The sequence below is a fragment of the Diceros bicornis genome, chromosome 10, assembly GCF_020826845.1.
Source record: "Diceros bicornis minor isolate mBicDic1 chromosome 10, mDicBic1.mat.cur, whole genome shotgun sequence".
NCBI classification, from domain to species: Eukaryota; Metazoa; Chordata; class Mammalia; order Perissodactyla; family Rhinocerotidae; genus Diceros; species Diceros bicornis.
Window position 1 is genome coordinate 51878289 of NC_080749.1, and position 496184 is coordinate 52374472.

Sequence of the window (496184 nt, forward strand, 5' to 3'; positions counted from 1 at the left end):
TGTGGCCATGATCCTGGCAAAAGAGTTTTGAACCACATTGACTTTCCTTGATTCCTTTTCTTTTCTGTGCTGGGAGAAATCTTAGAGGCAGAGAGACAGGAAAGAGTAAGAAGAGGTGTCATGCCACCTGACTCTTCACTTTTTCAGCTCACATAAAGCTGGAACCCTAGAAATGGAAAACCACAAAGAGCTTAAGTCTGTGTTCATGGTCCTGTCTCCTCACTGGTCCTTGTTCTACGTCCCTTTTTCTAAGTTTTTATTCTTGTCTGCCATTTATCCCAAGCAAAGTTTTGGCCAATAAAGGTTTACAATAGGATGCTTTCTAGAACATTCCCATTTCAATAAGGAACTTTTGGGATAGAAAGCAATGGGTCTTAATGAGGAAATTTCATGAACCATGATGAAACAAATTTTTTAACTGGGCGACGAAGATTTCCGTTATCTCTTCATTACTTCTCAAATATATCCAGCTAATGCTCCTACTGTCAAAGGAGACTGGACTCATTCAGCTGATGATGGCTGGAAGTTGCCCATTGCAAGCCTGAAATTGAAATTTCTTAAAATCTGGTGTTTCATCTTTAAAAAAAAGGCAGGCATTATAACACTCCTGGCCCCTCTCTGTTCTCTTATTTACTTCTTTCCTGCGCCAGTTATCAATTTATTGCCTTTCACCTCCAAATCTACCCTTCTTTGCCTTGCTTTGTGATATTGGAGTAGACTCCATTCATAAATATTTCTTTCTCCTTTGCCATGTGGCAGGTGTTAAGCTTTGTCAGTAGAGGGCACTGGAAGGCCACTGCAGGAGGAAAGAGCCCTCTTTCTGGTTTCAGTGTGCTTTTTCCTTTTTGCTCCTGTGGCCTTTGGCTACCAGTGGCATTTGGGACACCCAGTGAGGCTCACCCTCCAGCGAGTTTTACCAGCACCCAATTGGGAGACTTCCCAGTGAGTCTCAAAGGCACCCTGGCAGGTGGTTTCCTGTTTGCCAGCCCTGGCCTCTGTCATTTCAGAGAACTTCTCCACTACCTATGAGCCATAGTCACATCCTCCAATGAGGTCTGCCTCTCAGCCTTGGGTTTGGGGGCAGAGACTCTTTCAAGTTTGTTTCTTCCTTTTCTGTCTCAGCTAGAGGTAGTGGTCGCTTTCAAGATCTGCTCTTCCTGTATTTGTTAGAATTCTCTTTACTCTTCAGTATCTAATCCTCTATTACAAGTTAATAATCCTTTATATTTCCCTGTTCAAATTACTGGTATGGCTTCTATCTTCTGACTGGACCCAAACTGATAGATCCTAGAGGATCAGATCTATGGGAATGGTGAGTTCAGGGAGGCACTGGATGTGCATATCCCAGCTCCTTCCCCTCTCCTTTCTCTTGAGAGTCAGCCTGCCCTGAGTGATTGTTTTCAGCCTGCAATCAGCTCAGTGGTCAAGATTCTGCCCCTGAGCGAAGGGCCTGTGGTGGTCCAGCCCTGGACCTAAGACCAGCCAGATAAGTCTGTCTAACTCTGTTTCAGTTTTAGAAAGCCTGCTCCCGACAGATGAAAGCCACATTCAGCATTATCAGTAATACAGGTGTTATTTTGGACCCAATCTGCTGACTACTTTATCTTTTTCCTCAATTAGTTCAGAACCCAGGCAGGGTGAAGTCCTACTTTTTATTGTTTCCCCCTCCCCCACTCCCAAATGATTTCATATAAAATACTTTTAAATAACTTACACCAGAAAAAGCGATGCTCTAGGAAAGCACAGCAAGTCCAGCCATGGTTTTGCCTATCCCCTGGCCCACTACCACATCACCGTGACTTTCATCCTACCGCATATAAAGCTGTTTTTTCCTTAAAATGCTAACCTAATTGAGGAGTGATTCTGTGTCTCCAAAATGCTTAGACACACCATCATGATCACTTTCAAAGAGTGCAGTCCCCCAGAACTCACATAAACAGTCCAGTCTTTGATGATGGGAAAACATTTCAAAAACAGTATGATCTATGTGAAACACATCTCTTTAAAATCATGAATTAAGAAATTTAAAACTGTGTGTGAAAAAGAACAGACTTGGGGCTTCCACTCTGTGCACTGGGGAAGAGGGTAATTAGCCAGCCCTTGAACAAGGTCTACTTTCCTGACACATCGGACATTAACAGTTCAATTCAATGGTGTTGCTGAGTTCTTGTTGGAGGAAATTGAAGAACAAATGTCAGCCAATGGCCACACTGGCTCAGACAGTGAGCTACACACCACTCATCCCCTCCATCATCTCTATTGACATAGCACCTTCTATTATCCTTGACTTTCTCCTGTACTTTGCATGCATGGCTGAGTTGCTTATGTGTCCTGTGTGTTTGCGTAAGGAAAGTACAGTGGAGGGAAAGGTACCCCAATGTGCTTTGGAGAGAATAAGAAAATGCGACTCATGACTTTTGTGAACATTTGAAATGGTGGGGTAGTGGCCAAGGATTAATAAAGCTCCACGACACACCCCAACTCAAGCATAGGCCTGGAATAATAACATCTGACATGGGGAACGTAAAGTAATCTTGAGGTTCTGAGATGACCTTTGAAACAGATTCTTGCTGGGCTAAAAAGCCAGAGGAAGTGAATATCTTGTCACTTACTGATGGTAAATGGTTAAGAATGAGTTTATTATGAGCCATGTGATTTGATGCGGTAACTTTACATTTAAATAATTATAGCTTAACATTGCAAATTGTGTTATTTAAGGGACAGGATCAAATTAAGTTATTAAGAATACAACAACAGAATCAAAGGAATCGACAAGCTTGAAGTTTAAGTACAAATCATTGCTTTTCTCCTCACTGCTTTTAATAATTTCTTCAGTTATTGTGGAATAAATTATCATAGGTATTAATCATAAAACCTCTACTTTCTTAGACAGTGGTGATCTAAGGTTGAGATGTGACTTAGGTTCATTTTGTTTTTGTGATGCGGTTCAGGACACACTACCCCCAAATATGAGTCCCAAATATGGGACTTTGGCATATTGAATATTTCAAGCTGAAGGAATTTGAGAAATGGCGTGTGCAGGAAGGAGTTTCTGAAGCAGGTCATAAAACTCTCTTGTGAGAGATGCCCTCCCTGTACCCAGAGAAAAGAAGCATCCTTATCTCTGAAGACAAAGGAACACAGAGAGGAATCTGAATGAACAGGCCTTGCTAATTTCCCCCCCGTTTACTACACTTAGCTCATACCCCTTGTCCTATTACATCTTTCCATGACTTTCCACTCTTTATCAAACCTAGCATAAAAACACTCAGGTTTAATCATTTCTTTGGGTCTTCATTTCTTTGTGAAGCTCCCGTCTCACATAAAACTTATATTAAATAAATTTGTATGCTTTTCTCTTGTTAATCTGTCCATTGTTACAGAAGTCCCAGTTGAGAACTAAAAGGGTAAAAGAAAAAGCTATTTTTCCTCCTCTGCATTTGCTTCCTTCCAGACACTTCCCCATCTTGTGTTCTCTTACAAACCTCTTTCTCTCCTCCTTTATCTCTACTTCAGAGGATTGATCCTGATTGGGAGATGTCTCTATGGTGGACTTAGTATTTAGCATGGGTGTCTTTTCCAATCTGGACCTATCTTTCACATTTACTGAGGGTGTAGTATATAGCATTGTGATTCTGATTTCTGTGTCAGTTTCATATCATCTATTTTCTGATTTTAAAGAAATATTTTCAACTATTTAATTTTTTCAAATGATTCTTTTTAGCAGAATTATAGCATATGTATATTTTGAATAAATCTTTGTGCCTCATATGTCAAAGTAATTACCCAGAAATACCGACAGTTGGAAGCAGGTAGCAGATTCTTGCAGGTGGCAGAAAGGAACCCAGCAGCAGGGTTCAAAGCCTAACACTGGTGGAGTTGAACAACTCACCATTACCATTCCCAGTGTGTTCTATGGAGTAGTGACCCAGTGGGCACTCTTCACAGCTCTGCAAGGCTGTTTGGTGATAGCTTCCTCCTCTGCTCTGGAATTGCTCACTGGGCCACCCCGAGAAGATGAGGCAGTCAATGCCTGCTCTCTCTGAATTTAAGTTACGTGGTAGGGTCCTAAGTGTTCACTGACAAGAGGTATTTGCTGTCTAAGAAACCTTTTAAAAGTTAGAAATCACATAGACATGTAGTATGTGTAAGCCATTTCAGCCTTCTTTCTAACAGTGAAAAAAATAGAAACAATCTGAATATTCACCAATGGGTGAATGGCTAAACAAACTACAGTATGCCCACATTGTGAAATACTATTTAGGTATGACGTTGACATGGGGTGATCTTTAAGCAATGTTATTGAATGGAAAAAATAAGTACCAGGACACTTATGTGTAGTGTATAATCCCGTTTCTACTGTTTCCAACTATAAATATATTCTTAAACTATTATAAAATTTATATGGTATTTATTATATATGTATAGCACAACAAAACAGTGTATATATATTATATATTTATAGCAAATATTTAAAAATGCATATGAAAAGATCTGAGAGAGTACAAGCAATACTGATATGGAGAAGAGACTGAGATTAGGGATGGCAGTGAAGAGGAATTTTGCTTTTTACTTTCTATGTTCCTGTATTAGGGAATTTTTTACATTAAGATGGAGTCATGTATTACAAATAAATATTTATAATTTTTAAATAATTTTGAACAGGTAAGATGTAACTAGGGAGAAAAGCAACTTTGGCTGGGGCTAGGTGGTGATACTGAGGGACTAGACACAGGCACACAGCTGATCATTCAACCTTATTCATGAATCTACCAATTGTGATCAGGATGGTAGCTCTGTTGCTGTGGTTAGTACTCTCAGAACAGTTAATTGTGCTCAAATATCTTGCTTTATTGCTTTTATGAGTAAATAAATAGAATACCTTTTGAACATACCCCCAAGTGTTTATTTAACTGTATGTTAATGATTATTTATTAGTTATTATACCTCAGTCTTTATATCTTCCTCTGTATATTCCCCCTCTCTTTCCCTAACACCCTCCTCCTCGCACCAACTGATTTCTGTCCCCTCTGTTTAGCACCTGCCTTGAAATTCACAATTTCCGGGAAGCCTTTCTTAATTAACTCAGCCTTATTGAGAAATATTTTACAAAGCCTCTCTTTGGTGAGTGTACTTTAAAGTTTGAGGACTTCATTTTGTACCTTCTGGAGGTGTTGCTTGCTAATTGGTTTTCTGTCATTTTTTGCATATATGTTCTTTTCATCTTCCAAAGTAATGGACTCTTTATGAGATAAGTACAGAAAACAGTGAGGCATATGGATGTTAGAGACAGAGATATCTGAGTTTAAAACCTAACTCTTCCACTTTTTGTTGGATGTTTTTAAGAAAATTTCTTCTTTTAAGCTCATTTCCCCACCTGTGAAACAGGAATAATAATTCCTGTTTCACAGGATTGTTGTGATGTTCCATTGACCTATATGTGAAGTGCTTGGCATGGGGCTTGGTGGTAGTAAGCACTCAACATGTGATAGTTATTGGTATTGATCGTCTTTTATCTCCAGCCCACCATGTATGAGTATATAATGGTTCTGACATCAGATAATGCCCACAGTGTGGTTTAAAATCATGATTTATTTGCTCATTTTGGTCAGATATTTTCAGGGACCTGGGGACATTTGGGCTTCAAAAGTAGAGGAATGAGGCTTATATTGTCAAATCTGATTCAAGTCACCACCTAAGGGGACTCCTTTGTACCTCAAACCCTGCTTGCTGTCAATAATTTAGTCAGAATTTGCTCATATCCAAAGGAGCTGTCCCATATTTGTCTAATTTTATGCTACTTTAGGGATAAAGTCATATTTTGTCCTGGCATCATTTCTTGGCTTACCTACAGTGTGTGTACGTTTGCGTGCATTCATTCATGTAGTCACTCAGCAAAAATTTACTGAGTGCTGCTGTGCTGGCACTAAAGATACACATAAAGCATGGATAGGAGCCTGGCAGGTGGGCAAATTGGGGAGAACACTCTAAACTGAAGGTACAACATGTGCAAAGGCCCTGAGGCATGAAAGAACAGGACCTGCTTTAGGAGCTGTCAGTACTATGCAGTACAGTACTGCAGCATCAGATGAACATGGGGAAGTGATTTGAGATGAGATTGGGTAGACAGGCAGGCAAGGCCATTTGTATATCATGCCAAGGGGTTGAGATTTTATCTCACTCGCAGTGTGGATCTACTGAAGAATTTTGAGCAAGGAAATAACAAGGTCAGATTTGTATGTTAGAAAGAAATTCTAGCTGCCAAGTGCAAGAAGGGTTAGAGAGAGACAGATGAGGATAGAGGGAGGGAGAAAAATAAGGAGGCTACTGGAGTAGTTTGGATATGAGATGATAGGTGACTGAACTGGGACAGGAAAGAGGGAGGGAATGGGGTGATGAGAAAGGAATTTAGGAATTAATAGGACTTGGTGTTTGATTGATGTATTAGTTTCCTGTGACTGTCATAACAAATTACCACAAATTTAGCATTTTAAAGCAGCACAGACTTATCTTTGAGTTCTGTAGGTTAGAAATCTGACGTGGATCTTACTGAGCTAAAATCAAAGGGTCAGCAGTGCTGCATTCCTTTCTGGAGGCTCTAAGGCAGAATTGGTTTCCTTGCTCATTCAGATTATTAGCAGAATTCACTTTCTTGCATTTGTAGAATTGGGGTCCTCATTTCCTTGCTGGGTATCAGCTGAGGCCCGTTCCCATCTTCCAGAGGCCACCTGCATTCCTTGGCTTGGGGCTCCCTCCCTCTGTCTTCAAAGCCGGCAGTGACAGGTAGGATCCCTTTCACACTTTGAATCTCTCCTGCCTCTTCTTTCTTTCTGACTTCCTCTTCTGCTTTCAAGAACTCGAGATTAAATTGAACCCATCCAGATCATCCAAGGTAATCTTCCATCTCCATTAAGGTCCTTAACCTTAATCACATCAGCAAAGTCCCTTTAGCATGTTCATAGGTTCTGGGAACTAGAATGTGGACTTCTTTAGGAGAGCCTTTCTTCTCCCTTCTCTGATTGGATGAGGGGTTAAGGGAGAGGATAGAACCCAAGTTTCTGACTTCAGCAGTCAGGTGGATGCAGCTTTAGGGGAGGTAGATGAGTTTGGTTTTGAACATGCTGACTTTAAGGTCCTTCTGGGAAATCAAAATGGGAAAATCTAGTAAGTAGTTAGATGCACCAGCCAAAAGGCAGAGGAGAAATCGAGGCAGGAGATACAGATTAGGAAACTGTCAACACATAATGAGCATCAGTGAATGTGTAGAATGGGAAGAGAATAAGGCTAAGGACAGAATGCTGGGGCTAATAATATTCTAGGTGCACCAGAGGGAGAAGCACTCACAAAAGGAAGAGTGGAATAACTTACGTGGTCTCCCATCACAGGGTTTGGGTTCCTTGTGGCACGTTTCTTCCTTTTCCTCTACCTGGCCTATTTTCTCCTCATTCCCTGGTTTTCTGCCTACTCATAGTTTCTGCTTCCTAAAACTTCAGCTTGCGCGTTGTGCTCTGTGGCCTCTCCCATCTGCCTTGTCATCATGGATCTCTCAGCTTCAACTCGCATTACTAAACTGCCTCATTCTCTTGATTTTTTTCAGTTCAAAGTGAAAAAAAACCTTCTAAAGAGAATCAGATTGACCCAGTTTATCATTTTGAGTCCTACCATGGTCACCAGATTAAATTAGGATTGGCTGTCGTGAGGCCAGGTGCCCACCTTGGTCCAGTCAGCTGCTTCTGTATTTCAGGAACTAAAATGAATTCAATTTGACTGTTCAGCAAATCATTTCATTCCACAGACACTTTGAGGGAAGAAGGTTAACTTTATCTCCATCGTATTTGCTAGACTCAGGATTATGATGTCAAAAATGGGCATATAATAGGTTCAGTCCTCTCTTTGCTATCACCCCTTGCTCCTAGCCTCATGCAGCCATAATGCTGTCTGTGTGCAGGGGATATTTATAGAAATTGAATTTTGTGTCCAAAGCAGAGGAATAAAGTCCAGGCAGGCAAAACTCAAATCTAATATAGTCATTTTCCTTCACTGACTAATCTATTTTCTACACTGCCTTGGTATGTTCATAAGCATTATCCAAATGAGAGCTTGTTATTCAGACTCATGGGCCTTCCAGCCACTTACAATTCATACATCCTGCAGGCTCTCAGCATCCATACATGTAAGGGAGTGATGCCTGCCTGTCTCTGAGTCACAGCTATGCACTGACTCTCCCATCGTACTGAATGTGAAGTATCTCATCTCCTTTTAGAGAGAGACCCTCTGGGCAGGATTGCAGCTAGCATCTGTAGTGTTGAGAGGAGCCAAAGAATTACCATTGTTAAAATTTGGTGCTCTTCCTGAATGGTGAGAGAACTAGAATTTATATTGTCAGTGCAAACAAAATACTGTAAAGCCTTCAAATTCCTTTTAGTTTTCATTATACACAGATAATAATCTTTCACATCTCAATTTACTGAACCTAAGTATGATGGATGGACTTCAAGAAAGGTGGGGCATCTACAAGATCAAATGAACTTCTCTAAAACCAGATTCCTATAATGCCAAGCTTCAAAGAAATGTTTCCTTGTGTGGGGTTCATGTGAGGCCACCATGAATTGGAGGTGACCTGGGTGAGTGGTGATCTGCTGCTGCTCTCCTCTGTGCCCTGCTGCAGAAGTTCAGGGCAACACAGAAACAGTAGCCCCTGCCCTTAGTTCCTGCTGAGACACAGGCTGAAAACAGGAAAGTACAGTGTTCTCTACATGAGAGTGGACACTTGCCATCCATTTCTCCAGTGGAATCTTGCCAAGTCATCCTCCATTTGTGGCAGAGGGCTGTCCCTCCATGCTTGGCTGGCCAATGTCAAACCTCCTGGGGTTGTTTTAATCAAGTCTGGTCTTGGTCCAGTCAGCTGCTTGGACCACTCTGTCTACAGGTGACTTCTTGGTCATGGTTAACTACTTTGGGGATGAGTTAAGCCTATCAGATAGTAGATTGTTTAAGCAGCTCTTCTCTATGGAACTGACCTCAGTGAGAACAGAATGAACAGAAAACTTAAGAGCAAGGAAAGTTCGAGTCCTGGAAAGGGCTGTAGAGATGATCTAGGATAACCTGCTCACTGAGAGATACCTCAGATTACTGAGGCCCTTGGAGGTGAGCTGGGAGGACATGTGGATGTACAATCTCAAACAGCAGGGGCCCGTAAGAACAGGTCAGCCAAACTAGTATTGAAGCAGAAGTTATGTGATGGTACTTTTATTATTTAAAAATTGCAAGGGAAAGATGAAGGCAAATATTGTTGAATGGAATGAATGAGATAAAGAAGCAACTACCAAAATAACCAAAGGGCAACCTTTAACTGCTACGCTTCCTAGCTGGGTACACAGATAATTTTCCTTTGGGTTTTTGAATCAGAAGATCTGAAGGATAATTAAATTCTCATGCAGAACGGGGAGATCATATACTTCCTTTCTTATCATTCTTCCTTTCTACCTTGTCCTCCCTCCTGCTCTCTCTCCAGACCCAAAAGAGTCATATAGTCTAGACTCAAAAAATTACTCATGTTCTTGGAATCTACCAGACTTTTTTACACTTGTGTGACTTGGTACATATTGTTTCCTAAGCCTGAAATGGCTTCCCTCTCCTTCTCTATCTTGAAAAATCCAACCTAATCTTCAGGGGCCATTATGCTCCCACATATCTTTGTGCTTGTGCTTCTATTATATTACTTATCAAATTGTCTTCTAATCATGTGATAGGATAATACTCTGAAATATTACTGGCTCAGTTAGGATTAATTACGTATAACATGCTTAAAGAAGATGGAAGTTTTTCTCTCTCCTGTTAAGGAAGACTAGAGGGAAGCAGTCTAGAACTGGTATGGCAGCTTTGCAGTGTCATCATGAATCCAGTTTCCTAGCTATCTTCTTTGCCATACTCAGCTAATAGCTTTCATTTTCAAGTTCACCTCATGTCCAAAATGGCTGCTCAAGCTCCAGCCATCACATCCATACTCAAGAAAGCAGAAAAGAAGAAAGGTGACATGTCTCCTTTCTTTCAAGAAGACTTTCTGGAAACACCATAGAACAATTTTATTTATATATCGTGGGCCAGAACTCAGTCACATGGCCACATCTAAGTGCAAGGAACTCAGGAAAATATAGCCTTATATGGATGGCAGCATTGTGTTAGAATAAAAATTGTACCATAAGAAATGAGAAGAGAATGGGTATTGAGAGGCAACTTGTAATCACATTATCTGATACATTTTTATTTCTGGTCCTTCTTGCTGCTTCCCATTCTTCTACCTATTGAATCTGAACAATCTATAGCTTTAGGAAGCATTTAGAACCCAGGTGAAAACAAAGATCACATATAATGGGTTTAAGATTTACAGTCATAATTCAGGTGTGCAGAAGTGTAACTTTCTTCATTTGCTGAACTTGACTTGCCTACAAGCCCCTATTTCCGTTTATGGCTAGAAAAAAGTCTTATCAATTAAAGGTAATGTCAATTCTGTTTTAAGATTGAATCTCTTTGGGTAAATATTCAGTCAAATTCAGTGCCCTTCCCTTCTCCTTTTTCCTGCCTTCTCACCAGGAAGTGGTCTGGTTACTACAGTCTTTCTGCAGTTCTCTAGTTCTCTTGGACCTCCAGTAATTAGTTGTGTTAGATGTCTGTGCCCCTCTCTACCCATGAACCTCTTGGGGTCTGGAACATTGTCTTAGCTGTTTTGCTTTCTCCAGTGCCTATTGTAGAAGTTGACATATTGGAAATAGTTAAAAATGTGACTGGTGAATTTATGAGTATACTTTAAATGCATCACATAATTAATTCAAATGATAGCATAATGATCTGAAAATCCTGTAAAATTAAAAGTCTATTTCTCCAAAGCCCCTAGCACTAGGTTTATAGCTTTCATATGGCACTAATAATACTCAGCTCTCAGTTATAGTGGTTTGTGTGCTTGTCTCGCCCCTCATTAGAGTGTCCGCTCCCTGAGGAATGTTCCTGATCTGTGTAACCCTCACAGGTCCTGCAGAAAGCCGTGGACATAGTAGACTTTCAATCAATGAAAATGAAGGACTAAATGAATAGAGGCTGGCACTTTATAATTTGCCACTAATGAATGACTTCCACCGGGGGGAAGAAACAATAAATTTTATTAGAGCTATTTAGAATGATATCAGTAAAGACAAGTTGATATTTTGCTTTAACTGACCACTTTTTTGTAAGAAAAAAATTGCTTTTGTTTTTCAGAAATCCTCCACCTACTTTGCTTCACCCAGAAAAATGGTGTGAAGAATTCAACCACTTTATATCACAGTGAGTATTTCTTCCACTGAAAATTGCTTATCCAGCAAGGCCTTGAACACTGATTGGAGAAATCCAAGCTGTGGAATTTACTTGGCACTAGAAGTTGTTATGCTTGCTAGCATGTTATGACACAGACTTTGTTCCAGTAAATGATAGAAGATGCCATGGCAGGATTTGAAAAGTAAGGAGTTCCATTTGACTCTTGGTTATAATCAGTCCTCTTGATCATATGGGTCATGTTTAGCTGAGAATCTACTCTGACCTGGGGCAAACATTTCCAATGTGTCTTGTTTAATAAGGGAGGAGACTCAACATCTAAAAATCCAATGCCAACACTGGGACCAGAGAGGAGACAGAAGGTGGCAGACTTCAACAGAGGTTTTGCAGCTTGGAATTTGGGCTTTGCTCTAGGATCTGTGGTTTGGGAGCTGGGCTCCAATTCCCAGCATGATTAAGGGGGCAAAGTAGGATCTCAGGCCTGAGGTGCCAAGGTGAGGAGCCCCAGCCAGGGCTCAAGGTATGGAGAACAAGATGAAACCCAACTGGGGGGTGAAGTACCTGATGGGAGCTATGTTACCAGGAACTAGGCAAGATTGAATGGGACTAAGACAGGAGCAGAACCAACAGCAACAATGACAGGGTGACTCAGTGCTGGGAACATGAGCTTTTGGCCTGGCCCCTGGCAGAGGACTACTGGTCCCAAATCTGGGAATATGTTTAATATGCTAGAGGGGACTATGTGAGCCCAAGCTAGGGGCCTGGCAAACTGTGGGGGCAGGCATCTAGACCAGGCATTACAAGCCATAGCCAAACACAGGAGCTGGAAGAGGTGCCCTCAGTGTCTAGTATATCAAACAAGGTGTTTAGTGGTCATGGGAGGAGAAAAGAAGTGACCAAGATAGCTGATAAACAGGAAGTAGGGAAGGGTCAACACAAATTTCTCTAACTTATGCCTGTGGGTAGACTTAGCTTCCATAGAGGCAGGGGAGTGAAGCAAACTGGGTCTCTTGATCATCTACCTTGATTAGTCACAATACAGATCAACAATCCCTTATCCATGGTTCCAAAATCCAAAGAACTCTGAAAAATGAAAGCTTTTTTGTACTTGAGTCATTTAGCTGCAAGCCCTGACCTTATATGAACTGATTTGGTGGCAACACATGACTTAAACTGAAGTAAGGCTATTTATAGTCGTTATTTATCTCACTCAGTGTGAATATTCATATGAATTGCTGCAGGTATATTAATGTGTTTGATTACAGTGTGCTGCCCCAGATCCTGCTGGGATGTTACATAACATACAGTAAATGCACTGGTTTACTTTTCTAAAATTTGATAAAATTCTGAATTCCAAAACATATTTGGCCCCAAGGGTTTTATATAAAGAGCTGTGAACTTGTGTTTCCTTTTCATTTCAAATGCATCATAGTTCAAGTTCCCTAAAATTGTTTGCTTGTCCAATCCTTCCTGGATTTGTGCCATCTTCCTCAGGAGAGAGGAGCGGTAAAGAACTCCGAGAACTGTACCAGGTGAGGCTTTGTTGGAATGTGACCATAAAGTTCAAGGCCAGGGGTGGAGGACATTTCCTTGCCCCTCCAGCCCCACCCTGATGTTTCTGCGATGACTGCAGAATGCAGAAGCAGCCGCAAGTCGAGGGTGGTGATGGGAGGTGTTGAGAAGAACAACAGATACAGCAGGAGGGTTGATGCTTGCATAAGAGCAGAGGAAGAGCTACTTCCTGAGATTTGGGAGCCAAGAGAGGAGGTGGGAGGGAACTAGAGAGCTGAAGATACCCTGGTGGCTGGGAACACATTTCAGATCACCCCAGGCAGAGAAATCCAGGAGCTAAGGTTCCAGTGATTTTGCTGGCAAAGGCTGCATCCATAGAGTTTTCATTTTCATTCCACTGCTGCACACAGATGCCCTTGATTGACCTTCTCTAAGCTGTTGGCCTAGAAAAAAACCATTACATATTCACAAATACGCCTTCCTATACCAAGCTCTCATAATGCCTCTAAAATGTAACTTGACTCACCAAAGTTTGGCTTATGAATATGTTTTCAGGATTATGTTTGTGTTCTTAAACCAAGCACAGTATTGCTTGAATAGACTTGGGAATAAAGATACATAATTGATAACGGGGTTGGGAATTTAGGGTTACGCACAGTATGGAAATCCCTCCTATCACTGATTTTTCCTTATGGCAAATCCTATTATATGCCCATTTAAATCTGCTTATGTTTTCCCCAACTCTGAGAATTCTAGACGTACTCATTCTGAGTTACTTTAGGCTTAGAAAGGTCTTGATACTAGAATGGAGGATTAAACACAGAAAGAAATGCCTTTGGTATGCATACTATTGGGAGCAAAGCAAAAGCATTTTTTTTTTTAATTTTTGTTTATTGCGGTAACTGGATTATAACATTGTATAAATTTCAGGTATACATCGTTATACTTCTATTTCTGCATAGGTTACATCATGTTCACCACTCAAATACCAATTACAACCCATCACCACACATATGTGCCGAATTATCCCTTTCGCCCTCCTACCTCCCCCCTTCCCCTCTGGTAACCACCAATCCAATCTCTGTCTCTATGTATTTGTTTATTATTGTTATTATCTACTACTTAATGAAGGAAATCATATGGTATTTGACCTTCTCCCTCTTGACTTATTTCACTTTGCATAATACCCTCAACGTCCATCCATATTGTCACAAATGGCTGGATTTCATCGTTTCTTATGGCTGAGTGGTATTCCATTGTGTGTATATACCACAGCTTCTTTGTCCATTCGTCCCTTGATGGGCACTTAGGTTGCTTCCAAGTCTTGGCTATTGTGAATAACGCTGCAATGAACACAGAGGTGCATGTATCTTTACGCATTGGTGTTTTCAATTTCTTTGGGTAAATACCCAGCAGTGGGATAGCTGGATCATATGGTAGTTCTATCCTTGATTTTTTGAGGAATCTCCATACTGTTTTCCATAGTGGCTGCACCAGTTTGCACTCCCACCAGCAGTGTAAGAGAGTTCCATTCTCTCCACATCCTCTCCAACACATGTTGTTTCCTGTCTTGTTAATTATAGCCATTCTGACAGGCGTGAGGTGATATCTCATTGTAGTTTTGATTTGCATTTCCCTGATAGTTAATGATTTTGAACATCTTTTCATGTGTCTGTTGGCCATCTGTATATCTTCTTTGGAGAAATGTCTGTTCAGGTCTTTAAGCAAAAGCATCTTGTTGAAATTTCAGGGGAGGGAGACTCTGAAAAGGTTCTAATGAACCAAGGAAGGTAAATAAGTATTAAGTGATTGTGTGTTTATTACTAATTTAAGATATGGAAAATATCATCAATTTTCTTTTTATTTAATGAGTTGTCCCTATTGGTTTTATTAGTGAAAATATTATATATTATAGGTGTTCGTAGATTCTTTCCTGGCCTCAGCCCCCCAATCCTATTTTCCCCATAATATCTTAGATTCCTCAACCACGAATTCTCCTTCTTCAAGCTTTTTAGGAATATAACTCTTGAGATTAGGAACTAATTATTGTATTTTTATATCTTTCGGTGGAAACCTGCTCACTCTTTCCAAATAATATCATTTGGTTTTGTAGATGAGCCTGCCTACCCTAGGCTCAGCCTACCAAATGCAATTTGACTTTACTATTTCATTTTATTTATTCAAAACTCTAATTAAATATAAACAATGACACTCACTGGGTTAGAAATGCTATTTAAAGAGAGAGCTTTGGTTTGCTTTTGTACTTACCTTGCTTATATTGGGAGAGAAAGGGAAGAAGGATGGAGGATTTAGACCTTCAGATTATAAGCTTTTCATTATTGGTGGGAGTGGGGTGGGGAAGATGATTATCTGGTAATTTCAGGAAAAGATTTTTTAGCCTGAATTATCCAGATAATTGCTTCAGTTCCCATTGTAGACTGAGCCACGGTGCATTATATTAAAGTAAACTAAAATGGTTCTCTCTAAAGAATAAACAGAACTTGAAATTTTTTAACAGCTTTAAAACCTTTAATACCCCGTCCGCATTTGACTGCCGAACCATAGCAGAGTCAATTCAGTGATTTCAGTCTTTCTTGGTCCATGATGGTCACCACTCAATAAAGGACTTATATGGCTTCTCATTGATTGCTGCAGTGGTCTGAACAGATTGGCCTGGCTGCAGCCTAGTGATTATAGCTGGGATGACAGGGGATAGGACCACTGCATGTGGGTGTGTGTGTGTGTGTTTTTGGGGGGGTGAGAGAACATGAGTGCCAGGATGTGGTTTAGTGTTTTTCAGATTTGTTTCCAGCCTTCTTAATTTGGAGACAGTAGGAGAGATTTTAAGAAGGTCTGAAATCCTATTAGTAAGATTGTTTTGGGGTTTAAAAAAAAGAAAAGAAACATGAGCCTGTTTGGTTGTGAACCTTTGGTCGTTATTGATAATTGACTCATTTATATGTGTTATGCATTTGTCAAAGCATGGGTCCTGACAGCTTAGTTATGATAAATTAAACATGAGGCTCACATAAATTCTGCACTGCTTTTTATCCATATGCTAGGACCTGCCCGATGTTTTTTATCACCTCTGTAATGTATGGTTGGCTTTGTAGCTATTTCATTATCAGCCCTTTCCCCTATGGCTAAAGTATTTGCATAACAAGTTTATCTGGTTCAAGTTTCAGCCAGACTTCTGTTTTGTCGGGAGGCTCCATTCAGAAGTAGCCTTTTGATGAGAAACAATAATTTTCCTTTGCCAATTTCACCTTCATCCTAATCGATGTCCCTGCTTTTTTTAAGTTCAAACTAATTTCAGGTCTTTGGATTGCACTGCAAAAATACTTTCCCAGCCATTGGCCAAAAGCTATCTATGAACTGTGCTTTTTCATTTTGCTTAAAACTTTTGGAGTTTTATTAGGAATTAGGACTTCATATTCAATGGCTCTTGAGCTGGTTAGTGAGAAAATAAAGATAGATTTCTTTTAGTCAAGGGCAAATCTACCAAGAGCATCATGGCTGCTCAGTTTTGGACTTAGTGATGACTTAACTATGTGGTTGCCTGAACACACACTACTTTCCCGGGTTGGCTGGCTTGAAGGCTAAGCATGCAGGTGTGTCTGTTTCTGAGTGAGCATCGTGGCCGAGCCCTGCCATTTAGTCATAAAACGTGGAGGTGGCCTTTGCTGTCCTTCCAAATGACATTCAAAGGGCTACAAGCAGTTGTACCTGAATGTTAACAAGGTGAGATTACTCTGAGCTACAAAACTACTAAAACTAATGGGGATTTGCATCAATTTCTTCCTTAAAAATTGAAACTCAGACCTGGGACATTTGCTTTTATCTAGGCCTGAATGTTTATAAAGGTAATTATTTTGGGGTGGTTGTTTCCTTGACGTTGATTGTATTCTCTTCAAGGCAACCATTCTCAACTCTTCACCATTCTCCATTTTGTGTTTCAAAGCGGCTTAATTCCACGTGGTTTTATAATGTCAATGAACAACACACTTGGAATGATATCTTAAATCAGTGATTAAGTTACACAGATATTCTTGGCTTTTTAAGTCCTGTTGGACTCTCAGGTGGCCATGCAAAGGGTTAATACTTCCTGGAGTAGAAGGATACAATAACCTTTATTTACATTACTTCACAAATTGGTAATTTTAATTAAAATGAGCTGCTGGTATCTCCAGTGACAGACTCTCTCCATTTTAGATTTATCTAGCCAATGAATGGCTATTATGGCTTCCTGAATTAATTAGCATCTCTTAGGCTACAGGGAATTAGTGAATTAATAAAAACTCATAGAGAAGCTCAAAATTAAAAAAAAAATTCTAATTTAAAAACCCTCAAATTCTCCTTTCCCTTCTTAACATATATTGATCCATATACTTATAAATGCAACCCAACTTCTTTCTCATTTTGAAAAATTGGGATTCTTTTTTTTTTCTACATGAGAAGAACAAATAAAGCTGTGTGTTTCAAGGTTATATCTGCCTGAAGAGCATCTAATTTAGATTACCTAATGGATCATCTGAGGACACTGAGGGCCTGGTGTGATCTCACTTATACCCCACTTATAAACTCAGCTGATAAAATCTGATTTTCTCGTGGTGTAAACCAAGAAGTGGCTCAGTGTGACTTGAAGTTTGAAACATGGTGTAGGGTCCACATGTACCTGGAATATACTGTTGTTCTAGGAACTGTGGCAGTGAGGGGTTTAGCCTCATCCAAAATAAGCCAAAGACATAGTAAAGTGGGTAATCCACACTCTAGTCAGCATATTGTGTTTATTTCCCAGCGAATGCTGGTTTTAGATCTTGTGAGAAACCAGATCTGTAGCATATGTCATAGATTTCATATTAGTGCTTGTGGCACATTATGTTACGTGAGTTTTAAATAGGATTAGTCTAAATGATATTCTGTACCTTTTACCTCATAATGGCTTTTTTTTTAAAAATCATACTTGAATTTCATAATGTAAATCAAAAAGAATCTGTGGTAGAAGTAAAGAGAAGTGGTATAAACCTCCCCTGCACTGTCTGAGCTCTGCTCTGTTTGTGTCCCTGCACATGGTGTGTAGGGGGTAGGGATTGGGGAGGTGGGGACGTGACTCACACATCCACCCACAGCCTGTCCCCCTCCACCCCTCCCCAGAGAGCTGCCTGCCTGGCTTATCTCAAGAAGAGGCAGCCATGGAAGCACAGTGTGTGCATCCAGCTGTGTCACTTACCAGCTGTGCAACCCTGGGGAAGATATTTAACGTCTCTGACCCTCGGTTCTCATTTGTCAAATTGAGGCTGAGACTATCTGCCTCATAGGGTTACTGTAAAGATTGAATTATATAACATGTATGTAGAACCTGGCAAATAATAATAACTAACATATATAACTAATTCATGCCAGGCTCTGTTCTCTACACATCATATAATTCACTTAATCCTCATAATCCTTGAGGTAGTTCTGATATTATCTCTATTTTACAGAAATTAAGGTACAAAGAGGCCAGAAGTTCCAAGACCACAGCTAATAAGTGGTAGAGCTGGGATTTGAACCCCAGAAGACTTGCTAGAGTTCATGCTCAGCCAGCAGTAATTATTTTTGTTACCTTTTGCATTTGTTCTGTACCACTATTCTGAAACTGCTTTTTGAAAGTGTCATTGGCTCAGGGCCAGCCCAGTGGCATAGCGGTTAAGTTCTTGCACTCTGCTTCGAAGGCTTGGAGTTCGCAGGTTTGGATCTTGGGCGCAGACCTATGCACCACTTATCAAGGCATGCTGTGGCAGCATCCCATATAAAGTAGAGGAAGATGGGCATGGATGTTAGCCCAGGGCCAATCTTCCTCATCAAAAAGAGGAGGATTGGCAACAGAGCTCAGGGCTAATCTTCCTCACCAATAAAATAAAAGAAAGAAAGAAAGTGTCATTGGCTCTCTCTCCCTTTCTCTGCCATTGTGGTATGTGCAGTTGACTCTGTTCCTTGCCATGTCTTCTCACAAGACTTTCAGGATCAAGTGATTCCTGGCCAAGAAACAAAAGCAGAATCATCCCACTCCCCAGTGGATTTGGATGAAAATTGGTAATAAAATCAGATCCAACTCCAAGAGGATACATTAGAAAAGAACCAAGTTGGGTCTATAAGGAATTTCACGTGAGATGGCACACATATTTATGCTGTATCAAGGATGTCACTAGCATCTTACCATATCAAGCTGAAAACACCACCACTATCTGGACAGACATGTTTTATTGGGAAAATTATTTTTCTCTTTATTTCTATGCTTCTGCACTAGTAGGTTCAGTAATAAATATGTGAGACCTTTCATTTGGGGAAAAAAAAGAGAAAGTGTCAATGACCTTCTCATCCTTGATACCTCTGGAATATTTCAATCTGCTGTCCATGTTCTCTTTATTTAGACCTCAGCTCACTGACTTCCACAGCTCAGGCCACACACATTCTCTCTCTTTCTCTCTCTCTCCTCCACTCCCTTCTCAACAGCAACAGCACCACCCCCAAACTTGACCTGAGACAATCAGCTTCAGTAGGAGTCAAAACAGAAGCAGTGCCTGAAGTGCAGACTTACCATCACTTCTTTACTCCCCAGACAGCCCTACCTCTCCCACCTATCCCAGGGCACACCTTGTCCAGGCTGAGTGCCTGTCTCTGCGGTCAGCCAGCTGCAGGTTTCTCCATGGGGAAGGAGTAGTGGGACAGGAAATGGATGCCAGGACCCTGGGAGGCAGACTCACACTACTTGGCAACTTAACTATGGGAGAAGACAGGTGCTACAGGAAGGGAAAGGTTTACAGCATGGGAAGGATCTGTTTAGAAAATACCATTGTGCGTCACTTAACAACAGGGATATGTTCTGAGAAATGCATCGATAGGCAGTTTTGCCCTTGTGTGAACATTACAGAGTGTTATGTAATGTATAGCCTACTATGCACTTAGGCTATATGTTACTAATCTTAAGGGACCACGGTATATGTAGTTCATCGCTGACTGAAACATTGTTATGCAGTGCATGACTGTATATGTCGGAGAGATTAAAAGTACAGGATCTGAAGTGCTTCATTCTAGCACTGCCACTTAGATCTTTGATGTTGAACAAATTACTTAACCTTTCTGAGCCTCAGTTTCCTCGTCTGTAAAATGCAAGTACTAATACTTACATAATAACCACTTGGGATTGAGATCAAGTCTACCGTGATAAAAAATCTCAAATAACAGTGGCTTAAACAAAGTAGACTTTTATTTTCCTCTCACATAAAATAAGCTGGGAGTTAGGCCATGCGTATACTGCTGGTCTGGCAGGGCACATGGCAGCCACCCAGGCTCCTGCCCTCGTGCTGCCCCATTAAGTGTGATTTCCATTCCCAAGGGCACCTCATGGGCCAAGATGCCCATGAGGTACCCAACATTTATGTGTTTATTACAGGCAAATGGAAGGAGAGAAAAATGAAAGTTTTCTTACTTTAAGACTTTCTGGCAGTTTTTTTTTTTTTTTTTTTTTTTGTGATGGAGATCAGCCCTGAGCTAACATCCATGCTAATCCTCCTCTTTTTGCTGAGGAAGACCGGCTCTGAGCTAACATCTATTGCCAATCCTCCTCCTTTTTTTCCCCCCGAAAACCCCAATAGATAGCTGTATGTCATAGCTGCACATCCCTCTAGTTGCTGTGTGTGGGACGCGGCCTCAGCATGGCCAGAGAAGCGGTGCGTCGGTGCGCGCTCGGGATCCGAACCCGGGCCGCCAGTAGCAGAGCTTGAGCACTTAACCGCTAAGCCACGGGGCCGGCCCCTGGCAGTTTTATACAACATATGGTTAGCTACAGCTTAATCACATGGCCACACCTCACCACAAAGGAAGCTAAGAAATGTAGTCTTCTAACAGGGCAGCCATGGGCCAGGTCAGTACCAGGGCTCTATCCCTAAGTAAAGTGGAGAGTGTATAGACAGGTAGCAGTCTGCAGTCATGCTACTTTATAGAGTGTTGCAAGAATTAAGTGAGATACAAACTGAGAGCTCAACAAATCTGAGTGATAAAGACGAATGTTATAACTCACAATAGTGGTGCCATCAAAAGAGATATGAGAGTCAGGAAGGAGAGCCAGTGGGGCCCATGGAGTGATGAATCACCACAGAAGTGGATCTTGAGGAGGGGTGGTTGTGAGCCCCACCAGGGCTGATCTGTGGCCTGGGAGAGATGCGGGAAATAAGGACAAGGTGGGAGCGTGGAGTGGCCATGTTGACACCCCTCCTGCGTCTTCTCCCAAGAGCTGTGATGTTCTGATTCAGTGCTAAACCTCCAGCTTCCTGCCTGCTCCTTCATTCGCTGGCCACTAAGTTTCCACTGTGGAGTTTCCATAGGCTCTGGTGCAGAAGGAAATCTGGCTCTGGGTCAGTAAGAATTTTAATTAAAAATGGAAATGAAGGCTTGTGTCACCAGTACTACATTATTCCAGCCCACTGATGATTTCTGGCAGGGATAAAAATAACAGACATAGCCCTTTGGCACTAATGAGGAAAGGGCTATTGTTATTAATGGATTCAAAATTTATAACTGTGATTTTAAATATAATGAGTCATCATAGATTCTCATGGTCTTCCTTCTCCTTTTGGGTATGTGTGTGGCTTCTGTTGACCTCTCAGTATTTTAATTCAGAACTCCTAAGGTCATCAAATGCATGATATAGCTATCATACCAGGTTAATGAGTAGGGGACAAAATCCTGTAATTGATTTTTGATGTGAATGACTATTGAATGTTTTTCTTGAAAGAAGAATTTTATTTAAAAGGCTATATTTTAGTGAATAATGGGAATTCTTGCCTTTAAGGGAGGCCCAAAGCTTAAACTCTTAGGCTCAAGCAATGCTCCTCACATATGTACAGAAAGCGTGGCTTTGATCATCCCATGTTATGGGTTGAACTGTGTCCCCTAAAACTTCATATATGAAAGTCCTAACATCAACATTTCAGAATGTGACCTTATTTGGAAATAGGGCCATTGCAGATGTAATTAGTTAAGATCAGGTCATACTGGAGTAGAGTGGGCCCCTAATCCAATATAACTGGTGTCTTAATAAAAAGGGGAAATTTGGACACAGACACACAGATTAAAGCTATGTTGCCACAAGCCAAGGAACTACCAGAAGCTAAGAGAGAGGCCTGGAACAGATCCTTCCCTAGCACCTTCAGAGGGAGCATGGCCCTACCAATCTTGAGTCCTGATCTCAGACTTCTAGCCTCCAGAACTGTGAGACAATAAATAGCTGTTTTTTAAGCCGCTCGGTTTGTGGTACTTCATTATGGCAGCTCTAGGAAAACTAATACAGCCCATGACTCGGTGGTTATGTGACCTTAAGTCATTTGATCTCTCCAATCCTCCGCTTCCTAAGCTGTGGGTGAGGACAGCAATGTCCACCTGCCTCCTGGTCGGGATCAAATGCCATATCCTTTGTATACGGTACAGCATTATTACAACGTCGTGTTAGTATTACACTGTAAAGCCACAGTGTATTATCTTTCCTTCCTTCCTTCCTTCCTTCCTTCCTCCCTCCCTTCCCTTTTCCCTTTTTTTTTTTGTTTAAATATGTCTCAAATGTTAAGGGTTTACATTAAATTCCTCCTCCCAAGCCTACTGCCCAATAGTAAAAGAGGACATTTTTGTAATTATAATGATTTTCTGGTCTTTATTGAGGATTTCAAGAACCAAATACACGTTCTGCACTAAGATTTCTTGGTCACGTATGCTTCTCTGAGAGGAACAAATTACAATAGAAAGAGATGGCAAATTGGTGTCATCTTGCATCCCAACACCTGATCCCTGTCCTAGAATGCTGTGTTAGAAGGATCTGAGGCTGCATCCAGGATAGAGCATCATGACTGCTTAGTGATATTTGCTATGACCCTGAACTGCGGTAACTGTAGCTTATACCTTTGTGGACCTAGAATTCATATTTTTTCTTAATTATGACCAAGTTCTCTGCTATGTGAAAATCTTTGTTCATGGCAAAATTCATTTCGCCAAGGAAAGCAAAGAAAGCTTACACTAAACTAAATCAAGTGTAGCCTAAAATATACCTAAGAGGGGCCAGCCTGGTGGCATAGTAGTTAACTTCAGTGTGCTCTGCTTCGGCAGCCCAGCGTTTGTGTGTTTGGATCCCAGGTGTGGACCTACACACTGCTCATCAAGCCGTGCTGTGGTGGTGTCCCACATACAAAATAGAGGAAGATTGGCCACAGATGTCAGCTCAGGGATAATCTTCCTCAAGCAAAAAGAGGAAGATTGGCCCTGAGCTGACATCTGTGGCCAATCTTCCCCACCGAAAAAAAAAAAAAAGATACCTGAGAGTTAAAATAAAAGTAGTTGAATAACTTTGGGGTTGTCTCTGTGAGGAGTAGTTAATAATATTAACAGTAGAATTTCAAGCTTGTTTTGTGTCAGACACAGTGAAATGCACTTTACATGCATTATTTCAGTGACTCCTCACTGCTGCCATATGAAGCAGGTTACTACTCAGATGGGAAGCTGAGCTTCTTAGAAGTTAAGTGACCAGCCTGAAGTCTTGCAGCTAGGCCTGCTAGAATCTGGCAGAGCTAGAATTCAAACCCAGGTCTGCATCATAGTCCAATATCTGTTCTGAGGTTCATGATGCTGCAGTGTGTGTATGAGTGTGTGTGTTTAATTGAGGTGAAATTCACAAGAGATAATATTAACCATTTTAAAGTGAACAGTTCAGTGGCATTCAGTACATTCACAATGATGTGCAACCACCCACTTCTATTAGTTCAAAAACATTTTAATCATCCCAAAGGAAGCCCTATACCCATGAAGCAGTTATTTCCTATTCCCTCCTCTCCTCCAGCCCCTGGCGAACACTAATCTGCTTTTTGCCACTTCTCCTTCTATGGATTTACCTGTTCTGGATATTTTGTATAAATGAAATCATAATAGGTGACCTTTTGCATTTGTCTCCTTTCACTTAGTGTAATATGTTTGAAGTTAATTGATATTGTAGTGTGTATCAGTACTTTATGGCTTTTATGGCTGAATAATACTGTGTATATGTTTTTGAGGCAGAATGTCAACAGCCACCATGACCCTCCTCCACCTGGAGATGTGAAGAGGACCAAGTCTAGCTGCTCAGATACCTCCTCCAGTTTCCCCTATCAGTCCCCGCATGGTACCATGAGTGATCAGACTGTTGAAATACCAGGTGCTCTTTCTTCTTCTGCCCCTATACCCATATAAGTAAGGAATGTTTGGACATAGTTTTCTGCCTCCCTTGATGTCTGGGGTCAAAGCACCCAGAGGCTCTAGAAGTGGGAGCACTGGCTATAGCCTAGGATATGTGGTTTCCCCCATCTGCTCCCAACTTAGGATGGTAGTTTTGTTATCTAGCTTCTTTTGGATGCCTAGAATATTCCATCGTACAGGTCCCTGGTGTTCCTGGGTGATGATTCTTCTCTGTGCTGCAACTAGAGCAACAGCTTCCAATTACTCTCCCTGGTTCTACAACTACAGTCATTGCAAGCCATCCTCCACAAAACAGTCAGCATAATCTTTCTGAAACCCCAAAACTGACAGCGTCATGCCCTACTCACAGTCATGTGGTGGCTCCCCATTGCTTATAGGATACACCAAAACTTTTTAACACACAAGGTCATTCAGGATCTGGACTCTGTCTGTCTAGGCAATAACATTCTCTCCTCCATACTCCCTGCACATTCTAGCAAAATTGAATAAATGAGGCTTCCCCTGACTCCCCCAGGAAGACTCAGAGGCCCTTTCTCTCATGCTTTCATGTCAGCGTGGTGTCTTTTACAGAACTTTATAATAAGGAGGGGAGGGGGTATAAGATCAAGCCATCCTGAAATTATTTGTTTGTGCATCTGTCTCCCCACTCAAACTGTCAGCATATTTTCTGATACTCACAGAGAATGTATCTTTTCTGCTTTCTATCCCCAATACCTGGCACAGTTCCTGTCACATGGCAGGAGCTCAGTAAACATCAGTTCCTTTTGAAGAACCAAGGATTCTTGAAAGGAGGTGATATCCTCAGAATTATACACAGCATATGATGGACCTGGTTATAAGTTGGATGGTAGTGCTCATGATCTTTGGACAATGTCTCATAACCACAAACATAATATTAAGGAAGAGAATGAAGGGTGGGAAAAGTAGTCAAATGCACTCCCCCAACACACGTAAACTTTCCCAAAGCAAAAAATAAAATTTTAACTGTCACAAACATGATTGGACTGTTAAAAGTGAATGATGACAGCTATATGGTTAGCTGTGGATTCTTTTTTGGTTGCTTTGAATATGTAAAAATGATGTCAAAACAATAACCACTGGCAGTCTCAGTGATTATTCCCCTCCAACAACCTCTGCTCATTCCTCTCCATTTCCCATAGCCCACCCCACTTCCCTTATTTCTGACCACCACCTCCTCCATCACCTGGTTTGGAAGTCCAGGGAAAGGTTGAAGAGGAGCCATTTCCGAACCCAGGATTAAGAGAAACAGCCATGTTCTCATAGTGCATGATGTTTCAGGACCACGGTCAGTGACATGACATTCTACAGAGCTGGGAATCTCCTTCTAATGTAAACATTCCCATGTCAAGCCTGCTGAGGGGAATATGCAGGTGTGACGGGTGAAAATCAAGGAGTGGGGGGAGTTTGAGGCGTATGACGTAAACTTTGCTTCCTTCCTATAAGATAAGAGCAGTGTCACTTCTCACAGGTGTTAATCTTGGCCAAATACATTAATAGCTTAATACATTCTTCACATCAATAGGTGTTACTAAAAAAAAATAATTTAGGATAGTGGTAAACAGAAGAATTTATTGGATAAATATGAATTTGAAGGATTTTTGCCTTTAGATGTAAGAGATTTTTTGTCAAAGGGGCTCTTTAAGTTTATACTTTTCCAAACATAACAATGACAGTTTACGTATAAAAAGAAAAGGCCAAAAACATATTACTAGAGAAAGAATCTAAATTTTGTGACAGGTCAAAATGGAACAAAAACACAAAGTGCTCAACTGGGCTGAAGTCACAGGTCTGCTGGGATCAGAGGCAAGCAGTAGGGGCTGGGAGTTTGGCTCCTGTGGATAAGAGGACTAAGAGGGCTCCAAGCAAGACAGGGCCCAAAGTTGGGCTCCTGCTTGAAGCCAGTATCTGGAGTAGTTCTCCTAGGCTGGGAAAAAGAATGGCCCAGGGGAGGGGTCATATGATCCTGTGTTCTAACTATAGCAGATTCCTCTGTGTTGTACTCCATCACCTGGGGTCATGCTGACCATCTCCACGACTACGGCTTTTAGCCAGCTTCTGGCTGAGGATGGTGGGAGGATACATAAGCAGCTAGACCTTCTGCTGCCACAGTGATGGTTTCTTCCATATACCTGATAAATCCGTGGGTCATTAAGCCATTCTAAAACCTGGCTTTGGGCTAGAGTCCCAGGGAGCCAAGAAGACACAACCCTAAAAGTTATTCGACTAGGAGGGTGAGCATAGAGGAAGTGAGAGGGAGTGGGGAAAAAAATCCTACTCCTCTTCCTCAAAGTGAACCTGCCAACTGAAATTTCAAAACCCATGAAGAAATTTAAGGCTAAGAAAGACAACCCACCAAAACAACAAATGAAACATAAATTCATTTGAAATGAAGTTAATTTCATAGAACAGTCTGAGGGGGTAAAATAAGTAACTATTAACTATAAGAAGGAAAACTGTTTGGGATAAAATACGTAAAAAATAACTAAACCATCATAAAATTGGGGGAGGGGCAGTGTTCAATGTGTCGTTAAGGCATGCATAAGTTCTCGTGCTCCAAAAGAGGATAGAACTACTGGAAAATTTATAGTTAAGCACATATTTAATCTTGTAGAATAATCACTAAAACTAGAAAAACAATGTCTAGTTTCTAAACCAACAGAAGGGCAAAAGGGCTATCGAAAATTTTGACAGTCCAACAGAAGGCAGGAAAAGAGAAAAAATAATTAGAGGAAAAGGGTGATAAACAGAGATTTCTATCCATATGGCAGTGCTTTTGAATTATCAGGCAGTCGGTTTTCTTCAAGATACCTAGTTCACAAGCAGTGATGTTTAAAAACTGATTGCCTGGGGTTAGGGGTCTGATTTGTATTGTTCACAGATTTCCGTGGTATAAATACTTTCACCATGGCCAGTTTCAGGCTACTAATATGACATCAATCAGTTCACAAAATTCCTGAAAACGTAACAATAATATCTAGAGAACTTGCGTGTGCTGGCTCCAGCACATCACTGTTGGTTTGGGATAGACAGGCTTTTCTCCATGGTCTTCATAATACATATAATTTTTGACAATAAAACAAAAATTAGAAAAACCAAACAGATTCTCTACACTTTACTTCTCTAACTGAAACCATAGGGAATTTACTGGGAAAAAAGGAGTTGGTGGCATTCTGTTATCAGAGTATTTATCATATGGTTATGGAAGTCTAGTAATGGATGGTCCTTGCTAGCAAAGCCAGATCAATACAGAGATAAATGTCCTCAGCACACTAGAATTTATATCATCCACATGATAATTGACCACTGTGTCATACGTTCCATCCTTCATCTCATTATCTGATATAACAAGCAGGAAGTCTAATATATATGTGATTTATTAATGCACACTAGTGTGAAACCCACTGCCCATCTAACCTGTTACCTGTCCATGGCAACATAGTATACAGTTGTCTACCTCCAGTAATAGGATCCCACAGAGAGGATCAACCACATTTTTATATACTAGACCTCTCCTGTTAGAACAGATCGGAGAAGTGCCTGAGCTAGCATTACTCACTATCTTCCTTTCACTTCTCCCTTCCTCCCAGTTGTGTGTTCCTACTCCTTTTTTTCTTTTTTTTCAGAGACAAGCGGCTTGTTCTAGAGTGGGGCGGGTGGGTAAATGGTCCTGAAAAAGCCTTTCATGTCACTGATGTGCTGCTATGAGTATATTTGGTGATGCATTCATTCCACATCACCTATCCGTGCATTTCAGAGTTACAGTGGCTTAAAGCACAGGACACATCCCAGTACCAGAGCAGGGAAGCGGAGTGTTCCCTGGAGAGAGAGAGAGTAGGGAAAAGGAAAAAGGAAAGCAGAAAGCTAACCATTTAGAAACCTGTGCATAGACCTGGTTCACTAGCAGGGAGTAGGAGCTATCCCAACCCCCAGCTCCTTTCTCTCTCAACCCCCTGGGAACATTTGTTGTCTGCAATGTCTGTGCTTTGCTTTGTAAGGGTTAATCAGAGGGCCTATTATTCAGCAAATTAAAGGCTTGGCTGCCTGAGAGTTCCTTTTAGAAAGGATTAGGGTCTCTGATGAGGCTTTGATGTAATAGATGGAGCTGCTCTGCTTCTTCATGTTAATGGAGGAGCGTTAAGGACTCCCCAGGCTCTCTTTGGCAGTTGGTGTCTTTACTCATTCTCTTGCCTAAAAAGAAATATTTTATCTTATGAAAATTTAGTGCTTGAACAAGGCACTGGATTGACATCCCTAGGGGAGGGACGAAGTGTTCATTTCTTCGTCTAAAGGCACAGAGGCATAGCACTAACTGGCTTCCTTGGGTGGCTACTTCCTTGGAAAGAACCATCTCTGCAAAAAGCAGCAGAAGCAATCATTTGGGCCTTGTGGTCACTGCCCTTGGAAGCTTTTTTTCGCTCAGAGTTGGGCAGAGGGATGGCAGGTAACAGGCGTGGTGGTGGTTTGTGTCCTCAGGAACATGAACCAAGGCAGCTAATAGCTGTGCAAAATCCTGCTTTGCAGAAGACATTTACAACTACTTATTATCTGATGATATTTTCTCCAAGCTTTTCAGTAGTGGTTAGGTTGTTAATGAAAACTTGGCTTAGCTTATTTTCCCTAATTTGATTTCATACCATCAATAATATTCATATAATTGGCAATCAGCCAGAGATGTGTTTAGTCAATTTAAGTCTTTACCAAAAGAACACACATTAACGGATGGGTGCTAAACACGGGCAAACACAATGCCAGCAAGACTATTGAAGCTCTAGACTGTTATCTTTCCTCTCAATCTAATCCTCCTCCCACCTCCATCTCCACTGTGTGCTATGGCCTGAAGTCTTAGTTGGAATCATTACTGTCATCATTTAAGAGGCAAATTTGACTGTCCTATTGTTTCCATGCCCACTTGTGTGATGCTCCAGTCCTCTTCCCACCCTCCCCCAACCCCCACCTGTGGGATTGAGTTGCTCCTTCCTTTGAGTTGCTTTTGATTCATAAGAGAAACTTTTTCAGCAATCTTCTTTCCACTCTTTGCAATGAACAGCACACAGTAGCTTGGCACCCCATCTTCCCTTGATGGATGCCAGCATCTGGGCACTACATTCAGCATATTAGGAATCAAGGGACCTGACTTTATAAAATTTCACTAAGTTGCTGGTAAGTTTAGCCCTGGATTAAGATCAGAGCTCTGTTCCTCCTTGAATCGCCCACTCAGGGAGATTTTTTTTTGCTAGCTGGTTCTTTGATAGAAGATGTCAGTTGGGCTTGAAGAGTGTTATAAGAAACAGCCCTGTGAAACTCATGGCCGTGTTTACTGGAGGGAAATAGTATTCATTACATTATATGGAGTCATTTCTATGAAAACCCAGGAAATCTATATATCTCTAGTCTCCTTACCAATCAACATAACCATCATCATCATCATAGTATCATAATTCTCTAAGCAGGTCTGTTTTTATATTATGGATTTTAAGAAATATAAAACACACTGTATTTGCCCCTTCACATTGGCTGCTAAGGAGCCCAGAGCCAAATTTGTGGCCACCTCTAACAAAGTAATTTATTTGATATTCTAATTTCTAGTTTTTTCCCTAATTTCTCCTTTGTTTCATTTTTCTCTTCCGCTTTTAAATTATTTTTTATCTTACCTTATTGCACATACATTTATTTATTTAAGCAAGTGTTGTTGTAAGATGCCTTAAATTATTTCTAGAACAAAATGAAGTACTAAAAATCAATTGCATACACAGATGGTAGGAATGTAAGATGATGCAGCCACTTTGGAAAACAGTCTTGTAATTCCTCAAAAGGTTAAACATAAAGTTACCATATGATCCAGCAATTCTACTGCTAGGTATATACACCCAGGAGAAATGAAAACATATGGCCACATAAACACTTGTACACAAATGTTCATAGCAGCATTATTCAAAATAACTTAAAAGTGGAAACAACCCAAATGCCCATCAACTGATGAATGGATAAACAAAATGTGGTACATGAGTATGATGGAGCATTATTTAGCATAAAAAAGGAATGAAGTATTGATACATGCTACAACATGGATGAACTTTGGAAACATTATGCTAAGTGACAAATCCAGTCACAAAAGACCACACATCTTATATGAAATGTCCAGATTAGGCAAATCCATAGAAGCAGAAAGTAGATTTGTAGTTGCCTGGGACTGAGGAGGTTGAGGGGAAATGGGGAGTGACTGCTAATGGATACAGACTTTCCTTTGGGGGTGATGAAAATGTTCTAAAAATTGATTATGGTAATGGTTGTATAGCTGTATGAATATACTAAAACTCTTTTAATTGTATACTTTAAGCAAGTGAACTGTATGGTATGTGAATTATTTCTCATTAAAGCTGTTATAAAAGTCATTTGCAGTAATTAATCAACTGTAAATTTTATGGAGCAGTTTTTGCTGGTTTTCTTACACTTTTAATTTTCATTTTGTGCCAGACATGCACACTGTAGTTAAACCCGCTTATTTTCAGCAGAATCTACAGACTTGTTTGGGATTGTGAGTCTCCAAGAGTAGGGATGGCCTTCTCCTAGGATGCAAATTCCCTCTACATTATCTAGTTCAGTACCTTCGGTCTAAGCAAACCCTGTGGCTGTACAGCAGCAAGTTCCAAGCCTGTGGGCGTAAACGCTGTCATTCTATTTCCGCTCCTCCTTGTCTTTGCATACCCTATCTCCTCTCCCTTGTCGTCTTATTCTACCTGGTAGTGAAAATAAATGAGCAAAAGTGGTCAGAGAAGTAAGAGAATAGCTAAGAGACATAGCATCACTCCAGGCTAGGAAAGAGAATATTTCAAGAAGGTGAGGCAGGTCATTGGTGGCCATCAGTGAACAGAGAGGTTGAGTAGAATGAGAACTAAAAAGAGATCACTGAATTGGTAACTTAAAGGCCTTTAATTTCCACTGAGAGAGATTATAGTTGGGTAGTGAAGGTAAAAGGCAAATTGTTAAGTTCACAGAGATTTAGCTACAGGTCCATCCATTAAATTTAAGTTGGCCTAAGATTCCACAGGTGGTCCCCTCTTTTTTCTTTCTACACTTTTGACTTGTCTTCAAGTTTCACAGCTCCAACCATCACCTTTCCCTTCCCATTTTCTTAAGTCAGACTGTATGCTTCCTAAATGGATCCTCTCCCTCTGTCCCTCGAATTTGCCCTCTCACGTGGTGCCAGTTCGTTTTCTAAAGCAAAGATCTAATTGTGTTATCTCCCCGCTCAAAAAAGCCTGTTCAATGTGGCTAAGAAAGAAAACCCAAGCTCACTGACATGGCCCTTGGTTCTGACTAAGATGTTCCTGGCCAGATTCTCACCCCCATTTCTACTACAGTTGCATCATTTTGTTCCCCATTTGAGCCATACATTATACCAAAGGACTTCCATTCCTGCTGTACTCTCCACTTGGAATGCTCCTCCTCTGCACTTCCTGTCAATATCCCTCATCCTTTAAGACCCAAGTGTCATCTCTCATGTGAGACACTTGTTCCCCTAGCTATAATTGTTTACTTCATCTGAGCTACTCTAGTGCTTACACTTTTCAGCCTTGAATTATTATGTCCGTTTCTATTCTGCTACTTGTTTCTAAATTCCGTGAAAGCTAACGTCTTACTCTTACTCCAGGCATCTTTCTCCCGCGCGCTTGGTGGAGTGCCATTCACAGTAAATACCTAGTAAGTGTTTGAACGAATCAATGAATACAATGCCACCTTGTTCTCTAAATATTTCACATATGTAAGTTTGGTATTACCCCAGAAAATAAGTCTGTAACAGATGCATATAATATCTTTTGCTTATTTTGCCCTCTTCTAGCCCCCAGCCCAGTCCTGGGGTAGTGCTGAGCATGTAATGGTCATGCACTATGGAACTGGTTGTTCATTTCTCACAGGGGATGGCTGGGTACTGTCCATTGCTTCCCCTTGTAGGGAAAAAAATGCATGCAAATGAGAATTATGGATTTAATTCCGGTCAGCATGGCAAGTAGGATCAAGGGAAGGATTAGAATTCACATACCCCCTGGCACTTAAGCCTGGACCAAGAAGCAGACTATAACTGTTTGTCAAAATGGAAATTGACTTTTGAATCAAAGAAATTAGCCAGACATTCAAAAACAGGAGTACCCGAAGGCTTGAACTTGAAAATGTGGAAGTTTTTTGCTTTTGCTGAATTGTCAGACTCTAAAAGCACCCCTTCTCCCAGAACTTTGAAAGTTCTGATCAGGACATCTATCGAACAGTAATTTTTTCCTTAGTGGTGGTAATCACATTATTATTGAAGTCTAACTCAAGGAGCCATTGCACATTATCATTTCTTTTTATAGCACACATCCTGCTTGGAATAGGGTATACCATGGCTGCCTTCCTCCAGTGGACTGACTAACTGTGTCCCCACTATCTAGTACAGTGGCTAACCCATATAGCTGGCATTTATTGAGTGCTCACTATGTACCAGGCACTGTACATGGATTATCTCATTTACTCCCCACAGTGATATTATTACCAATTTACAGATGAAGAAACTAAGGCTCATAGAATTGAATTAACTTGCATATCTTCACATATCTATAAGAAGTAGAGTTAGGTTTGACCCCAGTCCCTGGCTTTTAACCCCAGTACTAGGCACCAAACATTTTTTTTAAATGAATGAGTACATGCGTCATGCTTGGGAGAATAATGGATTTGGCGATTCAGTATGTTGTTATTTAAATAAATCAACAGACTATTTTAAATATTTAAGATTAATAATATATAGTTATATATTATATATGTTATATGAATCTATATTAATTAATAATTAACGTAAAGATTAATATTTTAAAAAAATGGACTTGCCAACATCTAGATTATTTTGCCCTGACTCACCCACCTTTTCCATAACCACTTCCTTCTGGGTTCAGCCATCATTTCTCTCTTTGCTTGCTCCTCATCTTCCTGGGCTGCTTCAAACAAATATTTCCTTAATTTCTACCTGAAACAAAGACCTCTAAAGGAAGCCAAGGCCCACGCCTGGTTTGCTGGCTGAGTCTAGGGCTGATCTGTGGCCAACCTCAGCCCCTTACAGAGGCCCAAGAGGCAGTGGCTTGGCTGCTGCAGGCGAGACCCGGCAGCACCTGCAGCAGCAGCCAGTACCCAGATCCTTGGGCAGCGGCAGCAGTGTAGCCTGAGAGATGAAGCCATCCCAGGATTCCCAGCGCCCAGGGATCACGCCTTCCCCAACCCTTTGAACCAGAGGGTGGGATTTGACAGTTAACAGTCCAATAACCATCCAATAAACTAGTTGCTGGGGCTGTGTGATGAAGTAATGGTTCATTTTTCTGTAGTGCCCTGACTGAACCACATGGTTGGAGTTGCCTGAAGAAATATCTGTTTAATTGCAAGTGCTTTTCCCAACTAAGGAAGAAAGAAACAAAAAAAACAAAGAGGATCGAGAGGGTGGTGACTTGGGGACACTGGTTACAGTCCTTAAAACTGCTTTAATCCTACGACACAAAAATTAGAATTTTTCTTGGCTATGGCGTGTCCAGTGGAGGGCATGCTCATCCGCAGTCTTCTGCCACTGCTGTATGACACTTTGAAAGCACAGATTAAACAAAAGAAGTATCAATAATGTTAATAATAAAACCACCGCCTCCAACTGTGCGTTCCGTTGGCTTCTCCTTGGACAGCTTCTGTGTCACCTGAGCGCCATCTAGACTCGCTCCTCAGGTCTGGCCTTGTTCCACTTGGCCTTTCTTCTCATTTCACCTCCTTACTCAGCACTTTTATACCTTCCTCCTCCTCCCAGACTAATTCTGCCCACTGTCCATGCTACACTCTTCTTCCCTTGGCCCCTCCCAGCTGTGGCCCCCAGCCTGTCCCCCAGACAAACAGTGCTCGAGGATCTAGAATTTTTGTTACCACATCACCTTTCCTAAGAAGACAATGAGTTAGTCTGGGCTTTTCTAATTATTTACTATTGATCATGGGATCAGAGACGTAAGGGTAAAGTGGAGAGATACTTGTGTTCACAGATGTCACACAAGCTGCAACCCTGGGTCATTACGGGGTTACACATTGCAGCCCTCTGTCTTAGGGGGCCCTGCAGTCCTGAGTACTGTTTTTGCACAGGACTCTCTCCTACTACAGTGGTGCACGTTCCTTAGCTCCAGAGGGAGATTCTGTCCTATCTGCTCTTAGATTTTATCTTTTGGTTTCAAACCACCCTATACTTTTTCTCTGGTCACCTTCTTTGAGTCTTCTCTGGGTGAGAAAAGTTGGTTCTTCTCTGTCCCCAGCCTGAGGCTCCAGGAAACGCAATGTTCTTCCCTTTCGGTTTCCTTCCTAGGTTCTCCTGAGCTCGCTCTAGACCTTCAGTCCTGTCGGCTTTGTCTAACGGTTGGGCTGACTTGCTGATCTTTCTAATCCTGCATGTGGATTCTCCTCAGCTTGGTATCTCAGGCAAGATGGCAGCTGCCCTGTTGTCCTGTAGCGCTGCAGTCTCTCTCCGACTTTGCCACACAGAATCTGTGCCTGTTACCCACTTCAAAAGGAGACAGAGCTTCTGGTTCTAAAACCCTCTGCCCTACCTTCTCAGGGCTTTTTTTCTTTTAGCGAACACTGACTGTTTCTCTCTGATTGATAACCACAGACCTGCCTCGATGAGTGAAGTGCTGCTGGTTCTCACTTATCTGTCTCAGGTTAGGACCCCACTTTCCCACCCTAGGTGTGAACTTAGCATGCAATTCAGTTCTCACCAGTGACACTTTAAAACACCACCACATGCAAAATTTGTCAACTTCATGAAAACTGAAATTCAGTTAAATATGCCACCAAATGGGGAGGTGATGCTTCACTACAATTACATACGCAATATCAAGTTTCTCAGCCTGCCTACTTCGGAGGCATTAGTCATCTTGGGAAAATGTCTGTGTTTGTCATAATCCTGTCTTCCAGAATGGAAATTTCCTTCCAAGACAGAGCACCATGGGCTCCAATATTTAACCTATGGTTAGTGTACCCTCTGGAGGATTTTCTCCTCTTGATGCAGCGGACTCTTTGTCCCTCAGGCTTCTGTCTGACGATGATAGGAACCACAGGGCAGCATGATGCATCACGGGACGGGGAAATGTTTGCTCAGATCAAAAACGTTTAGATATTCTGTACCTATGCAAACACTTCACAATCTAAGGAGCAAACCCACAAGAAAACAGCATAAAGCATAAAAGACAGAGTATTAAGAAAGAAATGAGAAGAGACATAAATCCCAACTTTTGGTCTAGTTTTGCCCCATTGTGTGGAACAACATTGCTCACCCTCCTGCTTTTCTCACCAAGTTCACAAGTATTTTTAGTTCTTGACTTTTCAGCTGCTCTTTATCAAGTGTGTTTTATTCATTGGTAAACATCCGTCTGTGACTCTTGATAAATAGCTCTCCCTTGCAGGCATCTGATTTTTTTGGTTATGAAATGGCAGTTTACAGTGACAAGGCAGCTGTGTCTTGACAGCATTATCCTTTGGGAGCGGAAAGAGCACCGGCACCGCCAGCTCCAGAGCCCAACACGGAAGCCCGACCTTGTTTCTTTTTAAGAAATGCCTCCTTTTTGCCTGTTTCTGGCAGAAGCCAGGCTGCGAGATGGCAGTAAATGGCTGCAACAACCTGTGTTTAATGTGGTGACACTAATGAATTCTGAGAATTAATCTTCAGCCAAGAAAGCATGATGGAAGGTACTAGAATTTCAAATTAGGTAATGGATTGATTTCCTTCAAGGCAAGCATTTGCCTCCTTTTTCTTCTGGTGGACTTTCTATCATATTCAAACCACCCACCATGGCCTTGTAAATTCAGATAATACATCTCACTGTAGTTTTAAATGTTTTATTCTTTTGTTTTGCTTTGTCTCTTAGCACAGAGATAACCACACCTAAATCCAGATTTTAAAAAATGATTTTAAAAAACCTGGGAATGAAAGAAAGAATTACTTATGACCTTGGAAAAAAGTAGTATCCTTAAAATTAGTCCTTGTTCCATTTCTTTTTTCCAGAGTAAAAGACTCTGGGAAGAACTAAGCTTTGGGCATGTGTTGCCCCAGTTTGAGACTCTGTCCTCTGTAGAAACAACAGCCTACTCCAACGTGTTGGTGACAGGGGATCTGTGTGTCTCCCTCAGTCAGCTGAGATGAGGACTCTGCCGCCCATTCCAAAAGCCTAGTACTGATTTCTCACAACAGTGCTTCTAAGGAGGTCATTTGCAGGGCCCTGGTTCCATCGACACAAAAAACGGTTTGTGGCCAAGTAAGTTTGGAAACATAGACCTAAACAAAATTAAGCTGTTTTCTTTACCCCCATACTTCTAAGAACATTTACTATGCTCACGTGCATTATGAAACTCCAGATGAGGTTTAGAGAATCACCAATCTTTCCCAAACCTTTTTGACCAGGACACTAATTTCTCTTTTCAATAGAATGTCTTATGTGTCTAGCATTTCACTTAACTCACCTCACACTGGCTGGCCCTCATTTCCCATACAGAGGTCAACATTTTATGCAGTCACTTGTTAAAAACTGCTCAGGGGCTGATCTGGTGGTGTAGTGGTTAAGTTTGCACGCTCCGCTTTGGCAGCCTGGGGTTTACAGGTTTGGATCCTGGGTGCAGACCTACGCACATGGTGTGGCAGGTGTCCCACATGTAAAGTAGAGGAAGATGGGCAGGATGTTAGCCCAGGGCTAATCTTCCTCAGCAAAAAGAGGAGAATTGGCAACAAATGTTAGCTCAGGGCTAATCTTCCTCACCAAAAAAAACCCAAAAAAGAAAAAACTGCTCAATCCCCAGCTGGGGGAAAATATTTGACATCTGGAATTTGCAATTCCTGGTTTAATAAACAATCCTGAAATGAATACCCATATTATAACTTCCTTAGTTTTCCATGCGTGTTCTCCAAATCAGTTTGAAAGAGTCTATCTTGCTTTTAAAAGGGACACAGAGGCTGTCAGGAGTTCTTATGGATTCCGGCAGTCAATTCTATCTTAATCCACTAAATCCCTGCCTGGAAGGAGAATAAGATGGAAACGATGAGCTGACAAATTTAAACAGTATGAGTTTTGGGCACCAAATTGCAAAATCTTAAGCAATAAAGAATATACCCTAGTTAAAGTTGGTAAAAGGACTAAAGCAAAGAATTGTTCTTAGGCATTCAAAGGAGGCAGCTTAGGAGGTGAAGGTTAGTGAATGTTCTTGTGGCCTCCTGAGTTCCTGGCTACACAGCTTGCCTAGTCCAGCTTCTTGCAGTGCTGATCCAGTTTCCCAACCTTGAAATGCCTTCTACCTCTTCTTCACCAATCGAGTTCAATTTAGTTCCAAAACTTCTCCCTAGCCCAGCTCAGTTCTTGCCAGCTCCACTAAGTCTTCCCTGACTAGATTGCCCCCTCCTACACAGCCTAGTATTGTTCTGTACATTGCATCTATGCCATTTTTAACAACACATTGCAGAGAAGAAGTGGTTCTCCTGTGGGACTTGGGGAATTGGCCTCATCACTGTCAGGACTTGACCTCGATTTCCTCACCTCATGAAAGAGGGGTTAGAATAGAAAATCTTGATCCCTTAGCTCCAAAACCTTATGCTTTTGTGTGATTATTTTTTATCCTAGATATATAAGCAAACACTGGCTTTTGCTATTTCCTATGTTTCTCTTACCCTTCTGTCTTACCAATTAGACTGCAGATCCTTGTGGAAAAGGGTCAGAATTTTATATGAATTAATTTATTTTGGCTAATTCTGGTGCTGTGTAATAAATGTTTGCTGAACAAATGAAATGGTATAATTCCAATGACCTGGTATCTAGTAATGCATGACTTGCAGCCATATCTGCTCCTAAGGTAGAACTTTCCTCTATTTATCAATAAAATAATAATTCCATTTCAGTCTGGCTCTTTGATCCCCATGAGAAAAAACTATGCAAGAGTGTTTTAGAATGAGGTTATACCCTCAAGGTCTTCATGCCCTTCTCCTAAAAATCCTCTAATGCAGTTGGATATGTCACAACTCTGCTTAGCATTCTTCCCATGTGCACTCAGTTTCAGTTTTGCTGATCCAGTCATATGACATTCAACCCACTCAGGTCTTACCGAGATAACTAACAAATCCTCTCGATCATTGCTTCCAGAGATTAGAATGCCTACCGTCTTCATTTTTTGGATCCTAAAGAGACAACAGATTCACTTGTTAGTTTCTTCCTTGTCTGCTTGTCTCAGTTTATTATTTAGTCACTATTTCCCTTACTCCCTCTGTGATCTAGAGAGAGAGATACTCTCCAAAATACCAAATGATCTTGCAATCTTGTTGGTAGCCTTGCTCCTCCACTGGATGCCAAAATTATGAAACAAGATACAGCACCTTCAATTGCATCCCTAGACTCCAGCAGAGACCTATTTTCATAAGTCTGGAGTATAGGTTTCCTGGTCCCTCTCAAATCCTATCCAGGGAACTTTAATTACTAAAGTACCAGAAGGACCTTGTTTTCAGGCCTTACCGGGAACACTGTCCCAAAGCATCTCTCCCGAGGAGGAAGGTAGAGGCAGCCCACTTTCCCATTTACATGCTATGTATTTTCCATTAATTGTCACTGCTGGCACCTTCAGTCTCAGCCCCCTGAGTTTCCTCATTTGAAGTATTGGCCCTAGTCAACAGGCAGTTGAGGGTTACCCCTGGTGTCTTTGCTCTTTCTTCCTTTTTTCAATGAGTACCTACAGTAGTCAGATGAAACTTCGACAGCTAATGCAGAAAGAAAGTAGGAAAAAAGAAAAAAAAAAAAAGAAGGGAAAAATATAAGGTGGGGAAACCTATTAAGAAATCGCTCTCCCCTTATTTGGGGATATATTTGGCATGTATATACTTGGTATGCCTATTTGGTGATGAGAGACAGACATAATATGATCTGCCCAAGACCACTGGACAGTCTTAGCTATGGGACCTAGCAGTTCCTGGACTCTGGTCCTACCCATGCCCTCTGAGGCTCCGGGCAGTGTGTGAAGTCACCATGTCCATCATCAGTAGGAACTTTCAGTAGACATGGACTATTTTTATTTTAGCAGTTTTTGTACACCTTCCCTCAAGCCAAGAGGACTGGCCCATACACCTGTATTATTGACCATATAACTACAAAGAGGTTCCTTTTTTTGCGGATGCTTAGGGAAACATTAGCGTTTATTCTCCTTGGATAGTAATGTACACATATACAGATGAATATACATGGAATCCAGGGAAGATTGCTGAGGTAAATACATGAACATAGTATTTTTTAAGCACGTGCACTGATTTTTTATTTTTGGTAGGAAAAATAATAGATTATACAAAAGACCGTGGAACCCATAAAATTCAAATGATTGATTTCTTTCCATGGCAAGGCAGAGGTGGTATTTATAGATGTGCAGGCAACAGAATGGAGATAATCTAGGTTCTTTTGGCTTTTCTAGCTGAAAGCTGCAGTTCCAATAGATAGGAAATGCCTTGAATCAATTCTAAAACGGACTGACTGGGAAATTTACCAAACATCTTTTCAGGACTAGAAGGTGAGGGATGTGAAGGTGGTCTGAAATGAAAACTGCAAAGGTTAAAGCCTTTTTGTAAATCCAACAGTTGAGGATTGTTTTAGGAACTCGGCTTCAATATTTTGAAAAGATGCTCAAGGTGAGGCTGAACTTTTTACCATTTGTCAGTGCATTTTATTATTTAAAATATGTTGTGTTTTAGATGTTGCTGGCATGTCTCTATTGGGAAAACTGGAAACATTTATTTCATGGAGTGGGCAGAATGGCATCCAGTATTTATCGTAAGCCTCCAGTGTGAGCTTAAGACTGATAGCTTAAAAGGGCAGATGTTGAAATTTCTTCCTCAGTCAAGGGCAGCTACTCAGAATGGAAATGCGATGGTAATTGGAGGGATATTCATCAGATTCAATTTCACTAGAAATTTCCTTGTGTCAGAATCATCTTGAGTAACGCAGAGCATACAGCAAAATGTACTAAATCATTGTTTTCTTTGAAAAGGGCATGGAATCTGAAACAGAAAGTGGTTATACCAGTGCGGTTTTAACCAATTAACCGCAGAGGAGTTTAAATGCAGCCCATTTTTACCATTTTGAATGGACTTTTTGTTCCCTGTTTGCATAATTCCATTCCAATTCATCTGAATTATATTGTAGTCACTTCCTGTTCTGAGGTTTTTCTGCGTCTTCAGAAGACATTAGAAATCAGGGTGTTGAAGTTTCTCTGTTAAGGTTTCTTTGTGATTAGTTTCTTTCCTTGCAAACTCCTAAATGCATTTGCTCCACCACCAAATAGTGGATATTTCATATATTAGGATTTCATCTAAGTGATAGTGTGTAATTTTATATACTTCTAAAATAAAGTATATAGACTCACCAACTGGACTCCGTAGTAAACATTTTTCTGTAATGAAAATTCAGACAGAAAATTGTCTGAGCAGTCTATTTTTTCAGTGTTTTGAGTACTTCAAATTAAATTAATGGCAAAAAATGATTGTGTTTTCAATATGTACTTATAACAAACTAAAATAGATATCTGATGTTTCAATTAATTCAACTAGTAGAGAATTTTTTTCCTATGTTCTGGTATATAGGAATAAAGAACGAGCTATGTAAGGTTGGTGATTAGGTTTTATAAATGAGCTTTTTCACCTCCCCTCTCTCATATTCACAGGGCAACCAGTGTCTAAGATTGTACTTTGGATTGTTTGTTGATTTTTGCGAACAGGTGTCTTATTAAGGATTTTGAAAAGCGGCCTTCCGTCACACACCTCCTCGACCACCCATTTATTAAAAGAGTCCACGGGAAGGTTTTGTTTCTGCAAAAACAGCTGGCCAAGGTCCTCCAAGACCAGAAGCACCTAAACCCTGTTGTTAAAACCAGGTATGGTACTTGACGTCTTCCTGCTTCCTCTCTCTGGTTATTTATAAAAAATGGCATGTCATGTGTTCTGATTTGCCCAGCATTATTACTGGCAATTATCACATCTCTGCATTTTTGAGAGTTTCATTTACATGACATTAAGTACACCAAGCCCAGCGGATGAGAACAGGAGAGCTTCAGAAACAAGCTGCCCGTTTGTGTCCTTGTGGCTAATTTCTCTCAGCTGTGGCTGAAATCTCACTCTGTGTTCAGTTAGCTCTAGTTAACAAACAACAAATATATATATATTTATATTTCCTATAAACGTGGATTTTTTATTTTCATTTTTACCAATAAAGGTAACTGTATGAAAGCAGTCACAGCTGAGATTGTGTGAAAAATCTTTACTTGGCCGTTGCAGACTGGAGAGCAGAAATGTAGGCTGTAAAGTGATTTTGGAAAGATTACCAGTTAAATGTTGGAGGCTTTTTCTCTACTGTGCTCTGAGACCGTTTTCTTTAGTTAAAAATTCCTTAGAGGCAATTTAGTATTTTTAAACGACTTTTTTCTAGATATTGTCTAGGCTAGCGAAAGCAACTGTGTTTCTCTCTCCTCCACCTTTTTTTTTAAAAAAACGGGTACATTTAAAAAAATAAATGTTTCTTTTTAGGGGCAATTGCTTAAAACAGTATTCCGTGGTGGTCTCTAAGAAATAGGTCTGTGGTTTATGTCCGGAGGGTGGCAGAATTTCTCTTTAAAAAAATTTTTTTAGTGCAAATAAACCTGCTTCCCCAGCTCAGCAATTATTTGGTTTTATAAAACTGGTCAGGATGCCGATAAGCTCTAATCCATTGTTATTAAAAGAACATTGGAAGGACTGGAGGTGAAGAAAATAAAACATCACAAGTCACAAGTTCTGGAAATATTCATGTATTCTGCAGAGAACTGTTTACAAGTCAAAAAGCATCAGAACTCTTGAGCTGGAGGCGTAGTTTCAAGGTTGACTGTATCTTGATTTTCCCTGCCACCACCAGGTTCCGTTTCGGATACTCAAAACAATTTTTTTCCTACTCTTTCCACTTTTCTATTTCTGTTTCTATGGCTTGCCTACGGGGATAGACAAACGCAGAAAATTTTTGTGACTTGGTGCCTTTTTGAAGCAGTAGAAACTTGTGTTTAAGCCCCAGGGAACTGAAATCCCTCTTCTTCCCCCACTTTTGTTCCTATACACCAGCCAGCGCCTCTCTACCACCCACCTCCACACGCTCAGACACACAGCACCACCACCAAAACTGAAGATGAAATAAAATAAAATATAAACCAAGCAAAAAAACAAACCCAGCATTTAAATGCTCTAAGTCGAATCAGGTGTCTCTTCCTTGTCTCTTTTGAAATCTGCTGCAGAACAGTTTCTGAGACTTAGTTTGCAAAGTTACTCAGCTTTTCACACTTGCCCGACTTTGCCTGTCCAGATGTATGTTCTCTTTTTAAAGACTTTTCTCCTTTTACCATAGAAAATAAGACTCTAGTCTCTCTTACCCACTCTAATTTGTCTTTATCTTTGTTAACTCCTTTGATGTCAAAAGCCTCATGTGGCAAAGGCTTCCTACAGGGTCTTTGTAATCTTCAGTTTCACTCAGGAGTTGGTGTTTCTTTTAACAGTCATTTAAAAAAATACAACCTCACAAATAGGTATCAAAACTTTAAACAGCCACTTCCTTAGGAGGCAGGAAAATTAATTCTAAGGGAAACACAATGCATGTAATTGACACTTAACCTGCCACCTGTCCCACACTATTACTTCCTCTTAGCAACTGGCAAGGAATTGGCTACCTAGGTATTTTTTAAGCCCATCTAGAAAAATTCTCAAATATTATTTGATGCTGGTAATTCAATATATTTAAAGTTATGAGTTTCCAAGTTAAGGTGGAAAAAACAAAGAAAAATTGAGGTGAATGCATAGATGAGTGAGGCAAATACCTAACTTATTTTTTGTACAATTATGGTCACACAGAAGATGATACAATGTAGTGGTTAAAACCACTGGCTCTGCCAGGTTTGAATCCCAGCTCAGTCACTTATGGACAAGTTATTAAATTTTTCTGTTCTGAAGTCTCTTCATCTATAAAATTGGGGTTATTTGGGGGATTGAGTCAATACATAAAAAGTACTTAGAATAGCGTTGATAACAGAGTTAACCTTCAATCAGTGTTAGCAATAGTAGTCAAAGTAGTGTACGTGTTCTATTTAATTCAGTCTCCCATTTCTTTTGGCCTTGATCTTTGCAAATTCTATCTCTTGGCCTTAATCTGTGCAAATTCATCTGTATTTACTTACCAAACAACATCATGAAAATAAACAGTACTAAAGTACTTAATGTTAAAAATATCCATTTCTATCTCTTATTTAAAATCTAATTTATTCATTTATTCATTCAAGAGACATTTATATGTGTGTATGTGTCAGGCCATCTGCTGAACAGAAGAACTACAAAGGCACATCAGATACAGTTCCTGATAAAGAGCTAATAGTCCAGTGTGTGAAACAGATAAGAATTACATGAGAACAGCTCAGCATTAGAAGTACCTGGATAGAGGGATGCCTGGGGTACCTTGCGGAGCACCTGGGAAGGGACGACCCCTGGAACTGGTGGGAAGATGGCCCTTGAACTGTCCTGAAGAACAAATAGAAGATAGTCGGGAAGGGAGTTATTCCAGGTAGAGGGGAAAGAATGAGCAATGAGCAAAGGGCAGAGGTGCAGAGGCTGGAGAGAGCTTAGAGGGTTTGGTGAACCATTAGTTGGCATTGCTGGAACCTGGCTTGGGTGGGTCGGGGGGCAGTGAACAGGCAGGCAAGGGCCAGGTCATGATGGGCTAAGGAGCTTGGAGTTGTTCCTTAGGCACTCGGGAGCCATAAGAGTTTCAAGCAGGGATGTGCTCCAGGAAGGTCATTCTGATTGCAGTGTGGAGAATGGAATGGAGCTGGGCAAGGCTGGAGCCAGGGAGATGAGTGAGCAGTGTGGCAATTGCAAATAGCAAAAGATATTAGGATAGTTATATTGTCAGGACGTAGTGGTGGATTGGTTGAGAGAGATTAGGGAAAGAGAAGTGTTGCAGGGTCTACCCAAATTGGGCTTGCCTCCCTGCCCTGGTTCAGACTACAATTAAACAGAAATTGTAAGACAGTAAAAGATAGAGACCAGTCAAAAGACTTTGTTTCCTCTTCATATCCTATCAAATGCAATGTCAAGTACTTCCAGATCTTACTCAAAGCTTCCAGCTTTCTGCCCAGAGTAGGGTTCTTCAATGGTCCAAATAGTCCTGGGCCCCCCAGCTGGAGAGACTTTTTTAGTTTTGAGGCTAATGCAGAGAAATGAGACCTACAACCTACAAGGAATACTGTCTTACTGGTCCTGCAGAGGTAGGGAATGTTCTCTTCACCACTTTAGTGCTTTCCCCAGGGGAGAGAGAAGTTGGTAGTTTGAGAGGGCTGCAGGGAAGAAGACAGGTTCTTAAAGGATGAGTAAACTTAGACAGGTAAGGGGAAGGATCTTATATAGAGGGAGACATTGAAAATAAAGAGAGAGAAGATAAGAGAGGAAGCAAGAGGGAGTGGGATCAAGGGCCTAAGAGGAAAGTTAACCATAGAAAAACCTCTAGTTTGGGAAAGACACAGAGAAGTTAGATGAAGACATCCAGAAAATTTGAGGAGGGTGTGGGGCAGAGGAGGCTATGAGGAAACTCATGTTGAATGGCCTTTATCTTTTCAAAAAACCGAGCAAGGTGGTATCCGAGTTGGGAGTGGGCTGTGGACTCCAGGGAAATGTTAAATCTTTGAAATAGCCACTACGAAGCATATGATAAAGAGTCGATTAAAGGTGGATATAATGATTGCTCAGTAGCACAGAAAATGCAGGTAGAACTTAACTGAATAGCATTCCGTTGTAGTGAAGTTAATCAGTGTTTAGGGTAATGCATGTAAAGCATTCAGGAGAGCATTTGGCACTAGAACTTCCCACAAAATGTACCATCACCACCACTGCCTTTCCCATCTATCATCTCAAGTAATTCTTAGCAACAAGGAGTAGGAGTAGAGAAAGCAGATACTGTAGTCTTCTTCAGGCTGGAGACTGGCTTGGATGGACATAATTGGGGGAGAAGGGGACAAGGGAATCAAGGTGAGTAACAGAGTATCCTTGGGGTCTTTTTGGAGTATGGAAGAGAGTGAAGCCAGAAGTGGCTTATTGACTTTGAGTCTGGGTCTGGGTTAGGGGACTGGCAGTTACAATGAAGACAAAGAGCAGATTCAGTGAGAGGGTGGTGAGAAAAGGGATTGTAGAACTGAGATCTTGGGAACTTTTGAGAGATAATTGGGAACTAGTCATGGCTGAACTTGGGGACAGCTTTAGTGGAGCAGAAATATATTTTTAAAAGAGTTGACAAGTTGAGGAACCCTGAGATCAGAATCTGAGAAGAATTAATGAAGTGATTGGTGGGGGCCAGGAAAACCAAAGGCTGATATCAGGGTAAGGGATAGAGAGAAAGGAAATTGGGATTCAAGTGCTGGAGATGATATACAAGGGGGATGTGAAATTTTTAAAAGGGAGAGATCGGTTAGGGAGAACTATGGTTGGGAAAAGACAGAGAGGAGCAGGGAGGATGCCCCCTTCCCCTACCCTCTCACAGTGACAGGATGGAAAGTGGAGCTGAGGCAATGCATTGTGGGGAAGTGGTCCATTTCAGTCATGTTGAGGAGATAAACAAGTATTCAATAACAAGGCTAGGAATCATGGGAGCTTGTTCACTATAGAGCAGAAGCCACACCACGCATGAAGAAGGGCTTGAGTGGTGAGGCCCATCTCACCTCTTCTGGGCCTAAGCATTCTAGCTCTTCTGAGCGGTACAGTTTTTTGGAAAGCCAGACTGTGATCCTTCCCCCTTTCACATTATATATATGAGGTACTTGTGGAGAAGTAACATTGTGTTATTTGATATTTGATAGCATTTCCTGATGCTGATTATAGTGTATGAGTGAAACCATTGGAATTTACATTTTTCCAGTAATTTATAATTTTGCTATAGCATATATGCGATTGAGGTATAATAGGGTGGTTATGAATCCAAGGCTTACTCTCTCAAAGGAGGTTAAAAAGCCCCCAAATTCTGTGAATAATAGTTTGGGGCTATGTTTGTATTTAACCTCTCAGGGATGCCTTTAAACAATTTGGCCATTTCCTGTATGTCAGCTTCCATTTCCTTGACCTTCGAAAGGACTTTTTCCCCAAACCAGTTTTGCAAATCCCTGAGTTCATTGATATCATCTGGTATGTTGTGTCACCATTAAAGTTCAGAGAAGTAGACATCAAAACATGGTTTTTTTTATCACTTTACAAGAGTTATGAGAGAAGAGCAAAACCACTGTCTGGAATGTGAATGGAGGCAGGGAAGGCTCTGGGTTGGCTGTGCTGTGACCCACTCCCACCTTCCAACCTCCCATCATGGACTCAACTGCAAGCCTCAGTAAAATTACAAGATCCAGCATTTCCTTCCCCTGCTGGCGGCTTAGGACTAGCTGAAACTACAAATGTTAAACCCGCAAATGCCAAGGGTCTCCTCTAATTATTACTTGGTAGAAGAATTAAGTTGCTGGTTGTTTTCTGCTCTGTTTAATGGATTTTGCTTCTACCCTTGCAATTTGCCTGAGGTTGATTAAAACAATGACCTCAGCTTTTCTGATTTCTTTTCAACCTGCAGCAGTGACCTTTAAAAACAGGTTTCTCACTGCTTAACTGTCTAGCTTTCCCCAGAAAGCCTTGCTCACTCATTTCCTCTTTTACCTGCAAACATGCTCGTGTGCGTACACACACACACACACTGTATTACGTACACTGATGGGTTCCTGGGCTCCTGTTGTAAATGAATGACTTCTGAAAGGTTACTTCATCAAGTGCTGAAGATGCTTGACACATAGGAGGCTAAAGATCCTCGTGTCTTTCTAATAGATAAGAAATAAATCCCTACCCTAATATAGTTTCTGCTTTCTATATATCTGTCTGTCTGTCTATAACTGAGTGAATGAATTAATATTTAAAATTCTGCTAGTGTCACTGATTCTTGCTGCCTAGAGAAGGTAAGTGTATCAAGTACTTATGATTGATAAGATGGTGACTTATTGGAATTCTGGCCAAAACTGTGCTTAAATGAAAAAATAGGGAGATACTATAGTGATTTCCACTCAAACAATTCTTCTATTTTTTAATTTATGTATTGTAATGTTTGCCTGATAGATATAAGCTTAAGTTCCAGGTCAAGATAGAGCTCATGTAGTTAAAATTATCTAGGTAGTATCTCTATCCATATTTGACTTTCAGTAGCATGGTGTCATACCTAGGTGGTCTGCCATTGTTGTTCTCATGCTAGGTCCATGATTATGTAGTTATAGTCAAATAAAAGTTTCTCTTTCATCAACTCTGTTATCAAAGGGTATACTGAAATGGAAATAAAGATTTGGAACGAATATTCAACATCACTGACTTTGTTGCAGTAGTAGTACTCTATCCCCAATTTTGAGTAACATTTTCTTACTATATGGAATCCATTGAATGTGGTGATAAGGGAGTGGTTCGTCTAATCTATCCAACTTGTCAACTTGTCCCTGAGCTCTGTCCATGGCCCACAGAAGCCTTTGTTTTAGAGTCTTGAGGACTACCACCTTTGAGCCTGGACCCTCTCCCTGCTCGTTCTCTTCTCGACCCCTTTCTTCTCTACACCCAACAGATTTTACTTCCTTTTGTTTCTGGAATCTGGTGGGAGTGTTAGTCATTCTCCACTCCTTCCATCCACTCTTGGATGGAGGGGAGGACTCTGACCTTGACTGTAGAGGAGTGGAGGTAGAAGTGGCCTTCACAATGGTCCTGCCCCACGATGACCATCTAAAAAACCATCAGACATTTCTCAGTGCAGAATTTAACCTCCCACTAGCACATCATAGTTCAGGGTGAAGGGAAGAATGCATCCTGCCACACCTACATGAAGCTCCTGTGGCCCTATATCGATCTACCTCCGTGGAAGTCACTGCTTCCGCAGGCATAGTTGACAGACAGGAAGAGGCTAAGGGATTAAAGAGTCACTTTTAGACAAAATATATATTTGTCAATATCATTCATAGGGCCAGAAGTTCAAACAAAGAGTCTGCAGGCCCAGTGATGAGATATTAAAAGAGCACTCACACTGAAATGGTTTTAACCATAATGCAGGTGTAGAGATTAAACTATAGTGCAAGAAAGCAGCAGTTCAAGAATTTGTTCCATGGGAACAATTCCCCTAATGTCTGAACCAGTTTGATGCCATCTACAGCTCCTTTCCCACTCATGGGCTGGGCCTGAGACATTCCAAAATATCCCCCCATCCTCTACCTCTTCTGTGCCCACTGTTGTCTTACCGGAACTTCCAGCCTCTGCCTCTGGCTCTGTCTCACCCACTCTTCAGATCCAGTTCTTACTCTCCACTCACTTCCTTGGACTTGATGTTTCAGACTTTTCCTCGTTCCCACCTTACTTGAGCCAGACACTCAGATACCAGTTCACCCTTTTCCTGATCCCTGAAACCTAAGGCCAACCCTACTCACCACCCCCCACCACCACACTAACCCAAACTCCAGTAACCAACCCAAGCTAGAGCTTTGAGTTTCCTCCTCTCTAATTTTAACCCCCCAAACTCCCTTTGTCTGGGAAGCCAGGGTTGGCAGCCAACATGCTTAAAGCCTGATAAAAACAAATAGGAAATCTAGCAAAAAGCAATGTGGACTTGGCTGGAATTTGAAAATGTCTTCTGAGCCATTAAAACTATAATACCTTATTATATACTCTATTTAATAGAATGCCTTTGCTATTTATCCATCCATTTCTCTCTCTCTCCATTTCTCTGAGCTTTGGAATATTCAATCCAAGTACCTTTTAGTTGGAAATCTGTTCTTTTCACATTAAACAAGGAATTTTTCAGCAAAAATTGATAATAGATGCTATTCTCAAGTAAGGCACTAGGTGGAGCATGTGAATTTAAAGGAAATTGAAGTTGGTAGTTACTAGTGACAACAAATCATTTAAAGCGAGAAAACTGTAAAAAATTAAACCAAATTTATTTTGATTAATGTCCACTAAAAATATACAAATATAAAACAGCATAACACTTTTTATAAATATATTTTAAAAAGAGATAAAAATTGGAATAAACAATCTTTTTATCTTCAATAGACCCCTCAAACCCCATAGCCAAAGCAGAAACATGAAGCAGGCAGCAGTTTCAGAAGAACACTAGCTGGGGAAGGCAGAGAAAGGGCTAGCAGATATTTTTTTTCACTGGTTGAGAAAATGAAATGGTCTTTACCAGAGTGAAAATTCCTCACATCTGTATCAACTTCTAGATTGCCAGCTTCCATTTGGGGAGCAAATAAGTCTAAGGAATTTGATTGCCTGGAAGCGTGGGAAGAGGTCACACGTTGCTAATAACAGGGGGTAAAATCTTTTAAAAGTTGTTTGTTGTTTATAAAATCTTATAGGGAGAAGATTTTTATGAGAATCAGACTCTGATTTGCAGACAGTGTCAGCATGATTCCTGGAGGTTGAATCTCTAAGACAGACAGATAGATTGACACACAGACAATCTGCTGCAGGACTCAGAAGATAACAGCTTCCATCCTGGCAGTATCACATTGTGTATGTGCACAGTGAGAGTCACAACTTTCTACAAGAGTTTATTTATTTGTGGTATTACAAGTGAAGTTTTGTCAGTGCTTTTATTTTTAGTTGGGTGTAAAAATTCATCCAACAGAAAGCTTGACCTTCCTAGATGCAGTTCAGGCTGCCTTTAAGTCCAGGTCAGGAGTTACTGGAGGAAAAAAAATCCCTGGAGAACCCACCATTGATTCAGTGCTATTTTGAATTCTGATTTCTCCAATCTGCCTATTACCATTTACTTCTTGGAGTCCCATGCATTCTGTCCGGGGTATTTAGTTGCATTCAGTGGAGTGACAGAATGGAGAGTGCTTACTCCATTTTGACTGGAACCAGATATGTGTATGATTTTCTTAATTCCTGATTTTCTTGTCAAAAGATGTGTAGAATAAATTCTAACTTAGCCTATTTCATACAATTGCAAGATAGGAATTTAGGAAGGAGATAAACTAGTTGAATTTAATATGATGAGAATTTAATTATTTTATAAACAATATATTGTGATATTTTGTTTTGTGATGAACTTCAAGGGAGAAAAATGCTTAGGTTTTATGTGAGGAGGACTTGGCCAGGAATATATACCCTCCTGCTGTCTTATTTAGCAAAGTGGCTAGCTAGAAGCAGGCAGCAGCTCTGAATTTTAAAGTTTATAATTTTAAAATTTAAAAATTTTTAAAAATTTTAAACATTTATATTTCAAACCAATCTGATTTCTCTTTGAGATCACCAATATGTTAGGACAGATGAATAAATTGTTCTTTTTAATTAAAAAAAAGCTTAGTTGATAAATTTGATTTTATTAAGTAAAATTAAGCTTCATATATTTTGGACGTTTATATGCATTAGCAGCAAAACTGGTTCTAGCACTGGAGATGACTAATGCCATGCTTCAAATACCTTTCTTCAAATCTATCAGTGATGGAGATTGGGAAGTAACATTTAATTTAATAGGCAGGAAGTGAAAAAAAGTCTATGATTTCTTTGCCCATTTTCATTGTATTATATACTCAAGACTCAATATGCAGAGCTGTTGAGTTTGCTTCTTCCTTTTTACCTGCTTTTGTGAAATAAGTTTAGCAAGAGATAGAGTGTACATCAGGATGCCATGACTACTACATGGTACTTATAGCAAAACCTTCACTAAAGCCAGATTCTGGGACCTGGCAAGATAGAACCGTATCCTCTAAAGCTGTGATGATGGTGGGCATACAAGGTAACAGGGAAGAACCATGCTTCTCTGCTGGTGAATTTACAGTACCTTGGAGGACATGTTACACGTGATTTTGTTTAGTTAATGGTATTCTGAGTAAAGTATGGAGTTATGTCGATTGCTGATTCCAAATTATGACGATGACATTAAGAATAGTACTTGGTACATTTTTTCAACCCTTTTGAATTTTTATATCCATGACTATGTTTGCTTTCACAGTCACCTATGAGATAAATAGACCAGTCATGAATGATTCTATTTATAGATGAAGAAAACTGAGATGCTGGCTGTTAAGGGATTTGCTGAGTGGCCCCCACCACGTTACTCACAACCCTGAAACTAGGACCCAGAGCTCTTAACTTCTAGGCCAATGCTTTCCCCTTACATCACACTGAGTAGTGATAAGTTTATGAAAGGAATTATGGGAAGGCCTCCTTTGACCAAGAATTAATTTTGCACCTCAAATAATGATATTTTAGTACACGAAAGGGGATTGGTATTGATGCCAACCAAGTTTTTTAAATGCCTGGTGAGCAACGCTCCCTAAGACAAAAATCTTATATATATACACAGGAGCACATAAAGATATTGAGTGCTGCTTTGTTTCTAATGGCAAAAAATTTGGATCAGCCTAAATGTGGATCGACATAAGACTAGGTAAATAAATTGGTATATATTTATAATATATAATATGACCCAGTGATTAAGGTGAGTGAAATAAATAAATAAATAAACACACACACACAGAGATATTTTTAAAAAATCATAGTGTTATGGGCAGGCCTGGTGGTGTAGTGCTTAAGTGCGCATGCTCCACTTTGGTGGCTTGGGGTTCGCAGGTTCAGATCCCGGATGCGCACCGACGCACCGCTTGTTAAGCCATACTGTGGTGGCGTCCCATATAAAGTAGAGGAAGATGGGCACGGATGTTAGCCCAGGGCCAACCTTCTTCAGCAAAAAGAGGAGGATTGGCATCGGATGTTAGCTCAGGGCTAATCTTTCTTATACACACATAAAAAATTTCTCAAAAAGTTGGAGGTGGTGCTGGTGGTTAGCACAGGGGGACCTCAAGGGAGTTCCCAGTGAGAACTACAAGACTGACATGGAAAGGAAAAAATGTGAGGAAGTGCTATGCGTTGGCATTTAAGAAAAGCAGATATAAGTGTTAGCTGGGCCCATTTGGTAATGCTCCCCACTGTGGTAGAAGGGAGGCTTGAGCTCTGGAACTCACCTTACCCCTGCTAGTCCTACAGCACGACAGAGAGAGAGCTTGGAGATATGGAATGGACTCGCTCTTCCTGTCCCTTTCTCTGAAGTCTCTGAATACGTCATGTGATAAGACAGAGAATGAATCATTCTCGTTGCCTACTTTCTGCTACATTACTTAATATCTTAGCGCTAATATTTTCTGGATAAACTTCTAGGCATGAAAGGATGCATACCGGAAGACCCTATCATGTGGAAGATGCTGAAAAATACTGCCTTGAGGATGATTTGGTCAATCTAGAGGTTCTGGATGAGGTACTAAATATTTAGTATACAATTCTCACTGATGATATTTGTTTCACATGAATGGTCTGACCTTTCTGTTGTGACAATATTCTCCTAAGGTCACTTGAAAATTTAATTGTTGGTATAGCCTTGGAGTTGAAACTCAGGGAGCATTTGGTTGCTTTGACTATGATCCTGTGTTGTATTCATTTATAGTCCCCACAGTGTCCTAAATGATGAAGAGAAAAGGATTTGGATTTTTCTAATAAGGTTATTTATATTGTAGGCTTAAATGATGTATTATATTAGCTGAAATTATTTTCTGTTTTAAAAAAAAGTGCAATTTAACCCTTAAATTAAGATAGTTGTTTGTTCTTCATAAAAAGGAGCTTCATTTGGGGAAACAGTAAAGTTAATATAGCTTGAATTCTAAATCTGAAAACTGTCATAATCCCCATTTAAAATATGCATGTTTAATAGAGCTGTTAATTGCACTGGACCTGCTTCTGCAGATTCTAACTCTGGGGACCCTTAACTGCAATGCATGAATCACCAAAGTGTAATACAAAACTGTTCAATTCTATATTCCCACCACATAAATTTTAAGTGCAAAGCTTTCAGAAATGAAGTTACTATTTTGTCTGTACTGCATCAATAGGAATGGCCTATTAAATCAAATTCTAAATAGGACATTTTGATTGAGTGACACAAGTTTTTCATAATAACAAATAAAGCCTTTGTTGGCTATCTCAATGTCTTTTAGCAAGTCCTAAGTGGGCCTAATTCTTTCAGCATATTCCTATTTTTTTCTTTTCAAGGCAAATATCTGCCTTCAGGATGATTAGGTTCATTGTATGATTTAAATTGACTTCTTTCATCTTTTAGAGAAAAATATTCTTGTAAGAACAAATTTGTTATTTTTAGAATCTCTCCCTTGTTGGAAATAATGTTTACTCTCAATATCATTTATCTTCTTCTTAGGATACAATTACTCATCAGTTGCAGAAGCGTTATGTGGACTTGCTGATTTACACCTATGTTGGAGACATCTTAATTGCCTTAAACCCCTTCCAGAATCTAAGCATATACTCTCCACAGGTAAGGAATGCTTTAAGAGCATCTTGCTCCTTAATAGGAAATTAAAAATCACGAGGGACAATGAAAAGAAGGAAAAAGTGAGAATAAAATTATGCCACCCTAGAGGTGTATATCCCAAACTGCAGATAATAATGCAACACAAATGGAATTCTTACATTTTGGGGGTAACTTTTTAAAGCAAGATGTAGCAATAATACCTAACATTAATTTTATTCTTACTGCATGCCAGGCACTATGTTACCTCGCTTACTCTCCCAACCCTGTGAGACAAGTACTATTATTAAGCCTATGTGGCGGATGAGGAGACTTAGTATAGTGAGGTTAATTCCCTTGCAAAAGCTCATGAAGCCAGTAGGTGAAGAACAGGTATTTAACCTCAGGCCTGTAGACCCTACAGCCTCTTGATACTACAATTCCTTCAATAAGTGACAAAGCCTTGGTTTTGTGGGCATCGGGTACCAGAGAATTAGAAGGTCCAGTGGAGCATTAAAAGGTCCAGTGGAGCATTAGAAGGATCTTTAATTATTTTTTCTTCAGTTTTCCAGACTTTATCATGGAGTGAAACGCGTCTCAAATCCCCCCCACATATTTGCATCAGCAGATGCTGCTTACCAATGCATGGTTACTTTCAGCAAAGACCAGGTCAGAACTCACCTTCCTTTCCTACCAAGTCACACAGTAGGATGTGTTCTGTCTGCCTCTGCAGCTCTCAAGTCTTCCTGAAAACTTTCCCTTCTGGTTGCTGGTGCTGACTCAAGGAGATAGGAAATGAAATAACTCAGTGGAACAGAAACAGTGATAAAACCAGAGTAGCAGGAGAACGTGAACACTCTTTTCAAGAAATGTGAAACATTCACATCCAGAGCACTCATTTTCTCTGATAAAATGTAATCAGGATATTTCTAATATGAACATGAGAACCTAGAGCTAACACAAACCTGATCACATGGCAATGATTGCAATAAAAATAGGATGTAGAATGACATAAATGAAATTCCTTCCTATTAAGGTCTCAGAATTTTCATGGTCCAGTCCTTTTTGTATGAAATACTTCACACACTTTAGCTGCTGAGAAATTGTGATGGATTGGGTAAAAACTGAAGAAATCTTAAATTCAATGCTGGTTAAACACAAAGATCACCCATATGTTTTAACTTTCTGGACCTCGGATTCACAGTGGTGGCATATCCAACCTTTGATCCTTTATCTACTTTCAATATGTATGTTTTCCTTTGTGTCTTTATTCTGTTTGAAATCGAAATGATCTAATTTGGTGAGAAAATTGTATGAGATAATCACTATGTGTATATTTTGAGACCTGTGAAGTCTCAGCTTTGGGTTTGTTGAGGAGTAAATGAAATTATAACAGGACAAGTTACAAAATGGAGTACATGGATTCACTATATGTTAGAAACTTGCCTTGTCCAAATTCTTACCTTTCCCAGAGACTTGTGAAATGTCCATAGATTTCATAAAAAGGAAGTAAATGGAGAGAGATATTTGTGTTTCTCAAGTTAAGAGGTTTCCCCACTGTGTTCCTTTTTTTCTGACACCACTTCTGACACAAAATGTTGCGTCTTTTTTAACCAATTCTCCAATTCTCCAATACCAACTGCATGTCTAACAATTCAATTCCATTCAATTCTGACACTAACTACCCAGAGTTAGTGCAGATCTCACCAGTTCAGGGATCAGTCTCACAAGACTGCCTCTACTTCAGATGCCAGCTGCGAATGGGGTGCCCAGTTTACCCAGACCCCTACCTGGCCGACTACAAATTTAGGTATTCCCACCACCCCCCTCAGGTTTGGTAATTCACTAGAATGACTCATAGAACTCAGGTAAACACTTCACTTATGTTTACTGGTTTATTATAAAGGAGACAACTCAGGAACAGCCAAATGGAAGAGATCATAGGGCAAGATATAGGGAAGAGGGGTGGGGCAAAGCATCCATGCCTTCTCTGGACACGCCCCTATCCCAGCACTTCAATGTGTTCACATCAGAAGCTCTCTGAATCTCATTGTTCAAGAGTTTTTATGACTCAATCAATTTCTAATCCCTCTCTCCTCCCCAGAAGTTGGGATGGTGGTGCTGAAGGTTCCCACCCTCTAATCGTGGGTTTGATCTTTCCGGTGACCAGCCCCCAACCTGAAGCTATCTTGGGCCCCACCTTGAAGCACTTGGTTAGCAGTTAGGTTTGGTTAAAGGGGACTTTTTTGTGAATAACAAAAGATGCTCCTATCACTCCTATCATTTGGAAAATTCCAAGAGTTTTAGGAGCTCTATGCCAGAAACCAGAGACAAAGACCAAATATATGTTTTTTATTACACTGCACCCAGTAAACCTAAAGAACTCCTAGAAATGAATGATAAAAAGACCAATGATACAAAAATAAATAGGCAAAGGATATGGAATGGTCACACACACAGTATATATGAATGACCTTAAATGTGTGAAAGGATGCCCAACCTCACTCATAATAAAAGAAATGCAACTTAAAACTATACTAAGATACCATTTTTTGCCTGTCAGATTGGCAAAAATCCAACATATCCTGTTTGGTGAGGCTGTAGGTGAACAGGCACTTTCATATATTGGTAGAGTCCTTAGGAAAGCAATTTGATACTATCTATCAAATTTACAAATGTGTTTACCTTTTGATCCAACAACCCTGTTTCTAGGAATTTATTCCACAATGAACCTACATGTAAATATAATGACCTATGTATAAAGTTATACATTGCAATATTGTTTGTAATAACAAAAAGGAAAAGAACTCAAGGATCCATCAATATGGGACTGGTTCATAGATTACGGTACATCTATACAATGGAAGAACAAGCAGCTGTGAAAAGGTTGAAGAAGCTCTCAATGTATTGAAATGGAAAGATTCCTAAGATGTATTGCTCAGTGAAAAATTAAGGTGTACATTGGTGGATGTTATATGAAAACTATAGCTAAACACACAGGATGTTTACTGTGCTATGAATTCTTCATTCACCTTCCATTTTCTGTGTCAGTGCATTGTCATCAGCGGAGAAAGTGGCTCTGGGAAGACAGAAAGTGCCCACCTGATTGTTCAGCATTTGACTTTCTTGGGAAAGGTATTGACTCCCTGCTTTATGTATTGTCACTAGAAGTCCCTGCAGAATAACGGCATATTTTATAAATGATGGAAATATTAGTTCTTTTTAAGGGTTACATGAAAACATTCCATCTTTATTACATTTGCCTCCTGATAGCTAGGCCTCTTAAGATGTCAGCATGCCATCCTTCTTTCACATAGTGAGGAAAATAATGCCAGCATGAATTTACTAGATTATCGGCAATTAATTTTTCATGTTTTCAATGTAATAGAAACATTTAGCCATTAAGTAGTAAAAGTGGTTAAACATTAGGAACAGGATCAGAGAGAGCCACTAAAGTGATTAAAAGACTGGAAAATAGAAATCTTGGAGCAAAAGTTGAGGGAAATGGAAATTTTCACTTTGGTGAAATGGACATTGGAGGAATGACTTAAAAAATGGTCTAGCAGTTACTTATACTCAGAATCAGTGTATTATGTGACTAAGATAGAATTTAAGGAATATTTTTTACAGATAAGGTTTATTGAATATTATAATGGATGACTGAGAAAAGTTATGAGATTTCTCTATTTAAAATTCCTTCTAAACTGTTTAGGCATTTTATCTATCAAGGATTTTAAGTGAAGTGTGGCTGGAGGTAAAAACTAAAAACCTAGTCTAGCCTCATCTGATGCCTGTGCACCTGGGGAGTTGCTCGTCTCAGAAAACAAGGCTGGCTAGTGGTTGATGCTAATTTCCCCAAATGGAGATCTTCCCAAAAGGATATGTGATTTTTGTGGGTAGGGAGGGGTATGTGGCAACTCTGCTAGAGTAATGTTCCTGGAGACTCCTCTTGACTGTTCTCTGTTTGGCACAGGCCAATAATCAGACCTTGAGAGAGAAAATTCTGCAAGTCAACTCCCTGGTGGAAGCCTTTGGAAATGCATGCACTGCTATCAATGACAATTCCAGCCGATTTGGAAAATATCTGGAAATGATGTTTACACCAACTGGAGCTGTGATGGGGGCAAGAATCTCTGAATATCTCCTTGAAAAATCCAGAGTTATCAAACAGGCAGCGTAGGTGCACTATTTTATCACTCTGGTTTTGCTGCAATATAGACCTGGAGGCTTTGGGAATTTTGATGTCTCCATTTTCACTCCTGTTCTTAGCATCTCTGCCCCTGCCCCCAACCTCCCCAAGAGCAAGAAATTATTTAAGCAAAGGATAAGTGGTGATTTGTAACCTAAAAGATGTTTACTGGCAGAGTTCAGAGGGCTAGGGTGGGGGTACTTTAGGATAGGTATGCCTGTTTCTTCTGAGTTGGTTATACCAGGTATAATTTAACAACATTGCAGATGCTTTTAAAAATCAATAAGTCTCTTAAAGTTGAAATTGTCTATATTAAAAAAAAGCACTGAGAACATTCCATATGTTAACTTTTTCCCTAGATTGAGAGAGGGAAAAATATATTTTAAGAAGAGCAGTTTAGCAACAGTGATCAATAGCATGGACTGCTCTGACATTTACTGGGTGACCTTGGGTATGTCATTTAACCTCTCTGGGTGACCTTGGGTATGTCACTTAACCTCTCTGGGCCTCATCTGTGAAATAGAGATGCTACTAGTGCCTACCTCCTGGGTTTGCTGTGAAGATTAATGAGTTCGTTTATATGAAATTATTTTAAAAAGTGCTTGGAATGGAACATGTTATCAGAGGGTTAGCCACTCTTCCTATTATTATTATTATTATTATTATTATTATTATTATTATTATTATTATTGCAAGACACCAGACTTCCTCAGGAGCATGGATCCATTCATGAATTATTCAGTAATTATCTATTGAATGCTGTATGCTTGTGCTGTGCCCCCTGCTGGGGTTGCAAGAGTAAACAAAATAGATAAGTCTCAGTACTCATGGAGCTTGGAGAGAGTGGTGGATTGGAGTATGGGGTGGATCACAGGCATTAAACAAGTAAATAAACTCAAATGCAGAACCATTGTGATAAGTACCAGGAAGCAATGTAAGGTGCTCTGAAGGTGTAAAACAGGAGAAAGAAGGGCACATAACCTAGTCCAGAAGACTGGGGCTTCCTCTGTACAAGACATTTAATCTGAGATCCGAGGATCACTAGGAGTTAGCCAGTGAGGTGGGGACAGGAGTGGGGAGGGAGAGATGGGCAAAGATGAGACTAAGACTAGATCATGCAGGGCTTTGGAACCAAGCTGAGGATTTTGAACCTCATTCTAAAGGCAATAGGAAGCCATTTAACATTTTCAAGAAGGGAAGTCATAAAACCCAACTTGTATTTTGAAATAATTACTCTGGCGTTAATGGGGTGAATGGATTGGAAGAGACACAAGAAGTATCGTGTTGAAGCCATTAGGAAGCTATTGCCAGATCCATGTGGGAGAGAATGTTGGCCTGGACTAAGGTGGTAGTAGTGGAGATGGAGATGGAGAGGAGTTGATGAATCTGAGAGATGCTATGCAAACGGAATCCACAGGACGTGCTCTAGGTTAGGAACTCAAGCATCATCTTCTATCATACACCTGGAGTTTCCTCACAAAATAGGACCTGACTTGAAAATTAAACAAGTGAACAAAGGATAGAATGAGAGTCATTTTGGCTTCCCTGTGGCTTCTTGATTAATTTTTATGAGGTCCCTCTCTACTTTCTCCCCAAAATAGGGTGATTTTAAAGTTTAGGGAGCTACCTCTGACAGAATGGAAACTATAGTAAAGTGATCTTTTACAAAGATAATGTGAGAAGGGTTCCAATCACAGCTATGTCACTAATTGTGTGTTGCTTATTAATTAATATAAATATCCTTTCATCTTACTTTCCTCATATGCAAAAAAGGCATAATAAAGCCAATCTCATAGGGCTGTTATGAGAATTAAATGAGATGGTATGTGGTTTATACCAAATATAGAATCTGACACAGAGCATCTAATAAACCATAACTTATTATTATTAATTTTATTCAGTATGATAGTAGGGATGCAGTAAAATAGTCAGAGGACATTGGATGAGGAGAAAATGGAGCCTGTGAAAGTCCATCTAACCTGTCTGGTTCTGCCCTCTTCCGGGCACGTAGTAGGATTCCTCTTCTTGGTACACAGTGGCTGGATGTGGTCATATGACCAGTTCTGGCAAATGAGTATTTAGAGGAGGACCCACCATAGCTCTGGCAAAGTGCAAGATGGTGGCTACTCCATCATCTGGGCCCATGAGTGATATGATGAGCACAGCCCGCCCTGCTGGCCCTCAGTAAACAAGTACTCTGAGCAAGAAGTAAGCCATTGTTGAGTTAAGTCACTAAGATCTTGGGATGTTTGTTACTGCAACAAAACCTAGCCAATCTTGATAAATACAGGAATGAAAATCAAACTGAATTTATGCTAGGAATGGATGTTGGTAGGCAAAACTTGGAAGAATTGAGAACTAGAGGTATCTGCAAAAAAGCTATAGGAAGGTAAGACCAAGATGAGTCAGCCGAAGCCTACACGTTTACCAGAGGTTAAAGAACAAGTAACATTCATACTGGGCATACCAGTTCATAAAGCCCAGTAAGGGCTTTCCCATCTCAAAGAATGGTGCCACCATCAGCAGATGCTCATTAGAAACCTGGGAGGCAGACTCCAAGTCCCTTTTCCTCACCACCCTCATTCATTCTATCAGGCATTCTTTTGGTTGTTTCTCCAAAATATATCTTTGAGTTTACACTTGTTCTCCGTCATCACTGCCATTACCTTGTCCAAGCCGCTCGCTCTCTCACCTAGACCTTCTAATTGGTCTCCCTGCATCCACCTTAGCTTCTTAAAATCTAGTCACACACTTACAGTGAACCCTGGCTCCAGTTTAAAACACTTCAAAGAATTCTAATTGAATAATCAACAAAATCCTCCTTATGGCCTAACAAGGCCTTGTGTGGGCTGGCCCTGCCTACCTGCCCACCTGCTTCTCAGTAGCATTCATTTGGTCCTATGTGGGTATCGTGCTCAGAGCCTTTGTGTATATGCCGCTTCCTCTCTTTTTCCCCATCTCTCTGTTGCTCCTTCCGGCCCCCTGTCATACTTCAGAGTTTGACTCAAGTGTTATTTCCTTAGAGAGTCCTTCCCCTGACTTGACACAAGTGGCACTCATCCCCCAACATTATTCTTCATCTCAGCCCCTTGTTTGTTTCTTTCAAAGTCCTCATCACAAGTTTCCTTGTTGATTCATCTAACCCTGTCATGAGTAGGGAAGCTCCAGAGAGCATGAATCCTCTGAGTCCTATATCCCTGGCACCTGGTACACTTTCTGCCATGATTGGCACTCAATAAATTTATTAGTTGAGTAAACAAATGAGTGAGAAATGGCAAGTAGAGGCATTTAGAATACAAGGCAGAGATAACAATGCACCAGAAGAGCTTTGGCAGGATAAACAACCCGAAGACTAGGATATCCAGGAGAAGCTGAAGAAAAGAGAGGCACCCATGTCACACCGAGAAACAAGGAGTAGAAAGAAGACAAAATTTCTTTCCACAGAGGTGAGGATTTGCCAAGATCCTGGGACATCAGCAGAAGAGATGGTCTTCCTCCAGAGAAAGAAAGGAATCTAGAGCAGGGCTTTTCAAACTATCTTTGCTGAAAGACTAATTTTTTAAAAACAGTTTGTAAAATATAATTGAAATGAATTAGAAAAATTATCATACTCTCAGATGTCGTGGCAATGTCACTTGCTATAAAATGTCTAGACACGTACTTTCCATTCCTTATGTCATCATAAGCAGACAGCTGTCCACAGACCACACTTAGAGTAGCAGGTATCTGAAAGGATCCTGGCTGGGGTGGCCTAAAAGAGAGTGGACAGCAGGAGACCAGGGGGGCTGATCCATGCCATTTTGAATTGTATTTCAAAGAGTACAAGTTTGAGAGAGTGGAGACCTCAGTTCTGGGACCAATTCCACTCCTTAACGTGCTGTGTGACCGGCAAGCCACTTCCTGTCTGGGGCTCCAGTAAAGTAGGGAGTTTGGCTGATCTCTCTACGTGGGATATCACCATCTCTAAAGCAACATGGGCTACAAACAGAAGGCATGTGGCACAGATGCATAGTCGTTTGGGCTGGAATAGAAAGATCTCTCAACATGTGAAACCTGAGCTGTTGCCTATAAGTGTTCTAGTCTCTAAAACCTCCTTCTGTGCATAGTAAACATAAGTGTGTTTAGTAATGTGACATTGTGACAATTACTATACTAATCCTATCACTATTACTATTCTGTAATTGGGATGTAGCATATTTAATTGCCTGAAGATGCAAATTTACTACAGAATAATATTTTGCATGGAAAGGAAATGGTATAAATTACTCGGAGTAGGGAAGCCCAGAATATGTTATTAATAATGTCTTCTCCCCCTTTTTTTCCAGGGGAGAGAAAAATTTTCACATATTTTACTATATTTATGCTGGACTTTATCACCAAAAGAAGCTTTCTGAGTTCAGACTTCCTGAGGAAAAGGCTCCTAGGTAAGTGTCAGTAGTTTTAGTTGTTAATTCTTAATGAATATACAACGAGCAACTGACAAAACTTGGAAATAAATGTCCCTAAATGGACAGTCACAATCTCTTTAGCTGAAATACCCAGGATGAGATGGCAGGAACTACATCTCACCGTTTGCATTTTCTAGAAAGTTCAAAACCTCAACTGCAGCCATTTTGCTCAGCCACATGCACCATTATTTCACTGCAGTATTAGACTGTAAGGGAAATGCCCTTGCAAAGAAGGAACCCAATGATGCCCTGGTATTTGAGGTACATTTTGCCAAGTCAATGTTCATTCTGTTTGTTCATACTCCATTTAGGTACATAGCTGATGAAACTGGAAGGGTGATGCACGACATAACTTCCAAGGAGTCTTATAGAAGACAGTTTGAAGCAATTCAGCATTGCTTCAGGATTATAGGGTTCACTGACAAGGTAAGTGATTGTCAGGAGAGGAAGAAACTCAAGTGTTAATATTCTTGGATCAGTGTGAGTGAAGACATGAATGTTCTAACGGGGCAGGATGCTTGCTTTTCAAATGCCATACTGGTCAGGTTATAAGGTCTTGCTACTCAAAGTGTGACCCAAGGACCAGAAACATTGTCATCACCTGAGAGCTTGTTAGAAATGCAGACTTTCAGGTCCAACCAAGAACAGCTGAATTGGAGTCTGCATTTTAACAGGCTACACAGGTGAACATTAAAGTAGAAGCACTGTTGTAAGTGCTATGTCTCTGTGAATTGTTACCATTGTCATCAGTTCACTACAGTCGTGATCACTAACACCAAAACTATACTGCCCTTTTCTGAGTTTGGCTTGTCCCAACCATTAAACTGAATTGTGTAATAGGAGTATAGGAATATGTAGGTTACACCCAAGCCACAGAAATATATTTATGCAGGTAGTTCCTTGTACACCAAGACAAATTAATTTAAACCTTTTCAACGTTCTTGCAATCACTTCCTTCTCCATGGTGCACAGTTGCACATTATTAACTATAGCTCTAAGTACTGTACAGCTCTTATCTTACTAGATACAGGCTGTCTCTATTAAATATATGCCAGGGGTGACAGAAAATATTTATCACCCTAGGTTCAAATATTATTCTGTGATACATTTATGTTATAGTTTCTGGGCTTCATGCCATCAATTTTGCAAAATATACAGATTCTTTTGCTTTTCCAACAAAGGATGTGAATGATTAGGAGTAGGTGCGGGTGTTAAATCTTAAGGGATTAGATTACAAGACATTTGAGTTACCCTGGGACAGCCATCTGGATAAAGGATTGCTTCTGTAATCCAATGAGTTTGGTCAGCCCTTGCCTCTCCAGCATGGTTGATTTTAGTCATAATAATACCTTTCTTCTTTCTAGCTAGCTGTTCATTTTCTCTGTCGGCCTCCCATAGACTTTAAACCGACAGACAGTGGAAAATCCCAAAGGTCGGATAAAAATAGAAGTATATTTCCTATGACTTCTTAGAGCAGAACAATTAAACAGGTTCCAGCATTGTTAAAGAACCTTTATGGTTATTAATTTATGGAGCTGGTTGTTATCAAAAATGCGTCACCAGAAGAGTCAAAGCATGGTGGAGATGGCAGTAGAGCCATTTAATGGCTCTGGGTCATCCCAAAGTATTTAGGGGCATACTTCTGTAAAAGAGTACAGGAACAATAAAGAAGTCAGCCATAGAGTTAATAATATTTTGCTTTCGATGAGTACCAAGATGATTATAGAATACATGAAGAAATTGGTCCTGGCTCTAAAAGAAAGTATATAATGGCTCTGTTCTAATAATAGAAATGTACTGCAAATAATAATAAAACAGATACTGTTTTAAGATAACAAAATTAAAAGCAAAACAAATTAAATATGCTAAGTATATGTCCTTGAAGTAAGCCATCCCTAACCCTTGTGGAAAAAAAGTACAGTAGAAATGAATGAATGACTGCATGAGTAAATGTGAAAAGAAAGCACTGTAAAAGGTGTTTTTTTGTTTTTTTTTTTAGCTTTCCAAATACCAACATTTATTTAAAGGCAATAACAAAAGAGGTGTTGAATTCTACTAACGTCATAGAGCTTAGTTCCCAGAAAGGTGTGCATTCATACTCCATTTCCTTCATGGAGAAAGGGTCAGCTTACCTCTCCGACTAAAGGATTTCAATAAAATAGAATTGCCTGGTTTTTTTTTTTCCAGTTTCTTCTTTTTTTTTTTATTTTTTGTTTATTGCAGTAACATTGGTTTATAACATTGTATAAATTTCAGATGTACATCATTATACTTCTATTTCTGCATAGATTACATCATGTTCACCACCGAAATACTAATTACAACCCATCACCACACACATGTGCCGAATTATCCCTTTCACCCTCCACCCTCCCCTCTTCCCCTCTGGTAACCACCAATCCAATCTCTGTCTCTATGTGTTTGTTTGTTGTTGTTATTATCTACTACTTAATGAGGGAGATCATACGGTATTTGAAGGTGGTCAACATTATTAATTTGTATGTGGTCTGAACCGTTAAATGAATGACCAGAATGTAATTATGTGTATATGTGTGTATGTTCACCGTGTCTGTGTCCCATATTAATTCGTACTGGAGATAAACCAACTTATGTCAGTTAGCAACCTTGGAAATGGAAGGAAGAGGCTGGATCTTATCTCTCTGATGCTAAATTCTTTGGTTATATCTTTGTCTATATCTCTATAGACAATCTGTTTTGCTGAATTAACTCAGTTCACTTTATATTTATAAACTCAAAGTAGTTTGACTAAATTCAGAAAGATTCAGTTGAATGTAGTCAGGCAGCAGATGCCAAATAGCTGCTCTAAAGAACTTCTTAAGTTTTTCTGAGGGACATTTCTAGACAGAGCTTTAATGAATTGGTCAGTTTAATTAAAACTATGGTTCCTGTCGTTTCTTGTAATGTCACTAGTTCCCTGCAGGAATCTCCTCAGTTTTTCCCAAACCCTTATAGAAAAATTATGAGTAGCACATCTTAGTGTGGACTCAGGAGCATAAATTTTAATTCTGGGACATCAGCCAAAAGTGTCTGAAAGAACACTTGACCCTGAGTTTAATGTAAAGAAACTTCCCTGGTAGAAGGAGTCATCCACTAGCAATGACGGTTCCTTGTAGGGGCCTGGAGGGATTATACCTAAAACCCTATTATGGAGATCAGTGCTTTTCAACTCCTATTTTTGGGGTCAAACCATACTATTTTTGTTTAATATTATGCTTTTTTTGCTAGTATATGAATCATCATAGCATATTAAATAAATTGATTTTTATGTGTGTTTATATTTAATAATACATAAAAACTTTTTTGGCAAATATCCATGTGATGGTCAAGATTGGGCATTTACTGCAGATCCCTTGATAAAGAGGTTAGGGAGAGGGCTTTGAGATTAGGGCAAATTTTTTTCCCTTTTTTCAAAATAGGTTACAAATTTGGAAGAGTACTGCTAAAGAGACTCAAGGTTATATGTTAAGATGTAAATTGGGGGTCTAGAGGATTTCCATTGTCTCAGTGACAGACAATAGGACTTACCATTGAGTTTTTTAAACCACTTTATTGATGTATGATTCATAGAAAAAAAATTTTTAAACCAACCATTGGCTTTTAAGATACAAATGTTGTGAGCCTCTGAAAAGAAAACTGAGTAAAGGTGTTGGAATAGAGCCTGTAAGGAAGAAGGCCCTTCAGCTGGGCCTAATGCAGTGCTTAGGGCAGAACTGGTGCAAAACCAGAGACTTATAAAAAAGAAGCAAGGTAAAGAGAAACTGAGGGCCGCCCCGTGGCTTAGCGGTTAAGTGCTCGCGCTCTGCTACTGGCTGCCGGGGTTCGGATCCCGGGCGTGCACCGACGCACCGCTTCTCCGGCCATGCTGAGGCCGCGTCCCACATACAGCAACTAGAAGGATGTGCAACTATGACATACAACTATCTGCTGGGGCTTTGGGGAAAAAAAGGAGGAGGATTGGCAATAGATGTTAGCTCAGAGCCAGTCTTCCTCAGCAAAAAGAGGAGGATTAGCATGGATGTTAGCTCAGGGCTGATCTTCCTCATAAAAAAATAAGAAAAAAAAAAAGATAGAGACTGAGACGGCAAGTAAGTTCCTAGGGAGGTACCTGAGAAACAACTACCATGAGATGCCTGTGAATCAGACCAAGGGCGATTTCCTTAAATCAGCTCCACGACAGAGAAAACCAACGTTCTTCTCAATTTTCTGCTTAGCCTCAACTTTATTGAGAGAATATCTACATCAGTAAAAGGAGTGCTGTCTGAGAAAAAGAGAGAAGAAGCAAATACCATATATCCTGCATGGGGCTTTGATGGAGAAGGGCTCTTTCTTCTCTGCTTTTGCTGATTGGTGGTGAAACTAAATTCATATTCATCAAAAATGAATTAGGAAACCCAGCTGGAGGAGTTAGTCTTCTTCATAATATATCCTGTCCTGAGTGAAGTTATTACATTTTATCATATAGAAAGTTGGAAACCGATAAGAAATAAAAAGATAGAGCATCATAGCAAGATTCTGTAGCAAAGGCAGGGATGCCAGGAAAGGCTCCATAGCTGGAGATGAAGCAAGAGAAAATAAGCAAGGTGAGGAAGGTAAAAAATTCTTCCCAGGCTGAATGTGGGGAGAAAAGAAGAGACATTTGATTAAGAAGTATTGGGGAGGGAGGAGTAATCCCACAGATGGATATACTGCTGATTGAACTCTACTGTGACTGTATATGGGTGATGTTTTGACCTGAACAAAGAGTGGATGTAGGTTCCTAGGCCAGAAAGGAAGAACTAATTAACCCAAGGATGGGACTAAAGGAGTCAAATGGAATAGCCTAGAAATGTAGCATAGGGAGCACCCTAAGGCTAATACCTCCATAATGAGGTGAGCATTTGACACCCCTTCCTGAGTTCCCCTCACTGAACCAAGGAAGGAGACCCAGCCTTCCTTAACCATTAACTTCAGTCATCCACATAGTGTTTGAACCCTAAAAAGTTTTTGCTGAAGGTTATAGGTAGTTTTCCTTTTTGAAAGAGGAAATGTCTGAGCATTGTGCTGAAGAGGATGTTGGCGGAGAAGCAATGGGGCAAGAACCACCATTTCCTGTGGGGATGATCACCCCAGTGGTGAAATGCCTGGAAGCCTTATTTTAGGAGGTTTCGTGGCTTGTACTATCATACATGGTGTGTGTGTTTTAATTAGAGGAAATACATTTTTTCCCCTAAGTGTATTAAGAGTTTTAGATAAGCTCTTGAGATAACTGGATATAGAAATAACAGATATAGAACTCACTGCTGTTGAGTCCCTGTTTTAGCTTGGGAAATCTTCCTCCGTGGGAAGTTGCTGGATGCATTCTGCAACCTCACACTGTATTGATCAAGGTAATGAGGTGTTGTCATGTTAACTTCAGCCTAGTCCCAGAAAACCCATTTAGTAGGTGTTCTCCTTAGCCACTCTTAAGTTGTGTGATTAAAACAATGATTCTTGACGTCAGAAACATGATACCTTGCCTTTGATTTAGAAGTTTGAAGAACAATATTTATCTACAGTAGAAACCCAGTTTAAAATCCTCATTTGTCTTTGTAGCATTATCAGGTATCCAGCAGACATCACTATTACAGTCTGTGTTCAGTTTTTTGGCTTTACTGAGTAAGGTTTACAGAAAGGCTCAATATGGGGAGAATGCTTTATCAGTGGTCCAATGACAGTTCCTATTAGTTTGCTGCTATGTAGAGTGCTAAATCAAGTGCCCCACCTGAGTATTTTTTATGGAAGTACTTTTCTCTATCTATAAGCATAAGATACAGAAATTTCCTAGCTATATATTTCATTGTCTCACCTACAGGAAATGCAAATGTTTAAGTAAATAAATGTACATTATTTTTTACCATTAATGCTATGGTTTTTTTTTTTTACCGCTAATGCTATGTATTCAACTTTTAATATAAAAATAGGAATTACATCATCTGAACTGTTTTTACTCACATCACTTCTGAAACTAAATGTGTGGAGTTTTTTTTCCCACAACCACCAATTCTGCTATAATTCAATTCAATTCTGACACTGTCTACCTGGAATTAGCATCAGATCACATGAGTTAGGGGGTCAGTCCCACAAGTCTGCCTCCACTTCAGACACCAATCACAAGTCCCAAAGTTCTCCTACTTTTAACCAACCAGCTGTAAATTGGGGGTTTCCAAGACCCCCTCCTAGGTTTCAGTAATTTGCTAGATGAACTCACAGAACTCAGGAAAACAGTTTACTTACTCCTACTGGTTTATTATAAAGGGTACAACTCAGGAATAGCCAAATAGAAGAGACAGACGCATAGGGCAAGGTATTGGGAGAAGGGGGCGCCACCTCCTCTCACCACCTTCATGTGTTCACCAACCCAGAAGTGCTCCAAACCTCATCAGTTAGAGGTTTTAATGGAGGTTCCATTACATAGGCATGACTAATTAAATCATTGGCCATTGGTGTTGAACTCGATCTCTAGCCCCTCTCTCCTTCCCTGAGCAGGGGAAGGGGTGTGTGGCTAAAAGTTGCAACCCTTTAATCACATAGTTGGTTCCTCTGGCAAACAGCCCCAACCCTCCAAGAGTCACCTCATTAGCACAAACTCAGGTAGGGTTGAAACAGGCTTATTATGAATAATAAAGGACATCTCTCTCATCCCTTTCACTCAGAAAATTCTAAGGGTTTTGGGTGCTCTTGTGCCAGAAATTGGTATCAAGACCAAATATGTATATTTCTTATTATATCACGGTATTACAGATAACTTCCAGTGAGTCTTTCAAAATATTGCCCGACCTCATTTATAACTATATAATCCCTCATTTAACTTCAAAGTGTTCTAATGACCATCAGTGAATGCCCTGCCAACTATTTCATAAAAGCTATATTCAAAAGAGGTTAAGGAGGGCCGGCCCTGTGGCTTAGAGGTTAAGTGCGCGCTCTCTGATGCTGGCAGCCCGGGTTCAGATCCCAGGCGCGCACCAACACACTGCTTCTCCAGCCATGCTGAGGCCGCGTCCCACATACAGCAACTAGAAGGATGTGCAGCTATAACATACAACTATCCACTGGAGCTTTGGGGGGAAAATAAATAAATAAATAAAATCTTAAAAAAAAAAAAAAAAAAAAAAGAGGTTAAGGAAACATCTCCTCTCTTGTTTTGAAGAAAGAACCACACCTGAATTTGGGAGCTGGTTTTAGTTAGGGTAAAATGCTAAAAGTGGCTTAAAGAACAAAGATCAGTTCTCTCTTATATGAGCATTCCAAGGTAAGAGGTTCAGGTTGCAGAGTAACTCTGTTCCATGCAATCATTGGTCTCTGGCATCCTAATCAATGGCATGGTTGAAGCTGGGTTGCTGGAAAGAAAGCAAGGAGGAGGCATGCTGTCTTCCGTAGGCCAGGCCCAGAAGTGGTCCACATCATTCCACTTGCTCCTTGGTAAGGCCACCCCTGTGAGGGAGGTTAAGAAATTTGTGTGCCCTTGAAAAGGGGGATGATGGACTTGGGTGGACAACCAGTAGTTTCCACCACAGTACTAGTGGTTCATTAGCCTGATTAGCAATCACCTTCAAACATGGTTCTTGATGTCCTTTTCAGGAGGTGCACTCAGTGTACAGAATTTTGGCTGGAATTTTGAATATTGGAAACATTGAGTTTGCAGCTATTTCCTCTCAACATCAAACTGATAAAAGTGAGGTGCCCAATGCTGAAGCTTTGGAAAACGGTAATTATTTGATGCCTGTGCACTGTGTTGTCAGAGTACATGTTTCTTTCACTTTGATAGTTTTTCAAGACTCTGTAAAATATATTGAGGCTGTTGCTGGCTCTTCTGCCAGCACTCGGTGTTTTCACTAACCAGTATTTCCCAAAGACATCTTGCAGAACACCAGTGTTCTTTCCATAAGCTGCAAATAGGTGTTCTGCAGAAAAGAATTCCGCGGCGGGTAACTTTGGGCAGTGGTTCTCAATAGTGGCTGCTTTTGAAAATCATCTACAAATTTTTGAAAAAAATAGAAGAGGTTGGACCCCACTCTGAATCCACTGAATCAGCATCTGCAGGGTAGAAAGCAGGCGCCTATCTATTTTTAAGATTCACAGGTACTAATGAGGGCATAAGGAATAAGAATCCTGAGTTAGAAAACAACTAATTTAAATAAAGTAAACACTTTTTGTGTTAAACTGCAGCACTTTTTATGGCCTTTATTATATTAATGTGCTTTGTGACTCTCTAAGAGGAGACTATAGTCTCCAGCAATTGGTCCAACATTTGACCAAAGACCACCTCCTCCCACTTTTTTTCATCTAACCAGTAAAGAGCTTTCAGAACAGTTTGGGAGAAACTGTGTCAATCTGAATGCTTCTTGGGGTTAGGGACCTGGCTTGTTTATCTTTGACTCTGAAGTGCCAAGGATAGAGCCTGGCACATAGTAGATGTTGAATAAATGATGGGTGGCTGCTGGCTGAATGGGTAGATAGATGATTACATTCTCCAGTATCCTTGCTCTTTGTTCCAGCTGCCTCTGTTCTCTGCATCAGTCCCGAAGAGCTCCAGGAGGCACTCACCTCATACTGTGTGGTCACCCGGGGCGAGACTATCATCCGCACCAACACCGTTGACAGGGCTGCGGACGTCCGAGATGCCATGTCCAAAGCCCTGTATGGGAGGCTCTTCAGCTGGATTGTAAATCGCATCAATACACTCCTGGAGCCAGAAAAAAACATTTGGCAAGTTCCCCCGGGGAGCAGAGGCCTCAGGAGAGCTGTCATCGACCCCGGTGTCTCTTAGAGTTTGCAAGAGGAAGCTTTTGGTCCTCTCTTGGGTTTTCTTTAGCGAGGCTCTCATGCCTTCTTCTTTCAAAGACACAGTAGGATCCAGAAGAGCTGAAGTGTTTATACCTGAAAGGCACATGATTGACAGAGCCATTATGGTGTAGTGCTTAAGAAAACAGGCTTGGCTGGGGGCTGGACCAACTGGGTTCACATTCAAGCTCTACAGCTTAATGAGCTGCATGTTCTAAGTCATGGTTTTCTCATTGGTAAAATGAGGATAATAATATTCTCCCCATAGTGTTGCTTTTAGAATCAACTGAGACACTTCATAGAAAGTTTTAAAGCACAGTATCTTACATTATTACTACTACTACTTTTTCTTTCCTAAGCGTTAGTGGTTTCTGTATTGTGGAAGAATTGACAACATCACATTCACAATAGTATTCTTCCAATTAAGCTTTGTGGGTGGGAAGGTGGGAGAATAAATGAGCAGCAGCTCCAGCCCCTTCAAACAGAGTGGTTCTTCTTTAATCTCTCTCTATATGGAGCTTCTGAGTAAGATTTTAAAGGATTCTACTGCTTTAAAAAAGAAATTGGAAATACTGTTGAAGACTAAAGGAACAAAAGGTTTAAGACATAAACTGTTTCTTCCCTTAGAGGCGGCAGGATGCTGCTTTCCACGAGTGGGTATATGCATTAATAAGGCCTCGGGCACATGTGTTCTCATTGTCCTGAGTTGGATGTTTCCTCCCCTAAAGGGTTTTCTTCTTCTCTCTCATGCAGCAGTACAGTCAATGGTATGAATGTGGGGATCTTGGATATTTTTGGATTTGAGAACTTTCAGAGAAATTCATTTGAGCAGCTCTGCATAAATATCGCCAATGAGCAAATCCAGTACTATTTCAATCAGCATGTTTTTGCTCTTGAGCAGGTAATAATGAACTCTGAAGTCACTAAACCTGATGGAAGGGGGGGTGTCTTTAGGCTGCCCCAATTTGAAGCAGAAACCCTGTTAGTTAGACAAACAGGTAAAAGGCTCTAAAGAAAAAAACCACTGGTGTGTCAGTTTTGTCAAAATAAAGTCTAAATTAAGTCTGAAAAAAAGAGGTCTTGATTTCTGCGGAAAGGTACATTTCCTCTCTTGAGTGCAGCTGGTGACAAGCCAATTATTTTAATATTGCTTCCAAACTGTTTCATGTGTATTGCCCAAAATGCTGCATTCTCTTCTACTTTATTTAACTAAAAATATCTATTATTGTGTCTAAAATGACACAAGATGATCTTGAATTCAGGACATGGGTTCTTGTTGTTTTCGACAGTGGTTCTCAACACTGGCTATGTAACTCCCAAACTGGCCATCCCCATCCCCTGTCTTCTGCACACCAGAACCCCCAGGAGCTAGAGGGGTGTCTCCAGGGAAGAGTAAGATATGTTCTTGGTTTTCTCAAAATGGAAGTCTTTCCCCTATGAGTTTAATGGTTAATAAAACAGGGTGTGAAGCTAGTAGATCTAAAGGCCCTTCTCCTCCACCCCACCCCCTAACCCAACCCCAAGACTCTTCTGTATGAAGTAGTTGCAATAATGAAACATTCTGACCAAGCTTTTTGTTTTAACACAAGAGTGAGGACACAAACTATTCTGTGATTAGATAAACACAGAGACATGGAGTTAAAATACCAGCAATAGTTTTATCACTGGAGCTGGACAAATGTGTATTGCATTCCTCTCTCTGCCCGCCCTGCACAAAACTCGACTTTTTTTCAGTCCACCTTTCTTCCATTTATTTCCCTGGGAAATATGGAGTTTTTCTAGTTTTTCAGTCCAAGATGATTCCCTTGCAGAATCCTTTGCAGAAGATAGAAGTTTCCTGGTGTAAACCGTACTTGTCACCAAGATAAATTTTTTTTCAATTTCTCTTCCTCTCTACATCCGTTTATAAATTATGAGTTACCAAGTTGGTGTTTGGGAGATGGAGAGCTATCCCTTCTTTTGCTGGCTTCAGCTGCCTGCCACAGGCCACCCGTAGGTCAGACTTAAACCCAAAGCTTCAACAGTGTTATATGCACAAGAATACTTTCCTACTCATAAAACACACCCTGTTTTCCACACGCGTTCAGTGCTGCCAGACACAGAAAGTGCGTGCTAAAGCAATCTGGTTGTGCCTAGGTCAGTTTTGGGCTGGAGAAACTCACAATCCCTTTCCTTCCAGATGGAATATCAGAATGAGGGCATTGAGGCTACACCTGTGGAGTATGAGGACAATCGCCCACTCTTGGATATGTTCCTCCAGAAACCCCTGGGACTGCTTGCACTTTTGGATGAGGAAAGTCAGTTTCCCCAAGCAACTGATCAGACCCTAGTTGGTGGGTAACTTTTGGAAAAGACATGGATGCTCAGAAGAGAACTTGCCTCATGTCATCAAATGAGTGTGGTTTAAATAAATCTATCCTGAGTGTTTTGGCCACCCAGTGGGTTATGAATGTATAGACCCTGCTTTTAATGAGTTGAAATGTTCAGCAACTGTCCTGGTAGAATTTGTGTCTTAAAGCAAACCCACCACCATCTCTCAAAGCCTGTTCACTTTCCTATTTATGCAAATGGAAATACTATTACCCTATATCAGTATCACTTTTACACCTTCTTCTTTATTTCCCCTAACCAATACTTGCTTTTTCTCCTTTTCATAGCCTTCTGTCCTATCTCTGCCTGGACCCCCATCAACCTCTAGTCCAAGTTTGTATAAAAGCCTCATCTGGTATCCTGGCTACGAGGCTCATAGTCTTCCCCTCTACCATGGACATCCCAGCTAATTTAGGTTTTCTAAAGCCACCTTTTCGTTCTACTGGTATCTGTGGGATAATGAGTAGATGCCTCCACCTGGCGTTAAAGGCCCTCTGTACTTTACCCCTGTTCCTCGTGACCTCCTTTTGCTCAAATCCAGTGTTGCACATGACACTGTCCTTCACTTAGATTGTGAGATGCTTGGGGCAGCAAAGCCCCAATCCTCGCATGCCTTTAGTACTTAGCATGGTTCCTCACACAGAGTAGGCTCTCAATCACAAGTACAATGGCAAAATTGTTTGTTGAGGGAGCAACAGAAAGTTTCAAGCCTTTTCCCCAGATGGAAAATTGATTTGTGGGAGAGATTCACTTCTAGAAGTTGAGATTGTCACCTTCAGTGGTTCCTCTTATCTATAAAGTTGTTACAAGTCGCCAAGGTGTTTAAACTGGTGCTTTTTGGCTTCCATGTCTTTATGGTTCTAAAGCTAGTTGGCTGAACTACTGGTGTCGTCAGTGTTCATGCTAGGAGTTCTTAGAGAGAGCAGAGCATGAGATCTTAGGGTACAGCCTGACACTAAAAACAACATGAAACAACTGAATGAGGACTCAATTGTAAATGCCCACCTTACAGGGGATCTTTCTCCACCATTGTACATACAATGATAATATCAGGCTACTCAAAGCCCTTATTTTGGGTCACTCATGGCTGGAAGAGCACATTTTTGTTTGAAAGGGCAAACAATTCATGTTGTAACTTTTAAATGTGAAAATCCACACAGATAAATTTGAAGATAATCTACGATGCAAATACTTCTGGAGGCCCAAAGGAGTGGAGCTGTGCTTTGGAATTCAGCACTATGCTGGAAAGGTGAGGCAAGTGTGAGTTATTAAACCTGAATTTGACAAGGGGTAAGTGTCTATATTACCCTGTCTGAGCCGCTCACAAAATTGCTTGCAGATTTCTTTCTCCTTTTAATTCTTCCTGAACACCTAATCATAATTCCCAAACTTCCTCAGTGGTGCCACTCACAGAAAGTTGCCCCTGGCAAAGAAGCAATTTCTTGCTGGGGTGGCCCACAGAACCACCATCTGCTTCTCACCTGAGGTGTGGCCCAGAAATGACAGCTCTCCAGACAGAAAACATATTATAGCTTTTGCAGTGTTTAGCGGTGAATGTTCACATTCTAAAGTCATTTGGAGATGTGTAGGTAATGGAGAAGGGTTAATATCACAGTGGGGCTCAATTTTTAGCACTTTAAGTATATGTCTATAGGGCACGAAAAATGTCTAGATGAAAAGGAAAAAAAATTTCACTTCTTCATCCAGATGTTAAGCTTTTACAACATTAACTGAAATTTCCACTTTTCATATATTATTCCTCAGTCTCAATTTCAGGTTCCTGAAGCAGATTAGTGACTGATTCAGGAAATTCTCTAGTCCTGTAGCCAACAACTCATTGCTTGAGTAACTCTCAGAGGAGCCATTTGAATTGTGGCTAATTGGTTCCGGTGGGGTCTGCTAAGACCTTGGTTCCAGAAAATGGATAGGAGTTCAATAGAAGGCATTTGGATTATTTCGTTGATTTAAGATTTATCAAAATTATTTTTCACATTCATATCATGACATTGAAATTAATTTTGCCCAACTGGAAGTTGGTTGAAAGGCAGTTCTAACACAAGTAAAGGGGATTGTTTTTCTCTCCATGTAGTGTATGGTATCTATTTCGGATCTTCATTAGAAATTGCAATCCCGTTTTTACCCCTAAATGCTTCATTTGCCTTAGCGTTGATGTCTGACTGCATATTAATCTCCTCCACGTCTGAGATACTCGCATCTACCCTGATCCCCGCCCCCATTCTCCTCGTCTGCCTCCCTTTCCTGTCCCGTTCCTCACACTTCTCTTTCCATCTCTCTGTCCTTTTATACCTGTTTCCTACCCACCCCTTTTCCTCCTTTTTCCCTCTTCTCCTTTCTTAATTTTAAGGGAAAAAAGGATCCTTTTCTCCCTGGGTTCTGTGTCTTTTCCTGAATTCATTTGCCACTTAATGCTTATTTCTCTGGAGTAGTCCTTAAAATTTCTCTGACCTGGATCCCCTCTGTTCTGAGAACTTCTCAGCTCAGCATCCCTGAACACTCCCTTGGGTCCTGTGAGTACCTTGGGTAGCAGTGAGAGTACAGTGGGTATAAGCATGGAGCCAAACTCCCTGGGTTTTGATGTCTGCCCACCACTTGTGAAATGTGTGACCATAGGCCTCTCTCTAAGCCTCTGTTTACCCTCCAGTAAAATGGAGATAATAATAGTGTTTACCTCGTAGGATGGATGCTTTACATACAGTGAGTGCCCAATATATTTCCATAATTATTCTGATGTGATATAGCTTTGCTATGACTCTTTTCTTCAACTGAACAAGAAGTTAAAATAAACTGGCCTGTCAAAAATTACAATTTTTTCCCCTTATCTGGTGGTCTGGATTTAAATCATGGCTGTGTCAGGATGAATTCTATACGGAGGTCAATTAACGACTGACCTCAGACAACTTGCCACTGTCACCAACAATGGACAGTATTGGCTAACTTGCGATTTGCTATTCGTGTTGCAGGTATTATATGATGCTTCTGGGGTTCTTGAGAAAAACAGAGACACTCTCCCTGCCGATGTGGTTGTAGTCCTGAGAACGTCGGGAAACAAGCTTCTTCAGCAACTCTTCTCAATCCCTTTGACCAAAACAGGTACTTGGAACCCCCCGGACAGCCCTGGGCCAGATGCTTCTATAAGCCCTGCTGGGATTTTCCAGTTAGGGTCTAAATACTGCCAGGGCTACACTACTAACATTTTGAACTTTAAGCAGGAGCAAAGGTCTATCCAACTAAGTTCAAAAAAAGGGAAGTGATTATTTCTTTTGCAATTTAATTGCACAGCATTAGTATATATATACATGTGTACACACACACACACACATACATATTTTCCATAACATCAACTCTTAGACTTCTCATTTTCCCTGCCTGCCTCTTTTCATTCTTTCATTTCCAAAACCATGTGTTATCAATTCGTGCTGAACACTCTAGGGTGGTCTCAGTTTACCTAGAATTATTGGGTAGATTATTTCTATTCATGTGTGATGCCAAGTAAAAGGAGGGTGGTGAGTCAAAGGTCATCCAATCATGGGGTCCTCAGAGGTCGCCTGGTCCAACTTTCCCACCCAATTGTCAACCCACCCCACCACTCTCCTAACCAACTAGGAACAGGTCCATCACTGGCCTATGTACACAGCCTTCACCTACTTACAGTCAACTTCTGTTTAGTGGCTTAGTCAGTCTTCATGCCAGAAAGCCGGAAACCAGGGCCGAAGAATGGAACTTCCTGGTCTTTGCTGTTTTGCCAAATTGGTTCTAATTGTGTCAAGCTCCTTTGATTTACCTGGGATTCTGCTGCCTTTGTCTGGGCAGCCAATTTGATCTTCTTACAGCTTTCCTTTCAAGGAAAGGAAACAGCTGTGGTGTCTGGAAACAGCTGTGGGTATGCTTTTAAGAAAGGAGGGGGAAACCTCTTTATCGTTGTTCATAATTCCCTTTTCTTTCTTCCCACATCTCTCTTGAAATTATTGGCACCGAAGTCTAGCGTGGGGCCTTTGCATGCTAAAAAAGAGTGCCTGCCAGGTCTGATTTTTAGCAACATGTGAAGGAATGAAAATCTTGGCCAGGAAAAAAGCCACAGTCTATAAACTTTGCTTCAACTTAACTTGGACGGAAAGTTGAAACCAGATTCTTAACTTTCTTTAACGTGCTCCTTTAAACAAAAATAGTAGGGTGCCCATCAGAATGCTGCCCTACAGCTTACTCTCCAGACTTCCTTTGGGCACAGCCAGGATTTGATTTATTATCGACTCCTGGGAGAGCGTGGGCAGGTCTGGGCAGGGAAATGCTGCCTCAACAGACACTCATCAGGCGACTTCTGTACAGAAGCAAAGACAAGGCCATTATTGATAGGAGACATATTCTTTGAAATGAAATATATACAAATGATTTGTCAGCTGGCATTTACACTCTCCCATAAGTATGAGTAACGACTTGTCAAATCTGTTCACAACTTCGCAATTGACAGTTACTCAACTTTTGGCAAAATAAAAACAATTTCAGAGCCTTGGCCACTAGGTGGCGCTATGCAAGCAGTCAGGCTCCACAGCCAGCCTTCTGTTGGCCCTTGATCGCCTAACCAAGGGAGGAACAGGAACAAAGAGATAGCCTCCCCTTCTTCTTCCCTTTTTTTTTTTTGGCTTTCCTCTTGTCTTGTAACTCTGAATCGTGCCCTGAAACTGCGCTCCACACTACCTGGAGGAAACAAAAGTGAAAAATAAGACGAGAAACAAACATGTTTTCCTGACAAGCTTCCTTGTATTCCTGAGTCTTTTGTTATGCATAATAATTTCTTTTGAAATCCTAAGCTTAATTTTCTCCATACTTTGAGTATAATTAAGATGCCACTAGTACACATCAAAACTAATAAGCATAAATCTGTTTTCTTTTTCTGAAATAATTTATGTAAAAATGCCTTCAATCAACAAACATTTATAGAAGATCTTCTAATAATAAGGCACTGTTCAGGCAGCAAAGGGGATATATAGATAAAAATAATATGGCCCTGCCCTAAAGCAACTGGAACTTTCTTTCACTTTCACTTTCTCTCTAAAATTGGGCACTAATTTATCTCCTTATGATGATGTTTGCCCTCAAACCTCAATTCTAAAGAGATTGTACATCCTGTGTTGAAGTTCAGAATGTTAATTAAGCTTATAAATTTTAAAACATTCATATTCTATATTTTTAGGTTTTATTATATTATAGCCTTTGAAGGTGGGAAAACCTTACCGGATAGAAATAGGTGGTGCTGTTTTTGCTGAAATTGCAAATACTTGTTTTAGGCATATGCCCCTTATGAAGGTAGATGTGCTGTACATCTCAGCATTCTGGCTGGAAGCAAGGTCCCACACATCCTAGCATTTTGGAAAAGAATATGCTGATATTTTTCGGTGCACAAGAAACCTTTTTTGTTTTGGTCATTTTTATTTTTATTTATCCTGCATCAAACCCTTAAATAATTGTTTTATTAAAATTAAATGGAGTGCTAGTTCAGTGAGCATGGATATTATAAGCAATTACTTTACAAACCTCTTTTGGAGAATGAACTACAGGGAAGAAGGAAAAACGTCAAAGTTGGGAAGTCTAGGAGGCTATTAGCCCCAAATTTAAAAAAGATGTCCAGTGTTGGACTCCTCACTTTTGAGAAGAGAGACCCCTACAGGATGTTGGCAATGCTCTGGTTTCTGGTCTTGGTGGTGGTTACATGGATGTTTGCTTTATAATATTCATTATGCTCTACGTTCACGTTTTGTACACATTTCTGTACATGCATTCTATTTCACAATAGTACTTTTATTTTCCAAGAAAATAGAGAAGACATCTTAAAATGCAAAGAAAACTTTAATTTCTTTGTCTAGGATTTCCTGTCCAGTTAAGTTGAGGTTTCCTTGTAGTTAGACTGCTACCGTCATTTGCTTCCAAACGCAGGTGTCAGAGAGCCTCCGGCTGACACTCCTGGCTTTTTAAGTCAGCTGCCTCTCTGGGCTGCTGGGCAGGTGACAATCCCTTCACTAGTGGATAACAAACAGAACTGTTGGTCCTTGGTTTAATCTCTTATCAAGGTTGAGAGGATTAACCTCTGTGTGTGTTTGTGTAAACCCATAATATAAAATTAGACAGAATAATCCAATTGACATTTTCCTATTTCTTGTACTTACCTTCCTGTTCACGTTGAAATCCCAAAATAATGAAAAGGTTAAAAAACATAGGGAGTGGAATCATGAAGCCCAGGGTCATCAGGAAATAGGGCTCCTTCCAGGTTTCTGCAGCCCCCTTGCCTTCTGCTGGCACACAGCTGCATCTGGTAGTGGAGATGCCTATGCCTGAGGGGCACATGCTCATTCCAAGATACTCAGTGACCATCAGGTAAACAGAGGCAGCCACAGTCAATATAGATTCTCTCTGTTCCTCTCTCATACTTGGGGGACCACTCTTTTGCCTGTAGATGGGCCACTTCAGATATGATGACATTTTCCTTATAATCTTGCCTATTGATAAGAAGTTCTCTGAAGATTTTATGTGTGAAAATTTGATGTGGCAGCAACACTGCTTTCTAAGCCTTCAGCTGGGATTTTTGAAAACTTAATGATCTAGGTAGAAAAATATTAAAAGGAAAGATGTTATAACAAGGTTTCATGGCATATTTTCCTGTTTGGGGAATGTTCTGCTTGCTACTAGTAAACCAGAGAAAAGTTCAAAAGGCTCAGGGGAGGAAAGAGAAGAGGAGGTTTCAAAAGAAACTTGAAAAATCCATTTCTGTCTTTAAATCATGAATTCTGACTTCCAAATAGTAGTTTGGGGTTTTAAAGGAGTTAGGAACTTGAGAGAAACTAGAAAAAACAAGAGTAGCACCAGAGAGAACATTCTCTGAGCCCCAAAGTCTGGGTTTGCTTCAGAATCTAGAACTGAGTTTTGCTCCATTGCCTTCCTCTGTCCAGACTCTCAGGTCTCTCCCTTGGAATTTGATTTGCAGTAAAAACCAACAGTTTCTCTATCTTGACTTCCACTGGTCTCCTCCTTTTATTTGGATGGGGAGGGGGCCAAGATGAGCCCCCACGTTATATCTGTAAAGCACTATAACGCCTTCACTGCTAAAATATTTGCCATTAATTGTCTGTTCCTGATTCTATAACTCTCAAAATTCAGCATCAAGCTCTTAAGAGGATACTTTAGGTAACCATCTCGCAGAGCTTTCATTTTCCACTTAAGGCTGCTTCTCCATCCTGGCAGTTCAGCAAATGGGTCTGGCAGTGTGAACTGACTCTAAGTGACAAAGTTCCAGGGTCCCAGCCAGACATGGACAGTGCTCAGCTCCTCCTGAAACGGAGGCTCTAATGAGCCAACCCTGCCAGGGAGCCCTGGGGAGTGAGTACTTCCTCACACAGAGGCCTGTCTCTTTCTATGTAATTTGAGAGTGCATTTCAGTCAATAGATAATTCTATATTCAGCGTCTATCTAGATATGGTGCTATGCATAAGTGCTTTCTAGAAGGAATAAAAGAAAATCCAGCCAGAACAGTCAGGGACAGATATTCCCAAATCATAAAAGGTATAAAGGATGCACAAAAAATGTAAATTCTGAACAGGCATGTAAATCAAATGGCAGCAATATAAGCACTATGTCTAGACAAGTAAAAATAGAAGGAAAAGTCATGGACACATCAGGGTCAACATGGGGAAAGACTTCTTTTAACTAAGAAAGCCTTCTTAGTAGAGATTTTTTTTTTTTTTTTTTGAGTATGAGACTGGAGAAAATTGAGCAGTCTAGGAGCAATGAGGCATTCTAAGCCAGGGTCTACAGCACTGGAAAGGAGAGGGAGGTAGAAGTGGGATGATTAAGTGAATAGGACTTGAGGAAAGGACTCAAGGCAGAGCGGGGGTAGCAAGGTGAGTAAACAATGGCCGGCTGCTGAGCTGAGGATGGGCTCCTGATGCTAATCTGAAACACTGTGGGTGGTAGTGTGGGCTCTTGGAGAACAGCTTCAGAGTGAGAAAGGAAAACTCGAGCAGGAGTGTTAAAGACTGACTAGGGAGAACCAGGGTGTACCCAAGGAGTCTGTGTGGAGCTGTGTGAATAGATGCTCCATAAATACTTGTACATTCCACATTCAGATCTAGCATCCATTTTAAGTTAACTTTTGTGAAAGGTGTGAGGTTGAGGTTCATTTTTTTTTCATGAGTATGTCCAGTTGTTCCTAAACCGTTTATTGAAATGACTATCCTTTCTCCTTTGAATTGCTTTAGCATTTATCAAAAATCAATTGGTGGTGGCCAGCCCGGTGGCGCAAGCTGTTAAGCGCACCTGTTCCGCTGCGGTGGCCCGGGGTTTGCCGGTTCGGATCCCGGGCGCGCACCGATGCACCGCTTGTCAAGCCATGCTGTGTCCCAGGGCCAGTCTTTCTCAGCAAAAAAAGAGGAGGATTGGCAGATGTTAGCTCAGGGCCGATCTTCCTCACACACACACAAAAATAAATAAATAAAATAATAATAATAAAAAGAATACTAAATACCTTAAAAAAAATCAATTGCTTATATTCGTGTGGGTCTGTTTCATTGATCTATGTATTTACTCTTCACCAGTATCACACTGTCCTCACTATTGTAGCTTTATAATAAGTCTTAAAATCAGGTAGTGTGATTCCTCCAACTTCATTCTTATTTTTCAAAATTGTGGCTATTCCAGTTCCTTTGCCTTTCCATATAAATTTTTAAAGCAGCTTGTCTATATCTACAAAAAATCCTGCTGGGATTTTAATTGGAACTGCATGAAATCTGTAGATCAATTTGGGAAGAATTGACATCTTTACTACGTTGAATCTTTCAGTCCACGAACATGGTATGTCTATTTATTTGGATCTTCTATTTCTTTAATCAGTATTTTGATTTTAGCATATAGATCCTGTACATGTTTTGTTGGATTTATACCTAAGTATTTCAATTTTTGGTACCAATCTAAATTTTTTTTATTTTGGTTTTCAATTGTTCAATGCTAGGATATAGCAATACCATTGATTTTTGTGAATTGACCTTGTCTTCCACAACCTTGTTAAACTCATTCATTAGTTCTAGGAGTCTTGGTTTGTTTTTTGTTTTTGTAGATTCCTAGGGATTTTCTACATAGACAGTCATATTGTCTGTAAATAACCCTTTTATTTTTCTTTCCAATCTTATGCCATTTATTTCTTTCTCTTGCCTTATTGCACTGGCTAGGCCTTCCCATATAATGCTGAATAGAACTGGTGAGAGGAGACATTCTTGCTTTGTTCCTGCTCTTGGGGGGAAAGCATTTAGTCTTTTACCATTAAGTATGATGTTAGCTGTAGGTTTTATGTAGGTGCCCTTGCACTTGCTATTCGCTCTATCTGGAACATTTTCCCCCAAGACATACCTATGGCTAGCTTCTTCACTTTCTTCAGGTCTTTTCTCCAAATCTACTTTTCCTGGCTACTCTAGTAAATTTCAACCTACTCACTATTTGGTATTCCCATTTGCTGTTTTATTTTTCTCCTTAGCACTTATCATGACCTTATATTCTGTATACACTTCACTTATTTTTTTGTTTATTGTCTATCTCCCTCCACTGTAACGTAAGTTCCAAGATGGCAGGGATTTTTGTCTGGTTTGTCTGTTCCTGTATCCTCAAAGCCTTTATAATACCTGGAATATAGTAGCCAGTCAATACATATTTGCTGAATAATAAATAGATGGATGAACCAAACCTACCCATCCACCTGCATCTGTTCCCATTTTCTGTCTTCCTTCTAATCTAAACGACTGAACTATCCCTGCTCTTATGACAGGCCAGCTCTCCACCTGTCTTCTGCATTCCTTCCCCTCTCACGTTCATGAGGACTTTGATCCTGCAATTATTTCTCCTCTCTTCTGCATCATCTATTTATTCCTCTTAATGTGAGCACTCTCGTCAACATAGCATCTTCCATCTTTTTGACTCCTTGTGTGTTGAATTGTCTCCCCTCCAGAAAAGATATGTTGAAGTCCTAACCTCCAGTACACAAGAACGTGATTTTATTTGGAAATAGGTCTTTATAGAGGTAATCAAGATAAAATTAAGTCATCAAGTAATCCAATATGACTGGTGTCCTTATAAAAAAGGAAAATTTGGACACAGAGACACACACAGGGAGAATGCCACGTGAAGATGAAGGCACAGGGCAGGGTGATGTGTCTACAGTGTCTCTCGCCTGATCTCCTAACTAGACTGTTTCTACTCTTGCCTCACATAGCCTAACAGCTAAACTGAGTCTTTTAAAAAATGTAAATCTGATCATGTCACACTCCTACTTAAAGCCTCCAGTGGCCCTTCATCAGCCCTAGAATAAAATCCAAACTCCTTTCCTTTTCTACAAACTCTTACATGATCTATCCCTCACTGCCTGTCTGTCCCCATCTCCTTAAACTTTACCCTTTACTCTCTGTCTTTATTCTGTTCCTCAGATATTCCAAGCCTTTTTCTGACTCTGCACCAGCTGCTCACTCTGCCTGGAACATTCTTTCCCCAGATCTTTACAGGTCTATCTCCAACTTGTGATCCAGAATCCAGCTTGTATGTCACCTCCAAAGAGAGGCCTTCTTTGTCCACCCAGTGGAAAGTAGCCCTGTGCTTCCCCACTCACTTTATTACATCACCCTGTTTAACTGTTTCCATCAGGAGCTGACGTTATCCTGTCTATCTCCATTCTACCTCTCCTCCCCCCCACTCCCCATGCTAGCCTCTAAGCTTCTTCAGAGCAGAGCTGTAATTGACTCTGTTTATCACAGTATGCCTGGGACCCAGAGCAATGCCCAGTGCATAGTAAGTCCTTAATAAATATTTGTTAAATAACTCGGTAACTCCTGCAAGGTAGAAACTAAAGCTAAATTCCAAGGCTTGATTCCCAGTCTAAAGCTCTGTATCAGTTTATTAGGGCTGCCATAACAAGTGGCTTAAACAAGAGAAATTTATTATCTCACAATTCTGGAGGCTAGAAGTCCAAGATCAAGATGTTGGCAGGCGTGATTTCTTCTGAGACCTCTCTCCTTGGCTTGCAGATGGCTGCCTTTGCAGTGTCCTCACATGGTCGCCCTTTGGTCTGTGTGTATATTATCTGTGTCCTAATTGCCTCTTCTTATAAGAACACCAGTCATATTGGATTAGTGCCCACCCATATGACCTCATTTGACCATAATCACCTTTTAATGGCTTTATCTCCAAATGCAGTCATATTCTAAGATATTGGGGATTAGGACTTAAACATATAAATTTTTAGGGAGTTCAACTGAGCCCTTAATAGATCACTAAGAGCTGAGGGAGCTGTTCCGTATGAGCCCCCTTACCTATGGGGCATATGGGGGCTACCACCTTTCCCCATAAAGCCAAGAGACCATTGTGACTAGCCAAAGAGAGTTTGCAGCCTTACCCAGTCAGGGAAAGAGAGCTCTGCCCTCTCCCCTTTCCTTCTTCCCTCCTGCTACACCCGAGGAGCTAGCCCAGAGAGGAAGTATGTGAGAGAAGACTCCCTCAAGCCATGGAAGTCATTAATGCAGCCTGGAGGGAAAGGGAAAGTGGGAAAAAGAGCCTTGAATTGACATGATATTAAAGGTTAAAAATAAATAAGAATGAATCTTTAAAACCAAAGCCATCTTTAATAACAAAAAATATCTGAAAATCTATGAAATGGGGCTGAAATATGATTAAGGGAGCTGCCATCCTCACTGAAAGATGGGTCAGCATGGGTGGGGGAAGTTACAGGAAAAAATGGAACTGTTTCTTGCTTGTCCCCAATGAACTGAGATACCTCAATGTGCTGATTTCATGCACAAAGAACTGCAAAGCTTTCTGCCGTTGTGATCCTGGGAGGCTGGCAGGTTCCATCACTAGCTGGTGATTCCTCCCAGCACTGCCTGGAGTGGGTGAGAGACAGGTTCTTGTCTTGGGAATAGGGCAAATGACTTTACTAGTGAATTATGGACATAGGAAATGTTAATTACACGAGCTCCTCATCTCCGAGAATCTACAATCAAAGTTGTGCAATTCAGTGCTTTGGTCTACCCAGCTGTGCAGTTCCGTCTCATGCAATGATCTTGTCTACCTGACAAGATTGTAAGTTCCGTGAGAACAGGGACCATGTCATCTTTTTCATTTATATACAGAACATCCAGTTGGGACTGTTCATAATACTTCACAGCTCCGTGCCATTACCCATGCTAATTCTGCTTCCTGGAGTTACTTCTGTCCCCTACCCTCATCACCACACCTTCCATCCCTGCCTCTCCTCTCCTCTGCCTTTTAGTCCTTTTTTTTCCTCCAAAACTCAGCTCTAGCATCACCTCCTCCGGGAAGTTTTCCATCTGGTTGGGTGGAATTCCTGGCACCACTAGAACTTAAGTTCTGTGAGCACAGGATTTTGTCCATTTAGTTGGCTTCTCTTTCCAGATCCTAGAGAGGCGCTGGCACATAGGAGGTGCTCAGTAGAGTCTGTCTGTCCAGGCAGAGAGTGCAATTTGTGTATGGAATTTCCTGGTAGTCCTGAAAGCACTTGAAGCACATCAGAAATGTGGATCATCCTATGATTTATGCTAGCTGGAAACCCATGCTAGCTGGAAGCCCATCAGCGTCTGAGATTATTTTAACAAGTTGTGAAATTCAGAGAGAAGAAGCCCCATTTGGAATTCCATATTCTAAATCTACGGGGACTCAGGTACCAGAGAAGCCCAGATGTAATTGCAGTTACATCTGTCATCTGAAATTCATTGCCAGCCCCCTTCCTGGGGTGTAGTGGGCAGGGTGGGGGCTTTTCCAGAAGCAAACAGCACACATGTGATTAAAGGACAGACTGTGCCAGGAAGTACGAAATCCACGTACTTGCTCAGAAATGTGGCCACCCTGGGGGCTCTGGGTGCATGTGTGGCCATGCTGTCTTGCATTACTGCCACAGCCAGTCAGGAGGACCAGTTGAGAGGCCTCTGCTGCCTCTGTGAGGTTCCCTGAGGGATGGCATCCTCTTCTGCCCTTTGACAGCCTGGAGGAGGAGGCAGAGGGTCCTGACAACAGCTGCTCAGCCCCAGGAGAAACTTCACACCTTCCTGCCTCTCCCTTTGTGAGTGGTTTTCAGCCCTTGTCCAGAAGAATCTTTGATTTTCTTTGCTAGCCTTGTTGAGGACAAAATGTGTGTGTGTGGTGTGGTTGTGGGGGTAAGGGAGCATCTCTTGAAATTCTTGTTTTTTTGTGTGTTTTTTTCCTCGTATCCCTGAATGCCTTTAGGTTTTGAATTTGTATTTTCCAAGTGCTGTTTTCTTTTTGTTCAAATGTAAGCAGCTTAAATTTTTCTTTCCTTTTTAAAATTCTACCTGCAGTTTCTTCTACTCCATCGGCTGTGTTGGAATAAGAGCCCTAGACTGTAAGTCAGGAGACAGGCTGAGATCGACCTGGATTGGTACTTTGCATTCGGCAGGTTTAATTCAATCTTCTGAAACAGCTTCCCATCTTTAAAGTGAGGGATTTGTATGAAGGAGACTCCCTGGATTAAAAGGAACCTTACCGTCAAACAAACAAACCCCTAATAATCTCTGGCCCAAACCTTCAGTCTGGAGTGCTGTGGTTTAAAAGCCCTCACTGGGCTCTCTTTTGTCCTTGGTCTATAGAACCATGCTGTCCTCTACGATGTAAAATGTTCTATTAGCCACATTTAAAAAAATAAGAAGAAACACATTGTCTTAGTCCATTCAGACTGCTATAACAAAACAGTTATAGTGGCTGTTGAGTTGAGTGGCTTATCAACAACAGAAATTTATTTCTCACAGTTCTGGAGGCTAGAAAGTCCAAGCTCAAGGCACTGGCAGATTTGGGGTATAGTGAGAGCCCACTTCTTAGTTCACAGATGATGGTCATCTTTACACTGTCCTCACATGGTGAAGGGGACAAGGGAGCTCTCTGGGGTCCCTTTTATAAGGGCACTGACCCCATTAGTGAGGGCTCCTAATCATCTCCCCAAGGCCCTACCTCCAAGTACCATCACATTGGGGGTTAAGATTTAACATATGAATTTGTGGGTGGGGGTAACATTTTGTCTATAGCATAGGTGAAATTGATTTTAATAATATATCTTTACTCAATATATCAAAAATATTATCATTCAACATATGATCACTGTAAAAATTATTAATGAGAAAATTTTTATCTCATTTTACTTTTTTTAACTTTTTTTTCACGTTAAGTCTTCGAAAGCTGGTGTGTATTTTATACTTATGGTACATCTCAATTCAGACAATCACATTTCATGTGCTCAGGGGCCACCACATTGAGTAGCGTGGCTATAGAGAATTGCTGCCCTGGCCACGGAAGTGCCTTAATTCTGCTTCCAAAGAGAAGTGCAGAAATGCCAAAGATCACTTCTTGCTGGTCCTCCCAAAGAAAATAAATTCTTATTTCTTCATAAAATAATATTTTATTGCATGTAGACTTGACTTCAGACTATTATCCAGTGTGTGAGAGAAGTTACTCTTCTAGATTTGCGGAGTTCCAGCACAAGCTTTTTAAAAGTTCCCTTGACTCTCTTTGCAGAGATAGAAAAGTCCCATAATATCAGTATCAAGAGCAGTGTTTCCCAAAGTGTGTTTCATTAAACACTAGGTTTGTGGGATGTGAAGTGGTATGAGGTGAAAAATTATGGGGAAAACTAATCATGAAAATCTAGTAAGTGTCATTACTGCAGAAATACCAAGAGATGGCTCTTGTGTATAGGGCTTCTGAAGAAGTAAGATGCTTTTTGTGAAAAGCATCTTGAGAGTCAAGAGTCAAGTGGGACTCACTGAGGCAATGCTGATCAGAGAATTTTTTCCCTGTCTTTCTTTTCCAGGGGAACTTTTCAGTGTGGGTCTTAAATTCACTTCCAAAAGTTCTTCATGCTTTCCTAGCTCTAGGGACCATATTGTTGCTGTATCCTTGAAAAAGAAAAACTAAAATAAGCTTCAATGATGAGTTGTGATAATGACTCTAATATTGGGATAGTTAGTATCTGTTATGAATCAGATCATCTTTCCCCAACACATTTTAATAGTTCTTTCATAGCTCCTAAATGTGACAGTGAATGTACATTTTATTTTTAAGTGACAACTCAATTTAGAGCCATTTTGTTTTATTTCTTTAATGATCCTGTCAAGTATAGCAAATATGGCAATTTTGATTTTTCAAATGGTCAGAAATGCAAGAAAAATAAATTCTGCTTCTCTTGGCCAGCATCCTTCTCATTCATAGAAAAGAGATATGTTCCCATTTAAGATGAAAGGTTCTTTGCTTCGATTTCATATCTCATATTGGAGAAAAAGTCTCAAGGCCATTTACAGTTTATTAATTCATCCCACTATAAAATCTCTTTGTAATGGGGCTTTCAGGTGATTTCCCCCACCCCGCTTACTAAAAGATAACTCCATGCACTTCAAATCAAATGAATTAGAAACAAAGCCATTATAATTATAATTACAATTATAATCTCTCTAGCTTGAGATGGATCACAACTTAACATTTTTTTAGGAATTTGGGTCATGTTAATAGAAACTGTATTTTTCTCTTTAGAACACAAGACCAGCTTCTGACAGTCTGGTCTGTATGTTAGAAGCATATAAAAGTTAATCGTTTTGCTCTGGTGCCAGCGTGTTGTGTGCGAAGAGAAGCTGTAAACCACAGCTGTGGAGAGTAACAATTGTGAATTTTACTGGCTTGCACATGTGAGATGTCAGGAAACTAAATAAAATGTCACTTAACTGAACTTGAGAGTTGGAAGTGGCAGAGAGGACCACTAAGATTTTAAGGTTCACATTTAACAGAGTGCTTCCATTCTTTGTGTTTCACAAGGGCAGTTCAAATTACCAAAACCAAATCAACTGTTTTCCAGGTGATTAGCTTTGGCTTAGCCACGACAATAGTGATTTTTGAGTAATCAATGGAATCATGGTGCAGTTGACCTGGTTTGGTGTGTAAATGACCAAGAAATCCACTCATCATCTAAAATCAATTGGGTACAATCAGTTTGGCCAAGCAGCAGTCCCTTCAATTACTCAGTGGTCTACCTTGAATATGATCAAAAACCCTGAAATGACCACAAAATCTTTAATTAGGCCATCCCAGTTGATGGGCTCTCTCAGCATTACTGCTCAATGCTCTGCACTGCTGATATCTGACCTTGGACAAGAGACTTGAATACTCTTTGCCTCAGTTTCCTTTCTTTGTGGATTGGGGACACAGCTCACAGGGTTGTCATATTAAATAACTCATTTCACACGCTTAGTACAGTATCTACTACATTGTAAACATTCAATAAATGTTAGTATTTAAGTATTATTAACTTTTTTCTGATCTAGAGCAGAGTGACAAATAAAGGACAAAATAAGTGAATTTTTCTACATTTATTTCCTTATCACTGATGGATTTTTTTTTAAAGACAGTAAATAATATTATATAGTACAATGGATTCTGTTTTTCTCTTTCTTTCTGTTGAGAGTTTGTGATTTCTGTGTTTTAAAAATAGTACCTTAAAAAGATAAACAAGAAAGAATAAAATAAACTCCCAAACATTAAATTCTCAGTTTATTTACTTTATTTTCTAGTCTTCCAACCCAACATTTAATGAGGCTCTAGGCAATAGAAAATTAGATATTATGTTAAATTCTGATTAACTGGATCCCCTAATTAATAATATTTTTGTAAATCTCAATATATATGCTCAAGAGATTGTTACTAAGCTGAGTCAAAACTCTAAATTAAAACTCTTTGGCCAACTAGGACCTCTAAGCTTTCCACGTGGCTCCAATCAAATCCTCTATACCAGCAACATCTGCATCTCCATTCACCACTGAAACTTTGTTAACTATGAATTTAACAGGAACACTTTATTCCCAAAGCTCAAAAAACATTCATCCAGCCCTCCGGATGATGAAACCCAGATACTAAGTAGGCAAGTAACTCATTCAAGCCCTCCTAACAAGCAACCGGCAGAGCTAAGACAAACCCTAGGCAGTTTGACCCCAGAACTCACAGTCTTAACCACTTCACCTTTGCAATCCAGGCCTCAAATAGTTTGAGCAAAGAGTCTGAAATATTAAGAGAGAATAGCATGGCCAGAGACCAGCAAAAAGTTCTGCGTAAGTGGAAGGAAGTAAGGTGATCTGGGGCCTGCTCTTGGAGGTGTTACATGTCATGTTAAATAAACTTTAATGCCACACTATTTATTCATTGACTCATTCATTCATATATATGTATTGAGTGCTTAGTATGTGCTAGGCATGTCGTGCTAAGCACTAGGTGTAGAGTGGTAAATAGAATAGACTTAGTGCCTGTCCTCATGGAGTTTAGACTCCAATGAGGAGTCAGAGGACACAGTGTTAATTAGATTCATGGGTAGCTTTCAGTGTTGCATCAAGGAACATCTTTGGCTTTGATGAGACATTCTTTAGAAACATATAAACCATAAGTCTATTTCATTCAGATTTGTTATCCATGGTGCTACACTGATTCTTCAAAATGGTTCATGGTCAGTTGCTTATCTCCTTGGGATAATGAGCCATAGAGTTCTTGTATGACTGAGAGAAGAATCTGTGATACTTAAGTTTGCCAAGAGATATGAGATGTGATCCATCTCTAGAAGGCAAGGATAGAAATTATCTAAAATGTTGTTCTGGTACATAGGAACATCTTCAATAAACTTTTTTTTAGTGTCTACTATGTGTAGGGCACTTTGCAAGTCTTATAGCAGGTGCTGAAGATAGATATATATATATTTTGGTGAGGAAGATTAGCCCTAAGCTAACATCTGTTGCCAATCCTCCTCTTTTTGCTGTGAAGATTGGCCCTGGGCTAACATCCGTGCCCATCTTCATCTACTTTATATGTGGGATGCCTGCCACAGCTTGGCTTGATAAGTGGTGCATATGTCCATGCCCGGGATGCAAACCTGCAAACCCAGGGCCACTGAAGTGGAGCGGGCAAACTTAACCACTACGGCACCGGGCCGGCCCCCTGAAGAAATATTTTTTGAATTAATAATTGAGAATAGAAGTACTTGGTGCCTACTTCAGAGAGCTTGTAACCTCTGTGAGGAATCAAGTTATTTCTAAAGATAAATACCAATATAAGAGAGAATATTTGCATTGACTTGAAAGGACTCAAACACAAGTGCACTGAAAAGCGGCAGCCTCTAGAGTTAAGATAGAATTGAGGTGCTTGTAGAGTTCCTTCTTCAGAGAAATAATCTTATTTGTTGCCCTTTATTCTTAGTAGGTTCTATTCTTTAAAAAAAAAAAAATCAACAATTAATTGCCTCCCAAGTCTGTAGGATAAGACTTTAATTTAGAAAGTTTTTGACATCAAGTGGTTATTCTGGATGCTATATCACAGTTCCATAAAGCCAAGTTCTCAAAAAAAACAATGCCTGTACTTAAGAAATAAAACTTACATTAACTTCATTCTTCAACACCATGACACACATAAGGTTCAGTAGAAGAAGCTTTCTGGGCAATGCTATTTTATGAATTGGTAAAAACAAACAAAAATCACATATGTGTGTGTGTGTGAGAAAGAGAGAGAGAGAAATGTGAGTGTGTGGGTGTCCAGAAGGCCTATGGCAGTGTAGCTTAGGTATGGATAATGCGGGTCAATTAGGCATGTTGCAAGTTTTGTTTGCTGTAGAGTGTTCCTTTCTCAGTACGCCTCTCCTTATTTTCTGGATTCTCAAGCTGCTGTAGTTTTTCTCAAAGATATACACCTGGATGTACAGATTTGGTCCTTTTATAAAAGAGCTAGGTGATATAGCTCCTTTAATAGTAATTCCTTGAAATAAAGTAAAACAATTGGTAAATGTGAAAGTTAGACTTGGGTACCTAAAGATCAAAAGTTAACCTTGAGTGCTTTCAGAGACTCAATAGAAAAAAGATCGATATAAGTGATGATTGCATTCACATGAGCACCTAGTTTTTCAAAACGGCTAATATTTGCTCATATGCAAACTGAAAGAAGCATAATTTTTTAGTGGGAGAATATATATTATGAAGACGTTGAAGATTAGCACCTCGAATTCCTTAATCTTAAAAACATTGCAGGGAGGGAGCAAAAAACGATACCTCTTTCCCCTCTCTCATGTGCGAAGGAATAAGAGTGATATAAAAATGAGAGATTAAATAAACTCACTTTAGCCACGATAGTAAAGTGAAGGAGGAGGAGTAACTGAAAAGAGACCACAGAAACAGAGCCATTGCTAGTTGCTCACGGTGGTCAGCGGTGAAGAGAGCATTGGCAAATTAAATATCCAGGCCTGGGTAAAACCATTATTTAAACTTCCTGCATTTATCTAAGCCACACTATCTTCACTGCCCCCTCCCACTTCTGTTGCCTACCAAACTGCTAAGAAAAAATACATCGTGCAGATTTTAGTTTTGAGATCGTTATGATGTTCTTTCGTATTTCCCACTACCTAAGGGATCTTTTAAGATGTATCTTACAACCATAGATAGAATTTCAGAGCCAGGTGGAAGCCCAACACTACTCAACCTTTTTGACTCCAATTTGCGTCCGATGTTACTCTTACTCGCTTGTTGTTCAGCATGATGTCGCTTAAAACAAACAAAAAAAGACCTTATTTTTTTAGAGTAGTTCTAGGTTCACAGCAAAATTGACAGGAAAGTACAGAGATTTCCCATATACCCCTTGCCCCCACACATGCACGGTCTCCCCCATTATCAATATCCACCCCCAGAGTGGTCAATTTGTCACAACTGATGAACCTCCATTGACACATCATTATCACCCAAAGTCCCCAGTTTACCTTAGGATTCTTGGTGTTGTACATTCTGCGGGTTTAGACAAATGTATAATGACGTGTTTCCATCATTATGGTATCACACAGAGTGTTTTCACTGCCCTAAAAATCCTCTGTTCTCTGCCTATTCGTCTCTCCCCTCTACTTTTGATCGTTTTATTGTCTCCATAGTTTTACCTTTTCAGAATGTTATATAATTAGAATCATACAGTAGGTAGCCTTTTCAGATTGGCTTCTTTCACTTAGTAATATACATTTAAGGTTATTCTATGTCTTTTCATGACTTGATAGCTCATTTCTTTTTAGCATTGAATAATATTCCATTGTCTGATGCACCTCAGTTTATTTATCCCTTCACCTGCTGAGAGACATTTTGGTTGCTTCCAATTTTTGGCAGTAGGTTTTTGTGTGGGCCTAGGTTTTTAACTCCTTCGAGTAAATACCGAGGAGCAAGATTGCTGGATTGTATGATAAGAGTATATTTAGTTTTATAAGAAACCGCCAAACTGTCTTCCAAAGTGGCTGCACCATTTTGCATTCCCACTGTCAATGAATGAGAGTTCCTGTTGCTCCACATCCTTGTCAACATTTGATATTGTCAGTGTTCTGGATTTGGCCATTCTAACAGATGTGTAGTGGTATCTCATTGTTGCTTTAATTTGCATTTCCCTGATGACATATGATGTGGAGCATCTTTTCATATGCTTCTTTGCCATCTGTATATCTTCTTTGATGAGGTGCCTGTTAAAGTCTTTGGCCCATTTTTTAATTGGGTTGTTTGTTTTCTTTTCGTTGGGTTTTTGTATTTTGGATCAATCCTTTACCAGATGTATCTTTTGCAAATATTTTCTCTGATGTTGCTTTGTGAACAATATTGTTTAATGCCCTGACCAGCTCTCTAATTTACAGCCTAGGTAAAGTTCTCACATGTCCTGGCCATAGATATCACACAACCTTTTTTGGCACCAGATCAACATCACACTGTTCTTTGTAATTCCCTCTCACAAAGGATTCTACCCCTCTTCCACCACATTGCCTGGTATTAATATAGATGAAGCTGCATAATCACAAAGGGATTGTTCCATGGGTTCCATGGCAGAATGCTATAACACAAGTGAATTATAGAGAGCAGAAGTGATTTAAAGTCAATGGCAGGCCTGGGATAAGAATCCAGGTTTCTCAGTTTCAAGTCTAGTGTCTTTTTCATTGCTTCCCTGCTAAAGAGGGAGAACCACCGAAGCATTTATAGTTCCAAGCACTCAATCATCATCCTGCACAATGGGAAGTTAACAGTATCTTATTTTCTGAAGCCCTGTGTGGGTTTCTCCGTCTTAATTGAAAACACAAGGAAACGTAATATTGTGCTTCTCACAGGGAAATCATTTAACTGGCCCACCATCAATAGATAAGATGTGTTGAGCAGAGCTTCTGGGAAGGGATTTTTTATCCGTAGTAACCAATTTCTTCTCTCCTGCCTGGGCATTTTATTTAGGATTCTAGTCTTAGACCATGAAATGTCACTTTTCTGTGTGCAACTACCTGACCCATAGGAAATTTGACTCAAGACTTTGGCCTCATTAACACTCGTACCAACGGGTGTGAGTGCCCTAGTGGTTTGTATCCAAACCATCCACTTTTGGCCACACAGATGATGTATACTCCATCTGAAGTATCTGGAAGAGCAAAATAGCAAAGCTTTTGTCCATGGTCCCACCAGTGACTTATGATACCTTAAAAAAGCTTGCCTCCTCCATGTTTTCTCCACCAAAAATTGCCTCCATAGTTAGTATTTTCATTGGCAGGCGGTGGCAGGTAACCTGTTTTTATGCTTGTAAGGAAAAAATAATAAATATTCTTATGCTATTATTAATATCTAATTTAAAAATGAGAAGCCTCTTGGGGCCAGCCCAGTGGCAGAGTGGTTAAGTTCGCACCCTCCGCTTCAGCGGCCTGGGGTTCCCAGGTTCGGATTCCGGTTGTGGACCTACCCACCTCGATTAAGCCATGCTGTGGCAGGCGTCCCACATATAAAAGTAGAGGAAGATGGGCACGGATGTTAGCCCAGGGCCAATCTTCCTCAGCAAAAAGAGGATTGGCAACAGATGTTAGCTTAGGGCTAATCTTCCTCACCAGAAAAATAAATAAATAAAATAAAAATAAAAATGAGAAGCCTCTTGAGAGTTTGCCTTACAAGCTCTCTAGAATTTTTTAAGATTGCTCTTCTAGCTTAACAGTCTACATCTTCCAGACAGAATCCTTTCCCTTTCCTGTCAAACTCCTATTCATCCTTCAAGACCTAGCTCATTTGTTGCCTATTCTTCCATTTTTTTCACATTCTCCCAAGAAAACTTAGTCTTCTGGCCTCTCATGTCACTTTATTTAGGTTTATTGTAACACTTTCACTATAAATGTAATGAATTGTTTATATATTAGTCTTTCGCCTTTCCCCAAGAATTTTATTTATCTGTGTAAGAACAATAGAGGGCCCTTAATGTTTTATTTCAAAGTATGAGTAACTTGGACACCTATTTCAAAACTCTCCCTCATACCCAGACACTGGATGGTCTACAGGCACTCAACATTTCCATCCATAGAATTATTCCATAAAAGTTTTGTTCCTAGAAAGCTTTCCATACCATGTAGACATCTTACCTGAGTGAAGTAATATATTTATCCATCCATTAACAAATTAGACCTGTACTAGTTGTCAGAGAAGAATAGTAACCTGAAGGTTTGGAACATAGACAGGAGAGATTTGATGGGTATATGGAGGAGGTCTGTACTGCCTGGAGAAGTTCAAGGGTGGGGCAAGGAAGTAGGGGGAGCTGGTTGTCTGGGTAGGGAGGAGACACAACCTTAAAGCCATGTTGCACCTTCATAAGTGGAAATAGAATGTGAAAAGTGGTGTGGAGGAACTTGAATATATCCTTTGCCTAAGTTACAGTTTTGTCCAGGACTAGGCTTGGTTGGGCTAAAAACCACTCTGCTGCATATGGATGTTGCTCTGAGATTGGCATAAGTGATTCTCACATGTCAGTGACACATGAGTGCTGGCAGATATGTGTGTGTGGATTTCATTTTTTTTCAGAATTAGTAGTCTTCTTGGATAAATATCAACCATCTAGGCCCCAGTACTTTTGTGAACATACATCGTGTCATTCGATAGCCACGTTATTTCCAAGCAAAATCCACCAAAAAATGTGGGATACCCAGAGCTTTTTTAACCTGGCTCTATCCAAGGGCAGATTCTTGACATTAAGCTAGACTGAACTGGCAACTTCCACTAATGTGGCAATAAAATGCAGAGAACAGAGGGCCTCAGCCCCACTATTGACCGAGTTAGGAAAGGAAAGCCTTTGTTACCTCCTTGAAACAGTCTGATGATTTGATACAGTTGTTTGCTGGGCTGACAACCTGTTTATGAGTTGTAAGCTTAAGGAGGAAAGAAAGAGTTATTTTTCCTCAGCTCTACAGTTTTGAAATCTCTGGATCACAAATTTTTAAAGCTGTAGTTCACATTCTAAATGAAAAAGAAAAAAATCAGAGGAAACATTGGTTTGGCTTCCTTCAAGCAGATAGTCTGGGAGTGTTAATTATGCAGAAATTTCTTAAGATGCCAGACAACTGTCAATTAAAAGTCGATGCAAAAATGGGGAAAGTGTTTCCTTTGGGCTTGGAATTTCCCCCATGCATGATAAAAGCAAGGTTGTGTGTTCAGAAAAGAGAGTGAATTTGTTATCTGGGCATCTTTCTTCAGTAAAAGAGCTGGGAGGACAGGCTGGTCTCTTATTTCACTCTTGATTCCTTCCCTCCACAAAACTATAGCCCTTACCATATATAAATAAATTATCTGTGTTCTTTGCTAGAGAGATTAAGTGGGCTGGGAACTCTGCCACCTTCCACCCTGCCCATTTTTTGATATCAACTCTCAAAGCTGTAAATAAAATCTGGGGGAGAAAGTAAAAACTGCGCAACAAAATCTGACATCACACTTTGTCTCTTGGCCTCCTACAACTGTGTCATTTCTTTTGTCGCTATTTTAAGTTACCTCAATGTATCAAATCTAAAACAAATACTTGTTATAGATTTAGGATAGTTATATAAAGACAAACTAAGTTGTTTCTTTTAATATACAAAATACTATAGTATGTTTATACAACTACTGAATTTTAACTCCTTGTATTTTTATTAGCTACAGTGTCATTAACTGAAATCAGAACATTTCAGTCATTGCATGTATCACACAAGCAAGTTTGTCCCAAGCTGACTCCCTAAACGTTACCCACCCAACCCGCTGATAAGACAAAGCAGAGTTGATTGCTTACTGAGATAAGGGAAACGGCCACTTCTCAAAGCTTTGGCAGTGTGTTGGAGAAGGAAAGGCAGGGTCATAATTTATTGACAGATCAAGTTTGATTTCAGGTGGGTCTTTCAAAGTGAGGGAGCTTGATTAGGATTGGGTAAGGATCACAATACAATAGTCCCGGATTGGAGTTGAGGATTTTGAAATGAGGCATTCATAGAATTATAGGGCGTAAACTGTTGATATTTTCCATTGAAGTGTTGATGAGTCTTTGGTCTTACGAGAAGTTCCTGTAATGAATAATCAAACCATTTGCCTGGACAGGAGACTCCTGGAAAAAGAAATTCATGCTAATGGAGACAGAAATAGCACAAGGTGGTTTTCGTGTAGACAGTAAGGCGTGATTTCCGTTCTCAGTATCCAAGCTGACTATAGGGTACACGTTTCAGTTCTCATGTCTACTCAGATAATCTGATAACAGATGAACTGAAGCATTTGAGTTTTTATTTGCAGCTCCTTTTTTTGTAGCATTTTGACACAAGCATTTTACATTTCAGCATTGCTTTGCAATCTTTTATTAGCTTCTTAGCCTATTTCTCATGTTAGGGAAAATTAAAACAGGAAAATTTTCCAGACAAATACCCACCAGCAGTTACCGTGAGAACCCTGCAACAAATCCCATACACCTAGAGGGGGCAGCAGAGGGAAGCCAAATTCTATGCTTACTGGAAACAGCAACCCATCATTTTGGGCAGTTCTTAAAAGGCAACTGATGAAATCATGGGTGCTGGGTACTTTCCAAGAGATGAAAATCCTCTGAAGCAGACAGGAAATTGCCATCTTTTAAAAGTTCCAGCTCTGTCTTCAGATCGCTTGTCTCTTTCCCTTTAAGTTGGAAGCAGGGAAATTGTGGGATCATTGCAAGCTCTATTTCAGATTCTTTCTTAACCCAGTTCCCACATAGGATATAAATTCCATTAGATGCCTCTGACTTCTGTTTTCTCTCTGACACACGTGGGTCGTCACGGTTTTGGGAAGCACAGGAGGGTGGTCTGGGGTGATGAGGCATTCTTAGCTGAAGAGGCCATCTAGGGGTGAAGCACTGAGGATGGTTAACATTTGAAAGAAGTGTGAACACTGTATTTACATTTAAATTAAAATGGAAACTTCTTATAGGTTATGTTTCCGAAAGGTGTGTGTGGTGCATCTGCTGAGGTCTATTGTTTATTCATGCTGTAAATCCTTTGAAATGTGTTAAAATGCTTCCCACTCATTATAAAGCTCCTGCCACCCCTGGATTACGACTTTGATGTCACCAATCCTGCTTCAAAGGGTTCTTTCTGGGCTATTAATCACAGTTTAGCCTCTGAAGATATCGCCAGAGAAAACATTTGGACGTCTTTGTGCTAGGCTTGCTAAAAACTTTGAAATCTTGAGTGTCTTGCATATGCACAAATTGCGGCATTTCCTTTCATTGACAACTTTTTATTTTGCTACAGAATCAAATGACATTGCAGGTAAAAATGCAAACAGATCTTTTAATGCACTCAGTTTGGGAGGAGAGAGATCAGAGAGGAGGTGAAGGGTGGGTGGGTGGTGAGGAGAGAAGAGTTTGAGCAGGCCATTCAGACCCTTCAAAGATAAAAAGCAGAGGAATCAGAGTGGCCAAGAGATCAAAAACTCAGGAAAACTCAAAGAGGAGTTGCCTTATCATTTTTTCTTATCTTTCATTTGGTTTTTGATTAACCAGTGCTCACAGTAGCAAATTGGTGCAATTCCCTGGTCTTCTCTTGCCTTACACTCTCTGCTTTGAGACCTATGTGAACTGTTCTCAGCAAATAATAATAATAATAATAATAATAATAATAATAATAATAACCACCACTGCCACCGCCATCATCATCAATGCTAGTTAACATGAAGTGGGCACTTATCTTGTACCAGCCCGTGCTGACAGTGCTTTTCGTGAATTATCTTGGTGAATGCCCATAACGAATCTGAGAATTAGGTAGTACTATCTTCATGTTATAGACAAGGAAACTGAGGTTCTGAGATGTTAATTAACTTGTTCAAGGTCACGCCCCTGGCGAATGAAAAGACCTGTCAGCTCCCAGGACTCAGAGGCTGCTGCCCAAGCTCTCTTTATCCTCTGGTCACTACCCATACGGCTAGATCTGCTTATCTATGTCTATGTCTTAAACCTTTACAACTTCTTGCCCAACCTCTCTTTCAGGAAAACTCCCAACATTGTTTTTCTTCCATATCCATCTTTTTCAATGGCTACCAGTGCCCTAATTGGAGACTTATTTTTAAAATTGTGGTAAAAACACATAACAGGAAATCTACCCTCCTAACAAATTTTTAAGTGTACAGGACAGTATTGTTCACTATATGCACATTATTGTACAGTAGATCTATGGAACTTTTTCATCTTGCATAACTGAAACTCTATACCCATTGAAAACAATTCCCCACTTCCCTGTCCCCCCAGCCTCCGGCAACCAACATTCTACTCTCTGCTTTTATGAGTTTGGCTACTTTCGATACCTCATATAAGTGAAATCATCCCGTATTTGTCCTTCTGTGACTGGCTTATTTCACTTAGCATAATGTCCTCCAGGCTCATCCATGTTGTCCCAAACGGCAGGATTTCCTTCTTTTTTAAGGCTGAATAAATATTCCATTGTGTGTGTATACCACATTTTCTTTATCCATTCATCCTTTGATGAACATTTAGTTTGTTTCCACTGCTTGGCTGTTGTGAATAATGCTGCAATGAACATGGGATATCTCTTCGAGATTCTGTTTTCAATTTTTTTGGATAAAACCCGGAAGTGGGATTGCTAGATCATATGTAGTTCTATTTTTAATTTTTTAAAGAACTTCCATACTGTTTTCCACCAGCAGTACCCAAGGGTTCCCTTTTCTCCAAACCCTCACAAACTCTTGTTATTTTCTGTTGTTGTTGTTACTGTTGTTGTTTTTTATAATGACCACCCTAACAGGTGTGAGGTGATATCTCATTGTAGTTTTGATTTGCATTTCCCTGATTGTTAGTGATGTTGAACATCTTTTTATATACCTGTTGGCAATTTGTATGTAATCTTTGAAGAAATGTCTATTCAACTTATTGGCCCATTTTTTAATCAGGGTATTTTATTTTATATTTTACTATTGAGTTGTAGGAGTTCCTTATATTTTTTAACATCTTATCAGATATGTGGTTTACAAGTATTTTCTCACATTCTGTAGGTTGCCTTTTCCCTCTGTCAATGGTTTCCTTTGCTACACAGAGGCTGTTAGTTTGATGTAGTCCCACTTGTCTATTTTTGGTTTTGTTATTTGTGCTTATGGTGTCCTATCCAAGAAATCATTGCCAAGACAGATGTTATGAAGCTTTCCCCCTATATTTTCTTCTAAGACGTTTATAGTTTCCGGTCTTACATTTTTAAGTCTTTAATCCATTTTGAGTTGATTTTTGTATATTGTGTGAGATCAAGGTCCATTTTCATTCTTTTGCATGTGGATATCCAGTTTCCCAACACCATTTGTCCTTTCCCTGTTGTATAGTCTTGGCACCCATGTCACAGATCATTTGACCATATATATATGGGTTCATTTTTGAGCTCTCTATTCTGTTCCATTGGTCTATATGTCTGTCTTTCTGCTGGTACCACACTGTTTTGATTACTGTAGCTTTATAGTATATTTTGAAATAGGAATTGTGAGACCTTCAGCTTTTTTCTTCCTTCTCGAGATTGTTTTGGCACTTTGGGGTCCTAAGGTTTCATATGAATTTTAGGATTGTTTTTTCTATTTCTACAAAAAATGCCATTGGGATTTTGATGGAGATTGCATTGAAACTGTAGATCTCTTTGGATAGTATGGACATTTTAACAATATTAGGTCTTCTGATCCATGAATGCGGTGAAGGGTAGCAGAATATGCTACCCCCAAACATGCCACTTTGGCATGAGGACTATTTTGAGCTGAAGGCAGTTGAGAAGCAGATACAAGAAAAGCTTGTTGCCCCCCTCCTATTTGCCTAAAAGCATGATATAAATTTGTAAAGATGCCCCCCCTCCCTTCTCTACCAAGAAAGACAGACGTTAATTACCAGAGACAACTCTAGACCCTCATTACCCAGAGACAGCACCAGAGGAATTTATATAACAAACTTTACTAACTAACCCTTATCTTCCATTAGCTTCCCCATGTAATTACCTTCCTGCAATTTACTGCCCCTAGATACTCAAAGTTCTTTTCTTTCATCTTGTCACTTCTTTACAATTTTATTGTTCTTTTGTTAAGATGCTATATAAACCCAAGTTCTAACCACCTCTTTGAGTTACTCATCACTGAGTACTCCTGTGTATGTGTGATGCATAGGTTAATAAACTTCCATTTGTTACTCTCTTGTTAATCTGTCTTTTGTCAGTCTAATTTGCAGGGCTCCAGCCAGTGAACCTAAGATGGATAAAGGAAAAAGATTTATTTCCTCCCCCACAACAGGATGTCTTTCCGTTTATTTGTGTCTTCATTAATTTCTTTTAGGAATGTTTTGTAGTTTTCAGTGTATAAGACTTTTGCCTCCTTGGTTAACTTTATTCCAAAGTATTTTATTCTTTTTGATGTTATTGTAAATGGGATTGTTTTCTTAATTTCCTTTTTGGATTTTCATTGTTAGTGTAGAGAAATATAACTGATTTTTGTCTGTTGATTTTATATCCTAATACTTTGCTAAAATCATTTATTAGTTCTAACAATTTTTTTGTAAGATTTTTAGAAATTTTCTCCATGTAAGATCATGTCACCAGTGAACAGATAATTTTACTTTTTTCTTTCAGATTTGGATGCCTTTTATCTCTTTTTCTTGCCTAATTGCTCTAGCTAGGACTACCAGTACTATGTTGAATAGAAGTGGTGAGAGTGGGAATCCTTGCCTTGTTCCTGACCTTAGAGGAAAAGCTATCAGTTTTTCACTGTTGAGTATGTTAGCTGTGAGCTTTTCATATATGGCCTTTTCATGTTGTGGTAATTTCCTTCTATTCTTAGTTTATTGAGTGAATTGGAGACTTTGTATTTGTTTTTGGTTTTTTGCTTATGAAACTAATATAGATTCATTTATATGAGAAATTATTTACAAATAATTTATTAATAATTATTATAATTTTTTAATACTTTATATCATTGAAGTTTCAAAATTTTCCCAATTTTTCAAATTCAGATCAGATCATTTGGAAAGTTCAGAAAAATACAAGGGCACAAAGGGAAAAATTACTCATGATCTTATTCTTTAACTTTTCCTTCAATTTAACTTCTTTGTCTTTTTCACTCAGGTAACTTGGCCCAAACAAGAGCCAGGATAACAGCCACCTCAAGATCTTTGCCTCCGCATTTCAGTGTTGGGAGAGCCAAGGTGAGTAGCAGGTTTGTGCCCAAAATAATGTGGTACACAGGGTGCTCCTTCCCTGGGGATAATCCTGGGCACTACCTGGGCAATCTGGAAAAAAGATTGAAGGCATTTAGGAAATCAGGGATTAGGAAATTTGAAAGAACATCATGGAATCCTTATAAATCCTGTGTTGGGAAGGAAAAACTTTTCCTCTGCCCTCTTAAGTTCAGTAGTTGGAGGCCTATGAATTAAACTCAAACTGACAGATTAACAAGAGAAAAAACAGATATGAATCATGTACATACAGGAGTTCACCAAAAAATGTGCCTCAAAAGGGCCGTTAGAATTTGGGGCTCATCTACCATCTTAGTAGAGGATAAAGAGGAGGAGAAGGGCACTTCTGGGAGAACAAACGACTTTTGGGAAAAATAAATGGTCCCGTAGGATAATAGATGGGAAGTATTATAGTTTTATGACAATGTCTGTTTAGGCAATTTCTTATCCCATTGCTGACTTCTTGTCTCTGGTGATAGGAATCAATCTTTCCTGACTGTGAAACTGCTAGGGAGGGCATTTATGACAGTTGAATTCTTTTGGGAAGCTCTCTTGTTAGGCGGATAAGAGGAGTTCAGAAAAAGCTACTTCCTGCAGCTGTTGATTCTCAAATGTCTTCAGCTCAATGTAATTCCTGTGCCACTGTGGGATATTTTGGACCCCTTCACCTGATTCTCAGAGGAACCGCTTAAGATACAGAACAATGGCACTTGAAAATAAAGTCCGTCTAGGAAGAGATAAAGCACTTTTCCTTGAGGCTGTCACCCTCCTACAGAGGACAATAGCAGGGACCAAATGGAGTCAGCAGGGTGGAAAGAAACCAAACCGTTTCCTATCGTTCCGCTTTGTCCTCTGAAAAATGAGCAGTGCACTTGTCTCTGCAAAGGGGATGTTAGAAGAGTTAATAAATATCACCCTGTAAAATATCTTTAACTGTTCTATCCTTCCAGCTAATGTTGTTTAACAAGGATCTCAAGGACTGGCTGGTTAATGTTCATCATATATACTAACACCAAAAACAATTATCTTGAAGGTAATGGAGTAATAAAATAAATAGATCACATCTCTGAATTTTCTTATCTCTTTGTTTACATTGGATATTACGTTATTTAGTAAAGAATAAGCAATTCAGCCACACATGATACTGTCGAATATTATCCCAAAATTGATACAGACATATGTATCTGTACTTACTTCCTCTGAGAATAAAAGACTTACCTGCACATAGTAGGTACTCAGATCGTTTTCGTTAACAATAATTTTTATACCCAAATTGCTATTATAATCTGGTGTAATACTGTACTTTTCAACCTTACAAGTTTGTAGCAAGATATTAGAACTATTTAACATGGTTATGTGGACCCCTAGAAGAGATTTGCATAGGAGTTTCAGTGGTTCTGAGAGCCTTTTGATATTACATGTAAAATTTTGTTTGTGTTAAATACAGTTGATTTTCGTGATTCATGAAAGTTATGTTCTATAAAGTCACTCTGAGCACTGAATCAGCAGATATTGAAGCATTGCTCCTAGGGAAAATGCATGGTTAGCTTCCTGCAATCCTCTGGTCACAACATTTTTGTCAACAGATTAATACATAACCTTGTTTTATGTATGCTTCTATTTAAAGACACCTTATTTAATATATATTTTTAACAAATAATTAATTATGTGCGGTATTTCTTTATATAAAACATTTCAATTACAGTATTTGTGTTATCGAACTGGTCAACAGCACTATAACTCTTGCCTGAACAAAGCTTATCTAACACATGTATGTTCTCCAAGAGGCACATCACAGCCTTCTTGCACTTAGGAACACTAGACAGACTTCAGCACTATGCTTGTGGGCTGTTTTAAATAGTGAAATCACCAGCCAAAAGCATAAAAGTGCAAAAAACGTGGCGCTTAAATAGACCTCAAAAAAGACACTTGTTTATAGCATGAGAGGTGAAACGAGAAGGCGGAGTGTCACCTTGTTCAACCTTGGCTGGAAACGTGTGCATCAGGTGACTCAAATGTTTCACCACTCTGCATGTCTGTGAGTGATGGTGAAAGCATTGTGAGTATTAGTTTAGGGGTTACAAATAAATTTTAGCAAGTAGGCAAATTCACAAATATAGAATCCACAAATAATGAGGATCAATTGTGTATGTCTTTTTTGGAGTCATTGGTTTCCACCAGATTCTAAAAGGGATCATGATACAAAAAGATGAAATATTCTGTGTAATATTCTCTGTCACCCCATATTCCCCTGCTTTCTTCAATTTGATTTTTTGACTGCTGGACTGTGCCAAGACCTGTTCCCCTGCCTTCCACACCCAGAACACCAGCACAGTGTTACCTCCCTCCCTGTATTGCCTACTATTGTTCAGGCCCTGCCTGTGTGAAAAGTGTGCCCTCCAGTGTGTGGAGTGTATTTCCCTCAGTGTACAGTCATACGTTGCTTGACAGAGATTAATTCTGAGAAATGCATTGTTAGGCAATTTCATAGTTGTATGAAGATCATAGAGTGTAGTTACATAAACCTAGTTGGTATAACCTACTATGCACCTAGGCTATATGCCATTGTACACGTGGTCTGTTGTTGACCGAAACATCATTATGTGGTGCATGACTGTAATAATAATGTATATAGGTGAGATGAAAATGACTAGAGATTTGTTTTCACTTGGAAGGGAGATGAGTTGAAAGTTCTCATTAAGACATTGGAAAATATGAACAGTAACAACAGCAATAAAAAAAACTCCATCAGGGGCCAGCCCGTGGCTTAGCGGTTAGGTGCGTGCTCCGCTACTGGCCCCCGGGGTTCGGATCCCGGGCGCGCACCGATGCACCGCTTGTCCGGCCATGCTGAGGTGGCGTCCCACATACAGCAACTAGAAGGATGTGCAACTATGACATACAACTATCTACTGGGGCTTTGGGGAGAAAAAGGGGAAAAAAAAGAGGAGGATTGGCAATAGATGTTAGCTCAGGGCCAGTCTTCCTTAGCAAAAAGAGGAGGATTGGCATGGATGTTAGCTCAGGGCTGATCTTCCTCACAAAAAAAGAAAAAAAAAAAAACCTCCATCAGTTCCTCTCTGCCTTATCTAAGACAAAATAACAGAGGTGGCCTTGTAGGAAGCTGGCCTCCCGCACATTCAGCGCTGCTCACCTGGCCCGTGTCAATGCCAGTGTTTCTTTCCCATTCAGTGCTATAGAGGCTTTTGAGAGCAGTGATGCTGTAGGGATTTTTTCCTTAAGGTATGGATGCATCACTTGATAGCAGTAAAAATTTTTGACAAAAGGCCTTGTCAAGAAGATAAATAAAATTTCTTCAGAGGTTTCAGAATGCAAATAGTGGGTACTTACTGAGACCAGGAAAAAATCCTTCATTTTTATCATTTATTGCTGAACTCTGCATGGTTTATGAGACTTTTTGGAGTCTATGTCTTTATCCTAGGGTAAATTTAGTTGACAGGTGAGGCAAATCTTCTTAATAATACCATGCTTTCAGACAGATTTTATAAGTTATATCAAACCACATAGAAAAGCAGTATATAATTTTTAACAAGGAAGGTTTTGGAATCAGACAGAGCTGGGTTCAGATCTGGTCATGGCCAATTATTAGCTGCAAGACTCTGGGAAATTTGCCTAAAACCTCTGAGCCATAATTTCCTCATATCTAGAAGAGGAATAGTAATAGTACTTACCTCATAGGGTTGTTTTGAGAATTCAGTGACATAATGTAGGCAAAGTGTTTAGTACAGTGATTTCACATGGGAAACAATAAATATTTTGTTACTAACATTTTGATAACCATCTAAAATGCCATGTGTGGGGTCCATGCATATACAGAAGCTTGCTCATTTCCTGTGAGCTTGGGATCTGTACCACAATTTGTAAAGCTTACTCATGACTACTTTGAAGGCTAACCAGTCCCTCTCACAGGGAATCAGGCAGGACATTTGTCATGTAGGCAGAAAGCAAGCTTGCTCAGCTCCAATTGACTTATATTGTCGTATAAATTGGTGTTGTAGGAGAAAGATATACTGGGTTAGACAGACAATGGTTTTATCAGGAATATCTGTTCTACTGATCATTTTGAAATTGGTTTCATTGGAAGTATTATCTCTGCCAATAAGTAAATAAAGATCTCCTTGATGTGTTCTGTGGGTGCTAGTACTCACCTTCTGCCATTGAAGAAAGCTCTGCATCCTTGATATCAATCATTAAACTAAAACTAAATCCAGCATGGTAATGATGTAAAGGGAACTGATGTTACTTCTTGTGTGTGTGCAAGGCAGTAGTTTTTATCAATTTTACTAATGAGGAAAGCAGAGGCTTTGAGAAGTTAAATACCAAGTCCAAGACTGTAGCTAGTAAGTGGAGGCTCCAGAATTTGAACCAGGTGTGTCTGATTCCAAAACTCGGTACTCTTCTTTTCTAGTCTCTTTTCCTCCTATCTTATGTAAAACTTATAAGATACTTTGGAGAGGACTGTTTTTTTCTTGTGAAATCCATACGCTTGGGAAGAGGTATTTGCTAGATGATGCCCATAATAGAATCTACTTTCTGGATTGTTTCTGAGACTTTTTTTTTTTAATTAAATGAGGCTACTATTAACTAAATTAGCCCTGGAAGACAAACTCTTAGGTTAGACAACAACCTTCTCATCTCTTTTGGTTTTGATTTTTTAGAATTCATTGGAGTTCTTTGGAGTTCATGGTAGGCCTGGTACAGACAGAGGTCTTCTAGTTTGAAGGGCCAAGAGAGTCAACTTCTGGATCTCTTTTAGATCCACTCTGTATTCAGAAGAACCTTGTGACTATGCAAATATACAAGAGACCCTTGACCAACCCGAGACCCTTCCAAATTCTTAAATTAGAAAATACCCTGATAGCATATTATTTATTTTTTAAAATACAGTACCAAATATGTGGGTGACGACTGCAGACAAGCATTAGCATTTCCAGGTTGTATATAACACAGAGTAGGTTTTTACTTACTTCCTATAGTTACTCTGTATGTGAGTACAAGGGCAGAACTTCAAGTCATGCTGGGTGGTTAGACAGGGGAGCCCACCAGCCTTATAACTTTTGGAGTGTAAATTCTATATTTTTCCAGTTTGCTGCAGGAGACAGATACTGATCTTGAAAACAATATATACTATATCTTTTAAATTAAAATCAAAATTAAAAGCAGAATTAAAATCAAGGATTTTCTGATCACTAAACTTTTACAGTCTCAAATGCCGAAGGTCCACTGTACGTTCTGAGGGAGGGTAACAGGTAAATTCTACTAATAAGAGAAACACGGATGAGCTTTTCAGCTGCCCTTTTACAGCGTGAACCTGAGGGACTGGCACTCGCTAGGTAATTTGAATAAACAGGGAGGCAAATGAAGGAGGGAAAGCAAGGTTCAAAGCAAGATTTGGCTCTTCAGGGAGGATCTCTGAAGAAAAGGAAGTGGTGGGGAAATTCCCAACAGGTGTGTGTGTGGGGTGTGTGTGTGTGTGTGTGTATGGGCGTGTGTGTGTGAAAGAGAGAGAGAGAGAGAGAGTCCAGGGGGTGGGGGGTGGGAATAAGGGGAAAAAAAGTTTAAGCAAACTCTCAGATTTTGCAGTTCATCTGAAGGCACACCCTTCCAAGATCTTCTTTCCTTCAGTCCTGACTAGCTTGCCCCAAACCTCACCAGCTCTGAGTTCTGTCCTCCAAGTGGGGATGAGATGGAGCAAGAAACCTTCAGCGTGGTCCCGGCAGATTGACCCTGGAGAGAGAGAGTGCAGTACGATCTCTGCAGGGGATGCGGGGATGTTGTGTTTGTTTTTCCCTTTCCTATATTAGAGCAGCCTTCCTTTTAAACTTTCATTTCCTCCTTTCTCATTAAAAAAATAAAAAAGTCAAACCTACAGGCGGTTGTACCACTGCTTCAGCTGCATACAAATGAATTGACAGCTTGGGAATGCATCCAATCTGCAGCCTAGAAGAAGAAAGCTGCACTGCCCCGACATCCCTTCATTCAGAGATATACTCATATTCCTGCTCACTATTTAGGTTGCTTTTCCAGCTTTTGAAAACTTAGCTCCCCATTTATTCCCCTTCTTAAATAAATCTGTTTTTTTTTTTTTGTCCAAGCCAATTGAAGCATTTTCTTCCATTTTGCACACAATCTCCTAAATACCCCTTGAGGTAAGCCTCGTTATTCGTCCCCCTCCCCGAGCTCTCATCCCTTCTAGCACCCACTCTTCACTTTTGTTGAACAAGACTGCAGACATCCTCACCCCATGGGGAGGTGGCTGCCTGGATAGCAGTCCGCCAAGCGGAACACACGTGCTGACAGCAGCATCTTCCTGTTCAAACGTTCCTGCTCCATACCCATGCCACCTGTTCAGAGCAGATGGGAGGCTGCCACAGCGGAGGCCAGTGCTGAAATGCCACTCGTGCACTCTGCAAACCAAATAGCTTTGTGTATACAGGAGCAGGATTTTTGTTGTTGAGGTACAATAACAAAACACAGGCTGCTTGTAATTGATTCCTACAATTGTTTTCATTCATAAATTCCTTCCATTAAGCCCAGGTATTTGGGACAGATGATTGGGAACAGGTGTATACCAAGTTCCAGTCTGCAGTGAGCACGTGGGAACTGTGGGGGCAGGAGGGGTGTTGCAGCATCAAGGTCTGATGGCAGGAAAGTGACCAGAGCTCACCTAATTCCCTGTGGTTCAACCTGGGCTTTGGGCCCACGTCTTTATGATTACCTAGCCCCATGGGTCATTTCCGAGTTTTCTTTTAAGAAATAGTTTGGTCTCATGTGGCATTATTGGAGAACTTAACAAGGGCTTATTAGAACATGGAGAAGTATAGAAATAACACTGGTGAGGGTTTATACTGAGACCATATGGTACTTTGCAGAGTGTGGTCATGGTCAAGTGAGTAGAATGGTGTGAATTTTCTTTTTTTTATGTCTTTAAAACTTCTCCCCATAGTTTATATATCTTTAAGACTTCACCCCATCGTATGCATTATTGTGTCCTAAACATCAAGGTCCCTCAGATATTTGACCAAATAGCCTTTCAGATTCTGGAAAAGCCAAAAAATGATTTGTTTATATCTTCAAACCACTTCCCTCTGACTATGTTCCAGGTGGACACTCTAGAGGTGATACGGCATCCAGAAGAAACCACCAATATGAAGAGGCAGACCATGGCTTCTTACTTCCGGGTATGGAGTCTTCTTGATCTCTATTCTGCCTAGTTCTAGAAAGGACTTGCCAACCCTGCCTACAAGAGGCCCAAATACAATAGAGTCATTGAAACGAGAGCAAAGCACAAGAGTCAGTTAAGAAAGGTAGAGGTGTTGCGAGAGAAAAATTATAGCAGGGTACAATGTTGTCTGATCTCAGAAAGATCAAATGAAATCCCAGGTGTCTACAGAGGACCCTCTGCCACTGGCACACAGCCCTGTCCATTGAATGTGCTGATTCTGTTAGTGTTTGAGCTACTTCTTGGCCTTAAAGCTACTGGAGTCAGCCACTTTTCCAGCATATTTACTGAAAAATAAAGTAGTTAGTAAAATTCCGGAAGGTAGCTTATCAAGTTCAGATCCTGAGAGAATCTGTCTTAGCATCGACTTTATTTTGCTAGATCAAATTGACCCATTGCAAGACACATTTTCCTGAGCCCAATTATTTCGCATCTCTGCTGCCCCAATTTCTGATATTTCATTTGGTAAAATGACTCCTCTGAGTAAAAATGTTATGTCTGGAATGGCTCCATTAAATGCACATTATTAGGAAAGATAAGACACAAATGCTTTGTACCAATTTACACAGATTTGTTTATCTTCAAATTATAAAGCATTGGGGTTGGAAGCCCCTTAGAGATCATGTACCACTGGAGCTAAGGTCCAGGCAGGCTCATGGTGGAGATGTTGTTAGGCCAAAGAGGGAACTACTGATCACAGGGACAAAAAAATAAAGTTGTAAGGCGGGGTTGCCACAGAAAGGGGCTTGGCAGTGATGGGAGGTCAGGTGGGACGTGAGCTGGAATTGCCAGGCAGGCTAAAGGGCAGGACCTGAGAGCCAGCACCATGGACAGAAGGCTCCATGGAATGCCAAGAAGTCTGACCTAGCCAACTGTGCTTCAGGGGCAGACTGGAATTGGGCTCAGGGGATACGAATTGCAGAGGCCCAGAGGCCTTCAAGTCCAACACTCCATCCATGCAGTGATTCCTGCTACAGCTTCTCTGGCAAGTGGGTATTCAGCTCTGCTTCATCACTCTCATGGTTGACATTTCTAATTGCCACTTACTTCTTACCTTGAGAACCACCCCAGTCCTGTCCCCTTTAGTTGCTGTATCTTTGTAGTGTCATGGTGTCTCTCTCTCTCTCTCTCTCTCTCTCTCTCTGTGTGTGTGTGTGTGTGTATGTGTGTGTGTGTGTGTGTGTGTGTCCATCCCACGGGATTTGTAGGCTCTCGTGGACTCTGTGAGGTCATCCTTAAGATCCTAGAGTCCCTCTTTCAGCAAAAGAAACTTCTGGCTTATAGTTTTCCAGAAATATGACAACCAGTTTTGTATCTTCAAAATACTCGTCCCCAAATGCAAAATCTGAGAAATAAGGTATATGGGCAAGCTAAGTAACACCATTTTGGATCAGAAGGAGATGTGATTATGAAATAATGGGACTGACTTCCTGGGTGGCTTGTAACTGCTCCTGAAGGCATGTCCGGAAGAGGAGCTCCCACAGTGGATGCCCCTCAGGAACACCTGAGGCTGCCCCTGCACAAGCACCCCTCTGCTTTTTCCACGCCCCCTCTCTCTCTGTGAGAGCCCTGCACCAGCCACTCGCTGTATGTTAGTTGATCTTCATTATAATCGCCTACTTTTCCTCCAGTTTTCTTATTTTCTTTGCCCTCTTTCAATATTTTTGTTTGTTTGTTTTTCCTCTGTCTTATTACCAATGGTATCAGTAGGATTTGCTTAGACCTTCTGGTGGTTCTTAGGTTGAAGCTGGACGTTTTAAATTACAGATACAGTTTGTGGAGCATCATGTTGGAATACCAGAGACAAGCTAGTTCTGGGATAAGTTATGGGGTGACCTAAGGATGTTCTTAGACAGCTAACTCTCTGCCACATGGGGCTATTGCTTGGCACTAGGAGATGTTTAAAGAATGCGTTTAAATCTGCAGGCAGCTATAAGTACTTGTCAGAACTTATGTTATTATCCCCTGTTGCTGGTTTCTTGTTTGTCCTCAAAAATGTCCATGAGTTATTTGAGTAGTTTGTGAACAAACTGCTCTGGAGGCCCCTGCAGGCCTGTGTTGTAATTATCCATTGCATTTGTGGTAACCTCATTTCATGAGTGTTTTTTCCCCTGCTAGTATTCTCTGATGGATCTACTCTCCAAAATGGTGGTTGGACAGCCCCACTTTGTGCGCTGCATCAAACCCAATGATGATCGAGAGGCGCTGAAGTTCTCCAGAGAGAGAGTGCTGGCCCAGCTCCGCTCCACGGGGATCCTGGAGACGGTCAGCATCCGCCGGCAGGGGTATTCCCACCGCATCCTCTTTGAAGAGTTTGTGAAAAGGTCAGGCCTGCATCTTGGGAAATACGTTATATTAAATATAGCTCTGCCAAGGCCATCCCCGTCCCCTGGGCTTGCTCCTCCTGTCCATTTGCCTCCAAAGGTGTCACTGGCTAGTTATCAGCTACTATTTACTTGCTTAAGTGTTGCATTTTTATTGTGCTCCAACTAAATTGCAGTGATCTAGAGGACAGATTAAGCTCCCTTCTGATCACATTTAAAAAATAAAAATGTCCGTAGATATTTATATGTTGTATCCTTAGGTTTCAAAATCTCCAGATATTTAATTGGCATGATGAAAGTATCCCTCCATAAGTGAGTCAAGATTCTGACACATGTAAATGCACCCAGGTACCCACTCCTCTCCCAGGATCTGGCATGATATAGTATAATAGCTGACATTTACATAGCTCCTAAAATGTCCCAAATGTATAATCTCATTTGATCCGTAGAACAACCCTGTAAGCTAGGCTCTGTTATTATTCCCATTTTACAGATGGAGAAATTGAAGCACAGAAAGAAATTGACTTTACCAAGGTCTCTTGCTAGTAAGTGGTAGAGCCAAAATTTGAAGCCAGGCAGTCTGGCTTCAGCATCCACACTTTTAATCTCCTCAGTCCACTGCATTCAATCAGCGTTTATTGAAATAAATTGCTGTGGAGCTTTCCAAACCCAGAAACTGCCTTCACCTGAGAAAGAAATGCTGCTGTTTTTTGAACTGCCATAGGCATGCCTTGCATACGCATGTGATTACAGGTAGAATTTTCACAAAACTTTCTGTGAAGAAATAAGGAACAACAATAACAAAAAACCACCTCTGAGAAGCACTGCTGTCTGAGGATATCCAGAGAGGAAAATTAAAATCCATTATAAAATCTGTTGCACCCCGCCAGCCATCTTTAATTTCTTTTTACCACCATTCTGAAACTTACGCCCAAGGTCATTTTTCCAACTTTTTCTCAGAAAATAATGTATCCTAATATGGTAGCTTGCTTCATCAAGTCTTCCAAATGCCACCAAATTCCATGGAGAAAAAAGGGTAAAAAAAATTTCCTTGCAATGAGAGCTTTTAAATTAAAAATAAGAATGAAATGGCTTTTTAAAAAAAAGTATCTTTGAACTTCTTTTTTTCCTCTTAAATTTGGAGGTGGAACAAGAAAAAAAAAAAGATTATTTTAGCTCATGAATGTGACTAGTTAAGTATTTTTAGCCACTAAGTGTTGAATACATAAAAATATTTAAGAAAACAGGTCAAATGCTCAACAGATTGGCACTTCTTTGTTCGTAATCAGAAAGCCATTAGGCAAGTATGTACAAGAGTTTCAAAATGTCAGTAAATCTGAGGGTATCAAAGATTTCTGAGCCAGCAAGTTAATTGGTATTTTGATCCTTTTGAGCAACTTAACAACAAAATGGATGAGTTAGCAGTTTTTCCCCTTGATGTTATTCAACAAATAGATGCGCCTCTTATCTTCCTGTTCAGGAGTGCTGTTTTGTAAACTCTTAGCAGGAAATATGCAGACAAAACAATCAAAGGCAGGCAACAGAGCCATTCATAGTTTATCAGGTGGAGGTAAGTAAAAGATAAAGACCTGTTTAATGTTACTCTTTACCTTTTTGTGATTTCTGGCATTCAGGACTGAAATCCTGACGTGCACACCTGAAAGGCAGTGTTTTGGGGATTATGTTGTCAGGTTCCCCAATGGGGATGGACTTCCTCAAGTCACCCAAGTCACCCAAGTCTGCAGACTTGGCCAAACCTAAAATGCTTCCTTGTCCCATCGTCCTTGAATTTTCTGGCAAAATGACTCAGAGGCGCCCTTCCTATTTTCCATTCATGGAGCCTTCGAGGAAAGTATTGTTTGCAACACCTTCTCATCAGTGGGGCGAGGTGGGTTAGAAGTATTTATCTGTTTTTAGCTAGGCATGAAAGAGGCCACCTGGCAGTGCAGGGCAGGTAGCTAAAACTTCCTGGAAGTCATACTGTTGAGTGACATCACAGAAAATGACTATACCACTCATTGTCTTCATGGTCAATGGGCTCTGAAGCAGAGTCCAGCAGAAGATCTTCATTGGGGCAAGCACATATGACTACATGTGTTGGGATGTGTTCTGGCAAATGTCTAAAGGAGGAACAGCACATTCAGTTCAACGTCTAATAGTTTGTTTATTAAACTGTTATAGTAAATAGTGCGATTTAGTAAGGGGATCTGAGTTCTAGTCTCCTTTCGGATATAATATTTGGCAAGTGACCTAGCATTTCTGTAAAAGATGTTTCCTTATCTGCATGACAAGAAGACAGGAATACACAGAGCCAACATCTTGAAGATTTTCAGGGGTTGCATGCAGATTCCTAGGCCCTACTTAGCCTCTAAGCCTTCCAACAAGGCCCAGCTCTCCCAGTCAAGCTCACAGGAGGGAGAATTGTGTCTCCCAGGACCCGATTCATATCAGTTGTTAAATCAATGCCTGTTGAACAAAATAAAACTCTTCCCTTTTCTTTTTCATCAGTAACTTCCATTTCTTCTCATGGTAGCATGAGAGCCATGGTGCTCTGATATCTCTTTCATCTCATTTTCCCTTCTATTCCTCCACTGCTTCTCCTCCAGAAATTTGGGTGTCACCTTTGACTTCTCACTTTCTTCAAACAGTCCATCACCAGGTCCTGCTGAGTTTAACTGCTAAAGTTTGTCAACAAGTTCTCCTTGGGAATTTCCCATCCCTTCTCCCAAGGCTTTATTAATCTTCCATCCCTTCTCCCAAGCCCTAAGAGCAACAGCTTGAGATATAATTCATATATGATAAAAATCACCCTTTTAAAGTGTACAATTTAATGGCTTTAGTATATTCACAAAGTTTTGCAGCCATCACCACTATCTAATCTGAGCATCTTTCATGTGCTTTTTGGTCATATGTATGTCTCCTTTGGAGAAATGTTTTTCCAAGTCCTTTGCCGACTTAATTGTTGATTTTTATATATTCTGGATACCATGGGGGAGGAAGAAATTTTCCTCTATCCTTCTAGGTTCTTCTGGATGGTCTAAGAATTCAATTGACATGAGACAGATTAACATGAGAAAATTGAACAAAGTTTAATAACAGTATACATGGGAGAAACCCAGGAAGACTGAGTAACTCGCCAAAATGGCCAAAGCCCTCACCTTGAATACCATCCTCAGCTAAAACCAAAAGAAGATGTAGTGGGTAGTGGTTTGGGACTTCAAAGTGGAGGAAGGCAATTCACATGGAGATGGAAAAGCAAATGTTTGGTAAACAAGTGTTTGCCATGCCTTGCAGAGACATGGGACATGGAGGGACTTTGATCAAATGGGCCTTTCTAGGTTCCTCCCTGCCTACCACACCTAGTTCATATTATACTATAGTTATCTATGGTGATATTTCCTTCCTGGAACAGGACTTCTAAAATTCTTGTAGGCAGTTAGGGGAAAGGTCAAATTTCTTCTTGAGTCTTTTGTTCTTAAAAATAATCAGCCAAAATAATCCTCAAGCTGAAGGGACACAGTTTTGGGGTAGCAAATTCTGTTTATCTATAACACTAATCCCTTATCAGATATGTGATTTGCAAATGTTTTCTCCCATTCTGTGAGTTGTCTTTTCAATTTCTTGATGGTGTCCTTCGAAGCACAAAAGTTTTTAATTTTGATGAAGTCCAGTTTTTCTGTTTTTGGTTTTTGGTCATGCTTTCGGTGTCATATCTAAGAAACCATTGCTTAATCCAAGGTCATGAGAATTTATTCCTATGTTTTCTTCTAAGAGTTTTATAGTTTTAGCTCTTATATTTAGATCTCTGTTCTATTTGGAATTAATTTTTATATATAGTGTGAGGTAGGGGTCCATGTTAATTCTTTTGTGCATAGATATCCAGTGTTCCCAGCACCATTTGTTGGAAAGACTTTTCTTCCTCCTGTTTGTCTTGGCATCCTAATTAGAAATCAGTTAATCATAAATGTAAGGGTTTATTTCTGAATTCTCAATTCTATTCCATTGATCTATATCTATTCCAGGTCTTTTAAATCTCTTTTGCTCACCCTTTTGACATAGCTTCCTAAAGGGACTTCCTGCCTATTCTGTTCTCCAAAGAGCCACCAAAATATGATTTACCTAAAACTCCTATGTAAGCATGTTGCTTCCTTGATTAAAATCCTTAATTGAAATGACCATCCAAACTTCCACTGGGTGAGCTTCAGCCCCTCTGCCTGATACAAGAAAGTCTCCCTGATCTGGCCCCTGCCCACCTTTCTAGTCTCTTCTCTCTTGTCTGCCCACTTCACCTCTCAGCTCACACTCCAGCAAGAAGTGAACTACTTAGAGCTCTATAAACATCCCATGCCATTCCATGCTTCTGTGCCTTTACTCATGCTATATTGCTTGAATCCTCCTTCTCCAAGCCGTCAGTCAGCTGACTTAACCAGGCTAACCTCTGCTCATTCCTTAGGACTTTGAACAGGCATTATCTTCCCTGTGACACCCTCCTTGACTTCCCCAGCTCCCAGTTTATGAGCCCCTCCAATGAGCTTCACTGGTAGAACTTATACATTGTAGTGGCAACTAGCCAGCTGCCTGTCTCTTATCTTGACATAAACCACCTGGGATGCAGGGATATTTTTCAACCAACTTTATATCTGTACTGTCCAGCACAGTGCCTGACACAGATTAGGTGTTTAATAAACATTTATTGAATTGAATCAAACTCTTACTCCTTTTCCTCCATCACTATCTTCTTTTACCATCTCCTGACTGACTCTTTGGTCCTAGTTGTTTTTTTTTGTTTTTTGTTTCCTGTTTTTCTCCCTGAAGTCCCAGTACATGGTTATATATCTAGTTATAAGTTGTTTTAGCTCTTCTATGTGAGCTGCCGCCACAGCATGGCAACTGACAGGTGGTATGGTTCTGCACCCAGGAAGCAAACCCGGGCTGCTGAAGCAGTGAGCAATGAACTTTAACCACTAGACCATTAGGGCTGGCTCAGTCCTTGCTGTTTTGAAGTGCATGACAAGTATATGGAGCTGGCTTTGTTATGGGTAAGTTTAACTTGCAATGTAAAGTGGAATTTAGATTGTTAGAGCATAAGATTCCAGGTAAATCATAAGTAGCTCTTTATCAAGAAAAGGTAAGAAACCATAAGTAAGTTTATCAAAAGCCTCTAACCCAGATTGAAAATGCTATTATTAGAGTTTAATACATTAAAAAGGTGACATTTGAAAAAATTTGCCTTCCTTCTCTCTACAGCAAACATTGATTTTTTTTTTCCCGAAAAGAGACAAGCTTAATAGGACAAGGGAGATTCTCTGCTCTGGCTCCTGCCTGCCTTTCCAGCCTCTTCTCTCCTGTCTCTCCACCTCTCAGCTCACACTCTAGAAAAAAGGGAATCACTTAGAGCTCCCTAACATAGCACAAAATATGCCTTATTAAGGCAATATCCTGTAAAAGCAGGCTGCTTACTCAGTATATTAGTCAGAAATATTTCAATAACAAGTCACTGAAACAACACAAACAAGTTGAAACAAAATTTAAAAGGGGTGGTATATTGGCTTACATATCTAAGAAGTTCAAAGATATGTCTGGATCCAGAGCATCAAGCAATTTTACCAGCCATTGTCTTTTTCCTTTTATCAGCTTGGCTTTCCTCCCTTTTGAATTTCTTGTCAACTAGGCAATTCTTCCTCACATGTTTGCAAAGATGGTCCCTGGAAGCTCCTGTGGAAAGCATCCTATATGCTTAGCGACATTAGCAGCAAGCAAGTTCCTGAGAGTTCCCACACAAGAAGCTCTCTGGTTGTCTCAGCTTGGGTCACATGCTCATGCTTAAACCTATAACTGTGCCCAGGGAAATGATTGGCAGGGTCTTCTATCAAGTGCCAGGGAATAGAGTCAGCCCCACTTGAACCATGGTCTGACGGGCTTTATTAAGGAAGGAGAGGGGGAGAATGGATAGGCTAAAACAATAGGCATCCGTTACCCCTTGTTTTGGCCATTCTGTATGCTGGAATCAGTTATAACAGTGCAGAAAGGTCCACCCCAACCGAGGTAGCTATCTACCTAGAGGAAGTCTTTAGTTTAGAATTTTCTAAGAAGAATAAAAGTTTTGTTGACAATAACAATGTTAACTTTGGAAAAAGAACTATATATAGTTTACTATAGAGTTAACCTAAGCATAGTTGGCTTTTTGTTTTTTGGGTTTTTTTGTTTTTTGAACCACAGTTGTGCTATACGGTGGGTTTCTGAAAACAGTTTCCAGCTCTACTTCACTAAGGGATTAGGGAAAACTCACAGTCTGTTCTGGCCCAGTTTGAATTCACCTTCTTGCATTTGATAATTTTCTCTGATCTTCATCAGTGTGGGACTTGATGTTCTTGTCCTACATAGGACTGTGCTGGATGTCACTTTCCTTTGTTAGGATCTCTCTCCTAGCCTCTATTTGTACTTTAAGTATAGCCTTTAGCAATTGCTGTGCTCAAGAAGACTGCTTCTTCTCTTTCATACTGCAAAATTCTCACGATAATTTGTTATTCCCTCAACAAAGGCTTCTTTCTATTTCTATGAGTCTGCAGTTCTTCCATCTTCCTGTACAATCTCTGCATTTAGTCATTGGCCAGCTGCCTTTGGGTTCTGAATCAACCTGGTGCTTTGTGCTTCTTTGGGGCAATAAAAGAAAGCCCTCCCTCACCTCAGTTCCTTTTAGCAGTAAGTATAATGTCCTAAATGAAGCCCAAGCTGAATCAGATTCACCCTCTGGGCAGAATTATGGACTCCATGGCATTCCCATGATATTCTCCTTGGCTGCAGCAGCTCAAACATAGCATCGTATGGCCACTTACCCAAATGAATTATAAAGATTTTATAATGTTTACTCAATCAGTCAATAAAAAGACTGATATGTGCCCTCAAAAAGATTCTAATAACCATCCTTCTGTCTAGATTCAGCTACCAAGGTTCTGAGATCCCAGTGGAAGAAGAGAACTGGGAATCTCCACATTCAGTATGTATAAGTATTCACTTACTCCCTCTGCTTTTGGTTCAGTACTACTCAACTCTGGATGATTACAGGCAGAAACCTTCTATTCTAGAAAACTCAACTCTAGAGTTGGGGAGGAAAATCTGGGGATACAACTACTTAATTAACTTTTAAGAAATTCTCGTGTTTTAGCTCTTGCCTCACTCACACTCTTAGAGGTTCCAGGGTCTGTCTATTTCTGCGTCTTTGCGTGTGTGTGTGGACAGTTCTTTGTTATAAATCAAGTTGCTTCTCATCTTTCCCCCTTATGGCTTAGGATTCAGCATTCTCAGGTCTGCTAAATCTGTTACCATTTTTCCATCTGTTTTCTTGTTAGCAAAATCTTATTGTGCTTATCTTCTCTCCTTTCTTATCCCCCTTTCTCTTTGTCTTCACATAGGACTTATACCTTTTAAAAAATTCTCCTGTTATCCTTTTTTTGGGGTTTCAGGAGGGAGAAAAAGTAAATATATGTGTTCAATCTACCATCTTTACCCAGTTGTTTTTTGAATGTGTTACTTGTTTTAAAAATGAATGAATAAAATTAAGAAATAAGAAAAATTAAAAATACAAAAAAAATGTTATTCAATGTATATCATCTTTCTTATAATTCACATCTAATTTTCTTTTAAGATTTGTTTTTACTCCCCTGACCCAGGACATCATAGTTTTGCATACCATGATGTAGGGAATTTCCAACTAAGAAAGACCACTTCTCTTTCATGAGGGATTTTGTGTACTGTAATCCTGGGATTCTTTGAGATCTGCCTAATGTGCATAATACCTTAAATTTTCTTTCTTTAAGATCTTCCCTTTCAATGATTAATATTTGTGATTATTCTTTTCCTATATTTTCCCTTTGTAATTAAAATGAAATTAATGAAAGATTGTAAGCTTGTAGAGTTCCCTGGCAGTGGCAGAAAGAACATACAATTGAATCGAAGAATTTGAGTCTAAATGTGTGGTTTAATAGAATGGGTACTAGTTTTTCATATTCATTGAGGGTGGGGGTAATCTTCTTAGCAGCTTTAGAAACCATACATTTATTCCAACAAACCATGCTGTTTACTCCAAATATTTTTTATTTATTTTTTTGGAGCTTCCTTCAGACCTAAGCACACAATTATTTTATTTGACTTATAGGAACACCCAGTTTGACCACCTTTTCTATTAGACTTGGCTCTGAATTAATCTTGGCTATTTCTAAAAATTAACACACATGAAAAAAATTTGCAAACTTTGAGGCTGATTTTAAAATGGAAGCTCAGATATTGATTCTAAAAATGAGTCCCTGAAACGTTTGTGGCAATAGAGCATTCTTAAGGATGTAACCTCCCAAGTTGTTGGCAAAGGAGTGATCTTTAAAAGGAACCACATTTGTTAGGACCTCTTCGTTCTGGTGTGACTGTTTTGTGAATCAGTTACCTGATTTTATAACCACCTTCCAAGTAGTAGTAGGATTGCTAGTAGCTACAGAGAAGCCTTGTGAATGCCAAGCATTGCGGACACAATCGTTGCTTCTTAACATTTGTGAAGAATACAAGTGCCCTCATGAGAAATGTCTACTAAAAAGCCATTTATGTACCTCAGCCTTTATGTATGTATCCACATCTCTAATAGAGTGCCTGGCACATAGCAGGTGCTCAAAAAATGTGGAATGAATGATTCAATCCCCTTGCCCCTTCAACAAAGGTGCTTTATTCTTGCCATTTTTATCTATACTCTCAGAAAGAAGATGCACAAAATTTCTCACTGAAGGCATCTTCAGAGTTGATCAATTGACTTGCTTGGATTCTAGAGCAATTCTTGGAGATCCAGATATTTTTGCAGTGGAAGATCTGGGGCAACTCTAGACATCCAGACTTTTTTGGAGTTGACCTTTATTTTCAAGCATTTCATATTTGGATTTTGACCCTTGACTTCATACTCCTTCAGGCTTTTTTCAGAGTGGTCCCTGGATGAATTCAAGAGGCAGATGTGCATGTCTCATTACCCACCAATCCACAGAGCTTCCAAGTTCCTGGCCGTCAACATATCCTCCCTGTTATCAAGAGAAAATGTGTAAAGAGGACCTACCGATATGGCAAGCTCTGTACAAGGTGCTGAGAACACAAAGATGGAGAAGGCACATTCTTGCCTTCAGCATCAAGGGATTAGTAGAAAATACTTTTTGGAGGGATTACAAAGGAACATATGATGCAGAAAATCCTAAACATTTATTCTTTCCTTTTGGCTACTCCCTGCAATACTTTCAGAATGTTAATGGTAGTCTCTTAGCTGAATATTTGCCTAGCCTCCAAAAGTATCTTCCTAACTCTAGTCTGTTTACTCCATGTGATTCCTTACTCTGCCAGCAGAGTTATGTTTATAAAAATATAAAGATGATCATGTCACTTTCATGAATAAAAATCTGTGCCTGCTCCTCATTGCCTACAGAATAAAATCCAAAGCCTTTAGCTCAGCAGGCAAGGCTTTCTATAATTGGCACCAATCAACTATTCTCATTTTTTCCCCACCATTCTCTCTCACACACCTAGAGTGCAGTCAGCCTGACCTTGGACCCTCCAGGCCCATGCACAGTGGTTGACATTTGTGCTTTCTCTTTTCTCTGGTGGAAAGTCTTCACCAGATCATCTCCTTGCCACCTTTCAATCTCCAGCCCAGGCACCTTCCCTTTGAAGCCTGCCTGGACTCCCCCAAGCTGGTAGTTGTTCCATCTTCTGTGTTCCCACAACTGGATTTTGATATCTCTGTATTTGAGTGTATAGTTTTGTTTTTATCCTAACATGTCTGTGTACCCCACTATACTGTGAACTTCTGAGGGGATGGAGTGGAGCTTACTCATTTTTGTATCTCTAGCATCTCATGTGGTATGGTGTCTGGCCCGTGGTGTGTTTTTAGTGTTTCCCAGTTGAGGGAATCTGTCAGTCAGGAATGCATTTGACTATGAGTGCCAAACAAACAAACATTTTTAGTGGCTTAAACCAGGGTTTCTCAATCTGAGCACTGCTGACATTTTGGACCAGAGAATTCTTTGTTGTGGAATGCTATCCCTGTGCCTTGTAAGATGTATAGCAGCATCCCTGGCTTCTACCTATTAAGATGCCATTAGCCCCTCTCCCCCAGTTGTGACAATAAAAAATGTCTCCAGATACTGCCAAATTCCCCTAGGGGGCAAAATTGCCCCAATTGAGAACCATCGCCAAATACATTTGCTTGTTTATTTCTCACAAAAAAAATTGAGATAAGCTATTTTTAATATTGGTTTAGCTGTTCAATGATATCATCAGGGTCCTGAATACCTTCTGACCTCCTTTCATTCCTTTTTACCATCCTTAGTGTGTGGATTGGCTTATAGTCTTGTTGGGGAGAAAGAAATTTCTCTACCCTTCTAGGTTCTTCTGGCTGGTGTAAGAATTAAATTGACATCAGACAGAATAACAGGAGAAAATCAGATTTAATTGTGTACATACGGGAACCACACATACATGAGAGGTTCAGAGACAGAAAGGTAAAGTGAGGTATATATGCCATTTTGAGTCAAGGAATGGGATAGAGGCCTGAGGCTTCAGAGGAGAGGAGGGTAATTTACAGGACAATAAGAAGAGCAGAAGTTTAGTAATTAGATGTTTGCCCTGCTGTATAGATAGGTCATAAAAAGTTATTTCTGATAATAACTTATTACGGGCAAAGCCCCCAATTTAAATTCTTTAAGAGAGAGGTAAATGTTTCTCTTGAGCTCACAGGGTCTCAGTTTCCTTCAGCCTGAAACAATCCACATGCCAAAGTGGCACATCTTGGGAAGGCATCCTGTCAACCCCTCAGTCCCACCTTTGAAACCTCCTGAGAAGTTTCACATTCTAGAATTTGGGTTGGTAGATTGCTTCCATCTCACCCATCTAGTCTCTTACTTCTGAGAACAAGTCAGTTCAGTTAAACAGTTGTATCTCATTTTAGAATTAAGTGGTGATTCAGGTGGGCTCCCAGAGCTAGGCCTGTGGTGAAGGCAATCAGGTATTTAATAAGAGGCATTTCTATGAAAACAAAAGAAAAACAATGGTCAATGATTGGAGCTGACTGTAATCCCAGTTTCTGAGTTCTGAAGGCAGCCAGTCAAGGAGATGTCTAGATTTCTGGCTCAAAGGATTTTCAGATGAAATGAGACCAGGCAGTGGCAATCTGACAGATTTTCCTAGTTTACAGTTTGAATGTCTCTAATGATCTTTCTGAGTGGCCCATACAGCGAAAGGTATAAAGATTGTCCATACATAAGCCACTGTAGTGCTTGCATGGCTTCAGAAAAAAAGAAAACAGTTTTAGTACTTAATGATTCCAAGTCAGAAGTGTGGGAGAAAAACTAGAAACATTAGTTTCAATAGTTCTAGCCAGATATTGGAGGAACCGAGAAGAATTCAGGTTCCAGTCCAGTTTACAGGTGGAAAACAAAACCTTCAAAGACAATGAGCAGCACTAGAATCCAATATCCACAAAGGTGTATTACTGAAACATAATTTTTCTCTCTAAAATCACCCCCACTTTTACCAAAGCTAGCTGAATAAAGACTAGTTTGTTTGCAAAAGAAGTCTAGTTTCAATAAACTTAGTCTGGTCATTTACGTAAGTCAGTAAGAATAGTGGTTGACCATACAGGCTCATTTAATCTGCTTTTCTAGAACACTTCATAAAGAATCTCAGATTGAACATTTTAAAGGCCTCTGGAGGCCAGGAAGCCAAGCCAAGGACTTGCTATCAGACTCACCTGCAATACCTATAGATTTGAGTGAATTCCTCTCTTCTCAAGGTTCCCGAAATATCTTGAGGTTCCTGCACCTGCCAGGAAGTGACCTTCCTTACTCACCTGGTAAGGCTGCTGGGACCCTTGTAAGCAAGGTACCAGGCCAATTTTTCCAAGAAGCTTTTTGGCTCCATAAAGTCAATCTTAATTCCTTAAAGCTGTCTGGTCATATCTGAGATTATGGATACTGTTAAGTATGACATTCCAGTCAAAGCCTTGGTAATATAACCAATGTTTCCAATTGTGCCCTGTTACAAGGAGAACAGATTCTTATTGAACTTATGCAAATAACTATATTGCCAGGAAAATAAGAAGACTTACTAAGATTTTTTGAATTCTGAAGGGATCAGTTAGGGAGAAAAAGATAAACGTTCCAATTCTGCTTGCAAAGGTATAATTTATCAAATTGCCATAGTCATATTTAGTGTAGGAGGAAAGGTTTCATTATTTCTGGAAAACAAAGATTAAAAAAACAGTAATATTTCATACAAAAGTCATAAAAATTATAGTCATATTCATCAGTTCATTCACCCCTATGTAATTAATTCTTGTTCTGCTTGAGTCTAGTTTTTCTGTTAGTTCTGATGACCTTGCTTGATGATGGAAGGTGATAGGGACAGTGATAATTTCTAGAATTTTTCAAGGTTTTTGTTAAGTTTCATATGATTTGCCAAGTGAAGTGGGTGCCTGGGTCACTGGGGATTGTGGAAGGTTTACCCCAAGTGGGAAACCACATTTTTAAATAGTTTCTTTACCACTATGAAGGCATCAGCCTTGCAGCAGGGGAAGGCTTCAACCCATCCAGAAAAAAATACATATAATAACAAGAACATATTGATAACCCGTGCTAAGGTGGCAGCTGAATGAAGTCCAGCTGCAGATGTTCAAATGGCCAGAGGGAGCAGGTCTGAGGTCTATGGGGATAAAAATTGTTTTTCCAGGGTTATGGACCTAACAGGTCAGATGTTGCTGGTAGACTGAATTTTATAGAAATCTATGTCTATTCATAATTTGAGTCATCTTAAATGTACTATGGTGGGTGAAAGAATGCAAAAACCAAAAAAATGGGGTTTTCCAAGGAGGTGGGAAGAATCAAGCAGCCATCTTGGGCTTGCCATAGCCTCAACTGTTTGTTTAATTTACAGCCATTGCTTACTCATCTTAATTTCTCTAATTCAGGATCAGACTGTTACAGTATTACAAGGACATCAAGATGGCAAAAGTTTGGCAATGAGGGGTCAGCTTTTGCAGAAGCAGAATAGACTTCATCTACATGTGTCACAATCTTTACAGATTCTGTTGTTGCTGTAGCCCTTGCATGAAAGTCAGCTAGGGCATTTTCCTGATACTCAGATTCAATTCTTTTAGGGTGAGCCTCAATTTTGATTACAGACAACATTTTATGCCAGGGCATATCAGATTTCCAAGAATTTCACACAATTTCTGTGACACTTATAACATATACCTATATAGACACAACATAAAAAAAGCTTAATGTTACTTCTTATTTGACAATGCTTCCCATGTAATTTAACATATCAAATAAGCCTAATTAGTTCAATATTGTTCTTTTTTATAAGGAGAGAAAACAAATCTCTTGAGATGTTTCAGGGATCCTCTGAAAAATCCCAAAGTTATCTAGACGTCAAAAGATTTCATTTAGAATTTAATTTTGGGAATTTTTTCAAAAATATCAAAAAGTTTTAAGACACTTGGTCAAATAGGATCATAGGTCATTGTGAAACAATGCTTAATTATCCACTTAACCAAAGTGATAATAAAATATTTCAAAGGCAAATACAGAAAGTTATAACATATTACTTAAAAGATAAGAAACTTTTACAATCTGTTATTAAAAGTAGATCAATAGTCCAAGGAAACTTTGTCCTCTTGACAGAGAGAGAAAACTAAATTCTAGTTTTGTACCAGCTTACTTTTGATACTAAAATTCATTCACCCAATTAAATTTCATTCTAATCTTAGCTAGTCCTGACCATGCATAAAACTTTTTTCTCAGGGTTCTTTTTCCACAAATCTTCTATAATTTCCTTTTCCCTCAACAAAAAATGCGTTTCCATTCCTCATACCTTCTTTTTACTGAAAACACACATCTCATCTTCTTTGCATATGGGGATATTACCCCTATTATTTCTAATAGTTTTAATTATATATATTGGTTAGAATTCTTAATCCTTAGAAACCTTAATTTTTATATGAATTTGCCCCTTTTTAATAATACAGTTTTTCAGTGTGGCACCAGACATGTTTACTTATAGACCCAAACATCTTTAGTTTCTCTGTAATAAGAAGACAAAAGTAGATAAGCCAATGTTTATTAATTAGTGTTCCATATTTTATCTTATTTGGAAATGATCTAGATATTCAATGAATTTCCATCATTTAACTTACTTTAACAAAAGTCTAAGCTTTCAAATTACCAAAAAGATTTTGAAGTTATTTTTAAGTACATATACCATAACACATAATTATTGTTAAAAAATTCATCTAAAAACTTTTATCTTATTTACATCTATTTAAATCATTTGTTCTTTAAAAGGTTTTAGATTACTTATGAAAATTTTATCATACCAAGTTATTTTTCTTGTTGACAAATTTTGTAAGAGATAATATGAACTTATTTGAATTTTAGTAACCTGGGGTAGAATAAAGTTTTAATTTTAATGCTGATAACTCTAAAGACATGCCTGTTTTATTTAAACCAATAACCTTAAACTTGTTTTATTTATCAAAGATTATCCCAGATCATGTGAATCTGAAAAACATTCAAGTTAGTTTCTGTTATATTTCTGAGGTTTACAAATACTTAATTTACAAGCTCTTAATTTTAAACCAATTAAATACGTTCTTTTATAACGTAGTTTTAGCAATACCATCTGGAGATATAAAACTATCAGACATCTTCAACATACATATACAAACACACACACAACATATAGACAGATGCAAACACAGACCTTATAGTTGAAGAAGATGCTTCGACTTTGTCCTTGCCAAGTAATCTTATGGAAGCTGTGGGCTAGATTTTGGGCAAGGGTGCTTCTATAGCTGTTTGTATTTTAAAAGGCCTCTTTTTCCCTTTTTTTTCCCTTCAGTCTTGGGAATTGGAGATGGTCTATGTAAGAGTTCCTGGAGAGGTTACAAGCCTTTTGAGATAAATAGAGGAGGTTTTGGGATTGGTGAAAAGGAATGGGTGGAACTTGAACTGCCTCTACAGCTGCATTTCTAGTTTTGCAAAGATTTGTAAGATGTGTCTTAAAGGACATCGTAGGTTGATCCACCCATCCAAATACGTTATCCTCAATTTGCTTCTTTCCCTCTGGGTACATAGTTGTATTTTGACTTAGTGGAGAAGGCCTAAAAAATATTCCTATTAGGCTCTGAATATTAACTTCCAATTTCTGACCAACGTTTGACCATAGAGCTACTAAAAAATCCTTTTAAATATCTTGCCAGTTTTCAGCTGGGACAAACAGTAAACATTTCTGGCAGTATTAAACACATCCATGGACCCAAGAGGCATTCTCAAAGGTTACTACCTTCCCAAGATCCAGAGTCACTCCCAAAGAGAGCCAAAAGAAAGAACTGATAGCCTGCATGTCCCAGGCAGGCAGAAAGCCAAGCCCTTAAGACACAAAACGAGACAAGCAAGAAGGCAATGGCTATCCTTGGGAGACAAGGAGTCAATAGCCAATGGTCTGAATTTAGAAAGGAAGGAACAACATGAAATTTTATTTTCCTCTCTTGACTGGGCATTACAGAATAGTCATTGAGTGGAGGTAAAAGGGCTTTATAATTCAAAAGATCAGCTGTTGTCCAGGGGACACAAATTCCCTGGGAGAGGGTTCTATGATGTATCCACAAATGATATTGCACAGGAAAGCCTGAAGCTGGCAGAGCCTAATTATAGAGCAAAGCTGGCCCTACTGCTTGTCCCAGGTACTTGTGTTAAATTCATTTCCTGGCTTTCAGCATTTACACGAGTAATCTGTATACTCTTAGAGATTAGGCTGGAGTGCTCTCTGTAAATCTTGTAGGAAAAAGGAAGCTATAACAGGCAGATGGGGGCTGGATTTTAAAAAGGGGGTTCTACATTGGATTTTTATTTTAAGTCTAAATTTTTGTTCCCTGATCTTGTTAGGGAGTCCCTAAGTCTAGCTGTTACATTACTTTTTTTCTCCCCTCCTTTTTCTTCTTAAGTGCCAGGCAATTGTACTTCCAGTGTCCTGATTTTTTAAAATATCTGCAAATGTCTGAAGGCAAATCGGTGTACTCTGATTTTTGTTCTAATTTCTGTCCTTCCATCTTATTAAGGGAGTCTCAATGGCTAACTGTTATGCCAGTCTGAGAGCTCTTTAAAATTTTTTTCAATTTAGAAGTTTTTTCCAATTCAAAGGATCCATTGTCTGGCCATGATGAACAGGATCTTAATAGCAACACATACCAATAAGCCTTTTTATGGCTTAACCAAGTTTGCAAGAGGCATTCCACAAGAGAGTACCAAAAAATTCAGCCCTCACAAGATTCAGACAGTTCACTCTTAGAGTTAGCTTAAGAACTATCAGGGGCTCTGTTTTTAAATAGCTATTCCAAGAAAACAATGACCATCTCTGGGAGGAAAAGGATTAATAAAGACAAGAGTACTCTACCAAATTTACCAGAGTCACTTAAGCCCAAGTAACTAATTCCACAAATATTTTCTGCTGCTAATCTAAATTTAGGAAAGAGAAAAAAAGACTCTAATCACTCTTGCTTCCAATAGATCCTCCAGCAGGCAGAGATCTGGAAGACTGATGGGGCAAGAACTCTTACCTTCTGCTGTTGCTTGTCAGATGTCCCAGGATCTCTCAGCTGCAGCAGCCTCAGAGGGAGCAGAGTCCAGCCAGGGAAGTTTATCCTGCTGATTATGCCAACTGTTGAGGAGGAAGAAATTTTCCTCTACCCTTCTAGGTTCCTCTGGCTGGTCTAAGAATTAAATTGACAGGAAACAGATTAATAGGAGAAAATCAAATTTAATTTCGTACATACGGGAACCTCTTAATTTTCTCATGTTAATATATCTGATGTCAATTTAATTCTTAGACCAGCCAGAAGAATCGAGAAGGGTGGAGGAAAATTTCTTCCTCCTCAACAGTCTTGTAGTCACAAGGCAGTTGCTGCCTCTCCAAGCATCATGTCTCCAATCAAGGCAGGAAGAAAGGGGCAGGATGAATAGTTAAGCCAGCCATATTTGCCCCACTTTTCCCAGAAGCCATTTTGCATACCTCTCATTGGCCTGAACTGAGTCACATGACCATTGCTAGCTACAGAGAGGGGCTTAGTTATTTATTTTTTTGTGAGGAAGATCAGCCCTGAGCTAACATCCATGCTAATCCTCCTCTTTTTGCTGAGGAAGACCGGCTCTGAGCTAAGATCTATTACCAATCCCGCTCCTTTTTTTATTGCCCAAAGCCCCAGTAGATAGTTGTATGTCATAGTTGCATCCTTCTAGTTGCTGTGTGTGGGACGCAGCCTCAGCATGGCCGGAGAAGTGGTGCGTCCGTGTGCACACAGGATCCGAACCCGGGCCGCCAGTAGCGGAGCACACGCACTTAACCGCTAAGCCATGGGGCCGGCCCCAGAGAGGGGCTTAAAAAGTGGGGAACAGGACTGGGGCTGGCATATTGTCACCCAAAGAAAAACTGGCATTCAGTTGGCCAAGAAGAAGTGGGAATGGAAATGAGAGAGGACTAATCAATCATGCTAATCACAGAAAAGAAATCTAGTGTTTATTAATTGAATGAGGAAGTGACTGAATGACTAAGGTGCTGAGTGAATTGAATAAATACTTCCAGTTCTTCACAACCCACTCATTTATTACTCCTTGATACCTAGCTGCTTCTTCAAGATAGTAGTTTAAGAATTAGCAAGTGCAGAAGTGCCTGAGTAGAAGCAGCCAAGATACTGAGAACCCTTTAATTCCATTGCCATGGAAAGGTGTGTTTGCAGTTTTAAGCCTGCAAAAAATTCTTTTAGCTCTTGCAAAGTGAACTGAATACCATCAGTTATCACTGTAAAAACTCCACCTATGAGGATAGGATCCCTGACATTCCCTTTCAGAGCCCCAAGATTAGTACTGGCTCACAGGACAGGAGTTGAGAGAAAAATCAGCATCACAGAAGAATCCAGACATCTCAAGAAAGACTGAAATCCAAATTTCAATTTTCAAAGAACAAAGCTTCTACTTTTTTCTCTGGGTAGTCAGCAGTCAATAAGGAAACACAAATCCTCCAGGAGCTAGGATGGTGATACCATGCCTCGTCTCTCACAGGACATCCCTGGATTTCTTTTTTTCACCTGTAACCACATAGGTAAGAACCTGACATGAAATAGATCTTAATGTGCCATTCAGATAAGCTAGGATATCTGCAGCAAAATGAACAGAATCCTCGATTCCCTGCAAATTGATTTATACAGTAGTGAGGGACGTGTTTCAGAGAGAATACTTAGGGGGGTTAATAGACAGCTTCAACATCGAGTGTAAAATATATTGCATGCCTATGTGAATGGTCTCTGCATTTACCATCTAGGGGCAGCAGTTGAGGGGTGGTATTCTCTGAGAGGGATCTTTAACAACTGCTGTCCTTGTATACTGTTATTCCCACCCATTTTTCTTTGTTTAATTGAGAGAGTGAGTTGCTTGCCTTTCCCAACTGTGTATATGTGTTGATGCCTTTTACGTAGGTGGGACCGTGGATTAATTCTTTTTTCTCTTAACTCTTACATTACCACTGTTATAACTTTGATTAGTGCAATAAACAAAAAATATTTTCAAGTGGCTTTTATAATATCATTTAAAGACTCTAAGACATGGCCTAGTCCAACTTTCCCATTTCACAGATGAGGAGGCTGAGGCCAGAGAGGTGAAATAGCTTCCCCAAGGTCCCATCTCTAGGAGGTGGTAGTATCAGTCTCTCCAGGTTGCTGTAGACTACAGAGGATTTCTGTGACCACCTCTCTCCATTCTTAGGGGGCGGGATATGTTCAAATTGGTCTTTCCTGGGCTGAGGATACTTTCCAACTTGCCTATGACTATAGATGAATCAAAATCCCAAAACTCTTTCTTTTAAGGTCCTGCCTTTCTCATGGAGCCCACACTGCTGACGGTGTCTTTTACCTATTCAACTATCAGAAAAGTCACTTCTGTAGTTGATAGTTCTGCAAATTCAGCCTGAAATTTGTAGTGGTGATTCACAAAGTGGATACAAGAGGTAACATCAATCACACTGTTCTCAAAGATACTGAGTAGTGGCAGTAATAATAAGTCCAGGCTGTCTTTCCTGATTTCCCTAATGTCTGTGCTGTGGTCAGCCTCATGAGCTAATTCAGTTATAGGGAAGAACCCATGTAGAAATAGAAACACAGGGAGCAATGGCCACACTATGGAAACAGTACAAGAATAAATAATAAAGGAAAACAAGAAGAAAGGTGTTATGAAGGTGTAGACAGTGACACTTCAGTGTCACTGACACTTCAGTGTAGTCGAGAAGACTGCCACTCTGGACCTTTTGATTGGCTGCCCAGCTTACTCTATGAAAATCAACAGCTGAATTAAAACTCTATGTCCCTGCTTGGAGATTCCTTTAAACAAATATCAGTGGGACTAACTTATGTTAGATAATGATAAAAGAACAAAGGAAATAATGAACAAAAAGGAAAAAAGGTGGAAGGGGAAGAGAATTCGAGGAAACCTCCTAGCACAGAGGTGGCAAATGAGCGCCACTTCACTCTCCATTCCCAGCTGCAGCCCTGGCTGCTCAATCCAGGCACATTTCCTTTGGAGCCCAGATGTGGCTTTGGAATTCCCCAAAGACAGTGCTCTAGGAAACCACTGCCCAGTCTGTCAGCTGACACACAGTTGACCTCTTAGCCATTCCTCTTCTAACATGTTCTATTCACTTTACAGTAAATATCTGCCCACCCCGGAGCACCATGGTTTAAGGATGACTCAGAGGAAGGATTGCTAGCTACTTTTTCATTTCCATTTGGGTTGGGGAAGAGAAAAATAGATGTTTGTCAAAGAAAAGAAGGGAAGAAGGGAGAGTGGGGCATTTGTTGACCATCTGCTTATGGCAGGCTTCATGCTAGTGCTTTACCTATATTATCTCACCTAACGCTGGTAATAGCCCCCTAAATGGATGAAATTATTCCAGTTTTACAAATGAGGAAACTGGCTCAAAGTCACCCAGATAGTGTGTTGTAAAACCAGGAGCTAAAATGAAAGGCTATCTGATTTCAAAGCCCATCCTCAAAATATGTAAAGGAGATAACTGAGCACATCCAAATATTCATTGTGAAATCAACCTGTAGGGTTCCATCAGAACAAATACATTAATAATTGTACTAGTTGTAAAATAGAATAATCAGTTTAAAGCTTAACTTTCTATTACAAATTAATTTATAGGTAAACTCAGCCTCAGCCTAAGTTCTAGTGTCTTTTTTTCTTTACAAGGCCTCCCATTAAAGTTTATGAGGAGGCAGCAGCTTCATCAGTAACATTTATTAAGTGCCTATTGCATGTCCAGAGTGCTGTAATGAGTAATACTGAATTAGAAGGAATTTACAATCTCAGGACTTCCACAATCTAATAGCACAGATCACTGTGACTTCTTATCCTAAGGCCCAAATTGAGGAGTCTTCCTAAGGATATAATGGATATAATGGCTTTATTTTTATTTATTTATTTATTCTTTTGGTAGCAGATGGTAGCCAGCTGTTCTGTCTTTACTGAAGGCCAAACACAAAGGGAGAAAATTAAAATAAGGGGCTTATGGTAAATATTAGAAACAACTTAATAAACTAAATCTGGATTTTTATACACACTAAAGGGAAATGGGCAATTGGGGATAATTATCAAATTATCCAAGCCAAAATAGCTCAGTTCCCTCTATTATCTACATAAGAGAAAATTATTTATATGGATTGAATTGTTCAGATAATTGTCCTGTATTTGGGGTATCTGAGTAGACAATCTGGGTGGTCACTGATGTAGATTAAGTGTCCCTCAAGAAATATTTTAAAATAGGAAAAGAGTTGATGCACTTTGCCATATGATTGGGACGTTTCTACTTAGATGCAAGAGATATTAATCAAATTAGTAGATACATGATTCTTTGATCAGGATTTGGGCCCATTGTAATTAAACCATAACAATTTTTACTTAATGTTTGAAATTAATTTTTAGTTGCAAAAATAATGTATGAGTAACTTTTCCTCTAAATTTTTTAAATATTACATATTAGACTTAAATCTTTCTTTCCACATCCCTAATTCCATTTCCCAGCATCCTGCTCCCATCACCCGCTCTCTAGAGTAGCCACTGTTATTTTTTTGGTAATTTTATCCTTCCAGAATACACACACACACACACACACACAGGGGGAAAGAAAGAGAGATTGAGGGGGGAAGAAAACCTGTATTTTTAGCTTGACTTGGTTCATACATTTTATACCGCTTGGCAACTTGCTTTTCTATTTAACAATATGTATTAGAGATAAATCCATGTTGTTCCATAGCTCTAACACATTCCTTTTAACGCCTTCATTTAGCCATTCCTCTAGATATTCCTGGTAGATATTGACACTGCATCCAGGGGTTTGCCAGCAATGCTCAATAAACAATCCTAAATATTAAACATGTGAGAGAATTTCTTTAGGGTAGATTTTGAGCAATTGACCTTTCCAAGGGAAAATGATATGGTCCAGAAAGTCGTTTGGTCCTAACAAAGAGAAAAGATGACAGAGAGACATGGGAGCCCGTTTCTTTCCTCAGATAGACTGTGTCACTGTAGGCAAGTCACTTCACTTCCCTGGGATTCTGTTTCTCTAAGATGGTGGTTCTTCAAACACATGAGAATCTCCTGGAGGGCTTGTTAAAACACAGATTGCTGGGCTCCACCCCCCGAGTTTCTGATTCAATAGGGAATGGTGTGTGTGTGTGTGTGCAAGTTTCCAGGTGATGCTGATACTGCTAATGAGGAAACTACTCAGGGAGCCACTATTCTAGGTGTATGTTGAGGAAAATATCCTGTGAAATAGATTGTAGTTGAAATTCTAAGAGCCCCAAACAGACTAGTCTTCCAACTTATCCAAATATAATGACAATAACCCAAGATTTGTCACAGTAACAGTAGCAGGTTAATGTTAGACACCAGTTTTAAAATCACAGAAGCAATTCTTCAGGCCAAGGGACAAATCAACACAGCATCTTTGTTGGCAGGAATCTTAAAGAGCCATCCAATTCAACTACCTAGCTAAAACTAAAATTTCTTCAACAACATTTTTGGCCTTGTCAATTCACTTCCCATTGAACAGTTCCAGGGTCTAGGAATTCACTCTCCAGCTCCTGAGGTAGCCCATTTCGTGTACTTAGATGTCTGATCACAATCATGTCCTTCCTAACCTTGACCACAACCATCCTTCAGAAGCTTCTATGCATCCATCTCAGTTCTACCCTCTGGGCTTTAGAGAACAAATTGGCTCCCTTCACTTAATGGCAGTCAATTATCATGTTCCCCTGAGTCACTGGTTCGTAAACTCTACAGTGCATCAAAACCACCATAGGAGCTTATTAAAATATAGATTTCTGAGCCCCAACCCCAGAGGTTCTGATTCTGTGTCTCCAGTGTGGCCCAGGAATCTACATCTGTTATGAAATCTCCAGGTGGATCTCATGCAGGTGGTCTTCACATGACAGTTTAAGAGACTAACAGGGTTCAGGACATGCTACCCCAAAACATGACACATTGGCATATGGAATATTTCAAGCTGAAGGAATTTGAAAAATGGCGTGTGCAGGAAGGACTTTCTGACCTTCCTGTGAAGCAGGTCATAAAATCCTCTTGTGAGAGATGCCCTCCCTGTACCCAGAGGAAAGGAGCATCCTTATTTCCAAAGACAAAGGGACACAGAGAGGAATCTGAATGAAGAGGCCTTGCTAAGTTTCCCCCTAGTTTACCACACTTGGCTCATACCCTTTGTCTTATCACACCTTTCCACAACTCTCCGCTCTTCATCAAACCTAGCATAAAAATATTCAGGGTTAATCATTTCTTTAAGTCTTCATTTCCTTATGAAGGCTCCTGTGTTACATAAAACTTATGTTGAATAAATTTGTATGCTTTTCGCCTGTAAATCTGTCTTTGTCATTCTAATTTTCAGACCCAGCCAGGGACCCTAAGAGGGTCAAGGAAAACTTTTCCTTCCCCTATAAGACCCTGTTAACTCTTTTTATTTCTTAGCTCAGTGCCCCCAATGTCTTCAGCAGTTCTTAGTATGACATGGCTTGAGTTCTGTCACTATCCTGGTTGCTAAAGGCTTCCTGCCAAAATACACCCCAAATTATACTCATTAACTCCCCCCAAATGAGTATATTTTGGAGTATATTTATTATTCTTCCTAGCACTTATTCCTATCCAAAATGGTGTCCTTTATGTACTTGTTTAATGTTTGTCTCCCCCACGAGAATATAAGCTTTATAAGGGCAGGGATATTGTCTGTCTTGCTCACTCATGTCATTCCAGCTTCCATTAGTACCTGGCACATCAATATGTCCTACATAAAGTTTTATTTAGTGAGCAAATGAGTAGAATGGGGATGAAAAGCCAATTTAATTTAGAAAGTGATGAATGGGAACAACACGGTTATACGCAAGCCCTAAAGCTATACAGAATGAATGATCCATCCTAAAGGAAGATATTTGCTCAAGGATTTTTTTGTAAAAGGAAAGCAAAAATGTTTGTCTGTATAATTAAACTTTTAAAAAATCTCACTGTTGACTTAGGGCTGTGGAAATCTCCATTTAGCAGTACAGATGTTTTGCATGCCTTTGAGTGCAATACTCAAACTGGAGGGAGGAATCAAAGCAGAGCTCATTCATTATAGGTTGGGATTTCGAAAGCATCTTTAAAACATGCAGATCCTTCCCAAACTATGTAAAAATGCAGGAGCAGAATGACTAAAATGAGAGGTGCAAATTAAAAATGTCAAGGGTTAAAAAAGGTAAGCAATCTCCAATGCTAATGCAATTTTTATCTAAAATGGATGGCTCTTAGCTCTCTCCTCTTTTCTCTCCTCTTCCAGCAGTATGAGTAATCATTGGGAAAAAATAGAGAAATTAAATTCATTGTATATATTGTCCATTGTCAGAGGATGTCATTGTCAGAGGACTTCATTGAAAAAAAAGGAAAATTTCAATTTCAGTAATTAAGGAAAAGCTAATTAAAGCACAATTAAATACCGTTTTACACCTATTTTGGCAATAATCAGTAAATCAGACAATTCCTTGGATTGGCATGGAGAGAGAGCAACAAGACTCATGCTCTACTGGTAAGGGTATCAATCGATGTGATCACTTTGGAAAAACAGTTTGACTCTTTTAGTAAACTCCCACAGGAACATATTACACTAATCAATATTTCCACTTCAAAGGTTATAAGTAGAAAAGTGGTAGTATTTCTGAGTCCACTAGACTTTTTGGACTGGTCGGTAGCACTGGGTCTACCTACGTGTGAGGACTTCCTGCCTCAACCGCCCCATGTGTTTGTGCTCCTCTATAGCCTGAATTTTTGTACTTCTTTCTTCCTCTTGCAGAAAGATAATTTCCAGAAGAAGCTAGAATCATGATTCACATACAGATATAAAGATGAATGTGTTTAAATGATTTATTTTATTCATATGATATGAGGGAACCAGGCAGATGTTATCACCTATTCAAAGGAAAAGTCAAAACAGCACAGGCTTATATGAAGTAAAGGAATGTTGAGATGAATTGAAATGGAGATAAAACTGGTTTTTCCACAGTGGGGAGAAAGTCAATTAAAATCATCACCAGACTGTGCAGAATTTGTGTATCTGTCAGTCACCTACAATTTAGAAAGAGTTGCAAAATAGCTCAAAGAAGATGAACAGGGCTAGAATCTGATAACCCAGAAGGGTATGCTAAAGACAATGTATGTAGTTTTCTATTGCGACAACAACGCCTTACTGATGCACTAGTCCAAACAGAATATTGTTTGGATCCCTCACACGTGTGTCAAGGAGTGCCTGACAGATGGTGTTCAGATATAGGAAACCAACACTTCTCCTAAGTCAAAAGCCCAATATTCCAGATCACTATAGACACTCACAACTTCCAATGAACTGGAAAGTGCTGGAGGATCAAAGGTCCCTGTTAGTCAAAGATACTACCAGACGTGTACAATAAGAGCTAAGAGTAGAGGCAGGTTTGATGAGTGTAAGGAAGCCTGAACTTGGAATTAGAGGATGTGGGTAAGCCTCAGGTCTTCCACTTACTCAGTTTGTGACCTTGAGCCAATTGCCTTCTCCCTGGTTTTCTCCTCTACATAGTAGTGGTTTTTATTAATGACTCTAAGTTCCCTTCAGGATCTAAATGTTTATTAGAGGAGCCAGCCAATCCCTTGCATGGATGGCCCTGCAGCAATGCCTGGGCACGGAGAGTTTTGACCCAGGACAGGGAAGGTCTGTTTGTCAGCATAAGGAGGAACAGCTGGATTTGGATGTCCTGGACCCCCAGTGTGTAGTACAGAAGTCCAACATCTGTGGGACACTTGGAAAGCTCAGTGACAAAGGGAAAAGAAATGATAGAGAGGAAAGGAAGTTACTAAAAAAACAACCTTCTACCAACTCATGATTTTGCACAGGATGTGACTCTACCTTTAGCAAATTATAGGAAGTCTATCACCAAGGTTGGTTCTGTCTCCACTCAGTGTGTCTAAATGACAGCAAAAGGGAACTGGAACTATGTTAGGGTTCTCCTGAACCCTGCACATGCATACATACATGTATACATACATACATATACATATACACAGAGAGAGAGAGAGGGAGAGAAAGAGAGATTATTTTAAGGAATTGGCTCATGTGATTGTGGGGATTGGCAAATCAGGAATCTGCAGGGCAGGCTGGCAGGCTAGAAATTCCAGCAGGAGTTGATGTTGTAGTCTTGTGTCCAAAGGCATTCTGGAGATAGAATTTCTTCCTCCTCAGGGGACCACATTCTTTTCTCTTAAGGCTTTCAAATAATTGGATGAGGCCCACGCACATTATGGAGGGTAATCTGCTTTACTCAAATATTAAAAATATTCTTCTGACCCATAAACATAGTATCTCTCTCCATTTTTTTAGGTCGTCTTTAATTTTTCTTTGCCGATGTTTTGTAGTTTTCAGTGTACTTGTCTTGCGCATTTATTGTCAGATTTATCCCTATGTATTTCACATTTTTAATGTTATTATAAATGATATTGTTTTTTCAATTTTAATTTTCAATTGTTTGTTGCTAGTATGTAGAAATAAAATAATTTATGTATATTGATTTTTATCCTTCAACATTGGTAAACTCACTTATTAGTTCTGGTAGTTTTTTTGTAGATTCCATTGGGTTTTCTACATAGACAATTGTGTCATCCTCAAATTAAGATAATTCTACTTATTCCTTTCTTATATAGATGCCTTTTATTTCTTTCTCTTGTCTTATTGCACTGGCTAGAACTTCTAGTACAATGTTGAATAGAAGTCGTGGTAGTGGACATTCTTGACTTGTTCTTCATCTTAGGGAGATAGCATTCAGTCTTTCACCATTAAATATGATGTTAGCTGTAGGTTTTTCATAGATACTTTTTTTTAACCAGGTTTAGGTAGTTCCCTTGTAGTATGAGCCTATTGAAAAGTTGTTTTTTTTTTTTTTTAAATAGGATTCAATGTTAGATTTTGTCAAATTCTTTTCCTCATTTATTAAGATTATATGCTGTTTCTCTTTAGCTTGTTAGCTTGTTAACATGGCATAAAGTTGTTCCTAATATTTCCTTATTTTCCTTTTAATATCTGTAGAATCTATAGAATATCACCAATATCATACCTGATATTGCTAATTTATGTCTTTTTTTCTTTTTTCCTCCTAATCTGTGTATCTAGAGGTTTACCAATTTTATTAACTTTCTCAAAGAACCAGTTTTTAGTTTCATTCATTGTCCATTTTCTATTTCAATGATTTTTCACTATCATCTTTATTATTTCCTTTCTTCTGCTTACTTTGGGTTTAATTTTCTCTTTTGTAATTTATGGTGGAGGATGAGCTCATGTGTTTGAGATCATTCTTCTTTTCTATTATAGGTGTTTAACGGTATAAATTTCTAAGTACTACTTTAGCAGCATCCCACAAATTTTGATAAGTTGTGTTTCCCCTTTCATTTGATCAAAAGTACTTTTTAACTTCTCTTTTGATTTCTTCTTTGACCTACAGGTTATTTAAAAGTCTGTTCATAAATATTTGGGAATTTTCCAGGTATCTTCTTCTTGTTGATTTCTAATTGAATTCCACTGTGGCCAGAGAACATACTTGGTGTGACTTGAATATTTTTGATTTATTAAGTCATGTTTTATGGCCCAGAATATGGTCTATTGTGGTAAATGTTTTGTATGCAATTGAAAAGAATGTGCATTCTTTTATTGTTGGTTGGAATATTCTATAAATGTCTGTTAGGTCAAGTTGGTTGTTCAAGCCTTCTATATCTTGATGATTTTTTGCCTACTTGTTCTCTCAATTATCGGGAGAGGGTATTGAAATCTGACTATAATTGTGGATTTGTCTATGTCTCCTTGCAGTACTATCAGTTTTAGCTTCATGTATTTTCAAGCTTTGTTATCAGGTGCAAAAGTGCTTAGGATTTTTAGATTCTTTTGATGAATGGACCTCTTTATCACTATGAAATAACTTCTTTATCCCTGGCAATATTTTTTTGCTTTGAAATCTGCTTTGTCTGATGTTAATACAGCCAGTCCAGGTTTAATTTGACTAGTGTTAGCATGTTATATATCTTTTTCTTTTATTTTTAACTTATTTTCTCTTTATATTTGTGCATTTTTTATAAGCAGCATAAAGTCACATTTTGCTTTTTTATCCAGTCTTGAAATTTCTGACTTTAAATTGGAGTGTTTTGATCATTTACATTTAGTGTTATTATTCATATGGCTAGGTTTGATATATCATTTTGCTATTCACTTCCTATTTGTCTCAACTGTTCTTTGTTATCTTTTCTCTTTCCTCTTCTAATTGTTTTGGATTTATTGAGTATTTCATATGATTTTATTTTATCCTTTTTTTGACCTATTAGCTGTAGCTCTTTGTTTTATTATTTAAAGGGTTGCTTTATGATTTACAGTATCCATCTTTAGCTTGTCCTAGCCTACCTTCAAACAATATCATATCACTTCACAAACAGTATGAGAATCTTACAATAGTTTACTTCAAGTTCTCTTCTCCTGGCGTTGATGCTGTTGGTGTTATGTCATCATACATTTCACTTCTCTGTATGTAATAAACTCCACAATGCATTGTTATTATTTTTGTATAAACAGTCAGGTATATTTTAAAGAGATTTAAATAATAAGAAAAACATGTTATATACTTACTAACATAGTTGCAATCTAGTACTCTTTATTCTTTTATGTAGATCCATATTTCCATCTGGTGTTGTTTTCCTTCTTCATGAAGGACTTCATTTAACATTTCTTATAATGCAGGTCATCTGGTGATGAATTCTTTCAGCTTTCGTATGTCTGAAAAACTCTTTATTTTGCCTTTGTTTTTTGAAAGATATTTTTGCTGGGTATACAATTCTTTTTCTTTCAGTACTTTGAAGATTGGCTCCATTGTCTTCTCATTTGTATTGTTTCTGTTGAGAACTCTACTGTTATATTTATCTTTGTTCATCTGTATGTAACTTGTCTTTTTTCTCAGGTTGTTTTTAAGATTTTCTCTTTATCACTGGTTTTGAGCAATTTGATTACAATGTCCTTTAGTGTAGTTTTCTTCAAGGTTTTTTTGTGTGTATGCTTGGACTTTATTGAGCTTTTAGTTTACTATTTTCATCAAATTTGGAAAATTTTTAGCCATTATTCTTCAAATATTTTCTCTGTCTCCTTATTTTTCCTCAGGTTATTTGAAGTTGTTCCACAGTTCACTGATGCTCTTTTTATTTTTTAAATTCTTTTTTTCACTATGGGTTTCATTTTATGTAGTTTCTATTGTCATGTCTTCAAGTTCACTAATCTTTTTTTTTTCTGCAGTGTCTTGACCGTTGCTAATTCTATTTTGTAAGTTTTTCATCTCAGGCATTGTAGTTTTCATTTCTAAAAGTTCTATTTGGGTCTTTTTTATATCTTTTGTTTCTTTATTTAACTTTTTGAATATATGGAATACAGTTAAAATAACTGTTTTAATGTTTTTTCTACTAATTTTAACATCTGTGTCACTTCTGGATCCATTTCAATGAGTTGATTTTTCTCCTTATTATGGATAATATTTTCTTGCATGCCTGGTAATCTTGACTGGAGGCCAAACATTGTCAATTTTATCTTTTTGGGTGCTGGATATTTTTGTATCTCTATAAATATCTTTGTGCTTTGTTCTGGAATGAAGTTAAATTATTTGGAAACAGTTTTATCCTTTTGGATCTTGTTTTAAAGATCTATTTGGTAGAATGAAAGCCATGCTTAAGAGTAATATTTCATCACTATTGAAACAAGACCCTTCTGAGTACTCTATCCATTGTTCTATGAACTATAAGATTAACCAGGGTGGCTGGTAGAAACAGGCACTATTTCCAGCCCTCTAAGAGCATCAGGCACTACTCCCTCTAATCTTTTCTGATGGTTCTTTCCCAAGCCTTGGGTAGTTTCCTCTCATGCATGTGCCAATCAGTACTCTGCTGAATACCTGGGGAAACCCTCCACAGACCTCCAGGGTTCTGTCTCTTTGTGTAGCTCTCTCCTAGTGCGCTGTCCTACATACTCTAGCTGCTTTGGTTGCATTGTCTCCCAATATGTGGTGGTAGGTTCTTAAGTCTGATTGGTCAAGTGTAAGCCACATATGTCTAGAAGAGTTCAAGTCTAGCTCTTTACAAGAAAGAAAATAACCTCACTGACAGCTGATCAGCAACACACAAAGATCCCAAAATTTCTGATTATTTATTTTCTTTTGCAATTAAGTTTCATTTCAGTAGACACAGAGCCCATCTTGAATAGAGTTCAGGGACACCTTCCCTCTTCACTCCTTGTCCATAGTCCCTTCAGTCTTTTCCACCTCTCTGCCTCCTCTTTAGGGTCTTGCTCCCTCTGGGGGAAGCCCAGAAGTTCTTGGGGGACCTGATAGGTCCTTTGTTCCTGACTCCATTCTGGAAGGGCAACGTCTGGTCGTTACAATTTCTTAGACATACATCCCTCATACTCTTCTGAGTGGAACATGAGCAAGACCAAAAAAACCTTCCTTTTGCTGAGATGGATCAGGTCTCATAGGACAACTTTGGTGTATTTAACAAAGTCTTTGTTTCTTTACTCTGTCTTACCAAAGATTTTCTCATTCTGCACTGAAGAGTGCAAGGAAGAAGTGAGGAAAAATAAAAGCCCCCTTCTGCCTCAGAGGTACTATTCTTCAAATTAAATAGATTAAATAGGTTTTGAAGGTCAGCCTAAAAAATTCACCAAAATTGATTTGGTGGGGGATACACCTACATTCCAAACAATAGCATTAGTTGGGGACTATATAGAGAATGAATTGTAATATGAAAAACGAAACAAAACAAAACAAAAAAACCCATTGTATCTAGACCTACAGTGAAGTTAAAAGAGAACAATTCTCAAATTTTCAAAAAACTTTTAGTGTAGAAAAATTTTTATTTTTTTGTAGGCAAATTTATGAATCTTTTCTGATGAGTAACATTTGACTTTACTCTTTTTTGTTTCTCTCCCTTGCATCAAAAATTAAACTTCATGAGTCATATTCATATCAGTTCTTTAAAAAAATCAATGACCTGGAAGTCAGGAGACTTGAATAGTAATCCTAACCTTTGTCATTTACTTGTCATCTAGGACAAGTAATTTCATTTCACTAAGAGCAGTTTTCTTCAGTAAAAAGAAGACTTGATGATATAGAGAGATTCTTTGTGGTAGTTTCAAAATATGTCTACAAATTACTCAGTACTCCTCCCTTCAAGAGGTAGAACTTAATTTCTCTCTCATTGAATATGGTCTGGACTTAGTGACTTACTTCTAATGAATAGAAGAATATGGAAAAAGTGATGGTGTGTCACTTCCAAGCCTCAGTCATAAAAGGCGTTGCAGATTCCTCCTTGCTCTCCCTTGTTGTGATCCCTTGTTCTGAGGGGAACCGTCTTCTATATCATGAAGATACTCAAACAGTCCTCTGGAGAGGCCCATGTGGCAAGGAACTGAGGCCTCCTGCCAACAGCCGATGAGGAACCGAGGCTTTCTACTGTCGGGGGAAGAGGGCTAATCTCCCTCTGCCCTTTCCCTTAAGGTTCTTCTGGCTGGCCAAATAATCAACAAGACAGGTTAGCAGGAGAAAATAATACCAAGTTTAATAACATGTATACATGGGAGAAAGCAGGGACACTGCGTTTTTCAACACAATAGCAGAAATTTTCGTCTTAAATACCATGTTCAGCTAATGACAGAGGATGTTGGGGGGGGGGGGAGTCAGTTACAGGAGATTACCACTAAAGCACTGTAAACAAGGGTAAGGTTATCATGCAGATTTAAGACCTCACCTTCCACATTGATAAGTTTCTAGAAATGAGGTCATCCCCTCTCTTCCCAAGACAGAGGGAGATACTTTTATAAACGGAGATTTTCTTTATAAATGTAAATGTCTGTCTGGCAACTCCTTGCAGGGCCATCCAAAGAATGTGGCCAGAGAGACAGAATTTCTGATAAGATGGGCTTGTTGGTGCCTTTCCTATTGTAACATCTATTTTATATTATATTACAGCCATCAGATGGAAGATCTGTTTCAGGAAGGAGCCACCATGTCAAATTTTTTAGGCAGTTAGTGGGGGAGGTCAAATGTCCTTCAGAGAAAACAATCAAGGTAAAGAGATATATTTCAGGGTGGCCAAATTTTGATCTCCCACAGTCCCGCCTTTGAAACTAAAAGTTTCACAGTCTTTTTGAAACTTAAAGAAGTTTCATAGTCCAGAAGCTGTGTTGGTAGATTGTTTCATCTCACTGAACACATTTCTTAGTCCTGATAATAGATCAGTTCAATTAAGTTCTTTTTGGAAGGTAGGTGGTGATGCAGGTGGGCTCTCAAGGTCACGCCTATATTGTGGAAGCAAGCAATCAAGTATTTAATAGAAGCATTTTTATAAAAGAAAAACAAGGTTAATGGTTAGAGTAAGTTGTAAAGCAGTTTTTGAGTTCAGAGGACAGCCAGTGAAGAAGAATTTTAGATGTCAGTGTCAAAGCATCTTTTGTAGTTTAAAATGTCTCAGATGGTGTCGTCAGGTCATCTCAAGTTTATATCAAGTCCATCAGCTTCAGTTTGTAAGGCTTCAGGAAAAAGGGCAGGTTCAGTTTTCAGTGATTTCAAATGAAAATGATGGAAAAAAATCAAAAACGTTAGTTTGGATATCTGTAGCCAGATATTTCAGGAGACTAGAAGAAATCAGGATCCAGTCCCGTCAACAGATATAAAACAAAAACCTCAAAAGACAATTAACAAAACTAGGATCTAATATTTACAAATGTATACTATAGTTTTTACTGAAATATAATTTTTTTCTCTAAAATCACCCTCATTTTTATTAAGATAGCCAAATTAAAACTAACTAGTTTGTAAAATAAGTCTAGATCCAATAGAGTTGGCCCAATTATTTACATAAGTACAGCAAGAATAGCAATTGATCACATAGGCTCTTTTAAACCTGCTTTGCTGGAACTTTTATAAGGAATCTCAGATTGAACTTGAAAGGTCTCTCGAGGCCAGGAAAGCCAAGCCAAGGATTTTATCATCAGACGTTGCCTGCAATACCTACAGATTTGGGTGAATTCCTCTCTTCTGAGGTTCCCCCAAAATATTTTGAGGTTCCTTGTATCTGCCAGATAAGTGACATTTTCTACTTATCCTGGTAAGTGCTGTTTGGAACATAAAGGTACCAGGCCAATATTTCCATGTGGCTTTATTCCATAAAGTCCAATCTTCATTCCTCAAAAGCTATATGGTTATATCGCATATATGATGTTCTAGTCACAGCCTTGGTAATATAACCAGTGTTTCCAATTGTGTCCTGTTATAAGGAGAACAGATTCTTATTGAACTTATGCAAATAACTATATTGCCATGAAAACAACAATATTTACTCACTAAGAGTTTCCAAATCCTGGAGGGATCAGATAGAGAGAAAAAGATAAATATTTCTATTTTACTTACAAAAGTATCATTTACCAAATTGCTATAAGTCATAGCTATCTCGGGAGAAGAGAAAAAGTTTTCTTTAAATCTGAAAAAACAAAACATTAAAAATTCAGCAATACTTCAAATGAAAAATCATAAAAATTATAAGCATCCTTATCAGTTTATTCAGTCCTGTGTAATCCATTTTTGATCTCACTCTTTTTGTTAGTGGCTTTATGAAGTCATCAGTTTCTCCATCGGATTTCTGTAATATTTTACCAAGTTCAGTTTTATGATCAGAAAGTTTGTCAGAAACCTGTACTCCAGTGTAAATGTCAGAGTCTTTTCTATGAATTTTTCTGAAGTCGAAACATTTTGCAAAAGCATTAGAGCAAAGAAATAAGTCTGTAAACAACAAGACCTCAAAATGGCAATTGACAAGGAAATTTGGTTAATTTTGTGACATACAACACTTTAAAATAATAATAACCAGAATTATGACTGATAACCAGGACAGATCAGAATTTCAGTAATGTTATACAATTTTAAAACACCTATATCAATAACATTTGCCCACATAATAGCACCTAAGCAGGCTTATCATCACTTGTCTGACAATGCTTTCCATGTAATTGAACATATTGAATAAGCCTAATAAGTTTAGTATCTTTCCCCTTATAGGAAGAGAGCAAATTTCTTTGAGAAGTTCCAGGGCCCTTTGAAAATTCTCAAAGAAAAAAGTAAAAAAAAGACTTTATTTAAGATATGAATTTTGGTGGAGCTTGTCAAAAATATAAACAATCAAAGCAAACAGAGCATTAACAGTCCAAAAGCCTTAATAGAGAGACCTCAGTCTTTTGAACGTAGGAAATTATTTTAACAGTTTTTTTTTTTTTCTGTCTTTTAGGTAGACTTACTCAAAGGTAAAGAAAAATCTTTTGTAACCTCTTTATCAAGTTTAAGTAAATTATCCTTTTAAGAGACAGAAGACCAAATTTTAATTTTGCACCAGCTTATTTCTGCTATTAAAACTCATTTACTTAATTAAATTCATTTCAATCTTAGCCAATTTGACCATGTATAAAACTCCTTTTCCAGAATTTTTCTTCTACAAACCTTCTATAACTTTCCTTTTACATTCAGAATTTGTCCCATGTCTTTCTTTTCCCTCCTAGTACTTGAGGACAAATTTATCTTTCTTAACCAAACAAAATATTTCCATTTTTTGTACCTTTATACATCTTACTTTCCTTGTACACAGACATATTTTTCTTAATTTTTAATCACATATACTAATTAGAAATTTTAACCTTTAGAAACCTTAATTTGTGAGTAAAAACTAAGTAAACCATTATAAACTTTCTTTTACATTAGTATCTTGTGGCTTGGAAAATTTATAAACACTTCATAACTTCTAGAAACATGTTACTTTATAGTACAATCTTTTAATAAAACACATGTTTACCAATAGACCCAAAACACCTTTTAGTTTTCCTGTAATGAAAAGCCAAAAGTAGACAAACGTACATTTAGCAATCAATGTCTAATATCTTATCTTATTTGGAAATGATGATACTCAGTGAATTTTTTTTTTATAAAATTTAGCAAAACTCTAAAGCTTTAAGTCGCCAAAAAGAGTTTGGAAGCAGTAACTACCATAACACATAATTATTGTTTAAAGTTCATCCAACATTTATCTTTTTCACAACTATTTACTTGTTCCCAATAATTAGATTGCCTATAAGACTTCATAAGACTTCAGATAAAATTAGCCATCATTTAAATTACTATTTTTGTTAACCAGTTCTGTAATAGAAATAACATCAGTTTTTTTTCTTACAAAATTTCATGTAAATTTCGTCACCTCTTATACCTTTAAACATAATTATCATTAAGATTTTTATCAATAGGTCTTGGTCTTCTAACTTTGGACAAGAGAAGCATTCCCAGTCAGACATTTTAAAACATACTCAGGCAAAGTTGATGTAACCTCTTTGTATAAAATTAGCTCAAACATTCCAACCTTTATAATCTTATCAACACTTACACTTTTACATGTTCTCAATTCAATTGTAACCTGAGTCAAGGTCTTAAGACTAGTCAAATTTTTCCCTTTCTTTTTCTGGCCTTAATTCTTAGGTACCAATTAAGCAATTATGTGAGAGCTCTCAAAACATTTTTTTTCTCCAATTTAGAAGTTTTTTCAATTTAAAGGATCCGTCGTCTGGCCATTGACGAGTAGGATCTTCACTTGTATATTTATTCCAATAGTGACTCGAACCAATAAGCCTTTTTAAGGAAAGAACCGGAGGTAACTTTCCACGCTTAGAATAAATCTTCACCATGGATGCAAGAGGCGTCCCTGGTGAGGGCGCAGATGATGTAGCCCCCATGATCCACAGAATTCACTCCCAAAGATATTCAGAGAAAGTAAAGACCTTCGTTGCACAGGCGGTAAGGATAAAAGGGTGTATCCGGTCTCCCACAATAGTGTGGGACGCCTCCAGTCACAGACCCGCTAATCTGTGACACCGGGCGGGCGATACTGGAATGGGATTTTTCCAGCACTAACAAGCAACGAAGGTAAAGACAACAAAAGCCCTTATGGACTGGGCCCTTTATGACAAACTCCCCTGAGAACTTGGCACAGCCGGACAAAGAGACAGTTCGGAACCCCAGTCTACTCGACTGGCCACCAAGGTGCACCCCGGTAAATGTACCTTCCGTATGGTGGAGACCAAGGAGAATATTCTCACTGGTCACAAAGCCAAGTTCTCAGGACACAGAACAAGACAGAGACTACTCTGGGAGGAAAAGGGATCAAGATCAAAACCAAGAGTACTCTACCAAATTTAAACCAAGAGTCACTAAAAGCCCAAGAAACTAGTTTCCCAAATATTTTCTCCTGCCAATCTAAATTTAGAAAGAGAAAAAAATTCTCACCATTTCCTTCCGCCAGGCTCCGCAGATAGAGATTCCGGGAGGCTGACGTGGTAAGAAGTCTTACCTTTTGCCGGCTTTCGTCAGGCGTTCCCGTATCTCATCATCTGCAGTAGTCCAGGGAGAAGGCAGGTCTTCCAACCAGAGAAGGCAACTTACCAGCCAGTGCTTCTCCTGGCTGGCTCGCCAAAACTGTCGGGGGAAGAGGGCTAATCTCCCTCTGCCCTTTCCCTTAAGGTTCTTCTGGCTGGCCAAATAATCAACAAGACAGGTTAGCAGGAGAAAATAATACCAAGTTTAATAACATGTATACATGGGAGAAAGCAGGGACACTGCGTTTCTCAACACAATAGCAGAAATTCTCGTCTTAAATACCATGTTCAGCTAATGACAGAGGATGTTGGGGGGGGGGAGTCAGTTACAGGAGATTACCACTAAAGCACTGTAAACAAGGGTAAGGTTATCATGCAGATTTAAGACCTCACCTTCCACATTGATAAGTTTCTAGAAATGAGGTCATCCCCTCTCTTCCCAAGACAGAGGGAGATACCTTTATAAATGGAGATTTCCCTTATAAATGTAAATGTCTGTCTGGCAACTCCTTGCAGGGCCATCCAAAGAATGTGGCCAGAGAGACAGAATTTCTGATAAGATGGGCTTGTTGGTGCCTTTCCTATTGTAACATCTATTTTATATTATATTACAGCCATCAGATGGAAGATCTGTTCCAGGAAGGAGCCACCATGTCAAATTCTTTAGGCAGTTAGTGGGGGAGGTCAAATGTCCTTCAGAGAAAACAATCAAGGTAAAGAGATATATTTCAGGGTGGCCAAATTTTGATCTCCCACACTACCATCAGCCATCTTGAAAATAGATCCTCCAGCCCTAGTCAAGCCTTTAGGTGACTGCAGCCCTGGCCAACATGTAATCTCATGAGAGACTCTGAGTCAGAATTGCCCGGATAAGCTGCCCTTGAATTCTTGACCTTCAGAAACTATGGGATGATAAATGTCTGGTTTTTAAGCTGTCAAATTTTGGAGTAATTCATTAGCAGCAGTAGAAAACTAATATATCCTAGAACCTTACAGACCCCTTCAGTTTATGGTTCTACAATTTAAATGCAGGAGGATGTATCTCTAGTTGCCTATTGCTTTTACTAATACTTTACAAGCTGCTTTGGCTGTTATATTTAAAAACTCTTCCTTGAAGAGCCTGCATTCCATACAATAAAACATTTTAGGCAGAAAACTAAATAATACTTTAGAATAGAGATAGTTTTCAACTGGATATTTACTATTTTATATGTTTATACATAGCTTATATGTTTTAATAAGATGAAATCTTGGGAAATTTATCACCTTCCATAGAGTTCTAAAGCAGGAAAGGGCTCTTAGGTCCTTGGAGGGCCATCAGGGGCTATGTGGACCCCTTGACATTGTATGCAGTGTTGTGTTCAGAGTATTTTTTTAAGAAAGAATGTATGTAGCTTTTACCAGATTTTCATGGAGTCTTGACACACTCACCCCCCAAAAAAAGAGTTCAAACCACTTACCTGGTTCTCATTCCCACCTGTGGGAATTTAGGTACAGAGAAGTAAGTGGCTTACCCATGGTTAGAGACAGACATCTTCTCACAGTTAACTCAGTGCTCAGACTCCAATCTGTGAGGTAAATTGCTACCTGCAAGAGGCAGCTCAGGGCAGAACAGATCTTTGCAACTCTCTCAAGTGCCCAGACCCTCAAGACAAACCTTTAGATTTATTATTTTGCTGTTGAATATCTTCTGTTCATTTAACTCATCAAACTGCTTCAGTAAGGGGGTAGAATGTATCTCACCCGAAAGACTCCCCCCGCTTGCTGGCAGCTCTTTTTTCTTGGTTCCTTTCAATTTCATCCTTACATTGAAGTACATAGGAGCTCAGCCAAAGTGCTTTTTTACCATTGTACCTGCTAGAATCCAAAATTAATCCATGGAGGAAACACATTATATTTCTCTGACATGATTACTAAAGACCTATCACTTATATATTTCTTCAGTATTTTTTGAAACCTTCACCTTCACCTTTTTGCAGTACTGTTACCCATCTCCTTCTGAACTAGGCCAGATATGAATATTATCATCATAATAAATTAAGAGATTTGGGTTGAAGGACTAAAAATCAAAGTTAAATTCTATATTTATGTTACTTCAGGATACATTCTGCCTATTTAGAAATTAGAAATTGCTAAGAACCATCCTTAGATGCCTGAAAAACAAGTATAAATCCTTAATTGGAGAGGTAGAACATGTCTTGCATTCTTCTTATATCCTGCACAGTGCTGGTCATTCCTTAGGTTTTCTTTAAATACTTCATCACCAGTAGTGTTGAGGAGTCATCCTGAGCAAGCCTGGGCTGATTAAAGCCAAGAGAGCCCATGTTTTAAATAGCTAGGCCTAATGGAAAAAGTGTAGGAAGTCTTGGGTTTTTGTTTTTTTTTTTTTTTTTTGTGAGGAAGATTAGCCCTGAGCTAACATCCGTTGCCAATCCTCCTCTTTTTGTTGAGGAAGATTGGCCCTGGGCTAACATCCGTGCCCATCTTCCTCTACTTTATACGGGATGCTGCCACAGCATGGCTTGACAAGCAGTGCGTTGGTGCATGCCCAGGATCCGAACCTGCGAACCCCAGGCTGCCAAAGCAGAGCCCACACACTTAACTGCTATGCCACCAGGCTGGCCCCAGGAAGTCCTGGTTTTAACCTCTGACTTTTACACCTTAGCCTATCGACTTCAGCTTTCCCAAGACATTCACCCATAGAGATTTGCATCTTAATTCCCACCATCCCCATGTACTCCAGGACACAGTCTTTTTGCTTTGGCCAAAGCCAAATCAGAGAAGCCATGACTGAAACTACAGTCCTGGAGAAACTGAGGCTGAAGAATCTGTGCTGACGCCATGAACTGCCCACACAGGCCTAACCCGACTCCAGGCTGTCCTCCCATTTAGCTCCAGGATACAGCTGCTCTGAACAGGTTTCTGGGCTTGGACAAATGACCTAGCATGGTCCTGGCCACTATTAGGGTTTCTGAGAGAGCACTGCCCCTCCTCTTCAAAGGTGAAAACAGAGTCAGAGCCTTGGAAACATTCCCAGGATCTCCAAGTGCAAACGTTTCCAGCAAATTCAGCGTTATATCCTAACTTGTAAAACTATCTTGTAGCACAAAGATAAAGTTAAGTGACTCAAGTGCTAATTGAATATGTTTATTTTTCCATAAACAGAAAGATATGGGAATATTTGGCAGAAGGAAGGGACATATTTTATATTTTGGTGATTTTTTAAAAAGTAAAAACAGCTCTATAAATATAAATAAATAAAAGTAATTCCAAAATAACAGATCAGCTTGTCAGTAATGGCAGGAAAATCCTTTGACAAGGAAATTAAGTTTATTTTTAAGCTTCCAAGGGGTTGAATTTAATTATAGATGGCAGCAAAGAGCAGAGAAAAGATCCTTGAAAGTTTTTAAAAGAAAAACTAAGGTAAAGTTTTCTAAAAGGATAGAATATTCAACAAGTTATATATTTTTTAATGGGGAGAAGAAAGAAGAAAGAAAATGAGAGGAAAACACCATTTTGGTGGTGTTCTTCAAATCTACTCAGAAACTCTTTCACCTGAAAGTATGGCAGTTCATTGAAATGAATAATTTAAGAAGACAAATGTGGTTTTGGTGATTGTATCAAGAAAACATCCTACTCCTCACCTCGAGGTAGAAGTGTGGCTCAGCAGACAGAATGAGTAGTGTTAGGCTATGATCACTTTTGTTATCTACGAGTTGCTTCAGATGTGACTTTTCAAAGCAGAGTCAAAATTTGTACAATGGGATTATGAATTATTTTTATAATAGTAATACCAACATTTAAAATAATAACTTTCACAAGGAGAACTATCTAAATTTCAGCTTTCTCAAAGGATTAGATACTTGGATTTTGCATGCAAAAGATGCCAAGTGTGCATTGAATATGAATTACAAAGCAATATTAAAAGGAAAGTGTACATAGCAGAAAATATGAAAGTAGGTAAGAGCCAATAAACATAAATTGTATATCTTTTACAACCTAGTACACTGTTATTGGTGCTCAAGAAATGTTTTTGATATTACTATTAAAAAACAAAGCATGTCAGAGGGCCCAGAGCAATTCTACTGTACTGAATCAAAGGATGACTAAAAATGCCTTATTTTGCTCTTTTATTTTGTAGGTATTATTACTTGGCATTCAGAGCACATCAAACACCTCTTGCTAGCAAAGAAAGCTGTGTTGCTATCTTGGAAAAGTCCAGACTAGATGACTGGGTGCTGGGGAAAACAAAGGTAATTCTTTCTTTATTGTTCAAATTGTCACCAGTGGTGCTCCGCTGCATACCTTTGTCTCTTGTCAGTGATATGAATGGCTCTGTAAGTCATTTAGTTTAGCAGACAAGACCTCAACCTAACAATGATCTTTGTTGGTCTTGGGTCAGGAGTCCTGGGACCTCAGGGACCAGAGGAAGAGGGTTTGCCTCCTGTTCTGCTTGTAGTTTGAGAGCCATTTGGCATTTCTAGAATGAGATCTTTGAGCTCATTTTAAAATGTCCCTTTTTACAATGCTGCTTATTCCAGTACCATATGCAAATACACAAATCATATTAATGACAGTAGTGAGTATCTTTTACAATTTTACACATTTTTCATTAGACTTGTGTTGTGTTATTTACTGCATACCCTGGTTACTAGTCTCATCATGTGTAGCTTTTCATTGGGAGAACATCTCATCCCTGCAAGATCTCAGGTTTTTATGGTCCTTTCTGATTGCCCTACAAAGCAAGCCTTAGCCTGAGGGTTGATGGCGACACTGCTGAGACTTGGCAGAAATTAGACCACTGTGGGCCATCCAGGTACCTCTCCCTCCGAACTTCTACTGTTGGCCACGGATAAGTTCTACTGGTTAGCACCTCCAACATAGGCTTTGGGGAAAGAGCGTAGAGATCAAGCTGAGAAAATGGAACTCGTGGCAAAATGAGGCAAGCTTGGAGAACATTTGGGATCTCCTAAAACTCTGTTAACCTTATCATCCCTTTATAGCAGTAATCACAGATATGCTCAACCTTAGAAGGGGAATTATATTTGCTTCCAGGGAGTCAGTAATATTAGCATAAATCAAGTCACCGTAAACTTTATTTAGATAATGGTTTTAATATTTACATTAAGAATATGCTGTAGTAGAGTGAATTTCTGTTTGGGAGCCCAGATGTAATACTAAAACTAATCTTTCATTTCAGGTTTTTCTCAAATATTACCACGTGGAGCAGTTAAATTTGTTACTGCGAGAAGTCATGGGCAGAGTGGTTGTGCTGCAGGCATATGCCAAGGGGTGGCTTGGAGCCAAGAGATACAAAAGAGTCAGAGAGAAGAGAGAGAAGGGAGCTGTTGTCATCCAGTCAGGTAAATGGTCCTGAATCTTGGCATTTTGTTAAGTACTGGAGGCCACTCACTTGTTGCTTTTCTTGGTGGTTTCTTCTCTTCCTCTCTCCCTCCCTCCCTTCCCTTCTTTCTTCCTTTCTTCCTTGATTCAGCAAATATTTATCAAGTGCCTATGGCAGGTCAGGCCCTGTCCTAGGTGCTGGGGATGTAGCTGCAAGACCACCATGGTTCCTGACCTCCAGATAAGCAAACAAGCCATCACAATACACTGCAACGAGTGGCAAGATAGAGGCAGTATGAAGTGGATGGCTGTAAAACCCAAATCCATGCACCCCAGCTCCCAGGTGACCAACAATATACATTTCAGGTCCATTACCAGGTTTTCAGCATCAGAATCACTATTGTCTCTTCCATAAGGCTCTTCTAGCCCAGACAGAGCTTGTTAACCAAGGGAACAAATCACTAGGCTCTCTTATATGCCCAGCCCAGTCAGTGCCTCTTTGCACACGTGTGTGTCATTTGTGTTACAAACAGCTTTTGCGCTCCTGTGATGAGTGGTTGTGAAAGTGCCAGATCTTGAACATAGCAGATGATTTCGTGTTCTCATAACCCGGAATCATCACGTCCACTCTGGACTTCACACCCTCACTCAGCAGCATGGAGAGTTGTGATGTTTATGGGGGGAGCAAAAAGGAGAGGCGGTCATGCTCCTGGTGGGAAGCTTAATGCTCCAGTTCTGTGTCTAAAGGACTCAACACACCCCTGAGATTCCCTCTTTCTCTTCTCTCCGTCTGTTTCCTTTGCTTTTCCCTGCCCATCGCTCATTCTCCTCTTTCCTCCCTTATTGCAGTTCTTGGCACATGGTTCACCCTCAACAAATGCAAGTGTTGTGCTGCTAATGATTCCTTTGACTCCCCTCTTTATTTTTCTCTCCTTCAACATTCATGTTTACACCTTCCTCCCAAATAAAAGATATGGAATGGGCCAGGCTATTTCAGTTCCTTCTCACCCAAGTCCTGAAGACAGAGCTTCCTCGTTGGATTGGAATGACAGGGAACCAACCACCTCACCTGGGATAGGGATCCCAAGTGATGTGTAAGGGGAATCCAGAGTGTTCTGGAAACTCATTGCCTGAACAAAAATAACTCCTCAAAAGCATCTTGGAAGCCAAGCTGAGAGTACAGAGAGGCCCCTCTTCTCGATCATCACTCACGTATCTCTGCTTATTTTGTTCAGTGAGAAAGCAGGAGGGAGGAGGAGAGGGGTAGTAGATTGGAGGGAAACAGCTTATATCAATTCTCTGGCACGTTCCTAAATTAATGTCATTCCTAGCACATGGTTTTATATTTTTAGCCTGGAGAGGATATGATGCTCGGAGGAAATTTAAGAAAATAAGCAACAGAAGGAGTGAGTCTGCTGTTCATATTCAAGCAGGTAATTAAAACGTCATTTTCATAGTATCCACTTAGAAATATTCTGTGGGTAAGTTCATATAAGTTTGGAAAAGCTGAAAGGTTAATAAATCAGGAGCACTGAAATAGGAGTAAAGAGTTCTAGTGGGGAGTTCTAGTACATGTTCTGACATACCCCTTGTGTGAAGATGATGAGGCCAACAGTGAGCATTTGCTGCTTGCCATACTTGGCTAAAGAGTCTCTCAGTTGGTACTCTTATATTGCCAATTTTATAGAGGTGGAAACCAAGGCACAGAGAAGTGAAGTAACTTGTCCATGATCACACTGCTAGTCAGTGGCAGAGCCGGCGCTTCAACACAGGTAGTCTTGATACAGTGAACTTCACATATTGCTGACTAAACACATCCCTTTGCCTCTTAGAGTCACACCTCCCTCATCTGTGACATGAGAGCATTGGCTAAAAAGGTCTGGAAGGTGCCTCCTAACCTTGGAATTCTCCTTGGAATTCTTGGAGTCTAATGCAAGGCCCCTGTCTTAGCATCACAGAGATAGGAATAGCTCAAGGACTTTCCCAGCAAACTGAGTTTCCCACACCCAGGCCTGTGTGTGGCTAACGTGGTCCTCTGGGCCTCGCAGGGTGAGCACCAGGTGGCTCTTGTGGCTCAGCTTGGCCTTGGCTCCCAGAGGGCTGTGAACTCTGGTTCCTGGCTCATCCATCCCCTCCCTGGCTCCTGGGTCACTCTGCTCTTCTGCCACAGTGGCTGCCAGGGTAGGCTCCCTTGTCATTTGAAGCTGCATATGCGTAATTGAGGCTCTGGAAGAAGCCAGCCTCAGAGCACGCCAGGAGCTCCAAGAGCACAAGAAATTGGAAACAGAATGAGAGAGAAATGGCCAGTCCAGTGGATTCAGCAGCAGGGAGAGGGATAGAGTTTCAGACACTGCTGCGCTTGAAGCACACTCTTCAATTAAACAGCTGCAACCTTTCTAGGAGGTCCCTGTCCAGAACCTGGCTCCAGGGACACTTCTCAGAACTCTCTTAGGTCACTGTATAGGCCTGACATCTTCATTCAAAACCAAAATATTTGGGAGGAAGGGGTGTCATTTAAATGCAAATGTTAACTTTTAATACCATCTCGTAGGAACTCTAAGCTCTACAACTTCAAAGAGTCAGGAACAAGCGTGCAATTCTAGTTGCAGCTTAAGAAAGACGACTCAAAGTGTTTGTTCCCTGCTTGCGCACCTCCCGACACACGCACTCTCGGTCCCCCATTAAGAGAAGAGACTGGACTGATTTCTGATCTTGTAGTTTGGCCCAAAGCCCAACATATGTTTTAAAATATAAACTTTGAGCTTATATATTATTGATCCACTGAGTCCAGTATATAGGATCATAAATCAAATTTTCCCTGTCTGAAAATCATCTTTAGAGAGCTCCCTCTGTTTGCACTCTGTTATGGCCAAGTGAACGCTGCATAAAAGCAGAAACAGGTCTGCTTCGTCATCATGATATCAGGGCAGTCATGACTGCATGTTTTCAGTGCAGCATCTATGCCATGGTACCATGGAAGGATAATTTTGTTTAGTGGAACCAGAGAAAACACATTTCTTTAAGGTGCTCCCCTTTTTTTTTCACTTTTGCAAGCACCCCACTTCGTTAGCCTGGCAGCCAGTGTTCCCACTTATCAGGTGGCATCAAGAACTCCCATTAACTGAGTCTCCAGGGGCTTGGGCGAGCATGAAGACATTGAGCATAGTACTAAGGCCACCTCTCCCTCCTGGAAATAGTGTGTGGCAGCCAGAGCAAAAGCAGGCGGAGTGTCTGCCCTTCAGCCAACACCGTGGACAGGAATTGAAGTGCTGGTTTTGTGTTAGCAGTAAAGATGCACGGATAGGGTAATTTGCAATTTTATGGGCAGTTTACTTTTATTTGAGAATGTTTCTCTTGTCTTTAGATTTGAAGGCAAGATTGTGTTTATCTAAAAAGCAAAGCAACTCATTCCGATTCTCTATTTTGGGGTGTGCTCTTCCTAAAGCATAATCCTCTTATTACAGTCTCCCCTTCATGCCACTAGGATGTTTCCGAGTGGAACAAGCCCCAGACAGCAGTTCCCTTATTTTTGAAGCCTGCAGGATGTGTCCTAGGGATGTTATCATAGCACAACCATTTCTGGTTGTTTTCTGAGTTATTCTCTAATTGATTATTTTTTCAACAAATTATTTCATTTGAAATTTAGACTCTATGGAATGCGTTTGTTTAGATTTCAAGTTCTGGCCCATAGTCTTTTTTTTAGGGTGTCGCTAAGATATGTTATATATTTTTAAAAGAGCAGCCCTTGAAATTTAGGAAGCATTTGGCCTACATGTTGCTACAGAGCAGCACATATTGAAATTTGTTTTCCTTTCATCTCCTTCCCAATAAAAGCAGCCACGCAGCTTATCCCTTTAGCTTCCTCAGAACTTCCTTTCAGAATTCCCGATCTATTACGGCACATTCACATACCAGAAACAAGATGCCTTTTCATGCTGTCAACGTTTTTCATCTGAAATGTAAATTAATTCTTGCTGGTATGCCTTGACAGAGATCAAAGTGGGGGTATTAACCTTCCTGGGCTTTCTCCGAGAATCCGTCTCCAGGACTGGGCTGCCGCTATTAGGAGGCCAGTGTCCCTGTTCTGGGGCCCTCCTCCAGGCAGCCCTCGGTCTAGGAGCCACCATTTCAAAGGCCTTTTGTAAATGACCTCATCATTACTTTAAACAAGGTGAGAAATGATCTGCCTGGCTAATTCTTGAAAGAGAGAGATGAGCCTGCTCATTTTAATTGTGGGCCCTTCGCTCAGATTCCCGGGTCTTGTTGAAGTGGTTCTGACAGCGAGTGATCTCGGTGTGATAGAGGGAGGGACAGGGCTCCAGATTGGAAATCTCTCCTCTTGCTCAGTGGGTCATTTCTTGCCTGTCAGTCTTTGAGGTAGGCCACATTTGCATTTTCAAAATAAACAGATGCCTTTCAAATACATGAGCTGGTGGTCTAGAGATCTCTGCGGGCCCAAACAGTTCACCAGCCAGTGATCAAATGCTGGAAGAGAAAACAAACGGAAAAAATACCCTAGGTACACGCGCATGCATTTCCTATGTGTATACCATTGCGCCCGCAATAAAGGGGCTTGATGAGACGTGGGGAGCTCAGGGAGAGAGAGCCAGGGATCCTGAGCAAAAGTATAGTTTATCAGTTTCCTTTTTGGGGAAAAACAACTTTGTCACCTTGGTGAGAAGTGGCATGTTTTGTTGTGTTTTTATTATTGGTTAATGCTGATAATAGGCTCTTGCCATGGGAAAACACACTCCTTTAAACACCAAAGAATTAAAAATGTGTACTTTTTTAATCAGAAAAATAAGATTGCACATATTAGTGTTCAGATAGATGGGATATTCTAAGTAAAAACTAACAACTTATATGTCATTCCATTACTAATCTATTATTTTTTTAAATGAACTCTTAAGTTTCAGAAAGTGGATATAACTCGATATATTTAACTAAAAATGCACAAAGTCCTCAGTAAATAATATCAAAACAAACAACTTGCAGGGAATTTTTAAAAGACCTACAATGGCTCATTCTTTAAGTTTTTTAAAGCATTGGCTTTAAAATTGTCCCTCTAATTCAAGATCTGGTTTTTAAATGAGAGCAAAGTGGTGGGCCTCCTGTCTCAGAGGGGAAATGCCTCAGGTAGGTGACAGTAGAGCCCTAGGGGCTGGGAACGGAATTTCAAAGAGTATCTCCCAGGAGGAGCGCTCCTTCAGCCCCCTTCTTTTCTCATCCCCCTGCCCCCCAGGAGCAGGAAGAGCCCATTGGTTTACAGCAGATTTTCATCTAATTGCTTCTGTGCCGTGGAAATTGTTGTTCTCTCTTTCTCCCTGTCCTCTGATCAGCTTCCTGCTTACTCTCCCCTTGGCCCTTCCAAAAACACAGATGTTATCAGAAGATAAAAATAGTGCTAAAAACAATGGCCATTTCTCCTTCTGATGCCCTTTGGGGAAAGTGCTTTTCAGAGCATCTTCTGTGATTCTGCCAAGGCCCAGGGGACACCTTCCTTGAGCCTGTGAACAGGCATTTTAAACCAGCTGCAGCTGGAACCGCTGGGTGAATCTTGTGATGCCAGTAGAGGGGAGTTGCTTTAAATGCTGCATCCAGAGGGAAAAGCAAACAGCTCATCCAGACAGGCTCTAGCACACTGGGACCCAGTTTCTGATAGCAACTTGACAGAGGCTATTTAACTTCTTTTAGAAGCCTGACCCTACATCATAACAGAACCAAGTTTTCAGTGTTTAAAACTGCCTGAACTTTTAAACCTCTCTCAGGGTAAGGCCTCCTCCTAGACTTTTCTAACTTTACAAGGCAGGTTCCTTTAGCACTGTTGGTGGGTTGGCAATGATAGGTAGTTGCAACAATTTCTTGGAATTAGATTTCCAGAAATATCCCTAGGTGTGTAGGACAATTATATTTTAAAGTAGGAGATTTCTTTCTTTCATTCACTTATTCAGCTACTATTTGTGAAGCATGTATTTTATGCTGGGCTACCACGGTGAACAATTTTGAGCTTCAAATTTTCCATCTCTAATACAGAGAGCTGTAAAACATGCGCTCCCTCAGGGAGATGCTGTTTGTATACATTAGGGACTCTACGTTACATCCACACTCATTGGAAGGGAGTTCAATAAAACTGTAGTGCAATACATAGAGTAAAAATCATTATAAAATATAGCTAAGGATATACATTGAAATGACTCATGCTTCTTGAAGGTAGAAATGATTACAGTAAATATTTTTCATTCTGATAATGAATGAAAAATTCATTCTGTGCATAAGCAAATTGCTGATCACTAGCCAAACAGTAGAGGGAGGTCAAGTGAACGTACCATTAAAGGAAAAGGTCCATTTTGAACAAACAGAAGGAAAACAAGCATGTCGTCTCTCATTCCTTTCCACGTCTCTATTTGTCATTCTTTCTCCATTCCGCTATTTCTTTTTTTGTTTTGTTTTGTTTTGTTTTGGTGAGGAGGATTAGCCCTTAGCTAACGTCCATTGCCAATCCTCCTCTTTTTGCTGAGGAAGATTGGCCCTGGGCTAACATCCATGCCCATCTTCCTCTACTTTTTTTTAATATGAGGGATGCCTGCCACAGCATGGCTTGATAAGCGGTGCATAGGTCCGTGCGCAGGATCGGAAACTGCGAACCCCAGGCCACCAAAGGGGAGTGCATGAACTTATCCACTACGCCACTGGGCCGGCCCTCACTATTTCTTCATTAACTTCATTTCTATCTCTTAGAAAGATTCCTGGTCATTTCACACAAAAGCTTAATTCCTCAAAATGTGAGAGAAGACAAGTTCCAAACCCTTCTTGGGCATCGGGCAGGACCAGCTGCTTGCCCTTTCCTGGTGTTTTAGGCCATATCCACACAAGAGTAAAGAAACATTTAGAGGAAAGAATTGATGGGTGCATCTGGGCTAGAGATGAATTGTGAACTGCATACTAGCTCTACAGTCTTCTAAACCTTTAACAGAAGACAGGGTGCCCTTTGGGCTTATGCAAGGGGTCTTGCTCAGTCTTCTTGCACGCTGAGTTTCTTTAACTCTCTGTGAGTAAAAAACTGAGGCTGATTTCTGACAGCTATAGGCTTAACATTTTGGAGGGGGAAAATGTTTGGGGGGACAAGCATTGTGATTGACTTTGGGAAAATGTTTTTGTCTGTGAGTAGGCTCAGGACATACAGAGATCCCCCGAAGCACGGCTTAGAGGAAATGGTTTATAGCAGAGAGAAGGCCCAGCCTGTGGTTTCAAGGTTTCTGTCAAGAAATGGGCACTGCCAAACCTTGCTTGGGCACAAACAATAGAATTCTTGCCCTGAAATAACTTGGAATGCAGAGGAACGTTCTTTGCTATGGAATCAATTATTGCTCATGTTAGAATTAAACACCCAGAGGGCAAGATACTATTCACCTGACGCACAAAGAGGAAGCTGCAAAGCCAACATGAGCTTGAGGTCTGCTTGTGCCTGATGTCATATTGACATGGCGCGGAAATGTGTTCAAGATGAAACTTTGGTGCAGCAGTTGGCCTCCCCAGGTCTCAATATTAAAATTTCCAAACCTCTTCAGTTTGGAATCAATTTCTCCATCGTGGACCTCATATAGAGCCCCAGAATCTGGCTGCAAAGAGGTAGTACCTGAAATGGTACCTTTACCACCTCAGCATTGAGTGGGGCAACATTATTGTGGTCAACAACACACTGAAGTTGCCTTTACTGTATGTCTTTACATTTTTTTCAAGTTTTTTTCCATATAGAATCATAAAATGTAGTATAATATTTTATAACCTTTATTAGTTATTTAGGCTGTATCCACATAATAGTAAAGAAACATTTAGGGAAAAAATGAACTGTGCTATGGCAAGAATGATCATATTTTTTTCCCTTAAAAACTCCTGTGTGTAGAAAGGCAGATTTTGTTGTCCCCCTTAACAGATGAAACAGAAACACATAGAGTTCAAATAAGTTGTCTCTCCTTATGTGTTACGTGACTTTAAGAGTTGATATGAGAGCCCTCTTCTGAGTCTTCAGCCAATGCTCTTTCCAGTAGACCATGCTCTACTATTAGTTTCCATCTTGGATATGGCACATGGACATAGAGTACCAGTCAAAGCATTGGGAAGAGTTTTATATACCATCCTAAGTGTGGGGACTTTGGAGTCACAACAGTTGAGTTAAATCCTGGCTGTGCCGCTATTTGTCATATCGTTTGGGGAAAATCACTTAACTTCTTAGCCTTAGTTTCCTCAGCTATAAAATGGGACTCATTAAGGCCTAATTATCAGGATTATTGTGAAGATAATAGCAGATTATATATGCAAAGCATCCTGCACATTACCAGCACATGGTAGATATTCAGTAAATGTTAGTTCCCTCTCTGTACCCCCTTCCTAAATATGAACTTCACTGGGAAAAAATAATCAATCTGTGAAATACTCTTCTCTGGTGAGCATAATAATGTTATAACTTCAAAAAGATGAAACTATTTCTCTCACTTTCAGAGAAAAAAATAGTACCTGTCAAATCTCAAATACAGTTACAATAAAAGCTTTATAAAAGAGAGAATTTTCCAAATCTCAACTTATGTCTTGCTTTCTGACTGGGACACATAAGAATATGATAATAACATGTGAAAGAATTCAGGTGGTTTTATTTTTGTTTCTATAAAGAGTTGTGCTCCAACTTGCTGAGAACTTGATTCATATGTGTAGATAAATTTTTCAGTGACCTTAAATTGTTAAGACTTAGGTGGTGTCCTACTGACATCATTTTTCTCACTTACTGGTTTGAAGCCCTTCTGCAACTTGTTCTGTAAAATAGCAAGTCCCCCCCTCACCCCCTTCCACAAAGTCAGAAATCTAAAATCCAGGACTTAAATATCACCCAGATTTGCTGCCTGCTGGTATGGAAAGCAAGTCGCCTTTCAGATGTCTGAGAAGTTGGAAGATCTCCGTGTGCCTATCATGTTTAACCCATAGTGACGGGTGATTGGCAGCATAACAGCTGAGCGACAGCCATTTGGCCAGGAGTTCAAACCCCAACACGAAAAGCCATAGCAGGATCACGGCTTGATTTGCTGTGGCCGTGAAGCCTGAATTGCCAAACACGGAGGCAGAGGCAGAGGTGACAGCTGGTAGCCATTCTCATCAATAAAGTTGTGACGGTTGAGATATACAACCAACAAGAGCCTGCTAATTTCATAGACTTTGAGCCAAGTGCTTAGTGTCAAAACCAGCTATGGTCAATGATGCAAATGTTTGTGAAGGGTCCCTCATCCACAGCAAGGCTCTCCCCACCAGAATCTCCTCCTAGCAGGTTAGAAGCAATTGGATCCTGCTTTCCAGGAACAATCCAGTTTGAGGAGAAGAAGGCTTCATCCTTTTATTTTTTTGAATTCTGATAACTTTTTAAAAGTCAGATTTATTGAGGTATAACTTACATACAGTAAAACTCAAACAGTTTGATAAAATTGGACAAACACATACAGTCAGGTAACCCCCTCCACAATCAAGAAAAAGAACATTTCCAGAAAGTTCCCTCATGCCCCTTTTGTTGTCCGTCCCTCCCACATCCTCAACTCCTGGCAACCACTAATGGGTTTTCTGTCCCTATAATTTTGCCTTTTCCAAAATGTCATATAAATGGAGTCATATAGTATGTTGACTTTTGAATCTGGCTTCTTTCACTTAGCATAATGCTTTTGAGATTCATCAGTGTTGTTGGGTTTATCAATAGTTTGTTCTTTTTCATTGCTGAGCAAAATTCCAGCATATGGATGTACCACAACGTTGTCCATTTACCAGCTAAAGGACATTTGTTTCCAGTTCTTCGTGATTATGAATAAAACTGCTATAAACATTCAAAACTTTATCTTTTTAAGAAAAATTTATAGGAAAGTAAATAACTTTGCTTTATAGGAAACTAGAGCTGTGTAAGCTGGAATGATCCTAAAGGTGGGAGTTATTTCCTTCTTGATTGACCAACAGAAATACTTATTTTCCTAACATCTTATACTTTTGCATAGCAATTTACAGTTTATACAAAGCACTTTGACTCACCTTATTCCTGGAAATATCATAGTAACCCTAAGAAGTACGCTAGGAATCTTACCCCATTTTACAGATGGTGGCTAAGAAATCTCCCTGCAATCCAGACTGCCTAACTCCTAATCTTCTGTCTTTCTCCCACAACATTTTCCTCACATCCTGTCTGTGCAGAACACTCTGCTGATGCTTTTGGGGTGGTCACAAAAACAACATAAAATATTATTTTTTTCCCATCAAGAGGAGACAGTCTGATGCTCCACATTGCATGTCTTTAGGGAAATGCAAATTAAAACAATGAGATACCATTACATATCTACTAGAACAGCCAAACTCTGGAATACTGACAACATCAAATGATGTTGAGAATGGGGAGCAACAGGAACTCTCATTCATTGCTGGTGGGAATGCAAAATGGTGCAGTCACTTTGGAAGACAGCATGGCAGTTTCTTACAAAAGTAAAGATGCTCTTCCATGTGATCCAGTAATCACACTATTTTGTATTTAACCCAAGGAGTTGAAAACTTATGTCTACACAAAAACCTGCACACAGATGTCTGAGGCAACTTTATTCATAATTGCCAAAAGTTGGACGCAACCAAGATATCCTTCGATAGGTGAATGGATCAATAAACTGTAGTACATCCACACAATAGAATATTATTCAGTGCTAAAAAGAAATGAGCTATCAAGCCATGAAAAGACAAGAAGGAAGCTTAAATGCATATTACAAAGTGAAAGAAACCAATCTGAAAAGGCTACATACTGTATGATTCCAAGTATATGATATTCTGGTAAAGGCAAAACTATGGAGACATTAAAAAGATCAGTGGTAGCCAGGAGTTGTCAGGGGCAGGGTGGAGGGTTGTCACAGGGAGGAATGAATAGGCAAGCACAGAGGATTTTTACAGCAGCGAGAATACGGATACCATAATGATGGAAACACGTGATTATACATTTGTCAAAACCATAGAACGTACAATACCGAGAGTGAATCATAACGTAAACTGTGGACTTTGGGTAATTATGATGTGTCAATGTAGGTTCATCAATTGTAACAGATGTCCCACTCTGGTAGAGGATGTTGATAATGGGAAAGGCTGTGCATGTGTAGGGGTAGGGGGTAAGTGGGAAATCTCTGTACCTTCCCCTAAAGTTTTCTGTGAACCTAAAACTGATCTAAAAAAATAAAGTCTTAAAAAAAAAGAAGGACGGTCTCAAATGGAACCAGGATGAGCACACCTGCCCCAGGCTTGAGAGGAGTACTAAGCCAGAGCCAATTAACAGAGCCACAAGAAGCAAACATCTATGAAGCTTCCTCCAATCCTTTTTGGAAGCAGGCAGGGCATCAATTATAAGAAATAAATACAACCCGAGGCTGCTGAGAATCGGAAGAGAAGAGAGAAACAGTCCCCAGATGCTTGAAGGGAAGGGGAATTCCCCAGACAGTGATGTTCCAGGGCAGGCGAGAAACTGATCTCTAGGATAAGGGAAAATCTTCCTTAGTTTCTGAATTAGAGAAAGCGATTACCAGGCAAGACTTTCTTTGAACTCGAAGTTTGACTGGGATAATGACTGGAATTAAGTACTAAAGAATCAAAGTGGAAAATGCTCTTGGAGGCCTGAAATTATTAGAGTTGTTATGTGTGAAGTCCAGGGTTTCTGATGTGGCTGTAGAAAAAAAATATATATATATATGTCAATGAGATTCTATTTTTTAAGAAAAGAATTTGACTTTCTTGGTGCTGCTTTTGGTGGCATTTGCCTGTCGGACCTCCCACAAGTTGGCCTCTTTATATTCTGATAAGATGGCTGCTGACCAGCTGTCACTCTAGCCAGAAACCACACCGGCTCCTTGTGCAATCGGCCAGCAGCAGTTAGGAGGGCACGGCTGGGCTTTTGTGCCTCATCTGTATGCGCCTTCTCTGCCAGGTACAGTGGGCACCCTTTGCCAGGTCCATTATGAGGGCAGAAAAGCTTACCTAGCCTAGATCACCAACCAGGAAATCTACCCAGACAGTATCCTTCCTGGAAACAACGCCTGGGTCTGTCCTCTGAGCGGGTCATCACACTCCAAGCCAGGCCAGAGCCTCCTCCTGCAGCAGCTGATCTGTGGGACCTAGGAGGCCCAGCTATGTGAAAGAAATAAAGTCTGAATTTTTACTTCTACTTATAAAGGAAAAAATAAGTTAGTAGGGGTTAATGATTTTTAAATGTTTAAGTAAATGGGGCTGCTAAATGGGGAAATAAAGACGGAGAAAGGTCAGAGATTCCCGATGTAATGTTCAGGAATTCAGACTTTAGGGCAAAATTGATTGAGTTCGAACCGTAGCTCTCCCACTCTTCGGCTGTGTGTGACTCTTGGGCAAGTCATTTAACCTCCCTGTGCCTCAGTTTCCTCAGCTGTAAAATGGGAATAATAGTGGTCTCTACTTCTTAGAGTTACTATGAGGATTAAATGAGTTAATTTTTGTAAAGGGCTGAGAACAATGCATAGGACATAATCATCCATACATTGGTGTTTGTTAAATAAAAATAATGGATAATTCCTTGGCTCCTGTTCCTAATTCCCCCCAACCCCCAGCCAGATCAAGCTGAATGCACATACCTGATCTTTTTCTTCTCTTCTGTTTTAATCCTTAACATGAGTCAGCTTCCCCGTCTCATATTAGTTTCCTAGGGCTGCTGTAACAAATTACCCCAAACTTTGTAGCTTAAAACAACAGAAATTTATTTTCTCACAGTTCAGGAGACTAGAAGGCCAAAATCAAGGTGTCAGCAAGGTTGGTTTCGACTGGAGGCTCTGAGGGAGAATTCTTTCCGTATGTCTCTCCTAGCTTCTGGTGGTTCCTGGCAGTCCTTGGTGCTCCTTAGCTTGTAGACCCATCACTCCACTCTCAGCTTCTGTTGTCACATGCATTCTCCCTGTGTCTCTCTGTGTCTTCACATGGCCTTCTTATAAGGACACTAATCATTTAAAACCCACCTTAATCCAGCATAACCTCATCTTAAACTAATTTCATCTGCAAAGACCCTATTTCCACGTAAGGTCACATTTTGAGGTTCTAGGTAGAAATGAATTGTGAAAGAACACCAGTCTACCCAGTATACCCCTTAAAAGTTTCAGGATGCTTTCACATCTTTTATCTCTTTTTTATTCTTACTCTGTATATTGGAATGCAAGTTCCATTCGAGAGGGACTGTGCCTCTTTAAGTGTAGTCTGAGGCAGCCAGCATTACTTAACATGGGGCTATTGACTGGGCCACCTTAAAAGAATGGAGACATCCAGTGCCACCAGGCTGAGTGTGGGAAGGTGATGCCTGAGGTAGGAGAGTCACTCAGAAGGAGGGAGAGGGACAGGATGAAAAATATCCCATCTAAGGAAATAAAAAAGGAGAAAAGTCAGAGATCCCAAATATTCTAATATGGTATATCTGGAAGTACTGCTGGCAAAATTAGAAACAGCCAGAGTCAGGATGGTGTAGGACAAGAGAGAACAAAGTCTAGATCACAGGCCAGGGAGAAATGAGATGGGACAGAATTGGTTAGGGTTGACTGCCTCAGGGCAGAGCCTGAAGAATATTCTAAAGCCAGAGGATCCAACTGGAAAGAACCTGCGCTCTCCAGATACCTGAGGTAGTCTGAGACACTGGAACATCTTCAACCCATCATGACCTTGAGGGTCATGGAGAATGGAAGAAGAGATGTGACAGCTGAGATAAACCCTTCAGTATTTTTCCACCCGAGCCATCAGCTGTTTTGGTAGAGAAGTATTTAGGTGTTTATCAACATGAACTAAGCTGACTAGATGATAAAAATCTGCAATTGTGATATTCCTTAACCAAGTAGAGTGTGTAGCCCATCTTTTCCATGACAGCATTATTGGTTGTCAACTCACAACAGTCAGTGAACAGGGCTGCAAGATGAAAGGAAGGGAAAGGCGTGCCTGAGGGGCAGAGATGTGGAGGGAAGAGGAGACCTTGCCCCTCTTTTTACTTCCCTGGTGGTAGCATCTGAAAAGGCAATAGGAAAGCCATCCAGTCGTCAAACCAGGAGCCCTGGCCTGGTGCACACATGACCTCTGTTTGTCACCCAGCTCCCTATTTGACTAATGCGATGAATGAGACAGAGGTTCCCCAAATTACCCAGTGTTACCAAGCTAGTAGGGAGTCTAACCAGAACAGTTATTAATTCTCCTGTTCCCTCCTATTATGCCCTTTCCAACCACACTATATTAAATCTTAAAAATAAGTGCCAAATCTGTTGGTGAGATTTATCACCTTGGAGCCTCAAACTGTAAGACGAGTGTGGGTTTCCTTAGCCAGGTTGTATCACCCACTTTGGTAATTCATCCAGGTGTGGGAGCATAACCTTGAGAATTTCCTCCTTTGTTTCATTCCACAGGGTGCCCTTCAGGCCAAAGCAGTGATCTGCCTCGCACTGTCACAGGGGACACCGGGGGGAGACCCCAGGTTCAAGACTGCAGTGAGCCTGGTGACCTCAAAGGTGGGGTCGTTAGAGGTTTGGGATGGGTGTCCTGTGTTCAGATTCATTCCAGAGAAGGTTCCAGAGCTTGAAATGATCACCTGATATGGACCCTCTGTCTACTACTCTGACCTTTTTTTCTACAGGTGACAGCTGATTAAATTCAGGGGCAGCCTTGCAGGGGACCCCAAAAGTGATGTCACAGGAGGGGAGAGAGTAGGTAGAGATAAGCTCAGCTCCTCTGCACCTGCCCCCTCTGCTCAGTTGCCTGTTCACTGGGGAAACTGGTCTAGTTGCCACTCTCCTCAAGCCATCCTCCTGGAGCAGACCCTGACATGTTTCTATCCGATTTACCTCAAGACCTAGGAAAACGTAGCTTCTCAGGAATATCTTTCTATGTTCCTGACATTGATACATAGACCTCAAACTAATTGAGAACGTTCATGGCGGAGAGGAGCACTGTAGACAAGAAATTAAAACTTGGGTATCTGGTCTAAACTCTCCATTAATTAACATCTTTGTAAAATGGGAGAATTGGACTAAATGAGTGGTTTTCAAACATATAAAAAATATTGGAATCTCCCCTTTTTGCAATTTGAAGATCCCTGGACTTATGTTTGAGGAAGAAGCTATGATTTTTTAATATGGCCTTTAATGCTAATGCCAGCATTTTATGAAAAGTGAGGATGAGTTGCCCTGGATTTGACAGTTGAATTTGCAGTTACTGTTTATCTGCCAGATCCAGCAATGAGGCTCTGGGTACTTCTGGTTCCTGTGGAATCGGTCACCAGCCTGTGTTTCAGGAAATAGAACTGGAGCTTTACTTTGGGGCAAGGAGGTTAGGGAGTGGAGGAAAAAGAGAAGAAGGGGGAACCCAGGGAGTAGCAGTGTTGCTTGAACTTGAGGAGATTTGGAGGTGGAGACAATGAGACACTTTTCATTTTCAAAAGAAGGATATCTAGCTCTTACTGACTTACAGTTTAGACCCTTTCTCCCTAGAAGAAATCACAAATAGGAGGTCCTCTGGTTGTAATCAGATACGTTTTGTTTGGCCAGACACAGTGTTTTTTAAAAAACTTTGAACCTGATTGTCTTTAGGTGGGGTGTACATTCTCAGTTCACCACAAAGACCACCACTCCCCACCCTCTTTGCCTGACACTGCACATATTTATGTTACCTGGGTGGCCCCAAAGACATTTGAGTTTGCAACACCCGCTAAGGTGTTTTCATTTTTTTTGTCCTGATAGTTAAATGCTTTTCCATCTTATTTCAAAATGGTCCAGTGAAGAACTGGCTCAATTTTCTTGGGAAATATGAATGACTTGTAGAGATCAGTCTGACTTTGGAAGGACTCTACTCCTCCAGAGAAGTCCCTCTCAGTATTGCTTTATTTCATTAAACCAGAACAGTTAGGGATACTTCCCTGAGGAGAGGAGAACCATCTCTGGAGAAGCCTCTATTGTCAGACCTGCAGATACCTCAAATCTGGTATTTTGTGAATGTTTCTGCTATTCGAGCTCATCATGTAATTTTTTCAGGCATGTTGCTGTTCTAATTTCTTTAACTTAATCTTTTCACTTAAACGAGTCACCCTCTTTTACTTGCCTGTTTTTCTCCATATCTCCATTTTTCCGATCTCCTTGTTCAGCAATTAATTTGCCAGAGAGACGCTGGGTGATTCCAACTGTTACCAGGATGTACTTAAAAATAGTTGACAATTTTGGATTTTGCTTTAAACTCGATAGTTTGATAACTTCCTTCTTATTTTTTATTTTTTTAACTTTTTTAGTTGAGGTATAATTGACATACATTATATTAGTGTCAAATGTGCAACATGATGATTGCCTCCTTCTTATTTAAGTTGATCTCTTTACTCTGAGCCAAATCCTTCTCCCTGCTCTTCAGACAAAGCTGGGGGATGGAGGAGCAGACTTCATCTAAGCTTTATTAAGAATGTTCTCCAAGTTTCTGTTTGGTTTTTATACTTCAAATAACTCTTAAAAATCGATATTTTGATGACTGAAGTGTAAATGAATAAGAAACATGGAATAAGTTTTCCCTTCAATTACATGAATAGAAATTCTATGGGTTACTGTTGGAAACCCAGACAAAGTAACTGGGGGCATTTGCCAAGCTCCACGTAAAGGTGTTGATGCGTCCTCTCTTTCTGGTGGTGGACACCGCACTTTCCTTGGGAGAACCCCAAACCAAGAGCGGCTCGGTCGTCTTTTCTGGCTTTGCTTGGGCTTTTTCCTCTCTGAATTGCTATCAAACTGCTATTGCTCCTTTTTATACTGAGGATCTCAAAATAGGTGCAGACGAAGGCCAGCTTAGCTTTCCACACGGGCAATACGATCTGGGCTTTGATCAATGAGTGGTGACTCTCGGTGCTGCTGGATTGGCCCAGAGAACAAGGTTAAAATTATTTGTGTCGATTTTCCTTCTTAGTAAGGAAACAGAGATATTTGTGTCCCTGAAGTGGGCTCCTCTTTTTTCTTTTCATGTCAGTTCCTGCTTTTATCTTGCTTATCACAGTATTATGAGTAAGCTTGGACCGAACAGTGTTTTAGAATCTCCGGGAGGGGGAAACCTGCCTGATCCTCTCACGGGAGAGTTCATCAATCAAGAGACAGCAGGGAGGGGAGTGGAGGGAATCAGTTAATGAAATTCTAAAAGGCTGCAGCTATTTTTCTTGATTTCTGCTTTTTTTCTTTCTTTTATTATTGTTATTTCATTGTTTGCTCATAATGTTTTTTGTGTAATAATAAAAATGTAATAATGTTCCATTTAAATTTTTCTCTTTATCCTTTTGGGGTTTATAGCAATAACAATGACAACAACAACAGATGGTCATATCTACCCCTGATGGCTCAAAGAATTATGTTTCTGCTACACAAGAGATATTTATGTCTAAGAAACCAAACTAATAATATAGAATCAAAGCATACTCTTCCCAGAATAGACAACACCAAAACAATTGATTTCTTTTTTTTTTTTTTGTGAAGAAGATCAGCCCTGAGCTAACATCCATGCCAATTCTCCTCTTTTTGCTGAGGAAGACCAGCTCTGAGCTAACATCTATTGCTAATACTCCTCCTTTTTTTTTTTTTCCCCTTTTCTCCCCAAAGCCCCAGTAGATAGTTGTATGTCATAGCTGCACATCCTGCTAGTTGCTGTATGTGGGACGCTGCCTCAGCATGGCCAGACAAGCGGTGTGTCGGTGCGTGCCTGAGATCCGAACCCGGGCTAGCGGAGCACACGCACTTAACCGCTAAGCCACGGGGCCGGCCCGCTGATTTCTGTATTTCTGTTTCTGCACTCTATCTTTGTCATGTTATATATTCTATCATTATAACATCAACCTTTTATAATTTATGCATCTTCCACAGTATGTCATAATCGCCAAGTTTATAAATTGTATTTGTTGGTTATATTTCGGTTTGGATGCTTCTAGATAATCTAAAATAAAAATAGTAAATAGGTGCAGAGTCCCTTTCCCACTCAATTAATTGATAATGACTATGTGGAACTGTGGTTCTCAGCCCCAGCCCCACATTAAAATCATCTGGGAAGCTTTCAAAAATTGATGCCAACCCCACCCCAGGTCAATTTCAGAATCTCTGGAGGCTGGGCTCAGGCATATTTAAAATCTTCCCAGGTGATTCTGATGGTATAGCCAGGATTAAGAATCATTGATCTGGAATGTCTCTCAAACTTCAGGATGGATCCAGATCACCTGGAGGCCTTAAAAACATGGATTGCCAGCCCCCACCCCCGGAGTTTCTGATTCACTTGGGTGGGACTCAAGAATCTGCATTTCTAACAAATTTCTAGGTGATGTTGATGCTTCATATGATGTATTCTCATGAAGTCATGATGATGCGGATCCACTCTTTGAGAACCACTGATGTGAAGCATTGTATTAAGAAGGAACTTGAAGCTGAATTAAGGTTCAGTGGAATAGAATGCCATGATTGATTAGTTATGGCTGCCATGGTCACAGGAAGAAGGAATTGTATTTGTCACCCTAACTCTTGAGAAACTCATCAGTAAACTGTCCTCAATCACAATGTAGAAATAGGTTACCCCTGGAATTATTCCCTACCTGCAGTGAATCCTACCCACATTGTGACAATTCATTCCTTGACCTAATATCCACATCAGCAGGCAGCCATGCCCTGCCCTGCCCTGCCCTGCCCAGCCAGGACTAGAAGTCTGTCTACTAACTCTAGCACAGTGCTGTTCCAGCTAGGGCCTGCTGCTGCTATTGTGATCTGCCTCACCTGGGGGCCTTTAATCTCTGTCCCGTATTTGTATCTATTTCCAGAGAGAGGTAGCGCGTTTTCCTATAAGCGTAAGTTATTTTATCCAATTTGCTGGCTGGCACCTAGCGCTGAGCAAGGCCTGTGATCACAGAACAGGTCGGTTTTGATGATGTGTCCTAGACAAAGGCTGCAGAAAGTCAGCGAGCAGCATGAGAGCAGGGAGAGAGGTGCTGCAGAGAGCATAGATGGGCGCTAACCTTGCCTATTTCTGAATTTATCCTTAAATTTCTAAGTACTTGTTTGTTTTCCCTCGGTTCTGAGGGGCTCTGTAGATCAAAAAAGGAGTCCACAAGCAGAATCCAACAGTGGCCATACAGAGACTTCAAGCAACTCTCCTGCTATCATTGAGAAAATTCGGTGAGTCTTACTCGTGAATGTTCCCAGTCTTAAACTCAAGGGCTCGGTTCCAATAGACAATGAAACAAAAGTATTTCTAACACTGTTACTTTGGTGAGTTGGAGAGAGTGGAGCCAAAAAGTGTGTGTCCCCCATCAGATTCTCCCATGTTAGAGGTCATTACCCTATGGGCAAAAATCTTTATTCTACAGGACAACCTGAACACAATCCTGCTTTTTTGGTTCTCTTCATGGTAAAGCTTGTACTTGGCCTCATCGGGTTAAAGCAGTGGTTCTCAACTGGGGGCAATTTTGCCCTTCTCCCCTGGACATTTGGCAATGTCTGGAGACATCTTTATCGTCACAACTTTAGGGGGAGGAGTTGTGCTAATGGCATCTACTGGGTAGAGGCCAGGGATGCTCCTAAACATCCTACAATGCACAGCACAGCCCCCTCACAACAAAGAATTGTCCAGCCCAAAATGACAATAGTCCTGAGGTTGAAAAACCTTGGGTTTAAGCTAATGCAGAAAGGGAGTATCATTTCCTATTTACTCACAGGTTTTAGTTAAATATAATTCAAAATGAGTGGAGTGCTATTGCCTGGGGCTATAGTGCTCTATTTTCAATGTACATCTGAGCCAATGACCCTGGCTAAATGTAGTCTCAGGTTACTTTAATTCCAGCCAGGCCATGACACCAAGCCTTGGAGACTCGAGGACCTCAGAGGCCTTCCTGTTCTTCAGGGAAAACTACATAACCTACCTTCTCCCAGAAAAGGTTTCCAGGCCTTATCATATATGTCACCAGGAGGAGGAGACAACTATAGGAAGGAGTGGACCATGGCAAAGGGAAGGTCTAACCAGAATGATGCTTGCTTTTCTTATTTTCCTCCAAATTGATTGTGGGAACTTGCATTAAAATTTACTCCAGTATTTGGAGAAAGAAGCAGATCATTAGAAAGTTCTTTGCATCTTTTCACCTGGAGAAAGAGATGGTCTTGATATGTAATTTTGAAAAATAATTCTTAATTTTTTGAGACTTGACAAATTGGTCTCAAATTGTTGTTGGACTGCTTTTAAAGTAGCTGACCTTTCTAATAGTCAGAATAGCTCATTTAAGGTTCTTGAGGGACTAGTATAGACCTATCATCTCATGTTAGAATAACAAAGTTTAGAATTTCTGATGCAGTGGAAAGACCACTGAACTTGGCAGGTGGAAGACATGGGTTCTGGTCCTAGTGCTAACATTTTCCAGCTCTTTGACCTTGGCCAAGTCAGACAACTAGTTTGGTAAATGGCTCCAACCCCAGCCTGACTCCCCTCAACCTCAGCTGATGACTGATGTTATTCAGAATCTCAGGACAGTGCTGTGAGCAACTTCCACTTCCCTCCACTTTAGAGTCTCTCCTTATCTTTAGCTGTCCTTTCTTCCTTTGCTCTTGTTTCACAAAGCCGCCGGTCCTCTTCCTTGCACAGGCTAACCCTCGGTCATGTTCCTGCCCACCAGGCCTTGCCACCATCAGTTAGCCCACTCCTTGCTTTCACATCTTTCTCCCTCTGCTGCCTCTTTCCCTTTTGCTTATACCTCTTCCCATTCTAACAAAAGCCCACTCTTGGCCCTGTCTCCTGTCTTCCTGCTTTTACCATCAGACTTCCTCAGACTGACATCCAGGTTGACTGCCTCATTCCCTCACCAACCCTTCCTTCCTTAATCCTGAAATCTGATCTGTGCCCTCCCCACATCTCTAAAACTGTCCTCGGGAATCTCAGCTCTCAGTTGCTAGAGGCTCATTTTCATCAGACTCTGCAGCGTTCAATTCCATGCCACATATTCTCCTTGAATCACTCTCTTCCATGAGTGTCTGCAGTACTGCAGTCTTCAAGTTCTTCCTCCAAGACATCCTTCTCAGGCTCCAACTTCCACCCATCACCAACATGCAGGCAGTTCTCCAAGTCCTAGACTCTCTTCTTTCTCTACTTCTCACCTGTGTGATATCCTCTCTCACTGGTGTATTCTGGTGTCACCTCTCAGCCGTGAGAGCATGATTCTCAGATCTCTGTTCTGAGCTCCACACTCCTACGCCCACTCCTGCTAGACATGTATTCCTGATTTACACACCAGAACCTCAGCAGAAAAGCCCCCGCCAAAGCGCCTCCTCCACCTGCCCTTCCCACTTCTGTGAGTGGCACAAATGCTCTCTTATAACCCGGCCTTGAAACCTGGCCATCATTTTTGATTCCTACCTCTCACTTAACCCCATCTCCAATCATTTTCTAAGAATCCTTCCCTGGTCCAGGCCTGCCATGATCTCTTTCTCTCCATTCTCTCCTCTTTACAGATGAGCTTTCATTTCTGACACCTGATCAATCGTCTAACACATACTCTGACTTTTCAAAGAACTTTAATGGCTTCCCATTTTCACCCAAAAGATATTCAGATGTCTCAGTCTGCTATTCCAAGCCTCTCCCTGTTTTGCTCCAGTTTGTCCTCCAGACTCACCTCTGATACATTTCTGTATGCATCCTCTGGCTCCCTAGAATCAGACTCCTTATTGTTCTACCAGTGCTCCTTCTTCTGTTCTCTCTGCCCATTCCTTTCTGCTCAACTCCTACCTATTTTGTGAAGATACACTGTCATATCCCTTTCCTCCAGGAAGACCTTAATTCTATTTAACACTCCTTGAACTTTCGTAACAGTACTACTCAAAGTGTTGGTTTGCAACAAAATAATGAAATTGTGTCGGAATGTAAATCAACCTACTACTTTCTTCATCAAGAAAGTCTTGTTATGAAAAAAATATCAGCTGAACTAACCAGTGTACTTGGTGATGAATTGATTTACATTTTGGCACAAGCATCTTATGACATTGTGAGTGGTAATGGTTCACAGACAGTCCTCAGACCACACTGTGGTTTATCACTCTCTATGGCTCTTCATGTTTTGCCCTGTGGTGTGGTTGACCTAGCAGGTCAGCTTCTGAAAGGCGAGGGCTGAGTTTTACTTCTGCCTGTTTCTGATACATGCAGTAGGTACTCAATAAGTTTGTTGAGTCACTCTTCAGGACAGAGATTTTTATGAGAGAAATTTTCTTCCTGCTCAATCTTTGGGTGGTGGCAGCAACAACAGAATACAGATAGTGTGTCAGGACATTCTTATCCCGGGGGAGTGGGGTCCTATTTTTCCCTCTGTGTTTGATGGTCACCTCAATGCCCTGTGGGTCAGCCCAGGGGTTGACAGGAACGAAGTCTTGGAGGGCAAAAGGAGGATGGAAAGAAGAAGAAGAGAGCTGAATTGTGCCAGTGATCATGCTCTCAGCCACAAGTAACAGAACCTCCTACCAATAGACTCAAGGATCCCTCAGGACAAGAGGTCCAAAAACAGAAATTCCAGTGCTGGGTCAGCCACTCAGGGATGTCATCAAGGACGTAGGCCCTTTCCATCTCTTTGTTCTGCTACTTTGGCATATCAGCAATGTCTCCACTTATGGTCACAAGGTGGTTGAAGCAGTGCTAAGCATTACTTCCTCACATGGCAATGTCCAAAGCAGGGAGGAAGAGGTGGATGGAAAGGGGGCTCTCCTCAGGAGTCTGTGTCCATTTGTCAGAAGGGAAACCTTTCCCAGAAGTTCCCTAGACACTACCCTCACATCTCATTGGCCAGAATTGACAGAGGCGGCTCTGCAGGAGAGCTGCAAGGGAGGGTGGGGAAGAGAGCATTGGCATTTTCAGCTTCCACATGGAGAAAGTAGGCAAAGAAGAAAGGGCAGTGTGTGCCAGAAGAGTCCCAGAGGGGGAGTGATGGGAGCAGATATATACTGGGGAAAGATGAAGGCATGGCAAAATCAGAGGGGAGCGATCATAAGGAAGACCCAGAGATGACAAGAAATATTGCTGAGAATAAGAACGATAAGGACATTTTGAAATCTTCACTCAGATTCACCCAACATTTATTGCGATGCCAGGTCTTTTCCCACAATTATCTCACGTAATTCTCACACCAGCCTTTTGGGTTGGTGTCACCAACTCCAAGTTACTGATGAGTAAACTGAACCTCTGGAAAGCTAATCAAATAGGTTCCAAATGCTGGCCCAGAGACCTAGTTCTGGGTTGGATGTATCAGATTTACTTACTTCTGCCCTCATTCAACTAGTCCGGGGATCACCCACTGTCACACAGAGAATAAACGGCAGGTCTGTGGCTTGAATCCAGATCTTCTATCTCCAACAATAATGACAACAGCTCACATTGATATTCGTTAACAACTTCCTGGGCACTGTGCTAAGTGTTTTACTTGCATTATCCTATTTAATCCTCATAACAACCCTATGGGAGAGGTATACATTTTATCACTTCTGACATTTAGAGATTACAAGTGACTTTCCAATGTTACTTAGTAAAGTGACAGTCAGGGTTTGGACGCAGGCCTTCTGACTCCAGAGCCCACACTTTTAAGTGGTGCATTCAACTGCCTCTCTAGATTGCAGGCTCCAAATGCTTAGCCCAGGGCTTTTTCTACTCTATGTTCTCTATAACTGTCATTGCAGCAAATCTTAAAACACAATCAGCTAAGGAATAAACTCTGATTGGCATAAAACTGTCACCCTGTGATTGGTGGAGAAAATTCCAGCACCAAATTCTTGGGAGAAAGCCTACGGCCTCACGGAAAAGTCACTCCCGTCTGTGCATGATGGGGTGGGGTTCACTTGGCGAGGGAGAAGGAAACCTCAGGTTGAAAGTAGAAGTCAGCGGTTGGTGTGGCATTTCTATGCTCCACTTCCTACATGAGCCTGTAACTGTGTACAGTGAATGATAGAATGGAAATAGTCTTTTATGTCATGGGGCTTTGTTCCCATGATGGTAATCCTCCATTTTAATGCTGATAAGTACAATAGTGAGGATTACGCCCCTTAATTTAATTTGGCCTGCATATGGCAAAGCTCTTGCAAGGCTTTTATTTGACATTCTTTAGCACAGCTAGCCTGTTGTGTAAAAAGAAGCCCCTATGAGGGAGGCAGGAGATTGATAATGCTGGTGCAGATGTTTTTCCCCCAGCAGCTTGTAACACACCCCTAGAGAAGCTGCTTCTTCGTGGACCACTTCAATGAGGATTCAGACTCAGAGTGATGGGAACCTTCACAACTCAAGCAGCTCAAGGGGAGTTGGCACCTCGCAAGAGGGGAAAACGAGCCCATATTTCTCCCATGTGTCATCCTTGTGGCTCTGGGACTTGAAGCCAATTGGGCTGACCTCAGAATTGATGAGCCAGAGAAACTGCCTCCCAGTCAAGGCCAACTGGGCTGGATTTTCATGTGAGCTGTGAAATACAGATTGCCACGTATCTTGACAAACACCCTGTGCGTGGGGTTGTTGCAGAAATACGTGGCAGTGCTAAGACTAAGCAAAACCAAACTTTCCTTTACATATCAGGAGGACCTTTCCTTTCCCACCCTTCAATTCCCACGCTCATTTTTCCTTCTAGTTTCATTTCACTCCCTCAGGAGGCGAGTGCTCTCCAGCAAATTTCCTACCACTGTGGCCAAGTTAGTGCACTAACGCGTTAGAGGACTTTGTATGGAACCAGAGGGGAAAAGGCAGCAGGTGGGGGAGCAGTGGTAGGGATGGTGGCCTGTGTCGTTTCGTTCAGGTAGAAAGTGGATGGGCTTTGGTGACAGACCTTGGTTTTGAATCTTAGTTCAACCACTTACAAACTATGAGACTTTGGGCGAGTTTCTTCATGTTTCCGAACTTTAATATCCTAGGCTGCAAAAAGGGAATAATTTTGAGGATTAGAGATAATCTATGCAAAGGAACTAACACAGTTCTAGACATGTAATAAATGCTCAGTAAGGGATGATGGTGAGCTGTTGTTGGTCAGCTGTCGTTGGTCGTGGTGATAGAAGTAGTAGCAATAATAGTAGTAGTAGTGATATTCGAAAAGTTCCTATAAAGCTAACTAACATGAAGGGTCAGAGGGTCAGGACCTCTCTGGCTTGGCTCTAGAGCTGTAGATCAAAATAAACATTGAGAATTCCAGCACTTTAGAAACTTAACAGTGCTCATTCTCTGCTTTAACTTGAGAGCCAAATTTTATTTTCTTGTGTTCGTGGCTCTTATCTCATGGATAAATCTGAGGTTGACTTTGGGCCTAAGACTCACACTTGCCAATATGGCCAGGATTCCACTCGCACACCCTCAAGTGATAACTTTCAGAGCTTCCTTAATTGTTAGGGCCTTCTTAGAGTTTCTAGATTTTTAAGATATTAATCGGTCACATTTATTTTCAAAACCTTTTTGAAGCCAGAAACTTTGTCACCAGCTGAAAGGAGCTTCAAGGAAAAATCTGTTTTGAGTTATATTTTTTCTTGTGGATTTTCTCATGGCTGTATATAAATATTTATCTGAACTATCTCAACAAACCTTAAATCAAGTGATCCTTGTGCAAAGGACCCTTTTAGAAGGATTGTGCGTGTCAAGAATGTCAGCAGTCAGAGTTCTCTCTATAGCCGGATTCCAAGGACCAGAGGCCTCTTTTAAAATATTTGGAGCTGTTTGGTGGTTTTCAACATGTCTTTTGTTTTCCTATTTCTGGATATCTGTTCATGCTGTTCCTTCTGAATAGACTTCCCTTGCCAGTTCTTTCTTTACCTGTTATTTTACTCATCCCATCTCACCCATGTGGCACCTCCTGCAGGGCCTTGAAGGAGACTAGAGCTAGGAAAAGAGGATCCAAGGTGGGAGCAATAGAGTGAGACACGACCCAGAGGCAGGATGTGCAAGGGGCACTCTGGGAGGGTGAGACGTCCAGTGGGATGAAGGCTAAGGGTGGGGTGGTAGTGGAATGATACAGGGAGAGCTATTACAGGGAATAAGGCAGACGGGAGCCAGGATGTGGAGGCCTTAAAAGCTGCATAAAATATTCTGGACCTTATTCTATAAGCCAAAAGATACACAGCCACGTCACTGGATAGAATATGGTCTGCAAACGTATTTTGTTTGGCCTGCACAATGTTTTGAAATTCTTAGTTAGTTTCCAACATATAAAAATAGAAATATTTTATATAACAATTCAGATTTCTGGTGGCTCTTGAAAAACTGGAGTATCTCAACTGAGTAGAGGCTCTTGTCCATTGATACCAACTCTTTGTCCTGCTTAATTCATGGCCTGGCCCCATCAGCATCTGAGTTTGATTCTGGCCCACTGTGTGCAGGGGCACAATGCAGGTAGAGGAAACAGTTTAGGCTACAATCTCTGGAGCCAGACTGTTTCTCTTTTAGGCCCAGACTAACTCAATGACCAACTAGCTCAATGACTTTGGGCAAGTTAAGCATATTTCTAGTAATGGTACCTACCTCAAATGGCTGTTGTGAGAATAAACTATAGGAAATATTTAAAAGACAACCTAGCGTGTAGTAAGTGAACAAAAATGCTAGCTGTTATTACTATAATCTATATGAGATAATAAACTCCAGGGCTAAAACTATGTCAGTTATTTCTTTATGACTCACTGAATCTAGAATCTTTGGCCATTATAGGCATAAAATAAAAATAATTGATGAATGGATGAATGAATATGTGCTCCTTGAATTTTTATTTCTGTTTGGTCCAAAGCCAAATTTAATTACTTTGTCCTCAAGAAATGCTTCCTATTTATCTTGAGTTTGACTTGAACATAATAATTAATTTTTGATAAAGTAGAAACCTGGCTTTCTCAAAAAGCTAACAAAATAAGTAAAAGGAGATGCTGTTGACACTGTGTTGTTTTTCTGTAATGGATCTACCTTCCTAATTCAAAAATAAGCCTCAAGTTTGGGAAGATGCTTAATTATGTTTTCTGTAGAAGCTCAGTTATTGGCAGGTGGTTGTCTATGGTTAATATCTTAATTTAAGGGTCAGTTGCTAGGAACCAGAACGTAGTGAACTTAGACAGAAATGATGTTAGAATGCATGTTTGACTTGTGTTCTATGACCACACCCAACCACACGTGAGATTCACACTTCAAGACAATGTTATTGTGCCTGGTGCTTCAGACAAAGATGGAGCATCTCCAGAAACTATTTGGACAGTTCGGCATGAGAACTAATTTCCAGTATGTCCAACATATTTTATATATATCTAAAGTTACGACAACACCCCACTAAGGCCTTTAATGTGATCACCTATGGACATGAATTTGTACTTATGTTAATCTACCCTAAACACATTTGCCATTAGCAAGTTATGCAGTTAGAAAATGATGGCATGAGCTCTGCAAAGCTGACCTGCAAGGTTAGATTCACTTTCTTTCTGGAAATCTTGCACATTTACAGAGAACACGGGTCCAGTGACATTTAATTTTATTTGTATAAATATCATCTAAAAATGAATGATATATTCAAGATTCTAAAACTTTCTCTTTAAATTTGTACTTTAAATGTCAGATGGCTCTCTTCTTTTTTTGTAAAATATCAGTTTTTTAGTATGATGATGCCTCTACTTTTTCTAAAGAAATCTCAATCTCTTTTAGCTTTTTTTTCTTCTTTCTCTTTCATTCTCTCTTACTCTCTCTCTTTCTTTTTCTTCCTTTCCTTTCCTTCCTTCTCTCTCTTTCCTTTCTTCTCTCTCTCTCTTTTTCTTTCTTTGTCTCTCTCCTTATATAATTAATACCCACATCTCTAAAGTTCTGGTTTCTAATCTAAAAGACAATTTCAGGTAATGACAAAGTCTGGCAAATTCTTGCAACCATTTTGCCATCTCTTATCCCCTTCCTACATTAGTCATTTTGTGAGTGTAGGAAATTCTAGAAATTCAGCACATCTCTGATATCTACTTTGCTTGTATCCTCATCCAGATGACAAAAATGCCTTTGCATATCCAGCCTATTTTGAAAGAAAAGAAACTTGAGAAAAGAAAACTTGCTCAAGTTGAAAATATTGCAGGAAACAAAATTTGTGTAAAAATGAATTCTATATAAAAGTGTTTCATTATCAACATTTAAAGAAACCGAAACTATAATCCTACAGATTGAAGGAAGATTAACTTTGTACATTTTCACAGCTTATTAACTTTATTTCATTTTCTTCTCTGGTTAGAAGGAACAATATTAGTGTTTCAGTTCCAAATGTATTTTGTGAGTTAAATGGCAGTTGGTGCCTACCTGTAGGACACAAGTATGCCAGCATATTTCCCAACGGCATTGCCCTAGTCACTTCAAATTAAGAAGGAACCTGACCAAGTATTTGCCACGGAAGCTGTTGACAGTAGTAATGCCACACTCTCTCTGTTGCATCTTAGTACTTCTCAGACTTGTCTCCTTGATGAGTAGACAAAACAGGAGGAGGGTTGAATGTTTTCATCTGAATAGTATGGATCGGGAAGACAGAGAGAAATAGAAAGCCTTGGTGAAACAGAGCTCTAGAGACCGCTGTGATTGGGAAATTAGATAATAAACAGTCTCTGATACCAAGATTCTAGTGGCCTAAGATCAACACAGTCTGGAGATGCAGGCAGGAGTGGCCTTCTGAGCTCTGGCCCAGACCCTCCCCTGAGAGCTCTTTGTGTCAACAAGAACAGCCAGCGTTCCTGGCCGGCTCCCAACACTCAGAGTGGGGCTATCATTTTTGTTTGCTTTGCAAATATCTTAATGGGAAGTGGTTCAACACCACCTATGGGTTAATCTGAGGGGTTCTGCTTGGCAGCTGTTAGCTCTGAGAACCACATGGCTACTCTTGGATGGAGTGAGTCGGGCTGACAACTACCCAGCACCAGGTTGAGGCAACTTCTTTGCTTATTGGATTTACTGACTGGCAGGAAGCACCTTGTTGTCTTTTATTTTTAGTTTGTTCCTACTGGGAGAGTAAGGATGTTATTCTCACATCCAACTGTGCTTTTCCCTCTAAGGCAGGGAAGTTGTTTGCATTAGTTTCACTAGCATGCAACATACTTCTTTCGCCTAAGCTCATTCTCATAGACTCTGAAATTTGTTATTAAAAGTGATGTGTAGTGGTAGTGGACATGGTGGTATTATTGCAGGAAGAGGGATCTAGTATGTTAGCCTGGGGGGAGAGCAAAGCTATGCCCTGTCTTCACCTGGGATCTATCGAATAGATACTGAATTTCTTAAGAGTTCCTGCTCTACTGGTCCCTTAATTTTTTCTTCTCTTCTTGAATTTGGCTTTCATTTGTCTTGACCCATGGGAATGCTTCCCTGGATGACTTGACCAAGTCATGTCTCTCTGGGTCTGTGTCACCTGACACTGGCACAATTGCGCTCTGTCTTAATACTTTCCTAACTAGATTTCAGGCAGAGTTGGACAGTTTCCACAAAGCGGGTTAGGGAAGTTCATAAAGTGATGACAGACTTGTAGACAGTTTCCAACTGCCCCACTTGTAAAAATGCACAAAGTTCAGATGACTCTTTAGGTCCTGGAAAAAATGTCCAGCTACCTTATGGAACAGTTCAGCCTTCCTTCTGAGACCTTTATCCTTTCCTGAAGACTTCCACACCTCTATTTTTAGGGTTGCCTTGGTGGTTGAGAACAGGGGCCCTGGAGTCTACTAGACATGCTACAACTAAGGGTAGAATCTTGATAACTTATTTTCTCAGAGCCTTTGTCTCCTCATCTTTAAATGGAAGACAAAATGGCACGATGTCTACCTCACTAGGTCATGAAAATTAAGTCAGATAACATATATGAAGTACACAGCATCTCATCTGAACAGAAAAGCACTCATCAGTAGTAGTAATAGGGGGAGTTATTGTTGTTATCTCTGAAGAATCTACCTTTTTAATGTAATCCTTAGTATTATACATTCTTTACATTCTTTTCCAAAGTACTCATTTTGAAGTCTGTTACTCCCAACTCCTTAAAATTAAGCCAGTGCCAAATTTAGGACAATTTGAGTATCAAAGTAAATAATGATAATAAAGGAGTATAATGTATTGAATAAAATGAGAATTCATGCATTCACATTGATAGAAAGAAAAGAAGAAGGGAGGGAGGAAGGGAAGAAGAAACAGGGTAAACTTTTCCTTGCAATAAGATGCAAAATAATAAATGTAGAAGAAATGATAAGAGCAGAAAATTACCATTTGGCAACAACCAAAATAATCATTGTTTCAGGCAAGAATCATAAATGGATACCAAAACTAGTAAGTGAAAGTTTAAGGAGTAACAAGCTATTTGCATTATCATAGTAAATCTCCATGAGATATTCATTAATTACAAAAGGACAGGGGGGAAACCTGGCAGACAACACCTTAACCAAGTGATGAAAGTTAGCATCGCCAGTAATCAGACAAATTGATAGCATGTGCCTCCTGATGGGATGCACTGAGAAGAACGCAACATCACTTCTGTGGATTTCTTGCCAAATGTGCATAACCTGAATTTAATTATGAGGAAACAGCAGACAAACCAAACAGAGGAACCTCTTCAAAAATGACTGACCTGTAGGCTCAAAATGAAACACAAGGGAAGACTAAGGAACTGTTTCAGATGAAAGAAAAACTAAAGGAAAATGACAACTGAATACAATGTATGATCTAGGATTTTCTTTTGCTATAGAAGACATCATTAGGACAATTTGCAAAATCTGAATACAGTCTGTACATTGGATAATAATATTGTATTAATATTAATTTCCTGATTTTGATCATTGTACTATAGTCATATAAGAGAATGCTCTTTTAAGAAACACACATTGAGGTCTTTAGGGATAAAGGAGTATGAAGTGCAAGTGACAATCAAATGGTTCAGAAAAAAATTATATGTTTGTGTATATGGATATCAGCATACATGTAGGGGAGAAGGAGCGAGGATAAAGCAATAAGTACGTTGCTAATATTCGGAGAATTTGTTGGGGAATACACAGAATTCCTTGTATTATTCTTGTGTCTTTTCTATAAATATGAAATTAAGTCAAAATAAAAAGTTAAAATTAAGAAAGAAAGTCAGTGCTATTTCCTTCCTTTAAATGAGGTAATTCGTCAGCCACTTTCCCTTTAGATCCTGACGCTCCTCCATCCACACCTAAATGTCTACCCACATCAGCGCTGCTCTGTCTGGTGTCTGTCCTGGGGCTTCTCCACTGCAACATCGCTGATAATCACTACCCACTGCACACAATCCTGTTAAGCTTTTTTACTTCCTCTTTTAAAAATTCCCTAAAATGTTACTTCCTACCCTCATGACCTCTCCCTCATCTGTCTTTGGGCCTCATCATTTAGTGCCATGCTCATCGTGCACTTCAGTTCAGGCCTTCTTGCTTCTCTTTCCTCCAACTGAGTATTGCTTTCAGAATTAAAGGAGGAAAACTAGGTTAAATATTTGGGGGGGGGGGCGTCCACTGATGACAACAGCGTCATTCAAGGGACATGGATGTTAGTCCTGTCTCTCTCCCTCTGACTTGCTTGGACAAGTCTCATCACCCCCTTGGGCCTCAGTTTCCCCACTTACAGCATGAAAAAGATGTGGTAAATGGTCTCTGAAGTTTCCTTTGCCTCCACAAGTCTATGCCCTGGCCTAGTTCAGTCTTTAGAGTGCTAGAACTGTAATTCAGAAGTAACTCAATCCACCAGTTACCTTGTGACCCCACCCAAAGGAGGGACAGAGGTTACAGAAAGGAAGCCACGCCAGATCCCTGTCGTTATCATTCTCCCTTCTCTCAAGCCTGAAGTTTCCAAGTTCAGGGATTTGTCTTGCAGAAGTGCAAAATTATAAACAATAAGTATAACACCTTGCTAAGTAGATGTTTTATTTCTAAATTCTGACCATGTATACATCTCTTAATTTAATCCTTTTAAAATCCTATTGTCTTATATTTTTGTTTTGTCCTGCCTGAAAGCACACATGTAATCCTTTTCCCCCAGCTTGGCGAGAGTTTTTATTTATATTTTGCTGGTGAAGAAGCTGAGATGCTGATTTGCCCAAGTAAGGGTTGCCATATTTAGCAAATAAAAATGCAGGATACCCACTTAAATTTGAATTTTATATAAACAACAAAATTTTTTTTAGTATAAGTATGTCCCATAAAGTATTTTTAAAAATTTATACTAAATAATTATTTGTTGTTTACCTGGAGTTCAAATTTAACTGAGTGTCCTGTATTTTATCTGGCAACGCTAGTCCAAGTTCTTTAGAACTAATGTGTTATGAATATGTATGTGTATACCAAGAATATACGTCATGAAGTGTGTTGCTAAACCTTTACCAAGTGTTTACAACTGTCCTCTGGCCTCTACGTGCCATAACATATAGTGGTTTTTACACTTTAGAAGCTTTTGATTAGAAACATTTTCATAAAGACATCAATTCCTATTTATTTATTATGTTCCTTACTCAGATGTCACCTTCTGTAGCCACTCAATCTAAAATTGCAGACCCTGCCTCCAGCACTTCTTGTGCCCCTTCTCTGCTTTAATTTTCTTCTTTGGCATTTACTTCTATTTAACATGCTTTCATATTTACTTTTTCCTTTTGTTTATTATCTGCCTCCTCCGTTAGAATGTAGGTTCTTATGAGCATAGGAATCTTACGTCTCGTTGGTCACTGCTGTATCCCCAATAACAGTAGGAGACAAATTGAAGGTGCTCAATAAATGTTTGTGGAATGAATAAATGATATCTGGGAAGCTATTGAGGACCTTATATCGTGCATGTAATGTATGTTGTTGTTATCATGCAGAATCTCAAGAAGGCTTGCCACCAAATTAGAGCCTTAAGTGTGGTACAAGTATATATAACCTTATTATTAGTCCATAGACACAAGGTAAGTAAAAGGTCAGCAGGTCAGAGGTCAAGGAGTATCTCCTGATATAGTCGGGCTTAATTTAATCTGCCTCTTGGCAACGTTTCTAGAACTAAAGGTTAGTTGATCCAAGTGTCATTCGTTAACACTCAAATATGATTATGTGGCTATCTGGAAGAGTCCAGTAACAAAATGGCACTGAATACTGAGAGCATAGGCTCTGTGTCCACCAGATGTGGATTTGTATCTGGGCGTGACCTGGACAGGTTACTTAAACAGCCCAAACTTTGGCTGCAAAATGGGAACCCTTGTAGGACCTATGCTGCTAGCGGTGACATGAGGATTAAATGAGATGATGTGGTCAAGCCCTCTGCACAGTGAAGTGTTGTTCAGCTGTTCTGGCTGTGCTGTGGCCCTCAGCCCGTGGCCGTGCATTACTTCAGGTCACGGTGCTCTTCCTCACTGCTGCATCTTAACTCCATCTCTGGGCCTGAAGCCCGGTTCTCTCGTGGTTCCTTTGGTTGCCAACAGAGAACTGAAGGAGGCTTTATGGGTGGCGCTCAGCTGAGTGTCGTTTTTTCCAATAAGGCAAGTATTCTCAGAAGAAGAAAAGCTTTCTGCTTCTACCTTAGACGTTACACAGTGACAGCTGCCTGCAAAAGAGTAGTGAAGGAGGAAAAAAGAGGAAATGAGAATGCGAGAACTGGCAGATTAAGGCTGGATGGGCTCATGGTTGGGGAAACGCAACGAGGCAAACAATATCAAATTTAAAGGGCTCAGTGGGATTTGGGAAATCAGCATAAGTACATAAATCTAACTAGTGCTAACTTAGAGCAACGGCATTATGGAACATTTATCAGCCTTTTTGAGCCCTTTTGATGAATTTGTCTTTGAGCCATGTTCTAAAACTCAAAATAATTGTATCCAAGAGCAAACAAATATCCATATATTTAAGTCTAACTTGCATATTCCACTCATTCAGCAATGATACTGATTGGGGATGAGATACAGGTATGTATTCAAAATCGTTATAAAAGTTACCGAGGGGCCGGCCTGGTGGCGCAAGCGGTTAAGTGCGCGCGCTCCGCTGCGGCGGCCCGGGGTTCGCTGGTTCGGATCCCGGGCGCGCACCGACGCACTGCTTGGTTGAGCCATGCTGTGGCGGCGTCCCATATAAAGTGGAGGAAGATAGGCACAGATGTTAGCCCAGGGCCGTCTCCTCAGCGAAAAAAGAGGAGGATTGGCGGATGTTAGCTCAGGGCTGATCTCCTCACAAAAAAAAAAAAAAAAAAAAAGTTACCGAGTAGCCAAACCTAATGAGAAAAAAACACAAAAGCTGTGATTATTCCTTCTTGTTTCCCTTTTCTTCCTGCAATAATAGTGATCTTATTTTGCACTATTATCGTTTGTTTTCACTTCTCCTATACTCTTTGTATTTCCTTCACATCATATATTAAAGCCCAGGAATAATGTTTTCCCTCTTTAGAAATCAAGAAATGCCAATTAAAATAATAATGAGGTACCACTGTTTTGTTTTGTTTTTTTGCCAAAGAGGTAAGCAAAGATTAAAAAGACTGATAATACCCAATGTTGGTAATATGATGTAAAATGGGTCCTTTCATACTTCTGTGGATGTCAGTGTTAATTTTTGTTGCTTTTTAGAGGAGAATTTGATGATATAATTCAAGAGCTTTAAAATAAGCAAAAAGTTTGCTCACCCTTTGACCCAATAGCCTCACCATTAAGCTTTACCCTAGGAAATAATTGGACAAGTACTCATAACTGTATGTACAGAATATTTAATGATCCATTTATAATATGATAAAACTGAAAGCAACTTAAATATCCAAAAATAAGAGATTAGTTAGATCACTTATGATAATCACCCAATGGAATACCATACAGCCATAAATTTGACATACACGCACACTTGCATATGTGTGTATTACAAATATATGGAAAGATGCTCATAACTACAAAAGGTAGATTATAATAGTAAATATGTCATGAACCATTATCTTTAAAAATGTATATTATATGCATAGAAAAGTGTCTGAAAAGATATACACGAGGATATTAACAGTAATTATATCTGAGTGTGGAGATTATCTCTGATCTTTGTTTTCTTTTCCTTGAATATCTGTATTTTATACAGTACAACAGTGAATATATATTATTTTTAATCAGAAAAAAATTATTTTTTAATGAGAAAAAGAAAAAAAGGGAAACATTTTGCCACTAGTTCTTTTAGTCACTTTGAGGAGAAATTCAGTTATTACTACACTTTCATTGATTAGTGATTGGTGACTATTCAGGCCACTTGGGAATTGGAGCATTTTCATCAACTAAAAAATAAAAAGAAAAGACAAAGCTGATGAGCACAGCAATGGGAACAGCTCTGATATCTCAAAAGCCAGATGGCTTGCTCTTCTTTGCTCTCCTTCCCTTGATCGAAATATAATAAAGCTCATCTTCACTAGGTGATTTGTAAACACTTTTAATTGGTCAGGATGTGGCACCAGACGAGTCAGTTATAGAACCAAGTTTTCAGTGTGGTTATGCTCAATAGATTGTGCAAATATATCAGGGAGCCTCCAACTCTGCCTAGAGTGAAAGAGGTGGGGTTGGGACAGGAAAGACTCTCCAGAGGAGCTGATACCTGAGCTAAAGGGTAAGGATGCAATGGACAGGTGGGCAAGAGGGGAGATGGTATTCCAGGTAAAAGCATGAAAGTATGAACACAACCCTAGGGAGGTTTAGTGGGTGCTTAGCAAATGCTTATTTGTTGTGGTGGAGGTGGTAAATAGAACATAAAAAAGCATTCTAGAACTCCTAGCCTTCCAGTCCTTGTAATAAAAGATGTATTAAATTATGCATTTTGGGTGCTTTTGAACTTAACATGTAACTTGTGTATTTCTTAAAATATTTTATTACGTTTCAATCCTCAAAACTGTTTAAATAAATATAAGCAGTAAGAAGTGTATGCAGTGACACCTAGCTGATGCAAATCAGGAAAGAGTAGATGCGTGGTGAAAATGTGGGGAGATTCAGATCTGGGTATTGTTCCTCATTTATACCCTCAGCCCTTAGATTATTCAAATTCCATGTAAGAACTAAATAAGAATGCTTGAGTTACCGATTGGGGTTCAACCTGTGGCCAGTTCACATGGAAATCCTGTTAGTACTCAGGTCAGCAAGGAATCTTTCACAAGGGCAGTGTCCTCTTCTCTGCTGTCATTCTTAAATGTCTTAATTTACCTTCAGAACCTGAACTTATTAAAACCATTTCTGATGTTTATGTTTTCTATTATCTTCCATAGTAACTTCCACAAGGAAAGTTGTATGACTTATTTGTCTGAAACTTGCCTCCTTCAAGATTCATGGGGCTCCTACTATGTTAAAATATCTTGGTCCGAGCACATCTTTTGCAGCATGGATTGACTGCTGCTTATTGGGAACAAGAAATTGACCTCTTATTAAGAGCACCATGTACAATAGATTTTTTTCAGAGCTATCAAAGAAGCAAGAACAAATTTGCTTGGTTATGCTAATTAGCCTTTCTCCCAGGGCTACCAAGTAAGACAGGAGTTTACAATGAGAACTATTCCCAAATCTAGAGACAGCAGGAAGCTAACCAAAAATCAACCCACAATGAATTAGCTGCAACCTACCCTGTTTTGAAATTAGAATATTCTTTCATGTGTGAACGACTAATGGGTTTCTCAGTTTGTCTAGAAGCCATTCTAAATTATAATTGATAAAAGATAAGACATAATCTTGCAAATTTTATCAATGTTAATAAAAACTGCAGAAAGAAATTTAAATGAAGTTTAGAAAATGGAGAATCAGAGGGTAATCAGTGAGTCTCTATTCAGTCCAAGAAACAAGTTACTGATTCTAACCCTAACATAAAAGGCCAGTTACAAGACCAGCTTGATTGATCAGATCCTCAAAGAGTACCCTGCCTCCTCTGCTCTAATTCTGAGGCAATTCAGAGAGTATATCAACCAACTAGTGAGGGGCAGAGGATAGTCTAGGTTGTGCTACTCATTGCAAAATCACACATTGGCATTCTGCTTTTCAAATATGACTCTTCTGAGTTTGGTTAGTGCAACTCATCTACCAAAAAAATCATCACCCCTCAGTGAACTGGAAAACTGAATTTTGGAGCCTACAAAGCTGAGACGCAGTCCCTAGACAATGGTGATTTCACCTAGTGTCGCCAGCCCAGCATGACAAAACCAGCTGGCCTCATGGATCTTTGCTGCAGAAGAAGAGAGATCCTGGGGCATTCTCAGCAGCCACATACTCGAGAGCCAGCCCTCACCTTGCCTCTCATCCAGTCACACTGGCATCAGGGTTTAAGGAGAGGGAATTAGACATGAGTTTACTTTTGGGACTTTTTTAGGGCAGATGCCCAGCAGAAGGGTTCTCAACGGTGACTGAGAGTTTCTGTCTCCCCCAGAACCCACAGTTCAGTGAACGGACTGCAGAGAAGCAGCCAAGAAGCCAAGCCCTGGAGGCAATCTGCTTGAGACTTTAGTCACTTCTGAGAGGTTAGAGAAGCCCTGGAAATATGCAGTGAAGCGTGTATAGAGAGACAGCTACCTCTTATTCACCACCCTTTGGTAACCAGATTCACTGCTTCTGCCATTTAGCACGTGACTCCTAACAGAGGCTGAGGACAGTGTTGTTTTTTAAAAATTTTCCTACACATTCAATATAATATCACACTTTAAAAATAATTCCTTAATATTATCTAATACCAATCCATAGTCAAATTTTCCCAATTTGTTCTAAGAATGTCCTTTACACCTGTTTGTCCAAGCCAGGATCTAATGTAGGACGTTATGTTGCATCAAGTTGTTATGTTTGTAAATTTCTTTTAATATACAATACTTCCTTTTTTCATGGCGCTGACTTTTTAAGAAATCGAGCCAATTATCCCCTAAAATAGCTCACCTTCTACATCTGTATGCTTGATTCTTTGTAGTCTTAGCTTGTCCCTCTATACCGTGTGTTTTGGATAAACTGTAAGTTAGATCTAAAGCTTTGATTAGATTGAAGCTAAATGTTTTTAACCAAAAGAAAAAGTATAAATATTCTGGGTGATGTCAAATACTTCATATTGCCTCACATCACAAGATGGTGTTGTCTGGGCATTAGTGGTGTTAAGGTTGGTACTGGATTAAGATGATGACCTTCTGATTTCTCCAATGTACAGTTACCTGCTCCTCTTGTGACCTGAAAAAAGGAATTTGCATGGTGGTCCTTTGGTACCATATGAATGTCCTGTTCCCTATCAACCATTTGTCTAAAGGTTTTATCAGCAGCTAATAATCTTTGCCTGAATGAATAATTTCTCTTTGGAGTCTCCTTTTCTATGTCAGCAGGTCTTATGCTGCACTGTTTACTAGTTATGACATGAAGCAAGTCACTAGCTTCTTGGTCCATAATTCCCTCACCTATAAAATAGGTATAAAAATAAAACCAATCCACATGGTTTTTGAAAGTATTAGTTGAGATAAGCATGTATGCATGCTTTGCCTGGTGCCTACTGGCCTGTATGCATGCAATAAGCATTGGTTATTTGTTATTATTGTGCTTTTCCTTATTTTGTTGGTGACAGCTTGCAGAGCATTATCCACTTCCTGCCAGTCTCAAGTTCCTAAGGCAAATGACAACATATGTGATGAAATTGCTGCAAAGGAATTGAAGCAGACTTTTGAAGAATATTGACTTATACCATTTTTTAAAGGCAAATTAGAATTTGTTTCAAATAAGTGCTGCTCAGATCAGTGTTTCCTAAGGCATGCTATAAGAACCAGTAGACCCCCAACATGCTCCATGGGAGAAGGGTTCTATTGTTAAAATAACCTCTGGGAAATCCTGCCCATTCTTTTCCTCTTATGGTTTCATTGTGCATATTATTGAGTTAAAAGTTCTAGAATGCCGTTCAGGAAAGAAACCTGCTTAACCTTGCTTAATCAAGTATTTTCTCATCTATTTGCCTGTGGACACTACCTTCTGCCTCTGCCTTTTTTAAAACCAAGTAATACATATAAACATTACATTGCTCTGCCTTAGATTCATCCAGAGGATTGAGTGAGGAGGGAGTCAAAATGATGAGCCAACCCCCAGTGCAGAGTCGGAAGGTGTCTGCCACTGGCCTTTGGATCCTGAAAAGCCGTGCAAGTTAGAGGTGTTCTTAAGAGGTTCATTTCTTTGTTGGGGCAGGAAAAGCAGAAATTTGTTGTTGAAACAGCCCAACTCTCTTCCTTAGATTTTCTTCAAAGCTTATCAGGACTCCTAGAGGATCGCAGAGTCCACCTGTCCTATAGCTGTCCCACCGCCACTGGGTTTTGCCTAGGCCGACAGGAATGAGTCCCTTGGGCTAATGCACAGAGACCAAAGGGCATAGAGAGTGTCATGGAGTCAGACGAACAGGGTCAATGTCAGCTCTACCAGGTATTCGCCATGATCCCTGGGCAAATTCTCTACCCTCTCTGAACTTCAGTTTCTTCGTCTATATAACAGGGACCATTAAAGCACTTAGTTCAAATGGTTGTGAAACTCTCATTAGATACATAAAAGCATTTTAAAAAATATGAAGTGCTATATAAATACTAATTAATTTACACTTAATGTTAAGGGTGTTCTTACTGATCTTCATGGCCCATGTTTCGGGGGTCCGCTAGTCATTCTTTTATTCATTCAACTTGTCTAATATTTATTGAGCCACTCACAATGTACCAGACACTGGGTTAGGTGCTGATATAGAGTACAGAATAAAGCAGATCTAGTCCTCACCTTCATGGAGCTTACATTCCACAGTGGGAGACATACGATAAACAAATATACACACAAATAAGTTTATCAGTATAGCCTCCTCTCCCCAGGTACTGATGTGATATTTTAAAAATTGGGTATATTGCTATAATCTACTATAAGTAGATGCATTTTAAAGGTAATATCTATGAACTGTTCACAGAAAATTCAGAAAATTAATTTGTTAGTTTAAATAAAGAATTAGATTATTAATGTAGAACTAGAAGATACTTTAGGAACAATTTATTTCAATCCCCTCATTTTACAGATGAGGAAAACTAGAACCCTGAATACTGTAGAAATTTACTCAGTCACCTGTTTGTGTGTGTGCATGTCAGAGAGAGAGAGAAATTAGGGATCTTGAGGCCAGGTATAGAACCCAGATTTCCTTTCTACTCATCAGTGCTTTCTACTCTGCTGGATTCCATCTGAAAGGGATTGTAAGAGCCGGATCCTATTTTAACAGTGTGTTATAATGATCACACTTTGATATAGTGTGTTCCAATTATAAAAAATTGGGGCTACAGCACAATTGATTTTTCCAAACTTGGCTCCATGAAACATTAATATTTTAATAGATGTTAGTAGGTTATCACTTTTTAAGTTTCTTTGTCAAGTTGGCTTAGAAAACCCTGCATCCTCTCCCCTACCCTACTTTAGAAATCCATAAATGCATATTGTGATTGAAAAAGATCAGTTCTGCAGTAAGGAAACCTCTTCAACTCCGTACAACTCAGCATTTCCCAAACTTATTTGATTACAGAATCTATTTTGGATTATTTAACAACCTGATTAATGTGCTGGGAAGTGCAGCCTTAGCATCAGTGTGGTTGGCTTCTTGGTAAAGTCTGTGAAAGCCCATTAGTGAACCAAATTGGATCATACACCTTCAAAAAGGGCAGTTTCTTAGGTCTTCGGATCTCAGGCTGACTGCGGATACAGGAGCAACACTTCATAGGATACATTTCCTTAAAATGACCATGTCCTTTTAACCAAAGACTGGAAAGGGTAACAATGGAAGTTTAATTAAAGAGTATGTTCTGATACATCTTTGTAGGAAAACAACCCTGTTTATGGATTTTAATTATCATTTTCAAGGCTTTTAAAAATTATATTGTTATGATTTTTATTTTTAGGTATTCACAAGCTCGGAGTTCTCCCAAAGGGTGTGATGTCTTCGCAGGACGTCCAAATAAGGTAGCTGAACATCTTGATTCTGAAGTAACTGTGTATCCTTATTTCAGACTCGTCCAAGTCCACAGCTGTGAAGCCTGTCTGTGGCTGCTTGGTGGGGCCATCCAAACATGAAACTGATAGTGATATTTGAAGTCTTTGAGACAAAAGCCCAGCTTGCTAAAGAACTTTGGTTCAGCAGAGAGACAGGGAGGTACAGTGAAGAGAGAATCAAAAGCCTGGAAATTTGCTGCTGAGAATAAATGCTAGCTGCTCCCTGAGGTGATTTGTCTGTGCACTCCACTCTCTACAGATGTTAGAGCCTCTTTTTGAGTAAGGACCCGAGGTTCTTTGGTAGCACTTTGATATCCTGCTCGAATTCAATATGTGAAATGGAGGCGTCTCTCTGTGACTTGGAGCCCACAGCAGGCTTTGAAGTCTGATCCAATTTTTGCTGCCTACTATTTGATGTTGAAAGGATGAAATGAAGAAAATGTACAGTTTTTGCCAGTAACTCTGCTGAGCATATGTAAGATTAAAAAAACAAAATCCTTTGGATGAAGTACTTAGAAATGTTAAGTAGATTAATACCTTCCTATAGGTTTTCTTTTTTCTTTCTTAGGGATAAAAATTAAGTACAGAAGAAAATCAGCACATAGCTGTTTTTATATTCTGGACTATAATTAATTTAAGAGTGGGCTAGATTGACTTCAGAGGAAGAAATGAATGAAGCAAAAGGTGTTGAGACTTTACTACTAATTGTCCCAAGGAGAGGACCTCCACTCAATTTTAATGCAAGACAGGGACAACTTACAACATGACCTCAATATACTTAGTTTCTTCCTCATACAATTGGGGTTAAGTGTCCCTTAGTTAAATGGAAGCCATGTCTTTAAGGCTGCTTCATCAGAGGATAAAAATAATGTTTCTCTTACTGGGTCTTTCTGAAGCACTCAGTTTCTGGGACTGATTTGCTGTCTTCTCCGACATGCCATGCTGCTCCAGATCACCCAGGACTGAGTCCCTTGAGGGGAGCCCCTGCAAAACTTGGTAAGAAGAACATTTTTAATTGCATGCTGCTTCTACCATTCAAATGCTTGTATACTTTTTAATGAGTTGTTTGGGCAGGACTGTCTAGAAGGCAGGACTCTAATAGTAATATGACTTAATGTTAGCAAGAAGTTCAGGTTTGGGGAGCCATAAAGGCTGGAAGCAAAACTTGTATTAAAGGTAGCAGTTTATTGCCTACTTATGCCGCTTAAGTTTACTCTTCTGAGGGAAGAAAATAAATATCAACGGCCATACTTTTCCCTTTACTTGTAAGAACCTCAAATTAGGAAACTGCTTCAAATCTTCATTTTGTTAAAGAAAAGATAAACAGCTGACCAGCTTTCAGTGGAGCAGATCATTCAGGATCAAAATCTAGGGCTTGGTAAAGAATATGGATTTAGTGATTATTAGTTGTGCCCTTTTGGCAACATGGCCATTCTTTCAGCAAGAATACAGACATCTTGCCACGCTCCTTTGGGAAATAGCTATTTCTGGCCCCTTTTCTAAATTGTTTGCTACAGAATATGCTAAAAGTCAGTTTTCAGGCTTATGCATGGCTATAATCAGTACTTCTGGAAGATAAAATAAAAGTGTGATCACAAGAAATATCTATGAACCCCAAGATATTAAGGACAATGTGGACCATTCCAAAGAAAGAAACATTTTCAACTTAAAATACCAACTTTACACCTACTGTTGACCTCATCTATTTTTCTGAGATGTGCAGTAGTTTCTCAGGTTTCTCTTTTTAGCCTATTTTTCAGTGACAAAGTAGTACCATATGAAGTAGGAAATGCATAATAAATATGTCAGGACCTCTAGTCCATACAGAACTTAAGATCTTGTAGAAAGACAAGAGAGGATATTATAGCAAAACCTTTTACATGGATATGCAGAAAATGATAAGCTTGTCAAAGGGAATATTTTCGCCACAGCCAGACAGTGTTCAGGAATAAGAGGTAGGGGTAGGAGTAGTGCAAAAAAAGAGGAAAATTTAGGGAAAAGACAGTGTGGTGGAGCAGAATTTAGCAAGAATTTAGTTGGCATTTTTCTCTATCCAAACAGACAACTTCTACTTATTAATTGGGGTGTTTTGACCATTTACATTTAATGCAATTATTGATATGTTTCGGTCATCTTGCTGTTTGTTTTCTATTTATCCCATCTTGTCTTTGTTCTCTTTTGGCATTCTACTTTAAGATACATGTAACTTTAAAATACATGTAAAAAGAAAAATTTGAGTATGGTTGAGCAGCCAAAGGCACAGATTCTGGGGTCAGACCTGCCTGGATTCAAATCTCTGCTCTCCTGTGTACTGTTGATACAGTTATGTAATGACTCCTTACCTCAGTACTTACACATGTGAAATGAGGAAAATAGTAGTTCATAGCTGAGGGGTTGTACTGAGGATTAAATGAGCTAGTATAGGTAAAGGGCATAATATACTGTCTGGTTCATAGTAAGGGTACATTATTATGTCAGCTGCTGCTATGGTAGTTATTGTTATTGATATAATATAAATGCAAAGTTCATGAGGTATGAAGGAGAGAAATAAAGTGTAATTATTTATTGTAAGGCATTAAGTTTTGGTGGGATAGTTCAGGGGGAGTAAAAATATATTTCATTTTGAATTAACTTGTTAATGAGACTTGTTAGGTTATAGTCATCTTTCTCAGTCTTTAGGAAAGTATCCGAGAAAGTCAAACTTATTCGTAAGTTTACATCCGACTTGCTGTAAATGGCTCATGTGCACTTTCCTGTCAAATTATTTATTCCTTCCAATCTAGACAGTTCTCTATTGGGTCTGCCACCGTCACTGTTACTTCTTATACTCTTGTAAACAGCATCCTAATTGGTCCTTCTGCTTCCATTCTTTTCCTCCTTCAACTTCTCTTATGCACAGATGCCTGAGGAGCTGTTTAAAAGCATTCCCTGATCATGAAATTCCCTTCCTCCATATTCTTCAGTGGCTCTCCATTGCCCCAGCATCGACTCTAAGCTTCTTGGCATGATGTTCAAGGCTGCCTCTGTTCTGGTCCTAAACTTCCTTTCTAGCTCTATCTTCCACTGAACTCTCTCCCTCATCTGTGCTTCCGAATATCCAAAACTATTCTCTATTCTCCAAGCATGACCAGTGCATTCTTTCCCTCCTCTCCAACTTTGTTCATGCTGCTTTACCTCTCTCCACCCCCTCTCCCCCCCACTCACACACACCGTTCTTCACTGTTTACTCTCAGAGTCCTCTCCATTATTCAGGGCTCACAATGGCTCCCTCTGTGCCCTTTGACTGCTCTTATAGTACTTATCACATCCTGCCTTTTATTATAGTTCTTTTCATGCATCTATTAGATTTTAAACTCTCTGGGATCATCTCTTTTCATTTCCAAATTCTCTCCTTGCAACCTAGCCTAGGTCTTCAAATTGAATTCTTGAGCATCCACAGCTGTGATGAAATATAATGGAAGCAAGAATGAAATGAAACTTTCGAGTAAATGAGTCAGAGAAAAGAGAGAATTTTAAACTGTATTTCTAATAATCCTGGAACAAAATAAATATCTTTTTGTCATTCCTAAATAAGTATAGCATACCAGTAGAACAAGCTAAAACAATCCAAGCTGTGTCATTTTGTTCCTGTTGTTGTTTTGGGCAGGAGGAGAGGGAAAGAAGGTTTAGGCAGAAAAAAGCATTCTGTAAATCACATTCCCCTTGACCTTAGAAAGCAACAAAGATGGATTGAAGACAAAAGTTTTCCAGTTTGGTTTATGTTTTCAAGGTGATTAGCTGCAAAAACAAGAATATATTCTGTAAGAGACGTTTTAGCAAGTTATACCTTTGGGTTTAATTCTTTGCCTTAAATGACCCATTATTTCAACCCGTGTTTCTGTGGAAGGCTGAATAAAAATATTGTGACCTTTTTCCTTTAAAAAAAACCACTAACATCCAACAGGTTTGCCTTCTAACTTGCAGTGAGTGCTAACTTCATTGTTCTGTAAAGGGGTCTGGTGGACTGGGAGGTGGAGGCAGGCATCGAATAAATCTAAAGTTACTTAATCAGGCCAGCTCTGCTCAGAGCAGGCAGGTAGAGAAGTGTGCAAATGTGAGGCTTGGACAAAGGCTGTCTTCAGCCCCTTAGTCAGAGAGTCTCAGAAGGTCCTTAATTGGTCCATTTGAGCCTGACTTATTCCTCACATAGGAGAGGAAAGCACAATATACCCAGGAAGTGCATAAAACGCATCACTTTGCCACTAGCCCAAGCAGCGAAATTATTTAATTGGACTGACAGGTGTATATACAGACCTGATCTGATTTTACTATGTAAAAATTTATTCCTTAGGCATTTGTTCTTCTATTTATTTATTCATTTACTTATTCAACAAACATTAACACTTACTAAGTGCCAAGAACTGTCCTGGGCCAGTACTTCTCAAACTCTTTTGAAAGACCAGTTTTGGGTTGATTGTTTTAATTTCCAATTTGTGCAGTCTGATACTTTAGTGAAATACAATAAAAATGAATAACTATATAAACAATCATACATTCAAGTGTTGTGTCAATATCAAATTGATCTAAACTTTTCTAAATTTCTTACTCTAAATTAAACTATTCTAAATTTCTTTACTAATCTTGTTGGGACCAGTAACGAGAGTCAGCCTGCAGACCACACGTCACAAGCACTGTTCTAGGCACATGTGATACATCAGGGAACAATACACTCAAAAATTCCTGTCCTCACAATGCAACGTTCTAGTAGAGGGAGACAGCAATAAACAATAAGCATAATATATGTCAGTTATATGGGACGTTAGAAGGGCAAAGTGTTATGGGGAAGAAAATACAGCAAGGGAGAGCAGGAGTGGCCAAAGTGTGGAAGATGGGGTTGGAGGACAGTTTACCTTTAAATAGTGTGGTCAAGGTGGGCTTCACTGAGAAGTCTGGAAGGTCGTGAGCTAGTTAGCCATGTGGGTATCTAGGAGGAGAGCGTTACAGGCAGAGGGAACAGCCATAGCAAAGGCCCTGAGGAGAGAGCACGCAAGGAATACATGAGGAGTAGAAAGAAGCCCATGTGATTGGAGCTGAGATAGCAAGGCAGAGAAGCATAGAACGTGAGGGAGCCAAACAATGCAAGTCAGTACTTCTTAATATTATAACTAACACCCTGGTGATCTAGTTAAAATGAAGATTCTGATTCAGCAGGTCTGGATGGCTCCTGAGATTCTGTAACACTAACGAGCTTCCAGGTGGTGCCGTTGTTGCTGATCTGAGGTCTACATTTTGAGTAGTGAGGGTGTAAACTCAGTGAAATGGGGAGCCACTGAGCGTTTTCAGCAGAGGAGTGACATGACTACTCCAGCTGCTGGGTTGAGGATAGACTATAGACATCACCAATGAATGAGATATTCTATGTAAGTTACATTTTCCAGACAGCTGAAACTTTCTAAAACCTATGACTCTCTTGCATGTTAAGCGTACTGAACACAGTTCTCCTTATTATTAGTGTCTCTGGACGTGATTATTGACGACAGTCATCACACTGGGCTGTAATGCAGAGAGATCCTCAGAGACCACTGTGAAATAAAACCACCTACCCTTGCATTGAATGACTCTCGACCTTTAGTTAATGTGCCTGATTGTTTTTACTTTCCTCTCTCTCAACACGAAGCTGATGTTTCTTGCTATTGTTAATGTGCTCACTTTTTGTAAAATATTTTCCTTCCCCTTCTTTTTCTCCTTTATTGTGGCCTAAAAGAAAAGGTTTAAGCACTTTTGCTGCACTAAAAAAAAATGGATCTAAGAGGGGTATCTGAGGAAATCCTCTCTAAACAAAAGAAAGGGAACTGCCATATGGAGGAGGTGTCTACTTTGGGCACATGCTAGGTGCTTTACCTATATTTTCTTAATGTGAAGTACACCAACTTTAGTTTAACTTTGTGATCTGTTTGTTCAGGGACCGTCATTTTCTGCCCTTGGGTTTGCTGTGATACCTCACCTAAGTGAGGTAGTCCTGCCATTGGCTATCTTCTCACCTACAAGTAGTATAAATTATTCGTCTTTCTTTCTGAACGTCAAAAAGTCATTGCACTTGCCAAGAGTAACTTTAACTACATCACATCTTAAAGATGAAGAGTGGTACATTTTTAGGGAGCTGAGGAGCAGGCAGTATTGCATCAGCCTCCCGAGGGAGTCACAGCCGGCAGTACATGGTGTCTAGGTGCAGTAGAGAGAGACCCCAGAGAGCATCTTGTGTTGGGCTTTAGTGATCTGATTTCACTTCTTTCTTCAGATTCGCTGAGCAAACCACATACACTTGCTTTCACCCAGTCGCTTCTCTGATGCTATCTACCTCATTATTTTCCTTTACCTTTCTTGTTGCTCATTATTAAATTTTGTTGATCTTGGCAGCAGTTTAGCTATCAGAAAGCAAACCTGGGCTGTATTTTATCCTTGGAACTCTTAATCCTTAGGGTGACCAAACATCTCAATTTTCCCGGGACTGAAGGTTTTCCAAGATGTGGATTTTCAATGCTAACACCAGAACTGTCCCAGGCAACCTGGGACAAGTGGGTCACCCTCTAATAACAGTGGAAGTTGAACTCGATTTAACTGAGAACTATTTTTTTTTTAATTAGATAACTGTATCAGGCAAGAATAAGCCTTAGATCCATGCTACAGAACAGCCTCACACTAGCCGCCTGTTTTTGGAAAGGGATGCAAGCAGCTGGCCAAATAGCAACCACTGTGATCGTAAAGGGCTCAGATGTCGCCCATTTGACAGGGAGAGCGTGTTCCTACAACGGAGTCTCAAAGGCAACATAATCCCTGTCGGGAAAGCACGTGGAAACCAGACCCTAAACGGATGGAAGGCTGCTGCACCTCCCTGTCCCCCATCCACTAATGGGACGTCACGCACAGGACTTGGAGGCCACCCTTATGCCCTCATGTATGGGTAGTCTCTGGTGCTTTGAATCCCTGCTCTTTTCAGCTACAGTTGGGCTGAGCCATCTTTTCTTCTTGCCTGGGTGCCGTGAAATTCACCATAAGCCCTCATCAGTGAGACCGATAAAGCCTCAGTCTCAGGACTTTTCTCAGTGAGATGGTAAAGGAATTATAGGCATAGAATTCTTACCTTTAGCATGGGAGGTAGAAAAAACACCTCCTTGTTAAGGGATCGTTTTAGACCAGTGGTTCTCAAACTTCAGTGGGCGTCACAATCACCTGGAAGGTGTTAAAACAGATTGCTGGCCCATTCCGTAGTTGCCCATTTTATGTGGAGTGGAGGAGGAGAGGGGGGATTTGCATTTTTATCATATTCCCAGGGGATGTGATGCTGCTGGTCTGGGGACTACTCTTTGAGAACCACCGCTCCAGATATCCCCTATCTCTTTGATACTAAATTGAATCAGAAAAAGTGAACTATATTTATATGGCTTTCTATTCATTCATTCAATAAACACTTACTGAGCACTCACTATATATATCACCCATAGGCCAGAAAGTAAAATAAGACACTTATAAAGACTAATGCAATTGTAATATGTTGGTCTTTGCAGCTGTTATTTTCCAAGGCAGGTTTTGTAACACACTGAGTGTCCATATTTATCTCAAGTGGTCTCTTTAAATTCTCAGGAAGTTGTCAGGAACAAAATTACATTTACTTGTAACTTTGCTATAGAGGAGAAGGAGGCAAGTGTTCCAGACTTTTATAAAGTGTCTCAATTTCTAAAATTATTAGGAATTATTGCCTTTAAAGGATATTTCTATTTTATAAACTCTACTGCCTCTGCAAGCTGCCCACAAGGCAATATTGCTCTAAACCCCACCAGATCTGAATATTTGCACATATCTCTAGTATGTCTGTCATTGCCATAATGTTTATGCCCTGGCTTTTTGCAAAATAATTTAGGCAAGGCCAGCATAAGGAGTGCACAGTTTGAGGCTTGTGGGCATGAGGGCAGAGGGGTGGAAGGAGGAGGAGGAGAGAAGATTAGAGTTCTACTCCCAAATTCAATTTCTAATTTAGCCCCATTTGTATTAATCATACACCTTCCCTATTTGGATTAAAAGACTTTTCTTATTTTTACTAGATCTGTCTGGGCTTTGAGTTTGTTTGTTTGTTTGTTTTGCCTTATTTTGTAATTTTGGAGAATGCAAACAGAGTGCTTGGAACATCAGTTGCAGTTGTGACGGTTTACCCTAACTGAGGCCTCTCTCCAAAATTGTGGTTTTCTAAAGAAGTTTTGTAGGATATCTATCAAAAGGAAAAGGTTCGTTTGGGCACCTGCTGTTCCCTGAAATTTGGGGATGTGGATGATGAGGAAGAAGGGGTATATGGTCCCCCACATAGGTCGGCACCGCATCCCCTCCTCAGCCAGCTGAGGCAGTGAGATTCTGACTCCGTTGGAGGAGTTGAGGCTGGAGGGGAAAGTGGCCGCTGCTGTGAGAACCATAGTTAGAAGCGGTGGAAGTCATTTGTCAGCCACAATTCCTGAGGCCACATACCTCAGGGAAAGCCTTGTGACAGCCTGTTCTCCTTCCTGCAACTCATGAAAGCATGTTATAAAGTTGGACCGTTTTTGGACATTATTTCTGCTTAAATTGTTACTGAAACGTATCTAAAGAGAGTTCAGCAGGAACTTTTCTGGTGCTTTCCTGAGTGTATTAAGTCAGGACGCTCTTTTTGCTGATGCCAAGTTAGGTTCTGGCATTGACCCAGAACATCAGGAGTGCAGCTGCCAAACAACGCAAGGCGGGGCAGTGTGAGTCAACTTAGCGCACTCGGCTTCCAGAATTGGATGTTGATGGCATGGCTGTAAAACATGCCGAGAGGAATTTTATTTTAAATTCTTTTCTTACTCGATGTATTTGAAACAGCACATACTCTATAAACTACCCTATTAACTGTGGCTACCTCATTTGTTTCATTTTAAAGGATTCTTTTCAACTTTAAAATTAAACATACACTTGTATGACTGTAGGAGTAGAGTGATTTTTCTTCTTTTTACTTTTGTTTCTTTTCCAAGATTGGAAGAAATAAATATTTTGTGTTTTTTTTTTAATTAATAGACTTTTTTTTTTACTAATTTTGGGTTTTCAGAAAAATTGAGCAGAAAGTACAGAGTTCCCATACACTCTTACCCTTACTTCTCCCCCTCTGCCCAGTTTCCCCTGTTATTAGCATCTTGCATTAATGTGGCTCATTTATTACAATGATGAGCCAATATTGATATATTATTATTAACTAAAGTCCATAATTCACATTAGGGTTCTCTCTTTGTGTTATACAGTCTGTGGGTTTTGACAAATATATAATGACATATATCTTGCGGTATCCAACAGAATAGTTTCATTTGCCTAAAAATCCTCTATGTTCCACCTGTTCATCCCTCCCTCCCTCCCCCTAGGCTGCTGGCAACCATTTTTTTTTTTTTTTTCTGTCTTCATAGTTTTGCCTTTTCCAGAATGTCATATAGTTGGAATCAGACAGCATATAGCCTTTTTAGATTGGCTTTTTTCCGTTAGCAACATGCATTTAAGGTTCCTCCCTGTCTTTGCATGGCTTGATAGCTCATGTCTTTTTGTTGCTGAAAATATTCCATTGTCTGGATGTACCACAGTTTGTTTATCCATTCACCTGTTGAAGGGCATCTTGGTTGCTTCCAAGTTTTGGCAATTATGAATAAAGCTGCCTCAAACATCTGTGTGCAGGTTTTTGTGTAGACGTAAGTTTTTAACTCCTTTGGGTAAATGCCAAAGAGTGTGATTGCTAGATTATATGTAAGAATATGTTTAGTTTTGTAAGAAACTGCCAAACTATCTTCCAAAGTGGCTGTACCATTTTCCATTCCCACCAGCAATGAATGAGAGTTTCTGTTGCTCCTCATCTCACCAGCATTTGGTGTTGTCAGTGTTTTGGATTTTTGCCATTTTGATAGGTGTGTGGTGGTATCTTGTTGTTGTTTTACTTTGCGTTTCCCTGATGACATGATGTGGAGCATCTTTTTGTATGCTTATTTGCCATCTGTATATCTTTTTTGGTGAAGTGTCTGTTCAGATCTTTTGCCCACTTTTAAATTGTGGTGTTTGTGTTCTTATTTGAGGGTTTAAGAGTTCTTTGTATATTTTGGATACCAGTTCTTTGCAGATATGTGTTTTGCAAATACTTCTCCCAGTTTGTGGCTTGTCTTTTCATTCTCTTAACAGTGTCCTTTGTAGAATAGTAATGAATTTTTTATGTATATAATCAGGGAGAAAAATGTTCTTAAATAAACCTGACTCCCTTCTTGGCTTAGCTCTTACTCACTGTCCAAGAAAGTGAGAATAGCCTGAGAGGAGCAAGGTAATTGGTAGTTTGGTAGTTGAACATGTAAGAATCATGACACGAGTGTGTTCCCTAAATTAAATGTAATCAATTTTAAGTGCTATAGTGAGGCAAGATAGACATAATCTAAAATAAAGAGAAAAAAAAAAGACTTTGTTATATGACCATCTGCAGAACCATAGTAAGATTTTTCTCTCAGTTTTCATTTTTATTTTACTCTCATTTCCTCACCACTTATGCTCCTTAGGTAACTAGAACTCCTAGAATGACCAGGAAAACTCTGGGGTTGTCTGCTTCCAGTAAAAATAGTATTTAGCAAGAGAAAACTTGTTGCTTTAAATTCAAAGAAGGCTAGGGGAGAGTGAAATGCACCTTTATTACTCATTCATTCAGGTTCTCCTTAAGCAGATGTTTATTGAGCATCTACTAAGTGGTAGGCACTACGTTGGGTGCTGGTGATATACAAGGGAGCAAGATCCAGGCTTGCCCTTGTGAAGTTGACATTTCAAGGGAGAAATGGACAAGTAAATCTGAAATCAAATCTCGACTAGAGTGTTGATAGGAGTGAGCACAGGACTGTAGGAGCTATGGATGGGATACCGTGTCTTGAGGGAGCAGAGAAGGGTCAGATAGGCTTACACCAAAGCTGAGACCTGCAGGGGGATCAGGAATTGGCCAAAGAGTGGGGAAAGATATTTCCAGCCTTCTGCTTGTTCCCTTTCCACACCGGAAAAATCTCACATGTGAGAGACGTGAGATTTTGGTTGTTTTGGTTTTTACATTTTTTAAATTTCTGAAATATTACATGCCTACAGAAAAAAAACATTTAAAGCGTGGATGGAAAGTGTAATAAATTATTATGAAGAAAGCCCACACATAACCACAACTGAGAACACAAAAAAGAAGTTGCCAGCATCTCGGAAGCCTTCTGTATTGCCTTTCCTGATTATGACTCTCTTTCTCCTCCCTGGAGGTAACCACTTAAGTATGCATCCCAAATATCATAGTTTCATTTTGCCTATTTTTCAGCTTTATATAACTGGAATCACATAGCATTATTCTTTGGTTTCTAGCTTTTTCCTCTTTTTTCCCTTAACATTATATTTTTAAGATTAACTTGTTTATTTTCATTGCTGTCGAGTATCCCACATTATGAATCCATTCTTCTGTTGCTGGGCATCTGGGTTGTTTCCAGTTTGGAGCTCTTACAAAGAAGAGATGTCCATGGATGATGGTTCCACACTGTTGGCAGTGTGGCAGGCTTTGGAGTCAAACAGACTTAAATTTATATCCCAGCTCTGCCACTCTAACAGCTTTGTGACTTTGGGCAAGTTACTTAACCTCTCTGTGCCTCTCTTTCCTCATCTGTAAAATAGAAATAATGAAAGTACCTCTATCATAGGGTACCTCTACATAGCATGTAGAGTGCTTATCACAGTACTTGGCATATAGTAAGCGTTCAACAAAAGTTTGCTGCTACGTGGGGTTATGCTTCTTACTCATGGGAATATTTCGTTTTTCTTTAAGTAAGTTCTCTACCAAGTTCATATGGCCTGACCTATCTGGATTTAGGATTATAGAAGCCTTTGAGATGGTTTTGCTCAAACCTCTCATTTTATAGATGAGGAAACTGAGTCCCCCGAGGAAGAACCCAACCCAGGCCTGGGCTCTAGGGAGAAATCAAGGAAGTGATGCCTCTGGACCAGCTCTCAGGGCCCAGACTCTTCTTGGTGCTTCTTTGGATTGCCATTATCATTTTTTACCCATATTTTCCTCTTTGCTCTACAAAGGAATAGGGGAAATAGAAACCTCAAGGGGTTGAACAGTTAGCTCTATGTTCACCTGTAGACTGTGAAGTCTCTTACATTATGCCCAAGTTATTTGATTGACTGTCAGTCAAAGGTTAGTATTTCACAGGCTCTCTCCTGATTAGGCTCAAAGGTAAGAAGGCAAAATAAAGGACATAAAGCAGTGTCTTGGGATTAATGGCTTTAGGTATAGGTGCTCTGTTTAGCTCAGACTGCTGTTGGAATTGGATTAAAATTACTTGTGATATAAAAAAAAGGGAACAGATACATTTCTTATAAAACTGTGAATATGAAGTTGGGGTAATAACAGGAGAAGTTCAAGATTAACAATTAATATTAAATGAGTTAGCAGTTTTTTTCCCAACTAAGAACAATTCACAGTAACTTCCTGATCCCCTACAAGTCACTGCACTCTGTCCTAAACCAGAGCTTTCCTGAGCTCTGCCCTCACCCCCTCCCCAGACCCTTCCACTTCTGCATTTTGCCCATCTTTCCAGTGCTTTGCTGGTATTTAAGCTTTTTATGACACTGAACTTCCCTGCTCTGTGATTTGTGTTCTTAGGTTCCTGAGAGAGAGAGAGAGAGAGAAAGTGTGTGTGTGTGTGTGTGTGTGTGTGTGAGAGAGAGAGAGAGAGAGGTGTGTGTGATGCTCTGGCAGCTTTGAGGAGACTCTGGGTCAGGACTTGTCGTTCAAAACTAAGACTTTAGATTATTGGCTTAGTGCATGAGACTAGAGCCTGCACGTGGTAAGCACCTAATAAATGTGTAGCTGCTGCTGCTGCTGCTGCGGTCTCCCTCCTCAAATGAGAATCACTTCTGAAAGTACCTCATTCCCGAGTTAACAGCTCCTTCCTTCTTTCCGTTCAAATTGTCAAGTCTTACAGAGTGTGCTAAGATTTCTATAACCTGCACTTGGTTTTTTCCGCTGTCACCACAAGTCTCAAGAGTTTATCACCTTGAACCTTTAGCACATTTAAGAAGAGTGGGACTAATTTGTTGGTATTTTCTGTGTCTGGCAATTTGTGTAATGGGAGGGAGTTATGTTTCATTAATCCACCTAAATAGTATAAGGAATATTTAGAGCTCTCACCGACTCAGATCTGTGTTTTCTTTCTCCACTATTCAAAAGGGTCTGTTTGGCTGCCTAGCAGTGAGCAATGAGGCTCACTACCCAGACATTAGGCTGGGTTTGTCTGACCTAATATACATGAGGACTCAGTGTTCCCAAAGGAATCCTTCCTTTTTAAAGGAAGAAATTAATGATATCCCTTTTCATTGAATTGGTGCCAGGTATTTTCTCTAAGCAGCCCATTTAAAAGAACAAATTCAAACAGGCCCAAGAAACAAACGCAAGAGATCTACAAAGCTCTTAAGGGATGAGTTTACACACTATCCTAATTTCAAAGGAGATGTTTTTATGCCAGGACACAATGGCTGGGCTCTCCCAATGGACACACACTGACTTTAAATGTCAAACTCTGCATTTGTGCAGAAATCAGATAAGTGCCAAGAGCTCTAGGCTTGCTTCTGCTCTTAACTGATTTGTCCTCCAAAGGACAGTTCACACGCTAACTCATTACACAAGGTCTGAATGTTCAGGGTATGGGTGGCAGACAGAACATCCAAGGATCCACTCCAAATCTCCAAGGGTCAAATTACAAAGCGTCCGTTCCGCTTGTCCTTCACTGCTATATTTACCCACACCCAGAGCAGTTCAGCTCACAGCATCACACTTGTACTCTGCCTTCCGATTTTCAACTTGAGTTGCCATCTGGGGACCAGGGCTCTTCTCATCTCTTGTGGGCTGCTCATTCTTTACTCTAGTCCTCTTATTCAATCCGTTAATGGAACCCCCACTTCACGTGGCAGTTTCTATTTAACACTGTGAGGAGGCACTGGGAAAAAGTACATCACGTTGTCTCTCCCCTTAAATGGGGAGTTAGAATAGCCGCTCCCTCTAACCCCCCACCCTAAGCAGATTAACCCATATAGGCATAGGGGACAACCTATAAATAACCGCTGAGTGATTAGAGGATTGAACACACTGCATAAAGGTTTTGCTTACATTATCTGTAACCAGTGAATTAAAAATATTGACCTTAGAGTGACTATCTTCTCTTCAGCACTCCTAACAAACGGTCATCCGGCTGATTTCACATGTTCTTTGGCAGACCTTGTTACATCTTGAGCCCTCTGAGAAGATAATGGAATCCATGTACCCTAACCCTCAAAAAATGGGCAAATGCACACCTGTAACATTTTGCATGTAATTTCAAGGACTCCCTGAACACCTACCTTCATGGTCCCATCGTGGTCTACATCCCAGGTTAAGAATCCCTATACTACTGAGAGGAATTGGCTAATTTTGAAGACTACCAATTTCATGGTTACAAAGCTTGATAGAAAGAATTTTCTTCTTGCTTCCCAATAACTGAATAAGAAAAAATGGCTACTTCTTTTTCCATGTGATAGTTCCTCAAATATTTGTAGATTCGTATAGCTTTCTCAGTGAGACTTCTTGGGGGCTTTGACTCTGTAATTTATCAAGTGACCCTTAAAAGCTGTGGCTGCCTTCAGGAAATTCTGTGCCAGGATCTAAAGCCTTTGGACCAGAAGACGTGCATGCAGTGCCATGGCTTATCAAAAATGCCAAGGCAGGTTGCTACAGTCTTTTCCGTCTTCATTAAAAAAGAAAAAAACAATTGATCCCTTAAAAAAAAAACCTTAGAATTCTTGAAAAGACTAAAACATTGAGCCATATGTTTATTTCTCCATCATCTTTGTTTTTTATTAAAAAAATATTGCTTAACTATTGCTCAATTTTTCATATTTAATAGAGAAAGGAAAATTCTTAACAGAATTCTAGAATGAAAATTGGAACATAAAGAATGAGATAAAATCATTTTACATTTTACTTTGAACTCCCTGTGAAGTGGGCTTAATGTTTTCTGAGCCACTTTTATATGTTCAGATAATTTATGCACAACATATATTAGTATTGTTGCTCTCCTTGAAAGCTTTTTCCTGATTCTCAATATCAATCTGAACCTAGATGTTACCCTATTCTGACTTCTTAGGCCACTAATTTTATAAGAGTAATAATGGTCCCAGAAATCTCATATATTGTGTTTTGGAGTTTTAAAATCGTCTTTAGTTTTTCTTTCATTAAAAGCTGAATTTTAATTATGTAGAATTTAGAGGAGAATCAAGATATAGAAAAAAAAACAAACCCAAAAAACTCCCCAAACTTCCAAATAATAGCAACAACAAAAAGCCTGACTGAATATCTGAGATGAGGGATTTAGACTTGGTTTTAAGCAATCACTTAGCCCTCACTGAAAAATGAATAGGTTGGACCAAGTCATGCCTGAATTTCCTAAAGTTATATGATTCTCTTATGAGAAGAGGTCAAGAGTCCGGTGATGAAGTCTGTGCATTGACAGAAATTTGTCATCCTCCCTGCCGTGGTAAAATGACTGCAGTCTCTGCATTTAAGGAAGTATTTTACATAAATTGTCATCCCCATTCTAGCATTTTACATACTTCCTTTGAGTCTACTCACTCCCTAAAAGTGTTTTCCTGCCAGTCCTGTTAAAATTAACACTTTTTACTTTGATACAGAAACTGTATAGGAGACCTGCAGGTATGGGCCTATGGCCCTTTCTCAAATCCTAGAAAAAAATATGTATATATATACACATATAAAACAAGGAATGTATCAGACAGAACCCCAGCAGGAAACAGATTGCACACTCAAATTAGGATGAATTGGGTACTGTTTAATAAACGAATTATTTTTAAAAGTTATGGGCAGGATATAGGGAAACCATAAAGGATAGTGTAGTACCCTGGGGGCTAGCGGGAGTGGAGCTGTTACCATATACACTTAAAGAGGCAAGGAAAGGGCGTGGCATCTGGAACCCAGAAGGAGAGAGCCATGTGGGTATAGGGGTCTTGAGAAGAGATGACCTTCAGTCAAGGACACAATCAACACAAGACAACCCCACAGGAAGGGAGCTTGGGAATAAGAATATTTTCTCTCTCTTTCCTCAGTCTCTTACTTCCCTCTGATTTCCTGCCAGGGCTCTCTACTGGCCAAACCATTTGGAAGTCAAAGTAGTCCGTACAGGTCGGCCTCTGGGGCAGTAGACATGGTAGAAATGGATGGAGAATGGATCTTGAGGGAAGAAATGCAACACCATTTTAAAGGACCCAATATAACTTCAATTCCTAATATAAAGTTTACACATTCTCCCACAAAGATGAAAAAGACTTCTCTGGAAGGTATTTTTTAAAATAATGCATCAGTTAGGAATTGTTATCTGCTTCAATAAGTAGACACTGGAATACAGTGACTTCAGTAGATAAATATTTGTTTTCTTGGTATCACCAGAAGTCCAGGGAGGTAAGCAGTTTCTGGCATTGGTTCAGAAGATCAAGAATGTTAGGCAAGGTCAAGCCTCTGCAATTCTCTTGGCTTTTCTTTCATGATGCCAAGATGGCTGCTGTAGTTCCAGCCATCATGGCTGCATTCTTTGTGAAAGGGCAAAAAGGATTTCCCTGGAAGCCCTAACCCAATGACTTCCGTTTACATCACATGGGCCTCTTTTATCTGCAAGAGAAGCTGGAAAATATATTTGAGTTGATCACATTGTGCCCCTTATGATATAAAGGTTCTGTTGGGAAAAAGGCAGGGAAGAATGGACGTTTAAGTAGACAACTAGTAGTGCTACACAAGATAGAATTTAATCGTCTGAGGCACATATGCCCAGGGCATTGTTTCATGGTGGTTTCTGAACTTGGGAATTTTCAAGTCATATGAATTACATATTCCCTCTTGAATGATCAGATTTAGCCTCAGATCCTTCTTCATGGAATGTCAAGGCCTGCAGGCACAAGAAAGGTCACTTATAAGAGATGATTATAAAATTCCAAAGCAAATATTCAAGTGTGCCTTGTGGAAATAGTTTGTGCAAACAAAATGAAGCTATTTCTGGTAGAGTCTAGAAATAGGAAAAATGGAAAAGAAGCACTTTGTTAGCATGCTGGTGGAAGTATAAAGGATACAATTGTGCAAAAATATTTTGCAATGTATATTGAGGGTTTAAAAAAAATGTTCAGATCCTTTATCCCAATAATTCACTCAGAATCTACACTTTTTTAAAGTCTAGAAAAACTTGAGAACAATTAAATAAATTTGATATAGCTATATTGTATAATAATATATAACTACTAAAAGTTACATTGACAAAGCATTTAAGATAGTATGGGAGAATTGATTTTATTATCATAATAATCTAAGTTCTGTTGCAGTTTTGCCTAAGAATTCCAATCCTCTAAGTCTCCCTTTCCTTTAATATCCAACTGAAATGGATATTTCCTTTAATTTCCAACCCCATCCTGGTATTAGTAGTAGGATTTATACTCTCTACTCCATTGCTGCCTGTCACCACCTCAAACTACAGGAAAAAAATAAACACTCCTTTAGAAAGAAATTGACAAAAAAACTTTAAAGGACAATTCATAAAAGGAGAAAATGCAAATGACCTATGAGTATATGCAAAAATATTCAACCTCCAAATTTAATATGAGAAATGAAAATTTCTCTTTTGCCTATCAAACAGGCTAGGACGGAAAAGAAAAGATAACACACAGGCTGTTGGGAATACAAGGAAACAAGAGCATTCATAATATTGTTTGTGGCAGAGCAACTGCCTCTTTGGAGGGCAGTCTGCCAGTATATCGCTTGGCCAAGCAATCCCTGTTCCATAAAAGTATCCTCTGTACATAGTTGAACAAGAACATTGGGAGCTATGCATACTATTCTGTGACTGGTTGCAGCGAAGTATAGAAAGCACTCAATGGTGTTAATTTTCAGTCACTCTGAGAATGATGGTAGGTGAAGAGAAACAGGGATGTGCTTGACATGGTACCTAGCACACAGTAGGTGCTTAATGAGTGTTTATCAAATAATAAATTAATTCAGATGGGTAGACTCTTTGGGGGAAATTAGTTTTGTTTCAAAAAGCATCTTGCATTTTAGTTCATGTCATAAATATTTCTGGTCAACAGTGGTAGCCCTGGGACTAGAGCTTAGAAGATGGGGCATAGCCGTCTGTCTAGAACAGTGGGAGACTTTAAGGGATGAGATTTCTTTCTGTTTGTCTGTCTTGTATTTTTATTTTTTTTGTACAATCAAATTCATTATGAAAATGAATGCAGTCTCTCAGCAAGACTGCAGAAAGGGATTAGTAGTGGGCCTTGGAAAAGTCTATAGGGGATAAGGTAGACCAAATCAGATTGCTCTGTGGTTTATTTAGCTATATGCAATGCTTTGGATGAGAGAAAACTAAACTGGGTCATCTGATTGATAAGCATAATCATTTTAGATAAATTTGCATGGTCTGGAGAGATGGTCTCAGGCCCTGCTGGAAGGAGGGTGTAGTTTGCTTTAAAGCCTTTTCTCCTCCTCTGCTCAAACAGTTTTCCCATAACGCACCTGAAAAATCCCCAAACCTTTATTGCAAAAGAATTTGGCTACAGTAATCAGTGAAGACAACTTGAAATATTGGTCTTCATATCAGCAGGTTATAGCACATTAAAATACACTTGGATTTTAATGATGAAAATACGTTGAATTATAAACTTCTGCAAGTTTCCATGTTATTTTCTCAGCAATTCCCCACAAAATGTGTTTAAATCACTTAATGTAAGAAAGCCTCTAAAGTAGGAGGTTAAGAGATTTATTCTTAACTCCTTATGTTACAAAGGGAAGGAAGAAGTAATGTTGCTCAGTTAGAAGGACTCTGGATTAAAAAAATGAAGTTTCGGTGCATAACGTGGTGACTAGGAAAAAAACAAGTCTTAAAATATGGCTATGTTATTATTTTGTCGATCGTAATGCCTGAACATTTTTACCGTGTGAATTGTGTAGGCAACAATGTTAAAATAAAGCTTATGTTTTAGTCTCATTTTGGATATGCATTACAGCTAGAATTCTATCACTAGAATTTTTCTAAGTTCTGCTTACCCTGGCAACTAAATGTTATTATTCATTTTATGGAAGCAGTTATGAGTGGCCAGTGAGAAAATTCTAATTTCCTCAACAGCATTTTTTACCAATTTATTACAGTTCTCTGTAATACTAATAAGTACTAATAAGTACTTAATAAGTACTTTAATAAGTACTAAACTTATTAAAAGATCAAAATCTATGGAGTTATTAGATCATATTGGCAAAAGAAAGCTCAATTTTTTAAAATTATACACCAAGTGTGAATGGGTTTGGTATTTTGAAGAGGGTCTCACTCGGTAAGTAAATCTCCTCTGTATAATTCTGAAGTTCAAATGTTTCTGATTAGTGTCCTGCTGTCTTATTGGTACCTCCTGGAAAGCAATAAGATTAGTCGAGTGCATGAGTTCCTCGTACCTCGGCATGATTGGGTCCAGGTTTGAGAGCAGGGCAGTAACCCTGATGAAGAACGGCAGCATTCTATGCCTGAGTCACAGACTCGGATCCTCAGAACTTGAACATGAGTGTTTGTCAACTCTCTAACTTTTAATAGTGTCATATTTTTAAATGAGACACTTAGCCCAGTGGCATGTGGGCAACAGGTTGTAGGATTTTTGCAAGCAACCTTCAGTTAAAGTGACAATATGAACTGTATTGACTGCATTTATTGTCATGAAGAGGATGTTTTCTTGTCTCTCCAGAGTTTGTTTCCTCAGAGCAAAAATAGAATGATGCAACAGAGGAAGAAGAGGAAGCGATTTTAGTAATAAACTTGATGTTTGGTTATAAATTTAATTATTATTATAATAATAATATATTTGTAATTATAAATCTTGATAATATATTCTACTAAAACTGTCATTCTAATACCAAAATCATAACTAAATGAGTGTTGATGAAATCAATAAGAATTTCAATAAGATCTTTGTGAATTTCTTTAAGTTTCTCAACTGAAAATGTAAATTTTCTCCCCTACCACTGAATTTTAGGTGATGCTGGTGAAGATTGTAGGAGAAAGTCAAAGAAAAGTACTTATAGAAATGTTTGAAGCTCTCTTTGGATCTAAAAGTATGACATTCCTTTGCTCATATAAAAAAATCACATAATGAAATGTTTAAGAAAGTTAACAAGGTACAGCTCCAATCGAAGCAGCAAAGAACAAATCACTGAGCTGCGCTTCTGATCAGCATGAGCTGTTTTGTTTGGGGCCTTTGGCTGAGGTTGGAAGAGAATGATCTGCGGAATGGCTCCTCTCATAACGCTGCGAGGCCTCCAGGCAGAAAGTTCAATGGAAGAAAATAACACACAGCAGAGTCACAAATGGAATGTCACTGTGAGGAAAGCCACACTTTTTATTGCTTCTTCTAGGGAACAGCAATAACTACAATAAGCATTTGGAAAGAAGGGTCTCAAGTAGTCTTAACACAGACCCAAACAGTGAAAAGTTCAATGAGATTTAGGAGTGGGATGATGAAGAGTCATCACATTTTTATGTGCTATCAAATAAAAGTTGCATATTCCATTTAGTAACTTTTTAAAGAAGTAATAGTATTAACATTTGTAGAAACAAATACATTTTACAGTACATCTTCAAGTGATGTGCTGCAGTGTGCTGGTGGGTTGTGGATGGGTTACGTTTGTGGCAAGATATTGAAACAGTCAGGCAGAACTGCGCAACTGGAGCACCTCTGTTTGCCCCGTTGCACCATACAAACAGTATCATTTTCTCTGTGTGTCATGATGGGGCAGAGGCTGAAAAACCTGCTTTGCAGACATGCTTTGCAAAATCCCTGAATTCCAAAAGAAAAGGCATGTAAAATTATTTTATGAGTAAATAAACAGAGGCAGAAAGAGTGTAGTGTAGGTTTCTAAATAGAACGCACGATGTGCTTGGTGATAAAGGGGGCAGAGTGTGGAAGCAGGCCGTGGAGGAAGGCCAAGGACTTCTCGTCAGGTTTTTTGCTTCCTTTGACTACACTGACTCTCTAACAATAGATACTCAGAAATGATCTAGCAAATGTTCAGGAGTGAGGGCATATGGAGCGTTTGATTTTGTTTGTGTTTAAAATATGGTTTCCACACAGATGGCATTGGTTTAGCTGTTGTGTGACTTTGTTTGGATCTTCTTTTGCTCAAAAAAGAGATGAGAACCATAGCTCTTTGAAACATCCAGCTCCCAAGTTTGTATTCCGTAGTTCTTCTTGCCACATTTGCAGAGGTACAGGCTTCTGTGCCTAAAACACCTTCACTTGTCAGTGAGGTTACAGTGACTTTCAATAGTGGTTTTCAGGCAGATCTTCGAATATTAGGGTTAAGGCATAAAAGGAGGCTGTGAAAATTCTGTGGACCATGGATTTAAATATTTACATATTTGGATTCCAGAGCACAGTTACTGTTGCAGAAATTTGACCATGATACTGGGAGCTGATGAAGCCAATTAAGTATTTCCTTGAGAGGTTGGATGTCTGGGGACAAGGTCTACAAAAATCAAGTCAGTGATATATGTGTCCTGTTAGATAAGTTGACGTTTAATATGCAAAGATATGTTTAGACATCTAGTCTGCCACTTTTCCCTTCCAACCTTGGTGGTGAGGGTGGATGGGAAAGAAAAAAAAAAACAGAAACAAAACCTTAAAATACTAGAAATTCATAAAATTGTGAATGTCACTTTTTTGTTTGTTAATCATTATGCCTGCACTTTTCTATTTCCTGGGCCTGAATATTATTCCAGGGAACACTGGAGTGCCAGCTTTGTTTCCTCTTCTCTGTAATTAGCTTTCCTTTAGGTGGGCACTTCACCCATCCTTCTACAAGTTAGCTAAATGCAGTGTTCCACTTTTGTATTTCCCTAGGAAAAAAATGCAACTTCCAGCAATATTTAAGTAATATATTCTTCTCTTCACACTAATGTGGCATTTTAGGCAAAAAAAAAAAAGGTTGTCTAATAAGACACCTACTTAATCACCAACAGCCTCTGAAGGATATTCCACTGGAATCCATGAAGTGCACTTGAATTATGTATTAACCCAAAAGCAGAAGAGTCATTTTCCTTCCTGGGACCTTGTGAGAGAGAGAGAGAAACTCTGTAAAACCACGCTCGGTTATCTTCTCAAGCTTTAAGTTTTGAATTGTGATCCATAGAAAACTAAGTCATGGAAATGTCTTGCTCTTTTATTCCTTAAATCCTTGAATTCAGGCTATTTTGCAGTTTTTTTGCTGTAGGATCTAGCTCTTTTAACAGTGTCCTCGCTATAAGGCAATATGGTTATTTGAACATGGGAGTATTTGGTAAATGCTTCATCCACCTAAACCTAATTTAACTAATTTGAAAGAGGATTAAGGAGACTCAGACACTGGTGTGCTTCTGGGGGAAGATCCAAGATTACTGTACTGAGCTGCCAGGAACTATTGTTTCAAACGTTGTGAAATCAGATTTAGATCTTGCATGCAAGTTCTTGGCTGAAAAAAAGAGTTTTCCAGTTTGGAGAGAAAACCAGCTTCTCCCAGCTGCTCTAACAGGAGCACGGAAATGGTGTTTAAAGGAAAATAAGACTTGCATATAAAACATTGGTTTAAAGGGTTGGAGTTGAGTTGGTTTGTTTGTCTTCCTTTTTATTTAGTTCCTTCCCTTATGCTAGGTAGCCTTATGTTACTAGAGATAAAATTAATCTTTTTTATATTGGATCTTCATGAACAAAATAACAGGATATCCTCATTTCACAGATGAGGAAACTGCTGCTCCTAAAGGTTAGGAGATAACCTTGTGCCTTGTCCACACTCATACAGCCGGAAGTGTCAGAGCCAAGATTCTGCATGGGCTTTTCTCACTGCAAAGCCTGGGCTCTGGACCACCCTGCTCTGTTGCCTTCCGCAGCAAACACATGTTAACTCTACTCAATGTTGTAAGACACCGTCTTAGTCCCTTCAGGCTGCTATAACAAAAATACTATAGGCTGGGTGGCTTAAACAACAAATCTTTATTTCTCACAGTTCTGGAGGCTAAACAGTCCATGATCAAGGTGCCAATAGATTCATTGTCTGGTGAGGGCCCCCTTCCTGGTTCCTGGACAGGGTCTTTTTGCTGTGTCCTCACATGGTAGAAGTGGTGAGGGAGCTTTCCTGGGTCTCTTTTATAATGGCTCTAATCCCATTCATGAGGGTTCCGAATCACTTCCAAAGGCCCCATCTCAAATACTACCACATTGAGGATTAGGATTTCAACATATGAATTTTGGGGGGACACAAACTTTCAGTCTGTGGCAGACACCTAACCCTGCTTTTTGGTGGTTTTCCTTAGTCATTATTGAATGGCTGTCAGGGCTGATTTTATTTAGCAAATGACTGTTCTAATTATTTGTCCTTGAAGAAACAAACATTTGTATATTATTCTGGCCCAGTTTTTGGATTTTTTATTTGCAAATTTTCTTAGTGGTTTTGCAGATCTCCAGACAGTTCTCAATTGTTGCACAGATATCAGTATAAACATTTATTCTACAAATTAGCAGCTCTCTGCAAGTCATCTGTAAATGATGGGCAGGAATTTGCAATTCCCACAGCCTTATCCTTAAGCCTCTGGCTATCATTGCTCTCTAATGTGGTGCTAGGAACATAATGGGTAATCAGTCTTGTGAAATAGATGGTCTACCCTATCATCCTGAAAGATTCACCAATACCATGTGTCTTTCTGATTTAGGATTATCTCCTAGAAGCCTACTATTAATATAACCTTATGCTTATTAAGATAAATAATAGATTTAATTTATCAGTCTTATCTGGCTTTCACTTAGCAATAGTTTCTAAAAGAATTGGAGATGTTGGTGGATGTTTTTGAGCAAGAGCAACTAAAAGATTTGTTCACCCCTTAAATATACATTTATTTGTCATTTGCTATGACCCAGGCTACAGAAATAGAAAGATAAATGTGATTCTGTACCTGCTCTCAGATGGGATAATTGTTATTATCTTGTTGTGTACAGGATGAAATGGAAGCCCAGCGTTAAATGGGCATTTAACTGGACTTGGGACTTAGGGAAGGCTCCAGGAGAAGATGAGCCAGAAATGGTTCTTACAGGACTAGCAGATGGAGTTTGTTGTGTTGGAGCATAGGCTGAACTCTGAGGAATAGTTGGAGATGAGCTGGAGAGGTAAAAGGCATCAGATCAGGAAGGACTTTGTGTACGAAGCTGGAGAGTGCCATCCTTGCTCTGAAAGTTATGAAGAACCACTGAAGATATTAAGCAGAGAAGTGACATGCTCCTCTAGAAAATTATCTCTAGCTACTATATAGAGAATAGATTGGTTGAGGGCAAAACTAGAGATGTGACTAGCAAAGAGGCAGTCACTGTGGTCCAGGCACGAGTTGATGAGGCCCTAAATTAAAGCAGTGAGACAGATGGCAGAGAAGATAAAAGTGGAGTGCACAAGGCCTGGTGACTGACGTATAGTAGGGAGTAGTGGAGAGAGGAATCTGGAATGAGATGCCTTTGTTTCTGGCTTGTGCTCTTCCTGAACACATCGTGGAAAAGTGATGCCTTTTCAATAACATTTTTAAGGCAATGAGTGTCAATGGCAGCTGCTAAGATTATGATGAAATGATGCTAGAGAAATAAGTGTGAAAACAAGGGTCAGTCTTTCAATATGCAATGGAAACATTGGTGGTCAGGTGGTAGAGAGGTGGAGGCAGCAGTCAAGTATTGGCATTTCCTCCACCCACCAACAGCACAGGCCCCGCCTTCATGGCCAAGGTTGGCACTTGTTTATGTGATACACTCCTGGTGCAATGTGGCAGATGTTCCACTGGGCTATACATTTCTTGAAGTAATTTCAACAAGTGTAAATATCTGTAAACATATTTGGCTTGATTGGGGAAACAAATACACAATGTAATATGTGTTGTGAATCTATGCCTGTTTCTCATTCTTCCAGGCCAATCTATCATGAGAAATAATTCACATCACAACTGGTTTCTCTCTAGATATTCCAGAACCTCTTGTCCCCTCAGTAATTGGTCATATAAACTCCAGTCTTCTGTACTTGATATCTCAGCCATGCCTTGCAGTTGGTCTATATGTGTTTTACTAGTCAGCGATAGGGCTCAAGTAAAAGGTATATATATTGTTAAGCTAGGTTGTAAACTCTCTAAGGCAGAACCACTCTCTATAGAAGCTATCTGTTATTCTGTAGCTTGGACTGCTTCTAGGAGATACTATATGTATGTAGACTATGTTGTACCAGCAAAGTTTGACTGAATTGAGAATCAAACTGCGTTACCTAATAACTAGTAGGATGTAGGATGCTTGTCAGTCAAAGTACAAGAAACAATAGACTGGCTACCTAGGCGATTAATTCAAAATGAATACATGATTGCATGTGTTCCAATAAGAACTACAGAAAGAACTACATCTGGGCTTAAGAACACAAGTCCTCCTACAGTCCAAAGAGGACTATCAAGTCCATTATAAGTCTGGGAAACTGTTTATTTTCCAAAGTAAAATGAACAACTGACAAAAGGCAATTAACCTCATAAATATGTAGGAATAATTTGTGGCATTTAGTGACATGCAGGTTATGGACTTTTGATTGGCGTGAAATTCTCCTAAAAATATTTTGTACCATTAATTGAATAAGCTCTAAGGGGAGGGAATGACTGTCCTGGCATAAGCTAGAAGAATATTTCAAGTTGAGGTGAAAAGATAATGCCAATATATGTTTCACAATACATTTTTTTTAAGAAAATGAAAAAAATCCTTCTAAAAGACTAAACATGGTCATAAATAGGATATATAAATGGTCCTGTTTAAGATTAATTTCCATCAATCCACCATAGTTGCCCTTTTCCCTCTCCAGATCTTCTTGAGGTAATTAGTAACTATAGTCCCAGTTAAGTTTCAAGTTCCTGTAAAATATGTTCAATAACTGCCTTGTTATTGTTTCTTATTTATGCTTAGAGCTGGAATATGCCTTAGATCCACCAGCCTAATCACCCCCATTTTATAGTGGAAGAAACTAAGGACCAAGAAAGTGAAATGACTTGCTACAGCTCAAAGCAAACACACAAAAAGGCTTCCACCCTGTGCTGCTTCAGAACACTGAAGCACTTAATATAGTGTAGATATATTTGTTAATCAGAAAAGCTTTATTGTGTTCTATTTACTGGAGTTAAGTAAATCACAAAGCCTTAACTAGTTTCACCCTGAAATGTGACCATCTTGTTGCTATGCATGCATGGTGGATGCTCATTAACCTTTGTCAGGTTTAAGCAATACTTAATTCTAATTGGCTTCATTTTCAGTTGGCAATTATTTAATCTATTGAGATTGACCAGTGTAATATATGGTTTTCAGGATTTCAACACAATTTGGAGATTTTTTGCAATGCAGATATTTTCCTTTTGCCCAAGGCAATAATAGACAGGGATGCAAACACTGCTTTAAAGAGGGTGTCTGCTGATTTACATATTTTAAAAGTATTAAGATCAAAGGTAATGAGAATTTAATCCATATGGCATGCAGAAGATAAATAAGAATATTAATACTGTATCAAATACTAATTAAAAGACACACATGGATCTAATTTTAAGAATGTAACGCAGGGATGAAATACTCTTTGTAAAGTTAAGACCCAATTCTCTTATAAAAAGGACAGTTATGGTGAGTTGCTTCTCCCTCTCAGGGTGAACTGCTGGCTGTTTCCTATATGTAGCTTTCAGAGAATCATGATAATGATTATGAGACAGTGATTGTGCTTTTAACAGTTTACAAAGTGCTTTCACGTCTTTTTTGATCCTCAAAGCAAACCTTTTAGTTTCTAGAACCCTTACCCCCACTTCACTGAAGAGGAAATATGCTCATAGAGGTGAATGAACCCAGACCTAATCACATTCTCAATCGCAATCTCAACCTCCCTCTCCCTCTCCCCTTCCTCCTCTCCCTTCCTCTCCCCATCTTTCTCCTTTGATAATGGTTACTTAGAAGGAAACTGGGAGATAAGCACTCTCATTCACTGAGAATAAAGAGTGTGTAAATTGATACAACATTTTTAGAGTATCTGTAACTGTCCAAACATTTTATGCTAGCCATCTCACTTTCAGAATCTAACTTCAGGAAATAATCAGAGATATGGTCATATATTTATGCCTAAGGATGTTGGTGGCAGTTATAAGTGAAAAATTTTAATAAGCCAAATGTCCAACAAAAGAATGTTTAAATTATAGTATATCTTAAATATTAAGGAGCGATTAAAACCATGTTTACAAAGAATATTTACAGTTACCAGCAGTGTTTGTATTTAAATGTTACAAGAAAAAAGTAGAACATAAGATATAGAATGTAGTTTTTCATATATCTTTACATACACATGTTTATATTTATTTTATCTATATCAGGGGTCAGCAAACATTTTCTGTAAAGCACCTGATAGTAAATATTACAGGCTTTGCAGGCCATAAGGTCACTGTTGCAATTACCCAGCTCTGCTGTTGTAGGGTCAAAGCAGCATAGACAGTATGTAAACAAATCAGCATGGCTGTGTTCCAATAAAACTTTATTTATGGACGCTGAAATTTGAATTTCATGTAATTTTCATGTGCCACAAAATATTATTACTCTTTTGACTTTTTTTTAAACCATTTAAAAAATGTAAAAACCATTCTTAACTCACTAGCCATACAAAAGTAGCACTGGGCCAGATTTGGCTTGAGGGTCATAGTTTGCCATAGTAAACCCCTGATTTACATTACGGAAAGAAATACCTAAAACAGTCGTTTGCCTCTGGGTAACAGGATTATGAGAGGTCCTTATTTTCTTCCTTAACATACTTCCCTGTATGTTCTACATTTTCTATGGTACACATATTATACTCTAATAATAGGAAGAAAAGAATAAGCCTTACTTTTTAAAAGCATTTGTCCTTTTTAATAAATGGTAAGCGGCAGGGGCAGGTTTTGAACAGAAAACCCCTTTCTACCATGCCAGCTGCCTCCTAGAATCTCATGGTTGGAAGAGTCTTTAGAGATATGAATAGTTCAACCCTTTATTTTACAAAAGCAAAACTTAACTCCAAAAATTTAACAGCTTGCTCAAGATACACAGCAGTCAGTGGCAGAGTCTCAGTTGGCCTCAGGCCCCCAAACTCCCTGCACAGTGCTCTTTCCACTTCCTCCCTAGACACCATTGGGTCAGTGGGGGCCATCTTTTTTTTTTTTTTAAATCTCCAAATCACTTTTATTTTGTATGTTCCCTTTCCTTTGTGGTTGTTTTCTTTAAATACCCACAGCCAATTCTGTAGACTAATGTGTGCAAACATCAGAGGCCTGGTGTCCAGATAATCCTTTAAGAGAGAAACTCACGTGTGGAACGAGTAGCTGGAAGAAATGTTTGTATAGTCAGCTTTGTCAGAAAGAGAGTCCATTTATGAAGGCTCGGGTAGGTGGTTATCTGTCAGCCCTCCTCTGGGAGAACATGATCCTGAGCAGCCCCCACCAGGAGAGCTTCTCTGCCTCTCCAGGTACCTCTCAGGCCTTTAGAGCCTCCTCTCATAGTTGGCCTGCTCCCTGACTACAGCCTTGTCTAGGGAAAGGGCACAAGAACTTGAGCTGAAAGTCCTGGGTTCCAGTCCTAGTTCTGCCACTTATCTCTACAGTCCTGAGAATGTTTTAAGGAAAGTTGCTTTTCTGAAGCTCTCTTGTCTTTCCTTTTTATCCACTACCCAACATTTACTCATCACCTATAATTATTTCAAGGTCACTTTGCTAGGCTGGCCTGGGGACAGAAGGATAAGTCAGTCACAGCCCTCAGTGTCAGTAAAGTGGCAATATCTCCCCTGTCCACTTCCTGGGGAGTTAGGTATCCAAACTAAATTATCTGTATAAAGTATTTTGAAAACTTGAGCACTATGAGAGGTGTCTTTTATTATTGGTGTCTTCACTCCTCACTAAAGAGTCAAAGGCAGGAGGCCGAGGCTTTCATAATGTTTAACCAGAGAAGGAGGGCAGAGGGAAGCCCTGAGAGAGTTTCAAGACCTCAGGTTTCCAGAAATAAGAACAGACTGTCCACAGGTCCTTTCTTCCTGCTTGGCCTATCAACATGCTAGCATAAGGAGCTGAAGTCAAAGCTGATGGAAGTTAAGTCATTTCTAGGTTGTGATTAATTTGAACTTGCAGATGCTCTAATGGCTCTGAATTTGTATCCCCAGGATATTAGAAACACCAGCCAAAAAATTAAAAAGTAAACAGGTTTGTATGTCCTTATGACCACATAAAACACATTTAGAAAAACTTTTCCTATTCAGATAGAAATTTGGGGTATTTTTAAAGTGCAGAAGGGAGATAGGTTATAAAGGATAATTCTAGTTTAAGAACGCAAACAAGGTGAAGGACTTAACCATTCTTTATTATTTACTGTATTCACCTCATATGGGTTACATACCCTATGAGTGCCAATGCATGGATGTAAAACTGCATCTTAATATGAGCCTACATGGTCCTTTGTAACCACACATATGTTTAATTACAAAATGACTTTACTGTGAGGCTTTTGCTGGCAAGTAATTTCACACCTAACTCAAACTAGCTGAAACAATAAAGAGGATTTATTGGCTCACTTAATTGAAATGTCCTGAGTACATGAGACATGACTTGATCAGAACTTCAGGCTGTGTTCTTAGCAATTCCCTTAACTCTGCCATCCTGCATGGTTTAGCTTCAGTCTCAGTTTTGTTCCTCTTACGATGGCAAAGGCTGCAGTAATTGTAGATTTTATATCTAAACAAAACCCTGTTCACATGGAGATAGAGACTCCATGACCCAGAATTTGATTGAACGACCGCTAACCAATCCTTGTAGCCATAGGCTAATAGGCTGATGCCTGGGTTGTCTGTACCAATTACTATAAGGAAGGGAATGGAATTTCCCTGATTTAGACCTGTTAGGATTTGCCCTGATTTAGACCCATCTCTCTCAGATACATGACTACTATGCATTGTGGAAGGGGTGAAATAGATATTGAGTAGACAACAGGATTCATTTTATCAGTCAAGGTCCAGTCAAGAGAAAGAAACCATACCAATTATTTTAAGAGAGAATTTATCAACTCTTTAGTTGTTAACCAATATTAGAGAACTGAAAAGATGAAAAGGAGACTCTGCAGTATCCAGAAGATATTAACTTTAGGAAGCAGCTAACACTCCTAAAGCTTGAGGAACAAAGAGAAGATGTTGTGATTGTTAGAACTTGGGCTAGAATGAGGGGCCTCATAGAGCTGAAACCCAGACCTCTGACTAGGGTCGCTGTCCAGCTGGTGCTGGTATCTCAAGGGATACAATGATGCTGATTCTGGTAGCTTGGGGACACTGCAAGCTGGAATTAGCTGCGACTGCAGGAATCAACTATTGCTGCCAGTATGAAGATCTGTTGTGGTGATGCTGATAGGAACAAGGAGCAAACAGGAAGAAGCAAGTCCTACCTTCCCTCTCCAGCCTTGCAGTCTCCCTCTAGCACCCCCTGTTGACACAGCCTAAAAGGGAGTCATATGGCAAAGGAGAAATATGATTTATAGGGTCCCCCATCCACCACCACAAAGAGTATGAAGCTATGAGTAATAGTATTAGGGCAAGAAGGAAAGGGAACAGAAACTCGTGTGCTTGTGTGTACATATTTGTGCATTAAAAAAACAAGAAGAAAATACGTATGGCTGCTAATGTCCTTGTTACTGTAAATGAAATGGTCATAAAGCCATAGTAGATGCTCATAACTTCCATATTCCTTACTCTGTGATCTCTCAGGTAAGACCTCAGCTTGTTGAGATTCTTTAGCTGGCCACGTAACCCAAACCTCATTCCTGAAGGGTCTGAATCTTCACTGGTTCTGCTTGCTGTAGTTTCGTGGAAGTACTGAGAGGCACCCAAAGAATGTCCTGGGTTCCAGGCGGAGTCCTCTTTGCCCCTATTGTGTAGCCCCAATTCCCAGATAATCAGGATGAATCCATCCAGCAGAGTCATCCCTTTCTTTACCTGCTGGTTCAGTGGCACAAGGAGCCCAAAATGCCAAGAGGCAGTCTCATCTTCCAATTCAATGGAACCATATTCTCATCTTCCAATTCAATGGAACCATATTCTCATCTTCCAATTCAATGGAACCATTCTGCATACCTTGACAGAAGCATTTCTTTCTTGGATACCAAGACCTTCAAACCAAGAAACTCAAAGCTGTGGGGACAGGAAGCAAAAATTATATATAAAACTATTTTAATTATTTAGGAAGTAATGAAAATTCCAGAGTGAACTCATTATCTCTAATTTATTACTCCCCTGAAAATATATTTTTATCTTAGACTTTGATCTCCTGAAGGGAAAGTCCGTAACTGGTTCCTGTTGGTATGCCCAGTAGGGCCTATTGTAATATCCGTAACATGATAGGCAGTCAATAAATGCTGGGCAAGTGTATAGGTAGATAGGTAGCTAGATATAGGCTAACCGGTCAGTTTCAGAAGACTAAAAATTTTTTCATTTTCATTTTAATATTGCTAACTCATGCCTGAAAGCTAAGATTCTTCAGTTCTCTGGATTTATGAATAAATTCTAGTAATCTGTGAGTCAGCAACCCCATTTATCAGTATTGGGTTGAAGATTACTAGCATGTGAGTTCCTCAGAGGAGATTATGGGTCCCTACTCCCTGTCAGAGTATTATGGCTTTTGGGTAATGTTTAATATTATTGTACACTTTAAAATGGAATATCTTAAATTTTAGAAGATTGGTTTTCCTGTAAGTGACTTTAAACAGGGAAACATTTCATTAGCTCCTCTTCCCGAATCCTGAGGAGCTTCTGAAATGTGAACCAAAGCAGTCTTCCACTGCCTGGAGCTCCTTCACAACATCAAACGCTTCATGAAAATGTTTTCCTCAGACCTCAAGCATTTCCAAATATTAAATGTGAAGAGGAAAGATTTTGCTTTAACTGCAAAGTGTTCTACAACTGCCGGGTATGTGAGAATGTGTGTGTGTGCACGCGGGCACGCACCTGCATGTATGTTTTTTCTGTTTAATACTTCCAAGATAAATTTAATATTATGCCAGACCCTCTCTAAACAAGGTTGCATAAATAGTACCTGTTTGGGGTATTCTCAAGGGTTCATTAGGAAGAAGTAGGAGGAGTATGTGCCCTCCCCAACACACAGACAATCTGTCAGGCTGAGAGAAAGTGGATTCTTATAAGGTCACCCTGCGCTCTTAGGGTTGTAATGCCTGGGGACTCTAGCTTGAAGCCTCAGGTGGGTTGTTTGGGGGCAGGAGGCAGGACAAAAGGGTGACCAGGCAGATTAGTTTTAATTAGATCTGTTTTACTAAAGCACAATTTTAAGGGCTGGCGTGGACTTTAAAAACAGAACAGCTGTTCTGTATTTGAAGTTTCACCCTCTCCTGAACTGCTAGGAAGTATGTGCTTTGTTTTAAATAAATAATAGCAAAAGTAGTTCCCTGTGAGAGGGTATTGGAAACTTAGTGAACATTTTTTGTTGAAGGATTTCAAAAGCATCCTAAGGTAAAAACAGTGAACACTCTTAATTACTGCTAAAATTTGCATTTTACATAAATTATACTTTGTAAAAACATGTATTTAATATCCTAAGCTGTTAACGTATTCGCTGTATTATCCACAATTTGCACTCATTTCTCTGAACTAACTGCTAAAATATTCATGTCGTTCACACGTGAAACTTGCTTTAAAGAGTAGATTTTATAGTCTAAGACTCCCCAGGAATTGTGCCAACCCCAGCTGGTGGTGGCATTACGTGGAGGGCCTGAAAAGCTTACTCAAGTCTTGGATCTTTAGCAGTAGTTCCAAAGAGCTTAGTGCTTCCTTAGAGAAATGACTTTGTTACAGAAATTCTATATAGTATGGGTAACAAGTTATTGTTTTTAAGAAATTCATATTTGAATTAGTCTATAAATCCTTGGCAAACTAAAAGTCTACGGATTGACTATAAATTACTCAGCATGTTTGTAGAGCTTGTCACTGTAGAAGCAACTATTTATATTAAAGGCAAGAAACTATACTTCTTGGTTGTGTAACTAATAAAATGGAGAAACTATGACCAGCAAAGAAGTTGAGAATCGTCAACAAATTTCAAGATTTGTGATTTGTAACCTATACTCTTCCTGTGTACAAAACCTTTTCAAGTTATTTGAGCACAGTGGGGGCACTGCTAGTTATAACCCCAATAGTCAGTGCTTTGATATATATTTGCGTTTATATATATATATATTTGCACTTTATTATATATTTTATATTTTATTATATATTTTTATGTTATATATACTATATATTTATATATTTTTGTATATGTATAAAATATATAAGATATTTCAAACACCCAGAAAAGAAGAAAAATAATTTTAAAACACTCCCCAATAGGTCTTAGTATCTTATCCTATTTGCTTCAAGTTTTTTTAATTTGAAATAATGTTGAAACCCCCCGTTACCCTATCCTAATCCTGTCCTTCTTCTCTTATCCCTTTGGCAATCAGTATCCTGAATTTTCATTTCATTCCCCAGTGTGTTTTTAACCTTTTACTAAATGTATAGTGACGAGGCTCAGGACACATTACCCAAAATATGGAGCTGAAGGAATGTGAGAAATGGCATGTGCAGGAAAGATTTTCTGACCTTCCCCTGAACCAGGTAATAAAACTCGCATGTGAGAGATGCCCTCCCTGTAGCTGGAGGAAAAGTGCATTCTTACCTCCAAAGAGAAGGGACACAGAGAGGAATCTGAAGGAACACTCCTTGATAAGTTTCCCTCAGTTTACTATACTTAGCTCATCTTTCCCCTATCACAACTTCCCACTCTTCATCAAACCTAGCATAAAAACACGCAGGTTTTACCATTTCTTCAGGTTTTCATTTCCTTATGAAGGCTCCCGTGTCACGTAAAGTTTATATTAAATAAATTGTTTGCTTTTCTCCTCTTAATGTGTCTGTATCAGTTTAATTCTCAGACACAGCCAGGGACCCTAAGAGGGTGAAGGAAAACTTTTTCCTCTCCTGCAGTTGGCAGAAGCCAATTTATCCTGAAGATAAGAATCTTAGGCTCTGGAACACTCATTCCCATGTTTCCTCCAAGGCTCAGAAGTTGTCAGTCAGGGCAGTTGTCAGGGAAGCAGCCCCACCCACAGGCTGGAAGCCTGGAGTGCCACCCAAGCCTGGGGGACCTCTCTGGGCCTGGGGTGGGTAGGCGGTGGGACTGCCAGGACTTCCTTCATAGCCTTCCAGCTCCCAGCAGCCAGAGATGTTCTGCCCCTTGTGGATCTCCCTGTGCCTCTGATTCCCAGATTCAACCCTGAGAGAGTAATCTGCTCTTTGCTCAGGGGCTATGGTCCAGGCTGCCCTGGGAGCCCTGACCAGAGACGTCACATGGCCACTCTGCTCTGCAAGAAGGGCAGAAGTTACAGAGTTGTGATGCGTAAAGAATCTTTTCTAAAGTACCTTTTCTTTTCCTTAAATTTGTTGATCAGCCATGCTAGAGAAAAGATGGAATTATCTTTTTACACTTTCTATAGAAAAATATATTACAAAATTGGAGTCAGAATGTAGCTAACAAATGTAAGAAAATATGGTATTATAAAGGTTTGTTGAATAGTTAATTAGTAATAATATTACATTGTTTCTCTGGATTTTATTGTGATATTTAAAATTTATAATTTTCTTATTCAAAATTAATATTCAACTTTGTACCTAATTTCATATTTATAATTTTATATTCTTTTTCTTAAAGAGGACTCCCTCCCAAATTATATAAGCTTCAGGTCCCACAAAAGCTTATATATATGAAAGCATAAATAGTGCATGTTTTTAAGCTTTATATAAATGTAGAATATATTTATCACTCTGCAAGTTTTCTTTCCTTAAAATGTTTCCAATATTTATCCATGTTGATACATGTAGCACTATTTCATTAATTTTTTGTGACTACAACACAGTATCTATTCTCTTTTTCATTGACATTTGGGTTGTTCATGAGTTTTCACTATTACAAATGATGCTGTGATGGACGTTCTTGTGCATGTCTCCTTAGGTATAAGTACAAAGGTGCATACCTCCCTACAAAGGAATTACTGGGTCACACAAGATGCACATCTACTATTCAGAAATTTGCCAAATTGCTCTCCAAAAATAAAGTGCAGATTTGCACTCACATCAGAAGACTGTGAGCCTTCCTCTTCTCTATATCCTCACCAACCCTTAGAATTTTCAAATTTAAAGTATTTTTTCCAGTCAGGAACATAATGGTGTATTGCTTTCTTTGCCTGTCTCTGACTAATAATAAAGATAAGCACTTTCTCACATGTTAATGGGCATTGGAATTTCTTTTTTATAAACTGCCTATTCATGTTTTTTATCCATTTTTCCATTGAGTTGTCTTTCTTTTATTGATTTGTAAGAATTATTTCTGTATTGTGAATATTTATCTTTTGTGAGTTAGATGCATTGCAAATATATTCTCCTAGTCTGTGTCTTGTCTTCTATATTTATTTAGTATCTTTTGTTGAACAGATGATTTTAACGTTGTTTTATCAATTTCTTCTCTTTATGGTTTGTGCTTTTCTCGTTTAAGAAATCTTCCCTTTTCAAGCTCATAAAGATACTAAACTTTACATCTTTTAAAAGTTTTAATATTTTGCTTTTCACATGTAGCTACTCACTCTCAAATTTATTTTTATATATGATGTGTGAGAGGAAGAATTTTCTTTTTTTCTGTATGGATAACCATTTAGTCCCACTCCATTTGGTGAGTAGTGTGTCCTTTCCCTACTGATTTGTAACATGGATTGTATTTGTTTCCTATTACTCTTGTAACAAAGTGCTGCTAATTTAGTAGCTTAAAACAACACAAAGTTATTATCTTACAATTCTTGAAGTCAGAAGTCCAAAATGGGTTCTGCTTGGCTAAAATCAAGGTGTTGACAGGGCTGCGTTCCTTCTAGAGGTCCTAGGGAAGAATTCGTTTCCTTGCTTTTACTAGCTTCTGGATGCCTTCTGCGTTCCTTGGCCCATGGCCCCATTCCTTCATCTTCAAAACCAGCATTGCCAGGCCAAGTCCCTCCCACAATGCCATCTGTCTGGCACTGACTCTTCCTCTGCCTCCCACTTCCACTTTTAAAGACTCTTGTGATTACATTGGGCTCACCCAGATAATCCAGGATAATCTCCCTATTCTCAAATCAGGTCATCTGATCAGCAACCTTAATTCTCCTTTACCACATAACCTAACATATTCACAAATTCTGAGGACTAGATCGTGGACATCTTGGGTGGAGGAGGAGCATTATTCTGCCTACCACATAGATCAAGGTTCCAAGTTTGTTTCTGGGCTTTCTATTCTGTTCCATTGATTTATTTGTCTATCCCTGTGCCAATACCACACTGTCTTAATTACAACAGCTTTATAATAAGTTTTGATATCTAGGAGACAAGCACCATCCCCCCCCACACACATCTGGCTTTGTTCTTCAGATTTTTCTTGAATACTTTTGCTCTTCTGATCTTCCATATGAATTTCGGGATTAGCTCATCAAGTTACATAGGAAGTAAGTTGGGATTTTGCCCTGAATATGTTAGTTTAAATTGGAAAGAATTTCTATGCTTATAAGTAAAGAATATTGATTTTATTCAATGTATTCAATTTTTCTTTTGTCATTCAATAATGTTTTTAAAATATTTTCGCATAAAAGTCATCCATATCTTTTCTTAAATTTATTTATTAATTTTTGTTAAAATCGTTTATCTATTGCTGCCTAATTACCTCAAAACTTAGTGGCTTAGTACAACAAACATTTATTATGTCACAGCTTCTGAGAGCCAGGAATTCAGAAGCAGCTTAGCTGTGTGATTCTGGCTCAAGATCTTTCATGAGATTTAAGTCAACGTGTCAGCCAGGGCTGCAGTCATCTGAAGGCTTGACTGGGGCTGGAGGATCTACTTTTAAGATGGCTATTTGAAGGAAGCCTTAGTTCCTTACTGGCTTTTTGCAAGAGGCTTCAGTTCTTCACCACATGGGCCTCTCTTTAGGGCTGCTTTAGTATCCTTATGATGTGGTGACTGGCTTCTACCCACAAGGGATCCAAGAGAGAAAGGTCGAAGCAATAATATCTTATATGACCCAACCTTGGAAGTCATGCACTGTTATTTCCATGGTATCCTATTGATTACACAGGAATACCAGGAAGGCAGGGCCGGGGGGGGGGGGACCATTGGAGGCCATCTTGGAGGAGGCTACCACACTTATATTTTCTGTTGCTATTGTAAATGGGATTTTTTGTATTATATTTTTGAATTGGTCATTATTGAGATATGGAAACACTTGATTTTTGTATGTAGATTTTGAACATCAACTTCTTAAACTCTTATTAGTTTCAATAGTTTGTAGATTGTCTCAGGTTTCCTATATATTATTACAAATAAGAAAAATTTATCTCTTCATTTCCAAATATACTCTTCTTTTGTCTTGCCTTATCACATTGTGTAGAAGCTTCAAGGTAATATTGGATATAAGCAGAGTTAATGAGCATGACTATCTAATTCCTGACCTTAATGAGAATGCCTCTAAAGTTTCACCACTAAGTATGATTTTTGCTGTAAATTTTTAATAAATTAATTTTATAAGATTAAGTACATTATCTTATATTTCTAGTTTGATAATACTTAAGTGTTATATTTTGTCAAAGCTATTTCTGCATCTATTTGGATGAACTACAGAACTAAAGTTCTATTTTAGAATCTATAGTTTAGTCTACTTTAACTTTCTAGTTAGTGTGGTGCATTGATATTGTACATTAATAGACTTTTTAAATGTTGAACCATCCTTGAAATCCTGGAATTCTACTTGATCATAATATATTTTTTATACACTACTAAATTTTACTTCCTAATGCTTTATAGCATTAGCTATAGTTTTGTAGTTTTGTAGTTTCTCCTCAGAGCTTAGCACAATTCTGTAGAATCATTGACTTAAGTAAATGTTTTGCAGAGGTTTGTATGCAGAACCCTGACCGACAGAGCTCTTAGGTGCTGTCTCACTGTGGTGGTTTGGTCTGCCAGAGCCCATGTGCCATCACCTCACTACTAGTCATAATACTCCAGACATCTTGCCTATGCAGGAAAAGCTAAGTCAAGTCAAGCCTGAATGCTGTGTCCCTGGAAAAAAAGATGTGTAAGCTTGAGCTATTTAGGGAAACAAGATTTAGTACTCAGAGATTGAGTTCTTTTTACTCATTCTCATAAACAGTAGCTAAATATCTGCAGCAGTAGCAATGACCATAGGTAACCATTTAAACCCATATGATATTACTCAATATTAGGAGAACAAGAAACTGGCAAGGCTTGGTTTGGAATTTTTCTCTTAGTTGTTGTTGTTGTTAGGTTTTAATTTTTGGTACTTAAATATGTACACACACATATAATCTGGCAGTTTTCTCATTTTTTCCCCTCTCCTGTCATAGGAGCCCTTGTAGGCAGGGGTTATTCTATTCAATTAAATAAACCAATAAACAGGAAGCAACTATTATTGCTAGGCATGAAGTATTAGGCTATTGGGACATAGTTGTAAACAAGACAGAGATAGTCCCTGCCTCATGAAATTTGTGGAAGAGAAGAAAGACATTTAGAAATGATAAACATGAAAGGGATTATTTGAAAGGAGAAATTCAGGAGACTATAGAGCTTATAGCAAAGGAACATAGCCTCGTCCTAGGGATCAGAGAAGACTCTCCTAGGAAAGTTATAACTAAGCTTAGACTTAGAGTATGAGTAGAAATTATTCATGTACAATATAGCAGGAAGTGTGTTCCACGCAGAGGGAATGATGCAAAAGCTAGGAGAAAAAGAAAGCCGAGAACATACAAGGACCTGGAAGGCCTGGAAGAAGTCTGGTCCACCTGGTGCTTGATGTACCGTAAGTTTGGAGAGGTAGGCAAGGAACAGGTCTTGTAATCAGGCTAAAGATTTGGAATCTTTTCTGTGACACCTTAACAGGGCTCCTTGCTCACTGGTAGATATTAATTAATATTTGTTAAAGGACAATACAAAAGTCAATCGAATTTCCTTCTCTCTATCCATCTCCTCAGTAAATGGAAAACTCCAAACACTGCTTCTCAAATAGCTATAGCCAGTGCTGGCTCCAGAATCCCCACATAGGCAGATATTAGGGACTGCAACTTGGTTGTGGAGAGCTGCTAGAAGACTAGCCTTGAAACTGTGTTTACACAGCCTACTGCTTCTACTGAGATTGTGTGTTTGCTGAGGTGGTTGTGAAAGGGGTGCTGGTGCAGATTACGGGGAGGGGCCCCAAAGCCATGCCAAATATCATTTGGCCCTGTGATTGGCTGCAGCCTCCTCTGCAGATTTGGTTCTTGCTAAACCATCAGAGTTTTAGTTAAGCAACCTAATCTCGATCTGGTTTATTACAAAAGCTAAAATTTACTTTACGTACAATAAAACATTATGCTTTTGATGATGATGGTATCTGTTAATGGGCTATCTTTTCAGGCAAGAATCTTTTGTGGCAATTTTAACAAAGCTATGAAAAACATATGTGGTGGAAAGGAGCTGAAAAGTGTTTCATTGTTAACAAGTAAAATCAACCCAAAAAACTGAGGATCATCTTAATCTAATGTAAGATATACCCCAAGGTTGGACGGGCCAGCAGTTACAAGGCAGCCTGTTGATTTATAAATTACCTTCTATCCACTTTTCAGGAAGAAAAAAAAGATCTCTGCCAGGGCAAAGGCTGTGTCATTCAACCTAACTTTGTGGAGAAGTTCTAGGACTATAGTCAGATTCAAGTCTGTAATGACTGGCGACACACCAGCAGTAGGTCTGGAAAATTCCCAATAAGCCAAGGGACAGGAGCTTCTGGGGTTTGATGTCTGGGTGTTGAGGTTGGAGATATGAAGTTCAGTGTACAACTGCTGCTTCCTTTCTTAGACTCCGGAAAGAAAACAGAATAATATAGGCTTTGAGGCAAATGTGTGTGCGATGGAGTTAAGTCTTGGGGGAAGAGCATTGTTTTTAAGGGAAGACAACCTCACCACCCTTCTCTCCAATTCTGGGCCCATTGCTGGGGTCCTTGTATTTAATCGCACTTTCCTATTTAGGCCTGCTCTAAACCGCTGCCGAGATGGCTACTCAGAAGGGGCAGCCCCGATCGATCGCAGGCAGTCAGAGAGGACTCTCCATTTTCCCTCAGTCTCTTGCTTTTCCTCACAATTCCCTTTCCCTCATTTTGCCCACCTTTTCTTCCTCTACTTCTTTCTTCCTCTCTCATCTTTCTCTTTAAAAAATGAAAAAATCCAGTGGGAGTTGTGACTTATAGGTCCCCCAGAAGAGTGACATAAGTATTGAACAACAGGCATTTAATATTTAAACGTTTTGTTAAGAAAAACGATTGTCATTGTGGCTTTTCTCCTTGGGGCCCCAGGGGAAAGAAACAACAGGACTTTCTCTTTCACTCTCCCACAGAATGCCCTCCTGAGCTTATAGGTCTACAGATGCTTTTCAGCAATAGGTTGCTTCAAAGGGTGTGAAAGTTGCAACTTGGCTAGGAAACACAATCACCTCTCCACAGCTGCAAAACTAGATCTAGCAGGAGTTAGCGGTTGGGTCCTTTCTCACTAAGCCTTCTCTCACAGACGCTAGGAACACTGTGCCATTTCTAAGTTTGCCTTCATCCTTCCCTTGGCCACATCCAAGGTCTCCAGAAGAAATGGAAATGATAGGTCAAGGCTGGAGGCATCATTTTTCTGAATTTTCATTTTACTTCGGGCCACTGGTCTCTAGGCACGTCTGAACCCAGGCCTTTGCTCTGAGGGGTCCATTCCTAATAAGAATTGCATTTCTCTGTAGAAAAATCAAGATGAGTACTAGGCTTGTCTACCCATCGTAAATAACAAAACAATAACAAATATTTCGCAAGCATTTTGCTCTGTGCCTGCACCTAGGTTAAATGTTTTTCACACGATATCTTAAATAAGACAACATCTTTATAAGTAGGTACCATTGTTCTTCCCTGATGAGGAAGGAGCTTTAGTAGCTTGCCCAAGGTCACACAGCTGGCAAGCATTACCAACTGACCTCAAACTCAGGTCACATGGCAAGGGGAAAAATGTTTTATTTTTCATATATATGAAAAATTTTATTTTTTATATACAGCAGTAACCTTTTAAAAACAAAAAAGTTAAACCTCAGAAAATAAGCTACTTTACAAAACACCTTTTTTGTTTTCAATATCTCCTGGCAAAGAGCTATTTTCATCCTCTCCTGGGCCTGTCTTGCTTTCTTTTCCTCCATCTGTAGTTATGTTCACACAATGACAAACAATGGACCAAAACAAAAATGTGGTAGCACCCAGATTTTGGATGTCTTATGTTCATGCTACCAGGCATCTGGCTAATTAAATGAATCTGAATTTTTTATTTGATTCTAAACTTTTCATCCAGGATTATGGTCCCCCTATGGGGCTCTATTTTTGTGGTATATCTCCCTCCAACAACTTGGAGAATGTTATAAAATTCAAGTGGATGAGATGTGGATATCTCTAAAGCTATAGAGAAAGCTTTTTTTTCCTATTTTTTCTCTCTTTTTAAAAGAGAAACAGTATCTGTACACCCATCACCATTTTCATGAAGTACTTATTTACCAATTAGTCAGCCCTGTGAACTGGTTGATTTAATGATCTCTCCTATTATTTATGCATAACTTTTATTAATTGAGCCTGTGGAGATGAAGGGTGGATATAAATTAACATGAAAAATGTATCACTTGTCATTCCTTTAAGGAAATACAGTTCTCTTCAACTATCTTTGCCGTTTTTTCCCTTTAAGTGTTTCTTGAATTTTAGTTAGAGGGTTACGTAAGTACTGGAGACTGCTTGTAGGGATTGGGTGTTGGCTTGGACCTTTCATACTTGTTAACACGGTTAACAAGACCTTTTATTGATCTGTATCTTGATTCTTAATACTTACAGTATTTCAAAGGGAGAAAGCAATAAGCTTAAATTAAAAGGCAATTTAGAATTTCTAACATTGCCATCAGCCAAACAAGCCGCTGATGAGTTATTTTTAGGCTGTCTGCCTTTGGTTCTGACCCTTAGGAGAAAAACTGAAATAAGTTTTCAGTAAACACTAGGTAGTTACCCTAGAAATCTGGGACGCTTTCACCAAGTCAACGTAACTGAGAACATTCCCACCCTTCTCAGCTCCTGAGTCCCAGGTCCGTGCAACTGACTGTTATTCCTCTAGTACAGCGCTTCTCACCCTTGGCTGCACATTGGAATTGCCAGGGAGCCTGGGTCTCATCTCCTGAGATTCTGACATAATTGTTCCGGGGTGTGGCCTGGCCATCAAGATTATTTTAAAGTTCCCCTGATGGCTGTAATGTGTAGCCGAGGTTGAAAACCGCAGCTCTAGGGACATACACAGAGAAAAAACCTGATAAATAAGTCTTACACGTAAATTCCAGCATGTCCTCAGGTTGCAAATATTTCTACTAGCCTGAATAATGCATCCCAGGGGAATAATGTATCACTCCTAGTGATTCTTTGTGTCCTGAGCCAAGAAGAGTTTCAAGAGTCACCTGAGCATGTCTTTCTTTATGCAGGACCAAAAAAGTATCTGTTTTTATACCTACCTCACCTCTGAAAACTCCAGGCAGAAAGCAGCAGCATGATGAGCAGTCTGGTCACCTTTACCACCTGCCTGCATTTTAGAGCCTTGAGCTTTTGCAGAGCCACCCTCACTTTTGCACACCCTTTCGTGGTTTTCCAGGAGTGGATACAGGGTCATATTGGGCACACACTCTCAGGCTCGCCCTTTCATGACATTTTTGAGATGACCAACCAGTGTTAGGGGTACCATTTGTGGGCAATGGAACAGACCCAGGTGATGAGACCTGCTGTCTCCTTAGCAACAGGCTCTGAACAAGCAACTGAGTAAGGAAATAAGTAGAGTCACAGCTCTTGGAGTTGGAAATCACTTCAAGAAATCGCACAGCATTTGTTCAGGGAGAGAAGTTTTTATTATCCTCACTTAGGAAAGTGGCACCTTTGACAAAGTGAATTTACTAAGCAGTGAAATGAAAAGTAGGCACTGGAATGTAAGTCTTCTAGTGCAGACTCTGGCATAACCCAATAGTAGATCTCTGTGTTGCTTTGTGTTTGGTCTTTGACTTTGTGGTATGTAGCCATTTGTTTTCGTTACCTTTACCTGTGGCCTAAAGTTCACAGGCCCAGTGGATTTTTAGTTCTCTGCACTAGACTCAACAGAAATATGAGGCCGAGAGCAGTAATTCTCACAGCAGGCTGAGCCTTACAAAGTGATTTATGTGTTTTTACTTGGAGACTATATTTTAATGCTGAGATTTTTCTGATTATCTTTTTGTGTGCACCCGCTCACCACATGGGCTCTTAATTTAGAAAATATTCAGCAATTACATGTGGAATTGATACTTTACATAAAAGCAAAAATGGTGCTTGTTATGTACATTACTGAAAAATTCCATGTCTTTTATTTTTCTGGCAACAGAAATATGTGACCCAAAGAAATTGCTTATTATTTTTCATTTTCTGTGAGATGAAAAGATCTTAATTTAAAAGCATATCTGCGGGTGAATACAGGTCACATGGTGGAAGTTTTGTTTCAGCGGTCCTGAAGACTACCAGGCACCAGTGATTCTGCTGTGTGCTCATAAAATTTAATTATTGATGGCTCTGAATTAAATCTAAATTTGATTTAAACTAAATGTAAAATTTTGTGAAATTAATTTTGATGTCAAAATCAGATACTTTGGCAGCTTCAAAGAAAATAATTCTTCCAGGAACTGCTACTTTGACAGTTGATTATCCAAATATTTAGCAGTTTGTATAAACAACACTTAAGTAAAAGCTTTGGAACTCAATTCAGATTTTTTTTTTTTAAATGAATGGGTATGTTGGTTTTCTGTCTTGCCAAGTCTACCCATGCCAACAAAGTGAGAATTTCAGTGTGTTTGCTGAAGGGGCACTTTGTGATATAGAAAAGTAATATCTACCGATTATAACAGAAAGGGCTTAGGTAGCTTTTCACACCTGCCTTTGCAACGGTGCATGACATGGGTTTTTTAAATTGTTCTGTTGAATTCATACTAACACAGGTAAAGGAAAGAAAATAACTACTCTCAAACACAAAACCATAGAGGGTTTATGTCTGTATTGGCTTGGTCAAAATATTCTTCAAACCTGTCACTTTCTGTAGTTAATTTGCTTTCTCACAACCATTGTCCAAATTATGGTGAACTCAGCGGTAACACTCACATACTCATACATATACATACATATACACACATATGTATATATATTACATATTATTTCCTTTATAGATATAAATAAATATATTTCCTTTACATATGTACATACATATGTAAAGGAAATATATATTATATACATACAATATATATACATATATTGGAAGTTAGTTTCCAGGACAGAAATATTGGTAGAGTTACTTTCTCTGAAAACAACCGAAAGGCACAGGAGAGTAAATGTTTCCTATGAATAAACGAACAAAGATTCAAAAATTGAGGGTTTTTTCCTCAAAACCTCTATTCCTAACTTTTCTCCTTTAAGAGTTGACACGATAAGCTGTTTGGAAACAAATGGAAATACTCTTTCATATTTTGGTTTTACATCTAATTAAATTCCTGATTATGGCTCCATCCCCACATTAACATATTTCATTTTTAATCCACCCATAATGAGGGAGCCAGGCACAAAGCAGACCCAGGAGCCAGCCAAATGCTCCTCTCCTCACACAAGCTAAGGCTACTTTCTTCAGACATTTCCCTTTCTATTACCGGAAGTAGTGCACTATACATAATTTTTTTTTTTTTTTTTTTGCCTCAAACTCTCTGGATCTACAAAATCCAATTACCTGAACAATCTTTCTTCATCTGCACATTTTCCTCCATGGAGGACAGGGCATGCAACTGAACTAAGAAAATCTAGCTGAATTTGGAGGAAAAAAAGATGTGGTCTGCTGCTCTCGTTTAAACCCAGGAAGGGAGGGTGGGTGGGGGTGTTACATTTTGATACCAAATTTACAATTTTCTGGAACGTGGGCTGTAGTATTCAAAATGGCTTCTCTTCCTTGGGAAGAGAAGGTACTGCTGGGAAAAACACTTGGCTGAACTCTCTTCACACTCGCAGTCCCTCAGACTTTTGCCTCTGCAACAGGATCTTTGAGTCAATTAACTCAAAGAGAGAATATGTCCCAATATTCGGAGGCCACAGGTTCCTGCTACAATGCGCTGGTAGAAGGAAAATGTGATAATACCACATTTGCTCTCAAGTTTTAAAAGTGAACATCATCAAACTGGACCTTTGGATACTTTATTACTTCTCCCTCCCTACTTGGAGCTTTATTTTTTTCCAATAGCCTCAGGCATGATAATTTTTTTCTTTCCTTCGCAAAATCTATTGACACAATTATTAATTTAGGTTTTCGATTGCTCTCCCTTGAGCACTAGTGGATTCCTGTGGATTTAAGAGCTTGCACAGTATCAATATGTGCCTGCAATGTTAGACCTTCACAAACACTAATCTCATTCCCAGGAGGCCTAAAACTCTTGGGTCTCTGTGTTAAAGGTACATAGGGCCTCTATTATTTCTCATGATCATGCAAAATGAGTTCAAACCACTTTCTCTGAGATCAAAAGTAAAAAAATCAAAGAGGTGTTGGGGTTGTAAACCACATCTTTTCACATTTCAGTGGACAAAAGAGATTTTCTATGAAAACGTGAGGTTAATGACAACAGAGGTCAATGATAACGAAGGATGGCTAACAATCATCAGTTGGCAGGTCCAGCGTGGGAAGAGAGAGTGAAGCAGAGTAGGACAAAAGACACTTTTTTGTCTTTTTTGGAAAATTCCCCCACAGATTTTCAGCAAAGCCTAGAATGATAGAACTTTCGAATTAAAAAGGATCTTAGAGGTCATCTAGTCCAACCCTCTTGTTTCACAGGTGAGCATCACGCTTCCTGATTAACTTTCTTAATGTCTCTCCCCCCAGCCTTCTGCTAAAAGAATAATATATATACAGAATGCACAGATATTATGTATTAAATTCATTTAAAATGTATTAAGCTTGACAGTACAAATCTAGAACCAGCTACAGGTGCTTTACTTCCCAGTGGAAGTTCCTTACATCTACCGTTCTGCAATTAACATGCAGCCATTTCTCAACTCAAAGTAGTATATCCCATTTATAAATACCTACTCCGCACCAGGCATCCCCACCTATATTGTCTTGTTCAATCTTCACAATATCCCTATTGAAGTAGATTTTTTTTTTTAAAGAATTACTCCAAATCTGTTTTTATTTATTTATTTTTTCCCCCAAAGCCCCAGTACATAGTTGTATGTCATAGCTGCATGTCCTTCTAGTTGCTGTATGTGGGACGCGGCCTCAGCATGGCCGGAGAAGCAGCCCATCGGTGCACGCCCGGGATCCGAACCCGGGCCGCCAGCATCGGAGCACGCGCGCTTAACCGCTAAGCCACAGGGCCAGCCCCTGAAGTAGATTTTTTTATTCCCATTCACACATGTGGATAATGAGGCATGAAGAGGTTAAATCTTTTGTCCAAAATTCCATAGCTAGTGCTGAGATTCCAGCCAAATCTATCTGAATGAAAGCCCTTATCATAACCACACTGCCTCTTATGTGTATTGTAAAATCACTTTTATATTTGCCTTTCTATTGACAGAGTGCTTTTTCAGGATGTTTTGGGTGGGGTAGAAATATCCCTAATAAGCTTTATGTTGGGGTCAGGCTGATGGTGCAGGGCCAGCGTGGCAACAATAATGAAGCTGCCCTTCAAAGACAGTATTCAAGTGACAATCCCCAATGAGATTCCCTTTAATAAGTCCATTCTGTGTACCCTGGGTGAAAAAGAAAGGGAACTAAAGATTTGAGGAATTTTAGAGCAAGAAGAAACAGAAATTCTCTCCAAACCCCTTGATAAAGCCTTGAGAAAACTGAGCCTCAGAGAAATTAAGAGACTTGCCACCATTTTTAGGTTAAGACAAGATGAGTGAATGGATTGTCAGGGAAAGGGAAGGGAAGGAAATTCATATTTATTGAGCACTTACTGTGTACCAGGCTCTGTGCCACATGCTTTTTGTGAAAAACAACAGATTTTATTGAGACATAATTGACATAACATTATAGTATTAATTTCAGGTGTATAACATAATGATTCAATATATGTATATATTGTGAAATGATCTTCACAATAAGTCTAGTTAACATCCATCACCACACATAGTTACAAATTTTTTTTCTTGTGAGGAGAACTTTTAAGATCTACTCTCTTAGCAATTTTCAAATATGCAATACAATAGTATTAACTATAGTCACCATGCCATACATTACATCCCCAGGACTTACTTATTTTATACCAGGTGCTTTTTTAATATCATTTGCTTTCATCTGTCTTCCTCACCAAGGGCAGAGATCCTGTCCGTCCTGTTTAGTGATATACCCTTGGTGCCCATCACACAACCATGGTAGATGCATCAATAAACATCACTGACAGTTTGAATACATTAATGAATGAATCCCTTACCAACTTAAAAAGAGTCTTACCATTTCCATTTTACAAATGAGAAAACAGAGGTTCAGTGACTCAATGTAGCTTACCCAGGTTCACAGAATTTCCCCAAGTCCACTGACTCCGGAGCCCACAGCCCCTTGCACACATCAGCATAGAAGAGAGACATCTCCAAGCACATAGACCTGAATGTCAGTTTTCACTGCCTGTCTCCCACCTCTTAGCAAGAGCTGGAGAACAGAGACCCAAGGGAGGTCTGTTAGTCCTACGACGTCATTATTCTCACAAAATGTACTGGGATCCACTTACAATATGCTGTGAAGTATCATAAATAATTAAGAGAACTGCACATCTTAAAATAAATGAGCTCCATACACTTGAACACGAGGCAGCCTTGGTTTTCCACTGTTTTGTTTCCAGCTCTCTCTGATGTGCACCCTGGTAGTCATTAGTCAGGAGCATCTGTAAGATTTTCCTATGTCATGAGAAGTCTGGCCATTTTTCATAGAGAATATGTATTATTTCATGGAGCTCACTGATTTTGTACATTGTGATATTCATAATGACACTGTAACCAACAACCGTTAGTGTTGTCAGCCCAGCATTCCTTCTCCTCTTCTTCTTCTGATCGTGTCACCTTCCTTCCTTTGGGAAATTGTCCCCCAACACACATATTTCATGTGGTTCTGCTGAGGCTTTCAAGTGAATTATGCTAACTCCTGATCAAAACTTTGGGTATGTGACCCAGGCCTGGTCTCTCAGAATCACTTATCCCCCTGGCCACTGTGATTGGTCCAGGTTAGGACCTGGACCAATACCTCAAGTTAGGCCTATCTGAGATTTTATATATGGTTGCCTCCCCCCCGCCCCAATCACATCCTCCCGCTCTACCACTTCCATCACCACCACCACTGCCAAGTAGAGAAAGGCTGTATGAAGTAAAAGAGAGTATAGTCAATGCATAGGGAGGAGCAGAGATTAGAGATGGAGGGAAGGGGGACTGTAGGCATACAAGGGACCGTAGGAAAGAGAAAATCCAGGTTATATGGTTTAAGGCCCTGGAATACCTGAAGCCAGCTCTTTCTTCCAGACTATTTGTCAAGTAAACCAATGTTTCCTGTGTTAGGTAAACAAATTTGAAATGGTTTCTATCAGTTGAGGTAACAGACATCTAACACATTATCTAACAGCAAATGGGAATTTTACCACGGGTGTTAGGGGAATAAACAACAAAATGGCTAACTTTGTGCTACGAAATCATTGCCCTGAGGGTGGCAGGTCCCAACCGCCCACTCAGGGGCAGGGGTGTTGAGGTAAACTGCGCCTCAAGCTAAGACCCGCCCTTCATGCGCCAGCCCCAGTCCCATCTATGTTTCAGGCCCTGCCTCCTCCTTGCAGCCTTCCGCACTTGCTTCTCTCTGTTGCTCACGGCTGCTCTGTGCGTATGCACTCTCTCCCAGCACACACACGCTTCATTGCTGAACTGGGTTTACACACCTTCATCTGTCACTTTTCTGTCTATTTTACTGAAGGCAGCCCAGTATTGGACACAGAAGGTGATTATTAAACCCTCACTGGCTGCACTTGACTCAGCTGAGTGGAGTAGTGTGGAGAGGGCCTAAGGACAGGGTCGTGCCCCAGGCTCCAGAGCACCTGTGCAAGAGAGTGGCACAGGCTCTGGAGCCTAACGCTCACAGCTGCCTCCAGTATTCACTAGTCATGGGATCTCGGGCAAGTCACTTCCCTCCTGGAACCTAAGTTTCATCTGTAAAACAGGAATAATAACCACCATCTTGCAGAGCTGTGGAGAGGAGAAAGGAAAATATGCCTTCCATGCAGTCCAGCCCCTAGCATGTAGGAGGTGTTCAAAAAATGGTAGTAGTTCTTGCACTACTGCCTTAACTAAAGATGGCCAGATGGTTGATGGGAATCTCATGGCTACTAGGGAGATGAGTTGTCTAGTACAGCTTGAACAGGCAAGACTAAATTAGGAGGTAGAAGCCCTTATTAGCCCTATATCTCTGCCATCCTCTAATTTTGCCCCCTTCTCCTTGTTTACTATTACAATCTAAGTGCTTTAAAGGTATTTCGGGGTCTCCCAGCTCCAAAGAACATGCCATCTGGGCCTTTATATGTCTCTCTTCTTACCTCTACCCCAGCCAACTCCTGCCCCCTTTCTCGGCCAGTCTAATGAATGAAGGAACGAGGCTTCTGTGGTTGCTATTGCTAATGAATTCACTCTTCCCAAATATGGTTGAATCTTAGGGGGGAACTTTTGCAGTCAAAATGCCCGAATCCAGGTGTTTCCAATATTTGTTTCACTTATAACACCTTCTATTATTCTCTTTTATGGATAATATATTTTGAAATTTGTATCCTTTCCTAAGGGTATAACTTATTTAGTAAAATTAACTTTCCCAATTTATTAATTATAGGAATGGTTGCCATTAGGGTTTAACCCACCAGTATGATACAGTCAATGGTACTACATTGAATGAGGTCATTTCAGGCCAAAGCGAAAGAAATTGGAAGTTCTAATTAGTGTATTTATGATTCTGCTGGATTTGTTGGAATACTGAAAATAATCCAAGAAGCCCCATCACAACCATTCTGAGGGACATCCCTACCTTAGCCTCCCCCCACAAAAAAAGCTGGCCTGGGAGAGGGCTGGCCCTTGAGCCCCTCATGTCTCACCTCCTAGGTGGTCCCTCTGTTAACTGTTACCAGCCCCTGAGGCTCCCTCTGCCTTCTCCTCATCCAAGCTTGCTTTTACCTAAGTTCAGCTGGGCCTCAGAGTGCAACGTAAATCGTGCAGAACGCTGTTTCTAGCTGTTCCACATACCTAAGCGTTACTGCACATTCCTAATTGGACTTGATTTGGCCACGAAATTCCTTAATTCTGACTATATGTTTTCTCCCGCTTGTGAGATTCATAGGGGGAAGAACGACTCATTTTAAATAAGCATCTCTTCCTTTTTTCTTTTTCCTTCCTCTGCCCCCCAACCACCACTACTCCATCCACATCACTGCCCTCCAGGGTGGAGAAGCCCTTTTAAGGGGATAAGAAATGACGCATTTTGTAGAAGGCAACCTCCAAGCTGAAGTAGGCCTAAGAAGCCATTGTTCTTAACACACGTTCTTCAGCCACAGGCCTGTGAAATAAGCTTAGATTCCTTCAGAAAGTCTCTCTTGTGCTTGCCAGCCCCTGCTCATTAGGTGCTATGTCCTACCTTTGCCTCTTTTGTGACCTTCAAAGAGTTGGTTTTCTGTCCACACATTTCCCTGCTCAGGTAGGAAAACATGGCTGGAAAATAGAAAATGGTCTCCATTTTAGGAGAGTGGTACCAGAATTTTTGACTGTCTAGTATTGGCTTTGCCTTCTGTCAGCACCTCCATCTTCCCTGTGGAATCTCCTCACTGTCTAGATGTGAAGGAGGGACCACCCCTCTCTCTTCTACTATAGAGCATCCACGGAGCAGCCCTTAAAAGAGGCCCTGCCAGGCTGGTGCCCCTCAGACTCTTGAGCCAACCAGGTAGGGACATGGGGAGGTGGAGTCACCAGCACAGCAGTGGCCAGGCCTCTTTCCACTCCCTGGTCCTCCAGAGTGCCCCTGGATCTTGCCTATTTTCCGGACTGGGTTCTCTACCTCCCCATCAATTCTGTGAGTCCCTGACTTCCTTCCAGTGAATTCCTTTTTTACTTAAGATGATCTAAGTTGGTTTCTGATGACTGCAACCAAGAGCCCTAGCTGATTCTGGCAGCAACCTCATGGTGAATGAATCTTCTGATCAAGTAGATATAATAATATCTATAGTGGTGGTTCTGCTGCCAACATTTCTGGCTCTGTGGCTCCGCTGTTTATTGCTCATATAACTAAAAAGCTTTGCATTCTAATACAATGAATTGGAATAGATGGCTAGAGAAAGATTAAGACAATATTGGAGTAGGGAACAAACAATTCTAAAAAGGTCTAGTTGTGCAACTTATTGCTCAACATAGCATCTAAACATCATAATCATAGCATTTGGGGACAGCTAAAATGATTGATTTTGCAGAAAATATTTGTTGTTTAATTACAGGATCATATGGGTCTCTTGGCAACCAACAGATGCCAAAACAGACTTGAAGCTTCATCTTGAGAAACTTGTGATTTACTTAGTGTGCTTTTAATTTAAAGCATATGGCTTCACATTCAACTGCAGTGTCCAAAATGAAGACATTAGTAATGAATCACTCTATTGGAGAAAACGCAGTGCTCCCGGACCAGGTCTTTTGGTCTGTGTACTCAAATGGTTTTGTTTAGAGGCATAAACACGAAGCAGCTCTCCCTGTTTTAGTGGGTGTTCCTGGGATGCATGTGACATCAAAGGGCTTCACAAACGAATTCTCCTGCAATGTACAGTGCCCGGCACCAGGGCTTGCCCCCATCTGAATAAACAGAGTGCAGTTTGGTGACTGGAAAGTACAAGACCCAGAAAGACCATTTATTTTTGGCAACTCTTCCTTTTTTAGTTTCTCAGCCTCGTAGCCTAGCTTGTTGCTTTATGGCACTTGGGAAATCCAACCAGCCTGTGTGGAAATTCAAAACTGCAGCCCTTCTACCAAGAACCATGTTTCTGGCTGCAGGCCGCGGACCAGGGTCCACTGAGACCACATGTGGTCTACCTGCTGGTGAAGGATGGCCTGTGAGGAAGTAGAACATAGTGGTAAGAATATGGGCTTTGGAGTCAAATTTGAATCATCTGGCCATTTTCTAGTCATGTGAACTTGAGCAAAGCGTTTCAGTCTCCTGTGTTTCAGTTTCCAAATCTGTAGAATGGGGATAATAGTACCAATCTTACAGGGTTGTTATGAGAATTAAATGAAATCACCCGTGTCAGAGCTAAACTAAGAATCCGGTACCTAGTAAGCCATAATAATATAATTAGTTATTACCGTAATTATTATTAAAGGCAGGACCTCTTTCATCTCTGCCTCTTTGCCTCTAGTCATGTCATACCTTTGCATAAATTCAGCAGACATTTAATAAAGTGTCCACTGCAGGCTGGGTCCTATGTTTTAAATGTTTTTACATTCTTTTCAGTGTGTTGTGTTGCCTGAAAAATAGATTTAGTATTTCTCTACTATTTTCTTCAGTGTTTCCAGCCATCCTGTCTGCCTTTTACTCCATGGGACCTTCTCCCCCACCATAATGTCACGTTCTTAGTCATCCTCCATCTCCTTACTACCCAGTAGAACGGGCTGTATCAAACTAAGGTATATAATTTTGTTAGTACTGGGAGCACCCATTTGGCCATACTCTGGATAATTATGGCTGCCTTTACATCAAAGGAGAGGCATTTCAGAAGGTGTCTCCGTCCTGAAGAGAGCTGTATTCTCTGAAAAGAGCTCTGAGTAGGAAATCTCTTCCTCTCAAAGATTTGTAATAGTTTTTTATACATTAGTCATAGTGATCTGTTGTTAAATATAGATGTTACAAGTATTTTTCTACTTTATTGTTTGCCTTTTAATTTTGTGGGTTTTGGTTTTTTTTTTGTTTTTTTTTTTGCTGTTTTTGTTTGCTTTTTTACCGTTAAAAGGTTTTCCTCAGTTTAAGGTAGTTAACTCAATATTTTGTTTTAGAGTATCTGTCTTTGGTCTCATGCTTAGAGAGGTCTTTCCTACCCGCTAATTATATATTCACCCATTTCTTTTATTATTTTAAAGACTGTTTTTAACATTTAGATTTAATATAAATATCCTTAAAATGTTTATCTTTAAACTATCTAGAATTTACCTAGCACAATGATTAACTTTATGAATCAACCATCATTGTTGACTATTTTCCTTCTTGGAGTTCTTGCCTTGTTACCTTATGACAGTGATGGCTCATGGAGGCACCAATCAAAGAATGCAAAGGCAGCCCATTCAGAGCAACAGAAAACTGAAGACAATCACTTCCTTGTTTATATATAGTTTAATGATTTGTTGTGACACTTTAGTGGCTTAGCCTTTTAATTGGGTTTTCTGCTGCATTTATAACAAAATTTTGAATACAAAGTGAATCACTGTTAATTAATAGGATTTGTCTTACTCCTCAAGGGTGCTGGGACAGAGAAAAAGGGTTAAGATTCTCTCGTAGGTCCTTTTCACTTTTTGTTTCTGCTGCTCTCTAGCCAGGTTTTCATCATCTCAGCTTGGACTACTGCTATGCCTTTTTGCTTTTTTTTTGTTTTATTTTTATTTATTTTTGTGAGGAGATCAGCCCTGTGCTAACATCTGCCAATCCTCCTCTGTTTTTGCTGAGGAAGACTGGCCCTGGGCTAACATCTGTGCCCATCTTCCTCCACTTTATGTGGGACACCACCACAGCATGGCTTGCCAAGCAGTGCGTCTGTGCGCGCCCGGGATCCGAACCAGCGAAACCCGGGTCGCCACAGCAGAGCACGCGCACTTAACCAATTGCGCCACCAGGCTGGCCCCTGCAATGCCTTTTTGATTCTCCCTTTTACCCCTCCTCTAATTCATTCTATATGCCACTACGCATTACTATGTGTCATTCTCCTGATCAGAAGCCTCAATGCCTCCCCAGGGCTCACAGGATAAAAGACACAATCTTTAAGATTGACTTCCAAAGCTTCACAACTAAACTTTATGTGTTTCCAAGCAAATCTCCACTCCCCTGCCCCTGGAACACACCTTCCTAATTAGTGGGGATACTAAGGGAAGGCCTGTGAGCACTTTGTTTCCATAATATGTTAATTAGGCCCATGAACAATCTCCCCCAAATAAAAGTAGTATTATTGTTTGAAGTTGAAAATACTAATTGTGCATGTAAGATGAAGTGTGGAAGAAAGCATCTTTAGAAAACTATGCCATTTTCAAAAATCTCTAGCATATTATCCAAGAACCAAACACCATGTACTTGCTATAGAAGCCTTTCATAATCCTTATAATACTTCTTTATTCTAAAGGATTATTTTTCTTAATGTCTTAAAACTTGCATATTCATTCTCTCATTATTCCTGTGGCTACAGCTGCTGACATCCCCAGATGTCGTAGACGAAAGAGTCACAAAAACACCAGCCATCTTTCTTATCACAAACTATGAAAATAGCAGTTATTCCCAATCTAACCTTCTTTGGGATTTGGGATTTGGGATAACGATTGTTTAATTAATATTGGGTAAATGTTTTGTGTATTCTTGGGCAAAGTTTTTGTGTAATCACTTAAGAACATTTTTTATTTTATGGTTTTCAAATGCTAAGAAAAACCTACATGTTCATCAATAGAAAACTTCTTAAATGATGGCACAGCCATAAAAATGTAATACTATGAAGCCACGAAAAAGAATGAGTTATATCAATATGTGTTCTTACGGAACAGCCTCCATGTTATATTGAAATGTGAAAACAAGCAAGGCACAGAGTGTGGAAATATGCTCACATTTGAGGGGTTTGGGGTTTGGTTTTGCTTTAAGAATATGAGCTCTAGCCTTAGAATTGTATCCACATATACTATTTCACACAATACAGTAATGCCAATGGTTTCCTCTGGAGCAAGGACTAGGGGTCTGGGCAGGACTTATTATTCATTCTATAATTTTTTGTGCTATTTGTCTTTCTTCCTATACCTAAAGTGTGTGAATTTTTCAATTAAAAATATTAATTAAACACTGTTTTGACTAAAATTTGTAAGGAAATTTTACTCCCGTTTAATAACCCTTAAGCTAAAAGGGAAATGAACTGTATCGAGATACAGAAAACAACTAGGTCAGCATTTTTAGAGTTAGAGGGAAAAAATAAAACCCTCTTAAAAAGGCAAACATTCTTCAATCACTGCATATTTTCAGAACTTAAGAGACAAAATAAGATAAAGCAGGGATAGAAAAGCTATATTAATTAAAGTAACCCAAACAGACTTCTTCCAGAAATATAGGAAAAGAAAGTGGAGGAGGAGATGACACTAGAGGAACATGGTATTTCAGAAAGAGGCCACATAATGCAGATGTGCAAAATTATAGCTGGTTAACCTATGTTTTCGCTTATGGCAGAAAATAATCTGGTAGCTTCCAAGTAAACTCAATTTTCCAAGATTTTCCATAGTGTCTCTTTAATAAAGACTGTTGATTCCAGGCTCTGCTCCCTCACCCTTCTTCTCTTTTCCCCTTCTTAGCAAAGTTTTAAAACATTTTTGACTATACCTGTTGCCTGTATTTCCTCCCCTACAGAACTCCTTGGACGCATCACTGTCCGGAAACACACTTGTCAGGGTCACCGAAAACCTCCAGGTTGTCAGATCCAGAGGAGCTTCTCTGTCCTTCTCTTATTCCATCTCTTGCAGCCTTCATGAACCATTCCCTTCTCTCAGTGTCTGTGAAGACTCACCCTCCTGGCTTTCCCCCAACCTCATTGCTGGTCTTTGTTTCCTACTAAAACCTCCAAATGTTAGACTTCCTCAGGCATTCAAGAACGTTTTTTTATCTCCCTCTTCATTTATACCACAAACTTGAAATTCCATTAATATGTTGATGACTCTCTAGTTCATATGTCCAGCTCAGATTGTTTCTCTGGATTCCAGACATGCTTCCCACTTGACATCTCCACTCAGATGTTTCGCAGGCATCCCATGCTTAACGTGTCCAAAACTGAACTCTTGGTTTCCTCATAGCCTCGGGAACCTTAATCTTCCCTTGGTGTTCCCTATTTCAATAACTGACATACCACCCACCCAAGAACCCAAGCCAAAAGTCTAGAGGCACTCTTATTGTTCCCTTTCCCTCCCCTTCCACATCCAATCCCTCAGCAAGTTCTGTTTTTCACTTCCTACACATATCTTGATTTTGTCCACCTCTCTTCCTCTTTACCTCTGGACCACAACCTGGTCCAGACAACCATCACCTCTGACCTGCACTCACTGGTCTTGCTTCCATTCTTGTACCTCTACGTAGGGACTCCCGCCAGAGATAAAGGTCTTTGTTGAAGAAATAAATTGTCTCGTGTCTTTTTTTATTTCCATTCTCCTTTAGTAGCGTCCCACTGACTTAAAATAAAATTCACGTTCGCTCCATGGCCATCAAAGCCCTGAGTGACCTGTCCACAGCCTGTTTCTCTAACATGATCTCACGTTATGATCCCTTTTCTCACTACAGTCCAGCCACACTGGTCAGATATGATCTGCCTGGAGGAAGTGAATCTGTTTTTTGTATACGCTGTTCCCCCCGCCTGGAATTCTACCCCACCCCTACTTTTACCTCCCTTCCCATGGCTGGCTCTTGTCCATCTTTAGGCCTCAACTTAACTGTCATCTCTTCAGAGGGGCCATCTGCCACCACACTTTCCTTTAGTTCCCTTTCCCATATAATTCTGACTTAACCTATTTGTTTCTTTGTTTGCACTTATTATAATTTGTAATAATTCACCTGTTTAGAGTTGAGCTCCATCACTAGAATGAATGAAATCTCCATGAAGGTAGGGATTGTGTCTGTCTTGTTCACCAATGTATCCCTAGGAACTGACACATGGAAGACACTCAATTGATTATTGATACTGCTATGGATTTAGAGATGTGTAATTTTTGCAACGATTTTTCTAATTCTGCTGTGATGTTCTTTATAAAAAGAAAATGAAAGTAATAATTATGCTCTTCTCTTAATAAGCAATTACAGTTTGGAAGGAAAAGCATCCATCAGTAGAAATTTATATTCCAATTTTTCTCAAAGTAAGTTGAATCATATGAGACTGCTGTTATTAAATCATTTTTTACTACCAAGTGGCAATTTCATAAGGTATAAACTAATAAATACTTAAAGTGTGCATATTTAGTTTAAGCTATTGTGTCAGGATAGATCAGATTATGCTGCAGAAACAAACAACCCCCACATCTTAGTGACTTACAGAGCTAACTTCTCACTCATGCTACACTGCTCTGGATCAGCTATGGCTCTGCTCTGCATCATCTTCACTTCAGAACCCAGAATAACGTAGCAGTTTTCATCTAGATCATTGCCAGTAGTTGTGGCAGAGATTTGATGAACTACATTCTACCTTTACCTAGAAATACACACATCCTTTTGTGTATTTCACCAGCCAAAGGAAGTCACATGACAACTCCGGATTTCAACAGGGTGGGCATATGAATCTTTCTTCTGGGAGAGGCACTTTACGGGTAGCAATAGAATGTTTGGTATAAAAGTAATAAGTCTGCTACAGTAATCCCGAGCAGCTGCTGCTTTAAGCTGATAGTAGGTACCTAAATTTCAGGTATGTGTCCCAGTGGTAAATAGGACTAGGTTTACGCCATTTAGCCTACTTGTAAAAGCAATATTATATAGTAAAAATATGTACATTAGTGTTCTGACTTGTATTTAGCATTTTATAATTAATAATGTAGGTTTGTTTTATCTAATGACAAGCTCTAGGTGAAGGCACAAAGCCTGCAGAAATCAGGAATTCTAAAGAGTGACAGAAATCTCTCTACTAGGCTGACTTGAAAGATTTGTTTTGTGAAGGGGAAATAACATTATTAGGGATCACTGACTTTTGATGTACTTTTTAAAACTTGTATACCTTTAAAACAATCTATAGATAAAATCCAAAGATGTTTAAGAAGTTGCCTAAAATTTGGAGACAGGTGTATTTCTGGAGGCTTTCTATTCTGCTAAGTTAGTCTCATGATATAAATAGTTACAGGCATTAGGTTGGTGTGGGAACATACAGGTTCTGGGCTAATTTCATTTCTTACTTGCTATGTACCTTTTCTTTCTACAAGACATAGATATTTATAGTGTGTAAATTCCACAGACTTCTTGGTACAGTTCATGGACTACAAAATAACTGATAATCAATTAATAGACATTAAAAGGATGGCACTTTGTAAGCATTGCTTTGACTTCCCAGTACGATTATACAAGATTGAAGGATCCAAAACTCACCAAGAGAAGTTTCCATAAATGATAAACAGTATTTCTCACACCCTCGCCTTTCCTTCTCCAGAGCCAGTACTTTAGGTTCTATTACTGTCTAAATATCCTTTACATAGAAGCTCTTGGAAAGACATTACCCAGTAGAAAAAAAAAAAAAACATAACTTTTCTTATGGCCTCAGTGTGCTCTGACTGGCTCAGTCAAGCCTGAAGTGTATTTATTTTTTTCAGCGCTCCCAGTCTCTCGCTCATGAAATTAACCATTGATCTGAAAGTCAGAGATGCAAATGCAGAGAAAACTGGAAGCATTCCAGGGCCCACAAATAAAAAGTTAATTACCTAAGGAAAACTACAAGACTTTTGTTTTCCACCAAAATCTCCTCCCCAGGCTGTTAGCGATGTCGTACATAGGCCCGATCGATATATCAGCGCTTGAGAACCAAAGTCCCTTGGAATAAATTAATCTGTCAGGGAAAGAAATAAACAAAGAACAAATTAACATGTTTTAAGACATTGCTTAAATTTTCATAAATATAGACCTTGAGATGGGATGATGAGTTCCCAGGAGCCAGAGCTAATATTTGGTTGTAATTAAGAGTTGCTCTTTCATGTTTCATCTGATGTAGGTGGGAAATTGCCCACGTGCTTGTTGAGTTCCTTGCTCACGCTTCCTTGCAAATGCCTCTGTTTACTTCGTTAATAAGAAATGGATGTCTCACAAATTACACTGGCACACTTAGCTTGTTTCACCTCTAGCTAATATTAAAATAACGAAATGCTATACACATGTGCACACACCATACAAGCAGATATTTCTTCAGGAACCTCCACGTACTAACTTTTTAGTGGCTCAAAAGAACCTAATGACCTAATCCCTAATAGACTAAATCCATCTGAGAGGGTTAGGCATTGCTGATGAAGGACTCTGGTTTGCTTCACGCTGGGTGCGGGTGTGGATGTCAGTACTGATGGTTAACAGGGAGGGCAATAACTATGGAAGTTATCGTTTGTAAGGACGATGCAAAGATTCACTTAGATACAAGAACCAGAAACCCATCTCAAACTAGCTTAGGCCAAAATGCAATTTACTGGGGTTCAAACAATGTCATTAGGCCACTGTCTCTCTCTCTGTCTCTCAGTGCTGCTTAGCTCTTTTAGGCGGTCATTTTCAGTGTTGGTAAAATGCCACTGCCAGACCTGAGTCTATATCCACTAAGTAGAAGTCAAGATCCCAAAGGACAAGGGGCTCTCTCTCTTCTGGTGTCCGTATCTCAGATCTCCCAGAAGAATTCCAGCCCCACCTGGCTTGTGTGCCCACCCCTGAACTAACCACTGGGGGTGGGAAAGGAGAACTCCACCCGGCCAGGCCTGAGCCACGTGTTCAGGCTGGTTTAGGGAGGAGGAGAGATCAGCCACATCCAAATACCTGGAAGGTGTTCCCCTCAGGAAAGAGGAGGCTTTCTTACCACAACAGAGGGGAAGAGACGTCAGGGCAAAACAACCAGTGTCCACCTGGAGAATTTTGTTTCCATCATAGTCATCATGCTCAGTTGCTGAATGTAGCTAATTTTCAGAAGGGGAGGCTGAGGCAGAGAGCTCTGTGATTAAACAGCATGTCTGAGCTCTGTGGACAAGATTGATTACCCTCTGTCAGATGGTCAGTAATTTTCTATCAAGTTCTAAACAAAAACTCCCTGTGGGTCGCAAATAGCAGAAGTGAAACACCTGTGTACATTCCTTTTTTCAGCTATGGTAGCTCCCTCAAACGTTTTTTTTACTTCCCACTACATGTTTATTATTCTACTTCATGGAACGTATTTGCACTAAATATTCCAATTCTTACTATTATTATTAAATCATAGCCAGGAAAAAGAAACAGAGTACAGTACTTTTTATCAGTTGAGAACTTTTAAAATGCTAATTTCTATGTTTGAATAATTTCACAACTCAGCACTCTTGAGGATTTTGCGTTTGGGTAATAGATAAAATCTGAATTGCATTTTTGACGTGAGATGCCTGTTCTAATTATTGAGCAGCTTATATATTGTGAAGCTAGTTTATATAATTCTCCGTACATGGAGGCAGAACTGGAAATATACTTTTCAAAGCTATATTATCATGGAAAAGAGACTAAAGTCTCTGAAGCAAGTAGTTGCAGATTTGGGAGGCCAGAAAGAGTCGCTGAGTCCATTAGCCTCTTTGAGAGGCAGGATGAGCATAGCCTGCACTTTCCAACCTTCGTGTAGGACTCACAGATTAACCTCAGCTAACAGCATGGCAAATGCGTGAGGACTACCAACAAACCATGTTCTGGAATGGATAGAATTAGTAGGTCAGCCTTGTTGGCAATTAGATGAGGCACCACCTTGATTCTTGTGAAGCAGAGATTTGGCTGATTAAAAACACTCTGCCTCAAAATAACTTATATAGTGTCGCATAGAAGCAGTACATTTACCCCCTGATTGAGGAAACTTGTTTAAATAAAGATTCTATCAGCAAGTGATATGTCTTAAATGATTATGCTTTTTTGGTTTATCTTTTTAAAGGGCAAGGGCCAGAGTGATTTAGCAAAATGGAATCCCAACAACCAGCTCCTAGAATAACATTTATTGCAGCAAAACTTTACCATTTGCACAAAATGGGAATGACAGTGGGACCTAAAGGGATTCTACAGTTTGGAAATGGAATCAGGAGTAGCTCAGTATTTCCTCTTTGAGGGCTCCACTCCTGGGGACGAGAGAGGGCCAGGCAGAAGAATTCAACAGCTTCCTTCTATTGCATTCAATAAAATAAATAAAAGATGGCACACTGAAGAGACTAATGATAAAATTTTATAAATCTTTGAAAACAGTATCCATGGATATTGCACAATTAATTTCCATATACCTTCCCCTGTTCATAGGAAACTTGTCAGATTCTCCCTCCTTGTAGCTGCAACAAGGGGCTTATAGATTTATTTTGCTACAGAGAATGTACAGACTGAATCAGAGATTTTGCCTCCTCTGTGGACCTCCATCCAAATGTACACATTTCAAATTTCATGAATTGTTTTTGAGTCCCATTTCCTTGTTGGCCCAAGAATCTTTCTTGAAGAGTAGAAAACTATGTTGTGTGTAGCATCTGAGGGAGTCTCCAGGCCAGACCTGATGGACACTGAGCGACGCCCATGTAGCAGAAGCAGGCTGCTGGGTGACACCTTCCCTTGACATCTGAGCAGGATAAGAAAGCCTGGACTAAGCCACCCTCTCCCTACAAAGCTGCACTTCCACCAGTTAGTATAGACGGCAGTGCATCATCTTGTCTGTCACCTGGTCTGCCTCTTGGTCCAGCCCCCAAAAATTTTACGGGGAGGAACACAGGACTAGCCAGGCAAAGCGAGGTGGAGCAAGGGCTACCCTTGGTGTGTGTTTGCATGAATGGGTTTGTGAGGGGTGTCGTCGGACCTTGGGAAAGGAAGTCCAGCAGTGCCAGTGCTCAGGACCTTATGGATAGTGGGCTAGTCATTGTGCCCTGCCCTATTGTTTCTTTTTTTTCAATAATCTTCATCACTTTCTAACATATTATATTCCACATTATTCAGTATGCTTGTTTATTATGTCTCCCCCCACTAGCTGGTGAGGGTAGAGACCCCCCTTTTTTTTTTTTTGCTGAGGAAGATTGGCTCTGAGCTAACATCTGTGCCCATCTTCCTCTATTTTGTATGTGGGATGCCACCACAGCATGGCTTGAGGAGCGCTGTGTCGGTCCACACCTGGGATTCGAACCTGTGAACCCTGGGCCACCAAAGCGGAGCGCACAAACTTAACCACTACGCCACTGAGCCAGCCCCAAGGGCAGAGACCTTTTTCACTGCCTTAGCCCCAGTGCCTAGAACCAGGCCCGGCACAGAACAGGCCCTGAATAAAATCAAATGAGCAACAAGGGACAGATTTCACCATCAGGGAGACAAGGACAGATGACCCACACTCAGCAATGGAGCCAGGGTTAGAAGGGAGTCGTGATTCTGGGTACAGCATGACAACTGGTATTTGAACTCATTCCACCACAACGAGCCTGCTGGCAGGTCCTAGGGGAGAGGAAGACACCATGTTTGTGAAATGAGCAAGAGGTCTTGTTAAATTCCATAATATTTCAGGACACCAACAACCCTTTCTTAGCAGAGCACGACACAAGCACCTCATGTCTCCCTTCTCACTTTACAAAAGACTCAAGCACTGTCTTTTTAAGGACTGAAAGCTCCTTCAGGCTGGTTGCATGAGAAGGGATCTGTCCTTGGTAAGGGCAGAGGCCCATGCAGGGCAGTTGGGACCAGGGGTGACAACCCAGGGCAGCCAGAGCAGATGAATCTGGTAATGGGAAAAAAAGGGCCACAGTCCAGCCTCTCTCCACATCCACCTGGACTTCTTCAGTAGCCTCCTGCCTGCTCTCACCCACAGTATTTTTAAACTCTCATAAACTGGTCTATGTATCAACACTAGATTAATCTTTACTAACCTCACTCCCATACTCAGTAGTTACTTTTCAGAAGCATGAAAACAACCTCGCACCAACTTTTGGTTTGGAGTGCTGAATAATCCAACCTGCTGGCACTTAGCTTCCACGCCTGCCAGGGATCTGCATTCACACTGGCACTGATGGGACTTCACAACAGAGGTGTGATACCTTAAGTACCTTAAGGTACCATTTGATACCTTAAGCTGACTTTTTCCAGCCTGCCTTGCATGCTGGTCACCACTGGCCACTACCCCAAACTCAGGCCACTTTAGTCACCCCACGCTCTCATTGCTTATCCACTATTTTATGGGTTTCCTCTCTTCTGACCCATCCATTCTACTGGCCACCATTTCCCCTGAAGTCTTCTTGAGCAGAGTCCCATCCAGCAGGACCTGGTGATGGGGAAGGAGGTGGGGGTGGAATCCACATCCTGCTAACTTGCTGTTGCTATCCCCTTAATCACCATCTATTCTTATCATCTACTGACCTCATCCTGGTCACTTCACATTCAACGAATGTTTGGGTATTTAATTTATCACCTTTTTCATTCCCAAATCTCACCACCAACTAGAGGGATTTTCACAGCCATCCAATCTAGCCAGCTCCTAAACTTTACTGCTCCCTACCCCTTCATGCCAATGGGCTTCATCTCTTTTCCACCCAGGCATCCACTTCCATGGCTACACTTAACCCGTCAAGAGCTGCTCCCTGTAGGAGTACAGCCTCCTGTCCTTCCAGCTCTCTTCTTCCCATCACAGCTGTTCCTCCACTGTCATCCAAGCTCTGCTGGCTTCCCTTCTACCTATCTTTAGCCTAGACTAGAGTTCAGTTACTCTGACAAACACTCAGGTCCTTCCACTCACTACCCAGGACACTCAAGCTCCAGATTAATCCTTCCTCCTCTGCCACTACACCAGAGCTCCTAAGAGTTATTACTAAAAAGCATACCTATGCAGTGTGGTGCCACTCTCAAAATAATCATTTCCAATCCTAGCTGGGCCTATCATGCTCCCCCAAATACTAGTCCTGGACCAGGACCCACTGCCCCTCCCTTCTGCATCTATTTCATGCTTTCTCTACTCTCTTCAGTCCCCTTCCTCTTCCATCTCTCCCACCGGTATAGAGTAGGGGGAGCAACAGGGCATAACAAAAGGGCCATTTGGTGCCAAATGAATCCTGAGTTCTACTCTCTGCTTTTTAGTTGATTAACCTGAGTAAGTTAGTACCAACAATCTTCCATACTAAGTCAGTAGACAAATCTTTTATGAAGTTTTAGTACGAGATTGGGCAGTAGGCATCAAGTTTGGATATTTTTACCAAACAATTTATTTAAAAGAAACCTCTCATATTTATTCCCAGGAACCCATAACTCTAATCAGTGCTAGGTTTTCATTATTTAAAATTCACGTTCACATAGTCAAGCTTATATACCTAAGAAAACTTTCCAGAAGAACTGTCAAAATCAGCATGAGCCCAACTACAGAACTTTAAGGACAGAATTCATCCATGCCTTATGTCCACAGTGTTCTATCTCTGGGGATTTCCATGTCTTTTTTTAAACAAGCTCTGTTCTATGTGACCAGATCTTTCATTAAAAAACTATCTCTGACAGGCTGCCCAATAATTGATAAATAGGATGATTAAAATTTATCCAGATTCAACTCTCAGAATCTTGCATTTCTGCTGGTCTGCCAACCACTTTGATTACTTCTCCAGATGATGTCCACTGCCTGGATCAGCAGCCAATGTCACCTGACCCCCATTCTGGTGACCCTAGATCTGAGCGACTACAGTGTCCTAGATCTTCCCTGTTACTTTTTCCCTATCCCAGGCATCTAGAAACTTGCCAAAAGCTTCATGGGGATAATTTTAGCTACTATTCATTCTTAACAATGTCAGAAAAGTACATTCACCATCTAAAAACAAATACAACCCTGAGTCCTTTTCCTTGCACTGGCTGCTTTGTTATCAGAACTAAAGCTATTCTGAAGACTAATGTTAGAACCACACAATAATGAGCTGGAATGCAAATTCCTCTTGTGAATTCAACTATAATATTAGTGATTCTTACAATGAAATTAGCGGCTCATTCTAAATTAGTATTGTAATATATCTTAAAGATCTCATTATAAGTCTTCTTTATTCTGTAAGTCTAACAATCTATGATCAAAAGAAATAAAATTGTGTGTTTTAAACACTTTTTCTTTCTCACATATAGATAAGGTGGAGGGGGAGAGGGAACCAAAAATCTAAGAGGGAAAAAAGAGAGAAAAGCAACTTAATGAATAATATAAACCACGTCAGAGACCAGGTATATACAATATGTGAGGTCTATGATTGCCACCTCTTTATACAAATTGCCTTAGAATGACATTAGAAAGTGAGCCTTGGCTTGTTTTTGAATTTTCATTGTGTCAAAAATTACAACTTAAATGATCAACTTAGGCATATGCCAAGTAAAGCCGTCTGGTTTTCTCTTTTTAGTCACAGATCATATTATAGTGCATAGAATATGGTTAAATGTGTTATTTGGTGTGAGCCCTGCCCCACACTTCAGGCCTCACACATGCCCATTAGCTCATTATCCAGCATGGATGTTCTGTTCACTAGCTACTATCAAACCATTAGAGTTTTCTGGGCTGGTCCTGCCCCAGGGGCCGATGAATTATGGCCAGGGACTGACTTGGAAACATGGCTACCTGGCCCTACTTTCAAAAAGGAAGGACCCACTTTGAAAATAACATCACTGTTCATGTTTGTATCTCCTAGAAGAGGTCTCCATTAAGTCCTTATTTTAAATCCAGCTTCGACAGCCTCTTTCCTTCCAGATGGTGCGTGGAGCCAAGCCTGTCAGAGACCCTTAGTCTCCTGCTGCCTTTTAATGCTGGTCCTTGATTGCTAATGACCCCCAGCTGGACTGGCTCCCCAACCCATTTAACCCCTCTCTGCTGGGTCCCCATTTCATGCAGGGTGAGAGGCAGTGAGAGCTGGAAATAGGAAGGTGCCAAGTCAGCCAGGACCTCCTGCCCTTTCAGAGCTAGTGGCGCATTTCCCAGCACCATCATGGATGCCCAAGATTGCTGCAGTGGAGAGCTCCTGTTAATACAATTTTCTGTATATTGTCAGATAAATGTGACCAGATTTCTGATTGTTAATATTTTATTTGACTAAGCCAAGATAACAGAGTCCCTCAAAGAGTGTTTCCTTTAAAGTGCAAGGGTTGAGGACTACTAATATGAATCCCCTGTAATATTTTATTTTGGAAACTTCAAATTAAATTGCACTAGAACTGTCTTTTAGCCTGATCAAACTTAGTGGTCAGAGCAGCTCGTATGTGTTAGTATACAAACTCACTGCAAAGAAGCCTGAGTGAAAGTGATAATTAATTTCCTTGTTAAGACGTAAATCTCACTGTATAACCCAGGAGATACCCATTTTCGGATATGCTGATAACAACTATAAGTATGTAGTTTGGTTAAGGTTGGCTTGTTTTTTGTGACATACTGAAATGTGCTCATAGCTATACTGGTCAGGTGACTCCGAGAAGGACGATTTAAAAGAAAAAAAAGTTGATGACATTGATTTGTTGAGAGATCTTGAGTCCAGTGGAGAGACTCAGGTACCGTATGACCTCTTCATGACAAAATAACATTCTATGAGAATAAAGGGAAAGGGATGGCATGAGAGGTCATCATTCTGTGCATTGTTTCCATAATGGATTTTCATTAACCTCATATCAGATTGTAAGAAAAAAGGCAAAGAAATTTAATAGTTCTTTATGACCCTGGGGAACTGAAGTCTAAATTCTTGATCTGAGCAGAGAACTGAGAGCTTTGCATCTCACTGTTTTTATAAATCTTTAAATGTTTGCTGGATGGTTGGACCAAATTTAGTTTACAGTGTACTAAGGAATTTTTTTCCAAAATGAAGCACAAGATAGGAAAGTAACCCAAATGTAATTATTTTCTAATTAACTTTATTTCCCCCAGATACTTCCAATTTTATTGACTTTTTGGAGATTAAAACTGAAAGAACCAGAGTGATCTAATTTTTCACCCCTAATACTGCATTGATTTCACTTTTGCATCTCATTAGATTAATGCAAACAAAAATCATACTTTTAATTTCATTTGGTCTATTATTCATATTCTTTACTGTTTCTCACACACACATACCCTCTGCCAGTCATTTGTGTGTATGATCTCCTCCAAACCAAGTGACTCATACTAACGACTTCTCTCTCTACATGTAAAAATATTTTAGAACTAATGAACCTGGGTGGGTATTTGTCCCGCTGTACAATGTTAACCTGTACCCTGTAGTTTTTGCTCACAGCTGGGAGAAAGCTGAGTGAGTTTAAAATGCAGTCTTTTAGTCCATCAGTTACCAAATAATCCGGAAATGGGTTTGGATTAGCCCACCTTGTGCAGCAATGCTCTTTAAATGAATGAATTATGTTAGAATGAAGTTCTGGTGTAGTTATGGAGAACATTTCCCCCTGAAGCCTGAATGCATTTCGGTTGGTCTTCTTGAAATTCCAACAAGCCAGTAGAGTCAACAGCATGTATGTCCATTTCATAGATGAGGCCCTAAGAGGTTAAGCGGTTGGAACTCTGTAGTCATAGCATCTTAAAGTTGGAAGGGACCTTAAAGATCCTCTCAGCTAATGGTTCTCGCCCTTTTCCTGCTTTCACATTGGTTTCATGCAACAGACTCTCAGTAGGCACATCTCTCACTGCACACGGACACTCACACATTGCAAAGGAGCATGACTCCAAGGAGCACAGCTCAGAACCTCCAGGCAAGAACATGTGTAATATGCGACACCACCACCCTCTGTTGAAAAATCACTATCTCAGTCTATTCCTCTTGTTTTACAGATAAAATGTGGCAGCCCAGAGGGTAAGCAATTCCCCCAAGGTCGCATACCAATAGGTTCCAGAACTTGAACTATGCCCAGGCCTTCTGCCCCCAAGTCCAGTGCTGGTTTCACTATAGATTTCACAGAGGGCTGACTGGCCCTTTGCACACTACTAGCAGGAACTGGAACCAGGTCCCCAACTTAGAGAGCAAGGCAGAGCTGGGGATGAATGCCCCAGGATCCCCCGCCACAAGGAATCAAAGACCCAGTCACAATTAGTTTAGTAAAACCAGCGCTATCTGGTGTCCCATATCCTCAAGCATTTAAAATGTTGTTCCAATCTTCAAAGACATTCTTTCTTCCCGTTTTTATCTGCTTTTACCCAGGACATTGTTTCCCAGCTCCCGAGTAGTTCACTAGGTGATTTGCATCTCATTAGGAGCTCCAGAAATGACATCTCTCAGCCTGCCGCCTGGCGTTGTGGGTCTGCTAAGCCTCAGATCCAGGTCTTAGATTTTTTCATGTTGACAATTTTGAAAAAGCTGAATTAATGCTGTTTTTCCACTGGGCACAGTTTGGGTGGTCATTTTGGACTTAATTCCTGTGCCCCCCTACAGGGACAAAGTTAGGGAACAGCCAGTGTCGGGGAGGGTACAGATGAAATCAGCCATCCCCACATGAAGACACCTAGGTGGAAGGGAATGTTGTGAGGCCTCAAAATAAGCAGTTATAAAACTCCTAAAAGCAGAGAGATGGGACATGATGCGGACATTTGAGTACTGTGCAAAGAAAAAACAAAAAGAAAGAAAACTAACAGCAGCCCATTGCTGAGTCTGTATAACTGATTCTAAGTTTGTGCCTTTTAAACATTTTTGACTAGTTCCAAACCCGCTTGACACCGCAGAGTTTTTGCCCTGCATTTTTGTTTTGCTTTAAAGAGAGTCTCACTCGGTTAGAATGGCTTTTCAGCCTTGTCATTCATTCATACCAAAACCTCCAAAAGAGAATTGAGCAGCATTATACCCCTAGAAACCAGACATAATGTTTCCATGGTCGACAAAATTGTTGTCTTGGAATAAGAGAAAGGGTTTTCCCAGTGTCCAGGGAAATTAGTATCTGCTTTGGGCTCAAGCCATTTGATGCAGCTTCTGGTGCAACACAAACACCTGACAATGCTGGGAGCCCTATTGGAGATGCTTCCCCTTCCCAGAATTCCTTCTGCCCAATCAAAACTTCTCTGATTCTATGACAACTTTTCAAGATGGCAGGTAGATAATCTGCAAAATCAACCTAAACTCTTAGGAAAGGGTTAAATCCCTGATTTTTTTTTTTTCTTTTTTGCCAAACCTGGCTACAAATTAAAATCATCTGGAAGGGAGAAGGGCTTTTTTTTTTCTTAAACAATAACAATACCAGAGCCCTACCCCTGACCTACTGAAATAGGATCTCCAGGGGTGAGGCCGAGGCCATCTGTATTTTTTTAAAGTTCTTCAGGTGATTCTAAAATGCAACCAGGGTGGAGAGCCACTCCCATAGACCAAGAATTACGACAGCCCCTTAGGAGCACCTGCTTTGCCTCAGACACCATGATTTCTTTTTTCATACGTTATCTATCATCCTCGCTTGGTGATCATCATCACCCAGTTCAGACCTCTAACAAGTGCTAGAGGTGGGATTCATACTCAGGCTTTTCTGACTCCACTGCTTTCTTTTCTTCTACAACATTCATGTTTCTCAAGTGTGGAACATGGGCCTCTGGTGATCTGCAGATTGATTTTAGATGGTGTGTGGATATGACCTTAAATAACACTGAATCATGTAAAAGAAAGTTACTCCTTTTTTAATTCTATGTTTAAATTCTTCAGATTAAGGAGAAAGACATAGTGGTATTAGTATGTCTTAAAGTCCTCTCACATTTACTCACCTCTCTTTTTAACGAACCTTTTAAGAAGCCCAGAGCATTCTGTGGGAAACAGAATCTAGCTCAGATGTTATAATATTGTTTTGTTTTCATTGTATTTACTTTATGATTTACTTCTATTTATAGCAAATAACACTGGTTTTCCATTTAAAGTAGTGAATAAAGTTTCATTTTTAAAGAAATGTATTTAAGTTAAAAAAGAAATTAGTTGATTTAAAAAATATTATAGAATAGTACGGGTGTCTTGAATGTAGCAAAAAAGTTTAAGGGGTAGATGAATGACAGAAATTTGAGAAACACTTTCCTACAACATGCTGATTTTAAAAAGAGGCATCTCCACACCTGGTAGCCAGTGGGACCTCTCATCTACCATCCCAACGCTAGACCGACGACAACTTATTCCATCCATTTTAGGTCCAGCTGGAAGCTATGAAATTTGTTGCTGCTTCCAGCTCGAGAGGGATCCTGAAACACAAATGGCTAATAAACACAGGGAGGAGGGAAGGGCGGACATTCACCCTCTTAAGTAATCAATGGAATGCAAATCAAAACACAAATGACATGCCATGTTTTCATCTATTAAATTGTCAGACTTTTTCTTAAAGATGCTGTCCCTTGCTGGTGAAGGCCTTCAGAAATGGGTAATCTTAGGTACAGGTGGTTGAAGTATATTTTGCTACACATTTTCTGGAAGGCAATTGGAAATACAAATCATATGTTTTTAAAATATGTATATTCTTTGGTCAATAATTCCACTTCTAGAAATTTATCCTAAGAAAATAATGTGGATTATCAAAGATCAAACTATGAGTATGTTTCTCAAAGCATTGCTTATTAAAGAAAAACATGGGATGCTTCCATGCCCAACTTCCATGCCCAAAATAGGAAATTATAAAAGTTAATCGTGGTTATCCATAAAATGAAATACCATACAACTATTAGAAATGATGCCATTTAGACTAATCTGGAAGACAGATAAGAAACTTGTTCCAGCATATGCTACTATTATAGGACTGGGATCAGGAGTGGGAAAAAAGATGGACTTTTCACTGCTTAACTTGTTTGAAAATCATTTTCATTTATTACTTTAAAAAGTGTGACTCTGGGCCGGCCCTGTGGCTGGCGGCCCAGGTTCGGATCCCGGGCGCACACCGACACACCGCTTCTCTGGCCATGCTGAGGCCGCATCCCACATATAGCAACTAGAAGGATGTGCAACTATGGCATACAACTATCTACTGGGGCTTTGGGGAGAAAAAAGGAAGAGGATTGGCAATAGATGTTAGCTCAGAGCTGGTCTTCCTCAGCAAAAAAAAAGAGGAGGATTAGCACAGATGTTAGCTCAGGGCTGATCTTCCTTACAAAAAAGTGTGACTCTAAGAGAATGATACTATTTTTAAAGTAGGTTAATATTGTGGAAAGATATTTATGACTTTATTGTTAAATGTGGAGAAAAGCAGTAAAAAATTAGATGAGTGACTGAATTTGTTTTTTTTTTTTTTTTGGTTAAAAAAAGTAAATACATATTCCTAGGAAAATATTGAAAGGATATTTAAAAAAAATACTAACGAAACTTGTTTTTAGGAGACTGACTTTATCTCCCTCCTTGGTAGACTAAGGTTCCCCAGAGGTGTCCCAGGATAGGAAAGGCCTTGACGACAATATCCCAATTGACAGTCAGAACCACAGAGTGGGCCACATAGATGGAACAGATCTTAACAAGAATGATAAATAGTCGCCATTCATTCATTCATTTTTTTTTTCAGTATGTGCCAAGCCCTGAGCTATGAAATAGTTTCAGGGGAAGTTATTACTACTTCCCTAACTAATAAGGAGAAAATTTCACATAGACAATTTATAACTCCACCATCTTCCACAGGCACTAATTTAACTCAGGGATGTTTTCTTTGCAGCAATTTTGCAATTTTGAAGAAGATTGTTCATGACATAACATGGCAACTGGGAAAATTTGTAGCTTTCCTTTCATCTTGGAAAGGAAAATCTGAATTACATGCACCCCAGGAGAAAAATCTCTTTCTGGTTGTGTGTGTGTGTGTGTGTGTGTGTGTGTGTGTGTTTTACAAAAGCCCACTGAATTCCTTAGTCCCTCCTGAAGTTAGATGTGGTGAGGTGAAAACTTATAAAAGCATCTCAGTAAAAGAACAAGCATCGTAATAGAGGCCATGGCCTAGGCCTTGGGATTTTGAATCAAAAGACCTGAGTTCTAGTCTGGACTCTGAGGAGAGATAGGCAGAGGGGCCCAAGGTCCCTGGGCTTCAGATCCCTTAGATATAAAAGCAAGAGGCCGAACCACAGAGCTTTATCATCCTTCATGTCATGACTTAAATTGGAAAATCTGAACTCCCAGGGCTTTATTTCTCCCCTCCTACTCCCTGTCAAGGCTCTGAGCATCCCTGAAACAGCCCATGCCTCAGGGCATATCAGGAACAAGTGGTTTACAACACAGTGGGGAGATTTTTCCATAAATGGCATTTTTAAGGTAGTGCAGATTATTGCAGACTTTCTGCCAATGTGGTTCCTATTGGGAAGGAAAGATTTAATATGGTCTAGTACAGTGGCTCTCAACCCTGGCTGCACATTAGGATCATCCAAGGAGATTTTTTTGTTTAATATCAATGTGTAGGTCCCGATCTGGGCATTGGTATTTTTAAAAGCTGAACAACTGGTGTAGTATAAAGAAAATGACCCTCAGTAGGACATTAGGAAACCTGAAATCTCAGTTGGACTTTGCTTCTAACTTGCTGTGTGATCTCTTAATCTCTCTATACCTCTGTTATCTCTTTGGGGTTATTTGTCCTTCCCAAAATGAGATGAAGTAAAGAAAAAGATAATTTGCAAAACAAGATTTGCTACATAAAGATGAAACGGTAAGAGCCAGAAAAGACAAGCCATCTCGTTGGAAGCTATTTCATGTAAGTGCCAACTGGAGTACCATGCAGCATGGTTAACCATCATTGAGAAGAAAGATTGTCCAGCTGACAGCTGGGCTACTGTCACCTCCAAATGCCCTGAGAACTTTGGTCAGAGAGATGATGAACCTTTCTTTATGCACAGAGTTGACAGAGCTCTGTAAATTAATTGCATAACTCTAATTCTATTTAAATGCCTGAGGGCTATATCTCATAACCGCATATGGCATTTGCCATCTGTAAATCTAGAACACTGAACACTCTCTTTGCTTCAAGGGGATGTTTTACTTGGCAGGTGACCCTAGGAATGCCTCATCCACAAAATGGCAGTCAGATCAGCAGCCATCCTGCTCAGAAAGTATCCCTGCCTGCCAAGAGCCCAAGGGAGGGTGCAAAGGACTATGGCTCTCCTAGTGTGCTCTCTCCCGGGAACCCTGCTCACTGTGCATCCACTCCTCAGGGGCCTAGAATCCATACTGTCCCACCAGGCTGGGGAACATTTGGGCGATATGCTCCATCCTGCCCTCTCTTTGGTTGTCCTGCCCTCGCTGCAATCCTGCTAGGAAATTTACCAGAACTGGCACATCTGTAGTGGGTGAGGAAAAGTGAATCATAAAGCGTTAGGGGACAGTGTTGGGGAAGAGCATTTGTGACCAAAATAACTATAACTCAACAAGTCAAATAGAATAGAGGAAGTCATTTCCTTCTTCATCTCTGAGACCCTGGAGAGAACAAAAAGCCTCATTTGTGACTTAAAATTGTGCTTGAATTAGAGTTGCCAGATTTAACAAAAAAAAAAAAAAATATATATATATATATATATATATATATATATAGGACACTCAGCTGGATTTGAATTTCAGATAAACAACCAATCACTTTTTAGTATAAGTAAGGCCTGAATATTGCACTGGATATACTTACACTAAAAAAGTATTGGTTGCTTATCTAAAATTCAAATTTAACTGGGTGCACTGTATTTGATCTGGCAACTCTAGTTTGGATATACCTGCATGTTCAATGAAGAGAATTGAAATATTAAATTTCCAAACCAATTGTTTGAAGTTATGTAGTGAGCCGTCAACTGAATTCAGCTATTTGTCTCTCACCAAGGGCTTGGCCGATTGTGCAGCCACACTGTGTGATGATTTGGGCTTAGAGAGTAAAGTGTATGTATTTCCTGGTGCTCCTGAAACTCCTTCCACATTTCTTTCATTTTCTGACAGATTTATCTCCAATTTATTGTAAAGTTCTGTGACAACTTGCAAGAGAAGGATGTGTTCAAAGATCTCAAATATGAAATCAAAAGGTGCAGGGGCAAAAAACAAAAAAGGTGCAGGGATTCTTGAAAAGGAAAGAGACCTATGTTAAATGCAAACTGGTATTCGTGACATAATATACTTTTTAAAACCACTCTAGGGAGAGAGCCCTCAGAGTATTACAAACTGGAGAGTTTGGCTTGGCTTACAAACATTTATGAGAAGTGGAAATCAGCCACTTTCAGAATATGAACATCACTGTCTTCAAAGTAAATAACGCATATTCTAGTGTATATCTTCAAACTTGAATTGCCCAGTTTATCTACATAAACTAGTAAAATGAACTAGGTAATTGCCAGATAACCCTATCGTTTTGTATCTCTTATAAGGAAATTGATTGGCTCAAAAGCCAAAAGACAGATGTTCAAGCTTCCCCTCTGCCACTTACAGATTTAGCCTGTCTTAGCTATAATTTCTTCATCTATTAAAAGAAAGAATAATTTGGGGCTGGCCCGGTGGTGTGGTGGTTAAGTCGCACATTCCGCTTCAGCGGCCTGGAGTTCGCAGTTTCGGATCCCAGGTGCAGACCTACACACTGTTTATCAAGCCATGCTATGGCAGGCATCCCACATATAAAGTAGAGGAAGATGGGCACAGATGTTAGCGAGGGCCAATCTTCCTCAGCAAAAAAAGGAGGATTGGCAACAGATGTTAGCTCAGGGCTAATCTTCCTCACCAAAAAAAAGAAGAGAAAAGAAAGAATAATTTTTGTCCTACGTGCCTCATTGAATTTTTTTATTTTTAAATTTTTAAGAGAAAATCATGATAAACTTTTTAGTGTGCACACATATTTAGATTTAATCAATGTGTTATATGCTATCTTGTATGTTGCTTCTTTTTCTGAATTTTGAATTTTCGTCTATCAACACCTTACCCATATTTATCCTTGTTGGTGTCTTCATGGTGTGACATCATATTTATATCTCAGAGTTAACTTCTCTCCAATTATTAAATATTTATCATGCCTCTGGCATTTTTCTACTACAAAAACTGTCATCATATCCATCTTCATACAAATTGTCTTTTTTTTTTCTTTTGCTTTACTTCATTAAACATGTTCCTTGGAACAAGTTGCTTAGCTTTTGTCATTTATTGTCAAGTCGCACTTCAGGAGAGGTGGAGCCTATCGACACATCTGCATACTTCGGGCCACTCCCACATTGTCTTTTGACTTTTTGATTTATCCTAATTAATAGAAAGGCAGTAGTAATTGTTTTAATTGAAGCTCTTTTCAGGGTGGCTGAGCATTTTTCAATATCTCATTTCATAATTGTATTTCAACGTATAGGAATATTTCTCCGTCTCCTCTTTCCTCAGCCTTTCCTCATTATGGATAGAAGACTTGTGTGTATATATTTTTTTATTTGTTTTTATCTTTCTGTTGCACTTCCTTTCATCTTAGTTTTGTTACTGTCCATCATATAGAATATTTTACTTTAATGTAATTGAACCCATCCTTATTACTAATATCTTCTTCCATAGTTAAGATAGTCTATTTCATTTCCTTCTAAGGTTTTTATAGGAATGTTTAAAACATTTAAGTATATAGCTCATCTGGAATTTATTGTGGTCTCTGAGAATCAAGAAGTATATCGAGAAAAGTAAAAGATTTAGAATTTTTAAAAACAACTAATTAGAATCCAGCAGTACTAGCTTATGGCCTCAAGCAAGTCACTTAACCTCTTAATACTCAGTGTCCTCTACTAGACTGAAGGCAGGGACCTTATCTTATTTCTCTTTGTCTTCCCTACAAATATCTATCAAAGTGCCTTACATATAGCATAAATGTTATAAGATCTGTATTTAAGTTATATTTTTTGCATATTGCTATCAACTTGTTCCAACAGCATTTATTGCATGATGATTTGTTTCCCAATTATTTATTTAGTTGCTTATGATTGATCATTTATTAATAATACTCCAATTTGTTGCATGGCAAATCACCTGGAAGTTGTGGCTTTCTTTGCAAAAGGTCATGAAATATGGAGATATTAAAGTTAAAATAATGAAAATTAAAATTTGATGCTAAATCAGACATGAGCTTACACTAGATTCTAGTATAGTATAGATACCATCAGATACAACAGGGTTTTTTTTAATTCATGGGAGAAATGTTAAAATTGAGAAAATTCAGGGGCTGGCCCAGTGGTGTAGCGATTGAGTTCACACGTTCCGCTTCGGTGGGCCAGGGTACGCTGGTTCAGATCCTGGGCGCAGATCTGCTCACTGCTCGTCGAGCCATGCTGAGGCGGCATCCCACATAGAAGAGCTACAACTCTACAACTATGATATACAGCTATGTACTGGGGCTTTGGGGAGAAAAAAGAAAAAGAGGAAGATTGGCAACAGATGTTAGCGCAGGGCCAATCTTCTTCAAAAAGAAAAAAAATTGAGAAAATTCTATCCAATAACTTAATTCCTTCTAAGAATCAGGAAAAGAACACCCACCCATGGAACAGCAAGTTCATCAAGAGCAAAAGTGGAGAACCACATCTCATACTAAGCGTTTCCAGTTGAGAATATAAATAAAAGCTTCTGATCAGTTGTAAATACTACATAAAGTCCAGCTGAACTGGGCTGAACTCCAGCTGAACCCAAAAACTATTTAAGATCAGTCTTTTGAGTTGCCAAGGTTGGAATTCCTGTAATAGTAGGAAGTCTAAGGGAGAGTAGATGTCAGATCTCCAGTGCATGTTCACACCAGCAAGCTTAACTCTAGACTCTTCTGCTCATTAATCTGTAAATCAGAGGAGATAACATGAAAGGGCTTCACAACCTCGTGTTCTAACATATTATAGAATATGAACTTCACACAGCAAACAGGAGGTAGGCATGTTGGAACTATCAGAAGGAACCCATTTCAGTTCTGGTTCCTTGTACTCTGAGGACGATGTCAGTGCAAGAGGCTGGAGTCCTGTGCTCTGCACAGAGTTCCTGAAGATGTGGACAGGGATGTCTGTTAAGGCTGCTGGAGGAGCCGGCCTGGTGGCGTAGTGGTTAAGTTCATGTGCTCTGCTTGGGCAGCCCAGGGTTCGCCGGTCCGGATCCTGGATGCAGACCTACGCACCACTCGTCAAGCCATGCTGAGGCGGCGTCCCACATAGAGCAACTAGAAGGATGTGCAACTATGACATACAACTATCTACTGGGGCCTTGGAGAGAAAAAAGGAAAAAAGGAGGAAGATTGTCAACAGATACTAGCTCAGGACCAATCTTCCTAAAAAAAAAAAAAGAAAGGCTGCTGGAACCTTCTGCAAGCAAAATCATTTTGCTATGCTAATTAATATTTTCTTGTGGAGCTTACTTTTACTTAGACTTTTGACTTAAAAAAAAACTTCTGTTGGAGCCGGCCTGGTGGCGCAAGCGGTTAAATGCACGTGCTCCACTGCGGTGGCCCGGGGTTCACCGGTTCAGATCCCGGGCGCGCACCGACGCACCACTTGGCAAGCCATGCTGTGGCGGCGTCCCATATAAAGTGGAGGAAGATGGGCATGGATGTTAGCCCACAGCCAGTCTTCCTCAGCAAAAAGAGGAGGATTGGCAGATGTTATCTCAGGGCCGATCTTCCTCACAAAATAATAAAATTAAATTTAAAAAAACTTCTTGTTAAGGAACCCTCATACACAGCTGGTGGGAATGCAAACTGGTGCAGCCTCTATGGAAAACGGTATGGAGATTCCTCAAAGAATTAAAAATAGAGATGCCCTATGACCCAGCCATCCCACTACTGGGAATCTGTCCAACGAACCTGAAATCAACAATCCAAAGAGGCTTATGCACCCCTATGTTCATTGCAGCATTATTCACCATAGCCAAGAAGTGGAAGCAACCTAAGTGTCCCTCGACTGACGATTGGATTAAGAAAATGTGGTATATATATACAGTGGAATACTACTCAGCCATACAAAAAGACAAAATCGTCCCATTTGCAACAACATGGATGGGCCTGGAGGGTATTATGTTAAGTGAAGTAAGCCAGAAGGAGAAAGACAAACACTGTATGATCTCACTCATATGTGGAATATAAACCAACAGATGGACAGAGAAAACAGTAATGTGGTTACCAGGGGCAGTGGGGGTGGGGGGGTGGGCACAAGGGGTGAAGGGAGTCAATATATATGGTGATGGACAAACAAAAATGTACAACCCAAAATTTCACAATGTTAAAAACTATTAAAACATCAATTAAAAAGAAAAACTTGTTAAGAAAGACAATATGCTGTAGTTTAAAAAGAAAAAACTGCTAGAACAGGAGGTAAGAGATCTAGGTTGGGTCCCTACTCTGCCACTTGATCTGGGATGAGTCATTCAACATTTGCGGGCCTCAGTTTCCTTTTCTGAAAAAATGAGTATTTAGAATGGACAGTTCCTAAAGTCCTGTAAGGTTCTAATAATCTTGTTTAGTCATAGATATATGTTCCAATTCAAGAAAAATAAAGATGTAAAACTTCATACTTAGGATAAGTATGATAATTCGCTATTTATAATGGTCCTTGTTGAGTCATTCTTTACATAGAAAATTTCCCCAGAATTTCCTTAAATAGTAGGAATCTCTAGTGAAGTGAAACTATGATTCCAAGTAAAAACCTCCAACTCTTTTTTAAACAATTAGTTTATGATGTATACTTGGTCCAGGAAAGTGGTATCTCTTCTCCACACTATGACATTCATAAACAATGTTCTATGGCAGCTGTGTGTGTAAGTGTGTCTGTGTGTGTTGGCAAGAAGTTAGATTACTGAATCCTGATTCAGATATAGTACCAAAAGGACAGCAGTTTCCATGAAAATCATCTACTTGGAAGGAAAATAAACCATGACTTCATTGGACACATGGTTTCTTAATCTCCAGTGCATTCTTGGTCCAGAGTTCTGGAATCAGGACTAAGATGGAGAGGCTGCTCCATGAAATTGTGCAATCATCCTTTCCCCTTCTCCTTTACGCTACCTCCAGAGATTGCATGGATCAATGGCATTGGTCAAAGCATTTCAGTAAATACTAGCTCAAACCATTTTCCCTCCAAAATGTATCCCACCAAAGGTTTGCTTCTCATCTACCCAAGAGTTGTGTGTGCTCCAGATGTCTTTGAACTCTCACTGTAGGATGTGGTGCAAACCATCCCAGATTGCCTTCATTGTCCTAACTGAGTTATTTCACTAAGAGGGCACTCTCTACTCTACAAAGCTGACCACCAACCTCTACTTCATCAGCGTGGACAAACCAATTTGCTTTCTGTCACTCTTGACTGCTGATTCAGATAAGAAAGATGAAGGCAATGTTACAGACAGTGGCCCTTGTTTACACTTAGCAATCCCTGTGTGTGTGGTTTTTCAGGATGATATTTCTCCTAATATTAGCAAAGCTCTAACATGCCCATTAAAATGGGACACAATTTCTACTAAGTGCATTTATGTGAAGAGAAGTTTTTCCCTTAATTTTCTCAAAACCTTGGATGACTTACAGTAAACTTTTGCTATCTTGTTTCAGGTTCAGAAAATGGTCTTGCACAGAAGCAGCGAACATCTCACCGGAGATGTCAGCAGCCCAAAATGTTGAGTAGCCCTGAGGACACCATGTACTATAACCAGTTAAATGTGAGTTCAAAGTGGCCGTAAAGCTGTTTCACTGGCTTTGTTTCCAGTTAATAATTCTGTTATTAATACCTGTTCTAGCCCCTCCAGCCCCACCCCCACTCTCTTATGCTCTCGTCTTGAACATGTGCTTAGGCTCTTTATCTGTTGCTTTCATGTCAGGATGTCTGCCTTCACGGTGAATAATTGATGTGGTTTATCAAAGACGAGCAAGATGCATGCTTCATCAGGCTCACTTGAGCCCTTTGATCAAAAAAATTATGCTGTGACTTCTGATATTATCAGCATCTGCTTGCATTCAACACAAAATCACTTTGAATTAAAAATTAACGACTTGCTGCTTTGCTTTGACTGTGTGTTCTTGGCCCTCTCCACAGGGAACTCTAGAATATCAAGGGAGCAAGAGGAAGCCAAGAAAACTTGGGTAAATATCTGTCTTCTTAGTTCTAAGCAACTGTAAACAGAAGGGGTCCTTTGTGATATTACAGAAAATGCAAAACTTTCCAGAGAGGCTTCTAAAAATATGCAATGGGGATATTGCCACTATTATTGACATTGGAAACTACTTTTCACAGTAGCAAGTATACGAAACTTGAATCTATTCTGTCCAAAAAGGCTGAAATTGTCACCTAAAGGCAAATGTTATTTCTCATAATTATCCTGAGGAATTGTACTTTCCTCATAATTGGAGGCATGTAGCAAGTTGTAGTAAACTCTTCCACAAATAAGAGCACTCCACACAGTGCAAATAGGCCACTTCCCCCATATTACCTTACTCCTGGGCCTTAAAGGTACACAAAAGAAAATTTTCCCCAATGGTTAGACAAAGGACACTAAGGAGTTTGTGGCTCATTTGTTACCATCTTGATTGAGAATAGCAGTGAGGTAGGTAATTGGTACAGTTTGAGAGCTGGAGGAGGTCAGAAGGGGAACTTTCTCAACTAGAGGGAACCAGACAGACAGAAAACTTAATTCATGTAAATAAAGTTGCAATATGATCACAACTTCCAGACACCACTAATTTGAGCCCATTACCCGTGTGTGACCCAGAGGTGAAAGACTTTTTGGATCAGACCCCAGTTCCTCTCTGCTGGGAAAGCCTAAGCTACTCTGGGCTGTCCTTCCCCACAGTGTTGGGACCCAACCCTGTTCCAAGTACACAACTTTAGCTTCCCCAGTGATGACTGTGGCCTTGGTTTTCCGCTGAAAACTCTTTTCTTTGTTACAGCCAAATCAAAGTGCTTGATGGGGAAGATGATTATTACAAATCTCTGTCACCGGTGAACTCTATCCCTGAGGAAGACAACTCAGCCTACTCTTTCTTTTTTTCCTCGTCCTCAAAAGGAGCATCTTTTGCTCACCACTGAGCTATACTTTCTGCCCCTCAAGTCTGTTGAGGGTAAGAACAATCATGGTAATTGACTTGTCATTTTAAGAAAGCACTGCAATGGAGTTAGCTTCTTGGGACACGTGGTCTGTGCCTGCGCCTTGCTGAACAATGTTCAGATTCCTAATCACTTTCTTATGCCTCCATTGCCCTCCCCACATCTGCTGTGCAGCCTGAGCTGGACAATTCTTCCTTTTCTCATCCCACGGGTCTCTGTGGGACGCTGAGCACACTTCCGCTACAGTAGTAACTGTCATTCATGCCCTCAACATCTAACAGGGTAACAATCTCACAATAAGCCAGTTGTAAATGCTGATAATATTTCTCTATTTTTCCCACCAAGTCAATCCATGCAGAATCTGCCCCTGTGAAAATTCAAAAGTCCTTTTCCTCCTCACCTCTCCACTGCAATACCCTTCCCCTTTGCTGGTCTTTCTACCCTGCCCACCTCTCCCCAGGGCCAGGGCTCCGTTGCTGAGTACTCACATCCTGGGTGAGTGTACCCAAGGTCTCCTAGGCCAGGATAATTTTTTGTGTTTAGGCAGAAAGGCCTAAATCTTTCAAATTCCTTCTATAAGACAAATGGAGCCCTCTCTTGCTAATTATTAGGCTGATAAAGCCTTTGCTGCTTTATGCCACCTTGCCAAGACACCCCTATCACCTTAGCAGTAAAAAGAAAGGAGTGAGAGGGAAAGACAATTTGGAACTGTCAGAGTCCATGTCTCATTGTTTTGTAACTTTCCATTCTCTGGTCGGCTGTCTCCACTAGGCTGTGAGTGGCTACAGGGGAAGGATCTTGTCTCATCTATCTTTGTGTATACAGAGCCTATGCCAGTGCCGGCACGGAGCGGACATCCAGTAAATGCCCCCCCTTGAATGAGTGGAGAGGCTTCACTTAGTTACACAAACATACACAAAGACAGGAAAGTTACTTTCAATTATATGTTATACATGCTTAATCACTTTTCTTACACCATAAGCTCTGACTTTTCACTCAAGGTTGGGCTAGTCCAGTCCTATTGTAATGATGTTATACCATATATTATAATACTCAATATGATTCCATACAACAGACTTTTCTTGAGCAACTAAAAAAAACTATGTAAAACAATATATGAGATTACTGTGTGATGTAAAAAACCCTACACGACCCTTTGTCTAGAACAAATGTTCTCAACGTTTTTCCTACTTTGAGATACTTGGCAGATAGTACACAAGGGAGTACCCAGATTTTGAAAAAAATAAGCTTGAAGAAATAGAAAAAAAATTGCTATCAGAGTTTTTAAGGGGAGAGTTCTAATAAGCATTTTATAAACATAAATAGTGACACATTTAAAGATCTCAGAAATTGTAATTTTACAAGAAATAGATATAGCCAGTTATTCAATAGTTAAAACTTTACTTTTTAAAATGAGCCTTGATTTTTTTTCCCGGATCTTCACCCCAAAGGTAATGTTTATGAGGTATGAAGTAGAGCAGAAGAAACACAAATGAACATTGTTTTATTGTTTAAAAAATAATATCTAGAACATATAGATGTTTAACATTATTATTAATATACGTGTAGAAATTTCACTTCTATCATTGATTCATCTACTTTTGATTTGATAATAGTGGCTGCTTTTCAAACTGTTGAATAGAAATGTTCATAACTTCCCACTTGTCCGTGTACAGTGTAATTGTATACCTGCCTTGTTTCTAATTAAAATATATCCATAAATAAATTTTAAAAAGAAATAAAAGTAATTATAAAAATCATAATTCATAAGGTCTGCAATAATTAGCCATTGTCACAGCTGTATCTCCTAATAGTACTTTAGAAATGGTGTTCACGTCAGCTACAGCATAGATAAGACACTGTGGATAATATTCTTTGGCTTGTCATAATGCCATAAACTCAAAAAGCAATTCTTAAATCAAGTAGATCAGAATGATGCAACCTGGAATCTCATGTCTTATTAGATTCATCAAAGTAATATGCTCATGGCAAAAACAAAACAAAAATCAAATAGGCCAGAGGGTTTATAGTGGAAAGCAATCTTCTCCGTGTCCCTACCTTAGTCCCTACACCGAGAAGCAACCATTTTTTAAATTAATTCTAATTCTTTTCATGGTTTCTATCGTGTCCCTGAATAATTTGCTTCTACCTTCTTGGCTTATCATTTTAGACAATATTACTCTCTCCCTCTGTGAAAGATGATGTGCGTGTATCTCAAGTCCTCCTCCCCTCTCGCTTACTTCAAATGCTTTCAATTTTATGTTTAACTTTTTATTGATTACCTTCTAAACTTTATATAGTTAAACACATTTTTTGTGCCATTGACTTTAGACAGTATCTCTGTAAGGATAACTGACATGAAGAAAACCAACAGGCTGAAGGATAATGTCAAGACAAACGAAATAACTGACTCTGGACAAAACAGAAATAATTCCGGGAATAGAACAATTTTTAAAAACTTCCCTGCAAACCCTTGGTGTTATGTTCTGAGCTGCTGTTTCTTCTTCCATTTTGGTTCATCTGCAGATATGCCTCCATCCACTTTTTTTAACTTTCTTTATTTTTAAATATAATACATATACAGAAAAGGGCACAAATCAGAAGTCTGAGCTCGGTAAGTTATCAGAAAGTGAATATCTTTGTAACCCCCACAGTCAAGAATGGAACATTGTCAGCACCCTAGAAGCCTCCCTCATGTCCCTTCCCAATCACTACTACCCTCACCCACCTCCCCAAAGATAAGCACTCTCATGACTTTCATGGTAAACAATTCTTTGATTTTCTTTATAATTTTACCACTTACATGCATCCCTAAACATTATAGTTAGATTTTGCCTCTTATGCGCAGGTTTTGGGAACTTTATATGAATGGAATCATGTAGCGTATAATTTTTTGGGTCATTTATTTTATTCACTGTTATATTTGTGAGATTCCTCTATGTTGTGGAATATAACTATAGTTCATTCATTTTCGTGACTGTGTAGTATTCCAGTACAGGCATAACTCCCTTGATTGCTTTTCACTTGGTTGAACTTCACAGATAATGCATTTTTTACAAGACCCTCCACCAGCAAAAAGATTATGACTCACTGAAGGTTCAAATGATGGTTAGCATTTTTTTAGCAATAAAGTATTTTTTAAAGAGGTGTACATTGTTTTTTTAGACATAATGCTGTTGCACACTTAATAGTAAACATAACTTTTATACTCACTGGGAAACCAAAAAATTCATGATTCACTTTATTGTGATATCTGCTTTATTGTGGTGGTCTGGAACCGAACCTGCAATATCTCCAAGTTATGCCTGTATATGAATATGCCATAATTGGTTTAGCTGTTCTACTTTTAATAGACCAATATGAATTGTTTCCAATTTGGGGCTATTTTGGAAATTGCTGCTATGAATATTGTTGTATATGCCTTAGTGTATATTTGCATGCTTTTCTGTCAGCTATATACCTAGGATTAGACTTGCAGAGTCCTAAGGTACACATATCTTCACTCCAGTAGATAGTACCAAACTGACAATCACACCAGTAGTATAAGAGAACCCCTATTGTTCTGCATTCTCACCAACTCTTGCTATAATCAGTCTTCTTCACATGGGCAAGTATAGTAGAAACTCACTTGATTATAGGTCACATATTGCTGGTTAATAATGATATTGATCACATTTTTATGTGTTTAATGGCCATTTTAGCTATATCCTTTTGTGACATACCCATTTTTAATTGATTAACTATTTCTTTTTTTAATTTTAAGAAATGTATTACATATTATTAGCTATGTGTGTTGCAAGTATTTTCTCCACTAGGTGACTTGCCCTTTCATTATCTTAAAGTGCCTTTTGATGAAAAAAGTTTGTAATTTTAACATAGCAATTATCAATCTTTTCCTTTTTGATTAGTGCTTTTTTATGGCCTGTTAAAAAATCTTGTACCCCAAGGTTGTAAAGATATTTGCCTTTAGTATCTTCTGGAAGCATTATAGTTTGCCTCTCACATTTAGCTCTTCAACCCACCCAGAATTGATTTTGTCAATGGTGTGCAGTAAGGGTCAATTTTCATGTTTTCTGTAATGGATATTTAACTGATTCAGCCCCATTTGATGCAAAGGCCATCCTTTTCCTACTGCTCTAAAATGCTGCTATTTACATAAATCAAGTGTTTATGGGTCTGTTTCCAGATTCTTCATTCTGTTCCAGTGATCTATTTGCTATCCTTGTCTTAAATACTGTACCTTTATAATAGGCTTTAGTATATGGCGAAGCAAATCTTCCAACATTGTTTTTCTTCTCCAAGAGACCCTTGATTAGTCTGGGCCCTTTGCATATTATAGACTCAAATAGTCAACCTCTCGGAAAAAAAAGAAACATGTTGGTATGTCTGGGATTCTTTGGAGTTATCTTGAGTCTATAAGTGAATTTGGAAGGAATTGTCACGTTTACAATATTGAATTTTTCAATCCATGAACACGGTATATCCTTCTATTTATTTAGTTATTTCTTCTCTTATCTCAATAATGATTTATAATTTTATGTGAGAAATCTCACACATATTTTGTTTTATCCCTGTGTACCACATATAACTTGATGTTATTTAAAAGTTGTTTTTTAATTTTTATTTTCTAACCATTTGTTGCCTTCTATAGACTAAATGTTTGTGTCTCCCCCAAATTCATATGCTAAAACCTAATCTCCAGTGTGATGGTATTTGGTGGTGGGGCCTTTGGGAGGGGATTAGGTCATGAGGGTGGAGCCCACATGAATGGTATTAGTGCCCTTACGAAAAGGACCCCAGAGATCTTGCTTGCCTCTTCTGCCATGTGAGGACACAGTGAAAAGATGGCTGTCTATAAACCAGGAAGTGGGATCTCACCAGACACAGAATCTGCCAGCACCTTGACCTTGGACTTCTTGGGCTCTGGTACTGAGAGACAAATTTCTGTTGTGTAAGGCACCAGTCTATGGTATTCTGTTATAGCAGCCCAAACAGACTAAGACATTGCCATTATATGGAAGTGCAATTGATATTTTGCATTTGAAATCCATCAACTTTGCTAAATTTACTCACTAATTCCAATAATATATCTGTAGATATTTTTGGATTTTCTACCAACCCAATTATACCCTCTGCAAATAACGGTAGACTTTTTCTTCCTTTTCAACATTTATACTTTGTTTTTTCTTGCCTCACTGCCTGTATCAGTTAGCTACTGCTGCATTATAAACCATCCCAAATCAATCACATGTTTCTCACAAGTCTATTGGTTGGCTGACTATTTCTGCTGATTTGAGCTAGTCTTGCCAGGGCTTACTTGTGCGTCTGCAATTAGCTGTGGGCAAGCTAAGCAACTTTGCTAAAGTTGGCTGGGTTCTTCATATATCTAGGGCCACAGCAGGGACAGCTGGGCTAACTTACTTCTATTCAACATGGTCTCATCCTCCAACTTGCCGTTATCCCCAATGGCAATGGCCGAGTCTCTGAAAAGAGAGAGTTCTCTTGAGCCTGAGAAATGGCACATTGTCAATTCCACCACATTCTTTTAACTAAAGCAAAATACAAGGCCCAGATTCAAGAAGTGAGTAAATAGAATCCATCTCTTGATGGGAGGTGCTGCTAAGTCAGTTACATTGCAAAGGGCATGGATACAGGGAAAGACGGAGAATCAGAGTCATTTTTGTAATCAGTCTGCCACACTGACCTGACTAAGATTTCCAGTACAAAGTTGATTAGGAGGATTAATATTAGGACTCTTGTCTTTTTCCCAACCTCAAAAGGAAAACTTTCAGTATTTTATCACTAATTAAGATATTTACTGTTCCTTTCTATTCCTAAAAGAGTTTTTTCCCTTATAAGTGGATGCTTGATTTTATCAAATGCTTGGTTTTTATATATTTAAATAACCTATGATTTTTCTTCTTTGTTTTGTTAATTTTACTCTCATGGAATTAACATTTAAAATTTCAATGTTCATAATATCCAATTTGTCTTTCTCTGAAAGAGTTTGTGTAAGAATGGCATTAATACTTTCCTAAATTTTTTTTAATTCACTAAGGGAGCTATTTGTGCCTGCAGTTTTTTATGAGGGAAAGTTTTAATTGTGAATTAAATTTTTTTATAACTTATGACTATTCATATTTTCTATTTCTTCCTGTGTCAGTTTTGGTAGGTTTTATTTTTGTAGAAATTTGTTCATTTCTTCTACATTTTCTAATGTGGTTAGAATTTTTCAGACTATCTCTTAAGATATTATTAATTTTGTAGAATCTATACTAAGGTCCTCTTTCTCATTTTTGATGGTAATAATTTGTGTTGTCTCTCTTTTTCCTTGACCAGTCTTGCCAGGTTTGTCAATTTTATTGTGTTTTAAGGGAAACAACTTTTGATTTTGTTCATCTTTTTCATTACCTATTTGCTTCCCATTTCACTAACTTTTGCTCTTATACTTATGTCCTTTCTTTGGTATAATTTGCTGTTATTTTTCCTAATTTCTTGGGATTTTAAGCCTTTCTTTCTAATATATTCATTTAAGCTATAATTTTCCCTCTAAGTATGGGATTAGCAGCAATGTACAAGTATTTTTGTTATCATTCAGTCCAAAATGTTTTCAAATATCCATCGTGATTCCTTTTTTGACTCATGAGAGTCTCAGAAGTTTATTAATTTCTAAATGTGCAGGGATTTTCTCTTATCTTTGTGTTGTTGAGTTCTAGCTTAATTGAGTGTGGCCAGAGAACAAATTCAGTATGATTTCAAGACTTTGATATTTGCTGAGACTTTATGGCCCAGCCTATGATGTTTTTGATAAAACTGTTGTAAATATTCTATGTATACTTAAAAATTAGGTGTATTCTGCAGTCTTCTATATATGCACAGTATGTCAAATTTGTTCATTGTCATCTTCTCCATGCTTACTGATTTTTTGCCTGGTTTTTCTATCAGTTGTTAAGAGAAGTATGTTAAAATCTCCCACTATGGTTATGAATTTGCCTATTCCTCCTTTTATTTCTGTCAATTTCTTTTCTTTGTGTACTTTAAGGCTATATCATTAGGTACATACACACTTTTATCATTCTCTTGTGGCTACCCAATAAATTACAATATGCACCCCTGACTGATCAAAATCTAATATGACTTGGTACTTTTACCCTCTCCTTAGACAATTAAAGAATTCAAGGACCTTAATCACACTCCCTGATTTCAAAATATACTACAAAGCTATAGTAACCAAAACAGCATGGTACTGGCACAAAAACAGACACACAGATCAATGGAATAGAATCGAAAGCCCAGAAATAAACCCACACATCTATGGACAGCTAATCTTTGACAAAGGAACCAAGAACATACAATGGGGAAAAGAAAGTCTCTTCAACAAATGGTGTTGGGAAAACTGGATAGCCATATGCAAAAAAATGAAAGTAGACCCTTACCTTACACCATACACAAAAATTAACTCCAAATGGATTAAAGACTTGAATGTAAGACCTGAAACTGTAAAACTTCTAGAAGAAAACATAGGCAATACGCTCTTCGACATCGGTCTTAGCAACATATTTTCAAACACCACGTCTGACCGGGCAAGAGAAACAATAGAAAAAATAAACAAATGGGACTACATCAAACTAAAAAGCTTTGCACAGCAAAGGAAACCATCAACAAAACGGAAAGACAACCTAACAATTGGGAGAAGATATTTGCAAACTGTACTTCTGATAAGGGCTTAATCTCCAAAATATATAAAGAACTCATGCATCTCACCAACAAAAAAACTAACAACCCAATTAAAAAATGGGCAAAAGACCTGAACAGACATTTCTCCAAAGAAGATATACAGATGGCCAACAGACACATGAAAAGATGTTCAAAATCACTAACTATCAGAGAAACGCAAATCAAAACTACAATGAGATATCACCTCACGCCCGTCAGAATGGCTATAATTAACAAGACAGGAAACAACATGTGTTGGAGAGGATGTGGAGAGAAGGGAACTCTCATACACTGCTGGTAGGAGTGCAAACTGGTGTAGCCATTATGGAAAACAGTATGGAGATTCCTCAAAAAATCAAAGATAGAACTACCGTATGATCCAGCTATTCCACTGTTGGGTATTTATCCAAAGAACTTGAAAACACCAATTTGCAAAGGTACATGCATCCCTGTGTTCATTGCAGCGTTATTCACAATAGCCAAGACTTGGAAGCAACCTAAGTGCCCATCAAGGGACGAATGGATAAAGAAGATGTGGTATAGATACACAATGGAATACTACTCAGCCATAAGAAACGATGAAATCCAGCCATTTGTGACAACATGGATGGACATTGAGGGTATAATGCAAAGTGAAATAAGTCAGAGGGAGAAGGTCAAATACCGTATGATTTCCTTCATTAAGTAGTAGATAATAACAACAATAAACAAACACATAGGGACAGAGATTGGATTGGTGGTTACCAGAGGGGAAGGGGGGAGGGAAGAGGGTGAAAGGGATAATTCAGTACATGTGTGTGGTGATGGGTTGTAATTAGTATTTTGGTGGTGAACATGATGTAATCTATGCAGAAATAGAAGTACAATGATGTACACCTGAAATTTTTACAATGTTATAAACCAATGTTACTGCAATAAACAAAAAATTAAAAAATAAATAAATAAAATAAAATTAAAAAATAGTACCACAAAGAAAAAAAAAAAAAAAAGAATTCAAGGACCTTAAAACACTATCTCTATCTATTGATCTTTCTATATTATATATTCCTCTTTGATTATATTGCCACTATTGTAATGTATTTTAATTTCAAGATATTTTAAATCCCACAAGAAATTATTATTATTGTCTTCATTGCTCTTCATTTCTTCCCACCTCTCTGACCTTCTATTCTAGGATCCCTTTCTCTCTGCCTAAAGAGCCCTCTTTAATGTTTCCTTTAGTGTGAGATTGCTGCTGTAAGTTTTTGTTTAACAAAAGATGTTTTTATTTCACCTTAATTATTGAATGATATTTTTGAGGAGTGTATAATTCTATATTGGCAGTTATTTTCTCATAGAACTTTAAAGATAGCACTTCATTATCTTCTGGTTTTCACTGTATCTGTTGAAAGGTCAACTGTAAGTCAAATTGTTGTTCCTTTAAAGGCAATCTGCCTTTTTCTCTGACTGCTTTTAAGTTTTTCTCTTTCTTTGGTTTCTAGCACTTTCACTATGATGTGGTTCTCATTCATATTTTCTTACTCTCTTGGTAATTATTTATTGCATCATGGAAATTATATTTAACGCCCCTGGAAAATTATCTGTAAAGAAAATTCTAGGCCCAGGGTAATATTCCCTTCCTCCATAAAACAGTAATATTTGCTGGAGGAATGACTAAATTTGGACCACTTTAATTCAACTTCAGAGCCTAGGGTGGTTTGAAACTGACCTGCAGTCCCTGTAAGAGCAGTCTACATCTGGTTCTCTATCTCCTAGAGTGGAGCTCTTTGTGATCCCAAGTCAAAGTGTGTGTGTGTTGGGGGTAGGTAGGTGTTTGAGACTCCAACCTTTGTTCTCTTGGCCACACACTGCTCAGCCTAACAGTTTCTTAGTTGTCTCTTTTAGAATTGGCAAATGTCTTCCAGAAGAAAAGTTGCCCCAAATGCTAAGCTGTCCTCTCAGAATTTCTGTCTTCTCCTAGACTTTGGTTCAGTATTTCTTCACTCTCTTGCTAGTTTTCCAATGCCTTCAATCAGGTATATTTTAAATACCTGATTTTTTTGTCCTAACTTAATATTCTGCCTCAAGGAAAGGGCAGTTTGAATTACCTAGTCCTTTATTACTGGAAGCGGGTATCTTCTTCTATCCATTCCAAGCACCCTTGTGCAACTAGAACAACCAAAAGTGTCCTGGAAGAGCCAAACCAGACTGAAGCAGCAGGAAAATTCAGGTCCTGTTCTGGTTTGACTGGAGCATAGAACATAAAAGGTAAAAGTGGAGAAGTTGATTGTGGAGGACTTTGAATGCTGTGCTAAGGAGTTTGTACTCTGTTTACTGGGCAAGAAGAAACCACTGGGGATTTTGTTCAGAGGAGTGCCATGAACAGAGCTGGGATTTAGAAAGAGTTTGTTGGCAGTAGCGTGAAGGGGAGAAGTGAGAGGCAAGGAGATCAGTTGGAAGACTTATGTGGTAGTTCAGCAAAAGGTAGTGAAGACCTAAGCTAGAATAGTGGAAGGAGAAAAGAAAGGAGAGTGAAACCAAAACACGCTGCAAAAATATCATTTACATATTGGATGGTAGGGGCTGGAGAAGGAAGGGGTAGAAGGATAAATTAAAGATGATCCCGTGCAGAAGAAATGGGTTAAGATGTGGAATTTATCTGTAACTTACTAACTGGATGACTGGGACAGTCACTTTAGTTTCCTGTAGCAGCAGACTACTTCTGCAGTAATTTGGTAGTAAAAGGAAGGAAAAAGGTGGAAAGGTAATTCAAGGGGATTGTGGGATTGGCCAGACTTTTTTTTTTTTTTTTTTTTTTTTTTTTGTGAGGAGATCAGCCCTGTGCTAACATCCGCCAATCGTCCTCTTTTTTTTTTTGCTGAGGAAGACGGCCCTGGGCTAACATCTGTGCCCATCTGCCCATCTTCCTCCACTTTATATGGGACGCCGCCACAGCATGGCTTGCCAAGCAGTGCGTCGGTGCGCGCCCGGGATCCGAACCAGCGAACCCCGGGCCGCCGCAGCGGAGCGCGCGCACTTAACCGCTTGCGCCACCGGGCCGGCCCCAGGCCAGACTTTTAGGATGGAAACAATCAGAGGCTAAAGAGAAGGATTAGGATTAAACTTTAGACTAAAGATGGGAGAGATTAAGTTTTTTTATGTTAATGAAGTAGGTGAGGTTCAAAAGTGAAAAATCAGTGTAGTAACTGGACTTCAGATACTTGTTAATCATTAAAGCAGTCATTGAAATGTGGTTTGTCCAGGGCTGTGTTTGCTGGGTTTTCACACTGCTAATGTTGATTTGTGGGATTTCATAAGGTATTTATTGCCAGTTCCCTGGTGACACTTAACATAACCTTAAGAGAAAGAGACTATTATATACACCATTTTATGTATGTTTCAAAGTTTAGAGACTATTCTTTTTTTTTTTTTTTTTGCTGAGGAAGATTAGCCCTGAGCGAACATCTGTTGCCAATCTTCCTCTATTTTGTATGTGAGCTGCCGCCTGAGCATGCCCACTGACAGACAAGTGGTGTAAGTCCATGCCCCGGAACCAAACCTGGACTGCCGAAGCGGAGTGAACCGAACTTAGGCCTGCAGGGCTGGCTCCTTCAGAGACAATTCTTAAAGTAAATGTTTGAGGATTCCTTTTTTTTTTTGTAATTACATATGGAGCCCCTTTTCTATGTAGCTGTTATTGAATTACATTAGTCTTCATCCTAAGTCAAATTTATGTGAAGTAGAAATTTTAAAATGATGTTGAGATATTTCCTCTTACATATTATCTTATTTGTATTCATGACTCACTCACAATATCATATCCAATCACACCCAGTGGTTTGAATCATTTGATCCATTGAGGACCTCTCAATAAGGTCATAGACTGGTTTTTGATCAGGTTAATTAGTTGAATGACTGACCTGGCCATCAGTTCAGACTGTGTCTATGTGTAAACACCAATTTGGCTGTTTTTAGTGAAGGGCGCAGCCAAATCAGGTTTCCAGTATACTCAGCTTATGTTAAAGGTAGAGAAGGATTTTGTGTGTTTACACACAAAGGTTCTATTTTGGAACAGTAAGAAGACTTAGAAAACACCTAGGCCAATCTACTTTTTGTTTTTTTTTTTTCTTTTTTGATGAGCAAGATCTGCCCTGAGCTAACATCTGTGCAGTCTTCCTCTATTTTGTATGTGGGACACCACCACATCAAGGCTTGATGAGCAGTGTGTGGGTCAGTGCCTGGGATCCGAACCCACGAACCCTGGGCCGCCAAAGAGGAGAATGCAAACTTAATCACTATGCCACCGGGCCAGCCCCCCAATCTACTCTCTTTACAGATGACAGAGCAGAGGTCCAGTGACTTGCTCAGGGGTCACACAGTGAGTCAGTGACAAAGTAAAGACAAGAATCTAGGTCAGTTTACTCTACGTTCCGGGCTTTCTGTACCAAACCTTCAGGCTTCCCAGTGATGTCATACTATCTAGGACCAGCCTCATTTGCACACAAAACAAACAACTTACTTAGAAAGGAGATCTTCTTCTTTGCAAAAATATTTCTCTAACTAATTCTCCCAATACGTAAGATGCTGGTTCAGGCCTAGTGCCTTGCAAGAACTCTATAGATATTTACAGATAAATAATTGAGGACATCTAAAATCATGATTGAAATTAAAAATGTTTAATGCAATTATTTAATGCAATTTCACTGGCGTTTTCCTATGTAATCTTTACCCGAGCTATGTTAAGTAGGCAAAAAGCATAAATGGGAAGCTCAGCGAGGTTCCGTTACCCGACCATGGTAAGAGAGCTAGGAGGGAGGCTGACAGTTGACACCCTGCAGTCTATGGGCCACATCTGGCCCGCAGCCTCTTTTTATAAAGACAGGTTTATTGGTGCACAGCCACACCCACTCATTTACATGTGGCATTAGGTAGTTATGACAAAAACTTTATGGCCCAGAAAGTCGAAAATATTTGCTAACTCTTTACAGAAAAAGTTTGCCAACCTCTACTCTAGACTGTTACTTAGAGAAATGGAGGGAAAACTTTTTTTCTAACCACTTTCCAATCGCTTTGGGAGGACGCCAAATAGGTTTGGCCTAGTGAAACACCCTTGGACAAGAAGCCTAGTAATATGGTTCTGTTGCCTATTTTTTTTTAAGTTGCATGATTAATACTATAATATATAAATCAAACTATGGGCTATGAGCCGGTGAGGTAACCCTATCTAATGAACCACGTATACATCAGTAACTGTGGGAAGAAGGAAGACAGTAGGGAATGCTTAACAGCTCACCAAGCACCCTTCAAAAAAGAGGGGAGAAGACGTGATTGAAGGGGCTGGAGAGGGAAGGAGCAGGAAAGAATCCCTTCAAAACTGTAGTTTCTTTATCCAGTGAGGGCATTGGGCTTCTCCATGTGGCCTATGTCTGGGTTTCCAAAAACTCTCAATTATTAACTTCCTTGGCTTTTCCTGAACCACCACAAAATCCTGAGACTTTATGGCCTAAAATCCAGCATCCTACATTCACTCCCAGATTTGGATGTGTTCTTGAATGGTCCCATCAACAATTATTAAACCACTGAAGCATCTATTCAGTATACTAGGTCTCTCTGGTTACTTATTACTATTCTAACTTCTTTAGTTTCTTATGTATAATATGCCTGGGTGACTTAACAACTTTTAATTATTAGCAAATTTACATATTTTTCTCAATATTTATATATACAAGCTAAATATAACAAGAAACTATTCTCTTCTGAACACTACAAGGTTCCAAAGTGCTGTAAAGCCTCAGCAGTATATTTCTGGCAGTACACTCTTAAAAACTAATTGCAGACTAACCTACTAATTTTGGATCAGGTTAGTTTCTTGTTATATGTGGTGGTGATCATCTCAACAGAAGCAAAATCAGTAAGTGAAGAAGAGTTTGAGAGATTTCATTGGAATAATATGAAAGCACTTAGTGCAGTTCCCATCTTCACTGGGGTTCACTCTTTTCCCCCTGCAAATAGGAAAGGGGGGAGTGGGTGTCACTGACATTAAGGATTAGTTTTGATTTTGTTTCTCCTTCTTCCTGACCCCTCCCCCATCCCCTCTGAAGACTGGAGCCATCACGATGACACACCAAGCTAAGGGTATCTTTAAGGACAAAAGACTATGGATGAGGTCCTGATTTATAATAGAAACACTTCTCCCTGACCAGCAGATTGTAAACGCCAGTTGATCAAGTTATATCATGGCAAATTAAATATATAATTTATTTCTTTGGGGGAAATTAGTCCTACAATAACAGTACATTTTAGGTACAATCTGCCAGCAGGCACTGGTTTGGTAAAGAGGCCATATCACTAAGACATTTCTAGAAGCAGATTCAGTATATCTTAGTAATAGATTCTCCTCTTTGGTGATTTATTATTATTGAGGAGGCATACAGGCTGAAACTGGGTGTTCAGGACTTCAAAAATATCATACTGAAAGGTGAAAAAATTGAATCCATCATTTCAACATTGTAGTCTATTGTACACCAGTCATCGTCTGGTTTTTTCCAAATAGCGTCAGAATGTTCCCCAAGTCTCAAGAAGACAGAGCACTCAGACTGAAACCTCCATTCATCAGTCTTGTGTATGTAGACATAGCCCAATACCATAACTCATGGAAAGATGAGGGGAAAGCCTTAACAAGCAGGATAAATCCTGGTTAAATTAAATTTCCCTAATTTAGAGTATATAGGACTTTAAGTGGTTCAAATAAAATTCCCTCTGAATCGTCAAGATCTTATGCATGAATAAGAAGAGTCTGATTAACTTTAGTAGCTTTTCCAAATTAAGGGTTCAGGAAAATAAGACTGGCCCTCAGAGTCTGAATGCAGCAATTCATTCTCGTAAGGCAGTGTGTTTAATTTGTAACGTAAGTAAGTCTGCTATGAACTACAATGCTTTTACTAGTGGCTTAATTTTCCTTACTAGAGTCCATTTTATATCGAATGATAATATTTTATATTGAACAAAGTATGCCTTTCTTTTGAAAAAGTATATAACTTAGGCCTTACAAAAAGTCAGACCCCCTGTCCACAGAACACATACACGCCAATTCTAAAGTAATGAGATTTACCTGCACTAGCACCATTATACAAAGCAGTGTAAAATAGCACGAATGTATTCATAAGCTAAAACTACATGAAAAAAATTGGGGGAAAAGCCAAATGGAAAAATATGGGAAAAAACAAAATGGGAAAATTTGGGGAAAAACAGTGCATGTGTCCCTAATTCTTAATAGTGAATGTCCTTTCTTTTGGACCTTTCTCTGTTATTAGACAAGAGGAGAGAGATCAAGGTGAAAATAACAAAGAATAAGAACAGACAAGGCTAAGATGAAAGAAAGTTTGCCAACCACCTGCCAGATGGGAAAATCCTTACAGTTGATGAGCATCTAAATTGCCCAAGATATTTTACAGAGAGACATAAGTTATATACAGAAGATAAACTGCATGAGTCTAGACTCACAAAATCTCTAAGACCACCTAATGCTATTTAAAAAAAAAAATGTATTAATACATACATCTCCATTTTTACTTTCTAATCTGAGTGAGAGAAAATTTACTGCAGCGTTATTATCCAGGCCTCATTTCCTCGTGGTTAATTAGCTAACATTTGTAAAGTGCTTTGAAGATGAAAAGCATCATATAAATGCTAAGAATTATTAAATAATATGAGAGGAAAATCATAAAATAGATACATTGGTAACATTAATTTGTATTTTATCTTTTCTTTTTTGTGTGTGTGAGGAAGATCAGCCCTATGCTAACATCTGCCAATCCTCCTCTTTTTTTTTTTTTGCTGAAGAAGACTGGCCCTGGGCTAACATCCATTCCCATCTTCCTCCACTTTATATGGGACACCACCACAACATGGCTTGCCAAGTGATGCATCAGTGCGTGCCCAGGATCTGAACTGGCGAACCCCGGGCCACCGCAGCAGAGCAGGCACACTTAACCGCTTGCGCCACCAGGCAGGCCCCTATTTTATCTTTTCATAATATCTGCTCCCTAGCATTTGACATTTGGGGCTGAACTATATATAAAGGCTGAGGGAGTTGCCACACTTATTATAGCTGTGAACTATAGTGTTGTGGAGTATTGTGAAGCTAGTATTAAACTAGCTCCAAATTAATACTTGCCAAAAAATGAATCCTCAAGTGGAAACAGATTATCTGTCTAGAGAGATCTCCACTTATACTGGTGTTGAAAAAGAGACAACAGGCCCAAAATGGAGTCACTTGTGCTAAGCCCCACATCAGCAAGCCAAGACTTAGTACCTAACCTAATTGTAATTACAACCTTGCCCAGGAATGTGGTCTTAACCAGTCAGTCTGGAATTTTCTGGTCAGCACCAATGAGGTAATTTTCCACATACTCCCTTTCTATCCCCTAAAGGAAGATGAGGTAATCTGCGCTTTCCTTGTCCCAGCCCCTCTCTGTCTTTAAAAACCTTCCATTTTGTACAACTCCTCGGAGCTTCTCTCTCTCTACTTGCTAGATGGGATGCTGCCCAATTCATTAATCGTTCAATAAAATCAATTAGATCTTTAAAATTTACTCGGGTGAATTTTTGTTATTTAACCCTGGTTAAACAGTTGACTAAACAACACACAATTATTCCCCTCCAACAGTTAAAAGGAAAGGTGTATTAATTCAGAAGCAATTAACAAGCATTTCTGCTTTATTCAAAACAATGCAAAATACATTAATGAATAGTAAGATCAGCTGAACCATTTTGGTGTGAAACATATGATTCTACTTTGCACCCACTGTCTAGTTGCAGAACCTGCTGCTAAAGAGTTTAGGATGTAGTGTTGACTGTTCCCTGCATTTTGCTGTCATCAAACAGAGTTCAACTTTTCTTGAAGGTGCAGTTCTACTCCCTGTCATCTCACCTCTTCCTTCCCCAATCCTAAATAGACAGATGGACAGATAGAGGCAAACTTGTCTTAGAAAGGCTTTGGCAGCCTGCCAGGGACTGATCTACAAGGAAGAAAAAGCTATGGTCAAATATTCTTAAAATATGCTGTATCACGAAAGCTTTCAATAAAACAGGAAATAATAGACCAAGTACATTCAAAGTATTTGCAAAGTATTTACTTGGGTAAAAGCAAGTCAAACTCTTCTCCTCACAGCAACATCCTTATTGTATAGCCAACTTCAGTGATACCAAAGTTAATCCCAAGTCCTGTTACAGGAAACTCATCCTTATTAAAGTAACATTAAGTGCTCTTTTTTTATCGATCTTCCCCTTCAGCTTAATAATAGAAACTTACTGATGTTTTAATAATAACCTCACAAGCTTTATCTCCTTTTACTTTGCCTCGGTACTAAAAGATGCAGTGGAAACTAACTTAGCATAAACATATTGCAGATGTCTTTAAAGGCTAGGGGGAGGTGAAAGAGAAAGGTTCAATTGAGCTGCGTGTTAACAAAGATGGCTGAAAAACTAAAAGATAAAAGGGAGGCTCCAGTGTGAACATCAAAGAATTGTTAATGACAAGAAATACCATTAGGGTTAGCATCTCTTTTGTTTCAACCCTTTCACACCTGCAATGTATGGTGAGCTAAGCCTTTGTTCCAAAATCTAAATTACCTCCATTAGCATTTATAGAAAAATGGCTGCAAAACAACAGAAAGTACTTTTAGCTCTCCCCTTTTGTTTGAAAAGTCAGAAATTAGTTAAGTATCTGTGGATTTCCTTCTAGTTACCGGGTGTAACGATAGAAATTATAGAGGTGTAAAGTAATAAGTTGCAAATATGCTTGGCTGAAATGTGAAAATAGCTTTGTAACTAAAAAAGAGAGGTAATAGAAGCAACATGGAGAAGCGCACATAAGCAGCTCAGGCATTAGCAATAGCAAAATCAGAGCGTGAAATTCAGATTAGCCCTCCCCAGGCTGTGAGAGGAAGGGGGTATTGCAAGACTTGGCATGGCTAAAGGTGTAACCTGTTTTATTTGGCCCCTGAAAAATTTTAACAGATGGTGGGACCAGCTGTCTTTTTCAGCCATTTAATAAACTCTTCGGTGGTAACAGTTTGGAAAGTGGGGGTTTTTCGTTTTAGGCCAGAGGAGAAAATAAAGAAATCTGTCCCAAATTGTCTTTGCCAAGTAGTAAAGCCTGGAAACATTATGAAAAGTTAAAGGGGAAAATCTAATCAACTATATTATTGTCACTGTATCTTTTAAGGGAGCAGCAACAGAAACAAATTCCTCTCTGCCAAATTAGATGACTAACTACTGGCAAAATGTATTTTGTATCAGTGTCTTTCTCTGGGATTGTGTCCTTATCTGGGATTTTAACTGTGGTCTTTCAAAAAGAGATGCCGTGTGTTTAACGCTCATTGACAAATAAACAACACTTTAAGGCAGCTATCCACAGCATTACAAAAAGAAGCAAACTAAACATTTACTAGAAGTTAGTACTCATAGACAGTAAATACTTTGTCAAAATGAATGAAGGGGTGAATTCCCTCCAACTTACATAATTAGTCTAAAATGGCATAGAATCCTCCTAATGATGTCGTGTAAATTACAGAACCCAGCTCCAGACCTCAGGGAATGGGAAAAATGTTCATGTCAAGTTATTTTCAGGACAGAACCTAAGGGATTTTGCTTTTATGCCTAAAATATTTTGTAAAATTGGCATTTTTTTTCCCACCAGTTAAACGGCAACTCTCAATTATGAAAGAGAGAGTTTATTTACAAAGCTTCTCTTCTGATTGGCCATAAACGCAACCCTTTTTGCAAATTTCCAGGATTCCTGGTTGAGCAACAGCCACTTCCATTTGACAAAGCTTTGTTCTGTCCACAGGCCTATTTTAGATCCTACAGTGTTTGTCTCAAATAGATTGCAGCAATAAAATATAAATCCTTTTTAAATTAGGAGAAATTAGACACACCTTTTTAGATGCCTAAAGCATATGCAACTTTCATTGTATTTAGTAAATCTCTTTTGCCTAGCTTCCAACTTGCCTGCCTCCTTTCAGACGGCTAGTGATAAGTAGCTTCTAAACAGTTAGCAAAGGGAAGGTGATGGAGAAAGGAATAATGAATAATTCTACTTGGAATAAGTTAGCTCAGTCATCTAGAATAAATTATTTCAGTTATTGAGCTAGTCACCAATTAACAGAATGCCATTTCTAATTCCCCAATTACCACAATTTGTGAAATGCCTTAGATAAATTATAGTTCTTCTTTTGGGGGTACTTTCTGCAGTCTGTAACACCAGACCACCATTCTTTCAACACATTTTTAATGAGCACCTACTATGGGCCAGGAGCTGGAGATATGGAGGTGAACAAGATGGACAAGACTCCTGCGCTCTCACAGCTTGTATGACCTCATAACTTCTTCACTGTATAAAGAAAGAGAGAAATGCTGTAAACATAAAGCCCTCCACCCCAGAATGTTTAGGCTCAGTTTTTCTAACTAGAACAATATCTAAATGATGCAGATAAGTTTGACAATTAAACATGGGAGAGGTGGGACTAGCCCTCCACTTTCAATAGAAAGCCACTGAGGAAAAGAGGTAGAAGCAATTGCAAGTTCTTCCTGGCAACTCTTAGCAAAGCCTCTGGCTTTTCATTGAATCATTTTTGTTTTCCAGTCACTGGTTTCACACAGGTATCATAAGCCCCTCACTAAAGTATGATCATCCAGAAATCATATATATTATCCTTATACATCACAGAGTGCTTTTCTAAATTATTGGGACTAAACAGTTTCAAGTGGGGGGAAAATAAAGAAATGAGCTTTACTTTACAGAAACAGAAGTATTAACACTGTATCTGAAAACTAGGTTGATCTCATGGCTGGAAGGCAGATCCTGTCAACTAATTCCAGTGCCTACCTCCAAAATTTCAATACCTTTATTTCTGTCTTATGAGCCACTTTCAGGTACCAAAGTCAATTTAAATACTGACATCAATTCATCAGATTTTCCAGAATGCAGAAATGTAGTTCACCATGAATACGAGAGAAGAATGAGGAAATTCATGGATTTTACATATGCTGGAAAATTCATCTGTTTCTCTACAGAGTATTATACTTTTGATGCTATTGAAAGAAAAATACATCCAAGGTGATATGGTATTAGTGAATAAGGTGGGATTTGGGACTAGTTGGGTTTTAAATGTCTTCAGGTTGACAAAGTTAGGATCCCTGTCTGGTGATGAGGTAAGCATCCAGAGTTTGCTGCCTCGGCGGTGGTCTTAGACACCCACTGCCATGTCTGGCCATCTCACCTGCACAGCTCCCAGGCAGATCCCCAGCAGTGGTCATGACCCAAGCAGTGACCAGCAGAGTAGCCTGTGGAAAAGGGAGCATCAAAAGCAGCAACCCCAGGAATAATCTCCCTGACCCCCAAGTAGCAGTTCTGCTATTAGACTAAGTCCACATGTTTATGCTGCTTCCTTAATGCTCTCCTATAAATAAATGCTATATTTGACATCATTTTTTTTTTTACTAAGAAGTCTCTCCTGAGATAGTGAACTGTAACATTCCTAGCAAAAACAAAAGCAAAATTGTATTCTAATGAAAAGCTAGGAATGATGAAATAATGAAGCCCACAGTAATAAATAAATAAACATTGACCTATAAATTTCCTTAGGATTGTCAGGAAATGTCATTCATTTCAGAATTCTTCAAATATCCAGGAAACTCTGAAATTAAAAAGAAATAGTGCTTATATCAGGCATTTTCTAACAGGATAAATTCTGTTCTTAAATTGTATGATCAGTAACAGTTAAATTCTTAACATTTAAATGAATAGTTTCACAAATTAGTTAACAAATTGGAAGTGCATGCAAAAATTCAATTATTTCCAGTTTAATTGCTAAAATTAACATGATTACTTTCACCTAAAACAAATAAACAGCCAGTTATTTTACCAGCAGAATGGGTTTATTCAGCAACACAAAGAATTGCAATTTGGGGCATGAGGTCTATGGCAAACCACGAGGCAAGTCCAGAGAAAGAAATGTTCTTTCATTGAGAAGTTGGGAGGGCCCCTTGTAAACTGAAGAGTCCCCTGGAGGAGGCTGGGAATTCAAAGTGTAGAGGCTTTTCATTGGCTGAGTTATGGCAGTCTCTCATTGGCTAAGCCGTTGCTGGGCAAGGAGGAATTTCTTCCTTCTGCTGGAGTAGTAAGTATGTAGTATCACTTCCTGTCAGAGACGCAAGGTACATCTCTTCCTGTTGGGGTCTGTGGTGTGCATTGAATGGCACATGTGTGACATTTCTCTCTTCTGGCCTCCCAACTACATTTTAAATGAGGTTTATGTTTATTAATTTTCACATTACAAACATTTAAAAGGGATGGAACATGGCAAAATAGTTCTCAATTTCACTAATAGTGTTCAAAAGATATTTATTAAACACTTGCTGTGTGCCTGATACCGTACTATAGACAGAACAGTGAGCAAAACAGATACTATTCATCTGGTCCAAAGAGCTAAAAAAAATGCTAATGGTGATGGGGAGGGAAAAAAAGAAGAAAACAAGAAGAAGGAAAAATAAAGAAGAAAAGAGAATATTTACTGCTAGATATTAAAATATGCTATAAAATTACCAAAAAAAAAACAATTTTACTGGCACCAGAATAGACAAGTAAGGAAATGGAACAGACAAGAAAAATATAAAACACAAGTATATCTAAGTATTTCTTATGATAAAGGTGAAATTTCAAATCAGTGGGGAAATGATTCAATTAATGGTGCTGGGAAAATTAGTTAAATTTTTGGAAAAAATAAAGTTCAGTCTTTGTCAGGAACTGTGAGGGTGTCACGTTTTACTCACTGGCAAACCTACAAGTTAGCCTGCCATACTTTCAGGGACGTTAGCAGAAGACACAAGACTCCAGGGTCAGAGACAAACTGCAATAGCAGGAGCCAGATGATCAGCATTTGCACCCGCACCCTGAGCCCCAGTTCCCACAAGGTGATGCAAAGAGGGACACATGGTACTTGCACATGCAGTGGGTGTATCATGGAGAGGAACCCCAAACTTAAGGAACTCGACTTTTTTGTAACGGGCAGTAAGCCTGCCTGACTTCTGCCCTGGACCGAGGCATTATCCTTGTTATATCGGATAACCTACCAATCTGCCCTCTGCTCCTAAGGGGACACTGTCCCTATTTTCCAGGGCTGTTCACTATGCAAGCATCCTTGAAAAGATGGTTCAATACAAAGGCAGTCAGTGCCTCTGCCCAAAAGACCTGCGGCAACACAAGAGACACATGGAGAATTGTCTCCCAACAGTCGTTAACTAGTGCTTTATTTTAAAAGAATTCTAGATAGATTAAAGAAAGAATTCAATGTAAAAAAAGAGAAAGAAACTATAAAAAACTAGGAGAAATTACCTACAAATTCTTCCGTACTTTTCAGGCAGGGAGACCTTCCTAAACTTAATTTCAAAGGCAACTTAAAGGAGAAAGAATAATGCATTTGACTACAATAAAAATTTAAAACCTCTCCATGTCAAAGACACTATAAAATAAATTGTGCTGGGAAAATGGGGAGTTATCGTTTAATAGGTACAGGGTTCCAGTTTGGGAAGATGAAAAAGTTCTGGGGATGGATGATGGTGCTGGTTGTACAACTATATGAATACACTTAATGCCACTGAACTGTACACTTAAAAATGGTTAAAATGGTAATTTTTATGTTTTGCATAATTTGAAATAAAAATATTAAATTGCAAACATAAGCTAGAAATAACATCTGTTTCATATATGATAAAGGTTAATATCCTTACTATTTTTTCAACAAATATGTATTGACAGCTGTGATGCACTAAGAATTCAGTGGAAATCAAGATATTGCAGTCTTGCCTTCAAGAACTATAATGAGCTCCTACCAATTATTATGAAAAAGAAAAACATCCCAAAAAAGAAATGAAGAGGCATGCACAAGCAACTCTCAAAAGAAGAATACAAATTGATACCTGTGAAGAAGTGGTCAAACTCACTAGTAATAAAACAAATTACAAACAAAATATCATTTTTGATTTCAGAAGGGCAATTTTTTTCTCAATTAAAATGTTTAGTGTTAGTGGAATACTGGGAAATGTGTACTCAAACTCTGCTAGTAGGAGTAAAAATTAGCATGAACTTCCTGGCCTGCAACCTGAGTATATGTATCAAAAAACCTTAAAACAGTGCTTACCCCTCACCCTTGAAAGGAACAGCTTTTCCTCTTCTAGGAATGCATCCTGAGAGAATGGTTTGAGATATGTGCAAAGTGTTATTTTTTGCAGCATTTTATATAATAACAAAATAAAATGGAAACAACTTAAAAAGTCAATAGTAGGTCATTAATTAGGTATACTATGGTGTAGCCCTACAATGGAATAGTAAGGTATAGTCCTTAAAATGGCTCAAAAAGATGGAAAAAGAAGCCTGGCTATAAAAAAAATACAAAAAGACGCTATTTTCAGTTTTAAAATAGGTCTATGTAGCTATGAAAAATATTAGAAAGATATACTGAGATGTTGGCAATGGTTGTCTTTCTTCGTTGAACATTTACTAGTTGTTATTAGGAAAGAAATGTTTAAGGGAAGAAGTAACTGACTGTTTTCACTTCACTAGAAATTTGTATTATTTATATTTGAAGAAACCTAATTATAATTTAATTCATTCTCTAATGCAAAATACTTTTCTGTGTAATATTTTTAACATTGTCCAATCTTGTTTTAAATCATTTTGTTTCCTGTTAAAAGGTTCTAGGAATGGACTCTCCATCAGTTATCCAGAGGAAAGTTCATATAAACTTCTTTATTAAGATAATTTAAAAATTATGGCATATCATTTGGACTATTATGCCACTATTAGAAATTAAAATTATGTTAATTATGGAGAAAGATGGGAAAACATTTATGGTAAAATATTAAGCAAGATTGGCAGGGTAAATATAAAAATACGATGTACATTATAGTTTTAACTACATAGTAATATATATGGGAGCATGGGAGGTAATAGATATAAAGACAACTAGAGATGTACTGGGAGGGTGAGATAATGCATAATCAGGTTTAAGTTTACTTTTATGTTTTCATTTGAATTTTCAACAAATGTGGAAAAAGGGGCTGTGTGAGAGTAGGAAGTAGATTAATATCATGAAAGAAAAATTAGATGATTTAGTCCAAGCTTCATTGGAGCCTACACCTTTGTGGGGTCACCACTTATCAAGGGGTACAGGCTCAGCTTTGCAAGCTCAACTCAGTTTAATCAGTCTGTCAGGGAATGGTCTGGCTCTGGAGGACTGATAAACATAACTCAGTTTTCAGAATGTTTTAAGTCAAGAGCCTTTCCTTCTTGTGAAGTCACAAAAGTCTATGAAACACAGAGGCAGGGCCCTAGCTCCTCCTCTTCCAGCTCCCAACCCCACACACCCTAATGCACCTCTGCTGAACTCCTAGGCGGTTAGGCAAGTTGAAACCTCTGTCTACCTAACCTTGCAGAAGACAGATTTATAAAACACGATACCAATTTACTGTCAGTGGGAAAAACTAACAAGCAGACTCTGAGATCAAGTTAAGATGATGGGGGAGGATGAAGTCAATGTGTTAGAGGAGCAGTGAGCGTGGGTTTCTCCAAGTACTGGCTGAGAACCACCTGCATTACAACCATAGCAGGCCAAGCATGGTGCTTGCAAAGCCCCAAGCGCTATTCCCAGCTGACTGAGCAGAATCTCCAAGGGTGGGTCCCAGGAGTCTGTGCTGAGTCACACTCTCCAGAGAGTCTGTGGCAAGGGAGAGGGTGTGGAGTTACAATGGCCTGGTGCACCAGATCCATCAACTGCCCCCTGCCCAGGGGTACGTTTTCCTAGAAGGCAGGACTGCTTGTGTCAGGCTGGCTGAACACCACCTTCTCATGACTGAAAAACACTCATGCTTCAAGATTATTTCCTATATTCTGCTCGGTCACCATGATCCTTTGATCTTACAACGTTGTCTCAGGGCAGGCAAAACACCAATAATCAGAATACTGTGCAACCTGTTAGTCATACGCAGGAGGAGAGTTGGCAGAAACATCAGTTGCATCAGCCACATTTGCAAATAATTCCTTGGTAGTCTGAGAGATTGTTCCAAAGATGCAATAATGTCATCCATGCTTATGTTATTTCAATTTCAGAGGGAGATATTTTCTTATTATGTTGTTAATTTTGGCTATACACTCTACTTGGGTTCTGAAGATCTCTGTAAATTAGTGAAAATCCATACTCTAAAATTGAACTCCTAATAGAAAACAAGAATAAGATACTTCAAAACTCCTTTTCTTCCTAGCATTCTCTTTGACTGAAATAAAAACTTCTAAAGAAAAAGTAATGTCCAGGGCACTGCTTTTTTTTTATTTCATTTCTGACAGCAGAATTCAGAGCCTAAAACTTTGCATTAATTATATTATCCTTTTGATAATAAAAGAGATGCATCTAATTCTTTGAAACAGTTGTGGCAGATGGAAGTATAATGTGCATATGACAGTATCTATGAAAGTTGTTGGATTGACTGCTCTGGGGACCAGAACTTGAGACTTCTCTGCAAAGCAGAGCGTAGACAACAGTGAAGATTTTAACTCCGGGTTGCCCAGTGTCTGTCACTGCGCCTCAGCCCTGCCCTGCTGGGGCCACCGGCTCCGAGTGGAAGAGTAATTTGGTTTCCCCTTGACTTAATCCTTGCCCGTCTGCGGAGACCTGCCCAAGGGTGCCACTTGTAAGGATGGCTCTGGGTTTCAAACACCTGTCCACTAGGAACTAGGCTTATACCCCCAGCTCCTTTCATGCGGCCACAAGACAGACATCAGATGGTAGCAACTTCTGCTCCCTCCTGAGCGGATCATTTGCGTGGTGTCCAAAGGCTCGAGCTACAGCTTCGCTGTTCTCCAGATATTTCTCAGAGTGTGGAATTTTGAATGTAGACTAAAATAGCAAACAAAATCTTTATGAGGAAACCTTGCCAGAATCATAAGCAACGTGATTTGGTTTTGTTTCCTTTCATTTGATTTTCACAACAATCTTTTATTGTCATTGTATTTATTTACAAAGCTTTAAAACTTTAATTAACATTAATTTTGTGCATTGTTCTAAGCTCTTTACATTTATGGACTGTTTTCATCATCATAACCCTGTAAGGTATGTACTATTATTATCCCCATGTTACAGATGAGAAAACAAGGCACAGAGAGGTTAAATGTCCAGGGTCACAAGGTAGTAAGGGGGAGAGCTGGGATTCACACCCAGGCAGTCCGGCTCCAGAATCCATGTCTAAGGTAGAACACCAATTATTTTCCTCATTTTCAGATAAATAAACTCAGGCACTGAGTTTACTTGATTTACTCCAAGTCACGTAGCTTGAACTTGTCTCTTCTAACTTTAAGTCCTGGCTTTTTCTGCTCTGACAGCTTTCATGATGCTTGTGTCGGTGCCCTTGTCTGCGTCCCCCCAGCCTGTCATGTTTATTCTGAGGGCTCACCGTATGACCCACATAGCCTTGAAACTCCCAGCAGGGGAGCCTGTGACTAACTCAAGGCTCTGCCTTCTGTCCAGACTTCCCTGGCCTCGACCACCCTGAATAAAGAGACCACCAGGACCTTCTCAGGGAACTAACTGGGAGCTGAGTCCTTTCCTGCCACACACAAGAACAAGACCTTGGTTCATTCATTTGTTCTTTCATTCAACGTATATTTAATGAGGACCTACTGACAAGCACCATTCTAAGCACTGGAGACGCACTGATGAGCAGGACACGTCAAGGAGTTACCAGGAGCCCACAGTGTACATATGATGGAGGCAGCCACATTAGGAGGCAATTCCAATATCCAGCAGAAAGTGTCATAAGAGAGATGGGTAAGCTAAAGTGTTGTGGAGCTCAGGGGAAGTGCTGAGGGTGGAAGGCTTTCAGGAGAAAGTGCCACCCGCTGTCACCTCAGTACTCAGCACATGCAAAAGGGCCACAGCAGGATATCGCTGCACAGGTTCACTGAGGCTTGTGTGTAGGATCTGAGGGGAGACGTTGCAATAGGCATTGAGGAGATCTAACCCAGGAACTGACATGTTCAGTTCCTAGCACAAACATAATAAGTACTAGCATTTATTGAGCTATTGATATGTTCTTAGCCTCGACATGAATAATATTTGAATTATATTTATCTTAGTCAGCCTGGGCTGCTATAAGAGAATGCTGTAGACTGAGTGGCTTAAACAACAGAAATTTATTTCTCACGGCCCTGGAGGCTGGGCAAGTCCAAAATTAAGATGCTGATTAATTCTTTTCCTGGTAAGAGCTCTCTTCCTGGTTTGCAGAGGGATGCTGTCTTGCTACATCCTCACATGGCAGAGAAGAGCGGAGAGCAAGTTCTCTGGTCTCTTATAGAAGCAATAATGCCATCATGGGGGCTCCACCCTCACAACCTCATCCAAACCTAATTACCTCCTAAAGGCCTCATCTCTAAATACCATCACATCAGGGATTAGGGCTTCAACATTGATTTTGAGGGGTACACGACCATTCAGTCCATAGCAATATTCATGGAATGCGCTGAATTGTACTATGAGGTTGGTGTTACTGTCCCATTTCATAGATGAGCTACTGAGGCATAGAGAGGTCAAGCCACAAAGTGGTGGAGCCAGGATTTGAGCCCAGGCAGTCGGACCAGCACCCATGCTCTTGCTTATTCTTCTAGACTCCCCGCCACACAGCACAACGTCACACAGAATATTTAATAAATGTTTGAGACCTTTGGTAGCCATTTTTTCACTTTCCCCTAGTCCAAGAGTTCTTAGCCCTGCTGCCTATTGAAATGACCTGGAAGGTTTTAAAAAAAATTATCTCAGAGAAGCGAAAACTTATGTCCTCACACAAACCTGTACAAGAATGTTTACAGCAGCCTTATTTGTAATAACCAAAAACTGAAAACAACCAATATGTCATTCAAGAAGTGAATGGATAGGGGCCAGCCTGGTGGCATAGTGGTTAAGTTTGCACTCTCCACTTGCGCGGCCCAGGGTTCAGATCCCAGATGTGGACCTACACACTGCTCATCAAGCCATGCTGTGGTGGCATCCCACATACAAAATAGAGGAAGATTGGCACAGATGTTAGCCCAGGGCCAATCTTCCTCACCAAAAAAAAAAAAAGAAGAAGAAGAAGAAGAAGTGAATGGATAAACTGTGTTATATCCATACAATGGAATACTACTCTGCAATAAAAAGGAACAGACTATTGATACACGCAACAACTTGAGTGGCTCTCAAGGGCATTATGCTGAGTGAAAAAAGTCAGTCCCAGAAGGTCACATACTGTATGATTCCATTTACATAACATTCTCCAAATGACGAAATTAGAGAGGTGAAGAACAGATTAGTGGTTGCCAGGGGTTCGGGCTGGTGAGATGTGGGGGCTGGGTGTGTCTCCAAAGGAAGGAGCCTCACATGATGAAATAGTTCTGTGTCTTGATTGTGGTGGAGGTCACACAAATCTACACATGTGATAAAATGACATAGAACTACACACACATTATACCAGTGTGGATTTTCTGGTTGTATGTACTTATGTAATCCTTGGGGAAACTGGGAGAAGGGTACACAGGGCATGTCTGTACTATTTTTGCAGCTTCCTATGAAGTTGTAATTATTTCTAAATAAAAAGTTTTTTAAAATGCCAATGCCCGGGCCTCACAGATTCTGGTTTAATGAGTCTGGGTGGGGCCTGAGTATCAGTGTATTTGAAGAGTTCCCTAGATGAGTCTCACTGCAGCCAGATGTGAGCCCCTCTGAGCCAGTGTCTGGAATCCCATGGTGGGAGGCACTCTTTTGAGTCAAGATACTGTCTTCAAGAGCCCCTAATAGAATGTAAGAGGTTATGAGATTCGCTAGCTGTCACCTGGCAGAGGACAAGTCCCTGAGAGGCCAGGACACCAGACAGATCCACATCAATTATGAGGGGAGGGAGGGATGTCCTCAAGCAGAGGGAATGATTAGCAAGCAGCAGCATTAAATTCCCAATTTGCTCTTTTGGCTGGGCCCCTTGCTGATGTTACCTCTGCACGTCTGAGCCCAGATGCCCACAGATGGATCCCAGGTCTTGCTTTAAGATTTTCTTCCCCTCCTGGAGGCCCCAGTTACCAGGTCCGGTTTCAAGGCCTTATCTATGTTGTCGTCTTTTCCCACGGCCTCGTAGGAAGGGTCACTGGGTCCCAGATAGCCGATGCTGGTCTACCACGTGATAAACTGTCTCCGGGGCAGATCTCATACAGAAAGGTGCCACGCGTGTTTTCACCACCTTGCGACCCAGTGTACGTTAACATTTTCAAAGGGGTTATTAAATTGGTATTGATTAAGTGCAGATCAAAAAATCAAGCACTTATGCTCAGCAGCTTGGCAGGTCAGATTTCTGCTGAAAGTCTCCAAAACCTCCAAAAAGAGTTTCAAATCAGGAAAGGAAATAGATATTGGGAGTCTGAAGCTCCCCAATTTCCCTGGGACCACTATCGAGATGGGAGCCACGTGTGCCCCCACGTTAACACCCACGGAGTGGCCACCCACGGAGCCTTCTGGGCAGCTGCAGAAGTGAGCCCTGGAATGCATTTTCTGGTAGCTGCATCTGGGTAAGTGGCAGACTTCCTGGCTGCCTTTTTCTTTTTTATAGCCTCTTGGCTGTCTGTGCACAGAGATGTTCTGGCAGCTGGGGACCCGCCTTGGGGTGGATTTGAGGTCGGAGTCCTGATGAGCGGCTTTGTTCTCTTAAACACTATTGTCATCTGACTCACCTATTACTGTGAATAATTTGCTAATTTTGGCCATAAAAACAAGTTCTTAGACAATCTCCAGTAATGTGTCTTTTTATGTCGATCAGGGGAGTATTTTCCTGCCTTCTCTTTGTTTGATATGGAAATGAGCCAGATAGCTTTATAGCCAGCCAGGAGTTTGAGCAGGGGAGAGAAAGAAAATTGTGTCCACCATAAAGGTGGCTTTGGATCTCTTCTGCAGGTCTTTGAAGAATTAGTTCTTGGAAAACAAAGACTCTCAAAATAAATGAACATCAAATTAGAGTTCCCAGGGGTGTACACAAATACATTCTGGGTATTTATAAAACATACATATTATGTAACACATGTTGCCTGATACCGCTCTTTATGAATCATCTGGGACAAAGCTTCCTTGTGAAAGGAATTAACTGGGTTGAAACAGTAAAATCTTCATAAATCATATGAACCTCTGCATCCACATTCATTGTTCTGGTCAACGCAGATCTGCCTCCAAACACCCAGGCCCCTGGCCACTGCAGGCAAGTGAGGCCGAGTCCAGGTGAAGCGCACAGATGTCCCTGCTGGGGGCTCCCCCTTTCTGTTCACTGCTGCAGTGATACCCCCCTTTTTAGCAATCCCCGCAACCCACCTGTTCTGCTCACTCCCCGCCCCCAAACAAGAAAGTTTCTGATAAAATCACTTACACTTGTTGAAGGGTTGGTTGATGATACTTGAATGGGCAGTGTCTGGCAAGCTATTACCCTAACCAGGCATTTGCAATTTAAAACTTAAAGCCTTTGTCCTCTTTTCAGGTGTTCCAAGCAGACAGGTGGGGGTAGGGGACAATAGAGGACTCCATGATTTTTCACTAAACTTAGCTGACCCGAAGTCAACTTGATTTAGTGGCTCCAGGGCAGGGGTACGTGCAGTTTTTATTCACTAGCCCCTTTTAAAGCCTGGGTCTTACAGCATCACTGAGTTCCCACCTGGCTCCTCTCCTTCCCTCTCCTCTCCCTCTTGTCTCTCTCCCCCCCACTGCTCCCTTTCCCCCATATCTCTGCCCCTCCGCCTATCAGTCTCCTGCTCCTCCTTCTCTCCCATCCCCTCCTCACATCCTAACTCCTTCCCCACGCTGCCCCACATTCCCAGGTGCGCATTTTGTTTTCCAGCACAACTGATGCTATTTTCCCTTCCACCTAATGCTGTTTTAAACCCCGTAACCCTACTCTTAGAATGTCCTGAAATGCAGCCCCTCGTCTCCTGTGGTGGAAAGAGTACTGTGCTGCAAGTCTGAGAGTCTGAGTTCTGGCCCAAACTCCCACACCAGCCTGCTGGGTGACCTTTTGCGAGTCACTCAACTTCTCTGGGCCTCAGCTTACACATCTGTAAAATAATAGATTTGATTTCAAGGCCTTTCTCTACTCTAAAAGTTTATGATCCTATCTACCTCCAGAAACAAGGTTTCTTAAAAAAAAAAAAAAAGTATCATCACTTCAGACTTAAAAAGGAAGGAAATCCTGACACATACTACAACATGGATGAATCTTGAGGACATTATGCTAAGTGAAATAAGCCAATCACAGAAAGACAAATATTGTATGAGTCCACTTATATGAGGGACCTAGAGTAGTCCAGCTCGGAAAGAGAAAGTGGAATGGTGGGTCCCAAGGGCTGGGGAAACGGGGTGTTGTTGTTTAATGGGTACAGAGTTTCAGTTTTGCAAGATGAAGAAGTTCTGGAGATTGGTTGCACAACAATGTGAATATACTTACCACTACTGAACCGTACACTTAAAATAATTAAGATGGTAAATTTTATGTTGTGTTTTTTGCCACAATTAAAACTTTAAAAAAAACTTCTCAAATTTAATATATCAAAAAAAAAGTGTTATTACTGTGTATTGGAAAACAGAAAGAAAGAAAAGCAGAAGCAAAAACATTTGTCCCTTATTACACAGGTGAAGGAGATGAGGCCCAGAGTGGTCAAGAGCTTCGCTCAGTGTCACACAGCTATGCCTGTGTGCATGCTCAGGGAGCTGGACTTCTCATTATTTTGTAATCAAAATAAGAAAGTTAGAGAACTCTATGTTTCCCTATACTGCTATCAGAAGAAAACGGTAAGTCTTCATGTTATGCCAAGAGAGCAGAGCAATATATATTTCTGTCAATTATTAATTATCTTTGTGGAGAACAAAATACACAGGTATTTTATATAGTTCTTCCATTTAGATTTAAATTTAAGCCATCATATTCTTAAGTTGTTGAGGTCTGAAAGTAATATCACCGTTACGGCAAACGACATGGAAAGTTATGAAAACCCTCTCCTGGCGCTAGGATGGGAGTCCAGGGCCCCGCCCCCTTGGCAGAGGCTCCCTGGTAAAGAAAGACAAAGATGCCATTCCCTCAGCAGGCACACAGGAGGGGGAGGGTGACCTACCTGCCCTGGGCCGCCCTGAGGGGCCCCAGGGTGCGGTTTGGCTTCACCTCTGCCTCAAAGGCATCAACCTAAAGTGCTTCATAGTAATGCTGATATCTGAGGGCACCTTTCTAAACTATCAAGAAAAATTAATGTTTTCTGCCTCTTAAAAACCCATCCTAACTAAATAAGCATAAAATATTGCCATTATGGATGAAATAATAATTATTCTAAAGGGGCAGCTAAGTTAGGAGGGTGGCCCAAAGATATTCAAAAGTCACTGAATCCAAAACCAGGCAGCAATGCAACAATTTTCAACATCTATTCTAGAAACACATAAATAAATTCCTATTTATTACAGTCAGATAGAAGTAGTTGTTGAGTAACCAAAAAAGTGCTTCTGGTACAGAGTCCAGGTTTTATATTTAAAATAGAATGTCTAGATTAGGTAAATATTAAGCTCAAAAATATCCCAGGTTTAAGAGGAGTTTCACTCTATGATTATGAGTGAAGGAAAATGATAACAATCAACTGTTAACATGAACACGTAGTGTCATACGTAAACATCGTCAAAGCTGCTCTCTTTTTTGGGGCTTGTAGAAGACTACATTCATCAACATGGTGAATCTACCACAGGCCTAATAATTACACTTGATGTACAAGTGAAAACTTAGATGATTAACTTAGATTTTAGAGTTTAGTTTTATGTACTTTATTTGCATGTTAATTTGGGGACTAGTAATAACCTTTTTCAAAAATGAATGGAATTTCATCAGTCTGGTAATTCGCTGTTCCCATGTCCTCCTTGGTCAGAGAAGGGACAGAGAATTTCCCTCCTTGGTTTCGATGGTATGTAGAGTTGGCATGTAGATTAAGACATCATGAGGACAAAGCAAAAAGTGGCATACTTTGAGACAAAACACACACACACACTCCAAAATGATTAAATCCCCAGAATAGTTAGCTGCTGGAAAGAAATAGAAAAGGCTAGATGCCCCTCCCAAGAGACTCTCTTCTCTCTCATTGTGAATTGAGAAATAGCTCTCCTGGAGATTATATATTGTTGAAGACATACGATTTGTTGTTTGTTGAATATTTTACTGGAAAAGGTCCTAAGAGGTCATTTAACCCAAACCTGTTAGTACAGAGAGATTCGTCTTTGCTTCCTTGTGACTCAATAGATGTTTGAGCCCAACTACCATGTACAGAGCAGTGGACTAGAATAGTGAAAAGCAAAGATGCATCTGTAGTTTTATAGTATTGGATTACACGACTTCAAAATATCATTCAGATCAAAATTGCTAAAATTTCAGTTCAAAGTTCTGCAGGAGAGATTAATTGGAAAAGGGAAAAGCTAAGAAGGCTTCTTAGAGTAGTGCTGTCCAGTAGGACATGGCTCCTGAGCACTGAAATGTGGCTAGTAAGACTGAGGAACTGAATTTTCAATTTAACCAGTTAACCTTTAAATGTGCATAGCCACATGTGGTTATTGGCTTCCATATTGGACAGCACAGTCTTCCAGGGTGTGCGATTTGAGCTGGGCTTTAAGGAAGGATGGGTAGGAGTTTGATAGACAGAGAAAATGAAAATGCCAAGCAAAGGCCAGTGGTTGTGAAAGTTCATGGAGGTTTAGGAAAGCTTCAGGCATGGTCAAGTGAAGATTTAATATCTGGTAAGATTGGAACGAAAGGTGGGCAGTGGGCTACAGTGGAAGATAAGGTGGGAAGATTCAAAACTATGCACCATCTTGAATGCAAGCCCAGAAAACATACAATTAATTCCATATTCAGTAGCGAGATATTTAAGGTTTTTGAGCAAGGTAAAAATACGAGGTACTCGATGTTTTAGAAAGGTAATCATCACATAATGTGTAATACGGATTTGAGGGCTGTTTTGATTACCTATTGCTGTATAAGAGACCACCCTACACTTAGTGAGTAAAACAACAGCGATTTCATTGCACTCATGGATTTTATGGGTCAATAATTTGTACAGAGCACAGAGAGGATGGCTCATCTCTGCTTCATGATATCTGGCACCTCAACTGGATTGACTCAAACAGCTGGGGGCTGGAATCACTTGCAGGCTTCTTCACTCACATGTTGGCTCCTGGGCTGGGATGACTCAAAGGCTGTCTTCAGCTGGGACTGTTGACCCGAGCACCTAGAGGTAGCCTCTCACGTGGCTTGGGCTTCTCACAGCTGGGTTCCTAGAGGGAGAGTTCCAAGGAGGAGCATCCGGAGAGTGAGCATTCCAAGAGAACCAGGTGGAAGCCACTTGGCCTTTACTGACCTAGCCTTGGAAGTCACTTCTGCTGCATTCTTTTGGTTATAAATGAGTCACTAAGGCCAGCCAGATTGTGGGACAAGAGATATTGTTGGGATCATCTCTGGAAAATACAGTCTGCCACAGAGGCCATGAAATGGGAGCTGGGAGATAGTGAAGGCTTCAATGGGGAAGATGGAAGTGGGAAAAGAAAGGAGAAGTAACAAGTAAAACTTGGCTGACAGCTTGGAAATGGAACTAGCAGTGATGGAATTAAGGAGTAAAGAAGGAGGGAGCCCAGCTGAGTTTGGACATGAACCAGTTTAAAAATCGCCAATCAGAAATCTTAGGAAGATGAGTTGGTTTGGAAAGGGGGAAGAGGGGCTGTTTCCTGGGGGATATATTTATTTTGGAGATCTGGTGGGACATTCTTGAGGAGATAGCAAGGAAGACAGTTACTAATTCAGGGCTGGAGCTCTAGAGAAAGGTCAAGGTTAAAGCTGGAGACAGATTTGGGAGTCATGAGAGAAGGAGACAGTCGAGCAAGGTAGGAACCCAATGAACGTTGATTGAATGACATAACCCCACTGTAGCTGGGACCAGAGTGACTGGACCAAAATTGGGGTTTATAATGAGAAGAAAGAGCATATCAGTCCTTGGGCAATCCCCTCAAGGAGAATTGAGGGTCTAGGAATGGAAACCAGGAGTTAAAGTGAAGTAACTTCATAATCAGCAAATGTAGCAGATATTTGGCTTGGCTCATTTAGTAGCTATTCAAGCCAATATAACCTCAATAAAATAAATAAATTTATAAAAAAGAAAGAAAGAACTAGCTATTCCAATCTCTTTCTAGGCCAGAAAGCTAAAAACTATGTTTCCCAGACTCTCTTGCAGCTAGGGTTCCAGATAGATGTCTTAGATTGTGCCAATCAGATGCAGCACACCAAATATGGAAGATGGAAGCAAACAATTGTGAGGCAGGAACTGTGCTTTTGCTGTCCCTACTAGTAAGCACAGTTGTGGTACGTTTGTTTTTTCTATGACAGTTGTAACGGAGGTCCTAAGGTCACAGCCCTATATACACAGTTGTCAAGAGGCAAAGTACAGATCACAGCAGAGGAGGCATGATTCTGAAGCTGGGCAGCTGTCACTGTGTCTTCCCAGGAGGCAGGCAGCTTTCTAATTCCACAGCCTCCTGATCCTGGCAGCAGCAGTGGTTCCCTTGTCAACCCAGGTCTACAGTGTGGCTTTGGAGGTCATTCCTAAAACCTCAGTCAAGATTTTGTTTCTTCAGCCCTCCAGTCAATCTGTAAGACATTGAATACCTTGTAATAAGTCCCTTTCTGCTTAAACTAAGTGGAATGAATTCTGTTCACTGTAACTGAACCCTGACTGATAGCAGAGACAAGTGGGGATCCTTGTCTGGGTCTTGGAGCCTCCTGTAGCATCCACCTAGGAGAACTTTAGAAAAATAACGAAGGAGAGAGATTTCAAGGAGCAGCCATGAAAAGGCTAGAGAAGGAGAAGAGAGCCAGAGGAGAGGGGAATCAGTGCTGGTCCCCTGAAAGGGGGCTTCTAGGTCTGAGTGATTCTGCAGGGGAAGGTACAGGGTGAAGAGAACAAGTCCTACTTAAAACTAAACCATGATCCTAGAACCTGAATAATAAGGGCATTGTTTCTCAAGACCGAATGGCCCATGGGTGAGACTTTTGCCAGAAGTAGAGGAAGTAGAGCTGACCTTTTAAGTGGAACTGAGGACATGCAGAGACCTGATATTGGTGTTGTCTATCCCCAGCTGGTGTCCTAAAGATATTGGGCTAATATTTACTTATATCTTTAAAATTAGAGCCTTAAAACTTCCAAGGTAAATAGCTGATTCTGTGTGCCCCCTGGTGGCTTGGGTTGAGGGTTAGGGGGGAGAAAAGATTAGTCTAGAAGTGAGAGAAAAGGTCATGGATCCAGACTATAATCCTTGAGGTCAGAACCCACATTCCTCCTCTGGTAAAACCACATAGCAAACACTTCATGTGGGACCGACACTTGCACCATGAGGCAAACAACAGACAACCTGTAATGTGGCCAATAAATTATCCCCGACTTGTTATTTAATAATATCGATGCAGACCTACATACACATTTCATTGTTTTTCCAATAATAGAAAGAGATTTGCATTCATTCATGGAGGCACTTTCCTGTGAGGGTTAAAATGTTGCCCTCTGGAGTGACATTACCTGGATTCGATTCTAGTAACAAGATGTAGGATCTTGGGCAAATAACTTAACCCCTCTGTGCTACAACTTCCCCATCTATAAAATAGGGTTGGTGAGAGATTCAGTGAGATCCCATACTGTTGTGATTGGCAGCAGCATCATGGCCCCACAGCCACCCCGTCATATAAGCACACGGAGTGAAAGAGCCTATGTGTGCACAGACAGGGCCCAAGCTGTGACCACCCAGCAGACGCGTACCAGAAACCAGAGCAGAACCATGATGCAAACCCGTGACCTCACCACACTCCTGTCTCCAGCCTAAGTTAGCCAACCCCACCCCTTCCATCTGGGAGGGGCACTGGACTTAGAGGTTTGGAAACAGAGGGTCCAGAGTTTATTTGCATTTCTTGATATGCAGACAGAATTTTTATTAGGCTTGCATCCAAAGTAATTTTCCCATATATTAATGCATATTTTTATTTTATTGCTATACCCAGATCAAATTCCAGAAACTTGTGTATAAAGTTACACGTAAACTCTGTATAAGTAAAATTAAAAGAAAGATTAGTACTTTCATCTCTTTTAAGAGAATAAGTGCCACCACAAATAGGTAATAGGACATGGAGAATCTTTCCTTTCAACCCTCATGTTCCCTATCAGCATTAGAGAAATAATGTACGCACCACCCGGCTCTATCTCTGTGTTGTGTGATCTCAGGAAGTCACCTCACTTCTTTGGGCCTCCCTCCCTTTATCAGCCCTCAATATCCTCCCCACAGTCTTATGACCTTTCTTTTTCTCAGAACTGGATTCTAAACTCTCCAAGGGCAGAGTGCCTCTTCTTTATCTCTGGGCTCCTCCACTGTGCCTGTGCCCACCTGGGCATACGTTCTCTGCACTCAATAAAGATTTAGTTCCTCGTGACCAGAAAGAAAGATGGAAGATGAAAGCACAGAATGTGCATCAAACTTCTGCAGGCTCCTGCCATGACTTTCAGTCCTTGGACTTTTCTGTGCCTTTATTTCTTCTGACATCAAGTGTTTCTCGTCACAAATCAAAACACAAGGGTTATCATCCTTGTCTGAGGAAATCCAGATGCCAACAGAGCGGACTAGAAGGCAGGGCTTGAGTGTGCGAGGCTCGAATGTGATCCACTAAAATGTGTAAGATAAGGCCTGGCAAAAGTAGCTGTGAGCATCCTGATCTGCCACCAGTTTCCGATTGCACTTTTAATGTGGGGCCCCCCTCACCCCCCAATTCCCGTCCCACCCCCTACTTCCTTCTCTGCAATGACTTCACCTTGTGCTTTCAAATAAATAAAGCAGCAGCTTCCCTCTTGAGTGTAGATGGCATTGCCTAGGTTGAAGTTCTCTCTTGTAGTCATACTTGCTTCCTTCTCTCTGCTAGGGAAGAAGAGGGTCCTCTCCTCATTGGAGGAAGCCCTGACACCTCTGCTGCAAAGCCCCAGTTTCTAGGCTCCCCACCTACAACCACCCCCTCTTTCTAACATTTCCTTTTTACCACATCCTAAAACACAAACACAACACTTTTGCCTCGCCTCTGCTATCTGATCTAGCTGCTTCTGAAACTCATAATCCGCTTCCTGTCCCCACCTCAGTACTGAAGGTGGGTCCTCAAAGCTTCCTCCTGAAGCAAAGGGACTGTTTCTTATTATTCTTTCCTCTACCCTTCCCCACCCGCCCCCAATGCCCTCGGACAGTCCCGTGGTCTTGCTCATTCTCCCACCTCTCCTATTTGTTTCCTCTCACCTCTCTAACTCTTCTTCCTTTGGCTGCTTTGATGGCTCTTCTCCCTCTGTTCATCTTCTAATTGTGGTTCCCCCCAAATTCTGCTGTAGCTTTTCTCTACCTGCTTGATTTCCACTCACTCCCTCATTCAGCCATCACTGCTTACCAACAGTTCACAAGTCCTGACCTCCAGCCCTATCGCTCACCTGCACTGCCCACTCGCCGCATTGCCACCTTTCTGCGAGCTTTCCCCATGAACATCCAGCCCAAATCTTAGACTCTACAGCCCCAAACTGAATTCAGTACTTCTGCTTGACTCCAAACTGTCTGCCTTCCTTATTCTCCCACTTTTGTCAGCAACTGAACCATTCTTGCTGTTTCACAGGCTGAAATGTTGGGGTCCTTTTAATTTTTTTAACAGCTTTATTGAGATATAATCAGGTATCATACAATTCATCCATCTAAAGTGCACAATTCAATGGTTTTTAGTGTAGTTACAGAGTTGTGCAACCATCACCACAATCAATTTTAGAATATTTTACCCCCACCAAAAGAAAAAAGCAGTCGTTCCCTCTTCTCCCCTTCCCCCAGCCCCTGGCAACCACTGATCTACCTTCCGTCACTGAATTTGTCTATTCTAGACATTTCACGTAAACGGAAACATACTATACGTGATATTTTGTGACTGGTTTCTTTCACTTAGCATAATGTTTTCCAAATTCATCCACGTGGTAACATATATCAGAATTTCATTCCTTTTTACAGCTAAATAATATTCCAGTGTATATAATGTAACACATTTTGTTTATCCGTTCATCAATTGATGAACATTTAGGTTGTTTCTACCTTTTGGCTATTGAGAATAATGCTGCTATGACATTCATGTACAAGTTTTTGTGTGGACATATGTTTTCAATTATCTTTGATATATACTTAGGAGTAGAATTTTAACTCCATGTTTAACATTTTTAAAGTATCTTCATCTACATAGAGATTTGGGAACTGCCAAACTGTTTTTCAAAGTGGCCGCACTGTTTTACATTCCTGCCAGCAGTCTACGAGAGTTCCAGGTTCACCATATCCTTGCCAACACAGCCATCCTAATAGGTGTAAACTGGTATCTCATTTGGTTTTGATTTGTGTTTCAGTGATGGCTAATGATGTTGAGCATCTTTTCATGTACATATTTGCCTTTTGTATATCTACTTTGGAGAAATGTCTATTCAAATCCTTTTCCTATTTTTTAACTGGGTTGGCTTTTTATTGTTGAGTTGCAAGAGTTCTTTATACATTGTAGATACACGTCTCTTATTAGATACATAATTCACAAATATTTTCTCCCATTCTGTGGGTTGTCTTTTCACTTTCTTGATGATATCCTTTGAGATACAAAGTTTTAAATTTTGATGAAGTCCAATTTATCTATTTTTTCTTTTTTGTATGTGTGAGGGAGATTAGCCCTGAGCTAACATCCGTTGCCAATCCTCCTCTTTCTTTGCTGAGAAAGATTGGCCCTGGGCTAACATCCATGCCCATCTTCTTCTACTTTCTATGCGACGCCGCCACAGCATGGCTTGACAAGCAGTGCATCGGCATCTGAACCTGTGAACCCTGGGCCAACGAAGCGGAGCACGCGAACTTAACCACTACGCCACCAGGCCGGCCCCTATCTATTTTTTCTTTTGCCACTTGTGCTTTTGGTGTATCTAAGAAGGCTCTGCCTAACCCAAGGTCTTGAAGCCTTACTACTACGTTTTCTTCTATGAGTGTTATAGTTTAACTCTTACATTTAGGTCTATGATCCATTTAGAGTTAGTTTTTATGTCTGGTGTAAGGAAGATATCCAACATCATTCTTTTACATGTAGATATTCAGTTGTCCCAACACCATTTGTCAAAAGAAGGGTCTTTTTTATTTTTCCCTTTGTTTTATCTCTTATTCCAACCTGTCGTCAAGTTTTGCTCTTTTTCCCTTTAAAGTGTCTGTCACTCTTTAGCTACCACCACCAGCTCCCAATCACCTTCAGCATCTCATACCTAGATAACTTCATCTACATCTACCCTTCCAAGCTCTCAGCAAGCCAACCCTCTGAGAGAAGGAAATTTAAGAAATGGAATTGAATTCATGTAATTCACCTGCTCAGGAGCCTACAATAAATTCCTACTATATAGCATTAGAGCCAAACTCCTCCCCCTGACTTCTCTAATCTGGCCCTACCCTGTCTACACCAGCAAATCAAAGATGCAAAACTTCATTTTCCATGGTTATTCAGCTCCTCACTGAAAGGGGGTCTTTCCTGGCTGTTCTTTCCCCCTCCATCATCTTCCTTTCTCTGTACCCCATTAAAATCCCATAGGCCTTAAAGACTCCTCCAAACCTCAGCTCCTTGATGAACCTCTCTTAACTACTCCAGCCCTCAACAATGCTCTCCCGTGTCCCTACAGCATGTGTGTGCTCTGTAGCACCAAACAATCACTATGCAGATGACACTGGTACACGCAATTCCACTCTACCACCCAGCACCAATGAGCATTTATTGAACAGCTACTGAAGTTCACAGCACTATGCAGGCATGACGCATATTATGCAGACAGTGTCTCCTCCTGCCATCAAAGGGAGAAATCAAATCCGATAGGATAAAGGATCTCTCCTAGATCTAGAATCCCACTCCTTCATGCATTATATACTGATCCAATTTTGAAGTTTAAGCTTAAAGTTGACTCAAAGTTTCCAGTTTGCAGAAACTTTCCAAAACCAAGCTAGTGTTTTCCAAAGATCCCCAGCACTATCATTTCTTGAGACTGAATGCCCTCGTGGTATCAATGATCTGGCCCTTGTTTTAACCACAAGCGTTAGGGCATCTGCTGCTTAAACTGGGAGACCACTCCAAATCCTCAAAGTTAGCTTAGAGAGCATCAAATTGCAACCCGTCCCCCTCACCACCATATAAAAAAATCTTTCAAATTGAAGAGACAAAGTTTGATCTCTTCCATGTTGGGGGCTGAAAACAATAGCAGCTTTCTGCTCTAGCACGAGTTCAAAAGACTACCGAGTGACTGCTCTAAGAATACTGGGTTGGAGATGACTGAAGAAATGCACAGGCATCCTCCTGCGACTCGGTGCCCCCTTAGCACGAGGGAAATTCTGCCCCCCACCCTCCACTAATAAAGCAACGGCTGGTACTATACTAACTAGGCAGACGCGGGCAATTGGAAGGTTGAGCGTTTGGCAGAGAGGGGGCGAGATCTGGGCGGTTAAACAACATCCTGCTGTAAAGAGCCAGTGAACTAAGAATGTGTAGTAATGACCTAATAATGTATAGGTTTTTTTAAAAAAAATCAAGTGGAGATGGATGACTGGTTGGATTGATTCCAGAGGCGTGAGTCCCCGGTTGCTGCAAGAAAATACAGGAAGCGAGGTACCACGCTCGGGCGCGAACTGGCAACCCCAGAGTTCTCAGCACTTTTTTCTGGAGTGGATCCCGGAGTGCGCAGAGAAGGTCCGCCCATCGCGCAAGGGCCCCTGTGGGTCCACCTACTCGCCTCTCCTCGCAGGTGGTACCCGGTCAGCGCTCACCGCCCGCCCGTGAGGAAGCTGCTATGCAAACTTCCCAGCCTCGGAACCCTGCTGCTGCGAGAGCCGCTCCGCTGCGGCCGCCGCTGCCGGGAGGCTGGTATTCAACCTCCCCGCCCCCCGCCGCGGTTAAAGTTTGCTCCCTATTCGCCGATCTCCCCCCACCTCCGCCCTCGGGCTGGAGGACCACAGAGGAGTTCCTGGGTCCTCCGTGCGCAAACACACCCACCAACAAAAGAAAGCCCATTAAATCTTCCCTCCTGTGAACTCGAGCCCCAGCGGATACCTCTTTGAACTGACCCCCGCCCCCGCAGCCCCCGCGCTGTCTGGGGCTCGCCCAGCCCTCCCGGGCTCCCTCCCTCCCGGCTGCGCACTTTTGCAGCGCGCTTGGTCTTTGATGTCTCTTTACATTATGGCAGAACAGCCACACGCTCTTCCCGGGCGCGGGGCTTTGTGTAGCGAACTGACATTTGGCCTTGATACCTGTGTCTCTTGGTGATTGCAACAAATTTCTAAAATAAATATTCTACTTTGATCTCCCGGCCTTGCATTTTTAATGGACGCTCCGAACATTACTTCATTAAGAATAAGTTTTTCAGGAGCCCAGAGTGCAAAGGGAGGGAGGCTAAACAGCAGTTGGTAAAAGTCTCTCTCCAAACTTCAGCTCGCGCCTCGGATGGCGGGAATCCTGGCCGGGTTTCATAAATAGAGATGAGGCCGAGAGCAAGGACTTGGAACACTCAAGAGAAGGCCTACTGTGGGCCCCCCACAGTCCTAAAGACTTTGCATCCATTACCTCTTTTAAGCCTGCAAGCACTCTACAAGGTGAGCACTACTAAAACCTCCATTTTGCAAATGGGGAAACTGAGGCATAAAGAGGTTGAGTAACTTGCTTGCCAAGGTCACCAACTAGAAAATGGCAACCAGAAATCTGGCTTCACGTTTTCAGTCCGATGGTGGTTTTAACCACCAAGACACTGCTCTCTTTTGCCTTGCTGATGGTTTAATTAGGGGCATCTTGGAGAAAAAGTTCTCTCCTATAACAACTATGGAGATATGTTGGCTTTTCTTGCCTTTTTGTTAAAATAGCGAACAGATTCGGCAAAGGAAACTGCCTTCCAGCCTGGTTGGCCCACCTCGGCCCGCCTCCTGGGGACAAGCGGGTTCGAAGAGTTAAAAGGAGCCCGAGAGGAAACACGCTGAGGGACTAGACCCGCCTCGACAGTGCGCACATGTGCCGGTGCGGGTATGCGCCACCGGACTCCCTGCCTCTGACCTGTATCCGGGAAAGGGCTCCTTTGGGTCCCAGGCTTCGCGGGGACTTGACCCGGTAGAAAGGGGTAGGTCTGACGGGCCTCGGAACAAAACACTAAGTCCCCTCTCCTTCCCCACTCCCAGAGCACCCGGACCTCATCTTCAGCAGCCAGACTGCGTTAGCCAAGCTGTGCGGTCACTACTCATCGTTCGCGGGGCGACACCTTGTTGGAGAGAAGGTGGGCGTGCGAGGACCGGGCGTGTGAAGTGCTCACAGTATTTTGGCTGCATGCGGCCCATTCGTCTTCAGCAAGATGTTTCTATTTCACTGGCGGGCCCTGGACATGGGGAAATGTGGGCCTGGTGGCGTAGTGTCCTGACCCCTAATGGGAATGCAGAGGGCACCAATATTCAGCCCAGACTCCGAATCAGAAGCCTGTTGGAGTTGGGCTAATCGCTGGCGCCCAAGGGCGAGTTGGGCCACCGGCTCCATCCTCTCATGTCAGTCCCAGCCGCGGTGCGGGCCCCGGGAGGACCACTGGAGGAAGGCAGGGCGCGAGATGGCTCGGAGCCTCGTAGAGACGAGACAGTGTCCTCTGGGAGGCCGGACGTGGAGCCGGGTGGCCCCACTCCGTTGCGCGGTCTCGTGAGCCGTGGCCGCCGGCCGGAGGCCTCTTTGGCGGTTCCTGGCCCCTTAATCCCTCCAGTGCGGTGAGGACCTCGCGGAGCCCCGCCCGCCTCTTCCTCCTTCTCCCCGCGCTCCCCTGGGAGGAGGTCCCGGTGTCCTCACCACCCCGAAAGGACTCTCCTTGCGCCCTGGGCTGGAGGGAGGCAGGTGGCCGAATGTCCCTCTTCCGCCAGCTACTGTGGGCTAGAGAGGGTTTGGGGGGAACACACTCTGTTGAGCGTTTCCGGGAGCCGGGCGAAGCACGCCCCGCGCCTGAAGAACTTTGTTTTCTTTCCAAAGGTGATGGGAACAACAGTTTTTATTGACTTTGCTTTCCGGTTAGAGGGCCTCACACTATTTGTGGTTTGTTCAACAACGAAAGGCTTCCTCGACCGCGCCTTTCTGTTTTCCAGTAGTGCCCTGGTAGGTCTGTGCGGCTTGCAAGAGCGCGCACTCACTTGGCGGGGTGAGGGGGAGAAATTGCTAGCGTCGCTGGGGGCGTTCGGTGGAGCCTAATAGCGGTCAGCCGCCTGTCCGGCCCTCCGCGGCTTCCAGGGCTGCCTGCCTAGAGACAGAAAAGCGAGATAGCAAAAGATTTTCCCTCGGGTGTATATTATGGGTTGCTCTGGGTTTCCTGCCAAGCCTAGCTTCGGGGATAAGCGTAGCACTGGTGTTTTTCCCAGGCTCACTATTTGCAAAAGTTGTGGCCCGAGAAAACTTCCAGGTCACCAGCAGGAACGTCACAAGAGAGCCCCAGTCACTTGTCTGGCGGGAGGCCCCGGAGCGTGCGCGCCACCCACCGCCGCCCTGGGCGGCCGCCCGGCCCCACCCCGGGTCACAGCCCTGCCCGCGGTCCCCCGCGGCGGGCGGGCGGGGGTAGGGGCACGCGGCTGGCGGGGCGCGGTGAGTCCCACGCCCCGCCCCGGGAATTCCCTCGGGTCCGCGGTGTGCGCGGGCCGGCGCGCGTGCTGTTCGGGTGCAGGGTGTGTAAGTACGGGGGGAGGGGAGAATTACCCCCATCTCCTTCTCCAAGTTCCGCGCCTGGAAACTGAAGGGAGATTTCTCTGGAGATAACAAAGACACTTTGTCACTTTGGGCGCTGCCTCGGTGCAAATCTTTAATTGCAACGGAGTGGGGGGCGGGAGAGAAGGATCAAGTGTCTCAAGCAACCCAAGCGCGGGTCTCCAGGCGGCAAGGCCCCCTTTGATCAGGAAAATCCAATTACTTGTGTATATACATTTCCCACATAGTGATTACTTCATTAATTGTCCCGCCTTTATCTCCTCCCTTCCCATCCCCCTTAATAATCAGTTCTTTTATCCAGACCAACAAACACACCATAGGAGCTTTGTGGATTCAAAGGATTTGCTTTCGCTTCTGAAAGAGCCGCTATTCTTTGATGATTGGGTAGCGGCAAACTTCAAAGCCATAAATCTTCCCTCTGACTGGCTGGCGGCCCAGCAAAGTCCTTATCAAATTCTTGGAGGTGATCCTGAAGCGCTCAGACCGCGCGCGGGGCGAGCGAGCCGGGTGCGGCGAGGGGCGCCAGCGGGGAGGGCCCTGGCGCGCAGAGCTGGCGCTGGGGAGGAACGCTGGGCGGTCGTTCGTCCTTGCCTTCGGGTCTCCATGCCTCGGCAGCGCCCTGCTCCGCAGCCAACGGCCAGCAAGCTGTAGCCATGGCCGCCGTGGCCGTCCTCCGGAACGACTCGCTGCAGGCCTTCCTCCAGGTCGGGGCTGGGCTCGAAGGGGGCGAGGGAAAGGTGGGAAGCGTAGTGCCCAGGTCTCTCCTGGCACTCTGTGCACCCTGAATCTCAAAGGGAACCCTGCTCAGTGGATGCCGCTGGAGTCAGACCTCGGGGTGCTTATGCCAACTTCACACCTAGCCTTGGTGTCAAGAGTGTGGCATTTGGGGGAGGGACGCGCGGATCCGGAGGTTGTTCGGAGTTGTGCGTCTGGCTGAGAATAGGGCCCGAGCTCAGCCTGCTGGGCCGTCCCCCGGATTTCAGCCTGGGGCGGGCGGGGGAGGAGAGCGAGAGTGGCGTGGAAACAAGAGCTTAAAAGATGGGAGGGAGGGCAGATGGGCAGCCGGGCTGTGGGTGTTTCCAGACCCTTTCTGATCGCGGAGCTGGAAGCGGCCCGTCCGATCCCTCTCTCCTCCCATTTTGTGCTTGCTTCCTCTGAGGCCGGGTGGCGTCTCTTTGCACCAAGTAGTTTAACAGGGAGCGCTCGCGCGCTCCGCATTCAGGTAGCACAGGCACCAAAAGTTTCCCGGGACTGGTGGGTGCGTGCGTGTGGTGCGGTGGCAGGAGAGGGACAGCCGGTACGGGGGAGGGGCAGCGGTATAACAGCTGGCGTGGGGGTGGCGGGCCGGCCGGGAGACCGCGCTTGGAGCGCTAACCTTTTGTCTCTTCTCCGCCCTCCCCCGCCGCCGCCCATGCAGGACCGCACCCCCAGCGCCTCCCCGGACCTGGGCAAGCACTCGCCCCTGGCGCTGCTAGCCGCCACCTGTAGCCGAATCGGCCAGCCCGGCGCCACGGCGCCCCCGGACTTTCTGCAGGTGCCCTACGACCCGGCGCTGGGCTCGCCCTCCAGGCTCTTTCACCCGTGGACCGCCGACATGCCGGCGCACTCCCCGGGCGCGCTGCCGCCCCCGCACCCCAGCCTGGGGCTGACGCCGCAGAAAACGCACCTGCAGCCATCCTTCGGGGCGGCGCACGAACTGCCGCTCACACCCCCCGCTGACCCCTCGTACCCCTACGAGTTCTCACCGGTCAAGATGCTGCCCTCGAGCATGGCAGCGCTGCCCGCCAGCTGCGCGCCTGCCTACGTGCCCTACGCGGCACAGGCCGCGCTGCCACCCGGCTACTCCAACTTGCTGCCCCCGCCGCCACCGCCCCCGCCGCCCACGTGCCGCCAGCTGTCCCCCAACCCAGCCCCCGATGACCTCCCGTGGTGGAGTATCCCGCAGGCGGGCACGGGTCCGGGGACCTCCGGGGTTCCGGGGAGCAGCCTCTCTGGTGCCTGTGCCGGGGGCCCCCACGCACCTCGCTTCCCCGCCTCGGCGGCCGCTGCTGCCGCCGCCGCCGCCGCCCTGCAGCGGGGCCTGGTGTTGGGCCCGTCGGACTTCGCGCAGTACCAGAGCCAGATCGCTGCGTTGCTGCAGACCAAGGCCCCCCTGGCGGCCACGGCCAGGAGGTGCCGCCGCTGTCGCTGCCCCAACTGCCAGGCGGCGGGCGGCGCCCCCGAGGCAGAGCCGGGCAAGAAGAAGCAGCACGTGTGCCACGTGCCGGGCTGCGGCAAGGTGTACGGCAAGACGTCGCACCTGAAGGCGCACCTGCGCTGGCACACGGGCGAGCGGCCCTTCGTGTGCAACTGGCTTTTTTGCGGCAAGAGCTTCACGCGCTCGGACGAGCTGCAGCGGCACCTGCGGACTCACACGGGCGAGAAGCGCTTCGCCTGCCCCGAGTGCGGCAAACGCTTCATGCGCAGCGACCACCTCGCCAAGCACGTTAAGACGCACCAGAATAAGAAGCTCAAAGTTGCGGAGGCCGGAGTCAAGCGGGAGGACTCGCGGGACCTGTGAGCCTACCCGGAGGTGACTCGAGGCCTCTCCCGCCTCGGACTCCCTTCCCAGCACCTCTTCGGGGAGGTTCCGGGGGCCTGTGGGCAGCTGGCCGAGGGGAGACCCAACAGAGGCACTTGCCCCTTCTCAAAGCGACGCCAGGCTCCCAGCTTCCCTGGCCCGGGCCGCGGACAGGGACCCTGTGCCTAGGAGGAGCAGGGGAGGTAGGGTTGGGAGCTCTGCGTCACGCAACGGCAGTTTCAAGCTCTGAACCATTCCCACCGTCGGGGAGACCTACAGTTTTGGGGGACCACGCTGGGCTGACCTTGTATATAGGAAACGCTGCTGAATTAAAGCCGAAGGACCTTGGAGATTTGAAACAGTGCTCGGGTTTTTTTGCTAGGACCGGGCCGGGCTTTGTACAGGTTATTTAATAGCTTTGTTAACTATTATAATAATTATAACATTAATAAAAATGTTAACTTTTGCCCTCAGCTCCATGCAGAGCTACAGCATGAAATGTCTCTGTAAAGCAATCAGCAGTTGCAGCGTGAAAATAAATACGTTAACTCCGGGGTCACCTCGGGAGGACCCCGCTGAGGCGGTCTCATTTGATCTTTTCTTCTTCCGGGAGACTACTAAGCGGTCAGGTTTCACCGGGAATTTGAAGGTTCCTGTAGGCTGCCTGTGTCGGAGGCTTCTTTGGTTGGGAAGGTTCTGGGCAAGTGTGTTGGGTGCATGATGGAGGAAGTAGGGCAGGGTCAGTTTTGTGGTAAAGAGGATAGGGCAAGATTTTCCGATGACTCCTTGAGTTTCTCATTAGGCCTTAGGACTTGACCAGAGACTGTCTGGCTTCTCTTAAAAGTTTGATACCTGCCGCACACACACTACACGTTCTTTTTATCTGGCGAATTCTCGGTGGCTTTCCATTTGTTGGTACTCTCAGGACAGAGGTCACACGCGAGCTGCGCTTGCTCCTGGCAGCTGGCTATGCTGGTGTTTGGAGAGGTGCTAGGGACTCAAGGATCTGTTCACAGAGGAGATTTTGGAGAGTTGCAGATAAGCGGCCCTTGTTCAGGTCGGTCGGTCTTTGCCCAGGAAAGAAACGTCACTCCTGTGTTTCAGCCCCGTCACGATATGCAATGCTGTCTTGCTTGTTTTCTTCTTAATCATTTTGCTGTGGAAATCTTAGCGGTCTTGTTTCACAATAGCCACTTAGGGATTTCTGGCTAGGCCTGGAAGTTCACTTCCATTTTGTATCTTGGGATTTTCTTTTTTAATCATTGAAGTAGAGTAAGACTTTTCTCAGAGAGGAGCCAGGAATAGTCATATCTAGGTTTCTCACCTGTCTCTAAAATTTGAAGTTTTAAAGTTTGCAAGGGTTTTTTCAAGTGTCTCCTCAGCTGGCTCCTTAAGGTTTTCTAATATTTGAGTTTTTAAACCTGAAACTCAAACCTTAATCTTCTGATTTAGAATTAGCAAAGAACAGAAAATGTTCTAAATTTGTTAATATGTTAAGCTAGCATCATTAATGCCAAATTTCAATGGAACTGAATAATCTTTTTATGGTGGTAGAAGTGTATATAAATTGATAGGATTTCACAGTTTACTGATTGCTGTTACCTTGCCTTTTGTTTGAAGTCAAACTGAAGGGTAAGTTCTTAAAAGCTAGGAGGGTTGTACTTGAGACTTACTTTACTTATGTATCAAGTAAAACACGAACATCAACAAATTGAAATAAAAATTACTTTTATACTCCTAAGAAATAGCATTTTTACTCTGTAACTTGGGACAAGGTAGTAAATGAATATTAGAATCATTGTGGAAATATGCCTTAGAACCAGTTACTCTCATTAGAGATTTTGGAACAGTTTAATAAGAAATTAGAAAATGAGTTTTCGGGGTTCTTTACCTGGAAAGGGCAGTTTGGGTTAGCTAAATTTTAAGGGTCTGGCAGTTTTGCAAGCAAGAGTAATAAGTTGCTACACACTAACAATATACATCTAAATGTGTGATCTTAGTCTAAATCAAGATTCCTGAGAGTCATTGCTGTGAAGAGCTACAGAAACTCCCACTTCTGAACTGTGCCCTGGGATGGACCTCAGAGCCAGAAAAGGGTTTTTGGCCGATGATAGGGAAAGAGGAATCCTCGTTAGTAAGAAGACCAAGGGCTTTGGGCTCAGAAAATGTGAAGTGATTCTCATGCAAAAGAGAATGCCCTTGGTAGAGAAATAAAGGTGGCAATTTGGAAATGAGTCTACTATTATTGACAGCTATGATCATTTAGTATCCAAACAGATGAAGTGTCACCGATAAAGTTACCTTATATTTTTAACTTTGTGGTTGTTAAGAGAAAAAATAGGTAAAATGTATGAAATTTAATATCTAAACAGATGAGGTGTTGAAGATAGTTTCCTTATAGCTATAACTTTGTGGTTGAGAAAAACTAGATAAAATATATGGAATTTATCTAAAAATACGGTATGTAAAAAGCAGAACAAAGTCATTTGACAAAATAACTTTCTTATGTTTTCACTTAATTGAACCTGCAAATTTAATAAGTGTGGCAAAAGTACCGTCTCTAGACTAACTTGGTACAGCTGAAAGTCTGCCTTTTTGTACCACTGTAAATCTGTGTTCCGATTACTTTTGAAAAAAATGTTTATGCCGTTATCCAAGTGGAAGCCAGGAAGCCACAGTAATATGATATTATTATCCAAGTATAGGAAAGCATTTCATGTTTATACTGAAAAATAAGCTAATAAATGCTGAGAAATACAAGTTTGACAATGCAGAAATGTAATAGATTTTATAAGCTGTAAAAACTTGAACTGCTGCTGCATGCTTTATTTGTTTCATAAAACTGCAACCAGAGTACCATTTAGGACTTTAAAAATTACTTTAAAACAAATCAATATGCAAGAAATAATATGCATAAATGATGTATAATTAAGCACATTTAGCAGAAAATTTAATGAAATTCAAATGAAAAGTTCAGAAGCAAATTAAATGTAAACTAAAATTTATTTTTTATTTGGAGTTTTCCCAACATCAAAAAGAAAGTTTAGTCCACCAACTGTATGCAAGACTTTACTTAAAGACCCCAGCACCCAATTCAATTAAGTCTTAAAAACTAATTGAAGAAAATGTGTTAATGATTGCCTCAAATGTCAATAGACATTTTACATTTTTTAAGCAACTGTTTTAGTAGTATGCAAATAGAACATAAAGTGTCATATTTTAGAAAATTCTAAAATTAGTATGAAATGATTATTTTAAATTTAACACTCAATTGATAAATGAACCATTTTGACCAAGAATTTAAAAACATGGAAAAATTGAGTTATCAGTAATTTAGGTAATTTGGAATTGTATGTTTCTGAACTTGTTAACAACATTCCGTAGTTTTCTGCTTTTCTCAAGGGAAAATTGTGCAAATTTGCATTTAGCTGACCATTAATTTGTAACAGTTCTTGTAATGAATGAAAGGAAATTATAGTAAAGAAAATATAACTGTATTATTCATCTGTGTTAGTCTTTTCTAATTTCAGTTAGAGTTTAAATCTTATAACTATATTGTGTATATTGTTTTAAATTATTTTGCCTTAAGTCGGTCAAATGACATACCAGTTGAAAAATTAATCTTGATGAGCATGCTTCTTGCAGAAGCCTACTTGAAGCAATGATATTTGTAGAAAAGGCAGTTTTTCACCCCAGTTTGCACTCTGTTTCTATACTAATACTTGAGTTTTTTAAGTAATCAGTTTAAAGCAGTATCTTCAGTGTTTCCCATTTATTTTGGTTCTGCTGTGAGTTTCACAGAATGTTACGATAGCTGTAGCTATGACTTCAAATTCATGTAAACACCTGAACACCTGTTTAGGGCTCTAAACTCGCAAACCACTTTTACTTGCGTTAGCTCGTCACATTAAATAATGACAAGTTGAAGTAAATTGACAATATCTCGCTGGGAAATACTCTGTTGTGGAATCAGATTCAACACTCAAGCTTTGTTTTATAGTAAATGCAATTATGGTTTGCCAACATATTGAGGGCCACTCAAAACAAGTCTTATTAACGTGGTATTAAATATCTTTACCTTCCTCTGGTTTGCATGATAGAGGAGAACTTTGAAAGAGTATGAGACCAAGGACAGCTTTGAAATGAGGATATGTGCCAACATAGTTTGATAAACTAGGGAAAACATCTAGATAGAAAGACATATGTTGGTAATGAGATATATATTTAGATCAATACACCAAAAGGACACATTTAATTATTGCGCCACTATAATGGCAACCTGATTAATGTGGCGTTCAATATATGTAAACAGTAAATTCTTCTCTGGTGCTATTCAGACTCAACACATTTTTGCATAAAGATCTTTGTGTCAGTTGCTCCTCCCTTGATTGTTTTTAAAGAATCTGCAATGTTTCAAATTAATTCATGGACATTGTAAGATAACACATAATATTCCGTACTATAACGAATAAGTGATATTGTTCAAAGATGTAATCAAACAGCTATGGACCATCACAACTTTTTTTGATAGTTTCGCAGTTGTTTTACTGTTACAACTTATTACCAGTTCAAGATTTGCACATGATGATTGATAGAGTATATATTTTTGATGACTTCCCTTTCTAGACGTTATATACTTTTCTTTCCATGTCTTTAGTGATTATGCTGAAGCATAATCCCCAGTGGGGTGTTTGACACTTATAATTCAGTCCATGCATGTGAACTGCAGTAATTTCTGCACAACACATAATAAACTATATTAACTAATATATTATGGTTGTCTACCTAATACCAAAATTCAATTCAGGGGAAATAAATCAGGTTCCTAGTTTCATATATGAAAAACCTGCAGCTTTCACTTTTCAAAAAGTTGTTTCAGCATTATGAAGATTCAGTCTACCTATTATAAAATGGAAGTTTGTTTTACAGCAAAACTACTCATCTAATTTTTTTTCATTACTTGTCAAAATTCTAACGTCAAAAATTTCTAACGTTCTAAAATTTTCTGAAGTCTAAGGGAGTGTATATAGATATCATCTGATTTTTTAATATAAAGTTAAACCGTTCAGTCATATGAGTGGTTTCTAATGATTTTATGTTTAGCGTAATCTAAAATACGGATGGAAAATATCTGCCCTCAGCTTAATTTCATCCAATTCACAAGCTAAACCCTCATTTATGCTTACGGTTGGGAAAAATGTGTCCTAATTTGAAAAGTATTGCAATTTCCTAAAAATATACATAAGGTGCCATGAAAGCTTATTTCTCTTTGCAAGTTTTATTCATATAGTCTGTATACTGTTTTCTTTTTCCATTTTGTATGTCTTTTTACTTGTGAATGTCACGTCTTCCGAATATGCATGGTCCTCTCTAACATGGAAACTCATTTTGTGTCATATGTCTCTTCATTTTCTTAAAGTATTTATGCCCAATTTTTTTATTTTACTCCCTCTAATGCAGAACTTGACAGGATTCTAAACTGTAGTTATTTTAAATCTGTTGTATTTTTAATAGGCACATATTCTTTGGTCTAAATTTTACATGCGAGTGAATTAAATTTATAGTTCTATTTCTAGATTCAAGTCATGTTTTATTTATGTAGTACATGCTGATGTTTACTGTGGATTTGTGAACATCAGTGGGAAAAGATTTCCATCACAATTCAAAGTAAAATTGTAAAATATGATAGAGGATTATGGTATGAGGTAATCCCAGGCTGGATAGATTTTAATTAGTAAGAAGCATACAATAGACGTAGATTACCTAAATCTGTAAACGTAGCTGTTTATTTATTGAGCTAAAGTTTCCATGAAGGGGACGTGAAGTAAGACCTATAAGCATTTAGCTATTTATATTCCTTATTGAGGTTATTATATTTGAAGGAGACGTTTTTCTCTCATAGCCTTTATTCTCCTCTGTTTCATCCTTTATGAAGTCCATGTCATCTCTCCATAGTACCACAGACAACTGCCAAGAAAGTCATTGAGGTAACAAATTTTGTACTGAGCCTAGATTTGGAGTAGAAAGTTGCTAAATTGCTTTCTAAAGAGAAAGCACTCCCTTCATCAGTTGTAATTCAGGCTTGTCAACGGCAAACCTATGTGCCCTGAGCAGCTAGTAGCTGGAAGCTGTGAGGCTGTAGCTGCCCTTTGCTTCTGTAGCAGGGAGATCTAGAAGTAGGGAAAAGGGAATCAGGTCATGGAGAATCATATGACCATGGGGAATAACAGACAGGATATTCCTAAAGGGATTGAAATAGGGTCACTGAGTAGAAGCTGAAGGGAAAGGTTTGAGCAATTTGTTTTTGTTTTAGACCAAAGGTGAGTATGAGAAGGGTGTAGGGAAGATGTGGGCCTTGAATGAGGACCTTTGGACTTAGGTGATCTTTAGGGTCTCTTCCAAAGCTGAAATGATTCAAATCTAAAATCTGTAGATCAAAAAATTCAAATACATTTTATTATGGCTACTAAACATGCAACAGTAGTATGAATATTCCTGGCATATGATTTCAGAAATCCAGTTTTTGACAATATAGTTTGTTCTTAAATAGTTAAAGATGTTAAAGGGGAGCAAAGTTAATTTGGGATAAATCAGTCAGCCTCTATACAAGTAATATAAGAATTTAGTCACATGATCTTGATATTGGCTTCTGAAGATAACACTTCTGGGTGTGTCAGTCTTTGTAAGTGCTGTGCTATTAATGCACATCCCCTAGTCCTGTTTCTGTGTATGGGAATTTCACAGTAAAATGACAGGATTGAAAAGTATAGGTAACTTTTCAGTAATTAAGTAATATAATTATTTAGATTTACAGACTTTGGCCAAGTTAAGTTTAAGGAAACCAGTCTTTCCCCCCACCCTCAAAGTCAGTCAAATTGATATGTACAATTAAGAATATGTGAGCCACATACTCAATTCAGCATTTGTTATTTATAATTATGAGGTGTAGAAAGCTAGGTACAACACAAATTCAAATCATGTATACATAACTAAATTCAATTCACCAAACTATTATTTGATGTCTACAAGATGTAAGGTATAATGAGGATTCAAAGATGAACACAATCTTTCAAAGAGCTCGTAGGTTGTAAAGGAGATAAGACATATACACAAATGGAGATAATATAAGGCCAAACCAAAAAGCGACTAATGAAATTCGTATTAAAACACAAAGGAAAGAGAAATGACTTCAGGTAAAACAATGATAGATTATTTTATGCCATAAATGGCTATTCTGCTTTAGAAAACAATCCACAAACTGCATCTGCAGCATTCAGAATCCACTTAGATTTTTACATGGAGCTAAGAGTTCAAGGCAGTGTGGTCCCCAAATTAGCAGCATTAGCATCACTTGGGAACTTGTTAAAAGTGCAGATTCTTGGGTTCAATTCCAAGTTACTAAATCAGAAACCCTGAGAATGGGGCCCAGTAATCTGTGTTTCAATAATTCCTCCAGTGATTCTGATGCACACTCAAGTTTGAGAACCACTGGTTTAGGAAACTGCATAGTTAATAATGTGTAAGATTAACCTATGGAAAATAAGCAAAGTCTAGCCTAAAACATTTCTCACAAGTTATTCTGGGGAAATGGAGAATGATAGGCCACTTGGTGGAAATCCCTCACCCAACTAAGAAACTCAATTGAGAATCTTCTAACTCTCTCTGAGACAGCAATAGTCTTAATTAAAGAGATATTCTTATAGGCGTGTAATACAATTATATAGACAATTGTCCCTTTATAGTACTTAATACAAATAGAAGATTTACGTTTTTGAATCATAAATCATATATTTTATGTTAGTGGAATTTTCTCCATAAAGTGGAATAGTGACTTTTAGCAACATCTGTTTTCTTGAAAGGAATACTCAGCTAACTGAGCAGTTTGGTTTTTTAGTGTCATTGTATGATTAATAACTACTCATCTTAGGGCACATATAAACTCCACCACTACGAGTGGTGTACATGTACGCTCCATGCCGCAGACATGCAATGATGGAACTTCCAAAACACAAGCACAGTGGCTTCGAGCCTCTGTTTTGCTAAAACAGCTTTTTAAAACTACTGATAGGGAAGTGCAGAGCCTAGGGCTTCTCTGTTGAGGCCACAATTTAGGAGGTTCTAGATACTTATCTAAACCCAGAGTCTTCGTCTTCACTTCCTCTGGTTTCACTGCCGTCCTCATCAGCCCACTCCTCTTCTCCTCCACCAAATCTTTCTTGCCCAAAGTCCATTTTAGGGCTGTTTCTCAAACCAGAATGCGATTTTGTAAAACTCCTTTGAAAAACAGTTTATTTCTGATCTTTGGAATTATAGAAAGCTGCTGTGAATTACCAGCACCATAAGCTCGTGACATAAATGAGAATAGCTCCATCAGCTTTTCCAGTGAATGGGCCTCTTCCTCTGCCTCCAAGTCTAAACTATCCATAATTGTTTGGGGTACTTTAGAAGGACCCTTAGTGGGTGACAACAAGGAGCTAGGTTGATGCTGACTATGGCGTATGCCCAAGGAGTTCCCCCGGAACCCTGAAAGGTCAAGGAAGCTCTCTCTATGACCAGATAAATCTCCCCAACTAGAATTTATAGAAATAGAATTTAACACATTGGAATTGGAGGGGACCTTAAAAATCACAGTCTGGGGGCCAGCCCGATGGTCTAGTGGTTGAGTTCACGTGTTCCGCCTTGGTGGCCTGGGGTTCATGGGTTCAGATCCCGGGCACAGACCTAAACACCGCTCATCAGGCCATGCTGTGGTGGTGTCCCACATACAGAATGGAGGAAAAATTGGCACAGATGTTAGCTCAGGGCCAATCTTCCTCACACACACAAAAAAATCCTGCAGTCTGATGTTCTCATTTAACAGAGAAAAAAACAGGGCATGATTGATCAATGAAGCAATCATTATCCATGATGCAATAAAGAGTAAGACACTCAATAAAACCAGCAGCCTAGAAAAGGGAGAGATGGTTGAGGATCATGAAGAATGGGAGAAGACTCAGCAAAGTAGCATCAAGAGAAACTTTGGCCCCAAGTTGCCAAAGGACCGGTTCCCAACTTTTCACGTACATGAAAATTACCTGGGATGCTTATTTAAACGTAAACTCCCAGGCTACATTCCTAGACCTGATTCGTTAGGTCTAGGGGTGAGGCCCAGAGAGCTTCGTATAACCATCACCCCAGTGATTCTAAGACAGGTGGTTGGAAGAGCACCATTAGAGAAACACTTCCTTACAAGAAAAAGCCTATTGGGTAGGGAAGTTTCTGAGCATTTTGACAATGGCAAGTGCTTAGATAATAAATCCATATCAATCTTCCCTTTTTTGGAGATGTCAGGGATCGAACCCGGGACCTCATACATGCAAAGCATGTGCTCTACCACTGAGCTACATCCCCTGGCTAATTTTCTTTTTTTTAAAGTTGACAGCTCATGTGCTGAGCCTGAGACATAATACATTCCTGGATCTTAAAGAGGAGAGGTTGCTTAGAAGCTTATCTTATTTACCCAGGTCAGTGCCAAATGCTGTAGAAGTCATGATCCTTTCCCTGTCAAAATGTAAGAATACAGACACTAAATGGTGGCTTGGGTTTGCTAAATTCTCGACTAACATTGGTTAAATGCTGAACTGAAGTCAGAAAAATTGAATTAAATAGGTGTGTTCGAGATCTTTCATTCCGGCTCATGTCTTTCTGTGACATTTCAGGATCAAAGAGTTATTGAGTTTTATAACTGAAATGATCTCAGAGTTCACCAACTCAAAGCCTTTCATTGTACAGATGAGGCAACTCAGCCACCAAAGGAAGAGCAATGCTCTAAGCCTTAAAGTCAGCAGCCCAGGGCTCCCTGACGTACCTCCCATCTCTATAATCCCACTGATCATATCGCCTATGATGATTTACAACTAGGTTGCCTTATGTGCAAGATTGGAGTGCTCTTCTACTGTAATGTCTATGGGAGAATATCTAGTGAATAAATTAAATGTTTTCAAGGATTTTTATTTTAAATAACAGCATACGGCTCTTATAGGAAAAAGAAATATAAATATTTCAGATTACCTTTAGAAATGCAGACACTCTTTGAAAGTTATTTCTTCTGCAACAAAAATTTATGGAGTGCCTCCTGTGTGCCAGGCACAGTTTTGGACACGGGGGGTGTACAGTGAACAAAATTCTAGCCCTCGTAGAGCTTGCATTCTAGTGGAATCACAGTGTTGTAATTCTGAGCCTCTTTCCTGACGTCTTACCTCTTTGTCATTGCAGTCACTTTCAGGTTCTTTCATTCCATAAATATTTATTAAATGTTTACAGATGCCAAAGACTATGAGTATCCATCATGAAAAAGTCATACAAGGTCCTTGCCCTCATGGAGCCTACAGTCTAGTAGGGGACACAGAAAGTCAACAGGCAATGTGTAAGGGACACAGGCTATTCACTACTGCTTACTAGAGCCTAATATAGTATCTGGCACATAGTATACACTCAATAAATATCTTTGTTGTTGAATATACTGTATTCAGTTTAATACTGAATACTGATTCAGCTGAATTCAGTTGAATGCTGTTGAATATACTGATAAGTATAGTCAGTATACTGTCAGTAAGGATGTCATATAGAAATGCATGCCATTATCCCTTTCCATCAACATCTGTAAGAAGTGTCTCAGTGATAATGACCAGAGACCCTTTCTGCCTTTACCTGTTTGTGTTGGTGGATGGAGGGGGGTGCTAGGAAGCTGCTGAGTGGTTCCCTCTACTCCTCCCAGTTTCTTGGGTCTGCTGGCTTCCCTGAGACAATCTCACCTTTCCAGTGTCTTAACAGTCATTCTCTGGCATTCCCCAAGTCTCATTACTCCAGCTTTTAAAGCACCCCCCTACCACAGCTTTCCTAGCTACTGTTATCAAAATCATTTAGGAGATTATGTTAAGCAACTGTTCAAAGGGGAAAAAAAAAAAAAAAGCAAAAACCACAAGGGCGGGGGTGGAAGAAGCCAGAGCTGAGGAGAGAAGCAGAGTCTCTCAGATTGGGAAGGGCGTGGTAGTGGTAGGTGTGTATCATGTGGAGGATTGATGGATCTGGGAATATGGAACAACCATACCTCAGAAGGGACAGTTAGGGTGCTCCTAAAAAGGCTAGATCCAGAGCACTTGGCAACAGTCTTGGCAAAGACTCCTATGTATTAATTATATTTTGTGACATAACAAATTACTTCAAACCTAGAGGCTTTAGGTAACACACATTTATTATCTCAAAGATTTTGTGCACCAGGAGTCTAGGCAGAGCTTAGTTGCAGCCTCTGCTTCAGAGTCTCTCATAAAACTGCAATTAAGGTGTCAGCCAGGGCTGGGGTCTCATCTGAAGGCTTAACTGATGAACTATCTGCTTCCAAACTTAAGTGGTTGTTGGCAGGATTCAGTTCTCTGTGGGCTGTTGGACTGCAGGCCTCAGTTCTTTGCTGGCTGTTGCCTGGAGATGCCCTCAGTTTCTTGATACATGGGCCTCTCCAACATGGCCACTTGCTTCATTAAAACATACAAGCCAGGAAGGCAATAGATGCTAGCAAGATGGAAGTACATCTTATATAAACTACCCACAGAAGTGACAGCCTATCGACATTCTACTCACTTGAAGAAAGTTACTCAAGAGAAGAGAATTACACAGGATTTTAATACTAGGAAGTGGGAATCATTGGGGGCCATTTTAGAGGCTGCCTATCACGCCCTGACTCACAACTTGTCAAAAAAAAAATAACAATAATGGAGTCACATATATAGACCATAAACCTTTGGACAAAGAGTTTCTCAGCATCAGCCGTAATGTTTCCTCACTGGTAAGAGACTGCCAGTTGTCCCCAGTATCCATCTTTCCTTTCTTCCTTTTAGTAATAGTAATCTCCAAGTTTTAGAGAGGCGTATGGCTGTCCAGCTAGAGACTATATATCCCAGCCTCCCTTGTAGTTTAAGTTCTCACCAATGGGATGTGAGCCTAATGATATATGCCACTTCTGGTAACATCTTTAAAAGAAAGCTGCATGCCCTCCCCTTCCTCTTTACCTCCCTTCTGAGCCTGGAATGCAGACATGATTGTGGGCATTGAGCTCAACCATGAGGATGAGGACAACCCCCTGGAAGATGGCAGAAAAATAAAACAGAAGGAATTAGGGTCCCAAGACCATTATTTGAAGCAGAGCAGTCCAACTTTCCTGAGCTGCCTACCAGCTAGACTTTTATATAAAAGAGAAATAAACCATCTTGTTTAAGCCATTGTTATTCGGTGTCTGTCACAAGTAACTAAACCAATATCCTAACTGATAGATCACACAAAGCTTCTAGAGGCAGGTATTAGCAGTATTCCTGCTGAGTCTTCCTATGGCAGCTGTAAATTACATTCCTTTAAAAGATATCACATGGGGACCGGCCCCGTGGCTTAGCGGTTAAGTGTGCGCGCTCCACTACTGGCGGCCCGAGTTCTGATCCCGGGTGCGCACTGACGCACCACTTCTCCGGCCATGCTGAGGCCGCGTCCCACATACAGCAACTAGAAGGATGTGCAACTATGACATACAACTATCTACTGGGGCTTTGGGGAGAAAAAGGGGGAAAAAAGGAGGAGGCTTGGCAATAGATGTTAGCTCAGGGCCGCTCTCCCTCAGCAAAAAGAGGAAGATTGGCATGGATGTTAGCTCAGGGCCGATCTTCCTCACAAAAAAAAAAAAAAGATATCACATGGTGTCACCTTTCCAGCTCCTCCTAGGCTGAAGTCTTCAAAATGAGTTCTCACCCCTGAAAGGGTACCCTTTTAGTATGCTGCTATGGAAAACTACATCACTGCTTTCCAGTTTTGCCCATGCTCAGGTACCCAGAGGACTTCATTCATTCAGTTATTCATTTACTTCACTATTTATGGGGCTGTTCTCATGTGGCAGTTACTGTTTTAAGCACCAGGAATACAATAGTGAACAGGACAGACAAGCTTTATGCTCTCAGGAGGCTGACATTCTAGGAGGGCAGTAAAAACACAATATAAACAAATAAACAAGATCATTTCAAGGAATTATAAAATAAAACAGCAACTTGAAATTCATCTTCATTTGCCCTATAAGATCACACAGGCAAATTGAGTCTCAGACACTTGCTGGATATCTCATGGTCTCCATGGTAACCAGCCCCAAAGATGACCCCCAAGAATCCTTGTGTGTTAACTGCCTCAGACCGAAGGAGACACATTATTTCCACCCACATTCCTTTGGTGAGAATTAGTCTCATGACACACCTATATGCATGGGTGATGGGAAATATAGAGAAGCACATGGATATTCGTTGAACATTAACAGTGTTCTGCCAACACACTCATCATAAAAATCCAAATAAATAAACACGTAAAGTAGAAAGTATAAGGGCTACTTTATCCTCGCCCATCATAAATAACTACTGGTAACATTTTGGTTCATTCATTCAATCAATACATCTTTATTGATCTCCTGCAGTGGGCCTGGCCCTGTTTTCCATGCTGAATATGCTGGATATGGTTCCTAACCTCATGTGGCTTCCAGTTTGAGCGTGTGTGTGTCTCCTCCTGGGTTTGTAGACTGCCTCTATCACACATAATAGGCAAACTACTTAATTCCTGAAGACTCAGTTTCCTCATTTTCAAAATGGGTAGAATAATAGTACCCAATTTATAGAGTTATTGTGGGGATTAAATTAGATAATATAGGGGCTGGCCCAGTGGTGTAGCGGTTAAGTTCACCAAGCTCTGCTTCGCAGGCCCAGGGTTCACCAGTTCAGATTCCGGGTGTGGACCTACTCACCACTCATCAAGCCATGCCGAGGCGGTGTCCCACATAGAGCAACTAGAAAGATGTGCAACTACCTACTGGGGCCTTGGGGAGAAAAAAGGAAAAAAGGAGGAAGATTGGCAATAGATGTTAGCTCAGGGCCAATCTTCCTCAAGAAAAAAATTAGATAATATACGTTAAATAACTTAGAACATGTGCTCAATAAAAAGTCCACCACTATTGTTATATGCACAATACAAATATTTGCTTTTATGTAAATAGTATTACACTACTTATGCATTATTCTATGGTCTACTTCTTGAACCCTTTCAGTGATGTTCATTTTTCCATTTCAAAACACTGAAGATGAAGTTCATCATTATAACTGCTTTATGGTATTCTGTTGTCTGTATTTATCCTAATATATTTAGTACAGAGATTCACGGACATGTGGTCCATGAATGGGAATTGTATGCAAATGTCTTAATGTACTCATTTTTCTGGAGAGTAGATCCAAAATTTAGTTCAATTCTGAAAGGACTCATAATCCGAAAGCAGAACTGTGACTTAAATGGACCAATCCTTGACGTTGATCACGTAATTTCACCTTTTGCGTTCCAATCTCTTGATCTGTGTGTTCCGTTAAATTACTCATCTCTCTTTCCTAGAAATGTGAAATCTTTCTAGAAAACACAAACAAAAACAGAAACATAGAACCAAAACCAACAGTATTATTAGGTTTAAACTTAATGGTTCCATTTTACTTCCCGTTCCTCAGTGGAGCAGGACTAATTGCCAACTTCTACACTTGAGGTTAGTTAACCCCCAAATATCTTCCCACTACGCTTTAAAATTCTGAGTTTCTGTACTGTCTCTTCATAAGGCCTATTTCTTTTTCTCTGTAGAGTGTGTCCTCATTTAGATTTTCCTCCCTTTACATCCATTCTACAGTACCACCCTTGAGAAAACACGTATGCTCCATTAAACGTGTGGAGGGCACCGTTTAAGTGTGCTCTCAACCCTACCATTTAATGCAGCTATCTATGTAGTCTCGAATTGTGATTTGAAAAATGCACTCTTTGAATACCAGTAATTTTGATATTAAACTATACAGATAATATTTTTAAGGGGAAAAATATAACTGCCCATTTTGATTTTGGGAGATTTCAGTTCTGAGATCCACACAGAGGCACAAAGACCACATATGATTATAGGCAAATCACTTCATTTCTCTGAGATCAGTTTCCCCATCTATAAAGGAGATTAAGAGGTTTCCAAATGTAATTCCTTAGAACCCCCGCTGACTACTGAGATGCCTTAGAAGTCTCCTTGTAGATGGGGTGTTCTGCTTCTGTCTGTTTCATATCCTGAGCTCCTTTGATGACCACCAACCAGCTGGATGATCCTTTTCACTTCTGTTATGAGTCTCTACTCCATGAACTACAAGCATAATCTATGCCTCTCAGGGCCAATGTTTGATAGTCCAGTTTTCAATACAGATTGTTAAAAAAAGAAAATGGAAGAAAATAGTGGAGTGGAAGAAGCCACAGGGAGGAGAGGGAGAGAGACCAGGGAAGATTGAGAAAGGAAGAAACAAGTTTGTTAGCCCAGTAATGTGACCCATGCAGAGTGCTGACTCTTTAGACAGGCCCCATGGGGACCTTCTGCTTAAAGGTTTGCCCAAAGTCAGGGCCTTATCCCTCCAGAGAACTGGAACTTTAGTGACAATCCCATCTCTGGCAGAGCAGCTGATGCTGTTCCACTTCATAGCAGATTGCACTGCATAATGGACACCTCTGTACTATAATGGAAGAGGAGTTCAGACTCTTGGTCTGCTATCAACTAAAGGCATAACTTTAGGCAAGTCGTGTAATTCTATGAGGGTCAGTTTCTTTATCTGAAAACTGAGGGAGTAGGACTGGATGATCTCTTGAGGTCCTTTCCTGCTTGAAAATGGCATGATTCTTATGAACATTTGTGTATATAGCCAGGTGCTCTGGTTTATCTATTGCTAAATAAAACCACTTCAACACTTATTGCCATAAAATAACAACCATTGTATTATGCTCACATATTCTGTGGGACAGGAACTCACAGAATTCACACAGGACACAGTGGGGGTGGCTTCTGTCCCACAGTGGTTGGGATCTCAGTTGGGAATGATTCAGTTGGGGGTGCCTTGAATGCCTAGGAGCTGGAAACATCTGGAGACTGCCTCACTGACATGTCTGGTGCCTGAGCTAAAATAACTTGAAGTCTGAGCTCAGTAGAGTCTGTCAACCAGAGCACCTATTTGTGGCCTCACCGTGTGACTTGGGCTTCACAAAACATGGCAACTGGATTTCCAGAGGGAATTGCTTGAGATTGAGCATCCCAATAGTGAGGATTCCAAAACAGGTGAAGCTACATGGCCTTTTCAGACCAAGCCATAGAAGTCTTTTAGTGACACTTCTGCCATATTTCTTTGGTTACAAGCAAATCACTATGGCTAGCCTATATTGAAGGGAAAGGGAAGTATGCCTTCAGATCAACAGATCTTGTTGAGGGATTAGCAAGTTCACATTGCAAAAGAGCCATCATTGCTACCATCTTTGGAAAAGAACAGTCTGCCACAGCCAACATTCTGGCAACGACAGTTCACATCCCTCCCACATGAAAAATATCCTCACTCTTCCCTCAAGATCCCCAAAGTCTCATCCTCAAGATCCTTAAAGTCTGCATCAATTCAAAGTCCAAGGTCTTGCTATCTACTTAGGTTCTGGGGCAGATGAGCTTTCTCAGGTGCCTTTCTCCGGTACAGCCCCTGTAGTACAGTTCCTTGCAATCTGAAGATCTATGAACTAAAGAGACAAGTGTTGTCTTAAGATCCTTAAAGGACCTTTTATCTGTCTGAAAAGGTTCATGAGGCACCGTCTTAAATCTTTCTGAGGTTTGAAAAAAGCATTTAAAGTCCCATTGTTGGCTTCCTCTTTCCTCTGAGACCGTGTCTTCCTGATAGCACCTTGGATTTGACCTTTGCACTGAAGACCTTTCTTACTTGGAGAATGCTTTGCTGATTAGAAAGACTGACTTGAGCCCTCTATACTTCCTCTAAATTTTGTTGGAAAATAGAACATTTTCTCTTTTCTCCAGCCATATTTTATCATCAATAGCTAAAGGAAACCAGTTGGCAATTTCAACTTTCTGCTGGGAAATCTCCACTAGTTCATAGGTATGTTTTCTATTTTTCATGTTATTGCAGGTGACAATGTTGCTAAACCCTTTGCTACAACTTAGCAAGGTCACCTTTTTACCACCCTCCAATAATAATTTCCTCCTGTCCTTCTAGCCTTCACTGACAGTCTTCTCAATGTCCATCCAGATTTCACTAACAAATTTCTCAAGGACATTTGAACTTGAGAGACTGAATATACAAACTGATACTGGCCAGACAATATATAAAAACAGAACTCTGACCCACAATCTGCAGCACCTAGCCTAGGAAACCAGCCCAGGCAGCCAGCCTGCTACAAATCAGTCTTGTAGGAAGTCAGACTGCTATCTCTGGCAACAAACCAGGAAACCAAACATAGCCCCTCTAACAGTCGACCCCAAATGACCGAGACTTGATTAATAACTGAGAGCTTCCCTAATTTTTGTCCCTGCTTTACCTTAGGACCAACTGGAGAAAGGCAAATATGCACCCTAACCAATCACATAGGATTTCCTGCTTCTAGTGAGCCCTACAGCATCCTCATGCCAACAGCCTCCAATCCGGGCACAACTGAAGCCTTCCCTTTTTCCAATATAAAACTGTCCCACTCCTCTGCCTGCCTTTGAGTTTCTGCCAAAACACAAGTAATGGTGGCTAACTCCCTTGCTATAGCAAGTTCCAAATAAATAGCCTTTGCTTGTTCTCATTTCATTGGTTTTCCTTGATTTCCAGAGGTTTCTTCCTGCTGCCCAGTCAAAAGCCAACGGCTTATGTTTTTGGTTTTTGTTATGGAAGAGTCCCACTTCCAGGTTCCAAATTCTGTTCTGGTTATCTGTTGCTGCATAAAAACTACTCTAAAACTGAGTGGCATAAAACAACAGTCATCTTATTATGCTCATGGATTCTGTGAGTCAGGAATTCAGAAAGGGCAGATAAGGATGGCTTGTTAGTGCTCCACAATGTCTGGGACCTCAGCCGGGAAAACTCGAATGGCTGGGGCGGGACTCACCTGGAGGCTTCCTCACTCACATGTCTGCTGCCTTGGCTGTGGTGACTCTGGAAGGCTGGGCGCAGCTGGGGTTGGGCTCTTCATACCATTGGCTTGAGCTCTTCACAACATGGTGGCTGGGCTCTGTGAGAGAGTGCCCTGAGAGGTGCAGCCAAACAGCGAATGTTCTAAGAGAAAAGGGCACAAGCCACACAGCCTTTTCTGACCTAGCCTTGGAAATCACATTTGTTGGTTCAAGCAAGTCACTAAGGCTAACCTAGATTCAAGCGGAAGGAATTAGACTCGCCTCTTAATGGGAGAGTGACAAAGTCCCTCTGCACAAGGACATGTGGGATGGTAGATACTGTTGCAGCCATTTTTGGTAACTATGATTTGCCACTCCAGACCACTCTCTTCCTGACATCCATCTGCTCCTTCATACCTACATTACTTATTTTTACCCTGCTTTCTTTCAAAAGAAATTTGAGGGGCCGGCCCGGTGGCTTAGTGGTTAAGTGCACGCGCTCTGCTACTGGTGGCCAGGGTTCGGATCCCGGGCACGCACCAACACACCGCCTCTCCGGCCATGCTGAGGCCACGTCCCACACGCAGCACCTAGAAGGATGTGCAACTATGACGTACAACTATCTACTGGGGCTTTGGGGAGAAAAAGGGGAAAAAAAGGAGGAGGATTGGTAACAGATATTAGCTCAGAGCCAGTCTTCCTCAGCAAAAAGAGCAGGATTAGCGTGGATGTTAGCTCAGGGCTGATCTTCCTCACAAAAAAAAAAAAAAAAAGAAATTTGAGGACACTCAGTTGTAGTTAGAAGATGAATTGGTAGGCATGGAAACAAAATAAGGAAAGTTGGTTGATCTCAGGTGATAATCTCATACAGGTATTCATTTATTCATTCCATAAGTATCTTTTAAGCATTAACAACGGGTCACGCACTGTGATCAGCTCAGGAGATCTGAGGTGAGCCAAATTAACACAGGTCCTGTTCTCATGAAGCTTAAACCCAGTTGGGGAGGCAGACATTTTTCAATAATCACACAAATATATAACCACAAGTGCTCTAATCTCATAAGTGTTATACAGAAATGGTCCAGGAGCCGTAAGTGTGCAACGCAGGAGCTTGGGCCTGTCCAGAGAATTACAGAAGATTTCCCTTAAAAAAGTGACATTTAATGTTGGAGAGGATGTGGAGAAACAGGAACCCTCATACACAGCTGGTGGGAATGCAAATTGGTGCAGCCTCTATGGAAAACGGTATGGAGATTCCTCAAAGAATTAAAAATAGAGATGCCCTATGATCCAGCCATCCCACTACTGGGAATCTATCCAACGCACCTGAAATCAACAATCCAAAGAGGCTTATGCACCCCTATGTTCATTGCAGCATTATTCACCATAGCCAAGAAGTGGAAGCAACCTAAGTGTCCCTCGACTGAGGATTGGATTAAGAAAATGTGGTATATATATACAATGGAATACTACTCAGCCATAAAAAAAGACAAAATCGTCCCATTTGCAACAACATGGATGGGCCTGGAGCGTATTATGTTAAGTGAAATAAGCCAGAAAGAGAAAGACAAACACTGTATGATCTCACTCATATGTGGAATATAAACCAACACATGGACAGAGAAAACTGGACTGTGGTTACCCGGGAAGTGGGGGTGGGGGGTGGGCACAAGGGGTGAAGGGAGTCATATATGGGGTGATGGACAAACAAAAATGTACAACCCAAAATTTCACAATGTTAGAAACCATTAAAATATCAATAAAAATCAAAAAAAAAAAAAAGTGACATTTAAGATAATAACTCAAAGATGAGAAAAAAGGTAACTAAACTAGGGTGTTGCAAAGCATGTTACATGAACCACTGGTGGTACAGCAATATTACTGTCTTCGTTATGTATTTATTTTACAGTTTTGTGCAATTTATGATAGGTGATATTGGTTTTCCCCTTTTGTTAGCAGATAAGTTTCCTTGTAGAATAAATGTTTTTATGTTTAACAAACCTGTCAATTTAAAGAAAGAAGGTAAGTAAAGTAATAAGGTAGACATTACACAAAAAAGGCAAACGTCGTGTAGGTGATATGTGGATATCTCCAGCATAGAAAATACTGGACTTGGTGTGCTGGAGGATGGGGTGGGGAGCCGAATCAAGAGCAGTAGAAGGAGCATCCTGGTGCAAAAGCTCTGAGGTGGAAGAGTGGGGTGTCCACAAAACAGAATGTGGCCAGTATGGCTTGAGCAGAAAGGGAGATAGAACAGCTTACAGTGAGCCAGGAGAGGCCAGGAGCCTGATGTTCAGGAACTTTAGTTCAGAACTGAAACCTCCAAAAATCAAAATGGGAAATCGCTCTTTTTTCCCTTAAATATTATACCTGTGACGGGTCAGTACAAAATCACTGGTATTTGAATGGTACATTTGTAACAGAACAAATTTAGACTATATAGATAGCAGCGATATTAACTTGCAGTATCTGAGCGTTAATATTCCCATTGGAAATAGTGTTGTTCAACATGTTTTCATTATCCTAAAAGCAGTACATCATTGAAGAATTTGGAGAAAAGGAGTGATAAAACCTAGTTTGTGCAGTTTTTCAAAATAATTTTTATCGATGTAATTCATTCATTTAAAAAAATTGTACAGGGGCCGGCCCGGTGGCGCAAGCGGTTAAGTGCACGTGCTCTGCTGCGGCGGCCCGGGGTTCGCTGGTTCGGATCCCAGGCGCGCACGGACGCACTGTTTGGTAAGCCATGCTGTGGCGGCGTCCCATATAAAGTGGAGGAAGATGGGCACCGATGTTAGCCCAGGGCCGTCTTCCTCAGCAAAAAAAAGAGGAGGATTGGCGGATGTTAGCTCAGGGCTGATCTCCTCACAAAAAAAATAAATAAATAAATAAATAAATAAATAAATTGTACAAATCTTATTATTTTATTTCTAAATCTAGTGAATTTTAACATCTACTTTTAAAGTGGCCTTTTATTAATGTTTAGTGTCCTTTACAAACTTAGTTAATTAAACTTTACTTAAATATTTTAAATTTAATATATTCTTTTTACTTAACGCCGCTAACTATAGGACTTACCCAAATATTTAGAATGATGAATCTAATAAATTAAAATTATAAATTCAAAAAAAATTGTACAGAAGAGCTAATAATAATAATAAGCAATATTCTGCTTTCCAACCTCTTTCCCACTCCCAGAGGTAACCGCTGTAACTCTTCTCTGTTTTTATTCTTCTGATATTTCTTCTTACCTCCAAAAAAAAAACATGATTATATCTGATTTATCAAGTTTGGACATTGTACTTGACATATCACATGTGCTTGCTTAGATGTCTTCAGGCTCGCCTTTCTCCCAGTCCCTCAGCTTGCCCTGGCCATCCCAGTGGTGACTGACTAAGTCTGAGTTTCTGGTTTCACTGCAGGAGGCCATCAGGCCACATACTCAGATCTGGCTTCCCCAATGGCTACCAAAGGGGCCAGGTGACACCCACTTGGATGCATGGGAGAGTTAATTCTCCAGGCAGCATATTTTGACCAGTGGAAGATAGAAGGCAAAAGGAGATTGCAGATACATTTTCTCTTCCTTTCTCCCTCTGATGGATTGTTCCAGGCACAGTATTTCCCTATAACCTGTCCAAAGAGGTCCTCTGTGACTGAGTGGTCACCTGCTGAGGAACCAGCTATGTTTATCCATGGCACTTTATGAAGCAATGGCCAGTGCAGTAATTCATCACCTGTATTTGCTACCAGTCCTTCCCTGCCGCTCTTCCCTTTTCCCTAACTCTTGCAGAGCTGGGATTGCACCTCCTAATAAAGCATTAGCCCTTAAGCTTTGCCGCAGGCTGTTTTCTAGAGAAATCAGGCTGACAGTTATCGCCAACATTATCTACAGTAGTCTCCCCTTATCCACAGTTTCACTTTCTGCAGTTTCAGTTACCCGAGGTCAACCATGGTCTGAAAATATTAAATGTAAAATTCCAGAAATAAACAATTCATAAGTTTTAAATTACCAGCTGTTCTGAATAATGGGATCAAATCTCGCATCATCCCGCTCTGTCCCATCCAGGATATGAATCATCCCTTTGTTCAGCATATCCACACTGTATATGCTACCCACCGTTAGTCACTTAGTAGCCTTCTCAGCTGTCAGATCGACTGTCACTGTCTCAGCATCACAGTGCTTGTGTTCAAGTAACCCTTATTTTACTTAATAATGGCCCCAAAGAGCAAGAGTAGTGATGCTGGCAATTCGGATATGCCAAAGAGAAGCCATGATGTGCTTCCTTTAAGTGAAAAGGTGAAAGTTCTCAACTTAATAAGGTAAGAAAAAAAATCTTATGCTGAAGTTGCTAAGATCTATGGTAAGAACGAATCTTCTATCCGTGAGATTGTGAAGAAAGAAAAAGAGATTCGTGCTAGTTTTGCTGTCACTCCTCAAATATGGATGTATAGGAAAAAACATAGTATACATAGGGTTCAGTACTATCTGTGGTTTCAGGCATCCACCGGGGATCTTGGAATGTATCCCCCACAGATAAGGGAGGACTACCATATTGACTTACAGCAATGACTTAACATCATTGCTCACATCTTTCTCCCATGTTCTTATAGTTACTCATTGTTCTTAGTTCTATTAGTTATACTTGTAACTTTCAATTTTGTGCTTATAACTTTACTTCTTTTCCCACCACCAGAGAGAGTATCTCTTGTCTCTGATATTTTGCAGGATGAGGATACTGGTATCCCTTCTCTTCTTTTCACTTCTCCTCCCCCTTTCACCTCCAAACCTCTGCACCATACTTTCTCATCCTTAAGGCTGATAGCATTTACATTCTGCTCTGTAATCATGAATATCTTCTGTTATTTTCCTAAATGCTGATTCTAAATTTCCAAATCAACATACAGTGCATGTACAGTACTATGGTGACTGTCTATCGTACAACAAATGTGTACTGAGAGTTTACTGTGTTTCAGGCACTGGTCTCAAGGCTCTAGGGATAACACAATGAACAAAATAGACAGAAATCCTTGCCCTCGTGGAGCTTTCATTTCAGCCAGGAGACAAACAATAAACAAGATAAATATGTATAATGTATAATATGATGGATAATGAAAAGTACGAAGAAGCAAATAAAGCAAAGAAGGAAAATAGGAAGAGTCAGGCTGAGGGGTTGAAATGTTAGGTAGACTGGGCAGGGAAGGCTTCACTGAGAAGGTAACCTTAAGGAAGTTCGGGAGCAAGATAAACAGCTACCTGGGCAAAGGGAACAACATTCTAGGCAAAGGGAACAGCAAGTACAATGGCCCTAAGACAGGAATGTGCTTATTGTGTTCAATGAAAGCAAGGAAGCTTATGTGGCCAAAGCAGATTGACCAAGTGGGGGATATAAAAGGGAATAAAGAAAGGGAAGTAAATGGAGAGCAGATTGTGTACCACATAAGTCATGGTAAGGATTCTGGCTTTTACTATAGGAGAGATGGGAAAACTTGAGAGGGTTTTGAGCAGTAGAGTGACAGGATCTAATGTACATTTTAACAGGATCACTCTGGATATTGTGTTGAGAAGAGACTGAAGGGGGGCAAGGGAGGAAGCAGGAAAACTAGTTAGGAGACGATTGAAATAATCTAAGCAAGAGATGACAGTGCTTGAAGTAGGGAGGTACCAGTGAAGGACAGGAGAAGTGGTCAGAATCTGGACGTATTTCGAAGGTAGAACCAACATGATCGGTGAACGGTTGGATGTGAGGGAAAAAAATGATGTCAAGAATGACTATAAGGTTTTTGACCTGAGCAACTGGAAGAATGGAGCTGTTACATAATGAGATGGGGAAACCTGCAGGAAGAGCAGATTCTAAGGGAAAAGATCAGGGACCCAACTTTAGCTGGTTTCAGTTGCTGTTGTAGTTATCTATTACTGCAGAGCAAACGACCCCCAAACTTAATGGCTTAAAACAACAATAATTATCATCACTCCTGGTTTCTATCCATCAGAAATTAGATAGGGTTCAACTGAGCAGTTCTTGTTTAAGATCTCTCATTGAAACTGTCCCAGTTTTAGCACTGAAAGTCCTGTGTCTTGGGAAACCCCTCCCAAGGATGCAAAAAGTTCTGGGTTTCAGTGATGGATGCAGAATTTGTTGTGTGGGGGAGGGGAAACCCATACAGTCGCCCAAAAAAAGAGACTGAGAGCATTGCTGTTTTTAGTTTCAAATGGACCCAGCATAGACTGTCTGCCCTTAGTAGTCACTGTCACTGGCTTTTCCCCTGACCACTGATGTTGGTAGCCGTGATCTGCGGTTTACAATAATGGATCAGCCGTTGTTGCATCACTTCAAGTGATGTGAGTCAAGTGTGCAACTTAAGTGCATGTGATCATGGCGTTAACAGTCCGTGTTTGACTTGGCCTGTGGATTAACTGTTGTGCTTTGTGTTAGGATTATTGTGGCCACTCCAAAAAATCAGGATGGATTCTCACCCAAAATTTGATTCAGATGTTGAGATTGATGATGCCAAGCACCCAATAAGAGGCTATAGAAAGGTTAATTATTTACGTAATTGAGGCCTCTGGGGAGAACAGGGCAGACCTCTCCAGCAGGTCCAAATGCCTTGAGAGAGCTGAGAAAGGAGACTGACTTGGAGTTTTTATTGTGGCGAGGGGACCGGGCGGGTGATGGTTCCCACTGTGGATAGGGGCTTGTGCGGTTTGACTCTCCCGCCAGCAGCAAAGCAGAGAGCACCCAGGCTTTCTTACAGCTTCCCCAGATATAGGGCAGAGGGGGAGAGGGAAGGGATGAGACTAAATCTGTGGGTAGTCAAACATCAAAAATGGAGTCAGCCTCCTGTCATAGAGAGAGTGCTATGTTATTTTTAACGTTGCAAATATTGTGACAATGTTTTCTAAAAGTTCAGATCATGAAAATGCAAATGATTGCAATATCACAAGCATGACCCTGCTGTCACTAAAAAAGAGGCTAAATGACTGTGTTGTTTTAATGACAGAAGGGAGGACACATACAACCGGATTAGGGAGAAACAGCCCAAATAGAGCATGCTGTACAATATGCAGGAAATAATTTTGGATCGGGCATGGTGGAGGAGGAGAGGGTGAAAACACACGTCAAGGGTTAGGCAGGGAAATATTCCTAAATTAATCAAAAGTTTTTTTGTCTCCCAAAGACACCGATGTTCAGTTGAATACAGTGACCACAGAATTACTTTGGGCATACCACACGAATGAATACACATTATTTTATCATTCTTTTTATGGCTCTGTGGAACTGAGTAAAGTTGTATTTATTGATTCACAGGTTGAAACTAAAATGTCCTGTGGGGAAATTTGAAAACAGATATGTTGGCTTCTGTATTAGGTTTCTAGGCCTGCCATAACAAAGCACCATAAACCAGGTGGCTTAAAACAAAAAATTTTATTCCCAGTTCTGGAGACTAGAAATCTGAAATCAAGGTGTCAGCAGGGCCATGCTCCCTCTGAGGGTCTGGGGAAGAATCTGTTTCATGCCTCTCTCCTAGTTTCTGGTGGCTCTGCCAATCCTTGGCATTCCTTGGCTTGTAGCTTCATCACTCCAATTTCTGCCTCCACCTTCCCGTAGCCACCTTCCCTCTGTGTGTGTGTGTTTGTGTCCAAACTTCCCTTTTCCTATAAGGACACCAGTCACATTGGATTTAGGGCCCACTCTAATCCAATATGACCTCATCTTAAATTGATTACATCTACAAAGACACTATTTCCAAATAGGGTCACATTCACATGTTCCAGGTGGACATGAATTTTGGGGGAAACTATTCAACCCGGTACAGCCCTCTACAGTGTAGAGCTCATTCTGTCAGATCTTACCTATGATCACACTTTCTACACGCTTTCTACATTTTAAGTAATGTGTCGAACTACGGCAACAAAAAAATGTTCACCCATTCTTTGGTATTTTAATTTGAAAAATGAAGTTTCAAATCATTTTATTGATTTCTATGAAGATTTTAATAAAACTATAGAAAACACAAAACAAAAGATTGCTGGTATCTTGTTCAAATAAAAACTAGACTTTGCTCATCTGTCTGCATTTTCAGCAGAAAGTACAAATGTAAATCTTGACAAATTCTATTCAGTCTATAAAATTCTATGATGGACTTGATAATAGCAGAGCTGTATGTCAAAATGAATTTACATTTGACTATATTCAGTCTTGCCACTACAGAAAAGAAAAGAAGGATGTCTTAAAGGCTGTAGGCAGTTCAGAGAAATGTTATTGAAAAAGGAAACAGAACTATTAAAAATAACCTATTACATCATAAGACAGAAGAAAATGTTTTTTAAATTAAATATAGATAATATCTGCTTAATTAGTACTATTGTATTTATGTTCTCCTTTTTAAATATCTTATGTTTACATATTTTAAAAATATAAAATGGCATAGCCTACAAAATTTAAATTCCAATATAGAGTTTTAAAAGAGATAAAATAAATTGCTTTATCAAAGGACAAGAATAAAATTATTAAAATATTGTTATATTTTTCTCATACGTATTATTTGTTTAATTAGTCCTACTATTAATTACTTCTAATTGCCATTGTTAACTAGTCCTCTTATTGTTTATTTGAATAATAGCATTTATGTTTATGTGCATATGTTGATATCTAGCATTCTGCTTTTGAGAATAATTTAATAAAGATTTCAAATAAAAATTAGACATAACTCCATTAATTTCATTAGCTATCATAATCACATTTTTCTATTTACTTAATGAAACTGAAATGTATAGCCAGATTAAAAAAACTAATTTGAAGCTAACAACCATTTTTAATAGGAAATAGACAATATTTAACATTTTATAAGATGAAGATTAACTATAATTGAAATAAATATTTCATGATATCATTTAATAAAAAAGGTACTAACTACATTATTTAATAACGTACACCCAATCTGAAAAAAATCACATAAAATTATCTGTAGCTTTTATCTAATGTATCTTTTAAAAATTAGTAGTCCCCGAAATCATTCCAGTTACACTGAAAAGAGTTAGTGTTATTAACTTACACTGATTTTCTGTTCAAAATTTTTTCTTTCTAGCTAATGAAACGATCCTAAGGATGAATACTGGGAATAGCTAAAAAGATTTGCTAAGATTTAAATACATTTAAAAAGCCATTTTTTGCATTCAATATTTTTCTCCAATCCTCTTTGTTCTCCTGAATTCCCCAAGAATGCTATGTTCTTGACAGTAGTCTAGGGATGGAGGAGGCTAGGTTTTTTTCAACAAAAACTATCACTTCTACCACTGTACTCTATGATGTATCACAACTGAAAACATTTCATTCTATTTCTGATGCTGGTTTCACTTTAACTGAAATATACTTAGAACAGAGAAAGACAGGAAACCCAAAATATTTATGTCTTGATCTATCATGAAAAGGAATTTCCCTTTGGCTTGGCCCAGGAGGTATTTACACCATGGGGGTCACCTCTGAGATTTGAGATAGGTGAGAGGTATGCCTTTCTCTTGTAAAGTGAGAGGAGAGGCAGAAAAATTTTAGGAAAGAGTCCATACAGATGTTGAGGATCCAGTAGCTGATTCCCTTAAGCTATTTTCTTCGTGGAAAGCAACCGCAGTTTGAAGACCACTGGTGAAGGAGAGAGAGAAGGCAGATGGACTAAGGGCATGTGGTAGGATGGTAGGGCAGCATTAAGGACACCCTTGAGGTTAACCATAATGAATTGAACATGAAACTAGTCATGTGTTTTCCATTAGTCACAGTCTACTGGGCTGATACAGTCATGAAGAAGGTAGAAGACTGGATTTAACCAGGATTGTAGATTTAACCAAGCAAGTAGTTCTCAGAAATTCAAGATGTGATACAGGCATACAAAGAACAACAGAGAGAGAGAAAAAAAAGACTGTACAAGAAAGAAAATGTAATCACAGTGCACTACTAGATTCTGCAGTAGTACATTATTACATAAATTTTAGCTCATGACTCATCATACTCTCTAAGACCAGTCTGTCTGATGGTGACCCCTCCACCCTCATTCTCTTTGTTGTGGATTTACACCTTTTTTATTCTTATATTATCTTATTAAGAGTATTGGGAGGAAGAGGTGATAACATGTGCCTAGTTTGTCATCTTGAGCAAAAAGTTCTCAAATTGCATTATAAAAGATCACTCTGGCTCTTGGAGAATGAATTTGGTGGAGGGGATGAGAGTGGATATAGTGACGTCAGGAGACAGTTGTATTAATCTAAGTAAAGGGTGCTGGTAGCTTGGTCTAAAGTGGTAGAAGTGGAAATGGAGAAAAGTACACAGTGTGGAGAGTTATTTAGTATGTAAAATTGACATGACTGGATTATGGAATGGAAATGAGGAATAAAAAGAGGTATTTGTTCAGGCTTCTTGCTAATGGTTATATTCACTAAGATATGGACACTGAAAGAGGACAACATTTCTGTTGGAAGATCATTAATGTAATTTTATAGCTATTGAGCTTGAAGTATCCTTGACACAGTCAAGTGCCGCATAGTGATGTTTTGGTCAATGGCAGACCGCATATACCATGGTGGTCCCATAAATTTAGTACCATATAGCCCACGTGTGTAGTATGCTATACTATCTAGGTTTATGTAAGTACACTCAGAACATATCCTCGTCGTTAAGCGATGTGTGAGTGGATATCCAAGTGAAGAGGTCAAGGAGGCACATGCTATGAGTGTAGCGGTGAAGTAGAGAAGGAGACATATATTAGGAAGTTACTGATGGTGTATCAATGGACAGTGAGCCAAATGAATGGATGAAATCTGTTAGGAAATGAATACAGAGTAAGAAGTGAAGGGGGTTGTAGTATATTGTAGAAAACGGTCACATATTCCTCTCATCCTGGTTTGCATGACTCTTTACAATGAGATTTTGTCTCCCATTAAGAGGTGAAGTTTATTTCTCCATCTCTTGAGTCTGGACCAGCTTGTGACTTGCTTTAATCAATAGAATATGGTGAAAGTAACGCTTTGGGAAGCTGAGCCTAGATATGGAGAAGCCTTGCAGCTTCTGCTGTTGCCCTTATGACTGCCATGTTAAGAGGCCCAGATTAGCCTTCTTGAGGATAAGTGACAATGAGAGGGAGCCTCAGCCAACAGCCAATACTAACCATGATACCCATGAGTAAGGTCATTTTAGGTCATCCAGGCCTCAGTTTGCCACAAGATGACTATAGCTGCATGAGTGACCACAAGCAAGAGCAGCAGAACCCCTCAGCCAAGCCAAATCCAACTTGCTAACCCACAGGATCATGAACAATTAAAATATTTGCTATTTTCAAGCCACTAAGTTTTGAGGTGGTTTGTTATGCAACAGTAGACCATTGATGCAGGAGCCCAGAAAAGAGTCTTGAGAAAACCCAATATTTAAATATTGGGTAGAGAAACCAAAGCTGACCAAAAAAAAAGTAGTAACCAGAGAGATAGGAAGAAAATCAGAAAGGTATAATGTCACAGCAAGAAGGAATTGACCCACAGAAATAAAAGAGTGTTTCAAGAATAAGGGCAGGGCCGGCCCCGTGGCTTGGCGGTTAAGTGCGTGCGCTCCGCTGCTGGCAGCCCGGGTTCGGATCCCGGGCGGGCACCGACGCACCGCTTCTCCTGCCATGCTGGGGCCGTGTCCCACATACAGCAACTAGAAGGATGTGCAGCTGTGACATACAACTATCTACTGGGGCTTTGGGGGGAAAAAATAAATAAATAAAATCTTTAAAAAAAAAAAAGAAGAAGGGAATGCCAACAGTGTCAGATATGGCTGAAAGGTCAAATAAGATGAGATGAAAAATTCCCATTGGATTTAATGACATGAAAGTGTGGTCAGTGACATTTGGGGGCAGAGGGAAAATTGAGAAGTTCAGTTTTAGACAGGTAGAGTTTGAGAATGCCTATGGGATATCTGTCCAGCACATAGTTAGATGATATGAGCCTGAAGCTCAGTGGAAAGTTGAGCGCCAGTCAGCATATCGGTGATAAAGCCATTAGTGTGGATGAGATCACCAGGGAGACCAAGTAAAGTGGGATGCGGAGGGGATCTCACAGCACACCAGGGTTTTGGAGGGTGGGCACAGGCAGAAAACACCACAAAGAAGCCCATAAATTAGAAGTGGGAGAAAGAGATGTGTGAAAGCTAAGTGTCTCAAAAAGGGGTGAGAAGCAAGTATGTCAAATGCAGCAGAGTAACGGGAAAACCAGAAGGTCCTCCCATTGAATCTGACACCCTTCGCCAGGGTAGTTTCAGCAGCACGGTGCAGGCAGCTGGCAACGGAGTGCTGAGCAATGACTGAAAATTAGAATACAGAGGCAGATGTGTAAAGAGAATCCACACAGAGAGAAGAGAGAAGGAGGGCACTTTCAGCGCGCAGTGTTTTGTTTTAAGGCTATTTGACTTAAGCTTGTTTATTAATTGAGGGGAAAGAGGTAGTCAAAAAAAAAGAGTGTTACACTCTTAACAGGATATTTTTTCCAACATCTGCTTTTGCAGGTTTCATGAAAAATCCTTCTACTTGTATTTAGTTTTTGCATCATCTTCATCTCAATATGTAGTTGGTGAAAATTCCCAGATTTGTTTGCTTTTTCCATTACAGATTTAGGTTAGCTGATTCCTGATTAAGTTGGGGAGGGACAGGCCATTTTTCTCACTTGGAGCTATCTTCAAATCACAGAGGAAGTATCTAGTATTCAAAGCATTCCCAAATGATGCTAAGAAAAGAAGTGAAATTCTCTGGTGAAATAAATTTGAGAAAAGCTATACATTAAAAATCTCCCTCTGAGACACTGACAAAGTACATTAGCATATTAAAGCTCTGAGACTTCCTACATTAAACAACAAAAAAACCCCCTGTTTAACAGTTTAACAAACAAACAAATTTCCCCAGTGGAATGCTTTTTTCTCTGCATGTTATTAACATACCAGAAGAATTCCCCCTTAACACCAGTCTAAGAAACTCTGCTGTAGCAAATTGAGTCTACCTATGTTCTGTGGATTCTGCTGGGTTTTACAATGGAGAGGTCTTCCCCATCTTATCTCTAGACTTAGGGATTCGAGTTACCTTGGGGGCTAGGAGTCCTCCCTAGACTATCTACAGTGAAGAATAGTAGTGACACCACCAATTACCTTGGGGAACCCTTTATAACACCAGGGCCGGGAGGAATTAACAAAAGATTGGACTGACGATAAAGATGGCTGAGTAGAGGTCAGCAAGAGACAACATCTGTAATTCCAGCTAACGAAAATCCCCGCCTCGTGAAAGGATTGATAATTTATTAACCTTCCTAGAAGGATGTGAGTTGAAGACAGGATCAAAGTGCCTCCTTACATATCTAGAGGAAGTAATCAACTAAACTACAATCACTTTAAATTAAGACACACAATTGGAGATAGTAACATATTATTGAAGTTCTGATGAATCAAAGAATCATGATGTAAAGCCCATGGAAATTAGTTATCTACGTTATTGGTTGAAAAGGGAAAATTGTGGAGCACAAATATGTCACTGTGGTAGTGTGCTGTCTCCAGCATTACTCAGAGAAGAGCGGAGAACGATGGGATTCGGGTTGCTCCCAGTGTGAACCCTGATGGGGTCTAGCCTGAACTGGCAGCCAACTTTCCCCTTCCCATCTTATTAAAGTGATTAAGTACAATCAACCTTTTTTTAAAAATTGCTGTTTCACATATATACTAGTATTTAAATTCATCCACATACCAAGAATTGGAAACAATCATCATTTACATGAGGCCTAAAATGACAATGTTTTGGATCCAGGCTCCCTCTACTGTCTCTGCAATAATAAACAAACATTTTATGGCACTCTCCTGACTAGATTCCCGACTAGATGAAAGTCAAAGCAAATACCATCTTGTGCAATAATAAAGGATATCCTTAGTATGATAATCAGGAAGTTCAATATTTGGAGAAAGTTGAAAAAATTATAAACTAGTTAATGAAATATTTACAAAGATAGAACCACATGAAGTTGTCATTATGACCGTTTTTTAATCCGGAAATGGCAATTTCATTTGGTTCAACCTTATATACGAACATTAATTGTCAAAGACTAGTAGGGTGTGTGTGTGTGTGTGTGTGTGTGTGTGTGTGTTGGGGGAGGGGGTTATTACTTTCAATAAATAATCTCTATTATGAAATTCCCTAAACACATTGGTTAATTTGCATTATGTTTCTTGACCAAACTCAACTACAGGACATGTTAAGTCCGGTGCCTTATAGGGAGGGATGTGTGTATAATAACTTGGGTTTAGAAGAAAGAAATCTGCCTTCAGGTTAAAAAGTGTGAAGATACAAAATGTTTCACACAGGAAGGTAAATGAAAGAAATGTAGAAAAGCTCTGTGTTTACAAGAGTAAAGCTGGAAATAAAATAGTTAACATTTTAACCCTGAGAGGAGGAAGTAGGGCCAATTTGCATAGACTTCAAACAATCTCACACTTTTGAGAAAACCTGCAAATCCTGGAAAGAATTAGAAGTAAAAGCCAAAGTCAACACACTTCAAATACCCTTGATGTTTCACAGTCACTAACGAGAAAGCATCTTTTGGTAAGTTCACACTTGGCACAAAATAAATATTAATTCTGTTGTTGGTAATTTTCCAAAAAGTTAATATTTTACAGTTCAGGATTTTATTTCCTAAGTTTGCCTTTGAAGCAGGAAAAATGCTTTTTGAAGTTATGTTTTCATAGTCCTAGAAATTCAGTCTAAAAATGAAGGATGCTATCGAAGATTTATGTACAAAGATGTTCACTGAAACCTTATATTTATAGTGACTGTTCACCACTTAAGTCTTATGCCTAGCATAGCACCTAGTATGTAGTAAGCACTCAATAAATATTCTTGAAAGAATTAATCACAGGAGAAAATTTGAAAATTTCCAAATTGGGGATGGTTAAATGATTATGGGTAAATTGTGACTTATTATATAATATTATATATAATTTTGATTATATGTAATTATTAAAAATGTTTTGAAGACATTGGGGAAATGTTAAGACACTGGAGAGAATGTTAAGCTAAACAGATGTTAACAATGTGTACACTATCTAATAAAAATTTTATAAAGTAAATATATATGTGCATACAAAAAGGCTAAAAGGAAAAATAAAATTATTGATTGAGGTGGTTTTAATTTTTTTCCTTGTATTTCCTCTGTACATTGCAAATTGTCTATCATGAGTGTGTGTTACTTTTATAATCAGAAAAACATTAAATGTTATTTATGATTTTTTATGATGCTCTGCTAACATTCAGATCTGTAATAAAAATTTATCCATTAAAAGTCATGGAGCTAAATAAAAGGTAGTTGTTGTGCAGAGATTCAATATTTGTACATATAATAGTGGCTTTTCCCCTTCACTTTGATAGAACAAACCTTCACTAGATACTTTTGGTAATTTATTCAGTGGCCTGAATGCAGAAGCCAGAGCTAAACTGTTCTCTACTTTTGAGTATTACACCAATAACAACTTGTGTACAAAAGTTATAGAGATAGGTGAATTATTTCTCAAGTTATACAAGCAAAGATGAAATGTAATGTTTTTTCATCAGAGAGAAATAAAATAACCATCATGGATTCAAATAGGCACTGGGCCAGGCTCTTTACCTAAATGATCTTCAATCCTTACAGCTACCCTGGTAGTAGGTACTTTTATTCATATACATATTATAGTAGAAGTAATAATAATAGCTGAGTTATTGATCAATTGTCACATGCCAGGCTCTGTGTCAGGGTCTTATTTTTCTCTCATTTCATGTTTTAAGCTATGGGGGCAAGTAGTGTATATTACTCTCACTTTTTACTTGAAGACCCTGAGGCCCGAGGTGGAAGCCAGATCTAACCACTCCTCCATGTGGAGAAATATTTTTATTCTCTATCATTAAATCATTTTTGCCCCTTCTTTCAAGAACAATAAACAAACATTGAAAACACTGCATTCTACAAATGGATTTGATCTTCTTTGGGGGGGTGGGGGTGGAGGGGTAAGAAGAGGAAGCTTAATCAGTTAGAGTTGAGGTTTTCTTACTTTCCTTGGAATAGGACAATGGGAATAGCCAGTCAGACATTACCCATTTATTGGTACTAAGCAAATTCATCAAAATGAATGTTTTCAAAGGTATTGGTAAAGAAATATAATGAATTTCCCTTTGCCTTGTTTAAACGAAAAGTCTTCAATCACACTTAAGACATCAGCTATGTAAGGGTGTTCCCATAATAGAGCAGGTAGTGGTTTGCCATGTCCTTATCAAACCAGGATGTATTTGTCAATGACTTCATTGAGTTCTTCAAAAAACTTCCATTCTGGCTTTTTTCCTTTACCTCTTTCCTACCATCCAGGTTCCAAGGAGATTTAGAGTGAATGTGGACAGATGATTAAGAGATTTTAAAAATAACTGAATCTCTGTATACTCTTAGTTCCTGAAATGGTCCAGCTGGTTCTATTTTTATAATAATAAAATTGCCATTTTTTTAAGTATTTTCTACATGTCAGAGCTTTATACATTTTATATCATTTGAAGCTCACAACCATCTTTCAAGGGCACCTAACCCCAGAGGTTAAATACCGATTATACTGCATATCATGTGGCTACTTTAGTGAAATTCGAATCCAGATATGATTCCAACTAACGGGCTTCCTTCAAAACACGTTGCCTAGCAACAAATCGATCCTAGTGATTTCCCTACATCCCAAGTGGAGAAAAACAACCAATTCCTTCCTAGACGCCAAGCTTGAGAACAATTAGAATTTTCTAATAGAAATGTTCCCCCACCCCCTTCTGTGACCAAAGCAGTTATTTAAGCAGTAAAACCTCCCATTGGCCAACGTCAATTTCATCCGGGACTTGGCCCCTGCTGGTAAGGAGAGGAGAATCCCTGGTTCTGATCACGCGAAGCTGACTTCTGGGGAAACTGGCGTCCAGAAACCCCCAGGAAAACCATAATCTTTTGGGGGCGACCTCAGGTTGGGGGACCAAGTCCCACAGGGGACATTTGTTCATCCACATCCAGGGACAACCCTCTCTCCCAATTCAAGTCTTCTCCTTTTACTCCACAAGTTTAAAGTTAACGAGGGCACCCCGCCATTTTCCCTCTCCTCCCTAATAATAGGATCAGGTATGGACAAAGATATTCCAAGCCCGCTCCCTTCTGCCCTTCTCACTGTAACCAGTGCGCGTGCGGACGTGCGTCCCCAGGTGTATGCACCCAATTCGCGGCCCGGATGGACCTCCAGAACCGCAGAGATCTCCGGGTCCCGAGTCTCTCGCCCCGCCCCTTTCGTGACTCCCCGAGTTTGCTCCGCCCCCGTCACACCCCCGCCCTGCCCCTCAGTCTTGTCCCAGGCTCGCCAGGCCCCACCCCGCCCCCTCAGCCCCGTCCCGGCCTTGTTCCGCCCCCTCGGCCCCGCCTCTCAGGCGTACCCCGGGGGGTCTCCCCGCCCCGCCGCGCTCCGTCTGCCTCGCGCGCTCCTCTGCTCTCAGGGAGCACCCAGCCCCTTCCTCGCCCCTCCGCGGCTTCCCGAGCTTGCCCCGCCCCCGCCCAGTCCATTCAGTGTTTCCCCTCGGCTGCTCCCGAGGCTCGGGCTGCGCTTGGTCTCGTCTCCATGCCGACGCGGCGTCTGTGGCTCCTCATTACGAGCCCCGCGCGCACTGCGAGCAGGGGTGGCCTTCGGTGTCTGCCCTTCCGAGGGTCGGCGTGAGAGGGCCACAGCGGGTAAGAGGCGCCGCAGTGACGGCCGGTCGGCTTCTCCCCATCCCCGCGTGCAGCCCGACCCAGCCCTCACCTCGGACCCCCGCTAGGCCCGGCGGCTGAACCCAAAAACCTCTCTGCCCTTTCCAGGTTCGGGCTCTGGGGCCCCACCGCCGTCGAGGCGGCGCGCGCGAAGGTAGGATCCGCGAGGCTGGTCGCGCTTGCCTTCCTCTTCTGACTGTAGTCGGGCACTGAGGAAGGGATGTTTCTGTCTACGTGGGTGTGAGTGATAACTGGGCAGTTCTGACAAGCGTGTCCACACCACCATTCTCTGACCTGCGGATTCGCACGCGCTCCCCCCCCCCCCAAAAACCCAATGAAAATAGCCACATTCCATCTCAGGGCTTCCCACTACTTCTCTCGGTTCTCGCCCCCCCCCCCCTTAAACCTTTCTCTTACTCTTTAACTTTTACTTTTCTTTGGAAACCGCTTAATGGCCAATAGGAGCAAGCACTCACTGGCTGTAGTTGAGACACCATTACTCGCTAGATATACCTTCTCGGCCATAAAAAATTTCGCTGGAATTTGGGAAATTATTTAACCTCCCCGGCCTTGTTTTCATTTTCTGTAAAATGAGGAGCTTGAACAACGAATCCCTTCTAAGGTCCAGTCTTCGGCCTCCTTTGAGATGAGGAAGTTGACATGAGATTTTCAAAAGCAAGATGTCGTGGTCTTTTGACTACTCAAACTACACTGCGCCCCTGTAGCGTTTAAATTAACACATGGAGTAATTATAAATTTATCATTTGGCTTCCCTGAGGATATAGGTGAATTGGATGTATCGGTTCTTACCCCAAAAGACCCTTGGAAGTTGCTTTTTAAAAATAAATCTGAAAAAGACCCATCCAGTCTCCATTGTGCACTTAAAACTGGCTTCCTTAGAGTTCCCCTTCAGCGCTGTCCTTGCTAGGCTGTCGGTAATAATAATAGTAATAGGAGGAGGAGGAGTTGTAGTAATTATAATTGTAGTAGGAGATAGGTGCTACCATTATTTATTATTAGCTATTTATATTAACTCTCACAGTAACTCTATGAGGTAGGCAGTATTTTTATCTTCGTTTTATAGTCGAGGAAAATGAATCATGGAGAGGTTAAGGAGCTTGCTCAAGGTCACGCAATTTGCTGGAATTTGAATAGGCAATCTGACTTCCGAGTCTGGGCTCTTAGCACTATATTATGCTGTAAAGGAAATATATAAAATTTATATGTAGTCGTTTTAAAATATAAATGTAGGTGATAGATGATCATTGAAACCATTTTTATATACATTTGAGACTTTGCAAGGAAATATTGCCCCTGCATCCTATTATGTTTCCCCACTAAGCTCCTCTAGGTTGGAGGATGGTGCTTAATCAGCTCCCTCTCTCCTCACCACAGTTGCAGGGCCTGAGCATGTAGCTGTCTATTTCTTAATTCATTCTTTGCCTATTAGAATATAAGGTAGCTTATAAAAACAAATAGTACAACAGGATAAAATAATTGCACAAGTGAGATGAAGAAAAAAATACGTCTTCCAATATTACAAGAGAAACCAAAAATGAGAATTTTGTGAAATCTGAATTTAAACGTTGGTAAATCATTTTATAAAAGATTTTTTTGAAGCCTATCGAATCCAAATAAAACCTATTTGGCCCTATTGGCTGGTGGTTAGTGAACACTTACCTAAAGAAATGGAGATATGAGATGTTTTACATTCTTTTTTTGGTACTAAGTCTTTACAATCTAGTGTGCATATTTCAAATTGAACTAATAACATTTTAAGTGCTCAATACCACATGTGGCTGGTGGCTACCATATTGGGCAGCGAAGCTCTAGTTTAATACATTCTTTTCCTTTGCTTTCTTATTTCCTTCCTTCCCATTCCACTCGTTCAACAAATATTTATGCACTAGACACTAGAGATTTTTTTTTAAGGTGGCATGAGTTTATCTGTTCTTTGTAACCCAAAAAACCAGCTGAACTAATTGGGCCGTTGACTGAGGTTTTTGGTTATAGAGGGAGTCGACTTTTCCTTAAAGCCTAGAATTATATCATGTAAAACTCAAGAATTACTGGGAGCCATGTTTTGCACCTAAGTGTAGAAAATCTGTCTTCAATGAGAGGGAAGAATGAGGCCCACATGTGGAAGAAGCTGAGACAAACAAGGAACAGGGATGTCCCACTCACCTCCTTAACACAGCTGTCTGTATCCACTGTGTCCTGACTTCCACACTGTTTGGGTATTCAACTCTTGGATTCTTTGAGCCAACAGTTCTCTTTTTTTGCCTATGCTAACTTGAGTGTGGTTTTTGCCACCAAGAGTCCAGACTCATATAGCTAAGAAGCCAAGAACCAAGCCCTTTCTTTTAGAAATAAGCCCATGATGCACCCCCACCCTGCTATGCCCGACCCCCAAAGTACATTTTTATTTACATAATACGTAGAATATTTTCAAACATATATAATTACATAATTATGCCTTTACAAATCATTTTGTCATGTACATTTTATATGCTTATTTAACCAGATAACATTCGTCTTCTGATTAATACTACCCATCTTTCTATGTGAGTCTTTCAGTATTTTTTTCTTAATAAGAATAAATCTATATCTGCTTTTCCCCAACTCTTTTCTCTGAATCATCCTTTCCAATTCTATGGGCCTTTCTTTTTATAAGATCATTCTAAACCAGGTAAGTTACTTTATATCATTCCAATGGTTTTATTCATTCAGTCAATATCTGAGTGCCTTTAAAGTGGTGTGGGAGCCACACTCATGAGTAAGAACCAGTTTCTGCTCTCCAGAAACTTCTGTCTTGGTTGTACAGTCATTCCCTCACTCTGTAGTTATGTGTCTACAATATTGCTTGTGTGCATTTCCTGGACTGATTTTTTTTTTCCCTCCACCCGCTTCTTAAATGTTGGTATTTCGCAGGATTCTGTCCTTGGCCTTGTCTTATTCTGCATGGGCCGTGCCATCCATTCCTACTTTTCCCTCGCTGTCCCATATATCATCTTTTCCCTTGAGTTCTAACTCTGTTTTCAATAGAATAGAACAACATTTGATTTCACATGACCTATAGGCATCTCCCACTCGGAATTTCCAAAAACAAACTCATTATCTCCCAGATGGTATCCTCATCCTAGTCATCCAAGCTAGAACCATCAAATTCTTTTCCTCTCCTTCACTTCTATGTCCAGTGACTCTCAGTTGCACCTCTCTTTTTGTTCCATGTGTACCTTCCCTGCTTTGTACATCATCAGTTTTTCCCTCGACTAGGGTTTGGGAAACTTTTTTCTGTCAAGGGCCAGATAAGTATTTTAGGCTTCGTAGGCCATATGGTCTTTGTGGAAACTATTCAACTCTGCCATTGTAGCATGAAAGCTACCATTGACAATGGACAAAGAAATAAGCAAGTCGGTGTTCCAATGAAATTTCATTTACAAAAGTAGGCAGTGAGTCATATTTGGCCCGTGGACTGTAGTTTGCCAACCACTGATCTGGACTATTGCAGTAGCCTCTTAACTGGTCTCCCCACCTCCCATTCTCTCTCAGGTTTACCCTCCACAGAATTTCTTTTCTAAGATAGATCTAATCATATGTGGTTGTTCTTCAAAGCCTTAGTTTGCTTTCCATTGCCTACTGGTTAAAGCCCAAAATTCTTAGCATATAGCAATTAAAGACTTGTAAAATTTGCTCCCACATATATATCCGACTTCATCTATTGCCATTCTCTGACACACCGCTAGAATACTCTTCCCCTTCTATTGACTGACTACTTAGTTAAGTAAATGCCACTTTCATTGTGAACCTGACTCAATCTTGCTTCCCATAGCGGGTAGAATTAATGACGTCTCACTCTGTGCTCCCATGGGCTATGTTAATTCTAGTATTGTAGCTCTTATTATATGTTTTTAGATGTGTTAGCCTCTTTTGTTTTCAAGGAATAGGAGCCATATTAGTTAAGGTCTCTTTTGGTTTCAAATGACAAAAACAACTCCAGCTTCTTGGCCCAGGTAAAGGCAGAGGTTGAGCTGGAAACAGTGACTCAATATCATCAGGGATGTATCTGTGTCTGTCTCTCTCTCTCCACCTCCCTCTCTCCCTCTCCAGCCCCACCTTTCCCTCATCTCTTCATCTCTCATCCCTGATTCTTTTGTATATTCTGCTTCACTCTTCAGGCCACTTTTTTCCTGAAGGCTAAAACCATGGCTACCGGGAGCTCTACACTCATATTCTCCTATCTTTGTGACAATTCCACTTGGAAAAGTCTCAGAGAAATGTTATGATGAGCTTAACTTGGATCACAGGCTCAACCTTTGGTCTAGTCACTGTGTTATCTTACGAATTACTATGATTGGTCTGTCTTAGGACATTGCTACTCTTGTGTTTAGGTGGGCTGGATCTGTTATCTACATAAAGAGGAAGGCAGACAATACCTTATTCTAGGAATACTTGTAGAAATTATAATACCTGGGATAATATAGCAAACCCAGAGAATAGGCTTCAGAACTGGATTCTGGAACTGGAAGATTGTTCAGAGACAGCTCTGTTGACTGCACTCTCTCTTCCTCTGTCTTTTCAATTCTGCCTCCACTGCCTGCTGACTCTCCTTGGGTATCTCCAGTTCATGGGCTCAAAAGAATAGATTTGATTGGTCCTGTTGGGGCAGTATGGAAAATTACATTGGAGCCCCTTAGAGGGAAGCATTTAGTACAGTACTTTGAAGTTTGGTCTGTCCCATATTTATAGGAAGTTAGTGCTTGTTTCCCCTATAAAATTCTGAGCTTTTCTTGAATCCCCAGAGTTTATTACAGACATATCTGATGCATAGTAGGTGCCCATCAAATGTTTGTTTTAAATAGACATTGACTATTACCTGAAAATTTGGAACTATCATAATTGTGTTGTTCCCATTACCACCGGGACTGTTGAAAGACACTAGGAGAGTCTGCCCGTGTTCCAAAAGCCAGAGGGTGCACCTGGTAGAGATTCAAAGGGCTGATTAAATGAATGTTGTGATATTAATGTCAACCATTATCAATAGTAATGAATATACAAGGTGTGCACCTGTATACCATTCTTTCTGGATATCATGACCCCAATTTGAATAAGTACCAATGGGTAGAGAAGAAAATTGAAGCAGCACAAAGCCAACATACTGCTCTCATGCCTGTAAGAGATGGATAAACACAGAGATACAAATGGTACTCAAGTTTTAAATTGTATTTGTGGGGCCAGCCCGGTGGCATAGCAGTTAAGTTTGCACACTCTGCTTCGGTGGCCGGACGGTTCGCAGGTTCGCACCCCGGGTGGGCGCGCACTGACGCACCACTTGTCAAGCTGTGCTGTGGTGGCGTCCCATATAAAGTAGAGGAAGATGGGCACAGATGTTAGCCCAGGGCCAATCTTCCTCAGCAAAAAGAGGAGGATTGGCATCGGATGTTAGCTCAGGGCTAATCTTCTTCACAAAAACAAAAATAAATAAATAAATTGTATTTGCTTATTTTTAAATAGATAATACAATTGTTCAAAGTTCAAGAGGTACAAATGGACATAAAGTTAAAAACTCCTTCCCACCCTAGTCCTGCAGCCCTCTGTTTTTTCCTCCCCAGAGTCAACCAATATTATCAGTTTCTTTTCTGAAAGAATTTCCTTTCAGAGATAGTTTTTGCATATTGATAGTTATTTGAAAAATATCTGTTACCTATACAATGGCTATATCTCATTCTCCTCAGCTTATCAAGCACCGCTTTAACTTGACCTGTGTTCTCAATTACTCTGCTTTTTCCCTGGAGTCAATGATCTTTCTAAGCAAGTATCATTACTTTGGGGCTTATGTATTTTTTTAATTAGTTAATTAATTAAAAGTCTTCAGAGCGAGTCTGCTTGTCTCAGTCACAGTAAAGCCTCCTTTTTGTTCCCCTAAGCAATCTTAATCAGCACCCATAAGACATCTTCCCAGTTTTTCCTTTAGATAAAACATCAAGTTGTTTCTACAGTGTCCCCCCTGTGTGCCAGGCATTGCGCTAAACACCTTACCCAGATCATCCTATTTAATCTTTATAATGATCCAATGAAATTGGTACCCTTGTGATCCCAGTTTTACAGATGGAGGAACTGAGGCCTAAAGAAGTTAACTAATTTGGCCAAGCTCAAATGGGAAGTGACAGAACTGGGATGTGAATCCAGTCTCTTTCACTCAAGAGCCCCCCCAGCTCTTGAGTATTACTCTGTACAGCTTCCAAGGAATTCAATTTTATGAAAGGAGATTAAATGGACCCTTCTAGGTAATGATAAAGCCAGTCCTAGCAGAGCCTGGGTTCCATCAAGAGCCAGGCTCTGCCCACCCTAGGTTTTTCTTTTGCCAAGTGAAAATGAGAGGAGAATTACATGCATTGATGTTTCATCCAGGTAAAGGGTGGAATGTAGCAATCTGTAAAGATCCTGGAGCTAGAAAGAAGAGGAGGGCTCTAAATATACAGGGGATGTCTACCCAGACATATGGGTACCCACAGGATTGTGGGAATCTGTGGAGGGAAAGTACCTCTTAGGAGAGGTCATCTTAGATTTCTTTTGTTAAGGCCTTAGTTGGTTCATTATTGCGTTGTTTCAGCTTCTGAGCTCAACTGCCCTAGAGAATCAGGGGTAAAAATCTTTCATTTATCTTAGAGTTTGATCTTCTACAACTGTTTTTCCCAAAAAGATACCTTGCTTTTCTTTCTTTTTTTTTTTTTTTTTGTGAGGAAGCTCAGCCCTGAGCTAACATCCACGCTAATCCTCGTCTTTTTGCTGAGGAAGACTGGCTCTGAGCTAACATCTATTGCCAATCCTCCTCCTTTTTTTTTCTCCCCCCCCAAAGCCCCAGTAGATAGTTGTATGTCATAGTTGCACATTCTTCTAGTTGCTGTATGTGGGACACGGCCTCAGCATGGCTGGAGAAGCGGTGCGTCGGTGCATGCCCGCGATCCAAACCCAGGCCGCCAGTAGCGGAGTGGCGCACTTAACCGCTAAGCCATGGGGCTGGCCCGATACCTTGCTTTTCTGATGGACTTTAGCTCTCTGTGAGCTTCTCAGAGGGATAATCAAATTAATAACATACGGAATGTCTAGTTTCGTCAGGGTTCCCCAGAAAACAAGGCCTGAGGCAAAAGTTTGTGTACTACTGCTTTATTTGGGAGTGCAAATCAGTGTGAGGGAGATGGACTTAAAAAGAGAAAAACTTCATACAAAATAATGAAGCTTGTATTTTATTGTCCAGGGTTTTGGCCTTGAATTTTGTATTCCAGAGATCCCTGGGTATGTGTGACTACTACTAGTTTTAAAAGTCTGGCTTGGGATGTGGGAACAGTCTTTGGGGGAGGAGAGGGCAAGTGAATTGTTACTTATGAAAAATTTAAGTGTAGGCTCTCTCATACATAAAAAAAACCTTGAGTTGATTTTTCTCTTTACAATTACAATGAAATTTATCCAAATATATAAAGGGCTAAGTTATAGGAAAACCAGTCTATATAGGGTAACTTAAGAAAGGTAGACATTCACAGAGAAAACATTATAATTTGTAAGTATTACTAAACACAGAAGAGAACTTATAAGGTTAGAATTGTATTTTAAAAGATGTCTTTGGATAAAATCAAAGGTTAATTTATAAATGTATTTGTTGAAATAATATTTTATTAAAAATACTATATCTTGAAATATCATGGAAAAATTTCTTGTTCTGGCTTATATGCACTCTGTGAAGGTGTTTTTCATAACACGAATGAACTGGAATGTGGCAAATAATTTGGTTTACATATCATTTTTTAAAGTGGGGGAGAAAAGTGGTATTGTAGACATAAGCCAAGCTGAATCTGTGATTTCTAGGGTCAGCTCAGTAGAAAAGGGGAGTCCTTAACCTGCTGTTGATTGTATTTGCATCTAGATCTAGAATCCAGGTTATGTACAACCAAAAAGTTAACAGAAAGTTAGAGGCTTATTTAATACATCATTTTCTAACATGCAAAATCATTCCTATAGCTCTTATTACATGAACTCCAAGGTGAAATGGGGAGAAGGGGAAGGGTTAATTTCTCTAGACTCTTTTAACCCAGTTTCATAATCCAGAAGAATGAGCTGTTTCAGTTAGGATGGAAATAATGCTACTAAATACAAAAACAAAATACATACTTAATACCCTACTGACAGATTGAGTTCTGCATTCTGTTTTATTTATATTCTAAATGTATACAAATGTTTAAAGATTTATGAAGCAAATATTTTGTTTTTTGCAGAAATTATCTAGACAAGACAGATGCTATAAAGGTGAGAGCACATAAACTATTTTTTAGGATGCTTTAGTTCTGTTTTACCGTCAATTTATATAGTTTTTGAATAATTGGCTTTAGTATAAAATTACATTTTAGCCTAGATAATAAAAATGTTTATATAAAAGCTATGAATAAATTATTTCATATGCCTCAAACTAAAATAATAATGATAATGCTAGTTTTTATTTCTGCTTTTATTTTAGGCACCAAAATATAGACAGAATGGCAGATTGCTAGTGTTTGATCCAAAGGGTAAATGATTTATTACTTAAAAAGAATATGTTTGACAGCCATTTTATCTTAAATATCTGGAATGGTTGAGTGTGGTTGAAAGACTTAGCAATTAAATCCTTTATTATATGGTCTTTCTTTCAAAAAGTGCCTAAATATTTGCCTATCAAGAATTTCTATTAGGAACATCACTATTGATAAAATACTGAGTTTTTTTTTCTTCTCTTTCAGAAAGAGTGACGATTGAACCCAGTGCAACAATGTCAGAGTAAGATGTCCCTGGTTGTGCAGCTGATCTATCATATGCCTTTTAAGCAATTAGAACTAGATAATGCAATCATTTGTCACCCAATTAAATTTGAAAGGCCAGAAATACATGGATTAGCACTTTAGCTTTTGCTTCAGTCAAAGCAATTGTCCTAGATAAAAGGGCATTTAAAATGAAAAATGAATTTAGATAAAAATGTAGAGGCATAGATAATATTCACTTCTACTTTCTAAATGCTTAACCACCAAGTATTCTGTATTTTATTTATATCATTTTCATTGCTCATTCCTGTTTCCCTTTGATACTTGTTTATTTCTTTCAGAATATCTCTTTAAATTAATATATACTTTAAAATTAAACAAATTCTTTATTTACTGAGATGAATCGTTATTACTAAATAAGGAAAATAATCACCCAACTAGTTGAAGAGATTGGTGTTAAAAAGAATCAGTCTGGTTTTAATTTAGTAGCTAAATATTAAGTACCCGCTTTGTTCAAGGGATTGATTCTGATAATTCATTAAAGCCCTTCTTGATATGATCATCTCCTCCCCCAGAAAAAAATATTCTATTATTTATTCTATGAAAAGTTACACTTTGAAAGTTGATCATAAAACACATAGAGATCAATTATTGACGGATTGGTAGGCACCATTCTAGTGGGATTCTATTCAAATTGATATTATTTTGGTTTATTCTGAATATTATTGGCTGGGAAAAATTCTACATTATGTATGTTCATTTTTATACTGTCAAAGCTAAAAATTAAAATTAGAATCTAACTTGGTTTTTGTTGTAAATTATATATTAAATACATATTTTTATATTAAAGAGAAAGTAATGTATAACAGATCAATGACAGAGAATGTTTATTTCAGATTAAATGTTATAGAAACCAGAAAAAGTAAATACCTTGTTAAGTATATTAATCTATATGTAAATATATATATCCTATTACATGGTTGAAAACATATTGAAATAAAAAAATCTAAGAAAATTTTAGTAGTCTTTGAGGGAAATATGATATAACTTTCAATAATAATAAGGGAAGTTAGTAGGTCATTAATGAAGATAATTACTATTGTGTCTATGAATCCCACTGTTCATAGACTGTGGTAACAGTGTGGGAACTAGAGCAAGGGGTAATCTACATTCTGAGGTAGTTAAATCCAAGGATAAATTAAATGCAGCCTGGGCCAAAATAGAAAGCAAAGTGATTACTTGTTCTCTTGATCTCATTAATACTTGCATCTGCTTATCAAACTGCTTTTTGTGAGGGCAAAATGATCATGTTCCCTTCAATTCACTTGCAGAGAAGAGTTTGAGTTTGGTTGTTTGGAGTGGGAGAGAAGGAGGAATGGGTAGTGTAGCCAATAAGCTTCACAGGTGAGTGGCTTTGTCACCTCAGGTACCTTACCCAGAGTTGAAGGTAAACAGGACCAGTCCTGGAAAAAAATGGTCAAGTGGGAAAATAGAAAATCATGGGGGCCTTTTGCTTGTGGAACAGTGTGACTGACCTGCACAGTTGGTAAATTTTCCCATTGTAGCTTCCATTCTAATCTCCACCCTCCTACTGGCTCCATAGTCTGACTGGCAAGTGGAATTTGCCAGAAGGTCCTATCCGGGTTGGGTTATGGAAAACTAGAAGTTTTCTTTCCCCGCCAGTTCTCTGCTTTAATCTTTTGATTGATTATTCTTTCTAGTCAGAGGCTCAAGAAGTGTGTGGACTTTATAAACCAGGAGTTTCAAACTTCTCTGCACACAAAGCCCACATTTATCATTTCCTTTTTTCCTCATGGATCTCATGTGTGAAAGATTTTGTTTACTCAACAAATTGCACTTAATTAACAAACTATTTTCAGCAGTAAAAGTAAAAGATATCTTTAATGCTGGGCAAAGTTTTTTAGATATTGGACCTTTGATCTGTTGGGTTTTGGTCAAGCTTTCGAGCATACTTAAAAATGTGAGGGGAAAATGGCTGAAGCACATCCAGAGCATGGTTGGAAACATTTTATTTATAGGTTATTTCATAATCATATGTTTTATCTTTTCTACTAAAATTCATGACAGGTTATTTTTTATTTCTATTTTTACACTTTAAGTAAATGCCCATTTGGACGCAGACCAAGGTTAGCAAGAAAACTTTATACCTCACCAGCACAAGTCTCTCTAAATGTAGCTAAGACGTTCTCAGAAAAGTAAGTTTTAATTAACTTTGTTTTTAAGCCCATGTTTGGCAAACATAAATCATTTTAAAACAAAGTTTAAAATATAAACTTCCTGAAAAAATTATTCCAATAGAAATTCGGGGACATTTCATAAATATGCCCAATGTTCTTAACACACTAAGGAACAATCCTGAAACCTAGGTTATCTACCCTCTAGCATAAATATGTTCCAGTGGGATATCTAACTTGACTAACTCTCTAACCTTAGTAAATACTAAATTAAATACCTTCCATTTCCAAAGGATATTACATCAAGTAAAAATTTGAATCTTTCCTCAGTTGTAACTTCAGGAAATTGTAATTACAATTTAAATTGTATTTAAATTAGAGAAAACAGGTCTTTTAGAGTATCCTGGTTAGAGGCATTATTACCATAAATAACATCAGTTTCTCAGATGGCAGTCAATAGATTATAGTTGAAGAGGAGGTTGGATTTTGGGCCTTTGATTCTTTGAAAGTGTGTGTGAGAAAGACTACAGAAAGTGAGCAGAAGAGGAATTCATATTTTACTGTTAAAATGATGATTTGGTCAATTCTTATATGTATTTTTATGGCATGTTCACTGCTTCCAAATAGTAATATCCCATTTATCTTCAGGCTGTTGAGTATGTTGGCTTCCTGCATGTTGTGTCCTTAAGATTATTAAAGGTATTTCCAATTATTCAACTACCCAGAACTATACTAGATAAATTCCCCTCCTTAGGGATATAACTTAGTGAATATATATATTCAAAGTACCATATTTCATAGATTCTAAAGCACACATATTTTCTTCATATTTTAACATCTCTTACAATTGATGGCATCTTACACTTAAACTTGGCAATGCTTTTTCTTTCTTAAATCGTGGTATGTCTTATAATAAATAGATGATATCTTAGATTCAACAAAATGCTGTAATTCTTGGGGGAGAAAAGGCAGTAAAGCCCTTTCATCTAGATTAGATATTAGAGCATACAAATTCTAGTAATCACTTATGGTGACCTTTGGCATAATAGGAATCTCACCATGCTAAAAATTGAATACTTAAGTGACTTCTCAACTTTTCATATGTAGAATTTCTTCTTGGATGCTTTCTTTCTTAGAAAGTGGAGGAGGGCAGAGGCAGAACAAATGTAAATTATCTTTGCTCTGCATTTTTCATTACCAGAGAGGGATTTTGCTTTAGCATCGTATACTGGGGAAGTGAAGATTCCCGTAGTATTAAGACTATAACAAGTTGTTCAGCCTATTTGCTAAATCACTGTACAAGACCACTAACTTAACTAATGTTCTGGATTCACATTTCAGTGGGGAGTCACCATAACTGTGGGGAAAAAAATAATACTTTACATCTTTTTATATCTTTCCATGCAAACTAGAAGTTGAATTTTTTAAACTTGGTAAAGGAGACATATTAAAAGAATCTTAAGACCACAAAAGACAAACTTGGGTTTCTTTCCACCAGCACGTGTGCCTGTCTTTGCAAACAGAGTGCACCACACAAGAATCCTCTGTCTCAATGCGTTATTTATTGATATGAAGTTTCAGGCTTAAAGGCTAAAAGATAAAATTAACATATTTTTATTTCAACTACTTAATGAAAAAGCAGGCTACTTTATATTATGACCAAGGGTTAATATTAGTGTTGGACTCTCTCCATAAGTCTTAGCAATGGTAAGAATTGATTTACAAATTTAAAGAAAAAAACTCAAGGCTAGTATTCCTTAAATAGTTTTATTCCATCATATCGCAATGATGTGCCAAAGACATTCATATAACTGATTGCTTATATGATCTATGTTAAAGAACTATGGAAAGATTCTAAGAATCTTTACACAATGATAAATGCCAAATAGAAATAGAATTTTAATCAGTAAAAATTATTTTTAATGCTTTTCCACAAAGAAGATACTGCATTTAGCTATTTAGTTTATTGTTGGTATATTGTGTGCCTATATTAAATGTGTGTATGTGTGTGAACCCATCTAAAGCCTTAAACAGAGCTGTAACCTAAGGAAGTATGTTTTCTTTATCTACTTTACCATTTAGGAAGGAAGTCTCTTCAAAAAATATTGAAAATAAAATCTCTTTAAAGAATACCGAGAATAGAATATCTTCAAAGAGTATTGAAAATAAAGATATAAAAACAAATCTACAGTCTAAGCTATGGTCATCTTCCTTCTTAAAAGAAAGCACAGGTAATAACATTTGTCTTGAGTAACTGTAGCTTCTAATTTAGCCCTCCTTATCCATGACCTCTGGGATGTTGACAACTCTGTAGGTCTGGGGTGGATTATAGGAATCAGTAACTTTTCAAATTCATGTACTGGATGATTCTGATATACAGTCAGGTATGGGATCCATGGGTATTGTTATTTATTATTTATAACATGATAATGGTAGGGTATTAAATTTTAGAATGAATTAAAATACCTATGAAAGCATTAACAAGTTCCATTCATTCAACAGTGATTTATTGAATGCCAGGCACTGGTTTAGAAGCTGTGGATATAATAGTTGGCAAGTAGGCAAGGTCCTTGCCCTTACAAAGTTCACATTCTAGTGGGAGATAGACAGCCAACTATTAAAAATAATAAACAAAAACAAACACAAATAAGCAAGACAATGACAGGTTGTGATGGGTGCTATGAAGTAAATAAATGGCACCTGAGAGAAGACCACCTTAGATCTAGGGATCAGGAAACGTCTCTCATGATGCTCAGTAAGTGTTTGTGAGTTGAATGAGACAGTTCCTGTGACATCACACAAAGTCTTTAATTCCCTGTTGTGACCTTCCCTGATGATATCAGTGTAATGAGTCAGTGAACAGGCTGGATACACACTAGAAGATCAGGGTGGTTGTGAGCCGATGGAGACTGTAAATGAAACAGAAGCAGGTAGATGGCCTGAATAGCCCCGCCATCCTTTTCTTGGAAGGACTTGGTATCCCTTTTCAGGGTAGCACTTTTTGTTTAGAGTCAGGAGTTTGCTTTAGGGTCAGGAGTTTTGTCAATTTTTTTCTTTTTTGGTCTGCATTGTCTTAACATTGTCTTCTCTTGAGTTCTCTTGGATTTTCTCATTTCCTTCTTTCTAACACAAGTGTTTCTGTGTTATTTAGAGTAACTCATGGCCACATTCCCATAAAAGAAGGCATCTCACAGGACTTCCCAGACACTCAATCTTACAAGAAAAGGGATGGTGTAGCACAAGTTCAGTTTGAAACTGTGAAAGACATCTGTAGAGCCAAAGGAGTTGGCAAGCTCACACAATAGTATTTCCCAAAGAGATAATTTTAGGAAACACGTAGTAAACATTTTTTTTAATTACTTTAGTAGTACTATATTTTAATGTGTGTTAGAAAAAAATAATATAAGACATAGTTAAGAATATGGGCTCTGGAGCCAAACTGACTCCCAGATTTACCACTTAATTAGTGGTGTGAAGTTGGGCGGGTTATTTAATCTCTCAGTCCCTCAGTTTCAACTATGAATGGGATAAAAATAGCACACACCTCATTGGCATGTTGAGAGAATTGAATGAGTTAATACGTGTAATGTTCAGAAGAATAATGGCATATAATGTTGGTTATGATTATTATGTTGCTTTTATTACTACATCCATCAGTTTCATAGATGATAATATTTATGTTCTGATAATTTATAAGTTAAAAAGTAGATTCAAAGAAAAATATTAAGTAAATAGTATAGATGATACTCATATATGGCAAAATGGATGAAGATAGAATAAGAATTACTGAAGTTTGGAAAATATTCCAATACATTGTGCCATGGAGATTTTACCTCTTAAATATTTCTCTGTCCCCTCTTCTCCATCCCTATTTTACCAGCGCCCTATCATTCATCATCTCTCTCCCTTGGACTTTTTAAAGAGACCTTTAACCTCCTTGCTCTTTTTTTTTTTTTTTTCTTGTCTCCCCTCAAATACGCTTTCCACCGTGCTATCCAAGTGTTCCTTCAGAAATGCAGAATTTATCATACTTATTTCCCTACTTAAAAATCTCTCACTAGTAGCCCCTTCATTCTTAGGATAAAGTCCTAACTCCAAGGCTCCTGGCCTGCAAGACTCTCCATTCTCCAGCTAGCCCCTACCTACCCCTCTCGCCGCCATGTCTGTCACCATTTCAGCCTCAACCTTGACCCTTAAGCAGCATCAAACTGTTTGTAGCTCCACACACGTTCTTGTTTCTGCATTGGCTCATGCTATCCCCTCTCCTTGGAGAACTGATCCACTCAGATTGGACAATTCCTGAACACTCTCCAGACCAGCGTGGGGCCCTCCTCTGTTCTCCCATTTACCTTGTACACATCTTTATCACTGTTCTTTCATACTGGTTTATAATTATCCATTATGTTTCTGACTCGCCATTGGAGTGTGACTGAGTACGCTGAGGTCAAGGACTGTTCATTTTTGTGTTCCTGGGACTCAGCATAGTGCTGGGCACTGAATGGGTAGTCGGTAATGCTTATTTTTTATTTTACAGTCATCTATGTTTGGTGATAGGTACTGTGGCTTGACATGAAGAAAAATCATTAATAACGTTATGTAATCTCTGGTTATGTGTAGAATACTTCACGTGTATCTCTTCCTAATTTGTGTGCGTGTGTGTGTGTATTGAGGGAGAGAGAACTTTATTCTCAGATATCCAAGGATTGACATGATCTGCCTAAGAAGTCTTATTTGCTTCTCAGCCTCTCCAGTCTTACTTGTCCTCTCCAAGCTCTTTATTTAGTACTTACCTTCCTATTAGAACAATTTGGGAAGTGTATTTTTGGAGATAGAATAGCAGTAATTTCTTTTTTCTTTAAATTATTATATTCTTTATAAACAAAACTGTTTTCCATTTATTAAAATTTCATGCACTAAACAGTTAACACTAACATCAGCTCAGTGTTATTGGTTTGGGTTTTTTCTTCTTGCACTTGGCAGTTTTATTACCTTTTTTAGAAATGGAAATCAGATGAAGTTTATTGCAGTGCTGTTTAGTCATGAAAAAAAATAAACTCCAGAACAGGAAGCCATGTAGTAAACATGTACACTTATTATGTTATAATTTAGGAATAACCATTTTTAGTTTTTGAAATTTTCTATATTTATTGATTAAATGATGTATATTCTGTTTTAGGTAGAGTTGGCAAAGATGCAGTCATTGCAGAGCAGGCAAAAAATAATGAATATTGCCTTCAAGATATTGATGATAAGTTGTCCAAATCAACAGATGATGGTGGTAAAGATGATACCAATGGTGAAGATAATGATGAAGACAGTAACCCTAATAAGGATACTCATGCCCCATTAGAGTTAATGGCAGAAGTAAGTTTTACTTGTATTATATTATAATTTAAGAAACTTAAAAATATTTGAAAAACTAAATCGTATATAGCCTTGAAGATTAAAAAAATCTGGTAAACAGGAGAAGGCATTCCTGGCATAGGAAACAGGTTGTGCAAAGGCATTGAAACATCACATGCAGAAATTGTACATAAACATTTACTGATAATTCTATGAAGGACAAAACAATTTTACCTCCCTTGTGGTTTCACAGTCTACCTTTAATTAATATTGTACAACTTCATGTATATCGTAAGAACTTCATAACAGTACATTTTCATTTCCCTCTTCTCTTCCTTTGTACTGTTGTTACCATACATTTTATTCTACATATAAGCCCCACAATACATTATTATTTTTGTGTTAAATGGTCAATTATCTTTTAAAGAGATTTTTTAAAAATTGGAAAATATCTTTTTTGGTACACATTTCTGGAGTTCTTCAGAGTTTTATGTAGATCCAAATTTCTACCTGATATTATTTTCCTTGTACCTGAAAGACTTCCTTTAGTATTTCTTATAGTGCAGTTCTGCTGGCGTTGAATTCTCTGAGCTTTTGTTCGTCTGAAAAAGTGTTGATTTCACCTTCATTTTTAAAGGATATTATTCCTGGAGAATTCTAGGTTGCCAGGTTTTCTTCTGTGCTTTGAAAGGTTGCTCCATTGTCTAATAGTTTGCATAGTTTCAGACAAGATGTCTGCTGTTATTCTTATCTTTATTCATCTGTATATGTCTTTTTGTCATTTATTTATTTATTTATTTATTTATTTATGTGTGTGTGTGTGTGTGTGTGTGTGTGTGTGTGTGAGGAGGACCAGCCCTAGGGTAACATCCAATGCCAATCCTCCTCTTTTTTGCTGAGGAAGACTGGCCCTGAGCTACCATCCGTGCCCATCTTCCTCCACTTTATATGGAACGCCGCCACAGCATGGCTTAACAAGCGGTGCATCGATGCGCTCCCAGAATCCAAACCAGTGAACCCCGGGCCACCGCAGTGGAGCACGCGCACTTAACCACTTGCGCCACCAGGCCAGCCCCCTGTCTTTTTGTCTTTTAAACATTTTTCATCTGTATTTCTATTTTTGGTGATTTGATTATGATGTGCCATGATGTGGTTTTCTTCATATTTCTTCTGTTCATTGAGATTCTTGGATCTATGAGTTTATAGTTTTCACCAGGTTTGGAAAAATGTTCAATTATTAAGTCTTCAAATATATTTTCTGACCTCTGCCCTCTCTCTTTTTATCTAGGCTACAATTACATGTATGTTAGACCACCCAATATTGTCACAAAGATCACTGATGTTCTTTTTTTCTATTTCTCTAGATATTTCATTTTGGAAATTTCTATTGCTATGTTGTCAAGTTCATGATCTTTTCTTTGCTATTATAATATGCTGTTAATCCCATCTTCTCTCCCCCCCTTTCTCTCTCTCTCTATATATATATATTCATTTCAGATATTTTATTTATCATGTCTAGAAGTTTTATTTAAATATTTTTATATCATTTCTCTCCTCATCATTTTCATATTTTTGTCTAGTTTTGAGAATATGGCTTATATTTATAATAGCTATTTTAACATGCTTGTGTGGTATGCTATCATCTTTGTCAATTCTAGGTCAGTTTTTATTGATTAAGTTTTTTCCTGCTTATGGATCATATTTTCCTGCATCTTTGCATGCCTGGTAATTTTTTACTGAATCCTAGGCATCGTAAATTTTATGTTCTTGGGTACAAACTTTTGGTTTTTTTTAAAAAAAAATGTTGTTGGACTTTGATCTGAGACACAGTTGAGTAACTTGGAAGCAGGTTTCTCTTTTTGAGTCTTCATTTTAAGCTTTGTTGGGCGAGTGCAGAGCAACCTTCATAGTATAGGGACACTTCTAAGGCAATACCCGTATGAGGACTCTTCCCAATGCTCTGTGTATTAGGAGGATCTTCCGCTCTGGCTGGAGAGAACATGAGCTCTTCTCAGCCCTGTGTGAGGTCCAGTGATTGTTCTCCCTGCTCATTCTAGTGATTCTTTCTCTATCCTCTGATAGTTTCTTCATACTTACATGCAGATCAGTACCAGCCAAAGACTCAAAGAGACACCTCAGCAGATTACTGGAGTTCTCTCTCTTTGTGAAGCTCATCCTCTTTTGAAAATTATAGAGCCCTTGGCCTCTCTGAACTCCAAACTGTGTTATTTCAACTCAGAGAGATCTCTCATCTTGTTTGTATTCTCCCTGCCCGTGCTGGCACCTAGAAACAGCCTAAAAGCAGTAAAATAAGGCAATCATAGGACCCATCTTGTTTCCCTTTTCTCAGAGATCATTGTCTTGTAATGTCTGTTGTCCAGTGTCTGAAAACTGTTGTTTCACTTATTTTGTCCAGTTTTGTGTTTTTTTAAGGAGGGGAGAGTAAATCTGGTCTCTGTTAACTCCATCATAGCTAGAAGCCTCAATTAGAATTTTAGCACAATGAAAATGCTAATATGCTTGCCTTCTTAGATAATTTAACCCATATGCTAATTTATCCCATGGAATCATATAAGGAAATCAGACATATTTATTATGTTTTTCTCCTAGAATAAAGCATATGTAGGGAATTTTGAAGCTTCCTTAATATTATAAGGTGCTTTTAAGAAGGGGGAAAAAAATTGATTCCAAGTGTTGGAACGATTTCACTTGACCAAACACACTTTTGACTGAATATCTAAATCATTCATGAATTATAGAGCATTCAGAGAGAGACCCTGTTTGCCATAACCAAACTGTCTGGAGTTGCTCATTTTATTTCTTTTCTCTTTCTTTTTTGACATTTAATTATAAAGGTAATCCTTGAATTCATTTTCGTATAAGTATTCAGACAGTATGAAATTGCTTATTTTCGTGTCTTGTGCTGCTATGCATAAGATCTTTTGTTTTCAGAATGCATCCCTTTTTAATTTTCACAACTTTTTATTTTGAAAATTTCAAACCTGTAGAAAAGTTGAAAGAGTATAACAATGAATACACTTTACCTAGATTCACCACTTCTTAACATTGTGCTACATTTGCTTTATCTCACTCTTTTCGTAGATGAGGCATACATATAACCTAGATATATATTTTTGGCAGAAACCTTTGAAAGTAAGTTGCAGACATCGTAAAACTTCACTGCCAAATACTCAACCATGCGTCTCCTAAGAATAAGTTCATTCTTCAATATAACATCATACCCTTATCACATCTAAGAAAAATTAACAATAATTTTGTGATAAAATATAATATTATATTCAAATTGAGATTTCCCAATTTGTCTTTAAAATGGCTTTTATAACTGGATTTTTTTCCAGTCAGAATTCCATCAAAATTCATGTTTTGAGTTTAGTTGTTAAGCATCTTTTTATTTTGAATGTCACAAATAATTTAATATAAGACCAATTTTTTAAAACCTGTCTTCAGCTTAATTTTGAAGTCTTAAGTAATTTTCATGAAAGTCTTTAGCCAGATATTCATTGCATGAATATCTTAATTTCACTGCCTTTTGAACTATTAAAAGAAAATATGTTTTATGTTAACAACCACAACAACAAAAAATAGGTCAATGCAAAGGAGCCTTTGAAATTGATTCCATGCTCCTTATCATTTTCTGAGGCTAGTATTAATATAATGTTTTATTAAGTAGACTAGATATTAGTTGACATTAAGAAATTCTTGTTAGTTTTTTTAGGTGTGATAGCGATAATGTGATTGAGTTGTTAATTTAAAGTGAAATGAGATGATATCTGTAAACTGCTTTAAAATAATCTAGGCAGAGGCAGGAAAAGAGTGTGTGGTGATACTGATAAAGCTAGATTGGCAAAATGTTAATTTTTGAAGGTCAGAATTGGGGACATGTATTTCTTTTACTATTTTCTCTACATCTGTGTACATTTAAATTTTCCATAAAGATTTTTAAAATGTAAACGACAACTGCATATTATACTGGTCACATTTTCTGACCGAGATCAATTAAACTAGGCATTAATAACAAAAATAATACAATAACAAATTAAAACTACTTAAAACTAAAAGATATTCTTCTAAGTGACACTTGAATTAAAAATAAAAATCATAACTAAACTCATAAACTATTTAAAAAATAGTGATAACCACAACACTAAATATTAAGACTTTTGAAAAGAGCATAAAGTTTCAAATGCTTTGAGGACGATGATGAAGATGATTCAAGGAAGAATGACAATAAATGAACTAAATATTAATGCCAGAAACTAGAAAAAGAACAGAATAAACCGAAGGAAAATAAGAAAAAGAAAGAAATTAATAATTCAAACTAAAAACCAAATTAATATATCAATTCAAGAGCTGGATATCTGAAAAAAGAATGACATAGATGAACCACTAGATGTCAAAATTGAAATGGAAGAAAACCACAAATAGGAATGAAAATGAGCATGTCTTAACCTTAGAAAAGAATAGATTTTAAAAATGTAAGAGAATTCTATTTCATGAGTGAACATAGCATTTGTTAGTATGTGAATAAATGAGAATTGTGATGAAATTAATGATTTATAGAAAAATCTCTAGAAGAGTTCTGTTTACATTAGAAGAATATAAGTAATCTAATACTCATGGGAGAAACTGAGAAAACTGGTAGAGAATTGCTTCTTAAAATGGCCCCTGAGTATTTATCAAATATCTGGAAATGTGTGAAAAGTGTCTCTGTATCACCTGATGTCCCTATCTCTTGCAGAGTAAACCTAGTGTACCTGCATATGGCTCAGAATATGTCCCACACAAGCAAGAACAATCATCCAAGTGTAGGGTTATTTTTTAATGGAAATAGTCTAAATAACTAGTAATAGAAGGTTAGTTTAGTAAATTATAGCCTAAGTAAAAAATATATAGGAAAATTTAATTCCATGGGGAGAAAATGTCATGATATGTGTTTTTTTTTAAAAAGTTACTGAATAATCCTGTTTTTTTAATTGATGTCTTAATAGTTTATAATATTGTGAAATTTTAGTTGTACATTATTGTTTGTCAGTCACCATATAAATGTCTCTCTTCACCCCTTGTGCCCACCCCCCGAACCCCCTTGCCCCTGGTAACCACCAAATAGTTCTCTCTGTCCGTGTGTTAGTTTATTGAATAATCCTAGTTTTTGTAAACATGTTCATTTATGGAAAAAAAAATACTAAATATACATGAAGATGTTAAAAATAAACATCTCTGGGTAGTAGAAATATAGATGGTTTTTAATTGGGGACAGAATGTGTTTATTTAGCTTTTAAATTTCCTACATACAAAAATATGTATTACTTTGTAATAAGAAAAATATAATAAGAAACTGGGCCAGTGGTATAGTGGTTAGGTTCGCACACTCTGTTTCAGCGGCCCGGGGTTCATGGGTTCAGATCCTGGGTGCGGACCCACATACCACTCATCAAGCCATGCTGTGGTGGCGTCCCACATACAAAATAATAGAGGAAGATTGGCACAGATGTTAGCTCAGGGACAATCTTCCTCAAGCAAAAAGAGGAGGATTGGCAATAGATGTTAGCTCAGGGCCAATCTTCCTCACCAAAAAAAATATATATATGTATATAATAAAAATAGTAAAAGCAAAACTGGATGGTAGAAGAGCAATACTGGAAAATACTGAATATACATAATTGTAAATCTACATTTTTTTTACTAAGTATTGTCTTGTAATTATGGACTGAGTTCACAAATAAAAGCTGTATCTGAACCAAAGGGATATTAAAGTGATTAATATCTTCACTATCTCTGCCAGTTGAATCAACCTGCATATTCTCAAATTGTTCAGTAGTAGATATATAGTGTGGCTGCAGCAAAGTAGAGGTGTCATACATATTCTTTGTTGCCTTGCCATGAGAAATCCTTAAATATTCCTAATTGATTGATTACAGACTCACTCTTGGAAAAACGTGTAAATGTTAAAAGCAAAATAGTTAATCATGAATGAAATATTTTCTAGGGAGTTTATACTTGACATTTAAATTCTCTCTGAAACTACTTATCTTAAGAATTTCTTCATGTTTTCCAGTTCCTGAGAGCAGAAATGAACCAAGACTATCATTTGGCAAAAAAATTATGTCAGATGAGTAAGTACAAACTACTTTTCTGTTTTCCAATCTTCTCTTTGTTTCTAAATACATTCCATAATATGTAAGATGGTTTGATTATCATAAGTCTAGTGAATTCCCTGATGAGTGTCTCAATGATTCATTGATAGTAAATTAGGTTGATTGGTATAAGGACTAATTTAGAATTCTAGAATGACTTTGAGTGGGATAAACTAACAGAGACTAATTACCACCACTGAAAAATAAGTCAAAATCCTTACCTTCATAGTAATGGGTTAGTAACTTTATGCCTTTAGTTTCAAAGAAGTGTCAGGTGATGCAGCAAACCTTACTTAATATGCAATTATTCTACGAATATTTAAGTGCCTATATGTGCCAGGTACTGTTCTAGGCATTGGAAATACAGCAGTCAACAAGACAGATAACAATCCCATATTTTATATCTAGTATCAGATAATAAACTCATATGTAACTATTGTGTCATAAATAAGTGCTATGGAGGAAAATAAAGGAGGGAGGAAGGAATAGAAAGTACTGGGAGGAAACAAAGTAGTTTTCGATCAGATGGTCCAGGAAGGCCTCACTGACAGACTTGAGCAAAGACTGGAAGAAGCTGAGGAAATTAGTCATGTGGATATGTGGAGGAAGTGTGTTCTAGGCAGGACTCACTGTGCTGAGATGTGAATGGGCCTGATGAGGAACGGCACGGAGAACAGTGTCACCGGAGCCAAATAAGCAAGGGGAAGTATGTTGATGAGGTCAGAGAGGTTATGGGCTGGGGGTTGTGCAAATCACAGGGCATCTTTTCACACTTTAAGGACCTTGGCTTTTTGTCTGAGTGAGGTGGGAAACCATTGGACACTTTTGAGTAGAGGAATAGTATGATCTACCTTACTTTTCTTTTTATCTTTGGTTATTAGTGGTTTAACTTGTTCAAAATAGTTGTGATTTTCTTTATATTTACACAAAGGGAACTTTGGGAGGTTTGCTAAGTTTCTTAAATCTGTGGGTTGATGTTTTCATCAACTTTGAAAATTTCTTAGCCATTACCTTTTCAAATATCACTTCTGCCCTATTCTCTCTCTCTCTTCTCTTCTTGGGTCTCCAATTTGACATAACTTAGACTTGTTTTCATGGTATCCCACATGTATCTTATACTCAGCTGTGTTGTTTCCATTTCTTTTTATTTCTCTGCTTCCATTTAGATATATTCTATCAACCTGTTTTTAAGTTAACTTATCTTCTGTTGTGTACAATTTGCTATTAAAACTATCCAGTGAGTTATTAATTTCAAAGATTGTATTTTCCAATTTTAGAAAGTCCATTTAATGATTTTGAAAGATGCCAGCTCTCTGTTGAAATCCACAGTCTTTTCAACTATTTTGCCCATCTTTTTCTCTAATACATTACTCATAGTTATTTTAAAAGAGAAAATGGCAACTCTACAATTCATGTTGATAAAAGGACTCAAAATATTAACTAGTGTTAGACTTAAGTTAAAAGTCCTTGAAGTGAAAGCATGCTATAGGGATTGTGAGGGTCTGCTGCTTGCCTCACACAGAGTCTCTACTGTGGATACAGTACTTCTTAAATCATTGGCTAATTTTTAAAATGGGTCTCTTGAATACTTTAACACTACCGATTTTCTATCCAAGGTAAATAATTTGCCTTGTTTAATCCTTTCAAGCTTTTGACCTTTAGAGCCATCGAATAAAATATTTTGATCAAAACTATTTTCGGTGGCCCACAAACATAGAATTTCCAATCAGAAGGAATCCTTAGAGAAAACCACGTCCAAGTCTCTATTTTTGTGAATAATGAAACTGAAGCAGAGAGAGGTTAAGCAGCTTGCTCAGCCCCACCCAGGGAGATAGTGACACAGCCAGAGCTGGAACCCCAGCCTCCTTCTCCCACAACACCTTTCTTCTCTGTGAGGCTAGGGTAGAAGTGAGTGATTCTGTAGCTCTGGCTCCCAGTTCTCTGTGTTTCTTGTGGAGCCTAATTGTGGGAAAATTTATGTATTGTATTTCCCCATTCATCAATCATTTTAGAAAGCCTCTGGCTGAAGCCTACACAATATATGCACTAATACCACCACATCTGTTAGTCAGTTTTGGCTGTTAGCCCTGCAGTATGCTATGTAAACAGCAGGTGTGCAATAAAATGCTTATTGACCTAACTCAAACCAGTAAACACACATTACGTGCCAGGTCAATGGGGATGAAAAAGTTCAAACTGATCTATCTTAATGGGGTTATATCCTTTTAAAAACTCACTCCCTTCCTTCCTTCCAACAAATATATATTGAGCACCAACTGTGTACCAGACATTCTGCTGGGAGCTGGAGAGAAAGCAAGAATCTGAGCTCTAAACCCTCTTGGGGTTGACATTAGACATGGTTTGGTTTGGTTTTCACACATACTGGCTCATCCAGTAACACTGTTCCACTACTTTCTGTCAGTGTCAATTAGTGATGCCTCTAAAACCAAGAATTAGGCTATAAGAAAAAGAGCTGTGGAGGGCCCTAAGACAGGCACCATGTTCCAGGGAGCCAGTTGAAGAAGAGCGTTGCTCCCACAAGGAAGAAGGAGCTGACTGGGGGCGTGCAAAATAAGATTGGCGCCCTTGAGGCCGATTCCCAGCCAACGATGTGAAATTAGGGAGGCTCGGGTTTAGCAATGCCAAGCAAGTTCAAGGAAGAATGGAGAGTTGGAGACAGACTCTGTCTCAGGGAGAAGAAAGTGCTGGTTCTTTGATGCCAATAGGAACACTTGGCTGAGGGCTGCCCACAGTTCCTCTCTGTATTCACAGCAACAGACAAAATGAATTTTTTTAATCTAGCATGGACCCCAAAATATTATGTGTAAATTCTTACAGTATAGATATTCTTTTGTCTCTTTTTTCCATCTTCTAGCTTTTCTACAGAGCACTCCTCCTTTCTCTCTATATTTATAAATTTATATATGTAAATGTAGATTATATGTTTACACATTTATGTATTTATTGAGCACCTACTATGGGAGTATTTTTTGTTTAATTTACACTGTTTAATTCTTAAATCTACTCTGTGAGGCAGGTATTATTAACCCCACTTTCCAGATGAGGAAATTGAGGCTTAGCAAGGAAAACTAATTCACACCAAGTCACACAGCTACTAAGTGATAGAGTTAGGACTCGATCCCAGATGTGGCTTGAAAGACTATGATTTCCATTTCCTCATTTGATTTATAAGCTTATATTTCTAGCCAAGCAGGCAGAGACTTGGAAAAGAAATACTTTTGTGGATTAATCAGGCTTGAAATGGCTCGTATGGCTGATTAAAATATTTTCTTTATTTGTATCTAAGGCAATTAATTTATATGAAATAATGCATCTTTGTCTCTTCGGAAATGTTTTGCAAATTCATTTTCTTGAATAAAGCTTCTGCTTCCTGGTGTGTTTTCTTGCTGTCCTGTTCTGGTGTAGTCACTTATAACTTTATTTGGCTGCAGTCACTTGTTTCCCACTTGGCGTCCCGGGTGCCCATGGGTTCTTTTCTCTTTGTCCTGCCTGTTAAAAAATTTGTGTTGGGTTCCCCCAAGAAATTTTATCTGTTGGTGAAGGCTTGAATTTTATCTGTCTTCTACACACAGTTTTTATATGGTCCTAATATTTCCTCAGCCATTTTCCTGCTGTCTCATGTAGAACTGATATCTGTGCTCCATGCCATTTCCCACCAGGCATTGGAGGCAGCCTGGAAAAGTGGTTTTTAAGTGGAACTGAAAGTCAAGAGTCCCAAGTACTTTTCTTAGTTCATCTCCCGATTGACGGTGAGATTTTGTGCCAATCAGTTGTCCTATTTCTTGGTCTCTTCACATATAAGAAGAGAACCTGCAGCTCAGTCTTCTCAGGGCTCCACACTTCTGCTCACAGGCAGCCCAAGATTCTACACAAAAAATCATTTAGGCCTGGAAGACATATTTCATCGATTATAATAATCATAAATGTTTAAGAATAATGGCCTGAAAATCAAAATGGTTCTCTTTATTATAGGTCTACCACAAATACAGACATATCTTCAGAAAAGTTAGTTCCTATAAAGTTTTCTGTTTCTTTTTGAGTAAAATAAATCACCCTTTACTATTAGCCTAGAGTATAATTTTATCTAGGCATAAGGGACTGCTTCCTACTCAATTGTCTGTATTTGTTTATTCTGTTTTTTCATGTTTTGAGGGCTTCAGCTCTAGTGCCAGGCATTCTCATAGAGATGCAACAGTGAACAAGACCAGCGTTCTGTCTGCTGTAGAATAGCCCCCAGTCTGAGAGACTTAGAGCCCCACGGGCAGCAGAACCCCCCTGCTCCCTACCCCAGCCCTTCAGCCAGAAGAAAACATCCGCTGAATGCTTAGGATGGAACCAAGCCCTTCTCTGAGCCCAGAACCATTCCAGGAAAACAGATAATAATGAACATTTATTCAGCACTTACTGTGTACCAAGGACTAGACTAAATACTTTATCTACATTATCACATTGATTCATCAAAACACCCCGGTGTGATCAATAGTATTATTACAGATAAGGGGACTGAGGTAAGAGATAGTAAATACTTTCCCCAGATGACCCAGCTAGAGAGTGTCAGAACTAGCATTCACATCTGACAGGCTTTTGTCAGGGCCCACACTGGGCTCTGCTTATGGGCCCAGGTTGGGAAACAACCCCCAGGACACCAACTGCATGTGCTAGAAGCTTCTCTTACCTTTTTACAAACTCTACTAGCCTGTCAAAGAGTAAGAAGGATTTTTGATTCATCACCTAGAATGGATATTGCTGGGCTAAGTTTCAAAACAGATGCCATACCCCCACTCTGAAAATTGACAGTTGCCATCCATTTTTTGTTAAACCATGAGAGTAGCTGATCCCATACTCCAGTCCCTTGAGATACTCCTAATTCCACCATGAAATTTTCTAAACTATGGTCCAAGGAATATTAGTTCAAGATTTCTTAATAAGTGTTCCACCAAAAAAGGTTCCATGGGAATAATAAAAACCACATTCTCTTCTCTGTAAGATTCATAATAATTATGAGCATATTAATAGTTCTGTAAAATCCTGCAATTCTTCCTTACTGGAAGCTTTACCTGATTAACTTCATTTAACCCAGTTTCCCAAATATGTATTAACATTTTAAGAAACTAGTATCTCAAGGAGCAAGTTGGAAAAACCCTGCTCTGAGGCTTAGCAGAGAAAGATTTAGACTGCTAATGATAAGCATATTTTAGCCCAAGTTAAAATGTATAAAGAGTTATTTTTGTTAGAAACCTTAAGAGATGTATAAATACCTATAAGGTCTTGAAAGCAGCTTTTGAGGCAGGTGTACAATCATGCTAACCCAGATTGATGGTAAATTGTTATATTAGTAGATTAGGAAATAAAGACACTGGTTTGGTGTGTCAAGATGAAAGCCACATGGGGTGAGGTCCTATGAGCCAATAGGACCTAGTTGAACCATCCACAATTCTCTCTCTTATGCTTAGCCAGGTGAATAGCACACTTGATGTTTCAGTGCCCCCTAGGGGCCATCAAGATATTGCACAGGTGTCACAATATTAAATGGATGATGCAGGATTATGAATGACTACTCCTCAAGGCAGGTGGGAAAAAGGTAGAGAGAAATCTGTAGAGTGAGATCTGAAAAAAAATAGTATAAAAAACTCTGAGGGGCCAGCCTGGTGGTGTAGTGGTTAAGTTTGCATACTCTGCTTCGGCAGCCCAGGGTTCAGAGGTTCCAATTCCAGGCACAGACGAAGCCATGTGTGGCGGTGTCCCACATTCAAAAAATAGAGGAAGACAGTCCCAGATGTTAGCTCAGGGCTAATCTTCCTCAGCAAAGAAGAGGAGGATTGGCAACAGGATTGGCATCAGACCCAATCTTCCTCATCGAAAAACAAAAAACCCTGAAACAAAAGGTATAAATCATTCTAGCCTCTAGGATGTTGGTAACCTACCAACAAGCCTTAAAAAAAACCTACTGGTATGGTCCAAAGGAAAGATGACACATTCACATGAAGGATCAGCAAAAAGGAATAAATAGTGCTAAAAACAATGGATCTGATGAAGAGGGGAGAATGCTGTTAAGTAGGTGATGACTGGGGTGTGAACTAGGGTAAAAGTTTTCAGGATGAAAAGAAAGAAGAAACATCAGTTTTCCCTATTTCAAAGTTGAGTTTTTAAAAATGACTTCTTTACCATAGAAGAGCTTGCTTGAAAAGAAAATGAAGAAACAAAAACCACTCTGTTCCTTTGTGTTTGGATTAAACCTTTAGTAAAGGATGTGTAGACATTGAGTGGGTGAGGTGAAATGGGAGATTAACAGACCTCTAGGCACACAGTCTTCTCATTAGGAAGTGTCCATATTTTCAAGATTTGTACCTTGTTTGGAGAATAATTATGGTCAAGAGACACTTTGACTACAGGCCTATGAGGGAAGCCTCATAGTGATGGAGACTGCATTCTTTGGACAGGAATTAGAAAATATAATAAGGATTATATCTCTTACAAAGCAACTAAGATAGGGAGAGCGTTTTCTTTATTTGTACTTAGATATACCCGTGGTATAATTGTTGGTGTTTATCGCTTTCTGCATTTTCGCTTACTCTGATTGACAGTTTCAGACTCATTCTGAGGAGCCTGTTTGCTAAAACACTTTGAACATTAATAACACACATCCTGTTGTCCATTTTCAGTTCTAATCTATGAACCAGAAAATCCTGAGGCCAAGGAGTTTTTCTCACTTATTGAAGAAATGTTGCTGATGGGTAAATTAAAAAATTGAAATTCGTTTTTTTCTCATAGAACTGTGAGCAGTCACTATTTAAAAACTCGGTATCCCAGGAGATTGGCAAAGTACATCCTCAGAAAGTGGTTGAGCAAAGGCATAAACAAACACATAGATGGGGAGAACAGATTGATGGTTACTATAGGGGAAGGGGGTTGGGGGAGGGCAAAAGGGGTAAAGGGGCATATACGTATGGTGACAGATAAAAACTAGACTATCGGTGGTGAACACGATGCAGTCCATACAGAAACTGAAATATAATAAGGTAAACCTGAAGTTTACACAATGTTCTAAGCCAACGTGACCTCAATAGAATAATTTAAAAAAAAAAAAAAAAAGGCCAAATGGTTGTCTTAGATGGTTTAATGAAACCAGCTTGTCCTCTGGATGGTCAAAATGACTCCCTTTTCTCTGTGGGGTGGAACTGCCCGAGCAGAGCAGGCTCCCTGGGCACCAGGCATCAGGCACCGACAGAGTTTTTGAGGGAATATAGCCTGCTAATTGCCCCATGTATTAAAGGGATTATCCCACAATTCCAAGGAAAGCCAGTACCCTCTAAATTACCCTAAATCTCACTCACTGTTATTGTATTTAAGTAAGAATTACATTGACAATGGTTATAGACTTATGTTTTAAATTTACTTTAAATCCACAAACATCTTTGTGCCAGTAAGAATGTATTCTTCTTTGTATTACTACTTTGACCCTACCTACAGTTAGCAAAGTTCAGCTCAGTTCTCACATTCCAAAAATGGGTATTTCTTGGTGGATGGAGAAGCAAGGAGAATTATGATTTTTCAAAGAGAGGAAATATTAAGAAACATTTTAAGCAATTCTCTTCCTTTCTGTGGCAGAGAAAGCTCAAAATCTTGAGGAAGATGATGAAGATAGTGAAGACGACAGTAGCGGTGCAAGTGAAGGGGAGAGCAGTGAGGGTCTAAGTGAAGAAAGCTCCGACAAATGTGAAGATGGGTGATGAACGCTGCCGCTATGGTTTACTCTTCGTGTATTTTCATTTCTGTATATCATGGAAATATAAAGAAGAGAGCTGCATTTTGCTCTAATTGTTCTTTATTTGGTACAGAGTTCTTTTAATTTATCCAAGTTAGTTTGAGTTCCTTCATAATATTTAGGTTTTACTTTAATGTGAGTTACTCAGAGGAAAATAGTCAATAGAAAACACTTACATAGCACTAACTATGTGCCAGGTACTGTTCTACATACATCAATTTACTTAACCCAGCAGACCCATTAGGTAAGTACTAGTATTATCCGCATTTGACAGATGAGAAAACTGAGGTACAGAGAAGGTGAGTAGTTTGCGCAGCATCATACACCTGTTGAGTGGTAGAGCCTGGATTTGTATGTGGACGTTATGGCTGCAGAATCCATACTCTTAGCCCGTCCCTTGACCACCACTTCAGGCACTTTAACCTCCTTGGTTTTATGTTCTTTATGGCATGTATCAGTACCTGAAATTCTTATTTAATATTCGTTCTTGTCATCTTTTCCCTTTCTGTCAGAAAATGTAACCTCCATGAAGTAGGACTTGATCTTTTTCAGCATTATGTCCCTAGCAACTGGATAAGTGCCTGGCAAATAACGGGATATATATACCAGTGAATGAGTGAATGAAGTGAAAGTTAGTGAAAATGTTTATAGTCTTTCATGAAACATTTGTAAGACTTTATTACACTTTTTATGTATGAATCTACATTATTTTGCTGATTCTGTATTCCCTGATGAATTTCTGCCACCTTCAAATTAGGTTGTAAGGTAACTGAGGTAAAAATGAGAAAAATATTCCTAAGTAATTTGTTTTTGAGTGTGCCAGTCTGACTTGGGGGTAGGCATTTTGAATTTTTATTCTTATATTAGCACAATATCATGTCATATCCAAAATGCTTGCAACATAGTTTATTCTGTGGGCATTTTGTAGCCTGCTAACACTCAGAGGAAAAAATTCTGCACCATTTCATGGGAATGACTGAAAGAAATGAAGATGGGTATGTATAATCTTCTAGTTACATAAATAATCAGGTAGCACTGGAGGGCCGACTGACACAGACCTCGGGAATGGTTTGTTCTTTTCATTTGAGGGTTCATTACTCCTCTGCACCACAGGAAAACCACCATATGTCAATATGATGACACTTATCTGATTATGGAGCTCCCCCTACCATAAGAAGTGCATAAAATACCCTAAAACTGATATTGCAGACTAAGTAAGTTACACTAATGAGATTTTAGTTTTCTTTTAAAGGAACAGGAAAGGTCTGAGGAAGAAACTTTCTAAATAAAAAGCCATGATATCACAGGCCATGTTACAGCTAAATCTAAGAATTTGCAGGGTTTGCTCATGCAGGATAATCAGTACCCTTCTATCCATATTCTTCATACTACTTGGACTCCTTAATCAATGAAACTTAGAGTGTTGGCATAACCTAACATAGGCACGTGTGTCTGTGTGTAGTAATAATAGCTAAAAGATAATCTGTGAAGTATTTTTATATAACCTAACCCTCTAGCTTCTCACGATAGTCCTAAGAGCATGCTTATCTCTGTCAGTTACACGAATGGAATTTGGGATGCTTAGGGATATCCAAAGGTTGAAGTTAACTGGAGTATTGGAATTCAGATGAGGTAATTAAGACTTAAAGATGCTAAGTTATGTCCCAGGATGAGAAATCTAGTGAATCTTGAGCTCAGCGTTCCATGCTGCTTCACACATAGCTAAACTCTAGAAACTGTTTAACGAATCGGCAAACAAGTTGTATCTAGGTAGACAGTTCAGTTCCAGACCTATGCCTTCTTCAAAACTTTATAACAGGTTACAACTGTGTGAAAGAACCCAAATATGCAACAACACGGGGATGTGTGAGAATGTCTACTCAATGGATTTAAGTTTGAAACTATTTCATTAAGAAATGAAATAGTTTCATTTATTCAATAAATATTAAAAATAAATATTTACTGAAGGCCTACTAGGTATGCTATGGGGAACAAAACTCAATCCCTACTCTTAAACAGCACTGTTGTAGTTGAAATACAGGGTGATAAACACTACCATTGAGGAAGTCCAGGGTGCTAAGGGAGCACACCGGAGGGGCACCTTAGGCAGGCCAGGCATCCAGGGAAAGCATTCAGAGGGAAGTGAAGTCTAAGTTGAGAAGGTAGAATGAGTAGGAAATAGCTACAAAAAGAGGATGTGGGGAAGAATGTTCTATCAGTAGATACATTCGGAGTCCAGACAGTAAGTAGGTAAGGTTGGATTCAAAACAAAAATGAACCAGTTAGAGATGAGACAGATGAAGCTATGGTGATAAAAGGGCTCGGTAATGGAGGATCTTATAAGCTGCGTTAAAGTTTGAACTTTATCCTTAGAGTAGTGGGAAGCCATTGAAGGATTTTAAGGAAAATAATGATTGTATTTGAGAAAGAGCATTCTAGTAGCCAGATAGAAAAATGTTGTCTCAAACTACAGGTCATGATCCATTGGTCAGTAATGAAATCATTATAGTGAGTCAGTAATAGCTGGGGTTTTTAAAATTAAATACGTAGGATAGAAAATAGCACACATTGCAAAAGAGTATGGGAATTATGGTTTTGTGAAATTTCTGGTTCAAGAGTTTGTGTGTGTCCTAGATCTTGATGTGAAATGTATTTCTTCCTATGGACCCAAATTAAAAATATATATATATATGAAAGTGTAGAGAACAGACTAGAGTGGAATACAAAACTCCACTGTGTAGGGGAAGAAGAGAATTCCTCTACCCTCTAGGTCCTTCTGGCTGGGCTACAAATAAAATTGACATGAGGTAAAATAACAAGAGAAAATCAAACAGAGCTTTATAACATGTATACATGGGAGAAACCCAGGAAAACTGAGCAACTTGCCAGAATGGCCAAAGCTGTCACCTTAAATATCATCTTCAGCTAAAGACAAAAGAGGATGTTGGGGGTGGGGAGAGTCAGTTATGGAAGGTTACTAGAAAAGCACAGTAAACAAGATACGGTTATTATGCAGATTTAAGTCCTTGCCTTCCACATTGGTAAGAGTTTCTAGAGATAAGGTCATCCTCCTCTTCCTGGTATAGAGAGGGAGATATCTTTACAAATGGAGATTTCCCTTACAAATATAAATGTCTCTTACAAAGGGTAACTTCTGTTTGGTTTTCAGAGCTTTTCCCATGTCTGCATTTTTTGTTTTTGTTTTTTTTAAATAACTAGCCAAAATAGTCCTCATGCCAAAGAGACACATTTTGGGGTGGCCAATTCTGATCCACCACAACTGTTACATAGAAATTCTAGCAGTTCAAAATTATAGCCTGAAAAGAGGTAGTAGCAGAGAGATGCAATGGAATGGAGGAGTTATTTGAGAGGTAGAAAGAACTGACAGGAATTAGTGATGAATTAAATGTTGGGGAGAGGTAGAGGTCAAGGATGACTTCCAGTTGGATAACTGGGTCTATGGTGGTACTCTCCCCTAAAAAAGGAACACAAAGAAAAGCAGATTTGCTGGAGAAGATGGCAGTTCACTTACACAGGTTGAGTATGGGAAGTATATTAGTTTTCTATGACTGCTGTTACAAGTTACAACAAACTTAGTGGCTTGAAACAACACAAATTTATTATCTTCCACTTCTGGAGGTCAGAAATCCAAAATGGGTCTCACTTGGCCAAAATCAAGGTGTCAGCAAGGCTGCATTCTTCCTGAAGGCTCTAGGAGAGAATCTGTTTCCTTGCCTTTTCCAGCTTCTAGAGCCTGCCAGCATTCCTTGGCTTGTGGCCCCATTCCTCCATCTTTAAAACCAGCAATGTCTGACTGGGACCTTCTCACATTGCCATCTCTCAAGTTCTCCCGTTTGTGAGTTTTGTTAAATTAGCATTTGTTAAGTAGAACTTTCAGGTGTCAGATGGTGAGCCATGGTTCAACAAAGACCACCAGGGAAAGTGAAATAGAGTAGTTTATTATTCACAGGTCCTGGAGGAGGTATACTGCATGCCTTGGAGGGCCCACATGGGGAGGTCAAGGTGCAGGCAGAAAGTGAGCAGGAGAACCTGGGATACATGTCTTTATTAGGGTCCATGAGTGGAGTGCTTTTGGGGTTCCTGGGCTGAGGCTGAATTAGTCAACTCACACCCAAGAAAAGCAGGGTTTTGGTAAGTTCCATGGGGATCTTATGTAAGGGGCACACAAAGGGAAGGAGCTGGGAAGCAGGAGAGACTATTTATCACCAGGGGCCTTAGGGGAGTCATATCAGGAACTTACTTGTGACTCTGTGGGCTATTATCTCTGATGCGCAAACTGTTACCTAGGGCATACACTTGAGGGAGAAGCTAGTGTCAATTCAGGGCCCCTGTAGGTCACTTAGCCACACAAAACGGACACAGAGGCAGCAATATTATGGAATAGTTTAGCTAAACTCTCAACACCCTGCCTCCCTCTTCCACTTTAAAGACACTTATAATTGCTTTGGGCCCATCTGGATAATCCAGTATAATCTTCCCCATCTTAAAGTCAGCTGATTAGCAACCTTAATTCCATCTGCAACCTTAATTGCCCTTTGCAATGTAACCTAACATATTTATGACTTCTGGGGATTAGGATGTAGATATCTTTGGGAGTGGGGGGGCATTAGTCTGCCTACCACAGAAAGTAGTGGGTGTTAGTTTTTTTGGAACTCATGGTATGGAGCTTCATGGTATGAAGAGAGAGTTTGACTGGAGATATACACTTTAAGTAGGAGTTATCAGTTTAGACTCAATTAGATAACACATAACAGAGATATCTCTTTGATTAGAGATAATCAAAGATAAGACAATGGTGGCCCACAGAGAAAGTATAGGCTGAATAGAAGAGGACTGAACATAGAATTATCTTAAATAATACATTTAAGAACATTTAAGTGGTAGTCCAAGGAAGAAAAATGCACGAAGGAGACAGAAGAGCTAGGAGGAAATTCAGGAAAGCGAATATAGTGGATACTGTTGGTTGCCTACTCAGCATTTATCCCTCTCTGCTTCTTTGCTAAGAGAGCCCTCATTCTGAACAAATATTCACTCCCCACACACGTAGCCATAGAACTCAGGAAAGACACCCTCAGCCAATCAGTACATGGCATTTCTCTGGTGACTTATTGTTCCAAAGGTTGATGGGTGACCTACATTGGCCCAATCAGATCAAGGATCTTATTTCATGATTGGAAGGAAAGGTTCCTCCATTCCTTTGGTTAAGAACCAGGAAGCATCCTGCCCTACTTACTGCTGGCAGCCATTTTGTGATCATGAAAGGAACTAATCTTAGGATGAAGCAGATGCTGTACATGGTAGAGCAAAAAGAACCTAGGTTCTTGGTCATGTTCAGCCATAGAATCAACTGCTCTGGAAGCCACCCAGCCCTCTGAGCTTACTGTTATTGTGAGATAAATTTTCTTATTGTGTAAACCAGTTTGGATTGAGGTTTCTTTTACCTGCTGCCAAGTGTCCTCATATTGAGTAAACCGCAGAAACCTAGAAAAGAGTTTCAAAGTCTGGAAAGATCTACTAAAAGTTATAGAGAGGACAAGTAAGATAAGAACTAAAAAGAGTGATTGATAGCAACAAAGAAGGTAGTTGGTGACATTAGAGAGAGCAGTATCAGTTGAGTGTGGGAGGGAGAGCCATATTTCAGTGAGTTTGAGTGCACTGGAGGTAAGGAAAAGGAGAACAAGGAGTTGACTATGAAGGAAAGAAAAAAGATGAAGTATTATTGAAGGACATAAGGCAAAAGGAGTATTATTTTTTAAATGTTTAAGATGAGCATATTTAGCAGGAGGGATGATAATTAGATGTACTGATAGCCTATTATGTGTTAGGCACTGTACTAAGCATTCCATGTGTTGATGTTTTTAGTCTTCATAATACTTGTATGGGGTAGACATTATTATCGCCATTTACATATGAAGAAACTGAGCCTAGAGAGATTGAGTAACTTTCTAAAGATCACATATCTGGGCATTGGCAGATTCAAATCTAGGTCATTTTTTTTATTTGGTGGTTTTATAACTTTATTGGATAATCAGTGGTCAGTTGTCATCCACAGTCACTGTAGATTTTTTAAAGTGGTGACAGGTACATAGATAACCAACACTTGTCTGGTGAATCTTCATCCTCAGTACATTTTCTTGCACATGGATGTGCTATGAGACGTTCCTCATTCTTTTGGCCCAAGCAGCTTTGTTGAGCCTGGTGTCAATGCACATATCCAGAGTTCCCATCTCCATGGCAAATTTCCGAATCTCTGTGAGTGCTAGAGAGGCACACTTCTTGAAGCCCACTCCATGGATGGATTGTGAATGTTGATGGTGTATTCTCTCGTCACTTGCTCGTTGATGGCAGAATGGCCCTTCTTGTCGCCACCCTTTGCAGGAGCCATTCTGCCAGGCCCAGGTTGGAAAGGAAGCCTGCAAGGTATCCCAAATCCAGGTCATTTTACTCTAATGCACTATCTTTCACCCGGTGCTTTCCTCCCTAAGAGGCCAGTAGAGAGAAACAGATTGAAGAAAGGGGGATAATTTATGAAGTAAAGACTATCTAGGGGCCGGCCAGGTGGCGCAAGCGGTTAAGTGCGCGCGCTCCACTGCGGCAGCCCGGGGTTTGCTGGTTCGGATCCTGGGTGCGCACCGACGCACTGCTTGGCAAGCCATGCTGTGGCGGCGTCCCATATAAAGTGGAGGAAGATGGGCACGGATGTTAGCTCAAGGCCAGTCTTCCTCAGAAAAAAAAAGAGGCAGATTGGCAGATGTTAGCACAGGGCTGATCTCCTCACAAAAAAAAAAAGACTATCTAATACCTTAGAAAATGCATATAACATAACTTTAGTATGCGGTAGTTGGTTCCATTTGGACCCCTGCCCCAGCAGTCCAAGTGTGGAGTCAGATAGCCTCTCCTTTGTTCTCCAGTATTGGTCCTTATAGCATAGTCTTCAGTTATCCTACGTTTCCTTATGTAGTAAACAATGTGATAACTTGCATTCTCTCTAATTGAGGTTTTTTTCCTTTTAACTTACTCTGGTTGACATGTAAGATCTATGTAATTTTGGGTTTTTGCCTGAAATATTGATGTTGGACAAGGGGGGGTGCTTGAATAGAACTCATGGTGCCAGGTGTGAAGGAAAGCCTAGATCTATTGGAAATGTTTTGGGGTTCTGGGCAAGTATCCTATATCATGAGGTATTGAGAGTTCACAAGAGGCAGGTAAGATGAGGCTGCCAAGGCCAGACTAAGGAGAGCAAAGGGGTCTCTGATTGGCCTTCCTAATAAACTCCCCAGCTGCCATGGGATATGAGTTATAATGGAGTCGCAGGAGTGTGTAGAACTTAGAGAGGCTTGTGAAGTGAAGAACTAGGAGATGAGATTGGCTTGCATAGCCTTGTTCAAAATGTACCTCTGAACCCGGAGATAGCCTATAGCAGACATTGTGGTTGATTCTCTTACATCCATTGCAACCTAGATGATAAGTCTAAGCTAATCTTGGTACTCCCATCCTCCTTGCTAATAGGCTTTTTTTTTTAAAACAGCTTTATTGAGATATCATTGACATATAAAAATTGTATTTATATATACATTTAAGGTATACAAATTGATGATTTGACATATATTGTGAAATGATCACCACAATCAAACTAATTAATGTATCTATCACCTCTGCATAGTTACCAATGTGTGTGTGTGTTGAGAAGATTTGAGATCTATCCTCTTAGCAAATTTCAAATATATAAGTACTGTTAACTATCATCACCATGCTGATTTCCAGAACTTATTCACTTGCATAACTGAGACTTTATACCCTCTGACCAACATCCCTTTGCTACTAGTTATTACTAGACATGGACAAAACTCAGCCAATCTCAACTAATAAAACAGGAGCAGGAATTAGATGTGGACAAGAAAGCAAGTAGCCCTCGTGGCTACTGGCAGCCATCTTAGAACCATGAGGAGGCTTTATGCTGAAGCCAGTGTTAAAGACAGTAGAGCAGAGAGAAGAAGGGAACCTGGTCTTTCATGACATTTTTACTGACTCCATCAGCCCTGGTTTAGTGCCTGTCCTATCTGTGAATATCCTATGTAAGACAATAAATTTTCTTACTATTTAAGCCTATTTGTTTCAGATTTCCTATTACTTGTAGCTGAGAGAGTCCTACCCAATGTATCTGCCAAAGCATAGCAAGCATGATAACACCTAAGACTGTAAGCCATATATATATATCACATTTTGTTTATCCATTCATCCAGTGATGGATACTTGGATTGCTTCCAACTTTTGGCTCCTGTATAATGTTGCTATGAACATGGGTGTACAAATACCTGTTCAATACTAAAAACTTTTAAATTAAGCCTATACATGGGGTGGAGGGAAGTCTGGAAAACCATTAATAAAAAGGTTAACCAGGGTTGTGTTTAGATGATGAGGTTATTTCATTTTTCTTCATTATAGTCATATACTTTCTTTAACAATCATATATTACTTTAAAGGAAAAATTATTTATTTTTCAAAGAAAGAAACTTTAAGAGTTAAGGTAAAACTGACCTGAGATACAGAAAAGTTAATACTCGGAATGGAAGAAACGAAAAAAGAGTATTCGTGGAGTGCCTAATATGTGAGGCATTTTAGCAGGCCTTAGTACCCTTTTTGGTGTACTGGAAGCTTCTAATGAGGATAAATACTAAGTAAATAAATGGGTCATGAAGTTCAGAAAAGAAATGTCATCTGAGACAGAAACTTACTGATCTTCATAGAAGATTAACCAGTTAGTACACTCACAAATTTGCTTACCCTTATGCCTAATTGGACTATTTAAGTAGGGATAATTGCAATCCATCACCAATAGCCCCCCAAAAGTCCCTGTTTTCTTAGAATTTATTATCTAGTTCCTATTGCTGCACAACTGTATGAATATTTTTTTAATAGTTGCTTAACTTTCATGAGGTCTTTTCCCTCTTTTTTAATACTTTAGCTTGCCTCCTCTTCTACTCTGGAACAAGGCTTTTGGTGTTTCATCCCCTCAGGTCCCTAAGTACATTCCTCTCTAATAAAAATTATTCTAAATGTGTTTTCATAAAAAGGATTATTTGAAAATGATCATCCTGTAAAGATGGTAAATTTCACAGTTCCCTGTCTACCACTGACAGTGTGTTAGGAGGAAAATCTCTTCCCCATCATAAGAGGCACCAAATTCAGTCTGTTCCTGTTGGCATCAGAAGAACTCAACCAAAGGCGGGGCCAAATACTTAAATCAGCAGACAACATTGGCATCCTAAAGCTACCTTCTCTTAGCTTGCAACCCACCAATGAAAGAAAATAACAGGAAAAATATTAAAAACCATATATACCAAATGGAGTTAAAAGAATACTTTAAGAAATGTCTCCAAATAAAACTTGCTAAATTGAGATCTTTTATAACCTGTTAAATCAATTATTTGAATACTAGTGTAACTGGCTGTCCTCCTTAGGCTAGTTGAGGTCTCCTAGGTGGTTCTTTTTGGGACTTATTTCTTTTCTCTTCTCTATGTTTTCTTCTCAACTCACCTGAATCCAGATGTAGAAAAGAAAGAAACTTATGCTAAATGACTGCGCACACTCATTCTGCACTTGCTAGGTGTCTTCCAGATGACCGCCTGAAGATTTTAGGAATATATTGTCTATTCAGCTGCACAAAATAAAAACCAGCAAAATATGCACTGGTTGGTTATAGTGTTCCAGGAACCATCTAGGCTAGGAATACTTGGCTTAAAAAAAAATTACCTGCCCTCATGGAGCTTACATTTTAGTGGGAAGAAAGAAGCAATAAATAACGAAAATATACAATATGTCAAGTGGTAAAAAGTGTTATAGGAAAAAAAACAGAGAAGGGGTAGGGAGTGCTGTGGCGGGGGAGAAGGGCAATTTTAAATAGAAGGATAAAGGAAGGTTTCCCTGAGAAAATAACATTTGAACATTTGAGCAAAGGCCAGAATGAGAAGGAACAAATCCTACAGATACCTGGGGGAAGAGCTTTTCAAGCAGAGGAACAGTAATTGCAAAGTCTCTGAGGTGGGAGCATACCCTAGAATGTTCAAGAAACAGCAGGGAGGCCAGTGTCACTGGGGAAGAGTGAGGACTTCGTCACAAAACAGGCTCCCTTTCACCCCTTCTCAAGTGAGTCTGAATATTCCATCAGAAAATTTTCTCCTTTAGGAATCGGGGTGTTGAGGTGGAGTGGAATACACAGTCCTGATCTAGGGAAGAGAAAAAAAAGGTTTTACCAGTTCAAGTTTCCCCATGCTCCAGTGCTTGTCCGTAGGTTATCTATCCCTGGCTATGAAGTTGAGACAATGTGCCTATAGCCCCAGTGAGAAGATATTGATTATCATTTAATCAGCATATTTAGGGATTGCTTGAGATTTCAGGTCATGCAGATCTAAAGGATCTCTGACCCACCCAAAGGCAGAGAAAACAGGACCTCAGGCCCACAACTGAGGGTAAGAGAGAAAGAACCAGCTCCAGGGGAGTAACTGCTTTGGGGAAACCCATGGGACTGATTTGCAGATGATACAGGTGAGAACCTTGGGTGTAATAAATAAATAAATTCCAGTGAGCTCTTACGTGTAAGTTCTTGACATGAAGGGGACTGAGCTAGAGCAGCAATGATGAATCCCTCCCATTAAGTTTCGAGTTTTCTCCCCTGAGTAACTGGCCAGGATTAGGGAAGGAACTGGATCTGAAATAGAAGTTTAAGTTATCAGATTCTCCACAACTAAGTTAGAACCTTCCAGAACCTTCCTACAAACAGCAGTCCCCGGCACCTAAGTCTGAAAATAAGAGCTAAATACCTGTTATTTTAAATAGTTCAAGAGCTTTTACACTGAAAGATATGGATAAAAATATTACTATACCTAGTCTCCCATTCCATACTCTCTCTCACTCAAAGCACCTCGTGCAGGAAATCATCTTCCTTGCATCCCACTCTTTTTGGAAGGGACTGATTCTGCCTTAATTTTTGTTGAGAGAAGAATTGAAAACATAGCTTAAAAGCTCTCTGTCAGAACTACAGTTCAGATCTGCTATTTCCTTGGTCTCCAGTTTCTCAGTGAAACACCTGGCCTGATATCAAAGAGTTCCCTTTGTAAGGCTATCTTAGAGGAGCAGCTCTATGGGAAAGAAACAGATACTCTGCATCTCCTTCTCTTTCACGAAGGGGACAGAGACTCTGGGTGTTTCAGGCCACTTTTTGCAGCATCTTTCAGCATAAAAAAAAAAAAAAAAAGGCCCCGCTTTGTGAAATACGGCAGAACGAATGAAGTAGAAAGGGCCTGGAGTTTTCCTTGAAGGACTGCTTCCTTGTGGGTCTCCTTGTTTCTTTTCAGAAATTGTAATCTATCGCCACCTGGTGGTCCGTCCCTCTGTCATCGTGTTTGGAATTGCAAGAACTGGGCGTCTTAAGATTTGCCCAAGACTTGCCCAAATACAAATCACTCTGTCCTCCTTGATTAATTTCTTTAATATTAGAATATTTTCATCTTTTGAGTATCAAGGGGGAAGGGACTACTTGACGATTATCTGAGGAACTCAGCTCTCTTTTTTTAGGAGAAAAGGTTGTAATTTCCGGAGTCCTCTCCAGCGTTCCGGCTAGAATTCTGCCTCCCTCGCCACAATTTTAACCCTTTCCTGTCTCCCAGGAGTTTGTGCGGTGGGGTCTGTTGGGGTAGAGGTGTCGATTTAGCTATGGTCTCCAAAGAAAGTCCAGAATTATTGGGGGAACTATCTTTAAAGCACGCAAACACACCGAATAGACCTTAGCTCCGACTTAAGAAAAGCCGAGTGTAAGGTTAACAACGCTTCCCACAGCCCTCGTCTCGGGAGACAGACGTTTAAACGGTGAGCACTGCCATTTTTTTTTCTCTTTTTCGGTCATAAATTAGATACTTAAAATAGACCTTAAAAAGCCGGCTGAAATAAACCAACACCGTGGCTCTAAATTACCTTTCCTGGAGGCTAAAAATGCTAAATGTGTCAAAAAAAAAAAAAAGATTGACGTTTCTTATTTACTCACCTTGACTTGGACCATGTTTTACGCATAAAAATCCCCGCAGCCCGTCTGGGCGACCCTTCCACGCCTTACTCTCCTCCCACCTACTCCCTTTTTTCCTTTGCCGAAAGGCTCGGCTCCAGATCTGGTTGGAATATCTTTAAACCTCCCGGGGAAAGGACGTTGTAGGCGGAGGGTCGCCTTCCCAAGTCCCAGCCATCATTGACCTAAAGGAAGGTTGTCCTTGGCAGACAGGATCGAGCAGCCGGGGCTGCAGGCTCGCGAACTCCGGGAAAGAGAAAGCGGAGGGGTCGCGCTCACCCACTCCTTCTTCTGCCTCTGGGCGTCGTGTTGCCATTTCTTCAAAGCCCTAAACCGTAGATCAAATGCAAACGAAACAGCTGGGCGGATACCACTCCCTTCCGGGCCCCACCACCACCACCGGTTCGAGTCCCTAGAGCGAATATCTTATTTCCACCCCCATTATTCAAAGCATCTTCCCCCGGGAGTAATAAAAGATAAAAAGAACAGTGAAAAACACAAACAAAAATACAGATTCCAAGTGTTCTGAAGAGCCAAAAGACAACTACAACTACTCTCCAGGCAAATTCTTACCGGGAGGAGAAGGCGGAGAGGGGCGAAATGCTCCCAACAAAGGAAAACAAACGCAGCAGTTACCACCGGGAGGGAGGCGGGCGCGGGCGATTGGCCAAGAGCTAAAGACTGAAGCTGACCTAAGGGAGGCTGAAGGGAATGAGGGGTGGGCGCTGTCCTTGGTGCTGAAAGAGTTGGGCCCCGCTCTGAACTCGATGCGGTGGAACTGGGTGGGATTCTAGGCCCACAGTTCCTTACCATGTCCGCTGAGCCCGAGTCTGGGTTAGAATGGGAGATAATTGGAAAATAAATCAAATCCATGAATTCCTCAAGTCTGTAGCTCTCCCTGCCTAACTGGGATGTCAACTCCATGAGTGCAGGGATAATGTAAGTTGCTGGGACACTGTAAGCTCCGTAAGAAATAGTAGGTGATTAATAAATGTTCGTTTAATTACTAATATTTAATTAAACAATTTTAAATTAAAGACGAGCAGGAGCCTTCATTCCTCCACTTCCCCTCCATAGAGGAGAAAGGGAGGAACATCCTCGCAGCTGGACGGACTCAGCTTTAATTTCGATACCTGGTCTTGTAGGAGATTTCTTTTTCCAACGAGATTTTCTTGGCTAAAACATTAGGGATGAGCGTTTTGGACAACAGGGTCAGAAGAGGGAGTGGTTGGAAACTTCTCAGTCTGATGCCACAGGTGACAGTAAAAGAATCTTCCTTTCCAGGGAATTTCGACTCTTGGGAGAAGGTTAAGGAGACAGAGGGCGAGCGGGCATCTTCCTGGGACAGCGGACACGGAGGGACTTGGAGATTTGTCACCACCTTCCGCCTGTCTCCTTGCCCCGCGCATCTAGAATGATTTAGCACTGGCACCCAGCTCCCTGATTGGTGCAACCATCGCTTTTAGGGAGGCTCGAGGAGGGGGCGTGGGTGGAATTCCGCTCCTCACCTCGTAGTAAACCGCTCATTTCAAGAGTAGCGAAGAAGCTGCGCCGTGCGCAATTTGAAGAGATGTTTTCTGCGTGGAGGGGGCACGCCCACCCTGCCCAGCCGGGAGCTCTGGCCCCGGAGGAGCAGTTACCGCACGCCCGCCGTTCAGGATTCTTTTGTGGCCTTAAGAAGTGCCCGAGTTTTTATTGGAAGACGGAGAGAGGGGGACAGTATTTTCTTTAGTAGCAAGGGCAACGCAGTTACTTCAAACCTCACAGCGAGATCCCTCTTATTGATGGGACTATGTCTTCTCAGGGCGGAATCTTCGGTCTCCCTTATGGAATTTTCAGTGATTTGTAAGATTTTTGGCATTCCCACTGTGTCATGGTGAAAGGCGATAAGACATTCAGAGAGAAAGGACGGGCCTCGGGTGGACCAGCAAGGCCGCAGACGTGTCCATAAATAACCCCCGCCTGCTGCACCGCAAGAGGAAAAAAATCACTGTGAAGCCGAGTAAAGGAATCACTAGTTACATGGGGTCACCCAGACACACACACAAAGATCCACTTTGTTTTGCCCTAAAGAAAAAGAAACTGAGGTAGAGGAAAGAGAACATAAATTAGCGACGAGGGTGGATGAGGGATGTCTTATAGAGGCAGGAGAGGAACAGAGCCTAGCCAGCCCCTCCAGGTGTTGGTTCCGGCGCGGGAAGACCAGGCTGGCAGAGGGCCTCTCGGTCGCTGGGCGCCTGGCGCCCTCTGGTGGAAAATTTTCCGTGAACGCCTGTTTATCGCAAGTGGCTTTTCCGAAAGCGGCAATTCATTAGGTATGCTTCAATATTGCGAAAGGAGAATCCTTAAAGCTTGAAATCGAAGGGGGAGTGAGGGGAGTGGGCCTGGGCAGGAAGGGCCCATTCGTCCCTACCCTCTCCGCCCCCCGCCTGGGGCCACCTCTGTGCTCGAGTTCCCCGTGTGTATGGAGAGGCGCTCGTGCGTGATATTAACCTTCAGATGTGATCAATCAAGAGGACTTCTTTCTCCACCACCAAGGGGACCAAAGCTATCAGGGAGCGCATAGGGGGTGGGCAATGGGACTCTTTTGTCTGCCGGTGGCACTGGGTAGCTGTGCTCAGGTGAGGTACTTTGACCCCACTCCCCAGCTGGATGAGGAAACTAGTGAAAAGGAGAGATGGAGATTCCTCCAGGGTCTGAGTGTCTCCCTCTGCTTTCTGCCTCCTCTGCTTTTTTACAACAATCCTGGCTCAGTAGAGAGCCAGTGAGGACAGGATCCAGAGGGAGTTTTCGCTTAAGGAAGCATCGCGGGGGTCGCAGTACTGGGGGAATCGCGGGGAAAGAAATAGAGGCAAAGCCACTGCTCTTGTCTTTTCGAAGACATGGGAGGGGGAGGGTAAGGAGGAAGAAGCGCTCAGCGAGGCAGAATTCTTCAAAGGAATTATCTTTTCCCTCGTCTTACCCGACACCCTGCCTATTTCAAAAAATAGAGTGTGCTGAGTACGTTCTGGATTACTCATAGGGCCTTTTTTTTCCGGGCGCAAAACCGTGATCTGGATTTATAATCGCCCTATAAAGCTCCAGAGGCAGTCAGGCACCTGCAAAGGAGTCCCGCCGCTCTGCCGACGAGCTGCCCCAGCGAGCAGCGGCCTCGTGATTCCCCCGCGGAGCCGGTCCCCTCCTCCCCACTCCGCCCCCGCCTCCCCCGAAGCGGAGCAGCCGCCTCTCCGGATCGCTCTCTTCTCCTCCCGGCGCTCGCGTGCGGGACGGTGCTAGTGGGAGCGAGGCAGCAGCTGGAGGTGACGACGGGCAGATAACGCCTGTGGCAGGGCCCGGCGGAGCTGAGCGGATCGCTGGGCGCTGTGCAGAGGAGCGGCGGGAGCGCCAGGCTTGCTGTCGCCGAGCCGAGGTGGGTGAGCGCGCAGCCGCCGGCACTTCCCAGTGCCCAGCCTCGGCTGTTCAGCTGGGTCCTCTTCACCCGAGGTTTCTCGGCCAACCCCACCTCCGGCGACCGCCATCTACCCTCCCGAGCAGAGTGCCTCCCGCCCGCCCCAGTGCTGGCTCTCTCTTGGTGCGCCGCGCAGGGACCCCCGCCCTCGCACTCTTCCGTTTCGCACTAACGAGATTCACGCCCCGGGGACGCACAGAGGCTGAGGCTCGCCCTGAAGTGGAGCGAGAGCGAGTTTCCCCTGCGCTTCCCTGCTGCGAGCGCCCATCACACCGAAGGGTTCTTGGGCAGCAGCAGCCGAAGGCGCGACTCGGAGCAGTAACCTGTTACTTCCCCCAGAAGCTGCGGTTTACCTGCTACCTGCGTTGCTTTGCGAGTGCGCGCGCGGGGCTAGGTGTGGGGTCCTATGGAGGGTGTAGAGGCGGTGGCCGGCAGGTGCTACTCTGCGGGGTCTTAGATCTATCCAGATTCGCCCGCACTCTCTCTGTCCCGGGGCCTTCGGACGCCATCGCGCCAGCGCCGAGCAGGGGCGCCGCGCACGGATCCTTGTCCGCCGAGTCTGGCGCGCTGGGGACAAGTTCGTTTCACCGGTGACGTTCTCCTTTCTTGCCTCTTTCACGTTCTCCGGGTCTGTACCGCGAGAAATCTGGGGTCGTCGGAGAGTTGGGTGGAAGGGAAACACAGAACCCCGGACCGAGCCTCGTCCTAGGCTTCGAGATAGCTTAAAGCGGAGTGGGACACAAGACGGGGAAGAGCGAGGTTCGGGCCCGCTGCTTTCTAGCTGTCTGGTCGCGCAAGGTGACTGTAATTCCTCCCCGGCCAAGTCCGAGAGAGAAAGTAAAGATATGGACCCTTTTTTCCTCTCAGCTTGTCTCACCTAAGTCCTGGGGCCTCGGAGCAGTTAGTCTCCTTCTTTCCAGGGAACTAGCCAGACACAACAGCGGGAACCAGACACCGAACCAGACGTGCCCGCCCTGTGTGCCCTCCCCCCGCCTGCCCGCCCGCCGGCTGCTGAGAGCCCAATGGGGCTTGTCGCGGCTCCGCTGGAAAATCGCGCAGAGCGTCCGTTGCCCTCCTAGCCCAATCCTCCGTGCCCTCGCGTCCTGCACTGGCGCTGGGCCCCCCTACTCTCAGCGCGGTGCTCCAGGTCACCCCGCTGTGCAGCCAGACTGGAGAGCCGCCCCGGGCTACGTTGCCCGCGACGGAGTCCCCGAGCTCGCGCACGCGTCTCCCCCTCCCCCAGGCGCACCTCGACCCAGCCCGCTAGCTGCCCTTCTTCCTGCCTCTCTCTCCCGTTCCCAGACTTCAGGAGGAGCGTCCGCGCTCCCGACCGCTCAGTCGTGTCCTGGGCGCCGGACCCCGGAAGCCCTCCCCGCACAGCTGTCGCTTCTCTTTGCAGCGGGTTCCTGCGCCCGACCAGCCGAGGACCCCGGACAGCAGAGGCCCCGGGACGACCGAGCTGATGGCGTCTTCGACCCCTTCTTCGTCTGCAACCTCCTCGAACGCGGGAGCGGACCCCAATACTACTAACCTGCGCCCCACAAGTAGGTCCTGCCCTAGTTTCCTATCAAAAGAACTGCGGGTAAGATGGGGGTGCTGGGACGTGGGGAGGCTGCGCTGGCGGAAAGGGAAGCGGGAGCGCGGAGATGATGAAGGCTGGAAAGAAAGGGGGCCCTGACCCGGGTCCTGCCCAGAGGTCGTTCGACTGCCAGGGACGCTAGGCGATTCCAGGGCGCTGGAGAGTGGGAACCACTCAGGGTCGGAGCGGCGGCGATCTTTGGGGGCTTCACTGAGGGGTAGGGACGGGCAGCGAGAGTGTTGTTTTTGCTGTGCTGCGTGTGGTTTCTTTTCTTGGTGGGACGAGGCGAGTCGGGGCAGGGGGCGATGTGAGGAGCCGGGAGTCCCAGCGGGAATAGAGAGTTCTGTCTCTGGCTTTCGTTGAGCCGAGATCTGACCCCCTCATTTCCCCCTGCGCTGTGCTCGAAGCCTATAATCAGCGGAAATTTCGACGTTAATTGCAGCTTTTAGAAAACTCGGGGTCCCTAATTGCTCCAAATTTGCGTCGAGCTGTTGACGAGTGAGGGAAAAGCCAGGGGCGAGAAAGGTGCATAAAACGGTTTGAGACTGAGCCTCGACATTTCAGACAATTAATTACATCTCAGAGGAAAGAAAAAAAGGAGCGGGCAGCATCCTGAGTGGCGAGTGGTGGGGAACTGCAAGAAGGCTGCAAGAAGGTTTGCCAGGGCGGGAGGAGAGAGCACCCCTCTCCTTTCTCCAGGGTAGGAGACTGTCAGCAATTGACACGTCTTGAAGAGAGAGGAAGAAAGGGGGAACCAGATAAAGGGGGTGGGGAAATTTATGGTTCCCCACCCGTAGCTCAGTGCGCTCCTTAACCCATTTCTAGAATCTGTCGTTAATTCAGATTGATTTTCTACCTTTCTGTAGAGGTGTAGGGATGAGGGAATTGTTTTGTTTTTCTTCTTCCAATTTGGATTGAAATGCCCCCACACCCCTCCAATCTATCAGCTCCAGACAATAACGTCCCTAGAATTTCTATATAAGAAGGGCTTAGGGATGGCAGTCTGGTTAGAAGGAGGGCTTATTGCTGCGCTTTTACGGCACTCTGTAAGCTTGAGAAAAGGTCAACTGTTCCCGTCAACGAAGGTGAGGGATGTTACCGGGTAAGCCCCTTCTCCAACCGCTTGGTGCTGTCCCTGGCTCCCGGGCCGGAGGCCTCGTCTTAAGTCTTTAGGCTGCGTTCCAGTTCCCTTTGCAGCGTCCTCTCCCCGCCCCTCAGGCGAGCTACAATTACCCACACAACAAAGAGAGGCTCCGGAGAGCCGCCAGCCCTGGTGGCACGTGAGCCAGGCACTGGCGGCCGAGCTGGCTGGAACAGGCCGGGAGGAACGCGAGGCCTGCGCGCCTTTGTCTGTTGCTCCGGCCTTGGTGGATTTCTTTTCCAGCCCTCTCCACATTTCCCGCCCCTTTTTTACTGCCTGGCGGGGCTGGGCGGCGGATGTGTTCACCCACCCTTGAGTACTGCACCCCACCGCCGACCCGGGCTCTTCCTTCCTGGCGGCAGCCCGCGATGGAGCGCGTATACCGACTCCGGGTCCGAGACTCAGTGGAGGCGCTAGCCAGAGTTCGCACTTGGCCTGGCGCGCCTGGAAGCCGCCGAGGCGGAGGGAAGATAGACGAGGCCCGGCGCGAGAGGAGCACGCAGCACCTGTCCTGAAAACGCTGCCGCCCGCCCCCAACAACTCAGCGGCGGCGTGAGCATCCCAGGCTGCGCGCGCGCGCCGGGCTGTCTACCCGCTTTCTCCCTCCCTTGCAGACACACCCGCGCCGGCCCAGCTGGCTCCGCTTCTCTGCCCCTCCAAGGTCTCCTGGGAAGTGGCCTTGCTCAATCGCACAAGCTTACTCGGCCTCTTTCTCCAGCGACCCCCTCCTCCTTGCCCTCCGCCACTCGTCTTCCCGACCCTCGGTACATCAAAGGGGCTCTCCCACTGCTCTCCATCTCTCCTTCCCTTTCTTTCACTGTAATCCCCAACTCTGAAAGGCAGTGAAATGGGTCTGAACTCCAAACGCCCCAGCTGAGTGACCTTGGATAACTCGCTTAACCTCTCTGAGCCTCAGTGTTTTTATTTGTAAAGTGAGTCTCAGATTAACACTCGTCTTGTTTCGTAGGGTTGTTGTGAGGATTAGATGGTGTTTAAAATGAAAGCACTTTATCGGGTGGAAACAGCTCTTTACCCGCCAGGTATTATTATTGGGGTTTTGCTTTTGCACCGATTTCCTGTCTGTCGCAGGAACTCCATCTGTCTGTGACATGCTGTCTCACTGACGTGGGGCTATTTCTTCTACCGGCTGGGGATCTGTTGTTTCTCGGTTAAATGGATGTCACTCTCCTTATCGCAGCCAGCACCCGCGCCGGGCTGGAGGCACCGGCCGGGGTGGGGTGGGGCATGGGAGTGATTGAAGGCGCTTTGCTTTGAGGGGTCCGAAGGAAATTTCACACTGGGCCCTCCACGCCGAGTGCGGGCTCGGCAGGCAACTCAATGCAGGCACGCCAATGCTCTTTGCTGGAAGTTGAACCCCGAGGACGGGATAGACCCTGAGGAGTTTAAGAACAGCCTGGTAAAGAAGGAAAATACGGCGCCTGGGCCCGCGGTTTGGACCCACAGGAAAGATGCCTGTTTCCCTTCTCCTTCGCCTGTTCCGGACCCGAGATGTCCCAGGGAAGGGTTAACAAGGGGCAGATTGGGAAGATGGGACCAGGGATGAGGACGGGAGGCGCACCATTGTCTTCCCGACTCCCCGCGGTCCGACTGGAGAGCAGCCATGCGAGCCCGATCATCTAGTCAAATACTATTTTTCACCCAATTAATTCCTGAACTCTTCCGCGACCCCATTTCATGCCAGTTTATTTTAAGCTGCCACTCGACTGGAGACCCGCCAAGAAATTATGAGACGTTTTGGTCCCAGATGCCTGTGTGTTCCCTTTCCGGGCTACTGTGGTCGCCCTTCGAGTCTGCGGGGTGGAGACCAAGGGACAGGGCCTGGAGGGTGGGTGCTGGGCAACTCGCGCGGCGGGGCCTGGCACTTTGCACGTGGGGTCAGCCCTGCCTCTCTCCCACCACGCCTCCTCGGCTTTCCCGCGGGGATTACTAGGAGGCCGGGCTGGGCGCTGGATACGCGGCCTCTCAGAGACACTGTTCTTTACCTGAAGGTGGGAGCAGGAAGGGAGTACGATGGGGCCTCGGAGGGCACGAGTGTGCCCCCTGGCCCACAGTTCTGGCTCCTTGCTCCTTTCAGGAAAAAGCTTTAATGAGGAGCACTGGCGAAGGCCTGCCCCCCACCCTCTCCAGAAAACCTTTGCCCTCGACCAGGTCCCATGGTCCAAGCCTCACTGATCGCATCTCCCTTGCTTTCTAGCGTATGACACCTGGTGCGGCGTGGCCCATGGATGCACCAGAAAACTGGGGCTCAAGATCTGCGGTAAGTGAAAGGGCCCGCTGGGGTCCGCTAGAGCTTCGCGGCGCGCGGTCTTTGCGGATTTGGGAGAGTGGGACGCACGCTAAAGGGAATCTCGGCTATTGGGTCTGGTTTTCTAATGTACCTAGAGCCCCCACGCCCGGCGCAGACGCTCCTCTACAGGCCTTGACCCTCCCCTGCCCTCCTCTGACTCTGCCCCGAGGGACCTTTTCCGCTGGTCCCAGACTCCCTGAGACCGCGGGGCTCCCACTGTCTGGGCGCGAGAGCATGAGCACTGCGCCCTCGCGCGGCAGCCCGGCTCTTCTCGCCTGGCGCTAGGGCCGCCTCGACCGGTGGGGTCTGCTTGCCCTTCCCGAAGGTCGAGTAGAAAAGGTGAACTGGTCTGGCTTTCCTGGAGAGCAGGCCTAAGACGCGGTATCTGCCTAAGGCGGTGGCTGACACGTCATCTCCCTTCCTTCTCCACCATCGCACGTTAAAAGTGGCCTCCCGGCTTGAGATTTTTGGCCTGAGATCATAACGGATTCAGATTTCATTTGGGGACCTCGAAGGCCAAGAGAAAGGATCGCCTGCAGCCCTCTGTGGCCTGCCACGGGGAGGTGCGGGCGGCGCAGGCCCGAGGGTTTGCCGAGCTTGCCCGTGAAGGAGAGGAGGGAAGGAAAGGGGGCAGCGGGGTCGTGGGGCCGCAAGAGGAGAAAGGGGTGTCCGGCACAGTTTGCCAGAGAGGAAAGTAAATAGATCTGGGAGCTGGAGAGGAGAAAGAACTGCTCTCGAGTGAGGGTCTGAAATGAAAACGCCCAAGGGATGCAACTTTTTTTAAGGAAAAAAGGAGATTTGTTCGAAGGGACACAGTTGAGTGGCTTCGGCTGGACAATGAGGACTTGCTTTCCTTGCTACATTTCACCGTCTAAAATCTGTAGCCTTATCGGGCCAGAAAACACGGACGTCTGCGGGCAGGAGGTGGAGAAGCGGGAGGAGATTAACGAGGGGCTTATTAAAGAGCCATCCGTCAGCTGCTGCGCGCGGGAGATAGCGGTGGAGGGCGCGCGGGGCCCGCCCGCCAGCGGGTCGGTGAGAGGGTGCTCTCTAGGCCTGACCTGCCCAGCTTCGCTGTGTTCCGGGGCCTCGAGGGCGGCGGCCGCTTGGAGCCAGAGCGGAGAGAGGTTCTTTAGCAGCTTCTGGGGAATCACGCTCCCTTCCCTGCTGTGCCGCGCGGCGCCCTCCCTGCGTTGCTGTGGTTCTGTTCCCTTGATCCTGGAAGCGGCACGGACGGTGAAGAAGGGTTGCTCTTCCCCTAGAGCTAGCCATTTCCCAGGGAAAGCCCAGCCCGGCCGCGGGGCGGCTCCGGGGTTTGGCCCTCTCCCCAGCACGCGAGGCCCGCGGGGCGAGGCCGGGGCCCGTGGCCGCGTGGGGGCAGCTGCCTGCAGCGGAGCTTTGTTCTATAAATAGCCCCCTCCCCCCGCCGCTGTTCCCGGCTTAATGGTCCGTTTCGCGCCAGGTCCCTTCGCCGGCCGGCGCTTGGCTTCTGCAGCCGTCATTGTCATGCAGCTGGGCAAACAGAACTGAGTGAGCCCTGGGCGCCCGCCGCGGTCGAGGACCGGTGGAGGGAGGCTTGGGGTGAGGGCTGCCTTCTCTGCCGTCCTGGGCCTGCCTGGGGGGCAGCCTTCATCCACCCCCATCCCCGCATCCTGGCCCCCGCCCCGGACGGTGCCTTCTGCTGCCCCGACTGCAGGCCCTCCGATTCCGGGGAGAGAAAAGGTCTAAACTTAAACTCCCCTTCGGGGGACACACCCGAAGTGTCTCGAAAGGGTAAAGGGGCAGGAAAGAGTTGAACTCTAGGTCCACGAATAGGGTTTGCGTCACCTTCCCCTGAGGGAGAGCTCTTGGGCATTTGGGGCTACCATCCTCAGAGTGTTTCTTCTGCTTCCACCCCTCTCCTCCCTTTAGAACACTAATTTCAGAAAAATTGCAACCGGTGTGACAGGAGCAGATGGCTAGTAGTCCGTTGAAGGGAAATCGCTTCCTGCTAAAATGCATGCCTTGGGGGCCACAGGACAGGAGGCTTCACCTTAGATTTGATTTTGAAAGGAAACAAAACATCAGGAGGATTCATTTTCCATACTTTGGGCCAACTCTGCCTTTCCATTTTAATCTAGTGGAGGGCAGGGTGCAGTCTTTGGTTTTGACCTCCTCCTCACACAGACACTCCCACTCCCTTCTTCCCAGACCTTCATGGGGCTGGAGGGAGCCCTCTTGGCCTGATACTCTCCAGGTTGGTTTGACTTTTCACCTTAATGCAGAGGAACTAATGGTCCTCTTCCCACCTCCATTAGTAAGCATCTTCAGTGCTCGCCAAGATTCAGCCCCACCCCCTCTCCTACCTCTGTCCCCCTCTCCTACCCCTCTTCCCTGGAAGCCAGAAGAAGGAAGCTGCAAGGAAGGCTCTGGGTCTCACAAATGGTACCCTTAGCTCTGGAGGCAGAATCCCCTGGGAGAGTAAGCAGCTAGAAGAAACTCAGGGTCTTGCCAAGAGGTAGAGAGTGGTGTGGCTACAGGCATGGTGGCATGACCTAAATAGAAGGAGATGCAGGGAGCCCTAAGTTCTGGCTCAGGGCTCTGCTGACTTCCCAGTGTGTCCCTCGTCCTCCAACACTTATCTATGCAGAAGGTCCCAAACTGGCTGCCAGTTACAGCCCGAGCTCATTTAGCCCATGCAGTGTGTGTGTCCGCATTTGTATGTGTGTATTTAATTTTGTGTCAGTTGCCAACTTTTAAACGTAGACTTCAAATATTCTGTATTTCTGACTTCTCTTGAAATAAAAAGTGGGGAGGCGGGTAGGAATCTGGCAGGGTACTGTTAACCCAAAAAATTGGAAAAAGAGCCCCTTTCTCTAGGTAGATGCAATTCTATGCTACAGCTTGGCCAGTGAGAGCAGGGGGATTGGGCTTCAGGCCCCACTTAACCCCTTGGCCATGTGCCCTTGTGCCATGCACGGCTCGCAGCCCCACTTGGAAACAACTGGCTCTAGCAGGTTGCTCTCTCATTTCCCACACTTTCCCTCACTCACTGGGCCCCCTAGGCCTTTGAGTTTGGGGATGGAGGTAAGGAACCAGCAGCAGGATCTCCCCTCCACCCAGAGATGGAGTCCTCAGAGGGCTCACCTCCTGTTCTTGCCTCGAAGCCAGACAGAGTGCCACAACCTGACCAAACCCAGCTGCCCCTTTGGCTCTCTGCTTGCCTCTTTACCTTTTAAGAATGCTGAGCTCGGTTACCAGTCACTCACAGGCTTAAACTAGGTCCTCACAGCTGGGGTGTAGAACAAGAGGGAGTAGAGTCAGCTTCAGTCTCGGAGAGCCCTGCTTCCAGGACCCCTTGCTAGCCAGGGAAATTGTCAAAGCACTGACCTCAATGTCATCCACTCCTCCTCTCCTGGGAGAGGCATATGGTTCTTTCCAGAGCCTCTCAGAGCCCAGGGAGGCCTGGGTCATTTAACTTTTTTGAGGCTCCCAGTATTTTAGAAAACAAATACCTTCCAAAAAATTGTTATTCCAATAACAATATACATTAAATGTTTATATTAGCAAATTAATGGTTTTTAACACAAATTATAATGCAAGATCAGTGTGCTATTCATAAGGTAATTACAGGATTTATAGAAAATACGGAGTCCTAGTGCACTACAGGAAGTGTGGTCCAGGACTGGGGTGCAAGTTTAAAGTTGTGTCATAATTGTCATCTCTCAACCCTGTCAGGACATCTCTGGAATGCCTGTGTCGAGACCTCCTTTGGAGATCACATCCAAAGCCTAAATGGAGGCCCCAGGTCCTGCAGCTGCCAGAGGAAAGGAGTTAAGGAGTCTCAAGGTAGAGAGACTTAAGGCTTTCCCAGGGAGTGAGTCAGAGCCAACCAGAGGTCAGAGACCTAAAGAGGAGGAGTTCAGCTAGGCTTGACCTCACCTGCATCAGGCCACAGGGATTTGGTCTTTTCAGCGTGGTGAATTCCACAGCTCACTGTTCCAGAAGCAGGGGAGCAGTCCTGGAATTTAGGAGCCAGGTGATCCTGCATTCCTCTGGCAAATGAGTGCTGGCTCCTGGGTTTGTACTTTGGGGGTTTGGAGGAGGAATTTAGGAAGTAGGAGAAGAGGTGAGGAAAGGATACAACCCCCATCTTTATATCCAAGTGCAGATCTATTATAGTGCATTCCCCTCTTCTGCTGTCCTGTAGGGTGTTAGTGATAAGTTTACAAGGTGCTGGGAAAATGAAGGTCTAGTGCCTCTGCCTTCCTAGTCTTCCCTCCAAAAATAGTCCCTGCTCCTGTGTGTGGGAGGATTCTAATCACTGCAGCCTTCCCCCTGAGTCCCTCCTTCCTCCACCCCTCATCACTGAATCGCCATCCTGGGGAAGTAAAGCTGAATTCCCCAGATTAACTTGCCTCTCCTTGAACCTCCTGGGACTTTCCTCCAAGCCTGCCTGTGACGTGTGTGAGTCCCAAAGGATCTTGGTATCTACAAAGCCAGCTTTGGGGTCATCAAGAAGCTTAGAACTTTCTTCCTCTTTTCAATATGTTGCATTTCAGGCTAAGACTGAGGCTGAATTGGAGGAGATAACTGCAGGAAGGAGCGGGTCTGCAGGCCCTAGAGCCCCAAGGGGACTGAGGGAGGGCGTGTGCTCCACAGTGGCAGTCTCCAGCCCTTGGGGCTCAGCCTGCTTCTCTATTTGCTGCTGGTGGTGTTTGCACTGCTCACCTCAGGCAGGAGAGATTTCCACTCCTGAGGGGCAGAGGTGAGGCGCTTTGAACCCCACCTTGGGCTTGGAGTTCATCTCTGTGGAGTTCTTGGATGGCTTTCCAGCTTTGTTACAATGCTGGTCACCACCTGCCAAACTGTAAGCTCCTGGAGGGCCAGGATCTGTCTCACTCTCTCATTTGTCTCTATCTGTCCCCCGTCCTAAATGCATAGCAAAGTGCTTTTCCACAATAGGTGCTCAATAAGTATGTATAGAACTAAATGTCACACACAAGATTTTAAGCTTTCTTATCTCTTTCTCCAGTACCTTTATTCAAGGAGAGGGGGTGGTACGGGGAAAGCTGCACTTCAGGTTCAGGGCAGAAAAATTACACTTACATTCAACCCTGTAAGCATTACCGGGTGCCGGAGGAAAACATCTTCCCTCATCCCCAGAACTGGTCCTCACTCCCTCCTCCCTCTGCTGGTCCTCACCCCCTCCTCCCTCTGGTTGCACAGCCCATAAACCCAGTTCTGGCAGCGTCCTCTTCCATTGCATCTCTTCCCTCAAAACTCCATCCTGGGGCTGGTTACTGGAGTGGAAGCTGTCCAGTTGACTTAATTCTGAGTTCACTGTCACGTTCAGAGAGGAGAATGGGCTTCGCTCACTGTTTTTCTCTTGCCTGACTGGTTCTGCGCCACTGATGACGCTTGGCGCTGCCCCCTCGTCACCTAAAGGCAAGCAGTGCCAGAGCCCTTATATAAAACACAGACACTCAGCTTCTTCTCAGGAGAAGGGAGAACCCTGCTTGGGGAGTCAACCAGGCTCAGCAGATCCTCTGAGGCTGGGAGTTCAGTGCACTCCCTCTGACCCAGCTTCTTATGCTCCAGGCTTCTTGCAAAGGACCAACAGCCTGGAAGAGAAGAGCCGGCTTGTGAGCGCCTTCAAGGAGAGGCAGTCTTCCAAGAACCTGCTTTCCTGTGAAAATAGTGACAGGGATGGCCGCTTCCGGCGCACGGAGACCGACTTCTCCAACCTGTTTGCTCGAGGTAGCCGCTCTTCCCCAGCCCTAGTGCTATCAAGTAGGTTCCTTATTTGAGTCGCTTGACTTTTTCCTAAAATTTTACTTCTTTTGCCAAAAATGTCATCACTCTCTGAACCGTCATGAAACTGCTTTTCCAATATTTGAATCCCTCCTTCCCTACTGCCTAGGTCTCCATCGTTTTGGAAGCCAGATGAGGGCAGTCGATAAACTAATCAGCTCTAAAGAAACTTGCAGGGCCAAATATGGGTTCAGAGAATCTCAGATTCCAAAGGAATCTCACATGTACGAAAATCCAGTGTCCTCTTAATAGCATTTATCCTCCAAGGTTGACGACAACAACAAAATCACCCTGTGGGAAGCTGTGTGGCTGGGCCTAATGACAAGTGCTGTCCTGAAACTCATTTCCCTTTTGGAGATGTTTCACTAATTACTGCTGCCCACACAACTCTGGTCTCAGCAGGTGCTTTCCCAGTCTCTCCCAAACAGCTGGAAGGCAAACCCACCACCATCCCCTTCCATTAACTCCCCACAGGCCATAGAGGCCAGATCAGAACAGTAAACAAGACTTCACTAAACCTCAGAGATACTCCAGGGAATAGACACAGAACATCATGTACAGCCAATATACTCTTGAGTTATGGCTGACAACCTCAGTTGGGGTCCCCTACAGCCTTCATCCCTGGCTAACTCCCCAGCCTGACTCTGCGTAGCAGAGGCAGTAACCCAAAGTCACCTCCAAACATCCCAAAGTCCAGACGCAAAAGGATGAGGTCAAGAGAGAGGTGGGAATTCCCTCTCCCGCCTTCCTGAGCCCCATCTTCCAGTTCTAATTTCCTGTCTAAGGACACCACAAAGCACCACCCTCTTCAGGGGAGACCTCAGCCTCTACCCACAGAGGCCTGACTCTCTGCGAGGCCTTACTCTCTGCCATCAACAGATCAAGCACATCATAACACAAAACCAAAAGCCCAGTGTCTGCACTGGATGTACAGGGACACACCTGGTACCATGGGAGCAAGGCAGAGGCCCCCTCCATCACATACCTGACCGGTCCCCAGTTAGTCTGCAAATAGACAACTGCAGTGGCAGGCTGCTCCTGGCTTTTCAAAGCACTCCATTTATGAGCAGCCTAACTATCAGAAAGTCTGTGAACCTCTAGAGAGTATAAGCAAAACTTCTGTGTATATGCATATGTGCATTTCTCTGGAGAGATAGTACATCAGACTCCCAATGCATATACATATCCTAGAATGAAATTAGGCCTGTAAAGATATCATGGCTGATATTAGGGATTTCTGGGCTGAGGAAATCCAGACATGAGTCAGGTGACAACCACTCATGGGCTTTCCCCCCTCAGATCTGCTTCCGGCTAAGAACGGGGAGGAGCAAACCGTGCAGTTCCTGCTGGAGGTGGTGGACATACTCCTCAACTATGTCCGCAAGACATTCGATCGCTCCACCAAGGTGCTGGACTTCCATCACCCACACCAGCTGCTGGAAGGCATGGAGGGCTTCAACTTGGAGCTCTCTGACCACCCCGAGTCCCTGGAGCAGATCCTGGTGGACTGCAGAGACACCCTGAAGTACGGGGTCCGTACAGGTAAGGGGGAGAGCCAGGTGGACGTGCAGCGGGAAGCTTGTCCTCCGTTGCACCCTTGCCATTGTGAGGATATCAAACTCGTGTAGAAGGAGAAACACAAACCCTAGTGAGGGAAGGTAGCAAAGTGCTCAGTGACCGCAGATGGCCTTGGGCAGTGACAGTTGGTGGAAGGCCCCACCCCTAGCAAAAGCCCATCATCATTTGTTGTTGTAAAAGTGGATTTAAACACAAATACATGGTGCTACGTCAAGTTTTGTATAGAGTTTTCATTCTTGGTTTTAGGCTATTCACAACCTAAAGAGAGTGGAGGGACCTGTCCCCTACTTCTTTTCCCTCCTCCATTTTCATGCCCATTTCATTCAGATAAATCCTACCCTTGCCTGACCCTGAAACTAGGGAGAATTGCATGCATTTCCCTCCTTTCTGTATTAGTTCCTGGGGCTGCCATAACAAATTACCACAAACTGAGTGACTTAAAATGGAAATTTATTCTCACAGTTCTGGAAGCTAGAAGTTCAAAATCAAGGTGTCTTCAGGGCCATGCTGTCTCTGAAGACTCTCAGGGAGGATCCATCCTTCCCTCTTCCAACTTCTGGTGGTCGTGGGTATTCCTTGGCATTTCTTGGCTTGTAGATGCATCACTCTGATCTCTGCCTTCACCTTCACATGGCATCCTTCCTGTGTATGTGTCTAAACTTCCCTCTTCCTATAAGGACACCAATCTTTGGATTAGGGCCCACCCTAATCCAGTAGGGCCTCATCTTAACTTGATTACATCTGCATAGACCCTATTTCCAAATAAAGTCACTCACAGGAACCAGAGGTTAACGCTTGAACATATCTTTTTGAGGGACACAATTCAACCCACAACACCTTCTAGCAGCTGCGCCAAAAAATTACACGCATACACACCCTTCGCATTCTACTCCAACCTCTGGAGTTTAGACACCCTGAGCCACCAACTCCCATCTCCAACAGGGAGCCCTTGAGGATGCCCTCTTGCCTCCTTCTCATGTTACAGGAACCCCCTCTAATCAGCATTCCTGGCCAAAATGGTTACTTTCCAATTGCCTCAAGTTCAAGGACTTTTTTGGATCTCTGGCTGGCTGTTTCTAGCCTAGGGGTGAAGCAGTGGTTTCTTCTCCCTACTCTTTTTCCCCACTGCAGCCTGGCTTTCTTGAGCTCTTGGGCAGATCTACAGTAATTGGCAGTTCATGGCATAGTTACCACCACAGGGGAGCCCCTGAGGCCACAATTGGTCACCCCTTGTTCTTCTTTCTTTTTTCTCTCCCTCTGCTTTCTTATCCCTCTCAGTCTTCCTAGTCATTTGAAGATAAGACTGGGGAGGTTGGCGGTAATAGAGCTGAGTAAGGCTATTGGATGTCAAAAACAAGTGTTATAATGAAATAATGAGGCTTGTCCAAGAGGCATTTTTAAATAAGGAATCCCAAACAGCTTTTGAGGTCTGCCAACACCACTGGAATAAGTGTAGCTTCGTTAAATAACTGCAAGATGAACAAGACTTAATTATATTACAAAGACTGATTTTTAAAGAAAAGCATGCTCATCAATTTAGTTACATCCCACCTTGGTTTGATGGCTAACCTATTCCTGATGGAGATCAAGTAGTGTTATTTGACTGGATAAAAAAGAGTCAGAATTCTCCATGTGTGTTTTAGCTTGACTTGCTGTGATCCAATGTTTTTTATTCTGTCAGGTCGCTCTACACGTGCTTTCTTAGAGAGATGACACCACATACTTTTATCATTAAAGCCCAGAATAGTGTTGTCTTTCAAAGAAAAAAAAACATAGATTTGTCATAATAGCAACTCATATTGCCTACAAAACTGAAACATCACATGATCAGAGAACCATGGACTCTTATTAGTCCAGTATGAATCCACTTAGACATGTAGCATGCAGCCATCCATCCCTGTTCTTCAGAGCTGCTTCTGGGAGCAGATGTTTGCATTTATGAGTTCATAATCTTCCTGCTGCTGCATCTCAGGGTGTTGACCCTGGCAAAGTGTACTGTTGCTGCCGTGTGAAAAACACAGCTCCTGGTTCCTGGTCTGTAATTTAGATGTAGATTCTGGAGCAATAGACTAAACTCCACAGGTAGCTACACACAGTAGAAGATATTTTTTTAAAAGAAAAGATATTAATGCTCAGCCAAAATAATGAGTTAGGTTTTAATAGTGAAAACATATTGATCTGGGTACAGTTTGTGAAGGGATGATGACGGCACTTGGAAATTTCTCTACAAATGAGCAAAAGACTTCTGAAAAAGGAACTAGAAACAGTATATATAGATTCTCCATGAACTGAGACAGATACTGATCAGCCCTCAGTCACAGTAGATATGCCAACTTCCTTAGTTTTTCTTTTTTTAACTTTTTTTTATGGAGAATTTTAAACTTATACAAAAGTAGAATAGTATAATGAACCCTATATACCCAACATCCAGCTTCAACTATTATCAACTCCTGCCAATTTTGTTTCACCTGTACCCCCACCCTCTTCCCCTTCTTTTATACTCTGTGGAAGAAAATCCATGACATAGTATTATTTCATCTGTAAATATGCTTCATCCTCAAGAACTCTTTAAAAAAAATAACCACAACATCATTGTTACATCTGAAAAAAATCCAAAATTTACAGTTCCTTAATATCAAATGTTCAGTCAATGTTCAAATTTCCAATGGTCTCATGAATGTCATCAATGTTTTGTTTTATTTTGTTATAATTCGAGTCAGAATCCAAATAAGTCCTTCACATTGCAATTGCTTGGTATGTCTCTTAATCAATAGATTTCCCCCTCCATCTCTCTTTTTTTTCTTGAAGTTTATTTGTTGAAAAACTTCACTTTGAAAAATCACTGTGTCTTTCTCCCCCTACCTGACTTTAGGCCATGTGCTGCTCAGTATCATATCTATCCTCTGTTATTTTCATTGAATATAGAGAGTTGAAATTGAAATTTAAAGTAGGTCGTTTTGTTACTTCATAGAAATTCTGGTACAGTATAATATTGGGGGGGCATAAGGCTGTAGCCATAAGATAAAAGTAAGGTTTTTGGACAACTTGTGTCCTTTATATTTTAACGGACAAAGAGATACTGTTTCACTTTTATTTGAGGGCATTTGTGTCAGTCTGTCTATCTATCTTTTGTCTCTGCCATGCTGCATTGTTTTGATACATTGTCGAATAGTGTGATTAGGTTTATTTATGATTCAGTCCTGTCTTAAAATGAAATGTTTGGGGGCCGGCCCTGTGGCTTAGCGGTTAAGTGCGCGCACTCCGCTGCTGGCGGCCCGGGTTCGGATCCCGGGCGAGCACCGACGCACCGCTTCTCCGGCCATGCTGAGGCCGCGTCCCACATACAGCAACTAGAATGGATGTGCAACTACGACATACAACTATCTACCGGGGCTTTGGGGGAAAAATAAATAAATAAAATCTTTAAAAAAAAAAATGAAATGTTTGTTGTTAAAAGTTTTCAAATGGATATTGCATATATTTTTTAATGGATTTCAACAAAATTAGTTATGTTCCAGAAGATCTCATAGATTATATTGGCACTGAGCAAAGTAGAGTAAAATGGGCTAGCTTAAGCTATTTAGAGTAGTCTACATAAATGTCGGAATCTGGGCCCATACGTACACTAAGCTTGCTATTTATACTTCTTTCATTTTTTTCTGAAGATCAGCATTATTTTTTGAGGACTCTTGAGATGCAGGGATTGTTTTATTCTGATGTAAGAAGTCAAGTCCAGATGTTCTGAATGAGTCCCCATCACATCTAGGGAAGAAGGGACATTCTCAGAGAGGGAGCTTAGACCAGGAACATTCAAACATGAGCTCTCTGACAGTTATTTCAGAAGCAAAAGCAATTTCCACTGGAAACACAGCAGTCAGCATATCTTTCTAACACCAGTTCTCTGTCACACACCCCTAGATAATCTATTGCATTGATACCTTCGTGACAGCTGAGCCAAGCCTGATGATGTGGGGTTGAGTTTTCCTGTGAACGCCAAGTTGGCCAAAACTTGGCAACAATCCTGAATTTGCTCAGAACAAAGCCTGTTAAAGCATATTCTGTGTTGCAAATGGCTTTAGAGTTATATAGTAATAACAATTATTTTACCAACAACTCAATGAGTGAATGAGACTGTGTCTGCCCCTGTTTCACAGAGAGGCCAGGTCATCTCAGCAATAAATTTAGTTTAATGATCACCTGACTATATATGGGCAAAACAGACCAATGCTTGGCATAATATTTGACTGACACAGAGACCCAGAGTGTGATGGCATGCCCTCAGCATCAACATTAAAGCTGACACTTTCCCCAGGTTTGTGGTCCACAGAGCCACAAACCCTCTCTGAGGCCTGCAGCCTCTCCTCCGTCAGTAAATCTTGATTTTGGGGTTAAATCCTTGGGATGTTAAATTAAAAGTTGGAACATTTATGGGCAAAATCAGGACCACCACATCCTGATTTGTAATAAAAAATATAAATACAACAGAGAAGTTCTTCTGGAAATCAACAAATAAGACACTAGAAAGATTATTAGTTTCATGATATTGGATTTTTTTGAGTTTAAAAGCATTATGCTTTAGAAACATATAATATTGGGGGACATAATGCTAAAGTTTGGTGTAGTGTGGGTCAACCTGCTCTTCCTTCTCCAATATCCTTGGGCAGCCCTGTTAGACCATTGGGATGGAGGCCCCATCAATGTGGCCAGCTTTTTGCTTTGAACATAGCTTGAAAAATCTGGGTTTGCCTTGATGCTTGCCTGTTACTCATCTCTCTAGGTCATCCTCGATTTTTCAACCAGCTCTCCACTGGATTGGATATCATTGGTTTAGCTGGTGAATGGCTGACATCAACTGCCAATACCAATATGTAAGTTTCACATATTATTTTCATGTAAGCAACCATGATGTATGATTATGCCTTGTTGCTTTAAAAGTCCAATTCTGATGGTTCTATAATAATTTTATTACAGTTGCCCTAGTCATCTTTTCTCTTAAAATCTTTTAGGTTTATTACAGTTCTGATTTAATGGTAGATACTCAATAAAACTATTTTTGAATTTAATAATGCAATTTAATGAGTGGTCATGTGAAATAATAACTCTAGCTTTCAAAACTTGGTGTGAAATTTCATGTTAAAAGACTCCATATCTCTTAATGGTATATCTAAAGAGGTCACGTTTTGGAGTATGATCTTGGTCCATTTTTCCATCTAAGCACGTTAATCCTTATCATTTAGGTCGTATTTCCTTCATAGTTAAAGCTGCTATAAAGCCACAGACCAAGTTGATCAACCTATTGCGTAACCAAAAACTCTAAAACAAGATTCAACTGGCAGTGATACATTATAGATTCCTTTCAAAATAACTGACTGTTTTTCTGAATTTGACATTTTTGCCATACTTCTTTGAGTAGGCAAAGCTTTTGTTTGTTTCTAAGTTCTTGTAAATTTATAGGAAACTGACTCTAACGTCCTGGGGCTGGTACAAGTACTACCTGGGTAGTATTCTTGCAATCACCCAACAGTTTCTTCTGTAGACACGTGCCCTCTTTGAAGACAAGGACAGGTTTCAAGTTGATGGAGGGTCGTCATAGCCTACTGAGTCCTATCTTTTCTCTCAACACTATGACAGTGTTTTGTGATAATGTTTTACACTCAGACAATGCCACTATATTCTATTAAAGTATCCAGGGGAAAATAATAAAACAAGTTTCTTACAATAAGTTTTAAATAAGTACATAAGAATTATATGGGTTTTAGTCACTGTGGAAATATTTAGAAAATAACCATTCACTTTTTAAGTTCATGGTAAAGTAGATTTGAAAAATGAGTTTAGGGGAAAGGGTGGTATTGTTTAAAATGAGAAATTCCGTTTGACATCAAGATAGAATGTAAGTTATTAAAGTTCAAGGTATTCTATTTTTCTTAAACAAACTACTACCAGCCACAGCACCTGAAAGGGCATTTGAAAATTATATATTGGTTCGTGTGTGTTCCAAAGCTCTTTACTGCTGTGACTCAAAATACTTAACTACATTCAGAAAAGTTTCTATTAATTAAAGATTCCTGCTTTGTTTGCTAATTTGAAACAACAATGACAAATTTTTAAAAGCAAATGTGAATATTGAAGCCTTTAGTGCTAAAAGGCATAAAAGATTCAAGTGATTGAAAACAAAAATGGTTTTCATGCTCCCTGCTCGCAAGTCATGGTTAACTTCACGGAGTGTCCATGTTGGAGCACCACGTGTGCAAAGGGCCAAGAGGAATTGGGGTCAAAGATGCAATTGCTTGTATGATCCCCTCAAACAAAAGTCTCGCCTTTGCAGTCTTTACTGTAGTCTGATTTATGAGATAAAAATATATCAGCAAGCACAGGCATCATAACATACTAATTATAACTTGAAAAAAGACACTAATGCTTAATTGGAGATCTCACACTAAGGAACAATTTTAATGAGAAAGTACAGCTTTTTAAAAAACTTAACTATTTGGAAAATAAATGAGAATAATAGAGTAAAATGTATATATCCATTAAGGCCCAGGTACCCCTATTAATATAGGCACTGAATTCACCCATTGCCTTTTAGTGTGTATTCTGTAGGCCTCTCAGCTGCAGTTTCCTAATATACATAGCCCAATCTCCAGGTAAATAAAAGGAACTCACCCCTTTGAACCATTTATGACCAGATATTCTCTAAAAGGCTTTTCTTCAACCAGAGAAATCTCACAAATTCTCTCTCTCTTTTTTTTTTTTTTTTTGGTATGTGTTCATAAAATCAAAGTCTCTTGCTCTTCCCCTACCTCAGCTCAGCCATGAAGCACTAAAATATGTCCCAGCCATCTAAGGTCAAGGCTAGTCCAACTAAATGGCACATAGTAATTGCAGCTGTACTGAACAGTGGATATTTATAAAATATGATCTGATTCCAACAGATCGATAGAGAAGGTTATTTAAAATAGTGAAATAGTTCCTGTCAGTGCTAGAGACAAGGCATTGTCTGAAGAAGTAATAACTATTATCTAGAAATTGTTCTCAGCCAGTTCCCCTGGAAGATCCTGAAATGTGGCAGCACTGTCAGGAGCTTACACAGAAATTTCCTCCCTTGCAACAGTTCCTTCTCTAGCTGGGAACAGTGTTCAAAAGAAGCCTGCGAAAGAAGGAGAAAAGGATCTTTCTTTGGCAAAGTAGGATTTAATTAGTGATATACTCATTTTTTTTGACCTGCACTATCATTGAGTTTGGGTGGTGCTGGTAATAGAGAATAATAACTGTATACCTCAGTATAGCATTTTTAAAAGAACTATCCAATATCCTAATTCAAGTGGCAAAGCGTAAGGTGTCTGTTAGAATAGAAAGGACACTTGTGTTCATGCTTTTATACCTGCCTGTGCATATAGCTTTGAGATACACTCTTCCAACCAAGGACACAGTGAAGATCCAAAGAAAACTTCACAAATATGCAGTTGTCCATGGCACGTTCAGCTCTTTTCTTCCAAAACGGGGCCACCAAGCACGACTGTGCAGGTTGAGCAGTGCCCAGCTGTAAACAACAGCTTGCCCTCGAGCGCCTGACAACAATACGTAATCTCAATGGCACGATCTATCACAGCCCTTTGTTATGAGGTTATGATTTCAAGTATCTAGTGCTTTATTTTCATAGAAATTACACAGGAGAAATTTTCTATGGGAGTTATCAGTCATTTTATACGACTAGGCAGGTTGTTAGAGAGGAACCTGCAGTGAGCGGTTCTCGTTTGTCATAGAAAAGCAGCTGTGAGGTAAAGGACTTAGAATTCTGATTCTGAAACATACTAATGGTGAGATCTTAAAACAATGCGTGGAATTTCTCTGAACCTCGGTTTCTTCTTCAGGGAAATGGGGAATAATATATCCATCCTACAGAGTGGTTCTGAAGACTAAAAAAGGCACCAGTCTTAAGTGCTAGCGTATGCAAGGTGCAGTGCACACACCTAGGAAAGACAGCCACCCCACAGGTCACTGTTGCCACTCGAGACGCCTCCCTTCAGCCTGCCAACTCTTTTTTTCTGTCTCTCATCATCTCTGGATACCAGAGGGGCTCACTAAGTTCCCCCTCAGGTGTGTTATCTTTTAATGTGAAGATGGACCACCTGCCACATCTGTAAGGAGGGGAACTCTAAGAGGAGTGTCAAGTTAGAGTGTCAACGCTGAATTTCTCTCATTAAAGAAGTTCCCAGTTTGGCAGTCACTGAGAATCCAGGTTCGTTGTGCCTTTCTGATCCATATTATAGCACATGGTTCTCATCCTCAGAGTCACCTCATGGTGCAGGCTAGCTGCTGGAGCTCTAACCATCACTTTTGTGTTCCAGAACTCAGGAAGGAGGGAAGGAGAAGGAATTGATAGGGAGAGGAAGAAAGGAAGGAAGAAAAGAAGGGAAGGGAGGGAGGGCAGGCGGGCAAAAGAGGAACACACTCTTTCCTTCTAAAGAAACCTTCTCAAAATCTCCACAGAACGTTTTCCTTAGCATCTCTTTAGTGAGAACTTAGTCCCATGGCCACACCTAGGGAGGGAGGCTAGAAATGTAGTCTTTAATCTGGGTGAATTGCAACTCTAAATAAAATTGAATGAAGCAAAGGAAGATTGATATTGGTTAGCAACCAGCAGACTGGCACATAAGAGAAGTACAGCTTCTTAACAATCAGTTTGCCTTAGTTCAGAGTGAGTCCCACCGGGAAGGAAAGTTGAACCACTAAAAAAGGGCTGACTCCCTACCCTATTTGGAATAAAGAATGGCTCAGAACTCTCCTTTAGTGTCATCCGTGAGTGTCACCATCCTACTGTTTTAAACTCGAACTTCCAATCCCATGTTCCTAGTTCTTGCTTCACCTCAGAGCTTGTTGCAGATTATGTTTCTTGTTCTCTGATTCTGAAATGTCATTTGTACTCTGATTTTAGCATTGAACCAGCTTCTTCTAAATCCATATTTGACCTTTGATCTCTTGACTTTATCTGCTTTCATCTGTCATTTAGGGAAGGGGCACCTGACTTGGAGTCCAGGTTGCAAGAGGAGAATCTCCTTCAATTGTATACAAAATGTTGTGCATATCCACATTTTCTTCCTGGAGAGAAGGACCATAGCTTTCCTAGGATTCCCAAAGGCATCTATGATCCCAATTAAGTTAAAAACCACTGCTCTAGGGTGAACGTCAAGGCCTTCTATAAGACTCTGGGTGCAGGCAGACTCCCAGTTGTAAACATGTCCCAGGATGGGAAGGCAGGGTCAGAGAAGTGTCAGGAACAGGGAACACCATGTTAGCCCATTTGTCAGGCCTGGCAGAGGATCAACAGCTATGGACCAATCTACCAGCTTCCAGGAGAGGTTGTCAGGACTAAAGCCATGAATCAGGATAAGCTTGGTATTAGCTGTGAGATAACTAGTCTTTCAGACCCAGGGAGGGACTGTCAAACAGGATGCAGCCAGGGCCAAGAACCAGATGCTGGATTCATCCTAGTAAGCTCCCTCCTCAAGGTTGAGAATGGTGTCTTATAACATCTTTGTCTCCTTGGTACGTAAGATGTCATCTGGCAGAGAACCGTCACTCAATAAGTATTTGTTGAACAGAACTGAAAGAAAGGTTTAGGAATTGGGTACCTGGTACAGATAAGGAACCTGAAATAGATGAGATCAGGTAGTCTCATGATCGAACTCTCTAGACTCTTCCTCCTAATCCTGAGAGTAATGGCCATGTTCCTGGTCCTTAGGTAGGATCACTAATTCATGGAAACCTGGGCCTAAATTGATTCAAATCATGATGTGGACCAACCCCCTGGCCTTCAGTCCCATCCCTTCTCCCTTCTCCGTGTGGTTCCTGCCTGGCCGTCTAACACTGGCTTGACTCCAACTCAGCTTTCATCCAATCCTTGATAAGGTTCTGATATTATGGTGTATGATTCCATTTATTCCTTGCCTTACCCCGGAAAGCCTTCTCTTTAGGTATTGTGAGATTCCAGCACACACTCTGCCACTAGTCCCTCTTCACCACGCAAACAATTTTGGCATTCCAACATTTCCAAAAATCAGTGGCACTATTGATAACACATTTGTTCGAGAATGGTTAGAAGCACATCATGAGTTTGCCTCTTGGTACACTCAGCAGCACAGGCTAAACCAGGAATCCTTCTCTTCTTCTTCCTTTATCAGGCCATCAGACATGAGGGAGTGTTGGTTGCTACGGTGATGGGGCTCAGAGCAGAACCAAAGCATGATTGTGACCTCCAGAGGTGATGGTAACTGAACATATGATTTCCAAGGGTCTTGCTCCTAAATTTCAAGGGTCCAAGGAAAATGAACATAGTCTTTTTGAAAACAAAACTCTTCTACCAATAGATATGTTCTGAGGATCCTCTAGGATCTCCTTGTCCTCTTTTACCACCATGTGATTAATTTGATTGCTTTTTTCCTCCATGATTAAAACTTAGTAGCTTCACCTGTGTCTTATGTACAACAATTGTTATCTCATCCTTGCAAATATATTTTCTAAATTATTAAGCCAGCAAGAATTGCCATTAGTCCTCAGCATTGGCATTCAGCCCAAACACCCTAGTAAATGATAAAGTCTCCCCATATCACTCGGCTGAGTCAACCTAGGAATCTCTCTTCAGCAAGCATGGTCTGAACCGAGCTCACAGACTCTAACGCTTAAGAAGACCAAGCAAAAAGAAGAAAGACAAAGAGCCTGAGAGTCAGTAAATAGCTTTTTGTTTTCTGGCTTAATTTTCTGTGAATGGACCTTCTTTGGTTTCTCTTGAGGCCTATCCTTGGTACCTCGATCTTGTTTCAATGACTAGTCTACCAGACTGTGCTTCTGTTTTGAATTGCTTTGAGAAGAACATGGCTTGCTACTTTTGAATCAGTTTGTTAGAAGACAAAGCTAACCTACCAGGATATCTGATGCTCAATTAGCTGTGTATGCAGTTGACCATCTTCTCGTTATTTACAATTGCCAATTAGAAAGTCATCACTTATAGTTATTCTTGACAGATATTGACTTAAGAGAATTATAGAAACATAGCTGTCCTTGGGGATTATCAGTAGAAAAACCATGTAGATAATTATATTGAGATCTTTAAAACCTGGGTCAATATTTCCAATTTTCTTCACAGTTAGCTTTCAGATGTTTACATTGTTTTTAAAAGATGGGCTTTGGCTCTGGATTTTATAGATTCTATAAATCAATTTTTTTTAATGTTGCAAACCAGTTTTATGTAAAACTTAGAATACATTTTTTTCAATTAACATTGGAATCGTTCTACAGTCTTAGAGGTGAAAGGGACCCAGAAAAGTCATTTTCTTTCCTTCTATTTATCTGGGTGGACGACACCTACGACATTCCATTCAGATAAGAATCTATTTTTTTGGTGACGGATCCACCGAGCAGGCTCTTCCAGCACCTCTCTCGGTAACCCAGGCTGGTTTCTGACATTTTACGATTGGCGGCTTAATGCATTTCCAGGAAATGAATTGTTTTAGTGGTTTCAAACATCTTTTTTTAGAACCCAAGTACAAATACTCAACCAATCATCTGTGTTCCCCAAATAAGTTGTTTGATTTCTTTATTTTCATTCTTTTTCTCACCACCTTTTCAGGTTTACATATGAAATTGCACCAGTGTTTGTTCTCATGGAGCAAATAACGCTTAAGAAGATGAGAGAGATAGTTGGATGGTCAAGTAAAGATGGTGATGGGATATTTTCTCCTGGTAGGTTTCTGTTCTCTTTCCCTGACTCTCCTCAAGGTTTGTAGTATGGATCCTTGGGACTCCTGAGAACACTAAACACAGAGTGAGTTCATGGAAGAATAATGGCCTTAAAAATATATTTTTCAGTACTTGGGCCTTCCTATCTTTCTGGGTGGAAGCTAGCAAGAGTGCTACATTCTATGTGTACTAACTAACAAAGGCTGTGCATAAACCTGTACAAACCGACAAAGGCTGTGTCTAAATCATGCTAAGCAACTCTGGTCTGTCAACAGTAGTTTGATTAAGCTGGGGATCGGTGAATCAAGATTGTCAGTTGACTAAGTGATTTGACCAGCATAGTATATCTACTTTGAATCTCTTGTTCAATGTAGATACAATAAGAAACTTTAAAACAAGGACAGATATTCTTGGAGGTGGGAAGGAGTTTGAGATAGTGTCGGAGACAATGTGATTGTGTACAAGGGGAAGAGAAGAAATAAGAATTGCAATTGTCCAGGCAATTCAAGCTGACTGTGGATTTGCCTGTTTAATTGTTAGGTGATTGATGCAAAAGTGATTAGTTTGTGTTGGCCAGATGTAGCTAGTTACCTCAGTTCTCCTTATGTCTTTATTTGAGTAAATACGAGTTTGGATTTACTTTAATAAACTTTGAGGTCTCTTAAATGACTCAACTCAGTTGGGCTGTTCTTTGAGGAGAGTATCCAAGCAATGTCACGGTTTCCTTCTGTAGGCTCCATTACTCTCTCTTTCTCTGTCTTTCTGACTCAGAGAACAGATTCATCTTTGTTCAGTAAATAGATTGAGCAGAAAGTGGAAGCAGGAAGGTTGTAACTCACCTATCTCTTTGCAGCCACTGCTGCTGCCACCTCTTATGTATCTGTCTACGCTTCAGGTGGGATGGGCACTGGAGCCGGTGAATCAGCCAAATTGCCTAAATGGCTTTGGTAATGAGTGTGATTATTTGTATTCCCAGGGCAAAGGGGCCAGAGGGAAGCCCTGGCAATAGGGAAGCCAGCAAAACCTGTCAGGATATTGACCTTCCCCTTTCTGACCTCACTTGTTTCTTGAGACCAGGTCATATTTTGTTGTTAGAAATGATAATAAGGGAGTCCCAACACCTCCCACTGTGTCTGCTTGTTGATAGGGGGAGCCATATCCAACATGTACAGCATCATGGCTGCTCGCTACAAGTACTTCCCGGAAGTTAAAACAAAGGGCATGGCGGCAGTGCCCAAACTGGTCCTCTTCACCTCAGAACACGTGAGTTGGTTGCTCCTGCTCATGGATTTTGGTGTTTTCCAAGGGTTTATCTAACTTCTAACCTCAAGCCTCTGTTTGTTGCAGAGTCACTATTCCATAAAGAAAGCTGGGGCTGCGCTTGGCTTTGGAACCGACAATGTGATTTTGATAAAGTGCAATGAAAGGTAGGCAGGGGAGAGTGAATATTAGGTTCTTGATGTATTAAATGTGTTCATCTGTTAAATTTGTTTTATTGTGCTTAAGGACTGACTCAGTACAGTGTGCCAAGCTGCTAATGGTCTGTTGAGAATATCCGATTAAATTACTTTTTTGCTGCTGCTAAAGTTTTTTTCATGTGCAATCTCATTGATTCTTCATTTTAATTTCTCTCCTTTTATAATAATTACAGGGGGAAGATAATTCCAGCTGATTTAGAGGCAAAAATTCTTGAAGCCAAGCAAAAGGTATGTACTCTATGGTGCATCTAAGCTCTGGTGAATACAAATTTTTTAAAAATACCTTCTTTCTGCCCTAGACAATAAAAGTCTTTGATAATATAAGAGATCATTTTATTGTGTTTCTAAAATTCTATTCTCAGCTGTTTGCTTACTTCCAAGTTGTGAAATGGTTTGGATTTAAAGCTGTGTCTATACAGTATCAATTTTTTTTTGAAAAATGAAAAATTCAGTCATTAAACCACTTGTCCATCTTCATTGTGCCAAATGATTAGTTTGATATACTTCAATAAATCCACACCCCGAGCATCATGAAGATACAACCTAATTATTTTCATTTGCTACTTGTTTAGGTATGATCTTATTTTAACAAATATCATTTTAGTTTAGGATTCTGTTTAGCAAAGTGCTCCCATGCCCTGGCACATGGCCTGTGGTACTTGGTGAATCCAGCCTCAATAAATTCTGTTGAACAAAAAAATGTCATAGAACAGATTTATCCACAAGACACTGCCAGGTAGCTGTCAGGCCATTTACCAACTTGTTTTGGTTACATTCTTGTACCTCCTTCTGTGACTATAGTTGTTTGCTGGGGTCTCAGTAGAGGAGATGGATGGAAATGTCCCCAGGACTGAGCAAGAAACATGGGTGGAGCTGAGCTCCAAAAAAAAAGACCTGGGACTCATAGATTTCCCCAAGCTTGTCTTAGCCCTGTTACTCCACTTCCTCATTTATTTCTTGTTCACATCAAAATTTTACCATGTCCACTATTAGTGAATGTTTCAGCTTTCACAGTGTATAGACTTGTTTTAAATAACCAAACAATGCTTCCGTATAATTATTAGGTCAGTACACTTAGAACAACCCAGCTTCTCAAACATACAATGTCCAAATGATATTCAGAGCTACCTGCCCATCACTCCAAACACTTATTGCTACTCTTTCCTGCTTTATTGTTTTCCATAGAACTTATCACTATCAAACATACTCTATATTGTGCTTATTTAATTTTGTTTATTGTCTGTCACTCTCCACTAGAATGTAAACTCCACAAGGACAGAAATCTTCACCAGTTGTGCTCACTGCTGTATTCCAGCATCTACAACAGGGCCTGGCACATAAACATCACTCAAAAAATAGATGTTGAGGGGCCAGCCCAGTGGCATAGTGGTTAAGTTCACATGCACCACTTCTGTGGCCCGGGTTTTGCAGGTTCGGATCCCAGGCACGGACCTACACACCACTCATCAAGCCATGCTGTGGCGGCATCCCATGTACAAAATAGAGGAAGATTGGCACAGATGTTAGCTTAGGGACAATCTTCCTCACCAAGAAAAAGAAGATGTTGAATAAATGAATGAATGAACCAACAAAGAATATTCCCAGATAGAGTATCTGATACCACATCAGCTTAGCTGATCTCTGTTAGAAATAAATGCTTCTGCAATTATTCTACTTCATGTGGAAAGGAGAAAGGTTAATAAGACTAATCAGCCCGTCTCTCTTCCCTTATAGGGATTTGTTCCTCTTTATGTCAATGCAACTGCTGGCACCACTGTTTATGGAGCTTTTGATCCGATACAAGAGATTGCAGATATATGTGAGAAATATAACCTCTGGCTGCACGTCGATGTAAGTGCTATAACTCATGGAGTGAGTCCACTCGGGGGGTGGAAGCAGCTCTGCTTTATGATTTGCCTCAAGCTTCTCCCAACGCCCCAGCTGGCTCTGTCTCCACACTACATTAGTGCCACTCTTCTCCAGCCCCCAGCCAGCCATCCACGACTGGTCCACACCACAGGCCTGCACATCCTCTGGGATTCATCCAGTTCCTTACTGGCCAATTGCTATCTTCTGTGGTTGATGCTAGAATATGGTCTCCATCACCTTTCCAGGAAGCTTTTGTCTGGACAAATGGCTACAGAGTGAAATATGACTGATTTCAGAGGGAAAAAATATAAGATACAATGTATAGAAAGTGGCCTTGAATGTGCACACTCAGCTATCTGCCTTCAGTCCAGCCATCTCTGACATTTTTCTAAAAAATGTGTATCTGGTACATGCAGGAAAAATAAGGTGGTATGTGGAAGGTGCTATCAACTGAGAGATTTAGTCTCAAATTTTCCCAGGAACACAAAAGGTACATTTTCACATGTGTGACTGGGTGTATTTTTTTCTTTGTCTCGGGCTGTTCTTGTGTCCCAGGCTATTCACTCAACATGCATCAGGTACCCACAAAAATGTCATGCTGTTGCAGGAGGTATGGTGGGACCTCCAAGCCTGGCTGCTGCTTTCTGAGTCTTTCAGGAGCCCTTGGAATTCTGCCCTAGGGAGAGTCACATGGCAGGCTCCAGCCCTTCCTGTCGCTTCCAGAGCCACCCTTGGGGCTCGTGGAGTGTGTCTTGCTTTCCAGAGTACTTTGGGCTTGCGTCTTAGCACCACGGGCTCAGACCCGGTTTACCTGTATCACTCACACAGCTACTGTAACATGAACCTGAACTTTTGAAGAGGGAGTGATAAACAATGAACAACTGCCACTGGTTGAACAATCAGCGTGGGTTCCCTTTGTCAGAGAGGCTTATGTTGTTTGCTGTTTACATTCTCTCTCGTGTTTTACTAGAGGTGTGGAGTGACTGGTTTTGGATTCTTAAATGTTGTTGTTCTGCCTCCCCTCCTTTCTCTGTGCCCACAGGCTGCCTGGGGCGGTGGGCTGCTCATGTCCAGGAAGCACCGCCATAAACTCAGTGGCATAGAAAGGTAAGGGCTGAGCTCGGGGCCTCCTTCCATTCAGGCCATCAAACATGCTGCACTGTGGGGTCTGCTGATGTCCCTGCCCTGATTCCCCACATCTTATTTCAATCTGACTAAGCTCACCTGAGTTCGATAGGCATTTATTGAGCACTTATTGTATACTAGGCAGTAGGAAACCAAAAGTGAGTGATTTCCCAGTCACTTGAATCCTCACCTCCATGAGTTCACAATTTAGAAAGAGAGAGAGACGACTAAACATTTGTACACAATGTGATAAGCGCAACAATAGATGTGATCGCTAGGTGCCCAAGTAGGAGAGTAGAGAGACTAAGCAGTGAAGGGATTTGGAGGCTAAATGAGGGTTTTCCAAGGACGCAGGAAGGGGCACTGATTCATTTCTCTCTTCTTTCTCATTAAGCTTACTGTTGGGAAAGGGGTGGGACCCTCAGCTCACCTACTTATTTATTTTCTTGTTCATCGTTCAAGTTCAGTGGGTCTTCTAAGCCATATAGGATTTTGACCTGACTCCTAAATATTGATCCAGAATAAACTCACATTGATTCATTTATTCATTCAGCAAATATTTACTGAGTGACTGTCATGAGCCAGGCAGGCGTGGATGTGAATGCTCAGCTACCGGCCTTCAGTCCAGCCATCTATGGCACTTTTCTAAAAAATGTATATCTGGTACATGTAGGAAAAATAAGGCAGTAAATGGAAGGTGTTATCAACTAAGAGATTTACCCTCCTGAAGCTTACCTGCCAGTGGGCTAGATGTTCATAAACAAAGAAATATTTAATCTGGTCATAGTAAAGAAAAATAAAACGGGGTTAGATAACAATGAGTGACAAGGCACGCTATTTGAGACAGGGTAGTCAGAGGCCTGTCTGAGAAGATGACATTTCAGCAGATACTGGGATAAAGGGACACAGGAAGCAAGGATACAGTGAAGAATATTCCAGGTGGTGGGAAGGGCAAGTGCAAAGGCCCTGAGGCAGGACTGTTCTTGTGAAGTTAGAGGACCATCAAAAAGGCGAATGTGGCTGGAGCAAAGTGAGAGAGGTAAGAGCAGACTGAGGTTGGAGAGGTGGATAGGGAGCAGGCATCAGGAAAAGCACACCAGTGGCTTCTCACAGCAAGGACTCTGGCTTAAGTTTTTGTTACCTCTACTGTGCCTCTTCTCTTCTGGGTCTGTGTGTTGAAAGGCCAGTGACAAAGTGAATGGGACTGACTCTTTGAAGCATGGTTATATGACTCTATAACTCGGAGGATAATATAGTAAGTTTAGATGAGCTGGTCCAACTGTACTTTAGATTTCTCAGGCAATTTTCATTTTTCCATCTTTGAGTCTAGGAAAACTTGAAACATTTTGTACTAGACTTATTCTTTTCTAACATTCTAAAGCACATATGTCTTTTCAGTGAAATCAAATCCATGTTGTACCTTATTATTTTCCATTTGTAGCAGCAAAGAATCATTTACTTCAGGCCTTTAGGACATTCAGAAAACCTTTTTCTTTAAGACATTTTATGATACCTAAATATAATTTTTTAATGACTCAGTGATGAGAGTTATGAGAAAATTGATTAAATCCACTACCCTTTAAATATGGCTTGACACTGATGCTTTTTAATGAGATAAGCATTTAGTCAACTTTTCTTAGAACTTTTCACAGGTCTCTTTCACAAAGGTTTTCTTCATTATGTACTTAGGGTAAATGTTCCTTAGGCTTTTCTCTCTTCTCCTTGAAACACAACGCACACCCTATAGTCACGTATACGCTAAATTATTTTCCCTCTAAAGGACCTAAGCAAGATGAAGAGGTTAAAAATTCACAGCAAGGATTTAGCTCCAGGGAGAACAGAGGCAGTATAATTCTGAACCAACTGCTATGTCTGGGGAAGACATCCTTCACAGGTACTAAAACGCAGAGCCCAGCCATGGGCCAGGCCGTTGGGAAGGAGTCTGTATAGCACTGAAGCAACTTACCCAAGATTTAATCCTCATACATTACACTTCGTTTTTTCTGTAATGTCCTAGCTAGTGCTCCTTAACCGTTTAATTGTGTCTGACAGAGTGATGTGGTTGCTAGGAGACCATGCTTGTTAAGCTATCATTGCAGCCTAAACTGGCAACATCATGTTCATTTAACATTTAAACAACGCTGCTAAGTAGTCAAAGTCTAGAATTGTCCAGTTGATCCTTGCTTTTAGGTGTCACTCTTCATACTACCTCATAAGTAGGCAGGTCAGCATCATTTTATAAAAAAGAACAGGAAGGCAGATGGAAGCCAAAGTCTGTTGCCTAGAGAGTGGCAGGCTAGTGAGGGGTTCTGAGCTCTGGCTCTGCAATTAGTCTCCCTGGATTTGAATCTTGGCTCCAACACTTCCAGCTGTGTGATTTTTGGGTGCTGTGTTTAACCCTTTTGTGCCTCAGTTTCTCCATCTAAAATAGAGGTGATGATAGTCCCTACATCATAGGGTTGTTGTGAGAATGAAGTATTCCAGGCATGGTTATTAGCATTTTGTATTTATTAACTCATTTTATCATTTATTCAATTCTGCAAAGTTGACACAATTCTCCCCATTTTACAGATGGGAAAACTGAGGCACAGGGGAGTTATGTAACTTGCCCAAGCTAGCAAATGTCAGAGCTAGGATTCAGACTCAGCCAGTCTGGCTCCAAAGCCTGAGTTCTTAACCATGGCACCATTCTGACGTAATGCCCATAAATCTCTCAGAACAATAGGACACATAATAAGTACTTCATAAATATTATCTATTATTAATAGCAGTTATTTAGAAGAGGCAGTCTGCAACTTAGTACCCTGAGACTGCCTGCGAAATATTTGTTTACTACTTAATTAGTCAATTTAGAGGACTAGGCATCGAAAATGTATACTGACTTGAGTTGCGATGGGTGGTATTTTCCTTAAGAGGACAGTTGCCTCTTGCTTCCTCCTGCACCTTCTGCTCGGATTATCATGGCTTCTTTCAGGGCCGACTCAGTCACCTGGAACCCTCACAAGATGATGGGCGTGCTGTTGCAGTGCTCCGCCATCCTCGTCAAGGAAAAGGTCTGTACTCCCTCCAAAGATGAGCTGGTGGCCTGCACATCCTTTAGAAGGCATAAGAAGAGCAAAGCAGGGGGGTCTTGTTACAGTACTTGTTGACAAACTCACAAGATTGACAGCCTGTTGAGACTGCCATTGCTGTTCTTTCCTGCCCTTATCTGTTAGCCTTCAGCTAACCCAGTGCCTCCTCTTGGCCCTCCTTCTCTACTGCCCTTCATCCTTGTTCAGTGCCCAGGGCCCTGTCAGTGACAGAAACGATAAGGACGTTATTTCATTTCACATTCCTTCATATTTGTACAAAAAATAAGTGAGAGCGATTGGGTGAGCCACCAACTCTCACCTCGGTGAGGACAAAAAGTGGTCACTGGAACATACTTTAAATTCTTATCATGAATTGTGTCCCAAGAGCTGAAATAAACTAGGTGGAACATCAACTACAAGTGTCAACTTAGGGCAACCTGGAATGTTGACCAAAAAGCTTCTGTAAATGAGTTAGTGGTATGTTCCCTCCTTTAAGCATCTAATAATAGGACCCTGCCCTTGAAAGCACTGTTGCTCCAGTAAAACTTTTCCACACTGAGGCATTCCAAAAAGTCTGTCTCCAGCCTATAGGAGATACGTCTTTACTCTACTCCTAAGTAGAGTGCCTGTTAATTTCATAGGAGACCCTGGAAAAGATGGGAAGACTTTTTAGGGGGAGCTTTTGGAAAGGAAAATTCTTCACAACATGAGGCTGTCGCACCCACTGCAGAAGTTTGTATCCCCAACCCCTGCCCACTGAATGCCATAGCACTTCCCAGTCTTTGAAACAACCCCAAACACCCATGCACATTTCCAAATGCCCCTAGAGGGACAGTGGGGCCCTTGTTGTAGACATCTGATACAAAAGATCATTTTCTAATCAGAGTGACAGAGGGAAAGTGGCAAAGGTTTTTCCAGGGATAGTTTTAGAGAGGGACATCAGAGCAGGTGCAAGTCTTCATAAAGATGTTAGAAGAAAGGCTGCACGTGACCCAAGTCCAGCCAGCCCTGTTTCAAAGCCATCCACATCTCTGACCTGTGAATACAGATGCACAATTGTCTTGATTTCCACGATAGGGTATACTCCAAGGATGCAACCAGATGTGTGCAGGATACCTCTTCCAGCCAGACAAGCAGTATGATGTCTCTTACGACACTGGGGACAAAGCAATTCAGTGTGGCCGCCATGTGGACATTTTCAAGTTCTGGCTGATGTGGAAAGCAAAGGTATGAAGGCAAGAATTCAGGAAATAGAGCAGAAGTGTAATTTGCACAGGCTGGCTGGCAAAAGAGAGACAAAGATATATCACAGATAATTCCCTATGTGTATAATCAATATCTGGAGAATTGAGTTAACTGTATTTTCTTTGTTTGCAAATAAAATCACTTTATCCCTTAAGTCAAGTTCTCCCTCCTTCCATTCAATTTGAATTAGCCTAAAGTTTTCTTATGACTTTCTCTCATAACAACTAAAAATTATGCCAAGATAAGGACTTCCACAGCAATCCTTAGGGATGCTGAAATTATTTAGTGCGGATGTAGAGAAAGAGATAAAGATAAAATTACTGCATTATTCTGTGTAGAACCCTGAATTCCTTTATGAAGCCACGAATCATGGGATATATGTGACACTTTTAAGTTCTATCTAAAATAATGTCTTTCCCATTATTTGTACTTTATACACTATTCTGGGAAATGTATACTTTATTCTGAGAAATCCTACTGCTAGACTGAAGCACGCTGTGCCTGCATCCATCAGTCTTTCAGGTTGTATTTCTATATGGAGAAAAAAAGCAAACTATTGGAATTTCCCCCAAAATATGGGTGAGGAAGAGGATTATGTTTATTTCAAAAGTATTTTTATGCAATCAAGTAAAGGCAGCTTTGATTTTACAGCTTTATATCGCGTCCATTATTTTTATTTACCTACTATAAATTAATTTTAATAATTTTCATGTTTAAGATTGGGCCTCCTCATACCACAATGACAAGGCTTTCCAGAGAAATATCCAGTCAAATCTTTCTTCTCTGGAAGAATTTGATGGATTATTAGTTTTTTCCTCATTAAATCATTTTATCTTAGTATAGAAATAGTCTGAATTTGATTTCTACCACAGAGTAATTATAGGTATTTTAAGCATTTAAGTAGCCATAATTGCAACAAGAGAAAAAGGCCTATCATTTAGAAATATAATAACCACATGGTCTTTCTCAGTAATTTGTGTCTTTGTTTTGCCTAACAATAACCTCTTGAACCATCTGCCGGAAGTTTGGCTCACAGTGAATTGGTTGCTGGGGGACCCTGGTGTGGGCTTCATTCCCAAGCGGAAAGTGGACTGGCCAGGGTGTATGCTTAGCAGTGACTGCTGCTTTGCCAGTGTTGGACTTTGCCCAGGCCCATTAGCAGTCCACAGGCCTGCCAGCCTTGTGCATCTGCTCTCCTTGTTAACACCGACCCACTCAACAACCCCCATGCTGCTGTTATTAATCAGCCATGCTGGCTTTTGAAACTCATGCTCAACCAGTTTGTAAATAGTTGGAGCTATTGCAATCCCAGGGCATGTACTGAGACCAGTGACTTCCCCATCTGCCTGCCTGCCTGTCACCAAAAGGGAATAGTACACTGTTGTGTGGAAGATAGCCTGCCTGGGAGAGTAGGGAACATGTTTGGCCAGGACTTACTGCTGAGGAAGGTGGGTTCTAAAGTAGTATTTCTCAGACTACCTGTGGTGAAGAACCAGTTGGATTTTGTTTTTAACCTATCATAGACCAATACAACAAAGATGAATTGCTGGAAAAATGAAATTAAATATCATACAAAGTACAAACACCAATTTTTTAAATTAGAATCAGTAGACATAAAGTTACTCCGTCAATTGCTATAAAAGTTTCTTAGTGATTAATCTCAATTTCTGCAGTCATCTTATCATGAACCAGTTACAGTCTGTAGACTAGCCTCAGTCCATAAACAACACTTTGAGTAGCACTATCCTAAAGCAAACCAGAAAAAGGCTTCAGGTCCAGGCTATGAATAACTAACAGGAAGCTAAAAGTCCTATTGAGAATAACTGCCAAGAGACTAGAGTGCCTTCAAAAGAGAGTAGGCACACTTCATTTTATTGCATGCAGAGCTGTGAAGAAGCTGTACACATTTAATTAGATGGTTCTTCCTAACCATCTCCAAGAATACTCATGTATAGCTCCAATAGACAAAGACAGCACAACCTTTTCAAATGCCCATCACAGGGACATGCAACTCCTCACCAACACACACGACTTTTCTTTTTTTACAACAGGGTACAGTGGGATTTGAAAATCAGATCAACAAATGCTTGGAACTGGCTGAATACCTCTATGCCAAGATTAAAAACAGAGAAGAATTTGAGATGGTTTTCAATGGTGAGGTGAGCTGTCATCATGCACTAGATGTACAGGATTTCCTGAAAATCTGTTAAGGGGAGCTCTCAAAGCCAAATTTTCCCACGTTGCCAGAAGCTGCCTCTGAGTTTTCATTCTTATGCTCTCTTCATTTAGTTCCCTCTGTGTCCATGAACTTTTCTTCTAGTAGCATGGGGATAATTTTTCCTCTTTGCCTCTTCTAAAATGGTGTAGCTCGTGGCCAGTGTTTTGCAGACAAGAGGTCTTTTCTTGGCAGGTCTGAATCCTTTATCATTCTTGTGTGTGTCTTATTACTGTGTTGAACATCCATGATAAAGAGTTTCTCAGTTCCAAGAAACTGATAGAATAGGTATATCTTTGTCTCCCAAGACTAGTTCTAAAATGAAGGTCTACTTTACATAGATTCATTATGAGGAGAGCAAGATAGAAATGTCTCTGCCCTGAGTTCATATGCACATTGTACACAGTAAAGTACTTGTCATACCAGGATTCACCAAATGCCTGCTGTGTACCTTGCCCCATGCCAGGAGCTGGGTTATATGTTAATGACCCAAACAGATACTGTCTCTTCCCTAATGGAGCTTGCAGTTGGATAAAGAAAGTTGGAATAGGAGCCAGTGTTGAATAAAAGAAAATCCAAACACATCCCATTATAATATAACACCACCTACGTTCAACCTAGTACATTCATCAGGCAACCTAAACTATTAAGAACACACTGGAGAGTTACCAAATGAGCAAGAGCCCTGAGCAGTTCAAATCAATCATACAGTGCTCATGCATTTCACCTATGAGACCTCACTCTGATCATTTACACTATTTTAAACATTCTACTGGGAGATTAAAAATAAATGTGATATTTCAAGCCAGTTAGAGGCAGGCACAGTGATGGCAAACAGAGACTAGGAAGGAAACTGAATAACTACAACAAGAATACAGAAGAACTCAAAAAGCAAAGGAGTCTTTAGGGCAGGGACACTAAACAATTCTAGGCATCTCAGTAAGCCCTGTCTTATGGTTTAGAACCAGTATTAATGTTCATTATGATAATCCTGAGTCATCAAGAAAATATTCAATATCAATATAATAAACTCAGGAAAATGTTCAGTATCAAGAAAAACTATGTTGGGGCTGGCCCGGTGGCACAAGTGGTTAAGTGTGCGCGCTCCGCTGCGACGGCCCAGGGTTTGCCGGTTCGGATCCCGGGTGCGCAGTGACGCACCACTTGGCAAGCCATGCTGTGGCGGCGTCCCATATAAAGTGGAGGAAGATGGGCGTGGATGTTAGCCCAGGGTCAGTCTTCCTCAGCAAAAAGAGGAGGATTGGCAGATGTTAGCTCAGGGTCGATCCTCCACACACACACACACAAAAGAAAAAGAAAAAAGAAAAACTGTTTCGAGCATCTTCTATATACGAGGCACTACAAAATGGCAAGATGGATAATACCCTTTTTTAAAACTACCCAAATATAATTATTTTTTAATATTTTGATATTTAAAGGTGGTAATTTTAGTCATCTAGAAAATTGGTTATGGGAAATAGCTTTCTTGCCAGATATGATTGGATAAACTAGGCATTGTTCTCCCAAGTATGGAAATAACATTGGACATAAAGCTTTTTTTTTTTTCCATCTGAGAAACTTCCACCAAGGATACAAAGGGGTTTGGGAATAGGTTTCTCGCAAATTCTCATAATTTTCCATTTTGTTTGTATATTTGCTTGTTTGTGAAAATCTCTGCAGCCTGAGCATACAAACGTCTGTTTCTGGTATATTCCACAAAGCCTCAGGGGCGTTCCGGATAGCCCTGAGCGACGGGAAAAACTACACAGGGTATGGAATCTCTCCTTGTCTCATCTCACCCTCTGCAATTTCTCTGGCTGGTCAGAATGTCCTCAGTCTGATGTGTTTTTCTAACAAGGGAGAAATAAAAAATACAGACTTGGGGTGGTAGGGAGCCATGTTGTTATAGTCTTCTTCTTGGTTCTGGGTTGTCCCCTTGCTGTGGTTCAGATACAGTGGGAGCCTCTGAAGGGTGCCTCCCTGTCTTGGGTTGGTGTTCTTCATTCAAGTGGCTGTGTGCAGGGCAACTGAATAATATGCATGTTTCTAGGAACATTCCATATTAAACTATGTCTGTGGAAATATCTTTTACTAAGTTCAAGTCTACTCTAATGCTGATTCATTCTAGTTGTTGATTTCTATATCTGGTTGATATATTATTTATAGTTGTTGGTATTATAGCTAATTTATATAAAATTTCATTCATCCAACCATTCGACAAATATTTGTGGAGCACAGTCTATGTGCCAGGCGGTATCCTGGGCTCTGGATTATACCGAAGCCTTAATTTGTGTTGTTGCCCATAAAAGTTTTCTGGTTTTGTTTTTTATTTTAGTAATAAATAAAACAGTCATTGTTCTGTGACTGACTTCCAAATTCAGACACACAGTACTTTCTGAGGGAAGTTATGATTGGGTGGTCTTAAATAGTCATAAGATATTAGTCACTGAAGAAACCTAGATATAAAATATTTCTTTGCTTTTGTGTCAGTGTAAATACAAATAGTAAAAAGCAAATTGTTCCTTTTTCCAACCAAGAAATGGGTTGCATTGTTAAAGAGAGGGTGGTGTTAATATCAGTCTTGAGTCTTGTTTTGTGTTTCCCATCACAAGGTGGCTCCCAAAATCAAAGCCCTGATGATGGAGTCTGGCACAACCATGGTTGGCTACCAGCCTCAGGGGGACAAGGCGAACTTCTTCCGGATGGTCATCTCGAACCCAGCCGCTACCCAGTCTGATATCGACTTCCTCATTGAGGAGATAGAGAGACTGGGCCAGGATCTGTAATTGTCCTCCGTAGGACATGAGTTTATGGGAATTCCCTTTCCCCTCTGGCACTCTAGAACAAACTCTATAAGTTACTGAAACACGCAGGCCATTTCATTGAGGGAAAATATAATATCTTGAAGAATACTGTTAAAATCTTACTTAAGCTTCTTGTAGTTAGCGGGAAACAATGTCCTTTTTAAAAAGTTGCACATTAGGTACACAGTATATATGTACAGTTATATATACCTCTCTCTATATATATGTATGTATAGTGAGTGTGGCTTAGTAATAGATCACAGCATGTCTCCCACTCCAAGAGAATTCACTTTAACACCTTCAGCAGTTACTGAGGGGCCAAACATGCTACAAACCAGCTTGACCAACAACCCAGGAAACTTGTTTTTCAAAATGTCGTGTTGTCAGGACCAAGGGAAATGCTGTTGGCGGGAGTTGACCTTGTTGTCAGTGTTTCTCCCACCTGAAGTGATGATGGATGAGAAAAACCACCCCTAGGTGACAAGAGTCCCGCCTTCCCTATTTGTATCCTGTTAGGGGAAAATAGTAGCAGAGTCATTGTCACAGGTGTATTATTGCTGTATTTTTGGAGATTAATTTGTGTAGAGTGTGTACATTTCTGTTGTCTGACCTTGGGGAAGAGGGGAAGAACACATATATGATTTCAATGACTGTTTAATTGTAGGTAAATGAGATATTTGCTTATTTATATTCAGAGATTTACCATGTTAAAGAGGCGTCTTGTATTTTCTTCCCATTTGTAATGTATCTTATTTATATATTAATGCAGTAAATTCTGAAAACTGTTTATGGTATTTTCGTGCATTTGTGAGCCAAAGAGAAAAGAGTAAATTTAGTGAGACTTGTATTTATATTAGAGTGCCCTTAAAATAATGATTTAAGCATAAGTTTACTGTCTGTAAGAGAACTCTGATACTGTACATAGAGTCGTATGTATGGAAATCCCGTTACCTAAACAGCATCTGCTCTTCTATTACCCTCTCTGGCTGTATGTCTGATGTTCTCTATGCTTTTCTAGTAACTGTTGGATAATAACTAGATCCCCTGTAATTTTGTAGTAGTTCATGACCAATCTCTGTGACTCGCTTAGCTCAAACCTAAGGCAACATTTCCGAAGACCTCCCGAAGATCTCAGATAAACTGACCAGGCTCACAACTGTTTTTGAAGAAAAGAAATTCACACTGTGCGTTTTAGAGTATGCAAAAGAATATAAATAAATAAAAATATTCTCCATGGAGAATTTGAACAAAATTTTCTTGCAGTTTGTGTTTTATGCAGAAAGAGAGAGTTCCAATCATAATGACTTGGATCACCGCAGCCCATTCACTTTCTGCTAGCCCTCTATAGATGATGCTGCGTTTCCTTATTAAGCTGGGACTCTGCCCACAGTCATAGGTTCCTGAACCCCTTATCTATAAAATCATTTAATTGTAATTAAATAAAATTTGTGGGGCTGGCCTGGTGGCGCAAGCAGTTGAGTGCGCACACTCCGCTGCGGTGGCCTGGGGTTCGCCAGTTCGGACCCCGGGCGCGCATCAACGCGCCACTTGTCAAGCCATGCTGTGGCGGCGTCCCATGTAAAGTGGAGGAAGATGGGCATGGATGTTGGCCCACGGCCAGTGTTCCTCAGCAAAAAAAAAGAGGAGGATTGGCAGATGTTAGCTCAGGGCCGATCTTCCTCACAAAAAAAAATAAAATAAAATTTGGAATTCAAACCTGGAGAAAGAAAAGCCATCCCTGTTTCTCATTTTCCTATTTGCATCTTGGTGTTCCATTCATTCAGTCATTCAACAAATGTTTCCGTCCTCTGCAGCAGGCACTGTTCTAGGCACTGGGGTTATAGTGGTGTGCATGGCAGATAAATTTTCCTTCTAGGGAAGATCTTAACAGCATTTGATGTCTGTCGTTTCTGAATACCTCTAAGATCACAGAATCATACCTTTCTGCTGCTTATGCTTGTTCAGTGGGCCCAATTCACTTTCTCAGGACATATGTCTTGGTGCTGGATCATTAGGAACAAGGGCCCATTTTCTACGGTATTCTATTAAAACTGTAATAATACTGTTTCATTTAGAATACAAGGAGTTCCCTATTTAGCCCAGGTAGGGTTTAGATAAGAGTCATTTGTAATTAGCATACTGATCGCATGTGTAAGCATTGTTTTAAACAAACTGGGCTCCATAGGGAAGTGATCATCAAGTCACTTTATTCTTTCTCCCACTCTTCCTTCAAATCCCCTCTGCTGGCTGATTCTTTCCATGCCCCTATTTGAATTCAGGCCAATCCCATAGCTTTTCTGGCCTCTCAGTCACAAGAACAGTCTTCTTTTAGCAACTGAATATCCAGCTCAATGTAATAAGCAAGACTCCAAATTTTTAAACAATGTAGATTTTCTCCCCTCCTTCCATCTGGTACTGTTTCAGGCTGCAATCCTACAGTGACAGGGCAAGTGACGCTGGTGGTGGGGGAAAGTTGGTTTCTTTTTTCTCTCTTTCATGTCTACTCCTCAGCTATGGTGTTTCCCCATCCAGAGTCAGGCGTAATGGAAAAATGGTTAAAGTAACAAACGCACAATTTTAGGTAGTTAATTGTCACAATGTTAAATTGTCATCTGGCATGGGGGCCCCTGGCCCATGAGATTTTTTTCTCATGGGACAATTTTTTGGGAGGAATGGGGATTTTTTTTATTAAGGTAAAATTAAGATACAGTAAAATTCACTCTTTATAGTGTACTATGTACAGTGTTCTGTGAGTTTTGACAAACCTGCTCAGTCATGCAACCACCACCACAATCAAGATCTAGAACAGTTCCATCATACCAATAAATTCCCACATATCCCTTTGTACACAACACCTCCCCGAGTTCCTGGCAACCTCTGATTTGTTTTCTGTCCTTAGAGTTTTACATCTCATCACGTAAATGGAATCATATAATACGTAACCTTTTGAGTATGGCTTCTTTCACTTAACACAATGCATTTGAAATTCATCCATAATGTTGTCTGTATCACTTGCTCATTCCTTCTGTTACTGCATAGCATTCCATTTGTATGGATGTACCAGTTTGTTTATCCATTCCCTCATAGGGGGAAATTTGGGTTGTTTGCAGTTTGGGGCAATTAATATAAAGCCACTATAAACATTTGTGTGCAGATTTCTGTGTGAACATAGGTTTTCATTTAACTTGGGTAAATACCTAGGTATAGGATTGCTGGGTCATATAGTATGTTTAATTTATAAGAAATTGCTCAACTGTTTTCCAAAGTGGCTATACCGTTTTGCATTCTCACTAGCAATGTACAAATTTTCCAGTTGTTCTTTATTTCTTGCTGACACTTGGTATTGTCAATTTTTTTTAATTTTAGCCATTCTTTTTGTTGTTGTTGTTACAGCTTTATTGAGATATGTACTTCACATACCATATAATTCACCATTTAAAGTGTACAATTCTTTGGCTTGTAGTATATTCACACAGTTCTGCATCCATCACCACAGTCAATTTTAGAACATTTTCATCACCCCAAAAAGAAACCCTGTACCCATTAGCAGTCACTCCTCATTCCCACATATACATCCCCTCCAGCCCCTGGAAACCACTAATCTACTTTCTGTCTATAGATTTGCCTAGTCTAGACATTTTCTATAAATAGAATCACACCATATGTCGTCTTTTTTAACCACAAGTGACTTAGCATGTTTTCAAGGTTCATTCATGCTATAGCATTTATCAATATTTCATTTCTTTTATTGCTGAATAATATTCCATTGTATGGATATACCACTTTTATTTATCCATTCATCAGTTAGTGGACATTGGGGTTGTTTCCACTTTCTGGCTATTGCAAATAATCACTACTATGAACATTCGTGTACTAGTTTTTATATAGATGTATGTTTTTATTCTATTAGTGGTATCTTGCTGTGGTTTTAATTTGCTTTGTCATGAAGCACTTTTGAAGGATCCCATTGGAGTCCTCCTACCTCATCATACACGAGGCAGTCAAGGACTCTCCTCTTGTGACCACTTAGGACTCAGACCCTCAACCCTGGACACCTGGCAATCTACCCTGCCCAGACCTTACATTGGGATCCCTTCTCCTCCAGGCAGTACTCCTGGGTGGAATCTCTTTTATTTGAAATCAATTATGTGGATTACATAAGGAGGGCTTTTTTTAACATACATGTGTAGGATAAAGAATGACAATAACATAATACTTGAGTACCCACTACTCAGCCAAAGAAATAGAACATTATCAGCACCTTAGAGCTCTCCAACCCCATCATGAACTCTTCTGTAATTCGATGCTCCCCTTCCCCAAGAAATGATCACTGTATTGAATTTTATGTTAATCACTCTCTTACTTTTCTATCTAGTTTTACCACATATATATGAATCATCATTGTTTAGTTTTACCTGGTTTTGCACATTATATAAATGGAATAATACAGGATATATCCACTTCCGTGACTTGTCTTTCTAGTCAACATTATGATTTAGTAGGGCCTGAGCTAACCCGTAGGAAGCCTTTGTGCAGTTAAAAAAATTAAGAAGGCACCTCTTCCTTCGGGGAAGGCATCCCTGCGCCAGTGTGTCCAGCTTGGCATGTGGAGCATGTAATAGATTCTAGTGCCTACTGAACCCACTCCCACAGCCCGCAAGCACAGCCTTATGTGGCAGCCCTGTGTTTTTAAGATTTGCAATGATGCTTCTAGCTGTAATTCATTCATTTTTATGGCTGTAATGCAGTTTCATTTTTTGAATATACTTCGGTTGGCTTATCCATTCTATCAGGAGTAGATATATGAATTTTTTCCCCAGTTTTTTGCCTTTAGGGACAATGTTGCTATGAGCTTTCTTGCATTTGTTTCCTGGCGCACATGTACAAAAATTTTTCTAAGGTTTATGCTTAGAAGTGAAATTGCTGGCTCATAGAGTACTTGTTGAACTTTATTGAGTAAAGCAGAGTGGTCAAACCAAGCTGTACATTTTCTATAACCTCATCATCACTTTGCCTAAAATTTTTTTCAGTCTGGTAGATGTGAAATAGTATCTCATTGTGGTTTTAATTTGTCTTTCTCTGATTACAAATGAGGTTGAGCATCTTTTCACATTTTTATGAACCACTTATGTTCTCTCTTCTATGAAATGACTAAATCATGCCCATTGTCCAATTTTTAATTTAGTTGTTTGTCTTTTTCTTATGATTTTTATAAGTTCTTTATATATTCCAAGGACCAATTCTTTTTGAGTATATACTCAGCAAATCTCTTCTCCTAATTTGAGGCTTGCCTTTTCATTCAACTAATGGTCTTTTTCAAAAACGTAAGTTCTTAAATTTAATGTAGTAGAATTTATCAATATTTTTCTTTATAGTTTCTGATTCTTTTTGTGCCTTTTTAAAGAAATTCTTCCCTATTCCAAAGTCATAAAGATATTCTCATATATGTATTGGCTTCTAAGTTTTATGGTTTTATGCCTTTCACATTTAAGTCTTTAATCCACCTTGAATTGATTTTTGTATTTGGTTCTTCTTCAAGAGTGAAAGAGCTATTATTAGCCTTTACTCTTCCATATAAATTTTAGAATCAATTCATCAAGTTCCACAAAAAAATCCTCTTGGAATTTTTATCAGAATTTCATTGAATCTGTGGATCAATTTGAAGAACATTAACATATTTTAAGTGTTGAATATAATAACCATAAGCATAGTATGTATGTCTATTTAACTAGGTCATCTTTGATGTCTTTCAATCAAGTTCTATAATGGACATGCACAACTTTTGATAGATTTATCCCTGGGTGCTTTATATTGTTGTTATTTTTAAAAGGCATCATTTTAAAATTACGTTTTCTAACTGATTGTTGCTGATATATAGAAATGTAATTCCCTTTTGGGTAATGATTTTGTATCATAAAACTCACGTAATGTTGGTTCTTTAGTGATTTCCAAATAGAGAAATATACCATCTATGGATAATGACAGTTTGTTTATTCCTTTCTGGTCCTTATACCTTTTTTTTTCCTTTTCCTTGCTATACTGCACTGACCAGGATACCCAGTACAATGCAGAAAAGAAGTGTTGGCGGCAGGCACGCTTGCCTTATTCCTGATATTAGAGGGGATGCTTTCACCAGTCACCATTTAGTTTTATGTTTCCTGTAGGTTTTTTTGTGGATGCCCTTTATTGGGTTAAAGAAGTTTCTTTTTATTCCTAGTTTGCTAAGAGTTTCTATAATAAGCTAATGTTGAATTAATGTGGTACTACTCATCAACTATTTAACCTTTTCCATGTCTTCTTAAGTCAGTTTTTGCAAGTTGTATTTTTCCAGGAATTTATACATATTTTAAAGTTTTCAGATTTATTGGCATAAAGTTGTCCATGATATCCTGTTATTTTTTTTAAATCTGTTGTGTCTATAGTTATATTCTCTATTTTTTTCTAATAGTAATAATTTGCATCTTCTTTCTTTTTTTATTGATTAATCTTAGCGAAGGTTTGTCAGTTTCATTAAGCTTTTCAGAAAATGTTTGTCTTGGTCAATACTCTCAACTGTATGTTTGCTTTTTGCTTCATTCTTTTTTTTTTTTTTTTTTTTTTTTTGGTGAGGAAGATGGGCCTTGAGCTAACGTCTGTACCAATCTTCCTCTATTTTGTTTATGGGACACCGCCACAGCATGGCCTGATGAGCAGTGTGTAGGTCTGCGCCCAGGATCCAAACCCACAAACCCCAGGGCCACCAAAGTAGAGTGCACAAACTTAACCGCTACACCACTGGGCCAGCTCCTTGTGTCATTAATTTCTGCATCTATATTTTTTTTCTACTTTTTTGTTTTTAGTCTTATCTGCTGTTCTTTTTTCTAACTTCTCAAGTTCTATGCTTAGGTCATTAATTTTGAGCTTTTCTTCTTTTCTAATGGAAGCATCTAAGGATGTATATTTCCCTACAAGCATCCCTTTACCTATATACTACAAGTCTTGATGCCCAATATTTTATCATTCAATTCTAACTCCATAGACTTGTTGATTTTTTCCTTGTATTTTAATTTTTGCTCTGTTACTGTGTATAAACAAGTTTATAATTGTCATATTTTTCTGGTGATTTGAAACTTTTATCGTTATGTAGTGACCACTTTTTTGTGCCTTCTTCTGTATTTTGTCTGATATTAATATAGCTATACCACATTTCTTTAGTTTTTGCCTAATATATATTTTCTCCTCTTTGAATTATAATATTTCTGTATCCTTATGTTTTAGGTGTGTCATATAAATAGCTGTATTTTATTATCTTTTCCATATGACCATCTTTGTCTTTTAACTGAAGGATTTCGTTTATTATGATTACTGATATATTTGGATTTAATTCTACCATCTTATTTTGCACTATTTGTTCCACCTTTTCTGTTCTTTTTTCCTCCTTTCTTGTAAAAGATTTGGATTGGTTGAGGTTTGTTTTTTGTTTCGTTGTTCTTTTGCGTTAACTTGTAAGAGTATAACTGCTCATAAGTTATACTCTCTATGTTTGTTTTTCATTGCTTACCCTAAATATGTTAGCATAAATACTTTACCATTTCAAAAGTTAATAATTTTACTCTACTCATGAATCATATAAGAACCTTAGAATACTTTTACTCTGATCATCCTCCTCTCAATATATATGCCAGTGTTATCCAGTATTTTAGGTCTCTCATTTTTAACCCCACAACTTGTACATTATTAATAGTTTTATTCAATTGATTTTTGCTTAGATACACCCACGTATGTATTTACCACTCCATTTGTGCATGATTCCTTCTTACATCTCAGGCTTTGCATTTGGGTCATTTTCTTTTTCCTTGATCTACATGTGTTTGAACTTTTCTTTATTGAAGCCTGATAATAGCCCCTCTCTGAGAATGGGCTCTCTGACTTTGTCTGCCTTCTGGGCATCGTTTGTGAGGCTGCTTTGAAAGCACAGTGATCCAGGTGATTTGCTGCCTTGAAGCTGGAAATGGTAACTATTAGATAAGGCAGATTGTTAAACAGGAAATGTTCCAGTCACATCAAGGGGCCCTGCTCCCAGACATTATGGGGATTCTGTTATCTCTTACAGATAAAAGAAACCAGATACATGCATCAAATTTACCTGCAAGAATCTTAAAACCCTTTAATCTGACCAAATGGTGTAAAGTAATTTAAAAAGGGGGATCTCACTATATTTGGGGCTGAAGAATGGATTATTTATAATACAAAGTTTCTTTAATATTCCAACAAAACCATTTCAAAACTCTTCCTCCCGATTCCCCCCGTCTACATAATGGACACCTGTGTTCCATGCCTGTCCAGCATCTATTCTCTCTTCTTCCAATCGTATCATTCTAATTTTCCTTTGAGAGAATATCATTTCTTCATTCTTGCCCAACGTAATCTGGAAGGATGAGCCCACCCTCTGATTGCACAGATGGTCATCTGACTCAGATGTAGGCAATCAGGGCATTCCATCCCCTGGGCCACAGGGATGGACTCTTGACCCAGGACAGGCTGATGAGATTCCTGAGGTGAGGGGATGAAGCCCTAGACAGTAAGGATTCCATGAGCGAAGCAACATGTGAGAAGCCTAAGAAATCTTCACCTGACACAACAGATGGAAGAGGAGCCGCCTCTCGAAAGCCTAGACTACGTTCATCCCAAGTTCCTTTAATAACAGCTGAGCTTGTCTGGAGGGCTGTATTAGTTTTCTATTGCTACCGTAACTAATTAAAATGAATTTAGTGACAACAAATTTTTCTTACACTTCTGGAGGTAGAGCTGCTTTCCTTCTGGAGGTTCTAGGGAATCTGTTTCCTTGCCTTTTCCGGTTTCTAGAGGCTGTGTGAATTCCTTGGCTCATCACCCTACTTCACATCCCCATCTTTGACACTCCTGCCTCTCTCTTTCCATTATCGGACCCTTGTGATTACACTGGGCCCACCTAAATAACCCAGGGTAATCTCTCCATCTCAAGATCCATAACTTAATCACATCAGCAAATTCCCTTTTACCACATAACAACACACTCCTAGGTTCCAGGGATAAGAATGTGGACATCTTTGGGGGGCCTATTGGTAGGATCTACCATGAGTTAAATGTGCATAGGGGCCAAGGTACCTCCTGACAAAAACCCCATCTGAGGAAAAGAGACAGTTGATGATTTAAGGACAATGAGTTGGTGTGAACAGGAATCTGTCATGTTCAGCAGGGAATGTCTTATTGAGATTAGTTTTTGAAGAGGGAGACCTTGGGTTATTCCTAAGAACTAGTACCAGAAATCTGTGAAGAGGAGGTGGTGGGAAGAGAAATCATTTCACTACAAACTGTGAGAAATTTAGAGCACATGCTGGTATGGCTTTGTAGCCACATAACAGAATAGAAACCACATGGGGGTTTTGGGGGAATAGCGTCCAATGGTTCTATGGCAAGGTGGACCTCAAGTTATTGGATTAAGTTTGGCTAGAATAAAGACTCCAATGATGATGGCTTCAAAGTGGTTAACTTTTCAGAGTACTTTTTCCCACCCATAAGTACACTTCAAGGCCTCAAGGGAAGAGAAAAGGATGAAAAGGACACCGCTATCCTGCTGCCAGGGCTGCAGGTGCTTCTGCGCCAGTGCCAGGACAACTTGGCCATCATAGCATTACCCAGGTCACTCCAGCAGGCGTGAACAGAGGAACAACAGGCAGACCAAAAGGCAGGAGGATGCGGCTTGGTGAGCTGTTTCAGGGTCTGCCTGTGCTTCTGGTCCTCAAAGCATATGTGTGTGTGGGAAAGGGAAGAGGGTGTGAGGGATGATCTTGTACTCTGTAGCAGGTTACTAAGCAGGATTTTTCTGTTTGCCCAAAATTGGTACTTAGGATCTAATTATGGAGACAAAAAGGCAATAAGTACCTCATATTTTAAAGAGAACTGACAACCGTTGGGTTGCTTACCTTGCTCACAGCTTACTGGGAGGTGGTAGAACTGCCCCTTCTAACAGCAGCCATAGCCTCAGACCGGGCCTCCAACCCCACTACCTTCCCAGGGAGGAGAGGGGACTTGTCAGGGTTGTGAGTTGGGGCCCAACACTCTGGAGCAGCTGGAGCCTGGAGGTTGAAGGGGTGGAGGCATCCCAGAGGAGACACAAGTTCGTCCACTCTGAGGTGAGGGTGGAAGGAAGAGAAACAAGCAGTTAATGGCCCTGCCCCTCCCACTCCAGTCCCTTAAGTCACAAGCCTGGCAAGATGGGGAAGTGGACAGCTTTGAAAAGCTTGCCCATCTTTTAAGAATCAAGAGTGAAAAGGCAGTTATGGAATCTAAGCTGGTGCTAAGGGGTCCCCCACATAGTGAGAAACAGAGGTTCAACAATTGGACCAGAGACTGGAAGACAAAACAGGTTCATGTTTTACCCCACTGAGTTAGGATTGTTCAAAAATGTTTACAACAAATTTACAATAATGGCAGAATAAGCACCAAGCATCTGATTTTCTCTTGATAGTAGGCAAGCTGTCTTACTCTTTCCTAGAAGGGAAAAATCACCTGGAGAGAAGAGAAGAAGATGGGGGGGGAGGGGAGGGGAGGGAGGGAAACATACCTTCGGCTAAACTTAGTTGTGGGCCTTGGAGACAATCAGCTGAAAGGAAGGAATGGAATGAGGTGAGGGTTACTGCTGCTCAGTAGGCTCCAATTACAACCGAAAAGCAAATGAAACTGGTTGGGCAATCCTTTCTGACTTAAGATAAAAGACCAGCCTTCTTGCCTTAACTCTGGTCAGGGGAGTCTGGGAGAAGCTGGAATCCTCCTGGGAGGGAGAAGTAGAAAGGTGCCTTGTTTTAATGTTATTTTTATGGTTGGAGGTGGTGGGGGTGGTGATGGTGGTGGGTAGAATAGAAATGAAAAAGAAAAGCAAAGGAACACTTCCTTTGTGCTTTTTTAACAGGAAAGCTTTCCTTCTCTCTTCAGGCTCAACAGACGCCACCTAGTGGGCAAACAACCGGCTTACACTCAGCCAGCAACTGGCCAGGCCAGATTTGACATTTCATATTTTCCTTGCTTCACCTGCCAAACGCGGGGGTGTAAATGGTGTTTTAGCCCCTCAAAGGCTGTCCATCACATTGGCGTAGAGGCAGAAGCTGATTTGGGCTGGTTGAAAATGGCCCCAGAGAGCCAGGGAGCCCCGAGAGCTGGGGTAGACAAAGGGGAACTCAGCGGCTGCCAGACTCAAGGCAGGAGTCTGGAACCAGAGAGGCAGAGAGGCAGAAGGCCGTGGCTTATAGCTATCTGTGGTCAGCAACAAGCCCAGGGTCTGGAATGTGGGGTGCCTGATGAGGCAGGTTGGAACTCATTGGTCCTCAAGACAGACATCTGACATTTAGAAGGTCATTATTATTCAAGACAGTAGCACCAGCCAGCAGAAATAAAGTGATGAAATTCATTCTAGGCAGGGACCATCTGTCCTCTGACCCACTCTGTATTTCATACCACTGCATGTACATACTGGACCTGGGGAAGACTTCTGGGACCCACAGGAGTCTGGGTAAAAGGAATATTTCAGCCAGTCTGAACTGAGTTTTGTTTTTTAAATTGTTTTTTAAATTTAAATTTTTTTTAAATTTAAATTTTTTTTAAATTGTTAATATAATTGACATATAACATTATACTAGTTTCAGATGTTACAACATGATTCAATATTTGTATATCTTGCAAAATGATCGCCACAATAAGTCTAGTTAACATCCATCACCTGACATAGTTATAAATTATTTTTTCTTGTGACGAGCAACTTTTAAGTTGCTACTCTCTTAGCAACTTTCAAATATGCAATACAGTATTATTAACTATAATCACCATGCTATACATTCCATCCCCAGGACTTATTTATTTTATGACTGGAAGTTTGTATCTTTTGACCCCGCCTTTACCTATTTTGCCTACCTCTCATACCCCAACTCTGGCAACTACCAATCTGTTCTCTGTATCTATGACCTTGGGGTTTTTTGTGTTTTTAGATTCCACATATAGGTGAGATCATATGGTATTTGTCTTTCTCTGTCCACCTTATTTTACTTAGCATAATGCCCTCAAAGTCCATCCATGTTGTTGCAAATGACAAGATTTCCTTCTTCTCTGTGGCTGAATAATATTCCTGTGTGTGTGTGTGTGTGTGTGTGTGTGTGTGTGTGTGTGTGGTATATAGATACCATATACCACAATTTTCTTATCCATTCATCATTGAGGGACACTTAGGTTGCTTCCATGTCTTGGCTATTGTAAATAATGCTGCAATGAACATGGGGGTGCATGCTTCTTTTCAAGTTAGTGTTTTCCTTTTCTTCAGATCAATACCCAGAAGTGGAATTGCTAGATCATATGGTAGTTATATTTTTAATTTTTTGAGGAATCTCCATACTGTTTTCCATAATGGCTGCACCAGTTCACATTCTCACCAACAGTGCACAAGGGTTCCCTTTTTTCCACCAACACTTGTTATTTCTTGTATTTTTTTTTCCCTCCCCAAAGCCCCAGTACGTAGTTGTATATTCTAGTAGTAAGTCCTTCTAGCTCTTCTATGTGAGCCGCTGCCATAGCCTGGCTACTGACAGACTAGTGGTGTAGTTCCACGCCCGGGAACCAAACTCTAGCCCCCAAAGCCAAGTGTGCCAAACTTGAACCACTAGGCCATCAGGGCTGGCTCTTGTCTTTTTGATAATAGCCATTCTAACAGGCGTGAGGTGATATCTCATTGTGGTTTTGATTTGCATTCCCCTGGTGACTAGTGATGTTGAGCATCTTTTCATGTACCTGTTGGCCATCTGTAGGTCTTCTTTGGAAAAATGTCTATTTAGAACTTCTGCCTATTTTTTAATCAGATTTTTTTTTGCTGTTGAGTTCTATGAATTCTTTATATATTTTGGATATTAACCCCTTATCAGATATATGATTTGCAAATATTTTCTCCCATTCAGTAGGTTGTTTTTTCATTTTTTTGACAATTTGGTTTCTTTTGTTGTGCAGAAGCTTTTTAGTTTGATGTAGTCCCATTTGTTTATTTTTGCTTTTGTTGCCTTTGCTTCTGGTGTCAGATCCAAAAAATCGTCACCAAGACCAATGTCAAGGAACTTACTGCCTATATTTTCTTCTAGGAGTTTTATGGTTTCAAGTCGTACACTCAAGTCATTAATCCATTTTGAGTTAATTTTTGTGTATGCTGTAAGATAATGAGCCAGCTTCGTTTGAATTGAGTTTATGACACTTACAATCAAAAGAATCCTAAATAACACAGCAGCTCAGTCCTATTACAAAGGACTATGGAGAGCGCCAGTGGTCAGAAATAAAGTGGCAGTAAGGAGTAAACATGATCACTCTACCTACCTGCCCGTATCCCCTTCTAAGGGCCTGTCCTGCCTAGAATACCTTGATGAAGGTGTGGGTCTAAGCCTGTTACTCCAACCCAGCACTTGCCCAGGAGCAGATGCTTGACCCTAGAACAGTCAGGATAGGTTAGGTTATGCTGCCTTAACAAATAACAGCCACAATATTAGCAGCTTAAAAGAACACAGAGGGGGAAAAAAACATAGGTTTGTTTCCTGATCACATTCCATGTCCATAACAAGTCAGCTGGGGGTTCTGTTCCAAATGTCCTCAATCTAGGACAAGTTGAAGGGGCAACCACCTACTGGAGCATTGCTGGTCACTACAGCATGAGGAAAAAGAAAATGGGGGAAATAATAGAACGAGTTGAATTGTCAAATCAAACTCACAGGGATCATAGATCTTACCCAATACTAAAATGTATTACTAATTAAGAGGATATAGGCAATCCCAAGATACAAGAGAAACATGGAGAAATTTGAGACTGTCAATGCAGTTCTCCCTTTCTTTCTGCATTAGGACACATTCTGGTTCAGATTTAAAATGGTAGGTTTTAAGGAGGGCTTCACTTGGAAAAAGGGAGCCTTTCAGTTATGAAATATCTCCAGTTTATACTCTACTCATTACATAGCTGATTGACAGTTTTCCAGTGGGCTGTGCCCCATAAATGCATAAATTCCAGATTTGTTTACTATAAGCAACCTAGACAGATCAAGTGCTTCCTGTTAAAAGCATTTCATAGGTGAAGACTCTCCAATATCTGCCATGAGGAGGTGTGCTTAGCACATTTTCAAGGAGTAATTCCTTTCTTTAATCCTCCCTACCACCCCTTTGTATTCCTGGGAAAAGGAGAATGGGTTGCAGGCCAGCTGCTAATTTCTTCCTTTCTGATGATGAATCATGCTTTGGCTCCTAAAGGCTTCTATCTGGAAATTAAGCATATCACTTTTACTCACATTTCATTGGCCAAAGCAAGTCACATGGCCAAGGCTGGAATCAAGAGGGTGGGGAAGTATAGTCCTTCCTCGGGGAGGGGAACCAGATATTGTTGAACAGTTATAGAGTCTACCACAGGCAGCCAATCCATAGTCAGGAAAGGGGACCCTGATATACAGATTTGCATTGCATTAGGGTGACACTAACTGCCGTAACAGATAAACCTCTAAATTTCAGGTGCTTAACACAAAGAATGCTTATTTCTCTTTCACATTACAATTCAATGTGATATTTGGTGAGCAGCTTCCTACATGGTAACTCAGGATCCCAGTCTCCTTCCACATAATTACTCCGCCATCCCCTAGGGTCTCAGAGATCTCTTCCAGCTGGCTAACAGGGAAAGAAAGGATGGAGAAGTGAGAACAGGTGCTTCTTAGGAGCTTTGGTTCATAAGTGCCACACACAGTTTCACCTATACTCAAGGTAGACTAGAAAATGTAGTCCCAGACTGTACAGCTACTTTCCAACCACAACTCCACACAAGGGAAAGGAAACAAAATCTCTGGTGGAAGACAGCCATCTCTGTTGCAGACGTTAAAAGATGGGGCTGGATGGACCTATCTTTCTCTTGGAAATTGCAGCTAGCAAACACTAAAGGAATTTTTCAATTTGTGATAGAACTGTAGCTAAAGGAACATATCAGTTAGGACTGGGTTGAGTTGTGAAGGGGTGGGGAGGTGGTTTGGTGAGGAAGTAGCAGCTTTAAAAAGAAGTTTGTTTCTTATATGTAAAAGTCCAAAAGTGAGCAGCCGAGGGCTAATATTCTGGCTCTGCTCCATAAAGTCCTCAGGGATCCAGGCTCTTTCCATCTTGTTTTAGAATTCTTGGCCTCCATTCCCAAGGAATGGTTTTCTCCTGGTCCCCAATGATGATTCCGTGTCCAGCCAGAACCATAATCTAACCAACGAGAAGGAAGAGAGGACACAGAAGAAAGTAAAAGGCGCATACCTCCTTTCATTTTCCCTGAAAGGTTCCTGGAAGCCACCACAAGGTCCTTCTGTTTATATTCCACTGGCCAGAACATAGTCATATGGCCAAATCTAGGTGCAAGAGAGCCAGGAAATGTGACCTTTATTCTAGTAGGCCAGGAAGTTGACTGGAAGGGAGAGAACCGTTCTTTTGTTTTAGAAAAACAGCCTAATGGATAGGATTGGTTATGAACAGCTAGGCTCCTTGCAGATTAACCTAGATGGGAAAGAGTAAGTTAAAGAGAATTCAGTTGCTTTTCACAATAAAATCACAGAAAATTTGAATCTTCCTTTGTTGTGCAAAAAAGCAAGATGATGGGAATACAGGAGAGAAAGAGAAAGTTCTTGGTGGAGGAGGAATCTGGGTACAATGGTGTATTGGTTTCCTAGGATTGCCGTAAAAAAGTACCACAAACTGTGATGGATTGTAATTAGTATTTGGATGGTGAACATGATGTAATCTATGCAGAAATAGAAGTATAATGATGTACACCTGAAATTTATACAATGTTATAAACCAATGTCACCGCAATTTAAAAAAAAGGACCATAAACTGAGTGGCTTAAACAACAGAAATTTATTGTCTCACAATTCTAGAGACTAGAAGTCCAAGATCAAGGTGTTGTCAGGGTTGGTTCTTCCTGAGGACTCTGAGGGAAGAATCCCTTCCAGGCCTAGCTTCTTGGCGTGTAGATGTCCGTCTTCTGCCTGTCTTCTTATCGTCTTCCCTCTATGCATGTCTGTCTCTGTGTCCAAATGTCCCCTTCTTATAAGGACCCAGTCATATTGGATTAGGGCCCATCCTAGTGACCTCATTTTAACTTGATTTCCTCTGTGAAGACATTGTCTCCAAATAAGGATACATTCTGAGGTACTGGGGATTAGGACTCCAACGTATTGTTTTTAGGGGAACACAATTCAACCAGTAACAAATGGTGAGAAGAAGGATGGCTGATGAGAAATTCTCAGGGGAGAGATGGCAAGGACCTTAGAATAGCAATGTTTAATATTCAGTTTAAATGTTTGTTCATTTACAAGGAGTATGTTCATTTAGATATAAATCCCCTCTATTACCCCAAATCTTGTAAAGAGTCTGCTGCATACAAACAACACTCAGGTTAGGTGTGCTTTGGACAATGTGATTGTCTGTCTGAGGAAGCCATCTCAGCTTGCGTGTCCTGCTCTGCCCACTCTCAAAGCAAGCCCAGAGAGTTAATGCCCCCAAAGCATCCCCCAGCCATTTCCAGATGAGCTATTGGTGGGTAAATACCCCAACTTCCTCGTCCCCTACTTGGGACAACTCCGAGGTTTGTTCCTCATTATCTTCAGATTCCCCAGCAGCACCAACCACCAATTGCCCACAGTGGGAATGCACATTTTATTCACTTCCTTCCCCTCTTGACCTCACATCCCCACTCCCTCGCTGGTGTTTCCTGGGGTCACCTCTCAAGTAAACTCCTTGTCATCAAATCCTAGTCTGAAAATTTGCTACCAGATAATCCTAAACTTGGACAATGACCAAAACTCTGAAACCTTAAACTGGAAACCAGGAGCTTTCCTAGCTTAGTATGCTTAGGAAAAAAATCCTAATATTCTTAGTTAATGTCTATTAATGTCTTTGGTTTCTCTGCTCTGGAAAACAGTACCTTATCAAAGTCTTTTGTTTCATTCAGGGGCTTTCACCATTGGATTTGAAAAGGTGGAAAACAACAAATAATTGTATTTGCAGAGTTCATTTTTACTTTGCTCCCTGCCAGCACCTTGAAACAGATGGTATCCATTCAAATGAAAATGAGGTATAAAAGTGATTTCCATTAAAATTAACATTCAACTGAAGTTTTGCTGTATTATGCATGCCACAAATAACCATATGAGTTCCCTGTAAATAGGTTGTATATATGACATAATTCAGAGTTATTTGCGCTCTACCAATTATATTGAAGTTATGACTGGAGTCACCACAGAACCTCAATAATCATTACTATGTAATTTGCAGTCTTCCGGATTGGGGAGCTCTTTGGAAGCTGCAAGTAACTAGCCGATTGTTTTTAGATAGTACAGTAATGACTGTTATTACTGAGAAGTTGAAGGTCCTTTTTATACCCTAAGATTACTTGATAATTACACTTAATGCTATCATTAAAAAAAAAAAAGTAACCAACAGATAAACAGACAGCAAACTAACTGTAATAGTGGTCCAATAATGTGGGCCAATACTGTTGGCTGTGAAAATTAGCACAATCTTCCATTGATTTTTATTTCTCTAATGGGAACACCTGCCTGTACAAGTACACTTAATTAGATGGATTGCCTTGCCTCATGAATGACATTAGAAGAACAATAAGCGAAATTAAAGGGAAGATTTATGAGATTTTGTTTTTATGTGAAAGTACAATAGACCACAAAGATGACTCAAACTAAGTCAGCTCCTCTCGCCTCACCCAAAACAAACCTAGCTCCATCTTCCCTTCAAAGCTCCTTGAATATGGTGCCCAGATCCTCCACCACCATTTCCTTTCAGTAACCTGACCCTGGACTAGAATGTATTACTGTGGCCCACTTCTTAGAAAAATCTTTATTTTCTATAGATGAATCCCATTAAATATTTCTTACATTTAAGTACTTTAAAAGAATAATTTCTCCTCTACTTTTTTCCCTGTTAAACTAAGCCATGGTAGACTTTCCCCAGACATTTTTAATGCAGGGAAGCACTTCTCATTCAGAACAGACCCCCGGCTAAAGTGTTAGGGATTCCAAGTTCGCCTTCAGTCCCATTAGCCTCCTTTCCCCCTTCCTCCTCCTCTCACCTTTAGATGTTCAGTGTATGTCTGAGCAAAGCTTGCTTTTATGATTCATCTTGTGCCAGCTCCTGTGTTACCCTTCCCAGTGACAATTGCTCTGTCAAATCCCCTCCAGGGAGCAAATAACAGATTTTCTCCCTACCTTAAAGTACCTCAGCCGGGGTGAGGGCCGAGTGGTTTCTGAAATCTGATGTCACAGGCTGTACCTTGTCAAGTTACCTTCCTGCAACTGTGGGTACAGCCAAGGAAACTGCCCACCATCCTGACTTCCCTGCTGGAAAAATGGAAGTCTCTGCTTGGAAACAGCCACAAAGAAGGCATCGAGACTTACTCTTAATGCCCTCCTTTTCTGCAGCAGCTATTCCAAAATAAAAGCTCCTGCCGTTCACTGGTAAGTTGCCCTGGGAACCACTTTATTAAGTCTATTAAGATCTTTGTTCATGCTCTGTCTGCCTGCTAGTATTGGCTCCTATTTCTAATTTTAATAAGACTTACACTAGCCAGCTCATTGAAATGGCCCTCTTATATTTTTATTCAACTGATTAACTCCAGCTGTTTTATGACTAAACCATTTTATTTAACAGTCTCCAAAAGCACCCCATAAAATGCTTCATGAGTCCTTTCTTGGGGCCATTTTAACAAGCAAGACCTGCTACACTTTTCCAAATTCCTATGATCGAAGTCTCATCTACTTCTAGAAGACTCCAGTTGATGGAAATACCACCTGTAGAAAACCTACTGGCTGTGTGGGATAAAATGACAGACTGACAAGATGGATAGAAAGGCTGAAGTAGACATATTGGGGTGCTGCCTAGGTGTCCCTCTTCCAGGAAATGTCCTTCCTCACCCCTTTCCACACAGTTGGGCCACCGGCAGCCATATTTATGCTACAAGTCCCCTCTGCCTTGGCCACAGCTGATGGACCTGAGAGGAACATCTAACCAAAGTCCTGCCAATCTGATTCTCTGGTCCAGAATCTCAGGAGCAGGGAGTGGGGGTGGGGTGGATGTTACATGCTGCCATGTGGACAGGGGAAGCAAGAAAGCCAATCTGAAGTGAAAGGAGAATGAAGTCAACAGGAGAGGACTAGATATAAAGGCAAAGTGTTCTGACAGCATTCTAGCCCTTGGGCCTAGCCCTGGCTGAGGGTTAGCTTCATTTCTGCCTGCCCGAGGGTTCCACGAGGCCCCCTGCAGCCTTATAACAAAGCACTCAGTTCTGCTTCAGCTGGCTTCTTACCATGGCCTACAGCATGCTTTTAAAATATATCCACAGATTCTTTGACACTCCTCCCTTCACATGGTGAAGGCTAATTTCCCTCCCCTGAAATGTGGGCCGGACTTAGTGACTCACTTCTAACAAAGAGAATGGGGTGGAATTAACAGTGTGTGACTTCTGAAACCAAGTCATAAAAGGCATTGCCACCCCATCTTGCTCTCTCACACCCCACCCACTCTGGGGGACTCCAGCAGCCAGGTCTTGAGGATACTCAAGCGCCTGTGGAGAGGCCCAAGTTGAAAGGAGCCAAGGCCTCCCGTCATCATCCAGCAGTTCCTGCCAGCCATGTAAGGAGCGACTTTGGAAGCGGATCTTCTCTCCCCAGTCAAGCCCTGGCCAACATTTTGACTAAAACCTCCTAAGATCCCTAGCTGGAATCATCCAGCTAAGCTGCTCCCATATTCTTGACTCATAGAAACTGTGAGGATAATATGTGTTTATTGTTTTAAGCCTTTAAGTTTTGGGGTAATTTGTTACACAGCAGCCTTCAAAGTCCCCAAGATCTGGGCTCCCTTTCAATCCTCATTTCTGGCCCCTGCTGTCCTTGTTCATTATGCTCTAACCATATATTTTCCTCCTTACGACCCTCCCCCATAATATTCCCATTACCTGAAATCCTCTTCCCCAAATAATACCTTCTCATCTTTTAGGTCTCAGCTTAGATGCCAATGTTTCAAATAGACCTCACCCAAGCTCCCAATGGAATGCTGTCCTTCTACCCCATCCCCACTATTCTCTCACCATATCCCGTTCTTAGTCTTCATAGATGTTACTATAACTTATATATTTATTTGGTTGGTATTTGTCTTTCCACTGTAAGCTCAGGGCCAAGCATGGTAGACTCTGAATAATATATGTGGAATAAATATTGTAAATGAAGTGGGTTCCATTAGCTGTGACCGAGGAGTCCTAACTAATGGCCCAACATATCAACACTGGGCCGGGGGACCCAGATTCTATTTCCTCATTTTCAGTAAGCCAAATGCCCTTTTCAGGGTGTTTTTAGCTCTTTAAAGAAATTTTTAGGACAGGTAGATGCTCACCTAATAAAAAGGGCCCCCAAGCCCAGGTGGTTAGGCTGTCAGAGGCCAAATGGTTAAAGGACCGTGGACGAGCTGGCTGGCCAGTGACGGAGACTCACAGGCACCAGCTCTCAAGGGCAGTCTGCTGGCTTCCCTGTCCTTCCTCAGTATACCTTGCTTTCCAGCCTTTTTCAGAACAGCAGGACTTACCCTAATGCCAAAATGTAAGAAAAATCTCATTGTCACTGCACCTGCTGTGGAGTTCCCAATGTCCTTTCCACCTGTGCCAGAAGCTCTTCACTCTCCTGCCCTCCTCTCCTATGCCTCAGAAGGGAGTTCTTCTCGCCTTCCTCTCATTCCAGCCCTCCCTGCCCAGGTCACACAGCTCCCCTTCTCCCAAGGGCCTCATTCTCCACTGTGTTCTCAGACTAAGTCTGGGGCCAACAGCACTGCCCCCCAACTCCCATCTCAAGTCTGTAATTTACCTCTTAGGATACCTACAGCTTCAGTGACCCCCATCCCTACGGTCACGCACAGGTAAGGTGATATTTCCTCACAACTAGCCAGAGTAGAAAGCGGAGCCTAAGCCTGGGGAGGACACAGGTGAGTTCCAGGAGAGTAGCCATTTCATGGGCAGAGCCCATGGTTTATGTGGCTGAATAGATAGCCACGGCTATCGTTCACACTTTCTCTCTCTCTTTCTTTCCCAAGACCACTGGTCACATCTTGTCTGTGTCTCTCCTTCTCTCTGTGCAATCTGCCCTATTCTTTTATTCAGTCCCAAGCAGCCTCCTCTGCTTGCTTAACTTATACAAGGCCTACCCTATACTTAATTTCTACAGGACCTGGCACCAAAGCACCCACGGGTCACTGGGATTTCCCTCTGTGGCTTTAGTTCTAATTCTCAAGACAGCTTGTGAGAAATTCAGATCATCTTTTCAGGCCAAGCTGTGCCAGTCAGAGGGTAGTGGCCCATGTCTGCATGGAATCCCTTGGGGCAGTCGTCTGGGGCTATAAGGGGCTAGGAACAGGGTCCTCACCAGACTGTGGCCAGGCACTTTTCCAGAAGGGTGTAGGGTGAGCAGGCCTCCTCAAATGCCACTCCTCCACTGAGACCTGCCTCTTAGGAGGGTGAGTGTGATTTGAGGGTCACCCAACAGCATAAATATCTACTCCATCAACCTTTGGAGTTCAAGGAATTTTCTCCAGAAAAATCCTGCTACTGGACAATGTGTTACATGCAAGATTAGCTTGGAGTCTTACAAAATGGGGCTTTAGAGACCACCTAATCCGGGAATAGCAAACCTAACTCATGCCAACTCTGACTGCCTGCAGCATTGTATTATAAAGAATTGTGCCCTGATCACTCTGTGATGTTTGGGTGTGAGGATCTGCTGGATATTTGCCCCAACATGTGGAGTCATTCAGCATCATTTCTTCAGGGGAACCACCCCTTTCCCAATGTTGTGGACTGGAATGTCCCTTACCATATTTTGTCCCTTTCATCCTCAGTGGTGGGCACATGATCCAGGCTGAATCAATTCTAGTACCCCATCCCTCTGGCCTCATTGATTGGTGCATAGGTGGCTATGTGACCCGTGATAGATATGTCTTGTTAAACTAGCAAGCCCTGAGGCTTGCCCATTGCATGAGAAAGCCTGGAGACAGCCTGGAGACAAGGGAAATCCTGCAGAACAGAGAGATGAACAGAGAAAGAGAGAGGGAAGGGAGGACCTTAATAATATAGTTTGAGCTGTTGGATCCAACTATGCCCAAAGAAGCCAATGCCTTCCTTTTTTTCTTAAACTAGTTTGAATTGAGTTTCCTGTCACACGCAACTAATAGAATTCGAACTAATAATCCCATTCATTTCACAGATGAGGAGACTGGGAGTCCAAGAGGTTAACTACCACTCATCTAGTTAGTTATATGGCCAATTGGAAAGCAGGTTCTAGAAGAACGTGACATGAGCCACCTATCCTTGCTGGGTCAGAGAAAAAGGCCCTGTTGAAAGCTATTTGGTTGCTGATTCTGTCCTTAGCTCTCTCCCATTCCATCTGAAAATTTGATAAGCATCCCATAAATGTCTAAGCCTCAATTAATATTCTTAAACAAAACAAAACTGGATCCCAACCACAGAAACCTCCCCCAGAATGACACTGACCCATTGACCAATCTTCTTTTTGATATAGCTGGTCAATTGCTTACTAACCCACCTAACTGTACTATTATGCAGTCTACACCCTTGCTACTCAAAGTGTGGCATGTGGACTTGTGCAACACCTGGGAGCTTGTTAAAATCCAGATGCTCGGGCCCCACTCCAGACCCACAGAATCAGGATCGGCATTTTAACAAGATCTTCAGGGGATTCACTGCACAGTAAAATTTGAGAAGTGTGGATCTTCATTCCCTACCTTAACACACACACACATACACACACAATTTTGCCATATGCTTTCTGAAATTTAGTGAACTTATACACATATGCCCCTTATCTAAAAGTCAGGAGTATAGTTAGTTTGATGTGTCTTTTTCTTGCTGAACCTATACAAGCTCGTATTGGTCACTGCTGATAAATCGTAGTTTTAATAAAAAGAAATATTACCTGGACTTAATGCCAAGTTGCCAGAATTACAAATTAGAGTGTCTTTTTTTTTTTTTGACTTCTTGAAAATTGGGATCATATTTGCTCATCTCAAGTGTTTCCAAAACCACTCCTAATATTCTTCCACCACAGTCTTCACAGTTTCTTAAAGATGGTCAGAGGGATTTAACAATTTCTTTTGCAAGTGCTTTCAGTAGTCTGGAACTCATCCAGGTCAGGTCACTCAAGCTAACTTAGAGCAGCTAGGTCAGTGGATTTCAACCCTGGCTGCATAATAGAATCACCTGAGACAGCTTTAAAACTATCAGTGCTTGTGCCCTTCGACAGGCCAATCGAAGCAGCCTCTCGGGGGTGGAGCCCCAGCACGGCACTGCTTTTTTAAGCACCCCAGGTGATTTTAATGTGCCAGGGTTAAAGGCCATTGAACAGAGGGTTATTTTCTTTTTTAAATCTAATTCCCTAGGCTCCTGCAATCAGAATCTCTGTGGCTGAGGCTCAAGCATCGATAGTTTTAAGCCCCTCAGATGATACTCCAGTGCAGCCAGGATGGAGCACCACTGACAAGAAACTGTTCTCGACTTAAGCCAGATATTATGTATTCTTCTATTATATTCAGCCCAACCTAACCCAAATAATGCAAGTGGGGTTCACCCTTTGGGTAAGTTTCCCAGACGTGCTTGAGCCCTCCTCGCCCAGGGCCCGCTGGAAAGCTGGGGGAAAAGATCAATTCAAGCAAAAGGTACAAAAGACCAGTTCAGGAAAAATATATAGCTGCCGGATCAACTCAGTAACCGAAGACGTTTTTGTTATTGAACTGAAAATATGCCTCTAACCAGCGCAAAGATGTTAAGATGGCCCTTTGCCTGACCAGAAGGAAATGATTTTAAATCTTATTGGATTTTGGTCCAAGTCCCTGGAGGAAACCTAAGGGAGGCTGGGCATCATCAGGAGGTGGAGAGATGAGGGGAGGGTGCCCTGTCTAAGGCTCCCCCACATGTAGGCTAATTACCCCTTATAGAGGTGTAAAGATGCAGGAATCAATCCAGAGTGTCACCCAGATCCCAGAGCTGAATTAGTGAGGCCCTTGATGTCACCTCGAGAACTAACCTCATGGCAAGGGCAGCATACATGAGTAAGAATCTCTAATTACTTTTTCTTTTATTGATCTCAGCTGATCTATTCATTTGGCCCAACCTGCACTGAATGGAGGCTGGTCTATTTAGTCTCCTCCTGGCTGTGGGGCTTGCTTGATTATTCTTGGCATCTAGTTTATCACCTTGGAGGCTTCCTCATGAAAGATATCATTGACATCTCAGAGAAGGGAGTTCTTTATACTATAGCATTTTTCTGGCGAGGATTTCACCTGCCAAATGGGAAAATACAGCTTGTCAGGCAGGCTGGTGGAGCATTTTTCATGCTCTGCGAGTTTTCTCTCAGCTGTTCCACAGGCCGCGGTCTGGGCCATTTTCAAGATCTGAGAGCCAGTCAATGGCTGTGCCCACAGATGGGGTTGCATAGGCCACACAGCCCTCCTGGCAACACTTCTATGCTTGGGCCCCCTTCAGAAGTACCATGTGGCTTTAGAAAGAGCAATGAGCTGCTGCTCTGGGTTTAGATTCTGACTCTGCCCCGTTCATATTGTGATTGATAGTAAGAAATATAAATACTGGTCTCTGTCCCCAGGTCCTGACACAGAACTCCTGAAACTCTTGTAATTTACTGGGTGATAGGACTGTCTTGTTCTATTGAGGTGACTCTAGGTGGGCTCCTGGATGGCTCCAGGATGAGGTCTGGTCACCGGAAAGACCAAGCCATGATTAGAAGCTTGGAATTTTCAGCCCCACCCTCCACTCTCTTGAGAAGGGAGAAGGGCTGAAAATGGAGTTAATGATCCATCATGCCTACATTAAGAAGCCTCCATAAAATCCTAAAAGTATGGGATTCGGAGAGCTTCCAGGTTGACAAACACATCCACATTGGGAGGGTGACATACCCCAACTCCACAAAGAAAGAAGCTCCTGTGCTCCAGACCCTCCCAGACCTCACCCTGTGTATCTCTTCACCTGGCTGTTCATCTGTATCCTTTATCACACCCTTTAATAAACTGGGAAATGCTCACATTTCCCTGAGTTGTGAGCCCTTCTAGCAAATTAATCAAACCTGAGGAGGAGATCATGGGACCCTCCAATCGTAGCCAAATCGGATAGAAGTTGTGGGTAACCTGCAGGCCTGCTACTTGCTATTGACATTTGAAGTAGAGTGGGGGGGGCATTCTTGTGGGACTGAGCCCTTAACCTATGGGATCTGACTCGATTTCTGGGTAGGTGGTGTCAGAACTGAGCTAAATGGTAGGATACCCAGCTGGTGTCACAGAGAATTGCTTGGTGTGAGGAAAAACCTCCACACATTTGGTGACCAGAATGATGTGTTCTGTGTGACAGTAAACAAAGACACAGGAGTTAGGGAGAACTGGGTTTTTCCCTACTCAGGAGGGAAAAACTGTGCAGGCTTTTTCTTTTCAGCTCCTCACTCTGATATGGCCTGGGGTGACGCCTTTGGGCAAGTCAGTTAACTTCCCAGAGCCTCAGTCCACTTATTTGTAAAATAAGGTGTTAAAGTATTCTTTAAGAAATCTTTCAGCTTTAAAATACTATAATTTTGTGGATTTTCTTATTAGGAATAGAAAAGCGAGAACTTATCTATATTTTTTTCACTGCACGTGAGCGATTATTTTTTATTACTCAACTAGCACACATACTTTGCCAGAAAGTACAAATATCTATTAGCAGAAAGATTAAAATGCAAATCGTCCATACTCCCACCACTGTTAATATTTTGTATATATCCTTCCACACTTTTATCTAAGCATAAACATGCTAGAAATCTTTTTGCAAAATATGATCACATTCGATCAACTGCTCTGTGATCTGCTTTTTCAGTGAACACAATATTCAAACCTCTTTCTACGTCAAATCTGTATATACATCATGTTAATGATCACATAGTATTCTACTGTAAGAACATAGCAAAATTTATTTAGCCAAATTCCCTTTTTTTGCTGTAGCAAATATTGCTGTACTGAATATCCATGTGTGTATATATATATATCTTGTCTAATATTATCTATATATCTTGTCTAATTTCTTTTTCCTTAGGAAAAATTCCTAGAAGAGAAATTCCTGAATTTAACAATATCCTTCTTTTAAGGATTTTATACATATTCCAAATGGTCTTCCAGTAAGTTGTTACAGTCCCCAAGCTGAGAATCCCTTTTCCCCATCCTCTCCCTCATTCCTTTTACTTTTTGTCTTTCTGGTAGGCATATCCTATTGCTTTTAATTTTTCATTTTTGACAACCAATGGGATTTGTTCTTTTTGCTTATTTTTCTTGGAGATTGTGTATTTTCCCTAGAAGACTGTCCGTGTCCTATGTCCATTTTTCTGTTGGCACTGTCTCTGGGCTCTCTTGTATAGACAGAGACACTGCCGCCTTAAACGCGACAGATGAATGAAACGTGACGGGTAAAAGGGTGAAGAGAGAGGGAGTCCCCAAGGAAGATTTCTAGGGGTACCTTATCTAGCAGATAAGCCCATGCGCTCCCCACACCCCCATCCTGCATCCCTAGCCCCTGGGTAACCCTCTCCAGAACACAGAGGAGTGGGATGCAGAACCTGTGCCCCTAAGGATGTAGGGGGAACTAAAGCAGCTCTCCAGGTGACTAGCTGAGCCTTGGCTATCATGGCAGAGTCTGGGCACAGGGAGCTCCAGAGCAGTCCAGGAGCCATCATCTAGAAAAAGTGACTAGAAGACAATGAGTGAGGCATGGGGTTGGGAGTGTCTCCAAAATGTCTAGCTGCGTTACTGATATCCATCACACATTTATGCTTTAGTTCGTTGATAAATATTTACTGAGTATTTACTATGAGCCAGGGACTGCACTTGCCAAAAGAAATAAATACTCTACAATAATATTGTTACTTATATAACTATTTGGTTTTTGTTTCTTCAAAAGGATTCCATTTTCAGCATTCGGCAGACTAGGGGTATTTCATTTGCAATAGTTGGAATGCATAGTCAGAACACTAAATGGGATAGGATCTGAATGGATGAAATGGAATAGTATTCCAAATATGTTATTTTTATAGAACCATGTGATTAGACAGGACCTAGAGGTGACATGAGGATTTAAGCAACAATGCCTTAAATGGCTTCCCTGGAGGAAGTGACATAACCCTGTGATATTCCCAGTGATACTCCCAGCCAACTCACCAGGTGGGAATATGTTTTCACAAAAGGCAAACTTAGCAAGAGTTTGTACTGAGTAGTGACAGAAGTAGTACCAGCAGTGCTAGTGCAACATCTATCCATATTTACAGTGATATATTTTAACATTTTAATGTGAAAATCTCCAGGCTACTGACATGAAAGAAATGGAATCTTCTGAATATGACCCTGTGGCAGCTGTTCAGTAATTCACTACAGGTGACTCAGAGAGTTCAAAATCAGTGGAGTTCAGCCCCTCTTCCTTCCTGCCCTCAAATATCTGGTGCAATCAAAAATCAATAATTCAGTCACATGGATTATCTCAAGGGTACAAGGCAGTGCAATAAATAAGTCCCTCTTCCTTGTTGCTTGCTCATTTTACATGTGTCTCCATATTTGTGAGGCAGTTTTCACATTTCACCCTGGCATATCACTTGCCTGGGTGGTTTTTCCTTTCTGTGAGTTTTGTTCCATAGGACCAGAGGCTGAATATCACAGTTTGCAGCTTCCAGGCAAGGGGGTGGGGGTGGGAAGCAAATTTTGTTGTATCTCTAGCAATCTTCCAAATAAATAATAACCATTCAGGAACATACACCTTTGTTTCAGCAGTTTGGGAGAATTTGTTCTTAGTAGAGAAAACTCATTTGCTGGTGACAGTGATTCAAGCGGCTAACTTCACAGAGAATATTGCAGGAGCCAAATTCTTTCTCAGTTATGAAGGTCAGAGGTGAGGCAGCTATGCTTACAGGGCAAAGCTTTTATGGATTCCCTTGGCTTTCTGCTTTCTTCTTTACAGCTGATTAACACCCAATGGCCATTTCTTTAAAAAAGAAAAATTCAATTTCTCAGTTTAATTAACTTCCCTAACGCAGTATTCACCACAGCCTGCCGGAATCCAGACAATGACTTGAGACTTCATAATACTTGATTTCAGTTCAAGGTAATTCATTGCTGCAGCTCCCTAAATGCCAAATATTCTCTTGGGGCTCTGTGGTCAAAATAAGGCCTGGACTTAACCCTTGGCTGGCACACGTGAGGGCACCTGAATGCTGAGTAGTGTATCTATTGTAGGTGATTTTTGGAGAGCCTGCAACTTTTTGGCTTCATTTGACCTTTTGTGTGTGTGTGTGAGGAAGATTAGCCCTGAGCTAACATCCTACGCCAATCCTCCTCTTTTTTTTTTTTTTTTGGCTGAGGAAGATTGGCCCTGGGCTAACATCCGTGCCTATCTTCCTCTACTTTATATGGGACGCCGCCACGGCACAGTTTGACAAGCAGTGCGTCAGTGCGCACCCAGGATCCAAACCTATGAACCCCGGGCCACCAAAGCGGAGTGCGTGCCCTTAACTGCTAAGCCACTGGGCTGGCCCCTCATTTGACATTTTGTCTCGACTTCTTGAGCAAAGTCTTAAGACCAGTCTTCCATCCCTCTCCATTGCATCCACTGACAGCATGGGTTTTGTTATTGTTAATTTTAACACACCTTGGAGTGCTTCTTTCTGCCCCATTCTTTGAACAATCAATACACAAATGTTTACCGAGGATCCAGAGAGCATGGTTTACTTTATATATTTACTAAGTAGCTGTAGATTTAGACAATCATATGCATTTCTATTTTTTTATTACAGACCTTCAGTATTATATGGTAGGGGCAATAAAATATAACAGTTAAGTGCATGAATGACGAGCCAAATTGCCTGGGTTCAAATCTAGCTCTGACATTTCACAGTTATGTGATTCTGGGCAAGTTAATTGACCGCTCTGTGCCTCAGTTTCCTCATATATAAAATCAGGATAATAACAGTATCTACCTTGGGGTTGTTAAGTAGTAAATTAGTTAACAAATGTAAAGCAGTTAGAACAGTGCTTGGGCCCATAGTAAGTCCTCATAATGCTCACTCCTAGTATTTATTAGAGGATATCATGACTGAAAGATCATTATTTCTTTGAGGAGTGAGATTGTAAATTATCTGCAACTAATTGTCCTGTCAACTATCATTCATCTATTACCTGTTTTGTGCAAGGTATGGAGGGTGATGAAGCCACAGAGGTGAATCCTACATGAGCTCAGCTCTAGAGTTAATTGGGAATTTTGCACCCACATCACAATTGAGTGATAAGATGCTTTGTGAAGAAGTCAACCAGTTGCACCAACCTGGCTGTGACTGACTCAGGACTCGTACATCACATGGTGATATGAAGTGTCACAGGGCTCTGATATCCAACTCATTATTTCCTTTAAGCCTTTCTAAATTACCTCACCTTTGTCGGTGATCTCTGCTCCTGGAAAAAGCTCAGGACACAAGAAAGGAAACAATTCCAAGTGACCTTAAAAAGAACCTTGAAGAACATGTTATTGCGTGTCACTGGTTCTAAAATGCACAATTTATTCTCCTTTTTATTCTTCTGAAATCGGATGCAGCGAGAAAGCTTTGCCATGGCCTATGTGTGTAGATGTGGTCATAGCCGCTCAGCTGTCACTTCAGTTGACTTATGTGCATTGTCAGTACCACAGGACTTGAGATTTTATCGTCCTTAAAATGTCTTCAAAAAGATTACACTATGATTTAGGTTGAAATGAAAAGTTACTGTACGTATAGGAAGGCACAGAAATAGCACTGCAATATATGATAAAAAATTATGCCTAGTATGTCTAAAAGAGAGCTTTCATTAAACATAAAACAAAATTCTAAGTGCCAAGAAAGCATAAGCCATAGTTTAGTTGGCTGAATTTTCTTCGTGGTATATAAAATAATGGTTCATTGTACAGTTAAAAACTTCTTAGATTTGATGAAATATAGTACCTTTTAAAGCTTGAGAAATAATTACAAGATCCTAAAATAGTTACTTTGAAATTTTCTCCAACATTCCAAATTTTCAATTTTTTGCAGAACCAAATTCTACCTACATTTATATTTAATTAATTTTTAAACTCATCTCATTTTTTCACTTAAATACATTTATTTTGAAAGAAAAAGTATATTATTCTTATAAATATAAAATGAAGATTTTGATGTGCTACTCAAATAGTTTAAATATGAATTATAATAGATCCATAACCATTAAAATGAAAAAACGTGTTTGACTATTTACCACCTAAAATCATCTTACAACAGAATGCAGACATGTGCAGGATACCTTGGGGAAACCTCACATTTAGATGAGGTTCCACCTGCTCAGATCCATCACTTTCTTCCAGCCACTGAGCCATTTCCACCATTTCCAGACTCTTTATTTGCATTTGCTTTCAAGAAATTCACTCTGAAAAATCCCACCGAAACTAAACTCACAGAGAGCTGCCACCAATTTAGTATTTGACTCCTCTGTGCCCATCATTCCCATGTTTATTTTTGTTACTAAGAGATGGAAACTTTGATGCCCTACTTTGGCTGTGATGACTGATCCTCTAGGGTTGCTGGAGGCTTTACCATGAATTCTTACCAACATTTTGACACAGTAATTTTGGAACTTTGGAGGAGGGATCTGATTTTAGCCTAGGGAAATCATTTTCAAGATTGGTACCTGTCCTTCAATTTGCTTTCAATTTGTAAACCCATTCATACATCTTCTTTGGCTCAACAGAGCATCACTTTCACATATGGATGGGATTCTTGTATCAACAAGATGAGGAAATTGTGTTCATCAGCAAGTGACACCTTCCCCACTTTGTACTTCCTACTAATTATGGCTGTTAAGTTTTCAGGGTCCTATCACAAAGAGCAGCTCATTAACTTTAATTATTTTTGAAATTCATTGGCTCCAATACAGAATGAAGCTGGCAGGTGCCAGAGGGTTAGAGTTGCAGACATTAATTAACAAAGAATGGAAGCTCTTATTAGCTGATGATTTTGCTATCTTTCTCTTTCTCTTTTAACCAGTTCAGAGTGGGTCTAAGACCCTTCAAACTGGAGGCAGGGAAAAGGTAAGAGCTGAATGTTCAAGAAGCAAGAAATCCAAGTCTCAGGACTTGGCCAGGAGCAGAGCACTTGGCTCATTTTCCATAATTTTCCAACTAGATCACTATCAGGTCTGGATTTAGAAAACCCACAGATCAGTTGGGTCCCAAATCACCTCCAGCTGGTGTCTGTTTAGTTGATTCCAGATAGAAGTTGACACTTAAAAACTTGACTGGAATCCCTCTGCATGGCAACCTGTTAAAATTAGATTTCAATGGCCCACGGAAGCCTCTGCTCTGTGAAGATACGACACTTTGCTGGTATTCTTTAAACATCAAACCAGTTAGAATCTATTGCAGCCTCCACTAGTAAGTCCATGTCTGTTTCAATTTCTCTTTTTGAAAGTAATTCCTGATGTGGAAAAGTAGTACTCTCCAACACTGCTAGAGGCAGTATAAATTGGTACAATACTTCTTTCTTTCTTTTTGTACAATCTGTCTTGAAAGAAAGATAGCCATAGGCATAAGATGTCATCAAATGCACATGTAATTTGACCAAGATTTCCACAACTATTTTGTCCAAGAAAATAATAAGAAATGTAGGCAAAGATTTATCAACAAGGAAGTGCATTGTGGCATTAATTATAGTAGTGAAATATTAGAAAAACCTAAGCATCTCAACCACTTGAATATTCTATAGCCAGCAGAAGTGAAGTCATAGAATATTTGACACAGGAGAATGCTTACCTTATATTGTGAAGTTAAAGAACCATGTCACAGGACTATATAGTGTTATTCTAATTTTTAATATTTGTACACATTTATAGCAGTTATGAGGGGTAGAATTACAGTACATTTTACTTTTCATCCCTGATTGTTTCTGTATTTTTCTAATTTTCTACATTGAACAACTACCTCTCTTGTAATCAGAGAAGGAACATTAAAGACTTTAAAAAAGAAATAAAGGAAATAAAACACTTCCTTGAGGCATAGCATAATTGTTGAAATTAAAAGTGTATCAAGGGGCCGGCCCAGTGTTGTAGTAGTTAAGTTCGCGCGCTCCGCTTTGACAGCCCAGGATTTGCAGGTTTGGATCCCAGGCACAGATCGAGGCACTGCTCATCGAGCCATGCTGTGGTGGGCATCCCACATACAAAATAGAGGACGATGGGCACAAATGTTAGCTCAGGGCCAATCTTCCTCAGTGAAGAGAGGAGGATTGGCAATAGATGTTAGCTCAGGGCCAATCTTCCTCAGCAAAAAGAAGAGGATTGGCAACAGATGTTAGCTCAGGGCCAATCTTCCTCATACACGCAAAAAAAGTTTATCAAAATCAAGCCCTTATTCTTCCTGAAAGTTCAAGAAAAAGAAACTATGATTTGTTGAGGGCTTGCCATGTGCTAGGCACTGTGCTGGGACCTTTGCATATACTATCCCACGTAATCATCACAAAAGTCCTGAAAGGTAGATGCTATTATCCTTACGGATGAGGATGCAAAGACTAAGAGAACTTAAGTATCTTAATTTATCTCAGTTCAAATAACTATTAAATGACAGAGTCAGAATTCAGAGTCAGATCTCATTCATTTGTTCATTCATTGATTTATTCACACAGACACACGTAATTATGAGCATGGTTAAATAGCTCTGGCATTTGAAAAAATAGAGAATAAAATAACAAACATAGAGAATAACATTAGAAATATCCATATCTTCACCTTCCAGCTTAAGAAATTAAATATTTCAGATAGAGAGGATGCTGCCTGTGTATTTATCCCCAGTTCCATTCTGTTCTCTTCCATCCAGAGGTAACCATCATCTTGAAGATGGAGATTTTTATTCCCACGCAAGTTATTGTCCCTTTGCTACGTATGTTTGTATCCATAAACTATACTGAATCAGTCACTGTCCAGTCAGGAAAATAGAAACAACTCTATGTATTTCATATAAAGGGAGATTTAATACTGAGAATTGGTTACAAAGGTATAGAAAGGGCTGGAAAAGCAAACAGGATAAGTGGGCTATGTTCAATTTCATCCATTTGCCCCCCCCCCCGATTAGTTCTCCACCTTTCTTTGTGCTCAAAAAACTGAGCAGTACAGACTGCTGCACTGGACTCCCCTGATCTCTGACTTTTGGTTGGTTTTGGCCAGTGGGAAGTGCTGGCAAGAGGTTGAGGGGAAGAAGAGAATGAGATCAGAGTATCTGCTCACTTGGCTTCTTCCCTCTTGGGTTGCTTTAGGTTGGAACTACCACTGCTAGAATAGCCACTGATACTACTGAAATGCTCATTTCAGCAATAACTCTTACTACTGCTGCTGCCGCCACTGCTGGAAGCACTGCCAAGAAGAGAAAGGACAACAGCATCTACCTTTCTTCTGCTTTCTAATCTCTGGCACTGGCAAAACCTAACCGGAAACCAGATGACAAGGGAGGCTGTGACATGTACTTTACAGATTTCCAGCCCCTTGTGATACACAAGAGTGCACAGAAAGGCTGGAGTAGGGTTGAGTGCTAAGGGCACATAACCAGCACAAATGCATGGTATTGATTGCATTTTAAATACTCTATATAGATAGTGTCATGCTATACAGATCCTTGCTTTTTTGTATAACTTGATGCTTTTGAGATCCTATCCATGTTGATACTTGTGGCTCTGGTTTATTCATTTTAACTGCAATAGTGTAGTCAAAAATGGTATTTTTGCAAGGAAACTAGTGAAGATAGAAACATGGACATTACTGGCATTGGAAATAAAGAGGTACACAGACAATATATGGCAAACTACCAAAAGTAGGTAAAATTAGATTACAGGAGAATGTTTCTAAAAGCTGTTCATTCCTTCATTCAACACAGATTCATTGAGTTTCTACCATGTCCTAGGCATTGTTTGACATGAAGGACAGAAAATCGAACATGACCTGGTCCCTGCTCTCCAGTTGCTGATGCATAGACAATTAGATATACTATTTTCATCAGAGTAATAAGTACTATGGCAGAGTTATGACTAGGGTGCTATAGAGGCATAGAGCTTGATAGAAGAAAGAAACTACAGAGCAATTTCAGTTATAGATGTATATTTTAAATTTCTAAATAAGTAAAATACTTATTACAAATGGAATCCAGCAGTATGATTAAAAAAAAACAATACCATGACCAAAAAAGGCTTATTTCAAGAATGCAAAATGCTTCAACATATTTAAAAACCTATAAACATAAGTTAAATGAGAAAAGTCTTGGATTAAGAGGAAATATGTTAAAAACTCATTTGAAAAAATTCAGCTTTTCCTAATAAAAACTTGAAGTAAAGTAGGATTAGCAGGATTCCATCTTATGATAAAGATTAGTTAGCAAAAATTTAAAACAAACATCATATTAAATAATAAATCATTGAATACACTTCCATTTAAAGCAGGAGTAAGACACCACTAGTAATCATCTTGTTTTGGAAGTCTTAGATAATACAGCAAGTTTTTTTAAAGAAATAAAAATTAGGCATTATAACAAGTGTCAAATTGTGAACTATGATACTACAGTTAAAATAGAAGCATGTCCATGATATACTATTAAATGAAAGAGAAAGGGAAAGCAAATTGCGGAGTCTTGTGTATAATGTGATCCTTTTTTGTGTGTGACAGAGGAAGAGAACAACCAATGTGTGTGTACATAGGTCTGTATCGGTTTGTATTTAGCTAGGGAAAGAAGTGCAACTATACATACCAAACTCTTAACATTGGTTATCTCAGAGGAGTAGTGTTAGAGAATGAGAGTTAGTGGCCTTTTTATTATTTTAATTATACACCTTTGTATCATTTAAAAATGAGCATGTATCACTTTTAACATCTAAAAATCTAGTAAAGTAAACAAAACGTTTAATCAGATGGGAGGTAGTCAAAGAGGGCTTCCTGTAGTGATGCTTGAGCTCAGTTTGAAAGATGAGCAGTAGTTCACTGAAGATAGAATCAGTAAGAGGGGTTTTCTCAGCAGGGAACAGTGAGGGCAAAGACATGGAGGCATGAGACTAGACCAGCTCAACCAAAGATGGTATATGTGTGTCATCTCCATCATCACTAAATTCCGGCATTTATGGGTTTACGTGCAGGATAGTTGGTCTCAACAAAAGAGCAGCGATCAAATTCAGCACCAAGTTAGGGTTTTAGAGGCGGTAAACACACCCCTTCCAACCTCCTAGAGTTCAGAACCAAAAGGACAGGATGCAGGAGTTAGGCAGAAGGGTCTGAGCTAAGCATGCTCACTTCCTTTCCTGGACCCTCTCCAATCAGTCACTCCTCTCCCTGGACCAAGCAGCTCAGAGGATCCTCCCTAACTCTTCCATCCTGAGAGCCTGTGGAAGTTACCTCCCTACGGAAACTTGAGGAGGACAAAGAAGTGTTCAACCCAATACTCTCCAGCTTATGTTCTCACTGGACCCACTGGGCTTAACATTTAAGTCAACAGTGGAACAGCCCATGGTTGTCCTGGTGGAGGAAGATATGCGCATTGCTCTCAGATTTTAATTTATTCCCTCTGCCAGCCTGAGAGACATGAACCAAAGGATGCCAGGCCCACACCACCTACCAAGCACAGTGAGTAAGCATAATTTGTAGAAAAAAATTTTTTTTTCCATCAAATTGTTTTGGCACCATTGTGGTGTTGGGGAGGAAAAATAATTTTCCCTCTACTCTTCTAGGCTGTTGGCTGAGACTCCCCTGTAATAAAAGACAGATTAACAATAGGAAAACAAACAGAAGTTTTATAACATGTATACTTTCTGTATACATGGGGGATGCTCAGAAAACTGAGTAACTCCCTGAAATGGCCCAAGCTACCACCTTAAATACCATCTCCAGCTAAAGACAAAAGAAGATGCTGGGGTGTGGGGGAGCCATTTATGGGAGGGTATCAGGCAAAGCACAGGTGTGATTGTTATGCAGATTTAAATCATTGCCTTCTCCACTGATAAAAGTCTCTAGAGATTTAGTCACCCTCTTCTGGTACAGAGAGGGAGACACCCTTACAAATTTTTGTAAATGTCTCTTACAAAAGGGTAACTTGTACTAGGTTTTCAGAAATTTTTCTATGTTTGATATTTCTTAAAAATAACCAGCTCAAGATAATCTTTATGCCAAAGAGGCATATTTTGAGGTGTCAAATTCTGCTCCCCTTCAGTGGCATAGCCTGAAGGAAGGCACTAAATTCACCCTCCACCCTCCACCCTCAGAGAGGAACCCCAAGCACTTCCTCTGAGATGGCATCAGTGTGCCCTACAGTGTCCCAATCAGCCTCAAGGAAGGAGGGCCTGCGTCAAGTTGTGTGTGTGTGTGTGTGTGTGTAGGGAGAGATCACGATTAGAGATGATGGGGGCATTTTCATTCTTTCCCACCAGCTAGATCTTTCTTTCCCTTCATTCATTCTTTCTTTTTCTTCCTTTCCCACTCATTCTATCCCCAACCTTTCCCTCACTTTCCCCCAGTTGCTGTGTGGCCTCATCATGAACATTTCCACCCTGGGTGGTCAAGTGATCCCTTTGCCCTGCAGTGATGTCATCAAGCCAAGCACCGTGAAGAGACTCCATGGTGAAGGGCTTCCCTTCTCCAAGATACCCAGCAGGGAGACCTCATCGTGGAGTTCCAAGTTCAGTTCCCAGACAGATTAACAACAAAGACACAACAGATCCTTAAGCAGCTCTTCCCCTGTTCCCCAGCCCTGCCCTGGCTGGTCCACCACAGCAGTACCCCCATACATGCACCCTCACCGCATGTCCACCCACTCTGGTCCACTGGACACTAGCAACTCTTTCTGAAAGGCAAAGTACCACTGACTTTAGGAAAATATTCCTGTCCCTGACTCTCCTTAGAACTGAGCTGTCCTGAGGTGAGGAAGGAGAAGGAGGAGAGAGTGTGAGAGCTCGCCTAGGCCAGAAGTCAGTTTTCATGTTCTTAGCTTTGAATCCAGTTCCCACTCCAGTGACCAGAGAGTGACATGAGTGCTAAAGATACATAGAGATTCCTTATAAACAGCATTCTCCTCATTCCCTTAGGCTTGCTGAAGATTTCCTCTGCTCTCCCTTCCCTCTGGTCCTCCCCTGTTGGGGGGTAGGAGAGGAGAGAAAGGGTGCTACTTGACCATCCCCATGACACAGAGTCCAATGGTCAGCAAGGCAAGATTACTACACATATTTTCATGCACACATACTCCTCACACAGAGCTGGCTGCGTCTTCTTTGGGACTGAGAAAGGAAGGGAAAGTTGGTAAACCACGAACAGGGCCGTTGAGCACAAGTCGCTTTTCATTTGGGGCAGGGAAGTGACCGAAGCCTACAGCAGCCTCTCTGACTGGCCCAGCCTACAGACACAGAGCTGGAATCACTGTCTCCCCCACTGCTCTAGAGAATGTGCAAGGTGGACAAAGGAGAAGGTGATGACTTGCTATATTAAGGTAAAGCATGGAGGTGGGGAGCAGGGCCTACCTCTCCAGCCTCCATCAGGAAGGGAAGAGATCTTGAGGGCAAGTGGCAGCTTTTTCCCACCAACAGATTCAGGGTCACAGGTTTCTCCCCACCTCTCTGAACTTAGACCGAGCCACCCCCAAACTTCCCAGTTCCCACTTTGTGGCAAGTAAGCTGCTTCTCTCTTACCCTTCAGCTATGTGGAGTTCAAAATAGTGAGGGAGCAGATGCAAGTGTTCTTGAGCCACTTGCTAGGGTGGAATCTTTATTGGTTTTCCTCATTTTGACAAGCCCTTGAATGCTTTTATAGCAAGTTTTGTTTTGGTTTTGCTTTGTTTTGGTATATTTTTTGTAAATGACTGTATTAAGAAAACACAAATTATTTTTAAAATAGGACATCTGAGCAGGTGCAAATGAAGGTCCTCAGGATGGGGGTGGGTGTGCAATACCACAGTCAACCTCCCTCCATGCCCCTTGTCACCTTTTAGAAGGCAAAGCAGGCACTCGGAGCTTAAGCTAACCCATTCCTTTCTCTAAGCTCAAACCCCCAAGATATCCTAATCCTCTACACCAAACATGACACAGACGGAAGACAGCACTCTTCTATTAGAAGAATCAAATATATTTGGAAAGAATACATGCCCTTGGTTATGATAGAAACAGAGAGCATCCTCTTCAAAGAATATACTGTCATGAGAACTCATCAATTTTCTCTACGTGTACTGAACTTTCTCATTAAAAGAAATTTTCCTCCAAGGTAGGTCTGGAGAAGCACTATTTGGCTAACAGAGATGCTTCCCCAAAGGCAGAGTCTAGGGTGACCGTGGGGTGGCCTAAGGAACATGGCATCCTTGGCTCTTGCTGGAGGGGGCTGGCTGGGGACACAGGCTTCCTGGGAGCATGGACCCTCCCATCCCTGCTTGGAAAACTCCAGCCCTGAGAGCCTGCTTGATGGCCGCAGAAAGTGGCACTAAGAGTCAGAGAGACACAATTTTGGGGTGCTCTGCCCTGAGGGCTCTCAACTCTTCCTCCCTCCACCCATGCACATGTCCCATCATGCTGGGGCAGCTCTCTTCTCTCTTCCCAGTCCCCACCCTCCCCTACCCTTCCCCAGTATTGTAGTCCCTCACCTTCATTACACAGAGCAATTCACCTCCCCCAAGTCCCTCCTCCAACCTGCACACCCAAACCCGTCCTGATTTGGGAAGCTGTTGAGGCTTTTTCTTTAGCATAACCCAACCCTTTACAGAGACCCATTTGAAATTATATGTAGCAATACATTGGTTTGTTTTGAATCACATTTATGGTTACTTCCTCCATGAAGAATTTATTGATTTTTCCTATCCACTTTCTAGCTTTTCAACAACATCTCTATTGGCATCTCAATACTTTTTTCTTTTAAAATCATATATTTCATGGAAAAATTCTAATTCTCTAATAAAACTGTCTCACGCAAGAAGTCCAACTGATATGTTATAAAATATATTCCCATGCAGTTAGATTCATATGAGATAGAGATAAGTATGCCTGTAGCCAAGCTGACAATTTAATTGGGAATTGTAACCGATTCCCCTCCTTCACCCCCATGCTCTGGTAGGGACTAATCTGTTTTCTGTCCCTATAATTTTGCCTTATCCGTTCTGACATACAAATAGAATCTACAGCATGTTTTTATGTCTGGCCTCTTTCACTTAACATAATACTTTTGAGATTCATCTAGGTCATATCAGTAGTTTGTTCCTTTTTATTCCTGAGTAATATTCCATTGTTTGGATGCACCACAATTTGTTTATTCATTCACCAGTTGATGGACATTAGGTTGAGATTATAAATAAAGCTGTTGTAAACATTTGTGTTTAGGTTTTTGAATAGATATTTTGTCTAGACATTTATCTTCTGTAAATCTAGGAGTGAGGTCACTGGATCATATGGTCTTTGTTTAACTTCATAAGAAACTGCCAAACTGTTCTCCAATGTGGCTGTACCACTTTGCATTTCCACCAGCAACATTTGAGCATTCCAGTTGCTCTGCATCCTTGATAGCGATTGGTATTGTCAGCTCTTTTTCTTTTAGCTACTCTGATAACTGAGTGGTATCTCACTGTGGTTTTAGTTTTAGGTTTTTTTTGTTTTTGCTGAGGAAGATTCACCCTGAGCTAATATCTGCTGCCAATCTTCCTCTTTTTGTATGTGAGCCACCACCACAGCATGACCACTGACAGACGAGTGGTGTAGGTCCGCGCCGGGGAACTGAACCTGGGCTGTCAAAGCAGAGCGCGCTGAACTTACCCACTGGGCCACCAGGGCTGGCCTGTGGTTTTAGTTTTCATTTCCCTAAAGCTAATGATTTTTTTTTTTTTTTGTGAGGAGATCAGCCCTGTGCTAACATCTGCCAATCCTCCTCTTTTTTTTTTTTTTTTTTTTGCTGAGGAAGACTGGCCCTGGGCTAACATCCATGCCCATCTTCCTCCACTTTATATGGGATACCGCCACAGCATGGCTTGCCAAGCAGTGCATCGGTGCACGCCCGGGATCCGAACTGGCGAACCCTGGACCGCCACAGTGGAGCGTGCGCACTTAACTGCTTGCGCCACCGGGCCAGCCCTGCTAATGATGTTAAGCGTCTTCTCATGTCCTTATTTGTCACCCATACATCTTTGTGTGTGTGTGTGTGTGTGAAATATCTGTTCAAGCTTTTGTCCATTTTAAAAATGGGGTTTTTTTATTACTGAGTTATGCGAGTCCTTTATATGTTGTGTATACATTTATTAGATATGTGTTTTGCAAATATTTTCTTCTAATATGTGGCTTGTCTTTTCTTCTTCTTAATAAGTATCTTTTGAAGAGCCAAAATTTTAAACTTTGATGAAGTGTTATATATCAATTTTTCTTTTATGGTTTATATTTTTTGTGTCCTATATAAAAAATCTGTGCCTATGTTTTCTTTTAGAACTTTTAAATTTTTTAGTTTTGCATTAGGTGTATTATCTATTTTGAGTTAATTTTTGTATATGCTGTGAAGTATGGGTTGAGCTTCTTTCTTTTTTTCTTTCTTTTTTTTTCATGTAGATGTCCAATTGTTCCAGCACCATTTGGTGAAAAGACTATCCTTTCTCCATTGGATTGCCTGAGTACCTTTGTCAAAAATCAACCTTATACGTGGGTCTAGCTATTCTGTACCATTGATCTGTGTATCTATACTGTAGCCGAGATCAGTGTGACTTGATTACGAAAGCTTTATAGTAAGTGCTTCATGAGCCCCCGCCTAGTCCCAAGGGTAACTATCAATTAGTCTAAGTCAAGCCTGGTATTCCTGTTGTCAGAGTCTGATTTAGTCATGAGCATATGATACAACCTTGGCTCATAAAACATAAGAAGTGTTCTGGAGGGCTTCTAAGAAAGTGTTTCTTGGTCTTAAAAAAGATACAAGGCCAAATATGAATTCTCTTTTCATATGCTGTCATATGACAATGTAATGTGTGGAGCTGTTACAGTCGTCTTGTTTTCATGTGTGAAAAGCTAAGAGAAGCAGAGAGAAGCTCACCCTCCCTGTGCCCTGATGTCATTGAGACCATGAGTTCACCAACTCTGGAATTTCTCTATCTCCAAACTTTTTGTTATGTGAAATAATAAAATTTCCTCAACTTATAAGCCACTTTTAGTTGCCTTATGTTGTTTGCAACTGAAAGCGTTCCAGTACAACCCACATTGAAGGCAACACAAAGGAGAACAGACTTTACTGAAAACACAGTAAGAGACGTGGAGGACAGGATTAAGAAAAGCAAGAAAAATGAAACAGATGAACAGAGATAAAGAGGATTAGAGAGAAAATTATAGATATAGAAAATAGCCAAGAACTATCTAAACATATAGACATTTAATGTCCCTAATAATGAGAACTAAAATACTGAATCTGAACATATATGTGAATATATAAGAAAAAAATTTTAATACACTGAGGGATACCAAATGAGCATTAACCAAATGGAAAGTCATTTTCCGTTCTAAGATAGAAAGACTCAACATCATAAAGGTGTCAGTTCTAATTAGTCTATAAATTTAACAAGATCCCAGTAAAAACACTAAGACTTTTCTTTTTTAACTAAGCAAATTGATTTGTCTAGTTCAGGGGTCACCAAACTATGGCCTATGGGCCAAGTCCAGTGCATCCTGTTTTTATAAATAAAGTTTTTTTGGCACACAGCCACACTCACTCATTTACTTATTGTTAATTGCTGCTTTCACTATACAATGGCAAAGCTGAGTAAATACTATAAAAAGCCTAAAATATTTGCTATCGGCCTTTTACAGAAAAAAAACTTTGCCAATCCTTGATCTGGTTCGTATAGAAAAACAAGAAAGCAAGAATAGTAGGAAAATTGTGAAAAGAAAGAGTAATGAAAAGTGACTAATTCTACCAGCTATTGAAATGTATTGTAAAATGATAGTAATGTATGAAATGTGACACTAGCTCATGAATAGACAATGGGCAAAATAGAAAGACCATAAATAGAATCAAATATATATAGGAATTTAGTATTTGGTAAAGATGGTATTTCAAATGATATTTCTTCTGGGGAAAGTTGGATAATTCACTAAATAGTTTTAGAACAACTGGGTAACTATTTGGGAATAAATTAGGTTGGATCTATACTTACTACTCACGTCACAATAAATTACATCGAATGATTCTGACAGGATACACGTTGGTTGCCTCCAGGGAAGGGAACCGAGCAGCTCCGCCACAGTGGTGAGAGGGACACTTGTTTTTCACTGTTCATTCTTCTATAAATGTTGAGTCTTGTTACAAATGTAGGTATTACCTATTCAAAATTAATAAGTAAAAGTTATTTTTTAAAGTAATAAGATCTAAAAATATCACAAATGACACAAGGAAAGACAAAGCCCTCACAATTTTTTATGTATGTATCTCTAAGAAATAACTATTAACACACTTAAAAAATTTATAATACTTCTTTAATATCATCAAATATCTAGTCAGTGTTCAAATTTCCCTGACTGTTTTATAAATGTCTTTCAGTTAGTTTGTTCAAATCAGGATTCAAACAAGAGCCAAACATTATGTTTTGTTTATATACATCTTTAGTGGTTTTTCTTTTAATCTATAGGTCTCCCCTCCCTTTTTCTTTTTTTTTTTCCTTGCATTTAATTTGCTGTAGAAACCAGGTTGTTTGTCCTGTAGTGTCCCACAGTCTGGAGTTGGCTTGTTTAACATGTTCCTCGGTATGCTGTATTTATTAAAAATGTGTAGTTTCCAGAGGCTGGATCAGATTGGAGGGTTTTTTTTTCCCCCTCACAGTATCTTAAAAACACCAATGTAGCAATATTACCATTAACATTTTCTGACTGAAACCTAGATGTACTCTCTGAACCTTTCTAAAATGTATTCTACAGTCACAGAGGCTCCTCCAGCCAGCTCAGAGATTCTAAGATGCTCACAGTGAGGTCCCCAGTTTAACTTTCCTACCCTGCTCCGCACGGGACTGTCAAAACAGACAAACCCTCCAGGCTGCCTCCAGTGTTCTCCTGCATGGCCCTGGGCTGGGTTCTCCCTCCTCCTGCTCGGCAGGAGAGGTGAGGGGGTAACATAGGTACAACCCTTCCATTCCAGGGAGAGGCAGGATGGTGTAGCCAAAGGGCATGGACTTTGGAATCTACAGGCCTGGATTTGAACTCTGATTTTTCCATTTTCTAGCTGTGGAAACTTGGACAAATCACTTAACTTCTCTGCATCTTCATTTTCTACAAAAAATGAAGTTAATAATACCTACCTTGCATTAACAAACTTGTTTTAATGATTAGAGATAATGCATATAAACTGTCAAGGGAGTTAGAAAGATACAGCTGTCATTCAATAAATGGGAGCTACTATTATTGCTCTAATTATTAGTGCAGTGAAAGGAGTTCTGGACAAAGATCAAAAGACTTTGGTGCCACATCTGCTTCTGCCACTTACCAGCTGCTCCAATTTAGGAAGTCACTTAACCTCTCTCTTCCTCCACTTGTAAAAAGGAAATAAAAATCCTTGCCCTGCCTACCTTAAGAACCATGGTAAGGATCAAACAAAATATATGACATTGCATCATAAATGCTAATGTGCTCTATCACGTCTAAGACATTGTTATTTTATATGTTAAGGAACATTAGCCATTCTTGGCACAGTGGTTTAGTATGTTGTATTAATCAGAGATCACAAACTGAGTGCCTGTGGAGATTTCTATCCAGCCCAGACTTATTTGTTTGGTCTGCATTATGTTGGCCCACAAAGTGTTTTTTTGTTTTTGTTTTTGTTTTTAAAGTGAATTGATCATTAACATTAAAAAATTGGGGGATTTCACAGAAGAACTCTAAGTTTCTAGCTTTTCTTGAAGACTCAAATTTGGCAACACTGGACCCAAATTCCTGAATGTCCTTAGTTAGGTGGAGATAAGCAGTAGCTAGTCTATTTAGAAGGGGCTTGAGATCTCCAGTTCCCCATGGCCCTCACCATTCCCACTTTTCTCATATCCAGCCCAATTCATTCCCTCCATGGACAGATGAGTTTGTGACCCCTGGTTATATCAGTAATATGTTACTACTCCTAAAGTATTAGCATTTGCAAGTGACATTTTATATGCACTAAAGCAAGTTCAAAGAATTCCTGTAATAATATTACTCTCACCTGCTTACATTTCAATACACTTTCTTAAGAAAGGACTTAAGTCACAGTTGTCAAACTGAGAATTTTGCATAATCCTACATATGCCCCAGCTGTGTGTCCTCCAAGTGAATATAATTTGTTAACAGCGTTATTGTAGTCTGAATGTTTGTGTCCCCCCAAAATTCCTATTTTGAAATCCTAATGCCCAAAGATGATGGTATGAGGAGATGGGTGAGGCCTTTGGGAGGTGCTGAAATCATGAGGGTGGAGCCCTTATGAATGGGATTAGTGCCTTATAAAAGAGGCTACAGAGAGATCCTTCACCTCTTCTATCATGTGAGGACACAGTGAAAAGACACCAGCTGTAAACCAGGAACAGCACCCTCGCCAGAGAACATGACCATGCTGGCACCTTGATCTTGGACTTCCAGGCTCAAGAACTGTGAGAAAATAAATTTCCATTGTTTATAAGCTACCCAGTCTGTAGTATTTTGGTATAGCAGCCCAAATGGACTAAGACAGAAAATTGATACCAAGAAGTGGGGGCGCTACTGTAACAAATACTTAAAAACGTGGAAGCAGCTTTGGGCCTGGGTCACGGGCAGAGACTACAAGTTTTGAGATGCGTGCTAGAAAAAGCCTACGTTACTGTGAACGGACTGTTAAAGGAGATTCTCCTGAGGATCCTCAGAAGGAGGACAGCTGTAGAGAAAGCCTCATCTTAGAAAATACCTAAGTGGCCGTGAACAGAATGTTGGTAAAAATATGGACAGTAAAGGCCATTCTGATGAGGTCTCAGACAGACATGAGCAACATGTTATTGGAAGCTGGAGGAAGGGCGATCCTTGTTATAAAGTGGCAAAAAACTTGGCTGAATTCTAAATTCTAGTGCCTGGCTCCTCTGCTGCCCCTAGGTGCAGCTTGGGAGGGCGCAGGTGGTAAACCTTGGTGGCCTCTAAGTGGGACACAGAGGGCACAAGCCATGGAGGCATGGCTGCCTCCCCCTGAATTTCAAAGGATGCCCAGGCAGAGGGCTGCCATGGGCGCAGGGTCGCTGCAGAGTGCCCCCACTAGAGCAATGCCCAGGGGAGCTGTGGGGCCGCCCCCCACCCTGCCTGCCCAGGGGAGCTGCAGAGAGGCCCACATCCTGCAAAGCCAGGGGGCAGAGCAGCCTGGAGTCTGGGGTGCCCCGGCCCTGCCCCAGCATGTCAGAAGATAGGACCTCTGCCCCCCCGGATCTTAGGGTTTTAGACTTGCTCCGAACCTGCTACTCCTTTCCTCTTTCCTATTTCTCCCTTTCAGAATTGGAATGTCTATCCTATGCCTGTCCCACCATTATATTTTGTAAGCACATAACAGGTTTGATTTCACAGGTTTGCAGCTGGAGAACAATTTGACTAAGATGACTGTCTCACCCATATCTGATTTGTGTCATGGGGAAAAAAGAATTTGTCTTAACATGAAACAGCTATCCCCTTGGGGTAATTTCCAGGGGGAATGAGGACTAATGTGTTATTAAACCCTTTGTAAGTCCCTGAGAGCCCCTTGGCAGGTTGTGGCCTTTAGACAAGAGACTTTCAACAATCACCCTTAACATCACTGTACATATTGTGCTTTAATGACATGACTTACACTGTCCCATGATACAGAGCAGGGGCAAGGAGAAATACAATGCCTGGGACAGCAAGATAGGTTCTTCTCTATCACCCAGGACCGTATAGAAACTCTACCAGCCTCTTCCACGTTCTGAGGAAGTAATTTGATCATGAGTTTCCATCTCTCCACAATATTGAGGGAAAAAAACCCATCAAGCGTGTAAGACAGGTCTCAGGATGTCAACGTCGTTCTTATTGCACTAATTACTGGTCCTACCAGCACTCTCATCTTCAAAGGGCCCACAGGTAATAATTAACCTAAGCACTCATTCCCTAAATTACACACCCACAAAGTTGCTAGAAGGACTCACCTGCTAGGAGACAGTTGAAAGAAGTAGACCTGGGAAAGCTGTTTAAGCAGGTTCTTGTATCTGCAAAAAACAGATAGGCAGGTTACCTGAAGTAATAGAGGTTTTGCTTAAAAATACACGTAGTCATAAAGGTGATGGAAATGTCAAAGAAATGCAAGAGCATTAGGACATTTTGGACCTCATTACTGAGTTTGTTTGCTGGGAAGATTGCACCCACCTCTAGATATTCCCTTTGACAAAGGTACAAAGATAATTCCATGGAGAAAGGATAATCTTTTCAACATATGGTGCTGGGACAATTGGATGTCCACATGCAAAAGAAATGAGCCTCAACACACACCTCACACCTTATACAAAAATTAACTCAAAATGGATCATAGACCTAAATGTAAATTGTGAAACTATAAAACTTTTAGAAGAAAACATAGAAAATCTGTGTGACCTTGGGTTTGGTGATAAGTTTTTAGCTATAATACCAAAAGCACAATATACGAAAAAAATTGATAAACTGGACTTTATAAAACTTAAAAATGTTTGCTCTGTGATTGACATTGTTAAGAGAAGGAAAAAACAAGCCAAAACCTGGGTGTAAGTCACATATTTGGTAAGGATTCATATCCAAAACATATAAAGAACCTCTAAAATTCAACAATATGAAAATAAACCTAATTTAAAATTGGTCAAAATATCTGAATGGACACTTCGCCAAGGAAAATATATGGATGGCATATAAGTATATAAAAAGATGTTCGATAGCATTTGTCATTAGGTAGATGCAAATTAAAACCACAATCAGATACCACTACATACCTAATAAAAGGGTTAAAATCCAAAAACTGACAATACCAAATGCTGATGAGAATGCAGAGCAATAGGAATGGACATTCATTCCTGGTGGGAATGCAAAATAGTACAGCCACTTTGGAAGACAGTTGGCAGTTTCTTATCGTTAAATATAAACTTACCATACAACCTAGCAAATCCACTGCTAGTTATTTACCCAAGTGAATTAAAAATTTATGTTCCCACAAATCCTATATATAAATGTTTATAGAGCTTTATTGATAGTCACCAAAAACTGGAAGCAACAAAGATGTCTTTTAACAGGTAAACGGAAAAACAAAACCATGGTACATCCCTACAACGGAATACTATTCAGTAATAAAAAGGGATGAGCTACTGAGTCACACAAGTGCATGAATCTTAAACACATTTTACTAAGTGAAAGAAACTGGACTCAAAAGTCTACATATTGCATAATTTTATTCATATGACATTCTGGGAAAGGCAAAACTATAAGCATGGAAACAGATGAGTGGTTGTCAGGGGTTAAAAGAAGAGGAGGGGACGGGGGCTGGCCTGGTGATGTAGCAGGTAAGTTTGCTTGCTCCACTTTGGTGGCCCGGGGTTCGCAGGCCCAGATCCCAGGCGCAGACCTACGCACTGCTTATCAAGCCATGCTATGGCGGCGTCCCATATAAAGTAGAGGAAGATGGGCATGGGTGTTAGCCCAGGGCCAATCTTCCTCAGCGACAAAGAGGATTGGCAACAGATGTTAGTTCAGGGCTAATCTTCCTCAAAAATAAAAAAAGAAGAAGAAGAAGGGGAGAGATTTATCACAAAGGGGACACACGAGGGAATTTTTAGGGCGATGGAAATATTCTGTATGGTAGTATACAAGTGGTGGATACAAGCATTTGTAAAAACCTGTAGAACTGTACATCACAAAAGAGTGAATTATAATGTGTATAAATCAAAAGAAAATCAACCAGGATGTTAGGCATCCCAGGATGGAATGCAGACTGGGACTAATGAATCTAACTGTATTGCACAGGTGAATATTACCATATATCTTCATTTTACTGAAGAGAGTAAGGGGAAAAAGGAGCCATCATAAGTAACTTTGGATAATGGTGTTTTGACTGGAAACCTTAAAGCTAAAGATAAAAAACTATATATAAATATGATACTCCAGTTGGTAAATTTGTTTTTCATGGGAGATTGTTCTTGTTGTTAGTGCCATCAAGTTGATGTGACCCCTAGTGACCCCGTGTACAGCACAGCAGAACCCTGCCCAGTCTTTTTGCACCATCCTTTCACCTTCCAGTGCCATATCAGACAATGCTCCACTGCTTTTCACAGAGTTTTCTTGGCCAATTTTTTTTTTTGGAAAGTGGGTGTCCAGATTCTTCTTCCTAATCTGTCTTAGTCTGGAAGCTCTGCTGAAACCTGTCCACCATGGGTAACCCTGCTGGTATTTGAAATACTGGTGGCATAGCTTTCAGCATCACAGCACACTCAGCTGCCACAGTATGATAACCTACAGATGGGTGATGTGGCTCACTAACTGGGAAATGAACCTGGGCCACAGTGGTGAGAGCGCCAAATCTTAACCACTAGGCCACCAGGACTAGCTTCTCATAGGAGTACATTTAACAATTCCAAAACTACTTTATATGTATACTAAGGTTGAAAAAAATAAGTAAATAAATGGTAGATAATGGGAGCTAGGTTTCTTACTTTGCTTACAAATAAGCAAAGGGAAAATGCTAGAATGTATCCTGTGGTTCTCGATTAGAGTTGAAGACAGTATGAACTCATATTTAGTTTAATGTATATACAGATAGATATAGAAATAATTCTCGATATGTGTGTATACACAGATCACTATATATTCACATGTTTCCTAGCTCTGCTGAGAAGGCCTAAAAGTAGTAACACTTCAGTAGCAATGAGTACACCCGGCACCCAGATCTTAGTTTCTAAATACCATGCTCCAATTAAAGGAATCAGGACTCCTTGGAGGAATGGCTGATTGTAGGGGTGGAACAGGAAAAATACAAGATGAGCCTGGGGCATTTTGTAGTGCCAGAAAGTACAGAAATGCTCAAATACCAAAGAATGATTGCACAACATTGTGAATGTACTTAATACCACTGAACAGTACACTTAAGAGATGGCTAAGATGGTAAATTTTATGTTATGTGTATTTTACTGAACAAAAAAAGTTGAGAGCCTGTGAAAGGGACACAGAAGCCAGCCTGAAAATGGTCCCAATGGGCAAAGCTGGAACAATTTGAACAACAAAATGTACCATTTTGCATTCCCACCACCATCAAATAACATAGTGTTGGATTATAATCGAAATACAAAACAAATACACATGAGCCCCTACTGATATAAATAAAATGATTGAATAAACAAATAAAAAGGAGAGAAGAGGCAAAATTTCTTACAGAAGAATTCCAAATTATTTCTGTGGATACTCCCCTCCAGGAGGTGGAGCTTGAGAGTGAGCTAGACTAAGTGACTTGCTTCCAGAGGAAAAAGAAAAATAGTAGCTTTGCTATTAAGGCAGACAGCACCTTCACAAAGTGACCAAGATTAACTCACCGGTAATGAGTCATGTTACCAGCATGCACTCCTGATATGATGTAATGAAAAGAGCACTTCACCTCCATGGTCTTCTTCCCCCAAACCCATAAGCCCAGTCTAATGGTGAGAAAAACATTTGACTCACCCAAATGTAGGGATATTCAGCAAAATACCTGACCAGTGCTCTTTGAAACCGTCAAGGTCATGAAAAACAGGAAAATCTGAGATACTGTCACAAACCAGAGAAGACTAATGAGGTAGGACAACTAACTGTAATGTAGGATCCTGGATTGGATCCTGGAACAAAAAAAAGAACATTAGTGGAAAAACTTGTGAGGTTTGAATTAAGTTTAGAGTTTAGTTAACACTAATGTACAAATGTTGGTTTCTCGGTTTTGACAAATGTACCACGGTTATGTGAGACATTAACAATAGGAGAAACTGAGTGAAGGGCATATGGGCACTCTCTATCTCTGACTTTCCTGTAAATCTAAAATTATTCCAAAATAAAAAGTTTGTTTAAAAAAACCAAAAAGAAAAATTTGACAATAAAAGTAATGGGAACATCAAAGAAACACAAAACATCAGTACAAATTGGGCTTTGTGGCCATGATTGATGGCTAAGAGGATCCCTCTCAGCTCTAGAGATTCTCATTCCTTATCTGATTACCCACGAAACAGCAGGGGTTTGTTGATCATTGCTCTAGTGTGGTAGTTCTCTAATTTTGTGTGTATCAGAATCACCTGGAAATTAATAAAAACTGCTGGAACCAAGGCTTACTGAAGTAAACTAGACTTCTATATTTTCACAAAGTTCCCTGATGATTGTGATATAAATCCAAGCTTGAGAACCGCTGCTTAGTGCTTTTCTGTTAACATGACCATTCATTCATTCATTCAACTACCGTTTATTGAGCAACTACTTTATGCCAGCCCATTGTTAGCACTAAGCATACACTACACACAGGCAAGAACCTCATGGAGCTTGCATTCTAATATGCAAATAAATGTACACCGACTGAATCTCTTCTTGTATTTCCCAGGTCCAAGTCCCCAAAGGGAAAATCTGATTGGCCTAGTTAGTTACCATCATCTGTTTTTTTTTTTTAGGGGGGTGAGGGCAGAGCTTTTCTTAACAGGCCACTTCATAGGTTATTGGTTAGTGTAGGTGTTGGTTGCCAGTAGGTCAGGGGTTCCCCTCTACTCCAGTCAGCTATGGCTGGGGTTTCATGGCCATAACATGACCATTCTTGAGGTTTGCTTACTCAGCAAAACAAACTAGGTCAGGAAGGAGTCCGGGATGAGGGAGGCCCTACTGTCTGACTATGCAGAGTGGTTGTCATCCAAATGCATCAAGAGCCATACTTTCCCAGGGCAGTCTGGAGGCAAAAATATTAGGCTGCACTAGCTGATATGATACAATGACTCACCCATCACGAACTGCTTATTTATGGGAATGCAGAATTAATGAAACCCAGAATAGACACACAAAATTGCATCTGAGATGCTTCTTCCAGAAAAATAGATTTCTTCTGGTTTGATTTTTTTAGTCTGTAGATATTTGCTTTTGCTGGGCTTTGCTTTTCTGCTGCCTGTGATGTTTCAAAATGCCAACTTGCCTGCAGCAGATTCCTACTTCAATTGAGACTGACGTGGACAATAATCTCCCATGTGTTCCCCTCCATCATGTTATATTTATTTGTATTAGCTTTGGCAACATCCTTGGGGTTTTATTCTCTGTCCTCTGAGCATGTTCCCTAACTAAGAGGAAAACTGGAGCAATGGTTATCACATGGTTTCAGTCTCAAATCAGGTGAGCCTTGTACCTCCCCCTCTACCAATTGCCACTAAAGAAATAACAGAGTTTTTGATGTGGCACAAATAGGAGCAGCAGATGTACTTTATTGACTGATCCTGAAAAAGAAAAGGCTTCGCAGCTATTCCTTACACTCATTCAATTTAAATCAACAAACATGACTACCACGTTCCCAACACTCAACCAGGAACTGGGGATCTAAAGATAAAAAAACATGATCCTCACCCTGAACGAATGGACTACAAATGGTGGAAGACAGGCCCGTGATGATGACGATGTTACCAAAAGTGAAGGAACTAACTATTCCAGGAACTCAGAGTGAGGAGAGATTCATTCTGAATTTAGGGATAAATAAGTAACATTCAAGATGGACCTTAAGGGATATTTAGAATTTTTCTAAGTAGAAAATGCAGGAAAGAGCATTTCAGACGTACAGATTAGCATGAATAAAGTCAAGAAGGTAAGAAAGTAAACGGCGGGGGAATAGTAGGTAGTCACTTGTGTAGCTGAAACACAATACAGCTCTAAGGAAGGGCTGGAGTTACTCATGAACTACAAATGCCCACAGCCTGGGTTCTGCAAACCATGGCTAGTATCAGATGTCCGGGAAACAAAAATTTTGACCACTGACATAGCAACAGCTTGTGACACCACCATGAAGAAGATTATAATTGCCAAGCAGAACAAGAACATTATCATCAAATCTAGTTTCTTATTTGTTCGTTTGCATTAAATTCATTAATTTGTTGAATTAGCTGCCAGACACTCTGCTAAGTATTAGGAACACAGAGCTGGCTCCACCGCAGTCTCTGTCCTCAAGGAGCCTAATAACTGCAGATTTCATTTGTGTATTTATGTAACTATTAAGCCTCCTAAAGACCTGGTATTGGTTTATTGACAGCAAAGAAAGATAAATGATTTTTTTTAATTTTAAATCCTTTTTTATTGTTACAGAAGCAGTCCATGAGCATTATAGAACCAGCAAAAACAAAAAATAAAACATCTCTGTCATCACCCAGAGATCACCACTGTAACCCTTGGTTCACATCCTCCCACATCTTCATATACATACATAAGTATTAATACATATCTTGTTTACAAAAATATTCTCAGATTGTTTACAGGTATATTCTGTCTTCTAACCTGTTTTTTTCTTTTTTCCAGTCAATTCCCACTTTTCCATATCAATAAATGCTTTTTTTCTAATAGTACATATTCAAATTTTCCCAATTGAGCCACAAATGTTCTTTACAGCCAATTTCTCCAAATTAGCCCCCAACTCAAGACCTTACGGTGCAACTCCTGGTTATGTCATTCACATCTCTTTTAATCCAGTATCGTCCCTTTCTTAGGATTCTGACTTGATGAAAAGAACTGGCCAGCTGTTCCGAAGAGTTGCCTCCTGTATTTGCCTGGTTGCTTCTTTGTGAGGAAGTTCATTTACTTCATTTTACTTGTTCCTCTATCCTCTGGATTCCTGTAAACTGGAAAATCTAACTAAAAATGTGATAGAAGCAAGTTAAATATTTCGGGCTAGAATACTTCATGGGTGATAACATATACTTAACGTTGCTTCACATCAGAATACACATATTCTGATATCTGATTGATCTACCATTAGTGATGGTCAAATTGATCCCTGGGAAATGGCCGTATCTGTAGGTTTTAGAGGGAAGGGGCAAAAAAGGCAAAGGAGTAGGAAAAGTTTGAATACAACTTGGCCACCTAAAGGAAATGGCATAGGGCACCCAGCAGCAGGCGGTGGAACGCCAAGGACATCCAAATGTGCTTCCCACTCTGGCGTCGCTCAGATTGTTACCGATCCTTTCATCTTGTTCTCACACTTAGGGAAGGCAAAAAAGAACTTGGTGGGTTCGGTTCCCTTTATAAAACTGAGCCGAAGACCTGTAAACCCAGAGAATAGGGAGCTCAGTGCGATTGCATCCGCCGCCTTCTTTTCAGCAGCAGCCCTTTCCCTGCCTCTGGCCACCAG

The 496184-nt window shown here is 40.5% G+C and overlaps 4 protein-coding genes, 1 non-coding gene and 2 pseudogenes across 9 annotated transcripts; 5 read left to right on the forward strand and 2 right to left on the reverse strand.

The window, feature by feature from the left end:
* Positions 1-11263: 11263 nt before the first annotated feature.
* On the forward strand, positions 11264-276570 carry MYO3B (myosin IIIB). The gene is made up of 28 exons (XM_058548594.1): positions 11264-11319; positions 40870-41025; positions 52370-52466; positions 53418-53534; positions 54072-54176; positions 56559-56642; positions 57481-57683; positions 62022-62120; positions 62456-62570; positions 69762-69888; positions 70679-70939; positions 71693-71865; positions 73144-73297; positions 74495-74583; positions 76316-76445; positions 102802-102881; positions 110036-110113; positions 112273-112478; positions 152722-152833; positions 153781-153943; positions 155276-155356; positions 168371-168472; positions 173011-173134; positions 194805-194865; positions 195792-195891; positions 274567-274673; positions 275048-275094; positions 275899-276570. Exons 3-28 carry the CDS (start codon positions 52380-52382, stop codon positions 276035-276037), a joined length of 3144 nt encoding a protein of 1047 aa, XP_058404577.1. The 5' UTR covers positions 11264-11319; positions 40870-41025; positions 52370-52379; the 3' UTR covers positions 276038-276570.
* On the forward strand, positions 18801-18956 carry LOC131410814 (large ribosomal subunit protein eL39-like; annotated as a pseudogene).
* Positions 276571-320672: 44102 nt separating the features above from the next.
* Positions 320673-323719, forward strand: SP5 (Sp5 transcription factor). Of its 2 annotated transcripts, none has more exons than XM_058549223.1 (2): positions 320673-321390; positions 322104-323719. In XM_058549223.1, the coding sequence occupies exons 1-2, from the start codon at positions 321340-321342 to the stop codon at positions 323244-323246; spliced, it is 1194 nt and encodes a 397-aa protein (XP_058405206.1). In that variant the 5' UTR covers positions 320673-321339; the 3' UTR covers positions 323247-323719. The 2 variants fall into 2 exon arrangements, with proteins under 2 accessions (XP_058405206.1, XP_058405205.1); XM_058549222.1 differs by lacking the exon at positions 320673-321390 and adding an exon at positions 321408-321908.
* Positions 323720-332564: 8845 nt separating this feature from the next.
* TRNAA-UGC (transfer RNA alanine (anticodon UGC)) lies at positions 332565-332636 on the reverse strand. The gene has a single exon. It is a non-coding gene; the product is annotated as a tRNA-Ala (tRNA).
* A 26323-nt stretch (positions 332637-358959) lies between these two features.
* Positions 358960-390460, forward strand: ERICH2 (glutamate rich 2). 4 transcript variants are annotated; one of them, XM_058549224.1, is made up of 10 exons: positions 358960-358981; positions 359108-359153; positions 367768-367804; positions 369117-369189; positions 369906-370001; positions 372063-372211; positions 375157-375344; positions 381400-381457; positions 388162-388233; positions 389108-390459. In XM_058549224.1, exons 4-10 carry the CDS (start codon positions 369161-369163, stop codon positions 389227-389229), a joined length of 714 nt encoding a protein of 237 aa, XP_058405207.1. In that variant the 5' UTR covers positions 358960-358981; positions 359108-359153; positions 367768-367804; positions 369117-369160; the 3' UTR covers positions 389230-390459. The 4 variants fall into 4 exon arrangements, with proteins under 4 accessions (XP_058405207.1, XP_058405209.1, XP_058405210.1 ...); XM_058549226.1 differs by lacking the exon at positions 388162-388233 and having other exon boundaries at positions 389108-390460; XM_058549227.1 differs by lacking the exon at positions 369906-370001 and having other exon boundaries at positions 389108-390458.
* Positions 390461-395337: 4877 nt separating this feature from the next.
* On the reverse strand, positions 395338-395725 carry LOC131410516 (large ribosomal subunit protein eL31-like; annotated as a pseudogene).
* Positions 395726-406198: 10473 nt separating this feature from the next.
* GAD1 (glutamate decarboxylase 1) lies at positions 406199-442872 on the forward strand. Its single transcript, XM_058549230.1, has 16 exons — positions 406199-406335; positions 409727-409789; positions 415400-415558; positions 416912-417154; positions 421968-422058; positions 428817-428929; positions 430074-430189; positions 430274-430353; positions 430578-430632; positions 432139-432255; positions 433316-433380; positions 436373-436451; positions 437547-437696; positions 439766-439873; positions 441610-441699; positions 442542-442872. The coding sequence occupies exons 1-16, from the start codon at positions 406254-406256 to the stop codon at positions 442713-442715; spliced, it is 1785 nt and encodes a 594-aa protein (XP_058405213.1). The 5' UTR covers positions 406199-406253; the 3' UTR covers positions 442716-442872.
* Positions 442873-496184: the final 53312 nt, after the last annotated feature.

What these genes read in the sequence shown, in the direction of transcription:
- MYO3B (XM_058548594.1), top strand. Translation starts at nt 52,380, where the DNA reads ATGCATACCGGAAGACCCTATCATGTGGAAGATGCTGAAAAATACTGC. An exon ending in GCTATCATTGAGAAAATTCG is followed by an intron (nt 173,135 to 194,804) that starts GTGAGTCTTACT and finishes TTTTATTTTTAG; the next exon opens with GTATTCACAAGCTCGGAGTT. An exon ending in TGTACTATAACCAGTTAAAT is followed by an intron (nt 274,674 to 275,047) that starts GTGAGTTCAAAG and finishes CCCTCTCCACAG; the next exon opens with GGAACTCTAGAATATCAAGG.
- GAD1 (XM_058549230.1), top strand. Translation starts at nt 406,254, where the DNA reads ATGGCGTCTTCGACCCCTTCTTCGTCTGCAACCTCCTCGAACGCGGGA. An exon ending in TTCTTGAAGCCAAGCAAAAG is followed by an intron (nt 430,633 to 432,138) that starts GTATGTACTCTA and finishes CTTCCCTTATAG; the next exon opens with GGATTTGTTCCTCTTTATGT. An exon ending in ACCTCTGGCTGCACGTCGAT is followed by an intron (nt 432,256 to 433,315) that starts GTAAGTGCTATA and finishes CTGTGCCCACAG; the next exon opens with GCTGCCTGGGGCGGTGGGCT.
- SP5 (XM_058549222.1), top strand. Translation starts at nt 321,741, where the DNA reads ATGGGCAGCCGGGCTGTGGGTGTTTCCAGACCCTTTCTGATCGCGGAG. An exon ending in CTCGCGCGCTCCGCATTCAG is followed by an intron (nt 321,909 to 322,103) that starts GTAGCACAGGCA and finishes CCGCCCATGCAG; the next exon opens with GACCGCACCCCCAGCGCCTC.
- ERICH2 (XM_058549224.1), top strand. Translation starts at nt 369,161, where the DNA reads ATGGGTAGTGTAGCCAATAAGCTTCACAG. An exon ending in CATTAGAGTTAATGGCAGAA is followed by an intron (nt 375,345 to 381,399) that starts GTAAGTTTTACT and finishes CATGTTTTCCAG; the next exon opens with TTCCTGAGAGCAGAAATGAA. An exon ending in TGAAGAAATGTTGCTGATGG is followed by an intron (nt 388,234 to 389,107) that starts GTAAATTAAAAA and finishes TTTCTGTGGCAG; the next exon opens with AGAAAGCTCAAAATCTTGAG.